This window comes from Ornithodoros turicata, chromosome 3, assembly GCF_037126465.1.
Source record: "Ornithodoros turicata isolate Travis chromosome 3, ASM3712646v1, whole genome shotgun sequence".
Taxonomy (NCBI): Eukaryota; Metazoa; Arthropoda; class Arachnida; order Ixodida; family Argasidae; genus Ornithodoros; species Ornithodoros turicata.
The window spans coordinates 10952635-11456777 of NC_088203.1; the positions used below are offsets into that span (position 1 = coordinate 10952635).

A 504143-nucleotide genomic window follows, 5' to 3' on the forward strand; every position below is an offset into this window, starting at 1 on the left:
AAGAGGAAACAACTAGAGCACAAGATTACTTTGCGGTGAGACAGCAAAACGATTCAGCATTTTCACAGTGCTCGACAACTCTTGTACCACGCAGAGGGAATGAAAGAAAGAAGAGACACGAACGAAACAGGAGGGGAAAAAAAAAGGCACATTGTTGCCGCATGAAAACCGCTCGAGAAGTCAACTTCCGAGAAATGTCGCAAGGGGACGCATTAGACGCAAAAGGGGACGCGAAAAGGAGGAGGGGAATTAAACGAACATCGCGTGAGAGAGGGTGAGCAAACAGGAAGAGAGAGGCACGAGGAAGAAAGGGAAGGGGTGCAGATCCCCCCTTCTCCTCCTCTAAGGGGAACACCAAGAGGAGCAGAAGAAGAAGCAGACGAGAAACCATCCCGGATGCAGATGATCGCACTCGGAGTTTTCTGCTCGTCTTTCACGCAAGCGGACGCATCTGCGTAGCCTTCTGCAGGATTTTCGGTTCTCCTTCGCCGGTGAATGCTCTTTTTCTTTTCCCTCAATGTAAAAGTGGACGGTGTCGAATATCTGGACGTGTGTTTCAGCTTCTGGCTGTAGTTACCGTGTGAAGTGAAGGTCTGCAGCAGTGAGTATATGTGTTACTCTGTTTAATGCGTTGGCGCTGCTGGAGCGGCAGAAGTTTGGGAACGGAGGGAAAACATGTTGTGGACTCATATGCGCATAGAGTTGTCGGTTTATTAGGTGGTCTTTGTGTTTTTAAGTTATTGCACTCGTTAACGAAGTCTGAGAGTGTTCCTCAAGAGAACTATGCGTATCTCGAACTTGTAACCATAATGGTTGCTATGGTTAGGAGTGCAATTGAACAAGAGTAAGGCAACAACAATTTTATTTGGACGCTGATTGAAGGAAGCGAGAAATAACTTGCTTTATGCAATAACTGTTCAGCTTTAAACTAAGCTGAAAGAAGTCCCTGAGTGCTGGAAATTGAATATCTGCATGGTAATATTGTGTCGTCTTACTGAATGCTAAGTGTTTGCTTTTTGACTGCCTCTGAATAGTTAGTTGTGTTTCGAGCGAGACACGTATTTTTACAAAAGACAATTACAGAAAAAAAAAAAAGCTGTGTACTACCGCATATAGGGTATGTCTGAACGTGCATGGTTGCACATGCGTGAAGGGTCATGAACTCGGGCAGTGAGGACAAGCATAACCACCGTCACCGCGTGACATGGTTGTGGAATGTCTCGTCTTGCTGGTTAGAAAGTGCCACCCCTGAGCGTTGTAATTTGCTAATTGAGTAATTTATATATTTATTTAGTAGTCTCGAGGGTTTGAGGGCATTGCGTGAGAGGTGGGTAAAAGGGACTGCATACGCGAGTGATAATTAAAAAAAAAATAATAGAAGAATATGTGCGCTCCGAAAACAGTGAGTCATTTTAAGTCCTTTTGGAGATTAGATGCCTTTTCACAACAGTTAGTCCTTTGGGAATAAATGCACGGAAGTTTATATGCAGAGTTTAGGGATTATTTGCACAACTGCACTCTTAAAAATGATGGTGGTGGTGGTGGTGGTGATAGGGCTTGCTGTTGTCGGCCTCACGTATGTGGGCAACGTCACGACTCACGTCCTGGGGAAATGTGCGTCCTGGGCCGACTTCTAAGGGAACTGTGCCGACATATGTCTGAAAGCGTCTGAGAAAAACCCCTCTTAAAAACCGTGCCGTGCATAATGGGAACAAAATAGGCTCCTCCTTCCGTTTTCAACAAATCTAGGGCGAGAACGTTATCATTCGGGGTGATGCGGGGTGATGCGGGGGTGATGCGGGGCTAGGAGCGTGCTATGTGGTGAAGTTCATTTTTAACAGTGTGGGGGGTATATTTTAGGGAAGGACACCAAAGATTGAGAAGAACTGCATTCTTGGGGACTATTTGCGCTGCTGGGGTGCAACTTTTAGGGAAAATTCACAAAAAATGGGGAGCAATTACAATCTTGGTGACTAAAAGCTATGACTTCATCCTAATTTACTCCGTCTATTGAGTGTGTGTCGGCACAGCAAGTTACGTGGTAGGAACATACAAGAAAGTAAAGACATACAAGAGAGTAAAGACGCAGCAGCTCGTTACGAAATAACGCTGGGTTAACATATAGTAATGCTTACGATACGTTCGGTGAGGGCGTTCCAGTCTAGGTAATTAATTAATTAACTGTAATTAAGCGAGTGTTTCGTCGCTGGTAAGGAATGCGATTGCGCGTGGCTGCAGAGATGCGTGTCTGTCAAGAAGGTTTGGAGAACGCGGGGGAGAACGAGGTAAACTAATCGTTGAAAGAGAGAGACACTATGTGTTACACGGAGGATAAAGCGCATAAGTATAGCTAAGCTTGATAAGCTTGAGAGAGGAAACAGACGCACCTGCGAGTGTGGATTGTTCCGATGTTAAGAGCATGTCACCAACAGCTGCACTTAATTGAGAGGAGCAGCAGAAAAAGGGGAAACACCAGCCACTCGTTGAGCTGCACTCACTTTAGTTCTCCAAGAAAAATGACGAGTCACCTGGTAGCGACACAAAGTTGGCAATACGAGGGTAAACCCGTATATTTACTCAACAACAAATAGACAACAGTGATGTACAACAGCGAAAGGATATTGCGGACAAATCAGCAGACGTAGTTCTTGTGTCCACATTCTTTAGCTGCGGAAAAGAAGAAGAAGAAGAAGAAAAAGAAAAGTATGTTAGCGCGTGTCATAAACAGGGCCGGCTACTTCAGGACTTAGGGTGAGATAATGAATTAGACGAGCTGCGTTGACGCGATTAATTCTGGTTCAGAAAGGGATGCTTGGGTGCTTGCTGGACAAAGAGAGTCTTGTAATGATAGTTCGCATGCATATAAACAAACTTGGGATAGCGCAACGGTGCACAGTCTTTCATATACACAAATCAATTCTGTAGCGAAGGAAGACAAATTCCGTCAATGCTATGGTACATCTTAAAGTCAGTAAGGAAGTGGATGATAATGGTATGTCAATGGGATAGTGGGTACCGTTGACGATCCTTTATTTATCTATCTATTTATTTATTTATTTACATATAGTGTAGTCGCTCTGAGGCAACTCTCGAACAACGTCATCAATGATGATTCCACCCAGTGATACAGCGTGAAAAAAAAAAAAAAAAAAAGAAAGAAAGAAAGAAAGAAAGAAACCTATACCTGAAACAGTCAACTCTATAGAAGAAAGCGGTGCAAAAGGACGTGCAAATTCCCAGATACAAACCGCATGGAAGGTTTTTGAATGAATCGCTCGACGGTTATAGCCTGAAGTGCTGTCCCGTCGAAGTCCGAAAGAGCGGGACTAGGAGAGAAAAGAGAATCGTAGAGAAACGAATAGCCTTGTTCTGTATGGCCTCCAGCTTCATTATGTGCGATATATATATATATATATATATATATATATATGGTAAGAGTGACAAAGTTACCCAGAATTGGACGTGTTAACGTCTTGTAAGCAAGCAATTTAGTCTTAAGAGTGTAGATGACTTTAACGTCGTGCATACATGTGCTGAATTACACCGTTTCCGTGCAATAATATCTCTACCTCGCTTCACCGATCTGCACGTTTCGTTTCGATCAAACGCTACCTCCTTGCACCGTCCTGGATCCAGAACCGTGTGATCATATCCAACTAAATTTAGCGGCCTAGTGTATACAACCCATGCTCCGGAAAAGGATGGCAAGTTCAGGCTTGGAAACAACATCTGTGTGCGGAAACGGTTCCATCGCCAGGAAGTATACGAAGCACGCGCGGAACATGTCCTGTATACAAACTGCATGGGTATTGGGCCACGTGGTGGCCATATTGTGTCTTCGAACGTGAAGTCCAATCACGGTATGGCCCAGTCACAGCCATGGAAGGAACGACTTATACAGACCACTTATAGACCAGATGCGTCGTTTCTCTAATGTGTCCCTGGACCTAGTATAGAAGCTTGGGCTGATGGTGTAATGAACTTGTAGGCAGCATATTCCATGAGCATGAAGAGGAGTAGGAAACGTAGACATACGAAAGGAGTGTGTTTTCTGTTGTGTGTGTTTCCGACCTTTTATCCTCGGCAACGTGCTGGGCCCTTAGCTGGTCCCGTCCCGCTCATATGTATCAAATGATCCGTCACTTTTCGTTGTTTCTGTCTTCAACCGGCTTCTCCATCATGCTTTGATCACCTGAACTGCCGTCTCCGCCACCATCTTTCGTTGTCTCCAGTTGGCACTGATGACCAGCCTGCTGGCCGGCATCAGCCCCATCTCATCATCATATCTTTATGTGTGCGTCTTCTGTCATTTTGTTCTGTCGCCTATGAGTCAAAGATGTGCTATAGATTCAGGTGTGATTCAGATTCAGTGTGTGATTCAGTTTGTATGCACCTGTATGCCTGTTTGTGGCTACATGCACCTCGAAGTAGGAATGATCACAAAATGTTTAGCGATCGGATATGTGAGAGACTTCGACAGTGCTTGGAGCACAACCAGTTCATGTTGCGCTGATCAACGTACCTGAATTCTACCGATGTCAGAAGGATAACTACGAGCCGAAGCAACTTTCTAACAACACAGCGACGGTCAACGCGCACTTGCAGCACACCAGGAGAATATGCTCAGTATCTTCTACGACGATGTCACATCCATTGCCAGTTGCAGGGAAGGTACATTCAGCCAGACTGTGTAGAAGAGATTCGTTTGGGCAGTAGAAGGGATACCTTAACTCAGGGTTATCCTTGCACAAGAGGCGGTATACAGTTCCAGTTATAGCAAGGTTGCGTCGCGTACTTCCAACCTGTGCGCCGTGATCTTTGTTTTTCGGGTTGTAGATGTGTTGTTAATGCGCACGTCACAGAATAAGGAGAACGCAACAACAATTAACGCTTTATTTCACCGTCATCATCCTTCACCACCTTCTCTCCCTCAAGAAATGGGATAGGATGCCGCGTCAGCGGCGAAACATCCCACTACATCGTCATTACTTATTTGTTGTTGTTTATTTTGGTGATTGCGAATGGGATGTTCCATCGGGCAGTCGGTACTCCACCCCATATACCTAGAGGTAATTTAGTGAGGGTAAGGGGAGGCGTGTCCCATCCAGCACAACGTACTGAAAGTTCAAGTACATAGAGCTGACTGGCAGGTGTCCTATCAGTGCAATGCTTCATTTTGCAGAGATGCCCACAAAGAAAACAACCTTGATGTACTCTTTCGTCCCTATGAACTCGCACTTTTAGTAAATTGTACTGCTTAGGATGGAACAACGTTTGGTAGCAGACGGGGATTACCGACAATCCGTTACATCTCGAAAACGAGTAATGTTAATGCATTACAGTTTGTGAAGAGCAATGATAAATGATGAATGCGTAATGACATTACTCGCTCGTTATTTAGGTTGTTGAAAATTCAAGCATGATCTTCTTCTAGTCAATACGTTTGGGAAAACGTAATGCAAAAACAGTGACATGACTTGATGAAAGTAATGGCATTAGTGACGCATTACTAAGCATGAAAAAGTAATAAGTAATGAATTCCTTACTTAATGCACAACTGTAACGAGGATGGTATTACAAAATAAAAGTAATTTCCCCAACTGCCCGCAATTGCCCCCATGGGTTTCAAAATCGTGACACCGCCGAAAGCACTCGTGCGACCTATACAACGCAGAGACGTCAATCAATTTTAAGAGAAAGATAAGACGAAACTCGAGTTGCTTATAGAGATTGTTTTATCTCTGCTGTCATGCTGCTTTCATGAGAACGCTTTGGGGCCTGCCGCTAGAAAAGACGCAATGTTACACCGTATGTTTATCCTGACGTCGCGAGTGTTTATGTTTCGAGAGCGAGAGGGCAAACGAAAGGGCTGCTTTCATGAGCGTTGGATGTTGTCAAAGAGAGCGATTGTTTAGTGTGACTCGTTCTTGGCATTACTTTCTCCCCAGGAGTTTGTACACACAGAATGAGCTCGAATTACACAGCTTCCACACGTATCCAAATGTATTGAATGCAGTATTCATAACATCCTACTGGAAATCTTGGAACAGTAATAAAATAAAACTTGAAAACCCTGCTTGAACTCTTCTTCACAACGCTATACACAACCCTTCAACGACCATTCGCACTTACTTACTTTTTCACGAAACTTATCCTTGACTTCATCGAGGCTCAAGGTGGAGGTGGTGGTGGTGGTGAAAGTGCTCGCCGTTGTCGGCCTCACAGAGGTGGACAACGTCACGACTTACGCCCTGGGGGAATGTGCGTCCTGGGCCGACTTCTAAGGGAACTACGCCGACATATGTCTGAAAGCGTCCGAGGAAAAGCCGGACCGCACAGCCGGCAACGGGATTCGAACCCGGGGACCTCCCAGTCTCGACATGACATGGCCAGCACGCTAACCACTGAGCCACGGGAGCTGGTCACGAGGCTCAAGTGGTGGTGGTGATGGTGAAAGGGCTTGCCGTTGTCGGCCTCACGTATGTGGGCAACGTCACGACTGACGCCCTGGGGATATGTGCGTCCTGGGCCGACTTCTAGGGGAACTGTGCCGACATATGTCTGAACACGAGACTCAACAAGACGAGGCCCAATGCTGCAACGGTACAGCTGTATAGCTACACCAACCAGGGACACTTCATCTTCAGCTCTTGCCAGTCCGTCAGAGTCCGTTACACGTGGATGTCGTCTGTCTTACCGCACCTTATAGATATCCGCTGAGCTTTATGCTATGTCCTGTTATTCCTGACATATGCGGCGGGCTGCGAACCGTGGCAATGGGTAATTTATACCGACTCCATAGCAGCTCTCCTATGCATTAAAAACACGGGCATCCGCGGTTCCATATATCCTCAGTGGCGATAGATATCCTGTGCGCCCTGAAGTCTCTACAAGAACGCTCTCATTCCGTTGCCTTTCAGTGGGTTCCAGGGTATTGCGGAATAACTGGGAACCGCAACGCTGCTGCTGCTGCTGCCTTTGCACATCAGCAAAGACATTATACACCCATTATACTTTCGACAGGAGATAGAAGATCCCTCCTCATGCATGTGTCTGATTCCTGGTCTACCCTACTGTGGCAACGCGACATTCCAACCAGGTCCCCTTTGCGAAGTGTAGACCCAACGCTGTGATACCGGCTGCCTGCAGAGCTTCCTCGTCCCCTGAAGTCGCTCATCCACAGGTTACGTCTGAACGTGGCATTCACTCCGTTCTCTCGCTATCACCTAGGCTGTGAGGCTAGCCCTAATTGCAACGAGTGTGGTGTACTTGCCAACGTAGAGCACATACTTCTCCGCCGTCGGACTTCTATATCAACGAGAGGTGTACACTGCAATCACATCTTGCCGACTTGGCAGCCGCCCCTTCAACTTGTCGTGCATCCTCAGCTCTTGGGACACCGCGGCCCACTCCAGGGCGGCATTGCGTCATGTTCTTTTTTTTTTTTTTCTTTTTCAGGCGACTGGCCTAAAGAACCCACCCCGAAAGCGCCTTCGGACATTCCCACCATCACGATCAGGATCGCCATCTCCATTCCGATCATCATCGTCATCCCTCATCATCATCATCACTCATACTAGAACCCCTAGCTATGGGGTAGCGTTCAACTCCTAAAGTGCAAAACCTCCACACTTCATCGTCAAACTATAACTGTTGTTGTCGATTGCTTTCCTTTCCTTTTTCTTTTTGACCGTCCTTTCAGCACAAGGTCTATACTCCATCAACACAAACTGAATGTGCACAAGGTATACTTTCAAACGGTAAATCTATAGTATAGGTTCAATATTTTTCCGCAGTGTCTCAAGATGGGAGCAATTTGCGAGAGCGCAACACAATCTAAGGCAGAATGAACACGCTGAACAACGAAAGTCGGCGTCGCCCCAACAAAATTAAATAAATAGATTAGGGAATGTCGGTATCACCTATTCTGTGTGCATAAAAAATTCTATCTATGTGCGTGCATCAATGATTAAAGAATTATAACGGAATAACGCGCATGTCCCGAAGGGACACCGCACATCACTCCGTCGGATGCATTATGTCGTTGCTGCGCAAAACATAATAGTGCCTCCTACCCCTGTATTATAATGCGCAGACTGAGTGAGTTTGAACAACGAAAAACAATGTTCCATTATAGTCCGCTATCGAGCGATCAATCTAGTGAAAGTCGACACCGTGCCAGGCAGCAGATCGAGTAACAGAAAGTACATGCGTCCCATGAGCCTCCGCTTCGACCGAAGTTCGTGTGGCCCACAACGGACTTGAGTCATCCGACAGTGACATTGCTGTTGTTCGAAGAGCCATTAGCGGGCAATTTACGCACTAATTAAAGGTCAGGCGACTTCTTCTTTTCAAAGCGGCCGTTAACCTGAAGAGAGTTCCAGTGAACTGTGGTACGAGTGCACTCAGCGCCCTAATGAGCCTCCAAACAAAACTTATTCTGTGTTCTTCGTGAATGGCTCGGCGGATATCAAGCATGTGATCCTGATCATGGGTTGCGATCTGTATCGTAATGCAAGAAAGGTTCTACGAGACCGGGTAAGCGACATGACTGAGGCACTGTTCACGTTGGCATCAATGCTATGTCGTCCAATGTCGTGTAGCACCGTCAAGCGCTGTTCTTGCATGAGAACTTTGGAAGGGACACTGTTCTCCCTCCCTTCTTTTACACGCTTTAACTGAACTCAACTCATACTGTAAATTTTCATGTCTTGTGCAGTTACATTCTCTGGTCATGCAGGACTCCTATGTGTGGCGACTGTTCGGTTTGTGCAATGGACGTTTCCCGGCGTACGTTACTTTGGGAATGGCGTGCATGGACATGTGTGATTGTGTCATGCTGAGGACTCAAATCACAAATTCACTCATTCCCTCCCCCCCCCCTCATTACTTCACTATCCTCACCATTTAATATCACATGTTGGCTAGTGAGCTCAGGGGCAGTGAGCCACAAATTCAACAGCCAGTTTCTTCATTCATCGTTACCTCACGCGCTTGTATATACATGATATATATCAAGAAAATGTATTACATTGTTGTTGATTGACTTTGTTGCGAGTCTAGACTGAGAGATTGACTGTTTCGCAAATATTTTTCTAGGTTAAGGGATGCCATGTCGAGTTTACTCAAGGATGAAACATGATTTCAGCAACGTTGGATTCTGTGAAGGTACGCTGTTTGTAACTTACTGATAGCGCTCATATTGCATGCAGTGACAACCGCGAGGCGAAACAATAGGGCGACTTTGTATGAAAAAGAAATTTGATATAGCGATACATTATTGCATCCGAGAGTTGCGGATGACGAATGTCATGTACATAGAGCTTCTGAGGGCGAATAATGGGATGCCTTAAAAATGCTTCGGCAATATTCCTGAATCAGCAAATAAAAAAGCTGCTCGCGACTTACTAGATTGATTGATTGCGATAGAAAAAAATATGGAGATGTGAGACCCGCCAACGTTGAGCCAGGCTACTTCAAAACTCGCGAATACAAAAGAAAGTAGAAAGAACAACCTCAACATTACCGCGACTGACTTATTGTTGACCCAAAGGCCCTGCAGGATTACATGGGGGGGGGGGGGGCGAACATACGTACGTACGTAACTAACAAGAAGTTGTATAATGTGTATTAATAGTGCATAACAAAAAAAAAAAAACAGGACGACTATGATTGTGTAACGCGAATTTCAGCGGTAGTCGTTATATGTGGATGTTGACACTTTTATTGCTAATATATGCGCAACTACTTTAGAGTGACGAGTACTGGCTTGTGATCTGTGAAGTCAGTGGCGATGTGTAGAAATGGAATTAGCGGGACAAAAATATTACTAAAATCGGGACAAAGGCGGGACAAGAAACGCTGAAAAATCGTGACGCTTTCCGGGACAACGTAACCACCATCTCTGAGTATGCCAAAACTGCTTTTATTAGCTTTAGATTACTTTAACTTGATTCGCATCACCGAACCCGAAACCGAAACCGATGGTTTTGTGACGCCGTCACAGCCGCTAACACGAACGCATTAGAAAATGCGATTCAATACGATACAATAATAACTGTGTATCCGCATACGTAGGATTAGGGGGAAAAGAAAACGAACAAACACGGGAGGTCATAACGAAGGAAAATTAGAGGGGGGGGGGATTCTGTTTATTTTGACAAGAAAGAGAGAAAAATGAAAGTGAGAGGTTTTGGTGCACTTATTGCAACGCGATCTCGATTTGAGACCTTTTCGACATCTTTTAGACGTTTTTTTTTTCTCTTTTGCTTTTTTCTTTACTGCACCTGGAGTAGCTTGTCCCGCAGTGAGCAGGCTCACATCTCCTTTTTTTCTTTTTTTTTGTCTCCTGTCATCATCACCTCTGCGGAGGAGTAACAACGTCCCGAGAGGTACATTCTGAGGCACCTTATTCTAACGCCCACTCGTTGGTATAGTAGCCAAGGTCGTGCTGAATACTGTGAGGTGGTGGGTTCGAATCCTGCCACCGGGTGTGCCGTCGCAGGTTTTCCCTGGGGCTTCCGGCAGACTTTCGAGGTGGGCACAGTTCCCCCTGAAGTCGAGCTAGTACGCACACTGACCCCCCTGTCCTCTCTCCATCAGTCCACATCTGTACGCCGCCAATAGCTACAGTTGCTTCGCGGCGATAACACGGAATTAAAAAGAACGCACCTGATTCTGGCGTTGTCGCCTAATTGTTTTACCGCGATTCAACACGCAATAGCCAATCACGTTGTATTAAATGAGCTGTATCTTTCTCTTTCTATCAGTGCCGAACTCAGTTGACCTGCCTAATGAATGACCGTGAATCATGCTGATCCACTTTCTGGCCCTCGCTTCAAGATGGCGCTCAACCAAGGACCTGTTTCTACTCCTCATACTGCTAACGATATTTCTTTGTTACTTCCACTTGGGTTCGCTCATACGAAGCACAAGTTACAAGGCCCTCGAAGGTACATATACCTTCGTTGAGTTTGAGTTTGATTATATAGTACCTTCGTACTTCCGCTTCTCTTACTGGCATTGATAGCTTGTCTATAGAGATGTATGCATGTGCGCGTGTGCATGGTCGCCTGACGAACCTACCGGCTGTGTCCGATGACCAGCTGGACTAAATATTCCTGGTCTTCCAGCAGAGAGAAAGGGCTCTTCCCTCGCAGAAGATATCGCACGATTACTCAACAATACAGCAGGCGAAGCTCGCGAGAACCTAAAAGGAACTGGGGTACTGCTACGTGTTCTTCAAGCAGTAAGTGATCACGTGTCCACACGAATGAACGATGTCGCGCTTAGAATAAAGCCGTCCTTGCGCAAGCCACAACTGCGCGTGCGCAATGGCGGCAACGCTATTTTATTATAACGTACGCAAGGTAATAAAATGCGATCCGCTAACACTCTCTGATAGCTAAGCATGGCGACAGTTAGGTAATAATAGCACAAATATCTTTCTTATAGATCGAGGAGAAGACACTGGCGAAGAAAGCTTTCGACAGCGTTGTCATGATAGGCGACGCTGCTGACGTGCCCGATCCCTACGTGAACGCATTCCAGCAACTGAATATCAAAGTATTGCAGCGCTTCGGTAGGTGCGCGTGGACATTGTGGTACCGCCATTCGAGTTCGTACCATTAACGCCGGTATCTCTTTGCACGTACCGTTGCAGAAATGCCACAAGGAAGGAATGGAAGCAACGCCCTATATGTTTGTTTGAGTGCGAGTGAGGATCCAGAACATCCGTGCTACTACGAGAGCAGCGATCGAAACAGCCACAGAAAAGTGAGGAAAGTTTCTTTCAATATGGTCGTATGTTAACGTTTGCGGAGCATAGTACGACTCGGCTTTCCTGTCACTAGATCCTGGGTTACCCATCCGTTGTGCACCTGCTTGGACGGAAGAATTACTTATGTAATACAATGAACGAACTGAGAAAATATACAGGTGAGACATTTACGCAATAGTATCGAGTAAGTCTTGAGCTGGAAAAGGCGCGCTGTCGTCTGTGCCTCCAATGATGTCAAACTCACTGGGCTGCCGATGCCTTTGCTCGTGAATTTGCTCTGCGGTTATGAAACAGACTGAGATAGTTAAACGAAAGTAAACTTATACGCAGTTCAGTTCCCTGAACTCGGGGAATTGCCTCTGTGCTTCGTGCTTCCTGACCAGCTCCAGCAGTTCCGTGATGTCTCGGAAGCCCTGGCGCCGACGACCAGCTGGATCGTCAAACCCATTGGCGATAGACAATCTGCTAAGCCTCTAGACTATTCGGCACCGACCACAGCGAGAGCTCGCAGGCAAGCGTACGTGTACACCTTTGAACTTCATCCTACTACAGATATCAACCGCCCATAGTAGATTTCACTCTTCTAGTGTTTTGTCAGCAACGTACTTCCATAGGGGTTGAGTACCTAAAATACACAGAGCACATACTGGAACACGCTGAAACGTTTTCCAGGTCGACATTTCACATCCTGCATCGGCGAGCAGTCGCTCAAGAGGCTGTCAACAATCCTTTTGTCGTCCAGGGCAGGACCCTTAGTGCTCGAGTGTTTCTTCTCTTGACCTCTCTTACTCCGCTCCGAGCCTTTGTACACAGAAGGGGCTTAGTTTTTCATAAATTGGCCTCGAAGACACTACGGGGGATTGAATATTTTGGGGTGAGTCTTCAGAGGTCCCCCTTGCAAAAAATGGAATCTTAAAAAGTTCACTGTTCTTTACAGAGTCCAGGAAAGACATGGTCCCTGGATCAGCTCTGGGAGTACGTTAGACGACGCAACGGTCCACAAGATGTCGCTGCATTCTGGACGAAGGTTGAGAGGCAGATACTTGGGATCCTATTAGTAGTCGAGACTGAGATCGTCTCTCAGACATTCGTACAGAATATCACAAACAATGCCGAAGTCTTTCATAGGTACGTGCCTCTACTTCCTGTGGATTGTAGAAGGACATGATCATGTCGACACGTTAAGAATGCGTCTACAGTTTACCTTGCCATTCCCTCCTGAATGCCCTCAGGTGTCCGTCCTGTTTCCAGCTGCTGAGCGTGGACTTCACACTAAGTTCTTCACTGGTGCCTTACATGACGCACGTCAATGTCCAACCGGTGTTGCACCCGTCCAGAAGCAAAACTGCGAATGCCGTCAAGAGTGCCATACTCAGCGACATGGCGAGGATTCTCACGTCGCAGACACGCGTATCACGTGACGTCGCAGCAGCACTAGAGGGGTCTGGCGGTAACATTGGTCTCATGGTACGTTATTCGAAATGTGATCGACGTATTGACTTGGGTAACGCGCCTCTGTTCAACGCCCTGACGCTGATTTCTTGTCCTCTGCTTAGTATCACTTCTGCCGTCTCTCTCACGATATTTGTTTGACAGAAGAAGATCTGCGGTACCTGCTGGATACGCGAAGACAGTTTAGAGCTAGAGGCGGATTTCAACAGGTAAGAGATTTTGCCGTCCACGTTCTGGCTATTTCACGGCCATTTTTTAGTCTTTATGCTTCACACGCCACGGGTACTACATATGAACTTTTCTACAGATTTACCCTTCCATTGGCTCAGAACATCTGACAAACCTTCTAGCACAGCTAGACCAGCGGGTACATCAGGTCATGTTCTCGCCCTCTAGTCGCACAATGGAGTACGTGTATCCCTGCACTCGGCTCACATCTCTTCATGTGCTCATACATTGACAAGCTTGATATTTCCACGCTTTGAGAACCGTGTATTGCGAGCAATACCAGAAACCTCCCAGCAGACGTATGTGTTGTCTTTTCAGGTACGACGTGAGCAAACAACACCTAACTCCACAACTACATCCACTACTTCTTAAAATTGAGTCGGAATACGAAACTCTCGACAGACAACGGTAAGAGATATCAGTAAGAACTGCGCACACTCATGACAACAAAAAACCGCTAAGCTGGTGCAAACTACATGAGCAGGGCGTGCATCATGAGCACGGTGCCACAGAACGGACCTTTTTCACAACGCTTCTGCGCATGCTCTGTGACCCTGACGGCGCCGAAGAAGGTTCCCTACATATTCAATAGATGGCGCCAATGCGGCGCCGGCTGTGATTTTGGCTATAGTATACCTTGGCGCGCGCCGATCGTGTTTCGCTGGACAGCCGCTAGGATAAGACGCGAGTGCGAAAAAGGTCCCCTTTTAACACCGTACACGAACTGGACAACACGACACAGCATGCCATGTGTGTTCTCCTCACGTCGTTCTTACTTTGCAGTGAGGTGGATCCGACAGCCTCTACAACAGGAGGCAACACGCAAGGTGATGGATTGGTATACTTCCATTCTCATTAATGCAGAAATATATGTCGGAAAATATATATTTTACTGTTTGCTCACTTGCCATGCAGACAAGGACCAATCCATGGAAGAAAGGCACGTCAAATACTGTACACATGGTACGGATCACATGTCTTTAAAACATTAGGGATAAATTGCGGTATGTGCATGCTCGCCAATCACCTAGTAAGTGAAAATATCATTAGGATTCAGGTTCGCGCTCTGACTGTGACATACGGCGTTCATTACGTCGACGTTCTCAAGATAATATTGAACATATTAGAACAGTGCAAGAGAGCTGGTGTAAGTCAGAAGAGGGTAGCATTTCTTTGAACCAGAGGAGAACACAGGAGAACACGTAACAGGCCAGAAATATACTGCTTCCTCTTATACCGGGTGTTTCAGTTAAATCCCCAGGCGAAATAATTCGCGAACGGGTGCACCAATCGAAGAACTTCCTTTTTTACAAGTGTCTGTTCGATACCGCCTAGGAGCTGCGCACTGTGTGAATGAGTAGGAGGTCTTATTATTTAAATAAACTGAATTCAAATGAGTTTCGTGAAAAAATGTGACTTCTAAAACAGGGCGCGATCTGCATTATGGGGTAGTACCCATTTTTATTACCCATGCCAAAAGGGGTAGTACCCATTTTCATGCCCACGGCGCCCTGCTTTAGAAGTCACGTTTTTTCACGAAACTCATTTGAATTTCTTTTAAATAATGAGCGCCTCCAACTCATTCACACGGTGCACAGCTTGTTGATGGCATTGGACAGATACTAGTAAAAAAGAAAGTTCTTGGATTGGTGCATCCGTTTGCGAATTATTTAGCCCGGGGATTTAACTGAAACACCCTGTATATCCCACGCGCACTGAGGTATGGTACCGCAATCGTTGCGGTGAATCACCTCTTCCCATCTCATTCATGTAGTTGTTATTGTTCTCCCTTACGACTCAAACAACTTCGATCTCTTCCACAGACCCGTCCTTTGAACCGTACCTGCAGCTCATTGAAGTAGAACCTCATGGAAGATTGACCCCGCCATTCCACCCAAACATCACCGAGTACCACGTGACTGTCCCATTCGACCAAATATCCGTTCGTATATTGGCTCAGGCTGCACACTGCAAGGCTCAAGCTCGCTTTCAGCATCAGCAGGAACCATCAAAGTATGGACGGGAACCACGTGAGAACTTTGTGCGCCGAAGGTTTTTGACCAAGTCCACGCCGCTTTCAGAGCGGCTTCCTTTGCGCTGGGAATGGGCAACAACCAAGTGACCATTGTGGTGGAGGACCTCCTCCCCAATGCCAATGCCAGGGTTGCCAACGCTTACTCGGTGAACATATTTCGTGAATCTCTCACCAAGGACGAAGAAGCTTTTGAACCAGAGTCACGGCACGTTGTGTGCAACTTGAAGCAAGTGAGTTGACTAGGGTACAACTACTATGGACTTTTACAGATGCATAGCGCATGCTCCCTAACTGGGTACGTAGAGTCATCCCTTCAGAAACTGCAGAAACTAAGCCCCGTAATTCAAATAATCGGGACTCGCTGCAGATAAGGTTGGGGTTTTGGATTTCTTTGTCACGAAGTGACAGTCATTCTCCGCCTCCACTGCACAGAACATACGAACTGAGACGAAGGTTAGACGAAGGTTAGAGCCTGTGAGTAATAAATTTTGCATCAGTGCATACTGAAGGCCCCTTCATCGCTGGGGCGAACGTAGAGTTATTTTCGGTTATTTTTCGTCATTAATCCATTCAATTAAACGCGCGGGGGAGCGTAAAGAAAAAAGAAAGCACGAACTCTAATAGCAACGTGCCTTACGGCAGTGTTTAAGCCTTAAGATAAGCCTGCAGCCGTCGCTGGGGGGTAATGACAGAACCTGCCGCCGTTGTTATGGCCACACAGAAGTGGGCATCGTCACGGCTATGGCAGAAAAAAAAAGACGGATGCAGGATGGGGATGCGTGGAGGGTGCGCGAGTCCGTCGCAGAGTGCAAAGCAGCCGTAGTGAAAAGGCGCGTCATCCGCAGTAACCAATACACATAACGTCAAGCACGGTTTTTCGTACCCTTGAATTTTGAGTACAGGGAAAACATCCACAGAGCCAAAGGTACCGTGAAGTCGCGGTGCGATGGCAAGCTGTGCGCGTCGTCAAAGCACTCCACACTCTAAGAAAAAAAAAAAGGAGTAATTTTCCTCCGCTTGGGGACTAAATGCATTGCCACAAAAATTAGACCCTTCAGGAAGTACATGCATGGGACTGAATGAATGTCAGAGAGTGTGGCCTGCAGTTCACGCTCTGTTCTAAGAGTCCCAGGTACATAATTTGTGTGTGAATTAAACCGCCAACCGTGATATATCGAGTGATATAAAATCTTGGTACATACATAGGGCACAATTTGCGAAGAACGAAGCGCTATAACTGTTTCTTACTTGTAGGTGTAACTGTTTCTTGTAGGTGGAAAATTGCTAAGCTAGCTTATGGCATCAAATTGACCAAGAGCACATATTTACGTAGACTGTTGTATTCAGGAGACCATTTGCGAAGTTCAGTGACAATTTGGAGTCCTGGGGAGTAAATGTCGGTGTTAGGGGACTAAAATGGGGAGTAATTGGGGGAGGGCAATCTAGGGGAATACAATTACTCCCCGTTTTCCTCTTTTTTTGTTCTTAGAGTGTACGCCAGAATGCGTAGCGTCCCTGATTAGACCATCCGCGTAACCTGGTACAGTAGCTGTAAGACACATATCCAAGTTTTTTTGTTTTTTGTTTTGTCCTTGTAGAGCTGTGAACTGAAGATCTACTCGAAGGAATCCTGCGATCTCCACACTGATCCAACAACAACCAGTGACTGGGAGAAAATTGTGGAAGACTACGAACATTTACCGCTCTGCCCGTCGGGGGCAGCACAAGGTATAGTCGTACGCGGAACTGAAGCGTTGAAGGACGAAGAACTAACCTAAAGCCCGCACGACTTTCAGGCAGGTGGCTTCTGCCTTGTGGCGACTGCGCTGTTCCACAGAGTTGTTTCTGGAACGAGGCTCGGTGGATGCCATACAGGTGCCGCCATCTCAGTATATCCACCCCTGCTTTACGGCAATGCCTAAAGAACAGAAAGGTAATTCCTTTAAAGTGCCACAACGTACTAAATCTCGTGTCTTCAGAATCCTACCAAAGTTATCTTTCTGAAATCTTGACTCACTTTACATTCCTGCAAAATATTTTGTGTCTACGGGACGCGAAAGCTAGAGAATATTAAAGGTGCTAGAACACTTTCTCTGATGTGTTAGCAGCATAATATATATGCATCGTACTCATTATGAGAACATCGTGGAAAAAAGAATTTTTCATCTCGCTAGATTGGTTCGGAAAATAGGTGCAGCCACAAAACGACGACCCACGGTGTGACCTCAGAGACCCCCTCCCCCTTGGCTGGAGAGACGAGCGTCTTCCCTCGCTGCTCCTGTGTGACGTCACCGATGTCGCTCCTTCGGGGCCGTTTTTCTCCGTACCTGCTCACGTCATGGACCTGAAAACTTGAATATGGGATGATGTCGGGTGATAGAATAGTTTTTCGTATTTATCTGGGAAAGCTGGAAAACAACTGTCACAACAACTTTAATTTTTATTTTTGAGAACTGTGTCATGTTAGGCTCCGACGATACGCAAGGCTCTCATCTGGAAACGTTGTTGCACTTATTGTCTTCCGGGGGGCTCACTTTTGCATTCCGCTAGCGAGCCCCACGTGAATATCATCCGACCGCTCCGACCGTCGAGAAAACAGAAAGGAAGAAGAAGGCATCTCTCCCATTTCCCCTCTTTTGGTCAGTGTCACGTGACTTCTCCACCAAGTGACACTCCCTGGACGCCGGGGTCATTGCTGGGAGACCAGTGCCCTCTCCAGAACATGACATCGTTGCAATTTGTGGGCTTATGATTACGTCACCCACTCCTCGCGTCATCGAAACTTGTGGATTCTCAGCAGATCTTCAAAAATTGACAGAAATGCACAGCGTTCGTAAACAGGATTGAAATTTCGGGTGTAGAATCCTTGAGGCTCCTTCTTTTCATGGACTAAATAAAATAAACGCTGTTTTCCGAGTCCGAAGTGGCACTTTAAAGTCGTCTTCGCAATAAGTGCTCCCGCCGACTTGACGATAACGGTTGACACTGCGCACATGTCTCTCGCTACCCTTAGCAATTTTTACTTATAACAATGCTAGATTTCATAATTTACTTTATGTTACGACGACTCAGCAAAGCAGAGCCAGACGGTAGGCTACACGTGTAATCTTCATTTTATCCTATGCCTTCCTGTCGACTGTATACACGTTGCTCTCTAATAGGAGCAGCAACGGACATGCTGACTGATATGTACCCGTACTTCGGCGGTACAAGTTAAAGGGGTTGCGACAGGTCATCCCAGGTTATCCCAGATAAATGCAGAAGACGTTTCCTTTCTATCGATGTGAACCTACACTGAAACTTTCATAGCGAAGAGGGTAATAGAGGCGGATAAAATGGGCACAGCGAATACCGAAACTCATGCCGCTCTGATATCACAAACCTCAGCGCCGCCAGTGAGACAGTGAACGAGGAGTCACGTGCTTACGGCTGCCAATGGAAATGGACGTAACTCTGAGCTATGTGACGTCTGCGTTTTGCTCGGGATAGTGCTCGAGGAGTTGTATCTCGCTAAGTACGAAACGTAGAAGAATAATTCTTTTTTCCTCAGTATTCAGACGTGCAGTACAAAATGCACCCACGACGTAATGAACCACATCTATGAAAGTGTCCCAACCACTTTAACTCCTACAGGTAAACTCCGCCCATAAATCTAAAGACGTATGTGATTGGCTTAGGCGGGCGCATGATGCCTCCGAGAGACAACGTAGTGCGCTCGCACGTTTCAAACTGTTCCTGATACGTCGATCATATACGAAAACACTCGTCGAAAACGATGTACTTAGAACACATGCTTTTAAAGTAAACCCGTCAAATATTCGCGCTAACAAAACATATGAAACGGCTTTTCCTTCTACGTGGCGTCCGCCATCTTCTCAGTATATGCCGTGCTCTCAATAGCGGACTACATTCAGCTATGGCGGAGGCATACCTCTGTGACAGTAGCTCTTATGTTATCTCGGAATGTTAGCATTTTTATGAGCTTCGTTCTCAGAGACTGAGAGTTTGTTTCCAAAATATTCCAGCTGCTATTTGTCGGAGACTCGACGAACCGGGGCATCATGTACTACACCGTCAGGCGTCTCAACGGTACCCTAACACAATGGGAACAGTCACACGGACACCTCGACATGCGTAACATCAACGGCGGTACTACCGCGGTGGGATTTGCGTACTATCCACGTTTCTGGATGTCACCGGACAAGATGCCTTCGTTGGTGGACACCCTGAGACAGCTCGTTGAAAGGTGGGACATCCACCAAGTACATGGCAAAGTGTGAGAGCAGTCCCGCAATTTCAGAATGAAGCCGGTGTCCAACGATGCCAACACGGTCATCGTCATAGGTGGAACAAAATGGCTGAAACTCAAGCAGCTCACATCGGTGGCAGCTACACTACGAAGGTAACTGACAAATGCACATGATACGGGCAATGGTTGGCGATGGTATTGGCACAATTATTGACAGATACACAAGTGATGTGGGGAAATGTGCGAAGAACACATCTTCACGCAGAAAGACCGTCCCTTCCACTAAGATATCCGTGTTATGTAAGACATCTACTAAAGTAATAGCTTTATAGCGATAGCCCACCAACGTCGGCAGCCGCGTTGGTCCGTCCGTAACAGCTGTGGAGAGACAACTTGCAATAGCACTGAAACGCTGCGCGGGTGCCTCCTGCGGGATCGGGACCTGAAAATGACCCTCATAAAGCTACCGTATTTTAGACACCTTTGGCGGAATACCCGTTTTTATGCGCAGTCTTTTGAAATGAACGCGAGATCCGTGCCAAAAGTGCCACTTCAATTATTGAATGAATAATATTAGTAGTCGACCCCCGTTTATCCGGACTTCACTTCTGCGGATCCCGCGCTATCCGGATAGAAATCAATCGTGGATGCGGTTTTCGGTCCACGCGTTTTAGCTTCATTTGTCGGGGCTTCAGCTTCCGGGTCCGGATAGGAATTTCTAGGAACCACTAGTACGAAAGTACTGAACAATCGGCCTCGCTTATCCGTCTTTGGTCAGAGTCAGTGTGCGACCTACATTTTCTCCAGCGGGAGCGACAATCTTGAGGGTAGGGTGAACTATGGTCTGCTTCAAGGATTTCTCCCTTTACCATTGACCAGTCCACTTATTAGAAGCTGTAGAGGAAGGGCCTTCAATCAGAAAAGTAGTCAGAAAGTCCTCGAGCAGATCTCGAGTATCTCGATGTGGACGGACATCAGGGGCGGATTTAGGGGGGGGGGGGGTCCGGATGTCCTGACCCCCCCTCAATTCGAGACTTGAACACAAGGTTCAATGGACCAATCCCAGCACGCACCTGGCACTTGTCCATAGCGGACCCCCCCCCCCCCCTCGGAAAAATCCTAGATCCGCCCCTGACGGACATGATGGAACGTGCGCCATCATTACTGGAGAAGACGTCGTTGGTATTGATGGTTCCAGTGACGACAGCCGTGAATCAGATGTAGAACACTGAATAACCATGTGTGGTGACACGCCAGGAGGCCCGAAATGTACTCAGAACTGCTTTGGTGTTTCTTGAGCAAAAGTATAATGTTACCGGAGTTAGTGGCATGATAAGAGCTTGGGGGGAACTTGGTGCTTATAGTAATCTTGCACAAATGAGTATGGAAGGTTTCATATGCATCACGAAATAAATACAAGCCTCGTGGACAGCTCGTCTATATCGTGTTTCACTTATCCGGATGCCCCGTTATCCGGACGTCTTCGCTGCGGACGGTCAAGTCCGTATAAACGGGGCCCGACTGTATAAATGACGCACAGTAAGGGTGCTGAATGCCTGCTTTGTTACTTCCAGCTTGGGCATGAAGAATACCCGTGTGGTTATCAAGTCATACGGATCTGGCTTTCACCAGCAAACGATGGAGTTCAATAAACTTTCCCTGGTAAGTAAGAAACAAGGAAAGGAAACAGGTACCACCACCTGTGTACCACAGTCTCCCCAGGTAGTGCTACACAGCTGGCAGACAACACAGTGTGGTTCACTCCTTGCCGCGCTGTTCTAGTGGGTACGTGCTGGAAGTATGCTTCCAGAAGGACCTTGCAGATGGTTCAAACACAAGGGCGACGAAGAGGACGACGACACAGTAGCTGCTGCTCTCTGCTGTCTTGTCGTCCTCCCTGTCCCGTCTTCGTGGCTCTTATTCAAGATGAACTGTTACCAACGATCAACATTTGCACACATTGCTCCTTGCAAATGACACTCGACTGATCCTTGCGCAGCTAATAACCTACACAATAGACATACTAGCAAACATAGTGCCAGACTCATGCCGCTAAAAGACGACAGTCTCGGCACCCGCTCCGTTCTTCACGGAGTGGCAAGGAAGGGCGCCCATCAGAACAGAGTGCATCTCCACTGTCCGCGACGGACTCTCACTCTCAGTCGGTCTGGTTCCATCATCGGAGAAACTCGCTCGTACTCGACATGTATTCGTATTGATTAGTATTAAATGTGTTATGTTGATATAACCCACTCGGATACACTTCACATAACAATACAGACTAAAAATTACAAAACGAAGAACAGAAGACATAGCAAGATAACAGAAAGGAGCGATCGGTTCCGTTCAAGTGATCTGATCGCTTCATAGAGCATACCTGTGGTTCCTTTCTGTTATCTGCCATCATTCCCTTCCATCACAGTGTAACCTTCTGTACCAATCCTCTGGCGTGTCTCACGCCGTTCTTTTTGTGCTCCTTTTCTGTTCGGTAGGAGAGTCAACAGGCCCTGGCCAAGGCGAACAGCGCCATCATAGCGAAAGCCCTACAACTGGGCTTCGACGTAGTGGAAACATTCAACATGACAACTGCGCGATTCAAGGAGTTTCTGCAAGGAAATTGCGCCTGCCATTATCACAAAGTACGTCCTCGCGTAGTTTAAGCGTACAGTCCATTGTTTCTAACTAGGGTGCGGGCGAATATATAATTCATTTTCTTCACAGGCTGTGAGCGAATCCCTCTCCACATACCGCATCGAGGGTCCCATCAATGAAGTCTACAGCGAGATCCTTCTCGGGAGAATATGCAAAGAGTATGCAAATCGTCAGTGACGATCTGTCGCAGTGCAAATATGCCAGTGTCTTTCATCAATACAAATTTGAAACAAAGCATAAAATGCATTTTTGTCATCATCTTTCCGAAACGCTTTCGATAGTGCCACGTGCAGCTTTCAAGTTTCAACACCTTGACCCAGGATGAACATATAGGAATCTAATCCTCCTCATTGCTCGGAGGAAGGTTGAAAGGACAGCAAGAGGAGGAAATGGAGGCTTACTTAAGTTCTTTTTCAGTGGCATGTGCGCAGAAGGGCACAATGGTCTTACAGTGTCGCCCCCTATAGAATTCGCGACCCCACAAGTTCAGCAGAGTTCCCTGGACGAGTATCCGCTGCAAGAACTCGTGACGGTTGCAGACGTTGTCCTTGAGTTGAGTTCTTGTGAACCAGTGGACACTTTAGGTGAACAGCTTGAAGAAACTCACGTTTACGGTCGGACATGACTGAGTGGTCCACGGGACGTGCTCCACCGTTTATCTTCCTCCACAGTGGGAGCACAATGGGCTGGTGGAGCAGAGGAGCTTGATGAAGTACGGATGCCAAGCTCAAGAACGTGCCTGGAAGCGGCCGCCCGTTGCCTAGAGGTAGGGTGATGACCTATCTCTCGTGCGCTTACTTGGGTGTAGCTTCCCGAAACGCTGTCGGACTGCGTTTGAGCAGCAGATCGCTTCTGGCAACCTTGTCGTCCGGTCAGGTTTCCGTGACTGCTTTGGCACGTGAGTCTGCTTTCACACTGCTGCATTTATGCACTTATGGGATGGCATTCACCAAAGCGTAACACCCTCAGGTTTGGGTTGTGCCATTTGTGACCACTTGCTTTACTTGCGATGCACCGTAGTAGTGGTGGTTGTCGCGGGAACTGAAGTCCCGTGAGACCGCCGCGATGGCGGCATACTGCTTGGTTAGATGAGGCACGTCACTATTTGGCAGCTTCCTGTGAGACGCTGATCGTTGTATGGAAGTCAGCAGAGGACATATGCACAATATCATCCACTATATGAGGTCCCGCTTCAAGGAAGACTTCGTGACCACGGTCTAATTTAACCGCAAAGATTTCCTCAAGAATTCAGACAGCAATGAGGCAGAGGCCAGCCCTTGTGGTGGACAAGAGTGCCACGTCGTCATCATCATCATTTCTGGATATGTGTGCGCGTGAGTAGGAATCATAATTAAAGCACAAGAGCATTTATGAAATGTCCCACACGCAATTTCAATGACGGTCTTCCTCAAAGCAGTTCACGGAGAAATTGTCTTAAAGTGGCAACTTCTTAGGACTAACCTCCGTGTAGGTCCGTCAGTGGCTTTTAAGGGCCACGTGACACCACGTGATCAACATGCTGCGTTTGCAGTACGCCGAAATTGTCTAACCACCGCAGCAGCAACGTGGAAAATGGGAAAAGAGAACAAGGGATTTCACAAGACATCAAAAGGATTTCAATAGAAATTTAACAGTATTTCAAAAAGAGTTTCACACAAAACGTATCGTACGTCAACGACGGCATCTTACAAAGCTACCGCATTTAATTGCGTTTGGCACAATGCCAAATATGCAGCCATTTTTTTTCACACTATTCAGACCAGAAGTTGAGTACAACTTTAGTACAGAGTTGAATACAAAACTCTTACGCACAATCTTCTGCCGTACCGCGCGACTAGTATTAATCGGATGCCAGATTAGGAACTGTTGTATTTTAGCTCATGTCCATTGGGGTTGAATACGATGATGATGACGGTGACGATGACAGAGGTAACTGTACTGTAATTGTTGCCACGCAACTGGTTATGGACTTCAGGGCAGCAACTTGGCATCCATCACTCACGGAAGCATTGCATTGCGGTTTACATCTCCATTTTTGTAACGTGGAACACATCCTCGTGAAGTCGACCCACGAAGGACTATCACTCCTCCCCCGAACAGCATCCGCAAACAAGGTGGTAGAGTAGCTTGGTGACAATGTCACCATGCATTCGCACCACCACCGGCAGCTGGAGGACGCCTGACAAGGTCCAAGCGATCTTCTTTTCTATTTGCTTCATCTTTTCTTTTTTTTTTTCGTTCAGTGAAAAACGTTCGCTATCTTCACTGCTCATCATCACAGCTTCCAGTTACGGGACCATCAGCAACGCGCACAGGCAGGAGTCACCCAATCCTCCGCGGTAGAGAGCTGCCATCTATGATCCGTGCTCGGCAACCCCGATCTGCCGAAGCAGAGCCGCCAAATTCGACTCGACGAAAATCAAAAGCGAAAGTTTACTTTAATCGGATGCACTGTTTGAATAACCAAACTTTCCAATCTGTAATGCAATAAGACGTTCCTTCAGCTTTGCATTCTCAAACTTCTGTTTGAGCAATTTCATCTTGAGTGCGCTTTCATCTTTGGCCAACTTCATCCTCAACTCATGGTACTCTTGCATGGCTTCTTTCTCTGCTTGAATCTTGTCTAAACGGGCATGCAGTTCGGTTTCAATGGAGTCTGCGGCTGTTCGTGATTGAGGGTTCTTCCGTTCTTTGAATGGAGCTGGAGGAACGACTGTGGAACCTGGAAGGAAAAGGACGCGCTCACTTCGCATACGAAGTGTCTTTGAGGACACTCAAGGACGTCAAGCTGGGATGACTGAGAGTATGGTGAAGATTCATAGTGCAAGAAAACCTTGAGTTTGAGGACAAGCAAAAGTCGAATCCACACACGAAGCCTTGGTGTGTGAATTCGTCTTTTACGTGTCCTCAAGTTCAAGGTCTTCCTGCGATCAAGGATTGTGACCAGAAAACTTGTCGATTTTGCCGTTTGCTTCGTACAAATGATTTACAACGTCAAGTCCTTACGTGTTTTCAAAGGACACTGAAAGGTGAGGGTAACCTACTACTTATTCTGGCACTATGGCCCGCAAAGGATTGCGTCGAACCGTCAGAAACTTGCTCCAGCATTTCTACTCGACACGTCGATGGTTCTGGTACTTCCATCTTGGTGACTGGTGCATCCTGAACAACCAATCAAAAGCAGTGATCAACAGGGGGATACTTGCTCGTAACAAGGAAGGCCTTACCAGTGCAAGCTGTTGCCCTTCCGTCTCTGCTACAGGCGGTGTGTCTGCTGTGATCCACAACGACGAGTCTGTCGAGTTCTCCATCGAGTAACTGCAAGGTGCATAACGCTTCAGCATCGTAACGCATACTGCAGGTGAACACTTCGCTTCGATAAATTTAGACGTAAAAAAAAAGTGAACGCAGGAATTAAAAAAAAAAAAGAAAGGCACGCGTGATTCGAGTTTCTTGTCTTTTTTCTCATACTCAAGGAAATGGTTCCTACAAGTTTTTCCAAAGGAATCTCCGGCTCCCGCCTACCTTCCTCTTCTGCTTCCCCCTCCCCCCCAATCTTTCGACGGCGTTGGAACTGGGACTAAAATGTGTGGGTGTTTCCCCACGCTACATCCATTGCGTCGACTCTGGTATAGTGCGCATGGGCCGTGAAGAACTCGCATTGTCTTCAGGACATACCGCTAGAGCTCGACCATTCCTTGTGAGGTATAGTTCGCACGGTCAACCAATAGGAATGAATCTCGATGAAGATAAACAGTGAAAGACAAACCTTTCAGCGTTGATTTCCGGCAATGTTTCCAAGGCTTCCTCCTCCGCACCGTTTTCTTCGTACGGACTGTCGGACACCGTATCGAGGACGTGGGGTCCGCCACCTAGCGGTTGCTGCTGTCGCTTCGCTTTGCTCTTTAAATTGTCCAGACACTTTCTCAGCTGTTTCACGTCCCTGGGTATGACCGCGGGATGCATGTTGTACTCCGCCGTCACGCGTTCCCAGGCCCTGTGTTTGGCTTCCAGCGACGCCGCGTCGGACTTTTTCGTCTCGATGAATCGCCTGTGCCTGTTCACCAGCTTCAAGAGAATGGTCCTTTCTCGCAAGGTGAACGGTTGTTTCTTTTGCACGGACGTCATCGCGGTTTCGAGATTGTTTGTCTGGAAACGGAGTAAGATTAGTACACGTGAAAATTAGTATCATAGTATCGGTGTGTGCGTGTGTGTATCAGTATCAGTATTTGTGTAGTTTCCCTTTCTTTTTTGAATAACGCGTCCTAGAGTGTGGCTCGGGACTAACATCTCCATTTTTTTTCTTTTACAAATCAATCAATCAATCACAGTATCAGTATCAGCACCTTGGACGTCAGTATCTACTAAATCACTAAATTTTTGTGTTAGTGGGAAGTGTGAGTGTTACTACTGGGTCACGAGCTTAGTTTTTTTTTAATTTCGTGTTAGCGCCGCGAAGCAACCGGGGCTGTGAGCGGCGTACAGACGTGGACAGATGGAGAGAGGGCAGCGGTAGGGAGTGGAGGGATTGGTACGCGTCCGGGGCCGACTTCAGAGGGAACTGTGCCGATATTTGTTAGCACAGTAATGTCGGAAAACCCAGGGAAAACCTCAGACAGCACAGCTGGTGCCAGGGTTCGAACCCGTATCAGCTCCCAGTCCTAGCGTGGAAGGCGATCATCCTAACTGCTATGTCAAGCGAGCTTGTCATGAGCTTAGTGTCAGAGGTATGCCAAGCAGCACAACATACTTAGCCCAATATTGGACCAATATTGTCAATGTCGGTCCAATATTGGACCATAGACCAATATTGGGTCAGTATTGCCAATATTGGTCAAATATTGGCAATGTTGGACTAATATTGCCAATATTGATCCGATATTGGGTCAAGATGTTGTGCTTGGGATGAGTAACCCGAGCACACGCTAAACGAATGCTGTCACATGCTTTTTTTACATTATTAAAACGGAACTTGAGAGCACAGCACGCTCCTATACCATAATAATCCCAAATGACATGCCTCCCCCCTCAATTTGTTGAAAACGGTATGCGTGGGCCTTTTTCTGGGACTTACGCGGTCATGTTGATTGTCACAAAAAGGCGTACGACCTGTGCTTTCCACCAGTCAGCAGTGACAACGATATCATTTTGTGCACTGATTTGCCTTCAGCGCGTCACTGTTAGTCACGTGCGCGTCACGTGATGTCACTGTTAGGAACTTCCGGCTCCTGTTCTACGAACGAATCATGTCGACGATACCTGACAAAAGTTTCCGATTACGTTTTATCATATCCCAAAACAGAGCTCATTTACCTTTATCACGGTCACACACCCTTTAGACGTCAGCTAAGCACATAACGTAGTCGTGAAAGCGATACCGGCTGTGAGCGTGCCCCTCGGTTTTTCTTGTTTTATCTCAAAATCTACCCATCTGCACTTAACTTATTGTGGAACACAACTCTAATCTCAGAATTAACAGAGAGCGCCAGATTGTGCTTTTGAAAGTGACGCCACGCACTTCAAATCACCTCTGAGCCAAAGAGCTTCAAACAGAGATTCAAATATCGCGCCACTTCCCCCACACGTGCCAAAACATTCCCTCTCCTATTTCTCCTTCGCGCCGAGCACGCGGAGACCGGCGGCCCTCTCTCCTTTCTAAAATACCCTCAAGCGCCCCTTCGCTAAGCCTACTCGCCTCTCGCTAAGGAAACACTTCGGTTCACCTTACCGCTTGTCTCAACGCTGAACATACGAACATTTACAGAACCTACACAGACATTCACACACGTTATAAGCTTACCCTTCGTCCAAAATCGTGAGCTCACGTAAAACTCGTGTCTTCCACACCTTGAATTGTCACCTTCCTTCCCTTGAATCCTCTATGTGGACTCCACCTCGTGAAACGTACGAGGAAACCTCTCGTCGTCTTCGATCAATAGCGTTGCCTCGGGCGCCCACCAGAGGGCAGCTGCGGCGCGAGTGGTGTGCTCCCAGTGGGGAAAACGGGGAAAGCTGTGGTTCGGAACCCTTGGCAATGAACGGCGGTGCCAGGGTTAGGACCGCAGTTCAGAATGGAACTATCACGTGTGGATGTGCGGCATAAACGATGATTCGAAGGATGCGTTGACTTGGCCTCGTCTGCTACTTTGAAGGATGCGACAGAAGACCATCCCTTTCTGGTGAGATTTGAGAAGGATAGCTAACTGGCAGCGTCCTTGCTGGTGAGTACGCGGAAGTGTTGCGGAAAAAAAATGCAGAAGCACTGCAGCGTGCGATTATTTTGTGCATGAAGCTTCCTTTTAGTGAATGAGTCTGATGTTACCGAGTGGTAGCTAATTCGTAAACGGCAGGTAATTCCGGATTAGATCAGGTTTACACTATCTCCCCTTCCTTTGGAGGAGGATGCGTTAATTCGCTGTTTTGCGTGTAACAGCCGTTTTTTGTAGCTGCAAAACCGGCCTTGTCCCCACCACCACCTCTTGTAGCTCAAAGAGAAGAGTAGCCGTGATGTGAACTCTAAGATAAAAGCATAAGCAGATGCCTAAAATAATCTTCATCGCTTTTCACGAATATTATTTTGTTTTTACCGCAGCAAGCTTGACGCGTTTCCGCGGCGTCAGAGGGAAAACCAGATGCGATTCAGGGGAAATGAAAGTGGCGTGAATTAGTAATATAATGAACGGTTAGAAATTCAACGTAAAATAAACAGAAGCGTGGCGTTGCATCAATAATATCTCAGGTTTTACTGTACTATTTTTATTCAATTTTGTTTTTGTATTTGAAGTATCATTGTATCATTTCAATTGTATCAATTATTTCAAGAAGCTCACAGGGCGAATGCAGCACAGAAGTTTCAATGAGGTATGCACACACGGCCCCTATGGATAATCCAGTTTGAATTTGGATATAGTCAAAGTCGGAGATATCGGGAGGACTCTCATACCAAGAGATGTTGGAAATGTAACCACGCAGTTGATACTTTCTTGTGGATTCAAGCAATCAATCAATGATCAACCTACCGTAATTAATAAACGCGAATCTATAGCTTTACTAACAACTTATTGCCAATAGACGATGCTGCACCACCGTTTGTCAAACACAGCTAAAAGAAGAAAATCCGTTTAATGTTACGTTGAGCGCCTCCGCAGCAGTGCCATAATCTGTACACAGGATGATGCTGATGATGATTGTGATTATGATGTTGATTATGGTGGTCGAAAAGGCATGGTGGTATTATGGCCTGACATGTAATAGGTTTTTCCGGAAGAACAAAGAACGTAGTGACGACGAACATAATGCGATTCCCGGAATCTTTCTTCGCGGTGTTTACGGTCCACGTTACCTTTAACTGCGCACTTTCCGCACTTAACGTGGGTCTCTCTCTCTCTGCTTGTTAGGCCAACTGACCACGTGTGCCCCGCGGCACGTGGAAGTGATAGCAGCGTGGAAGGGAATGTTGCTGCTTCACCCCGGGCGCATTCCTCGACACGAGCGCGATAACCCCTTTCATCTTCTCTCTGTCTTCTCAGTCGTCCTTTGACTCCCAATTAGAGGGCAAAGAATAACACTAATCACCCTTTGTTCATAATCAGCTCACAGAGGTCCTTTCATTGGAGTTCCGCTATACAAAAAAAAGAAAAAAAAAAGGAAACGAAAATAATACTTAAAAACTCGCCATGCCCTTGAGCGCTATGGGTGCAGTAAAGGGGCGAGGGTATTCGAGAGTATAGAAAAAGTGTTGGTGTATAGTGAGTACTAACGTATTGACAGGGGCATGTTTCAGCTTCTTTGAAGCCTTATATACATACAGGTTGGTTCCGTACACATAGTTGTTTCGCGTTGTACATTGGTTCCGCGTTTTTTTGGTATTGGCCGAAACATGCCGGAGAACATCCGCCGAATATTGCTTTAAAAATTCGGCATGTTCCGAAAAACTGGGAAATATACTCTTGCATATGGTGCGACTTGCCGATACCCGACTGCACTTTTCTTCCTCCGGGGCATCACATTTTCGTTTTTCCTTCGCCTCGTAATTGCGGGAAATACCGCCCTGCGGAGACGCTAGCCTCTAGTTTAAGGGAAAACATTTTTTTTCTGTAATACTTTGATCAAGGTCAGTAAGGTTCAAATACACGTGGAGCTCTCCAACAACAACAACATAGATGAATGGATGATGATGATGACAAGGGAAAGGAAATCCTTTGAATCTCAGTGTCCTCCTACAAAGCTGCTCTCCCTCCATAGCCCTTCTCCCTGGTCAACACTAGTATGCGTAGGAAGATAAGATATATCTTTTTTTTTGCACAAACATTTTTAAATGCCGAAAATATCCGAATTTCACAAAACACAGAAATCCCGAGAAACACCCGCAGAATCTACCCGGGAATAAATGCCGTAAACGCGGGATTACTACTACTCTACTATTACGTTAACGTTACTATTACGTTATTATTAATATAACTATTACGTTAACGTAACGTAGTATAGCTAATTAAACATAGAAGAACGAAGCACAACACGAGCTTCACAACGCCCAGTTGCACACTTCAACTGAAAATGTAATAGCAGTTGAACAATTATTATTCATATTATAACGGCAGTTGAAGGATTCGAATCCCACTGATGGTGCCTTTTCTTATTATTACACAATTATATACTTCAAACCAGAAAGGCCGATGAGAAAGATTTGCACACGCCACTTGGGAGCCATTTCATCTCGCTATCAATCCAGGAATTTCGAAACTATAGCCTAGAAACTGCTACGCAGACAAATGTGAAACAGAAGCAGAAAACCGTTAGCCGTGACTTCGCACTTAACTTTTGTCTTTGCGATATTCACGGAGTCCTAATTTGTCCGAATACGATGCTCAGGTATGGAGGTGAGGAGGGTTATGTTTATCGAAAAAAAAAAAAAAAAAAGAAGAAAGGGAGGAAAGGTTAGTCAAGCTCTGGTGGTCGTAACGACGCACCTCTACAGTAGAACATGAGTGTCGGAAATGACGCAAAGATTACGAGAGGAATGCGTAATAAGCGATTGTCCATCTTCATTGTGCAGTCTACAGTAGTTACTGGTTATGATACGTGCCTGTAATGCGGATACAGGAGAGAGGCCATCGCCCTGTATGGAAAAGGAATTGGAAGTAGCTTCCGATCGATTCGACTCGCCATCGTCTGCTTACTATGGGCGTGCACAGTGTTTGCAACCTAGCCGCCATAAAATCGTCCATATCGATCACGTCTTTGTACGAACTACTGTTGTGCGTGTCAAATGAGACGTATAGCGATTGAAGCCATGTTCCGGCCCCATTTGGACGCCTTTAAGAGTTGGGACTATTCGCGATATACACTCGGAGTCTCATTGTGTCCCGACATGACAGCCTACGTGCTTGCGTGGTCGCTTTGTTAGTCGATGATAGGACTGTGTTCGGGAGCCGCGAGGTCGGCTCCCTGCAGACTTTCCAGGCGAATGTTGACACAGTTCCCCCTTGAAGTCTGCCCAAGACGCATGCTAACCCCCGTGTTCCTCATTCATTCCTGTTGTCCTCTCTCCATCTGTCCACGCCTGTACACCGCTCATAGCCACAGTTGCTTCGCGGCGCTGACACGGAATAATAGAAGAAAAAAAAAAGAAAGAAAAGATTAAGTGTTCGGGGAACATCCGGGGCCAGTCCGGACTACATTCCTAACTGGCGTAGTGATACACGTGAGCTCTTTCAGCCGTAAGAAATGCCCAGAATCAACGGGTGTACTTTATGGACAAATGTGTTACCCGAAGATAATACATTATACGGTACACAAAAAACATGCAAAGCAATTTCACCGTGGGTTTTTTAACACCTGGATTCTGAAACTATGCTGTTCTTGTCTCGTGATCCTGTAGGCATGAATTTTGAGATGTGGGATATCGTGGCAAATTAAATCAAACAATCCTGAACAATAAAGTTCAGTTGTAAGTATAGCGCTTGGTGGGTGTGCCTCCTTGTCCTTTGTCCCGTCTGTACGCGCGTATCCCGTTTTGTAGTACGTACCAACTAGCCGAATTTTCTGCAATTCTCAAACAATCCTGAGTGGTTTGATTTAATTTGATTCTGGGCGTCGGATGTTTACGTGTTTGAGTCATGCATGTTTGCTGCCCGCCTCGTCTAATTTCTCGTTGTTTACGCAATATCGTGGCATTTCAGTATACGATGTCTTTTCACCGGGTAAATATAGACGTGGATGGCCGTCGGTGTAGTTCCTATAGATTTGAAATGCTACTATAGAAGGTGACCCCATAGCGTACATGAAAGGACGTGACAAGGCAAATCTAATTTCAGTGCATCCCTTTTCAGACTTGTGCCCGTTACTCCAAAAAAGTAATGGACTACCGTTACTCTTCTAGCAAAAGCAATCGATTACCGTTACAAATTATTCGACTCAAAATGTAATTGAGTAACAAGTATAAAAGTAACGCGTTACTCAGGCCGTCACTTTTTGTCCACGCAAAAATTTCTGCCCTTGTTTGCTTCGAAAAAAGGAAAAACCTCAACTCCCAAGTGATCTGGAGTAGCCGGCTCTCGTAATGAGTGCCTATATCTCCATTTTTTCATTTCTTATCAACTCAACTCAACTCAAGCGCGAACGACTTGCGCGTGAGAAGTTAGCAATAATATTTTTTCGGCTTACTACAGTAGAACAGCCCAACAAAGACACAGGAAATTGCTATTTTCACAGAGCAGACTGTGTATTGAGTCAGACTCTATTCTTCAAAAGTATGTGATTGCTCGGTAATTGATTACTCAAAATTATAATCTTACTTCCTAATCTTACTACTTAAAATTGATTACTTGAAAAATTACTTGTTCAAAAATGTAATTGATTACTCGGAAAATTACTAAAAAAGTAATTGATTACATGTAACGCAATTACTTGTAACGCGTCACGTACAAGTCTGTCCCTTTTAGACTCCCATGTGAGGGAGCAACTCTCCCTCCTTGTTTAGGCTGAAAGTTTAACTTCCGGTGAGACCGGAGTGGGAAGAACATAAATCTGCATTCTTGTTGACAGAAGTAGGTTGAGCAGATAAATTAGCATGCGTGTTGCCCACGCTTCTTCACTATGAAGTTGGACACTATATGCATGAAGATCAGACACGTAATCTGCCTCGTGGTCGTAAATTTCGTCCTGCGTTAGACATGCAAATTTCGCTAATGCCTCCAAGCGCAAATCTTTTAGCGCCGCTGATCTGATGGAATCTGGTTTACGAAGGGACGAAATGGTGCCACGATCGACTGATATTCCCCGCTAATTAAGCGTTTTGAATTAGAAAGCTGACCGCAGGAAACGAGGACAGCTGTCGAGAAATCGGCAATCGGCCAATTATTAATAATTGAATTTTTTAGCTGGCACCTAAGCTGCATGAAGCCGCAGCTAGCAACTTCGGGTTCCTGTAATGACAAGCAATCAAGCTCTCGTTTCGAGACAGAACTTGCTGATTACGTTTTAATTACCTCATCTAATAGGAGTCCTCGATCACCTTTATCTCGGTCGCACACCCTCGAGACGTCAGCCAAAGCGGTTCATTTTTACGTCATCGTGCAACCGATTGTCTGTTTTTCTTGTTTATCTAAAAAAACTACGAGGATCGGTGTGATGTGCTCCACCTGTGTGCACACATAGCGTTACACGATAGCAGTCTGGCAACCTGTGGAAAGATATACAAACTATAGAGTGTTCCATGCAGAGTTTCCAGCTCTAGCTACCTTTCGTCAAAATGCGGCTACTTTCGTGTTCTTGTGGCTTCTAAATATTTTTGTTGGCTATACTCGGCTACTTTCCCGCTACTTTCACTTAAACAAGTTCAGAAAAAAAAAGTTGGTCGGGAGAGAGAGAGAGAAATACATGATGACGATGATATGGGGATGAAGTTGGTCGAGAAATCAACGCCTTGGTTCTAAAAAACAGGTATCTAAAAAACTCGTGTTACGGAGGGCGTCCCTCACAAAAATGAAATTGAGAAACAGAATTGGAATTGATTCTTACGTTCAATTTTGCAGGTCAAGTTCGTCATTCCATTACTCCAGGAAGTAACGACCCTCTTACAATAAAAAAGCTGCGCTGTTAGCTCAGGAACAATCCTTTTAGGGTCTACTACGATTTATTTCCTTTGATGGTCAACGTCACTGGTCAGTGCATGAGTGGAAGGTGAAGATGTTTTGGCATTATCTAGTCGGCACGAATTTCTTATTACTGTGTGTTGCTGTACTATTTGTTTGTAGCCTTCACTTGTGCTTGTTCCTGTAGTATTTCTATGCACTATGTATTATTCCTAGTCGTATATAGTATTTCTACAATAAATCATCGCGCTCGAGGCACAATGGCTACTAAGATGAACGCTATCTGTTACGCATAGATACTTTTGACTGCTTTTCGGTGCCCAGGTGGCTGTGCTTTCGCACAATGAGTTGGCAACGTGGCAACCTTGGTAACGTGCAGTCAGGGATTTTACCAATGCCCCCCCCCTAATGCTGCCCCCCAAAATTTCTGCAACATCCCCCCAACAACAACAACAACAACAAATACATGGGGACAAATACATGATGATGATGAATGGGGAACATCCCCCCAAATGCCTGCCAGGAAAGCAAAAAAGGCCAGGAAATCAGCAGATATGGGCGTCACCCCTCTACAGGTCACTAACACCTACTGGATGAAAATTTTCATTAGTATCTGCACCTAACCTACAGTCGAATACAGCTCTAATCTCAAAGTCAGTCAGCAGCTCCGGACCGTCCCTTTGAGTCGCAATTTTTTTTCAAAACAACAACAACAAAAAGAAATCAGAAAACCATGTATTGTGTCGTCACAAACAGGCGTTTAGTGAGAAGTGCGAAGAAAATGATACGCACTCACGTTAAACACACTCCAAATACACTTCAATGTGGGGAACGAACCCGAACCGAAAACCGCTAAAAACCCGTATTTTATCTGAACCGGAACTGAACCGAACCAAAAAATATTTTTTCTCTCGCGTTGAACCGAATCGGAACTGAATCGAAATAAATTTATGCGGCTGCCGGTTTGCGAAACGGTTCACACATAATGTGCATTGTGAGAGGTGGGAACTACGATTTACACAGCGGATTGAGCCGCGTTGCCAAACGAATTCGAAACCGAAACTGAACTAAACAAAACTGCAACCCAAGTGCGCGAGGTATTTCCTCCTCGCATGCTATTGTGTTCGTTCAGTTGCGTTAGTTTGTTTTGAGGTCTTCGTTGTGGCAACCGTATATTCTTTCTTGGACGCGATTTTTGTCGTCCAGCAAGCCCAAGTGTTCATTTTGGGCTGCGAAAATAACACCCAGTTCCTGAGCAGGATGTAACAGAGTGTACAGTGAACCCGCGTTATCATGACCATGGTCGTTCCTGAAAATTTTGGTTATCATGCGGAATTGTCATATTAACGCGAGGCATTTGCAGAGGTTTCACTGCATTGTTCCCCAGGAGTATAGTTGTAAAGCGCGTATGTCAGATTATTGGGGGTTCACTGTATACGATGAGTGAACATAGAGAGTACGGTATGCTACCATAACAATACGCCTGCAACGCAGATCTGTAACACGCAGCGTTGCTGTGAACCACTGCTGTGTCGGCAACAACGACAACAAAAGTACGTTTGTGTTGTTTGAGGATCGTAAGGATGTGCTTGCATTTAACCCGTGGCAATCTGCTCAAAGTTCACTTTCCTGAAATGATTCGAACCGATATTTTGCTCTGCTGCGTAGCTGAACCCGAACCGAACCAATATGAATGAACCTGAACCCGAACCGAACCGAAAAAATACCGGTTCCGATCCCTGCTTCAATGTTAAACGCACTCTATACCTTCTAATTACAAATCCGCGCATTACTGCCACAGGCGACGGTCATACCCAAGTTCAATTGACACTGTAACGACAAGAAAAACAACAACAACAACAACAACAACAACAACACCAACAAAGAAATATATGTAATAGCAATAATGACGTTGCGGTTTTCTTGGACGCGCGTATCTGCTAGATGGAGGAGCTTCCTAATAAGCATGGCAGGGAAGACGGATGACCCCAGGAAGCTGGCGACATGTGCAGAGAATCGCATTGCCAGAAAGGTTACCCGGGTACGGACGGTGTCGCCCTAAATCCGCCGCAACCATTATGCAAAAAATCAAAACCGAAGGCAAACAAGAATGTGGAGTGCTGTTCACGGTCAGGAAAGACGAGATAGGACAAGGGGAATGGAGCAGCTGTGTGTGTGTGTGTCAGCGATGGTGATGTAATCGTAGTTATGACTTATGAGTGTGGTTATGGGTGGTTACAGGCGTGGAGAGAGGACAACAGGGATGAGTGGGAGACGCAGGGGAGTGCTCACATCTGTGCGGGCGACCTGCTAAAACGCTTTTGTGTTACCCTCTGTTTTTGCAATGACTTTCGGTGTTCCTTACGGCGATTTCTTTACTTCGTCCTCGTTTTGTCCTGCATCGAACAGCCGACCGGGGACACTTTAATTGTTCAATGATCGAATCGTACTTAGCTCGTTTCACTTCATCCTCATATCTCCCGCCTAATGTTTCGCTTGTGTTGCGGTTATATAGGGTATAATACTACAGCAAATCCCTGCTACAACGAAATTGCTTTCTTTTTTCGAACAATCGCTTTATTCGAAGTCTCGCGCTGTCCCGATCGAAATGCAGGTGTTTCTAACCCGATTATTCGAAGCGTCTTGCTGGGTGACTCCGCTTAGTGCGATCCGATGGAGGCGTGTACGATAAACCCATTCTACGCATTTCTTTATCTCTCGTTGTCTTTCCCCATAAATTAGGCAGCGACGGGGCTCACCGCCATGCATGGTTCGCTTAAGTACTCTGTTACAAAATCCGCACACTTCCGAGGCTGCTTCACAGTTTTTCTGACACTTCCGCTTTTATCGAATTCCCGCTTATAGCGATTTTTTTCTTCCTGGTCCGGTTTACTTGGTTATAACGAGGATATCATTTGACTATCATCTTTGCATTTTGAAACACGCGCAGTTACTGCGCTGTGCCGGACGTATAGGGCATATCCAATTCGATATACCGGAGCTTTACGGTTAACAGCTCCATGCAAGTTTAAAACCTCATCAAACGCATCTCAGAAATGTTCACGTACGCATACTCGTGATATATACCTGTACGTGCCTACTTGAATATTTCACGACCCGTTTCTGATTTGGCTAAAATCTCGATGAATATTAAACGAACATTGGAGGAAACGCACCGCCGGGCGTGATCTGGAATAACCACAGTGTGCGACCTTCGCCCCCCCCCCCCCCTTTCCTTATTATTTCTAACGTTACCCGGGTCGTTAATAAAATCACTTTATTAAAGCCGCGCAGCCCTAAACGTGCCCAACATATTCGATGTATCAAGATTATATGGTCCAGGTCACCGAGGGTTGCTCGTACATGCAGTGTTATCTGGGCAGGCACCTCTATGGGTGGATAAGTCGGAGAGAGAACGTAATTGGTATTTCCGAACCTTTAGCATCGGCTGCATTAAAATGGCCCGACGCTATGAATTAAGGAGATGTGTTACGACTTTATGCTTCGCTTCTCAAGATCGAAATATAAGAGTGCTTTACTGCGTTCGTAAGGTGACTGTGTACCATAAAAACCCCACGTTTTATTGAAACGTGTACGTCAGAACTTGGTACACATATAAACAAAAAAGAGGCTTAGGTGTGGTGTGCGAACTAAAATAGCGTCGATAGAAGCTACCAAGAACTTTAATGGTACGGTCGCGTCCAGAAATTAATCTGTCAGACAGCCGAATATGGCAGTATCTAGATACTTCTATATTCGGCATTGGCCAACAATCTGCTTGGGTAATGCCCTCGTCCGAAAAGTGCTTAGATATTTAAAAAATAATAATTTGAAAGACCAGCGCTGCTTCCGCAGCTGCGAATGCTGGGGCAACAACCAGGTCAGCGTGACGTCACTCTCTAACAGGATGAGAGAGAGAGAGAGGGGGGGGGGGCCTTGCTCAGAGGAGAAAGGCGCCGTCCGCACCGCCGCGGCGTCCCTTTTCTCAAGTCCCGTACTCCGATTGGTGGTGTGGAGAATGACGTTTTTGCCTTTTTCCAGGGAGGGAATTCCGGCGGACTCTCAACGTCCGGCGTCTGCTCTTTTCACGTCCGTCTCTTTAAAGTGATACAAGTTGTATGAACGCCCTCGGTCAACGTGTCAATCACGGATATAAGGCAAGATCAGACGGCGAGCGAGAGTTAATAAGATTTATCACAAAATTCCTCCCCTTCCTATATAAAGACATACTGTGTGATCGCGTGTCTCATAAGACCTAACGGCTTTGAGCAGCGTTTAGCAACACTCTATTATGCGGTTACCTCGACATCAACACAAAAGGAGCGATATTCATCCGATAATTTATGATTGGTGAAAAAAAAACGCAATTCACACTTTCCCTCTCCCTGTCCTTCTCAAAAAGGCGGACAATGCGGAGCGGGCTCTGATTGGTCTCCTCAAAAACGATGTATCCAATAATCGCGGGAGACTGTTTGAGGTGACCAATCCAAGGCCTCTCCGTAATGTCGCGCTTCTTGAGAAGGAGAGGGAGAAGAAAACTGTCCATTGCAGTTTCTCTCCCTCATAAATCGCGAATGATACTACGGACGAATCGAGACCTTGTTGTGTTGGTGCCAAGGTAATAGAATCTTTCACCCCACGAAGAGAAATTTTCGCAGTGTAGTTCCCCTTTGACAAAGCTGACAGACTGATGAAATTTTTTTCGCACTGTAGTCCCCTTTAACAAAGCCGACACACTGAAGAAAACGTTTCGCACTGTAGTTCCCCTTTGTCAAAGCTGACAGGCTGAAGAAAACTTTTCGCACTGACAGGCTGAACAAAACTTTGCACTCTAGTTCCCCTTTGACAAAGCTGACAGGCTCCAGAAAATGTTTTCGCACTGTAGTCCCCTTTGAACAAAGCTGACAGGCTGAAGAAAATCTTTCGCACTAGGTCCCCCTTGACAAAGCTGACAGGCTCAAGAAAACTTTCGCACTGTAGTTCCCCTTTGACAAAGCTGACAGGCTGAAGAAAACTTTTCGCACTGTATAGTTCCCCTTTGACCAAGCTGACAGGCTGAAGAAAATTTTTCGCACTAGGTCCCCTTTGCTGACAGGCTGAAGAATTTTTTTCGCAATGGTAACTCCCCGTTAACATGGCTGCCAGCCTGAAAAAAACTTCTCGCACTGACAGGCTGAACAAAACTCGGCACTGTAGTTCCCTTTGACAAGCTGAAGAAAAGTTTTCGCACTAGGTCCCCTTTTGACAAAGCCGGCGGGCTCAAGAATTTTTTTTTCGCACTGTAGTCCCTTTTAACAAAGCTGACAGACTGTGGAAAACGTTTCGCACTGTAGTTCCCCTTTGACAAAGCTGACAGGCTGAAGAAAACTTTTCGCACTGTATAGTTCCCCTTTGACAAAGCTGACAGGCTGAAGAAAATTTTTCGCACTAGGTCCCCTTTGCTGACAGGCTGAAGAATTTTTTTCGCAATGGTAACTCCCCGTTAACATGGCTGCCAGCCTGAAAAAAACTTCTCGCACTGACAGGCTGAACAAAACTCGGCACTGCAGTTCCCTTTGACAAGCTGAAGAAAAGTTTTCGCACTAGGTCCCCTTTTGACAAAGCCGGCGGGCTCAAGAATTTTTTTTTCGCACTGTAGTCCCTTTTAACAAAACTGACAGACTGTGGAAAACGTTTCGCACTGTAGTTCCCCTTTGACAAAGCTGACAGGCTGAAGAAAACTTTTCGCACTGTATAGTTCCCCTTTGACAAAGCTGACAGGCTGAAGAAAATTTTTCGCACTAGGTCCCCTTTGCTGACAGGCTGAAGAATTTTTTTCGCAATGGTAACTCCCCGTTAACATGGCTGCCAGCCTGAAAAAAACTTCTCGCACTGACAGGCTGAACAAAACTCGGCGCTGTAGTTCCCCTTTGAGAAAGCTGACAGGCTGAAGAAAATTTTTCGCACTGTCTCCCTTTTGCCAAAGCCGACAGGCTCACGAAAACTTTTCGCACTGTAGCTCCCCGTTGACAAAGCTGACAGGCTGAAGAAGCTTGAGGAGGCTTGTGTGTTAGCGTACTGGGGTAGTCAATTCGACTTCGTCGTACCTCACATCCCCCTTTCTTTCTTTCTTTTTAGTTATCACATCACCATCACCAGGTCGGAGAAAACTTCAGAGGCTCCAGCTTTCAAGAATGAAAATCCACGAAGTACAGTTTATTTATTGCTTCGTGCTAAATGTCGATAAGTGGCAGCGAAATGCGTAACGCTGCAAATCATTTAAGACGGAACCTCCATGAAGTTCTGAGGATATATGCATCATCCGTGTGCCCCACATCCTGAGTGTATGCCATGCATAGACGATAGGTTCCGCAAGCACCTACAATGCAAAACATATAAATCAGAAAATGAAATCATAAATATGACCAGGGTGTTAATGAATTTTAAGCGACAACCGCGGAAGTCAGTTAGCCGCAAATACGCCAAAGCTTCTTCTTTTTTTTTTTTTTTTTTTTTGCTTTTTTCTGTGCTTGTCGTAGCCAGGAACCAGTTCTGCCGCAGCGGGACTCTCGGTAATTGACTTTGATCGAGCACAAGCTAGATGGAGGGCCAGAAATGAAATATGTAAAGAATCAAACTGCCAAAGTCATTCGCTATGGGGGTAAACCTTACAGATCCAAATAATACAGTGTTACAACGTTGCTACACGTAATACTGCGGTGACTTCGTCGAGGTGAAAGAAACCAGGAACTTCGACCAGGACCTTTAAGTGTAGTCTTGGGGGCCCGATGCTGAACCTCCACATAACGAGCGTTCTTATTATTTTTATTTTTTTTTTAAGTTGGCGAAACCTCACGCGGAGGTACTCGAAAAGCGTATATTCGCTCTGAGATCGAACGGTGGCGGCACCCTGCGGAGAAACGATGAACTACCGTAGTGTGGACGCGTCGTCTGCTTTTACACGTTCATTCCTCGTTCACTGCAGTTGGTGGAGCATTAGGGAACCGAACAGTATCGTACCATCGCGGCACAAGTGATCTTCCGGTGAATATACACAAGAATTACGGAAAAGAACCACCAACTCCGAACATCGGCCCGCGTGTTATCCACAGTATAGAAAGGTGATAGTATCGCCCCCTATAGGTCGATCTCGCAGCGAATTGGAAGACTGGGGTTCTATAAATAAATGTTGTCAGATGGGGGCTGGAATCGAACTTCTTGATTACCGATCAAGCACGCTAGAAGCGATACCGCACTATCTGGCATTTTGCCGTAATTGTTATGTTGCGGACGGCTGCCATACTTCGATCCTTCAGTGTTCCTAGGAACCTTGAAGCCTGTGTTGTGTCTCTTTGTGTTCCTTGCATAATAATGGTCACTTTCCATCGTGTTGCAATTTGCCTTCGCGCGAGATGATGATGACAGGAGAGAGAGAGAGAGAGAAAGAAAAAAAAGAGAGATCGTGACGAATCGCGGAGAATTGATTGCGCATCACGAAACAACGAAAAGTTGAGCATCGGGCAGTCCTGTACGACTCTTGAGTGCCGTACTCAAAATAGTGGGTTTTAAATACCTTTATTAGTATGTCATTGTCTTATTCAGCACTTTTCCCGAATGGTATTTGTACTCTATTTCAAATACTTTTTTTATTCACTATTGTCTACTCAACACTTTGATTACTTTTTGTCTGCCTGTTTGCCTTCGTACCATATTCAGTTTGACAACTTTTTTCTACGGCCGTTTCCATTCCCCATTTGGCTTCCTTGTGGAATCATCGTTCTGGTACTGTGTTACGACCTCAAACTTGACTTTAACAAATAAAAAGAAGAAGGCTGATTGAACAACATTGTGAAATGCATCTCTTACTGGGAACCATAAACGCCAATACTTCAATTAGAAGCAGAAAAAAATACACACCAGAAAACATAGTCATTTCTAAGATGAATCCCTGGTGGACCGTGTCTTGGAATACGGCCGAACGGTCGCGGGGAAGTATTGCTTATGCAGTACTGCTCCTGGAGAGATTTTCCCCAATCTCTTTGATTACCAATACTCAAGTATCTTGAATACTTTTGAAGTATTTACTCTACCCAATATTACTTTATTGTCCAAGTATTTCTACTGTATCCTAAGCACATTCTCTCTTCACGCATCGAGCCCCTGGTGAGCACTGGTCGCATTACTTATAAGGAACTATGGCGACGCTGGCTCCTGGGACCTGGAAGTTTACTGCCGCTAACCGTTAACATCCTCAAGACAGACATACAACGCACAGGATACAACCGTACCACAAGAGATGCTTGCGGTAATTATGTAGCTGGCCCACTGCTTGAGGTAATTATTGCAAAACTCTAGCTCCCATTTTGTTTTCGGCTCCTAGAACTTGTTGACGGCCTAGCGCTTTGTCGTGCGGTTGTACCCTGCGAGTTTGCTTCGAAGACTTTAGAGCTTTTAAATATATGACGTTCCTAAGTGACCAAGAACCCCAGAAGAGGGTTTTATTGAGGCAGAATATCACTCCGTGTGCAGCTATGACCGGTATTCAACATTATTTAGCGACGTGTACAGAGTCAGTGCAGCGGTAATAAAGGTGATGCGATTTTCTGTATCGAGAACTGTGACACATTCTCTCTTACATGCTCAATTGTGATGGCGAGTCATGTAAGCTTTATTGTGTAAACCAGGCATTGACACGGCGCGTCCTGACTCTTTCTCCCCTTCTGGTGCTTGCAGCGATCTCCGGCTGGATGCTACGCGTTGGCCCTTGGGGCAGGCAACATTCCACGCTACGCTGGGCTGCTACCCTCCCTGCAGGAGGAGCCGCAAAAAGTGACCCGGCAACCCTCCCCGAATTGAGAAACGCACTTAATGTCTGCTTTCGATATCCACTACTACTGGTCCTCCTCCCCCTCCGAGCCACTGCGCCAGCGCCACCTGCGTGAGTGATTGCAAGCTCATGTTTGGGTCAGCAGATCCAAAGGGAGAAAGCGGTCTCACCCGCGGGTCTCTTCACAATGTCTGAGTGGGTGGAACATCAACGACGATGGAGTTCTGCGCTTTGAGAGGCGTCACAGTGCGGTGTGCAAGGTCTCCTCTAGCAGGCGGTTGTTCCTTGGACGGTAGAAAAGAGACAGCGACAGAGAGTGCGAGATGTCATCGGAAGCAGCACAGATTTGGAAGTGCTGTGCTGTGAGAAGTGCTTCGGCGCGAGTTGTAGAGGTGCAACACTTATCGGTGTGACCTCTTCCCTTGTCGACACACACACAACCTTTTCATGGGTGAGAGTCTCAGCCTCGTATATGCCTAAATCTCAATGATATGTGGTTCTAAGAGACGACCAGCAACTGCTTGAGGGGCATAGTTGTACCTGAAGCATATCACTGCCATAATAAAGTGCTAACAAGATTTATTCATGGAGTGTTGTGAGGAAGTCGTCTCATACGCGATGTAATGAGTTGTCAAACGCCTGCTAAATGCATGTTAGATGAGGCACGTGTTTGTAATGCGCCAAGGCCAAATCCGCTTTTGGGTGCTTCCAGGTCGTAAGACATCCACCAGTGAAGTGATCTTTCCTGAGGAAATACTGGATGTGCTGCGATGTTGAGCCTTACAATCGTTGAATCACAGATCAGAAGTTGTCTTTATACTGCCTAGCAGCCATGCAATGTCAGCTGCATTTTGCGGATGAGCCTTCAAGACGAGAAGCCGTTTCGTCTCCACGTAAGGACATCGACGTTCAGTACTGTGACACTGAACTTAGAGATCCAGGACGATGCTTGCAACTTCACTGTGCCTAGAGAGGCCCGGAATTAAAGGATAAAGTCAAAATCCCACAAGAGAGAAAGAGAGAGGCGGAGAGAGAGAAAAAAGTCCTTCGAAGAAGACGGTAGAGTAAATCCTGCGGTGCCCTCGACACGCCTTGACAGTGCCCAAAAGACAACAAGTGCTCTTTTCCAATACTGAGCCGTCGGAGTGTTTCCCTGCGGCTCACCCGACGAAACGAGAGCATTTCAGTGTCCTTCCTCACATTGCCACCAAGCCGGTGGGATGCCCCCGAGCATGAGTGTCAGTTCATCACTGCCTTTGGACTGGAGTGAGTTGTGAGAGTGCTCTGCTAGTGGATTACTGGTCCAGCTCCATCACCGGAACAATGGCCTCCGCCAAGAATCCTCCCAAGATGGATGACTTGCTTCAGAAGCTCCGTAGGAGTATTGTAAGTACTGCGCTATTTCCTTTTTTGAGTTCACACATGTCGGTGTTCTCCATAACCGCAAAGATAAGAGGTGTCCGATAGTTTAGTTACGTACTCTGAGAGGGGAACATACAGACGGACCAACACTACGCAAGCCTCAAGCTGCCTGGGAACATGAACAGTTCCTTGTGAGCTGCGGCATGGAACTCATATTTTAGGATTTTGTGCGAGTGACTCTATCAGTGTGTGTATTTGTAGTGTGTATCTTTGCATTAGTGTGTATCTGTTTCTCTGCATGTTCTAGTGATATTTATTCACTTGCACCTAGTGTACTAACACACTAATTGTTGGGGATGGGGAATGTACTTTGTTTGTTTTTGGTTGTTTGTAGGTTGTTGTTTTGTTTTGGGAGTAGCAGAACTAGTCAGGAGACAAGTTCAATTTCTCCCTGGTTTTCTTTTAAATAATCAATCAATCAATCAATCATGAACAGTATGGCAATCTGTCCTTTTCTGTCTGGCTTCTTCGATGACTGCCATATATGTACTTCAACTACCTATGGAAGTAAGCTTCATTACATAGGAAAACATCCGTGTGTGTCGATCTGTACATTGTCATCCAGTTGGGGGGGGGGGGGATCTATGTTTATTATAGGGATGTGCCAACAGAATCCGCGAATCCTCATAGGCAGGGATTCGAGATTCAGGAACACGAATCCCAGTCCCCAAAATGGCGAATCGAATCTTTCGAATCCATCGACCGCGTCTCTTCGTCTCTTTTTCAAATTGGCGCCTCTGGAGTCCGTCGAAAGCCTCATTGACCGACTGGGTGTCTTCTTGTTTCTTTCTTTACATTGCTCTGGACTGAAAGAGTTCAGGCGGGAACTGTCACTTTACAAGTTTAAAAGTAATATGGTTTTGATTTTGAGTGTTGCTTTAACTTTGTGGAAATAATTTGGACTCGAGAATTTATGTGTTTCTTGTAGTCGATGATTATGTATATGATATTATGATGACAGTATTTATGACTTTTTTTTTCGTTAAACAAATGTATCATATTCTGCTTCAAAACACTTTTCAGTTTTTTCTTGGCTTTTTAAACTCTTTTAAAACAATAACGATGAATGGGAGAAATTTCGCGACATGAGATGTCGCCAGCTACCCCAAGGCACAATGGGCAGGATGAGATGTGTCCTGATGATGAGGTGATGAAAGACGCTGAATATAGGGCGGCTCTTTTTAAAGAAAGGATTAGAAAGACTCGAGAGAGAGAGAGACATTGGATTCGAGATTCGTAAGATTCGTTTCCATTCCGTTTCAAAGCGTCGAGTTTTGTGTAGTTTCCCTTTCTTTTCTTAATAACGCGTCCTGGAGTAGCCAGTCCCAAGTGGCTCGAGACTAACACCTCAATTTTTTTTCTTTTAAAAATCAATCAATCAATCATCGTAAGATTCGTCGATTCGCAGAACCTTCCTTTAATTGGGATTCGGATTCGCAAAATTCTGGATTCGTCCCATCTCTATATAGCTTATTATAAGAAGAAGAAGAAAATGAGGGAGAGGTTAGCTTGCGCTACAGCGGCTTGCTATTCCCAGCAAAGAAAGGGGGAAAAAAGAAAGAAAAGAAGAAAAAGAGATACAAACAAACAAAAAAGGAAAACATGCCGGCAGCAGGGGATCAAGCAAATAAATCTTATTACATGGACAGAGAAAGGGCATTGGGGTAACTGAACTCGCTGCTCCCAATGTGAGAGTGCTTTATTGGACATGTGTCCTGCATCAGCTTCACAGGTGAAAGTGTTGAGCGCTTATCTACATGAGCATGGAAGGCACTCTATAGACCATGGAGATGGAACTCGAGGCTGTCGGTTGCCTCATTGTCGACTGGATCTCCGTAAATACTCGGAGCCATCAGCAAGCGCGCATCGAGCAATAGCAAATATTGTTCACATAAATAAATCTCCAAGTTTGGATCCGTTGGTGCCAGTTAGTTTCCGGTGGCCCTGTACCTGTATAGCAAACATTAATGTTAAGTGCAGCTAGTTAACTACAGGCGACTTTTTGTCTTTTGTTTAGATAACGTGAAGTATACGGACTTCAAGAAAGCGCTCGGCATGTGTACATGAGTGTACGCTAAACACGCACGACATCAGCTTCTGTACGCGAACTACTCTCGTTCAGAATTTGTTTTCCTCTACACGCATACAATCGTGTGTGTAGACAGATTTGCGTGATATATCTTTGAGAAGCACTGCGACGTCAACGGCTCAATTAAAGCATCAAAATGAAAACCACAAACGCCCACCCATACAAACGCTCCAGAAGCCAGTGACGCCCAAACACAAGTATTCCATTGCCGCATTCTACAGCACCTCCTCCAATAATGTTCCCACACTTACGCATAAAAAGAAGAAAGAAAGAAAGAGAGAGAGAGAGAGCTAACAGCAGCAGTAGGAGCAGCAGCAGACCTTGCCTTAATTACAGCCCACACCAGCAACATCACCCTTGCCAGGTCTTCATCCGATTTATGTACGGGGGACTCTAACTACCCCTCACCATGAATCATTCTCTAGGCCAATAAACAGAGCCTGGATGCATATTTCGATGGTCGACGCTCAGGGCGGCTATAACGTGGTCCCCACTCGTCCCTTTAAGTGCAGCGTCATAAATCAAGATCGGCCCAGTGGTACAGCCTTCGGAAGCCCCGAGCACCGTTTTGGTTAAGTTGCGTTATTTTTTTGCCTAACCATTCCAGACACATGCAACGGGCGTGCATATATTTAAGGGTTAAGTTCGTTAAGCAGTCGTCGGCTTAATGAACGCGTTGGTTTTAAAGATGCCATACATTTTTTTTTTTTTTTTTTTTGCAATGGTTGAGGTTGTTTCGTGTCAGGGCAAAGGAAAGCCGCAGGTCGTGGCGCCGAAGGACAGCAGACGACACCCAATGAGCGTCGTCTGCTGTATGTCGTCATCTGCTGCGAATTTCCAGTTGTCGCAGATCCCTCTGGAGGACGGTCTCACCACCTCTTCGAACGCCAGGTAGATACGGAATGTTGAATGCCTCCCTTTCCCCCTTCGCCACGTGTGCATACAAAGTCGGGACGTCGTCTGCATGCTTGGGTGTTGTGACTTTGGTGCTTTGTTTAGGTGGTTGGCGCTTCGTTTGTTTAGGCTATTTTGCGCTAGGTAGCGCTGCACTGCGCGCGAGGACACGATTGACGTCTGCAAGTATCGCACACGGACATAACCACGGAACCTATGACGCCTGAAAAAGGTTGACGATACCAGACGGGCTCTGGTACACGGTATATGGGCCTGTTGCTCTGGGCCAGGTGGCGCGAGTGAGCAGCAACATCAGCGCCCCAAATCATGCAACACTCCCCAGTTTAGCAGACGACGCGGCACTTTCAAGTACACAGTTTCGAGTTGTTCGCGCTTTTCAAGAAGCACCGCTTTTTCTGTTGATTTCCTACAGGTTTTGTAGCTTCCTTGGCATCATACCGTTTGACACACCATGCAAAACCCGCTGATGGAACTCCTTACTGTTGTGATCCGCGGCCGTTTGGGCCCGAAATGGCGCTGTGCAAACTTCACTGCAACAGCCCTATAATACGGAACTCGACGTAACCCAACAGATGAATGTTGCAAGAACACTTACAAAGGTCCTTCAATTCGCACGCGGAAGCCGTGTTCCCGACAAATCATTCTGATCACCTTCTTACGATAATCATCATTTGTAAATATATAACAGAAGCACGCTTTCCGGCATGTATCGCAATGATAATAACGCAATCACGCGGCCTCCCCTCTCACCCCCCCCCACTCAAAAAAAAGAAAACAGAACGAAACGCACCATAGTGTGTTGTCATCGCGGTGACCACTTTCACCCAAGTGGTGATTACTTCATGATAACCACTTCCTAGAGCGCACACAAGATATCTTTAATATGCATCGTCTACATAATCCTTCCGCTTCCGTAAGATAAATGGGACACGGCAGCACCCAAGATGAAATTGCAATTGAACGCACCCTCAATGATATCCCTGGCGTTTGTGATAAGCTTAAGTCAACTGATACGATAATTGATACGTTCACCAACGATATGAATGGCTAATGGATGCCCGACGTCGTGTCTTCCCATTTCGCCCAATCCTTTCTTGCCGATTATCTCCCCATCCCTTGGCATGTCCGCCGACTTCGAACTACACGGAGTCCCATTTCGCCTAATGTATGCGGCAACAGTCCCGTTTCGCCTAGTTTCGCCTAGCTTCGCCTACGGATCCGTGTCACGTGAAGAAAGAAGGCGGTTCTTTTGCCACACAGCCAAAACCAACAGGAGTGACGAGAGGACACGCTATGTCACGTGAAAAAGTTCATTGCTACGAGTTGCATGGAGAAGACAAGTTATGTTACTGTAAAGGAAAGGGAATGCATTGGGAGCCATGCAACACTGTACACACCACAGAAGAACATGAACTTAAACGAGACCAGTCGTTCAGGCTTCAGTTGTCCAAGTTGAAAGTTGTCACAATACTGTGTGTGAAAAGTCGCAGAGACAGAAAACGATGAATCGGCTGCCCTCAGAGCTCGTGATAATGTATCCACGATGCGTCGGCCGCTGGATTTTCAAACGATGTTGCCCAAGTAATTCCTGCACAGGATTGGATTGGATTGGATAGGAAAGAAAAATATGGAGAAGTTAGTCCTAGAGTCACTAAATTAGTAGACTGGCTACTCCAAAACGCGATTGTGGGTAAAACAATAGTGCTAGAAAAAAGAAAATAAAGAAACAGGAAAGAGGCAGAGTAGGTCAAGCAGAAGAAAGCATAAAGGGAAAAGGGGGAAAGGAAAAGGGGAAATGTTAGGCACCGAGAAACACTCACTGGTTCATGATGTCAGGAAACAGACTCGTTCTAGTTGCTTTATTTGAGAGAGAGAGAGAGAGAGAAATACATGATGACGATGATATGGGGATGACTTCCGCTCATTGAGCAGAATGCTACCCCATTGCTATTGGGGGAAAATGAGAGGATGGTGATGAGGATGATGCTGACGACGCTGACAGGGTTTTAGAGAGAGTCGATCAGGCCGGTAGTTTGCAGGAATTTGATGAAGGGTCGTAAGACGGACATCTGCTTTCGTGTGTCCCATGGTCCCAAAATGAGTCTGAGGCCAAGGCTTTATTTGATTTGCTATAGTTGCTTTAGAAAATTGCCTACACATAAATTACCGCGCCGAGTTCAATGAAAAGCGACGAGTAATGAGAAAAGGGAGCAACTCTTCCGATCCTGGGAGACTAAAATAAACCGATGTAAAAGAAAAAGAACAAGAAGGAAAAAGAAGTTACAAGATGCTTCCCTTATTTTGAAAAAAAAAAAAAAAAAACTTGCGACGCCATTCGAAGTACTACAGGTAATATTTTTAGACGCCACACTTGCAGAAAAATGTAATTCTCTGGGTTACACGCAAAACCCGTGTGCGTGCTAGCGATTTTATAGAGTAGCAGCAGGTCCCATTCCAGATCCAGATCCTTTTTGTCTTTTGAGTAGCAAGCCGGCTCTTTGCCTGGCTAACCTTTGCTTCTATTTTTTTTAATAATAATCATATCCCCCCATTCTGTAGGGGACTCAATCACTCTTTTAATATTCAACATTCATCCATCAATTCATTCATGTATCACCGAAAACGATTCATCCGATAACAATCGACTCGTATTTCATTATTAGTGATCAGCAGAGCCGCAGCGATGGGGGGGGGGGGGGGTGCGAGAGTGGCAGCCCTCGCGAGAGAGGTGCCGAACGGCAGGCCCTGGCAGGTTGGTTGGACAGGATAAAGCGGGAACGAAGAAAATTTTGAATTTACGATCTCGGCAGTGCAAATTTGCAAATTTGCCTCGCTACGGCTCTGGTGATCAGAAATGGGTATTTGTGACTTCTGCTCACTCATCTCCATGCTCAGCTCCTTGTTTGCTCACCCAAGCTCACTCACTCCTTGGTCAGCTCACCATTCGCCGCATATAGAGCACGAGTGAGCATGAAAACGCATGCTCATGAGTGGGCTTTGTTGAGGAGTGACGTTGCATCACACCATGACTTCGAAATGTGAAGGGTCCTTGCTTAGGGGCTACGTAAGACTGTCGACTGATGAGCACATTAACTTCATGCAGACGTCAATCACTATCGGGGCGGTAACTGTACGTAACATCCGCTTGCCGACCGTCCCGTTTCGCCAAACACCCCTCCCGTCGCCTTAGTCCGGTAACTTGGATTAGGTGAAATGTGAATATGCGAAATGGAACGTAACCCCCGAGGTAAGTGTAGATATTTAGTGTCCAGCCCCACCCAATCCAATCCAATCCAATCCAACCTAGTCCACAGATGAGGCATTATCTCATTTTTTTACGCGCGTTCACTAGAGTCACTAAATAAGGGTCGCTGTAGTCTTTAACATTCCTCTATCTCATTTCTTCAGAATATGAACTACTTCACTCGGTTCAGTTTCTTCCATGAAACGAAGACGCAGTCTTCAAATCCACCGCCAAAAACCAAGCTGAAAAGAAAAACAAAGAGAGAGAGAGAGAGAGAAAGAGAGCTCGGTGAAACGCAAACTGTCGGGGGGGTATTGAACCCTCGTATATGCCAGTCCGTTGTTACCGCCGTAACTACCAACCAGGAGTGGGGGTGTAAACACATTCCGGATGTAACAACGTTCTCCGCAGACAACAACACCGTGTTATTAACACCGAAATAACGAACCAACCTGCGGAGCCAAAAGCGAATGTCTCGGGAGAAAAAAGAAACACGCGTACACCGCGGGACGCGCCGGACATTCCTGAATCACATGAAGGCTGCGCAAAGCACGACGTATTCTGGAGGAAGAAGTGTTGTTGCGAAGGAAGCAAAATAATGAAGAGAAAGAGCGGTAGCCCATCCCTTGCGACGAAACCGAGCAAAGTAGTAATTTACTACTAAGAAGCCACTGCATGCACAGGGGAGGAACGCCCCTTCCATGCAAGGGGTCAGCCGGAGATGATGGCCTTGAGGAGATGAGAGGACCCACATTTTTATTCTTACACAGCACAAATCTACGGTGGGCCTCTTGATTGTCATCTAGTAAGGGGACGATCTTAGTGGTTCAAGGTTTCGTTCATAGGGGGAGATTGCGGTATTTTAGTCTGTTTGTATGCGTGTCACATGATTCGACATGATTGTGTGATCTGTAATGAAAGTTGACATCGAACACTTCGCTATTTTGCTGGTCGTTGTCGCGTCTGTCAACATCATCGACGTCCCTGGGTGATTATTGGCGTCCCTGGGTGGGCAGATTATTGAACCACAAGGCAATTCCGCACACCAGAACTGTGTATGTATGAGGGGGGAGAGGGGGATATGTTTAATGCTGATAAAAAAAAAAGGAAACAGAACAGAAGGGAAAGGTTAGCCATGATGTAGGCTTGCTATTCCCAAAAGCAAACAAACAAACAGACAGCAGATAGACGCAAAAAATCGGGCAAAAAAAAGCAGATAGAAGATAAAATCGGCAGAGACACAGAAAATTATGAAGAAATAGACAGAAAGAGACAGCTCCTTCACTAATCGTTGTGCAGAAAGTCATATAGGACGTATCAGAAAGGTGCCCGAGAGTTTAGATTCCCGGAGGAATCGCGTCAGCGTACCAACTGGACTCTGCGGTAAGTTATGACATTTCTAACAGCCACAAGTCTATTGGACGAGTCTAAAAGCCTTTGTCCTGCTACATTCGCGTGCGTGTCACGCTAACTCATCAAATCAAACATGAACTGGGACAGGGTCCCACAGCCAAAGCTGGGGAGCACATAACATTATCATTCATCTGAGGGAAGGTACAACGGGTAGGAACACTTTATCACAATTAACATGAACAAGACTTTCGTGCAGAGCCTGCACGTATACATGATGAAGTGCAGGCTCTGCACGGAAGTCTTGTTCATGTTAATTGTAATAAAGTGTTCTTACCGGTTCACCTTCCCTCAGTGCAATCACAGTTAATAGGACTCTTTCGCTGCTTTTTACTTTGTATTGTATAATTATCATTCATCGTTTAATTGAAAATGGTGACGATGTACTGCTCGTATCGTATTTACATACTGAACTTCACTCCACGCGGCGCCTCAGTTAAGCTACGGAACTATTTGTGCAGGGAACGACACTGCATGAGGACCGACCTGGTCCTCAAGTGCGCATCATTTTGAGTTATATGGATTTTAACATTTCCTCGGCCAGCGCTACCTACGACCGGGTCTCCGGAGACGTCAAGAAACGGAGAACTCTTGCTCGACAAGTGACCAGTAATTCAATCAGCGGTTGCTTCGTCTAGCTGAAGCCCATTACGGACCAATCCAAGGCAATGATGGGTGAAAGATTGCTGCAGCATTTGCATGATTGTTAGCTCAGTTATTTTATTTTTATTTTTATTTATTTTTTTACGGCACGCCGACAGGTGGCGTGGACGATTGTCGTCGATGTAATAATGTGTTAGTTTTAGGCTAGGTGGCGCAAGTTCCAAAGGGAAAAGCCACAGTAGGCTTCATTTTTGGCTGGCACATTTTTTTGTTTCCTCTATATCTTGTGGAAAGTAGCCGTTACTTTGAGCGAAAGCTCGTGCCGCTATATGATACATGAACCCGCAACCCAACCGCTGTTTCCTTGCTCTTCCTTCCTTCCTTCCTTTCTCCTTCCTTTTTTTTATTAGCACTAAACATATCCTGAAACCGCTGTTACTTGTATGCAGAATGAGCAAAGCACGTGTTGCTGTCTGAAAGTAGCTGAATTGCTAACTCTTTAACCTCATAATACGTAAACAAACCAACAACAACAACAACAACAAAAAAAGAAAAAAAAAACAGAGAAAGAAAAGAAAACGCCACCGTCCTTCCTCCTGCACTCTGCGAAACAATAAAGAAGATCCACCGTATAGCACATTACAGATCTCAGCAGGTAACAAAGGAAATGTGTTTGCTCCCCTGTAGGAGTAACGGCAACTCCCCCTTTTCTTACTGAGGCCCGATCGAAGCATCGAAGCACCGCAGCAGGCCGCCTCATTAGGCACCGCAAGCAAATATTACATTACAGTGATGATTACACATATAGCACTCAGCAACGGAACTCTCCTGTGTACAAGAGACCTCGTCATTAGCATCGGCGTAGAACGATGCACGGCTCTCTCTCTCTCTGTGTACATACTCTGCTGGGCAGACGATAGCCGATACGGTGCAGTGGCGCCTTTTGAAGTGCACCGCAGCAGCGAAATCGATGAATAACAGGGGAAAGTACAAGGCTGGGAGGAAAACGCAGCAGGAGGGAGCCTCATCAAGCTATGTTCCCTCAGTGTGTCTCTCTCTGGACGATGTGCGCATGAAAGTTTGCCTTCGCCTTGGGTGGTCGACAAGGGAGGGAATGATTGTAAGATTTCGTGTGCCGATACTTTGGTCGTTTAGTTGAAGCATATAGCGGAAGAGAAGTTGCGACAGGATTGTGCGCCCAAAGTGAAACTAATGTAATCTCTACGTAAAGAGTCGTAACGCAGAAAACATATATTGTGCTCCCAGCGGCAAGCATATAGACGTGAACGGATTTGGGAGGGGGGGGGGGGAGTGAAAAGGAGTGGGAGGCTGAGGTTATATATAGTCACGATCTGGGTTGATATCAGGAGGAACTCTGCTGATATGAAGACTGTCGGAAAACACGGGGTTTTACCCCTCTCCAAAAAAACAAACCTCAGATTCACAAGCGGACGGATCCTACCGCTGGATTTAGGGTATAACCTTGTAGCTACCGCAAGGGCAGTTATATATGAAAGGTTACCTTCAAAATTAGTTAAGCTGCTTTGCTAGATTTAAAAAAAAGGAAGACATATAGGTGAAGTTGAGTTTTTCCCACTGCAGGAACAGTTAGAAAGGGCGAGGGCCGGGCGTATCCCTTTTGCGCGGGTTCCCGTATATAGGAGGCAGCGACAGGATAGGACATGAAATGGTTTTCCTGCGTTCACTCTGAGTTCGTACTACATGCATACTGTTACTGTTTTGAACGATGCTAGATGTAGATGATGGTACATGTATCCACACAACAACAACAATCACGTGAATGACGATTGAATGAAGTACATGTATCCGTACGTGCTTGTACGTATGTATTTATAAGTATTCCACGCAGAAAAAAAAAGTAATTAAGTGGCAGGTACAGTAACTCCGCACAGACAGTAACTTCTTAAGTTACCGTTACTTGTGAAGTTACCGTAAGTTACCGTAACTATACTTTACCTCGATCCAGGGACGGTAGGTTGAAGCAAAAGCGTCAGGTCGGAAGGAGACAGTATAGTGAACCCTCGTTATTATGACCATGGTCGTTCCCGAAAATTTTGGTCGTAATGCGGAATTGTCATATTAACGGGGGAGATTTGCAGAGGTTTCACTGCATTGTTCCCCAGGAGTATGGTAGTAAAACGCGTATGTCAGGTTATCGGGGGTCATATTAACGAGGGTTCACTGTATATAGAAGAACAGCCTCTGTTTGAAATTACAATTGTCAGTTTGCTAAGGCCTTTTTAAATCCTTCCCACAGGTATACTGTGGGAAGAACTGTACTGGACTCGCCTGATGACATAGCACGCTGAGATGTTTGCTGGTAAAGAACAAGTTCAGTGCGATATCTTAGCGGATTCAACCCTGTTCTCGATTAGGTTATTTTGCGAGAGCATCCTTCGAACAGACACAAGATATCACGTTTATGCAAATTCACGTCACCGAGCAATACAAGTGTTACATTTTGAACCGTCTATATATTCGGCTACTCTATAACTGGTTAGGCGTTAATAGAATAATCAGCTACTTAACCACTCGTTATAGGCGTCTGCCAAGCCCGTCCGACAATGTGACGTGATTCATCTTATTCTGTTCTTTCTCTGTCTTAAGATTAATTGGAACTAACCGCAACGTTGATGAAGACCGAGCGATTTGCTTATGAGTTCATTCTGAAAACGTGTTGGCCGACTTGGCCGACGAACTTGGCCGACAAATTTTTTGGTAGGTTATTTCGAGGACGACTCATCGGAAAGGTCGGATCGCGAACGACTATAGATAGTCTCCGGAGTTTTCCCCATAATCCCGGAGAGTCCCATAGACATTGAAACACAGTTTGGTCCACATGTTTGGTGTAACCGGTGTGGTGTATACGTACTCTTCTATCGTGTGCAAATCTCGTGCAAAACCATGTCATGGGTGCATGTGTCGCGCATGTCTATACAGGCACACTTTGGCATCATGTGCACTTTGGCATCATGTGCACTTTGGCACTTTGGCATCGGATGTGCACAGGCTAGAGGAATGGAACGTCGTATTTCCTAAACTCATTTTAACAAGGTTTGTCTTGACCTTTCTGGATACCATAGGACTTCTATCCTTATTGTGGAAGGGCTCATTATTTCATTCCCCATTCATTTCATTTCTCATTATTTTATCCCTATTTAGCATCGTTCATCACCTCATCATCAGGACACATCACATCCTGCCCCATTGTGCCTTGGGGTAGTGGGCCGCACCTTAAGTGGCGAATTTCCCCATACATTATCATTAACTTATTTGTTGTTGTTGTTCATTCCCCGCATCACCACTAGCAATGGGGTAGAGTATCGCCTCTAGCGATGGAACTCCCCAGTCGTCATTTTGTAATAAAGTTCTTGTTGCATAATGTAAAAACCCCGAGACTATAGGGAACACGAAGGGACACTGGCACAACACGAAGTCTCAAACACAGCTGAAAATTTTACTTCGCATACAAGAAATATATACAATATTTATTGTGTTCCCTAGTCTCGGGGTTTCTACATTATGCATCATCTTCACCAGCTCGCTTGCTTCCTAGCCATTTTTTCATTGTCAAGTTCTTGTTGTTCGCCTTCATCACGACAACAAACCATGACATCATCATGCATCATTTGATTTTTGTTGTTCGTCTTCAACTAGCGATTGCTAGAAATAGCTTCATCTCAGTCGATATACGTGAGCAAAAGGTGCATTCGCTGGAATAAAATTGGAAGCTTCAGATCATGATCATCATCATGGTGACGGCGTGATGATGATACGAAGAAAAAAATATGGAAGCCAAAACTTGAGCGTGCTCAAACCTCGGCCGATGTCCCTCAGACCTGCGTGGCTGACCTCAAAGAATGTCGCCAAGACATAACCTCACCGTGGCGTAGACGTTGAAAACCCGTCGCATATAGGGGTGTCCACCTGCGGTTATTTCGGACGGACGTCCCGTGTGACCGGAAGCCGTAGGTGGGGAGATATTTTCACGATGATCATCCTGCATAAGAACAAGGACATTACCTGTCATACTCGAGACACGCAGGCGATGCAGCTCTAAATTAAAGAAAGAAAAGAGGGCGCTGTGCGTAGGCCATCGCTCCATCATCGAGACGAATGACACCAGATACCTGTGTCATTTTCATGAACCGGCTTCCTTCAGCAGCACCTGCTATTCGGCTGCCTCAAAAGGAGTAAGCCCACCGTGTTTAATGATGCATTGGCGCTCTAGAAAAATATACAGATATATAACTTGATTCGTTTAAGGAAGGCATGATAAAGTGACCGTCGACGTTGTTATACGTCGCCGAATATGTGGTTCTGAGAATACGTAATTCAGTGGTGCCTCTTTTTTGGTTAAATTGTTAAATTTTTATTTCGTTTAAGAGTATATACGCGGAACAGCTTCATGCACGTATATCTCCTGAAATAACGAAGTTGAAATTATCAGTAAGGTCCTATACGATGTATCAATGCTTATCGAGTCACACGTCACATTGCGCTTTGGAGCGGACTTTAGCCCCTGATAACGATATTATAAGCTGTCATTATTAAACCTATAGGTACGCCGTCCTTATGCGACATAGCCTGTCATGTCTCTGATAATCCTGCACTGAAGTATAGTTGGAGCGGTTCGACAAGAGATAGGAGAAACCGCCGTCGTCAGAATGTAATGTGATCACATGCGATATAAACTATAGAGAAGCCCCAGCCGGTGTTCGCTTTCCGCGGACTAACTAATACCTGTTCCTCTCTGAGGCCGACCTCGAACTTAACCGACCACTTCTTCTGATACGCGTGCGCCGAAAGTCAAAAGAAGAGACTGAAATCTTGGCGTGACCGCGAAGGCCGGGCCTCCTTTGATTCCGGGTCAAAGTGACTGAAAAGCTGCATATCGGGTGGAAGAAGTTGCAAGCGGTCCACGTCAAAACGGACAGGCCCTCCTGATGCCATCTTGAAGGGAGTCTGCCGTCAAAGCAGAAGAACGGGAACGCCAGGTCACTTGCTCGCGAGCGTGAGTTCACCACGCGAGGAATGCAGTGCACGCGTATAATAGGGACTATCTGGGATACACGCATATAGGGGTTGTCCCAAAAGGTTGCCAGATTTTTTTTTGTGTGTGTGTGTGTACTTTCACCACGTAATGAGTACCAGTGTTGCAAGCGCTGCAAATCGCGCCTATACGTTAGTTTGCGATATAAGCAATATCCCATTAGGTCCGTCCTTGTGGCCAAAGACAATGTTCGATTGAAGTATTTTTGGCCGGCGTTAGCCTGAACTGTGACGTTGAGCCACTCGTGATGTCAAGCTTGAAACGTGAAAATATTACTTACGTTTTGTAACCCAGGCGTACGCGCATATATATGTTGCTCAGAGCAATGCTCCAACACGAGCTGTTCGCCCAAGAGGACGAGTTCTTGCGCAGATGGCGAGAAGGGTACTGACTTTGAGGCTATTCCTCAAGTACTGTACTCCGTAGCTTTGTCAGTGCTAAAAGAAAGAGGAGCGTCGAGGACAGTACCCGTGTGCAAAAAGCACTACCTAATCTACAGAGTACGGCACCGAGAAATAGCCTCAACGTTCGTGCAAGCGAAGCGTGATCCAGTTGTGCGAGGCATGGAACTGTATAAGCATCACCAGTTCACCTCCATGAATTTCATCCGGTTCATTCCCATCTCATCTTTCATGTGTGAATACTATACGCCGCAATGACGGTCTATAACGATTGTATGGTGGGAAGTGGGTATACGAGAGCCAGTCTTAGCGCGTCTAGACGTTTAATAAATGCCCCTATACGACAAAAATAATACAGTGTCAGATGACGTCACATGACTAGATCTGACTGTAATGTAAATAGATTTCCCGGTGAACGTCACTTGCTATGCGCCCGTGTCCCTAACGACTCTATTTAATCTATTTACATTACAGTCAGATCTAGTCATGTGACGTCATCTGACACTGTATTGTTTTTGTCGTATAGGGACATTTATTAAACGTCTAGACGCGCTAAGACTGGCTCTCGTATATCCACTTCCTACCATACAATCGTTATAGACCGTCACTAACACCAACGCGCCTGCAAAAGGTCGTGACGTCCAGCGTTATAATAAGTCTATATAGCCCTGTCATTTACCACTCGTGCGGAAGGAATCCATGCTACTTGACACACAAGGATGAATTGACCGTAGGTGTCTGATGAGCTCCGAGAAAGTCCTTCGAAGACTCTCCATTGTAGACTGGCATCTATACGCTTTTTTTTCTCTCTCTCTCTCTCTAATCGCTGTTCATTCAAGGTTCATCCAAGTCCCGTGAATACTCATAAAGGATGCCTATTACTAGAGGTTCTTGATAACGGCTACATGGCAGCTGTATGTTCTTTTGAGTGGCGCAGACGGTGCCTTGTATGACAGCCGGTATTGTTTATACGTGCAAGGGACACAATTAATGCGTACTTCCATCACTTCTCACCTTGAATGCAATGCTACTGCGTTCAGGACATGTAGCTGCCTTCGACGCACTTTATTTTTTGTCGGTGTAGTCCCTGAACTCAGGTAAAGGTAACAGAAACGGTATTATACCAAAAATATAGCAGGTAACGGTAACAGCAACGGAAACAGATATCGCACAGTTAGAATACCTGAAACAGAAACGGAAACGACAATAATTTACGGTAATCATTCGGGTACAGCAGGACCCGAATTATTGCAATTCTCCACCATATCATGTAGATAAATTTATGAAATAAACCTCAATGAAGCAAACTAAAATTAACTGAAGAACTAAAACTAAAATCAACTATCAAACTGGAGCATTTAAGTAAGTAGTATACAGTAAATAGAAGAAGCATAGTTCTTATACGCTTATGGTGACCTGGAAGTTGCAAGCGTGAGTAACATTCCTGGAAACCATGTTCATATTATTTGTCCACAGAAATCATGCACCTATATGTATATTTTGAATAAACGCTGTCTCTTGTATGCATATATCCCTGGAGTCATCAAAATAGACTTCAGAAGGTAGAGAGATTAAGTTTTGTCGTGGTCTCAATGGCTTTTTCTTATATAAAAAAAAAATCATGGAAAAGAAAGAAGGAAAACAAAAAGCTGGAGGTGGAGGCGCGGTACTGAAAACCGAAACCGAAACGTAACGGAAACGAAAGCAACAATGGTAGTAACCGAAACTGAAACAGAAACAAATAAGGGCCAGTAACGGAGGTGGTAAAAAGATTCCGTTACCTTTCCCTGCCTGAAATGCAACGGTCAGCATACCATGTAGCTAACGTACTCAGCCCAACTTAAACCCTTTCCTGGACGGTCAGCATGTATGTGTAGTTGAGATACTCGGCCCATTTTGTACCCTCTCCTGTATAGGTGGTCAGCATACCTGTGCCGTAGCTAGGGCACTCATCCCATTCTGCATCCCCCCCCCTTTTTTTTTGGACGGTCAGCACAGATGTACAGCTGAGGTATTCAGGCCTTTTTATGCCCCTTTCCAGGACAGGACTTCGCATAGTCGTGATGCGGAGATCGCTTTCCTACTCTCCCCCTTTCTCTCTCCCTTCTCCTTCCTATGCGCAATGCAGAGTGCGATTATGCTAGGGACATAATGACTGCGTAGAATAGATAACAAACAAGCGCGGACATGCCCCCTCCACTTTCGGAGGTGAAGATCACGACGAACTGTCGACGCGCATTTCCGAGCTCCGTCAAAGTGCGAGGAAGTTCCCACAATTTTGTGTCACACCTGGCCGAACACGCAGAGCACCCTGGCTCGTTGTGGCAGAGCACGATGTGAGATTCACGAACGTAATGTGGCGGAGTGGGTTGACCCTCTTCCTTCAGCGGGGGCATGGGAACCCCAATTTTCCCTCCGTGTCTTGCTAAGGTTAGCATGCGGAACACGTGAACTGCGAAACAGGACCACGCATCACAGTGCCTCGTTTCCCATAATGGGTACCCCTGTGTGCCCAGCTTGCCACACCCCAGCTACGATTCCCCATATCATCGAGGACAGCGATCGGTACACGTGTAAGCGACGGGTGCTTCGACGCCAACTTGAGCTCCTTGACCACGTACCATTCAGCTTGTCCAAAGTCCTTGGCCTATGGAGCTCCCCTGCGCATGAGTGATGGGCTCTTCGCTCCCTGTTTGCGTTCGTGCAAACTACTGGTCTCCTATAGAAGAGCTCTAAACATTGTAACCTTCACTCCCCAATTCAAGTACCGGATACTGTGACAGCAGCCTATGCTCCAAATGTGGTGTCGTAGCGAACATTGAGCACGTCCTAACAGAATGTGAGCGTTACGAAACGGAGAGGCGGAAACTCTGTGCTCTGCTGAGTACTGCTAGCCGACAGACGTTCAACTTGGCTGCAATTCCTGGCCCATATGCCAGAGCCATGCGCAACACCGTCGAGGTCTTCTGACGTTCTTGGAGTTCCTCTTGTCTACCGGTTTGCTCCAGACTCTGTAGGGTCCTCCCCTGTCTCTCAATGGCCATTCATGCTTCTTTCATGTTTTTTTCTCTTCACCGTCCTTTTTTGTGACGTAGCGCAGCGCAGCCAATGGAGGTAAGCTCAGTTGTTGTACTTGCACATAACTTTAACTTCATTTTCATATCTCACATCTAATGTTTCGCGTGTAATGGGGTTGTGTACTGCTTTCCAGTGGTGAATCACCCCAGGTCATAGTCACGATTTATTTGTTGTTGTTCTAAACAGAACTTCGACCTGTCTTCGCTACGCGCTCACCATCAATTCATCCTCTCACTATTAACCTGTTTGAAGTGGGGTAGGGTCCTGTGATTACCACGGGGAAACATCCCATGTCATCATCACTTTTCCATCATTTATTGTTGTTGTTGTTGTTGTTGTTGGTAGGCGACGTCAAGATGCGTAAATGCAACATCGATTAAGCTCTACCGAAGACGCGGGTCAAGGTCTCGTAGACGGTGGGCCGACGTGGCCCTTGTGCGGTCTGTAGAGGACATGCGACTTGGTCCAGAGATAATAAGACAAGTCTCTCTTTTTTCGAGATCACCAGCTGCTGTTCTATCCACATTTACAAAGGCGCTTTATCAAGGATCATAGACTCTAATAGCGTATACGCGGGCACCACACATGACAACAACTGTGTCCACCCGAGCATATACAGAAGACGATGATCCCCCGACAGCGGCGAGCTAGCGATTCTTGGCCTTGCATGTCAGTCGGGGGTCGACTCCCGCTGCTTTCGTTGACAGGAAAGCCGATTTCTTCCCCCGCTTTTTTGGTCCGCTCAGGCCTCGCTCGCCGCTATTGTTCGTCTGCATCTACACAGCCGCTTTCTGACGAAGAAATATGGAGAAAGAGCGCAGGATCTGGTGGCGGCCTTTTGTGCGGCTCGTGTCGTCTGCTTTGCCGACGTCTTTCAGCAGGCTTCTCTTTCCTCATATCGCACAGAACATATGGTAGGAACTGCGTGCAAAAAGGGCTGAAAGAAACGCGGGAGAGTCGATAGAGCAGTCAAAGGCTCTTACTGTGGAACGAAGAGAGGAAAATTGAGATTAGAGAGGTTACGATGTTGGTTGATGGTCGGGTTGGTTCGTAAAATGTGTTTACGCTCGCCGCGGCAGTCTCGTAATCTGCTTCAGGAGCACGAGGATCATATAATGAGTGATGAAAGAAGGATGTAGAAGGAGCCGTGTAGACCGTCCTTGTGCTTTGCGAAAGTTCTGGAAGAAGAGGCAGTTGCCGCAGCAGGGTTTGTGTGGGCCAATAAAAGATTAACCACTCAAGGGAATACTTATAGCGGAAGTCCGACAGAAAATTGCTGTCAACTTTAGTATCCGACGGGGTACTTGGTGTTTTAACAAATATCTCTATGTTGCCGTGTGCAGCGACAAACGAACTGAAGTTCGAAAAGAACAGTTGAGAGGAGTCTCAGACATGTACGGTTATAAAAAGGACACCGTTTAATTTTCAACGCGCATAGCTGTGTCATAAGGTAGTAGTATGGTTGTGAAACATCAAAGATTCAGCGTTGTAGCGTGTGGTCCTTGTTGCCGTTTGGCTGAAGAGTATTCTCCAGTGATCATCTTGGCCGCTAGGCCGCAGGAGCACAACAATGCGGAACAAGAATGGTGCAAACATTTCGTCAGGTCAGCTTCTTAACACATCCTATCTAGACAGTTACAGCACTGAATGGCACAAATATTGGAGGTCATACTTCATCGTCCACTTTACGATGTGCGTACGTAGACGCCGCGAAGCCTTTTTTCGTCTTCACCAAAAATGTCCCAGGAACACCGCGGGAGCTGATTGATTGATTTACAGAAAAAATAAAATGGAGATTTTGACTTCAATAGTATATGAGGCCAGCAACTCCACATCACTTGCACCAGATACATTGGTGGAAAACTCCTGGAATGATGATGAGGAGGAGGAGGAGGGTGATAATGATGGCGATGATGGAGGGAGCTGGTGAGCAGCAGACGGGTAGTTTACGTTGACGGCGTATAGTTTAACAGCTGGTTGCTTGTAAGCTCAGCGCAACAAGTTACAATACGTGACAGAACGCTTAATATTGTTAATTAGCTAGCAAAATTGAGGTAAAATAGGGTTCCTCAGTACTAGCTCCCTCTGCATATATACACAGAGGGAGCTAGTATTCAGGCACGCTAAGGTAACACGGCTCGGGGCGACGCCTAGTGTGCAAGCGATCCCCAATTCGTCAAGCAACAGTGATCTATGTTCCCGACTGACTTGCTGGGGCTAATGGCTACGTAGCCGACACGTAGCCAACTTGCAATGTAGTTTTTCGCCGTACGCTTGACAAGCAATGCGCAGTTGGTGATCACTTCGACAAAGTATTGCCCGAAATTTATAATTTTGATTTTCTAAAAAAATTAATGTAAAAAATAAACAGAGGGCTCAGTTTATCGAATGGATACTGAAAATTGCGCATCTACTGCTTTGCGTTACCTTTAACCGTCTTCTCTGGAGAGCGGAAGTAAGAACGCTTCGCGTATATATAGTTGCAAGGACGCTTGTCACTTTCCCAGCGGAGAGAAAGCTATATGACATACAATGTGCTAGGTCGACTAAGAACCTTGCAAAAGTTTTCCTGGACCTTCTACCGGACTACTCACATTGTGCTAATACTCGAAGATACAATATTAATCTAAAATATTTCCCTGGACAGTATAGAGAGCGCGATGAACTAAACTGCGCACAATGTTACCCCACCCCGAAGAACAGTGGCAACGGCACACACCATCGCCGTTATACTTTGAACCGGATTGTACGCCGCTCTCATTTTCATGTTGTCCACATGGCAAAAGAAAGTCATTTATATTTCGCCTTCTGTACTCACAAATGACTGCCAAACAACATCGTTGAACAACCTAATGGATATTGCGCGTGCAATGAATTTCTTCATTAAAATAGGGTTAGCAAACCAGAACGAACGGCGTCCGCACGTATGACAACACTTAACACGTGAACAGCATGCGCGGGTAATTTCTCCGGACGAACTTCTCGCAGGGTGAAAAATGTCCGCACGAATTACCCGGATCACTTTCCAGTGGGAGCCAATTAACGAGTTGATTCCGCTCGCAAAAATAAAAAATGAACAAACACCAAATGGAAATGTGGGTGACCTTCTTGTTGGAAAGCGGCACCAAAGGGTTAGCCGCTGCGAAGATAAATGGCTTCCGATAAAAGCGATATGCCATACCCTGATTATGATGGGCTTCCATTTCGCCTCTGGTATGTTTTCGTATAGACGATATACCGTCCCTCCGTCTGCAATTATTGATGCGAAGTAGCCTATGCTGGTGGGAGAGCGAAGTTCGGCTGCGAAGGAGACTTCTGGGTGCAACATTTGGGCGAGGTGCTTCTGCTGCATGCTACCGGAGTCGTCTGCTATACTCCTGTCGTCTGCTTCGACGACGTCTGGATGGAGCCTGTTTCGTATGCAGATTGTGTGCGTCGCGAAAGCGAAACGGATTCGGATTCCAGATGAACATTAGGGGATCATTAAGGATGATGACTTCACTTGGCATGCCAATTACCAGTTTCGCGTACAATCTTCGAACTTAAAAGAACACCGCCAGCAGCAAAACAAGAAGTCTTCCGGTCAGTGCTTCCACAACTGACCTTAGCCCCGTACTTCGTTAAAACGGCCACGCCGGCCGAGAGGTCCCAGTAAAGACTTCCATCTGTCAAGTATATCTGTTCGCTTCATTTTTCCCACTTCTTTTTCGCGCAGTTTGTGTGACATGTAGTCGAGCCACGCTCAAGCGTGGACTAGGGCTCTCCCTGTTTGTAAACAAATGACGTCATAGTGTTCGACAGCGCCACCAATTTGGTAGACTTGAACTACGCTCGAAGCTAGAGGCGAACAAGGTCGCGCTCGAAAGCTAGGGGTCTTGAGGGGATTACGATGGTCCCTGAAAGGAACGCGACCTTCGGTCCTACTTTTCTTTCAATACGAGGCAGCGAACAAGTGGCCATTCGTGGAACCCAGCCCTCCCCTTTCGATTTGTTTCGGTTTCAGTCTGTCTACCAACGTCATGATGATGTTTCTCGGGTAGAGGTCTATTACGAAGCTAGATTCTATGTAACAGCCCATTCCTAATTCCTGGGAAGCTCGAAAGCTATTATGTCTGCACCGTTTCATTTTACCTTATTTTACACGATAAATATGGCACAATGCGATCATGTGTCTACATCATCACAACGTCATCGTGATGGCAGGTGATGACAACCTGGGGCGCGTTGTTGGCATCGCCTGAGGATCGCAGCATCGTAACGCCATCCGAGCTCGTGCAGTGAGCGGCGTTACGGTGCTGCGATCTTCAGGCGATGCCAACGCTACGACGACAAGTCCCTTCCCAGTGTCGAACGAGATCTGCGGTCTCGTTCAATCACCCTTCGTGAACGGCGTCTATCGGTGCATGACGCGCACATGTGACACTCCGCAATGTCTGTCACCACATTAGATCCAACCGAAACTAGTGCGCATCTGAAAGCCAGCACATCAACACCAACAATGACGCTTTATTTCCAGTTCAACTCTTCGTCTGACGGCTGAATACGTGACCTGAAATGTGTGCCAAGAAAGAAGGGCAAATTGCACGCGTATAAAAGAAAGTGTTGTCAAATCGTCCTCCTGTTCTGCATGAAGTGGCAGCGAAATAGTCGTTCGTTCGGCTCCACTGCTCCAGTCGCGCGTGCCACATGTGACCGTCGTATGCCTTCTGTTTGAGCGCGTCTTGCCTTCTGGTCCTTCTCAGGGGAAGAGGTCTGCTCACCTGTTCTTGCTCCGCCGCAACCGCTCCCAATCTGCCGTTGGGTCATGATATAAACCAGAGATGTTGCGCAAGATGTTTCCTCGAGAAATCCCACCACGAAGTTTCAGCTGGCTATCGCTGTCGTGAACATTTTAAATGAGTGTGACGCGTTAGTGCACAGTATTGCGGTTCAAATTTTTGAGATTTCATAAGTGCAGAAGAGTAACGTTACGTGGAAATAATGTCGGTGTGACGGAACATTCAGCGGACTGTCGCCATGGCTTATGTTCTGTCATACACTCTCTATTCGAAGTCGACATGTGGGTTTCTCTTCGATCTGCCACTACCAGAGTGAAGGGTTCTCCGCTTTTCTACGGGAACGAATTTTGCACGACCTGTTCTACCCCTGCACACACACACACACACACACACACACATAAATGGGATGATGATGTGGTGGGTCATTCACCGCCGTTATGGCCGTACACTGCCCCATTGCGCTTGTGGAAGGGATGAGAAAGTGACGATGATGGAAAGGTGTCCTCTTAGAGTTCGTCCATTAATCCAGTGCTTAAGAGGAACTCAGCCACAACTCGTAGGCCTTGCATCAGATGTGAGGGGTCCGACCATGGCCCAAGAATTTTGGCTAAGTCGAACTGGCGTTGATCGACGCGTTGGAGAGCAGTTTCCGTGAGGGCGCACTCGCGCTCGTATACTGTCCGCAGACCAGGAGGACGTGATGGAGGTCACCGCGCACACCACACGTGGAACCTCCTGCACAAACTTTAACGGAGACAATGCGACACTGATGTCTGGTGCAGCGCACAGTGAGTTGCACCACGGTGTAGATGCTATGTGGATCAGGCGTCGAACTGCGTGCAACCCTCGTATGATTTGGAAAGATGATAAACGACCCGCAAGACTACATGTCCTGCCGTGTCCCGAGGAAAATCTCTCCATTTTGAAGTCGCATTAATTCCACGTGTCGATAGACATCCAGCCAACCGTGACGCCTGCTGTAGGCTCCGTTGAAGGCTCAATATTTAAGCGGATTAAGAGATTGACGTCGCCACTTGGCTATGTAAAAGAAAGAACCTCAGTAAAAACAAAAAAGAAAAACGAGCAACCAACCCGTAGTGCTGGTTCAGCCTATATGTATACTTTTTACGCACGTATCCTGTACATTCCAGAAACGAGTATAAACGGACGCAACACCCGTTCACCCGTAGTTCACCGTCTCAATCCGATACATTACCCTGTCGATCCCGACTTCCAGTCCGCGCCCAGTCAGGTGCGAAAATGCGACCGGCCGAACGCATTACCGAAGAGTAGTCCACTGGACGTGTCCAGCAGAGCGTCCACTAATACTTCCTTAAATGGTCGATAACGCGATAAAGGGCCATTTTCCTGTCCAGTCGATCACGGGGCCTCAGCTGGCGCGTACATACAGACGCCCCAGCGAGGCATGGCGACAGTCGGGGGAGGGGGCAGGGGGATATCAGCCGATGACAAACCGGCCCCCGTATAACGTGCTATGAGGACATTCCAGAGCGCGCCAAATCATCTGCGATACGGAATGGCGTCCCGCCATTTGACCCGGCGCGCCTCTCCGGGCTTTTGATAACGCCTTAAACGGACCTGACAGCTTGTCCCATCGTCTTGTAGCAGGACATCACCTGCAGCACGTAATGCTTATGTTCATTTGGGGCAGACGGTGGCTTGTACCTGGTCGATGCTAAATGGACGTGGTCCGCACAGGTCTTGCCGCTGCATAAAGTCTGACTGAAGTCTGACGACTGTTTGTGCGGAAGATAAAAGCGTTTATCACATATATTTATCTGTAGTTCAGGCCACAGATAAATATATGTGATGGTTATGGAAATCTGTAAGGTAACGTGACTATGATTCCGTGGTCAACCCTTTCTCTCGTGCTAATTCCAGTCTGTGGTGAGAAGCACAATATTGTCACACGCAGGTAATACCGCGTATATGCAGGCAAGGGAAACACCCGGTGACTTCATCATTCAAGAGAACATTCTGGTCGCCTTTTTTTTTAATTCCGTGTTAGCGCCGCGAAGCAACTGTCGCTATGAGTGGGTACAGATGTGGACAGATGGAGAGAGGACAGCAGGAAGGAGTGGGGGATAAGGGGGGTTAGTATGCGTCCTGGGCCGACTTCAGGGGGAACTGTGCCGACATTTGCCCGGAAAGTCTTCGGAAAACCCAGGGAAAACCTCAGACAACACAGCCGGTGGTAGGATACGAACCCACCACCTCCGAGTCTCCATCACGTCCTTGTGGTCGTCTTTAATGGAAGATGAAAAACAACTGTCTCCTCTGAAATAGCCGGCCCTTCTAACAATGGTTGACACTAAACGCTTGAAATCCATTCACAGAAGATAAAATGCTACAGAGGGCCTGCTTATTTTTTGTAGAACAAAAGTAGAAAAAAACAAAAACAAAAACGAAATAAAACGCGATGCCCTTTGCCTGTCTAATTTACAAAACTTCCTTCAACACAGTTCTTGCTCACGAGGAGACATATTTGACCACAGGGCCTGGTCCGGTCCCTCCATGCACGTGCATGCAGGCCACGTCCTCTGACTGACCTCTTCACCACTAATGTCTGGTCGTGGTTTTACGTCTGCATACCTGGTCCAATTAGCATTCCAACGGCCGCAGGATCCGATGTTTCTGTCGGGTCCCCCGACGGGACGACAACGGCCGTGAAGATAGGAACAGATTACGGTTCGTTACCTTCTCAGTTCTCTCGTCCAGTATATCGTCGGCATCAAGTAATTGCTGTCTCTTCTGTCAACGTGCTTTTTCGTTCTTTGAAATGACGCCACGGCTAAGGTTATCGGTTGGATTGGTTCGATGGAAGACAAAGTAACCACTAAGGTTATTAGATTTGACGATGCCATGCTTTTGCTTTGAGTTTGCGCCGTTAAAAGATACCGCGCAAGACAGCAGACAGACAGTTTACGTTGGATGCGTAGGTCAACGGTTTGTTGCTTGTGAACCTGGCATACTAAGTTATGCACGTGACATGGCACAAAATTTTTAATTTTCTAGCAAAATTGCGCAAAACCGTGCCGTGTATTAATATGGAGTCCGGCCAGACCTGCACATACATACCTGAAGCACCACCCACTTTTTGAGGTATCTAGCTAATCACAGGTTGAAATACGGTTGCCTATTGTTGCAGGCCATCCAGTACTTATATTTCACCCTTATTTACCGGGTGCTACCATTTTGGAGAAGCTAGATTGATTCGGATTGAGACGAATATCATTGGTGACAGACCAAAACGACGTATTTTGCGCCAACTTTTATCAACGCCATCTTCATGGAGAGAGGCATGTTGGGAAGACTCAGGACTGCAGAAATGGTTGCTGGCAGAAGTGGTTGGCCGGTAGAGCGACAGAACCGCTTCTTCGTAACAGACGGCTGTCGGTATGAACTTTTAATCACGTAACGTCAGTAAATGGAATCAAAAATGCCCAAAGATGTATGCATGTATAAATAAAATTGAATGATATAATGCAAACTCTTACGCGTCAGTGGAATTTTTCGTGCTATTTTCTTGAGATCGCGGTCTTCACTAGGCATAACTGTAGCGACGAAACGTGTCATTTTCGCGTAAATAATGATGGCGGAGCGAAAGCTGAAGCCGATTTTGCAGCAAGTTATAAGAGGGCGTATACGCACAGAATAAAATTAGAGTAGTTTATGAAACAATTTTGTTACGAAATATCCGCTTCGCCACTCCAAGCACCATCCTCCATTTTGAAGAAATTGTGGTGTCATTACGGACCCCGTGGAAAACAGCAACCAATGAAATGCGTCCAAGTTTGATTGACAGGTCGAGCCTCTTTTTTATAGGCTCCTCCAAATGGCCAGACTCCCTTTTAATACACTGCACTGCGGTAAAATGACTCGGGCGACGTTTGGTGGGAAATAATCCCCAGTACGTCAAGCAACACTGATACATGTGCAGGAAAATGATTTACGGCTCCTGATGACTACGTAGCCGACACGTAGATGACCTTTCAGACCCAGGGTTATGCACATGCAATGTAGTTTCGTCGCCGCACTTGACAAGCAAGGCGAAGTTTGTGGAAACTTGGGCACATACAGTGTTGCTCGTAGGATTCAAATTTCATTTTCGAAAAACTATGAGTGCAATTGGGACGAAAATTGGGACCTAGCGAGGACTCAGGCTTTCGAACAGATAACTTTATCTGAGAAAATACTCCAAAAGCCGGGTGATGAAGACATACTGTAAAACCTTTACTGCTCCGACTTGCACAACAATTAAAACAACACTACAGTAGACGTTTCGCCGCCTATCCAGGCAGCATCCTCAGTACAAATGCGCAAACCAAGGGGCACATCACTCACTTATCAAAGAGGGCGGCGTACACATCCGGCAGAGGGCCACGGTTTTTGTTGCACAACAACAACAACAACAAATAAGTTAATGACAATGAATGGGGAAATTCGCCACTTGAGGTGCGGCCCACTACCCCAAGGCACAATGGGGCAGGATGTGATGTGTCCTGATGATGAGGTGATGAACGATGCTAAATAGGGATAGTCACTGGAGTCAGTATGACATCAGAACGGTAGGCAAAACCACAGCACACAAAAATACTACACACACAGCACACAGGTACGCAGGCAGATCATAGGGTAGACAGGAGACCAGTGTCCCGCAGAAAAATCTTGAAATACTCAAGAACTTGACGATGGTCAGTCTGGTTAGACCCAGGGCCGAGAATGGTTGCCAATGTGAGTGGTGCGGCCGTGATCGACTGCAGGCGACACTGTAGAGCTGCTCTTTGGGAGGTGTATAGATGGCAGTCGAGGAGCACATGCTTGGTGTCCGCCAAAACAGCACAACGAGAGCAGAGCATCGAGTCAGAGCGGCCGATCAGATGCTTGAAATGGGGGGTGAATGCAACCCCAAGACGAAGCCTGTGTATCAGCGACGCAAAATGGCGAGGCACACGAGAAGGCATGGTGAAGCCAAAGTCAGGGTCCACTTCACGCATCAGAACTCTTGATGGAACGTCTCGAGACCATTGCGCATGTGCGAGAGGCCTCACCACATCATTTAGGAAGGTTCGCCTGTCGCCTTTGGGGAGGGTAATCCGCACGCTTGATCGGGAATGATACGCAGCTGCTGCAGCCTCGTCAGCCTCTTCATTGCCGCGGATGCCGCAGTGGGCAGGAACCCACTGGAAGTAGATAGAGTGCCCGCTGATCTCAAGACGGCTTAGTTCTTCCAGTATGTCCACCACCACAGGCGCAAGTGATCCACGAATACCCATGTTCGCTATACACTGGAGAGCTGCCTTGGAGTCGCAGTATATCACCCAGCTGCTGATAGCGGCTGATGCAATGTGCTTGAGGAAGAACAAAATGGCATGCAACTCTGCAGACGTAGATGAGGTGCGGTGCGAGAGACGGTATGCGTGGCACGACGACATAGTCGGGATTGTAAAGGCAGCAGTGGAGCCGTGTAAGTTGGTCGACCCATCTGTGAATACTGCAGTGTGCGAAGGATAACGGCACTGCATCATGTCTAACGCAAGTTGTTTCAACACGGGTGCTGCAACGTGATCCCTCTTGCTCTTGAGCCCAGGGATGGTAATGGAGATCGAAGGTATCGAAAAGACCCACGGAGGGGACCTGGGGACGACTGCGCTTCCGACAAAAGCCGGTAGCAAAGGCTTTACAGCAGCGATGCAGTGAGAAATGTTGCTCTGCCTCCGCCTGTTGAGCTTCGAAACCAAGGGGTGACGACGGTGTTCCGCTACGAGACGTAGATAATGGCGCACAGTTTCTCTGAGACGTAAGACCTCTACTGGCAGCTCGCGGGCCTCTGCCACCACCATGCGCGTTTCAGCGGCGCGGGGTACACCGAGGCAGATCCTCAAGCTTCTGGCCAACATACACCGAAGTCTCTGTTCAGATGTTCTTGAGATGCCATGTAAGACCGGGAGGCTGTAGAGAATCGTTCCCCGAACCACGCACGCTGACTCCGCATGTCTGATAAACCACGATTCCAACAACTTCCGCGGGCCCCATCTTATCTCCCGTGCCAAGGTTTCCGCGTTATCAAAATCAAATACATGTTCAGTGGCTCAACAGTGATCAACCAACTCGGTTTTCAATCGCGTGGCATTCGTAGCATTGGCCACATCACTTTTAGGCTCTTTCAAACGTGTTATTCGTTTCCTGCCTGTCTCACCGATGTAGATCCTATCACAACCCCCGCATTGGATTTTGTACACAACACCGCTTTGTTCATGCGGTGCGGTGCGATCTTTAGGTTTTCCAAAAGTGGCGGCCAAAGTACATATCGGTTTGAAAACCGTTCTTACACCTAGTGGGCGTAAAGCCCTACGAATCGCATACGACACACTTTGAACAAAAGGGATGCACACCACAGATTTGACATTGTCGGTCCTAGTTACCCTATCTTTGACACGTCGTCTTGTGTTGCTAAGGAAAGTACCTGGATAGCCCCGTTTCCGCAGAGAGGTAGCTATGTTAGTTAACTCCTGTAACCGTACATACTCATTAGACGACAGCGCGTCACATCGGGACAAAAGGGTATGCGCCACAGCTTGTTTGTGTTCAAATGGGTGGTGTGAATAAAAAGATAACAGACCCCCACTGTCGCAGGGTTTGCGGTAAACAGAAGTCCCAAGGAAGCCCTCTCGGTCCCGTCTCACCAACACATCCAGAAAAGGGAGTGAGCCGTCACTTTCCGTTTCACAAGTAAACTGAACAGCGGGGTGTACACTGTTCAGAGCCTGGTGGAACGCATACAAGCTACTCCTTTCCAGCACAACAAACGTATCGTCAACATACCTACAATACATCTTCACCGTAAAGAGAAACGCCATCACCTCATTCTCCACATGCTCCATTACTATGTTGGCGACAGTTACCGACACTGGGCTTCCCATAGGGCAGCCCTCAACCTGATGGTACACAACACCAGCAAAGGTAAAAAACGTCTGCTTTAGACAAAATCTAAGTAAAACCATGATATCATTGACCAGTAATGACGTGCGATTTTCTAGCGTACAATCTTCTTTCAAACGTTTCTCAATGATGCTTAAAGCCAACACAACGGGAACGTTCGTAAACAACGAAACCACATCAAAGGAAACCATTAACTCGTCGTCCCTCAACTGAAGTGCACGGACACGGGAAACAAAGTCCCTAGAGTTCTTAACTGCAAACACATTATCAGCCACAAGAGGCTTTAAAAGTTCTACCAAAAACTACCATTTGTACTGAGGATGCTGCCTGGATAGGCGGCGAAACGTCTACTGCAGTGTTGTTTTAATTGTTGTGCAAGTCGGAGCAGTAAAGGTTTTACAGTATAACTTTATCTGAGCCGCAAAGCTGTTGATCTGGCCAACAGATTAGCGGCTACTCCAATCAGCTCCATCGCGCCAAAGCACGTGACCCTCTCACGTGGAATGCGTGTGTAGTTTTGTTTTCGGTTCATTTGCGTAGTGAAATTCGGGAATTTATATCTCAAGGTACGTTCGCTTATCAGGGTGTTTAATAAGGACGTTGTGTTTGAATAATGACTGGCTCCAATTCTGCTATCTCGTATATTCCAGAAAACATCTAATTAATAAGCGAATTAATGAATTTTAGCTAATTAGTCGTTCAGTAGTTGCATACACTGTCATACAAGATGTCCCCTTGGCCATAGAACACACATGTGAATGGTGTAACAGTTTTTGTTAAAAAATCTGTGCCGAATTTTAAAAAACAGTAGAATAAGAAAGATACCCAGACGAGCTCTGATGCCTCGCGGACTCAGTTCCACGTTACGTCCATTCCCAGGAGCAAAACCATGCACCGACAAGGAAAGTATAATCGACCCCTCCAATCCAATACCTCAAACATATGTCAATAACTTTCATCATCTCATCCCGGTGACCTAGATATTCCTTCAAGGCCAATCGTTCCTGGAACCACATTCCAACTGATCCGGTCAATGAGGTGCCACCCCTGTTTAGTTGTCAAAGATTATATGGTCATGCGTCGAAAAGACTTTCGCTTTTCGCAGCCTAATGTACGTCTAGAATTTCGTCCTGATTGCAGCGGCCGCCGTTTCTTGCGCCAAAATAAATTGGAATTCCGTTAGAACGCAATTGGAAAATAGCTTTCAAAATCCCACACGTCGTTGAGCACCGATATGTGACCCAATTTTTGGGATGCTGTCGGAGAACTCAGTTCGACTGACCGCTTCTGCGAACCTTCAGGACGTGCGTTTGCCATTCTTTTGAAACGGTGTGGCATGTTAGCAGGAAAAGGAGGTCATCACGTTTATTTCAATTTTATTCTTCGGGCGGATCGTTCGAAGATAGGTGGGTGTTGTGAATGACGCGCAAGTGTTTCCGCAAGACCTCCCGCTCGGACGTGATTGGGCGATCTTACTTTCGGTTCGTTTTCAAAGACGGGACGCGACGATACGTCTACAGTTGTACATCTTGTTGGTGATGTTGTCTGATGAAGCCGGACATGCGTGCCGTGTAGGACATGTCTGTCCTCACACTGCGTCAGAAATGCTAGTGACGTAAGCAGATGTCAAGTTCCCGGTTGTCTGCGGCAAGTATGTCGCGGCTTGATGCTGGCGAAGAAGAGATGTTTGTGTGTCTTTGGGTCATTTCTACGTATTATATGTCTTTGTGTGCCAATTCGGTACGTCTGTGCCATAAATCCTAAAGTTGGTAGGAATTCCAAGGAAGTGGCTTACGAACTGTATTCCTAATAATTGAACCCGTGGGTGCAACAAGGGATGAGTCGACTTATCCCCTTTTTAGTATTTTTGTTGCTGCGACGTACCGGTATGTACTACTGGTATGTACTAGAGTATGTACTACTGGTACTACCAGTATGGTACGCTCTACGTACCCAGTATGTACCTGCCAAAGAAAATTGACAACCGTATTGCAATTTACTGACCCCCTACCGGAGGGAAAGAAACGGGAAATACGTGTGTGTCAATGGGATGGACAGTCAGATCAGGCCCCTTTTCTACACACGCACACAAATGGTGTAGCTGACATTTTGCTACCACGCGGAACTCCGGCTTCCACTCGAAAAACATGTTCGTGTTGACCGTGTCAGCAGTGCTACTGAGCATTGTAATCGGAAAAACGCGTGCACTGTGCTAATATGTCGTATTGTGCTGGTCATCTTAGGACATCATTTTCTAGAGTGTGCTCGTTTAGCACCACAATCAGCACGATACATACGGGTTACTTCATCCTACCTGCGGCATCACCATTGCACAGCCACCAAGGGCTCAGTCGTGAGATTTTTTATTTATGTTTTCTGCACAAAAACCCTATGCATGCTGTGTTATATTGGAAAAGGGGCTAAGTTAGGTTCCTGGATTTTGTTCAATTTCTGCTAAATCACCCCCCCCCCCCCCGCAAATAGAAAAAAGGAGGCGATGCTAACTGGACCTGCATGTATAGCAGACACATACATACACGTTACACATTCTGTATTTGCGTTATTCGAGGAAACCCAGCTGAGACTACTTTAACAAATATTCATTTGAAGTTTTCTCGGTTTAGGATCTCTCGACTTATCCCCTTATTGCATCCACTGGTTCAATTGCACTTAGGAAACTTTATAATGAAGCGACGGCATGTACGCCACTGGAGCCCTTCTGTAGAAGGATTCCAGTGCACACAGGTCTACTATATAAGTGACCAGTGTTCCGTGCATATACCGTCCCGAAAGTGACCAATGGTTTCGCCCATGAATCTAGACCTCAAAGGGAATAAAATTGTTTCTGTTTTGCTTAGAGTGTATACTTTCACCGTATCGTTTCCATTTTTCTGTGTTTTACAATAGCTTTCTCTTTTACTTGAAAATAGACCAGAAGCCAGGAGTCATGTTTAATAGAAGGAGAACAGTCTGGCAGTGACCCCGTGTGGTTGTTGCGGGAATTCTTTTCATGATGTATGCGCCATGACTCAAGAAATCTTCTCACTCCCCAGCTGTGCTCACGTGCCAGTGTAGTGGCATTGTCAAAGTCGGAAAACCACACTAGAGACCACTGCCAGACTGTAATAAGGCCTAAGGACTCGCACGCAGTGTTTTCTTTTGCTGATGATGGCGTCCGTATAGACGTCGAAACGTCCGACACCATTGTTACTCTTTGTTATGTCAGCCAGTGTTCTCCTTCTATTAAAGTTTTTTTCTTTTACACAGACCAGGTGAAGTCCTTCCTGCTTGTACTACTGTCATGGCATAGCACAGCACAACGTAAACTTACTATACAGAGACTACATCAAAGCCTTGATCTGACCGTTAGCTGACGAGTGTCTATATGCTTCTTCTTTTGTACCAACCGATACATTACTCCCTCTTTTATTTTCGCACACATTCCCGCATTCCATGAGCGTACAATCTTGCGGTTTGCTACTGTCATTAAGTCGACGGTGCTCTCCCTTCTTTAACTCTCTTGGAAGCGCCAGCTATGCGTGCCTCGACATTCCACTTCGTCTGGCGTGGAAATCATTCATCTTAGTCGCGAAAGAATGAAACAATTGCCTTCTGTATAATCCTCGTCATTATACACGCGTCTTGTTCGCTCAAGCGAACGGAAGACATTCCAGGTGGTTTTTCGCGAGGAGTTTTAATATGGGGGATCACATTCTGCAACCCCATAGTGGAATTCAGCTCGGACGTTTGTTGACAGCCCTGGCCGTCGTAAGGTAGGGGCAAGGGAGGGGTCAGGGGCAACCCCTGATATCAGACTGAGGACGTCTCGTCCCCCTTCTTTCGTGCACGGAGATCGGGCAGGGTGTGTATTTTGCATCTTGCAGGGTAGTTTTTACGGGGTCTGCATGTTCACTTGCATGAACTTTACTTAGTGTACGCGGCGTCTTTTCCTCGTTTTTTAATATTTATTTTGAGTTAAAACAAAAACTGTTGCTTCCCATAAACACACGACTACCATCCCTATATCGTTCTGAACGAAAACAAATTCGGAGCCTAAATATGTTGATTTCTGGTATTTGCGCAGAGAAGGACTATATAGCCATTTTCCTAAATAAGCGAATATCATAAGCTCTTGGATTAACATACTTGGAGTAATTTTGCAGTGGGTGTAGCAAGTATCGTTATACACCCAACCTTTCTGCGCACAGAAAGCGCTTAGTGTACGAATCCTTCGAACCCCAGCTCGTAGACCTGTGGCAATGGACCCCTTTTTTATTCCCTGTTAGCGCTGCGAAGCAACTGTGGCTATGAGTGGCGCACAGACTTGAACAGATGGAGAGGGGACAGCAGGAAGGAGGGAGAGAGAGGAGGGTTATAGCGGGCATACTTCAGGAGGAGCACTGCGACAATTAACCGTCTCGAAGGTCTGCAGGAACGAGGAGGGATGGTCGTCCGACGCCCCAGTTCATGGTTTCACTGCTACAGGAAGCGATCGGCCAATGTACCATAGGAGCCCGATCTCCATCTTGCCGTAATCGGGTAGTGCTGAAAGTATCTGGGCCGACATCTAAGGGACCTGTACGGTACCAACATATGCTTGACAGCGTCTGAAGAAAACCCGGGAAAAACCTCAGACAGTATACAGCACAGCCGGCACTTCCCAGTATCGACGTGGTGGTGGTGAATGAAATGGCTTGCCGTTGTCGGCCTCGCAGAGGGTGGGCAACGTCACGACTAGACGCCCCGGGGAAATGTGCGTCCTGGGCCGACTTCTAAGGGAACTATGACGTGACATGGCCAGTACGCTAACCACTCGACCACGTGAGCTGGTATCCCTCATAATGCGTGTAATTTCCAAAACGCACTGATACAGGATCCACATCGCGTGCAATCGTGATTAGGCGATTGTGATCGTTCTCAGGGGTGGACCTCAATAAAGTGAGGTGCGCGCCTTCTGGAAGCTACTGCAAAAAACCAAAACCGTTGGCAATATGGCAGCGATGACAGCGGCCCGCACGAAGTAAACAACATCGACAAACGCCGAAACGGATGAAATCGCATTTGTATTAATGTGAATTTATTTCAAGTAGACATCCTGGACCAGTGTTTTCTTTTAATTTGAAACTTCTGGAAGTATTGTGCAAAGCGTCCACCAGACGGCTGTAAATGAAAACGAAGATCACGAACGTGAAGTGCGGACGGTACGGCGTGCCCAGCAGGATTGCGCCGACCAGGATTGCCGACCGATCCGGATTGTCTGTGACAGTGCGTTTTGGGTATTAAATGCATCACTTCGGCCCGTGATTTGCCACGAGCTCTTGCGCGAGCTTAACGCACTGACTTTGGAGCGCGCGAACTTTAAATATAACGGTAACGATCGCTATGTGAAAGTTGAAGATCGAAGCCCAGGACCAAATTTCCGGCATCTCATACGCGAGCAAGTTGAATCCCTCATTACCTTCATTACTGTCACGATAGGATATGGAACCGTACAATTTCGTCCGTACCAATCAAGGTCAAGTTCACTTGAATGAAGGCGCGGTTCTTCAACGTTAATCAACAGACTGGCGTCCCTAGCCCCAGTATTGTCATACTTCATTTCTTGCAAACAAGAGAACATCGAGTGTAGAATTTTCTTCCTAGCATAGCCTATAATCGAAGAACTTTACAGATCTCAGCCCGAGACCTCAGACCTCTTTCTTTCTCTCTCTCTCCACAAACTATACACGCGCGATAAGTGCACAGAAGAGGGGCCTCGCCTTCCAGTAGCTCTGGGCTCAACGGTTGACAGCCGATAAATTCGCGGAAAGAAATATATTCTCCCCGCGACAACAATGGCCCTGGGATGGCCTGTTTCTCGAAGCCGTTCTTCGGAGGAATTTCCTCGGCTATTTCCTTTTAACGGGTTATCTTGATTGACCGAGAGGGCTTGATGCTCACCTATTTCGTTACGTGATCCAAGTCGAACGTAAAGACAATGGGTGGGAGATGCTGTATAGCGGGGGCGATGTCGTGCCTCGTGGGCGGGGTACGACCTGTTACCATCAGCTACCGCACTGGGTGCTGATGCCGGCTATGGAGACCACGAGGCCACGTAAACACAATAGTCCAGGGGCCACGTAAGCACCTGGTACGGCCGTTGGAATGCGGGATAAAGGTGACAGAGTCAGACCACTTTTATAACATCTTTCAGGGCCGTTCAAGAGCCTTATATTAGTGAATTGGAGAGGCAATGGCCACGCGTTCCATTTGTTACTCCGCCACATAGATAAGATAGGTTCAAGATAAGATTCAATAAGATAACATAAGATTCGGACTAGATTGATGATCTCTGAGATTCTGATAAGACTGTGGAGGTAATGAAATGAGCCATCACATAGCAAAATAATGAAACTATCAGCCCGTATCTCCTTCTGGAAGCTCGTACTTTAGATGCAGCTAGAAGAAATTCTTCGGAACGCAAACCTGAAGCCTATGCTAGGCTGATGGTAGTGTTTGTTGTTAGTAGGAGTATGAGGTGAGTATGAGGTGAACTATAGTAGAAGCCGGTTCTGTATGTGTGTTGCTCTTTTTTTTTTTCTTATGGACTTCATCGCCTTCAGTACTTATTCACATAAAAAAAATCATTTTCAAAGAACGGCGCGCGAGCAGCTAATGTTTTCTTTTTTTTTTAGTTATTTGGCATTATTGATTTACCACAGTCTTTAATACTATGGACGCACAACGCGGATTTGTTGCTAAATGGTCCACTTGAAACGCCGCCTATGTCTTCGTCATCATATATTTGTTGCAGTTGTCCGTTTGTAGACATTCTAGAGAGTACAAATTTCAAAAGCAGTGCTGGTACGATGGTTGAGGAGACGGAGTGTGCTGTTTTAGGCAGGGTTTTCAAGGTTCCGAAGTTCACACATTTCGTTGGCCATTTCCTTATGGTCTGAGAGAAAAGTGTCTGTTTGAAATATCGGCGGCTCCCCGCTCGAGGCTTTTGCATCGACTTGCTTACGTACGATGATATAACACACTGGGTTAACGCAGGGATGGGCATAAATACATTTTTTCAGTATTTAAATATAAATACAAAATACTTTGTTGAAAGGGGTATTTAAATACTCTTCATAAATACTTTTCAACATGAGTATTTAAATACAAAATATAACTACAGTATTTAAATACTGTGACTACTGCCATAAATACTGTGAGGAAAATGTCATCTGGAATTACAGAAATAACGATGACCGTAACAACAAATGAGCAAGAAACAATAGCATTTATTTGTTAGATTATCATGGCGATTTTAATATTAGAAGTTTCTTTAAGACTGCATCTCTTAGGTATCTTCTGTCTGGCCGTAGAATCAGATTCGCAAAGGAGAACAGCATCTCCACAGGTGCCGATGAACAAATGTTCAGTGTATTAAATTTCACGAAGATGCTTTGTACAACAAGGTAATTGGGTAGTCGCGACCGCTGTCCGCAACAAGAGTGAAAAACTTGCCATCTAAAATGGTTTTTCGAATGCGCATACGCTAGCGCAAACACACTGTTAGAAATGAACTTCACCACATAGCATGCTCCTAGCCAACCATCATCTCGAATGATATCATTATCTGCCCTGATTTGTTGAAAACGGGAGGCGTACACCTTTTTTGTGACAATTATGAACAGCATAAGTGTCATAAAAAAAAGGCGTACGCCTCCTGTTTTCAACAAATCAGGGCAGATAACGATATCGTTCGAGATGGTGGTTGGCTAGGAGCGTGCTATGCGGTGAAGTTCATTTTTAAGTGTGCACCGCCCTTCTTCCGGAAAGGTCAATTGTAAGGCGACTAAGATATGAGTCAGTATATACTGTATTTACGAGTATTTATAAAGTATTTACAAGAGTAAGTACCCGAAAATTGGCATTTAAATATAATTATAAATACATTTTGCAAGTCTGTATTTAAATACAAAATATAAATACATGTATTTATATTTTAAATAGTATTTTAATTACAATGTATTTAAATACTGCCCATCCCTGGGTTAACGTTACCGAGAGTACCTCGTGGCATTCAACGATAAGGTGGGCCCGGCCAATACAAACGTAACCTAAAGTCCGCCAATCACGACCGTGCTCTCGGCGGCAGTAACTATGGAAACGAGTCGCCATCAGCCGCATGGGCAAGCCACTGGTAGCCATAGGAAGACTGTGTTAGAAATCGTCAGCGGCGATTGGCTGAAACAGACGACATGCGACTCTTAAAATGTCCACGTAACGAAGGCGTGGGAGGAGGCATGAAGCAGGCCTTCTTCATCGAGATGGCGCTGCCAATGAACGCGTGTTCCACAACACTACCCGTTGTAGTCGAGGACCCGGACGCCCATGACTCGGCAATGTTTTGACATAGCTAATTAGTTATATGCTTCTAACACAGCGGTGCTGCACAATATTGAATCACGGACATACATAATTGATGCCAACGTGAACGGTGCTACGGTGATGTTTTTCCTCCGGTGTCGTAGCGCCTCTCTTGCGTTACAGTACAGATCACAGTCTGTGATCATATGCTCGATCCACGACCTACTAGATTATAGCGACCATGTCATACGGACCAGCGCCGCATTTGGAAGCTAGCGGTGGCGCTGCTCATCGGCCCGGTTATTGCTCCCTCAATCTCTACAATACTTTGTACTTCAGCTCACCTTAGTGTCTTTTACAAGCGGGTGGATGTCCCACGAAAGATGCTTCTTTCTGAAGTTGATTCTCATCATCATTCTAGGCTTTTCACAGGAGCGGTTGCTGTCGTCTGCTACGGTAGTCGTATGTCTGCTTCGATGCGCGTTCAAAATTCAAATTTCCATTGTCCAATCATGATGTAGATATCGCGGGCCGATCAGTAGCGCCCCTAGCGGATCGTGCGGACTGGCTTCTCATGGGGGTTGCCGATTATGACGTGGTTGTTATAATCTAGTAGGTCGTGCCTCGATCACCTCGACTCATCGTCATTCATGTAGTTGTTGTTGTTGTTTCGATGTCTGCCAACACGGCACAGCTGGAACGTACAACTGCGTTTATGCAAACGACATTCCCCGATCTACAATTACAAGGCACATCACCTGCTGCAGATGGCACGTGCGACCTCTTCGATCTTATCCTCTGAACCTTCCGTGTTTCCCTCATTGTGAGACGTCAGAAACCCCATTCAGAGGCTGTTTACCTCGTGGGCACAAAGGGCGAGGTCACCGGTATTTACGAGAGCCAAAAACACACCTTATACCCAGGCGAAATTTGCTTCTCAGACGTCATTTTCCGGGGACGAGCCGTGCACAGCGTCTCCCCATGAACGACGTCGAAGGAAGATTTCGCCCCAGGCATGCTTTTACGCAACAGCGATGTGTGTAAAGGGAAGAACAAAAAAAAGCAGAGACAGGAGATTGTCAGATCACGAACGAGGAATGTTGTATTCGCTTACGCTATGGCGTGTGCCTCAAAATTGATTCCCGAATGGATCGTGTCTGCCAAACAGCGCCAGGATGGAGTCAACTGATTTTGGTTTCGCTGGGTTTGAGAAAGGAGGGAGAATATTGGGTGCATCTTTTGGCATCCTGCCAGACCGGAGTTTGTAGATTTATAGAGCCATCTTGAGACCCTGATCTTCGAGCGCATCGTTCTCGTTTCGGTGCCATTGTAACTCCTTCTCCGTGTGACATCGTCCCCACAATATCCCAGCGGGAGATACGCAAAACGTCATAGGTTTCCGCCGCCAGGTGAGCGCGAACGCTCAACGTCATAGCTTTTCGTGCTCTTTTAAATACATGGGACATATCCTGTGGCTCAGCCATTCCGTAGCAGACGACAGAGACAACGCCACCTGGATATAAAAGGCCTGATTATTGCTTCCTCTCCCTCCTTGGCTACGCGTGGACATATAAAGTCAGAATTTGTCTGCTACTGCGATTCGCCGCTTTGCGAATTCAAGAAGACGCAAATGATTGCAGCTAACTTGGAACGTATACACCTGACTCTGTAGACAAAAAGTGCAACACACTTTCCAGAAAATCAGTCTTGAGGAAGATATAGGATAGTTTTGCGCTTTATTTTGTAGTTTTCCCATTTAGTACGGGGGCGTTCATTCACTACTCGCAGACGACGGTTGTTCGTCTCCACGGCTACGACCGTTGAAAACACGTTCGTGATTGGCTGCCGCCGTTGAAAACACGACCCTGATTGGCAGACTCTTAGTTGTTACGTCACGTCGACCAGTAAGCAGGCTTTCTCTCTCTAGGTTGTGTTGACAGAGACGATGGTGTCGTCTGCTAAGTGCGCAGTACACCGTGACGTCAGCATGAGCTAGCGCCCCCTGATGGACTTCACAAGGGTGTGCGGCCGAGATTGATAATCGATGACTGTTTTGAGATATTGTTAAAGCGTAATCAGTAAGTTTAGTCCGATACCGGAGGCTTGATTGTTTGGAGAAAGGGAAAACGGAAGTAAATGGCAATGACGTCACTGCAGTGAAAGCGTTGATCCTGGTCAACACCAACTAGATAGAGAAAGCCTACGCATTTCGTCCTCTCCCTCTTTCAATTAAGAGTCAGAATTCGTCTGGTACTGCGATTCACCGTTCTGCGAATTCAAGAACACGCGAATGATTGCAGCTCTCCTGCAACATGCAGACCTAAATATTTAGACAAAAAGTGCGAGACGCTTTCCAGAAAATCAGTTTTGAAAAAGACTGAGACCGTTTTGTGCTTCATTATGAAGTTTTCCCATTTATCACGCGGGGACGTTCAATCCCAACTCGCAGATGACGGTGGTTCTTCTACATGGCCGCGGCCGCTGAAAGCACGTTCGTGATTGGCTACGGCCGTTGAAAACACGATCCTGATTGGCTGACTCTTAATTGTTACGTCACGTCGACGAGCGCGCAGGCTTTCTGTATCTAGGTGGTGTTGCCCTAACGGTAATGCGACAAAGAAGAAAAAAAAAAAAAGGAATTGGGATGTGAGTTACGACGACGTCGAACTGGCTAGTTAGCTGAGAATTTAATCTAAACATTCTGAACGGTGACTCAGAAGATTATACGAAAGCATGTGAGAGCGCTTTCTTTTTATGTTGCAGTCTTGGTCTGGATTCGGACTGTCGCGTTGAAGACCTTGCTTATTCGAGGTTAAAAAAAAAGATAGAAAAACTGAGGACAGCATAAACAGCATAACGTAAAGTGGGCTGGAAGAAAGTCGTCGTTAAGTCGTTGTCATTGAGGTCTTTGAGTCGGCGTCTGAAAACGCAAAGACATTCGTGTGAGACATTGTCTGAGGTAGACATGGTTCATGGCCCAACATAGTCATGATTTATAAATCTAGAGCGCAGTATGCGCATCATGCCAGGTTGCAGTTGAAGCCTCATACATTAATTTAGTGCATGAGATTCAGCAAGCTATAATTACGTTACATGCTACGTTAATTTCGTACTTGTTTTCACAATTCAAAACTTTGACTCCGTTACGGAAGCTACAATCGAAATTATACCGGGGTCTTTCATGCTTCGGCGCTAAGCAGTAAACGTCGTTTCAGCTCGTGCATCGGCATTTTTAGACCCTGCTGCGCGTGCACGCGCGTGCCACGCCATGGAGCGGTCCCGGTGAAAAACATAGTGCGCGTTGCGAAGAGGACTGGCGTCGACGTCCGAAGGATGTGAAGATAAATGTTATCAGTGGAACATTCGCGAGAACTGTTGCGGGCTAAAATTCGGTGAACCGGTATTGAAAAATGCGGCAGTGGGCATCATACTACGATCGGACGCTTTCGAAATCCACATGCCCACGATAGGTATGCGTGCGCTTCTCCTGAGTGCCTCGTTGGATGCCGCCAATCTTTTGGCGAATTCGGGTGGTCATTTTCGTAGCAACTTTTTTTTGCCAGATCTCGAGCAGTCATGTTCGCTTGGTCAAAATGAAGCAATCTCGCATGTTTGCGTGGCGCTTTCCGAGCGTTCGGAATTTGCCAGCTAGCACTTTTTTTGCCCGGTCTCAAAACGATCGAGCAGCGGATTGCTCAACTATATCCGGTGTCGTCACATCCGCACTGCAACGGTGGCGAGTGCCCTCATTGGCCCGCGTGTTGAAATCACGTGGTTTAGCAGACGACAGAACTCGAAGACAGGCGACCGCGACGCCCCTATAGCGTGATCCAAGTACCTAAAGCCGCTAAATTCCTAGCAATCATGTTCGGGTGGCAACGGTCACGTGATCCAGCCCGGTCGCCGACCTAGCAAAATCCGAGCGCTCGGCCGTGTTGCTACGAAATGACCACCCGAATTCGCTATTTGTCTCCTGGGGATACCATTCGTTGCCGGCAAAGACGACTCTGTTTTCATTGCGCTTTCTTGTAAACGGTATAGCGTTGTGTGAACTAATTTTGCTTGCGTTAGACTAATTCAAACACGGACCTTCATTTGAGAGCAAGTTACTTTTGCATTTCAGTGCCCCTTTAAGCTCAACGTAAAAGCAAGTCTATGGCGGTGGTTTTCTTTTGTACATTCCTTCCATTTCAAGATACCGCGATACTTCTCGACGACCTCTAGTCCTCTAGTCTGTTAACCAACAGGAACACGGCATCCTGCAGGTGTCCCTTTCGAAACGATGTCATTGGTACTGGACGCGAATACCGTACACACCACGATTGCCAATTAATCGATAAAAACGTATAGAAGGAATACAGGAGGAGGAAATATAATCACCAGCTTCATTATCTCCACCTAGTAGAACGCATATCTCTCCATATCTGAGTCCGCGACAGAAATAAGTCGGGGGCAGAATGTCCTCGTGCCAACTAATATCCCGTTGCGAAACCGAAGCTCGCCCAAAACTAACCCGCGAGGCTTGACACCGTCCTTAATTGAAAAGCTCGACGAGAAACGGCCTGAAGGGACGGGGCATCGTTCTTAGTGAAAACTAGGAGCCCGGAAAAAGGCGTTCTGTCTCCTGTCGGATCCCCTTCCTTATTTAAGCGGAAGAAACGTATACGTGCATAGTTCGGTGACGCGCAAAAACATGCACCATGGTGCAAGAAGTCTCTTCTGGTGTGGAAACGGGAGAGGTGACGTGACTCCTCTGTGTGCTCGTGTGGGGAAATCTGTTGCAAGCACGGGTGGGGGGATATGTTTATTAAGAAAAAAAGAAAGGAGCGGTCAGCCATGACAAAGTTCGGCTTGCTATTCCAAAAAAAAGGAAAATGGGGAAGAAAAGAAGAAAAGGCTCGGCAAGCACGGCTCAAACAAGGAGAGGCCGGTTTGCGAAACTGCATGGCACTGTGCTCGTCGCCATGACACAGACGTAGGGCTTTGAACGACCGGGCTCGCTATAACACGCGGAGAAAGGAAGGTGTTGCAACTCGAAGAGGGCCGAACTAGATTTGGCTCGTTTTGATTTCGAACGAGAGAGAAAGAGAGAGAGAAAGAGAGAACAATAAGGCTGAAACAGAAGTGTTTCAGACGGCACAGCAACAGAGATTTTATGCCCATAAAGACGTATCCAAAGACATATACCCCCCCCCCCCCCCAGAGGTCGATTCGCTGGGGAAACTGCTGCACAGCAATGTCGTGTATGGCGAGCTAGAATGTCTTTCTAGCTCTCCGTATCTTGCGCCTCTGCTAATCCATGTGATTCCAGACACCCATTTATCAACAACCCTCCGGCTTCTTTTCACTTTGCGATAAAGACGACGATATCACGTAAAAGCCCAAGACATCGCGACGGCGTCGTGCGTGTCTGTGGCTAGCGCCCGGACCAATTTCGTCAAGCTTAGTCTGAGCAAATATCGTATTCGTGCATTATAATACATAGTTTGCATAATTCTCGTCCTCATCTATGCAAAGCTTCTCATCAGGAGGGGCCATTTGTTCCGCCTCATCGACTTCCGAATTAGCCTTTCAAATTTATTACTTCTAGGAAGAATCTGACAAAAAAAAAAAAAAAGAACGACGCACAAGTTTAGTCCTCATCCATGTCCTATCTCTATTAGAGGCACACTTGGAATGAATACCGCATACAGATGAGGTCTTCTATATATTCTTTTATGCGCATTTCCTTTAAAAAAAAAGAAGCAAAATGCGAGACATATTTTGAAAAACAAATACGGGAAATACCCGACATTCCTCATTTTTTTGCCCCTGCCCCTCTTTGCTAATATTCCCAACTGCTCGCAAACGTGCTACTAATTTCGTGGACCGTATATCAAGGAAGCAGATAAGAGGCCGATAGCAACGTGCCAGACGCTATTTCCAACAGAATCGTCGCTTTCGGAATGGTGATAAAGAAATTTAATCCCGCGCCTGAGCAGCTTTTTGCAATGACGCGGCTCAAGGCGTGTAATGGGAGGATGTCATGCGGGCCCATTTTGGTTCAAAAGATCTGAACCAGCCCTCATCAGTATAAGCACGGTCATCCACCTGCGGAAGAAACGCATAAGGTGGGTAAAAGGGGAAGGGAGTGACACGTGGTAACGGCAATAGGAAAGGGTGTCGCACGTGGAGCGAAAACATTTTTGAAAGCGTCGTAACACCGATAGGAGTCGCATTACACTTTAGGTATGTTTGTTCGTTGATTGCTCGCCAGCACCGCGAAGCAACTGTCGCTATGAGCGGTGTACAAACGTGCACAGATGGAGAGAGGACAGCAGGAAGGAGGGGAGGAGGGACAGCGGATTAGTATGTGTCCTCTGGGCCGACTTCAGGGGGAACTGTGTCCATATCCGTCTGGAAAGTCTGTCTGAAAACCTAGGGAAAATCTCAGACAGCACAGCCGGCGGTATGATTCGAACCCAGCACTTCTCAGTCTTCAGCACCACCTTGGAGATACCTTGCACGCATTGTGCTTTACGCCAGATATTGAAGAAAAAAGAATTATCTACATATCGGCATCCCAAGTACCAAAAAAGACGCTATGCAAGTAGGTCAGCTGTCCGCGCAGCTCCACGGTTTCCCTCTCTCCCCTATTTCCCGTGGAGCACGCTCCCAAATAAGGGGGTAAGATTTCGAGGTGACGCGCACGAGGTTTCCTCTGAACAGATGCCGATCTGCAAGTATCACCTTTTTGCTGCCTTGTGGTTGGACAGACACTTGGTCACGTGGATTATCCAAACTTTGCCCTCTCCCCTGCGCGGAGACAAACTGTCGTTGTGTATAGGATGTATTCACATGACGTCAAACGAACGCGTTTGGCCGCCATGGTGGTGGTCACTTTTTCGGCGGAGCTGCCAAGATTATCTAGCGTTTGCTCGAAAACGAAGCCATATGAATGGTGTTTTGAAATCCGGACGCGTCCATCCCCTTCTTTTATCCCGAAGACACTTAGTCGTTGTCGTTCTCACGTTTCCTTTTACGAAAACCATAGTTGCCGCATTGAAAAATCGTCCAGTTAGTCAATGCCGCTACCGCGAGAAGTGACCACCAGTGGGAGGAGCTTACGCGCATGCCACGTCACAACGTGACGTAGGTGAATACACTCTGTTGAACAGTGAACACGCGACGCGACTTTGGCCGTAGCAAGTATACCACCTAGGTGCCGTTGGCCATGGCCGGCTTCCGGACTTGGACGTTGGGAGTGCATGGGCACCACCTCCTTACAAACCCTTTGCTTTCCCCCTATTTTTCTCTCTCCCAGCTTTGTCATAGCCCCTCCCCTTATGATCTTTATGGCACCGACATATTTCTACTCACGGCAGATCGATAATTCCGCCCAGGCGCACACAAAAGGGCCTTAGAGCAGTGTTTCTCAATCTGGGTTCCGCGAGCCTTGTCCTCGGGTTCCGGGAACGGGGTACTGTTCAGCGCTCGGGAGTGTAACCTGACCACCTTCAAGGCTCTCTGTCGGAGAGCCTCGGACGGTGCTCGACATTTGATCGTTGGCATTGGGATTGACATCGAGATTCGAGAGGAGCAGGTCGCTGCGGCTGACGGCCACGGCAAATTGTAGAGCCAGCAGCTGTCGTCTTTGTCAGTGGGCACGCGGACAACCCGACAATTGCATTGCACCGCACTACGCTTTTGCCTTTCTCTTGTGTTTCGAAAGCATGTTTACAAGCACTTGAAAATCGGAGCTACTCTTCTGCCTATACATGGACCTAGGATCTCAAGCATCGGTGGCAATCTCCAACGCGCTAGTGTTGCGAAAAGGTTGAATGAATCCGGCAACTCCTCCTCAAATCCTCGGCAAATGAATCCTCAAGTGACATCCCGCGACGGAACGATAAACAAGTAAATAAATTATAATTACACAATTAAATAGTAGTGATGAGTAATCAGGAGTAGTAGTAGTGAGTACTCAGTTATACGGAACAAACATTTGCTATCTGTACGACATCTGGTTTCCCCAAGGCACTTCTACACCAGTGTACAGGTTCCTTGAGGTCGTGCTGGCACGATCATGGGTTCCCTCGAATAACGTAAGTTAAGAACCACTGGCCTAGAGGTATTGCCACCCTGATCTTGTCGCACGATCTTCAGAGCTGCACCTTCCGAAGGCCGTGATGGTTAACCTTCTCGTGCTACCGAACAGTATGCGATTAATACGGTATATATACTATCACGTTATCTATGCAGATGACTTGGCGCAAGAGCACACGCATCCCTAACCGCAAAACCTAATTAAAATTCCGACCTACCTATTCAGTGTACATCGCCACTTTCCAGGTCTCTCTTGCACCAGGAACTGTCTCCAGCTCTCCTCATCTAATCATCATCGATATCTGAAAATGCATCGACAGTATAATAGTCGGGGTAGTCATTTGGGCGTGTCTGTTGGCTGCACCATATTTTCCGCGTCTTGCTAAAGTGATCAGTCCATCCATAACCCCGCACGCATGTCATCCCTCATCCTTGAAGACCACATGCAAAGACCTTGGAATGTGTCCCGTCCATTTACCGCGTAGTCAGCGCTATCGCCATACCAGGTGTAATTCGTTCAATTTACTCAGTGATCCGTGTTGGTATTTTGCCCAGCTCTGCTCGGCCAAGACCTGGCAAGAAAGTGTGCGTTAATTGCGGCGCCAAGAAGGAGGACTTTTAGCGCTGGCTGCTTGTGTTTACAAAATGGACACTGTGACCTAGAACCGTTATCTGTTTTAAAGTGACAATAGAAGGTCTGGAAGAACGATCTGTTCTCGTCTAATGTCCCTGGGGCCTTTTTGTTCCAGAGACTTCGTTTAATGGTTTTCTCGTCGACTTCCTTCTTCGAAAGCGTCTTGCAGCTTTCTTAACATCCTGCAATCTTGATGAGAGTGTTTAGCTGTCAAAAGGCCTTGGTGGTAATGGGTGGTAATTCCCTTTGCAAGTGTTACGTTATGGTGAGGATTCCAAAAGCCTCCTGCATGTTTTTATGCATGTTGACGCGTAATTTTATTCAGACACGTTTGCGCGGCAGGAATGTGACAATAATAAGTGTTGAGCAAAGAAGTGAGACGTAGGTGAGCTGGTGTAATGCACTTGTAGGTGACATACATTCCCTTGAGCATGAGGAGTCTTCGTGTCTTCTCCAGCTCCTCATACTCAGGGAATCTGTTACCTAAACCTACAAGCTAATAAAAGTTCTCTCTAAATGTTCTCGAATCAAAGAACTTGTCCTCCGGTGTCTTGATACCAATCGCATTTCACTTTTGTGGAGGAGTATTGTGGTGGAGAAGATGGAGATGAAGTCTTGCGTACACCAATGTATCCTATGGAGGCCTCATGTATACCCTGAGGTTTCAATGACTTTTTGAAAGGCACGAGCCAGAGCATCGGAGTTTTTCTTTACAACCGTCTTTAAGCGCCAGTGCTGTCCCTTCGACACGGATGAGTTGGTAAGCTGTCATTAGTCAACGTCATGGTCGTTGGTTCCGACGTACAACCTCCTCGACAGTAATTTGGGATTCATCTTTGTCACCGTAAAACTGAGCGATGCGTTTAAGTTCCGCAATCCGCCATTGAATAGTGCTCATGTATGCAGACTTTTTTTGGCCTCACGCCTGCGTGTGGAATTTGATCCTGAATGTCGTCACACGTTTATGTGCACCATGTTGTGTACACTAGCAGTACCCTCCCCGTCCATAACCTCAAGCTTGAAAGAATACTTTCTAATATTTTCGTCAAGGGGCAACGTCGTGAAAGGATGGGCCATGATGTGTTCGAGCTGCAAGGGCAAACACAGTAAGCGGTTTACTGTAAGAACAACAACAACAATAATAAATGATGACGATGAGATGGGGTGCATCACTGCGGTGGTGCGTTACCCTACCCCATCGCACGTGGAACATCATGTGAAGATGATGACGGAAGGATGAAAATACAAGAAAAACCTAAAGTAAGAAGTTACCTGTATACAGACCACAAACAATGTTCATGCAGGTCAAAGTCTGCTTTGTCTGCTTTTTTTCTTTTACAAATCAATCAATCAATCAGTATGCTATGTACTGCGTATAGCGGTATCGTATGAACAAACACGACACAGCAGGCACAGCCAAGCTGTTCTTTGAAAGCAGCCAAACTAAAATTACATTAATCTACAAAGTAACGCATGCGGAAGACGATGAGAGCTCATCTCTGGTGATAAAGTGCCTATGGCTTCCCCAATACGCACTTTACTTCGACCAAACACTTTCAACGAAATCGCCCATTATAAGCCCTGCAAGTACTTACATTGTAGCGAGCGTAGTGTAGCGTAGTGCTCAGCGCACTTGACGGGCAATCAAGAGGTGTGTGGTTCGATTCCCGCCAATTTCTGCGTTTTTCGACGAGTGCTATATTTGAATCTTGCTAGTAACTCTCTTTGCATAATATGGTCAGAATAATGGTTGCCATATATAACAAATACAGAAGGGCGCAGCCACAGTAACACGCCGTCGCACGCTGAAAACATTTACTCAGGGACGGACCCAATAAAAACTCAGAATGCAGAGAACGCGCGATGGCCATCCAAAGATACACAGTGTATCAAAAACGCTCCTCGATATATATCGACGGCTCCCTTTCCTTAGACATCAACTTGTCCCGCGGCTGTGCAACAATGACACAGGCTTCACAATGTAAGGGACCTCGCGTGCTCAAAACCCCTCGCACACTTTCATTTCCGGTGTAATCCATCTCGCCATTCCTCCGCCGCGATGCCGCAAGAAAAATGCCTTTCAAAAGGTGGAGGCGACGCCCTGAAATCGCGTGCAAAAGACCCACCGCCACCACAAATCGGACGCCTCATTCGGAAGCCCATTCTCGAGGAAGCAATCTTTAACCTTCATTCGTATTTGTTAGGACTCCTTCCTTGCACACAGCCGTTTGAGAAGCAAAGAACTTGCGCTACAACTTCCGGACTACGCTCTAATTAGTGCCCCAATCTCACCCACTCACCTTCCTCTTGTTGCTTCTTCCATCATCCTGAACGCCTTGATCTGCGCAATGTCTATTTACTCGGAGGAAACGGGGTGTTTGCGAAGCGTTTCCTCTGGGTTCCTTGAAAGAACCACGCTTCAAACTTTTGGGCATCTTGTCTTGTTTGGAAAGTTTGATTGTCCTCGTTACGGTTGTCTTTGTTACGGTGGAACTTCTGCAGAATGGGTCTTTGTTTAGGACATATACTCTCAAGACAGTATAAACAATATTCGATGGGACGTTTTATTGTTGGATTGGAAGAGACACCTTATCATTATTTTGGCCCGTACATTGCGTTTCGCTTGCTTGTTCGTTATCGCGGACTCTGCGAGAAAGAACACGCACACAGTGCACTCGCAGGCGCTCTACGTGGGTCTTACCGCACTTCAAGATACAGGACAAGGAAATGGTGCAAGTATCACAGTTTTATGCTTGCCATCAATCTGACATTCTACAAATTCAGTAATTACTTACCAGCGGCATTGCCGAACGAGCTGAGGCGTCACGCGCGGTGGTGGTAGCCAAGGTCGAGCTGAAGACTGGAAGGTGGTGGGTTCGAATCCTCCCTACCGGCCGTGCTGTCTCAGGTTTTCCCTGTGTTTTCCCGAAGACTTTCCGGACGAATGTCGGCACAGTTCCCCCTAAAGTCGGCCCAGGACGCACACTAAAACCTCCTGTTCCCCCACTCCTTCCTTCCTGTTGTCTTCTCTCCATCAGTCCACGTCTGTACTCCGCTCATAGCCACTGCCGCTTCGCGGCGCTAATACAGAATAAAAAAAAAGAAGTAATTACTTATGTTTGTAGGGGGAAGAGCCCAGGGCACCAGGTAAAGAGAAGTACGTACAAACCTGAATAATTACATAGAAGATAATGAATGTCTCGTGGATTTGAAATGCGCGAGACCTCTCGACAGATGGAACTGTGGAAGGCCACCGAGAACTAAGCCCTGCGAACTAACCACATCGATACACATTTGTCGAACCATCAGGCTTGTGCCGAGTCGCGTGAACAAGCTCAGACAAGTAAATATGAGCGATTTCGTTTAATATATTGCCGCTTACAATGCGGAAGCCTATCGCACGGCAAGATAATCTGGTGGCCGTCCCACATTTCTGAACTTCCGGATACATCGCAGCATCGTCATTAAACTGAAAGTCAACAATATAATTCACGCGTCTCTCCGCATCTCATTAAAGAAACACACAATCGGTGCACCACTTTTCCGCGTCTCCAGCCTCATTCTCAAGAAAAGCAGATTACGCCGGGGCAAGAGTATATATATTTATTTCTTGTACGGTATGCGTCGCGCTGTTGGGCACGGCTTCCTCGGTGCTCGGTTTTTGTTTCCAGGTACGGTACCAGACACATGGAAGCGCGGGTTGCCGGGATTAATCTTCATTACGGCGTTAAAAAGCCGACGAGAGCAGCGGAAAGAATAGGAAGAAGAAAGAAAAAAAAGAGAGAGAGAGAGACTGCGTTCGGCCTACTGCGACAGACTCGTTTAGGTTAGACCGTCTCGGCATTCTTTGTCTTTTAGTTCTTCAACTTTATTTCGTAAGAAGATGGAGCAGTAGGCTTTAGGGCCTCGTATATAACGCACACCCTGTCAGTTAATTTGCATAGACGGCGGCAGCCAACGCTCGCGTTGTCGCTATGGTTTCCTTGCTCCGGAGGCTATATGTACACAGTTTTCTCGTTTTTTGTTTGTTTGTTCTTGCGCGCTTTATGGTACGTGTGAAATATAATCTGCATGGCGTAGGTATTAGCCAATAACTGCGGCAACTTTCTTTTTCTCTCCTTTTTTTTTTTTTTTTTTTTTGTACGTTTTCGGCTGAATAAGATGCCGGCACTTCATAACCGGTCGTTTCTCCCAAGTTTCAAATCGCGATGCGACGATTATTTCTTTATTTATTCGTTATGACGTGACGTGTGAGAGGTCGTTGAACAAGTTTCATTGAGTGATTGGTTGTTATACGTTTAATATGTGCGTTAGCAATACAATTACCGGTAATAAAATTAGTGTTTCGTTATAGACATTTACATTATTTGTCCCTGTCTCGCAAGCATGAGCATGTGATTCACCCTCATTACAGGTTAGTATCTGTAGTCAGTATACTAATGTACAGGGCACCTTATGGACCACAAAAGTCAGCACACCATCACAGTAAGACCGCGATGCGGCGCCATCACGACAGTCACATTCCCTTTTTTTTCTTTATTCACATCACATCACATCACATCACAAAGGGCTGTCGCATGATTTGCAAGGTTAACATTCCTAATCTTTGTTTCTCTCTGAGTGGCAAATATAGCGTTCGAAATCTTTTTCTACTCCGTGTAAAACTGAAAAATATCGTGTTCACTTCTGAACCAAAAAATTGTACCCGTACCCAGCGCAATCTAAACTATATATTTTGAATTATAAGTATGCTTTAATAGCATTATCGCCTCCGTCGACCACAACCTGAAAGGAAACAATTAATTTCGCGGGATTTCAACCTCTCAGTTCGCATTATCCACTGAAGTTCTAATCGGATAGATACAGCAGTTTTTTTTCGGCAAAGATTTGGTCTACTGAATTCCTGCCACAATCCAAAAGATTATCAAGTAACCTATATAGGCATGCACGTTTGTCCATTGCCCCTCCCAAAGCAGTTAATCTTGCATTTTCAGAACCCAGATAACATTTTCAGGATGTAGTTCCGTATCGGGACCACTGACTTTTTTTTAAAGATGAAAGAATAAAAACAAAAATCAAACGCTTTTAACGTGAAAGAGGAGCTAATTAGTAACGAAATTAAATGACCCCCGTATATTGCGTGAAACGTATAAAAATTAAATCTTGTCGCCCGTTTCTTGCAGCCGATCCGCCATCTTTACTGAGGACCTTCTGATTTAATCCGAGGCACAGTCTCGACGCTAGCACCGCCTTGTGCGTGGCTGGGGGTGGGGGGCGCTTCCTAGACCGCCCCCAATCTGTAGAACCTAACCTATAGAATGAGGTAGGTGATTTACCTCTTGCAAGATGGCAAGTTTCGAGTCCGTTAGGCTTAGTATTCCCGTGTTTCTCCTGCGCTAAAGTGAATCAGATGGGGTTGTTGAAATGCATATAAAAAAAACTTCTAGCCCACAAAATTCTGTTTGTTTGTTTGTTTGTTTATTGAATTAAAATTACTAAATACAAAGCTTAGGGATGGAATTATGGGTGTCATTAGCACAGGCTAGTATTGACTCCCACAGCTCATCCTCAATAACATTAAATTCACAGTCGCATAGAAAGACACTGAGAAGCAGTGCAGCGACATTAAAAGTATTACCCACATACACTTACACTATGATAAGGCAAGCCTGAGCGATGGGCAAGACACGTAAACAAACACAAACACGAAGGCTCAAGCGAAGGCTTGAGCCTTCGTGTTTGTGTTTGTTTACGTGTCTTGCCCATCGCTCAGGCTTGCCTTATCATGGAATTTATCCACCAGCTAGCCTGCATTTACGCCATTATGTCAATGACACTTACACTACAATTTTACAGCAAAATAATTGAGATGAAAGAATGCTTGAGCTGTTCATCACATAGCGACGTAGGCTGCGCACAAAATGCTTGCCGCAGCATATTCCACAACCTGATACCATAGCTTTCTAGCAACCGGCTCCCATAAACATTGTTTGTTCGAAAAGGTTTGAAAATAAGACGTTGTACACTCCTGTTATTTCTAGGGCACAAATTAAACCCTGTTGTGCCATGATATTCCCCGGTATTTATTATTTTATGTATTTTTTTTTTTATAATTCTTACATTTTTAAATTCACTATATGACCTTATTCCACTGCTATGCAATATTTATCTTCCTAACGCTCTCACTAATTTTTAAAAACGAGCGGTCCCGATACGGAACTACACCCCCCATCCACCCAATACCGGAAACATCAACCACCAAACAGCAACACCTTACCTTCACCTAGAGGAGTCCTAAAAGTGCTAAAGTGCGCCACGTTCCGTGCCTGTCGCTAGTTTCACAATCTTTGAACGTCATTTTTTCTTCTTCTTTTGTCCACCCGTGTCGTAGAAAGTAAATAAAGCAAAGTACGTGTCGTTTCGTGAAGAATGTTAAAAGAAATTGCCAGGACAACGCCTCTCTTTAATGGCCTCCTTGCACTGGACGTCGTGCCATGAAGGGACGATATTATCTATTCCATATTTTGATGCCGTTGAAAGGAGGTATTATTAAGGAACGGTTGCGTTCAACGCCCAAGCTTACTTTACAACCTGCGCCACTCAGGAATTGAAGTTATGAAACATGGGGGGAGCTGGTGGTGGTCACTGTTGGAATGCGGAGTTTGGAGATATACATATCTGCACGAACTGGGTCAACATTGTCGCTTGCCGTTGGAGGGAGGGCAACGCATTTTTTAATGCTTTTCGTCCGATGGCGTGCGAGTCATAAATTGGAAAAAAAAAAAAAGTCGATTGGCTGAGATTGCAATTTTTGCGATAGGAAGAGGTGGACAGAATGCTGCGGTTAGATTCTGCCTCGAGGACTATACATTCTCGTTCGTCCGCGCACGGCAGTTTACAATTTGCATGGATAGCATCTTGACGGATGGGAATCGGCTCTCTCTGGAGTACTAATATCATGCACGCGACGTCCTGTAGGGGTCCTCTTGTGATCCATAACAACATACCGGAGCACTGACTGACGGAGTAGCTAGCATCCCGAAATAAGGGGCCGGGTGTTCGGAGCAGTTGTAAAATACTTCGGAAATTATCGAAGTAGGCAAAGCGTTTTGCCGCAAGGTGTTCGCACAAAACAGTGGGCCCTATAACGGTGACGGATTGCAATACTGCACATCCATGCACTACTTTCCTCATTTTCATAATCATTTTTTGATATTTAATGCTTTACGCTGTCGTCACGCCACCAAACCCTGGTGGTGGTGGTGTGCTATTAATTTAAGCACCCTTTAGCGGTGCTAAAAAAGTGAACTCGAATAGACGGCACCACACTTGTAGATCCACATTCTCCAGATTATTTTGAACTCAATTCGATGCAAGCCCAATGGCAGAGTAGTGTGTGAGTGTTCAAACGGTATAGGTTTCCGATCCCCTGCTAGCACCGCGAGGTAACGGTGGCCGTACAGGCGAGGACAGAGTGAGAAATTACAGCAGGGGGGCACGGGGAATTAGTATATGTCCTAACCAGGGAAAACGGTGACGGCCTCTGCCTCATGCGGCAGAGGCAGTGAGACTCGACCCTATGCCCTTCTCACCAGTCACCTTCGGCAACGGAGTGCTGTACCCATTCAGCCATGCTGCTGATAAAGGCCGTTCTTCGACGCTGCGCGACGCGCAAAAGTTCGTCCTCAAGCAGAAAGCAAAGCACTGTCACGTGCAAGTACCATTCCTCAAAGATGTCCTCTTACATCCGAGATTTGTAAGAGGCCGTGCATCTGTTTCGAAAGAGCAAGTCGACGTGCGAAAATGTGCACTATACTGCGCGGACGTGACTGCTTTACAAATTCTCTGATGCGATGGTGGTTTCGACGATGTCGGCATGTCGAGTGCTTGGACTCATGAGGTCTTATCTATGGAAACGAAAGCAAGACGTCCACGTTACTGGACCGCATTGGTCCGCGCATCCAGCACGCATCTGCAGCAAACTTCCTGTCAGCAGTTACTGAGGACTAGTCAGTTACATCCCTCTCCTGCCGCTGTCGCATCTGCATCTCCCTCTGCGTCTGCGTTGGCATGGAGGAATAAGACCTATACTTCCATGCGATGCTCTTTTCGTCATAAACACCCAGTGCGTTATGCCAAAACAAACCAAACAAAACCACAGCCCTTTTTTGCTTGCGCCTCAAAAACAAGCGCGGACAGAAACATCTGTAGACCGCAACGCAACGTGAATGCTGATGTCCCACCAGATGACCACCGCGGCACCCAGCGCACTTTGCCACCTGCTCATGTTCACGGGCCACCCCCCATCAAACAAAGGCTTCCTTCGCACAACATGAACGGAAATAGAAGGAAAGAATCGCATACACACGCACACAATACGTCGCTACCACCGGCAGCTGTTATAGGGGAAGCGAGGCAGCAAGCAAGACGGCCTGAGCACAGCAGAAGCCAGCCACCTGAGAGCACCAGCGAGGTCACGTGACCTACTCGCTCGTCACGTGACTCGCCGAGCCAGCCTGCAGCTCTACGGCTCAAGAAAAAAGGCTCGACAGCCAATGAAGGTCCTCTATTCATCATTGCCGGCTGTGCTCTGCTACCGAAGGGTACACGCCGTCCGTCCAGAGGATGATAGCGCTGTGGATGCTGGCGTGTATCGAGGATTTTGTGCCTCCGTTGTGATTATGATGATGATGATGATGATGTGTGTGTGCATGTGTTCTCCCCTTCATTCGTGAGAGGATTGCAGTGACATACCTTTTGGATTAACCTGTGAGAAGACTCCGCAAAGCGAGGAGAGGATATTTGCGCCCTATGCCGATGCTCGTCACTCGGTTGGAAATAACGCCGTGGTGAGTTGACTCCGCTCAAGGAAGTTTCACGTACAAAAGCGAAGTCTGGGAACGTGTGCGCATTTTGTGACTTTTGCGCTTGGTGGGAGGTGTTGGGGGGGTGTCAGAGGTCACTTATATGGTCACTTTGTTACAGTTGATGAGCGTCACATTCGATATAGGTTTTGCGTACGACGAACAACGAGACTCAATACTCTCGTTTTTCCCTGCTTCGGGTATATATATATATATATATATATTTATGTGTTCAGTGAGTGTTGGAAGTGCAACGGATCGCCATTATTATCGTAAGAACGTGATGCGCGTGGAGCACCACAGCACGATGCAATCGTTAGAATAGACATCACTGATGGACAGGACTGTACTATCCTCAACTACTGTATAAGTGGTTAATTTTGCGGTCGTAATAATTCACGAGTTAGAATGGGTGCACGCTTTATGGAATATTTCGCGGTACGTTGATTCTGCGCCACGGAGTTCTTAAGGAGTGCCACATTCGTGGTACTTTTGCGGGAAAAGAGCATTCGCGAAATTCGCAAAAGGAAGACCCCGCTAAAATTACTGCTTGTATAGTTGTCTCAACAGAGAGAGAGAGAGAGAGAAAGAAAAGAGTCTCTTTGATTTCATTATACCCCTGATCTCCTTATGAGGGGAAAACAAGTGGGGTGTACGCCCCCTCCGTCCTCCCAGCACTGGCTAAACTCGATCTGCCCTTTTTAAAGCCCCGTACACGCAACTCCACTGTTCCACTCACATATCAACAGAGTATGTCTGTATGGGGTGCTCCCCACCACATCATATAAACCGGCGACGGAGGCCAGCAGTGTTCCGTCATTCGATTCTTATCTCTATCTTTTTATTACCCCCCCCCCCGCTCCCGCCGCCCCCACAGAAGGAAACACGTGTCAATCTGGCCGACTCTGCGGAGTCCGTTTCTAGTTAGTGTGTTTGCTTCAGTGTTGCTGCGCTTCGTTTAATTGCCCATATCGCATCTGCCTGCTGCTACGCGGCGGGACGTTGGTGCCTCCTGGGCAGACTTCGCAGGGACATTAATCCGAAAGTGTGGGCAGGAAAGACTGTGCACGAACGAGATCCCGGCAGGGCGTCCTTTTTGGCTCCTTCGAGACGCGCCAATTTCTCAATCATGTGATTATCTCGCGCACAACAGGCGTCACTGTTACGTGAAAAGAAGAGTGCTATTGGGAGGAGTGCGGCGAGCCATGCGTGACGATAAAAAAGAAAAGACGTGCACAGTGTTGCGAGTACAATGTATACAAAGTATAAAAGTTGAAGTGTCTCCAACGGCGTTCTCTGGAAAGAGAAGAGGAGACATTCGTGTCACGTCTATGTCGTCTGCGGACGGCTATAAGGGCAGCGACATTCATAACGCTGCTATTTACTCCATTTCTCGATTGCGTCCCGCCCGTTAATGGGCGGAGGCATAATTCATCGGAATACTTTTCGATGTGACACGCGTTATTAGGATAAGATCTCGCTGGAATTAGAAATGAATCCGGCGGAGGACGACTGGCTGTTCGATGACCCGAAATTTTTGGCCTCGGGGCTCTCGATGTCGCCTGAGAGTGAAAACCTACTATATGCGCGTACAAGATGGAAATCTGCTTTCGGCGGAAATGGGAAATGGGAACCAGTTCCGTAAGTGATAGACTCGCGTGTTCTTGAAATGCCTACAAAATGTGGTATATGGTGACATATCCTCGCGCGTTTTTCCTCGTAAATGTGCGCTTGCACCACGAAATCATTATGGCATAGGCCTGTAACTAGTTTGGGCTGACCCCCCCCCCCCCCTTGTGAGGGTGAGGGCCAACTTCACCTCACCTTCACACCTATATGGAAACAATTTTTCACCTCATCGATCATGCTGGTACATTCTGAAAAGAGTGACTCGCTCCCGTTGTGATATTTGCTGCCGACTATACTACATGCATGATTTCCCATATTTCGTACAGCTAAAAAAATGGCAGGTGCTGACGTTGGGAATTAGTACGGTAGCAGTCCTTGGTATACAGTGTTGGTTAGGGCAGGTTTGAGGAGATGGGTAAGGAAATGGAATAAGAGTCCGTTGGTTAACCTTTCACTACATCGTTGAGTTATCCTCCTACACGTTGTATATAGGCTTGGACTCAAATAAACACGAGACGAACATGACTTCACTTCACCCTCACACCCGATCTTCTATCTCACCGTGACCATCTTCACCACAACACTCACCTCTCTCTAACTGACCACCTCCAGCCTCACCTCACATGTTACCTCACGCTAATTCTCCATGAGCACCTTCTGCCTCATCTCACAGTCAATGATAGCTATCTTGAAGTTCTCTCTCAACTGAAAACGCGTATGGCCAGAATCGGCTCAACGTCGCACTCGACACATATCATCAGGTTGCGAGTCTCCGGGCGTTGGCCATATGAGGAGGACCAGGATGAGTGACCGATCGTCACAACGAACTTGTCAATTTAAAAAAAAAATTTCTTTCCTTAATCCAACGAAGAATAATGAGAAGCTTAAGAACGATTGCTTAACGGCATAATGAATGCGCCACGCTTAACGTAAAGTACAGCAAACATGAATAATAACTGCCGTTCCGTTTTCATCGGATACTTTCTTGCTGCTTGTGCTGGCTTTCAGAGTTGCTAATCCGATAGAAGTTCTTCCGGGGAACGTCGGAACTTCAGTTCCATCATCGCAGTATAATCCTTGAGCGAGGAACGATGCCCCATTTTCCGGGGACCAAAGGAAAGTAAAATCTAGGACGGGAAGTAAATGAACGACAGGTAATTAGAACAACAGCCACTCGATCAACCCAGTCTCGCAAGCGCTACGTCCAGTAGCCCGCCCGCCCTTGCAAGACCGGGTCTTGTCTCATGGAGCGCGGCTACACAGGTTTCAAGCTTCATATACCGGTCTGATGCTGCACTCTAAGGAAAAAAGGGTGTGAAAAGCTGGTAACTTCTATAGTTACCACCCAGGTCAACACAGCGTCTGATAAAGGGTGTAACAGGGTGGCAAAAGCAATTGTCATATACCCAAATTGCTCAAACAAAGGCGTACGCCCCCCTCGCTCACCGAATCAGAAGCGGTAACGCTATCATTCGTGGCAGAGTCAGGCAGGGGGTAGAACTTTGCAACCTTTTAGGCACAACATATGCGACAACTATTACCTCCTAAAAGGTATAACTGATCCACCCTTTTTTCTGAGAGTGTGACATCTGAAAGATTTCGGATGTTCTAAGATGTCATTGCATAACTCGTACGTCACTAAAAGTCATTAACCGCACCTGGACTGTTGTCGCCCTGTTAATACAGCTTACGTGGGCAAAAAAACTCGATTCTACGCAGATACGTAGCCGTTGTTGTATACATTGCAGGCAGTTGTGAACATTCGCTGACATCCTCTTTGTGTCTGCGACGAACGTTGCAGAGCGGTTTCTCCGTTGCTCGACCGTCTTCCAGATGGTCTGACGTCCTTCACACCAGAACGTTTAACCGACCACGACAGATGCGTGCGGACACGCCTCACGCGAACGGTTCCTAAACATCCGGAGGAGTACAACAGCGCTTATATCCTTTCCGTTTATATTTCGAGTTCGACATCTTGCTGCGTGTGTCGGGAACGTGAGGACTTCCGACGTTCGGTGTTCCATTTTATGGACATGAAAGCCTTCTTCTATACAGAGCTGAAGAGGGGTATGTTTTCCATCTGTATGTATATTTTTCTGAGACTCTGTCTAAATGCAGGTGTGACTTCACACCACCACTAAGCTCTGTCCAGTGGTTTATCCAGAATCCCAAGCATGAAGGGGTGTTGGAAAAAATTGGGTGTGTGGGGGAAGGGTATTAATATAGTTGCGTCATTACCGACATGTGTCTAAAGCTGAAATCGCAAGCGCACCCCCCGTAGGCGGCACACAGGTGAAAAAGTTAGGGGCGGGGGGGTGTCACTGAACATTTGGGGGGTGTTAGCGGGGTGTAGGGAGGTGGATAAATTACTGGCTCCGTCGCTGCATGGGCTTCTCGTACTCTCGTTTGTGGATTGGGTTGGTAGCTTGGGAAAACTGATAGGTAGATTGCGCCATTGTCTCATCATCTATAGTCTTCACAGAACCGACAGGAGCGGTCGGGTGGTACAGCTTAGGACAAAAGTTTTCGGAACACGGCACTGGCGTATTTCTTCATCGGAGGGGCCCCCTGCTAGTTGTGTGGAAGAGATCGAATAAGAAACGGGAGACCGGCTATTCTATGCATCTCTCAGTATGTGTGTCCCCTCCTTCTTGCTGCTAGGTTGTCGCTCCGACGGAGAAGTGCGACACCCCGGTGTTTCCCAAACTGTACCACGAACAAAGGTAACGCGCGTGCATCAAAGCGCGTGCCATTATGTGTGTCGAAAGAAAATGAAACTTTCTTTACTGATGTGGTCTCGCTATCAGTGTCAGATGACTCCTGCAGCAACAACCTCATCGCGGATATTGCGCTTATGCATACAGAAATGAGACAGCAAGTTTCGCTTAGTGATACCGTCCAAAATTCATCACGCTTAGACCTGTCGATAATTCAGCGCACCGAGAAACTTCCGCAGACGCCCGGACAGCGTGACGGTTTACACCATGGACTTCCTGGAAGAGTGATTGCATTTGCGATGAACATAAACAAACAGGGTCGCCCAGAGAGACATGCCTCAGAGCGGCCTTTCACGCCCACGCCCACAAAACCAACACGCGCGTGAAGCTAACCACAAACAAATCCTCCGTTGCTCCTTCCTACCACCTCTGACCAAGAGACAAAAAAAAAAAAAAAAAAAAGAAAAGAAAGGAAAGAGAGAAAGGTTTTTGCCAACAAAAATAAGGAAGCTCTGCCCGAGGGAACAACAAAGCAACAGGAAGGTCGCGTACCCCGGAATGAAATAAAAACATCTTCGATGACAGCTACTGGGCGAAAATAAAGTACACAAAGGAAGGAACGAAGAGTGGGTCCTCCCCAAGCAGCGCCGCGAGGGACGACAGGGCTGCGATGATAACAGCTAATCACTACTCCTGGATTGAGAGGAATCATGGTGGACCCAGGGCGACGACGAGACCCATCCATAAAAATACGCTTTTGTTGCGATAGACGAGCAGAAAATGCTTTACGTGTACGTCCTTCAACTCTCGTCGAAACTCTCGTTGGCACCTGTGTGACGGTCCTCAAAAAAGGAACTGTACATCGTCCCTATGCGATATAGAGTGTCAATACCCAGGACGAAGAAGAATAGTTTCATCTCTGCGTCAACTCTGTTGCGATACGCATGCATAGATGGGAGAGAGAGAGAGAGGAGGAGGAGGAGGGAGGAGGAGGGAGGGAGGAGAGACATGGAGAGGTAGGCTCAAGATTTTTATGCATAAATATGGAGCGAACCATTCCAACTATATATTCGTATTACTTCCGGTGGACGTTTCTATTTGCATGTGCTTCTCCCTTCCTATATACTGTGCAACCATTCGGTGGCGTGTGTTGCTATGCCAACAGCGCAGAAATTATGTTCACGGTATGATGATGATGAAGCTGATGGAGACGTAAGTCGCGACAGGGTCCGACTCGCTACCCCAGCAAACCTATGGTTGATTTAGCTAATGAAAATTAAATAACGTTGAAAAAGAAGTAATGGAAGAAGTAGAAGGCGAGGAAGTAGGGAAGGAGCAGCAGCATAATCACAATCAAATCGAACCTTTGTAACTTTTGTAACTTTCGAACCGAAGTCGTACCTTTGGTAGTGCATTTGGGAGAGGAAAATGCTCCCCCCCCCTATGTCAAATCCCCATGGACCCCCTCGTGGGAATTTTTCAGGCTACACCACTGGTCATAGTGCTCTGCAGCCCCACTCGAAGCTTCTGGCCCTTTGACCTTTTCACGATGCAAGGGCTATCTGCCCTTGTGCAGTGCTGCACCAAGTTCCTGCACTCAATGTTTCACAACACGAAAACGAAAAGAGAGAGAGAGAGAGAAAAAAAAAACTCGTGTTACGATAAACGCGTGACGGAAAACGTTATACAGCCTCCGTGGCTGGACTTGAGTGCTACCATTATGCCCACGCTGATGTAGCATTCTCGTCAGCATGCTTTGTGCTGTGCCGGCGTTGTCTTCTTACGTAATATCGTTCATATGATTCCACATTAATATTCCTTTGATGAAGTATACACGTCATCGAATAATCAAGCCCGATCTGTCACGACTACTAGCACATCTGCGCGTTATTATTCTATCACCGACGGAAGGGAGAATCCTGTATCATAAACCAGGCTTGTAACGCAGTTCAGCATCGATTCTGCCGGCGCTATATTTGGCGGGGACACATCGACGCGCGATGGCAACAACACCAGTAGCCGAGTGGATCGTTTCTGTGGTATGCCAAGCAGGCGGACCTCTTTTGCTCGATCGCCCCCGAGGAAGTCGTGATCGGAGAGAGCGGAAGGCTGCGTGGCACAGCTCAGTAAAGGTCGCATTCCATTTCCGGAGGCTGCGTTCGTTACTCGCTAATGCATTTTCCCTAATTAATCTCCACGAGTAAGCATGCAGAAGAATGCCTGGGCGTTTTTTTCGTCAAACCTTGATCCCGTAAGCAAAGGGCGTTCCCTGGGGAAGGATAGCGGCGGCAAGGATTGCATTCCAGGACAATCCATCAGCAGATCGTATTTCATCGGCCTTGAACTCGTCGTGAAATGTATGCGAGGCTTTCAGTCGCTTCAGGATAAATTATGTTCCAGAGGGTGAAGGGATCACGCCGAGCCGGCGGGTGCAGTAAGTATCACAGATAAGGAGTTACTCATGTCGTAAAACCCAGCGATATCTGGGCAGCAATCGTCTGTTACACAGCCCATATATTTCTGCCCCACGCAGAGTATTTCTTGTGGCCTAAGTGTATTTGTTTTAAGACTTTTACTTTATTTTCGTGCAAGCACTGCGGAGGGACTGTATAGCGATCAGTGAAGTGAGGAGGGGGGGGGGGTAGATATGTTTAAAGAAAGGATAAAAAAGAAAAAGTGAAGAAGGGTGTGAAGTGAGGTTGACAACACTGGCATGGCGATAACGATGATCAAGCTGCGCCTGACAATGTTGAAGTTGTATGTTCCAAGTTCAGTTTTAGTGATGCATTTAGGTCTCCATTAATAACAACAACAACAAAAGAGCCTATATACGTTTGAGAATGTCTACTCTTGTTGTCAGCAAGCAATGGCGATTTTTCGTAATACGCCGTTGCCCACGTCGTCAGGACACGAAAGATGGAATGAGGACATGTCCTGGGTCCGCTTGCACGGACACCGAGGAATTTCCTCAGCGGTGTCCTTATGTTTCGCGCCCACGCCCGAAGTTTGTCCTCAAGTTTGCTCGTTCGTACAGCTTTTGCAAGGCTACTCAGGACGGCGCTGAGGAATTTCCTCAACGTTCGTTCAAGCGGGCCGTTTTGTGGATATCAGGACGGAAGGAGACATGTCTTGAGGAGAACGATGTCCGGGGCAAACACTTGGAAGGCAACAGACAGATAAGACCTTCGTGGGACATGAGTCCACAAAGACCCCCGCAGCTGATCTTCTGTTCGATCTTCGCGGATGCATTCACATATCTGTAACGCATCAAACAAGAAGAGGAGCGCAACGTAAACATTAGCGCTATGGTCCGAGGACATGATGGGAAAGTTCCGTGCACCCCCTGGTTTTTCACACAGGCGTCACCTCTGTGCACGCATAATGACGCGAGCCCGGAAAGGCACGTGAGAGATACTCTCCCATGTTTTTCATTCTTCGATACGACACGCATATGAAGCCCTCAGCTCGAAATCTGCGCAGAAGCCACACACGGAGCAGAGCTTCGTGACATGATCTGACGTCTTCCATCTTTCGGCAACAATATGCCGGCTGAACATTTATCTCCCCGAGTCTCGTTTCTTCCCTATCGAAAGGAAGGAAGGAACCACACGCGAACGGCTCGTCGCTCATTACGTGCAAATCTGATTCGCGCATTTTCCCACGCGCGCCAGATGACACCCTACCGCACAATGTCTCTCCAGCATCGCGCATCAGCGATGTCATCCAACCAGGCAAGGTCGGGGTCGCAGAAAGCAAAAGCGTGAGAGATCCACATTGTGGCCGCCGGATAATGGAGCTGCAGACAAGCGAAGGTTCTCGCTGGTGTGGAGTAAATGTCGGGCGTATATGCCCTTGTGAGGTGACTGGGACCTGCTCCTGGGTGGGACGCCCGTTCGGATTATAGGGGAAATGGAAAGACGTGTGGATGTAGGTGCCACGAACATGGATGCCAGCAGCTCCATGGCGTATCTGCATGTAATGAAGTGAAAATAATAAACAGTATAGTAAAAATGACTGATGCGAGGCACATACGTGACAGGGACTCTGACCAGTTTCAAGTGTTGAAAACGAAACGGTGAAAGAACGCAAGGAAAAACAGTCAGAAGACTTCGTCCGACCCGATATCTGTAAGAAATGACATCAAACTTTGCTCGTGCTTCAGCCAGGTAGGCAGGTCTCTCGTTAAACATTAATATCGTTGAGGCAGTGGTGTCCTCTTTCAGAAATGTGACGCTATTAAAGTAACTGACTTATGTGAGTTACTCACATATAAACTTTGTCCTTCCGCGGTGTGTCAATACTGTCCACAGGATGCTGCTTTATTAAGGTTAGGAACGTTTGCAGATCTTGGGCATGTTACCCAATTCACCAACACGGCTGCTACAACGATCCACACGTTGAACTGTTGAACTGCAGAAGCAACGGCGGCACTGCTTGGGAATAGTGCCTCTTCTCTAGGACGAGTGTTGCCCTACCCTGGCGTACACTCCGGAAAATCACCTCCGCTTCGCATGGAACCACAGAAGGCAAAGAGCGTGAGATCGCCATCAGATACACATCCTCTAATTGGCGTGCGTTTGGAACGCTACTGAGCGTCTCCGCCCACCCCTGAATAATCTTGGGGGGGGGGGGGGGTAAGCAGCTGATTTCTCACGCTGCAGAGCACCTGGGAAACTCGCTCGGGTATGCCACGCCGATGGCATAGATGGAGGCTTCTGATGCGGCCATTACCGTTGTTTTCGTGGTCGGCTCCGTGAACTTGTTTTCAGTCGTGACTAAGCCGCGTGTGATTGCTCGGGGTCGTGAGAAGGCCGTAGAGTTGTTGGTTGCGGTGCGTAACAAACATGGGGTGTGGTCGCGAAAATGATGCAGTTATTATTATGCTAGTAAGGAAGGAGGCGTCACGGTACAGTGCCACATAGGCATACCGTTCATACGATGCGGCCGAAAGCCTTACCGGTCCCCTCTTCACTCTAAGGGGGGAAAAAAAGGAGTAATCTTGGTCATCTTCAGGACCAGATGCATTGCCACAAGCGTTAGTCCATTTCGGGACTAAGTGCGCGGAAGTTTATGATGTTATTGGCAGTGCGTGGCGAATAAATGTCTTGGTCAGGGGAGTAAAATTGGGAGTAATTGCAATCTTGGGAACTAGAAGCTGCACAACAACAGCAACAATAAATGAAGGAGAAGTGATGATGACATGGGATGTTTTCCCGTGGTAGCCACAGGACCCTACCCCACTTCACAGAGGTTAATATGAGAGGATGAATCAATGGTAAACGGGAAGCGAAGACGGGTCGGAGTTCTACGAGGAGACCAGTGGCTTGCACGAAAGCAAAAAGGGAGCGAAGAGTCCTGCACTGATGCGCCGGGGATCTCCCCATGGAGACCCATGGAGAGATTTAAGTACTTTGATCTCAAGTTGGCGTCGAGACACCCGGCTACATTACGAAAGAAGTCATGCTTTTGAAATACACATGGTATGTGCAAGATGACAAAGGGTTAAAACTTGGGCGGGTTGGTAGCTCGTATTTATAATCGTCGTTGTTTTTAAGTGTTGAGAGAGGTCAGTCAATATGCGATTTATATCATATACGATTTATACGATCATATACGATTTATATCATACATCATATATAAATATTTATACGATATTTATAATTGATTTCAGTGCCGTGCCGTCGTGGTCTCTGTGCTCGTCCTTCTCCTTGTCCCCGCGCTGAGGGTCTTATCGATTTTAAATATGCAAGATGTCGTGCGCAGGAACATGTGATGCCAGCAATTTGGTACGGCAAGGTATGAACGACTTGGTCACGTCGTCTTCCACCGCAGGGCTCGAACACTGCTCAGGATGCGAGCAACCTTGTGGCACGGTATCAGCTGCGGAGCCCCGTCGTCCTCGTTCAGCGAACGTTAAAGAACCACCGGTAAATGATCGAAGACCACTGCGGCGTCGCTTATGAGCACAGTTGTCTCGCGGCGTAAAAAAACGTATTATTATTGTCACTGTTCGTCAGAAGGCAAACACCATGCAGCAACATATAAGTAAGAAGCAAGAAACCGGAGCTCTTTGGTTGCAGTTCGTGGTTGCTAACCTTTCCCTCCTTTTTTTTTCCCTTTCAGAATTAAACATATCCCCCCCCTCGTGAAGCTCTCACCCTGACGTAAGGGCATCACGTTCTACTTGATCATCTTACGCCACCCGCAAAAAGGTTGCCTACCTGCGCACTGCTGATGAAGCCACAATACGCCACAAACAGCTGTTCAGTGCTCGCATGGCGGTGTACCTGAGTTATAAACCGGCAAGATATCTTCGATACGTTTTCGCGCAGCGCAAAAAAAAAGAGACGGGAGACCCGTTTTCGAAAAGACAGTTCAACTCCGATCCCGGACGTCTGACAGGGGGCCCACCAGAGGATCCAGAAGGGAGAAGGGCCACATTCTTTGCTGCCCTGCCAATTACCCTGCTGCTTTCACGCGATAACGTCGTCAGTTGTGCCTGATGCAGTGCATGACTGTTGAGAGATTCACGCTGCGTGATCGCCATTTCGTGCAGTTATTTCGTATTGCATGATCCATATTCTTAAAAAATTGTTTGGGAGCGGAATGCTAAACGTGGGAGAGGCGGTGAAGTTTGGACAGAAGGAGCTAGATGAGGAAGTGTGTGGAGAATAATATTCAAGGAGCGATAGAAAAACAGACTGAACAGGTGCAGGAAGGCATCTGGCAACGTCGCTTGCACGAACGTTGAAGAAATTCTTCGGTATCTTCCTCAGTAGCTTTGCCAGTGCGCTACGAACAAGTAGCGTTAGGGATAGTAACGTGTGCCGAGGCACTACCGAAGTTATTGAGGACACCATTGAGGAATCTGAAAGCAGTGCAATGTGGATTCGGTCCCTGGTGGTGATGGTCTTCTCCTGCATGCCCAGATCTACAACTTGTCGTTATATCCCGTAACGCGCTTTAGACGTATCATCTTCGGGTACTAGGGGTACACTAAAAGAGGGGTGTCGAATTAATATTATACATATTAGGCTGAAACAACTTGGAAATTCGATCGTTGTCAGAAGAAAAAGACACCTCAGCATACCGAGGAAAGGGGAAGCACTTCTCCCTCTCTCTCTGGTCATCCCCTGAGAACCAACGGACTTTCCCCAGAAGCGACACACCCTTGCGTTCCGTACACATTATAATCTTGTTAGCAATACAACTGTCGCGATATATCTCAGCAACTATTGTTACGTACGTTTCGTTACTCTTCTCAGCCGTGATGTCTTGACCCAAGCCATCACACAGAGCTAATCGTTTAAGCTCGTAGGCGTGGCTCGCGAAATGGAACTTACACAATGGACCCGTTCTCAGAACTTTCTATCGTAAACGGTACAGTAATTATATCGCAGCGTGCTACTCACTGTCAATCTCAATGCCTTCACAGAAGTGGGTCTTACGGTGCGGGGATAGGTGAGAAAATGGGTTATGGGGTAAGCCGTGTTTGAACAACGGCAGTGTGAGTGATCCGAGCCGCAAAACCGCGCAGACAGTTGATGTTACAGAAATAGTTGACCGCAGTGATTTCTTGGGAACGACTACGATACTGGAAACAACTATAACAGAGCCATCTGTACCAAGCAATAACGACTCACTGCGGCCGAGCACTGAGTCGCGCTGAGAAAAAGGATCACTGACATGGACACAGCTGGCACACCTTGTTCCCGTGCAAAGGGAGTGGTTGCGTAAGATACTTGGCAAGCGTTGGGGCACACGTCTTGGAGCTCGTAACGATTTTTACGAGGTTAAGTGCATCGAAAGAACGGGTCTTCCCTTCAGACATCAGGGTCTTTCTTTCTGGAGGCAACTGATGGCCCGGATGCCGATGGAACAACGCGGTCCTTTCTTTTGGCGAACAAAATATGAGCGTTGTAACTTCAAGGAAGTACTTTCACATGCAGGACCCTATACTGAATAACGTTTTAATGACCACGGCTATCGTCAACAGACTAATGTGGAGCAGAGCTGACCTCCTCACTTGGGCTGTCATTTTTGATGAAGTATAGGTTGATCAACTGATACTGTGCCATGACGTAACGACCCTCCTCGTGACGTATATGCGTCGAGTAACATCTTAGATTCCTCTCAAATCCCTCTGATAATTTCATACGAGACATTATTGGTATACAGGAAATAGTGCTTGCGCTATAAATTCAGAATAGAAAAGTCTCGTGTGCGTACGTCGATCCACTTATAATAGGCACGACTTTACCTTCCATAAGACTCAGCTGTCCTCGTGCGCATGGCCCTTGATACACGTCTCTTCACTCATTGGAAGACACATATGGCACTTCTTTCCTGCAGAACACCTCAGGTCACAACACGCGCACCAAACACTAGAGGAATAACACCCACATCGTTCACATTATCAGAATAATCGTACAGGAAACTACGTACCGGAACACGCCATTTATTAACCGTGTCGCACTTCGCAAGAAGACTCCCCCCGTTATCTTGTCGGCGCTGATGTACGTGCGCCAAGCAAATTGAAAGAGCAGCGTCATGCAAGAAGACCCTTATCTTTCCTCAGCCAGTGGTATTCGCAAACTGCGCATGGCATTCCCGTTGAAACGCTCATCTATTGAAAAAAGAGAGAGAGAGAGAGAGAGAGATAAATCGCTCTGTCACTAAGAGCGCTCACATTTCCGGCAGACGCTGCACTTCGAAGCGACGGCCTAAACGGTCTGATAAGACTCTGTGTCCAATTCCATCGACTCTTTTAGAGGCGAACGAAACGAACCTAACATTGATGTTCTCCAGTGACACATTCCAGGACCGCTCGCACGACCATCAAGGAGATTCCTCAGTGGTGTCCTTAGGGGTTTCCTCAAGGTCCGTGCAAGCGGGCCCAGATTTTTCTTTTGGCTTACCGAGCATCTAGCTGTAGATGGTCGCACATAAACAGTAACGCCCGGGAAACGTAACGCCGTAACAAACATGGTGATTGTATCTTGTCACTATAGGATCCCCCTATGTGCCAACCAGATTGACTTCATCAAGTAGTACGGCTGTTGTTTCCGTATCAACACCCACGCACCGGACACCATTGCCGCGTACTGGAACGCAACAGGGATCCAATGATTAGGCAATCAACTCTAAGAATGGGGGGCCTGGTGTACAGACGGTGCTAAACAACGTCAAAGTAATGGTTTTATTACACAACAGGATTCATTAAATTTCCCTACAACAACAGTCCCGCCCGCACCGCTTTGTGGGACGATGCAACTCCTGGTGTTTGCAGCACGTCCATTGTGCTATTTGCAGTGCAGTATAAGATTGTCTGTTGATGCAACACTACCGTGGTGAATAGCATTCTCGAATACCAAGAGAGGCGAACAGAATGGCTCAAGAGAAATCCGCAAGATCACGTTCGTGATCCTTGTCTTACCGCTGACATCGCACAACCACGCCCAAAAGCACACGGAACCTTCCAGAACGACCCCCGAGCCAACCTCTAACTACCGCAACGTAAACCTTTGCCAAGCCACGCGCCATTTCTCCGTTTCGCTCCTCTTTCCCGTCGTCGTCCCTTAGAAGGCCGTCTACCATCTGGAAGCCCCTTGCATGCATTACTCTTGTCTGTTTGCTGAGGAACACACGTGGAGTTCGCCCCCGCCGTTTGGCCAAACACTCAGCTTCCTTCGCTAAGCTACCCCCCCTCGCACTGTAGACTGTTTGCAGCTCAACAGACTGTCCCAGGAAAAGGTCGTTCCGCAAACCTCCACCCTCAAACAGCTTTCTTGGCAAGGTCGTCCAAGGTTGTCTCTGAACGTATAGGGAACGACGTACCGTTGCGGGTTTTCCGAGCACGGAAGGATTTGCGAAGCTCGTCCGTGATAAGAGAGTGCAATAAAAAGAACAGTTCGTCGGAAGAATGGTGCATGGCTGCCACGCCCAGAAACGCGTGCATACAACAGCGTTCGTTGTGGGAAATTTTGTTTTTTTAGTCCTGTAGAAGGGTATTTGGAAAGAGATAAGCATGCTCGCCAGGAGGGCACGGAGTGTTTTTGCGAGGTGCTCCGCATATTCGAGGTCGACGGTCGAGCAGTTAACGGATTCCGATGCCCTGAGGAGGTCTTCGTTGTTCTTGTGCGGTGGAGGTCGTCTGATGCTAGTTAGGAGTTATAGGAGCAGATAGTATGCGTCACGTTTCAATGCCTACCGAGATCAGTGGATGAGACGAATGGATTACATCTATACATAGCAGCAGGGCAGCATTTTGGGAAAGTGGGAAGGCAAAACGTCCAGAATGTTCGGAAGATGACGAGCAAATAAAGAAGTCTGAGGGCAGTCGTGGAATAAATGCGGAACCAAACATGAGAATAAGTAAGAAAGCTTGACGCGCAATGTGGAGTCGCACGAGGTCATACCAGGGCACGCTTCGCTTCTAAACAATTTATTACGGCGGTAGCTAAAGCTAAAAAAAATCAGTTTTGACATATCCAGAGATGGGTATACGTTGTCTCGGAAATCGTCCCGATTTTAGTAATATTTTTATCCCGCTAAGCCCAGCTCTACAGATCACCATTCACTTCACATATCACAAGGCAGTACAGGTCACTCTAAAGTTGTTGCGCATAAGTATATCAGTGTCATACATAAAAGTGTCAACATTCACACACAACACCTGCCGAGAAACAGCCCTGAAATTCGCATTACACAATCGTAACCGTCCTGTAATTTTTTAGTGTTCGTAGTAGTATAGTTGAGGCCAGTGAAACACAAGAGGGTGTTAGCAGGTAATTGATCACGTGGCTTCCGAAGTACCTTATCTACCGCACACAATCATGACCGATAAGATTGTGAGTCCTACACGCTGCCATTAGTTCTGGTATAGGTAGAGTAGATTCAGGGCGACGTTATCAACAATCTACAAACACTATCTACCTGTGTCTAAATGGTAGTATAGACAGTTGATAACGTCGCTGTGAAGTTATCGTATGTACATACCGGAACCAACCTACACCTCCTAGATAGTAGAAGGCCTGCGCACTACGTCATACAGGGAGGCCTGCTGTTACAACTGTGTAATGATGTTACTGTGACGTCAATGAAAGAGCGAATAAGAGAAAAGTTCGAAGAAGCTCGCAAGGCTCACGCAGGCCTCCATGAGTTAGGTGGGGCGCAGGCCCTCTGCTATCTAGGAGGTGTTGAACCAAATGCATTGCACGACTCAGAATCTTGATCGTTGATTGGGTACGGTTTATTGGGTGCTGTATCGCGTAGTGCGTTTTAGTGCATATCGTACTATATCGCCTCTGCGTACGTCAGGGATAGCGAGGTGGTTCTGCGCATTGCGCCAAGCTCGCTTTATGTTTTGCGCGTGCGCAGAAACCACCAACTTTATTCCCTTACGTAGGCAAAGTCGATAGCGTACGAAGCACTAAAACTTTCTTGTAATCCGAAAATCACGTTATCAACGGTCTAATAGAACTCTGTTATCAACGAGGCAGAACGAGGTTTCATGTGTTGTTGGGAAGGTAGACAGACATAATCTCAGATCGGAAGTCAGAGGTTGTAGGTTCGTGTAAGCAACAAGAAATAGCGAGGAGATCCCCAATTGGAAGACACAAACACATTAAGCGCCTAGCGCCCAAGAAACAATGAAACTCAGACAACTCAGAAAAAAAAAGGGCCGACGCCTAGGCACGGTTTCCGTCCAGGTTGACCTTCAGCATTTTGAACAGGGAGGGACTTGAACGGGAACAGAGTAGTTTAGAAGTCGCCTAAATGATCTAAGGCCTTTTCCCGCTGTCCATGGTCATGACTGAACGTGAACTGCTGTCTCGCCAATTTGGCAACTCCACTCTCGAAACAAACGTGGTGCCTTTGTTTGTCCAAACGTTTTATCGCCCCCCTCCTCTTCATTCGTAGTCACGTCACAACATCCTGGAAATCGTCCGGAAGTCAGTCATGCGTCCTTTCCTTTCGTGCAACACTCGTTAGGACGCCACCCTCGGGCTAACTAAAGTGTGCCAACCCCAGGCCTCGACTCTAACGCTACCTAGGGCAGAAATTAATTGGCTCGCGCTTACACCATCCGCGTAATTGCATCATGTCCAACCGACCAGCAAAACGGGCATTGTTTTCATTCGTTGGGTGGTTGGCAACCATGACAGCGTCACGGCTCTGCATGGGAGTTTGGGTTAGAGACCGTGACGTCCACCATCTAAAGGATGCTCGTATCATCTACGGTAAGCTGCGCCACAGTGTGGACGATATATTCGCGGTCTTATACTCAAGGGCAGTGCCCGCTGTCTTTCATAAAATATCCGTGGATCCATAGCGTCGAGACCACACTTTGCCGGGCAACACAAGTTCGTATTCATTGATGTAAATGGGAGAGGCATTTCGTAAAATAGGGAACTCGAGTAGCAAAATAAATAAATAAATAAACTAAAATAAAAATTAATAAACAATAGTAATAATACGCGACAGCAATCAAATTCTGCAATACGTGACGCCTAAGCGCTTTCCACGGGGAGGGGGAATATGTTTATCAAAAAAGAAAAGGAAAGGTCAGCAAAGCGAACAGCCGGCTTGCTACTCCAAAGACAAATAGAAAATGAAAAAAAAATAGAAAAGGGAAAGAAATAAAGGAAAAAGAGGCACTATAACAACGGAAAAGAAGAAGAAAAAACATGGACGTGACAAAGTCACATGCAGTTCATGAGTCCTGAGGCTCTGAGGAACCGGAGTCGAGCGGCAGTGACAGCCCACTGGTTGGAGCGCAGGACGGGATCAAGGAGAGCGGCCAAGGAAAAATCGTTACAGGCAATCTGGATTAGACGGCAACGGAGGGTGTTCCGATGGTGAAGGTGCTGTTGACAATACAGGATTGGGAGCGGGATGCCAGCTTCCACGCCAAAGACAGTGCGGTTTGGGGAACTTAACCGGCCCATTTTGAAGAGAAGCGAGGGAGCACGGGCAACATTGAGTGGTAGTCGCGGGAGAAGGGATTCTTCTTTACGACAGCAATGGCAAGCGACGACAAACTCAATCATCTTTCCTCGGGATTTAAGATGATGAACGCCCGATATCGTACAACTTCGCCGTTTCCGGGCCCTGCCCACACGAACGTCGAGCAAATTCCTCAGCACCGCCCTCAGTTGCTTTGCCTGTGTTCTTCGAAAGAGCAGCGCTGAGGAGATCAGAGCCTACCCGAAGCACTACAGAAAGCTGCTATGGGAACCACTGAGGAACATCCTCAACGTCCGTGCAAGCGGGCCCTGATGGCGCACGCGAACATCCACCGTTTTCCGCGCTATTCCGGCACGCTAGACGCCACTGCAGAACCGTTGCATTTTATCTCGTAGCAAATGTCCATTTAGCGTATTACGAACGTGCATGCATTCCATCAGACACGAGAAGAAGAAGAACGTGCGCCATCCAGTTCCTCTCCCTCCCCTGAGGCTGACTCACCTACAGACCTTCAGCTGGTTTGGATATAGATTTCCAACGACGGCCGGTCCTATATTTTATTGGGCCAGACGTCGCTTCCTTTTTTTTTTTTCTTTCTTCTCTGCCCATTGCCGAAGAAGGACCTAAATTTCTGCTTCTGTTGCCTCCCCGATGACCCTATAAATTGTGTTCGGGCTCTACGGTTCGTATAGTTCCGCGAACGAAGGATTTTTATTTTTCTTATTTTTATTTTTTTCATGAATGAAGGGAAAGAATATATCCCGCATTACGTCGAGTCACTTTCTGTCAATGAAAAAAGCAAGAACGTGGAATGGTTATAGGAAGGCATTTCTTAGGCTGCAGATTCAGATTAGTCACTGCTGTGCTGTTTGGGTGTTTAATTACCACAAATGTTGTGGTATACCCGTAATCTTTGGGAGGTCAGGAACATGTGTACGAAATATCTCGGTCCAACACTGCGCAGATTTTACTCCAGCGAATAGACCTTGTATCGCCAACGGTAGGATGGGAGAAGCGTTAGCTTGCCCACATCACGCTTCAAAAATAGACCACAAAATAGCAACCGCCTGAGATCCCTTAGAAGCCTTCATTGGGATCGCAAGCGCCACCTGTGGCAGGCAAGGGCTCATGGGAACTTAGAGCGCCGTAAGACATTGAGACGGCCAGAGGCGGACATAGAGCAACAACAACGTTTCCGGTGTGCGCAGCAGCAGCGTCAGTCATGATAAACCATAACCGAAGCAGACGACAGAGCAGTGTCCCTCAAAGTTACCCATGCTGCTTTGCACTACGCGCTTGGTGGCGCGCGCATCTTTTTAAAATCGTCTATTGTTACGAAGCGAGAGGGCGCTGAAAGCAACACACTGCTGATGGTTGGTTGGTTCGGTTTTAAGAAAAAATAAAATGGAGATTTTGGCTTCACTAGTGTGAGGCCCGCAACTCCACATCACTTGCACCGGTTACTTTGGTGGAAAACTCCTGCAATGATGATGCCAATGAAGGTGAGGAGGATGATGGCGATGGTAATGATGGATGCTGATGATGATTAGTGGTGGTGGTGATTCCGACAGAAAACAAGTACACACACACTGCTGACGTCATCCGGCATCCGGCAAGGGAAAAAGAATACAGGCTGCGAAGCAGACGACGATGCTGGGTGACACCACGGAATCGTCCTCTGGACGAACCGCTGTACTATGGAGCTCTGTTTTCTGCTCTTCGCATTTCGGTTTCGGTTTGCTATTGTCATCATTTACCTTTCGCGCACGCGTGCACGGTAATTAATTGCTCGAGCAAAATGAATGCGAATGTTGCATTCGGTATCGAGGGGATGGTTCGTGTTCGGTATGATGCTCAACTAATTTTTTCGAATCGTTGCGAAGACTCCCTTTAAGACAAATGCAGGCACAGATCCCCGTGAAGTGGGACCAGGACGAGCAACATGCCGCTACGCCGGCAGGCAGACTGCTCGGAAGCAGCACACCACCACGACCAGTCGAAGCATGCGTTTGCGAGCACATGATCACCATGTGGTGCACCACAACACTGTGTAACTATTAGCACATAGTGTAATTCACTGCCATCGATAAATCTGCAAACTAAATTAGAATCACCAGGGGCTTTTACTGTAAATCATATTCGTAATCTTTATAACGTTTCCCTAACACTATTTGGTCGGGAACGCGACCTCTTGGGCAGTGGATCACATCTTGCGCGGGTAGGAAGGAGCACCATACGGTATACGTACGACAGCCATGTTAACAATGACGGATAAGTCAGTACAGTCACTTACACGATCATTAGTGTACTATGAATCACGATGTGTAAATATACTGTAAAGTATTTACTCCGTCTTCGAGGCAGTTTGCCTAGTTGTGTGCCGTTATTCTAATCGTGCCATGGTAGCTCCCAGGGGCATAGGCTTAGCCCAGAGGCCACTGTTAACCTGGAAAACACATCTGGGAACTACTGGTACGGACTTATCTTTCTTGGAGCAGACGCTACATGAAATCAATTCCCCCAGAGATCACCTACAGGAGTTGGACAAAATAACTCCAACACCCACCACACAGCACACATTCTTTTCATAATATGGAGTATAGGACCCCTTTTGCACATGATACAGCTGAAATACACCGAGGAATGGGTCCGCAGACGTTTTGCCGGTCTTCGCATACTGTGACGTATGCAACGAAACAGTAGACTTCGACGTGCACGCCAATAGTCCTCTACCCGAGAAACGTCATCATGACGTTGGTAGACAGGCTGAAACCGAAACAAATCGGAAGGGGTGGGCTGGGTTCCACGAATGGGCATTTCCTCGCTGCCTCCTATTGAAAGAAAAGTGGGACCGAAGGTCGCGTTCCTTTCAGAGGCCATCGTAATCCCCTCAAGACCGTGGCTTTCGGGCGCGACCTTGTTCACCCCTAGCCTCGAGCGTTGTTCAACTCCACCAGGTTGATGGTGCTGTCGAACACTATGACATCATTTGTTTACAAATAGAGAGAGGTCTATTCAGCAACTCGAGTCACAGACGCCCCAACCCTGCCCGCACCAACTACCATCCCCTTCTGTAACTCTGTGAGGTCTAGCTGTGATATACCCTTTCGCTAAGTCGAAGAAACAGATCTTTCACACACCTAAAGTACCAACGTTTATCAACGACTAGATTACCTTGGTGACTGAAGTAGTGTCTTGCTGTTTGTTTGGATATCACAACTGATAAAAGAAATGGGACATTATCGGTGATGGCAGGTCTGCGAGAAAGAGTTCAATGGGACTGTGTAAAAATAGGGGTGTTCGAGTTATCTCGACCAACCCCTATATATATCCAGCATTATAGAAAAGACGGGATCACCTCCAGCGGCGGATTGTCCCAACTTATGTCAGCCGGAGCAGCCAGCGGTGTGCTGGGCCAACGAACCGTGGCATAGCGAATGGTCAGAGGCTGCTCCAGGGGAGGTCCGTGGCACGAGCCGACGGGAATTCTTGCGCAGATCAACGCGATTATCCCGCGCTTTTCTAGGCAACCGACAAAAGAGGCCATCGCCAAAGATAAACGCATTGGTTTCGGTTTCGCACGCCTGCCTGCAGAGGTATAGGTACAACTCAAATCGTTGAGAGCTCTTAGTATATCCAGCAAAAGTATCAGGGCATATCCAGTTTCGGTTCGAAGGAACAAGAGTTCACACTTCGAAAGAATCGCGATAGAACGGTTGGAAATCCTATCCTATTATACTGCAGCCATTGCAATCACACAAGACAAGTAATAATTTGGGGTTTTACGTTGGGAGACAACTGCGATTATGAGCGACACCACAGTGGTCAGGTCTGTGGATTAATTTTGCTCACTTGAGGGTCGCCGAAATCTCGACACCCGGAAGACGGCGTGTCAGAGCAACTTGTACCCTTCCACCAAGTTGCCACCGTCCTCGGCCGGATTCGAACCCGCGACCTTGGGGATCAGCAGGCGGACACGTCACGGACTGCTGAGCCACCAGGGGCAGCTCCCATGACTAGTAAGAGCCATTATTACCCGAAGTCCTCGAGTTGCCTTCTTTTAATGCGCGTGGAATGATCCACTGAAATAGAATAGACGCACGCTGAGACAAAATGTACGTATATAATAGGCTAACACTTACAAACACTAACACTAACAAACAAACAAACTTATTTGGAAGTCAGATGTGCAGGCGTATGGGCCTCCTCTGGCTCTCTTAAAGATACTCTTAATTGCACTGGAAGAATCTTCTCACATTCTGAGAACGACTTATTTTGTATTCCATTATATGGGTACCCAAAGGGCCTGTGTAAATGATTCCTTTGTTCTACGTCACAATCTCTGTCGCGATCTCTCTTGGCTGATTGTCCAGGGCGAACACAAGTGGCAATGTGTCAAATGAGCTCCTTTTCCGCCGCACGGAGGCTGATAACGAGACAAACCCTCCCCTGCTTGCCGTGTGAAAAAGAAAGATTACCAACGCTTCATTACCTCCGAAGCTCGCTAACCAGCCGCAAATATCTGCACGTCGCACAGCGGGACAATGTGAAGCGGGAGGAAGAACCCATTTGTTCTGGCCATTTGTTCCAGGACAATTTTTCATGTCCATCTCGGAGGGTGGTCTGGGGAGTCAAGGTCGTCTTTTTTTTTTTTTTTTGCCTTGGCTACTTTTTGAAATCGGTACTCAAGGGACACACAACTTCATCCAAGTCGGTTATATGGTGGGTAGGATTCCGAGCTCTCGGCATTTTCATACGGTAATGGTCGGGGGTGTTTGTTTGCCGGAGTTTTCAATTTCTGGAGATTTTTTTACTTTTTCAGAGGCAACAACAACAGCAGGTACATCGTGAGATACCTTTCCGAGAACGTTCGAAAAATACTCAAAATTTTCTAGAAATTGTGGGCGCCTCCCGATTTTCAAATGAAGACACTGGAAAGTGTGAACCCTAGTGATGGGAAGGGCACCTTCAACAAATCGTTACGATAACAGCGTCGCGACAGATTCGTGTTGCATTAATCAGCTCTAAGTTAACTCCTGCGTTACTGGGAGGCAAACAGTTGCTTCACGAATGTTCTGCGTTTTCTTCATCCATCCTCTGTTCATTGTTTCTTGCATGCGCGAAAAAAAAGAAAATACACAGTCGAAAATTTAAAAATCCAGCGATCCATTGACAGTAGATTGAAGCAGAAGGCTCATGTCCGGGGGTCGCCGATTTTTCGAACGGAGACTGTTATTCTAGTGTGCTTCAGAGATGGTGCTTCACCCAGTAAAAGAGCAGTCTCTGTCTGAAAAATCGACGTCTCCCGACCTGAGGATTCTGCTTCAAGGCAAAGATACATAGGCCATCTTCACAGGAGCCTCCAACACCTGCATCACATGCATACAAGAAATTGCTCCAAAATACGTGCAATGCTGCCCTTTCGAGCCAGCGCTTCGATTGCTTCGTGGGCAAAAAATATATATTAATGTGCCTTTCCCTGGAAACTGCAATCCTATAGTCGACCGTCCCCTCTCCTGTGTAGCCAACATTCCATTCCTTTATCCACCCACCCGGATTTCCGTACCAAGAGCCGACTATTTATTTTAAACCCGTCGACACCACCAGTATCATCCTACCACCGCAATGCTGATAACCCTCTCCTCTGACATTGCGTGAAATAGGAGCCCGATTTATCATAACCGCAGCGCTCTCCACCTTCTTGTAAAGAGAACATTGAAATTCCTCCACCGCACGCGCGAGATAGTATCGGCTTCGACAAACATTCTGTGTGCGTGACCCCCGCGACAGAAAAAATTAATCGAAGACGCCCGTGAAAGAAGATCGGTTGTGGACCCCTGCAATGGCGTCCCACGCCGCTGAGAATGTGTCGGACTGAATGGCTGATAAGGGAACATGTAGAGCTGTTATATCCCGGGACCGTGCGCTTCGACGTGGGCGGCTGAAGCGATTCGGGTTGCGTGTCACGTCTTGAGCTGCAGAGCGCGAGTACCACGTGTAAGTTCACCAACAAAGGCAGCCGAGACGTTGATGGTGCTGTAGGGGAGCTTCCACAGGCTCGGTGTGCAAACAGCAAGGTGATTGTGTGAGCGATGGGGCTAGTTTGTTGCGTGTTCCCTGCTGTTTGGTAAGAATGGTAACTCACAGACATTCATGCGTACGTCTGCATGTATACGTGCTCGCGTTGACGTGGTTCCGATACCAAAGGGTTTTCGCTAGACTGCTTGTTCTAGATATAGAGCGTTTTTTGCGGATTGAGGCTCTCTCGATGAAAGGCTCATCGAAAGGTTCTAGAAAGATATAGTGAGAGTTTGTCGTTACTTCTTCGTACAACCGATGACCCCGTCGACTCCACTCACACACAGGGAAAGGTAACGGAACCTTTTTCGTTTCCGTTACCACCTCCGATACTGGCCCTTATTTGTTTCTGTTTCAGTTTCGGTTACCACCATTGTTGCTTTCGTTTCCGTTACGTTTCCGTTTCGGTACCGCCCCCCCCCCCCCCCACCTCCAACTTTTTGTTTTCCTTCTTTCTTTTCTTCCCTTTTTTTTAAAAAAAAGGCCATTGAGACCGTGACAAAACTTAATCCCTCTACGTTCTGAAGTCTATTTTGAGGACTCCAGGGATACATGCATACAAGAGACAACGTTTAAATGCACATATAGGTACGTGATTACTGTGAAGAGCTAATATGAACATGGTTTCCAGGAATGTTACACACGCTTGCAGCTTCCAGGACACCATAAGCGTATAAGAACTATGCTTCTTCTATTTACTGAATACTACTTACTTATATGCTCCAGTTTGATAGTTCATTTTAGTTTTAGTTATGCAGTTAATTTTAGTTTGCTTCATTGAGGTTTATTTCATAAATTTGTGTACATGGTATGGTGAAGAATTGCAATAATTCGGCTCCTGCGGTAGCCGAATTATTACCGTAAATTATCGTCGTCTCCGTTTCTGTTACCGTTACCCGCTATATTTCCGGTATAATACCGTTTCCGCTTCTGTTACCGTTTCTGTTACCTTTCCCTGCTCACACATTCACGGTTTGATAAGTTGGATTCCTACTTGGACAGTGGGTAATAGGTAATTGGAGCAGATTTAGTAGAGTCAGCCTATTTGTGTAGCGACATATTGCACGTGCCGCAGGGTACGAGTCTGCGGGTAGTAACTTCGACCACATGGTCCTCTTTTGACGTGCACCGCAAATCTCCGACACACTGTGCTCGAAGCAACGTTTACTTCTCCCGCATTGCTGTAGCAACCCGCAAGATGTAGCAAAATCGAACCCGCGATCTACAGCTCAGCGAGCCAACGCGTTACCGACTGAGCTATGGAGGCCGGCATTGCACAATGGGACAACAGCAACAACAAATTCATTGTGAGATGATGCACAGTGGGAACGCGTGAAGAGGTACCTAACTCTAAGCCTCATTCGTTGACTGAGCAAAGCTTGGCAACGGCGCGACAACGACATCTGTGACGTAAACGCACTCTATAAATAGCACGCTCAGAACCAATCCAAACAACTCAGGGAAAAGAGGGTATTTGAGGCTGAATTTCTGGGCATTTGAGGCTTAGGTGTTTGTGTCGTCCCTAATTGTGGTCTGCCTCGGATAATTCTTCTTGTTTACGTCAGAATCAATCGCCACTCAGCCAGGGGCGGATCCAGGGAAGATCCTCGGGGGGGGGGGGGGGGGCACTGAAAAAAAGAGAGAAGACGGGGGGGGGGGGTCGCTATGTAGCAGGAAAATTCGCCGTGCAGCAGGAAAATCTGCCGGAATGGGGGGTAGAGGTATGTCTCGGGGGGGCCCGGGCCCCCAGGCCCCCCCCCCCCTGGATCCGCCCCTGCACTCAGCGTGATATCGTTCACTTTCCTGGTTTGCTGAATGTGAAAGGCGTACGCATTTTTGCGGAAGTTAACGTAATTGTCATGTCAAAAATGCCACAAGTCAGAACAGAGTCAGTCACAGTGACTTTCCTTCCCCGAGCGCACCAAAAATTACATTCCCAGTGCATGTGTCGCTGCGCTCATTCAAACCATGATGATGATGATGATGATCCTAGAGGCTATCCCCTTTGTATCGGGTGGACTTCGTAGCATGTACTACGCGTCCTAGCCAGCAAATGGACCGACCAGTGTTGCCCGATAAGAGTTTACGACGATGATAAAGGCCGCGTGCCACACACTCATGCCGCACACACACACACACACACACACACACACACGCTGGTCATGTATTCCACCAGGCACTTACTTCGGGTAACACCTGCATCCTGGAAACCGCCCATGAAAGAGAAAAAAAGACCAGAGAAGGAGGAGGAGCCATAAAAAAACTGTACTGGATGAAATGGCCAGAGATAAGGGTACGCGTGGACGTGAGGCCAATATGTACAGCCCGTATATGCTGTTTATTCGTGTTCACCCACGACCTTCGCTCGAGGCTTAATTAACAGAACGGTAAAGCATTGCCCGGCGACAAGCTGCGTGAAGACCTTGATCAGTGGCTCGCTGACAGGGAATGCGTTCGCGATACGGTGCAATTTCTATGGTGTTACATGATGTTGCACCATGATATAGGAACGTTCCAGTTTCCATCGGTCTTCTCGAGCACTCTCCTCCCGTGAACGGTCGACTTGTCCAGACGTGCAAAACGTTATATCTTGCCGGACATCGCAGCGCAGGCACTCAACCTATCAATGCTCAACATACTCTGCGTAGAACTAGACTTTTCAGGTGTCGGAAATACGTTGATACTCGAAGGGTTTTACAGGCGAGCCTGTTCCGTGTGGACTCCCGAGCCTTCGATATCGAACTGTTAGGTCCTCAATCGTCTGACAAGGCGCTGAGGGCACTCGAAGATTTTCTACGTATAACAGGGCTTATGGACATTCTATGACTCGCTGAATGTGTGCTGTGTATGCCCCCAGCGATTCCGACATTAAACACTCACTTGGTTAAAACTTTGTGAACTACATGTTGAACTTCATCACTTTAACTAACTCGTTCATCTGTTTGTATTTTCTCTGTGTAAGCGTCCTGGGGTAGTCAGTTCGACTTCGTCGTGAGTCAGATCCCTTTTTTTTTTTCTTTATCACATCACCATCATGCTCTGCGACGCCACACTCATTGTAGTTCGGAAATGGGTCTTCCTGAAATGGATGAGATCTCTTCTGACTGCTGTACCTGCACACTATAGAATAGACCGCTCACTGTTTGTAAAAAAAATGACGTCATAGCGTCATAGTGTTCGACAGCGCCACCAATTTGGTAGAGTGGAACTATACGCTTGAAGCTAGCGGCGAACAAGGTCGCGCGCGAAAGCCACGGTCTTGAGGGGATTGCGATGGTCCCTGAAAGGGACGCGACCTTCGGTACTACTTTTCTTTCATTATGAGGCAGCGAACAAGTGCCTAATCGTGGAACCCAGCCATCCCCTTCCGATTTGTTTCGGTTTCAGTCTGTCTACCGACGTCATGATGACGTACCTCGGGTAGAGGTCTATTCCTCCATGTAAAATTAGTGCCTTCACACATTGCTTTTTTTCTTCCTTGCAGGCGGAGCTAAGTCTTCAAGGCGATGACTTTACGAGGCAAATGTGGCACATGTACAGCACCTTCGAAGATGTGGTTGGACCTGAGCCGCACGCCCGTCCGAGGCCATCCAGCGCGGAGGATGCCCCTCGGGAAGCCCCTGTGAAGCCCCCCAGGGCTCCCTCCTACCCGGACGTGCACCGATCATCCTCTTCTCCCCAACGTCGTCCCCAATCTCCCGCTCACCAGTCCCCGGGCGCCCGTCGCAAGCGGATGTCAGCACCCCCGCGATCGCAGGACTACCCTCGAGGCAGTCCCGGTAGTCCGCGGCATTGCCGCTCCCGGACGGAGCCCTCGTCCAATCCACTCCTGGACACCATTGGGTCGATGACGTACGACCCCTGCTGTGAGTCGGACGACTACTACGACCTGTCTTCCGTCTACCAGCAGAGGAGAAGGCCGAGCAGGGGAACGGAGTCTTCAGCGCACCAGCACAGCGATGGAGAGTCCATCGGGTACGCCGGATCAAACTCGGTGGACAGCGGCTACAAAAGTCTATGTCCGACGCCAGAGATTCCGGACTATACGACATCGGACCCTAAGCCTAAGATAATGATGGGAACACGAGTGATGAGTAGACAGGGCACGACGGGGACAACAAGGACGAAAGACCTGGATGCCGACTTGGATCACCTGATGCATCTTAGACAGTCTCTGTTAAGCGCCATCGCCCACTGTGAAGCACGGCCAGGGAGTCCCAAGGCGAGGAATGCAGTAAAACAGGTGGGTACGGCCATCGTGGCGAAACATGAATGAAACCTCTTGTAATTGCACCACTGAAAGTTCGATTATGGGAAACCGACCTCATGGGACAGTAACACGAAATACCTCCTACATTATTAGCCGTGCCCTGATCATCAGTATGGCCCTCTCTCCACATAGGACTGCGCAGCATTTCTTTACGTCTGCTCTTACTGGAGATATCCCAGCCAGCCAATGAAGCTATATACGCCGCAGTGCGGGAGAGTTCATTGGAGAACGCTAGAAATAGCTGTTGTCTTGCTTTCCCTTCTTGATCCCCCCCGTTCTTTATCTTTTTCTTTCACTCCGTTCACTATAATGAGACGAAGCAATCCAAGCTCTGCTCCGTTGCCTCGCGGCCGATTTTCCCTTTTTGCAGACTCGTTCGAAACTCCAATCCAGCGTTTCTGTAATTGCCTTCCCGACCTGCAACTCGCGTGCAGGAAAATAAATTTGATCAACTGTAGCTGAACTCAAATTACGAGTTTAAGAAGGCCCAATAAAATGGAAAGTGGACGATCAAAAAAGAACAGCCCGAAAGTAGCGCTTTTAATTCTGTTTCGTCCATTGATATGCGAATAAAACGAGACACTAAGACGTGTGTTAGAATTTCGTACTCTTACAAAGTGTTGAGAATCAAATGACGTTTTTTTTTTAATGTCTGTGTGCGTTCCCTCTTTCTATACTCCTAATGTGACATCGGGACTTTTGAGTTACATGAACAAAACACTCACATGTAGGTGCCTTTGCAGACTAGCCGTCCGACAGCAGCTCCCTCTGACGACGAGAGGCGGCAAGAGAGCTCACAGAAGACGGTGCGCTTCAACACAGACGCTGGCAAAGTGTGCAAAGCGAAAGCTGGCAGGACGAAGCCTATCCTGAAAGACCCATTGTGCGCCAACCTGCGCGCGCATATGGAACGACCCGATCCAGATGCTGGAAACCTGGAAGAAGAGATCGACTCTTTGCTCTGCGGAAGATCTGATCAGTACGACCAGGAGACTGTCGAAGGATTCCCTTGCTCCTATGTCACCATGATCGAGGACAAGTACCGCTGTAGCGGGAATTTCAGCGTAGCCAAGGTCAAATGTTTGAAAGGTAAAGGAACCGTGGCATTGAATGCCTCAGAATTACATCGGCCAACTCATTGCCATACAAATTCCAAGGGCTAACATTCGAGCCTTACTAGTGCTGCGTGATCGAGTTGTGGTGTGACACACACAGATCCTTTTGAGCTAGGATTGGATTGGATTGGAAAAGAAAGAAAAATATGGAGAGGTTAGACACAACACTTGTCACATCATTTGTCTGCTGCAATAATGTACCGGAGGGACACTCTCGGAATATAGTCGATTTCAGAAAATCCCAGTGCTCCTTGCGCCCGCGTTGCATCCTGGGAGAGTACCGGAATGAACTGTCCATCTCGTTTCGCTTTCGCTGTCCTTGACTCCTCGTGGACAATCGGCCGGAGAGGGAGAAGTAACGGAAACAGTCTGGAGACCTTCTCCTCCTTTGTTACCAGCAAGTTCCCATAGCTCAAAGCGGCGCCAAGTTTTCTGGGATTTTCTGAAGTCGTCTATTCGAAATTCTTGAAGGTGACTGTGCAAATAAGTTAGTACGTCCTTCAGCAATGAGACACAAAGTTGGTTTGGCGGTCGGGGACTCGCTAGTTGCCCAATGAGCTAGGAAGCTTATACCGAAACCGAAACTCATGAAGGCTCCCTTTCCGGTCTCCTGTACCTTGCGTGACGTCACAGGCAGTCTCGTGCGGGCCGTCGGCTGCTTAGTTTCGGTGTGGTTTCGGGCATACGCTTGGTAACTTCTTCGTTGCCACACGGATGACGAGTCATCTACTTCCTCAATTTCGTTGTAAAGTACTCGTCACCGATAGAAGAGAACCTACAGAAAGGCGCACGCAAAGAATACCGGTGTGGTGAAGCCCAGTGTTGCTGGACCGCTCTTCCGTGAAGGAGCGCCAAATCACTCAAAGGAAAATATTCGTTTTCTAATCATCAGTGCCACCTGGGGATGAGAAATTGCGTCCACTGAAACGTCATACGGTATGGATTGATGTCATACTGTTACTTTAACGCGTTTTTGGTGCGGAGTCTGACTCCTGTGCAAGGTCGCGTGGGTACTAGGACACCAGTAGACGTGCCAGGACGTGCCTCTGCCTAGTCCCATAGGATTTTTTGTAAGAAGCCCTCCGCATTCAAAGCAATCTCTACGTAATACCATTGTGTATAGAGCCTTAGTTCTTGCTGTGTACAGTTAGAAACCTGAGCGTCTCACAGAAATTGTTTAAGACAGATATTTGCGCGAGTTAATAGCCTTCAACAATAACAACAGGTAATGACGACAGTGACACGGGGACTTCCACATAGCCTTCAACTTCAGGTCGAAGAATGGGATATATGGCTTGACCGTTTGACATGGTACGGGCCGCCGTGTGTGATCTACCACAATATTCGAACATACTCGATGAGTATAGTAGACGAGGGCATTAAACTCGAACTATGCGTACTTGTAAAAAACGCGCGTGTGCCCTGCGTGCCCAAACGGCTCTGTGCGTACGCGGTCATCGTATAAGAAACAGCTGTCATCACCCAAGGCACCGACGAGGTCAAAAGTAAGAACGAATGTTTGAAAACTCCGCACGAACAGGAACTGCGAATTCGAGGAAAAAGCATCATGCATCAGCACATGTTGGATTATCGCAGCATCTCTTCGCACGGCGCGAAAAAAAAGACGAAGTCATAAAAAAAAACACGCTTTTAGCGATGAGGTACTTGGCGGCGCTACCGCGAAAATCCATTTTGAAAACCTCGCGGGAGCTGTTTTTATTTCCGACCACTTTTTGTCCACACAAACACCAGGAAGGGGAGAAGACTTCGCAGAAAGGACGCCCCAGACATTCGTATAGCGCTCCAAAAAGAGATGAAATGGTCCTTGTATCAGAGATGAGACCGATTAGAAGAAGGAGCAATTCAAAATAAAAATAATGGGCGTTTCCGAGAGCCTGCGTCTCATGATGGATGAAGCAAACCCGTTCCCAAGGGGCTTCGCTATCGGCCCGACTTTCGACAGTCCCACGCGTCTCTTGCCGTTCATAATTTATTAGGACAAACAACCAACGCGCATACCGCAGCGATTAAGCCGCGTACTTACGCCGAGGTACCGAATATTCGACATCTCGTGTTTCGACGATCCAGGCAGCGTCTCCCGCTGCGCGAGTGTGTTCTCCTTTTGTGACGGTAGAACTGAGACGATGCTATGGAAGAACCACACCCACTGTATCGGAGACACAGAAGCTTTTTTTTGATTGATAGTCCCGCCGCTAGGAGTCGTGCTGGATACGGGTGGATGATAGCGATAGAAATTGCGTAGGGGAATGGTATCGCGAAGGTTGCGTTCTCGTGTATGAAGATGTGCGCAGAACGGCTTGTGGGTTTCGCTAAAAATATGTATACTCTAACTATATACTGCGTAAAGAAATAGCCTGTTGTGTAAGCGCGTATTTTTTTTCGCGTGCACAAGTTCTCGCAGCACGGGGCAAGTGAGGGGGATGTAGACATGGTCAGGTCAGGGCAACGTAGTAAGGACACATAAGGTGTGTCTTCAGGGGCAATAGGCCCTCGGTCGATTGTTCACAGCGAGGGTCCCGATGTCTTTAGTTTCGGCGTCCCTTCACATGTATTCTGGAAAATACCCGATTCATTCATTCATTCATTCATCCATCCATGACTCGAGGAAATTGGTAGACTTGAGATCCTCCCTTGCTTTGTCACAAGTTCTCTGGGTGTAAAAAGCCAGTTACACGTTTCATGCCGCAGAAACATCCACCAATGAAATAATTTTGCCATAACATTCGATTCGTTGTCAATAGACCTCTACTTGTTTGTAAACAAATGACGTCATAGTGTTCGACAGCGCCACGAGTTTGGTAGAGTCGAACTACGTTCAAAGCTAGTGGCGAACAAGGTCGTGCCCGAAAGCCGCGGTCTTGAGGGGATTGCGATGGTCTCTGAATGGGACGCGTCCTTCGTTCCTACTTTTCTTTCAGCGAACAACTGCCCATTCGTGGAACCCAGCTCTCCCCTTCCGATCTGTTTCGGTTTCAGTCTGTCTACCAACGTCATGATGACGTTTGTCTGGTAGAGGTTTATTAAAGCACGCGTTTCTCTAAATCATCTACTGAATTGTCCCGCAGATAAGTGCCATGAAACCTCTAAAGACCACAACCACGCAACGCTGAAGCAAGACCTTCCCCCCAGCATGACGAGCAGTAACACCAGGAGCAAAGTGAGTCGACCGCCAGAACCGCATCATCCCCCTGCGACGGACCCCAGTGCCACCACCCCTTACAGCGCAGCTCCTCCGGCAGAACCTGCTTCCAACACCCCGAGATCATCGTCCAGCGTGGACGCCGTTCGCTCAACGTTCAGTTCGGCCAAATCGCGTTTCAGCGAGGTGGCCAAGTGCATGCTGGAGATCATCGAAGACCTGCAGCACAAAAAGACCGACCCCCGTGCTTCGAACAAACAATCTAAACAACCGGTGAAACTACGTGACACTCCGAGGCACGCTGTCCCGCCAAAGCGACCTGCGAGTGTGGCGAGCGACTCGGAGTACCACGTCTACGAGGAAGTCCTCTACGACCTGGTCGGCGGCACGTACGCCCCGGAGAGGCCTCCTCCGCTCCCGGCTCGACCGAGGGACCAGGGAGTGGAGCCCGGGAACTGGCCAAAGCAGAGAAGCAACTTGTACTCGCTGGTAAGGAACCCGGAAGAAAGGAGAAACATTTCTAGATCTCTGGAACAGGAGTCGAGGCACGGGGGCGGAGAGGACGAGTACGGCTTCAAGGCTCTGGCAAGCTCCTAAAGACGTGAAAATCAACGCGTTTTGTGGAATGTACAGTGTGTCTGGGTACGTGGGACACGTGGTTCGCAGTTGATGTCCAGTGCTTGCGCGTTGGTGTCGGAATTCTGCAATGACAGTGACTGTAAGCTCAGTGAGTTTCGTTCCGTTAGATTAGTATCAGGGCTATTAATTAGTTTCCTTTGTATTCCGGTATTTAATTACGACGCACACTAATTCAAAGATCCGAGATGTCTCTGACGTTACGATGCAAAGAGCGAAAAGAAGAAGTTGGGGCGAGTGGTGGTAGCGGTGGTGATACCACCAAGATCTAGAAATTTGAGGTGATCCTTCGTGTACAAGATCAGTGTTAACAGAGCGTGCCCTGTCTGCCGCTACAATATTCTGCACATTGAAAAAAATTCGGCAGCGATTTCAAATCGTTATTTCGCAAAAAAAAAAAATGGCAGGAGAACGCCTCAAGGAAAGTGACAATCAATTTTTTGCGCCTTAAGTTTCAGCTTCATGAGCCCAACAGTACACGTAAGTGTACCGCACTTTTATAATTGGCGACTGTGAACAACCGTTCCTTACACATTGAGCACGCGCCACTGTCATCTTGTGAACTCCGCACGTAACGGCATCCAACATCCACCGTGAACCACATTGAACATATCACGTGTCATTTCTTTCGGTGCTGAATTCTGAAATGCACAACTCACTGGAGCACACTAGGGACATGTGACTCGGGGACCTTTGTGTGATATTTTCTTGTGCTGCTTCGTGACTCTCATATTTTTCCTTTTATGTTGAAGATGAAAAGGTGCTGTCCCAGTGAACGGCGTTTACACAAACTCTCTTGTGACGTCACTGATGCATAATCAAGAGTGTGAGCTTTAGTGGTTTGTTAATTATTGTTCAGTTTTTGTAGAAGTTCTATACCTGAATATACGGAACACACGTGTATATGTTGTCGCGACAGTTGGTACAAATGCAGTTAACAGGTTGTAAATTATAGAGAACGTCCCCCTTCAATTAATGTTATGAACTCGAAGTGTATACAGTAGTGATAATAATGTGTCTAATGTGTGAATGTTTGTGACAGGAGCTATGACTGCAGACATTGTTCCTGAATGCTTTTGTGCTTCTTTAGCTAATCAACATGAGATAACGAAGAACGTTAGATTAGAGGACAATACTCAACAGTAGTTTAACATCGTGAAATGAAAACATCTCGACGCGCCATTCGTTCGGCTACTTATTCATTCCGTTAAATTACCGCGTTACCGTTAAAAGCGAGCTGCAATGCGACGGGGACTGTGCAAAACTACATGATAAGTTGATAAGTAAATTTAAAAAAATATGGAGAAATTGGAGAAAGTATATGCTTGGGGTTCCTAATAGGCAACCTGCGTAGCTGAAATAACGAAATACAAAAAAGCCCAGCAACATCACATGACCTCCCCTATCGTACAAGACTGACTAGACTGCGTACAGACTCAGGTCGATGGTAGGGAGCTTTAGTATTGTTTGCGCCAGCACACTCAAAGGCGTTACGTACGCAACGAAATAGCGTTGCCCACACTGCGCATGTGTGCAACACGCTATTTTACGCTATCTCGCAAATTCAGCGTGTGCACACAAGGCTGCTTGCATTCCGTTCACGTGGCATGCGAGACAGCTCGAGCCCTGCGGTTTGCAACACTCACACGCAAGGACAGAAACGGCGGCAAATGCTGTTGGACTGGGCGGATTATATTGGCTGCACTTGGCTCTCTGCGTTCTCGAAAGTATAGACACTGTATAGATTTTGCTTTATACGACAGATGGTGTTACAATGTTTGGCGTGAGTACGCGCCGCGCTGTACTAAAACCGTGCGTGCGCCGCAAAAGTGCAACGTGGCGCAGACTGGTAACGCATAGCGTACGCAAGCGTCTATCCGCTACACTACATCCTATTAATGCGTGTATTAGTTGTCGCCAAGCAATAATCCAGCGTGATAAAGAGTTGCACGTGGGATAGCAGCACGATCTCTAGAAACCATCAGAACGTGCATGCATCTTCTTCCAATGGAACTTAGTACTGGAACTACTGAACCTGGCGCATCAGCAGGGCCCGCTTGCACGAACGTTCGGGGAATTCCTCAGTGGTGTCATCAGTAGCTGCCAGCGTGCACAGGCCACTCCTCAACGCTGCTCTTTCATAGAGCACCGGCAAAGCTATCGAGGACGGCCACTCAGGAGTCCCCTCGAACCTCGTGGAACTAGGCCTAGGTCTCCTCGCGCAGCAACCATGTACATCCATCTGGCGGTTTAACGGAATTTCTTCTTTTCTTCGCCTCTTTTGTCATGTTTCGAAGCGAACACGATGCCAAAAGTCCCCGCTATTCTACACCATGTATACATAGCCGTAACGCAGCACTTCGGTTATAGTCAACATATTATTGAAATGCGTCAACAAACTGTATACTACATGTGAATGTCTACATTGTGCCGTAGCGGAGAATTTCATGCCTTACGCGCCTCTCTGTTACTACCCTGCTTGTTACTGTTCGCTGTTCTCTATACTAGGCACCTGCACCGAGAAAAACTTGCAATCGACTATCCAACGCTTGTGAAGAGAACTCTATGCACCACATTGCACAGACTATATACGGTGCGAGATGTTGCTTGTTGCTGATATTCAACAGTGTAAAAACGCAACGACACCTAGCACGATTCTGTTGCTTTCGAAACGACGCGCAGTATCAAATCATTCAATATTGAGGTTTACTATAACGTACGCTGTCGCCTTTGTGTACGCAAGGGATAGCGTGGTGATGCTGCGCAACGCGCAAAGCTGTGCTTGTATCTGGCGCGATCCACCAACACTATTCCTTACGTACGCGAAAGCGATAGCGTACGATATATTAAAAACTCACTAATATTTAAGCATCGTTTTCGGTTGCGTAGAAAGCATGATTTGCTAAGTTCAACGAAACGTTGGTCAAACACACGATAAACACGAAACATATCATATCAGATACAAATACGTGAATGCACGTACTTTTACTGTCGCATTTGGATTTCGTTGTCAGGCCTAGGCAGCGTGTTCTGAAAGTTCCCCCCAAGAGTATACACCATATATTTCGCTTCTTGCAACAGATCCTTCCAAAGACATATGACCAGTGGCGTCACTCGGGCACGCGCCGCCTGGTGCGGGAACTCTTTGTGTCACCCTCCCCACACCCATTAACGGATCCCCTTCCGTATAAGGCGATACACGATAAAAAAATAATGGTCGATCCATTGGTGGATCCGACGGAAATGCGTTGGAATTAAAACTTGAAAACCCTTTGGGAACTCGCATTCACAACGCTACATAACCCTTCAACGATCCTTCACAAACGCAATGCAACACTTCAAATGGCCCTACACAATGCTAACGGAAGACAGCATCTGCAGCCAACGAGCCTTTCGGGCTTACTCCGATTCAGCTTGGCGGCGCCGTCTCGCAGCCTCAGCCTCCTTTCGCAGCCGCTTCTCTGCACAGCTTTCGTACCCCATGGCGCGCCCTCGCAGACACGTCTGAACCTGTAGGCCAACACAGCTGCACTGCCGGCGCGCCGCGTCACGCTCTCCACGCGCCCTCTCCTTCCCTCTCCACTCACCGCGTATGCGCGCAGCGCCGTGGCTACGGACAGACCACGCCGCGATTCTTTCGTATCGAGGACACTAATGCGAACGCATTAGTAACCCTCTTACACCGCACTCAGAAAAAAAAGTCACGTGCTCGCAGAGAGGTCCTCATATTGTTTTTGGTGTCATCGTGCCGCAGAGAGCTGCAGGAAGTGGCAGTACTAGTGCGGCGCGTCACCCGATGCTGCGGAGCGCACCCCCCCCCCCCCCCCCACCACCACCACCGCCTAGTGGCGCCACTGCATATGACACACGTAAACCACATACACACGCTTCGTTGTTTCGGATTGTCGTAACGAGAAACGGGGAGAGTGATTGGCGCCATTTTACCTCCGTGTGGACTGCCACCGCCGCAGCGCCGCCTCTAGCTGTGCAGGTAAAGTACGCAGCGGATAGTTTCCAGTTCCCTCCGACAGGTGGCGGCATCGGTGGCATTATTACGTGCGTGAACGAAATGGCGTCGATTGCTTCTTCATGTGCGTCAGTGACGATAACATCGCGAAATCTCACGTTCCTTCGTCTGACACCACAACAAAGTATTGTCACTATACAACACACATGTGTTCCTCAAACTAACAAACAACTCAGGTTCTTAATGTACCAGTCAAGAACGCGAAATTACGTTTAAATAATATAACATATGATGTACTACACGACGAATTACTTTACAGACATATATAGTTTATGAAAAAGAATAAGGCAACCTTGTACATATTTGCAATATCGTTGTTATCAACCTTGAAACGCATGCTAGGGTGAGCACTGTGTTGTATTTTCTCTCACCCGTTACTCCGTTGTCGAAAGTTGATGTGTATTTTTTTCTTTTGTACATAGACATTGTACTGTATGTGGGTGTGATAATTCTCTTCCTTGCAATCGTGGTGAGTGTGTATGAATAACAAACACGATTATCGATCGAAGGGATGAAAGCCTGGGCAGTGGTGGAGAAGGCGTTTGTATACGCAATAGATGCGTGAATGAGCAGAAATAAAACTTGACTGAAAGAAAAAAAGCAAAAAGCCTGTAGTCGTTTATGAGTATTTCAAACATTCGCGAAGGAGAGAAAAGAAGAGTGCACGTGAGTCTCATTAGCCTCATCGGCGGAAGAAACCCAACACGAAGACACACTGAACATACTTTCTGAGAGGATCTCTGGAAGAGAGACAAAACGCTTGCTCTATGTCTTGTTCCTCAAGACACAACGTACAGCTCCCGTCAACCTTAATAATAACACTGAAACAAATATGGTCTCGTGTCGGAGCGCGAGTACAGCAACACGTGGGGCCGCGAGGAAATATTAATTGAACAAAATTATTCTGTTAGTTTAACGCGAGGATTTTGTTCACTTAACATTCACCCAGGGCCCCCAGGGTGGCTGTTATCGCGCTCAAAAACGAGACCGATTTCTTTTTTTTTTTTTTTTTCAGTGTTATTATTAAGGTTGACGAGAGCTGTACAGTTGCAGTTGCTCAAACCGACGAAGAAGACAACAGTTGCTGAAACTATAGAGTTTGAAACTATAGGAAGCAAGCCAACAATAGACTCTAAGGGAAAAAAAGGAGGGAGTAATTTTAGTTCTTTCGGGGACTAAATGCTCACCACGTTTATGCGGAAAAACCACCACGTTTACGCGAAGTTTGGGCACTATTTGCAGTTCTGGGGAGTAACTATAAGATTCAGGGGACTAAAATGAGGACTGAGGAGGGGGGGGGGAGGGTAGCTGCAGTGTTGGCGACTAGAAGGTATAACTGCTCGCCAAATTACTCGTTTCTTCGCGTGCATGCGTAGCTTGTTATGTACGGTACCTCACATCGCATGTCATCATACCGTAATGACTTTGATAGCACAACCCTAGCCTCACACAGAGAGATTCCGCCGAACAGCGTCCTACTCTGGTAGGATATCCTACAACGCTGTTCTGTTCCAATGACTGAGTTGCAAAGAACAGAACTGCGAACAGGGCGGATTTTCTGTAAATGCGACAGTATTTATGAGCGAACCCTACGGAGTTTAGGTGAGGCCGGGTATGTTTCCACACTACGCGGTAATATGTACGGGTGAAACCTACGCACTTCATGTGTCCTGGGTATCGATTGATGCATTAGTTGGACAGTTAATTAATACTTAGTTAATTGGCTAATTCCTAACTAATTAGTAACGTGACGACCAATCCGATCATGGACGAATAAGTAAACTAATTGATTTGCTTGATTGATCACCCAATAAATGACATAATTAATTTGCGAGCCAATTTGTGACGAATTTGTTAAATTATTGCTAAATGACAAACGGGGCTAATTACTTAACTGCACATATCCAGTTAGAACGTTAATTGATTAGTTGATAGATACGGTTTCGTGCGAGACACCATCAGTGATTTATCCAGATCCCCCAACACCACCTAATGAAATGTTTGGCGACACCCCCCCTAGCTACCACTGGACCCCATCCGTTACCCTTCACTGGGTACAACACGTGTGCGCGCTCACAAGATGCTGGTGCTGGAGTGTACGTACGGGATGCTACCATTGGCTGCTGCTTTGAGATCACGTGTTCCATGGCTGCTTTTACAAAACCGCCGTGAACGAAGGCAGTATTTTCTTCTCCTTTATATATATATATATATATATATATATATATATATACAAATATAAAAATGAGCGAATGCTCCATGGCTGCACGTGAGGCATATGTTTACAATTCAAGCGTGCCACAATCCCAGCTGGGATTGTGGCACGCTTGAATTGTAAACATATATATATATATATATATATATATATATATATATATATATATATACAGTGAACCCTCGTTAATATGACCCCCGATAATCTGACATACGCGCTTTAAGACCATACCCCTGGGGAACAACGCAGTGAAACCTCTGCAAATCTCCCCGTTAATATGACAATTCCGCATTATGACCAAAGTTTACGGGAACGACCATGGTCATAATAACGAGGGTTCACTGTATATATATTATTTTTATTGAGTGGGATCCTTCCCTGTAGTGGTGTTCGATGTAACTATATTGCAAATAAATCAATGATACATAGCTAAGAAACACATGATGCGTGATAAGCGAAAGTGGGGAAGGCAGCCTGCAGCCTGCCTTATGTGCTGCAATGCAGCCGCTTTCTTCTGTGCTGCGCGAGACAAACAGAAAAAAAAAAGAAGTTCGACACGTAACTTCACGTATCTTCATGCTTCAGTTATGTAGGCACTAAGCTGCTCTGCCGGGCAGCGTGAAGAAAATCGGTGAACTCAGTTCAGCAGCGAACTTTATTTTTGCTACGGATAAAACAAAAATTAATAACGTTTGATTTCATCGGACTGCGACTGAATCAGTTGGGATTGACAGATGTTCAGCTCAAGTTTCTTCGAATCGCTCTGATGTGGCATAGCAAGTGGGACTTTCTCGTTTTCATCCTTGCACGTTTTCACTGATCCTATCCGTTCAGTCTTTTCGGGAATTAGAAGCGTGCCGCATAACAGTGTTAGTGGACGAATTTCTGACCCCTAACGACGGCGGAGCTGCTCCCTTTGTTGCCGACCGTGTGCAGTCACGTGGGATAACAAACGGGGAAACGGGCCGATGGAGGGAACCGAGGGAACGACGTCCAGCGAAGGAAGCAAGGCGAGCCGTGTAATTGCGTTGAGTACGTACGAACCCTTTGCATTCGTGCAGAATTGGGCGGTATCACAAGGTAAACGTTCTCATATCAAACGTGGATCATATTTTACCTGCGAGATTGCCTGCGACACCGAAAACCCTTTGCTTTCCAACGACACGGATGGACATGTTTACCGCCTATGACGTATTGAAGTGGCGTTTGTATGCTTTGCGAGCGAAATCAATAAATCGTTACCTATCGTAACGAATGTCGGCATGTATTTCAGAAGACAACAGTAATCCAAAGATGAATACACACAGTTAACCGCCATCTTCATGCTGCTCTGCGAACCAACGGGAACCGGAAATGGCAAAAACGAAACCACCCGCCATTCCAGCCATTCAATGCTCTGGTCTGTCGAGTTTCGTGATGCAGGCGACGAACGCACGACTGCACACAAGCAAGTAATGTAGTGAGAAAATATTCACTGCTTATTTGTTTAACAAATACATATGAGATATACATATGAGATACGCACATGGTACGCCGAACTTAGATAGCAAGTGATGAATTTAGGAAAACGAGCACGTCAAGTTTAGCGGAATGAAGCAGCCAACGTAAGGCAACGCCTTCCGTGACCAACGTATGGCAGCTCCCTTGTGGTCACGCTTCCTTGAGCGAGTCCGACCCCCCTGGTAGAATCATACCACATCAGCGTATACTATCTAGTTGATGTTACAACGGAGAGATGGCACCACTATCCCGGTCACCGCGCCATCTTTAGCCAACATCTGAAACGTGCCAAATACCATAACTCGCTAGAGTCGAGGTGTCTATAGTATAGTGCCGTCCAGTGCAGATGGCCCAAACTCGCCTCGGATGACCGTGGAATGAAGGAGGCCGCCATGATCTGTCCCATTGTGGCCCGTTTCGTGTTAGTTCAGCCCGCTAATTTTGACGGCAAAAATGTTTTTGTTTTTACTGTGAATGAATCTAGTCTTCACATCTGAATAAAACCTTACAACACCGTTTTGTAGTGTGTTTTACTTTTTTGCCCAGTTATTAAACATTCTGAACCATCGGATGGACCTAATGTACGGTTTTCGTAGTTATGTATGTCCCGTACGGCAAGGTAGCTAGCAGACTTACCCCTGCTGCGGTTTCGATTTCTTTTCCGGTGAGCGTCACACGCTCACAAGGTAATTTCAATTAGCGGTTCAAGGGCCATCTGGTTATAACGTGGCAAAAAGGGCTGAAATCCGGAAACCTTCGCGTTTTGTTTCGGGAGACTACAACATCTTCATGCCGGGAAAATGCATCGAAACCCAGGATCTGGAGTGTCTTTTCACCAGGTAAGTTCTTCTAAGTTTCTCTCTAAATAAGGTGTTCCCGCAAATGCTTGTCTACATCGTGTTAGCTTCCCAGAATTCCAATGCATTTGTGCGTATGATTAATTGCAGTTTTTTAATCTTACGATCACTGACTCAGTCATCTTGGATTTTTATTATCATGTCGTTCTTCGTTCTTCATTCAATATAGCGCAATATCAGAGCGCAGAGCATGCAATGTGTTTTTTCACTTTCACTTCGTAAGTCCCGCGTTTCCGCGAGCTGTACGGGAAAGCCGGGGAAACAAAAATCATTTAACGTGAAATTACACGTGCACTTCACTAAATCGAAAGTGCAATACAACCCCCTGAAAAATGACGCGCAAATTTAAAATAGTGCTAGCGTGAATCAGCTACGTGGCGCACTTTTGGTTCGTGCCCAAGCAGCACAATGTACTGAAAGTCGAGTGCAATAGGGGTGGACGGGTAGGTGGAAGGCCTTGAGCACACTCGTAAAGCTAAAGAACATTGATAAGACACATACCGTCCACCCCTATTGCACTCGACTTTCAGTACATTGTGCTGCTTGGGTGGGTTCCTGAACAGCCCTGTTCTGTTATCGCGAGTGATATGATAACGCCTGCCTCGATTCGAAATTAAATGCCATGCAGCGATAACATAACTTGGGCTTGCATACATTCAGACTGGAATGTTCTGAACCCTTCCACATTGGAACACACTTCCAGCTGAGGTGGCGTGAGCCAACTGATTATACAAATTATTATACAAAAGCCATTATACAAAAGCTCTAGTGGACCCCAGTGCTTTATTCCCGGCTGCGATTGGAGAAAGAGAATTGCTGCAAAGATAATCTCGTCCAATTAAATTGGTCACACTTTCGCCCCTCGATCACATGTCCTGTCTACTTGTGTTTTGTGTTACTGTCCGTATCACCACCACCTCAGGCTCAAGGAAATGATATATACCATCAACATGACAGCACCCATTAAAGAACCTGCAGCCTTGACTTTTACTGACACGAGTACAGAGGCTTCATGAATCAAATTATTTGTGCAATCGTCGTTTATCCTTACTTGGCCTTGCACCTTACAAGTTCACAGAAACATAACATGTACATACGCAGAAAACAAGAAGCGCTCTTCGCTAATAATAATAATAAAACTTTCTACGGCCCACAACGTAGCATTTCAGAAGTTACCTTTTGTTTCATCAGAAAAAAATATTTCGCGAGAGGTTCTACGGGAACTCTCTGTGGGGGGAGAGGATTTCACTCTCGTGTTCCCTCTCCCAAATGCACTACCAAAGGTGCGGTTTCGGGAGGGGGTTGAACCCTCGGAAACCGCCACCCCACCCCACCCTCTGGCTGCACCACTAATGTGTGTAATGTTGTTCCAAAGCCCTTCCCTCCATCACCTCACACTCTCCGACAATGTTAGACAATGTGTTTCGTTTTCCCATTCCTCCTCACCCGTCAACAGAAAGTCACGATGTTCACGACATGGCCATTACAGTTTAGAATGTGGTTTCGTACTTCATCCTGTTTCGATTTCGGAATATTGTCCTGTGCGTTCTCCTGTATTCTCGTTTCAGCTTGTCATCATCAGAAGAACTGTAGCGAGTTTAAAGCTATGTTAAACTTTACTCCGTAAACTCTGTAAAATAACATGTTATTTGGTGCGACACCGGCGCTATCTATTAGACATTAGAGGTAACGTAAACCTGAAGGAGAATGAGAAGGAGAAGAATGTGGCTCCTGTATTAGCTCGGCTTTATCTTGGGGTGTAGTAGCGACTGCAAGCATTGACAAATATCAAAAACCCATATTAGCTACAGGGATAGTAAAAGACCATATGTTTAAATATAGAAATGTTTCGAATTTGTCGTGTCCTCGTTAGTATAGTGGTCAGTATCCCCGCCTGTCACGCGGGAGACCGGGGTTCGATTCCCCGACGGGGAGAGTACTTTTTTTTTTTTTAAGTAGAAGTCAATGGCAGTTCGCTGTGGTTGCCGGCTCTTGCCCTGTGCTGTTGGGTGCATCTTTTCCATTTCGCGGTTGCTCTATATACCCCACATACACGCAACATTCTGTCTCTGCCTTCACCTTGCCACTTCACTCGTTCAACTGAGATTGCCGGTCTCCGTTGAAGTCAACTACGGTTGAAATGTTGCGTCGGAACAGTTCACGATGGCGTTACACAGGATGGTGCAGTGTCGGATCCAGCGGGAGCGATCGCCCCCCAAAATCATCAGCTTCAACATCTCCCCTCCCCGCTTCGACAAAGAAACCACCCCTCGGTTTTTTACGACACCCTCTGAAATTTCTGAGAATGCCCAATACAGCTCGACTATCAATAATATACCAAGAAACATGTATCCATAAACACCCCCCCCCCCCCCCCTGGAAGCTCAGCACGCCCCCGAGAGGTCGATTTCTGGGGAAACTACCCCGCCCCAAAACGAGGGCCTGGATCTGCCCCTGGGTTGCTGCGCAGTAGTTACTTCCATTCACACGGCGATATTGTATAAAAACGCGCACACCGAGAAGCTACACCGGTAAATACATAGTACATATTTGCATTCGGGATTATTTATTTGCAATATTTGCATTTGCAATCGCGCGTCGTGCACTCTTGCTCGCTCGTCGAACCTGCAAATGAACTGCCACTGGTGGAGCTTCCCGATCAGCTAGTCTAATCTATGTCATTTTATCAGTTGCCACTGGCTGGAACCGTATGCACTTGTGAAGAACGTTATGTACTCAAACAGAATACTAGTAAGAAAAAGGACAACACAAGAAGAAACAAAAATGCCTAGAGAATAACAACAATTATTTTCCGTTCAAAACGCTTGCTCAGAGAAACACAGCAGTGCAGTTGTAACGAATTCTTCTTGTTCGATCGCTATCTCGCAGGGATAGTCTTGCGGGCTAGATTTCGAAGCAGGGCCCACATTGGAATCACTACGCGATTTGTTGTGAGTTTCCAGATCAGTTTCAGTTCCGTTTTGACCCAGCATAGTTTCACTCATCTGTAAAAGATGGCGCCATGCAGTACGTAGCCTCCGTTTTATCCTACGGGAGGTCGCCCGTGTACCATCTCTGCGATGCTATTCCCACGCCTATCGCCAAGCCCCAACCAAGCCCACCGCTATCTTAGATGCTTAGATGTTGCTGTTCGAAATCATTTTACACGAAATAACGACGGCCTATTGTGAAATGAAGTTTTCTAGTCGCGATCTCACGAGGGAAAAGGAACCTTGGCGTCTATTAGACGACTTCAGAAACTCCCAGAGAGCTTTGCGCCGCTTTGAACTATGGGAACTTGCTTCTCAGGAAACAGGGAAGGTCTCCAAACTGTTTCGATTTCTCCTCTCTAGGCCCACTGTCCACAAGATGTCAAGCTCAGCGAAAACGAAACGTCACGGGCTGTTCTCCTTTCCTCGTGACAGTAATCTCACTGGGTGCAACGTGTGCGCGAGGAGTACCTCTAGGATTTCCTGAAATCGTATCAGGCTTGCGTCATCGTACTTTGTTCACACAGACAAAGTCTTGTCTTTCCATGCAACCTTTTTTCTTTTGTTCTGCGGGACAATCTGTTTGTTACGCAACAACGAATGGATCTGACTCATTTCTCGAGCGCCGGCCGCCAATCTTCCAACGAAAAACACTTTCCCGAAAATCATGCAGAAGCGCATCCGTGCGATTGCACAATGACGGACGTTGGGCAACATTACGACTGATGTTCTGTGACGAAACTCTAATGACGTATTCGCATCGAAGCTTCAAAGAGAAAATTTTTCAGCTGCAAATCTCTGGGTAACAAACAATTAAGACAAGTATCGAGATAAATGTTTGTAATCAATATAGTGGTCGTCGCAGCGGAAGTTCCATTGCATCATTGAGTGTCTCTTCATGGGTAGCCTCCACTGTGGCGAATAATAAAGAACAATAACTCTAGAGGACAATATGATATACCTGAAGAATTTAACTGGGAAAAGAGACTTTTGACAGTAGGCTGAACATTAGCAACAACATAGGCAGAGACGGAAAGTGTCAGTATTGCTATACTATTCACCATATTTGATCTTATTCTTCTGGGTTTCTTTTTTCTCTTCTCTTGCGTTTTCCCCACGAATTTATGGGCCCTCAAATATACACACGAGAAGAAAATGCTGCAAGAATGCTGCTGTCTAGTGCAGTACCGGGACACAGTGATCAACGACAACAAACCCAGTGCCAGTGACCACCATGAGTGATGAAAGTTTCCACTTAATTAGTGGCTGACAGCCCCAGGACATGATTCGGATGATTGCTGAGTAATGATACTAGTGCGTCCCTTGTCCTTGCTACGACATGAAGCTCTCATGGCCTCAAAACGTCAGAGCAGAAAGGCATCGAAGTCACAATATGACTCCAATGATCACTCACACCATCGCTCAATGTAAAAGAGACCTTTGCCAACGCCACTGCGCATATATCTTGAACAGAGTCGAGCAAGAACAAAGCAACATAATTTTCCTCCGCCAGGTGTACAATTGATGAGAAAGTGAATTTATTACACTGCATCGCTAAAGCAAAGACGAACTGACGGAATATCATTAGCGTGATAAAATATGCTTTCCCGGTGAGTTTCGAGCATTTTTTTTTTTATTTCTCTTTCACATATCCGCCCCTCCCCCTTTTTTACGCTGCATACCATAATGCAAGTTACGTACAACAGACGCTCAGCATCTTGTTGGAGCAGCTATGAAACACAGGAACACATTTTCCGGGAGCACATCCCAGCATTCCGCCTGTGTTTTTTCCCCCGAGGGTCCGGGAAACGCTCGCATCCGCAAAACATTTCAGAATCTCTCTCACCAGGCGGAAAGCGCAGTACACAATAGAAGGGGAAGAGGAGGAGGGGGGGGGGGGAGGATTCCATCATTAAACTCGCCGCAGCAGTTGTTGCAAGGACTCGCTTGGGCAGGCCCGACCTTGGCCTTGACTGCTGCTGATAGCGCTCCAGCACGCCTTGCAACGCGAATCACGCGACTGGGCTGCTGCAGCCGCACGGGCGTACGGGTTGCACTTGCAGCAGGTGTTTTTATCACGCTCCACAAAAACACATTGGGAAAGGCGCTACATCCTGAAAACATAACTTCACTGCATAACAAGCGTGCACAATTTGTTATGCGCACTCTAAGAAAAAAAAAAAAAAGGAGGAATTTTACTCCTTTTGAGGTCTAAATGCGTTGCCACAAAAAAATAGTCCCTTTCGGGAGTAAATGCACGGGAGTAAATGAATGCCACAGAGTGGAGACTGCATTTCACGCTCTGTTTTAAGAGTCCCAGGTGCATAATTGGTGTGCATGCATGAAAATGCTTTGAATCAACCCGTCAACCGTGATATATCGAGTGATATCAAAACCTTGCGACATGCATAGGGCGCAAATTGCGAAGAAAGAAGTGCTAACTGTTTCTTACTCCGTGTGGGTGGAAAATTGCTAAGTTGGCTGAATTATACAGCCCTGTGCCATCAAATTGACCAAGAGCACATGTTTACGTAGACTATTGCGTTCGGAAGACCATTTGCGACGTTCAGTGACAATTTGCAGTCCTGAGCAGTAAATTTCGGGGATCGGGGACTAAAATAGGGAGTAAATGCAATCTAAGGGACTAGAAGTTGCAATTACTCTCCATTTTACTCCTTTTTTTTTTCATAGAGTACGGTTAACTTATTTTGAGTGGGCTAACACCCGTGTGGTAGACATTTTCGCATGAACTGATAGACTTTGGAAGAAGACTTCCCTGAAACGAATTAACATATGCACGTCGATAACAATGCAGAAGGGTGGAATACTGAATAGGGTCACCCAAGAGGTCGAACCGGTTAGCGTGACGCCTCATAGGGAAATCACCGGACGTCGCCTCCACAATGAGATAATTAGTATCGATAACGATGAAAACAATGGCGGCATGATGTCAACAATCGTTGCGATGACGACACCAAACGCTGTAACAATGGCTCGTTCGATGAGAATACACTATGGCTGACGTCAACCAACGGAATAAACACGTTTCCAACCGGACATCTCCAACCGGACATAAAAAGAAAGAAAAAAAACACGACTTTGAGACTGGGACGGTAATTTGAGAATTTTGGTATTGAATTTTAGTATTGAGCAATTTAGTATTGAGTACCAAATTAGTAATTTGGCTATTGTTTCCCGTGTGAATTACTTCTGTTTTTCTTTGGTGGAGGTGCTGCCACACTTACACATTTTCCAGCAACGTCGAATCCGATATGTTTCTACTTGTCCGTTTACCTGTATTTAACTTATACCAATACTCAGGGTTCCTGTGATTCAGGGGTTTGATTCAGAGTGTGTAATAGCTATACAGCTTTTGCAATGGAGCAAGTAGCACCCATGGTGTGTTGCTGAAAGCACCAAGGTTTACTTTATTTTACTATAATTTACTAACTAACTAACTATACCAATAAATTGCTTGTGTTTGTCCATAGAGGTGGAAGGGGTAACCTACCTCACTGGCTGTCACGAACGAAATTAATGTAGTGGAGACGTCTAGCGTCTGAAACACACAACTACATAACGAACGATGGTGTCAGTACTGGGGTGTTTTTCCGATTAGGGTATGGGACCCCAGCCCAGTAGGATGTGGGTTGATAGGATTTGATCAGCTGGCATGACACACACGCGAAAGTAGCAGGGCAACAGTCTATACTTTGTTGAACAGTTTAGAGTTCGTCCCGCAGGTCCGGGGCTGTCTGAAACAATTAAGCAGTACACTCCAAGAAGAAGAGAAAAAAAAGCAGTAATTTTAGTTTTGGGGGACTAAATGCATTGCTACAAAAATTACGCCCTTTAGGGAGTAAATGCACGGGAGGAAATGAATGTCACAGAGTGGGGACTGCATTTCAGGCTCTGTTCTAAGAATCCCAGGCACATAATTCGTGTCCGTGAATGAAAATACGTTGAATTGAACCGTCAACCGTGATATCTCGAGTGATGTAAAATCTTGCGACATGCATCGAGCACAATCTCGCAAGAAAGAACCTCTAACTATTTTTTCTCTATGTGCGTGCAAAAGTGCCGAGTTAAGCTAAATTATATAGCCTTATTCCATCAAATTCACGAAGACCACATATTTACGTAGACCGTCGTATTAGGGAGACCATGCTCTAAGAAAAAAAGGGTGTGAAAAAGTAACTTCTACAGCTACCACCTAGATCAACATAGCGTCTGATAAAGTGTGTAACAGGGTGGTAAAAGCAATTATTATATATCCAAATTGCTATCCAAAAAGTGTGCGCCCCCCCCCCCCCTCGCTAACAGAATCAGCGGTAACCCTATCATTCGTAGGTAGCAGGTAGAACTTTGCAACCTTTTAGGCACAACATATGCGACAACTGTTACCTCCTAAAAGGAGCAAGTACTCCACCTTTTTTTTTTTTTTAAGAGTGCAGTTGCAAAGTTCAGTGACTATTTGCAGTCCTGGAGAATAAATTTCGGGGTTAGGGGACTAAAATGGCGAGTAATTGCACTCTAGGGGACTATAGAAGCTGCAATTAGTCCACATTTTACTCCTTTTTTACCCCATTTACTCTCATCTACTGCTCGCGACACGGCTGTGTGAAAGTAGCGCCCCGCTGTTTATCTCGCCTTAAATCTCCAGGTGCTGCAAGACCATTCGTTTCCAGTAATAAACATGTGCCCCACGTGGTCTACCTTCAAATACAATATTGACACAACATTTCGGGGGGCAACCAAGGAAGCGCGGGCTGCGCAGAGCCACTGACCCGCGATTTCAGACAACCGTGTCGCGAGCAGTACATCCTGCCCCAGACCTATACCGTACGGCCACTGTACACTCGACAACGCAACTAACCACATGGTAATGGAATAAGTGTCGACATTTTCCCTGGCTTGCCACGCTTTTCGTACAGTGTGTCTATGGATGGACAGTATTTAAATACATTGTAATTAAAATACTATTTAAAATATAAATACATGTATTTATATTTTGTATTTAAATACAGACTTGAAAAATGTATTTATAATTATATTTAAATACCAATTTTTGGGTATTTGTTCTTGTAAATACTTTGTAAATACTCCTAAATACAATATATACTGACTCATATCTTAAAGTTGCCCTCCATTTGACTTTTCGGGAAGAAGAGAGAGTTTGGGGCGCAGTTTTGCCGTGTTTGCGCTACCATGCGCATGCGACAAAAATTTTAGATGGCAAGTTTTTCACTATTGTAAGCATTTGTTCATCGGCACATGTGGAGATGCTCTTCTCCTTTGCGAATCTGATTGTAGATGCCGAACAGAAGATGCCTAAGATGCAATATTCGAGAAACCTCTAATATTAAAATTGCCATGATAATCTAACAAATAAATGCTGTTGTTCGTTGCTGATTTGTTGTTATGATCATCGTTATTTCTGTAATTCCAGATGACATTTTCCTCACAATATTTATGGTAGTAGTTACGGTATTTAAATACCATGTTGAAAAGTATTTATGCAGAGTATTTAAATACCTCTTTCAACAAAGTATTTTGTATTTATATATACTCAAAAAGATGTATTTATGCCCATCGCTGCAGTATGTACCGTCCTGTAAATAGGTAGACAACGCTTCGCTGCCTTCGGCAACAATCTGCAGCCCGACTCCTTGACCCGACGATAATAAGAGAGCCCGCGTAGAGGTCTGAGTCACAAGTAAAATTGGGTGCACGTTCTGCTTAACCAAAGCGCAACGAGATAATTGGTGCTCAGCTCCAGAGGTTGACACCTTTCAAGCTTCGCAAGTGGAACGGCAAAAGTTAGCCGACCATAGCGGTTAGTACCTCGGTGATCTAGTACACGCACGGTGCACTCGTGAAACGTAAACTACAGCGGATATCCTTAGATGTGTACGAGGCACCCGGGCTTGTTTCTTTCTCGCTGGTTCCAGGGCAGATGAGGTGACGTGACCACGACGACGATGTGAGAAGTGGGTTGTTTGTTCACGGCGAATCAAATACGTGATGGACATCCCGGAGACATCCTCCTTGTTCTTCTTCTCTTAACTGGGTGTTTGCTATAGAGCTATGTGAGAACCTCATATGTCGCCTGCAGCTCCGTTTCTTGTAGTTGTAGGTGGTATAGGTGTTGATATATCCACAGAAAAGACTGCAGAAAAGCGCGTGTCACTCTTCAGTGAAGGATACGTGACACTTTTGGTTTTGGGTATCGTGTTCTTGAGTCCAGGTTTAGAAGCGGTCTGCGATGCCGCCAAGACGGCTTTCTCCGCTTTCTTTTGAAATTTAGAGCAGGACCAGTTACCTGGCAGCTTACAAAAACTGATGGGCGCGAGTCGAGCTTACTTAGGGTAGCTTACAGTATTGAAGGCTGGGCATGGGATGATCACGTGGGGCGTATCTTCCCGTGTCTTACATGTTGCGCATAATGGCGGAGACATCCACTGAGGACATAGAGGGCGCTACGCCTGGATATCGACGGTTGTTTGGGAACACAGGTGTTAATCGCACTCGTGCCTCCTTTGGGTATATATATATATATATACACACATCACATTTGTACGCAGGGGCGGATTTAGGGAGGGGGGTCAGGATGTCCTGACCTCCCTGAATTTCTGTCGTCACATAGAGTTTCGATTGACTTTGGTAATGTGATAGCATGTTGTCCAGGGCAGGACCCCCTCCCTTTGCCGCCTCAGAAAAATCGTGGATCCGCCTCTGCTTGTACGTAGTTAAGTAATTAATACTCAAGTTACTCGATCTTAAATACTTTTGGGAGCAACTTGGGTATCTTACGAATACGTTTAAAAGTCAGTATATAGCATCGCAACATAGATACTTTCTTGAAGTAATCAACTTGTACTCATTTCATGAGTTTGCTGCTAAGGCACTCCCTTTCATTTATTTTTTCGGGGCCACAAGAAGGTCGAGAAAAACATGAATTTGGTTGGGCGGTATGCCACTTACCTTTGTGCGCACATTTCATCTCAGATATTCCGTGGTACCCCCGCCCTTCTGCGGCGTAGCCCACAGACGCGGGCAGCGCCCTAGTCTTAGTGGATACGCGCGCGGGACAATGTGTATGCATGAAGGGGTGTGTAAAAGCAAGGGGAGACGACCGGTGTCCCTTAGACTCACAGCGAGCAAAGGAGCGGTAAAAAAATGTTAATAGTTGAAAGGAACAATTCATTAAACATTCAAGACATTATTGGGCAAGATGCCTGTGGTGGAGAGGGAGAAGGAAAGCATGCATCAAGAAGATATCGTTGAAAAACAAGGGTACCCGTTCCTATACGTTCACTTTCTATTTGTTTGACAATGAATTGTTCGAATTCTAACTTGGTAGTACCTTGAAAGTGATCAGTGCTTCATTAGTTAGTATTGAGTATCCTACTCAAATAGCTTTCGATGCTGAATATTGAGTACTGTGCTCAGTTACTTTTTTGCCTAGTAGCCAGAAAGTTATTATTTTTTTTTTTGTATCTTGTACAAGCCTGGTACGCATTCACGCGCCACGTCTTTGATGTTGTACAAGCTCAACTGAACTTTGTACAGCTCTCGTCAAAGTTAACTTGAACGCCGCTCCAGCCGGCGAAGCGGATAACGATAGCCACCCTGGCACCGCCTAGCAGAAAACAACGCCTTCATAACAACGGCCACCCCTCTAGCTGGAATGAGATGGCCCAAACGCCCTCCGCCATTATTTCTTCTAAGCACCAGCAGGGACCGCAGGACGGGATTGAACTTGCCGAGAAACACAAACCCCCAAAACAAATCTGTTGCGTTAAATCTGCTATGTATACACATTGTGGATTCCACTCAGACGCTTTGGTTTCTTCTACGTCTAAGCAGCAAAATATAAGAAAACGTGTAACATCGAAGACAAAAAAAAAAAAAAAAAAGAACTTATATAGTTGACATAGTCTCCACTCAGGGTCTCGTACTGCCTCAAGACTGAACGGAAAGTTAAAAAAAAAACATAATGAAGAAACGAAAGCAAATTAATATGTACAGAGCAAATGTCGAAGACAGCTTGAGGAAGAGAAGATGCCATCGAAGAATGTCGTCTATCTGGTATAGACTAGAGTGCCTGCACCGAATCGTCATGCGGACAGCCGGTCTTCGTATACAGATGGAAAGAATCTGTTCTGCACGCGTGGTCGAATTCAGTTTCTCTTCTCGATTGGAGGACACCTACGTAAATATGGGTCGACTTTTAATGCGCGACTTTTGCAGCAGGAACGCCATTCGACCTTCCTTTTTTTCTAGGGCAGAATCTAATTTCTCCGTTTGTGGGTCACTGTCACTCCCCTCCTCCCCCCCCCCCCCCGCTTCTTTAAAATAAAACCACTACGGTATATCCACGAATAGAAGCTGCGCACCCGTCATGTGTGAGTGGTGAGATAAACGAAGGCATCGCGTCGGTTCAATTAGCACAGCAGACGCTATGGACCGTTGTCCTCCAGCAGTCATTCCTTCCTCGGTACGGTGCTAGGAAGTGATACCCTGTTTTCGACGTGTTTCTCTGCCGTTAATGTGTGCGCAGCGGGGTGAGTTCAGTCATTAAGCCCAACCCCAAGGTTGATGAAGGGAAAGGAAGGTGCCACGGCCCTCGAATGATGACTATTAGCTCAGCAGGAACTCGGGCCCTTTGATGACTGCACTGCGAGAAATAGCGAGCGTTCTTGTATTTTGAGCATGTTCTTGATTGTTCGTGTTTACTCGTTCCGTACGCAGTAGGGTAGAGTGTTGCCTGTGACGATGAAACGCCCTAATCATGATGCCGAGCAAAGTAGCTGTTGTTCCTTGTGTTGTACCAACACATCATCTGTCCTTAGTTTCTTGCGAAACCATGGAACCATGTGTGAAACGGAATGCATCTCTTCTCTTCTTCTTTTTAAGTGTTGGGAGAGGTCAGCCAAAATTTATCTTGCTACTCTTCAAAAAAAAAAAAAAAAAGAGAGAAATGCATCCCGTACTTTCTTCTGCGGCGTCCCCTGTGTATTCTGCGATGAAGCGCGTGTACAAATTACAAGCTCAAAATACGCTGTACAAAATCTAAGGCGTAATCACGAACACAACACACATTTATATATCTCAATCAGTCAGTCAATCAATCAACACAGAGACAGCAAGTCACAAAGTGCTAAATGTTGAACGAGTCATCAGGAGTCATAAAGAGTCCTAATGAACCAAGTTTTTGTTTACACAACTTCATGCACATACTTGATACTGTTCTTATCTCTTCCTGATAAGCGAATGAGCTACTTTTCCCATGCGAAACGTACAGAAACTCCAGGTGCATGGGAGTGGCTATTAGGCGTCTTATCAGAACGGCACTTAATTTCGCCAGGCTGTGCAGGGAAAGGAAAAAAAAACAAAAAAAACTGATAGTGCCAACGCCGTAGATACAGAAAACTCACACGGAGAGGGAGAGAGAGATTATAAACGAGTCTGTAAACTGAAATATGTACCAAAACGTTTTAAGATATACCACCAGGTAGAACCTGGCTTTGGGATGACATACACAAGTCATCTCCTCTCAGTTCTTCGCAGAGCGTCGAACAGAACCGGAACCGAAACCGAAAACCGGAATTAACCGTAATTTTTAGCTGGAACTGAACCGGAACTGAACCGAAATTACTACCGCCAGCTTGGGGCCGAACCGGAACCGAACCGATCTAAAAACTTCGGTTACCGGATCGGTTCGGGTTGGTGATGTGGTGGAGGGTAATGTGAGGATTCGAGCGCTCTGCCTGCTGAGATCGGCAGCACGTTGCTCGGGGAAGGAATGAAAGGCGGTCCTGTTGGTCGCAAAACAGAAATAAATGCATAAAGACGTAACTAAGAGATCTTCTATCATTTTTAGTGGCTACCTATAACTTTGGAGCAGGTTAGAACCTCGAACCGGTTCCGAACCGGTTTACATCCTAAGAAACGGTTAATCGAACCGATAGATGTGAACTCCGGAACCGAACCTTTATGGCCGAACCCGAACCCGGAACAAACCGAAAACCGTTTCGGTTCGACGCTCTGGTTCTTCGTATACTTTCCGTACAAATTCTTTTTGAACGCTTCTAGAAAGTGGACGGCGGTGCCCTTACGTTCGCTTTGGAAAACAGTGGGAAACCCGCTCCGGATTGGTGGACAGGTATCACGTGATTTTGAGGTAGTACGTTACGCATTTGAGGCAAGTTACTAATTATTGTTGGACCTGTTTTGAAGAGTAGCAACCCTTGAAAACGTCGGCGGTTTGAGCGGTTGTAACCAGTAAGAACATATTTGCGCATTCCTGTCGGCCTTTCTCTCTCTTTGCGTGTCGTCTACTCGAGTCACTAAATAGTGAGCAGAGTAGTGACACTGAACCACACCGGCGAGCGAGCCCGCCATCTTGTGTCCGGGGCGGCTGCGTCGCCTAGCAACTGGACGCCAATCTCTCTCTTCTCCGCCGGAGAACAGCGCGCAGTCGAGCCAGCTCGCACCCCAGGAAACCGGGTTTTGGATGGAGGGGACTCAACATGGACGGCACGTTCCTGAAAGGAGAAACCACGTGACACAATTGGCCCAATCGCGGACACCGAACGGCGGCTCTGGCGAGGAAAAGGAATGCGATACCCTGCCTGCGATTACCCAAGGTCCCTTGACGGGAGCTAGACCAGTGGCTGCCCATGCGGCTTATGGTGGCTCATCTCCACACCTACGGTCATCGAACGCACGGTCGTCTAAGCGATCAGTCTTTCCTGTAGGTGGCAGGAGCGAGCAAGTTCTTCTTCTTCATCCCCGGAGCAGTGGCCGTCATCGGCGAGCAAGTTGCCAATTGTCGGCCGAAGAGAGCTTCTTTGGGTCAGCCACTGTTCCAAGGCTTGCCACTCCTCTGCTACGCAACGCTCGCGTTAGCTTCGGGGGTGATTGAATCCAATTCCCTCCATCGTAACGTCGTCTTTCAATGAAACTTGAACCGCGGGTTCAAGTATCTTCGCGAGAACTCGTCTGTTTGATAGGAGTCCGGTGGAATGGTTGAGTGCCATCGTTCCTTTTCAACATGGCGATGCCGTAACGACCAGTTTATAAAACGATTTCTCTTTCTTCTTCGCGAGATAGCGAAACATCAAAGCTGAAGTGCTCCTCGAAAACAGCCCAAAAAAGGACGACGCTGTAACTTGAGTCGTAAGAATAAACGAATCGATCAGGGAGACAGCTCTCCCTTTTTCGATCTGTTGCCCGCGACACACAAAACTCTCCAAGCCGTAAGGAGAGCACAAGGAGGTGGAAAACAGGATTCTTTATTGGATTCTGCCACGACACGTGTCTTCGAGATAAGCCTCGCATGCTCTTCCTTTCTACTCTCCCGTGATTTCTGGGGAATTACTCCGGAACCATCCGTTGGAGAAAGGTTGGCAACGGGATCTGACAGGGAGTCACAATCCCATTTACTTACATCACGGCTGTTTGGAAGCTAAGAAGAGCGGATTGGCGGGCGCGCACACAGAATGAAAATAACATTCCGTACTTCACAATGCAATGAGACATAGCGATTTTTGTTTGCTTTCTCTGTAACGGAGCTTTCTATTCTGGACGCAACCGTCACGCGCATTCTTCTTATTTTTCAAGATTGGGTAAGAAAGATTGGTTGAGAGTGGCACTCATGAACGGGGCCGCACGTTCGAGTAAGTGCATCGAGAAAAAGGTATCTTCAAGATCGTATATGCGGTCATTTCTACGAAGATCAGCTATCCTATATGCTATAGGTGCTCAGTATACTGCCCAAGGACGACGGTGTCATGGTACAAGTTGCTTGGGCACGCCGCGAGGACGATTGTGCAAGTTAAGCAAACAATAGCTGGGAGATACTACGGAAATATAGAACTGGAAGCGGAATTTTTGCCTACCCAGTAAATGTGGCATACGGCGCAAACGAAGGCTATGCAAGAGAGCTTTAGAGTGGGGCTTCACATTGATTGATTGATTGATTGCTGTAGTCGGCCACGCTTAGGCTGGCAGGCAACGTCACGACTATCGCATGGGGGCGATCGTGCGTCCTGGGCCGACTTCACAGAGAACCGTGCCGATGTTTCTCTAAGAGCGCCCGAGGAAAACCAGGGAAAGCACCCTGACAGCACCCCTGGCGCCCGTATACGAACACGTGAGGCCCACAGCGGCCCCATCGCGGGTACCCATACGGCGACAACAACAATAAATGATGACGATGAGAGGTACGACGATGAGAGAGACGATGAGAGACGATTCCAAAAACTGTCCATTAATGCACAAGCCAATGACTCGGCGTCCCTTAGTGGTGCTGTCGCCCGACGTAAAATCCTAAGTCATTGCTAGTAGTACATTGTTCTGCTTGTAATATTATCTACCTCAGCCTGCACACGAGTGTCGTGTTTATCGACCTCGTTTGGACAACGGAGTTATCACCTCTCTTGACTCGGCCAAATTACCATATTTCCTAGAAGGTTGCGTTAGACGGTGGGGTAATCGTCCACTATTTTCAGTGCTTGGGCAATCTCAGATAAATGTGAGTCTTCGCACATTATCACGTATTGCTCTAACCCGACTGATAAGACCGATGTATTGCACATTGCTGTGATGGCGTGTGTCGAAATCGGTGAGTCGCTGCCTGTGCAATCAAGGCGTGTTTTGTGCATGAACGTACAACCTTTACGAAGGTTGTTTGGTAAAATCTTGCTCCTTTTTTTTTCTTTTTGTTTTCTGCATCTCGTGCTACGTTACAGGTAGTTCGTGTAAAACCCGAAAAAGCGAAACGAAAGGTAAAAACAGCGAGGGGGATATTAGAGTTTATTAAGTGAAAAAGGAAAAGTCAGCCAGACAAAGGACGGCTTGCTATTCAAAAAAAAAAAAAAAAAAAAAAAGCGATGGGTATGACAGTTGAGAAAGCGGATATAGAGCGTCATGTGTCCTTTTGTCGCTAATTATTGACATAACCTTAAAATTAAAATTCAATCAATGAATCATCAAATGCGAACATTAAACATGAAAAACACCCCAAACAGATACTCGCAACAACCGACGAATCAGAAAAATGGAGCCAATGCTCGAAAACCAACAGAAAAAAAAAAAAAAATGAAAGCACGCATTAAACGAACGAAAAAACCGCGCGATCAAAAAAGAAACTCTCTCGAATTCTCCTGGTTTTCGGACCCTAAATTTTGAGCGGAGATCTCTTCATGGGACCCCGGAAAACCGTTATCTACACACCTCGCGGGTCACCTTGTTGTGTTTCCTACTGGTCCTATTTTTACTGTTCCCTGTTCTTGGAACTGGCTGAATCACACTCCATGAGCAGGAGATCAAGAACACCTCCACCCTCGCACTGTCCCCTGCACGAAGATACGTTTGACGTCAACGATGACCACAGCGATAACCGACCAGGATGACGGCAGGGCTTGATAAGCGAGGAAGCCACTTATGTCTCTAGGACAAGCGGCTATAAATCGTGTGGACGAGGATTGAAATGCCTAACCGTACCCCCACTTAACTTATGCTCCAAGAACTGCACGTGCTATACAGAGAGCTTCATTCACGGAAGCAAAGATCGCGGCAGTGTCGAACGAGGTAGCACTGGGAAATTTTTCTTCCCCTCGACGTCTTTATAGTTCCACCTATATTCGGTTTCCGGTTCTCTTTGAACTTCCGGTGTCTCACGGGGTCAAGCCTCTCCTCTCTCGAAATATACGGGGAGTGGCTCCACTGAGCGACGCCTGATTGCCGTGTCTTCGTATAAGCGCCAATACGTCAAACCGCTTTATATCAAACCTCCACAGCGTATCGCATCGGTGTCTCTGCGCTGCTGAGAAAACCGGAGTGTGATATAAAAAGGCGCATTTCGCAAGTTTACGTTCGTAAATTTTACGTTAAACACCGAGGCTCTGAAGTCGAGTGTTCGCACAGAAACGTTGACAGCGTGTTACGAATCAACACAGCGATGTCACAATAACCGTCTAACCCGACCGAAAATAGAAAGTGCGTGTTAACAAAGGTGTTACATTAACAGCAGTAAGCACGACCAAGATACAATGCACGATGTTCACAAAAAAAAAGAAAACAGTAAGAAAAATCTCCCCTTCTGCCGGAAACCTATACACGAGTTCGACCCCGCGCCTGTATAATAAAAAGCCGATTTTTTTCGTACAACTTTTATCATTGGTTAACACTATATATAGCTGTGGATGCACTCGGATGACCTGATGGTATAAAAGGTAACAAACGGGAATCGAGCGACCGAAAAAAAAAAACGCAAAGGTAGCCAAATGCTGACGTTGCAATCTGGGTGTGACACGTCGACCCCTCAGCTCGATTTTTTTGTTGTCAGTTATAGGGATGCTTTGTGTCACACCCGGTTGTATTGATATTCGGTCTTTCTTGTTTGTCGCTGTATCCGGTGTGGATGCGCGTGGGGTCAAAGGATCGATCCCGACCCCACTTTCACTAAACGGGGCTGAAGCACCGCCAGGCTGCTGTGACGTCACGTCTTGCCCTTGTCCCATTTTCTGTGCGTTGTCCTTCTACAAGATGAGGCGAATTTTGGCACTAGCAAGTTTTAGTACATCGGAGGAACTCTACGAAAACGATACGGCAAGGGAAGTTATCAAATCGAAGCTGAGCAATGTGACGTCACCCGCTTCAAAGAAGCAGGGCGATTGGCTTTTAATGTTTCCGGAACTGTTATCGTGAACGCCTTCTGATGTACTAAACTACTGTGCGTCGGTTTTTTAAATTCTGTGCTAGCGCCGCGAAGCAACCGCGGCTATGAGCGGCGTACAGACGTGGACAGATGGAGAGAGGACAGTAGGAAGGAGTGAGGGACAGGGGTTTTTAGTGCATCCTTCGCCTATCGTCTCTGCGTATACGTAAGGAATAGTGTAGTGCTTCTGCGCAATGCGCGAAGGTCTCTATGTTTTGCGCATGCGCATGACCATTGCTATCGCTTACACACGTAAGGGCGATAGCGTGGTATGCACAAAAATTCTCTATTGTATTGGGAGCTTAAGCATGCGTGTATCATTACGGCACCGTTATTAGTGAGTTTTAGTATAACGTCCCCGTTATTAGTGAGTTTTAGTATAACGTCCCCGTCGCATTTGCTTACGTAAGGGATAGCGTGTTGATTCTGCGCAATGCGCAAAGCTCTGCTTGTGTCTTGCGCGTGCGCAGAACCATCAACGCTACCCCTTTTGTACGCAAAGGCGATAGCGTACGATATATGTACCAAAAAGCTCTATTATTCGGAGCTTCTGGTATTGTTTAACGATGTCAGAGTGTTTTTAGCAAACCGTTGATGACGTGGTTTGCGTGGAACCGTATGAGCTGGAACCAATCAGTGTGTAGTAATTGCAAAGCCATTACAACAAGAATTAGGCAGGGTTCACGTTGGCAGAGCGTTTAATGACCATCTCTCCGGGAACAGCTAAAGAACAGCTGCTGATCAGCTGTGGGCCAGCTGACAAAAGCCTCGCTTCGTCATAGCTCGGTCGCCGTCGTCTACATCACAGTGGATAAGATTCTGAGCCATGCACGACTGCAATTTGTCCCGATAGGCAAGATAACATTACCAACGGTACGCTTCCTAATCTGAATGATGAATGAATAACTGAAATGAATGAATGAAATAAAATGAACTAAATCTAAAATGAAGGAATAATGTGATGGTAAAGTTTTTGTTGCGAGGAGTTTGTGAGTGGAACCTATTGCTTCTTAATATATAATAAGCATTCGTCTTTTTTCTTTGTTTAGAAATCGAGTGAGGCATGTATTAACTCGTAGCCCAGTTTAATTTGTCTGGTTTGATTAGTTGTTATCTCTTTAATTCGATTTCCTGGTTTTGTTTTCGTTTGTTTGTTTTGTCTTATTGTATTGTACTGTGTAGCTTTACCTAACTCCTGACTAGTGCTCATTGACATTTAGGTGCTTTTCAGGAAGGAAGCTTTAACCGGGGTTTTCCCTCTGGTTCTTTCAGTTCTAGGTTAATTGTATGTATTATATGAATGAATGAAAATAAAATGGTTGACTGACTGAATGATTGATTGCAAGGGGATGCGTTGAAAGTGAAACAAAGTCTTTCATCAAATCTTGACAGAAGAAATAAGTTGAATACGCTTAGATTGTCTTGATGTACGGGTAGAACAACGCTTCATGTAATCTTCTATCCCTTACAGCGGGAAAGAGAAAAATTTCTTGCTGCCGATGATGATGCTACAGAATTATAACGCGATATGTCGCGCACGCTACTATATCTGTATTTTCATTATTGGCAGTATAGCGGGGCTGAGCTTTCAACCTCTATCCTCCATCCGTCCGCCCTTCCTTTGTGTTTTGCGTTCTTTTTCTTTCCTTCTTTTTTTCTTTTTGCTATAGTCGTGACGACGCCCACTTCAGTGTGGCCAACGACGGCGAGCCCATCCTGCCATTACCCCCCCCCCCCCCCCTCACACCTCGGCGGATAGAGGGGTCCTATTGGTGTCGTACACTAAAATTTAGCGCTTACATAACACGTCCAATGCTTTGCTATGCAAACACTGAAGGCGAATGAAACACCTTTCAGGTAAGCAACCTTCGACCAATGTTCGATCCAGTTCCATATACCTGGGTCCCTAAGCTACGCAGAACAGTGATCATTGCGGAATGATACCAGTCTGTCTCCCGATTTCCTCAGCACGAGGGGGAAATACCGTTTTTAGAGGCGTGGCAGAATTGGCAGGTGTGACGTCATACTCACCATCAGGAAGTGACGTCACACTATGACGTCACTGTCGTTGACTCATGAACTCTATTTCAACCAACTCAGGGTAAAGAGGTGCTGACGCGTTTTGGAGTAGCCAGTTCTGACCGGGTCGGGACTAACCTCTCCATATTTTTCTTTCCTTTTCCAATCCAATCCAATCCAGGTGCTGATACCAGAAATCGAACCTGGGTCTGATCAGAAGACCAGAGTTGTTTCAGTTCGTTGATTCCTGGGTGTTTGAGGCTTACGTGTCTGTGTCGTCCCTAGCTGTGGTCAATCTCTACCAATTCTCGTTCTTTACGTGAACTCTCCTCCACCATCTACCTAGTGGCTCCGGCTTCTCGTCAAGTCGACCTCGTCACCTCGCACAACAAGCCTTTTTCTCTCTCTCTCTCTCTCTCTCTTTTTAAGTTTCGAAAAGTTAACAATGTACCGGCAGTTAGTGACACGGTAGACAACCGTTTCTGCGACAGGAACTCCGAGACAGGAGACCGCATTTGTTAGCGGACAGCTCTATACTGCGCATATCATCGGACAAAAACGGCCCGGTAATAAGGCACGGCAGCCTCCCGTCGTTTCCATTTCCCGTGCATGCTGACAATGATTGTCCCGTAATTATACGTACTTAATGTGCGCAGATGAAATGATGCATGTACGTTTCCAGACTGCGATATTTCCATGGTTGAAGAGATTGGAAGAAGGTGTCTAAAATTAGTCCCTTCTTTCCGGCTGCCTGGTAAACTTCCTCGGCGAGTTCCGGTGCGTTCCCTTCCGGCTTTCACGGAAGAATGCTCTTCCTCCGCCCGTCCGTTCTTGTACTAGAAGAATCGCACTGCGAACACAATTTAAACTTTCATCAGTCGATTATTTTTATCCGGGAGACACGGAAGAGGCCGCTGCGAGTACACAACGAAAGACATATATAATCTTTCAGGATTCATCTAATCATTCTTTCACCGTTTGTTAGTCACCTTTTTTTTGTCATCTTTGTCTTTAATCTACCTCATCCTTCTTTCATCATCTGTTACTTTTTCGTTTCTTCCTACTTCTTTTTCGTTCTTTCTTATTTATTAATTTTCTTTCTTTATTTATTTCTTATTCCTTCCTGTTTATTTCTTTCTCTCTTTAATTCTAATCTTTTCTTTTTATTTATTTATTATTTTTTCTTATTTCTGGAATAGCAAGCCGACGTCCCGTTTGGCTGACCTTTCCCCGTTTTTTTTTTTTCCTTTCCGTCTAATAAACATATCCCCCCCCCCTTCAGGATTCTCATGAACGTCCATAAGAGGACACTTTGTTGGCGTTTCTTCTTGTTTTCAGGTCTTTATTCCGAACACAAGAAGAACAAGGTGCTGCAGAGTTGGATTTAGGAGCGGGGTTAATATGTTTTACTTAATTTCCATTCGGTCGTACGTTAATGACCCACAGACGGGGAAGGGGGGGCAATAAGAGATGGATATACATATTCGAACCAACACATACGCAAATGGGGTCATACACAAACAAATGTTTGCATAATGTAAACAAATACGGACAAACTAAAGCAATATACACGGTAGTGTCACAGGTGGTGGTGGTGCTGGCAACGTCACGACTGACGCCCTGGGGGAATGTGCGTCCTGTGCCGACTTCTAAGGGAACCATGCCGACATATGTCATGGCTAGTGTCACAGAAAGGCGTAAGCCCCGCGCCTTCCCCAAATCAATGCAGTGGTTGGGCTCCAGCGTGTTATGCTTCCTAACTTAATTGTACGTACAGCGCAATCGTTCTGCAATGAACATGGTAAGGGATAGACTTCCTTTTTTGTCGGGAACCCTGATCCCTATAACGCTTTGACTGGTTGGATTCCTTGACTCGCCTGTCACGTGACCGGTTGGATCGCTTGACTCGATGGATCTCTTGACTCGTTGGATCTCTTGACCGGAAGCGTGGGAGCAAGGGTGCAAAATAGCCGCGTATATTTTTGATAGTGAACCCGAAGCGTCAAGCCCTCCGACGATAAATCGTGAAAACCAGCAAATCACAAAAATACTGCAGATACTCAAGACTCCGCCCACAGACTTTTGCACCACCGCAGCATCCGCAACAATATAATACATGTCGCATATGACAATACCATCCGGCCAGAGAATCCTACCCATTACCTCGCGATGAAAAAATGTGAGCATATTACGGATGACGAGCTATACAACGCAGACAATAAAGACGGCTCAAATGTTGCTTATTTGCATTGGCCTCCTTCTACCTATACCCACCCGTTGCCTTTATTGTCAGCAGAGATGCCTTCCAACATAACTGTTCTTTGCGAGAAACTCGGCGAACAAAGGACACCCTTCCTTGGAGCGGGGAGACGGGGGGTGTACCCCAGGTGTGCGCTCACCTTTCGTAAGGAAGCGGTTACCAGACGACAACACCGCAGATGGCATAGCAGGACAGAGAGGCAGACGCCGTTGACAAAGACTGGCATCTGCCGCAGCGGCGTTCTTTTGTAAGGAAGGGACCGTTATATCAGGACACTTCTCTCAAGCCGATCCCCAAGAATACGGACACGAAAACAAGAATAAGCTCCCGTTTGATAGGTGGAAGTGCGGGTGTCATTATGTATACCTGTAAATCATTCCGGTACAACGTCGAGAAAGACTACTTATGCCTTCCTTTGTTGCCCTGTTGCTATACGGTGCGTCGTTTATGGGGTTGAGTCTGAATCACGTGACGCGACCTGACAAAGTGACACAGAAGGGAGGTTTACAGTTTCTGTTTTTATTCCCGTATCTAAACTAATCTAGACAAGAATACCACTTGAAGTAACATCATATGGTGGTTCGTATTCGTATTGCGTATCTCTGGTAAAACATCTTGAATAGTTGCCCGCATTCAGAGAGCCTTTAAAAAACAGTGAGGAAAGTTACCTTCTGGTTCTTCGTGCTGCATACTGGTACAGCCGATGAGTAATTAAAAGCACCTGAGATCACAAGGCTGTAGGTGTAATCGAAAGGCTGCAGCATTTTTGTAGATTCTTCTTTTTGTGTTTTACCGTTGAGAGACTACAAATGCGATAATTATTTGAAGTTTTTTTTATGTTTTTATGTAAGTATATTCCAGCCTACAAGAACATGTTTTTTTTTTGTTTTTTTGTTTTTTTTCAGTGGTTAACGTAGTGGGATGTCGACGCTTTCTGCATCTGCAGCACAGCCACAACATTCAAACTTAAAGACTATATTGCAAGCTTTTATAGAACCATTATTCCTAAAACATTTTTGTAATTTTAAGGGCTTGCAACGTTTCTGTCCCCCCCCCCCCCCCCCTGAGCTCTCACTTTTAATTATGTATTTTACATCACATTGTTGCTTGTCTTGAAGGGCTTCGACTGGTTGAGAAGAAGGGAACCTTTCAAGGGGGCCTTCACACTGCATTTATTTGTTTTCGACCATGTCAACGTATTTTTATTCGCGACGTATTAATTTTCGCGAATCAGGCATTCAGTCATTTGCGCGAGTATTCGCGAGTGTATTTAATTTCGCGATTCCAGGGCTGTTTTCCTTTCGCGGGATAAACGTCAAGCTGTGTTCGCGAGTACAATTTTTCTCAATTTTTTAGCGGTCGCGAAATTCGCGAAAATTAATACATCGCGAATAAAAATACGTTCACAGATGAACGCTCCTTATGGGTACCATCACGTGTCAAAAAGTGTGTGTGTGTGAGAGAGAGAGGGGAGTGGGGTGGGGGTGGGGGGTGGGGGGTCTGCGGTCAAAGCGCTCGATGCAAAGATGCGAGGTGCATGGGCCTATGCGTTCCCACCACCATTATTTGATAAACATGTGTCATACAGCCAGACTATTGAAGAGGGCATCAACTCTGAAGGCTTGTCTCCTTCGAGTACAATGCACGCTATGGACAAAACCCATATTGTTCTCCTGCTTTGCGTTTGCGCGCATGTGATTCATGGCCATATCAACCGCAAGGACTCCAGTAAAGTAAAGGTGTCCTCCGCGTACTGCAACAAAGACGAACGCAGTGCATCGTGGCATTATTCTTCCTCCACTCACTTACTGCGACCCATGAGCACGGTGGGGTCCTTATCGTCTGTTCGTGCTATATACAATGGACGTTCGAGGAACGTGACGTGCGCTCGACTTTCCAGTGTAAAGCGAGTCCAAATGGAGCGAGCGTGTATTCTTGGGAGTCTCTTTCCTTCCAGACTGAGGTCCGCGTTGCGTAACGGGTTACGTAACGTATGTCCTTTTCTTCCGAAAGACGTGGAAGGAACTCCGACGCTCGGAACCGGAGAAACGCGAGGAAGGAAAGTCTCGGTTTCGGCGGAAAAAGTAAACGCTTATCTCGTGGCAGAAGGCGCAAAAAAAACGGAACCAGAACATGTACGTGTTTCAAGATCTGCGCCATAGAAGATAATCAGACATATAAACCCGGAGCGATCATCATTAGCCACTTCATGCGCTGTCGTCTTTGCCTTCGTGAGAAATGATATCAAGAGAATTGTGTATGAATGAACCCTCGTTGGCTTTGCATAGATGAAGAAAGTGGTCAGTCTAATTCATCGCGTCATCTTTAGAGACACGTCAAACGCTGCATTTATAGACGCTGCATCAAATGCGAATTCGTCACAATCTGTCACTATTGTACGCGGTGACCTCTTTCCCTCTCCTGTCATTCGAGTTTGTTTCGTGGTTCGCCCCGTGGCTCGACATTTGCATGTCCCTCAAACGCTTCTTATGCCTCAAAAGACATCTCCTTTCTCTGAAGACACCATTAAAAGCAATAGGTGCCCTCGTTAGCGTCGTGGATTTCATATTCAACTCAACCGCACGAGTACAAGAAGCTTCTTGTACTCGTGCGTACAGAATGGGCTAGCCCATTCTGCATCAAGTCCCATTGAAGCACACGTCCATATCCTCTCCTCCGTGTTGTCTGGCACAGATGTAGCGTATGTAAGAGATATTGTTCTGGTCCTATGAACAAGCCTGATCAAGAACTAAGGCAAGCCCTCTAGGACAGACAAGTACGACGACTGACGCCCACAAGCGACATACCATGCAGGGCTGAGCTGGACTTCCACAGGAACCTTCATATTTGGGGATCCTGTCCTTGAATTTTGTTGAATTGTACTTAATAGCCATCTGCGTATGAAGTAACAGCTCGAATTCAATTTGAGAAAAGAGCGTCGCTGCTAATAAATACTGTAAGAGCTGTGCAATCATCGTTGATTCTATATGTAGCCTTGAGTTTGATAAGAGCTCTACATATTCTCTTCCGCGGTGCAAAACAGCTCCACCTGACGTTAGTCGTTGGGTCATGGCCACATGGTGCCTGTTTGCTCAGGTAATGTACAGCATACCTGTAGTGCATCCTTGGTGTTCCACAACGAGTTGCAGTACTACTGTCATATGGTTATGGCTATGTATAGCAAGTACAGAATGGAGAAGTTGGCCTCATATACAACCGCGCATCCAACTACTCCAAATCACTTCTGTATGGAAGTACAAATAAGTACGTATTATATCTGTTTGGGTGTGAGTGAGGGGGAGATATGTCTGTTAATATGTGGCAGGGGCCGCGACGTCCACAACAAATTTCATAGGAGCTCAGAACGCTCGTTGCCTTAGCTTAACCGCCCCAGCAAACAGCCTGGAGTCTAATGGACGAGGGCCTAGTCGTTCCAGGGCAGCACGATGATCACGGCGACAGCAACCGTATCGAGGGCAGCAAAGCAAGATGGGCGTTCTCTCTTTTCTCGTTCGCCGAATGTATTGCAATAGACCTCTCCCTGTTTGTAAACAAATGACGTCATAGTGTTCGACAGCGCCACCAATTTGGTAGAGTCGAACTACGCTCGAAGCTAGGGACGAACGAGGTAGCGCCCGAAAGCCACGGTCTTAAGGGGATTACGATGGTCCCTGAAAGGGACGCGACCTTCGGTCCTACTTTTCTTTCAATAGGGGGCAGCGTGCCCATTCGTGGAACCCAGCCCTCACCTTCCGATTTGTTTCCGTTTCAGTCTGTCTACCAACAGCATGATGACGTTTCTCGGGTAGAGATCTATGGACCTTTTTCGCACTCGCGTCGTATCCTAGCTGCTGTCCAGTGAAACACGATCGGCGCTATATTGACGCCATCTATTGAATACGTAGGGAACTTCCTTCGGCGCCGTCAGGGTCACGGAGCATGCGCAGAAACGTTGTGAAAAAGGTCCATTGAGCGAATCCAACTTTCCAATCTTCTATTGTATGTATCAAAGATTCAGTTGCAGGCGACCCCACTGTCCCCCACTCCTTTCAGCTGTCCTCTCTCCATCTGTCCACATCTGTACGCCGCTCATAGCCACAGATGCTTCGCGGCGCTAACACGGAAGCAAAAAAAAAGAAAAAGTCGCGGGCGAACAACACCTGCCGTCGCACCGTACATACTAGTTATGCAGTGAAGTGCACTCCTTAACAGGGACGCTGTAAAAAAAGATGAAGCTCGGGAACCTCGATCGTTTGCATCCACAGCACGTTACACACATTTTGCAACGCGAGCGCAGTTCCATCACCGCCGCAACGCAAGCGAACATTCAGGTCGCACGCGAGCACCAGGAGCCACCCATCTGTCACCGCTGCTAGTCACAGAAGAGCAACATGCACCCCTTTTTCCTCGTCGTTCTCATTATCGAACCGACGCTGATCATTTGTTCGAAAACGCGTCTCGCTCATCCGTATCATCTACAGCAGGCGAACCCCCCCCCCCCTTCTCATTTGGAACACAACGGTTGATAGATAGCCGAGCCGTGTACGGTCCCTGTGGGAACAGACAGGATATCCTGTGACGTGGTATAAGAGACCGGACACTTGCGCATTCACATAATGATCAGGATGCTGCGTGGCCCAGTGACTATACGCTCTGGCGATCATTCTTATTTTCCCAGACCAGCAGTCTGACAACAATGGACATCCCTTCGGTGAATTCCGCTAACTGCCAGGAGACGGGGGAGGCTCTCATTGTTCATCTAAGTCGGCTGTGAGCACGTCTACCCATCTGAGAAGGAAGCCAGTAATAACAGTTATTCGCGACTAGTTATGTCGCGCGCTGTGCTTTTACCTTCGTGTCATTTACTGCTCTAGGGAATGGACATACGATTTTATTTCATTTCCTTACCTTACAGGACTGGCGTCATTAAAAAAATACGACACATCGGCCGTAGACGCGCAGCGAACATACCCTGACGCCAGACGAGGGCGGGAGCCTTGAGCGTCGAGCTGTAGGAAAAGATCTCGAACTATCGTGAATATCGTGCGCTTTGGCACTGCTTTGATGCTGAATCTACTTACATCGCGCACTGGATCAGCCAGGGTGCAGTCTGAGCACCGCTCCCCTCAGAAACATAAAAAATATTCGATTTTGACCGGAATTTTTGCGAAGGACCCAAAGCTCTCCCGAAGTCAGCAAAACGAAAAGGAGAAGAAGAAGAAAAAAAAAGAAGACCGAAGACGAAAGTTCTCTCACCCGACCATATGAAAATATGCATGCATTTTTATACTAAATATGCCATAACCTTGCAAAACACGCATTTATATGCACCATAGAACCCTCCTAATCGGCCCCGAATCAAGACCAATCGCTTATTTATTTATTTTTCGTCGTCCTGCTACGAAACTATATTGGGAAAAAGAAACGTGCATTTGCATGAAAATCCGCGCTCCACTGATTAGATTAGATCAGTCACGAAAAACGGGAGCTCATCTTTTATTTACATGATTATTTACGAAATTTATATTCATGGTTTTGTACTGTTGACTTGACTACCATATTATTTATACACGTTATTCAGACATGTATTGTCATCAAGCAGGGTAACTATCTGTGGAGGTAATTCCTTTTACACGGATGGAAACTCAATCTTACATACCGCGGATAACAACACTCTCACGTTATCACGGACGTTTTCCTCGGAACACTCCTTGGCCCCGTGCAGCGACCTATAGCCAGTGGAGTGTCACAAAGGCGGTGCTCCGGTTTCTGTGTGATACGGCCCTCCTGGGATTCCTGAGAGCCGGCTTCTTTTTATTTTTTTTTTAGGGAATAGCAAGCCAGCATGCTGTCTGGCTGACTTTTCCCCTTTTATCTTTCCTTTTCCTTTTTTTTCCTTTTACACCAACAAGTTTCCCCCTCCCCCATGTTATGCAGATGCAAACGAAGAATAAGACGTGTATTGCCACCGCCGTCATTTTAGATTCGTGTCAAAGCCAATATTAATGTGCTGGGTGCCTTGCTAAATCTGTGCGTATCGTCATCAAGCAGGAGAACTACCTATATGGAGGTAGTCCCCTTTGCACAGACACTAACTCCATAATTTCACTCCGATACATCAAACGCCTTCCTCCGAGCGCCAATCCTACGTAGCACAACACCTTTGCCCAATATTGGACCGATATTGGCAATACAGGCCCAATATTGGTCCAACAATGGGCCGACATTGCCTATATTGGTCCAATAGTGGGTCGACATTTCCTATATTGGTCCAATAATGGGCCGACATGGCCGTTATTGGTTCAATAATGAGCCGACATTTCCTATATTGGTTCAATAATGGGTCGACATAGCCTATATTGGTCCAATAACGGGCCGACACTGTCTATATTGGTTCAATAATGGGCCGACATTGCCTATATATTGGTTCAATATGATGTTGTGTTGCTCGCGATTCGATCATTGATTTTCTCCACATTTAATTTTGATGGCGCGGATGTTGAGCGGAATAACACGCGCTCGTTAGCTCGTGAACCGGTGTGGGTAGTGGACACCCTATATGGCGTGGCATGAGGAGCGGGACCAACATCGATTCGCGGACCACGTGACGACCACTATAACCGCTTCAGGCATCACTTCTGCTGCCCCTTCTGCTCGCCGATTAATTTGTAGCCGCAAAGCCCGCTTTCATTTCACTCCAGGGCAGCACTTAAGAGGCGACGGGACGCCTAATCAGAGGATGACAACAAAGGATCCATTGGAACGAGAATCATCCTACGTCGCAGATATAGCCTAATGGATAAGATTGGCAGCGCTTATTGTGATTTTTTTTTCTTCTGCTTTGCGAGGCCTATTGAATGACGCTCTGAGAATTGGGACGCAGGATCGGGCCATCTGTGGATGTGAATACGTGCTTCATCATGGTACGGCGGGTGTCGACGACAACCCTCAGGAAGCATCAACGGGTGGAAGAAAGGGACAATGGTGTATATACAAGCAGATGTACAGCTGGCGGCGGCTAATAACACGAACTGATGGGATCGACAGAAGTATTAATGGAAAAAAGAAGTGTACGAGGTCTATTTGTGTCCATGTCAACAGGTATATGGTGGACCTCGCCGGTCTCAATGTTATGTAAAGTTTTCTTTTCTTTCTGTTTGTGTTTCTCGGCTGCAGGGATGGAAAAACAGGAACAGACAATAAATTCAATTGAGCGTTTTTCGGTGTCCGTGAGCAACCTAGAGGACCGTTTGAGCAATGGTGCACCACACCAATTGAGCAAAAAAAAGAAGAAAAGGCAAAGAGAACAAAACAAAACAAGAAACAGCTTTATGTATGGTGACTAACTGCATGTGACTGCAAATAATACCTAAATTGAAGCACGGTTCCTTATTGGTCCAGCTTTGATAAAGACTACAAATATAAATATATCCCAAAAAGTATTATAGCCACGCTCTGAAACTGCGAGCAGTGCCATATTCCTGCGACAACGGACATCTACAGTGTGGCTTCTGACTACCCTGGACCCCTACAACCCAAAACGCCCTCCAGCACCTGCGTTAATGAAAAGGTGCAAGTGTGCATGACGAAAAGGCACACTTCGCTGTCTCATAATGTGACCCTCAGTTCAATTCCGGGCAGCCACCTTAATGAAGGTCGTTTCGCCCGTAACATCCCCAACTATCCGCTCCCTGGCCATTCCACCCCGCATAATTCTCTTCCCTATTGCAAATCTCGCACCGATAAAATCCCCTCGTGACGACTTGCACGCGGCAGGAGTTGTCGGGATCCAATGGTGAAACGGAAATCAATTTGAGTCGGGCCAGGGGGAATGTCGAACAAAGGAAGAGGGACACGCGCAGCACGCGCTCCAAGCACGCGCACGCTCCTCTTTTTCCCACGCTCTCCCTAATACAGCAGATGGTGTCCGGGAACCACATCCTGCTGCTGGCTCGCGTTCTCACTTCCCTTTCGTGGGGATATACGACACGCTTCGCGGACTCACTGGCGGCTGGAGTTTATTGCTGCTTTCTTTGTCCGCTCCTGGAACGTGCTCTCTGCTGCGTGTGTGTGTGTGTTGTTCCAAAATTGACTTTGAGAGCGAGATCACGGAAAGAACAGCTTGGCCGCGGTGCCCTTTACCGGGAAGGCGTTAGGGAACCAGGTGTAGGAGATTCGTGTGCGCTTGCAAGGTGTTGGGCGAGAGATTAACTTTTTCATTTTTTTGTTGTTGTTCGAAGAAACATTCCACCTTTTGAGGTTCAGTACAAGGAGAGTGTTTTTATTTGTATTATTATTATTTTTTTTGTAACGTTTGGTGCAAAACGAAACTGGTGAATTCGATCAGTGTGCCCATCTCGGATACACTGTCATCATCACGTTGTTCTTAATCGGTAGTTTCCAAACAACTTCTGTCCATTCCGTCTGCCTTGTAGATGACACCGGTGAGCAATGTAGATGCACCTGTATAATGACAATAGCTACTTATTTTCTCGTGAGTAGTCGTGGCTCATGTCATATTACATTGTCAACTCTGGTCCAGTCTTTACTCGTTCCAAAACCCACGAGGAATGCCGGAAATGTGCCCGCCCACATTTCAAGATCGATTAGTTCTACGGCTTCTTGAACATATTCATGTTCATTAGCCTCGACCTCTTTAGCTGACGTAGGTTGACAGAGCCGTGTTTTTCAACCTGCCATATATTTCTTGCGAGTCCGTGGTACAGAAATAATAATGCGTTTCGTGATCGAAAGGAAGTTTCGCGCCTTTATTTTCGTAATGCCGCTGAATGTCTCCGAAGCTCGATTTAACCAGCCTCCATATTTTTCTTTTTTTATACCTACCTACCTACCTACGTACCTACCTACCAGCCTCGGCGGCGCTCTGACAGCGATACGTTTTTACTTCCCCGAAGAACAAGGGCCGAAAATATATAACCACACGTCAACCGTCGCGAGCAAGTAGTTGACCTCACAAAAGATTCGCAACTCAGGGCACGACTTCGTGCTCGCAAGGCGGGGGAACAGCCTGGTGTGTACGTACAAAAATAAATAAATAAATAAATAAATAAATAAAAATAGAACACCGCTGTTAGTGACCTCTTGACACGACTCGAATCTGGCTCCACATCGAAGGCGTGGAGAAGAATCACTGCCCATAAACAACGGTGGTTACGCATTTCAAAATTTGCCCACACGCCGGTCGCGTTCATCGACGCCCACCCTATTCTTCAGTATAGTGGAATATGTGCTAAAGATAGCAGTGTCGTATGTGCAGAGGTGGCGCGCAGCCTGGCATCGGGAAGTCCAGCGATGAAGGAACTGTGACAATGCAGGCAGGGATTGAGGCGATTCATTTCATTTCTTTTTCTTTTCTTTTTTTCTTACTAAATTTGCACGTAAGGTGAGTCAGACTAAGTTTGGTTTGATTCGGTGTAAGGAGAAATAAAATGAAGAATGCGGCGGCTATTTCGCTGGCGGCTAATGCGGAGGCTATATTTCTTCTCCGACGCACGTTAATGCGTTTTTTTTTTTTCAGCTATTTACTACCGCTATTTACTGCGCTACTATTTAATGCGCCAGAAATCCCCGGCGCATGAGCGCGTACGCTGGTCAAGTGTGGCAGTTTCAGCCAGATTAGTCCAAAATAGAAAAGTATTCTGCGCCGAACTATTGAATTTACCTAAATGTATTGAAGGTAGTATTTACTGATTGATTCGAGCGATGCTGACAAACGAGCCACGATTGTTCCCTCCCAAACCCACAACTTAAACAAAAAAAAAAAAAAAATGAAGGAAAGAAACAGAGAAGTCCAGAGTTGTGCTTTTCGAAATGTCAGTCTTCCTGCTGCAGCGTGGTCTTTTCGACATACATCCCTCTTATTCGAGAAAATTACCCTGTCATGTGTCGAAACCAGGACCCGGGCAGATCTGACGTGTACGAAACCTCAGCGAACGTGCCTCAATTGAAAAGAATGGTTCTCAAAGCGAACAACGATACTCCCTGCATGCCGCTGCGAAGCCTGCAAGTTTCCTATAGCAACGAGCGAAGCCCTCATAACCCGATAGTGCAGCCCTGTATTCCTCGTGGAAGAAAACGAGCCTTAATGCCACGGACAATGAGAGGCCTTTGTTCTCCGCTCCACAATACCGTGTGTGCTGTCTTGTTTTCGTAACTTATACTGACGGACAGGACCGCTCTTGTTATCGGACACCGGTCCAAGGGGAGGCAAAAAAAAATATCTTCATTGTTCTCGACTTCGACTCCAGGCGGAATGGGATAACAGGTGCTTTATGGGCTGTCATAAAGGCACCCAAAGTCAACCAACGGTGCTGATGAAACAACAATCGGGCCCCCCGGCAACAACAGCTCACACCGCCAATGTCGAAGTCCGTGCAGTCAAAGTGTTTGTGCGGAAAAAAACACGATATCGAACGATTGTACCCTGGACGAGGTCTTCGTATTTCCTGTTGATGCTCCTTCAAATGCGAGTTTCGACATACACTCCTCAGTGTGTCTTTCACGTATAATGAGTGAGACTATACTGCTCCCCAGCGGTGGAACTCCCGGGTCATTATCATCATCATCTATTTGTTGTTGTTAGTTTCGATCGCGGAAAACGGGCAGGTATATATGAAATGGAATTCGAAAAAAAGAAAGGCATGGAGACGAAGGCTCCATGAACATGGATCATGGATGCGGACTACTACATAGCGGATAATTAGCTCCGCATTGCACGCTAATGAAAGACAATGAAGAAGAAAGCATGAAGGGAAAAGAAAGAAGTGCAGAGAGACGTATGTGACCTCAGCACGCAAATATCGACACGCCTGATGCTTTTCGTTAAAGAAACGGGAATGTTCGATATATATAATTGTTTCAGCAAGCTTTGCCTCACGACCAGGGGACATGGGGTCCTCTTCTTTGTTATCATTAAACATATCCCCCCACCCCCGCCCCAGGGGATGGGGAGATATATGAAAAAGGTTATGCAGAGAGGACTGGCAAAAATAAATAAATAATCTAATTAAAATAAATAAAAACGAAAAAAAACAGAAAAATAAAAGACGTGCTGACTCTGCATTCGTGGGTTTGGTTGCTACCAAGTAGCTGCGGCCGTGGTGTCTGTCTTCGAGCCTCCCAGAAGGTATGGTACGGCGCAGTCTCACACACGCCGCCTTATGCTAAGTACAGTACGTGGCGTGTGCTGAGATTTCGTCATTTGTTTAACAAACTCGTAGGTTGTGAAATCAATGTATATAACGAATCCACAATAAAATCAATCTAATAGTCCTCGAATGCTATAGTGCCGTAGCCCGTGCTTTCAATCCTCGAAACTCCCGCGCTACCAGACGACATCCTCCAATTCTGTGACGGGTAAAATGTCGAAAACAAAAAAAGAAAGGTGAAATTTTCACGAAGCATTACGTTACCGCGCCGAGCCCATCAATGCTATACTCTTTCTCCTTTTTTTGTTTTAGTTTCATCCGTCCGCAACCAAAAGAGAGGCTCACTATTGCATAACATCCCCCTCCCCGGCATTTCGGAACGCCAAACTTATTCACTAACTAAACAGCAAATCGCACCGGAAGATCTTTCGAAAACGGGGTCGTCATGTTGCACCACCTGCCCCTTCGGCAGCGATTATGCGCTACGAGCTACATACAAAGAAGAAAACACTAGGCAGTCGCACGGAGAAGAATAAAACACGGTTATCCGGGTCTTGTTTTCCTACGGCCGTGTTTTTCCGCCGCAAATAATAACGGAGTTTAATCTGGCCTGACCCTGCCAAACGATTGTACCTGCATGAAGTCGCGCAGACAATGGTCGGTGGCGGATCAAAAAGCCGCCGTAGCGGTGCGCCCTCTGTTTATCAGTCGTTGCGGCGGAGATGCTTGACCCGTTTCGGATTGAAAAAGACTGCCACAGTGCGGCAGAAAAGAATGACGAACCGGTGCGGTGTCAACGTCATCATCATAATTGGGGTCAAGATGCGCCGGTGTCATACCAAATCAAGTGTTTAAAAGGAGACTCCGGGACAATCCGAAACTATTATAAAGGATGTGCAAACAAGTTCGACACATTCTTCCGAAATGATAAATAAAGTTGGTTCGGCAGTCAGGGGCTCGTTAGTTGCCAAAAGGGCTGGGCCACGGGCTGGGAAGCTCAAAACGAAACCGAAACTTTAGAAGGTTCCCTCTCCTACCTCCTGTACAATGCGTCACGTCACTGGTAGTATCGTGTGGGCCACAGGCTGTGTTTCGGGCACGCGCGTTATAACTACTTCATGCCACATGGATCGCCAGTCATCTGCTTCCTGAATTTCGTCAGCGGTAAAATCAAAACCTACAGGAAGCCGTACACGAGGAATACCGATAAGGTGAAGCCCAGTGTTGCTGGACTGTTTTTCTGTGGGGGAGCGCTTAATGACTTGAAGGAAAATATTCCTTTTCTAATTATCTGTGCCACTTGGGGATGAGAAAGTGTCGCTGAAATATCATACGGTACAGATTGCTGATGTCGCACTCTTACCTCAACACGTTTTTGGTGCGGAGTCTTCCTCTAACCCGGTGTATTTTTCTTTTGTTTCCTTCTATTTCACAATATCTCTTCTAGAGTTTTCCAAATGGAGCCTTGACATCAATATTTCTCGGCTCGCGAAGCAGCCCCTCAATGATTTAGTGTTTACTTCGACAACCTTTTACGGACATCATTCCAAACAGAAATAAATGCTTCGTTCTTCTCGATTTATTTCAAGTTTTAACTTTTTGATCTTGAGTGCTCTGTGAGCTTTTCCCTGCCTCACTCCAAACAGAAAGATGTTTGAAGTTGATGACATGCCGGTTTGACTTTTATTCGGACGATGTTTGCGCTCCTGGCAAACGAGGTATTTTTAAACGTCAATATCGGCGCTTCTTGTATTTGCATTTCCACTTTTCTTTTCTGTGTGTTCGTGTACGAAGCAGTCGTGAAGGAAGGTAAGCACGAAAACTCTGAACAAAATGACGGCAACCCTGAGAATTGAGTCATGGCTAAGCTCTCTGAAGGAAGGAGGAGAGATAGCAGCTGGGAGTGGCAGTGCGTATCGGGACTTCGTGCACCTGTCCGAATGCACTAACCGTCGCGATGACTTCGGAAGAAAATACAGAGTATATATTATGAAACTCTAGAGAAGCTTCTCTGACGGAAGCATCTCTACAGACATGCAAACGTGTTTTCTCTCTCTTTCTCCTTTCGACCCTTCGTAACTTCATCGCTATATCCGAGCTTGAACGAATAGTTCGGTGATAATGAAAGTCGCGCATGGGCAATGCAACAGCAAGACGGTATCTGCTAGTTCCGCGGAGGCCAATGCCTTCAAAGTGGCGTCACTCTGTTGAGAGACCTACATATAGAGGACCTGCGTCCCTACGTCATCGAATACGTTTCGCCACCGCGCAAAGCATGCTGGTAGCCACTATCAGCTTTATCAGCCTATCAGCGGACGCGTTTTTTCCGCTCCTTGCCCACCACATCAAGATATAACCGGTCTTCTCGTGACGTCACATGTTTGTAAACAGAGGTCACTGTTTACAAACATGTGACGTCGGGAGAAGACTGGTTCCAGGTTATATCTTGCTGTGGTGGGCAAGGAGCGGAAACAACGCGTCCGCTGATAGGCTGATAAAGCTGATAGGGCCTACCAGTGTGCTTTGCGCGGCTGGCGAAACGTAATCGATGACGTAGGGACGCAGGTCGTCCATATTGCCCGTCCTAAGGGCTCCTTACTCCCGAGGAGCCAAATGACCCCGTGCTGCTTGCACTTTCCAGGCATAATTAACCCTTTCTCGTGCTGCTTTCTTCCAAATACACATTAAATTATGTTTTACGTTTACACATTAATTTGTTAGTTTGTAAGGAAGAACGATGAGAAATTACATTACTTTGTTTTTGTTTAAACATAGAAGAAGAACGTTAATTTATGTTCTTGTTTTATGACTAAATTATGCTTTATGTTCGTGTTTAAATTATGTATATATTTTACGCTTAATTAAAATATGCTAATAAACATTAAAGTTGCATTTTATGCGGACATTTCAAAGATTTGTGCGTCATATCTCCCCCACCAACATCTTCGTGATATTTAGAAACAGCAAGAAATCCATTCCCCCTCTTCACCCCCCCCCTACCCCACCCACCGGCCAATTTTCAAACCACGCATAAATTACCGCAATACATGATTTCCGTTTACCACACAGTCATATATAGCTATCTCTCGACGTAAAGCTACGAGTTATAAATTCTTTGCGAGATCCTTTGTCGGGGGGAGAGGTCCTTCTTGAGACAAGAAACCTCGGAGCCAACTGATTGGCTATATAATAATACTCTCGATACACCGCTCCGGCTTTCGTTCTACTTCTGTATGCCTTTCCGTTGTGTCAGTTTGTGAAAAGCGCGGGGTCACCGATCCCGGCACCCTGTATCTCGCCCTCGTTGTGATCAACGCAATTGTGGAGCGTGCAACAACCCTCCCTAGCTGCCGCCAGCAGCATGGCACTGCAGAATACGGGTCGCTCAGCATTCGCGATATCAGGCCACTCCGTTGGACTTCCCGCACGTGCAGCTCCCGTTACGCCATTACACGGCAAAAAGACAACAACACAAAGAGACCACGCAACTGCCATCGTTGACTAGCAAGCGCTAGTATAACGAAAGGCACGATTGCAAGCTGATTGTGAACGTCATTACGTATGCGGTTATAATAGCGTAGCCCATACAGACCGTGTGTGGGAAAGCTATAACTAGAACACGTTATGTCGAGATAGTAAGAACGGCCTCTTAACCCTCTTCAACCATCGCTGATGTCGATGATGATGAGCTCTCAATGCTGCTCGGCAGATAGGAAGTGTTTTGAAAGTGATTCGCGAGTGGGAGCGTGGCGACATAAATGGAAAGGATGAGGAAGTTGATTATTAAGTTTCTATCTCTTTTCTTTTTCTGTTTTTGTTTTTACAACTTATTGCGCCGTTTTGATATGTCAGGCTGAATTTTGAACATCGCAGAGGATTATGAGGCGCGATAGTATACGCAGCAAACTTTATTACACCTTGTAGTGTGCACGAGGAATGTTTTTTTTTCTACGCTCTTTTTTTGTTATTCCACAGCAACAACTGACAGACGTGTAACAACAGTATTGAAAAAGGAGATGCAGTTTCCTGTAGAATATGCCTTTTGAAATGGCGTTTTCTGAAGGGGGGGGGTATGTTGATTATCTTTTTAAAAAGGAGGAAAAGGTTAGCTTGCGCTACGGCGGCTTGCTATTCCCAGCAAAGAAGGGAAAATCCCCATTGCAATGTTGCTTTTTGTTGGATACACAAATTAGAAGTGTGTCTTGCAATTCGCCCTTTCATATATGGCGTGAAACTTACACCACAAGCGTGTGTACCATATAGGCAAGACATTTACGCTCGAAATGTGCAAAACAATACGCTGTTGTTCCATTCGTCGCACAGTGTCTTGCTTTCTGTACTCGTGTGCTACGACTTGTATGTCAAACACAGTGCAGTGTACTTTACCGGAAATCCTAGAGATCGAGGTTCAAGCGCCGGTACGAGTTCGTGAACCCTTTTTGGTCATTTGCTATACTCCACGTTGAAAAGTTCAAAGCGCTGACACTGTAGTCACGACATGCACGGCGAAGGGCTTCAGGGTGACCTTACATCACGATTTTTGTTTATTCCCTTCAGGACTAACGCACGTAAACAACACGCACTGAATACAGCGCCATCAGAAAAAAAAAAAAAAAACGTGAGGGACCGCAAGGGAAGGGGTGCAGTTAGCAACGGAATTTCCCCCAAATGCACCATCGTAATGCGTCGCAAGGCATCAAAGCGTCCCCTCTTTTCTTGTGGCTTACCTTTTTTTTTTTAATTTTATGTATACTTCATTTTCAGCGGCACAGAAAAAGTCAGCGAGGTTTAAGAACTCCCAAATGCGCTGTATACGTCACGCTGGACGAGCGCAATGCATTTTTAAAGCCCTTTGGCGTGCGCTGCTCCGTCGAAGCGACGTGAATCTCTGTACGTACGCGAACATCACCAGTCACGGGCACCTTGGGAGGGGACACGTAAGGCCATTAGGGAAGCCAGCGTGCTGTGTATATACTCGGTGAATTGCGTTTGGAATTCCGCTTGCCGCCACTCACCAAGTTGCCCTTGCCATCTCATGTCTCTTTGTTATGGAAGAGAAATTGTTATGAACAGTGATTTCCCCAGAAATTCACTACTGGGGGGGGGGGGGTGCCGAGCTTTCAAGGGGGGGGGGGGGTCATGATTGGTGAAGGTTCCACTTACGGAATTTTTCTTAGACACGGAAAGAATCGTGGCACAACGGTGACATCTCTGCACAGCTTTCCCGGTTTATTTGTACATGTCATTACTTTAGAACACAGTACATTAGAATAGAGATTCATTGTGAACGGCATTTCAACATTAAGATGCATAATCACACGACCGACAAAGTTCAGAGACTACCATCTTGTCAACGAACACCTAGCAATCAACGGTGAAAACGTTAGAATACCTCGCTTTGTTGAGTTGGGCGCAAATGGCTGTTGATGATCCACATTGAGTTTGCGTGCCCGCACGCATTTTTGCTCGTACATACGCGCAATATATGCATTGCACAGTCACTTTTAAATGATTCTGGACAAATACATCGTACGATCATCTGCATGACTGTGGTCCTACAGCCCAAGTTTGACAGCACAGTATGTAATTCGCTGCGCCGGACTCACTGCCAGAACGTGTTGGTGGCCGAGCTGGGTGGGGTCACCTGAGAAATTTCAGGGGGGGGGGGGGGGTGTTGCAAAAACGCAGGGAGGGTGTACACCTCCCCTGAGGGGGGTGTAGGGAAATCCCTGGTTATGAAATGTTGAGTGTAGCATGGAACTACGACTCAAATACAACGTTCTGACACGTTTATTCATATTGTCACGATAGGACATAGGTGATATTGTTTACTCGTATTTGTTCTCAACGCCGTCGCTGGTAGTTCAATGAGTATATATGAGCCGCCGCCGGACAAACTCGCGCTCTAGGGAAACCTGCGAAATTCTTTGTCCAATCCAAGGAAAAAATACGAATGTAGGTTGGCAACACTGGGTTGGCCAGTCATCAAGTATTTCTCGTGTCAAGAGGTCCACTGACGTACAACCCGTGCAAATGTAATGTTATCTGCACCCTCCAATATCTGTATACTGTTGCTTCCTCCACTGTCCTCGATGGACCATTTAGTGACGCGTACGCTGAGTGGTCCAAAGGACGTAGGTTCGAATCCTATCCACGACGCTAGCAAGTTGGTGGTACAATTTACGTCCTCCGCGATGGAGGTCAGGTTCGGAGCTCAGGTTTCGGCGCAGGATTAAATCCTTATAGGTGGGCAAAATTAATCCGCAGACAGATCTCTGGGACGTCGCTCATGACGCCTAGATGCCTTGCAACGTAAAGCCATTTGTTCAGCCTCGTTCAAGTTCTGTTTTCTCTCGTTTCCCTGCTTTCGAGTTCCTCTCTCATGATACTTCACGAGAAGGTTCCGCAGAAGAGATGTTCTATACCGGTGTGGCCTCAACGGAACAATCGCAATACAGGAGTTCATTTGAACAAGCCTTGAGTGCTCTGTATGGTTTTACGTGGTTAGGAGCACGACAGGGAAGTGTTAAAGGAGTACAAAGGGCCATCCAAAAAATTTTCAGGTTAAGACATCTGATGAAAGTGTGTGTGTCATTATACCGAATAGCGCGAAACGTTTTGATCTGTGCAATTTGTTTCCCAGAAAAAAACTCACAAAAACATAGCTCCGCGCCTTCACCCTTAAAGGGGCAATAAACAGGTATACAAGGCGCACTTTTTTTTAATGTATCGCGATACGTTGCCGACGGTGAATGTTTTCAAAAAATTGTTCTCGTGAAAAAGTAAATAATAACGCCAAACCGACTGAATATTCACTGCACTCTTTCGCCCTTATGCTCCGCCCTGCGATCTCCTGGCGACAATAGCGACACGTCTTTTTGACGTCGTGCATCATCAGCCATTTAGAATGTGGGACGCCTATACATCAATTTTGTTATAATATCGAGAGGTGAGGTCAACTCTAAACATATTCCCACTTGTCAAATCCAAGATAGCCAGCACAAACCGTACCAAAAACCCTCAATATATATTTCACGTGCGCACTATGTTTCCGGTGCTGTATTGCTCCGCGAGGTCACCGCGATGTCCCCACAACCGGTTCCCTCGCGAGCTGCAGCTTGTCTCAGTGGGGTCCGTCATTGGCTAGAGGAGCGAAAACTCCCCCACTTCCAGCGCGTAGAATTCGGTGTTGCTATACGCTGGAATATAATGACGTGACTTGGTTCCAAGGATAAGGAGAGACTCGCGCGGATTATGCTTTTTGGATGGCATTGTTTCGTGTTAAAGACGCTCGCTAGAAGCAAAAGAATTTCATATTTGGATATCGTGAGCTATGTTCTTTCGTTGGGCATAATAATTGGAGAATGTTCCTCGACCTGTTTTGTGCCCCTTTAACCACTCCAGCTATAACGAGGATGAGGAGGTATGATGGCACGTCACCGATGACGGCATAAGGAGACTCGTTCTGGTTTGCTGGTCAGTGGGAGTCAGCGCCTTGTCCCTTTGCCGCCGTAAACCTGTTTTGACAGTTTTCCCGGAGAATTGGGGATAGAAGGAGCGGCCGAAGCATTACCGAGCAAGGAGAAAGGCTTTATCAGAACCCCGAACAGCCAAGTAGCAGACGACAGCGGAGTAGCAGACAACATTTCTCTAGGCCAATCAGCGAGCGTTCTCCTTATAGCGTCAGCGCGAGGTTCCAGGCAGATCACAGGCTGGCACTGCTCTTCACCACCGTTGCGCACGGTCGCTTTTTGCGGCGTATTTTAAATTCAATTTCTGCGATAATTATGACTCTGTAGTGTAAATTACTTCGCATGGTGCATCTTACTGGCCTACTTAACAGTTTTATAGGAAGAAAACTGGGTGTTAAAAATGACTTCTGTGCTACTTTAAGGCTAGCAGATGACACGCGTAAAAGGAACCAGGAGTCCAAACTTGGGAGGTCCAGGATCTTGCGCACCGGCTCCAAGCGTCGGGAAGAAGTCAATGGAACTAGTCAGAAACAAGCATGCAGCAGGACAGAGGTATAGTGTCTCTTCGTCTCGCTATAGAGACTGTCCCTTCCCTTTTCTATGTCCTCGAATTGCAGTAGGCAAATGGATCACTACACACAAATGTCAATGGTCCTTAGATGAGAATGACGCGGCTGTCTCGCCCCAAGCGCCATCATAACCTCCCACAGTTGCCATTCCCTGGCACGTTTCCAAAGAGTTGCAGAGTGCCAGAACTGTTCATACGTGTTTGCAGGCACGGCATGACAGACTCTTTCGAGAGCAGCCCACTTATAGGATAGCTGCCCAAGACGGCAAGTATCTTATCGGGCGCTGTCACTCACCCGATATGAATCGGCATGTTATTGGAACGAGTGCATCTATAATTAGCTCCGGGTTTAGCGCCAGGCCGTATAGTGTTATGTGCCTCGCGCAGCGTCGTATAACGATGCTATATAGATATAATTCGAGGCCATCGGTAGCTCCCGTCACGTATTTGGCTTCATCATTGACCCCCATTGACTTCCAGTGATGTGTCTCAAGCGAGTGTGGTCCAAGTGGACACTACTGTCTCCTAGCGGCTGTCTTCCACACTATTTCCTTCCGTGCTTTTGTTCTTCAATCTTCCTTCCTTCTTTTCACTGATGAGAGTTGTTGTAGCAAACCTTAATTACAACGGATAATGAGCCCACGCTTTATCGTCGATCTAATCGAATCCAATTATTACGCGAAGTGTAAAAAATTGCCGTTCTCATTGACTGCACGGAAGCAGTATTCACTGGTTGTCCTATTTCGTCCTATATTTTTTTTTCGACACACACATTTTTGTCATTGCCTCTCTCTCTTCCTCTTTGTGTGTGTATATGCTTTTTTTTTTTTTCCGCGGGACGCCGCCTTACCGGTGCAACGCATTTAAACTGAAATTAGGTGGCCAGAGACGAGTTCACGGTTGCCGAAAATTACAGACAGGAAAATATGAGGAAAGAACATTTCTGCCCCCACTGGTGTCGGTGAAGCACCTGGCCCATAAACAACGTCTCCGTGAAGCTGTAACTGCCCCTCATCTGCCCCTCATAAACATAGCAATATCGCAATATACCTCCTGCCATGTTCAAAGCGAGCGCACGGTAATCATGCGGAGAAAGATTAATGTAGCTCCATGGGTGCTATACATAGTGAAGGTTGAGGATTAACGAATGGGCGTACGGCACCTGCTACAGAGCTGGGGGAGAAGCGACCAGGAAGATGCAGGAAGGAATTGAGCCATGAGGGTCATGATGCGTTCACTGGGAGATTAAGGAAACACCCAGAAGAGCTTGTTCCACACACACAAAAGTTTTGTGAACTGAGAGCATTGTTACTTATTTTGATAGGGTAACACGTAGCTCGCGTGCCCTGTATAACACGCCAGTACTGGATCGGTCACTCCACGTCATCATCGTAAGCTATTTGTTGCTGTTGTTGTGTCAATGTGGAAGAGACATGCGGCGTAAATGAGCTGATAAGCTTCCGTAATAAGCTTCCCGAACCATTGAATGAAATATGAACGACATTGAATTATGTATTGTATGATGTATTGTCATCCTAGAATAGATTGTGCCAGTAGGAAAGTGTGCCATGTCGTTGTCCCTCAATTTGACGTGGGCAACGTATCCCTGAGCTTGGGGTGAAGACAAGGGGACGAACGAACAAACGTACAGCACAGGAGAAGTGTTGTACGCAGAGGCGGATCTAGGATTTTTCCTACGGCGGTCTTGCCTTGGACGGCATCCTACTACACCAGCTAAGGTCATTTAATACTCTACGTAACGACAAAAACTGAGGGGGGTCAGGACATCCGGACCCTTACCCCAGATCCGCATTCGGTTGTACGTTTCTTTGTTCGTCCCCTTGTCTTCACCCCAAACTCCAGGGATATGTTGCCCACGTCAAGTGTACGCCAGCTCGCTCGCATAATCATTTTATGCCCAACGTATTAATGCTTCTTTATTGAATATTTCAGAGCGCTCTGGAAAGAATCATGACAAGACAACATAAAACCACGTGTTACATATGTGACTGGAAGCTGAACATCCATAATATATTTATTTTATACGGGTCTGATGCGGACGTGGTGCAACAACACTGTGAAAAGCCTGTACTGAAACAAAAAACAGCGCAGAAGCGGGACGTGAAGTGGACAGACGAAGCGCTGTTTTTCGTGTCAGTGTGTTCCAACTCGCCCACACAGTTGCTTTGACCCTGCACTGAAGATGTCAACGTTAACTAACATTTAGACTAGAACCATACTGAGACCTTACTCTTTTGCACACCTACGAGATTTTGTTTACGGCGGTACGTTTTCATAGCAGTCATGCACAAATACGAGGCACATATTGCACAATTTGTTTTACGTGAAACGAGCAACGCTTCCAATCAACCAACATGGCCGACCCAAACAAAGAAAAGAAACCAGAAACGACGCCGGCGACTAGCGCCCTCTTTGCAGCAGTAGGGTGAGGAGGAGGGGAAAAAAAGAGAATTTCTCTCTCTCTCTCACACACGTGCTCTCCTCCTCGAGCACAGCTGATGCGATATGTTTCCAAAACAGGCCCGCTCGCTACAATGTGCGCTTCGCTTCGCAGCCCGAAAAAGGGGACGGAACTCGTTTTGTTGTTCTCACGACGGGGAGAACAGAATGGGCTGTGATGAAAAAGTCGCACGCTGAATCGTTTGGAGCAAAAGAAAGGCAACAAATGACTTCCCAGTAACGCGAGAACTCTAATGATTATTGGAGAGTTACCCTTTCTAATGAGAATGCGATGGCGCTTCCTGAACAGGCGACTATTTTCTTGCTTCATTGGTCTGAGTGTCATTACTTGGTGACGTCTTGGATGAATGATAGTAATTCTGTATGCAAGAAATTCTAGGACAAAATGTAGGTTTATGCAACCTCACTGTGGAAGGCACCAATCATGAACGGTTAGAATTTCCAAAAAATAATCGTGACAAATTCAATCAACAACACACAGATCACACAACACACAGCGATTCGCTTGTTCGTGTTTGAAAGCTACGCTCTTTTTACACCCGTGCCATAACGTTGTAACGACTTCGTATTTATTAAATTCGGTACAGTACAGCGAAACGTCGTTATAACTAAGTCTAACGGAACGGGGGAAACGATATAAGCTGCAATTCGACATAAGCGGACGAGCCACAAAGAACAGTAACAGAAACCCCGGAAGCGTGTGGAACCATTAAAACAAGTATTCAAGCAAGCAACACACTTGGTCACGAGCACCTTCACAGTAATTTAATTCGAGTTAAAAAAGAAAAGAATAGAGTTGGCGCAAACGTACGTTTTTCGCAATTTCGCAGTTCGCACTAAGCGGTGTCGGCTGGGTCCAGACCATACTTCGAATAATCCGGTTCGGAGCCGGAACGCAGGCGCTTCGGGCGGGACAGCGAATAAAGAGATACTTCGAAAAAAAAAAGAAAAAAGAAAAGCGATTTCGTTATAACGCGTGTACACCGTGTTTATTCGAATGCCACGAAACAACCTTACCCTTTGTCGCTACTATATACCGCTGCTTTAACCGCGATCCAAAATTAACCGCATGACGACATGTTGCACATTCCGCGGGGCAGGACTGCGGATAATTTCGGTTAATTAATTGCGGCTAATTTCGGATCCCAGTTAAAGCAGCGGTCGTAGTAGCGACAAAGGGTAAGGTTGTTTCGTGGCATATCGAATAAGCACTGTACGCGCTCGTTATAACGAAATCGCTTTTCTTTTTTTCGAATTATCGCTTTATTCGCTGTCCCGGCCGAAGCACGTGCGGCAGATCAACCATACGTGTCACATCACGGTACCGTTATTCTAACCGGGAGAAGTATTTTAGACAACTACCTGTCTAGAAACACTATACACAGCACACGTAACAGAAATGTAGGGTGCAACTCCTACATCTCGCCTGTCCCTCAACACAGAACAAAACGCATTCAGGAACAACCATTCCTTTTATGCATGCGACGAAAAGCGTAGATTGCGCAAAAGGCTTCCCTATAACGGAAACACAAAGAGGATGTTGCGTAGAAAAAGGAAGCATATTTACGAAACAGAGTTGGCGTTACGTAAGACAAAAGTTGAGCTTTTGTGAAGCCTATGGTGCCGCAAAATATAGAGCCGGCAGAACTGCGTGCGAGCCGGAGTTATAAGGCGTCATATTCCCGTGTCGTCCCCTTTTGTCGGGAAGCGCTTTTCCCCAAAGCAAGAAGAACACCGTCCATGTTGGCACCGTCGTTGTCGCGGGCCTTATTGTGCTCCTGACAGCTTTTGTCGTGGTTGCTTCTTGCTATATACGCAACAAGACGATGAGAAATAGAGCGAGGATACTGCTATCTGGAAACTGGCCACACGCAAGTTTTGTGGTGCCAAGATGAGGTTTCCTTACGAAAGGTAAAACTATAATCGAACGGAGAAATATTGCGGAGTGGACGTATAGATGGGAGGAAGCTGTTTTCGTAGAAAGTTGTTGAGCGAGCGAGTGGGTGCATCATCAAAATGTGGCGGCGCAGCACTGCTGTGGAAGCTTTCCATGACCTTGAACTTGGACGGCCGCCGGCATTGGTTCGTTAGTGGCTGCGTGTGTTAGAAGAACTTCGGGATATTTAGACGAATGCAAATGTGACATAAATTCTTAATTATGTGGACGCACAGCCGTAGGTGCCGTACACCAAGTCTCTCCTCGGTCTTTTAGGACTCCCAAGGAAATTCGCTTTTTGGGGTCCCAAAGGGACAAGGAATCGTCACTGTACATTACGTGAAAATTCTGTCCGGGATCTGAGCATGCGCCGTGACGAGCCATTATTTCTTTGGGGACACAGAGCGCTTGGGTGAGCTATTCTAAAAGCCCCTGTTGAATAGCTTGCGCTTGCACACGGAACACAAGGCGGGGTATACCCAGGAATGTTCTAAGCAGCCGGTTCCATAAAACGGAGCTCCATGAAGAGGAATGCCATTATGTCAATACAAGTACAATACGCAAGTTCAATTTCTAATGAGTTGAAATACTGCTAGAGCGCTAGAGCCACTCTGTCGGTGAGTGTGCCGTGATTGAAGGTTGCGATCCATCAACACCGTGTTACATGGCGATGCTGTTGCTGCTTACAACAGAGGCAGTGTGCTGTCTTAAAAGGATTGTATGCGGTTTATTCCTTCATCCGTCCGTCGAACGATTTCACTGAACACGTGAATGAAATGAAAAGTGAACGAGAAATACAACACAAAGAGCCTTTTAACGCCGAGAAATTTCATCCACGATCCACTTTGGTTATGCCGTATGATCTCAGCGTGTCCTTGTGTGGCATCTCACATCTGAATAACTACTGGGGATACGTGTGGAACGCTGAGAAGTCGTGTCCTCGAAGATCGCAAAGCGTGCAAAGCGTTCATTATGAGAGACATGATTTTTCACTCGCGAGCGTAACTTTGAAAGCCGTATCATGCCAAACCCTTCGAAAACACCGAGACCACTACAAACCAGAACTAATGTCTTCAGATCGTATCGACTACAGTCACTACATAAGCTGTGTAGTATCGACGATCCGAGGTGCAAAACAAAGCCTCAAAACAGAGGCTCCCAGCGATTGTCTGTCCTTGAACCTCGCCCTTGACTTCCTTTCTGCTGTTACTCCACCTGAAAAGCGACTCCCTCTCCCCTCCCAGAGCGCATCCATTTCACTCTCCCCGCATCCTCTTCGCCTCTTTTTCGTTGCCTCCCTTTCCGTTGCCTTTCTCTTTCATGTAGTATCTTTTTTTTTGTTGTTGTTGTTGTTGTCGTTCTCATGTCTCTGCCTTCCGGTCGCCAGAAAGGCCAGAAATGCGTGCTCTGCCGCAACAATTTGACGACTCCGACAATGGCACGATTCTAACGACTGCCGAGGCGTGGTAATTGCACGGGCGGTGTTCCGCATTCTGTTTGTGTCAAAACGGATTTTGACTCACCTTGATTGTGTTGTTTCGGATGGATTTCCTTTTGCGAAAGTTACCATGACCTAACACCGTCCCGAGTTTCCTTTTTTTCATATCTTCGAGACATTTTATTGACAAAGTAGAGATTTACGAAAAACAGCAGACCCTGTCCGTTTCTGCGTAACTGGCTGCCTCTCTTTTCTTTCTTTTTTTCGCAACATTATGCTTTTGTGACGCAGCCGATTCCAGTCGTCAAACCACCCACTTTTCCGCGTTCCACCAAATTAACTCGCTCATCCTCTGAGACCGAGCACTCTAATGATAAATGTAATGGCTTGTAATGATTCTGGGATTTTGTGGGAACGGATGGGGCATCCTGGTAGTGCTACCCATGGTTTTCCCTGCGTCTTCCGGCAAACTTTCGAGACAAATTTCTGCATCTGAAGTCAGCCCATGACGCAAACTTTCTCACCTGCCTTGTTTCTGCAGTCCGCTCTCAATTTATCCACGCCGCTCATAGCGACCGTTGCTTCGCGGGGCTAACACGGAATTACAAAAATTAATATGGGACACGATGCTCGCTACACTTCCTGTTCTTTTATAATCTGGTCTTAGCGCCGCGAAGCAACGATGGCTGTGAGCGGCGTGGACAGATAGAGGGAAGGAGTGGGGGACAGGGCGGGTTATAGTATGCGTCCAGGGCAGACTTCAGGGGGAACCGTGCCTAAAATCGTCTGGAAAATCTTTGGAAACCCCAGGGAAAACCTCAGACTGCACAGCCGGTGCCGGGACTCGAACCCGCGTGTCACAGTTTCGGCGTGGATAGCGGTCAGCCTAACCAGTGATTTATCCAGATCCCCTACATCCCCCCCCAAACACCCCCCAAATGTTCAGTGACGCACCCCTAACTTTTTCACCTGTGTACCCCCTACAGGAGGCGCGTTTGTGATTTCAGGTTTAGACACATGCCGGTAATGACGTAACTATAATAATGACCCCCCCCCCCCAATTTTTTCCAACACCCCTCCATGCTTGGGATTCTGGATAAACCACTGATACTAACCACTATGCCAAGGGAGCTGGTTCATATTAATTTCCGACTTCATTTTCCACGCTCGGCTAGCACTACTCCTAATTATATATATACAGAGAGAAACTGATGTTCTGAGGCTACAGCTGGCTAACCTTTTCAGTGACTTTCATCTTTCATCTATATATACATTTACTTCATCAGTGGAGTGCTCGCGCACGTTTTCATCACTTGTGTTGTTGTGCCGCTATTACTTTTACACTTCGCTGTTATTACGTTTTGCGAAATGCATGTGCGTGCTGTATATGATGGGACACGTGCAATATCTATAGCGTGCAACCAAATGTTTTTTTGCGGCCGTTGGAACATGTGGTGTACACCCCGAGATACGGTCGATTAAATGCAAGGGGGGGGGGGGGAGGGATCGGGCTGCTCTCCGTATGGTTGCATGTTAGGGCTTTCCGTGTGAAAGTGGCAGTTCACGAGTCGCATGAGAGTTTTGCACGATGCCGAAAATGCACGAGACCGATACGGGGCTTTGGTGGCTTGGTGTAGGTAGGAAAAGTAAAATTTGGAGATGGTCGTGCTAACGACACGGTGAGCTGGCTATTCCATAAGTTTAAGGTGACGAAGTGCCGTTATACAGTAATTTTTTTGCTTCTTTCGGGTGTAAATGTCTTCCTTGTGTTTTGACGCAGCTTTGTGGTGTATACTGTCATACCGAAGAATGTTATTTTTTAAACACCATTTTCAATAGTGTATTTTACAAAAGGAACAATTTCGGAGGATAGAGAGCACCATTTCAAGGTGCTGTATTCCGTTTAAAGCACTGTTTCGAAGTCCTATATGGTAACCAGAAAGATGAAGAGAGCTTTGAGGGCAGAGCGTTGGTGGGCTGGATGTGGCCAGGGACCAAGCAACCATCAGCAATGGGGTAGAGTATCGCCCCTGGCGATGAAACTCTCCATTCATCATCTCGCAATAAAGTTGTTGTTGTTGTTGTAAAACACTGTTTCGGACGGGTGTTTTGCAAACACACTTTTCAACACTGCTATTACATTTTCCCGTTGAGCCTGCGAATAAGTAAAAAAAAATAAAAAATAAAGCTGTTTATTTACAAAAACATCTCTTCTACAGACTGAAAGGTGTAAAAAAATTACGGTGTACCTCAGTTCTAAGAGGATGAATGCCACTCAAAGGTGTTGAGGAATGAAATGAGATAGTGGAACCAGTGGCGTATCTAGAGCCACCTGCGCCCATGGCAACATGGTTAACATGATGTCCTTGGGGATGCGTTTTCGTGTGGTCCGCACTAGGTTTCACACTACAACCTCTCTAATGGTGGTTGCTTTAGATCATTTATGAATGTGCCAGGTTGAGTGCCCGACCTGGCACCGGACCCGACCACATAATGGCGCCCCTGTTCACCTGGCGCCCATGGCACCTGTCAACACCTGCCACACCCTAGATACGCCACTGAGTGGAACACAGATTTGCCGATACGGTCGTGTTGAATCAGCCGAAGGCATTCTGGGGAATTTCACGACTTGAACACCTCATAGTTCAGCAATGTGTCCCGCGTGTCTTTTGACACTCTACATCAGGAACTGTCTAGTGAGACAACTCTTCCCAGTATACGATTGCAGGAGAAAAGATTCGAAACGAATGGAGATACATCGAGAAAGAACATCCACTGGTGGGACTTCTTTCCCTTTTTCCCATGGAGCTTTCTTTCTCACATGGATCTTCCCGTTGGATTCACTTTCCCCCTGTCACATGACTTCAGTGGATCTTCCTTCTCGTTGGATCTTTCTTCTATTTTTTTTCGTGTGTGTGTGTGTGTTGGACATTTCTTCTATAAGCGTTCCAATACGGTGCAACAGCGAAGCAGAGAGAGCAATCGAGGGTCCGTGGCCTGAGCAAGGGGAACGTTTAGCCAGAACAGCTGTGAGGCAGTGATTCCCAATGATCTGGACGCCCCGCGGAAGTATTTCCGTAGGTGAAGTGTGGGTCCTATCCTTTGGAGTATGGCAGCGGCCTAGCTCATCTTCGAGCGCTCACTCCTTTCCTTGTGGTTTCGCACGACACGGAGTACATGTTTCGCATCAGGACCGGTGGTGGTGGTGGTGGTGGTGGTGATAGGGCTTGCCGTTGTCGGCCTCACGTATGTGGGCAACGTCACGACTCACGCCCTGGGGGAATGTGCGTCCTGGGCCGACTTCTAAGGACCGGTGAATTAGGCATCCTGCGTGGGTGTGCGTTTCGTGGACCTCAAGTGTTGGTCATCCACGTAGACGCGATGCGTATGCCGACATGGCCAACCGGACGTTGTCGCAAACGCCAATAAAAGAAAACGAAATAAATTGCAGTTTAATAAATAAGTTACACTTTGCAGTCCCTTAAAATACTAGAGGACTGTGTACCACAGGTGTATAGTACTTTACACAGTAGGACAGTCCATTACAGGAGGTTAAAGGAATATAAAGTACACTTTATAATCCCTTAGACGACAATTGTACTCCCCTCTTTGGTCCCTCAACCCAAAACATTTGCTCCCCATCACCGAAACCACTGCGTAAAGAGCACATTAAATTTTCAGTGAATTTAGTCTCGGAAAGGAGAAGTGACTGTTGCAATGAATTCAGTCACCCAAATTACTAAAATTACTCCTCCTTCTTGTGTTCCGGAGGATCGCGGGCATTGTGCCGTAAAGAAATGATGCTGCTGACGGTTATCAGGCATTGCTTGAGTGCCCTCCAACAGCAAGTCACTATAGGGGCCTGTCTGCCTGCCTGCACGCAAGCTGAAGAGGAAGGAAGTTCGATCGTACACGTGCGGGATTCCTTCACAGAGGATTCCTTCAATTCTCCGTGCTTCAGAGCCGGCATGGTAAACAGAGCAATTTGAAGCTGCCTTCCGTCAGGAACGGTGCGCTAACTTGCGGTACATCATGTTATTACATTCTACACGCAACTTCAAACGTGACTCCAGTAAGTTTTTCATTTTAAATTCCACGTTATAGCGCCGCGATGCAACTGCGGCTATGAGCGGCGTATACGGACTTGGACAGATGGAGAGAGGACAGCAGGAAGGAGTAGGGGACAGGGGGGGTTAGTATGGGTCCTGGGCCGACTTCAGTGGGAACTGTGCCGACATTCGTCTGGGAAGTCTTCGGAAAACCCAGGGAAAACCTCGGAAGTTTCTTCAGTTGTTGCTGGGAGATGGTCCGTTGATATAGCTCACAGATAGGAGATATTCCCAAGAGACGTCCGACCGGCGGTATTTTCGAACGATAACTGGGCTTTATTTTCATAGTCATTTACGTAACTATGTACAAGACAATACTATAGCGACTGAAGTCACGGGGCTTTCGCCCCGTCTTCATCAAGTCGTTGCGGCTTCCACACACGGATTTTCGTATGTCCTCTGCTTAAAAGGGTGACATTTGAGACACATCTCCCCGTCAGCAAACACCAATCCCAGAAGCCCGGTTCAAACGTCTCATGGTTGGCCTAGTTTTAATTTAGCCCGAACCTGGCACCTCCTAATTGTATTTATGGGTAACGGACCAAGCTGTCAATCCGTGCACTATGCAACCTTGGACAGTGCATCTTCCTTGGCCCACTCTACTGATTTATTGCCAGCGAGCATCTGGTCGCGAAGACTCCCTGAGGTGTCAAGTGTGTCGGGTAGCTATCCCACTGAGTTGGAAATGTACAATATTTGCGAGGTTTCTAAAATGTACAACTCTTACAGTTCGTTAATTAGTAAAATAAGATAGACCGCGGAGCCTTCAGCAACCCAAATTCTAGGCAGAATTGATGTTAAAAACATTTTGCGCAATAACCTTCGCTGGCGAGACGGCGTCGTCACGGGGTACATGCAAGCATCCAGATTGCACCAAAGCGAGCATTGTTCTCTGGGGACCGAGAAACACTTCACGGAGGCCGTTAACTGCTAAGGCCGAGTACCCTGGGCGCACACAAGACGAACCTTGGTCGCTTATCAGAGGGTGTCAATATCCCGGCTGAGATAGCGAGCTCTTTATAAGCCTCAACGGCCACTCCACAATCTGTCCGGGTATCGTTTAGCAGACTGAACGTTAGCGCGGCTGCCGGGAACGCGGTTTCAACATCGCGACGTCATGACCAGTGATAAGACGTGGCCCTATACTGGGTGTTTCACGAAAAATCAGCCAAAGTTTAAAAATAGGATGAAAAGCATCGGAAAAATAGGAAAAAAAAAAGCCTCGCACACCAAAAAGACGGACTGCATATTGTGTTACCACCAGTAGTGTGAGGACACTCAAACTATTTTTTTTTAATTAATTAAGTAGTGAAATTAATTAGTCACTTATTTAATCATAAAGGTTACAGTCAAAATGTCCGTGAGGAGGTTGTAGCGGGCGATACAACGTCACGAGACCCGTTGATTGCGAATTTGTACCTCTAACGGATCCTTTTTTTCCCCCGACTCCAAAGACTACAGTTACTTCCTTCTTCCATCATGAATTTCTTAGGCACTTGAGGCTTTGTATGTGTTTGTCCTTTCTATGTGTTGCAGCCTCAGAACATCAATTGCCATCACGTCCAAAGACTAACTTTCGGGTTCAAAAAAAAATAAATAAAAAGAACCGACACGTGACCTGTCGCAGACGCGCTATGAGTCAATGTCAAGCCAAAATGTCAATGAGAACTGTGACTGGTCTTCCTTCAATAACAGGACGTTCGAGAGCGCTGCGGCAAAGCGCTCCTTGCGCGTCTGCGACAGGTCCCGCGTCGGTTTTTTTTGTAAACCCGAAAGTTCGTCGTTGGAGCCGAAAAAAAAAAGATCCGTTAGAGGTAGAGTAGAGGTAGAGGTAGAGGTAGAGTAGAGTATGTTAGGTTCAACTCTTTAATAGGAGGATACAATATGCAAGAGACGGGCGAGTCGCCCGTGATACATCAGTTCGCTCTGCCCCAGCAGCTTCGACTGAGGAAAACTGCGTCAGCCGCGTCAGACGTAACGCGAGCTTCCCTTTGCTCCTCAGCCTTTAGGTACGTTGCACCCTCACGTGGAGAGCTTCGGATACAATTGCACGTACACGTACGGGAGCACAGGGAACATCCAACAAGGTACAGAGTTGCAATTAACGGATTTCGTGCCGTTGTATCACCCGCTACAATTTTCTCATCGACATTTTGGCTCGGATCCTTATTAATTAAAAACTGATTAATTAGTTTTACTAATTAATTGCTTGATTATACCAATTAATTAATTACAAACCAAAATTAGTCTGAGTATCCTCCCACCATGGGTAACACCATGCCGTCCGTCTTTTTTCGTGTGCGGTGAACCATTCTATTTTTAAACTTTGACTCATTTTTCGTGAAACACCCTTTATAAAGAAGACGGTCTCTCTATATGCACAGAACTGCGTGGGCGGTAAAACGACAAAAAAAAAAAAAAAACTTATCGAATCACACTCCAACCAATGTGAGCCCTCGTAAACATCCGCCATTGTAGCTAAACGATCTGAACCTGGGCGATTCAGGTGAGCGAGGGGCATCTGCCGTCTAGCTGTAAAACAACGGTTGCCAAATAACAACAGGCAACCAAGGCCGGAGGGCTTTATCGCGGCGAATGAAGCCAGCCACCGGTCTCATTGTGGCTTTAATCTGATGTCGAAGTCCACTTTCCACACGTGTGTATTCGTTACTTCATTGATTACATTCGCTTTCCTGTTTGTTATCGGAGGAACTTGATTCTATACGTGGATACATGTCATGTTCTCCCTCTCCTAGAGTCCATAACTCGGCGTTTCGGGCTTTCGAAGCAGATCACAACCATCTGATAAGGCGTGATTTCGGGCCTCGCTACGAACTCACGCGAAGGTCGACATGGCGTATCGGCGAGCTCGATCATGCCGCATATTAGCGATAACATAAGATAACGAAACGATAACCGATAACGAGCGATAACCAGATAACATCATACCTGCTCTGTTTACAAGTGTGATGTTATCCGGCGAGCGCACTAATATGCGGCATGATCGGGCTCACCGATACGACATGTCGACCAGGGTAATGGAATGGGATCACCCATTCCATTCTATTGCGAGGAATGGAGATTTGTGATAATTCCATTCCTTTCAATTCCTCGGAATGAAAAGGTATGGCCAATTCCCACTCCTGGAATGGCTTGGCAGCCCCATTCCATTCCTCTAATTCCACCAATAAAAGAAAAGGGACCGTTAACCATGCTGGGTAGCCCAGCAGTGCTATAGAGGGTATAGGCATTACCCATCACGGAAAAAGCAAAAAGACAAGGTTATTTCGCCCTTGACCGTGTGGCACCCAGACCAGTCCATTCCAATTCCATTCCCCCTGCGAAAAAATTCCATTCCATTCCAATTTCATTCCGGGCACTGATAAATCTGGAATGATACCGGAATCATTCCAACCCCGGAGTGGCGACTGCGCAACCCTGATGTCGACCTTCTCGTGAGTTCGTAGCAGGGCACGAAATCACGCCTTATCAGATGATTGCGATGGTGAGTTTCGAAGGCCCCAAAACGCCGAGCTACGCGGTCTCAGAAGCATCGGCGCCGCTTGCACACTCTTGCTGTTCGCACTAATCAGTTTAAGCACGTATACAATTGTTCAGCACACATTCTAGAAGGATCCACCCAAGTTGCGCAACACTTTTGACCCTTCGATATATGAATCGGCCTGACAGGCATAATAACAGGGCCCCGGTAAGCGGAAAAGAAACCCCGCTTCCCGATTGTTTAGCTAACTGCTCTCGTTCATCTTATGAGACAGGCCCATATAAAAGACTCCACCTTAGACACGGATCGCAGAATCAATTTCATGAGTCATCGAGGAAAGAACAATACGCAACGGCTGAAGAATAGGACTAATGGCCCCCGAGGAATTATCCTCTGTCGAAAGAGGGAGCAATCCGTTGGGAAATAATACACTATCTTAATCTTTCTCATTATGTGCCGGAGGAAAACACGGACGCATGAATGGAGATTGCATGGGTTGGTAATAAAGTTACTGCACTTTCTTGAATGCTCGGGACGGATGAGGATGTTTTGAGAATGTCCTAGAAGCGGCCGATCGATTTGACTTTCATCGGAACGGTGGAGGAGATGGAAAGGAAATAAGTTTATAGTGTGTCGGGGCCCCTTGTACAATCAGAAAAATAATTGCGGCCTACTTTACGAATGAATGCCAACCGCTTACGTTTAAAAGGTACGAGTCGAAAAAAAAGAAAACGTCCGTCGAGCCGGATTCGAACCAGCGACCTATGGATGTCCACAGGAGAAACCTCTACAGTCCACCGCTCTACCAACTGAGCTATCGACGGATACGAGGAAACTCAGGCAGTGTAAAGGCTTGCAGGCAAAGCTTTTAGTTTCCGTCCCCCCGTCCCGTGACATGACGTCATTCGCTGGGAGCACAGTGTAGGTTCCGACTGTACTAATAGTTCACACCTTCGCAGTCACCGTATACAGTCAAACTCCTTTATAGCGAACACCTTTTTAACGAAAATACCACTACAGCAAATTTTTTTGCGGTCCCGCTGGAGCCCTATAGGTCCAATAATGCACATCCTTTTTAACGAAAATACCTTTACTGCAATTTTTTTTTGCTGTCCCCTGAGTTTCGTTGTAAAGGAGTTCGACTGTATTGGTTTCGTATTCCTAAGTTCTTGCACTGCGTGAATATTATATGTACCGTATCCTAGTAGCATCCTTGTTTTCAACGTTAATTAGTCTTCTAAATAGCATACGGCCAGACCACGAAAACCGAAACCCAACTTCGGCACACGTAGTATATCGTGGTGGGGGTCTCGCAACTTAATAAACCCTACTGCGCATTGTTAACCCTTTCAGCTATTATTAATGAACCGTTATAACACATCACTTATACATTTTAATAAAATATCATGAATTATAAAAGCAAAAACGCTAGTATAATATTCAAATATTAATAGATTGCAGCCATTCTTAAATTATTAACTAACAAGCACAACCTTTTTTCCTAGTTCATTATCCGTCGCTTCTACAGCATGTAGTATGGGACAGTATGAAATGGGTGGACCTCGATATCCCCGGTTGCGAAATCCCCGATCAGGAAATTCCCGTTCTCGAAACAAGAAAAATCAAGGAGAATGCTCGATCGCTTTGTAAGAATAGCATATGCCGTGTTTATAAACACGGTATCACTATTTAACCACCCAAATTCACGGGGTTTCGATGTCTGTCCAAGTCGTTTTAGCGAACGGAAGATAAATTTTAGCTGCCGTTAGGCTGAGCGGGGCAGACACCACGGAGCACCACGTTGGTTAGTGTATTATTAGGTTAATCCAAGTTTGGTGTTTGCATTATCCTGTCCAGGTTAGTCTAAGTTCGCTGTTGGCAGCTTCCCGCGCGCGACTGTACATTTTATATAGTCAAATAACGTTTATTTTCAGTAGTTTATTTTGCAGCGGGGATTTCGATCACTTTATTTCGAGGTACACCCGTATGAAACAAGGTGTATAAATTGTATTCCGTTCCACACAAGAGAGCAGTAGAGGTATATACAGCTGGTGCAACAATTAACGAGCCGAACAGGAAATTCCTTCCTTTGTACTGTTTCACCTAAAACCCGGAGCGAGCTTGCATTTGTGTAAAGAGCCTCATAATGTGCCTGCCATGTTTTTCGAGGAAAAGTCGTGCTCTTCCTATAACCTTTCACCTTTAATGGGGCTTTTTAAGACACGCAAGGGGGCCTTAATCACTGCAATCATGACCCTCTGCTCTTAGACGGAGTTGTAACTACACAAGAGCGAGCAATAAAGCAAAGACGAAAATATAAACAAAAGAAAGAAAGAGAGGCACTGATAATACGCGGATGAAAATGGCCGTGAAGAGGAAAGTGAGAGCATTTCACCTCAGATTAATCCTCACGAAATTGCGGAAGAGGTTTTGGGTGTCTGTACCTGTCTTTATAGGGCTGCTAACGGTATCTCAGACGTCATCTAATAAACGTTAATGATTAGATTAGTTGATGATAGCTGAATATTGCGTGTAGGTTAGCGGATGTCTATATAGTGTTTAGACATGCGGGGAAGATATATTTATTAAAACAAAGGGGAAAAAAGGGAGGAAAGGTCAGCCAAACGGGACGTCGGCTTGCTATTCCGCAAAGAAAAAAGAAAAATAAGAGAATAATAAAATAAATAAAAAGAAAATAATTAGGGAATAAAGGATAAACTAACAAACGGTGAAAGAATGATGAAATAGATTAAAGACAAATATGACTTTAAAAAAAAAGATGAGGTTGATGCGGCGAGGGTGAGGGGTGAGGATGCATGGGGCACTGAAGAATGAGACGGCACCACTTGAGTTGCGGCTACATGCATAATCATGCACTATTTAGCATTGTTTGTACCTATGTCGTGGCCTGCTACTTGCCTGCTCGTTTTGTTGCTACCGTTTAGTTATGTCTTTCCGTGTTTCCATTTTCGTTGCTTACCCACTCCTTCCATGTAATGCCCCTCTGGGCCTTTGGAGTAAATAAATAAATAAACTACAGGTGGATCGCAAGATCGAAATATAACTCTCAGATAATTGGTGGTTGTCAACTTTGTGTTCTCGAAGCATCGTTCTTTGCGCCGACAGATGTGCGGGTACTGACGTCCGGAGTGGGATATTTGATTTCAGACTCTGTCCCAGCTGAAAAGGGTATCCCCAAAGCAGCGGGATCCCCAAAATAAGATGTCAGAAAGTACGAAATTTCTCAAAACTTCACTAGATTGTTCTCTCGCGCTGCTCTTGGTTGTTTTCATTAGGCTTCGTTAAGCTATAAAAGGGTCTCTTTGGGAGAGACGAGTATATGCCATTGCGAGAGAGAATCAGTCTCATCTTCATCACGATCGTCATCATCATCATCATTCGAGCATTCGAATCCTTTGGAGCGATATCTGGTTTGGTCTGGGTTCGCGACCTTCTTGTATCATGGAAAGTACGTACCTTATACTACATCTCTCCTGCCGTCATATTTAATCGCCATTTCATACTTCGCAGGGTTTAATAATTCATTATTAGATAAGCGACCACAATAAACATATTTCACATTTCCAGGGTCGTCCTCCCTGCGAATGTGTTGAATCAACGGTACGGAACTGCAAAATTGTTGGACGTCCCCAAAGACACGTAAAACGACCTTCCTTAACGCGTTCGTTTATACACTCGATAATTTAAGTCTCATCAGTCACCGGCACACAAGCACCGATTTATGTCCAATCCTTCCTTCCCCGCAGGAAAAAGGACGGGAAAAAAAATCTTCTGGCCTCGTGCCCGACTCCTGGCGTAAACAGGTCATTTGTACCGCAAACTGCGCAGCGCAGAGACCGCAACCCGCGGAGAGTCATCAAAATGCGTCTCCTAAAAATAGCTACGCCTTCCAATCCGTGCAATGCACGACCTGTTACCTGACCACTTTAACGAGTCAACGTTCAAAGCTTAAAAGTTATCTGTCAGTCAGCCGTCACTACAGGGTGACACACTACCTCTGATTTGCAATGGGCTTCTGATGCAGGAAGTGCCAGAAAGCCACGAGGGACGCAATTGCGTGGGACTCCTTGCCCGATAAACGAGTGCAGCACCTTTGCCGAATGCTTCTGTTTATAGCGCCACCTGACGTGAACGTCTGTTGTCGTGAAAGGCCGCACTTACGGACAAACTAGTCGAAAAGAAGGTAATCTCAAAATGGCGGTCCGATCATCAACCTCATAATCGCTTAAGCCGGCGACGAGCATTTGATCCTGGAAGCTCTTGGACATTTCCTTTCGGATACAGGACTAGACGTCAAGAGCGGTGCATTTGGGTGTATAGGAAACCACTGCGTTCATTTTGGTAGCACCTAGCTCGTTTGCCAAACAGCTAACCACCCATGGATGCAGAATACAGCCCCTAATGTTTTGTGACCAAACTTTTCTCTGCGTAACCTTTTCGCATTTGCCGGCGAAACGCTGCCCGAGGTAGCAACACAAGACGGCTTCGGTGCATCACTTGGTAACGTGTCCACCTACTAGCCCCCTAATGTCACGGGTTCGAACCTGGCCGCGGGGGACGCCAGCATCTTGGTGGCACCGTCGTCGTCCTTGGCGTCTTATACCGGGTGTCGTGGGAAGCTGAGTGAGCGGACGTCGCCCAAGATTGGGTACCACCTTGGGTGCCGAATGCCAGCATGGGTACTACATCGGTACCTGAATACAAAGCTGTCTGGTTTCATGCGAGCAACATTCACTCGACGATGTAAGGCCTCGGTTCTCCATGTGAGACTCACGATTATATTTCAACCAAATTACCGCATGTAATGGGGTAAAACATCCCCTGTGGCGATGGAACACCCCAATCATCATCATCATCATCATCATCATCACAATTGTTGTTTGCTTCACTCGACTACTTCAGCTGCCACGTCTTGTGTTCACCACGACGAACGAAAACAACTCAGAGGGGCACCTTCATTGCATAGAAGCAATTTCCTCGTGTCTCCGTAACGCTACATTACCTTTACGAGGAACATCTTACAACTGATTGAGAGGCTCGGAAGCTGCAAACGGACATGACACGAGGTACATGACCCCCCCCCCCCTTTTTTTTTTCTTTTTTTCGTCAAGAGGCCAAGGGACTCTTTGGCTTATTGGGTAGCGCGCATCTACGTTCCAGATTATATAATTGCTCGGCTTATTACTGGTGACATTGGCTACAGAGTGATTGTATTGGCTCTGACTCCGGTTCTGACCTCAGCACCATGAAATCGCCCCCTGAAGCACACTGGTCCCTCTTCTGCGCTGTTTCCACTTCCGCTCTCTCTCCCCGTCTGTCCAGGGCGTTAACGTAACGTAAATGTAGCGAGGAAATTGAGCCTGCGGTAAAGATGGGATCTGCACTGCATAGGTTCAGTTCATCCACGTGTAACCGAAACCAGTATACGAAGGCGTCTTTTATAGAGCAACCGTATCCTTCTTACCACGCCGTTACGTCAAGTATGAACGCCGCTGAGGAAACCAGCTGCCGTATAATGGCGCAGGTCGACTGTGTCTCGCGGCGCGTTGCTGCAATACGAAGGGGGTAACGCCTCGCAGAAGTTGCCGTTCGGTGATAGCTATGTAGAAAGAGTTGACACTTCCTTGAGTTTGAGAAACACAGAATACGAAGAGGACAACAGAAGTCTCAAACCAGCAATGAACCATTCTCGTTGCCCCCGGTCTTGTTGGCTTCCTATAAGTCCCACTTATTAGTTCGCACTTAGTGTTCTAATTTATTTATTCTATCTTTCAGTTAATTTAATATATATATATATATATTTCTATTTTGAACTTTATTAATATTTATGTTAGTTTACAACTTCAGCCCCAAACATTCAACCACTCCGCGTAGCACCGGCGTGCGTGTTACACTGTGTTGGGGAGCCAAGAGGTGGGAGGAAATTTATTATGTTAAGTTGTCAGTTGCCACGTATTCGCAAAAACAACCGGCTCAATTATCCGAGGCTCTCCTCAGACATTCTAAACGCGAACAAAAAGAAATAAATGGGGAAGAAAACAGTGGAGGGGAAAAACAAGTAGGTTTCTGCGTCTCTCTGACAGTCTATGACTGCCACGGTTGCAAACCTTGCCGGAGACAACGATATTCCACTCTCCCCCTCACCCTGTTGTTCCCTTCTTCTCACTGTATACCTTCTGCATTAAAGTTTCATTGTTGGTTTGAGTCTTCCGAAGCAGCACAACATATTGTCCCAATATTGGACCAATATTGGCAGTGTCGGCCTAATATTGGACCAAGGTTGGACCAATATTGGCAGTGCCGGCAAAATATTGGACCAAGGTTAGAACAATATTGGCAGTGCCGGCCTAATATTGGACCAAGGTTGGACCAATATTGGCAGCGCCGTCCTAACATTGGACCAAGGTTGGACCGTTATTAGCAATGCCGGCCTAATATTGGACCGAGGTTGGACCAATATTGGCAGTGCCAGCCTAATATTGGACCAAGGTTGGACCAATATTGCCAGTGCCGGCCTAGTATTGGACCGAGGTTGGACCAATATTGGCAATGCCGGCCTAATATTGGACCGAGGTTGGACCAATATTGGCAATGCAGGCCTAATATTGGACCAAGGTTTGTAATTGGGCCAGTATTGCCAATAACGGTATTGGCTCTCCCCCTTCCCCCTCACCCTGTTGTTCCCTTCTTCTCACTGTATACCTTCTGCATTAAAGCTTCATTGTTGGTTTGAGTCTTCCCAAGCAGAACAACATATTGTCCCAATATTGGACCAATATTGGCAGTGCCGGCCAAGGTTGGACCAATATTGGCAGTGCCGGCAAAATATTGGACCAAGGTTAGAACAATATTGGCAGTGCCGGCCTAATATTGGACCAAGGTTGGACCAATATTGGCAGCGCCGGCCTAACATTGGACCAAGGTTGGACCGTTATTAGCAATGCCGGCCTAATATTGGACCGAGGTTGGACCAATATTGGCAGTGCCAGCCTAATATTGGACCAAGGTTGGACCAATATTGGCAGTGCCGGCCTAGTATTGGCCAGAGGTTGGACCAATATTGGCAATGCAGGCCTAATATTGAACCAAGGTTGGACCAATATTGGGCCAGTATTGCCAATAACGGTCCAATATTGGGCAAAGATGTTGTGCTGCTTGGGTTGTGTATTCCTCTTCGTATTGTGTGTTCTTCAAACTCAAGGACATGTTACCTCTTTCTACAGTACACCAGCTCGCTTGCACCATTCTAATTTGCTTATCTATAGATAGCTATGTTTGTTTGTTTGTTTTTTAAGAAAAAAACGAGGAGAAATTGAACTCGTCTCCCGACTTGAGATAGCTATGTGTTGAGACCGCGCTCCCCCACCCACCCTTATCTGTTTCACCTTTTGTTCTCTGCTAGTCGCAATCAGCTTCCGCGACGACTTGGAGTAGTCTCTGCTGTATGCACCCACGCGGTGTCCAAACTTAAATGCAGCAGGATCGTAAAAAGGGACACCGAGTGCTCTCTCCGAATGAAGACAACCGAACTTCCTTATCAGTCGTGTGTCGTAGTCACCAGATTTTTTTTTCGTTGTGACTAATTATTTAATTAGACGGTTCTAGTTAACGAAATTTCACAAATATTGCTTGAAGAGCTGAGGTGGCAACTGAAGACTCCATCAAGGTTCGCTTTATTACAGGTGGCTTTTCTTTTTTGGTCCATACACTCAAGGAAGCCAACGAATAGAATGTTTTCACATGACGTCAAACGAACGCCTTTGGCCGTCATGGTGGTGGTTACTTTTTCGGTGCTGCTACCTAGATTATCTAGCATTTACTCGAAGCCTTGGATGGTGTTTTGAAATCTGGTCGCGTCCGTGCCCTTCTTTTATCCTGAAGACACTTCGTCATTGTCGTTCTCACATTCTCTTTTATGAAAACAATGGTTGTCGCATCGAAAAAGAGCGCAGTTTGTCATCTTTCAATGCCGCTAGCACGAATAGTGGCCACCAGTGGGAGGAGCTTACGAGCATGCCACGTCACTGCCACGTCACAGTGTGACGTAGGCGAAAACTCCCTATAGGACAGACACGAAGCGATGACGCGAAAAATTCCCAGGCAGTTTTTTGCGCCAATAACCAACTTATTGTCGTCCTCGCCCCGGTTTAGATTTTTTGTTTGTTCCGTGTTACCCCCGCGAAGCAACTGTGGCTATGATGCGGCGTACAGATGTAGATAGATGGGGAGAGGAAGGCAAGAAGGAGTGGGGGACAGGGGAGTTAGTATGCGTCCTGGGCCGACTTCAGGGGGAACTGTGCCGATATTCGCTTGGAAGGTCTTCGGAAAACCCTGGGAAAACCTCAGACAACACGGCCGGTGCTAGGATTCGTGGCCGCCACCTCCCATTCTTCAGCACGACCTTGCGAACCACCAATCAGCGGGACGTCTTAACCCGCACGGCCATGTCGCTGATTGGTTAGAATCATCAGTATTTGGTATGAACTAACGGACACTCTCGGTGCTTGAAAGACATCGCTAAGCAAACTATAGCTAAGGAACGTTTGTAAGAAGCGCTTTCAAACGCTGCAAAATTACTCGAAAACAAGAAACTTCCTTCCTCCCCAGTTGAAGCGAAACAAGCGAAGCAGAAATGGCAGAAACCGAGCACCCCCAGCGACAGCGCCACCACGCACAACGGCAGGACGTGAAGATGACCACGCATGAGAGCCAGCCCAAGTGTGCAACCTGGCCGTCATTTACGAAATTGCACCCGATATACAGTGGTTTCCCCCGTAATAGAGCGCAGAGTGTCATCCTGTCGCTCGAAGGACGTGCTCCACTCTCCAGATGATGGACCGAGCCATGGTTATCATAATCGGCGAAAGAAGACGTAATGGCTGCAAAGTATACACTTGCCGCTGCGTCGGCTGGCAAAACAACTTCAAGGACAGCCTCCGCGTATACCAGGACCCGTACACTGCTTTGGGATGCAGCAGAGAAACCTCGTTGCTCTGTTCCATTTCCAGCCCTCTTTTCGCGTGGGAATAATCGGAGTATTATAGAAATAGATAGATTGCATCTCATGTGTCATTCATGGGAGGAAAAAGACAATATTGCTGGGGTGATGGCTGTATGAAATGCTCTCCGGTTGCGGGGTTTATATACGCCGACAGGCCTTGGACTGGTTTTAATTTAGGAAGTGGAGAAATATGCAGACGTTGTTTTAAGCAGGGTGTCGAGCCGAAAGGTTTTCAGTTCCGGTTTTCGTTCCGGTCCAAAGAAAACGGTTCAGTTCCGGAGTAAAAAAATAACGGTTCGAGGCCGGTTCGAACCGGTTCAGTTTCACATGGTGTAAGGATTATTGATTGTAGCGAAAATAATGTGACTTATAGACAAAAACAAGGAGCCCGTCTTGCGCTCTGGCACATTGTTGTCATGTGAGGTTTCTGGAGTGTCTTGCCTAAACACCGATAGATGCCATGTATATTGTGCACTTGAAGTCTTGCATCACGTAGCTCTGGGGACAAACAGTTCTATTTTCCCCCCATTTCAACCGAAAACATATTTTCCGTTTCTCTCGGGAGCACAAAATTTTGTTTCGGTTTTCGTTCCGTTCCGGTTCCCCAAAAAATAACGTTTTTTTTCTTCCGGTTTTCCGTTCCGGCTCCGGTTCCGTATGTGTACTCCGTATAAATATTTGGGCGTTGTGTTTTGCACATCTCTGGGTCTACTTGTCGGTGCCACATTTGTTGTAATTTTATATTTTTAATTTCGTGTTAGCGCCGCGAAGCAATTGTGGCTATGAGCGGCGTGCAGACGTGGACAGATGGAGAGAGGACGGCAGGAAGGTGTGGGAGGGGGACAGGGGGAGCATGCGTCCTAGACCGACTTCAGGGGGAACTGTGCCCTACATTCGTCTGGAAAGTCTGCCGGAAAACCCAGGGAAAACCCCAGACAGCACAGCCGGTGCGGGGATTCGAACCCGCTTCACCTCCCAGCCTGGGCGTGGAAAGCAGCCATCCTAACCACTACCCCACGGGAGCTGGTTTGTTTTTATCTGTACGCGCGCTAAAAGTGCACATTCAATCAATTCACATTCAATTCATTTTAGTTGGAAGCCAAATAGCATAAGGTCCTATAAATCCATGTTCATTATCATCGTCTGTTAGACTATTTGGCCACGTCAACACCCAACAGGGGAGGGGGGATATACGTTTATCTCGGAAAGGTCAGCCTAACCGAAGGTCGGCTTGATATTCCTAAAACAAAAATATGATGAAGCAAAACCGAATATAAGATGACGAGGGTGGGGTGAAGTGTAGACGACATGAAAGGTCAACTCATAATTTGTTCATGAGGTCTGTCGTCTGGAGGAAGTCGAGCAAAGAAGCTCGAGTGACGCACCTCTGACGGGAGTGTCGCACAGGGCCAAGTAGTACAGCCAGTAGTACACTCAACAGCTATAAGGTTGAAGCAGCTCAAATGCATCTTGACGCATCAACATCAATCAAGCGCAGAGTTGTGCCTAACTCGTTACAAGTAACTCGTTACTTGGTGACGGTTACTTTTTTTGGTAACGAAGTAAAGATTCAGTTACTTTTTAAAAAATGGTAATAGTAACGGAATCAGTTACAAAAATTTGTAACTCGTTACTGACGTTTCTCGTTCCTTTTCTTCAGCGCGGGAGAGCACATTTCGGCACTCCGTGTGGCGCAATGCGTGGACCTGCGTGACCCACGACCACGTGTGACTCAAAGTATTATTGCAGTCCCTCGTTGGATGTGTTGTTGACGTGCTGAATCGTCTTAAACGGAGGCCCTTGTCTTTTCTCTTGTTTTCGTAATCTCCGACCATCACTCCTTCCCGAGGATGGGTACCAATTGGCTACAAAAAACGCGTTTCGACTTCTAGCCTTTTCTTGTCTTTGCTAAGCTTCTGAGAGCCCTAAATTATGACGCAGCCCCTCGTCTGTTTTTGGGAACCGTTGGTGATCGGTGGCACGAAAACCGGTGTCTTTTCTTGTGTTTTCATAACCTCCGATCACTCCCACTTCGGCAGCAGATGTCATCACACGGAAGAGAACGAAGATCACTGATGTAAATTTCGAGTATCAGCTTCTTGAAAAGTGCAATTTCTCATTAATAATGAGTTGAAGGCAAGTGACGGCATGTTTGTTGGCTCCTTTAACTATGCGGCGGTAACGAAAAAGTAACTCGTTACCTGTGAGTAACGAGAACTCGTTACTTTTGTATATTGGTAACGAGTAACGTATTTAGTTACTTTTTTCTGAAGTAACGGGTAACGGTATTTAGTTCCTATTTTTTGGTAACGGGCACAAGTCTGATCAAGCGCGAGGAAAAATATCAATAATCATCGTATTGTACGTACTCGGGGAAACGAATTGTGTCAAAAATTCGAAACGCTGATGCGTCTCTTCATTGTTCGGAGCCATATACTGGAAAATAAACGTAATGTTATGGTCACGTCGTTCTAGTTTGAAAACTTTGCATCCTGAACTAGAAAACAAGTTTGCTCGCACGCAAGGCCTCCGAACAACCGCAGACGAAGAAAACAGAGTATACGTAAGATGACGACAGTGTATTCAAGTAGCGTAACTATACAGAACGGGACACTAATCATAAATAATGAAGGGCCATTTTCTTATTCACCCGTCCACGACTTCATCGCATTCACAATAATAATAATTTCCCGTAACTAGAGTGGAGACAAACGTTTCCTTTTCACGTTCACGAGACCGACTGCATGACAACTACACGAGGAAGGATTTTTTTTTATGCCCTGTCGAAGTCCTTTTAAAAATGTGACAGTGGGACAACTTCACCTCAGTGACAACCTTGAATGCGAGTGGTTGCGGCGTATTATTATTATAGCTACAGTGTAGGCAGCGTTGCGCTAAATTCCGTCAACTGTGGATGTCGTAATAAAAGGGCATGACCGTTGTGACTGTACGCAAGCCCGTATATCCCGTTACACCGCTGCGGTCGCTGATTGTTTCGTATTTGCCGTTGTTTTTGTACGTATTTCTTTTTCGCAGGATGTTTCTAACGTTAACACACAAAGCCACGTGGGTGGTAGGATCTGTTGGTTTCGCGCTGCTTAACCCGCCATCCAGACGAAGAAATGTCGCCGTATATCATAGACAAAAGATAAAGATTAGGTTTAAACGTCACAGGATAAGATGAAGACCAAATATAATCTTAACATACAGATAAAATATAACTACCTTCTTCCTCTTTCTTGCAACGGCAAGATAATAATTGCTAGCAGATTTACACGTATAGTGAGTCATCCCATAATTGTGCGGCGACATGCACATGCTGTACGTGCCGCAGGGTACTGCGGATAATTTCGACCACCTGGAATTCTTTTGACGTGCCCTGGAAATCTCCGACATAAGGTGCTGGAAGCAATGATAACCTCCCCCTCCCCTGCCCCCACATTGCTTCCGTTCTTGTTCGGGGTCGAAACCGCGCTGTCTTCAGCTGTGTTCAGCCAACACGCAACAGCAAGAAGGTTTTGCATATAGGCACTTCGGCACGCTCTAAGATTAAGCAGTTCAAACATTGCGTACATGATAATTGGGAGTTAGTTTGTTGGTAGGTATAAAAAAGAAATATATCGAACTGTTGGCACAAGTCCACATTGCGCCGGCTACTCCAGTATGCTTATGGTAGCTTGATATGCTTATGGTATCTTAGGCACTTGAGGCTTTGTATGTATTTTTCTTTTCTATGTGTTCCAGCCTCAGAACATCAATTCCCATTATGATACAGAGGTCTGGCTATACCAAGGAGTTTAAAAGGATGTTGGGAGTAGCTTTTATATTGCGTATATTCACCCTTACACTGTTTAAAAACAGAAGGCACAACCAGAAGTTGTCTAGGGTTCCCAGCGTCAGCGGCTGCATGTGGCGCCACGCCCAAGAATTTCCCTATTTGTAAACAGTGAAAGGGGTTAACTGAAATGAGTGACACGGCGTGGCGCCACATGTAGCCGCTGACGCTGGTAACCCAAGACAACTTCCGGTTGTGCCTTCTGTTTGTAAACAGTGAAAGGTTGCATTGTGCCAGCGCGTTCACACGCGGTAGCTCCAATGAGTCATGGCTATGGCTATATCACGTGTGCAGGTCACGTGGTTTTTGGCCCTATGAAGCCAGGGACTGATCGACAGTGTGGTCGGCCCTATATAAAGGTTTCGTTTTAAATACAGCAAACCACAATCGCCATTTGGCCTATGCTCGCGCTATTGTCTTCGGTGTGTGTTTTCACCGTAACAGCCTAACAGGTGATGAGACAGCGACTAGAAGGCGGCAGTGAGCATCACGACAAAAAGAGTAATGAGGGGTTACTAAAGTTTGTTTTCTTGCAAAACAGCGCGAACGTAAACGACGCGACGCGACAGGTAAAAAGCGGAAGAACCTATGTGGTTTGTTTGCCTAATGTTTCGTATACAGGCAAAGACGACGAGGGAAATATATAAGGATCCCTAGTGGCATCTACGTTCCGTATAGTGCACGTCTTCTGTAGCTACTAAGCAGCAGAGAAATAACAGCGCTGCATAGAATCGATAGAGGACGATCGATGCGTAGCTACCTGCAATGTAGAAGAGCGGAAGTAATTTGTCGCCAGGCTATATGGCCCATTCCGGTACACGGAAATCATTTCCAACCTGGCATTCCCTGGGAATTTTCGGTCTCGCTTTAACCAGTGCTGCCATCTAAGCCAGTGCTAAGCATGTTTTCGTTTTGCTTAGTGTTATTTGCGGTCAGCAAAAACACTATATATTACTGACAAAAATACATACACACACATATTGTATTGTGTTTGAACATATGCCTGTTTGAACAGCGTGAAATGAGAAAAATGACTGGCGTGCTCACATTCGCTTTCGGCTTCACGGTGGTGTTAAGCATCACAGCCATGTATTAGAAGGGAGTCTGGCCATTAATGAGACCCGCAAACTGTATAGATTTGTGTGCCTCCCTTTCTTCTTTTCTGAATAACGCGTCCTAGAGTAGCCAGTCCCGAGTGGCTCGGGACTAACATCTCCTCTTTTTTCTTTCTTTTACAAATCAAATCAAATGAGACCTGCCTATATCTGAACCTCCACCCACTTTTTGAGCTGTCTGAAGAATGATGTCTTGAAATACGGGGCGCTATCCAAAGCAAAGATTCTTCTAGTGCAGGAGATTTGAAACGGAGCTTTCTGGCTCACCGTTTTCCGCAGTTGTTGACAGCGTTCCTGATGACTACCAAATGGAACTGATGGTCCTGCTGTGTGACGCACCGATAAGAACAAGTTCGCTGCCAGTTGTCCGGAACACATATGCTTCTTCATTGGCCGCACTACCAGGCTTTGAGGACCATGACTCTAAATGAGCCCTTTCACTACGATAAATTTCCTTGGCCCATGGTACAGTCCAGCCCATCAACAGTCTGCACTAAAAGTAAAAGTCTGCAAAAGCACTACTACACTTTCTGGATAACGTAGGATGATTGATTGATTGATTGATTGTTTAAAAGACTTCTTCATTCCCCACGGCGAGTTTAGTCATTGTATTTTCACCAAATTACTGCCAGCAATGGAGTCGCGTATATCGCCTGTGGCGATGAAACACCCCAATCATTATCGAAATCAAAATGGAGTTATTGTTATTGTTGAGGGTCAGATACAAAAGGAAAGGATCCCAGACGAGGTGGCTGACCCAGTATATACTGCACTCAGAGCGATTACAGACAACAGCAAGGTTATACAGAGGCAAGAACGGTTTGAATTTGATTGCTGGAAGAAAATGTAAAATAGAAACGAGGACAGTTTGTAAATCAACGCTATATACCAACTCTGGGCTAAGTAGCATTTCCACCACAGGATCCATATATCCATCATATTGGATCCGGATCCGCGAAGGCAATGTTCGTATTCCGTCGACGCCCCATTTGCAGGGGTACTGGTTCTCATTCATTCTGCAGGGGCCCCGTACTGGCCTACATCCCACCCGCATTAGCACTTTTTCTTTTTTTTCATTGGCATGGCCTCTCACACGTATCCATCAGACCACGGGTTTTGCGTGAACGGAATGATACTGTAACGCCGCACTTCCTTCGAGATGTTTATTAACATGATCAAAGTAATCACCTCTTTCATGTCTTACTGGATCAGACATCACTGACACAGCTCATTCCAGTTGTTGTAGAATCCACTGCCATCTGCGGTAATATGTCTTTGTTGTATAGGTACAGCCGAACGGTACCGCCATAGTGTATTGTGTATAGTTAATAGGACATTACCCTCTCTTCGTAGTTCGTCGCAATCTAATAATCTATTGTGTACATCGTAAATACCATTAACCTACTGTATACAGGGCGTGCCCCTGCCCATCATGCAATGTTTACGTACCAATGCCGTAGTGGGTCGCTGTGCAATCAGCCGTAAGCGTTATTTTCAATCCAATCCAATCTAATCCAATCCATGTACTCTTCAACGATCAAACTCAACACAAAGCCAGCTGCCCCGCTTTAATTTGAATGGCAAAAGCCCTGAGGGTATCGCCATCGCACAAGGCAACTTGAACGAGTCTGGTTTATGAGCCGCAGCTATTTCTATGGGCAATGCATGCTGTTCGAACACTGGTGGTGGTGGTGGTGGTGTCTATCACATCACATCATATGACATCACTCTGGTGGTGACTGGTGATCATGCAGAGGAGACGTTTTGGTGAGATCCTGCTGAAAGCGCAACCAGTTATCTGGGAGCTTTTTAGATAACGGCAGGATAACGGCACTTTGGGTGGACATCTAGCAGGGCCTCGCGGAATCATTTATTTGCCTCTGGGGCTCTTCGACAGGGCTTGCCCTCTCAGCCCTTTTTCCTATGTAGTTTAGAGATGTAATTATAAACAATAACAGAAAGAAAAAAGAATAAAAAAATGCGTTCGGTAAACGACGTGGCAGGCAATTTTCGTGCCGGTACTGCTTTCACGAGTAGCTGCTAAAATAGCTATGCAATTCGACTTTTCCTGGTCAAGTTTATATGGAACATTCGAATCAACGCAGAAAACATGTCGCTCTTCAAAATTTCGTTCCCCGATGCTACATTCTTAAAGAATGCAGCCGAAAAGTTGAAAACCTAGGATCCGGTGAAGAAAAATTGAAGCAAAAGCCTCAGGTCGGGATATTTTGAACATAGTGTATACTTCTACTGGGCATAATAACAATTTCCGTTCCAAATATCGGCATCTGCCGCCCTGAGGGTTTTGTGGGACCCGCTAGGTGAGACCAAGCTTTAATTTTTTTTTCTTTTTTTGCTCCACCAGGGCGTAGCAAGCCGACATAGGTCTGGCTGACCTCTCCTTGCGTGGACGCCACCTCCTGTTTATTAAACTTATATATACCCCCCCCCCCCCCCAAGCTTTAAAAAAGACGAAGCGTTCTGCGCGGGCGAAACCAACTGGAAGCTGTTCATATCGTATTCCCTGTTCACGAGTAATTTTTGCATTGCTCCTAATTAGTAAATTGAATTTGAATAATTAATTAACTTTTAATTATTGTTCTCGGAGCAAAGGTGTAACTTATAATTGCAAAGCTGTACAGCATGGCGACAAACATCTAACCCAGATATTACCGCCAACGCACCTCTTGCGTGAGGTTTTTTTTTTTTTTTTCTCGCAAAAAAAAAAAAAAAAAAAAAAGAAGAGGAAGAAGAGAGTGCGCGAAATTCAAAACTTCGTGACAACCTTCGCGCGCGGCTCGGGTGCGCCTACCAGTGACTTCAGGTGCGCCTAAAGTCACTGGTCCGTCTCGACCGCACTGCCTTTAGGAGGAACCATGCTCAACTGATCTGTAGAGCGTTGTCCTTATAATCAACAGCCCGACGCTGACGCACCGGGAAACCAGGAATGAACTTGGCCCCCGTTATTTCTTCACGATAAGAAAAGAGAGAGAGAGAGAGTTACATTAACTGGGTTTGATGTTTCTCGCCACGCTGTACAACTTTCCAATTACCACCTTTGCTCTCGGAGCAATAATTAGAAAGTACATAAAATTACTCAAATTGAATTGGCTAATTAGGAGCAATGAAAAATATTACTCGCGAGCGGGGAAAACGAGTGTAAATAACTTCTTGTCGTTTTTGCTCGTTTTGCGCGCTTCGTTTATTTTTATTTTTATTTTTTAGAGGAGCAATGAGGTGACATTTAACGTGGCTCGTAACCCTTCCTCGTCTGTCAAGCTGTCCACCAGGCGTCACCATGCAGAATATTTTCGCTCTGCGGTTTATTATAGCTACGCAATCAAATAAAAAAATAAAAATGTCCTAGAAAGCCAGCCACGGACGGCCGACAGGATCCTCGTGCAACGTGGAAAAGGCCTCGTGCTTTATTTCTTTGTTTCTTTCTTCGCAGCTCATGCGCCGTTGTACGTCACAAGTCACGTGCAGGGGACCATGTTTCGTCACGACGTCTTTTCGTTCTGCGATGCGCTCTTTTCAGGAAGAGATTTTTTTCTTTTTTTCAAACTGTGCCGAACAGAGGCATCGCGCGCGCTGTGTAGGTCACATGGGCTCATCGTTCTTTCGCAGGAGCTCACTTCATTCGTTGCAGAACATTCCGCAGCGAAAAAAAAAAAAATTTAAAATTTGAGATCACATCAGTGGTTCCACTTAGCTAGAGTACCCTTAGCAAAGCAAACTGTTTGAACCGCACGCATCGCAGACGTCAATAAATTTTCTTCGTTTCATCGAGCCCAACGCATATCTCGAGACTGCGCGACTAACAAACACTTCGTCATCCACTGTGTTACGGCATGAAAGCATAAGCTTTCAGCTGTGCTCGTGAGAGTGCAAGTAACAGCAGAGGTTGCAGCCGAGTGTCGCAGAGTTGGCTCCTTCCTATCTGGGGGTCGGAAGAGCGGTCTCCGTTCGTCGACCTTTTCCTCGTGTATAGCTCTCCCTCCTCGACAAGCTGCGCCCACATGTCACTTTATGCCTCCGCGACAGCTGACTCCCCGAGAAGGGAACCCAGATAAAGGCATACGGGGCTTTTCTGCAGCGAACGACTCATTTGGTCGGCACAAGGCGTGCTTGTCGTAGTATCTATAAGGGCGCGGGGAGCGAGAACACGATACTCGTAACTTTGACCTTGCCGAATATGCTACGGGAGCCGAAGAAATGTTGTACTGCCACAAGTCGTGCTCGAAGCATTTTCGATACGGTCGCGAGGGGATGCGAGAGAATGCACTATACGCGCAGATCGTGTATCGAATTGTGGGAAGGGGAATCTGTATAGAGGCGACAAAAAAGGAAATGCCGAGAGGGTATGACGGGAATTGATGTTGTGAGGCTGGAACACATAGACTGATAATCCAGAAGATGTGGGTTAGAGTCCTATACAGCTGGCTAACCTTTTCAGTGACTTCCTTCTTTCAAATTACTTTCAGCAGAGAGAGTGCAATGGAGAACAGGGTGTCTACTAAGTTGCAGCCTTCAAATTCCCTGACTTTTCCAGGTTTTCACTGACCATTTCAAGCAAATTCCCTGACCAAAACGAAAGGGAATTTTGTGCTTGGTGCTACTTTTTCAAACAAATCCATCATAAAGCATGTCATTTATTGACTATTAATGAGTGTGGTCTATTTTTCTGCCTCAGGCCTTGTCGTATTGGCGAACTGCTACTCACGGCAACAATGCTGTGCCGTGGCCGCTCAACCACGGATCGGCACTCGCGATTCGCTGCATATTGTGATGGCACTTGTCTGTGACTTTCCCTGACTTAAGCTGCTTTTTTGGGAAATTCCCTGACAATTCCCTGTTTTCCAGGTTTTCCAGGTTGGTAGACACCCTGGAGAAGTTTCGAATGGGAAGAACCAGCAGTTTTCTCAGGTGCATTTAGGTACGGTCAAGACAAAGCTGGCTTGAGTCAAACTGCATATTTCTGTGGCAACGTGCTATATATACGGGTAGCTGCATGGGCGTTCCCAGATTTTTTTTCCCCAAAGGGGAGCAAAGTGCTTCCAGGGTGGGGAGGGGGGGGGGGGTCGAGCGTACAACCCCCTACCACCTTTTTTTTCTGGAGGCAGGGCATTGCGGAATGTGCGGGTGTTTAGACGTTCCTATATTATGACATCTGAGAATAATCATGACGACCTATGACTAAAGAGCGCCCTTTATCACAACGCCAGCAACTTGGTGGCAGGGTACAAGTTGCTTAGACATGCCGTTTTCCGCGAGGGACGTTAAATACGGGGTGCCGTGTGATGAGCTTTCGTCGCAGGTGGGCAAAAGCAATACACATACAGACTGCTGTGGCGTCGCTCATGATCTCAGTTGTCTCGCAACGTAAACCCCCAATTATTATACACTTTTTCACAAGCGACCTTGGCGCTCCAGGGGGGGGCGGGGGCGCACGACCCCTCGTGCCCCCCTCTCGGTACACCCATGGGTAGCTGGACAGGACTGCGAATAATTTCAACCCCCTGGGGTTATTTGACGTGTGGTAGTAGTAGTAGTCATGTCCTATACCTTTTGAGTCAGGGTGGGCTATATGCTCGACTTCTGGTAGAAGAATCGCCATAGCCTCTGGGACTAATAAGGTACACTAAAAAATACACACTCATAAATTACGTAAGAAATAACGGAAGAAAAAAAATCTAGTGAAGATGTTCTGTTCCATGTATGTTCCAATTAAAGTGCTGGAAATCTCCGCCAGACGGTGCTGGAAGCAATGTTCTCATCGGTTCTTGGAATCGCCTATTTGCATGTGGTCTCAGCCACCGAAAGCTGCTGCACCTGCTGCTCCACACACCACTGTATACTATATATACGTGCAGTGATTTCCCCAGAAATTCACTGCAGGGGGGGTGCCGAGCTTTCATGGGGGGGGGGGGGGGGTTGGTGAAGGTTCCACTTACGGAATTTTTCATAGACACGGAAATAATAGTGGCACAATGGTGACATATCTGCACAGCTTTCCCGTTTTATTTGTACATGCTATTACGTTAGAACACAGTACAGTAGAATGCAGATTCATTATGAACGGCATTTCAACATTAAGATGCATAATCACACGACCGGCAAAGAAAAAAGCCTAGCACATTGTGTCACGAAGCTCAATGAACACCTAGAAACCAACGATGAAAACCTTAGACGAAAAAAGCAGAATACTTCGCTTGATTGAGTTGGGCGCAAATGGTTCTTGATGATCCACATTGAGTTTGCGTGCCCGCACGCATTTTTGCTCGCATATGCGCGGGATATATGCATTGAACAGTCACTTCCAAATGATTTCGGAGAAATGCATGGTACGATCATCTGCATGACTGTGGTCCTACAGCCCAATTTTGACCGTACAGGATGTAATTCGCTGCGCCGCACTCACTACCAGAACGTGTTGATGGCCGAGCTGGGTGGGGTTACCTGAGAAATTTCAGGGGGGGTGTTGCAAAAATGCAGGGAGGGTGTACACCCCCCCTAAGGGGGGTGTAGGGAAATCCCTGTATACGTGTTTCTCGTACGTATATCCGGTACCTGTCAGATTCGCTTATCTCAAGTAAATTTTGTGGTTGTGCAATAACGGTACCTCAGTGGCATCAGAAGTGAGCCGTGCTATGTAAACGTTAGAGGCGAGAATAACGTCTTCTTCCCTGTTCGACCTGAAGACTGTGAGCCGCCTGAAGAAGGGGTCTGAGTTGTCGTCGTACGCAACGCCCTGGTGCCAAGCAGGGAAACTAGCGGTTTTCCTCGAGGCTATTATTGGCCTGCCGTACCGATATGGGCCCACAGATATTTTCTCCAGCCCCTATGAAGGGCCTCCCAATTACTTCCTCTTCATGTATAAGTATAATGGTCATTTGCGGAGGAGCGAAGAAAAGAATAACAAAACAAGCCTTAATATGGCTGCCAAGATGTGTTTGCATTCGAATATATTAACGTGCAGAATGGTTATTTATGTTAGCAATTGTAGTTGTAGTTACCAACGACTCCCTCCTGCTCTGATGAGCAGGGTCCGGGAATGACCCTGTGTAGTCTGTGACGTCTTACTCGTATTTTACTTATATCTCTCTCTTTATGTCTTTATTCATGTTTCAACAACAATAACAAAAAAAAAAAAAAAAAAGAACTGAGTCTGATTTTTCTTGAGTCTCGATCTCTCCTCATTCCGGATTTGCGTGCATGTTTTCATTCCTTCACTCCTTTCCTTTCCTCTTTTTCTTCTTTTTTTTAAAGACTGCCAGAATTGAATAGGCCGCAGTGAAGCGTCAGGACTGGAGCTCTCCTCTTTTTGACTGCATAATTTAGTCTGGCCTCATGCAGGCCATCTGTTGGCCTCATCTGGCCATCCAGGATTCTTCGCTTAGCTTACGTATACGTAAGCTAAACGGAGAAGCCTTGCTGAACAAATAGATTGATTGGATTTGAATTAAAAATAATATGGTACTGTACAAATAATTCAGCGCTTATATACCACGCGTGTACGAAATTGTTTTTGTTTTTGTCTGTTTATGTTTCCGTTAAAAATCAATCAACCAATAAAAAACACTTTAGGATTACAGAAATCAACAGCGTTTTCACTACAACCGGCACACCTCGCTGTGCTATATTATATAATCTGTATTAATAATCCTTTGTAATATAATATAATGTAACGTATGTATGTAATGTATAGTATAATCTGTGTTATATAGTCTGTATATTATATAACCTGCAGCGTGGAACGAAAACTATAGAATATGAGTTGAAAAAAAAAATAAAAAATAAAAATGACCCACTCCAGGAATTAAACGCCAAATAAATATGAGAAGTCCTCAAACAGCGAACGTTCACACACATTCAGAGCGAACTATAGAATACGGCAGAACATATCCCTTTTAGAAATCCGCGTATAAAATCACACGATAAAAAAGGCATAACACGGTAATAAGGCAGAGTCGCGAATCAACATCACGGGGTACTCAGTCGCTGGACTGGAACTATGGACGTGATACTGGCTCTGTTTTGGTCCGCTTGACGAAGTAAACAGCTATACAGTAAACAGTGCAGCGATGGCAATAATAATAATCGCTCTGGAAAGCAAACGGTGAAGAAGTTCCGCCTTTCTAGTCTAAATCAGGGATCGTATATACATACAAAGGTGCATAAGTATAGGGGTTATTATTACTGCGTGTTTTTTTTCCTGGCTAAGGAAGATTTTATCGGGGACTTCTATTGTGCGTGGTTATAGGTTTGGCCCATTTCCCCTCGAGGCCATTGTTGTGCACCTCATCTGGAACGCACTGCTTTTCTGAGCATCAGAGAGAGAGAGAGAGAGAGAGGAAAGGAAGAGATAAATTACTAACGGATAAGTGAACGTCATTATTCGGTCCATGTCTCATCGTTATACAATTGTGTACATTGTACTGAGATTGTATGAACTTTAAAGCAGCACTGAAGCGACTGGCAGTCTCCAGTCAAGACTATATACCTTAACTGATGCAAATAAATTATTGCGCCATTTATGGCGAAATACCTCTGATTCAATTGAATTCATTTTTTTTTTTTTCAGGTGCCCATAAACAACCTAAATGGTCTACCTAATCGATACACAGATTAGTATGGGCGAGGTGTCTTGTCATGAAGCAATGTCGCCAAAGCTACCCCCCTTGTGGAGGAGAAATCACGTCGTGCACGCGATCATGCTTTCACTCCGTGAAGTAGAACGTTCGCCGCGCGCCCTCCATTGTGACGTAAGCTGTGCGAAGGAAGGAGAGGGATTCTCGCGCCTGGTGACCATGCGTCTCCAATGCACTTTACTGACTCATTGCTCTCGTGTTTGCTGATTCTTGTGTTTGCTGTACGAAAGCTTTGTGTAATGAACGAACATTCCAACACAACCTCAACAGTTGCTTTTTTTTTAGGGGGGGGGGGGCGAGTGTCTTTCGTTGCTCCTTCAAAGCGCAGCTCCTATACATATTGAATATCATACAAACAGCTTGATATGCTTCGCAAGAATGGCATTGGGAAAGACAGCATTTTAACAAGTTCCTTTCGCGATACGAACATGTTACGAATGTTGTAAACAAAAAGGGGGGAAAAATGCTTTGCATCAATGTGGACCTGCGTTCCAAGCTTTACACTAAAGAGAGTAATAGACGCATGGGAAACCGGCATCGCCAATACGGGAGCTCATCCAGCTGTTACGTCACCGCGCGGGCGTCTCCGCCAATCGCGGCAGCGCGGGAGAGATCGCGTGCTTACAAGAACCAATGGGAATGACCGCAGGTTTCGGTCCTCAGACGTCAGAGTTTGACAGGGACGTGTGTTCTAGCCAGGGTCTGTATCTCGTCAAGTAAGACAGACCAAAAAACAAACAAAACAAAAACCTCAACATTGTGAGGCATGCAGTGTTGAGGATGAAGACGCTGTCCAGAAAAGGAAGAAGGTGAAGAGAGAAAAGGGGCGTGGACCTTGGGGAACGTTTGTACGTTTTTGTAAAAAGAGAAGGATGGATGAGCTGGGGCAGCCTCCTTCCGTTCTTAGCATGCAGTACAACACGTGCATGATGGACTGAACCATAATTATCGAAGGGCTTCTAGCTCAAACGTCGCCATACCAGCACTGGAGAGCTGTTTCGGCTTTATTGGGCCATCGCCAGGGATAGCGCGGGATAGCAACGTATGAATGGGTGGCGTCAGAAGGTCGCGCAGAAATAATAACAGTATCGTAGTTATCAAAGTGTCACAATCAGTCTAATTTACACATCCTCAGTAACTATCTGAGGTTTCATCGAATCGAGCCCCCCCGTAAGTAACGAGCACGTCTGATGCCACAAGTATACGCTGTAGACGTCGCTGAATGTGACGGGTGTAAATACGTGAATGAGTGCACATATAAACGTTATGATGACCTCATATACTTCACATCGAATTCACCACTGAGGAAGGACTGAGGCGGACACAGGCGCAACCCCGCAACGAATCCCGTTACAGACATCCTGGAACCAAATCATATGAGCCTAGCTCTCACACAAGTTTCCGTGAAGACAATGACTTAAAAAAAAAAAAAAAAAAACCTCCTCCTATATGTCTGGCTTAGATATCAACATCACAGTCTCCGAGCATTTTTTCCTCGTTAAAATCTCGTTGTGGCGCCCACCAAAATGGCTCGTTTAGAGGTCATTCGGCCAAGCGTAGGCGCCGTGCGGTATACATTGTAGCCAGACATCCGACCTGCTGGGCCGCGCACTCAGGAAAGCCTCGGGAAGGGAACTCCACCAAGGAACAATGAGGCTGCATAACGAGCTTCTAAAGAACCTTCAACAATGGCGTCTGCTGGGCAAATTGGCTTCCCTCCTTTGTTTTTCGCACTTTATATATATACGGGGAGTCGTGTCGTGCCGTTGATGCAGGTTCCGTACGGGGTCCCTTTTAGAACGGATCGGTTGACAAAACGTGCGTTGCGCCACTTTTGAATCACGTATTGTGAAGCTCGGGTTGAGTGAGTACATCCGGTGCTGTTGAAAGCACGCGGGAAAAAGGTGGTTGCAAATGCGCGCAATTTGGTTTTCTTTCTTTTTTTTTTTTTTTTTTGTTCGCGCGCAGCGTAAGGCTTTTGTGGTCTGACCTTTTCTTTCAGAGCTGGTGCGCGACAAAGGCGGGTACTTTGTAAAGTGAAATACCGTAAAAAGTTGTAAATTTCGCGGTCTTAATTAGCTTAGCGAATTCGCTAGGTGTGATGTTCAGGGAACACTTCGTTGGACTTTAATTTCGCGATGCAGCGCACTTGGCAACGATGGTGCCATATCAAGTACGTATACGTTCTCCAGTTGAGTTGAGAACCAGGATTCAGGGATTCCCCCCCCTCCCCGCCGAAAATTCTGAGATTGCCCAATACCGCCACCAATAGGAAAACCTATAAACATGTATCCATAAACATACACCCCCTTCGTTAACGGTACTCTTCGCGAGACCTTAATTTCGTTGGAAAATGTCGATCGAGGAATTCGCGAAAAGCGATTACCCGCGAGACAATCAAGTGGCTATGTCTGTAACAAATTTTTCTCTTTTTTTTTTCTTTTTAGACCGGGAAGTGAACACAGCGAAGCGAGCGTTGGCCATTAGAGGCGTATAAACGTGGACAGATGCAGAGAGGACAGCAGGAAGGAGAGGCAGAGGGCTTGGGTAGTATATATGCATCAGGGAGGGCCGTCTTCACGTCGTACCGACATTCGTCTGGAAATACTTCCTGAAAACTCAGGGAAAACCTGAGACGGCACAGGTAGGATTCGACCCACCACCTACCAGTCTCCAGCATGACCTTGTAGCTACCATCAACGAGCGAATGCTGACATTCATTCGACAATACCGCTGGTATTGCATGGATGCCACAATGTTATTGACCACGTGCACAATCACGGCATGGTGACCCAGCTCCGAAGGCGAAACGTGCCATATCATCATAATGTATATTTGCTGTTGTTGTTGTTGTTGAATAATGAGAAACATTATTGTGATATTAATTAAGCTAATTAGCGCACGCGATTATGGATAGTTCGATGTAAAAGCGATTTAGCGATGTTTCACTTCTTCTTCATTTATTTTTGTAGTTGCTGTTGTTGTTACTAAGACACTGCCGATACATAAAACGAAACAAAACTAATATCTCACAATGATGATAGTGTGAATGAATTGATCGTGTCTTGGATTTCAAACATGTCATCGTCAAACGTATATAGTCACATTTCAGAAACTACAATGATGAGGCGTTTAATTAACTAGCGGCAAACAATGAATCAATCAGTGAGTCGGTGTGAGCAGGTATACGAGGTGTTGAATCCTGTGAACACAGAAAGTCGATCAGGTTCCGCGTTTCCGGTTTTTATTTTTGGGCTGGTTCGGCGAATATTTTTCGGTGTTTATTGATTTTCACGCAATCTGCGTTTTGCGATGTTTTTCCTGGTGTGTACATGGTTTACCCGACAGTTATCGGCGAGTACAAATCACAATGTAATTTTTTCGCGCGGCGCTCATTCAACGTGGCGTTGCTCGCTGCGTTGGCGTTTTAGGCCTTACGAAAAAATAAGCGGAAATTTTTCGCACACGAAAAGTTCAGATTGGCAGTAAGTTTAACACATTTACATTCTTCACAACCATCGCATTTCTGTATGGTTTCCTGATCTGCATCACCAACTTGCTGGGAACGTGCAGCAATTTATCTCTGTCGTGTCCTGGTATGTCCCTATGTATTCGGTGTTTTTCGATTAAAACCGAATCAGGAAAAATTTACCCGGCGGATATTTTTCGGTGTTTTTCGATTAAAATCGAGAACGCGGAACCCTATACTAAACTATAACGAATATTTCTCGATTCTTTACGGCTTGTATCACGGCTAAGTAACCACCAATATCCACCATATACGAACCCACAATGTTGCGACGATGACAAAAGCACGAGGGTGAGAAATCGGGAACGTTGGCGAATGTCTAGCACGACGAAAGTAGCGCTAGAAACCACACTGGTACACTTAGAGGCACAACTGATGGTGCTAGGTGAAGTAGCTAGAGCTCTTGCGCCGCTGGTCCACCCGTTATATTTCTCCGAGGAACGGTCACGTGGTCGTGCATGTTTACTAGTTTCCCTAGGTTCATCCGATTGTGAGTTATGTCTTGTAGTTAGGTGTGAGTGTCTTAATGTAGTATGAGAAATAAACAACATCTTGACCACAAAAACCACAACACGAAGCTGTTAGATGTTAGGACAGACGCTAGACTACCAACTGAATATATTTTTTTTATATATTGTGGTGCGGCGTTTTTATTTAATAGGTCTTCAGTTGGTAGTATAGCGCTGTTTTCGTCATCTTAGATCACAACAGTTCCTGGAGGAATTATTCACCTTGCAGCGACGGGCAATAGGCGAAACGTCACTTTGACGCGTAGTACAACAGACCACAATATCGACAAGAAGAAAAGGAAAACGAAAGAAGAGTCGGCATTTCGCTCTGGAAATCAATCAGGATTTAATGAGCAACGACACAAGAAGCACGCTCGTCCCCTTCCCCATGTCCTTGACAAGAAAGGGAAGAAAGCCATTGTTTGTACAGCCCAATCAGGACTTATCACGCCACCGAGCTAAGCACGGAAGCGGCCACAAGACAAAAGGAATTATCTCTGTACGCTTTTAATCGAATCATCAATCTTCACACGTCCACAGCAGAAAGCACGAAATTGGGCTTCTACGAGAGAACCTATGGAAGCGTGTTCTTCGTCCTTGTATACACCAGGCGCTCGTCAATATTATTTTCGTTCTTATTTTCCTCTCGCTTCAAGGACATCGGGGTATGTTTACGCCGCTTCGCAGATTTGAAGGTGAAGCAGTTCAACACCCGTCATTCCTATGCGTTGTAACGCATTGAGCCACCAGTTCGAATACGAACGAGTGTTTCCTTCTTTCTTTCTTTTTTAAAGCGATTACTTCGTAGGATCAAGTATCGTGTACGTCCGTCCGTTACTTTATAAGGCCACGTGACATCACGCGACCAAGAGAAAGTGTTCTCCAGTCGATGGTCGCGTTGATGGTGCGCTGAAATTGTGTAAGCACCACAGTGGCTAAATAGATAAATAAATACTCGTAAGAATAACGAATCAGCCGCAGTTGCTTTGACGCGCCAACACGGAATAAAACAAAATCTATACAGGAACAAATACATATAAAAACTGACGAAAATAAACGATTTCACAGCACCTTAAAAAGCTTTCAATAAAAATATGAAGCATTTCATGGAAATACTTTTATACAGTGTAGTGCATCGGAGACAGCTTACTAGGAACGTGTGTTTCATGGTGCATTACATACCACTTAATCGCTTGTTTGGTCTTGTGTTTGTGTTATCGCCTCCATATATAGGGCAGGCGAAAGTGGCGATCTTCTTTGGGTGGCAATCATAAGGCCGAAACTCACAAGGCCGAATTATCAAAAGACCGAAACTGAAAAGGCCGAAAAATCAAAACATCGAACAATCATAAGGCCGAAAACCAGAAGGCCGAAAAATCAAAACACCGAAAAATCACAAGGCCGAAAAGTCACAAAACCGAATTATCGAAACGCCGAGAAATGAGGAATCCATGCGAGAACTGGTATTCCAACTGCGATAAAAAAAATTAGCTCTATAGATTAAATAGAAAAAACTTGTTGTAAATTAATACAGCAAATAAATCGTTTCACCGAACATCGCATTAATAAAGTACTTTCGATAACTTAGGGGAAAACAAAAGTAGAGATATGAACCACACTGTGTCATTGTGTGTTTATTGTACACGGTGGCAATCAGGTTCGGGTTACCAAATGTAGAGAAACACCATCTACTCTACAATTCATTCAGTGGGTGATACAAGTCATTCACTGGCATTCACGTGCCACACACTTTCTTTTTGTAGTAAACATGTTATAGATTATGCTAGATTAGTTGGCGATACAAGATTATGCTAGATTAGGTTGGCAATACGAGGTTATAGTTTATTGCTTTTTTTTTTTAATGAAAAGAGCAATTCCTTTTCAGTGGTCATTCACAGGGATGCTTACACTAGGTCTTCTGTTTCTTTGACCGTTTTATTTAGGTGTTCGGTTCGGTGTTCTGATTTTCGGCCTTTTGACTTTCGGCCTTCTCATTGCTCTCCTGTTGTCGCTGCGCCACAAAACTACCAATCATCATCATCATTGCTCGGCCTTATTATTTTTCGGCCTTCTGACACTTCGGCGTTCTGATTTTTCGGCCTTTTGGCTTTCGGCGTTATGATTTTTCGGCCTTTTGGCTTTCGGCCTTATGATAGTTCGGCGTTCTGATTTTTCGGCCTTTTGGCTTCCGGCCTTATGATAGTTCGGCGTTCTGATTTTTGCCGCCTGCGATGGCCCCATATAATGCGATCGCACTGCAATGGGTTCGGCATCATGCCCAAACATGCAGCCTTTTTTTTATTCAGTGCTAACACCGCGAAGAGACTGCGGCTGTGAGCGGTGTGCAGGCGTGGGCGGATGGACAGAGGAATACAGGAAGGAGTGAGAGATAGAGGGTTTACCCAAGCAGCCAATATTGGTCCCATATTGGACCCATATGGGCTGCCAAGATTACCAATATTGGTCCAATATGGGCTGCCAATATGGGGAGTGCAACCAGGCTCCATATTAGACCAATATGGGCTGCCCATATTCGCAAGCCCATTTTGCCCATATTGCGTCAATATTTCTGTGATAACGCTAACGGGGAGTCCGTGTAATACTTCTCTCTTCTTTTTGCTTTTTCATTTCTGCAGATCTTCTTATTGGTCCACGTTGTATAGCATTACAAAAATAACACTGCATCGCGCTAAAAGCGAAGAACGGGTGCTTTGCCCGTCTTGCTGAAGGACCCAGGGAGTCCCAAAGAACTGCCATTGCCAAACACCCCTCAGAAGCTCGTATGGGAATCGCAACAGTGTATGAACCAAAAATTTCCAACCCACTCCTAGAGTACAATCGACACTTTTGTGACACTAACACTTGAACACCTTTATGACGGTGACGGGCATACGCCTCAACTCACACTGCCTGTAGTAACTTGAAAGCTCCTAGCGTCACAGAAAAGACATCCCTTCCCATCAAACACTGTGTTTTTACTTGACCTGCCGCAATTCCGTTGTCATTAGAGGAACCAGAGACATTTTAGCCCGTATGAAACGCGCGACCCGAGTGTCGTGCATGCGCATTAATCGTAGGACGCGTGATTTCACTCAAACGACCACGTTCTCAGTCGGTTCGACCGAATGGCATTGGCATCGCGAAGCAAGACGCCGGCTGCTTGTAGCAAGTAGAAAGTTGAGTTGTTGATTTGCAGTGAATGTTACACTGGGATTGCCACGTATGTTGACTGTTTCGAACAATGTGTATCATCTGCGGGAAGTTGTTGGATGTTGTTGGATCACGCGCTTCAACGTCCAATCTTACCATGCTGCTTGGGCATGTGTGTACGAGACGGGTGCGTACCATTTTCTGCATTTTCAGTCAATATAAGGTGCACACGGGCAATATGGGGCCCATATTGCTAGGATTTTCCCCATATTGGCTCAAACTTGGCAATAAGGGGCTCACATTGCAAAGTTTGAGCCAATAATGGGGAAATTCTGATAAAACGGGTCCCATATTGGACCCGTATCGCCAATGACCAGCCAATATGGGTCCAATATTGTGTGCTGCTTGGGTAGTAGGCGTCATGGGCCGACTTCGGGAGAATCTCCGCATTTTATCCGCGAGAAAGCGTACCGGAGACTCTAGAGCAAACACGGCACAGGTGGGTGAGAGTCGAACCCACCACCTGGCAGAATGAAGCAGCACCTTCGACAACGCCGTACTGCGCTTAGGGCAAAATACCACGAGTGACGTCATTGCTGTAGGCAGCAGGTTTCGCCGCAGAGAAGCGATCTCTCTCTCAGAAAGCTCGGCGCGTGACAGCTAAACATCACAACGGCAGTAAAATGAAGCGAGTAAACAGCGGGCAAATACTGAGCAAACGTTTTTGTTCCTGGCGTCGAGATTCAGGGCAAACATAGCAGTTGTGTGTCACGCAGTGAGCGCTAGACAATATACATCCAGCAACAAAACAAACAGGCTACGCAAAGAAAATCTTCTCGAACGCGCCATGTCCCACAGCCGCTGAACAGCAACCCCTCCACTCCATCACTGTCACGAAATTTTTGCCCATGAGCAGTATACCTACATGCAAAGCCAACAAAGGGGACACCCCCTGCCCTGCAGACTGACGCTACCCTGCATGCTCTACCATGCAGAGACGATCCCCCCACAACCCACGCAAAACCCCACTTCCCAAACACGCACGCTCCAGAGCAAGGCATAAAGACCAGAGAGCATGCAAACCCCCCCGATTCAACAATACTATATTTCCGAGCTGGGAAAAACAGCCTGTCAGGTGCAAGGCGTAAAGGCATCATTTTTCTTTTATTACAACCACTGTTTTTTTTTCTTTCTTCTTTTTTCTTTTTCTTATGAGCCACCGAGTCAGCAGCTCCTGAGGGCTAAGCAGACAGCTGTAAAAAATTATAATAATAATAAAAAAAGCGAGTGTAAGTAGCCGTCACATCCGCTCTGCGGGACGATAAGGAATTTGGGTGAGGAGGACACGACCTTTCCCATCCCCGTTTATCACCACTCCCTCCTCCTCCTCCTCCTCCTCTCTTTCTTGCAATGTTTATGTTTTGGAACATCAGCTGGACCAGATGAGGAGGCAAGACGGAGCCCTTTAAAACTCGCTTCTATGTGTTGCTTGCTTTTCCTTTTCTCTCTCTCTCTCCCTCTTTTTTTCCTTTTTGTGTTTATACGTGCGTTTCTTATTCCCTCGGCTCTCCTCATGTGCAGGGCGAGGCTTTGCAGGAGTCGGCGCTGTTCTCAGAAAGAGAGGCCTTCTCTCTCTCTTTTTCACATCCACATGTTTATGTAGGTTCGTAAACGTGCGCAAGTATAAAGTATATAAAGCGAAACGACGGCGCCATGACAGAGAAAGGCAAGGACGGCGCAGTGGTGCACTGTTGCCAGGCGGTGTCGTGATGTGCCTCTTCTTTTTTTCTTTTCCCCAGCGGAAAGGAGGTTACGATCTGGGTTCGAAGTGTGTGTGTGCCTGTTTTGTTTTTTTTTTGTTTTGTTTTCTCTCTCTAGTTTGGCGATTTTGGACTCGGGGGAGACCTTTCCACTTCACAAGTGCAACGCGAAACTGCCCTTGTTTACGGTTTTTCGTGGCGCGTGTTTTTTTTTTTTCTTTTTTTTTGTCTTCGTTCTTTCTTTTTTTGCAGATGGACTCGCTCTGTTCTTTCTGCTACGGGACAAGGACGGTCCCTCTTCATGATGAGGGCTTAGTGAAGTTAATTTAGGCTTCGCTTAAGCGTGGGAACATGAAGACGGACCGTAGCTAGGCAGACAACTTGCGAGAGTGTCTCTGTTTTATTTTTATTTCTATTTTTCGCGCTGTTGTTGACTGTCTGTGGACTGATGGTAATGTCGAATGTGAAGTGCACGGAGAAAGACAGAGCTTGACAAAGAAATGGTCTTACTCCGTGGTGAAGGGACTTGGAATGTGGTGAAACAGTAGAAAAAGGGTAACATTCCCTTGTGTTTGAGGAACACGCAATACGAAGGGGACAACACAAGTCTCAACTTGAGTCTTGTGTTGTCCTCAAACACAAGGAAATGTTACCCTTTTTCTACAGTACACCAGCTCGCATGCACCATTCTCATTTGCTCATCTATGGTATGGCTACGACAATAATTAGGAATTCAGATGTTCTACTATATTGTGCGTGCACCAGGGGCGGATCCAGACCCTCGGTTTGGGGGGGGGGGGGGCAGTTTCTTTGTCGGAGCGCGTAGTGGGGGAGGGGGAGAGGGAAATCCAATGTATAAACTGACGTTTTGGGGGCCGATCGCCCCCCCTCCCCTTGGATCCGCCGCTGGCGTGCGCGCTCACATATAGGAATAGCAAACCAATTGGTACAGAACCGAAATTTTCACAACGATCGCAGTTTTGGTAATTGCGATAACAAATCGATAAAACACATGATATCTGTACGAACATATGGTTATTTGGATTGATGTGAAAGTGCATACCAAGTACTGCAGCAAAAGGGAGTAATAGTGGATATATGAAACCGGCACCGCAAATATCGAAAGTCATCCACGGCTCTGACAATCCAAGCAGGCGTCTGTGCCAGTGAGGCAGCACGGCACGAGAGAGGTCACGTGCCCACGACAACCAATGGCAGCTCATCTGACGTCAGAGCGTGACGCGTGCGATTAATGTTCGAAGGTTTATATCTTGCCAACTACAACACTCACACTCCAAGAAGAAAGAGTAAAACGTGGGCGTAATTACACTGCAGCTTGTAGTTCCCTAGATTGCAATTACTCCCCATTTTAGTTCCCTGACCCGAAATTTACTCCTCATCACTGCACCCTTAAAATAGAACTTCACCACATAACACGGTGAAGGTCAACCATAGCACAGAGTGATACCGCTATTACCCTGACAGTGTTCCTCATTTAGGCCTAAAAGTGACCAATGGCTGTGACAACAAAGCATCTTGACTAGTTACAAGACCCTACCCTAGGACTAAACTACCCTACTAAACTAGGACTAAAACTACCCTAGGACTTAAGTTACCTTTTTTTTCCCTTGGAGCACAGAACTTCTCCTTTCTTTTTTTTTTCGTCCGTCCTCTGGCGTGCAGTTCAACGCGTGTGTGACGTAATCAACCACACCAAATCAAGATGTCACAAATCGATGTTAAGTTAATCGATGCCTCCTTACTTTGCTCTTACTCTAAACTTAGTTCTCTTTCCTGTCGTGCAGCTTCTCGTCGTGACATTATTAGCACGGCCGTCCGTGGACAACGACGGTGCCTTATTTATGGTGCCGTATATGTACAGTTCGAGGCAAAAAAAAAAAAAAAAAAGGCCGGAAAAAGCAGGACGCAATAATACTCCTAAGAATAACGCGGTGCACTGTGTCTTAATGATGCTACACTACAACTGTGTCAGCACAATGACTCGCGCACGAGCGTCCTGCAACAACAACAACAACAACAACAATAACAATATAGATGATGACGACGAAATGGAGTGTTTCACCGCGATGGAGCAGTACGTTACCCCATTGCACGTGGAACGTTATATGATGACGTTGAAGGAAGGATGAAAATACGAGAAAAAATTAGAGCGTGGAGCAATCCCGTGGACGACAGGAAGTCCATCAACAGGTGAAGAACCCGACCATGGAGCGCAGGATGAGAAATGCGAAAGTCAGCAGAGTGACGTCATTTGAAATCCCCCTATGGTATCTACACACATTTTTTTTTTTTTCTCTAACCCTGGTTCTGCCTTCGCTGCAGAGCTGTACACGTTACCCCCCCCCCCCCCCCCAAAAAAAAAAGAACTAAATACGTTACTCGTTCCCTCGAAAAAGTAACTAAATACGTTACCCGTTACTCACAAATAAAAAGAACGCGTTCTCGTTGTTTGGAACTAACGAGTTACTTCTATACGTTACATTTGCATACCAGACAGGAGAAATACGAAAGCATCGCCTATATTTATATCGCCTCTACATATGTTGTCTTGTATGTTGTATTGTCTCATGTGCACTGTCGAGTCGTGCTTGCATCAAATAAGCCCAAGGCCAAATTTACACCATACGGAGAACAGGGTTGAAGACGGCGATCCGTAAGAGGGATTTTCAGGGGAAAACGGAGTTTATTCACAAGGATGCCTTCACATGATCACTGACGAGTAGGGGACAGAGAGACGAAACACTAAACGCCCTGAGCGCAGTGAATACTTGAAAGAAGGAACGCACTGAGTGTGCTGAAACACTGTGGACATTAGAGCATAGAAAGGCGTTGCTCTCTGGTATCCTTTTCTCTTCGCTGGATATTTTTCCGCATGCTTGAGCCTCGTCGAATACCGCCATGTGCGCGAGAGAAACCACAACCTGGCGGTCGTTGTTGGTGACAGTGAGCAAAAAGAGAAAGAAAAAAGGAACAAGTAACTTGCAGTAACGCGTTACAATTTTTGTAACTAATCACGTTCCTAGTTATATTTTTTTAGAAAGTAACTAAGTCGTTACTTAGTTACCAAAAATAGTAACGCGTTACGTACAGCTCTGTTTCGGGGCAACACATGTTTGTAAATGTATAACAGCGGCACGACCGAGTAGATAAAAGTAGAGTCATTAAACCCTAGACAAAAGCGTGTCCGGTCGTTGGTGCTTGCTCCAAGGTCGTGCTGAAGCCTGGGAGGTGGTGTGTTCGAATCCTACCACCGACAGTGCTCTCCGGTGGAGTTTCTGGTAGACGTTCCAGACGAATGTCGGTAATTCCCTCTAAAGTCAACCCAGGACGCATACTAACCCCACCCGTTGACCCCTACTCCTTCCTGCCGTCCTCCCTCCATCTGTCCACGTCTGTACGCCGCTCATGGCCCCAGTTGCTTCGCGACGCTTCCTCGTAATTAAAAAAAATGGAAATACTGACCTTTTCAGAATTGTATTTCGACAACGGCTTCTAACACGAGCAAATCTCGCGAGCAGATCTCGGGTGTCAGGTCTCCCTTTAGAACGTCAGCTGAGGATGATACAGACAGATGGCCGGATTGAATGCTCCGTTGTAGGGCTGAAAGCAGTAGGATTCTTGAAAGGCGATATGGTCATCATTGAGTATTGGCCCATAGTCCAACCTTCGACAGAAGAGTGACCATAGATGAGATAGTACAGGCTGATGCATTGATAAAATGCTGCGTTATGTTGCAGCTAGTGTACCGAAAGTTCAAGTACCGTTTCCGTGGCATTGCTCCGATAAGCGCCCGACTACCGGAGAACAGTGGAAATAGCAATGAGCATGTCGACCGTCACTTTGGGGGTGGTCGGTTGCAGCTTTGGTACCGCTTATTGACAACACCTGTAACAACAACGGCCCAAGCGGAAATGAAAGAAACCTCAGGAAATCATTCAGGCAAGTCTCAGACATGCCGTCTTCTTTCTTTGCGCTTCAGACGGTTTTTTTTTTTTTTCACACGTGTTGTGAAGTGATACTATGCCAGCACCCGGCCATCCCCAACATAATAATCGACTGGTCCGATGCTCTTTTCACTGTTCCCCGATAGTCGAGCGCTTATCGGAGCAATGCCACGGAAACGGGAGATTGGGTAATGGTGGTGACGACAGTACATGGGTGTGGCCGGCAGGTGCCTTATCCAGTCCTTTCGGTGACACAGTTAACAACGTTTCTGTTTACTGATTGCAATGTAACAGGATCTAACCTGGACCCCTGTAATTTCAAATTTAATACGGCAAAATTAATACACAGAGTCTTCGCTCAGTTGTCTTGCAACGCACTCTCTCTCCATCTCTCTTTCATTTTTAAACAGACACTTTTGAAAGCGACAGCTTTATGGGACCAGCTGCCACGTAGATCCTTAAATAGGGTCACGTGACGTGGAACTGTCACGTATCATCAAGACATATGGTCGCCAAATCGTGCTTGGATTACGCTGAAACTGTGTAACTACCACAGTACAATTATTTAAAAAAGACGAATTAGACGCTCTCACAAAACACTAAGAGGTTTTCAATGAAAATTTAATAGCATTTCAAAAGGAGTTATGTCGGAAGTTCGTCGCCAGCGATGGCCCTATAAAGTACACGCACTTAAACCCGTTTGGCACAATGCCCGAAGATGCAGGCGTTTTATTATTATTATTATTAAACAAACAAAAATGCTCTCCATGACCTCGTCCCTTGCCCCCTGCTTGTTGACGTTTGCAGAGAAAGAATTTTTTTTTCTTTTCTCTCTCCCCCCCCCCCCTTTTTTTTTTCTTCTTCTTTAGACAGCGCTAAGGGAAACGGCCGCCCTTCCCTTTCCTGAGGTCGCTGACGGACGAATTCACGTGATAGCTTAGAATCAGCTACGAGCAGATGTGTATACAGTACAGGACCTCTTTCGACAATAAAGATCATGCAAACAAGCGGCATCGAAGGGAGGGAAGATGACGTCAAGCGGAAGAGCCTGGCTTGTGATGATGTGGCAAGGATACAGCTCATAATGAAAGGGGTAAATGTCCTCGGCGGAAAACAAATAGTGCTGTGAGATAACAGAAGGGCTGCAAGACCCGTATGGGATGTATGCTTTGAGCCCCTTCTTGCTGGTGAAATGTGGATAGCAATCGTTTTTTACCTTTCAACAGAGATGCTCGGATCGCTAGGATTTATAACATGAAAATGCTTGATATTTGGAAACAGTCGGAATACTGAGCGGTAGCACTTGAAAGCATCATCTCTAGACGTCTGGTTTCTTGTGTGTGCGTGCGTGCGTGTGTGCGCGCGTGTTTTTAGGATATAATCTTTGGAGTTGGCGATCTTCTTGGTCCCAGCTCTATCTGCTTTCTAAAAAAAAAAAAAAAAAGGAAAATCATTCTACGAAATTAACCCGTATTTTTGCATAGCTCGGTATGGTATACTTTTCGCGATGTAACGCCACGTTCAGTGCAACATACAGTAAAACAGAGAAAATATGTGTACAGTTTATGTATTTACATATTATGTAGATGTAGATTATGGATGCGAGGAAAAACGAAATGACTGCTTCTTTGGGCATTCTCTCAAACGCGTTTAACAAACTACGGCTACATGCATGACGATGGGATGATGTATTTCACCGCAGGAAGAACGTGCGGTAACTCGATAGGATTAATTCCTATCCGAATCTTCAGGCGCCAGTAGTCTTCTTCCTCCTCGGTCTCTGCCTCTCTGGCCGTCGTCCACCAAGGGAGATTTGCAAGGGCTAAACTAACGGGTGCACTTCGAAATAAAGTGATCGAAATCCCCGCTGTAAAATAAACTAGTGGAAATAAACGTCATTTGACAATAAAATGCACAGTCGCGCGCGGGAAACTGCGAACAGCGAACTTAATTACACTAACCTGGACCGAAAAATGCAAACACCAAACTTGGACTAACCTGATAACAAACTAGCCAACGTGGTGTTCCGTCGTGCGTGCCCCGCTAAGCCTATAACGGCCGCTAAAATTTGGCTTTCGTTCGCTAAAACGACGTGGACAGACATCGAAAACCCGTGAATTTGGGGTGGTTAAATAGTAATACCGTGTTTTAAATTTAAACACGGCATGTACCATCTTACGAAGCAATCGAGCATTGTCCTTGATTTTTCTTGTTTCGAGAACGGGGATTTCCAGATCGGGGATTTCACAACCGGGAATATATCGGGGTCCACCCAAACTAACTGCCTAAACCAGTGGTTCCCAAACTGTGGGTAGCGACCCTCAGGGGTGTCGCGGCATGTTCCCAATGGAGGGTCGCAAACCGGCCCCCCCAAAAAAAAAAAAAAAAATCCACGCCGTGCTTGCTATTCCGCATTACCAGGATGCCTGTGGCAGCAGACCCGGAGGTTTCTTATAAAAGGCGGGGTACGCGACGCTTTCGATGCATCATACAGCCTCGTTTTCACGTCTGATTTATCTTGTACACGAGGGCCAAAGTCTATGTCGCGAGAACAATACTTATTCCCACCAAAGGCCACAGCGTCTGCGTCTATCGCGGCATACACGAACGCCCCGCCTTCAGCGGCGCATGGCGCAGTCGTGGCGTATGGCGCAGAGAGTCGTGTGACACTGCTGAAGTCCTCGGTTATATTGAAGGACATATCTCGGCTCTCAAGCTCCAGTTTGACAAGTAATTCCCGCAGAGCCAGATCAAGGAGACCCCCATGACTGGACAGGGCCCCTTGATCGCTCCTCTTTGCTCCTCTGGCGGAGAGGGCGGATAGGCGAAGCGGAGAGAGCGATCGAGGGGCCGTGGACTGGATCAGGGATCCATTTGGCACGGTTTCTCTTCCCGAGGGTTTAGTGCAGCAGACGAAGAGCAGTTCATGAGCCATGCATGATGATTCAAGTTCGAGGTTGCGGTTTCCGCGATAACCACATCAGGAATTTTGGTCAAGTTTGGCCACGGAATACCTACTGTTGACGGGAGAAGTCACGAAAATATTGCTTCCGTTTGCGACAACGTACTTATGCGAGCTTCGCTTCTCCGCTGTGGCGACACTCAAAACAACAGGTCACAGTTCAAGATCGAGCCTGGACGGAGGATTGCGGTGTGAAACACCGTCCTCGTTTCGAGAAACTATATGCTCCAAAAAAACATGCTCACTTCAACCGCACTAGGAGAGGTAGCCATGCTTTCAAGGCCGTGCGCTGCAGCCGTTATGCAAGTCTTTTTGGCTCGGAGAACTCGCTCTCAATGTCGCTCCAATAAAATGTCATTGTATCGGTTTGGCTAACCTTCTAGCGTTGAGAACGGAAAACGTCGGGCGTCGCGACGAGGGAAACCGGGGGTCGCGATGAGGTGGTCTATATTTTTATGGTCCGCGGGGCGGTGAAGTTTGGGAACCAATGGCCTAAACTATCCGCACGCGTTTCGGCTACACTTGTGACTTGTCCTCCGGCCAGCTGTGATCGTATAGTGGTCAGTACTGGAGTTGTGCCCTATTATCTACCATTGTAACTTCAGCTTTCTTTTCTCCCTTCGCAAGTGTTACGGACGGACCTACGTGGCTGTTGATGCGGGTGGGCGCAATGAAGCTGTGGAAGCTCGAGTCACTAAATAGGGAGCAGAGTAGCGACACTTAGCCACGCTGGCGAGCAGGTCTCCCAAGGTCGCCATTTTCCCATGTATTTGTTCCTATCCCGATGCGTGCAATGCCGGAGGCCGCCCTTAGATACCCCATTGATACCAGACGTTGGCTTGCGTTGGATTGTAGCGCGCTAAAGATCCAGTTGAAGCACAATCCAAGCCAGGCCAAGTCACCGAAGGAGAAAGGGACGACTGCGCCTGCGGCGCCTGGTACGACAGGTACGCTATGTGATGCACGCAGCCGTGCACTAGATCCTTCCGATCGCTCAACACGTTTAAAAAACGGGACCAAAAAGTGAAACACGACACAGAAAGTTGTTATACGCCTTTTATTTGGACATATAAAGACTAGATTCATTCGCAGAAACAACAAAAACATTTTGCCGCTAAACTTAGCGCGCTGAAGTGATCCGGAACGGCAACAGTGGGGTATCTAGTGGCGGCCTTCTTCGTTGCACGCTTTTCCGAGATGAGTTTGGGGGACCTGCTGGCGAGCGAGCCCGCCATCTTGGATCGGACTCGGCTGCGTAGCCTAGCAATGGGACGCCCATCTCCCCCTTCTCCGGTGGCGAACAGCGCGCAGTCGAGCCAGCTCGCAACAGAGGACAGCGGTTTTGAATGGAGGTGACTCAACATGGACGGCGCGTTCTTGGAAGGGAAAACCACGTGACACGATCGGCCCAATCGCGGACACCGAACGGCGGCTCCCGCGCGGAGGAAGAATGCGATACTCTGTACCCCTATTTAGTGACTCTAGTCAAAGCTAGAGTGCGTCGAACTGCTGCGAGATTGCTCCACCCCAGCTAAACCCTGCATGTTCTTGCTGGTCTCGGACGTGTTCTCTTTCACTCTGATACCGTACGCGATATGTACAGCTTCCATTGACCCGCTATAATGTCACATGCTGTGGCTGGCCGCATCCGGCGCATCGAGGAATCGTTGCTTCATGGGCTGCGGCTGAATGTGGCACAAACTCCACTCCTCCTCTCTAAGATGAGCCAACATCCATCACCTCTTTCGCCTCACGTGTCACGTAGAAGCTGACGTGCAACACTTCTTGCCTGCCAGAGGTACCAAGATCACCGGTCCAGTCTCCGGCGCCGTCTCGCCATCTAGGCTATACCGACAGCTTTCCCTCGCGGTGCTAGTTGGCCCCTACTCAGCATGCTGAAGTCACGACTGCGCTGACACGATTCCTTCGGGAATCTAAATTTTTGGACACTCTCCGATACCTCCTAGATGACTGTCTGTACAACGATTATTGTGTTTGCCTGTATTTCTTCGTAATTTTCTGTGTCCCTGCTGCTTCCATCTTCCTTTTGTTTGTTTGTTTGCTTTTGGGAATAGCAAGCCTACATCATGGCTAACCTTTCCCTTCTGTTTCCTCTTTTTTTATATATATATCAACATTAAACATTCTTCCCCACCCCCCTCCGCCCTGTACAACTTTTCTATTAAAAAACTCACCCCCCACCCCAATCGCATAACTGTGCGCTTATCCGAATTCCACACAAAAGAAGCACCATATGTGGGAGGAAACTTTCCGAAACCTCATCACAGTAATTGCATTCCTGTCGTCCCTCGGAGCGACCAAAAGCGCGACACGAAACGACGAATAGAATGAGTTCCTTTGTTTCGCGACCCGCGGTTGCCAACCCGAGTTTCGTTTACGGCGGACTTTCTTCTCTCTGCTCACGTTACCAGGACGCACCAGCACCGGCCTCCGCTTGTCTCTCAAAATAGGCAGCTCGTGGGATCAGGGCGGGCCCTGGTCACAGAGCGTGGCGATGAATAAACGGGGGGAAAGATGATGAAGCAGAAATAGTTGCCAGGTGCTAGCGTCACTCACGGAGAGATTAAATAGCACGGGTCGGCCTACATACGAAACGTATCAATTTTAACTATACGTATTTACGGGATGCCGTAAATGAGAGAAGAAACAACGAGGCTCGCAAAATTGTGTATATTTTATTGCGGGTATGGAGACTGAATCTTCCTTCTTCGACTGCGCAGTCTGCGCTGCATTGAGGAGCTCCGGGTTAGCTACACTCTTAGAAATGAACTTCACCACAGAGCACGCTCCTAGCCAACCATCATCTCGAATGATATCGTTATCTGCCCCGATTTGTTGGAAGCGGGAGGTGTACGCCTTTTTTGTGACAATTATGAAAAGCATAAGTGTAAAAAAAAAAAAAAGGCGTACGGCTCCCGTTTTCAACAAATCGGGGCAGATAACGATATCATTCGAGATGATGGTTGGCTATAGGAGGGTGCTGTGCGGTGAAGTTCATTTCTAAGAGTGTAGAGGGAGCTGTTCGAGCAATAAGAGTGAAGCTAGAAAGAGGTTTTCAATTGAACTAAAAACAAGAGAGCGGGAGAGAGAGAGAGAGAGAGAGAGAGAGAGAGAGAGGAGTCATTCCATGCCCTACGTATCCAACTTTCGTTGCTCTAACTCGAGTATATGAATAGTCAGAGCGCAATATTTGCACCAGGATACAGCGCTCTCTCGTAAACAATGTACACATCGTAACTAGTTGTTACCATCAGTTTCTTTGTGACGCAGCCAGATATTAGTCTCTCTCTCTTTTTTTTTTTACTTCTTGTTGTAAACAGTCCTCTAGGTTGCGTTCGAACAGAAGGAGGTACACAGTGGTAAAATGTCCTTCATAGCACAATCCGCCAACCGGAAATGAACGGCGCAAAAGTATATTTGCAACCGCATGAAAATAAAATGACTCTGTGGCTGAATCCCAGTCCCACGAGTGACGATAAAACCAGGGCGATAAAGGGCGCTGTACGTAGTACGTTACCGAGAAAGGTATCGTTATCTTCCTTTTACCTCTTTGCACACCTCTCACACGACACGTATATAAGCACGTGCGCGAAATTACAACACGAGTAGTGGCGTCTTATCGTCCGATAGAAAAACCACCTCAGCAAAGGTCATTCTACGTAACGATTTCCTAACGTCCATATTATGACGTCCGAGTCAGAAGTCCCGCAGTGGAAGCACGCTCGTATACTTTTGCCATAAAAGAGCAGACGACCATTTGCTCTCGTCTCGTCCTTCGGGGCTTCCTTTAAAAACAGCTTCCACAATCTCTATGCGGAGTTGGGCAAGGTGAACGGCTGGTAGGAAGGGACGCTGGAATATAATAAGTGTTCTCCACTGCGTTTAAATTTTATATACGTATGCCTCCACTCCAATGAAAAAAAATAAGTTGTGTTCGTCATTTTTTTGTTTGGACGCTGCGACATTCCTTGAGCTTGTGAGACGACAAACGGACGGATATGAAACAAACAGGACAAGTCTCAAGCAAGACTTGTCCTCGTATGAGACGAAAAGTCAGCGTGTGTTGGCGACGGGATTCGAACTGACACCTTTCTGATTGCCCCTCGGATGTGATACATCCCGTAACTGGTCATGTTGTCTGAGACTTGTCCTGTTTGCCTCATGTCCGTTTGTTTGTCGTCCCTGAACCTCAAGGAATGTCACTGTGCTCAAAAAAAAAAAAAAAAGAAAGAACATCCTTGTTTCCCTTACAGTGGACGCATACGTATGTAAAATATAAGCGTCAGTGGAACATTTATTTTATTCCATTCCTACCAGCCGTTCACCTTGCCCAACTCCGAAAGAGCAAATGGACGTCTGCTCTTTTATCCACCGTGTCCAGATTACCATCAGCTCTCTTGCATCTTACGTTTATGTTCAACGTGGATATTACTCCCATCGGGAATCTACGACTGGATTTCTACGACCATTAGTCCCTTTCGGGGGTTAAGCAGGTACACGGAAGTAAGTTGTGAAGGGTACCGTACTTGCGATGCTGGGAGTGAATTTCAGGTTGTGGGGACTAAAACCACGAGCAACTTTCCGATTGATACCTCGGCCGTTAGACCATTATTGTAGATATTACGTAATTATTCCTATCTAATTAACTAATTAGTTACGATAAAAATTTTCCTTCCGTGTTCTTCTTCTTCTTTTTTTTTTCACATCTCCATGTATACGAGATACCACGAGATACATCTCCACGAGATACCATGTATGTAATCCAAAAAATCATATTTTAACGACCGATAATACATCCATCTACCATTGCTTTCATATAACACGACTCGTCAGTGATTTAACCAGACACCCCCCTCCACCCCACCAATGTTTGGCACCCCCCCCCCCCCTCCCTAACTTTTACCCTCGTGCTCTGGGGTGACTCTATTATTTCACAGTTCCAGCGGCACTGGCCGTTGGTGGTATAGCCGAGGTTGTCCTGAAGACTGGCAGGTGGTGGGTTCGAACCATACCACCGGCTGTGCTGTCTCAGGTTTCCCGAAGACTTTCCAGACGAATGTCGGCACAGTTCCCCCTGAAGTCGGCAAAGGACGCACTCTAACCCCCCTGTCCCCACCACTCCTTCCTGCTGTCCTCTCTCCATCTGTCCACATCTGTACGCCGGTCATAGCCACCGTTGCTTCGCGGCGCTAGCAGGGAATTAAAAAAAAACAAATTATTATTAATTTAATAAATTAATTATTATAATTAAAAAGCCTTAGACACATGTCGCTAATGATACATTAAGCTAATTAGTAATAAGCTAAACAGTTAAGCATTAAGCTAAGTAGTAATAACGACGACCCCCCCCCCCCCCTCAATTTCTTGCAATGCCTCCCGTGCTTGCCATTCGGGATAAACAACTGCGAGGCTCTCAGCTACTGTACTTTCCGGTGTATGACGCTTACTCGTGTATAACGCGCGCACCGAAAAACGGGCCAAATTTGAAAACAGTAGGATGTATAACGTGCACCCCCCCCCCCCCCCCCCCCCCCGCAATGTTGCTACAAGCTTCTCTACTCCCATCAGTATACATTGTACACAATAAACAAAGGCGGCTCCTCTCCGCTTTCGGTTTCGCGTCCCTTCGCAATCATGCCAATCTTCTTCTTCTTCTTCATCATCTAACTAGATGGTGTCTGGAGCTATGTGGTCTCCCTGGTGGGCACCTGCAACTCAATTTCTGCCAGCCTTCTGAAATGCCGTTGAGAAGGTGTTGTGTGTGTTCCTTTTTGCTCCTTGTCTCAGCTTTGTCGTCGTTTTACAACGTACCAGCTCGCCTGCGCGCCCTAGCACTTTTACCGTTCTGCAATGAATTCAGGATTCTCGACTGCTCAACAGCATCCTTAAGCAGTATCATGTCCAATGCCCTTTCGCCGGTTTTCTGAACTGGCCCTAAGAAGTTTGGAAGAAGGCCGCTGCACACCCTGGAAGAGGCTAGAATTTGTAATCGTCACGGACCTGAAAAGGAACTCTACAGGAAAATATTTGCGTGTATAACACGCACAGGACCTCTTCAGAGCATTTTTTTACTCCATAACGCGCGCGTTATGCACCGGAAAATACGGTAACGGGGCCACATCAAGCTAACCTTCTTTAGGGTAAAACGACTTCCATAAGCAAAGCCGTAACGAACGCATGACTCGAGCACTTTTTTCCTCCGCGACTGATATCTCTGCTTACGCCGGGGAAGAAATCTCTTTCTTCTTCTCTCGTTGCAAAGAGCGCTTATCATTTGCAAAGTGGCAACACCAGGTTCTTGTTCCCCGCGAGCGAATGAGCAAACAATGAGAGTGAGGATCATTCTAAACATAGCCGTGGGGGCTGGTAAATCTTGATCCGGCGCTGTTCAGACCGGTCTCACGCCACTCTCATGGAGACACTCAGATAGGACTGGAGATCAGCCTAGGCCCCCCCCCAGCCGATGTCGACGGCTGTAAGCCTGAATGCGTAGCGAGAAAAACTGATAGCAACGTGGAAAAAGAAGTTTTTTTTTTATTCCGTGTTAGCTCCGCGAAGCAACTGTAGATATGGGCGGCGTACAGATGTGGACAGATGGCGAGAGGACAGCAGGAAAGAGTGGGGGGACAGTATGCGTCCTGGGCCGACTTCAGGGGGAACTGTGCCGACGTTCGTCTGGAAAACCCAGGGAAAACCTCAGACAGCACAGCCGGTGGTAGGATTCGAACCCACCGCCTCCCAGTCCTAGTCTTCAGCAGCACCTTGGCTACCATCAACGAGCGGGGCGCCCTAACCCGCTCGGCCATGCTGCTGGTGAAGAAGAAGTCCTATAGAAATACATTGCAGAAAGAAGAAGGAAGAAAAAGAGAGAGAGAGAGAGAACGGGAAAACGGGAGGCGAAAGGGAATGGGGGAAGGGAGAGGAAGGGAAAGGGCTACTGAAAGATGAAGCCCGAGCTTGGGCGAACATGAAGAAGCTCGGGCTTCATTTATATCAAACAAATCAGGAAAAGGTGCTGACGCCAGGATTCGTACCCATGCTACTGCTATACACCACGACATCAGGCCGGACTTTCTCCCGAGCTAGACTGGTGGTGGTGGTGGTGGTGGCGGTGGTAGTGCTGAAAGAGGTAGTGCTGAGCTAGAGTGCATGGCTCAAGTACAAGGGGGACGGACAACCAATCACGCTCTTCCCATTCTCTCTCACATCTTCAATAGATATACGTAGTCCACCAGCCTGCCTCCACCGGCAATGCATCCAGCTCCCAAAGGACTAAAATTACATTCTCTTTCTTTCTCTTTTCTCTCTCTCTCTCTCTCTTAGAATGTGTTCAATCGCGGAGGCACTTCAGCGGCGAGGCTCGCATTTATGGCTCCTCAGAGAACCCTGCGAACGGTAAATGAAGATTCCGTTGCGTCCAGTACATCCTTTCGAGCTGCTTTCGATAGGCTACTGCTTACCGTGCTCACAGTAAAGTTTAGATGGATTCTAGCCGCCCTTCCACAAAACTCTCAGTACGTGTTACAATTTGGATTTGTAGCTTTATATTCCACTGTGTGCGGGACTCAGTGGTGGCTCCAGACTCTCGGTTTCGCGGGGGTTTCGTTGTCGAAATGCGTAGTGGGGGAGGGGCGAGAGGGAAATCCAATGTATAAACTAACGTTTTTTGGGGGAGGTGGCATCGCCCCCCCCCCCCTTCCCTGGATCCGCCACTGGCAGGACCAGAGATACTTCCGTTCTCTTCGACGAAGACGCGTTTGGTGTTACTCTGGTCAACGCCCTATAGCTTTTTCCCCCCCCCCCTCAATTTTCACTCCGAGAACCTCACTGACCCCGAAGAAAAACGATCGAGTGTTCAACAAGATAAAACGAAATGGTGACCGTTGCAGGATTGATGAGAAACGGGAAACCGCTGCTTTGAAGCCTGCCACAGAACGCAGCAACGCCCAGAGGAAAAAAAGAGAAGGAGAAAATGAATACACTGACATGAACTGCATGCATCAACCGTGAGGGGGTGCTCATGTCGTTTAAGCAGTATAAGGTGTGTCCCATCTATGTGTCTCCCGACAGGAGCAGGCTATACAGCTGGTGTGACGCGAACTGTGTTCTCGTTGAGTGTCTGCCTACACCCACACGTCGAAATGAAGCCGTGTCTCGCAGGAATGCCTTCAAAGGGGACACCATCGCGGCGTATTAGAGCAACGACAAATGCATCCCAGCGGGAGGAACACGATATTCCCGGTTGCTAAATCACCGATCTCGAAATTCACGTTGTCGAAACCAGGAAAATCGAGGAGTACGCTCGATTGCTTCGTAAGGTGATATATGCCGTGTTTAAAAACACGACATCGCTATTTAACTATTCAAATTCACGGGTTTTCGATGTCTGTCTAGGTCGTTTTAGCGAACGAAAGCCACATGTTAGCGTCCGTTAGGCTTAGCAGGGCGAACACGACGGAACAGCACGTTGATTAGTAGTCCAAATTCGGTGTTAGCGTTTTTATGTCGAGGTTAATTTAAGTTCGCTGCTGGCATTTTCTCACGCGACTGTGTATTTTATAATCACATAACATTTATTTACAGTATAGTTTATTTTGCAACGAGGATTTCGATCACAATATTTCGAGGTACACCCCTCCCAACTCGTCGATGGAGAGCAATGTCCGTGCTGCACTACATTGTACTCACGCTAAGGTCTTTTCTTTTTTTTAAGTTGAAGTGTTGTTTGCAAAGGCAAAACGGTCGCAACAAGCAAAAGCTGCGAAAAGCAACTTCGATGTCCCGTCTCGTCATATACTGGGTGTCTCAGTTAAATCCCCGGGCTAAATAATTCGCGTACGGGTGCACCAATCGATGAACTTTCTGTTTTTACAAGTATCTGTGCGGTACCACCTACATGCTGCGCACCGTGTGTATGAGTGGGAGGGGCCCATTATTTAAATAAGAATTCAAATGAGTTTAGTAAAAGAAAACGTACCTTCTAAAGCAGGGTGCTGTCTGCATTAAAATGGGTACTACCCCTTTTGGGACCTTCAGTGGACACCTTTTAGAGAAAAATCTGCCACCGAAGCGGGTCATTTGTTGCAGTAATTAATTGCTTTTGGTTTACATATTTTTGTTGCGGCTGGTCGCGGTGAAGCGCAATAAGGACGTAATTCATTGGTGTAAGGACATAATTCATTGGTGGATAAGGGAGTAGAAGAGCGTCCTTTTGTGCTTCACCGCGACCAGCCGCAAGAAAAACATGTAAACCGAAAGCAATTAATTACTGCAACAAACGACCCGCTTCGGTGGCAGATTTTTCTCTAAAAGGTGTCCACTGAAGGTCCCAAAAGGGGTAGTACCCATTTTAATGCAGACAGCACCCTGCTTTAGAAGGTATGTTTTCTTTACTAAACTCATTTGAATTCTTATTTAAATAATGGGCCCCTCCCACTCGTTCACACGGTGCGCTGCTTGTAGGTGGTATCGGACAGATACTTGTAAAAAAGAAAGTTCGTCTATTGGTGCACTCGTTCGCGAATTATTTAGCCCGGCGATTTAACTGAGACGCCCTGTATATACCCTATGCGAAACTCCAAAGCAAGAGGTACTAACGCGTGTTTTTTTTTTTTTTTGCTTTTCTTTTCTTTCTTTTTTTGTTTTATAGCGCTCAACGTTACAATCAACCGCAAAAATCCACTGTGGTCTACATCCACATCAATCAGGAGGTTATTTTGCTTGCCAGTTTGCGCAGACGTGGCTAAATTTGATGTTATCGTCACTACACTGTATCAGAAAGAAAGTGAAGGGTTCAAGAAACCTTTAAAGAAGGCAGTTTCGCAGGTAGAAAAAAAAAACGCATATGAATAACGAAAAGGAGGAAAGTTCTCCTCCAAAAGGGTTCTCACTGAAGAGCACGCATTTAAAATTCATCCAGCGTTCATCGTCTTCTGCCTCGTTCCAAGAATTCGTAGCCCCTGTCGTTGTTGTTGTTGTTGTTGTCGACCTGCATTAAGTAGCGTTGGCAGTCGGTTCCTGAAAAACATTCCTTGTCCCCTTCGTCCGTCCTGCCCGTAGCTGTGCACCAGGAAGCACAACAACAGCATTGTTATACTCTGCCTCGACCGGAACCATTGGTACTTCCTTCTTCGGTGCAGATGGCATCTCTTTTTTTCTCACCTCTTCCAATGGGAAGCAGCTCGGCGTGAAGGTCACTGACTGCCTTCTTACTGCATCTCGTCAGGCTGCCTTCGTAGCGCGAACGAGCAGTTTTACATGGATCGGGCGGTGTTACTTCCAGAGCCTTCCTGAATGTCCCACGCGTGTACGGAAGGCCTCATAACTTGCGGCGTCGTTCCTTAAAGGTCACAGCTGTTAATCGGCGAGAAACTGTCGCCGAGAGGAATGTGGAGTCGCCCAGGGTCGCGGTTGGTGCAGACGTCGCTCGCACGCTTCATCCCATGCTAGCGCCGCGAAGCAACTCGGGCTATGAGCGGCGTACAGATGTGGACAGATGGAGAGAGGACGGCAGGAAGGAGTGGGGGGACAGGGGGATTAGTATGCGCCCTGGGCCGACTTCAGGGGCGAACTGTGCCGACATTCGTCTGGAAAGTCTTCGGGAAAACCCAGGCAAAACCTCAGGCAGCGTAGCCGGTGGTAGGATTCGAACCCACGACCTCCAAGTCTGCAGCACGACCTTTGCTACCACCAACGAGGGAGACGCCTTGACCCGCTCCGCCATGCCGCTGGTCACGCGACTATTACGCTAACGTTCCGGGAATTTGTGGATAGTCTCGCGTTGAAGTTGGCTTAATCTCACAACACGTCTCCATTCCATAGACGCAATGTATTGTGTGGAGTTTCTTATCGAGTTTATTTCAAATAACAAATGATCTTGAGGGTCACAAAGAAGCATATAAGTACGTCCAAGTGAAAAATGGAGCTCAAATTTTTCTTTTTCGCAATCAATCAATCAATGGAGCTTGCTAAACAGTATGAAAGCAAAATCGCGAGACTACGAAAAGCATTTTTTTTTTTTCTTGGGAACAGGTTGACTCTACGGAAAAATGCCTAGCCATCTTCTTTCGCCCTATTTATTGGCCAAATTATAAGTGACCCCAACAAGAGTCCAGCAGATTGTTTAAAATTCGGTAAGTTGGGAATCTAGCGATCGTGTGAAGGTACATCGAAGCAAAAGTATCATGTCAGGAAATGCCGATATTTCGAACGGGTAGTCTCTGTTCGAAATATCGGCGGCTCCGCCAGTGTGACGTTTTTGCTCGGTGATCACCGAGGAAAAACGTGGGAACCCTACAGACACTCGGGTGTCTGTATAAGGTTCCCACAGGCACGCTGTCGTGCACTGAATTGGAAGCTACATAATGTACGTGTCAGATTTCTCCGAAAGCATCGTTCTTGAGGACCTGATAGTGCAAGCTGGCGACTCTATCTCCGCATATAAACGGAACATATCCAAGTCGAAGTCTTGAAGCACGCATGAATGTGTGTTTGTTATCTTGAAGAGTAGGTCTCAAACACACAATCGAAGTGATGCGGGATACACAGGTCGTTGTACAGCATAACGACCATAGGAGACGTTGAGCTCGACGCGTTCATCGACCCGGCTCGCCATCACGCCTTGCTCTCTTGCATTGTAATCGCTTACCAGTTTGCATTTCTATTATATGTTAGGCCTTATATCACGACATCAAGATACAAAGTCCGCTACCTGCTTTTGCAGACTGCACGCTTACCAAATTTGGCTTTAAGACGTACATTGGATGGTGATGGGGTGCGCGATTCACCGCCGCTGAGGCACCACAGACTAGAATAGATATAGAAGAAAAAAAAAGGAAACGTAGATCGCACTGGTGCGACCAGCTGTTCCATGACGCTTGATGTGTGAAAGCACTGAATGATTTAAAAGATTATTCAGCACGTATGTTCCTGAGGTAGTTCGCCAGGGCACACAGCGCAGGCCTCTGGCACAGCCAAGATAGACACACGCGTATCTGTGGAACGTACCTCATAGTCCCGGAAGTCGCTAAAAAAGAAAAAGAACGCACTGAAAAGGATTTCTTGACGTGGTTTGGCAACCGTAATTAACTGCGTTTACATGAAACATAGTTTGTAACAGCAACCTAGGGCAAGATAATACGCGATTGTTACATATCCTGGTTCCCAGAACAGGGCGCAACTTTCCTGGAAACACCGCATACGATGATTCACCGGTGCTGCACCATACGGGCAGGTGATCTGGCACATCTCCGAGTCAATTCCAGCACGACGCATAGCCAACGTGACTTATGGGCACGAACATTTTTAAAAGCTGTCACGAACTCACGTAATTATCAATGTACCCAATCTACCAGTTTTCTCCCAGAAACATCCCCCTTTGTGCTTGCGCACTCCATCTTTACCCCTCCCCCACGGTCTCTGAATCCATGCATGCATCACACACTTCCCCCGCGTTCGCACCTTAGAGATACCAGTCCAGACAAAAAAACCCCAGCATCCCTCTGTAGCGGGGGCGCCCATATTCATCCTCCTGATGGCGAAAAGAATCGTCCAACCCATATATCGTCCAGCGGTGGTGGAGGGGTCATCGGCTGCCCTCCTCTGATGATGGGTGGGTTCCTTCTTCCTGCTGCCATGGACGCCCTGCACGAAGTCCGCCCAAGGAAGAGAAGGCCTCGAGATCGCAATTATCTCGCTATCAGCCGTTTGAACACACGATTCTCAACTCCGAAGGGTGGGTCACGGACTTTTCTCCATCTACCGTCCACCATCTACCGTCGCTCGGTGGTACAGCTACGGCGCGCTCCGGTGTATGTCCTCTCAAGAAACAATGGTTCGCGTTTCTTCGAATATTCTGCACGCCGCCCGTATTGTTCAAAATCGGATAAGTCTATGGGGTGGTGTCTTGCGAGGAAAAGCGCGAAAGGTGGAGATGGTGGCTGAGTACTTCGAGATTGTGTCGCCGTGTTGCTAATGTTAGCAAAACGCTAAAATGGTTAAAGCGATGGGTCGCGGTGAATGATTAACAGTTTGCGATCTGGGTCTCGTTGCTTTTTGTTGGGTGTTGGTGCCTCTTATCTTTTTGCAAGTCACTTCGGGGACCTGATAATTTATCGTATGCAGCATCTCCACCTACACAAATAATACTACTTCATCATTAGTGCAGTTTTCCTATAGTAATTAGTTATAGACACATATGTTGGATTTCGCTGCCCTGCCTCCTTGTATATTTTCAAGCCCGTACGTGATCAAGTGGGTGTAGCACGCGAGCGCGTCTCGAAATAAAGTGATCGAAATTCCCGTTCCGAAACAAATAGGAAATAAATAGGGGAAATAAATAGGGGAAAAAAGCAGCGGAAGCTCTTTGTCTGCACGTAGTGTATATGTGTTTGTAAGTGCTCGAACGTCGCCATACCAGCACTGGACAGCTGTTTCGGCCTTTTTGGGCCATCATCAAATAAATGTTTCGTGGCCCCACGATTGAAAATATAAGCTGCCTAAAATGCACAGTCGCGCTCGCGAAAATGTCAACAGCGCACTAGACTAACCTGGACATACAACGCAAGCACCGAACTTAGACTAACATGATAATAAACAAACCAAATGGTGTTCCTGTATGCCCGCCCTGCTAAGACTAACGACATGTGCCTTTCATTCGCGGACTTCGACAGACATGGAAAACTCGTGAAGCTGAGAGGTTAATTAGTGACATCGGATTTTTGGGCACGGCATATATTACGAAGCAGTCCAGCATTTTCTTTGACCTGGAATACCGAGGCCCTCCCCACAGCACTTATTATAAGTATCCTTCGTGTGTTCGAACTCCACACGAACAAAGGTGTTCCCTGTCGTCTTCTGGTTCTTATTGCGTCTCTCCAAGAACGTCCATATCGTTTCAGGAGCTCTACGACGTGTCTGGTACAGTTAAACGCAAAACGAGAAGTTGATGGAGCATTTAGCTTCAGTCCGCGTCTTCCAGGCAACTACCGCGAATCAATCTTTTGGACAAAAGGTTGCTTGTAACTTCATCTTCTTCCTGTGTATCTCAATGGCCATCATCCTGATTGATTCAGATATATTCTGCTTGCCACACCGAGCTTCGAAACGCCAATTTCATTCGCTTATTCGGCGCGCCAGATGCGAGTACAAGCGATGCCATCACGTGTCTTCACGTGTCTTCAAGTGATGGCCATCACGTGTCATCATGCCACGCCATGCCATCACGTGCCTTCTTTTGTCTGTGATTTGTGATTCCACCAAGGCGCCGATTCATGGCCCTTCGGAAGCACTCTCTTGGATGTGATTCAGGTTCGAATTCGGGTTCTAGACGAAATTGAGTTGATAAGCTGGTTTCGTTTGGGTATCAGGAGTGAAATAATGCAGTTTTAATTCCGTTTTGTGTGGGTGCGCAAGAAATTTCGTCGTTCCCTAGTGAGCGCTTGGCCCGTGTCCTTCCTTGTGTAGCATTGGTGGTCATCACCGACTAGCGCGACGTAATGTGTTCATATAATTCGGACTAGTTTTACACGTAACCTGAGAGGGGGGGGGGGGTGATGTAGGGGGAAAGGTGCAGTCAGCCTGCTCTGAAGTGGCGGCCCGGTGCACCCATGGGATGGAGAAGAGGAAAGGCTGGAAGAGGGAAGGGAGATATTATGGTCACACAGGAGGAGGGAGGGGCGTGCTAACCCTCTCGCTCTGGGATTTGGGTAGGCTTGCTTAAATTCTTCGTCTGGTGGCGTACTTTACGTCCCACGGGAGAGAACTGCGGATAATGTCGACCAGCTCAAGTTGTACGAGTCGCAGAGGAATTATTCTCTTGCACGCGGAGAAGCAATGTTCGCCTACCCCGCATTCCCACCGCACGCGATCGAAGTGTGATGTTAACAGTGTTCTCTTATTCTCTTCGAGATCAGTGTTATCTTGTATTTCCCATTGTTGTGTTCTTGCAACTGCCTTGTTTTCGCCGCTGTACTGTTCGGGAGTCGTGGGACCCCTCAAGCTACTGTAGCTTTTAGCCCTGGCTCTCACCATCTATTGGATGGAAATAAAATAGAACTGAATTGAATTGAAGCCGCCATCTTGAGCTCAGCAACACTGCACGCTACTAATGGCGAATTCGGGTGGTCATTTCGGAGCAACTTTTTTTGCCAGATCTCGAGCAGTCATGTTCGCTTGGTCAAAATGAAGCAAATCTCGCATGTTCGCGTGGCGCTTTCCGAGCGCTCGGAATTTGCTAGCTAGCACTTTTTTTTGCCCGGTCTCAAAACGATCGAGCAGCAGATTGCTCAACTGTATCCGGTGTCGTCACATCCGCACTGCAACGGTGGCGAGTGCCCTCATTGGCCCGCATGTTGAAATCACGTGGTTTAGCAGACGACAGAACTCGAAGACTTGCGACCGCGACGCCCCTAGCGTGATCCAAGTACCTAAAACCACTAGATTCCTAGCAATCATGTTCGGGTGGCAACGGTCACGTGATCCAGCTCGGTCGCTGACCTAGCAATTTCCGAGCGCTCGGCCGTTTTGCTACGAAATGACCACCCGAATTCGCTATTACTGAGCTACCGTAGAATACTTTCTATCGCCTTTCCCGTAAAATACACTGCGTCTCACGGAATACTGCATGGTACACACCCACGAAGTTGAACGACGACAATATCCTGATACCAACAGGGTCGTTTTGAAAGGCCCGTAGTTCTCGTACTTGATCGCAATACACACTTGTTTTATGGTATGGCACGTACATCAATCCCAGACCTGCCGTGAGCTCGACTTTGGGTGTTGGCATTGCGATGGTTGTGGACTAGTGCGTTTGTTGCGTTAAAGGGAGCCATCCAATATGGCTGGTCTTCCACGATGATGCCAATACATATATATGGTATGGTATAGTATGGCGAGGTGGCATCTAGCACGTACATCAATCCCATACCTGCCGTGAGCTCGTCTTCGGGTGTTGGCGTTGCAATGGCTGTAGGCTAGTGCGTCTGCTGCGTTAAAGGGAGCCAGCCAATATGGCTGGTCTTCCACGATGATGCCAATACATATATGGCTACAGGAAGCCTGCCCCTGTGGCCGGCGTTCCATTCGATGCCAATACACTCTCTCTAGGGTATCCTGCTCGATGACAATACTTTATGCCGATACACTCTGTTTTATGGGAGCGGCTTTCCAGTGCCATGCTGCTCTTCGTTTTAGGGCGAGAGCACTGGTATTTTTGAAATATGACGTGGGCAAGTTTTTGCTTGTCCCGTCCTACAGTTGGCAATACGACTGTTGCATGGCGAAACTGACACCGGCATAGCAATCTCTAAACAGCCTTAGTCGCTGGGCGAGAGTTGGTGTGCAGAATGTTGTTCGAGTCTGTTTGAGATGCTACAGGGAGCCAGCCAATGTCTGGTCTTCCACCATGATGCCAATACATATGGGACACACGGCCTATCAAACGGTCGTCGGGGCGCAGCATCGCCTGCGGTGCTGTTTCTGGGCAGATTTTCCCCCTAATTTTATGGGTTTTGTGAAATGGCCGAGCACTGCTTTAGGCGTTGTTACGTTTCTCTTTTGCTGTGGCGCATGTTAACGCAACTATTTGAGCTCTCGACGGTCTCCTGGGCAACCGTGCGGTTCCTAGAACCGTTGCCAACCGTTACCAACAATCCAACCGTTGCCGGTTTCGCGCCCTCAGCGTAAACAATTGGCTTTATTAATTACGGAGATAAACTTTTAAATTTGGATCCGTCGTTGCCGGCTGGGTTTCTGTGGCCCAGACTTCGGAGACGCGGCTTTATGTCAGGCTGTCAGGGCAGGTCTTCGTAGCCACATCGCCCGTGAAGGTGCACTGTACGGCCTTCTGGAGTGCTCTCGCCGTTGCTTGACGTCTACTCGACTTTTCCGTCACGTTCAGGGTGAGTGGCAAGTCATGTTCTAGCCAGCTTGCTAGGGACTCTACTGTCCTCCGCAGCGGCTCTCCCGTGTTTGGATTGTTCGCATGGTATGGCCAGTGCGAAAAGCAAACTCTCCTATAGAGAGTGTTGTTATCTAGGTTGTGGGATTGTAACGTGCAGTTAGTTCAGTGCAAAGGGGACTACCTCGATAGGCAGTTTTCCTGCTCGATGACAATACACTTATTTTACGGTCCCCTTGATAACGAGGTCCGCCCCCGTGTGGGCCGTGTCTTGCTGGGGCAGCATCGCTTGCGGTGCTCCGGAAAGATTTTTTCCTAAGATTTATGCATGGAAATGTGATGTGCTCAAGCTCTCGCGACGTAAACCTCGAATTATTATTATTAATTAAAGATATAGTGAATAGCAGATGACAATACACCGAAGACGCAGCTATCACTAAATTAAGGATACGGGGAATAGTAGGCTAAAACGTTAAGGAATATGAGCCGACCGTTAGTGTCTGGGAACTACCTCCATAGGTAGCTAGTACTCCTGCTTGATGGCAATACACACTTTCACTGATGGTGCTTCTCTGATCTGACGACAATGCGCAGTTTCACTGGTGTCTTTCAGGGGAATACCTAGCTCCACAGGCCTTTAGGGCATGTAGGCTTCCATAGGACATAGGGCTCCATAGGTTTTGATGTTTGATTTTTAGGGCGACAGCAGTAGTATTTTTGAAGCGTGTGTATTGTCATCATGCAGGAGAACTACCTATCGAAGTAATCCCTTTTTACAGACACTAACCTCACGTTACATCCTACAGTCTAAATAACACCCGCTGAGAGTTTCCTTTTCGCACTGGCCATACCGAGCAAACAATTCAAACAGAGTCGCTGCGGAGGGCAGAACAGTGATAACGAGCTGGCTAGCACATGATTTGCCATCTCACCCTGAACGTGGCGGAGAAGTCGAGTAGACGTCAGCCAGCAGCGAGAGCACACTCCACAAGGCCGTATAGTGCTTCTTCACGGACGATGTGGCTACGAAGTTCTGCCCTGACAGCCTGAAATATAGCTGCGTCTCCGAAGTCTGGGCCACCGAAAGCTAGCGGGCAACGGCGGATCCAAATTTCAGTCAACAATACAAGGTTTAAACTTCAATAGGTACTGCTTTTGAAATGCGGTGTGGCCAAGCATTGTGTCTAGTCTACATGTATTGGCTGTATGAACTTCTCCTACTCGATGACAATGCACACATGCGGTGACTATAACGGTCGCAGTGAAAAAAATCCTACGAGTCAGTCAAAAATCTAATCAGGCAACAGTAGGAGAGAAAATCTTTTTCTAAAATTGTTCTCCTACTTCTTCATGACAACACACACATTGGCTACGAAGCTGGGTGATGACAGTTGAGGAAAATGAACTCACCTAACCAGTTAACAATAGTAAATGAAGAAAAATAGCATACGCTCTTTGGCTGCACGTTGGTCGCACTGGGCTTTCAGAGGTGAGTCACTCACCCTGACGGGAGGACATCACGTTCCACGTGACCTTCCGACGCCACTCGCTCAAACGTCGCCCACCTACGCATTGCTGATGAAGGCCCAATAAAGCCGAAACAGCTGTCCAATGCTGGTGTGGCGACGTTTGGGACTTGAAAACAGTTAACAATAGTGACACTCCTATCCTCCCGTCTTCGATAATGGGAGATTGTCATCTGAAATATCGTGGCGTTCATTACCTGCCTTCCATATGGCTGCCTTGATGACAATCCTGAGCAGTAGTACTCTCTAAAGTCGACATGGCTGAGAAGCGTTGGCCCACCCTCCAGTATTCAATAGAAGACTATATACACACCCTTTTGGTGCATGCCGTTTTGCCTCTTAGGGACCACGTTTTGCGACTGGCATCATATGACCGTTTTGCCCTAGCACAACTGCATTGCAGAAGACGGCGTTCACCAATGCCTTCTGCACGACACGCTGTGAAATATAGAGTTGATCTGCTGTATGCTGTTTCGTAAATCTGGTCCATATCATCCAGCCCCATACCATCCATACCATCCAGCCCCATATCCGTACCCTTGTCCCGTATCGTGACCCAGTCTCTATAGTACGTACTGCTGGCCACTGGTCACAGACAAGGAACGGTAATGGTAACGGAAACAGAAGCGGTACATTACCAAATTGGAGATGGCAACGATAACGGAAACGCATATACCACGGTCCCCTATTACCGGAAACAGAAACGGAAACGAAAATTATCGTCCGGTATTGAATTCCGGTCTATTCCTATGAATGTCTATTCCTGGTGTGCGAGAGTGACGTTTCACTTTTTTTTTTTTTATTTGGATGACTTCATTCCCTGTAATGCTCTAAGTACTACACGTGAGCATGGAAAGAAAGCGCAATGTTGGATCTGGAGGGATCTCATAACTCCATGACGTCAACGCATGAGACTTACACAACGTAGGCTCCATGCGCTCTACTCTACCATAGCACGAAGATGAAAGCGTACGATTTTTTTTTACTTTTTACATTTCACCGAGGCTATAAGCTGGACGGGATCTCCTCCCGCAGCTCTGTAACAGCCGTTCCATTACCGGAAACGGCAGCGGAAACGTAACAGAAGCGAAACTGAAAGGCTGGTATCAGAAACGGATAACAGAAACAAAAATATAGCAGTAAAGGAAACGAAAACGGTAAGGAAAATACATCCATTGCCCCTTCCTGGTCACAGGTCCGAAATATAGGATATTCACTGGCCAAATGGCAACTGCCATACTTGGATAGAAGTTAGCTTCACATATTCATGACATGAGCTTCCTCCGTGCCTGAAAACTATGCGATGCTTGTTCCGATACGATATCCAGATGTTGAGCGAGGTCGTTGGGGCAGACCGTAATCTGCCAGCAAAGTAGCAGAAATGTTACCAATGGCAAATCACGATTTAGATAGCTCTGCAGGATGATACGTTATGGTGAATGGTATACATGGTGGTATGATAGGTGTTACGTTATGGGTCCTACACGTTCCTGAGTAGGAAGAGAATCACTTATCTTCTCCGCACCGAGCGATCAAAACCACGATATGGAAGTACCCGCACACTTCTGTACCCCATTGTTATTTTGCCCAACACTTGTATGCGCAAATCTACAAAACCGATAATTGAGGAAAGTCAACGCAAGGCTAGACAGATAAAAAGAACACGTTGCAGTGGGGTGTTCTGCGTACACAAAAGTTGGCAGATAGCCTCTAACTCCCCGTTGGAGTGCCGGGGGCTTGTCTAGTTCCTTATCGTCCGCAAAAACAAACCTTTTCCGAACGTCAACTGAGTCGACAGTCTCTGCTCACATAAAAAGCCGTGATAAGAGACAGGCTAATCAGCTTCGGAGGTGTGAGTTTGCTGTAATCGCGCACGTGGTTAACACAACGCACAGCAAACCGTGACTAGTCGCTGAACTGGATGGATCGACAGTTAAACGTATACTGACTTTTTCTCCCATAATCACGTTGTGGCCTAGGCCAAGTCTTGAACTCCTAGTGCAATATGATGCAATACGGTTGATAGGGATGGGTCTCATAAGGAGATGTTGAAAGTACTATTCGAATGGAATTTTCCCTTGGTGAGATAATGTCGAGCAGACATACCGATTAGTTCCACGGGATCACTTCAACCTTCGAAAAATGCGCTTGTGACGCCTTAGAGCACCACGAGCATATATTTATTTGAAACAATTGTTTCTAACACTGCATGTCCTGGGTTCCGTGATTGTCACGTAATAATAATTCACTGTTCATTTTAATAACGTATGGTACTTCCAATTTGACATTGTAAACATTGACTGTGCATAGTATATGTAACAACAACAACAGCAAATACATGGTGATGACGAGTGGGGATATTTGCTACATGCGTGATGTGTGTAGTCATGTATTATACTACATCTGTACTGTTCCTGTGTGCATGTAAGGGTGCATGTATATATACAGGGTGTCCCAGAAAACGTGTCATTGAATTATAATAAAAAAACTACATCACCTAGAGTCATGCGGTGAACGGCATTTGTTTCTACTAGGTTTTTGCCACCTCCTGGCGTGAATGTCGTGTAACGTAAGTTTAATTATGTAAATTTTTGCGAGCTCAAGTCAGAAATTTGCCAAGTAAAGGTCACTTTTTTATCCCACTAATGCAAAGAGCGTGTCTATAATTTATCCAAATTAATGATAATTGACAGGGATATTCATGAGCTATCCCACTGGGAAAAATAGCCGAACATCATGCTCTACGGGGCTCCCACAGGATAGCGCGCGATGAATTTTTGTGCGCAATCTTTGTCTGTCCGACGAAAGGAGGTTGGAAACCCAGCCCACCCCGGCATCGCAGAAAGAGATAACACAGGCATGACTTATCGCGTCCGACTATCGCTGGGATAATGCTTTCCCTCTCACAATTTTAGGGATTGTTACTTTTTCTAATATCACTCTGTGGGCTCCCAAGCAGCACAATGTACTGAAAGTCGAGTGCAATAGGGGTGGACGGGTAGGTGGAAGGCCTTGAACAGACGCGTGAAGCTAAAGAACCTTGATAAGACACATACCGTCCACCCCTATTGCACTCGACTTTCCGTACATTGTGCTGCTTGGGCTGGCTTTGAAACCTTCTTTCGTCGGGCTGAGTGCGATTGCGCTCAAAAAGTCATCGCGCGTTATGGTCCGCTGCTCCGAAAAGCACGATGTTCGTCTTTTTTTTTTTCCGATGGCATAGCTCGTGAATATCACTGTCAATTATCATGAATTTGAGTGAATTCGGCACGGTCTTCATATTGGTGGGGTAAAAAAGTGACCTTTACTTGGCAAATTTCCGAGTTCAGTTCGCAAATATTTACATAATTAAACTTACGATACATGACATTCGCATCAGGAGGTGGCAAAAACCTAATAAGAACAAATGCCGTTGACCGCATGATTCGAGGTCGCGTACTTTTTTCATTATAATTCAATGACACGTTTTCTGGGACTTCCTGTATAGAGCAGTACGTATTATATAAACATAACAATACGAGCTTCAACCGCACATTGCCCAGGTTCAGTTGTGTGCAATGTTTAATCAGCGTTACAACGCCAAAGCGCAGCCAGCGCAAGAGCTGTTTTGATGACGAGTTCTACATTGTCCCCTTAAAAGGGCATCAGGCAGACAGATACTCCTGTTCTACGACGTGGTTATACTGCTATACGGCCTTGTTTTCGAAGGGCGATAGAAATGCATCTATATACGCGCACTCACTCTTCGACATTGAAACGTTAGCTTTTAGATATAAGCACGGAGAAAGGATGTATAAGGCTCTTACGCCTCCATATATTTACGGACATATCCCTTTGGGCGTATACGGCTTTTACAAAGTGGCCGGCCTTGCGTCAGGCGAGTTAAAACACTGATCTTATTGCGCCTGTAAGCGTCTTCCGACGAAAGATTCTTATCGTCTCTGTCGTAACAACGAGGGGTCTGCGGATGTTCAGAAGGGCAACCGGATGGAGCCTATATGACGTGTGTTTAGCAACACACCGTAAACAGAATTTTGGGATCAAGAGAGCTTTCGACGACGACTTCGAGACGATTATGGAGCAGGTGGGCTGGAAGATATAGACGGACAGCAAAAAGCGTGGTGTGGAAGATGTGTTGCGACATTTTCTGGGTAGCAGGTGTGAAGCCGGAAGGCTCTTTCTGCGAAAAAGCTCATGCCATACGAGTTGCGGGTATTGATGGCACACGTACGTCGATCTCAACGGTTCCATTGAGGACTTAGAAATGTTCCCCTTCACTTTCTCTTGGATCTTGCGCAAATGCTCCCCTTTTGCGTTTTCTGGAAGATGGTGACATGACATGACGAAGCCCTCACTCTATATACCTTTGTGCTCATTTTGTAGACTGCGGAGTACACTACATAGATTTTTGAGCATGTCGTGACAGCAGATGCATCTTGTATTGGGTACGGGCTTTCCAAAATGTACACAGTTAGGGCACATTAAGCGGCTACTTTTCGAATCGGCGTAGGTGGCTTAAAATCTCGAAGCCAAAGCTAACTTTCCTTACTGAGGATAAATACACAGCACTAGTGTAAACAGGAGCACAAAACGGGGAGAGACAGTGTGATGGCGCCTATATCTATCACACACACACGCACGCACGCACACAAGTATTGTAGCACGTGCGCATAATTATAGCTCACTGTAAAGCTTCAATTGAAACGGGTCCCACCGCCCGCGAAAAAGAAAAAATATCGATATACTCCCATATGTTCCGTTGCCACGAAATCAATTTGCGCCGCCATAAATGAATACGATACGAGAAATCACAAAGGTTCTCGACCTCCTCCCACAAGCACCACCCACTGCCCGTTGCTAGCACTCCCTCTCATTACAAAACCTACCACACTAGGTCTCAGTGCGGACTAGCGTAGAGCGATAATCCTCATCTTATCCAACGACCCACCAGGCTACAGACGCACGCTACAGGGGCGTCCCGTTAGTTAATCCGTGCTGTAATCTGGACGTGCTGAATCTTAATCCTCCAATTAAGACCGTGGGATTGCGAAGGGCAGACCCTCCCTGGGGGTTCATGCAGACGAGTACCTTAACCTAACCGTGGGAAACGCAAGAAAGAGAAACTAATGCGTGTGGCCATCGGAGACTTCGACTTTCGCTCCGGGCGCTCTGTGCAAGTCGTCGGCCTCTGCGATACGCCTGGAGAGAATTGAAAAATAATAAGAAGAAAAACCAAAGAAGAAGACAGCAAATGGCAAAGAGCACGAAGAAATTGGTCGTTTGGGTGAAGAATGAAGAAGTTTTGCAAGCGCTGTGTTTGGTGTATACTTTTAAAAGTAACCAAATAGATGTAGAGTTCGAAGGCAACGTGACGTTTCACTCGTAAATGTACTCAAACGGGAATGGGAATGTAGGCAATGGTAAATGAGAAAAATGATTGATTATCTAGCTGTATATTGCAGAAACACCGATTATTATTATTGTTATTTGAATGATCGATGTACATGACTTCAATACGGAACAAGCAACGGGCAATAAGAATGTACGGAACTCTTTTCTATTCTATTTAATCTTACCACTGCAAGCTATAATATGCAAATAGTCTATAAGTGGGAAGAAAACGCAAGAAGGCGCAGCATCGAGGAGGGCATAGGATTTTGCGACCCTATTTGGTTCACATATTGTTACCGACACGTGCTACATATAAGTAAATCAGATAGATCCATGCTGCAGTTACCAATATATGGTGGCCAGCGGTAGATAATATCTTGTTGTACAATCGGCCGACAACGAGTAGCTTTTGATATTCATTGAAGGCTATAATGACAGTTGGAAAGTGTGTCGCCAAAGGTGCTTTTTCAAATTCGCGGTTTCAACCTTTTACCGCAACACCATCGTCGAATCAAAGCCTATGAGGGGTGACCTTGTTGCAACAGCCAATAACAGAGAATGTTCAGCCACCTACACTATTTCCGGGTGGTGCTGGGTCTCAAATTCTCGACCACATTTTCTTCTCCTTTCTTCAATTTCGTTTAATATTATACCTATAGCATCACGCGGAAGCGAGACCCAAAAGCGCATACAGCGAGCAACGGTATCTCTACCTGGTTACACCCCATCGTACCGAACGCCCCTGCTATTCCCGAACACAAAGAACCCCGGCGTTAGCCATTTCAAAGGCACACACGACGGACGGAAGGCCGTCGATGCCGTACGCGGAAGCGCACGCGGCATCAGCGGCGCATCGCCACTCCCGTCGACGAGGGCCATTGTACAGGCGCTGCCGTAATTATTGCGGCTATACGTTGTGGCTGCTGCAGGTGAACGCTCGTCGGTCCACGCTGGGCGGATCAGCCAACCGGTCGTTCCTGTTGCGGCCGCTGCTGCCGGAAGAGCGGACGCCAACAGCTGGACGGCTGCCAGACGCGTCGCATGCGTGCCGTAGCCTGGCATCTACAGTGCGTGATTATAACAAAGGCTTTTGTCTTTCGAATGAAATTATTTAATTGTGAGCAACGATAACCGACAGTGCGTACCTAGGGGAAGGTGACACGAGATAACACGTGCGCTCGCTTTGCGACTTGTGGTAGTTGCGCGTGCGGGCGTCCTGGTCGGGGGGGGGGGGGGGGGCATAATATCAATCCGAGTCCTGGAATGTTCACTTCATCGTCAAAATATAGTTGTTGTTGCTGCTGTTGTTTATTAACGGAGGAGACAGATGTTTACGGCTCGCGTGTAGCGGGTGTATCGTCTTCTATGTCTTCGCACTGGAATTTCGCCCATACCATTTCGTCTCTGCGTCAACAAGCTTCTCTTAGAACAGTCCTTTGGACCTGTTGATAAGTCATGCTTCTACGTTGTAAGAAAATGAGCAAAAATAGGGAGTAATTGCAGCTTCTAGTCCCCTATAGATTGCAATTACTCCCTATTGTAGTATACCTATCCCCGAGTTGAGTTGAGTTGATATGAAAAGAAAAAAAAATTGAGAAATAGGCACTCATTACGAGAGCCGGCTACTCCAGATCAAGTAGGAAAACAAAAATGGCTAACTACAATAAAACCAATGAGTGACAAAGATACCCAATCAGTCATTCACATACACTGTCCACACACACTATCCCCGAAATTTACTCCCCAGGACTGCAAATATATATAGTCACTGAATTTCGCAACTGGTTCGCGGAATGCAATAGTCTACGTAAATACTATCTACGTAAAAAATTAAAAAAAATCAACTGAAAAACTCCGTGAATTGGATGGAATAAGACTATACAACTTAGCCTAACTGAGCAATTTTCCACCCACACAGAGGAAAATATAGTTAGAGGTTCTTTGTTGCGAAATTGTGCCCAATGGACATCGCAAGACTTTATATCACTCGACATATGGTGGTTGAAATATGACGGTTGACACATGAAATATGCATCTAGGACTCTTATAACACAGCGCACCAATCACGTCGCCCATCTACAGGCTTCGCCTCAACGTGCCATACAGTGGACGACTTTTGTTTAAGCTCGGCACGGTCTCGTCCCCCAACTGCGGTCTGTGTGATGTAGTTGAGGACGTGGATCATATACTCCAAGACTGCCCGAGGTACAGTACACGCCGTTGTACCCTTGTGTCGTCGCTGACCCGCCTGGATAACCGGCCATACTCCACCGAAAAGGTTCTTGGGTGCTGGCCAGCAAATCAGCTCATACCTGCCATGCGCGCCCTTGTGCAATTTCTCGTCTCGACGGACCTCTTTACCACATTGTGACGCTCTTTGTTTTTAGTGCATTGAGATTTCGCACGTGTACTCTTCAGCGCTGTTGCTTTTGGTGCCAAGTTTTGTGGTGATTTTTTCATCCATTCCGTTTCAAATTGTATGAATTTGTGTAGATTCCCTCTCTTTTCTCAATAACGCGTCCTGGAGTAGCCAGTCCCGAGTAGCTCGAGACTAACATCTCCATTTTTTTCTTTTCAAAATCAATCAACACAGCGTGAAATGCAGCCCCCACTCTGTGATCGTTTAGTCCCGTGCACTTACTCTCTAAGGGGACTAATTTTTCTGGCAATGCATTTAGTCCCCAAAAGGATTAATATTCCTGTTTTTATTATTATTATTATTAGAGTGTAGCTAAGGTGCATCCACGAGCACAGCACAAGGAACAATGAGACACCAAACACACACCGAGCGCTTCGTGTCTCGAAGCCTCTCTGTGTATTTTGGGTTGTGTTCGTGGTTGCGCCACACCACTTCTCACCAATATATTCTCACCAGATGGTGATGGAGATGTGACAAAGAAACAGACAGATATCTCATCACTTTTGTACAATTTTTATGCGGCTGAGCAAACAATTATCTATTTTTTAGGTTAAAGCATCATCTACCTCTATATTTCGCAACACGGCGCCGGACCTGGGGCGTTTACTTCACTGAATCGCTGGATTTTCAGGTTCAGATCAGATATCAGATTTTTATTATTATCCCATCCTATTTACAGCGTACACTACGTAATAAGAAGACTGAGAGGGCAAGCTCTATTCCCTTTTTCAATGATCGTCGTGCAGCTATCGACACCTGAGAATGCATGTTCGATATGAAACCATCGACACCTTTATTTCTTTTATCTTTTTTTTTTTGTGAATATGTGAGACATGCAGAAGAGGATGGTAAAGGTTGGGTGTTTCGCAGTATTGCGTAGCAGGACTCGATGTTGTCGCGAAGCCCATGCCACTGCTGTGGCTGCATAGGTCGTTAGGAACAAGAGCAGAGGGGATACCTACACATGGTACTGTTCAGTACCATGGGGGCTGCGTCGATGTTAGCACGAACGACTAGGGAGCACCTAGAAGAACTGTCGGGTTTCGAACACGGTTCCACGAACTGATTCCTTTTATTTCAGAATCAGGAGCCAGAGCTGACATCCGGGATCAAATTCTGTCGGAGAGGCAAATAATTTACTCAAGAACTGCCTTTCTACATAACATTTTTTTTTTAAATTTCGTGTTAGCGCCGCGAGGCAACTGTGACTATGAGCTGCGTACAGGCTTGGACAGGTGCGGAAAGGACAGCAGGAAGGAGTGGAGCACAGCGGGGAGGGAAGGGGGGGTTATATGCGTCATTGGCCGACTTCAAATGGGACTGCGCCGGTATTCGTCTGGAAAATCTGCCGGAAAACCCAGGGAAAACCTCAGACAGTACAGCTGGTGGTTCGGATTCGCACCCACCATCTACCACGCTTCAACATGTCCTTGGCTACCACCAACGAGCAGGTGCCTTTGCCTGCCCGGTTTCTTCATAATATAATGAATCGTCGTACTGCACCAATGTTGGTTGGATTCGAAATGCAGCCCTGGCTCGGGCAAAAACATGGGCGCATAATTACCGCGCCTGATCATGGTTTACTGCAGTCGTTTATTCGAGCAATCCATGTTCGTCGTTAATCATGCGAACATATTACAGTTGTTCCTTCGCGTTTTTTAATCGCACATGCTGCTCGGCTTTTTAAATGTGCTTGCCTTAGTGGCGTAATATGAGGGCTGAGGCTTTTTATATGCTTGTATCCACACAGCAACATGGGAGGACACACCTGTGAAAGAAAAAAAAAAGAAAAAAGAGGACGCGCCGGTTTGCCCAAAAGGGCTCTTGCCCGTGACCGGCTGTTCATGTACACGGGCAGGTCGTACATCATAATTACATATTCACGCAGTCACACCGAGCCATTTAGCCTCCCATCCGGAAGCGAACTTGGCGAGATATTTACTCACCTCGGCAAAAGGTTGTCTCGGAACACATGCCTCAAGAAATGGACGACGCGTGGCGACACGGCCAGTCACCCAATGCATTTTTTTTTTCTTTTTCCTATCAACCCTCGAGGAATGAACGACATCGAAGGAGAAGCCGGGATGAAACCTGTCCTCCACAGCATCATAAGGTGCCGAGGGTGGTTGCCCCTTGACGTCACCGCTGGAAACGTGTTATAGCTGTATGTTAGATATAGAACCTCTATTTATGTCATACGTCCATCATTCAAGTTGGAGTGTTGAAGGCAGGAAGCACTCCACAACTTGAGCTCGGTCGATGGCATAAGGAATGATATTCTCTCACTGCCAGGCCCGCAGATGATGAACAACACGAAGGAGGAGGAAGATTGTCTTCTGGTAACGACGTATAATGTTTGGGACGCAGCTGATTCCGTACGCAGTATTTCTTTTTCCTGTGTGTATAAAGGCATATTGTCCTACGGCACTGGCGCACACCTTTGTGCTGTCACCCATGTCATAGTCACGATTTATTTCTTGTTGCTGAGCTGTGTAGTTTCACACCATACAGAAAGGTGTTTTGTAAAACGCTATATTGTACGCGGTGTATTCTTCAAAAAGCGCCATGCAAGGCAGGGGCAGGCACCAAGGCAAAGGCAGACTTGCGAAATGTACCGCGTCTCCTCATCACGGTTAATGCTGGTCTTGGAGCGAATCAACGAACACAATACCCTTGCTCGTTTGTGCGTACGTCTGCTGGAATTAACGAACCAACGAAGTCCGAGACAGCTCATCAGGACTAGGAATTGGAACCATAAATGAAAACGGAGAACAATGCGTGTTCGTATCACAAAGCCAATTATTCTCTCGACGACGTATGGACCAATCCTCTCGACAATTCTTGGAACGTTGGAACATTTATTATATGGAACATTATGATTCATAGAGCCACACGTGAAGCAAAGTAATTTTCACATAAGTAATCACATAAGTTTCGTCACATTTCTGCAATCATTGGCCATCTGCTCATATGAGCAACCCCTCGCCAATGCTTATAACATAAGTTTCTCCGTATATGAACTGCCGATTTCTAGTCTGTGTCTGCCGATGTCTAGCGGAGTTCATTGACTCTTCCATATGTTTTCCTGTGTGTGTTTTCCTGTGAGTTCATGAAGTTTCAGTACGGTCAATTAAGGCCCCGAACGCAAACAAACCCTTTAATAAAAAGAAAACACTTTTTGATTCTCATGTTAACATTGTTAGTTGTATGCGCAGCCCCTTCTTGGGACATACAGGGTTTGCTCTAAAGTGTCCATAAATTAAATTTAAAGCGAGTGATAAAAGAAAAGCAAGTGGTACTTTTCTGCTACTTGAGTAAGGGACAGGTACTGCTTCACTAGTAGCACCTGTTTCTTAGTCAAGTAGCTGAAAAGTAGCGCTCGTTTCTCTTTTATCGTTCACTTTAAATACAATTTCTGGACACGTTAGAGCAAACACTCTGTATATTTCTAAAATCCACAGAAAACTAGCCGGTATTCTACGAAGACGACCGCACGCATTATGTATGACCGATAGCCCAGTTCAAGTCCACCAACGGGAGCCAAACTTACGTCACCAAAACAAAATGTTGCCGAGGTGCCTATCCAAGGTTTATTTCCTTGGCATACAGGATAACTATAATTGTCTTAAACTCTCGGCAGAGTTCCACGCACGTTCGTATCTTACTGTCTGGGTGTCACTCCCCCTTATAACGAATCACCACGTATACCGAATTTTTTTCCCGGTCCTGTTGACTTCGTTTTTTAACGAAACTCCATCATATATCTTCATCTATACTATACCTCCTACGATGTACAGGGTGGCACCCTGTAAATTTCCGGGGACTGACCATCGTAGCGCGAGGTTATAATGTGAAACGTAAGAGTCTCCTATTGTAAACAATCAAAATCGCGGTGTTGCGAAGAGCTGTTGAATAAACGCTGCTCCCCAGACGGCGCAGTGACGCACAACACTCAAGCGGCTGGGATCGCAGCGAACTGTTCTGCAGTTCCAGCCGCTTCAGTGTTGTGCCCCTGGGGGTAGAGTCTCAAATGCTCTTCGGTACACCAGTTTAGTTGCACACGTGAGCACGTAGTGAACGTTTAAGTGATTGAACGTGAACGTTAACGCGAACGTGAAGTTATTGAACGTGAAGTCAGCACGTTTAAGTGAACACGAGATTCGTAGGTTTCACAAAAAAAAAAAAAAAACGACGCGCTACGATGCTCAGTCACCTTCAAATTTACCACGGTTCGCCTTCGGTGGTGGTGATGGTGGATCTGCTCGCCGTAGTCGGCCACGCTTAGGCGCGCATCACCACTATCACAGGAGGGGGGAGGGGAGACTGTGCGTCCTGGGCCAACTTCACAGGGAACTGTTCTCCTTCAGAGCTTTATATGCAGTCTACACAATGTTCCGCCTGAGTTCACCAATTGCCGAGCTTGTTTGTTTTGAACATGAGACAATTGATGTTCTGAGGCTGGAACACATATAGAAAGGACAAATACATACAAAGCCTCAAATGCCTTGCTTTGTTTGTTCTTCTTTTCCTTCTTTCCTTTCTTTGCTGGGAATAGCAAGCCGCCGTAGCGTAGACTAACCTTTCCCTCCCTCCCCCCATTTTTTAAAATAATAAACATGGTCCCCCCCGAGCGTGGCATGCCGGCGCATAGACTTTCATAAGGTGGCATCACACTGTACATTGGAAAAGCGCAGAGTGTCCTTGGCAATGACACGCCAGCCTGATATTAGACCGCAATGCATGTACACCGTCCATTGCACACGTCCCATTCAAGCGAGTGTTCCGTGACGTCAACTCATTCCAACGAGCCAGACAAAGCGGGTGCAATGAAGCGCTGCAAGAGTACGTCCGCTCCACTAAATGTACTCATTAGTGCCTGCTATATTTCTCTCATGGGACGGGTGTGACAGTTGCCCAAGGGGGGATATTCTTGGTTATATGGTGCGTTGTTGCACTACGCCCACGGTAACCTTTGAAAACAATAGGTCTCTGAACGACATATGCAACGAATGCCGTCGGCGTCACAAACTTGCACTGGTTAATACGCCATAGGGCTGTTGTAGCCAAGTTTGCACATCGCGCTATTTCGGACCCAAGCAGCGACGGATCCAACCATAGATTGAGAAGTTACCCGTCAAAAAGAACTTGTTACAAGTTAAGTTACCGTGTCCAAAATGTAACTAAGTTAATAACGAAGTTCTTCAGCCTGGAATGTAACTCGCAGTTACTGAGTTACTTAAAAAAAAAGAACGAGTTACTTCCAAGTTACTTCGATTTGTTTCGGTTTAGTCTGTCTACCAATGTCATGATGACGTTTCTCTGGTAGAGGTCTATTCGAACGCTAGCATCTTACTCCGTGTGGGCGCACAATGGGTCAGCTTCATTTCAATGGCAGCGGTTCTTACTTCCTGAATAAAGTACTGTCATTGATTGAATATCACGTTTTATGGCAAAATGCCATGAAGGAACCGGAGAGAAAGCAAGAAAATATGTGGACGTGAGTGAAAAGCCAGTTAGAAGTAACTTGGAACTTAACTTAACTTACTTTGGCAAAGTTACCTGAAAAAGGAACGAGTTCCTCTGAAAGTTACCACGGCGCAAAAGTACCGAGTTAAGTTACAAGTTACCAAAAAAAGGAACTTAGTTGCAGTAACGAGTTACCTCGAACTCTGGATACAACAGTAGGTAGGTTATGGTGTTTCAAGCGGTATGGCTCAAATGAAAGCTACAAAACCTCTAGGGAGCCCACAGAAAAAGCGGCGCATTTCGCCAAGTGCGAACAACCTGAGACAAGGTATTTGAAAGTGCCGCGTCGTCTGCTAAACTACAGCGCGTTGCATATTTTGTGGCGCTGATGTTGCTGCTCGCTCGCGCCATCTGGCCCGCAGAAACTAGTCTATTTACTCTTTATTCGCGCCTTTTATGAAACTGCTCTGAACAGGAAAGTTCCCTCGAGTTCAGCTGTTCTTGCATTGCACTTGCTACGAGTAGGGTGGGGTCACAATTACGATTTTGTGCGAACATGTATGTCCTGTTTCATTTCATCATTCAAACACTTTAATCATTCAATAAATTGATTTGCCAATCTCTTCCCATACAGCATAGTATATTGGCCGAATATTGGCTAAACATCGGCAATATGTGGCCGGTATTACCAATGTTCAGCCGATGTTGTGCAAAGATGTTGTGCTGCTTTGGTTGCCCTACTTGGCGAGCCTACATGTCACAGATGTGCCGCTACAGGCGCTGTCTATCGTTTCAAAGTTGATTCAGAAATATAAGAGAATTAAATGGGCCACGTATGTGAAACAAGGTACCCCGTTCACATCCGCCGTAATGTCCACGGCGCACTCTGTCCTGCGTTGTCGCGGTCGAGACGCTCACCCCGGTGAGCTTTTGCGGTGCGCTCGCACATTCTGTGGTGCAATCGTACCGTTTCCTTTCTTTTTTCTTTTCTGCTTTGGGGTGTACCGTCTCTCTTTTTTTGGGGGTAGCAGAATTCGCTTGCGCGAATTCAACCTCCCCTTGTTATTTTACCAACCACCACCACCACCACAAGGTACCCCGAATGTGCGCTTCTGGATTAGAATGCGGTCCTTCTGGTGAAGACATGCTTCTCAACCGTTGACATAATATATGAGAAAATTCAGTTTTAGCCCCCAGTTCAGCTTTATATTGCGAAAACGGCGTCATACAACATACTGCACCTGCGGGTGACAAGTCAACTTTTCTGAGGCGTAACGCCTGTAATGTCATCATCAGAAAGCGCGGATCAAGCTAGCACCACGTTCTGCATCAGTAAATAAGGGAAAACGAAAGATAATACCCAATGGAAAATACCACAATCTACCAAATTCGTGGAAATCTAACAGCAGGTGCACCTCGACTTTCGCAACGCACCTGCGGAATGCAGTGTTACGTGCATTTGGCAGGCGTTGAAAGGGGCGTTCAAGTAGATCAGTTCGGCAAATTATCTGTACGCTTCACGCGGCAGTTCATCTGCATTGGGTATTTCTATCAAAGTGGGATTTGTCGTTGGAGGATAAAGCCTCATTTCACTCCAATGAGTGCTGTTTATTGTGCCCTTGTATACAACTCGTACTGCACAACGGATACCTTCGCAACTTTAAATAAACAACACTCTGTATTAATGAGATGAGGAAAAACGAGTAAAAAGTAGCGGCTTGCGTTTCAAGAAATAGTACTGGCACACTTAAAAATGAAACAGAAAGTAAGCAACGTAAACAAGAGAACAGAAACAGAAAATGCCCGTTTTCAACAATAAGTTATGAGATTAGGCATAGTGGATACTGCGTAGTTTTTTTTGTTTTGTTCTTTCTTGAACTGTATACAGGGTGTTTGCTCTAACGTGTCCACAAATTTTGTTTAAAGCGAGCGATAAAAGAGAAACGAGCGCTACTTTTCAGCTACGTGATTACTAAACAGGTGCTACTAGTGAAGCAGTACCTGTTTCTTACTCAAGTACCAGAAAAGTACCACTTGCTTTTCTTTTATCGATCGCTTTAAATATAATTTCTGGACACGTTAAAGCAAACACCCTGTAGATACACAGTGCCCGAACGTAACAATAACATAATATTACGCAGGTGCAAGTTCTCGCGTAGAAAAATAAACGCTTTGCGACAAAATTTTCCAGCAGTTCAGCAACTTCGTAGTTTAATAACGACCAGCATACCACGTGCACTGTATCGCAGTGAAGTAGCTCTTTCAGGTTTGGAAGCAGTAGTAACAAATCATTGCGGGGGGCTTCGGAAAAGGAAAGCAGCTAGGGGGAAAAAAAAAAAAAAGAGAGAGAAATGTTCGATAGGAAGGATGACCTTAATCTTGGTAATGCCAGTGTGGAAAATGTAATAGCGTCTCCATGGAGAGCCATCTTGGCGGTGATTATAAATGATAGTATCGAACGAGCCGCGGCAATTTCATGGCCAGTCGATGATACCCGCGTGCGTTTCGCGTCGGAATTTCGCGTCGCTATGGGAACAACCCGAAGTCAACATTCACCTCGGCGTAGAAATTGCTTTTTGCTCAACTAACGGGCAATGGAAGAGATAAGGTTACTGGAATTGGTTATATTATTTGGTGTAGCACGGATGCACTCGTTTCGAAGTGCCGGGAGGAAGGGGGCGGGGATATAGTTTCGGAGAAGCGTGAGGCCAACTTACTGGGCTGTGACTATTCTCAGTATTCTGCCACACTACCAGAGCAAGGGGAAGCGTAACTAAGCGGTGACAAAGCAGCAGGGCCCTACGCACATCGTTCATACACCGTAGGAAAAAAGAAAGTGTAAATTATGGAGAAATTACAGCTTCTTGTCCCTAAAAATTGGAAACACTCCCCATTTCAGTCCCCTCTTCCCGAATTTTACACCTTGCAGACAGTCCATAAATTTTGCAGACAAAAAATCGGGCATTTCCTCCCGAGAGGGTCTAGAATCTAGTACTGTCCAGCACATTCTCATCGACTGTCAGCAGTATTCCACTGAGCGACGCGTCCTCCAGCGCCAACTTGAAGCCACTGGGACACCCTCGCTTGCCCTTCCTCAACTGCGCAATCAGCCTACTACTCCTAGCGCAATCAGCTACGCGCTCTTCAAGTCTTCGTCATCACCTTCTTAGCAGCAACAGGGCTCCTGCGTGTACTCTGGACATTCATCGTCATTCACCATCTTCTCCCTCCTCAACAATGGGATAGGATGCTGCCTCAGCAGCGAAACATCCCACTATATTATCATTATTTATTTGTTGTTCTTGGTCGTAGCAATGCATGTAGTCTACAAAATGGCTAAAATCCGTCCCTGTATTCCCTTCTATGTGTAGACTTCTTAATCGTGAAATGCACATTGCCTTCCTTTGTGAGTGCTCCGCCCAGTGAAGTGTGGTAGCGCTTGGTGTAAAGGTCCTCTCATATTTCGTACCCTGCGCAATGGACATGCACGAAGTCTTTGACAGAAGGTAAAAGCTGCGGGCATAAGCACCTGCTGAGTAGTCTTATCTCATATGGTGTGCCGACTGCTGTGGCGCAAAGGGTCTATCTGAGGGATTCCCCCCCTCCGGGGGAGGGGGGTTCGCTCCCCCTGGTTTTTGGCAACACCACCAGCCCTGAAGTTTCTGAGATTGCCCAATACAGCTCGGCCACCAGTACATGTACCCACAAACGTGTACTAATATAGCTATACGGATGATATACCCCCCAAATTGGAAGCTCGGCAGCCTGCAGGGGTCTATTTCTGGTGCAGTTACTATCCAGCACATGGCGTTTGCTGCTGACAGTGGGCTGAACCTTTATCCTTATGTTAATAAATTATTATTATTTAAGTACTTCATATTTAATTATTATTTTTATTTATAGGGTGCGGCATCGCGACAGGCGACACTCCAACGCATTGCTCGCAGTAATTCGGTGAAAATATGACTGTCCTTAAGATCGATTTCCTTATAGTATAAGGACCGAAGTCCTACAGTGTCCAGAAAGTGGAGCAGTGTTCTTTTAGGGGAGCGCGCCTGCTGGCCAGCTGGATTTGACCACGCACCAAGGAATCCAAAATGGTGGCAGTTCTTCTGCAACAGCCAATAAGACGTAACAGTCACTGATATCACGATCTCTACTTAGTGGGCACACGCGTGTAATCTAGTAAATGGAGCTGCTTCTAAGAGTTATGATGCCATCCTGATATGGGACTCGTCCGTCACAGTGCCGAGAACTTGAGTGTGTATTGATAGTGAGCCCGCCGGTTGCGAGAGGTTCATTCGACGAAGGTCTTCGACCGCCGCTTTTCCGCTTATCCCCGCTCCCCCGTTATATTCACTTATGCACACGAGCATGGTTTCTTTACAAGCAGCCTTTCTTCTACGGACGTTTGGGGAAAGAGAGGGTTAGCCAGCTAAAGCGTAGCCACTCGCCGCACCAGCACTGTTAGAAAAATTTATACCTTTTGGGGTATTTTTTTGTTTTAGTTCCATGCTAGCGCCGCGAAGCAATTGTGGCTACGAGCGGCGTACACACATGAATAGATGGAGAGAGGACAGCAGGAAGGAGTGGGGGACAGGGGGTAAAAGGAAGGGGTAAAATGGAAAAGACGATGGTGTCATAAGAGAGGGAGGTGTAAGAGCCGCTTATGGGGATCGAGGTTCTGGACATTGGGATGAGCCGACTCCAAAGCGCGTCATTTGATGTCACACGTGGAGCGGCGCAAAGGCCGTTGGGTCTCGGCCCTCATTCCGGCCAAGTGGGCGGAGCAATGACGGTTCTGACGTCACGGGGAGTCCACATATGCGGCCAGAAGATCAAAGAATGGCCAACATATGCTTATACTGTGGCTACCAGTGGCTGCACAGGCTGGTGGTGGTTCGTCTCCAATGGTACGATCGACGAAAGCACCGTCGTGATTGGCGGACTCTCAATGACTATATAATACGTCACGTCATCGAAGTTCTGGCTTCTATACTCTATTCTTCGAGTCATGTTAACTCCTACAGGTGAGCTCCGCCCACAAATCTAGACGGCAGACGCCGAAGCAAGGACGTCAGTGATCGGCTTAGGCGGACGCATGGCGCCTCCGTGTCACAACATAGTGCGTCCGCATGTTTCCAACTGTTTGTTGTACACTACTCATATTGTGAAAACAGTCGTCGGAAATGACGTACCTATAGTCGTGTTCAGAAGAAAAGAAATGTAGTCCGTCAACTACATACTCCGTTGGAGATAAGGAGACGCAATAGCGCGCCCTGAGAAATAGTGCAGCGCCACCATGCGCCATTCTGCCTCTGCGCAGTGTCATGCGGCCAGTCCTCACAGCCAATACGGAATCAGAGTAAGTATGATGGATTACATTCTCTCGCGCAGGAGAGAGCATGGCCTCTCTATGTCCAGATATCCTATTTGCGGCGCAGTAATATTTTGAGAGCTGGTGGACTGGATTTCTTTTCCTTCTCAAGTTAAACGCGACCATGGAGCGTATTTGCATGCCTTTAAGGCAAAGACATAAAACACTTTCGTTTACAAAACGTGTAGACCGGCTTCCCCGTCTGTCTGGTGTCCGCCACACTCTCGTATGCCTTATACTCAATGGCGAAACTACATTATCCGCTGGGGGAGATATATACCTATGTGACTGTAGCTCTTACGTTGTGTTGCGAGCCTGGTCGAACCGCCCGCGTCTATATAGGCGGTGTTGGTTCGACCCCTCTTGCTCTGGGATTTATGTGGTCTAGTAAGCATGTGTGAAACCCTCAACTGCCTTCGGGAAGCTCCCAGTACAAAGATAACTTGATGAATGTTGCCTCCTCCACCCTATGTATTTGTGTATACAATGTGTGCAAAAAATTTAATCAGTCATTCAACCGTCCTGCTGTTCTATGAAGTTACTCCTTCCGCTCATTGCTTCTGGTTTGCATTCCATAAGCAAGATATATTTTCTTTTTCCCTGCTACAATGACACACATTTGGAGCACATTTGAGCATTGACTTTCGCAGGTTTTGCTTTCGCGAATACGATTATTCGCCACTTTTCCAGTTTCAGTTTAACACTAGCCTGCACACAATAGTTGCAGAATTTCGGATAGGTGTGATCGTAGACTGTCAAGGGGGCGTCCAAACTTGCGCGTGGAAAACTGCTTCCAGTGCCTCTTGTGTCTTGAAACCAACGAGTCTGGTAATGATTGGCAGACAACCCTTACGTGTAAACTCACGGCACCATTATTACTATTTTATTATTACAGGTAATTACGGGTCCAAAGTGTAGCGCTTCTACTGCTTCTAGAAGTGCTCCAAAGAGGCGAAAAAGACAGTGTCTCTAGACCTTATACAAGAAAAGGATCAATCCATTAGATGTCCTGCGTAGAGAGAAGTCAGGTTCTGCAATAGACCTCTCCCTCTTTATGAACAAAATGACGTCATAGTGTTCGACAGCGCCACCAATTTGGTAGAGTTGAACTACGCTCCAAAGCTGGGTGAACAAGGTCGCGCTCGAAAGCCCGGGTCGTGAGGGGACTACGACGGTCCCTGAAAAGGACGCGACCTTCGGTCCTGCTATTCTTTCAATGCACACTGCAAGTAACAGAGCGTTCTGCGCATAACTCCTCTCCTGGTTACTCCACTCGGGAAGCCCCATTGGCTAAGGCGGCGCCCTCCCTCTTCCCATCCCATTGCCTTCTCTCATGCGCAGAGACGCTCTTTCACAGCGTATTGGAGGCAGCGAACAAGTGCCCATTCGTGGAACCCAGCCTTCCCCTTCCGATTTGTTTCGATTTCAGTCTGTCCACTATCGTCATGATGACATTTCTCGGGTAGAGTTCTATTGCCCACCGAGTATATGGCGTCAGCGAGTCAAAAATAATGAGAGCATCGTGTTATTCGCGAATTTTGATTTTTGCGGGGGCCCTCCACCATTAACACTCGCGATACGTCAAGGGCCAACAGCGTTGATTTGATTTTATGAAAAATAAAATGGAGATTTTGGCTTCACTAGTACGAGGCCCGCAACTCCGCGTCACTTTCACCAGACACAGCGTTGAAGTGTGAGAAATAGAACTAGAAGCAGTTTCTTCAACACGGTCAATATAGGCGTCTCTTCTGGCCATCCACTGTATGTACCGCTCTCGGCGTCCTTGTCAGCTTCGAGAGAGAGACAGGACTTGCAACGATGCCATCTGCTCCTCTTAGATTGCGACCAGATGCAGACCTTTTTGCGCCGCAAGGTCGCGCCAGACGCGCGACCCAAATCGCGACGAGAAAATGTCGGCCAGTGCTTCGCATTACGATTATGCATCTGTACCCGCGCATGCATCGCTCTTATAGCTTATCTCCATCGTCGTTTTTATTGATTGATGTATTGACGTAACGTACTTGTCAGCCCCTAATGGGACCAAAACAGGAGAGAGATAGATGAAAGGAAAAATGTATACCCATTTACAACACGCGAGAACGTGTCAAGGCCCTGGCCAAATTCAATGACACACACCTGAGAACAGTCTCAGGAAAAAAAGAGAAAGATTAAAGTGCCGCTACTGGCTAAATCCCATTGTCCTGAGAATCCTGCCAAATTTTTGTTTTTGCAATATACGTGCCTCGCACTATATCCTGCCAGCATGGTGTTTCACTGTGTGACGCGGAAGTGTCATAAAATTAATTCATAGAAGTATGACGTCATGGGATCCCCCAATCTGCAAACGTGTCTGGCAACATTGCTCATCAAAGCTTCGATTTCAGACTCCTAACCACTACCGCTCGCTTTCGATTCCAGTCTACCCGATTACCCAAAGCTGCTCGTAGACTTCCAACGTGGGGCAGGGAGCGGAGGACCGCGTTGTTGCTAGGAGGCACACGGCAAAGATCCAGGTGACGTCACCTACTCTAGGAAAGCTCGAAACTATCAGGTGTCGCGGGTGCTTTCGAAAATTTGTGGAACACCGTAATTAAGTACAGTGACGATATTTATCCTTTGCGTACCAAGACTTTGAGTTACGAAATTCTAGTATTGGCACTAAGGTGACCATTCTCGAGTGATTATGGCGTAAAAGCTGGAAATGTCCTGGAAATGTACTAATCAGTACCTCGACGCTATTATATCAGCGAAAGCATAATTCGAGTGGGTTTATTTCCCTACCGGATACGTAGTACGCTTGTTTTCTCGAACTAAGTCGACAGCCGCAGGGGTTCTAAATTTCTACTTCGTTACTTTTGCACTTTACTGTAACAGTGCACCATGTGAATTAGAAGAAAGCCAAATATTGGCTGACCTCTCTCAACACCTAAAAAGAAGCATAGAAGAGAACACCGACACACTATTTTCTTTTGGATATTACTTTCCAGTGAATACTTGGAGTGTGGGAAGACTATTTTGTCCAACATTCAAATACATGCATGCATGCATGCAAGTACGGCCACAGGCACTGGATACCGCTAACATTTAAAACGGATGCTTCTGCCTTCTGCACATCATCTTAAAGGCTATAGGAGCGCCTTTAACTGACAGGGGGGGGGGGGGGATATGTTTAATACAAAGAAGAAGAAAAAAGAGAAGGGAAAAGGCTTCTTCCATGCAGGTCTCAGCTAGTAGTTATCCAATGTTTTTTTTACGTAGCCCATACATACTCCAGATGTAGCGTTGAAGCACGTTAGAGCTGCAGCCTACTTGTTTGCTCGAATGTTTTCAAGGGCACACATGTGCCGTTACGTACAGCATAAATCTAAGGGAACAAGAAAACGTAGCGCTTGGCAGATTGCAGCCCACGCGTTTCTCTGACTCATACGTCTTGCCCTTGATGCTCGGAACAATAACCCACGCTGTCCTTTATGATCACGTTGCTGCGGCGGATTAAAAGTATCGGGCTGGTGCAACGCGGCTTGTATATACGAGACCGTCGAATGCAAAGCTATACTCCGAGACAACATAAGAGCTACAGTCACAGAGGTATTCCTCGGGGTAAAATCAGCGGCATGGGCAAAAAGCATCTGCCCGTTGGTGGTAACGAAGGTCGTGCTGAAGATTGAGAGGTGGTTGTGTTCGAATACTACCACCGGCTAGCTGTGCTGCCAGAGGTTTTCCCTGGGTTTTCAGACAGACTTTCCTGACGAATGTCGATACGTACCGTTCCCCCTGAAGTCGGCCCAGGAAGTACACTAACCCCCCCCCCCCGCCTGTCCCCCGCTCTTTCCTGCTGTCCTCCCTCCGACGGTCCTCGCCTGTACGCCGCCCATATCCACTGTTGCTTCGCGGCGCTAGCACACACACGCACACACACACAGCAGGCACATAACGTAGACCGCACAGTAAAGAGTGGGGTATATGAGAAAATGGTGGCCAATAGGCAGACGGAGAAGCCGATATGCCACTGAAATGTAAAAATGGCTAAGTAGCAAGCGAGCTGGTGAAGATGATGCATAATGTAAAACCCCGAGACTAGGGCACACGAAGGGACAGACACAACACGAAGTCTCACTGAGACTTCGTGTTGTGTCTGTCCCTTCGTGTGCCCTAGTCTCGGGGTTTTACATTATGCGATTTGCCACATTTTGTTAATGCGAACATTTCACGTATTTTCGCTAAAACAGCGCTAAAAACAATAAGGACGACACAGGATGGACGGACGCACGTATTGTTTTTAGCACTTTTTTTAGCGATTTTATCATGCGTGACCAAGAGGCCCAAATTGGTACTTTTTTCACGTATTTGCCGTATAATCTTGCAAACCCACGCAACAGTTTGAAGCATGCAGGCGCATACACTATAGGTTGGGAATCGAAGGCGCGTCACGTGCCCTCCTAAGCCAATCACGGGCGTCTTTAGAACTGTGGGTGGGGTTGACCTGTAGGAGTTATCTTGTCCCGTTGCGTTAATTTCGAAATAGGACGCGACCAGAAGATGCATGAGGGCAAGTGCTGTGACGCAGTGTCACAGACTAAAGATGAAACGCAACAAGACTGGCGATGCGAGAAATAAATAATTGACGTCGAAACGACTTCCAGATGAAACATGTAGAGGTATGACCTTGAACGCATTAGTCAGGAGAGCATAATAAACACAGGCATTGATATCTCGACATCTTGTCGAGCGCTGCTGCAAAGTATTATGTGGACTCCTGGTTTGTAACTCTAGTTGAAACTGTGTTTGCTCCTAAGGCACGCAGAAAGTCATTCCATGTCCTTCCCCCACGATACTATAATGTAAAGCATCGGCGCACCAAGAGGAGGGCAAAGGAGGGGGGGGGGCGTGACCCTCCCCCCCCTTGAGCGTCAAGGTCACTTGTGAAAACTGTGCACTCTTTATTCATAGGCCATCATGATTTTTCTAAGATGTCATAATATTATGAATATCTGAACACCCGCAGCGTCCGTCTCCAGGAAAAGAGGTGAGGGGGATGCACGCATTCCCCCCCTCCTACAGGAAGCACTTTGCTCCCCCCCCCCTAGGAAAAAATCCTGGGAACGCCCATGGTATAAAGTAGTTACTGCTTCTCGTCCTATTGTTTCTAAACAGCGTCATTGCCTGTATTATTATACCAGTTTCCTTCTTCCCCTAGAAAATGCTCAGTTTCTGGTCAGGATGTTTTATATTACTCAGTAGATACTACAAGGTAGACTCGCAATCGGATAAACCTGTACACATGCACGGCTACGCGACCTCAGAGAAATATAACGGGTAGACCAGCAGCGCGAGAATTCTACTTCACCTAGTATCATCAATTGTGCCTCTAAGTTTCTCGACGTTAAACTGATATATTTACAAAACAAAAATGTAACGGCGCGTGCTCTGGGCCTTCACGTTGACCGCTGGATTCGACTGGCTCGCAATGGCCAAAGTTCGATTGGTCCACACTGTGGCCTTGTTCCTCTCCCCCCTACACATTGATGTCACGGATCGCACTATTTCACATTCGATCAGCGGTTGCGTGGTGTATGTGTGCCTTTGGAGCAAGTATCGATTTTTCCCCTGCCCACTTCGTACGACTATGCGAGGCGGCAATCAATCAATGTGGGTCATTGTCCCGTTGCTTCTGTAGGTATTTCACTGTGCGCCCTGTTCTTTCACATGAGCGTGCGTGTGCGAGATCAAAATCGATCGACTGATAGCCGCAGAGGTCAAAAGAGGTAATCATATACCGCAGGAGACGTGAAAGGGTAGAGAATTGTATCCAGAGGCTCCCATCAACCATACCGTAACAACACTGCATGCCGTATACTACCAGCAAAGTAGGTGACACGCCCGAAATCTCAAAAACAGAACCGCATGAGGTAGGGTATCGCCCCTGGCGGTGAAACTTCCCACTCATCATCATTTGAATAAAATTGTTGTTGTTGTTGTTGTCCAAAAACAGAAAATGAAAATAATCTCTACCGATTCAGTGACTGTCCAGTTTACGCGCAGTTCATGTGTCCTCGCCCGGGCGACTGTTTTGGTTTGAACGGTTTCCGTATTTGACGAATATGAATAACTGCGTCTAGAATATCATTCCTTAAAAAAAGAAGAAAGAAAAGAAAAGAGAGATACATCACGGGGGGGGGGGGGGGAGAGATTTGCTGCATCTATTGGCACTGTGCCAAACGTGTTAAAATGCAATTGTCCTATAATCCAATGGGGTTTAGCTGCCGGTAATCTTTTTTAGCGAAACTCTTTTTGAAATGCTGTTGTTGTTGTTGTTTTTTTACGGGAAGACCTGTAATGATTCGTGAAATCTTTCGGCGCACCGCAGACACAGTCTGGGGCATGTGGTGGTCGCTCATACGGTACTGGTATGACGTAACCATACACAGCCACCTGCGGACATAAGTGGCGGTTGACCCTACCAGGCTGATATTGCTGCATCAGTCATACCAGTGCTTTAACCAGAATCCCAAGCACTGGGGGTGTGTTTGACAAAGATTTGGGGGGGGGGGGGGCTAATTACTGCAGTTACGTCTTAACAGCTTCACGTATCATTACTGACATGTGTCTGAAGCTGAAATAGCAAGGGGACCCCCTATAGGAGGTCTACAGGTGAAAAAGTTAGGGAGGTGTCGTCAAACATTTCGGGGGTGTTGGGGGAGGGGGTCTAGATAAATCTGCCTGGTCATATATATATACAGGGTGTTTGCTCTAACGTGTCCAGAAATTATATTCGAAGCGAGCGATAGAAGAGGAACGAGCGCTACTTTTCAGCTACTTGACTAAGGAACAGGTGCTCCTGGTGAAGCAGTACCTGTTTCTTACTCAAGTAGCAGAAAAGTACCACTTGCTTTTATCGCTCGCCTTGAATATAATTTTTGGACACGTTAGAGCAAACACCCTGTATATATACCTTCAGAGTTCGGACACCATTCGAAAATACTGCGTCATGCAAATTCTTCTTGGCCGGAGCGATGAAAATCAATGTGTACTGACTACTGAGGGGACTCCAAGCGGTCTAGGATCTCGACATGGAGAATCCCCTCTTTCTCCGTGCGACCCGATGTGACAGGCGCCGGCACAGCTGAAAGAGTACACCAGCCTCGTCCCTTCTTCCCAGCAGACAGAGTGTCTCGCTCCCGTCAAGATAAACGACGCCAGCCGCCGGCGGTGCGGGAGGGAATGGTGCTCAGACCGTATCCAGATAGACGGGCGGGAACCATGAAGTCTACCCGAGGAATTGGCAGCCCCCTGGCTGTGGTATCCGTACCGCAGCGGCGTTGAAGAGCTCGCATCAATAAGCCAATAGAAGCGCATTACCGTCAGCTCCGTGGGGTACACTCTCTGGTGGTCTCGTGTGCTTCTGTTTTGCTTTCCTGACGCGATATCGACCGTTGCACCAGTCGTACAGCACATAGCGCTGAACACGTCACGAGTAGGAGGCAAGCAAGCAAGCAAGCTTGTGTAACCAACTCTGTGTACGTGTGCCTGGCAGCCCCTTTGGCTTTTCGGTAACCAACTTGTATGCAACGTAGTCGTTGAGTATGAGGAGATACGCACAACGCCGTTCGTGTCGTGTGTGTGTGTGTGTGTGTGTGTTTTTCTGTTTGTCCTCATACTGAAGGATTACGCTGCCTTACAGTATACGTTTTATAAGCCATTCGGGGACGGGGGGGGGGGGATATACTTCTTAGTAACAAATAAAATAGGGAGGAAAGGTCGGCCAAACGGGACGTCGGCTTGCTATTCCTCAAATAAAAATAAAAATAAAGAAATAATAATAAAATAAATAAAAAGAAAATAACTAGAAAATAAAGAATAAACTAACAAACGGTGAAAGAAAGATGAGGTGGATTCCCAATCGGGAAGTAACTTGAACATGTGACTAGCTACTTTTCTATAAAAGTACATTCTTACTGTAAGTAGTTACCGCTTGTGGTTAAAGTAACTATAAAATGTAATTGCAACTAAGTTATTCAGGTGCAGCAATATTTGCCACGCGTCAGTTCTCTGGCGGTCGTTTTGTCGAGGCTTCAAGTACACTGCTGTTTTTCCCAATCGTGAAATTCCAAAAATTTTGTTACCTCATACAAAGTCAGTATGGCTTAGACTAACTCCCATGGGATCGAAATCCTCTGTTTATAACATGCTGTATCATAACAGTAACTTGACTAGGATATTTATTTCACTTACCCCATCTCATCGTCATCCTTTAGTTTTGTTGTCGTTGTTATTATTATTTCACTTGTTTACGAAATGTGCATAACGTGACTAAACATGACCGAACATGAACCTATGTGCTCGTGAGAGCTTCCGATACTGCTGAAAAATTTCGAACATGTGTGTTCCAGGGTTGCCGTCCCTTAGAACTAAAATTATGTCATCCGCTTATGTTGCCGGTGAGTAACTTACCCATGAGTCTATGACTGCATGATAACGCTACGCCGTTTCATCGAATCGGTGGCCGCCGCTTTTTCTCGCGGGAACGTGTGAAATATGTAATATGTAGACTCTTCTCGCCTAACCTTGGTCAGTCTCCCCAACTTGTGAAATACGTAAAAGCCTCCCCTCACCTAACCTTAGTCAGGCGTCGATGAAACGGAGTTCGACGAAAAGGCGTTCGATGAAATGGCGTTCGATAAAACGGTGTCAATGAAACGGCGTTCGATGAAATGGGCGAACAGCCATTGGGTTCTGTGAGCAATGGACCCTTATTGTTCTTTACACTTTTTCCTTCACGGGTCAAGAGCAAAATAAATATTAAAAAAGGGTAGAGAGAGAGAGAGAAGCGTCCTGTAAATAACGTTACAAAAACGTTCTGCACGGAACAAACATTTTTATGCACCACAAGCAATATTTCCCGCGCCGTCAACTTCTCCCATTATGTACGTCTGCTGCGTGCCTGTTGGTGCAGGTGCCGTTCTATTGTTCTGCTATCCGACGGCAGTTTTTCTTTACGGTTGCTCATATGTACTGTACGGCTGGAACGTCATCCAAAAGATGTGTATATTGAATCACATAATGCTCAGGAAAGGCGGAATATGCAGTTGACGCGCTCACTGATAACGTCATTTTTCTTTGGGCGTTGCTTCGTCACTGTCGTCTGACTGGATGTTGCCTTCGACACTTCAGAATTACCAGCTTTTATTTCTTTGTCTGCAGTACGTGAGACAGATGAAGTGGTTCTGTGACATTTCATCGAAACGGCATTTCGTCGAAAAATGGACGTTTCATCGAACGCTGATTCATCGAACGCCGTTTCATCGAATCAGTGGCCGCCGCTTCTTCTTGGGGACACGTGTCAAAAATGCGCAAAAGGTTCTCCTGGCCTAACCTTGGTCAGTCGTCGATGAAACGGCCTTCGACGAAACTGCGTTCGATGAAATGGGCGGACACCAGATGAAGTAGCTAGAAGACCTTCACTATGTTGGCAATTCCATAGTTTTTATTCTACTATCATCGTCATTATCATCATCATCATGTTAACCAAGCTGCAGGAGGGTCGCACACAAAAAACACACAAAGCACCCAATGACCTGAATGTCTGCAGACATGACCGGCAGGACAAGGCGTGGGGGCTCGAATCCTGCAGCTGTCTGGCTGTTTCGACGACTGCGTTATTTCAGTCTTCCACCCTTACTACGTATATATATATATATATATATATATATATATATATTTTATTTACAGCTAAACACAACAAAGATAAGACAAGCGGCGATGTCAGCATGGTAATTAGCTCGACGCGCTGCTGAGAGTCTTCCCATGTTTGTGAGGCCGCAGAAAAGCAAAAAGAATCGAAATGTTCAGCCACGTTGGCAGCGCTGGTTGTATACTATGAATTGAAGTTTGCTTGCAGTTCCAGACAAGTCACGAAACGGAGGAAAGTTAGGAAAGTTTTTTTTTTTCGTGTTAGCGCCGCGAAGCAACTGTGGCTATGAGCAGCGTACAGATGTGGACAGCAGGAAGGAGTGGGGGACAGGGAGATTAGTATGCATCCTGGGCCGACTTCAGGGGGAGCTGTGCCGACATTCGTGGGGAAAGTCGGTCGGAAAACCCAGGGAAAACCTCGGACACCACACAGCCGGTGCGGAGATTCCAACCCGCATAACCTCTTAGTTTCGGCGTGGATAGCTGTCATGCTAACCACTAGGCCACAGGAGATGGCGGAGGAAAGTTTTTCGATACGACATGATGACACGAGTACTATCCAGATCAGAGCCAGGCACTTGGACCCGTAGGCAAGTATCAATAAAAGCTAATTACTTTTCAATTCAGTCGATTTCATCTCTATAGGATGTGGAGATGGGGGGAAAAAAGCTGTGGGACAGCTTGACAAGTTCCCATCCGCAAAGTTTACACTTCGAGCTAGCACAGGCAGTAAGAAATAAGAAAGAATGCCCAGTTATCATGCACACTACACATATTTATTTACTTATATATATAAAACGCATTATCACAGCTCCAGAGGTGACTGCAACCCGAGAAAACGAGATAGTTCATACTTCAATGCCATGTTCAAAGAATCTATTTAGGATAAAAGCTAGACTGTACGACAGTGATTGTTGACCATAATTTGTTCGTAATACATGTTTGCATAATTTCACGTGTCTTTTAACGTTTCTTTTCTGTGCCAGAAGTTTGTGCAGAAATTCACCCTTGTTCCTGCTGCCTCATTGTTACGCTGCAGAGCACACGAAATGCTGTACTCTAATGCGGAACCACGAAAAATCAAAACAAACGGGCAAAATACAAGCTAGTTGTCTGGGAGACATTCACGAAGGACATTCGACCGTTTGTGTCTGCCATTTATGGATAGCTGCCCAGACCCGGGGAAATGTTATCACTTACGAAAAACCTTTAATGCGTCGGGAAAACACGCCAACACGCTTCCTTTGTTGACACCACGCTTTTCACCCGTACGAAACGTTACAAAAAAACGCATTTAGTTGCAAAAACCGCAGCACAATATCCCGAGTTCCCATTCCTTTGTTTACCGTGAGCGTCCTCCAAGTTCAATTGAGGAGACGGTCCCCGTCTCGCCAGCTGACTGTCTCTCCTCCATCCTTCGACGCGGAGGAGGAGGAGGCAACACCCAGCAGGAAAAGCGAACAAGAAGAAGAGCGTGCATCGAAGGCAATCCAGTTATGGTGGAGGCTTAAAAAACCTCGCCCACTTCTTCTGTGGAGCCACGAAGAGACGGGCTGGCAGGCAACGTGTTCTGTTAAGTGTTCGGGAGGAACACGGTCCTTTTAAAATGGGCCTTTATGGAATGTTGCATTGTGTTGTTGGAAACGCAGATCGAGTCTACTGGGCGTTGTACTATTGCTGGTTCTCGCGGTGACGTTTCGCATTTCGATGTGTCCTTATCATCCTTGTCATACTGTTACGTTATATCATAATTAGAATTTTATACGGTACTCTTACTCGTTTGTACTCTTTTATTTTGGTTCTCTTTGGGATATGCGTGGATCGTCCAACAAATCATTTTCTATTTTAACTCTCTCGTTCATTTCTTCTTCCCCTATTACTTCTATCAAATCTACCTCAATTCGACACCATCTTGTTCTCATTTGTTTCTTCGTTAATGACGCCTTTATTACTGTTTGTTGAACCAAACCACGGTACGCTTCAAATCGTTTTTTTAAAATTTTTCTATCACATCACATCACACATGAATGGGGGAGGGTGGATATGTTTATTAAGAAAAAATGAAATGAAAGGTTAGCCATTCAAAGAGCAGGCTTGCCATTCCGAAAAAAAAAAGAAAACAGGAAAAAAAGGAAAAAAAACATAACAGAGATCAGGAATCATAAAGGTGGAATATCAACCGTGTGTATATAACCGATGAGCTTTACACAATCATCATTTATATAGCTCATTCTCATTAGCTTTTATACATCTCGTGACCGTTTTCCAGTCTCCATGGTTGGAACACTACTACTGATTCGTTAATTAACTGACAATTATAAATAACCGATACCTTTTTCATTTTTTCATAAGGGCGTGTCACCAGTTCTTTATTATTCTAGCGACTCAAAGCCACTAATGAAGTACAGACTCTGCATGAAAGCTCGTGAAGAGCAATTCTTGAACTGCTTCTTTCGCTGTAATTGTATCCTTTTAAAACTTCCGGTGCATCTGATTGAGATTATTTCTTTTCCTCTCCTTCTCTCTCTCTCTCTCTCTTTCCAGTGTCCTCAAACTCAAGTTTATGTTGCCCGCTTCGTTCGTACACCAGCCTGTCTGTCGGCTACTTCTATAGTTTCAATTCTTTTTTTTTTTTTTTTTTGTCTTGATGTAAGCTTCAGCCGTAATATGCGACGAGCATTTAAGCGTTCGTTATCGCTTACGAAATGAGGAAGGCGGCACGTACGACAATGCTGGTAGAGAGAGAGAGAGAGAGAGAAAAAAAGAAAAAAACTTTCCCAATAACACCGCGGACATTGTCATAAGCTTGAGACATGTCTGGCCCCCGGCCAAACTGCACTCAGGTGCCCTTCCTGGCGCATTATACGACCTCATAGAAACAGAGAGCCTCGTAAAATATTCTCCGTCTTATGACAGCGCCACGAAGGCAAGAAACAGCGGGACATGGCAGTGAAGAACGAGAAACGCAGATGAACAGTTCAAAGTTTGCCAAGTTGGTTTTGTGACCATGTCACAGACTGGGAAACAGTGCGGTTCGACTACATACAGGGGAGGGAGGGGATATGTTTAACGCAGATATAAAAAAAAAGAAGGGAAAGGTTAGCCACGATGTAGGCTTGCTATTCCCAAAAGCAAAACACAAAGGAAGATGAAGCAGCAGAGACACAGGACATTAAGAAGAAATACACGAAAAGACAGCTCCTTCACTATACAGATTGATTGATTGATTTTAAAAAGAAAAAAATGGGGATGTTAGTCTCCAGCCACTCGGGACTGGCTACTCCAGGACGCGTTATTAAGAAAAGAAAGGAAACTACACAAAACTCCACGCTTTGAAACGGAATGGCAACAGCTAGAATAAACGAGAACATCACCACCTAGCTTGGCCCCAAAAGCGAAATCTCAATGCACAAAAACAAAGCGCGTCTTGTCTCCACGGACCTCTCTGACACATTGTCCTTCACTATACAGAGAACAGAGTACAACAGGTCGAATCCAGTCAGTGCGATTATTTTAACTTTTCCAAACTCTCGACGTTTCAGGAAGTAGAACTGACAAGGATCCAGGAGCCCCCCAAGGAGCCTTCAAAAGCCTGCTCACATCCCAGAACGTGTGGGAGAGGAGCTGTCAAAGCAGGGGGACGGGTAACGCGGGCGAACGACTGACCGGCGAAGGAAAATAAATGAAAAGAGAAGGGTCAATAGTGGGACATGCACGGTCAACTGAACAAAAAGTGTGAGGCTCCCTAGCCGCCATGACGGTAGAGGTCACGAAGGACGTCTTGCTTTGCAAAGCGCTCCGTGCGAGGACTGCAATCCGGGCCTTTCAGCACGGACATGTATGATCTCCACAGAAACGTGCCGCACCCAGGTGTATTGTAAGGGGGGCGACCGCTCTCTTCAAGAGGTTGGACGGGCGACCGCTTTGTGGGGCGTCACAAAGGCTGCAGGATGTGCAAATGCGCTTTGTTGATACCCGCCGTCAAAGTGAGGAGGTTATTAAATGGCTCGAGCAGTGTTGCAGGACCGGTGCCCGCGATTCAATATGAGCGTGTTTTTTTGTGTGTGGCGAACGACAAAGCTGGGAGTGGCGAGGCGCAGTCGAGAAACACCTTGAATATTTTCCAGTAGCTTTCGATATATAGTTGTATTTCCCTTTTTGCTTTCGTTAATCTTTGGAAGTTTTCTCCAAATATGGGTCGCAGTCAGCGGAGTGTATTGCATATGGTCGTGCGCCCCATGTAGTATTCTTGTAGCATGTAGTACTCTTGAATACGAAGTCACGTGTGTAGGCGTGTCACCGCTTTTCACGCCCTTCGGGGTTATGTACGTACTTTATTTTTCCAAAACTATTTCTTACCGTTTCACGTGTTCCATGTAAAAAATGTCTTTAGTTGCAGAACCTGGCACGTCTCTGAAATGCCTTATCAAAGTAGCTAGTCTCACCATCTTGGATCACATCTCCGTTTGGCATTTTTATATTTATTCATTTTCGTTGATGTAGTAACCTGAAAGAACAAGGACGAAACAGTAAGTATGCTATACTACGGTGCTATATGCTACAATACTCTGTCCTACTGTGTTCTGTATACTGTGATCTTCAACATGTCAAGAACAACAATCTTTATTGTGCCCAGTTTAACTTTCCAGCCTCACAATTTTGTTATCCGAAAACTGAAATAAAGAGCACCGCCCCATTTTCTTGTCTATTGTTTACTGCTTCTCAGCGCAAACGATCCAACACATCACAGCTTCGTGTCTCGAAAACGTTAAGAAAAGGCATACTGTCGCGGAATTCACTCGCCTATGACGCAATATTCATCACTCACACAATACACAATACCGCAGCACTCAAACAAAACAAAACAAAAAGAAGAAGAAGAAAAGGAAAGGTGCAGCAAGATCAACGACCCTCGGTACGTATGGCTTCTGGCAGAACAAGAGAAAAAAGACAAAACGGCAAAGAAGCCCGAAAGGAAGCTTGAAACGCTAGGCAGAAAGGCCATCGGTGTCACATCCAAAGTGTGTGTGGGGGGGGACCGGGGGAGACAATTTAGCAGTTACGCAATGCAGATCCTCTTTCGTAGTTTGGCTTGGCACCACAATGAGGCCAAACCCTCCCTTCCAGCTGTTATTTGCCTTCCTTGTGACAGCGTCAAGTGAAGTGGGCTACTTGGGCGGGGCTCGCAAACAATCTCCACTGCACTCCCGTGCGAACGTCGACGTGGACTCCTCGCCTCGAGAGTTTGATTATGCGTGCCGTAATTTGCACAGTGACATCTCTGCTCGGTTTGAAGAAAGAACGGCCTGGAATCTCGGAACATTGTTCCATTTTGCTGTTTTTTTTCGGTGATTCGTCGTGTGGCAGAAAATAGTACTTGGGGCGGGCAAGATTTCCTTCAGTTTGAGGAGAGGAGGAAATATACGGGGACAACAGAAGTATAACGAAGTGGACGCAGAGACTCACAAATCAGCAATGAACGCTTTATTCCAAAAGGGATCAGAAGGGTCCTGTTCTCACCAGCTATGTGGCGGAGTGGGTCAAAGCCAAAGCATAAATTCGTTAGTGGTAGGACGTGCTGAAGACTGTGAGATTGAATCCTATCGCCAGCAAACAGCACAGCAAGTCGGCCTACGCCGGACTAACCTCCCCTCCCTTTCTTTTCTTTTTTTAATAAACATATCCCCCCCCCCCTTCCCGCCGCTGTGCTGTCTGAGGTTTTCTCTGGGTTTTTCCGTCAGACTTTCCAGACGAATATCGGCACATTTCACCCCTGAAGTCGGCCCAGGAGTCAGGACGCATATTAACCCCCTCCCCTCTCCCTAACTCCTTCCTGCTGTCCTCTCTCCATCTGTGACCACGACGCCCGTAGCAACAGTTGCTTCGCGTCGCTAACGAGGAAACAAAAAAAAAAAAAGAGGGTCTGTTCTTACAAGGCAGGGCAACAAGGTCCTCGTGTACAAGAATGGAAGCATTACTCACGTAACCCGCGGGGTGGGAGCAACACCACCAACAAGAACAACTACTACTAAATGAATGACGACTGGGTGAGGTGTTTCACCGCAGCAATTGCGACGCCATACCTAACAGTGCAATGCCTAACGCGGGGTGAGAGCAACAACAACAACAACCAATAAGTAATGATCTTGTAGAGGGATGTTTCTCAGCTGAGGCGGCACCCTATCCCATTGCTTGGGTTATGCTTCTTCTTTTTTTCTTTTTTTTTCATGAAAACCAGTATATACGAAAGCTTATATCCGCATGACAGGGACTCCTCTGGTATAAGACGAAAGCGGAGGATGAACCTTCTTGAGTGCAAGACCCACCGGAGCAGCAGAGTGAGTTGTGTAGCAATTCCACAAGACTCCAGCAGAAAATATATTTATTTAATGTATTTAACTCCGTGTTAGCGCCGCGAAGCAACTGTGGCTATGAGCGGCGTACAGGCGTGGACAGGTGGAGAGAGGACAGCAGGAAGGAGTGGGAGACATGGGGGATAGCATGCTTCCTGGGCCGACTTCAGGGGGGAACTGTGCCCACATTCGTCCGGAAGGTCTTCGGAAATAACCCAGGGAAAACCTCAAACAGCACAGCCGGTGACAGGATTCGAACCCGTGTCACCTCCCAGTCTCGCCGTGGAAAGCGATCGTCCTAACCACAATGCCACGGGAACTGCAGGTACCAACAGAAAATACGGTGCTACGGTACATAACGTGCGTTACGTTTTCTGAGCAAGTACCTATCTGCCTTGTGACTTGTTACAAAATATGAATACTATTAGGTTTGGAAGCTTCCAAAACCTCCATGTATTGGATCTGATGATTATTACATACCTCAATTTAATAAAGTGAGATGCCCCTAACCGTTTGAACTTTATTTAGGCTTGCATTTTAATACGGCAGAAGGCCGATTGAATTCCATACCTTACTTTCCGTCATCATAACTAAATCAGTGATGTCGCAGTCTAGGTCGCATAGTAGTCTGGCAAGCGCATACTTCGCTAGGACAACAACAAATAAGCTCCTCTTTCTTTTCCGTTAGAAACAAACAAATAGGGTAATGTATTAATTGTGACGGTGACATGAGGTACTTCACTGCTGTCGTTCCCTACCTCATTTCGTGGACGCGGGATATTGATCACATACACACACCTACAGATGACAAGCAAGGCACACACTGACTATGGTATCTACTGTGATGTGATGTGATAGAAGAAGAAAAGGCGCTGTAGGTTTTGTCCCACGGCTTTTTGGTCGCAAGGAAACCTTTGAACCGAATCGTTAAGCTCAATAAAACAAAATCAATCGCTATTTGGTGCGTGTAATACTTACAATTAAGTGTTACACAAAGCGTTGACCACGATCACGGTTTTGATACTATTCGAGGTCAATTACAGACGCGTTCGATACGACCTGAAAATAAAGCCGTGTCCTTCGGCTACCCTTCCGGTGCGTAACCGCTTCTTACCTGCGGCAACCAGATCCGGTCACGCGGACGCGGTGACGTAGCAGTTCCGCGTGACGCCACTAAAGGGGGCATCCCCTCTTGCGCCTTGGGATCGTTGCTGGCGTCATTCATGCGGAACCTTCTGGGTTTCGTTTTTTTCTTCTTCTTCTGCTTCTTTTTCTCTAGTTCTTTTTTTTTTTTACCGCGTTGCTCCATTTATTATGCAACCTCATAGTGCAACGGTTGTATTGCTCAACTTGGTGGGATGGAGCAAAATTATGAGGGACGGGACGGATTTCCCAGAGTATGTGTAGAATTTTCCATTGTTGAAGTGGGGTAGGGTCCTGTGGCTACCATGGGGAAACATCGATCCCATGTCATCATCCCATCTCCTTCATTTATTGTTGTTGTTGTTGTTGTTGTTCCACTAGCAGTATAGAACTTGAAAGTTTAAAGAAGTATCAAGAAAGAGAGACACGGAAAGAGTTATTGCAACATGTGAGACACGTCCAGTGATTGTCGACCAACACTACCACCTGTCTTTTGCATCGTTATGAAGATTGTAAACTGTTCGTGGACGAAACAATAACCTAAATTAAATGAAATCAACTCGATGAGGTATGAAGCTTTAACGCTGACGTATATTTCGCGAATGAAATGTCGTCAGGTGCCTATAATTGGATTTATTTTTCGAGGCGATACGTCCGAGCCTCGTCAGCACAAGGCACAGAGCCCGCACGTGCGAAGCAACGAAACATTTAGCAATGTACAGAATTCCATGGAAGCGTAGAGGTAATGCCATCATTCGGCCAAATGGCAACTGCATTGTGCGTTCATATACAGCTGCAGTTGTGTCTCTGAGTCTCCTAAGAAAGGACACGAAAGGACACAACGGATACGTTTCAGACAAGTTACGTGCTACAGGTATAACTTGTCTGCAACGTATCCGTTCAATTGTACAGCCTGGCAGATGACCTGCAGGTTTTATGATAGGTTTACAGGGGCGTCGGAAGTCCATCACCATATAGGGGCGCGGTGGCAACACCACCTAGAAAGAGAAAGCCTGCTTACTTGTCGACGTGACGTAACAATTAAGAGTCAGCCAATCAGGATCGTGTTTTCAACGCCGGTAGCCAATCACGGACGTGCTCTCAGCAGCCGTATAGGCACGGAGACGAACCACCGTCGTCTGCGAGTAGTAATTGAACGTCCCCGCGTACTGAATGGGACAACTTTAAAATACAGCGCAAAACGGTCCCATATCTTTCTCAAGACTGATTTTCTGGAAAGCGTGTTCCACTTTTTGTGTACAGATCCAGGTATACAGGTTCCAAGTTATAGCTGCAATCATTTGCGAGTTCTTGAATTCGCAGGACGCCGAATCGCAGTAGCAGACGAATTCTGACGTTATATGTCCACGTAGCGGAGGAGGGAGAGGAGGCAACAGGCAGGCCTTCTGTATCGAGATGGCGTTGGCGGTGGGCTGGGGGAGCTGTACTTGCAAGGATTGGTACATTAAAGGGGTTGGAACACTTTCACGAATGTGGTTCATTACGTCACGGACGCGTTGTACTGCACGCCAGAATGCCGAAGAAAAAAGAATTATTCTTCTACGTGTCTTACTTACCGAGATACAAGCCCTCGAACACACCCTCGAGCTAAGCGCCGACGTCACAGAGCTCAGAGTTACGTCCATCCCCATTAGCAGCCGTAAGCACGTGACTCCTCGTGCGCTGCCTCACTGGCAGCGGCGTCCGCTGTGATGTCAGAACCGCATGAGTTTCTGTATTCACGGTGCCCATTTTCTCCGCTTCTCTTTCCGCTGTGAAACTTTCAACGCAGGTTCACATTGGTGCAAAGAACCTGTCTTTTACGTTTATCTGAGATAACGTGGGATGACGTGTGTCGACCCCTTTAAATGTGTATTCAGATGAACGACATGTCCTCACCGAATATTCTAGTGGAAGAAAGCGCTCGGTACAGAAGTTCCGACGGGGTGCAACGTTGAGCATTCGCACGCTGCAGGAATATCGGGAATCCGCAGTTAGCAGACGACAGAAGTACTGTCTGCTGAGTAAGTGCGGTGCAGGGCTAAGTTCTGCTACGGAATATCTTGTGGTTACGCAGCAGAATATTCCCTACGGATAGCAGTGCTCGAAAAGGCATGACGTTGAGCGGTCCCGCTTACGTGGAAGCATAAATATGTGACGTTTTACGCATCTTCCACTGGAGTATTCTGCGGAACGTCGCCCGTGCCTATGCGTGGTAGGAACTTTCTTCTCTATATACAGACAGAATAAGACTGTGACCGAGACCACACGTTCTACATATGCACACAGTGCAGAATGACTCCAACTATGGACATGTTAAACAAGTCAGCATGTGGCGTTTTATTAATTAGGCTATGGCTATTCTTTCTCCACGTCAATAACAGAGAGGCATCTTTAGGCTTGGATGTGTTTTTCCGTCGAGGGATCTGACGGTACCAGTGCCTGTGTTTATGCGAAGAAAAAGTTTGTCCAGCCATCAAGCAAAGCTCATACAAGACGACGTGCAAATACTGTAAAAAATAAAAATAAAATAAAGAAACGCCCTCACAAGACGGTATACCATGTGTTTGGTCTCTATACATGCGAGAGGGTGAGGATGAGGGGGGAAGGCGGGCAGCCTCTTCTGAGCGACAGGGGCCCTCTGTTTACATGCAGCTTTTTAGTGGACCAGACATTGCCGACAATTTCGTTCGGTCATCGATCTTCCTAGTGGACACCTCCTGAGTCATAAATAACTTTCAAATAAAAAATACACCCTTCCTCTCTCCCATTCCAGGTTTGTGTCCGGCATAGAAATCGTATCCAGCGTGTTCGCTAAACGACAGACAAAACTGGGTTCGCTGCTCAAAGCAGAGCTAACACACACGGAGGTAATTGGCACTGCTAATACATTAGATTCTCAGCAATGAGCAATACTAATCCGTTACATTTTGTAGAGGAATAATGATTAAAAGCGCTAAAAACCCCAGAGCCGGGGAGCTAAAATAACAAACACAGAGTCACAGACACACTGCACTGACTGGAGAACCAAGAAACTTTATTGTCTTTAAAATCCGCTTATATCTTACTGATATTTTTATTTGTGTTTGTTATTTCAGCTCCTCGGCACTGTGGTTTTAGCGCTTTTAATCATGGTCGACCGGGCCGCCCAATTTTTAATCCTCTTTAATAATGAGTAACATAATGCCATGCCATTTTTGCCCAGATAATGCGAGTTTGAGTTTGAGTTTGATTAGAGAAAAAAAAAAAACGGAAAGATATTGAATTTATCACTGATAATGCCAGATAATGCGTAAATACATATACTCATTACTTGGGTTGTAAATTTGGGCGTTATCTAATGCGGCTACGAATTGTGCCCGGTACAGACAAGGAAAATATCCAATCTAGTATTTCGCAGTCACCTTCGTCACCAAGCAGGAAGAGAATCTTCGAATTAACACCAACTTCATCAACGCTGCATGTATGCGGTCGTTCATTTAGATTACGCATACTGCTATCATTTCTTGACAAAACCATTCGTTGTAATTTTTCAAAAAATCTTAAACTACTATCAGCGGTAATCTGTAACAAAATTAAACCCTATTCCCGTCTGTTTGCAGTTCACCCTTCCCGCACCATATAGGACTGTGTTAGAGATTTCCGCGAAAACGTAGTGCCAAGGTGATGCCATTATTTGAGGGAAATAATGGAATTAGTAATGCGTTACTAAGCATGAAATAATGATGAGTAATGGTAATGCATTACAAAATAAAAGTTATTTCCGCGACTGTGGTTATAGAACCAATCCTTCACTCTGCACTCTTAAAAAAAAGGGTGTACTTTAACTCCTTTCCTTGCACATATATAACACCCTTTTGGAGAGTACAATCATGCTCAAAAGGGTGTCTCCTGACTCCCCTCAAGAGAGTAGCATAACACCTTCTCCCTGCCGGGGAGTAATATTACTCTCCAATAGGGTGAAAGGTGTTATGCTACTCCCTTGAGGGAGCAGGGAGACACCCTTTTGAGCGTAACTGTACTCTCCAAAAGGGTGTTATATATGTAGCAAAAAAGGAGTTAAAGTACACCCTTTTTTTTTAAGAGTGCGGGGATTCAGCACGGCAGGAATAATTAAGGTCACAGCTTCTTGTATATCCATAACACACTACACCTATATAAGCCTGCGTATGCTTAAGCCCACGCTGCAAGTCCCCCCCCCCCCCCCCGTATGCCTTTGGAACAACGCCCGTTAATTTCGGGTAGGAAAACATCAACCCTGAAATGAGAGCGTGTTCAACCTTGATTAAATCGGGCGAAAGCGTACGAACTCCCACGTACGTATAACTGCAATGACTGTTTTCCCAAGAGATGCGATGATTGCGGCAGGACTCCGCTTTTTGTTGTCGCGATGCAGTGAACCCGGATACTGAGCTTAATGTCCCCCCCCCCCCCCCCACCTCCTCGGCAACATTAGTGATTCGTCGCCCGGGCAACGGACAAAAATGACGATCCTTTATGCATGGGTGGAGCATCAGAGATTGCTAAGGCGTTCACTATGTCACGCATAAAAACGTGAGGGAAAATCGTGTTAAGCGGGATCGTTAAATATGTCCGTAGAGCGCGTCTTCGTGCAACGCGGCCATACGCGTGACGTCAATTATGTTTTGACTAGACAAAGTCCGAAGCCATGCGCATGGATTAAGCGGTGAGTGATAGGCGTGAACGGAAGAAGGGACAAAAATTATGTTTTATTAAAAAAAGACAGAAGCTACCACGTTACAGAACGCTTTTTTACCGATACCGTGTAATCATGTGTAACGTATGCACCAACGAGAACCGTAAATACACGGGCCATCGGCCGCCAGTTCATCAATGTTACAGCGCTCTTTTTCTTGTTGTTATATTCTATACGCTCGATGAGTTTCCCGAATACCACATAACTATGCAATCCATGCGTTTGCGTTTTTCTAACTTCGACACCCGACAGCCAATCACAACAGATTTCTCGTACAGAAATAAAACGAGGAAATTCTGGCAACTTACCCGAGCTATATTAGCAGCCGTCAAGCTCACGCTCACAACGAAAACGTGGAACGGAAAGATACGCGCAAGAAATAAAAATAAAATACTGAGCTGGTTTCAGTCCTTTCTTCCGCTCATAGCTACACTTACTTCGCGTTGCTAACAATGAATTAAAAGTGATTATTTCATTTCGCCTACCGCTAGTGTCGCATCTACGCAATCGACATTACCACAGCAGCGATTATAACGGAGTATGATCAGCTGACTTTACGTTGTTCGTACCATTTATTTTTTCAGTTTACTTAAATACTGTGAAGTACGCACAAATGTTGCGTGTAAAATTTGAGCACAGTCCCGTATTATCGGATATAGACCCATCCCGTTTTTTAAGAGATGTAAGCATTAGGAAGTGTACAGCCCTTTGGACGCCACAAGACGCATTGCATGAACCGGGGGCGCTTTTGAGAATCTGTGTCGTACCTGGGAAAGGAGTTTTTCTTTTTTAATTCCATATTAGTGCCGCGAAGCAACTATGGTTATGAGCGGCGTACAGATGTGAACAGAGGGAGAGAGGACAGCAGGAAGGAGTGGGGGACAGGGGGGTTAGTATGCGTCCTGGTTCGACTTCAGGGGGAACTGTGCCGACATTCGTCTGGAAAGTCTTCGGAAAACCCAGGGAAAACCTGAGACAGCACAGCCGGTGGTAGGATTCGATCCCACCACCTCCCAGTCTTGAGCACGACCTTGGCTACGAGCGGGACGCCGGCGTGTTTCAAGAAGTGCAGCCCTGCCGGCGGAGCGTCTGCCTTCTGACTGGACATTCGTGCTGTACTGCACTGCACTGCACTGCGTGCCTGTTTGTCTTTCATTTTTTTTCCTTCTTTCTTTTTGTTTATTTTCAGTTTCCTTCTTTATCTTTTCCTTTATTTTTCTTTTTCGGAATAGCAAGCTGACAATAGCCTGGCTGACATTTCCTGTTTCTTTTTCTTTTCTTCCTTTTTTTTCACTCTATTAAACATATCCCCCCCGCGCCGGCGTCTTTATTCATTTGTTACACATCGAAGGCCCCTCCCCCTTGCGAGCGTCATTACATAAAGGAATGGGAAGAAATAAAATAGCGTAACGACATAAAAAAAGCGACTGGCAATAAATTACAGTACAAGAAGGATACACCACCAGAAACAGCCAACGAACAATCACATAAAATCAGAAAGAACAGAAGAAAAACGATATTCCAATAAGGCTTCCTCAAGCGTAACAGTGCCAACAATTAAAGCTGTGGAAGTCGGGGTGTTATTCCAGTCCCTATTGGTAGAAAGCAGAAAGAAAAAGGCGGACGACACTTTTCCATTCAAACAACGATCGTGAAGTGGTGAAGCCGCAATTAAATTGATCTCGGAAAGGCGAATAATGGAATAGAAATTTTAGGTGCAATTGAGGAAATTTCGGACAACATATTTTAGATTCGGGTTGACAAAGTACGTGACTTATGTTCTCGCTTTTGAAGTCAGTGCGCGCATATCTAAAGTTTTCGCGCAACTCATTTGCTTTCGCGCTGTTAAGGGGCTTCAACATCCCATAGTGGTGCCTCGTCCGTATACACCCACTATGAAATTTAATTCAGTTCGCAACGAGAAACTGCATGGCATGCATCTACGTAAAGGTCCATCCGCGCAGGGAAGCCCCATGATTGCCCCCCCCCCCCCCCCCGTTCGGACGATATGAATCCTTCCGCTAGTTTTCATCTACTGAACTCCTGTAGCTTGTCAAAACACTAATGACTCCGTTTCTCCTCTTTTTTCTTTTAATGCGTCAGCGTTAGGAATGTCAAAATGGGAGAAGATGTATGTATGTATATATGTATGTATGTGTGTGTGCATGTGTGTATGTGCATGTGTGCGTGTGTGTGCATGTGTGTGTGTGCATGTGCGTGCGTGTGTCTGCGTGTGTCTGTCTGTGTATGAGGTGGTGAAGCCTCACGAGGCAGAGGTATAAGTGGCCATGTAAAGGGGACATAAGGCAGGTAAATGTGAATGAAGGTAAATGGTTTCAAATTGAAGTAGTTGAAGCTAATTAAGAGTAAGAGGTAATTAAAGCAAGAAAGTTGAGTTTAAAGGTACTGAATGTAACATATATGTAATTTAGAGAAATATTAAATGACATTGTAACCGCAGGTTACGGGAGGTAATTAAATGTAATTAAAGGTAATGAACTTCAATTAAAGGGGAACTGAGAGTAATTAAAGCAAATAAACGTAATTAAAGGGGATTTTTTCGTTACAAATAAACTAATAACTGCGCGCGGGCGCGCGCGACAGACCGTGGTGCAAGTAACAACAAAACGAAAAAAAAAACGGAAGCTCCTGGGCATCAGCATCAACACAGATTGAAGCAGGAGCTTCAACTCGGAAGAGAGTCTGTTTTTCTACTGAGTCCCATCTGTACAGCTTTCTTTGAAGAGTTGGTAGCAGAAGTACTATAGTTCTTAGGATTATCGCTAATTTCCACGCCGTAACTAGTTGGTGACGTGTGTTCGAATCTCCGCACCGGCTGTGCTGTCTGAGGTGTTCCTTGGGTTTTCCGGCAGACTTTCCGGACGAATGTCGGCACAGTTCCCCCAGAAGTCGGCCCAGGACACAAACTAACCCCCACTGTCCCGCTGTCGTTCCTGTGCTTTCCTCTCTCCATATACCCACGTCAGTATGCCGCTCATTGCTTCATATGGGATAGCGTGTATCACCTTGTCCACACAACTCGCACTTGACCCGCGGTATTGGTATACCACAACGCCCTTCATTTTGTGCACTACGTTCTCACCGGCAGGACCTCCACTTGTAGTTTTATGAAGAATTTTTTTTATGCTGGCTTTCTCGTTAACGAACCATATGTGTGAGTTCCGCCACTGAAACCAGCTGGTGTTCTTCACCAGCTGCCTTTTTCTATCTTAGCATGCATCAAGGTCCAGTGGTTAACGCAGCAGACCAGAAATGCACGTGTTGTCTTCCTGTTCGTGCTTTGGCGGGAAACATTTTCTGTCGGACGCTTGTCGTCGCCTTATAGTCTTGAAATCTTTTTAGGCTTAATCTTTTGTTCCCGACACTGCATTATAACTGCAAGCCGCTGTAATTTTTTCTTCTTCTTTTCTCTTTTCGTTGTCACGTGGGTACAAGACGTGCAACTCAATTGGCCGGCACGCGATCCACACGCGGTCGCGTCGAGACTGGGAGGTACTCGGGTTCGAATCCCGGTGCCGGCTGTGCTGTCTGGGGTTGTTCCTTTGTTTTCCTCAGACACTTTCAGACGTATGTCGGCACAGTTCCCTTAGAAGTCGGCCCAGGACGCACATTCTCCAGGGCGTCAGTCGTGACGTTGCCAACCTCTGTGAAGCCGACAACGGCAAGCCCTCTCGCCATCACCACCACCACCGCACATGACGTATACATTATACTTATTACACGTCCGCTATGAACAGTGCCGTTTAAGATGCGAACTGACATGGAAAGTACCGTTTCCATGGAAACACGTCGCAAACGACTATATCTCATTTACTTCTCTCTCTTAGTTTGTTTCACTTACCCGTGTCACTTGCTGCACAAACCGCCCTTATCGACGATGAAGCGGAGCTTTAGGAAGAACTGTCTAGCATAGCAGATGTTGTCCTTGTACATCAACGCCGTGAAGAGAATACAGTTCGTGACAGCAGAGCGTCTAGAGTTGTTCTACTGTACATGAACCTTTCGAGCGCCTTGTCTACCACGTGTCATTTTGATTTGTTTCGTGACGTCAGACAGATCAGGAGATTTTGGCACCTTGCTGTGGCACGTGTAGGCGTCAGTCTCTGCACGCATGCGCTGTATGCGCAGAAGATAAAGAAAAGAGAAAGAGGAACGGTTATTGCACGTGCGGAGGTGAGGTTCATGTGGACGTTGGCGAAAAAAATAATAATAATAGGAAGAGATTGAATTTGTCACACGAGAAATCCGGCTGCTCCCATAAACAGACCCCCCTCCCGCCCAAAGGGGGAAAAAGAACAACCTGCCACTTTCGCGATAACTATCGGCCAAACGCCAAATCCCCGGTTAACGTGGCGCAGCATTAATCACACGGTCCTAATAGACTGACTCCAAAGCACAGCTCTGAATAAATGTCACATGCGCTGACAAGGCGGCATCCCTCTTGTCAGCTGGCCCAAGGACCTAGCACTTTTACGAGGTCAAAGTTGCGGTTGTCCAGTCGGTCGAGAGCAGATTTCATGGTAGCCCTTTGAGGTGAGGTTAGTGTGGTTACATTATGCGAGTGTTTTATGACTTTTACTCATAAGAATCATCATATTCATCGTAAAAATCAGGCTAACGATGCAGGAGATTAAACACGTTAGTCTTCTGTCGGGGACGGTAACCACGAGGTGGCGTATGCGGCGGTTTCAGGCCGTTCCATAGAACTCATGGGGTGGACAAAGACGACGCACTGCAGCGTAGCTGATCTGTGACCATTCCGACGATGTATAAACCTTATTTATTACCCGAGTGCATTGAGTTTTTCCGCGCTTTCCCACTTGATTGATTATTTTCCCGCTCGCGTCTGGGAATGTGTGCCTCACAAAGTGTGTGATTTGTATAGTTTTCCCGTTTCTTTTTTCACCATCCCAATGAGCCCTAAATAACGCGTCCTGTAATAGCCAATCCCTAGTAGTTTGGGACTAACATCTCCAATTTTTCTTTTACCAATCAATCAATCAATGCGCTAACCTTTTTCGCTTCGTCTTCTTCTACCACCATACAGTAATCACAATCGGTATATATATTTATTAGAACAAATAGGGGGGGGGGGGGGGAATGAGGACAGGTCATTCAAACGGAACGTCGCCTTGCTATTCCGAAAAGAAAAAAGAAAAATAAATAAAACGAAAAGAATCAGTAGCAAATAAACCAACTCCCGCGACATAGTGGTTATAGGATGATCGCTTTCCACGACGAGACTGGGAGGTGACACGGATTCGAATCCTGTCACCGGCTGCGTTGTCTGAGGTTTTCCCTGGGTTTTCCGAAGACTTTCCAGACGAATATCGACACAGTTCCCCCTGAAGTCGGCCCAGGACGCATACTAACCCCACTGTCCCCCACTCCTTCCTGCTGTCCTCTCTCCATTTGTCCACGTCTATACGCTGCTCATAGCCGCAGTTGCTTCGCGGCGCTAACGCAGAATTAAAAAAAAAAGTAGGAAATAAAGGACAAACTAACAAACGATGACAGATGAAGCAGTGACGGTGAAGATGAGCGCAACGTGTGCCGATATATTATCCGTGTACAAACACCCAGACTATAGTCTAGACACAACGTGCCGTCTCGCTACCTACTACGTCGCAGGCCGTGGAGAGAGAACGCAGTGTCAACAGTGCCACCACGCCGCACGTAGGCGCTAAAGAGCTTGTTTATGCGGTTTGGACACACTCGTACCTGGGTGTAACTTTCTCCCGCAAAAGGGGAAAAACCCAGAAAGCGGCGTCGGATAAGATTTCATCGGGACAAGAAGTTTCTTGTGGCGCAACGATTCCATCATGTTGGATGCTTTCGAAAACACGCGTCTTTCTTTCCTATAGTTGCCGTTAAAGAAAAGCGGCCAAATTAAGTATACTACGTAAGAAAGGAGAGGGAAGCAAAATTGCTTTCAACGACGATAGCCCGTGTCTGCTTTCTCCGTCTGACATGCTTCTTTGGTTCTTCTCAGTCCCTGTTATGTTTTTTTCCTTCTCTCTTTTTTGCCTTATAAACATTAGATTAGAATTAGAGAACAAAACGTGGAGATGGTGGAACATACAGCAACAACAACATAGATGAATGGATGATGATGATGTGGAAGCATTAGGGAGTAGTATGGAAATTGCTGTTGGCATTACAGAAACAAGGGGCGTTGTGCGCTACAAATGCGGAGGCACAAACTTGCTTAATTCGTTGCTTTGCTACGGTGTAAGAAAAAACTAAATGAAGAACGTGGCGCTCATGAACAGAGCCGGCTACCCCAGTTCAATTAAATGTCTAGGAAAGTAAATAAAATGATAGTTAAGGGTATAGATAAAAATTAAAAGAAAATAGCAGTTTCGTGTACCATACTTGTCACAGTGAAGTCACTGTACATAAAAAACAACAACAACAAAAAAAAAAAAAACCGCATGAACGTCTGCAGAGCTCGGAATTCCTTGGTCGGGGAGTTTGGAGTTTCCTGGCGCAATCCTTGGTCGGGGGCCAAAGACCAAGAACCTTCGTTGCATAAAAATTTCGGCTGTCCAGTCGTACCAAGATGACCTAGCTGGAGATGCTGCTGTCGTCGACAGGACTCTATGTGTGATGTCTTCTACAGATCCGCACATGCGGAACCCGGTTATGGGAATCTACCTTCCCAAATCTATGGTGGCAATCGTCCGCTGTAGGCGCTTAGGCGAACCTCGGAAACGATTGCGGTAGAGTATAACTCATGTGAACTGTGGGTCAACTCAACCTGGTGGAGAAGCAGAGCCGGCCCCAGACGAATATCCGCCTGAGGCAGGACAAGCGTGAAGCCCCCCCCCCCCCCCCCGCTCCGCCCCCACTTTCCAGGGCCACAGTCTAACAGATGTTGCAGCAGTACCCCGGAAAAAGTTTTTTTCAGAGCTCTAAAAATCGATTGGGGCTTGCTTTATTGCCCAGCTTGGCTCCTGGAATCTGCCGCACGGCGCCCCCTCCGAGGAAGGCGCCCGGAGGAGCGGCTGCCCCTCTCGCCCCCTCGGAACGGCTCGTGTAGAAGAGTGTACCGGACTACCTAACCGAACCTCACTGGAGAAGAGCCATTCTTGCTTAGCCAGCTGACGACAAAGAAGGGTAGCTGACTATATTTGACGGGCAGAGCGTTTCTGATGTGCTCCGCTTGCTTAATTATACAGTTGGCAGTGCCTGGGAGTAAATCTCAGGACGGGGGACTCAAATGGGGCGTAACCTAGGAGACTACGGAAGTTTTAATTGCTCCCTAACTTACTCCTTTCTTCCTGTCGAGTGCGATCATCGGCAATTATAGTAACCTTGCACCCCTAACTCTGACTTCTAACAATGCTGTATACACTCTAAGTAACTCTTAAGAACAAAAAGAGTCATTTTAGTCCCTTGGGGTTGCTCCCCAACTCCTAGAGCGTACCTAACAACTATATACCTTCTTAACGAGCTTGCGTTCTGCCCTAATTTCTAGGCATTCTCTCCTCAGGAATGACGTAAAAACGAATGGAGAACGCCACATGTGACCCGTTTAAGAAGGCACATGACGAGATTATGCGGGCGATAAACTCGACTTCCCTACTTTATTTCTTTCTTTTTTTTTTTTCACTTTGCACATTGTTATTTCCTTCCGTACATAAGCCTGCAGCTGGGTGTTCCGGAGCAGATGGGGTTCCAATGCCAGTTTCCTCCCCGGAGTCCCGACACCGGAACTGACATCCCCTATAAACCACATCCCTGACTTTTTTTCTTTTTTTTCTGGGAACCGCTTCCTTCTTAAGAGATGCCGCACTGTGGGAAGGATATGTTTTCGTAAGTGTGCTTCGGGAGGGGTTGTAATAAACTGCTTCCGCTATACCGACAAGGTTCAGAACGAAGGTCGGGCCGTCGGTCGGTTGACCACGGAGGCTACTTGTTGGACCGTTCGCGCAATAAGACAACAGATATGCTTCATTTACGAATGCATTTGAAGAAATAGTTCATTTTATCGAGCAAATCGTAAGAAGGAATAACAGACCCCAAAAAGTATTCGAAAGTACTGTTTTGACTGTCGTTCTAGAATTGTCGATCAGAATTCCAACCGGTTGCAGTGCACGTAATCTGTTTTAATTGGTAAAAAATTGTGACGAGATTCTGATCGCGAGCCGACTGCGACGCCACTTCTATTGCCTTGGGTGACACACATGGTACACAAGTCGAACACACTCCACCACGACCACCGCAGGCCACCGACCACGTCGAACACACGGGGTATGCAGCAAGGATTGTCCAGCCAGCAGACGCGGGCGTCACCCCCCTCCCCCTTAAGGAATTCCAATATTCCAACACCTCCGGATATGCAAATCCTACTCAAATCCCTGATGCATGAAAATTTTGCGGTATTCTTGGGAGTCTTTGAAGAAAACAGGCGAAAATGGGAAAAGCCTAACACTCGCAACTGAATAGGATAAGTATTTAAACAGATTGAAATGTTCAAATAATTAATTTTACTAAAAAAAACAAGCTTTCGGACGGAGTCCGTCCTTCATCAGGTGCGTGCCTGATGAAGCTGGTGCGCACCTGATGAAGGACGGAAAAGCTTGTTTTTTAGTAAAATAAATTATTTGAATGTTTCCATACCTTTAACTACTTATCGTACTCTAAAAAAACGAGTATTGCTTGCAGTACTGCTCCTGGAAAGATTTTTCTTAATCTAACAATATTATGATTATGATATGATGACATTATTTTTCCTAATCTAACCAGAGAGGCATCATCTGGAGAGAGAGAGAGAGAGACTGTAAGTGATCAAAGATCAGTCGTGTGTCCGGCACAATTCTCTTGGTACCACGGACATCGCTTGGTACAATGGTGCCAGTGACGTAGCCAGAGGGGAGGTTTCGAGAGTCCAACCCCCCCCCCCCCTCCGGAAATCGTACCTTTGCTAGTGAATTTGGGAGAGGGAAACGAGGGTGAAATCCTCCTCCCCATGCAAGGTCCCCTCCCCTCCCGAATTATTTGTTTCGCTACACCGATGAATGGTACCAACTGTATCTCGCATTTCTTAATGGACCCCCACATCACCAATGGTTACTTGCTCATGTATGCATATTTCTTCGTGCAACAACAATGCCTGACCCGCATTTCATTCGAAAAGTAATGTCAGGCCAGTCAGTCCTTTACAACATGGACGACACACTTGCATGACATGTGGAAATTAACGTCGACTCTTTGTTCTTTTTGTATTTTTTTTATTATTATTATTCGTGTGCAACGGTTGTCACACCTTTGGATGAACAATCAGTCCGTGCCTAAAGATAGAGGGGTCGTTGCTCGCAACTGTACAAACTCCCACTCCTCTGTTGCGGTGGGAATCCATTGTTCCCCTATGAATAGGCCATCTGTAATCGCGGCCACCCTCCAAAAAATACATTCGCGGCCGGTCAAAGTGGTTTATTCGTCCTCTCGCACCGTTTCGCCTGACGGTTCATTGGACGTGGTCTGTTGCAAGTTGCGTGTACTTATACAAGATGGAGGGAGTAGAAATAAGGCGGCTAGCCTGACGTACTAGACATGTACCATGTTTAACGAGACATTTCAAGACACCAACAGGGCGTGTGGACGGAGGGTATGACGACTTCGCTCAACGTCCTCCGTTCCGCGGGACAAGTTAACTCCTACATGTCAACTCAGCCAACAAATCTAATGATGTCTGTGATTTGCCTGTAGGCGGCCGCATGACGCAGACGTCACAGCGACTCATCATCACAACGTAGTGCGCCAGGCTGCTTCAAAGTGTTGCGCGTCTTCCTGGCATCCGCCATCTTTTCATATGGCCCGCTCTGAGACCTGAGTGTGCGGATTACGTTATCCTCTAGTGGAGATATACTTTGGTGACTGTAGCTCTTACGTCCTCTCGGAATATACAGGGTGTTTCGCTAAAAATGAGCCAAAGTTTAAACAAAACGAAGGTTCATCGCAAACCAATAAGATAGACTGCATAGTGTTACCGGTGGTGTGAGGATACTCAGACTATGTTTTATAACTAATTAATTAATTGAAATTAATTAGTCCGTTTCTTTCTTTTTTTTTCTTTTCATTCACTTTTCTTTCTTCTTCTCTTTCTTTTTTTTTTTTTTGAGGATTACAGCTAAAACGTCAATGCGAAGGTTGTAGTGGACGATACAACTACACGAAACCCGTTGATTGCAACTTTGTACCTCTAACGGATCATTTTTTTCCCCGGCTCCAAAGACTAACCTTCGAATTTGTCTTCTCGATGTGCGTTGAACCGTTCTCTTTCTAAACTTTTCCGTGAAACTCGCTGTAGGAAGGCATTTTGGATCTTGCCCTGATGTCAATGGCACACGGTTCCTTTTACCACTCCGAAGAAGGAAATGTTGGTTATCTACTCTGTTGTTATCATGTCCATGATATCTTATACCAGCGGCATGTCCGAGCGGGTTAAAGCGTCCTCTCGTTGATGCGAACCAATGTCGTGCTGAACACTCGGAGGCGGTGGGTTGGAATCTTATACCACTGCCTGTGATGTCTGAGGTTTCCCCTAGGTTTTCCGGCAGATTTTCCAGACGAATATCGGCACAGTTCCCCCTGAAGTTGGTCCAGGACACACACACTAACCGCCTGTTCCCCACTCCTTCCGGCTGTCCTCTCCCTTCTGCCCCACCTGTAGAGTACACGGCGACGTCTGCCACGCCATCCTGGCTTGTGGGCAACATCACCAAGAGCGCGCGCTCGTGGAGATTGCTATGCAACGTATTGAGCAACGTCTGTTCAACCTCGCGGAGGCTCTTAGACCGTGGTCGAACGCTGCCCACCAGATGCGAGGCCTTCGTGTTCTTGTGGAGTTCTTGCGCTCCACCGTACTGGTGACGGATCTCTAAAAGTACTCCTTCCACCATCATCAGTTCCCAATGAGCAATAGGGCAGTGTACGGCAACAGCGGCGGTGAATCGCCCACCTCATTATCATCCAATGTATGTGTGTGTCCATCTGTCTACGTCAGTACGTCGCTCATAGCCACATTTGCTTCGCGGCGCTAACACGCAATAAAAAAAATCCCACAGGGCACAGAGACGAAAACGGGCGTGCATCAGCACCCCCGATTGTACCAGCCTCGGTACTTTCCTGCCTACTTTGCCCAGGACAACAAGAACTTCGCATGGCATGGTACAATTTGCCTTCTCGCACCGACCACTTTTGCGTCGCTGGTAATCACAGCTGTCTCCCGACGTAAACCCACTAGTAGTATTATTATCCTTACCTGTCCATTGCAGGCTACAAGCATTGTTGAGCAAGCTAATTGGCAAGGTTATCGCGCAGACGTTGAAAAAAAGGTGCCTTGAAGGGTAATGTTTCACAAGGTGTAAGCGCTCTCTTTCTTTCACACTGGCTGTTACGTCACTTCATGCATGACGTCATAACGCCTATACTCTTTCTTTTGATGGCAACTGTTGTCTCTTCCGGTATTGCTGTACGATAATCCTGGTGCGATAGATGCCAGATGCCGTGATAAAGCGAGGTACGGACTTGATAACGCGATGAGGCTCTAAAGGTTGCGTTGCTTTAACAAAACATTCGCTGGCAGTTCGTACTGAAGCGATATAATCATTGAGACTGACCTGTTTCCCGGCATTTTCCTACACAATAGCTTTGCCTCTTTGCAGCGCCACTTAGTTTAAGGTGGAACTCTGCAACAAAATCACCACACAGGTTGTGGTATATCTGTAGTCTTTGGGATGTCAGGAATATGTGTACGAAATATGTCGGTCCAAAGCTGCGCAGATTTTACTGAAACAAATTATTACGAAGCGAGCGCTTCGCCTCTGTGTGGCGAGAGGGCGCTCGAAGCAACACACTGCTGACATCATTGGGCATCCGACAAGGGAGAAAGAATGCAGGCTTGGAAGCAGACGACAATGCTGGGTGACGTCACGGAATCCTTCTCCGGACGAACCGCTGTATAGTATGGAGCTCTGTTTTCTGCTCTTCGTATTGCGGTTCCGGTTTGCTATTGTCATCATTTAAAAAATTCATTACTCGCGCAAAATAAATGCGAATGTTGTATTCGGTGTCGAGGAGGTGGTTCGAGTTCGGTAAGATGCTCACCTATTTCTTCTTCGAATCCTTGCGAAGTCCGCGAAGTCCTATCCCGCGGCCCTGGAACCTCCCTTTAACACCGACCCTGCGGACTGCAAACTAATAAACGACAAAGTTTTCAGTACCCGATCGCCAAAAGTATCCCCACGACTGCGCAATGTACCATGACCCGCATGTGCCCATCCATAAAGTACACATATACACACACATCCGCGCTGCCTGAACACACATAACTTGCGCAAGAAGCAATAAAAGATGTCCGGGGAGTCCGTACGTTGCATAAAGTGTGCTACATAAAGTTCTGTAAGTTTCAATATTGGGTCAATGCGACAAGATGACGGGAAGAGAGAGGGAACATAAAAGAAGCGAGATCGTAAACTAGTCTGAAAGCGATGATTTGTGTGGACGCGGCGTCGCGGGTGGTTCCGTATAAACATCGTATGAGCACGCAGGGACATGTGTTCACCACGTGCGCCGTTCAAGCGGACAAGATGGCGCTGTTAGCCATATGTTTCTTCTCTGTATGCCACCTCGGCCAAAGCGATTCCGTCGTACCCCGCCGTGTTATATTACATCACATAACAACCACGTACGGCGCGATGTCACGAGCTATATGCCTTGCTCGCGTCACATCAAGAGAGAATATGTGACTAAATAAAAGAACGAAATAGCGCTGGGGTTTGGACAATGGTAGACCTTTCAGAGCAGGCGCAACTCAACCGCAACCCCTCGAACTGGGACAGTTCGGCACGAAGCTCGACGTTCCTTCGACGACGACAGATGTGTCGGCATCAAAGACACTTCACGACATTTCAGATGGACATCAACCAGTCAAAGCCCTCACACCAGCCATCCAATACGCGTGCAAACGTAGTTACGTGTGCGAGATGACATTGAGGCAGCCGGAAGACCATTTGGGCTGAAGTGACTCTTCCAGAGGGGAATTAAAAGATGGGGGCTCAATGCTGGGCATTTAAGGTGAACACATTAACTGCCCCCCGTCCCCCAATATCGCAAGCTATTTACATGATAAGGAAATCAGGGAAACTACTTATAGAGGTAGCAAGGTTGGAGAAGTGAGCCATTTACTTTGGCCAGCCATTCTTGAAGCCTATGAAGAGAAGAAGAGGTCGACCTCTTTACAACAGACCAACCGGCCTGACTGTTCCAACTCATGTTTGTGTCCAGTGGCCAGGGACAACGTGCAGAGAAATTTATTGGCACATAATGCGCTTCACAGAGACAATCGGACAAGGTTATGGATTTGCACTTTTGCTCTCGAGTCATGATCATGCCAATCCAATTTACACACTCCACACACTAAAATCATGAATTGTCCAACCCATCAACGAACATCTTACTCTGTGTCCAATTTTGCTATAAAAAGGCCTATCCCCTCCACGTGGTGCTACTATGCATGCTATAGTTACTGTATCAGGGCCATCGTGTCCAGCGCCTGCTGCAGTAAGATTTGCGAAGCGCCCTGATCGCAAAGTGCCAAAGTACCACGATTCCAACCCATTCCCATTGTCTGGAGAAGTTATCCACGTCCCATGACTCGGAACCTCACCTCCAAACCTGGGTAGTAATATCATTACCGTAATGGAGTTACTTTTCCTGGTAATTTGTAATGTAATGCATTACTTTTTACATTATGTAATTTGTAATGTAATTTAATTACACTTGGGCAGTAATTTTAATGACATTACTCATTAGTTTTTACAAAAGAATCGAGTGTGTGTTCTGTGTTTGCACTTGGCAGAGAGTTGGGGACCGGCGAGTTAAAAGAATTCCGACGCCCACACTATGAACTGTGACGCACTCAATCGGCACGGGGAATGTTAGTTTCCTTCGACGAGCCGTAGTTAGGGCACCCACAAACAAACGTTCTTCAGGTCAACGGTTTGTAGCCTCGGAGAATCATTGTTTGCGGGCCCAGTCCTCCAGACTTCCTGCTGTCGTGATACTTTGTGTCACCTTCGTCTCTATACATTGTGGAACGATACGTCATACGTGGCACACTAGCCTGACATGTAGAAGAGACAAATAGAAGAATACAAGCTAACTGTTGTTACATTGTCAGCATACATTTCCCTGAATTTCGGGGAAGGCAAGTTTCGTCAACTTTTGTGTTTCTGTCCCTTGTGCCTTCCACAAAACTCGGGAACATGTATGCCAACAATGGCAAAGTAATGACTTTGTAACGTCATTACTTTTTCGTAGTAATTGTAATGTAATTTCATTACATTTCCGTTGCAGTAATGACTAACGTAATTTAATTAAATTCTATCTGGAGTAATGAGTAATGTAATTTAATTACGTTTTAGAAGTAATTTACCTAGGTATGCTCACCTCTAAGTACATCCTGAATACCTTAGCTACGCGCAGGATCACGTGGTGTACGGAACACATGCATCTACAGAGCTCCGTGTCAACGTCAAGACACCTGGTTTGTACAATATATGTTCAGTGAGGTACAGTGTTCGAAGCCGACTTTGCGTCGACAATCTTGATATCGTGATGTTGCCAGCTAGAGGGCACAGGGCATACCGTGATGACATTATGCCTCAAGACACACGCGCAACCCATTCTGAGAGATATGCACTATACTGTGCCATGATCATCGGCACGTATGCGCACATACTGGTCCCGGCAATGGCATGACGGTACAACTCTTCCAGGAAGAACATTCCAGACTGCACGCCATGCGGGTAGCCAAGGTGACGCAACGTGATCTCACCAGCGATACACCGGGATCTCAGTTTGCACCATCGCCAGTGCCAATTGATCACAGATCTGTCTCATCCTTCTGCCACTGATGTTAATGTGGTGGCCACAAAAGGCCGCCCACGATCGTTATGTCAGCCAGCAAGCCAATCGACTGTTTTACCGAAGCCATTTCAGACAAGTCAAATGTACTGGGTACCTTGTGACCACGAATGTCTGCACATCATCATCATGCCAGCCAGTCCGCGGTGGCAATCACTGGTGTGTTGTCCTCAAGTATAGTAGGACAGGCAATCAGGTGTGTACTCTTGTATTGCTACCAGGAGGATGGGACAAGTTGTCCAGATAGAAATCCTCGAATTCCTCCAGGTAACAAGAGTATACACACAAGTAGCCAAGAGTATAGCAAGAGTATACACACAAGTGCGATTATATATACAGAAAATGTATTTACAGGTTATACAAATGCGAACGAAAGGATGATTGTTTCTGCTTTCGGTGAAGAATGGCTTGACACCGATAACAGACCGGGGTGGTTCATCCTTCGCAACGGTTGCCTGCAGAGCACTGATCAGTGACATTTTTCCTTCCATACTATAGCTGTGTGTTCCTACTTAACCCCCGTTCGCTGCTTCGACTGCGACTTTTTGAAGTTATGCACTCTTAGACTCCTAGGTGTGTTATCTGCTAATCCGTTATCAATACGGCTCGAGATGTTAGTGCTATAGTCTCAATCCCTGATTCTGCATGCAATTATACAGCACGCTGCCGAAAGCTTGAGTCCGAGCATAAACCCCTGCTCGAACGTGTACCTATGTCTGAGAAACAACAATTAATACCAAACAACGAATACACTGATGATTATTAATGCAGAAATTCGCCACCTGAGCTGTGGTCCACTACCATTTTTCCTTTCATCCACCTTTGCAGAGCTTACATTCCTTACAAGATCAATTTGCTATTTGTATGTCCATTGCCTAACGTAATATGGCGCCACTGACATCGTCTCCGTCAGGTCTTCCTGACACTGCAGTACACATGACGGACATGGCCTCTATAGACGTTCACTCCACTGGTCCCTAACGCTGCTTCTGTCTGGATAATTGATAGGATACACACATTGAAACTACCAACCGCACGTTGTTCTCCAAATATGGACGTGCGTCATGTCGCTTACGTCATCATCACGATCACAAAATCGGAGTCCTTGTCACTTTTATCCAGTTCGGATATCCGTCGAGCCAGCTGATCATTATCGATAAGCATTTGCTCACGTGACTGGTCAAACGTGGCTGCCCCGTACCGGTCCCCCGTCCTCTGAAGGCATAGATCGTTGGCGATAATTAACTTTGCATCAACGTGCTGGCGAATGAAGCATCGTTTGCGAGGGATAAGCAGTGTGCAATATGACGTGCCCGCCTGAAATTGTGATTGGTTTCAATAGATTGGAAGCAGAGTCGTCCTGAGGCCAAATTTCCGCCTGGGGGCAGGTTGACCCTGAAGCGCGCCTCGGAGATGACAGAGTAGCCATAACATTTTTAAGTGGGAGAGTTTACATGCGTGTTCCCCGTTAAACTTACCCACGTGCTCTCCGTCCTTGGCTATACGTATAGAGTTTATTCACATGACGCCATCCGCAGGAGAGCGCCACTGTCGCTAGCAGATTTGCGGTCATAATGTAAGTCTGTTACTTTGGCTGTCCTGGCGTTCACCCACCTCGCATTCACCGTACATTTGGTGTTTCAAGGTTGCTGTACTGTGTGAGTAATATTTGTACCACAATTAATTCAAGTAATTCCAATGTTTTCAACGTTAATAGTCCTCTGAATAGCACGTGGCGGTAAACGAAAACCGGAACCAAACTTCGAGGGACCTCCATCATGGCGGCGTTTTCGTCTTTTCGAAGCTAGCGCCCTCTGGAGGGAAGGGCGACGACAGCGGATAAACTCTACTTGAGTGCCAATTCTGCTGCACAAATGGCACTTCCAAATAAATTCTCACTCAACTAAGTGAAACGGTCACAAGTGAATTTGAAAAATTACATTTGAAGTCCTCCAGTGAAAATCCTATCTGCTTTGTTTGTTTGTTTGTCTTCTTTTTTTATCTTTCTTTCCTATGAATTGCAAGCCGCCGTAGCGCTGGCTAACCCTTCCCTCCTATTCCCTTTTCACAGAGATGGGGGCAACGTTACGACTAACGCCCTGAGGAAATGTGCGTCCGGGGCCGGCTTCTAAGGGAAATGTGGCGACATATGTCTGAGAGCGTCTGAGGAAAACCTAGGAAAAACCCCAGACAGCACAGCCAGGACTGGTATTCGAACCCGGTTACCTCCCAGTCTCGATGTGACATGGCTTATATAATAGCTTACGGCCCAGATTTATGAGCTTCCGGTACGCTGTCGTAAGGCGCATGGTTTAGGCGCACCCTCTGGGGAACGCATGGTGATTAATTGTTTGGTTCTTTATTAGGTTAGATTAATTGTAACTCTATTGATGCTGTTCCTCTGCTCTATGCTCTACAAAGATTTTAGAGTGTAGAGCCGATGGAACGCGCTAATAAAGTGACAAATAACCCAACCTAACCTAACAAAGAACCAGACTAAGTGGGATTGCACAGACCCCTTGTTTTCATACTTCACAGACAATGGACGCGAACAGGACGTATCTTATCCTCGCACGCGTAGGCAAATTGAAGAGGACGGCAACAAGCGCTGCACAGACAGGGGTGTCATTGAGTGGGTTGCGCTGATATTTCTGACGCTGTGTATAAGCTGGCTTAGCAAGGCTTTGTTCTCGCAGCTGCTGATCCCAGTCACGTCCGCAGTTGCTGGACCGGACTTTGCGCTATCGCTGTGTTTGTTTGCAATGCAAGTACGCTATTACGGCAGCGATCAGGAAAAACATTTTGAAGTTGCCCTCAGGGAAGGATAGAACAAAGGCATCAATCTGTGCACGCGTGTGCACTCTCCGCGCTGAGTGCAAGTGGGAGTTGTTCGTAATATTTCCCAGAGACTGGGGAGATATGTACAAGGACAGACAGAAAAGGCCGAGGAGACCAGCTGGCCTGCCTTCTGCCGCTGTATACCATTCGGAACAGTCATGTACATGGTGAGAACGCAAGGAAACAAGAGACAGACACGGACAGCGTTCGAACGTATTTTTCTTGCGTTCCCATCCTGTCCACCCCCCCCCCCACACACACACACACACACACAGTCTTAACCATCACACTCTAGACTTCCTTGCACTTCAGCAATGGTCATGTCTTTCGTGCGGGGCTTCCCGATACCACTCTATAACTATAAGCCAGCGTTTCCTTGCCTTTTCCTTTTTCTTTTTTTTTACTTTCCGTGCATTCACACGAGCGACATTCACCGCAAAAGCGCAAGACGCGAAGAGCACAGCCACAAGATATTCCGTAGCAGACGACAGGAAAGACGCTGACGGTGTCGTCTGCTAAGTGTCGTCTGCTGTGTGCGCAATACGCGCCACTCCCGATATTCCGCACCGTGTATATGCTCAACATAACACGGGACAGAAATTCGTCTCTGTGTGTGGTGTTTTCGTTTTTTCTTCCACTAGAATCTTCCGCGAGGATGTCGCTCGTGTGAGTACACTGTGAACTGTCTATTCTGCGCAGATTCTGCAGAACCGTGAGACCCATCTGTACTTCACACCAACCTCGACTTATATAAAGACTGTCTTTCCGTGGTGTTCTCGTCTGCCGTAGCTCCGTCGTGTCTAAGGGGATTATATAAAGAAACACGGCAGTTGCCAGACACCTTTTTTGTTCTCCGCCACCCGCAACAAAGGCGCCAGTAAAAACGTCTCTTTGTGCCCCCATGAACGTGCCTTGAACAGCGGGACATCTGTTCAGAGCACGGAGGAATGTTTCTCACCAATAAGCGCTGGCTTATTTACACATGCAATTGGAACTGTGCTATTTTAGGAACCTGTTACGCGCATAGCGGGCCTTTCCAGCAGCACAGCCAGTTCCGCCAGCTATTGTTCCGGACGCGTACAAAAGGCTTCGATTGTGGCGGCCGATGAAAAGCACCCGGGCCTGGGCTTTGTCGTGCGTGGGCGGACGATGCAACGCATGTCGGTTCCTTGGACCCGGAGACAATGCACAACCGGCTTTCATTTATACAAGCACCCCCACCCCCGTTTCTGTTACGTATAGACTCGCCACAGAAACGCTTGTGCTGTGCCACCCATCCTGGTCGCCTTGAACTGTCTTCGTGATACTGCGCAGGTTTGCAGGACCATGAGGACCCTTTCACGAAAGCACGGGAAGAAGAAGTAGGACCAGATAATCAGGGTCCAACAATTACAACGAGGAAGTCAGGAACCCGCATGCACAAAACGTTGAGGCGATTCCTCAGTGGACGTGCCCTCAGTAGCTTCGGTAGTGCTAATTCGTTCACGCGGTGCTGTCCTCAACGCTCCTTGTGCGTATGGCACTGGCAAACCTACTGAGGACGGTTATGAGGAATTTCCTCAACGTTCATGCAAGCGGGTCCTCGGCACGTTTGCAAAATCGTAATTATCGTGGAAATCAAATCAATCATTAAGAAGTTTCGTTTGGCGCGGCTTTGACAGTGCTTTAAGCACGTGCCCAAACTTCGTTATCTTGCATGCGATGTGCACCGTCAAAACTTTGGCTAAGGGTTTGCATACGTTAAGATCCTATAGCACGATTTTTGTACAGACGGGCCCTGGACGTTTTCGTGATCTAGGACACGTTATGACCAGAACACGACAATAGATTGTTCTAGTATACCACTCCCAGGTGCCGACCGCACCCAATCGACAGATAATATTCTGAGTCGCACACGCTGTCATTGGTTCCGGTAGGTACCATGAGCGTACCGAAAGAGGGGCAAGGAGGCTATGCCCCCCCCCCCCCGGAACTCCAACGTTACTTGTGAAAATAGCGCGCTCTTTAGTCGTACGTCGTAATGATTATTGTCAGATGTTATAATATGAACCTCGAACACCCGCACAGACCACTGCGTCCGTCTGCATGAAAAGAGGATGAGGCGGGTTGCACGCTTTCTCGCCCCTGGATGCACTTTGCCCCCCTTGGAAAAAATCCTGGAAATGCCCACAGTAGGCACGGTATCTTGGCGGCGACGTTACCAACGGTACACTAAAACTTGGAAATGGTACCGGAAATGGTGCAGGAAATGGTACCTGAAAGATAAAGCGCGAGTTGGCAACGTGCCAAAAATTGATGCGGTTCACTGCCTGCTTCGTAATCGCTACAAGTCGTGTTCGATATCGGTGCACCTGTATCGCTGTATGTGGAAGGATCCTTGTGGCACTTGCTTCCTTTCAAGTAATTTGTCAAACTGTGGCCTATTCTAAAATTGGTGTGACCTTGTTCACGAGCTGCAGTTTACATTTTGATCTACCGCTCACCGGAGAAAATCGGCTGGCAGCAACCGCTGCCCTTTTCAACTAGTACATCGTCGGTCACCTTCCAGATGATGCGTTTAACTGGTTCGGAAACCGGTCGCCCTCTTCCAGTGCTTCGCATCACGGGTCACTCATGACGAGTTATACGCCCTGCACGTTGCCTAATGTACCTGCACTCAGGTTGAAAGGCCGGGCAGCCAGCGATATATGTGACAACCAGTTTATGCTCTATACTTAAAGCTGTGCTTGAGGGCTTCGTAGAGTATACAGCCTCTTTCTCTTTTCATATACAACACCAAATACGTGGGGGTGAACATCATATCCTAAATTTTAATACTGTAAATGAGTATTTTGTATTTCATGCGTTGAAAGAATGAATTCGTATTTCATATAACTTGCGTATACTGAGGAAGAAGTCGTTTCATCTTCGCTATATACACCATATATTGTGAGGCGCGACCTTCACCGTCATCTGCTTCACTCGTGCATTCATTGTCGGGTAATTGATTGATTGATTGAGAAATAAAAATTACGGAGATATATTGTCGTGTGATCATGGACACGAAACCGCTGCTTGTTCGATATCACAATACACACTCCGATAAGTCGATAAGTAAAATACACACTCTGATATGCAACCCCCCCCCCACACACACACACAACCATGCACATGGTAGATTGTACATATCTACTAGTAGTGGCCGGTACATACTAGTAGCGACAGCTTGGACTTGGCCCATTACGGTTGTTACTGAATTACTGTCATTGCTACGCTTTAAAGTGAAAAACAAAGCATAACAAGGTTCATTAGCTACTCAGGAGTGCAATGTTAATTTTACGTCAATAAAATATCCTGAAGAGCTCTCCTATCTTATTTTTAAAATATTTTCGAAGCCGTATCTTTCATAAGCGACGCGGTCTAGATCGCTAATGAGTCTTCAACAGGAACAATGCAGTTAATAGGAAATTATTTCCGCGCCCTTCGGTTGGGATTATACTCCCCTCCCTCCCCGCCTTCTCTGCCTTTTGTTCTTTACTTTCTTTCATATATTTCACCAAATTAGCTCAGCGAATGCCACCGGAATACCTAACGCAACTGTACTTCGTGGAAGAAATGTAAGTATACAAATTAACCACACCGGGCCTTCACTTCTTTCACGATTTCCCCGATCGCATCCCAAGATTCGAATCCCATTATCCGGATCATGACCGTCCATATCATCTTCGTTACCTTGACGTTTACCACAGCGCAATTTAGTCCACGGTCTTGGCTGTTGCCAAGGTGCGGCGTACATTGGGTGGCAGCTAGCCAATTAAATGTTAATTACCCGCTACCATCAACCCAACACCGAACCCTTACGGCTTCCTGCATAACAGCCAAACTATTTAATATCGCCTGTATCCTGTATGTCCCCGAGGCATTAACTATGAGAACAGGTCGGACGTGAACCGAGCAGCACACCTATATAGACGTGCGCTAAAAGAACAGCCAACGGTGCCAAGTTTACGTTCCAGACTACGTTAAAATAGAGCTTCACCACGTAGCACGCTGAAGGCAAACCGGTGTCCACACTCTAAGAAAAAGGGTGTGAAAAGGTGGTAATTTCTATAGTTACCACCTAGGTCAATGTCTGATAAAGGGTGTAAAAGCGTGGTAAAAGAAATTATCATATACACAAATTGTAACAAAAGGGCGTACGCCCCCATCGCTCACCGAATCAGAAGCGGTAACACTATCATTCGTAAGTAGAGGGTAGAACTTTTGTAACATTTTTTGGCACAGCGTATACGACAACTATTACCTCCTATAAACGGTGTAACTGCTGCACCCTTTTTTCTAAGTGCAAGCTGAGATCGTTCTTCTTTTTTCTTTTCTTTTTTTTTTCTTTTTTTGAAAGCGCGGAGCATGCACCATTTGTAGCACTTTCGTGTTATAGATTTCTACCTGCTGGGGGGGGGGGGGATATATTTCTTAGACCAAGGGAAAAACAGGGGGGGGGGGCAAGGTCAGCCAAACGGGACGTCGGCTTGCTATTCCGCAAAGAACAAGAAATGGAGCGGATTACCACCGGTCCGCTGTCCTACCCTGCGGCACGTGCAGTATATGTCGCCACATAAATAGGTTGACTCCACTTAGGTGTAAATCTACTCCTAATTATTATTATTGATTGATTGATTGATGTGTAAAAGAAAAAAAAATGGAGATGGAAATTACTATTATGCCACCGATCTTACTTATACTTCACACTAGCATCTTCTTTTTTCATCATCACCTCATCTTTAGCTGTAGTCGCGACCATGCCCACAGCTTGACGGTTGGCAAGGAACGTGCTATGCGGTCAAGCTCTCTTTTAGGGCACTAATCTGATATGGCGGCTCTTTTAGGACAGTATACAGACTCAGTACTGTTTTCGTCCCCATTTGATGACAATACACACTCTTCTAGGAGCGCAACTCTGTCACACAATCACGAATTGGTTGATGACGCATATTGGGGTGCCTCTGCTTGTGGCTCAAAATGTAATCTCAAAACGTGGAGGGAAATCGTACGAAAATATTGAAGGGCTTGAGGCAGTTTAAAAGGCAAGTCGCAGGCAGACAAAAAAAAATTACATGTATGGAACTAATTCCCACGTTAATAGACCGGTTTCTATTCTTACTCTTTTCATTACCTCGCATTACTTCATGCAACTCCTTCTCACCGTCCTCTTTGTTCTCTTTCATGTGTCAATGCACAGTACAGACCTTCTCAGCTGTCCGGGACAAGACATCCTCTGCAGAGTAAGGATAATGTGTTTTGGTCCACCAGCTAACCCTTCTTCTTCCGGTTGCATACGGACACTCCCTGCAGAAGCACTCCATCAACGTGGTACTTCTGCCCCGTTGTCCACGAGCTGCCTTTGATGCAGCAGCTCGGAGACTGCTCATCACTGTTTCATCTCAAGTCCGGATGCTGCGTTCTTTTGGGAGGTCTCCCAACGGGTTTTTATAAATACAATTTTCGTGAACCCTTGTTCGATCACATTTTTACCGGTGCCTTTTAAGCTGACATACACATGCCCTTGGACATGTTTATTTTACTAGGCATGCATTATGTATAGAGCCTGAAGTTTTCGGGAAATATTTTTTTCTAAATTCGGGGGGTAAAAATCGGGTAAATAAACATGTGCACTAAATTCATGCGAATTCGGGTGAAAACACTCCCGGTATGCTAAATTCGGGGAGAAATCGGGCTCAGTTGCTCAAACTAACTGTAATGGTTTGGTACAAACGGTGATATAACTGCATTTGCTGCCGAACAAGTAAGTTAATGCATTCCTACAGACATCCCAGTGAGGGGAATTTGCCGGGTAAAAATCGGGTTTCACCCTAAAGGGTGAACCTTCAATTCGGGGTGCAAATTCGGGGAAGAATCGGGTAAAACCCTAAAACTTCAGGCTCTAATTATGTACGTGGAAGTCGCGCCACAAACCTTGAACAACGTGAGGTGCGCCGTTCTTCATGGGACATTTTTCGTGCAACATGTACAAAGTCTTCGCCGCGTCTATGAACATCGCAAAATGAACGATGTACTGAGTAGTTTGGGACTAACATCTCCATTTTCTTTTTCTTTTACCAATCAATCAATCAACAAATAAATCAACAACGAAGCATTGTCGCAAATACCTATTCAGTGCTGTAAGCTGTGTGGCTTATACGTAGGATGTGTTAGGATGTTTGCACCATTGTTGCCCAATATGTATTGAAGACACACAAGAAAAGCACTGCCTCTACCTCTTGTCGTCATCATTTATTGTTGTTGCTGTACCTCTTGTATATACCATTCACACATTAAAATCAATGTTGAAAAAAAAAGTCTCGGTGGATCAGTCCGCCTATACAGGTCCCAAGGTTGTGGGTTCGATTCCGGCCGAGGACGCCAGCAACCTGTGTACGTGAAGCTGCGAATTATCATTAATTATCATTGTGGCTGCTTCTAATGGTGTCGCCGTAACATCATAGCTTGGTCGTGACTGGCCAGATGATGCAGAGAGGAGAGTATACGGCGCTCGTCATTTTCGTGTAAGATTACGTGAGTGAGAGAACGGTGCCCTTGAAAAGAGCCCTCGTCGTCGAGGGCGGTGTTTGCCGGTGGAACCGGTCCTGCCGCTTCCGAAACAGCCCGGCAACGACTTCTTCCGCTCCACAAGCCTCGTTTGCCAGCAACTCGTCGAAAAAACGCTCGACCGGACGCTGATGACGTCATTGTATATGGAGGTAGCGTATACACAGAGTCGCCCTGGAGCCTGATAGAAGTTGCGAGAACATAGTCACTACATGGAACAGTCCATATCTGATATAAACTTGGGGTTTGTTTCACTTGACTTCAGTTCAGAGTGGGTTCGATAGCATTAGTGAGGTGGTGATTTTTTTTGTCTGTTTGTTAATTCAAGGTGTGAACGACCTCTGGCGATCAGTTTGTACACTTACTGGTCCTCAGGTTCTTGGTTAGACTCCAGACGAGGCCGTCTCAACCAGGTACTTGATGGCGCCGATTCCAATCATAAGCTTCACTGTTTGGTGCAAGCGCAGTATAATGTTACGTTGTCAGAGATCCTCCCAGATTCCACCCCTCCCCCAAAGATCCTCACAACCACGTCTAAGGGGCGTCTACGGGGGGCAGGGGGGAAATGGCCTCCCCTGATCCCGCTGAAGGGGCACCATAAAACACATTTCGGGCAGGAAGAAGACGCTTTAGGATGACCGAAGAGACGAAGAATCAATAGAACGCAGGGAGGGGGGGGGCAAATTTCGCAGTTGTCCCCCCGGAGTGAAACGTAGGCGCCGGCCTTGCTCTCAACTCCCTGACCCCCACCCCCCAAAGAAAAAAAAGAGAACTGCCAGATCTACTCTTAAAACAGAGGTGGTGATGGTGGCGAAAACGAGCATACGGGTTAAAACAGGACTCCACCGCACGACGTGCTCCTACACTCTTAGAAATGAACTTCACCACATAGCACGCTCCTAGCCAACCATCATCCCGAATGACAACGTTCTCGCCCCTGATTTGTTGAAAACGGGAGGAGGAGCCTATTTTGTGCCGTGCATAATGGCCACAAAATAGGCTCCTCCTCCCGTTTTCAACAAATCAGGGGCGAGAACGTTGTCATCCGGGATGATGGTTGGCTAGGAGCGTGCTATGTGGTGAAGTTCATTTTTAAGAGTGTAGCCAACCATCAACCCGTATCCCCCCCTCCCAATTTGATGCAAGTGGGAGCCGTGCGCCTGTTTTGTGACACTTATGCAGTTAATTGTCACAAAAAGATGTGTGCCCGGCCGCGCATTCCACAAACCGGGGCGATAAAGGTACAATTCCGTGCGCTGCTTTACCTTCGACGTCTTGCGTAGTGAAGTACTGTTTTCAGAATGTAGGCCGACAAAGCCCGAAAAGATATTGTTTTCACTCCCCCTTTCCCTCCTTACGAAATTCTAATACTCTCCTCAGATGAAAATCGTGCCTGAAATACCTGTCTCGTTGTAACACAAAGTTTCTGGCAGCGTCATCGTACACGATATAATATAGTATCCCACTTGTCATCATAAGGGATGATAATGTACCGTTTCCCATTCGGGTCATATTTCGTCAAGTTGACACAAGTTGCGTCACACGCTACGATATTAGCGAGTTTTAGTACGTGGGAAGATACTCTACGACGACGATACGATAACGAAAGTTATCAACTCCAAGCTCAGCAATGTGATATGTCCCCGCTTGAAAGAAACAGGGTGATTAGCTTAACGTGTCTTCTTTTTTTTTTTTTTTTTAACTGTTATTTTAAACACCTTCCGATGTACGAAAACTGGTAAACAACTTCCGATGTACGAAACTAAAAATTCTGAAGCTCACGTTTGTTCGTGCCCGTTGACGCTACATTACAGAGTTTTATACCCTTGTTACGCTTAACCCTCGTTACCCGACCAAACCGCGGTTATCGCGAAACACGGATTGTTGTTGTCACAGTCACACGGCACTTTGCGCCATTTTAGTAGTGACCACGTGATTGTGACACAGGCGCCAGGTATATTTTAATTACGCTGTATATCATGAAAAGAAAAGGTCGTAATATAGTTAAAAAGCTTAACAATGCCATGACATCGCTCAATGGTCACTCCTCCATGCCGTGGGCTCGTCATTATCATTTAAGATGCCAGGTGGCTTCCCTTGCAGCTTTACGTCACTTCTGCGGCGTCTACGCCTCAACGTCGCCTTCACCACTGTGTTCCGGGTTAAGCTGGGTTACAGTAACACGGCGCTGTGCCCCGCTTGCCACAGCCCAGCTACGATCCCCCATATCCCTGTGCCAACTACCTCACTTTGTCCCTCTTGTGCATCCTCCATCTCCTATCTTCCAGGACTGTGACAGGTACATGCGTGGACGCCGGGTGTTTCGACGCCAACTTGAGCTCCTTGACCAGACCATTCAGCTTGTCCAAAGTACTTGGCTCATAAGGCTCCACTGCGCATCAGTGCCTGGCTTTTCGATCCCTTTTTGCTTTCGTGCAAGCCACTGGCCTCCTCGAAGAGTTCTAAACAGAACTCCGACCTGTCTTCGCTTCGCGCTCACCATTAATTCATCCTCTCATATTAACCTCTGTGAAGTGGGGTAGGGTCCCGTGGCTACCACGGGCAAACATCCCATGTCATCATCACTTCTTCATCACTTATAGTTGTTGTTGTCGTTGGCTCCGGTGAATGAGCTACAGATGATAAGATGTTGATTTGAAAATCTTCGCATTAACGGTTCCGAACACACGATAAGACAATCTTATAGTCAACCCCAGTCCAGTCCTCCAGTTCAGATATTCCTTTATAAGTCACTGTCATCACTTTGCTGAACCATTTCACTATTAATCCCACAATTTCTGTAGAGCGCTTCCAATCTGGCAAAAGAAAGTTACGCTGGCCTGATACGATAACAGAATCACGCCAATCCCGGTGTGGTTGACGTCACATTGCAGCGTAGCAGTTTGACAATGCCATTATCACTTGGTCTTTCTGTCCTAAGGGCCCCTATAATATTAAGATAACCAATTATATTTACGCATTGGCATCTATACGACCTATAGAACACACATTATATAACGCATTCCACGACATATCTGCAGACTACAAAAACACACTCTAAAACTCACCGCATATAATTACACGTTCTGCCAACCAGCGGCATGGCCGTGTGCTCTAAGGCGTCCGCTCGTTGGGGGTATACCTACGGTCATGCTGAAGAATGGGAGGTGGTGGGTTCGAATCCTACCTCCGGCTGTGCTGCCTGAGGTTTTCCCTGGGTTTTCCGAAGACTTTCCAGACGGATGTCGGCACAGTTCCCCCTGAAGTCGGCCCAGGACGCATACTAATTCCCCTGTCCCCCACTGCTTCCTGCTGGCTGTCCTCTCTCCGTCTGTCCACATCTGTACGCCATTCATAGCCACAGTTGCTTCGTGAAACTAACACGCAATCAAAAAAAAAAAAAAAAAGAACGCTCTGCCCCAGCCGATGTAAAGAACGACATAGTTGTCACTCCTGATTTGAAGAGAGAGCAGGGCGTACGCCCTTTTGTCGCAATTGACAGAAAATCCAAGTTGCCACAAAAAGGCATATGCCTCCCATTTTCAACATATCGGGGAAATAGAACGCTATCATTGTGAAACGCGTCGCGTTCTGGGCGTGGTATACACACAGTGATGTTCCGTTTTTAGAGAGTGGTGTTTACAAACCTCCGATATAGCACATTCCGTGGAAAAGTCCCACTGCGTTCCCGTTTAAAAGCTCAATTCACTCGCTGGAGGAAAGGCGCGCTCCCGTATGTTCTTCCGTGCCCTGCTGTGCGCTTTTACATATAGCATCGCCCGAGGGTTTCCCGACGGTTCGAAAGGTAATTATATATCCACCATATGGAGATGAGCGCTTTTACGTAAGGTAAACCCCCTCGTTTAACAAGTGTTGTTCCCCGATGACTACGCATAGGGGCAAAAAGAAATGCGGCTTACGTAAGCTGCGTGGGATGCAATGTGATGCAGATGGGGGAGTCTGCATCTTCGGTCCTTCGGAAACACGTGTCCATTATTCGAAGGCTTGCAAAGCCGGAAGAAGGCCCGCGGGAGGGGGATATGTTTAATGCTGATAAAAAAAAGAAAAGGAGAGAAATGTTAGCCGTGATGTAGGCTCGCTATTTCCAAAAGCAAAATAGAAAGGAAGAGAAGCAGAAGAGACACAGGCAGCCTCACACATGCTGAGATGAAATGGGACGATTGGTCTTCTGAGGGCAGATATGGGAGGCCCTCGGGGAAAAAAAAGAGAAAGAAACACTGGGGAAAACGGTTTCTCTTCGTTTTTGTTCCATAGGTGTCGGAAACATTGCCCAAAGTGTCAAAATCAGGCAAAGAATATAAACTATATGAAATAAATGCGTAATGTCAACAGAACTTTTTTTTCCAGTATTTATGTATTTATTTAGAATCACATTTTCATTTTTCTTTTTCTTTCTCTGGGGTTCATTTAGGGGATCTTTGTGGGAGTAGCAGAATTCGTCAGGTGACGAATTCAATATCTTCGCTTTTATATATATATATATACTTACATTCAAACTCAAACTCAGCATTTATTTTGAGTATTTAGCAGTATTTTGAGTATTTTTACCTATATTTCGCGTTCATGTGCTAACCAAATAGGATTTGTATTTACAATTTATATTACAATAGTATGTGTTGTCTAGTGCCCGCTAACACATCTGAGTCGTAAAAGCGTGAAAACCGTCCTCGTGTTATTTATTTCTTTATCTTTTTTTTTTTTTCAACTTTCCGCCACAAGAAAGTCACGAAGAAAAACATTTCCCGCACTTTCGATCACTCTGAACAAATGAAAATTCTCAGAAATTTTGCATCTGCGATATGAGTGTGTACCTCGTCCTGTTGCAATCTGAAGACACGGGAGGAGGGAGGACGTGACGACCGAAGGTGATTAAAGCGCTGCAGCAGCTGGTCCACAGCTGGTTGGCCGAGTTGGACCACGGCCCGAGAATTCGCCCTCTCTTTCGAAACTGTTCGTCAGCAGCGACCGTAGACTATGAGGACGTGATGTAAGTGGCATCGTGTGCCACCGTAGGTGGTCCCGAGTTGCACAGCCGAACCGCGCTGCGGAAAAAGTTCCTAAATGTTCGGTGGGGAAGTATCGTGGGAATTGTAGGATATGCAGCATCCATGGAAAAGAATGGTGTTGTGCTCACGGCCTACTAGATTATAACGACCATGTGATAGGCACCCCTTCCCAGCGCCGCATTTGGAAGCTAGCGGTGGCGCTACTCATCGGCCCGGTTATTGCTTCCTCAACTTCTACAATACATTGTACTTCAGCTTACGTTAGTATTTTTGTACAATACAAGCCGAATGTCCCACAGGAGATGTTCCGTTCTAAAGTTGATTATCATCATCATTCTACGCGTTTTCATAGGAGCTGGTGCTGTCGTCTGCTACGGTAGTCGTACGTCCGCTTATGCGGGTTCAAAATTCACATTTCCATTGTCCAATGATGTAGAGCTCGCGGACCGATGAGTAGCGCCCCTAGCGGATCGTGCGGACGGGCTCCTCATAGAGGTTGTCGATTATGACATGGTCGCTATACTCTAGTAAGTCGTGGTTGTACTGCCATCGAGGCAGCGTCCACCTAGCGGCCGAAATCGAAACCAAGCATAGGAAGCGAGCGAGGTGATGACTAGAATTCATCACGGTAAAAAATTCGGGACAGGGAGGAGGAGGCACATACACACACACGAAGCCTCATCAAGCATCAAGTTCTACGTTGTTAGTGTATTCACACGAACGACATCCTCACGGAAGATTGTAGTGGAAGAAAAAGCGAAAACACTGCTCACAGAGCCGCCTTTCCGTCCCGTGTTATGTTGAGCATTCACACGGTGCTGAGTATCGGGAGTGGCGTACTGCGCACTTAGCAGACAACACTTAGCAGATGACACCGTCAGCGTCTTTCCCTGTCGTCTGCTACGGAATATCTTGTTGCTGTGTCGCAGGATATTCTCCATGGTTAGCAGTGCATGTGATGACATCGACGTTGAGCGCTCGCGATTACGTGACAGCAGAAAGCTATGACGTTTTTCGCATCTTCCGTTTCCGGGGAATGTCGCTCGTGTGAATACACGGTTAGCAGACGACACCGTCAGCGTCTTGTCCTGTCGTCTGCTACGGAATATCTTGCGTGGCTGAGTCGTAGTGTATTCCCCACGGTTAGCAGTGCACGTGAAGACACGACGTTGAGGCTCGCGATCACATGACAGCAGAAAGCTATGACATTTTTTTTTGCATCTTCCGCTTCCGCGGAATGTTGCTCGTGTGAATACACGATTAGCAGACGACACCGTCAGCGTCTTGTCCTGTCGTCTGCTACGGAATATCTTGCGTGGCTGAGTCGCTCTGTATTCCCCACGGTTAGCAGTGCACGTGAAGACATCGACGTCCGTACATACATTCCGTACATAATGCACGCATTATACTACAACAATGAAAAATTATTAGAGGAGTCAAAAGATTATTTTTCTATACGAGCCGTACTTAGTGGAATATAAAACGCTGGAACACACGTGCACGTCAAGCTGTGACATCAAAGGAACGAGACCTATACTACCATTCCCACTGGCAGTCCTAAGCACGTGGCCTCTCTCGAGCTTCCTGACTGGCGGAGACGCCTGCAGTGACGTTTATCTGGGGCAACGCGTCGGCCATGTCACGTCGAGACTGGGAGATACCCGGGTTCGAATCCCGCTGCCGGCTGTGCTGTCTGGGTTTTTTTTTTCTCGGTTTTCCTCAGACACTTTCAGACATATGTCGGCACAGTTCCCTTAGAAGTCGGCCCAGGACGCACATTTTCCCAAGGCGTCAGTCGTGACGTTGCCCACCCCTGCGAGGCCGACAACGGCGAGCCCTTTCACCATCACCACCACCACCACCTCCACCACTTGAGACAACGCTATACTCAAGCAGCACAAGCATTCTGGCAAAATATTTGATGAATACTAGCAATACTCGTCCAATATCACTCCAGTATTTGACCAGCATTGCCGATACTTGGGTTAGAGACCAAGTGTCTCTCAGTCTCAGGCCCCTATAGAAGACTTCTAGAAGGCTCTATATACTGTAGCCCGGAGCACTTCCCGGAAAGTTTTGTAAAGTAGAATCACGTCGCAGTCGGTCCACCTGTCTGGCAGATTACAAGAGACTATTGACCGCTCGTTCAGAGTAACGACAGTCGACGTTCGATTACGACGCAGCTCGTGTAACAATGGCTTTGAAGCTGGTCGTTGAGAGCGTCAAGGGTATACGTCTATTAAGTATCCTTCTCTGAGGACGCCGTAATGCGGTCGTTCGCTCCGAACGCCACCAACTGTACGGGCATGCGTGGGCAAGATACTACAAAGTGGACACGCGAGGAGCGAGCAGAAACGAGTACAGTCCACTAACCTGAAGTATACTGTAAGCTAAGGTACCAATGTGGATGTGGAGTCCCCGAGTGGGGTTCTCGCACTGTTTATCGCCCGAAAGAGTTGTTTTTTTTTTCTCCCTGCCATTCATGATCATAATTGTATTTGTTGTTGTTGTTGTCTATGCTTTTAGATCGATGCTCATTTTGTGTCGTACACTCTTAAAAATGAACTTCACCACATAGCACGCTCCTAGCCAACCATAATCTCGAATGATATCGTTATCTGCCCTGATTTGTTGAAAACGGGAGGCGTACGCCTTTTTTGTGACAATTATGAACAGCATAAGTGTCACAAAAAAGGCGTACGCCTCCCGTTTTCAGCAAATCAGGGCAGATAATGATATCATTCGAGATTATGGTTGGCTAGGAGCGTGCTATGCGGTGAAGTTCATTTCTAAGAGTGTACGATGTGTGCGTATTCTGAGAAATGCACGCGATTTTCCGGAAGACGACAGACACCGTCAATAGACACAAGGACGTCGTTCTAAATGACAGTCGGCTCCGTGCGGTGTTATGTGATGAAGTTCAACGTGTACTCTAAACAAAGAAGGAAAAAAAAGGGAAGGAAAGAAAACAGACTTTCACATCATAACATTCCCGGCGTTATATATGCACTAAGCCGAATGATACACTTATGTCAGCCTCTGACTGGAGAAGAAGGTAGGACATACGCCCATTTGTGACAGTAAATTTATATCTAAGCTGTCACAATTGGCCTATACGTCTCCCATTTTTAACACATCAGGAAATGGAAGGATAGCAATCTACTTATATGGTTTGGTTCTCGGCATATTATTTCGTGAAGTCATATTTCCAGAGTGTACTGCGCTAGTCATGGTGACGTGGAAACATTTTTTAGCACAGCATTAGTTGAGAAGTAAACTGGCAACCAACAACAACAACAAATAAGTAATGATGATTGAGATACCAGGCCTAGGGAGAAATAAACGGTTTAATGGGTCATGTGAGAGAGACCGTGGACAGCGAAGCTTCCCCGTCGAGGCCAACGATCGAAGACGAAGCTGATCCTACTAGCTGGTGCTGAAGAGCGCGAGAACAGCTGACGACGTTTCGTCTTCCTCTCGATCAGCTGTTTCTTGCTCTCAGGCCACTACATCCCTCCCACCTTAGCTGTAGCCATAACGTTGGGGGCCTCTCCGGAGACGCGAAGGATAGCGCCTGGTGGCAGCATCTCCTGAGCCCATGACCTGTCCAGGCTCGTGATGACCAGGAGCAATAGCGTCATTGTTACCATGGGGTTCGTGGAAGTCGTTCTGGTTCCCCTCTTCTGGACGAGGATCTCGGCGGCAAGGAGGGGGAAGAGGAACCTCGTCTTTTCGGAATACCTCTGGAACTGAAGCTTGGTCAGGCCAGGAATCAACGGAGTGCCGGCACTTGAGGTGGTCCTTGTGTACGCGGTGTCGCCTCTGCTGCTCATCTTCGACGACGTAAATTGCCGACCCTTGTTTGGAGAGAACGACACCAACTTTCCAGTGGGATTTCTTGCCAGGGTCCAACATCCAGACCTTTTGGTTTATCCCAAAGCTCCTGTCTCGGCTGCACTTGTCATAGTTGCGTTTCTGACGTTCGCGCGACATGCGCACTGTACCGGAGATATCGGGCTGACCAGGACGAATAAAATCTAGGAAGTGTCGAAACTGACGTCCATTTAACATTGCACAGGGAGAGCGCCCTGTTGTGGCATGCGGGGTTATCCTGTACTTGAACAGGAAACTACGAACACTGTCCTTCGTCCCTTCCAGCGCTGCGCGGCGAAGGGCTGTTTTGAAGGTACGCACAAAGTTCTCCGCGAGACCATTCGATTGCGGATGGTATGGCGGCGTCAGAACGTGACGTATCTCGTTTGCCTGAAGGAAGTTCTTAAACTCCTTGCTGGTGAACGGTGGACCATTGTCGGTGACCAGAACCTCTGGCAAGCCATTTCGTGTGAACATGTCGGAAAAAGCAATAGCAGTCTTCTCAGCAGCTGTGCTTGTCAGTTGTTCTATTTCCGGCCATTTGCTGTAGGCGTCTATTACTATGAGGTAGTGCTTCCCATTCAGCTCAGCGAAATCGGCATGCAGACGTACCCAAGGCTTATCTGCGGGTTCCCATTGGTGAAGTGGCACCGGTACCTCGTGGGCAGCAACAGAGGCGCATGGCTCACAACTTCTCACTTCCCTTTCGATATCTCTGTCGAGGCCCGGCCACCACAAATAGGACCGAGCTAACATCTTCATCTTTGTTTGTCCAATATGGCCCTCATGAAGGAGACTTAGCAGAGGACTTCGGAATTTGGGTGGTATCACCGTTCGTATCCCCCAGAGCAGACATCCTTTGTAGATCGTTAGCTCCGTGCGGCGTTGAAAGAACGCTTCCAAACAGGGATCGACGTGCGTCGGCCAACCACCGGAAACGAATGCAGCCACCCTGGCCAGGTCCGGGTCCTGTGACGTGGCCACAGCAATATCCTCGACGGAAATGGGTAAGGTAGAGACCTGATGGTCCAACACTACGTTTACCTCTGTCAGGAAGACGTCGAAGATGCCCCGTTCCATCTCTCGGTCAAAGTCTCCATCTGGACCCTCAGGCAGACGAGAGAGGCCGTCGGCGTTTCCAAATTTCGCAGTTGGCGTATATTGAATGTCAAAGGTGTAGTTCATTAAGATCAAAGCCCATCGTTGCAAGCGACTGGCGGTTGTCGCAGGAATTCCTTTCTTGGGACCAAAGATCGTGGTCAGGGGCTTATGGTCCGTGTACAGAACAAACCTCCGGCCCCAGAGATACTGATGAAACTTCCTGACGCCAAAAATGATGGCTAAGGCCTCCCTCTCTATCTGTGAGTAGTTCTTCTCCGGGGCAGTCAATGTCTTCGAAGCGTGTGCCATTGCCATGTCTTTGCCATCGACCTTGTGATAGATAACAGCTCCAAGACCTCTAGAAGATGCATCTGCGGCTAAGAAAATGGGTTTTGCAGGATCGAAATGCGTAAGCGCGTCCACAGATACCAGCATCATCTTGACCTTTTCAAAAGCCTCCACACAACCCGAAGACCATTCCCACGGTACGGCTTTCTTCAGGAGGTCATTGAGGGGCGCAACGACATCAGCAAGCGATTTTAGGTATTTTCCGTAGTGTTGTACCATACCAAGGAATGACCGCAGCTCGGAGACGTTCGTGGGTGCTGGCATATTGAGCACTGCGGACACCTTCTTGGGCGATGGCCGGAAACCCTGTGCGTTGACTACATGCCCCAAGTACTCCACTTCGGCCCGAAAAAAAGCACATTTCTCGCGCTTCAGTGTAAACCCAAACTCGCGTAGTCGGCTAAAGACCTGCTGGAGATTGTCCAAATGCTCATCATCGGATTTGCCTGTGACGATGATGTCATCTAAATAGCAGGCAACCGACGGTATGCCTGCGGTGACCTGCTCCATGATTCGTTGAAAAACTGCCGGTGCTGAGGCGATTCCAAAGGGCATTCGCGTAAATCGGAAGAGTCCTTTGTGCGTATTGATGACAAGGACCTTCTGTGCTTCGTCGTCGAGCTCCATCTGGAGATAAGCTTCCGACAAGTCTAACTTGGAAAACCGCTGTCCGCCATTGAGTACGGCTAACAGCTCTTCAGGCCTAGGGAGTGGGTACTGCGATACAGCCAACTGCGGGTTCACCGTCACACTGAAATCCCCGCAAACCCGAACAGCCCCATTCGGCTTAGGAACGACGACGATGGGGGTAGCCCACTCCGAAACGTCGACCGGCGTCAGCACTCCGTTCTTAACTTGTCTCTCGATGTCTGCTTCGACTGCTTGCCTCGTAGCAAATGGAATCGGACGCGGTTTAAAAAACTTTGGTTGAGCAGCCTCCTTGAAATGTAGATGCACCTTCGTCTTTGTGCACCTCCCCAGACGGGATTGGAACAGGTCGGGAAACTTGGACAAGACCTTTTCGAGTGAACTTCCAGGCCTGACAACACTTCCGACGAACAACTCATTAAGATCCAGTCCCAGGTGACGAATCCAATCTCTACCCAGTAGGTTAGTGTGCTCCATGTTAGTAAAGAACACTTCTAACTTCCTCTTCCGTCCACCATAAGATACTTCCACTTCCGTCTGGCCACGAAGGGGTATATCGTCTTTGCTGAAAGACCGAAGACGGAACCGTGGTTGTTTCAGCTTGGGTTTACCTAACCTAACATAGGTAGAAGTATTGAGAAGAGTGGCCTGCGATCCGGTGTCCACTTGTAGCAGCACATCGTGCGACCCTATCTGGCAAGTCACAAACTTGTCTTCACCGGTACCCGCGAAGAAAACATCCGAAACATACTCCACGTTCCGATAGCTCTTCTTCCCTTTCGAAGGACGATTGGCACGGCACATCTTAGCGATATGGCCAGTTTTGCCGCAGTTATGGCAGTCTTCATCTCTGAACCGACATGTGTCCGAGTCATGATTAATATTGCCGCAGCGAAAACATCTTGCATGATCGCTTCTTTTTTCTAACTTATGCACGGTCTGCTCGGCATGAAGTTGGCGAGACTCGGCTTCTGCGGTCAACGTTTTGTCAGCCAAGTTGGTAGCAGCTTCAAGCGTGAGACCCTTCTCTAGGACTAACCGGGCGCGAATTCGTGGATCATGAAGTCCCACAATGAAGGCAGTTAATAAAGAACATGCTCTCACATCGGTTTCTGCTTCATATTCACAATGAGGGATGATGGCGGAAAGGCGTTCCAAAAAGTCTTTGACAGACTCCGACTCGTTTTGACGGGTTGAAAAAAGTTTCCACCTCTCAAATTCTTTAAACTTCTTTGGGGTGTAATGCTCGGCAAGCTTCCTTGTGAGTTCAGAATATGCAACGGACAGAATGTCCCGTGGCTGAACAAGGTTGTACAGATGTTTGAATACTTCAGGGGTGAGCGACGTTATGAGCAAATTGGTTTTGTCTTCCTCTTCGGTGACTCTAGCCACCCGAAGTGCAGCCTCAAACCTTACTTGATACATGTTCCAATCTTCCTTGGCCGGGTCAAATATTCCTGGACTGCGGAATCTGCGAGAGTTGTCGTCGCCCGACAAACTGGGTTGAGTCGCCATTGCTCGTCGCCAGTTGAGATACCAGGCCTAGGGAGAAATAAACGGTTTAATGGGTCATGTGAGAGAGACCGTGGACAGCGAAGCTTCCCCGTCGAGGCCAACGATCGAAGACGAAGCTGATCCTACTAGCTGGTGCTGAAGAGCGCGAGAACAGCTGACGACGTTTCGTCTTCCTCTCGATCAGCTGTTTCTTGCTCTCAGGCCACTACAATGATGTATTAGGATGTTTCACCGCTGAGGTGGCACCTATCTCATTGCTTGAGGGGGAGAAGATGGTGAATGATGATGAATGTTCAGAGTTCACGCAGGAGCCCTGTTGCTGCTAAGAAGGCGCTGAGGGACTGAACTGGCGACCAACTGCAATGGTCAGCATATAGATCGCATGCTTGTGGCATGCAGTTCAGTAAAACGCTGTACTACATATGTAGAGCCTAAAGTTGGGTTTAACCTGTTTCTTCCCCGAATGCACCCCGAATTGAAGGTTGCCTCTTTGGGATGAAACCCGATTTTTACCCGGCAAATTGCCCTCACTGAAACGTATGTAGGAATGTAGCGTTTGCTGGCAGCAAAACGCAATTACATCACCGTACAGTTCGTTTGAGTAATACAGCCCGATTTCTCTCCGAATTCGCATGAATTTAGAGCACATGTTAATTTCCCCGATTTTTACTCCGCGAACTAAAAAAAAAAAAAGAATATTTCCCGAAAACATCAGGCTCTATACATATGTGCTATATGCGTATACATGAGTATACATACGTTGAGTTTGAGTTTGGTTATAGAAAGTATATACGTGTACTGAGATTCTCTATTGTTTTGTCCAGATAGCATTACGCTGCAGAGTCATCCTGGTGCCTTAAATTAAAGCACTGCGCATCGTGCGGAGCGGTCATTCCCTTCATGGGGGGAAGGGGAGGAGGGGGGCGACATATCTGGCACCGCGAGTTACAACAACAGCCTGGATAGATGATGGCAAGCATCCAACGAAAGCCATCCCACTGATCTCCATGGAGCTCTGCCAAGCCGAGACCATCTCATTTATGGCCATCGTTCACGGGGGGATGGAGATGACGTCAGTACTCACGAAGTGACGTTCGTGAGCCACACACGCTCCCCGGGGATTTCTTCAGAAAATATTTGCGTTTACCACATCACGTTCCGCTCTTCTCTCTCGCGTTTGCGTAAGCGCTAGTGTTGCACGGACACGTGTTATATGGAGAGTGAAGGCATCGGGCTCGGTGATGGACTTGGCTCCCTTGCGACGAATGTCATTGGACGAGAGTTACGAAACATTGTAACATATATCACTTTGACGAGCGAAGAAAAGAAGCTAAGTTAATTAGGTTGGGAATGGTGGTTGGGTAAGAGCATGTTACGCGGTGAGGCTCTGCTTACGTGCGTTTCTTTTTTAGGGAACACTCTGAAAAGAGGGTGGTGGTGGTGCTAATGCAATGCGTTGTCGGCCTCACAGAGGTGGGCAACGTCACCTTGGGGGAATGTGCGTCCTGGGCCGACTTCTAAGGGAACTGTGCCGACATATGTCTGAAAGCATCCGAGGAAAACCCCGGAAAAACCCCAGACAGCGCAGCCGACACCGGGATTCGAACCGGGGTACCCCCCAGAACAACGGGTGTTGGTAGCGGTGGTGGTGGTGACGAAAAACCGGCTTGCCAGAACAACAACTTCACCACGTAGCACGCTCTCACCCAATCACCGTCCCGAATGGCATCCTTCTGCCCCGTGATTGGTTAGAATCGGGAGTGATAAAGGTATCACTATGTGCAATGGTTTTCCTTCACCGTGCTATGTGGCGAAGTTCTGCTTTTAGAGTGAAAAGTAAAGTTTATAGGAAACGTTAGAACCCCGGTGCTTGGGGAACATAAAAAAGATGTACACGACAGGGCATTCTGCCTTGGCACTGCAGCTGCACTTGGCTACAGTGACAAGGCAGAATGCCTTGTCGTGTACGTCTTATTTACGTTCCCAAGCACTGGAGTTTTAACGTTTCCTATGGTTCACCAAACGGTTCGATTTCTCAATTTGCTGCGTAAAGTTTAGGCTCCTTAGCGTTCATCCCCAGTAATCAACAGATCGATAATTATCCTTATTATCGGTACGACATAGACGTGGCCGAACAACTCCATCGTTCGATAGTCCCATTTAATTCGACGAATTGAACATACATACAAGGAAGGGTGGATGCAGCCAAAAGTATCCCAGCGTCCGTTTTGTTTATTGCCCCGCGCTGCTTACGATTCACGCACCATTCAGAAAGGTCACGTGACACTCCTTGAGGAAGGGGAAGGGGTTATTTTTGGGCAAGGTCGGTGCACTGAGCAGCTAGCTCCCACAGTTGGCCACGTTGCACAGAGAGGCTGCTTCAATAACAGGGCGAGGGACGGGATCACAAACAAGGCTCCAGAGACTCCTTCAGAAACAGGAGAGCTTCCGATAACAAGGCTTTGTATCCACACACGCTACAACGGCAAGTGCACGGTACGTATTTGGCCAGACATCGGCCCGATACACACTACTTAGAACAAACAAACAAACCAACGAGAGATTGCTGCCATAAGGGGCCGTGTCTACTGGGATGACTTGGAGACCCCGAAATCTGTCGTCGTGCGAGGGTATTTTTAATAAGCGCTCTTCCCCACATGACAACTGCTAGTCAACCACCAATCCGAATGGTATCATTCTGCCTCCTGATTTGTTGAAAGTGGGGAGGGGCGCCCATCTTGGACACATTATGCGTGTCCATAAGACAAGCGCTTCTTATGTTTTCTATAAATCAGAAGACATAATGTAAGAAGACAGAAGCCGGCGTGGTGCCTGGCTGACCTTTCCCCTTTTTCTTTCTCTCTTTCTTTCTGCCAATAACCCCACCCCCACCCCCAGCCACACTGCAAACTTAATACACTAAACGGAATGGTAGTAACCATTGGTAGTTACGGTTTTTGCAATAATGAGAGTAACTGTTTTTTTTCAACAATTATGCAGGACATAGCTGTTTTGTAATAATAACATAATAAGTTTTGTAATAATGGTAGTAACTGTTTTTGTGACAATTATGCAGGACATAATTGTAACAGAAAAAGCGTACGCCTCCTCTTTTTCAACAAATCAGAGAACGATGTTATTCGAGATGATGGTTGGTTAGCAGGTGAAGTAAATACCATTCCGTTTAATGCCTTACGTTTGCCGTGTGGCTACAAGACATATCATGAGCGCCATAGTCTCCATTTTATTTTTCTTTACACCAAACCAACAACAACATAGATGAATGGATGATGATGATGTGGGATGTTTCCCTGCGTTGAGTGCAGGACCCTGCCCCATTCCAAAAAGGTTCACATGAGAGAATGACGAGGGAAGGAAATCCCTACAGTTCGTGAAGGAGGCCGGTGGCCCTCAGAAAGGAAAGAAGAGCGCAAAGTGCAAGGCACTGGTGTCCAGGGTTACTCCATGGGCCGAGAACTTTGCAGATGTCGAATGGCCTCTGATCCAGCATTTCAAGTTGAGATTTAAAGGCCCGTCGCTCGCGTACGTACTGGCTGCAGTCTTCGAGAATGTGTCGGATTGTTGCCGTGCCAAACCAAACCGTATCAATGGAGACCGCTAAATTAGCAAGTTCGTGAATACCGTGAGATGTATACTTTTTCTCTAAACTTTATTCCACACGGAGCGCGGGGAATCTAAGGCAAAAAGGCCGAGAACCCATCCATCTACAACCTCTTTTCCATATAGTAGTTCAAAGCCTCAAAATTTCTTGGCACGGATTGCCTAACGCGCATCTGATGGAACGCAACGTCCAGACGTGAATAAAGAGACTCGAGATGATTTGTCACGTGTCAGTGTCCGAATCAGTTGGAAAGAACAGGATGCTTTCGGCGGAACAGACAACTTGCTCTTGTAACTGCGTCATGCTGCGTCAACGCTATGTTGTCGTATGCCATCAACATGTTTACGTCGTATAAACTTCATTGCATTTTGGTTTCAATGCTATAGAATCATTTCCTATAGGCTAATGGTGCTAGTTCACGGCAACGTACGGCATGGCCCAATTTCTTTTCGACCATAATCTATCTACATAGCCTCCCGTATAGGCTTCTGATAGTGAATAAATTAATTTCCACAAAAAAGAAAAGAACGAGAGAGAAGGAGAAAGAGAGAAACTGAAGGGTGGGGTTTTTTTGGCAAACGTCACTAAAAACCCTGGAATGTTCCTGGTAGAAAGCACTCAACGAGAAACGACGAGAATGTTGTTGTTTTTCTGAGCCTCTCTACAAGATCTGACTGGTTTGGTTGTATCGTATTTTTCCCCGGGGCACATGCACCTCTAAAAAGTGGATAGAAAGGGTTCTTCGATATGAAAGCAAGACGATTTTGTTGTTTTCCCCTAAATTATGTGATCGCGTTCAAAGCCCGTTTGTGCCCGTCAAAGTTTGTTTGTGACAGAAGAGTCCTCTTCTGTAACAAACAAACACTTATGCTGTTCATAATTGTCACAGAAAAGGCGTACGCCCCCCGTTTTCAACAAATCAGGGCAGATAACGATATCATTCGAGACGATGGTTGGCTAGGAACGTGCTACGCGGTGAAGTTCATTTTTAAGCAAGCCCTATCCCCATCACCACCACCACCACCACCTCATTTTTAAGAGTGTAGATCACTTCTGCACTCTTAAGGATGAACTTCACCGCATAGCACGCTCCTATAGCCAACCATCCTCTCGAATGATATCGTTATGTGCCCTGATTTGTTGAAAACGGAAGGCGTACGTCTTTTTTGCGACACTTATGCTATTCATAATTGTCACAAAAGAGCCGTACGCCTCCCGTTTTCAACAAATCATGGCAGATAACGATATCATTCGAGATGATGGTGTATACTCGAGGTTGGTTAGGAGCGTGCTATGCGGTCTAGTTCATTTTTAAGAGTGTGCCACAGTTGGCTGTCTATAAACTATATATTTTTTTAAAAAAGCTGGAGTAATTTTAATACTTTGTGGGGACTAAATGTGCGGAGCATGCATTGCAGGAGAGTAAATTTAATGGTCAAGGGACCAAGATGGGGAGTAATTGCATTGAAGGGGACTATAGAAGCTGCCATATTGCTCTACAATTTACCTCCCCAAAGAATTTTTGTTTATTTATTTTTAATTCCGCGTTAGCGCAGCGAAGAAACTGCGGCTATGAGCGGCGTACAGACGCGGACAGATGGAGAGCGGACAGCAGGAAGGAGTGGGGGACGACAGGGGGGGGTTAGTATGCGTCCTGGGCCGACTTTAGGAGGAACTGCGCCGGACATTAATCTGGAAAATCTCGGCGAAGAACCAGGGACAACCTCAGACAGCACAGCCGGTGCGGGGATTCGAACCCGCGTCACCTCCGTCTCGGCATGGAAAGCGATCATCCTATCTTATCCTATATCCTATATAACCTATATGCTATCCTATATAACCACTGCCACGGGAGCTGTTCTCCCCAATGAACTCCTATTCCTATTTTTAGAATTCGCATCATCTTAAAGCGTCATAGTCATCATCTTAAATAGTGAACAAGCGACAAGAAAATTACGGAAAATAAACAATCGCGAAAGAAGCTGCCACTTAGATGGAGCGGTAGGGTATTGCTAATAAATAAATAAATAAATACTTCAAGGGCAATCTGTTTTCTCGTCACTGGGGTCATCTTACAGGGGAAATAGTGAACAAGCGAGGAGAAAATTACGGAAAATAAACGATCGTAGTATTTCCCGTGCAATCTCTGTTATACAACAACAACAACAATAGATGATGACGATGAGACGGGGTGTTTCACCGCGTTGGTGCGATACGTGCTGGCTTGCAGAGCTCAAGATCGCGGGTTCGATCCCGGCCGAGGGCTGTAGCAATGTGGGGGAGGGTAAACATTGCTGCCAGCACCGTGTGTCGGAGATTTCCGGCGCACGTCAAAAGAACCCCAGGTGGTCCAAATTATCCGCAGTCCTGCCCTGCGGCACGTACAACATACCGCCACACCGCGCAGACAAAACCGTACGTGTAACATCACAGTGCCATTACCATTATTACGCTATACCCCATTGCACGTGGAACATTATATGAAGACGTTGAAGGAAGGATGAAAATGTGAGAAGGAATTAAAGCGTCCAGAGCAATCCCGTGGGCGACAGGAAGTTCATAAACAGGTGAAGGACCCGACGATGAATCCCTGTTATAGAAGAGTTACATGGAACTATAAAAGTCAGCTTTTGACTTGTATAGTTCCACGCGTAAAAAAAAAAAAAAAATAGTGAAGTGTCCCAAAGTGCACTCTACATAGTCCACATCGAGGTCCCAGAATAGTAATTCTCCAAGACCACTTCATCCGTGCAGTTCCGCACACATAAAAGTGTCAATAAGCCGAATTAAACGGTTCCGGCTTGACGAAGCCGCACAACGGAAGTGCCAATGGAAGTACTATACCCGTTCTGTTACCGTTCCCTCTACAATTGTTAGTAGCTAATATTGAGGTCCCGGATGGAGACAATTCCTTCAGCCTCAAACTGTGGTAACACACCTCTGTAGGGTGGGCTTCATTTCCTTGTTTGTGATACGCATTGACCTCATTTTGGAGTTTATTTACAAGCGCGCACGGGCGTCTCCTTCCGGTTCGACTCCCGCGCGCACTTCCGTACATCTCAATATGCCACTTCGAACGATGCAAGCAAGAGACGGGGCCAACGAGAGTCGTGTCAGCCCCGGTTCATCTCGTTCAACGAAAAAAAAAAAAGAAAGAGAGAAACCCTGAAAAGCAAATAGATCCACTACTAAAAGCACTATAAGATTGAGGAACACTGACGGCTACACAACCTTACACTCTTGGAAATGAGGGGGGAGGGGGGTCGAAGTAACTTGCCGTTGTTGGCCGCACTCAAGTGGGCATCGTCACGACCTTAGCCAAAAGAAGGAGGGGGGGAAGAGATTTGACGAATTCAAAGTGAACCTCACTGCAAGTGAAACTTAGAAATTAACTTCACCGCATAGCACTTTCCTAGCCAACTATCATCTCGAATGATATCGTTATCTGAAAACGGGAGGCGTACGCCTTTTTTTGCGACAATGATGAACAGCATAAGTGTCAAAAAAAAAAAGGTGTACATTCTCAGCAAACGATAACGATATCATTCGATACTCAGATACTCATACTCAGATAATTCAGATACTCAGATAACGATATCATTCGAAATTATGACCAGCTCCCGTAGTGGTTAGGATGATCGCTTTCCACGCCGAGACTGGGAGGTGACACGGGTTCGAATCCTGTCACCGGCTGTACTGTCTGAAGTTTTCCCTGGGTTTTCCGAAGACTTTCCAGACGAATGTCGGCACAGTTCCCCTGAAGTCGGCCCAGGACGCACACTAACCACCCCTGTCCCCCACTCCTTCCTGCTGTACTCTCTACATCTGTCCACGTCTGTACGCCGCTCATAGCCACAGTTGCTTCGAGGCGCTAACACGGAATTTAAAGAAAAAAAGAAATTTTTGGCTAGGAAATTATGGTTGCTATGCGGTGGAGTTCATTTTTAAAAGTGTAGTCTGACTACTAGTCTCACACAGTTGCGGATCCAGGGGGGGGTCGCCCCCTCCCAAAACGTCAGTTTACACATTGGACTTCATTCTCTCCCCTCCCCCACTACGCGCTCCGACGAGGAAACCGCCCCCCCCCTCCCCCCATCAAACCGAGGGTATATCCGCACCTGGTCTCACACAACCTCAATCTCAGGTTTTTTTTTTTGAGTGTCCATAACTGAGTTTCTGAGAGTTTCTTCGACAGGCGAAAAGGAACGGACGTTGACACTCTTTTGAAGAAACCAATGAGTCACAAGAACAGCTCCGTAGAAGTGTCGCCAATACTACACTCTTAAAAATGAACTTCACTGCATAGCACGCTCGTAGCCAACCATAATCTCGAACGATATCGTTATCTGACCCGATTTGTTGAAAACGGAGGGCGTACGCCTTTTTTGTGACACTTATGCTGTTCATAATTGTCACAAAAAAGGCGTACGCCTCCCGTTTTCAACAAATCAGAGGGCTTAATCGCTTCATCGTCGTTACGGTCGTTACAATCTAACGAATGGCGGGAAATTCAAAAAGGTGGACATGTGACACATTGCGCGTGACGTGTACCACGGCCTTCACGTATCGCGCGAAGAGCGCCGTGCACGTGTTTCATCACGTGCCCACCTTTTTAAATTTCCCGCCCGCCTTTTTGAATTTCCCGCCACTCGTTAGCTTGTAACGACCGTAACGACGATGAAGCGATTAAGCTCCCAGGGAAGATAACGATATCATTTGAGATTATGGTTGGCTACGAGCGTGCTATGCGGTGAAGTTCATTTCTAAGAGTGTACGCTGCTATCTGATGTCCCCTGGTTCATACACAGTGGCTCTTGCTGCTGTCGCTCAGCCGGACTTAACCTTCGTGACAGGTCGGGGGGACAAATATGTCCTGAACAACTTGTTACCGAATTTTGTCAGCATCTCCACCGGCAGTCCCCCACTAGCTCGTCCCACAGGGAAGATTGCAGTGACATATACAGCGACAGTCTTGTTTTATAGCATACGCACTACTTCAGCAGCACGTTCGGAACCTCCAGGGCCACAGCGGCAGCAGAGTGGCCCACATGCCCTCTCCCCAAACACACATACTTGCCCCTCACCCTCAGACCTTGTAACGTTTTACGTAAGCAGTTGTGGGAGTGACGTTACGACGGTTTTTTGTTGGTTGGTTGGTTAGTTAGTAGGTTTGTACGTTGTATACAGTTCAGTTGGTCCCTTTTGCCTTAATCAATGTTGCTCTCAGCAAAGTGTATTTGCCGCATTAAAGGACCGCAGTGGGACTGTTTCAGCCATTTTCTTTGTCTGCCCAAGAAGCAAACCCGTTCCCGATTGCGTGCAGTCATAAAATGGCCCCCAAAGTTGGTCCTTTTAGCAGCGTGTCATTCACAATTCGTCCTCGTATACACGCGATGTCCTACGCGACAACGCCCCATTCTTCTGAATACACGTACGCATCTAGTCTGCTACCAACCAATCGCCATTGGCGGTACCTGGATGGGCGAAAAGAAAGTAAGTCCTCGTCGGTGCGATAGCCCGTGCTGGTGTGACGCTGAAGACTGAGAGGTGGTGGGTTCGAATCTTAACATCGACTGCGCTGTATGAGCTTCTACCGCAGATTTTCCGGACACACACTTCTCCCTAAAGTCGGCCCACGACGCATACTAAGTCCCTTGTCACGCACCCCTTCCTGCTCTCCTTTGTCCATACAGTTGCTTGGTAGAACTCACACCGAATAAAAAGAAAAACAAGAAAGAAAACGCAGACTGGAGGTAAACAGTACAGTGGCTATGAATTCTCAATCGCTTTCGATCATTGTGTAATTCTTTGCCTCTTTTAGCTTAGGAACCATTTCCTTCTCTTCTTCTTGTCCAGCGACGTCCCACCGAATATTCTAACGGAAGAGAGACCAAAAAACTGCGCAAGTTTCACCGCTTGTTATGTTGAGCATTAGCCGGCGCCAACATACTTCATACATAGCAGACGACACATTGACCCTGTCGTCTGCCACGAAATCATCTTGTGTCTGCACCGTAGGATATCCTCCACTACATTAGAAGATCACGAAAAGACGTAACGTTAAACTCTCGCCGTCGCGTAACAACAGAAAACTATGACATTTTGCGTATTTAAAGTATTATACGGGGAAAGCCGCATCGTGTGAATGTACGGTTATTCTCCTTTTGCAGAAGACGCGGCTGGGCTGGGGTCATTACGGAAGAAAGTGCTCCTGCTTGCCTCTGCATGCGCTTCCTTCGCGAGGCTCATTCGTACTTCCCCCCTCCCCCCCCCCAAAAAAAACGAAAAGAGCCAGTCCAGACATGAGTCCGATGGTCAAACACACGTGGACGATTACCACCACCAGATGTCGGTGCTGTCGAATCGGTGGCGAGAGTTGGCGCCGGTGCGCAATTACTACAGTCGCTGTAGCCATTATCATATGGATCGTGTTTCGCTAATTTCCGTATTTTATTCCTTTTCAGAGAAGGGACGTCTTCCGTTCCGATCCCCCTTCCAATAACAGAGGCCCAAAACCTCCAGATCACTTCGTTTCCTCAAGACTGTTCGGGGTGTACTGCGTTTCCTCCGTTGGCGTGTCCTCGTCAAAGGCCTCGGGAACGACAAGGAACGCCAAGAAGGCTTTTATGATCGCGTTGAATCGGCGTCGATGCCACTTTTATGCTCGGGGTCACCATCAACGAAGATTGGCGGTGCAACGTTGCAGTCGTTCCTTATCATGGAGTCGGACAGCGCAGGAAACGAGTGCAGTTACCACGGGGAGAGACCGTTGCGGCAGATAAATCTCCTTTTGTTACGCGATATGGCCACAGACGCATGGGAAGAATAAATCTGTCGGCGTTTGCACGATTCAAAGTGTAGCTTATGCAGACTGCGATGTTGACAGAATGCGGGGTACTGCATGGTGTCAATATGAAAGGGATTTGTTTGCAGCGCGTCCTGTCGGTGCACCTTCGCGAGAAGATCGAGCTTTCAGAGGTGTGGAAGAGGATTTGTCCGGTTCAATGTTTCTCATAACTGCTGTGACGTCAACTGTTTCTGCGTTGCGCCAACCAACTAGCCCACTGGTTCCACACTCTTGGAACAGATCTTCACCACATTACACGCTGCACTCTTAAAAATGAACTTCACCGCATAGCACGCTCGTAGCCAACCATCGTCTCGAATGATATCGTTATCTGCCCTGATTTGTTGAAAACGGGAGGCGTACGCCTTTTTGTGACACTTATGCTGTTCATAATTGTCACAAAAAGTCGTACGCCTCCCGTTTCCAACAAATCAGGGAAGATAACGAGATCATTCGTGATTATGGTTGGCTAGGAGCGTGCTATGCGGTGAAGTTCATTTTTAAGAGTGTGCCAGGTCAACCATTGCAAGGCGTACGCGTTTTTGTGGCAATTACCACAGCTGCACAACTCTCACAAAAAGATGTACGCCCCTCGTTTTCAACAAATCAGGAGAGAGAGAACGATGTCAGTCACGATCACGATTGGTTGTTGGGTTTATTCAAGTGACGTCATCCGCAGGAGATCACCACTGTCGCTACCAGATTTTATAGCACGGCAAACTTAATGCATTAATGGCAGTAACTTCACCTCCTAAGCAGCCACGTCCCGAATTATATCGTTCTCTCCCATGATTTGTTGACACCAGGAGGCGTATATCCCTTTCTTTGTGTGTGACAATTATGTACGACATAATTGTAACAGAAAGGCGTACGCCTTCTGTTTTGGACAATTCCAACATTCCGTTTAATGCATTAAGTTTGCCGTGTGGCTACACTCTTAAAAATGAACTTCACCACATAGCACGCTCCTAGCCAACCATCATCCCGAATGACAACGTTCTCGCCCCTGATTTGCTGAAAACGGGAGGAGGAGCCTATTTTGTGTTCATTATGCACGGCACAAAATAGGCTCCTCCTCACGTTTTCAACAAATCTAGGGCGAGAACGTTACCATTCGGGGTGATGGTTGGCTAGGAGCGTGCTATGTGGTGAAGTTCATTTTTAAGAGTGTAGGGTTTAAACCTAATTTTAAAAAAGCAGTGACAGCACTACACTCTTAGAAGTGAACTTCACCGCATAGCACGCTCCTAGTCAACCACAATCTTGAATGATATCGTCATCTGCCCTGATTTGTTGAAAACGGGAAATGTACGCCCCTTTTTTGTGACAATTATGAACAGCATAGGTGTCACAAAAAAGGCGTACGCATCCCGTTTTCAACAAATCAGGGCATATAACAATATCATTTGAGATGATGGTTGGCTAAGAGCCTGCTATGATGTGAAATTCATTTTAAAGAGAGAACGCTGTCCCTTTAGACTGTGTAACCACAGGCATGCATATATAGGTATAGCCCACGCGAGGCAGCGAATTTACGCGACCCCGCCTCGTCTCTTGCGAAAGCACAAGCGCTGCAGCTAAATGTATACAGGAGAGACGTGAGCTCGACACAAACAAGCATGGCGAATGGGGCAACGGCATCTGCGGAGGAAAGGATGTTGTACAATGCGAGGCCCGCTTGGCATACCGACGCGCGTCCGTGTGCTGTACCGAGGGCAGGTGAGGGAGACACCAAGGACTGCACGGAAACTGACACGGTGCAGCACCATCGTCAATCGGATCGGGACTTAGCTCGGCGAACATAATCCGCTTGGGTGTGCACACATCGGGATCAAGGAACACGCTCTCGTTGATATGCATCTCCAACAAGAATGGAAGATTGTGAACACGTCTTCGGAGAGGATTCGGGTCGTTACGAAGAAGTTGAGCTTGTTGCAGAAGCAACGCGATGGTTGATTGGGTCAAGGACAGCTGGACTTCGACAAAAGTTACAAAATTGCAGCCAACAGCGATCTTTCCTGTCGATCGTTCCATTCAGATGCGCGATAAGTCTGTTCCCAAGTGGCTAAGCCGAGAGCAAAAAGAAGCGATTCAGTATTTGCAACGCGCTAAGGATAAAACTAATAATAGTAACGGCACTTCACTGCGTTTAACTTCAAACACTAACAACTCGTCTTCGATATCGAGCGAAAAATAAAAAAATGAATACCGTATTATCCGGTATGTTACGTGCATCGCTAAAACCGGGCCGAATTTGAAAGATGTTCCATGTATAACGAATATTTGAATAATTAGCGATTATACGCGGAAACAGATTTTAGGGAAGTTACAAACACTAGTTTATTACATAGGGAGACGTTAAAATGGTCAAGGGGTCGACGTTTCGACAGTGGCACTGTCTTCGTCAGGACAAAAAAAAAAAAAAAGAGGACTTCGTGGCCGTTTGATAATCCTTTTACCTCACCCTATATATATATATATATATATGTATACAATATAGTATATAGTATTTATGTATATATGTGTAACGAATATATGTATAACATATTTGTTATACACATTTAGTCAAATCCGTTAAACAACGTTGCAACAGCAATCGCTGTCATACTACACTTCAGTCTCCACTCTGCTTTACATTTCGCGTCCCTTAACAATCACGCCATTCTTCTGAGATGAGTTCAAGATTATTGACTGCTGAATAGCATCCTTAAGCAGCACATTAACCTTGTATGATGTCCAGTGCCCTTCCGCGTGTTTTGTCAACTGACCCTAAGAGATATAAGAGAAAGCCACAGCACACTCTGGAAGAGGCTAGGATTTGTACGTCACCGTGCTGAAAAGGAACTCTGCAGGAAAATATGTCCGTGTATAACGCGCACACTCTAAAAACAGGTGGTGGTGGTGGTGGTGATGATGATGAAAAGGCTCGCCGTTGTCGGCCTCACAGAGTTGGGCAACGTCACGACTGACGAACTAGGGAATGTGCGTCCTGGGCCGACTTCTAAGGGAACTGTGCCGACATATGTCTGAAAGCGTCTCTAAAAACAGGGCTTCACCGCATAGCATGCTGTACGCCAACCATTTGCCACGAATGAATGGGTTATCGCCTCTATTTCGAGGAGAGAGAGAGAGAGGGGCGTGCGCCTTTTTGTGGCAATTTGGATATATGGTAATTGCCACAAAAAGGCATACGCTTCCTTCTCTCCTCGAATCAAAAGCGATAACCCTATCATTCGTGGCAATGGTTGGCGCACATGCAGCATGCTATGCGGTGAACATAATTGGGTAGTAATGTCATTACTGTAATGAAATTACAGTAATAAATTACTTTTTCTGGTAATTTGTAATGTAATGCATTACTTTTGACATTATGTAATTTGTAATGTAATTTAATTACATTTTGTCAGTAATTTTAATGACATTACTCGTTACTTTATACAAGAGAATCGAGCCTGTGTTCTGTGTTGGCACTTGTCAGAAAGAAAGTTTGCAACTGGCGAGATAAGAGAATTCCAACTCCCACAATGAATTTCCATATCCTCAACACAGTTACGATTAAGCTCGCAGCAATGACTTTGTAATGTCATCACTTTTCGTAGCAATTGCAATGTAATTTCATTACATTTCAATTGCAGTAACGAGTAAAGTAATTTAATTACATCTTAGAAGTAATTTACCCAGGTATGGCGGTGAAGTTCTGTTTTTAGATTGCACCGACGCGCGCACTTTCTTTTTTTTTTTTTTTTACTGTATAACCCGCGCGTTATACACCGGAAAGTACGGTATGTGAAAAAGTGTACGTCTTGGGATCGGCAAAAGTGATGGGGCCGAACAACCTTATCGAGCAGCGAAGGAAAACAAGTCACTTCGCGATGAAAGATGCAGCCCTCTTTTTAGGGGGCTTCGCCCCTTTTGCGGCTCCACCAGCCATCATTCCTGTCTCCTCGCCAGTTTCATCATTGAAGGCGCCTCGTATAAATTCGAGGAAGGAAGAGAGATATAGGACTCTTCGCCCACGCGAGTTCGCATCCAGCCTAGCCAGTCAATGCGGGCAAAAAAAAACAGGGTGAACGGCGATAAATAAAAGAGAAGCTTCCAAGTTTGCTCCTGTCCTGATTAAAAAGAAACGACACACGTGGAGAGACCCCGCTTTCTTTACTTATTTAAAGAGGTTTGGAATTGAAACAGAAAAGAACATCAGTGGAGCGCACACTTCTATTTAGTCCTTTTTGTATATACGTTGTGTTCCTATAGGCGAAAAATAATTTGCGTTAAGGAACAACGATGACCTCGTTCATCGCGGGTTTGACAAAACTTTCCTTTAATCGCTTTACTCGACTATAATCCCAACAGACTGTCCAACGTACACTCTTAGAAAGAAAAGGGTGGAGCAGTTACACCTTTTTAGGAGGTAGTAGTTGTCGCATATGTTGTGCCTAAAAGGGTGCAAAGGTCTACCTGCTACCGCACTCTCAAAACAGAACTTGACCGCATAGCACGTTGTCAGCCACCCATTGCCAGGAATGATATGGTTGTCACTTCTGATTCGGTGAGCGAGAGGGGCGTACGCCCTTTTTGTAGCAATTTGTATGATAATTTCTTTTACCACCCTTTTACACCCTTTATCAGACGCTATATCGACCTAAGTGGTAACTATAGAAGTTACCACAATTTCACACCTTCTTTTTTACAGTGTATGTAGCTGAAGACGATGCGCACGAGCTGTTCGTGCAACCCTTACACCGGTTCGTCACTTTTTCTTTCCCTGATTATGTCTCGGGTGAGGTGACTCGGATTGGAGTCCGTGTGCCGGCTGTGCTGTCCCTGTGTTTTCCTCAGACTGTGAAGCCGGCCCAGGACGCACGATTACCCCTTGCGAGAGTCGTGACGCCTGAGCGTGGACGACTACGTGACCTGACCACCATCAACACCACCTCAGGGGAGTATAAGGATGAACAACAAATCGTTGCCGAGCAACAGAACTGCCCTCTCGCATTTACCCGTTTCATATGACGTCAATGTTGGTGTGGTGCATTCGGGTGTCTATCCCACGTCCTCGTAATCCCGAAAACCTGCAATCACGTGCGCTAATTATTTCGGTTACTACATCTTGCGTCCCTGAAAGCCTGCTCTCTTAAAAATGAACTTCACCGCATAGCACGCTCCTAGCCAACCATAATCTCGAATGATATCGTTATCTGCATTGATTTGTTGAAAACGGGAGGCGTACGCCTTTTCTGTGACACTTATGCTGTTCATAATTGTCACAAAAAAGGCGTACGCCTCCCGTTTTCAGCAAATCACGACAGAAAACGGTATCATTCGAGATTATGGTTGGCTAGGAGCGTGCTATGCGGTGAAGTTCATTTTTAAGAGTGTACATTGCACTTTCAACCATCATCTCGAACGATATAGCTGCCCTGATTTGTTGAGAACGGGAGGTGTACGCCTTTTTTGTGACACTTATTCTGTTCATAACTGTCACACAAAAGAAGGCGTACAACAAATCGCGGCAGACAACGATATCATTCGAGATGATGGTTGGCTATATAGGAGCGTGCTATGCGCGGACGTTCATTTCTAAGAGTGTAATATATGTTGTCAACGTCTCATGGACGAGAACAAACTCGTTGTCATCAAACCTACTTTCAAAACGAACTTCACCACATAGAACGCTCCAAGCCAGCCATCATCGCGAATGACAACGTTCCATTCGCTGATTTGATGAAAACCAGGGGCGTACGCCATTTTTGTGACAATTACGAGCTGCATAATTGTGACAAAAATGGTGTACGCCCCACGTTTTCAGCCAATCAGGGGAAAGAACGATGTCACTCGGGTCGATGGTTGGCTAGGAGCGTGCTATGTGGTGAAGTTCATTTTTAAGCGTGTACCCTTCTTTCTTTTCAATCCGTCAAACAAAACTCTTTCATTAAGCTCATTAGTGTTATGATGTTCAGAAAAACTTGTCGTGACTCTGGGAGGGGGATATATTTAACAGAACAAATAAAAAAAGGGAGGAAAGGCGAGCCAAACGAGACGTCAGTTTGCTATTCCGCAAAGAAAACAGAAAAATAAATAAAAGAAAAATGAAATAAGTAAAAATAAAATAATGAAGAAATAAAGGGTAAGCTAACAAACTCAGAACTCGGGGAGATTATGTGTATTGTCAGGTGATACTTGGTTCGGATCGGTTGGCTTCGGCGACGTTTCTGCATTGTGGCCGTTGGCATGTTGATGACGTAGCATACTGCGCTATTCGGCTCAATACTCTTTGGAGCCGGTAAATATAAGCGGAGGGAAGATATATATTTATTCGAAGCAAAGAGGAAATATCAGTCACACGTGGAGATGAGAGAAAAATGTGCTATGCGAATTACTGCAAACGTATTTTTTTATTCGCGATGTATTAATTTTCGCGAATTTCGCGACCGCTAAAAAGTCGCGAAAAATTGTACTCGCGAACACAGCTTGACATGGATTGATCCCGCTGAAGGAAACAGACCTGGAATCGCGAATTTAAATACTCGCGAATAACTTCTCAAATGCAATTCGCGAAAATTAATACATCGCGAATAAAAATACGTTTGCAGTGTCCTCTAAGCCTGCGTTGAGCCAACAAGTATTTATTGATTTTCGAACCCTTTTCACACCAGTGATGTCGAGGAAGTTGTTACGGATATCAACACCATTCGTTTCATACAACGATTCATGACTTCCACAATACCAATCCTCTACCTGACCAACTCACAGTTGCTCACATTTTAACCTTGTCAGGCGTCGATGAAACGTCGTTCGATGAAATGGGCGGACACCCATTGTAGGTTTTCTGCTTATGCACTCTAAAAACAGAACTTCACCGCATAACACGCTGTGCGCCAACCATTGCCACGATTGATAGCGTTATTCCTTCTCATTCGAAGAGAGAGGGGGGCCTTTTTGTGACAATTTGGATATATGAAAATTGCCACAAAAAGGCGTACACCCCCATATTTCTTCGAATGAGAAGCGATAACGCTATCATTCGTGGCAATGGTTGGCGCACAGCGTGCTATGCGGTGAAGTTCTATTTTTAGAGTGTACATGTGCAAGTGTTCACTATGTTAGCCCATCCGTCATGTGCCCGATGTCTTTCGCGTAATATAAATCAATCGAACCAATCAATTCCGTGTCGTGAAGTCTGTTTACCGCACAAGACATCCCATTCGTCTGCGTCATCAACGAAGTAACTCCAAGCAGATGGCGTGAGGTAGTGACTGCATAGTGTGAAGCAGCACGCAATCAAAAGCCCAGTTGCATATAATGAGCGTGTAGGGTAATATCAACTATTGTTCGCCATCTGGAACTACACGCCGGTTCTTGAAATTACCCTTATGTTTATTCTAGAGAAATGCGTAACAACAACAGACATATTCTGATGATGAAGTGGAGAGGTTTTCCGCTCTAGGAGTGGAACGCTACCCCCATAGCTAGGGGGTCTAGGAGAAATGCGTAGTTTCTATTGTCACGCATCATTTCTAATTTACCAGAAATAAAACGAAATATACTGCGGAAAGTGCCCGTGAACAGCAACCGTTAACGCCACGCCCGGATAGCGGAAAGGTGTAAACAAGATAAATCAATCGTGATGAGTCAGCGCCTGACTTTATTACGCGACTTCGCAAACGGCGACAAATTTGCAATAAAAGCTACCGGCATTTTAGCAAACAACGAAAAAGTTCGCCACAACGACTTCGAAAAACTGCAAAAGTCATACAATCGTAAACCAACGTGCCTGATTCAAAAAAAGAAAAAAAAAGGAACATCACGTTGTCCTCTTAGATATACCAACAAACTTTCAATGTGTTGAAGTTGTGTAATTAGCACAACCTAACGGATTCTAAAACCAGATTACCAGTGTCACATGCAACGTCATGCAAAAATAAATAAATAAATAAATAAAATGTCGAAGATAAACGGTTGTGCCAATTTACTTTTGAGCGTCCAAAGCATCCGTCGGGGGATCCTGAAAGATCAGGAAAATTTTCGAAAGAACCTGCCCGAACTCGTATACCTACGCGTCCCCCATCGAACAAAGAGAGGCGACGTAAACAAATCAAGGTCAGCTGACACGTCACAGCGTTTATCTCCCGAAATACGTCACCGAACCGGTTTCAATCGATATTGCGCGACACTTCACATTCTGTTGTCCCCTACAATTCTCCAGAAAGAAAAAAAAAAACATACCAACTGTGTGGAGTTCATAACAGACTTTGTTACAGTAAACAACCCACGACGAACAAAGAAACGGGACGACGCTTAGCCTAACATCTGGCACCAGCTTTCACAATTCACGCGAAAAACGCTGTTCATCGGGTCCAAATTCACCTTGCACTATTTGTGACCAGTAATATTCGTCAATACTCTACGACACGATGTGAAAGCTCAACATTTTTGCCTCCCCAAGCGTCGCGATCTGATTCGCGATCCAAGATGGCGGACACCCTAGCAACAACAAAACGACGGACTGGAATTTACTTTGTGTAACATATTTCACAGTGCAAGTTCCAGAAGTGATTCTGCGCCGTTGGCGATTGTTCTGTAGAAGTCGTTCGCTACCAATGATTACTATTCATTTGTACGTTCAAAGATATATCAGATATCGAAAAGATGATGTACACGTATGAGGACATCGAAGAGGGCTTATCGGGAAAGAGGAAAAGGGCAGCGTACCTTTATTATAAACATCAAAAAGTCAATGCAGGTGGCAAGGAATGGCGTTAAAAGCAATTACTTGCACAGTTGCTGTGCGAAATCTTACTGTAAATTCATCCGCGTAAACTCCCAGAAGCACAAAACCAAAGCCTTTCGGAGACAGCATCACGACACAAAAGCTATTCTCCAGCGAGGACGCGTCGCTCCCCCTTCAACCAGTTCATGACGTCAGCTTCCGCCCCGCCGGCCAATGAGAAGACGCTCCATTGATCGGCCGACTGTTTTCCTCGCGAGCTCGCGCACTCCATTGGCTGGGTCCAACGTCACTCCCTACGTCAGACGCGTACGCCACTCTAGCAACCATGTGTGGTATATAATCGGCCGCACCGAGTGAGAGAGCGAGTCATAAGCTTGGAACGGGAGACCAAAGCCAGGGCGGCGCAAGCGCCCTTCTCCGCAGCCCACCTGCCAAAACTTTCTTCGTTGTCCTCTACGCCGTGTGTTGTTCTGTGTTGTGGTGCCTCTCTTCGTTACTTGTGCATTCTCATCTCTGTGTGACGCCCGTGATACAAAGCGTCGTCAGCTGTTTCTCATCGCCATATTGGATAGTCAGCGCTAGGCCTAACATTCGGACGCCGTCCGTGTGGGAAAAAGTGGCTTCAGTTCCGTCTGCCAAAGTGTATCCTTCCGCTGAGCAGCACTATAGGACTTGCTTATCAATATGCGTCTGGAAATCAGGAGTGCCTCGGACTTCCTCATGAACATCCTCCGCTTGGGACGTAACTTGGAGCCCCGTCTCCTGGACATCTTCCGCGGATCTATCGAGGACCTCCTACGACACCATTACCAGCACCATTGGTTTCCCGAACGGCCCACCAAAGGCTCCGCTTACCGCTGCATTCGTATCAACCACAAGATGGATCCCTTAATCGCTAAAGCGGGCAAGGTATGCGGCTTAGAAGAAGCTAGTCTCCGCGAGCTGTTCCCCAACGAGCTGACCCTCTGGGTGGATCCCCGAGAGGTCTCTTATCGAATCGGTGAGAACGGTTCCATCTGCGTGCTCTACGACGGGTCTGGTAACAGCAACTCTTCAAGCACAAGCAGCAGCAACGGTTATAGCAACAACTCCCTGACGGCATCACCTCATGGAGCGTTGTCTTACCACCATAACAGCCACACCTTGTCAAGTAACCATCACCTTCACCACCATCCGTATGGCAGCGAGCGGTTCTCCCGTCCTGGTTGCAAGGCCAGTTCGTGGGACCCCTTTGTCGCAGATCCACGCAACCTCAACTTCGAGTCCCTGGCCACTTACGTATCCAGTTAAGCGGCCTTGGGTCCGAAGACAAACTGCCAAAATGTGAGAGTTACCGCTGTCAGAAAAAGGGAGGAGTACCGGCCGGGTGCGTGGTCCGGCCCGCCGCGGGCCTGTTTCCTCCTCTTGGCCCGCGGCATCCCTTCCCGTCTCGCGGTGATTGTGATCTCGTACATTTTTTTGTCCGTCTATTTTTTTTTTAAGAACGCGGGGTGTATAGAAATTGTCTTTATCCTCAAACTCAAAGCAATCATGTTTACGCGTGTTTGTGTAATATACACCGCCTGAAAGTACAAGTTTTTCAGGGACCACCCGAGCAAAAAAAAAAAAGAAAGAAACGATCTGCTGTGACATCTGTGGAACCTCGTACCTTGGGCGATGGGAAGTTACAAATACAGGTCCCTCGGACCGCTCTATTTCCTTGTTTTTACAAAACGCTGGTTTTTTGACGCAGCCTTTTCAGTCCAGTGCGGATGCCCACCAAACTGGCTTTACAAGGTTTTTTACCCCCCAAGTTTCTACATGTAGAAAAGGAAAAAAAAAAGTTATAAACGACCAAAAACAGTAAAATGAAAACAAAAAGACCCGGGTCTGAAAAAAAAAGTCTTTTTTTTATTCTTATTATTAATACGACAAGCTTATATCGAGCTGTGATAGCCGACTTTTGCGGCTCTTCACGTATTCACAACACCAATGCATTGTATATCTTACCACCATTTTCTCGCACCTCTGTTCTTCTTGCTTTGTGTACAGCAATGGTTACCGCAGTATTACGGCTTTTTGTAGATTAATTTTTTTTAGTACCATCGTTATTGGTTCTGTTTTTTCCTCTGTCTTCCGGTGAAAGATATTTTGAGCAGCGTGGCTTCCCCCCCTCTTCCCAAAACTTTGCTCGGTGTCTGTAAATTACGGAGTTTTTAGTTCTCACCCCATGACCCCACCCTTAGATGCCCTGACCGGTTCTGTACATTGTGTCGGCCTAGCCTTTATTTTTCTTCTGTATTTTTCGATGTAAAGATATTCTCGAGTCATGGTCATCACCACCTCCCATCACGTCGGCCCTTCCTGTGACCGAAAAACTGCATTTCGACGGTTTGTCTTGTAAAGAGCTAAAGGAATCATGTATAAAGAGGCGCTGTATAAAAAGGCATTATTGTAAAATGTACAGTCGTACGGCGATAGGAGATCTTTTTTGTACAGTAAATAAATTCTTTGTGGATGAATTAATCTTTCTCTTCTTTTTTATCCCCCACCCACCTCTCACTTTCACTATAGCCCTTTTCCCTTCCAGCCACCGTGGAATAATTGTCTCCCCGTGTGTGTCACCTCGAAGGATCTTGGTGCTTGCTCCCCGTTAGAGTGATTGTGGCGTGAAGTTTGTACATGTACTTAAATGCGCTATAGGTGTTTTCGTGGATACACACATGTTTGCGTCTTTGTGGATACACGTCACGAGAAAAAAACATTTGGAATACCTTTGCATTGCACGAGGTGAGTAGAAAGCAATCGTGTCGGTTGCAGATTATTTACAGTACTTCACCCACCACTGGCTGTCTCGAACGTGGTATTGACTGCGGTAACGTTTAAGTATAATAATTGTACTCATTAGCCTTAAGCATTGCTACAGTCCATACCACACAGCTGGACCCACCCATAGACATTCTCTTCTAGCAACTACTCAGCGCCTTTGCCTATCTTACCAAGCCATTACAGTTTTGTCATTTTGAACTATGTGTTGACTTCAATCGGGGAGGTCTCCAAAAACTACGTCCGGTTTCCTCAGGCTGATATTGACATCGGCAGTTTTGCAACGTTATTTCCAAACGCATGTGTGAATGCGTCCGCTTCACTGGTATCTTTCCACGAAATCCTGCTGAACAGCAGCGTCTCGCAGAGCTACTTCCGTCTGCAACGGCTTCATGGACGCCATCTTGGCATCTGGGAGTGTCAGCACGATTTCATCGCTGCGAAGTGACGGCACCAGTTCCGAGAAGTAACGGAAAAACCTCCCCCCCCCCCCCCCCCCTCGCTTGGAAGGAAACGTGAAAAAATTCTGCGGAATAAGATTGCATTTCCTTGGCTTTGTCCTTGGAGGGGCCCATGACGAAGTGTGGTATCTCTTTTAGAATATATGCGCTTGAGGGGGTGGTTCTTTCTTTGTTACACACGAGAAAAGGAAACGCACTTGAAAACCATAGAAAACTGAATCGAGTAACAACCCTCCGCCTGTCTACGCAAGCCATGAAATGCATCTTCTTTATTATATTATTACTTCTTCGAGGCTCGCCCGATAGCAAGATCGGTGTCGCATGCATTTGCAACCTTCAATATACTATAAAAGTAGCAGTTTTCTTGAAGTTCGCGATCTCCGTTTTTCCGCGGAATTAAGAGTACCGCAAAATATTGTCAACAATGACGGGAAAGTACAGAAAAATTGCAAATTACGACGCATGAGTTTCACTACCTGATCAAAGTGAGTGCGATTTATTGCGGCAAACATTTTAGTACACAGTTAGCACACTTTGGTATCATTTCCGCCTGTTGGATATCCGATTTCAAACCCATTAGAACATCATTTAGTCATTCCACCCACGTTCTCAACTCGACAATGCATGTTTGATCGTCGACGTCAAGATCACCGAGGAATGGTTCGACTCTACCTGGGTGTCGGAGAAGCACCGACGATTCTAGATGTCATGACGAAGCCTGGGACATCCAACTTCTGAATGAGATGAGCGGACATGGTACAATCGCATGGAACAGGCATCGCTAAGTTAAAGTCTCGCCAAACGTACTTAGGTAGCGAATAAGCATATCATAAAACACCGGATAATTTAACCACCTACAATATAGAACATGAAAATTAAAATCGCAAAAAGTTTGAACGGGAAAGCTATTCCTGTCCAGCAGGCAGAAGACTCACGACAAGCAAAGATGGACTAACTTAGCATCGTCACCATGATAGCTGAGGCTGGTCACTCTAACGCTGAGGCTGACCACTCTAACGCGCATTCACAGGATGATCTGATAAAGGGATTGATGGCTATCTGGTTACCTGGGACGCCCAGTAAAGCATTGCGTCTTGTCCCATCGAATTGCATCGCGTTTTTGTAGTACTCAAGTATAATTATTGTAGTAGACAAATATCGGCATCTTTTCTAATGAAATAAAATAGAACGCGAAAACTTTTACTTTTCGTTTTCTTGCATTTGCGTTCACACCTTTTTTTGATTTTTAGTTTAAAAGTCGATTGTGCAGCCGCGATTGCAGTAAAATCACGAGGCTATAGGGACGACGAAATCAGACACGCACAGACAAAGTTTGGAGACTTTTTTGTGCGTGTGTGCCTGTCTTCGTCGTCCCTATAGTCTCGATGTTTTACTGTCATGAACCACGCTCACCAACACACTGGTTTTTTTAGCAATTCTTTCACTGTCTTGTTGTTTTTCTTGTTTTTCTTTTTTTGTTTTTGTTTTCATTTCTTTTTCTTTTTTTTTTCATGGTCAGGGTATTGCACAGAGAGATTCCATAGCCTTGTCTGTGTGTGTACAGCCGCTGTTTCGTCCATATGTGTGAATAAAGTTATGGACTTCTGTTTGAACGCGGCGGACCTACGACAGCTGATTTCAAACCGAAATAGTCAATAAGTTCGCGTACGGCTGAATGGAAGACTGTCCACAAAAGCGCTTCAGAATCGTCGGTACTGCGTTGCCCAATGGTTGTTTGTTCTGTGTCCATGGACATTCGTCGTGGACATTCCGCACGTGTAGACCATAACCAGAGGTTCCAGGAAAGAGCAAACTATTTGACGACCGTTTCATGCCGACGCGTGAGCCTTATAAAACAACGAGAGGATAGAGAGGTAGCAAGCGAGCTGGTGGTATAGATCCATAACTTAAAAACCCGAGACTAGGGGACAAAAAACGACAAACACAGACAAGGTCTCAAACACAGCTGAAAGTTTACTTAACTTACGTTCTCCTCACCCTTCATTCTCACCCACTTGAGCCCTTATATGTTTGTGCTGTTAAGTAAACTTTCAGCTGTGTTTGAGACCTTGTCTGTGTTTGTCGTTTTTTGTCCCCTAGTCTCGGGTTTTTAAGTTATGGACTTATAAAACACTTTGCCGTTTCTTCTAGATGTCCCTTTATTATTGTATCTCCAGAAAGAAGGCTATATCTTCAGTTGTAACGCCTAACGTTTTCGGTAAATCCCGATTCAATTCGATAAGCACCCTGCGAATAAATTTGTCTCCTTCGTGTTAAGCCAGATTTTTCTCGGAATTAAATTTTTACTTTGCAACCACAGGAGCGCACTAAAACGTTCGAACCAAGCCACTAACCATGTACCACATCGGATATTCCAGAATTAAAATTGCGGAGTTTGCCGGATACATGCTTACTAGAGCGCTGTATCGTTGGACCGCAGGCCCTGTTGGATCGCAGAGCCGTTGGATCGCTCAGGGGTCGCACCCGCTAGCGGGCCATCCCAGGGGACATTTTTTTCCCGCCTGTAGCTGCTCGTGCCTCCTTTCCCGGTGCCATTCTTTCCGGATCCCATTGTGAACATGCACTTTATTTCCCATTATTTTACAGTAATTTTCCCACAAATCGACCTCGGTTGGGGGATATGTTTGTGGGTACATGCTTATGGGAAAAATATATTGGTATTGGCTGTATTGCGTAATCTCTTATATTTCTTGGGGGGTGTAGGAAGACCCCTAGATCTCTGGACGCTCCCCCCCCCCCCCCAAGAGTGGGGCGTATGCCTCATATGCAACGAAGCCACAAGACTCCTGCTTGCAAAAAAAAAGAAAAAATCGGAAGATCTAACGATGTCATCCTGTATGGCTGGTTGTCCTCGATGTGTTCTGTGCAATCAAGTTATGTTTTAGGGCGTGGTAAACAAGTTAGACTGGCACCTGAGGTCAACCTTTTTATATATTTTCATTTTATTTTTTATTTATTTTTTTAGCAGAGGGGCAAAGCTGTCGAGGCACACCCTCAGGTTGGCTCGTAACTGTATAGCACCGGTAAACAGGGCAGATTCATGCTGAAAGATTACTTATATATGGAATATAAGGAGCTTATATAAGGAATACTTATACATATATACGCAAAGCAGTGCTGCTGAAGACGGCGTATTTCTTGCACACGTGTATTCCCCCGACACAAACGTAGGAAAACATCCAATCCTGCGGTGCCAATCGCATTGCTACGAGGAAAGAAGACGCAGAAAAGGAGCTAAACGCACATCGTATCCTGTTCTTATGACTCATGACCACAACCTTTCAAGTAGGCCGTCCAGGAGGTTTTCCTTCTGAGGCCAAAGACTCCTTTTCTTCGTTCGGCACGTGCACGGCAGGCTGTCCAGAGCTCATCGATCACTCAGCCATTGTTCTTCTGCAAGCCTTTCTCGAAGGCATTTTTCCTCGGCCGTTGTTGCTCGTGGACAAACTCCGAAGGAAAAGTGCGGTGACGTGCTGATGAGTAACGGTCCGGATTAAACTGGACACACGATAAATGCGTGCCTTTATAGTCGCATATAGAATGATTAGCAAAGACCCTAATCACTTGTATTATCAGAGGAAGGCGAGCTGCTGTAACTATAGTCGCAAAAGAAAAAAAAAAAGATTCAATAATTGAGATTAGATTACATTAGAGGAGAAGAGAAAAATTTGGAGTCGTACGCTCTTAAACATGAACGGGGGGGTCGAAGTAGCTTGCTCTTGAAAATGAACCTCACCGCATAGCACGCTTCTAGCCAACCATCATCTCGAACGATATCGTTATCTGCCTTGATTTGTTGAAATCGGGAGGCGTACGCCTTCTTTGTGACACTTGTGCTGTTCATAATTGTCACAAAAAAGGCGTACGCCTCTTGTTTTTCAACAAATCGGGGCAGATGACGGTGATATCATTCGAGGCGATGGTTGGCTAGGACCGTGCTACAGACCTTTTTTTTTTTTTTTTTTCTGTATCACATTACATCACCAGAAGCATGCTATGCGGTGAAGTTCTTTCCTAAGATTGTAAGTCTCGACGGGTTTGGGGCTTGCCACTCCAGTACGTGAGGTCTGAGAAAATATACGATGACAACTCCAAAACAGGAAATACAGATAGAACAGTTATTGAAGCAACAACGTTTACGAAAAGCTATCCAGTTCAAGCAACGATTAGTTTTCCAATTGTTTTTTTTTTTTATTGACATCCAACAGAGAGTTTTTAAAGTGTTGACCCCTCCCCCCCTCCCTCACTCACACACAATAGTAGCCATTTTCATAACCTCTAATGACAGAAATTTCCTTCTTTTCAGGCTGCTCATGCGATATGGATGACGATAGCGGTGATAGAGAAAAGAAGAAAAAATGGGGACGCAAGCCACAAGAAAGTCGGGGCTGGCTATCCTAGTCTATCTACATAGGCTCGGTTAAAAATATGCACACACAAAGGGGAAGGGGCGTAATGGATGAGCCTCATCGACAAAAGGACCATATAAATGGCGCGAAGCTGCATGGTGACAAGTGTTTCACCCGAGGCCCATCGCAAAACTTCGAAGCAGGGAGCGAACCTCGACCAAATAACGTAAACGCGGGCTATAACTGGTCGACGAAATTCATGATGAACCAAACGAGTGCATGGGCCTCACTAGAGCCGTTAAATAGGCTTATTTAGTGACTCTAAGCTACACGAAATACACGAACATAAACGCTCTACCTCAAGCTCCTTTTTTTTATTCTGTGTTAGCGCCGCGAAGCAGCTGTGGCTATATACGAGCGGCGTACAGACGTGAACCGATGGAAAGAGCACAGAGGAAGGAGTGGGGGACAGGAGGGTTAGTATGCGTCCTGGGCCGACTTCAAAGGGAACTGTGCCGACATTCGTCTGGAAAGTCAACCTGAAGCTCAATAGTCTGTGTGAGCGCTCATAGTTCAGCGAAAAAAACTTATTTCATGGGCAAATATTAGCCACACCAAACCAGCTCGGTATCGCTTATGAGTATCCTCATTTATTTATTTACCCTCAGGGCCGTGGGGCAATACAGAGGGCAGTGGCTTAGTAATTTGTAAACAGATGTTAATACAAGCAGCATACAAAGTATTTTCAAGTTAGGTCCACATGAACAAAGTTACACTTATTGCACAAATTGCACAGATGTGTATATGTAAAAAAAAAAAATTGAGAAAAAAGTGACAGCGTGAGAAATGTACAACATGGAATGAAAATTGGTTATACAGTGAAATAATCGTTGTCACGATTCCACCGCCAATTTGGACGTATTAATCAAGAACAACGCTCCAAGGTGTCGTAATCATCCACCAACATCACTACGATCGTATCTCGGGATGGAGCCACTTTCTTCCAGAACATTCTGGTGAACAGCCACGAAAGGGAGAGAGAGAGAGAGAGAAGAAAACATTTCTTTCCTCACTTGTTACAAAACAACGAAGGAGGGAGGGAAGGATGGCCGAGAACTCGTATACATTCTATTAATGTCACGCCAGGCGGGAGTTATCACGTTCTCATTTCGCGATGCACGCCAAGGCGGTCAGAGGAAACATCCAAATGGAGCGCACTTACGTGGGAAAGACAGTAGCACACACACACACACGCGGCCACAGGTCGTCCGCCTGGAATATCACCGCACGGTCTTTGCTATTCACGGAGGAGCCTCGTTAACTATGCACGGATCTGTGGGTGTGGACTGGTTGTAACGTTCTCAAATCTCTTCTTCATCATCGCTCTGTTTTCCTGGGATTTATAGCTCGTTCGTAATGGCGGGTATCGTGGGGACATACGCGTGGCGACTTTCAAAGCGTACAACTTCACCACATAGCACGCTGAAGGCCTACACTCTTAAAAATGAACTTCACCGCATAGCACGCAACTAGCCAACCATCACCTCGAATGATATCGTTATCTGCCCTGATTTGTTGGAAACGGGAGGCGTACGCCTTTTTTGTGACACTTATGCTGTTCATAATTGTCACAGAAAAGGCGTACGCCTCCCGTTTTCAGCAAATCAGGGCAGATAACGATGTCATTCGAGATGATGGTTGGCTAGTTGCGTGCTATGCGGTGAAGTTCATTTTTAAGAGTGTAGCGTTGCATTCCCGATTCGTGGAGGGAGAGCGGTGATGTATGCGCGCAATTGACGTACACTCTTAGAAATACTCTTAAAAATGAACTTCACCGCATAGCACGCTCCTAGCCAACCATCATCTGGAATGATATCGTTATCTGCCCTGATTTGTTGAAAACAGGAGGCGTACGCCTTTTTTGTGACACTTATGCTGTTCATAATTGTCACAAAAACAGCGTACGCCTCTTATTTTCTACAAACCAGATGGTTGGCTGGTAGCGTGCTATGCGGTGAAGTTCATTTTTGGCTATAGTCGTGACGACGCCCACTTCTGTGTGGCCAACAACGGCGAGCCTATCCTGCCATCACCCCCCCCCCCCCCCTCATTTTTAAGAGTGTAGCTTCGTACCCGCGTATTCGTAGAAGCGGTGAATTCCCGAATATAGCGTTTTTGCTGTATTGTCGGGGATCGCGTTGGTGGTCACACTGAACGGTACCCGCTACCGGGCCGGTTCGATATATATATTTCGTGTTTGTGTGCTATCAAGGAATATCAGTAAATATCAGTCACCTGATTAGTTAACATTACAAAAAGAAATAAACCCTTTCTTCATAATTCATATTATGCCTTCGGCCACTGCATTTTTTTAATTATTATGATCGTTGTTGTTGTTGCTTTTCTTTCTTTTTTTTTTTCTTTGTTCCACAGGTTGGCATGATTGAGAGAGATGAACGTTCAAAAATATTTCAGCCGACATCGGGCACGTTCTCACGCGATGTGGCGCTGAACATCGGGTTGGTTGGTTGGTTGGTAAAAAAAAAAAGAAAAATATGTAGATGTTGTCCATCTCCAACTTCTGAACATCGGGAGTTGTTGAAAGTGCGGTGCCTTTGACGACTTTTCCACAGAAAACGGCTGAAGCTGTTTTTGATCAGTAATCCTCACACTCTTAAAAATGAACTTCACCGCATACCACGCTCCCAGTCAACCATCATCTCGAACGATGTCGCTATTTGCCTTGATTTGTTGAAAACGGGAGGTGTACTCCTTTTTGTGACAATTATGAACAGTATAAGTGTCACAAAAAAGCGTACGACTCCCGCTTTAAACAAATCAGGTCAGATAACGATACCATTGGAGATTATGGTTGGCTAGGAGCGTGCTATGCGGCGAAGTTCATTTCTAAGAGTGCAGGGTGCCCTCAAAGGATGCTCTTTTTATTATGAATAAAGAAACTGTTAACTTGGTAAGTGTATGTTTCGTATCATGTTCTTTTGGGTTTTCTTTTTTTGCATGATCCAATCGAACACGTGTGCCCTCCACACAAGAAGGGCAGCGCAACATACAGAGCACGTAGTTTCCGCGTCGAAACAATGAACCAAGTCGGTGTACCCGAAACAAATGCGATATGACTGAATAGGGTGATACAGTCACGGACTGGCGGATCCCCCTTCTGGGCGAACGAGGAAGGACTGGTGGGTCCTTCCTTCGTGCCCATTGATTTATGTATTGTCATCAGCCTCTATTATTACTCGCTTCGCGTCTCCGTTGTGCGCGTAGTTAGGCACGTTAAGAGCGGTTCCGTGATGAGTGAATGTTAAACAGCTTGGATGGTTATGGGGAAAAACGGGTCACTAAACACGACTTTGTTCGTGCGCCGTAATTGAGGTATGGGCGTATGGCCCGTCACGTTAATTCCGCGCGTGTTCACCGTTTCCTCCTTGGCACAGGTCGCGAAAAAGTTGGCACATGACGTACACTCTTAAAACAGAGCTTCACCGCATTACACGTTCCTACACTCTAAAAACAGATCTTCATCGCATAGCACGTGTTACGGGCCACTCACTGCCGTGAATGGTACACTCTTAAAAACGAACTTCACCGCATAGCACGCTCCGGACCGACCATGGTCCCGAATGACATCGTTCTCGCCCCTGATTTGTTGAAAACCGGAGGCGTACGCCTTTTTCGTACCAATTGTGCGTGCATAAGAGGTACAAAAACACACAAAAAATGCGTACTCTCCGTTTTCATCAAGTAAGGGGCGAGAACGGTGCCATTGGAGATGATGGTTGGCTAGGAGCGTGCTATGAAGTGAAGTTCGTTTTTAAGAGTTTAGTGTTATAACGTCCGACAGAGGGGGCGGCTTACGCCTTTTTGTGTCACTTTCCATAATGATACACTCTACACTCTAAAAACTGAACTTCACCGCATAGCACGCTGTGCGACAACCATTGCCACGATTGATAGCGTTATCACTTCTGATTCGAGGAGAGAGGGAGGCGTACGCCTTTTTGTGTCAATTTGGATATATGATAATTGACACAAAAAGGCGTACCCCCTCCACTCTCCTTGAATAAGAAGCGATAACCCTATCATTCGTGGCAATGGTTGGCGCACAGCGTGCTATGCGGTGAAGTTCTGTCTTTAGAACGTAGCTGACATAAAAAGGGCGCTTCTCTCCCCCCCCCTCCCCCCCCCCCATCTTACGACTTGAGGTATACGCATGTTTGTGGCTTTTTACATCACTTATTTTTGTTGTTGCAGTGGGTAAATTGTCACAACCGAGGTCGGGGTAATTGTCACACGGTGGTGGTGGTGATGACGCTGCTGCTGAAAGAGCTCGCCGTCTAATTGTCACAAAATGGCCCACGGCTTCCACAAATCAAGAGTGCGGAGTTGCCGCAGACACGCTTCCTCATTCATTACCATATAAACAGGGATTGCACGTCAGGTCGTGCGTAACACGGGCGGTGCAGATCGTCCAGTACGTCATTCAAAGGCGAGCAAGTGGGGCAATCGTTTCCTTTTTCGTTCACACGATACTCATGCAGAGACGGGACCATGGACAGGATGAATGAAAACGATGACCCCCTTTGTTTGGTCTGAGCCAGTGTTATCGGTTCGCAGTGGGACTTCGATCCTCGCTAAATGCGACACCGAGTGTAGCGTACATGGATCTTGCCCTGACGTTCTCCAGCTGAGGGTCTCCGTGTTTCTACCTGTTCAAGCCGGCCGAGTAAACGTCGGTTTGAAACGGAGATTAAAGTTTCAAAGTTACGGGGTGGAGGGTCGATCTTTAGGTATCGGAGTTTCACAAACGGCATGGAGGGAGGGATGTGGGGGAAGGGAGAAAAGACATGACTCTCCTCTGCACACAATAGAAGTGAACTTCACCGCGTAGCACGTTCCAAGCCAACCATCATCTCGAATGATATCGTTATCAGCCCTGATTTGTTGAAAAGGGGAGGCGTACACCGTTTTTGTGACAATTATGAACAGCGTAAGTGTCACAAAAAAGTCGTACGCCTCCCGTTTTCAACAAGTCAGGGCAGACAACGATATCATTCGTGATGATGGTTGGCTTGTAGCGTGCTGTGCGGTGAAGCTTCGACACCTCCCCACCCCCCAATTTTCGTCTGCGTTTTTTTTTTTTCCTTTTTTTTCTTCTTGCTATAGCCGTGACGACGCCCACTTCTGTATGGTCAACAACGGCGAGCTGGTCCTGGCATTCCCCCCCCCCCCTCTCAATTTTAAGAGTGTGTCTGACGACATGAGAAGCATGCGAAGAAACATGTTTCGGAATATTAATACTGTACGCCCTGTGACTACGATACACTCTTTTGTGTTGAGGAGCAAAATATGCAACGGCATGGACGCCGAGGCGGTGCAACAACAAGATAAAGGTTGGACTCAACGGTTTTCCCGAAGCGTAACTTTGAGTGCTACTTGGTGTGCTGCACAACACGCCAGCATTATCATATCTCCACCTCGTCGCACAAAATCACGTGAAAGATACGCTGTCTCGGAAGACCAGTTGGGGTGACATATATAGCTTTGACTTTCGCATGTAAACAAGAATAGAAAGAATACAGAAGCAAAAGAAATGCACGGCGACCTCAACAACCCCACAAACAATGAATAACCTGTTGCCATGCATGGCGTTTCCCTTCCAAGGCCCATGTCCATTGCACAACCTCCCCTCCCCGTATACAATGCACAATCCCTCTTTGCCCACCTGCGCATAATGGCCTGTAGCTGACATTGTCAAGCAGTGCGATGCAGGCACAATCACGTGCTTCGTCAGCTCCCGGTTGGGCAAAGCAGCTGTGCCGTGACTCATTGTCCCGGGAATGACGTCACGCTACACGAAATGGTACCGTGGCGCGCGCAAACAGTATCACCTAAAGCACACACATGTTGGCTCCCTGCGCTGTTCCCAAGCACGTACACCCCACCGAACTAGGAAGCATTGTTGCGTGCACGGTGATGGAAGCTTTCCACGGCTTCTATACGTGTATTTTTTTTTACTTGTAATTAAGTGCGTCAACACCTGAAGGAAATATGTACTATATAGTACTAGTACTGTGTAGTATATAGCATATATATATATAGTACTATATATGTACTATTTATTGGGTCCCTGGGGTACTCCGCGCAATCAACGAAAGGCATGCAATCCGTCTGCTGGTAGCCTTCTTGAGTGAGACTGGTCTCACAACTGGGTTGTGAGCGCTAAGTGAGAACTCCATCTTAGTGTGGACTGCTGACACCGTATTTTATAGATCTGTAGTGGGTTATATTGTTTTCCCGCTCTATTGTTTGAGTGCCCGTGAGAATGTGAGGGATCCCGCTGTGTTTTGTTTTGATGTGAGGATTTTGATTCAGAGGATGTAATAGCTAAACAGCTCTTGCAATGGAGCAGGTAGCACCCATGGTGGGTTGCTGAAAGCTACAAGGTTTACTTTATTTTACTAATTTATTAACTAACTATCTAACTAACTAACTGGTGGAGCCCTACCTGTTGGAAGCATACGCGGAGAGTTCTACAACGCAGATGGACTTAACGTACGAAGCATAGTGAACAGTTGCACCAAATCCTACCATACATAAAGGAGGTTGTGCCATACACTCTTAAAACAAAGCTTCACCGCATGACAACCTCTGCGCCAATCATTCATATGCGGTACATAATGGGTACAAAAAAGACGTACGCCTCCCGTTTTCAAGAAACATGTCCCCTGCATTCTAAAAACATAGAGGGGGCGAGGGGGTAATGACAGAACCGCCTCGCCGTTGTTGAACCCTAAAAGCGGAACTTCATAACACAGCATGCTCTTAGCCCATCACCATCTCGAATGACGTCGTCCTGCCCCCTGATTGGTTAAAAACGGGAGACGTACGCCTCTTCGGGACACTTACGCAGTTCCAAAAAAAGGCGTACGCTCCGCACTTTCCACAACTCGGGAGTGATAAGGGTATCATGCTGTGCAGCGTGCTTCACTCTGCACTCCCAAAAATGAACTTCACCGCATAGCAAGCCCCTAGCCAACCATCATCTTTGACATCGTTATCTGCCCCGACTTGTTGAAAACGGGAGGCGTACGCCTTTTTGTGGTACTTATGCTGTGCTATCATAAAAAAGGCGTACGCCTCCCGTTCTAAAAAAAATCAGAGCAGATAACGATATCATTCGAGATGATGGTTGGCTACACTCTTAAAAATGAACTTCACCGCATAGCACGCTCCTAGCAAACCATCATCTCAAATGATATCGTTATCTGCCCTGGTTTGATGGAAACGGTAGGCGTACGCCTTTTTTGTGACACTTATGCTGTTCATAATCGTCACAGAAAATGCGTACGCCTCCCGTTTTCAACAAATCAGGGCAGATAACGATATCATTTGAGATGATGGTTGACTAGGAGCGTGCTATGCGGTGAAGTTCATCTTTAAGAGTGTAGGTGCGTGCTATGCGGTGAAATTTATTTCTAAGAGTGTGTGCCTTCACTGTGCTATGTGGTGAGCTTTGTTTTTAGAGTGTGATATGTTCAAAACGGGAGAGTGCGCCTTTTTGTGACACTACGCCTGGTGGTTCGCAAGGTGCGCGTGGTACAGCGTTGTCATATACGTCGAGCTGTGTGCGTGCCGATTTTGCGACATACGTATGGTCTACATGACATTCACGGGTAAACATACAAACAAGCCTTCCGGTGTCACGAAGACTTCCGCTCCTTCCGCGACTAAGGATGCTGGGAACCAGCCACCATGCAGAATGACAACTTTCACTTTCCTGATTTGTTGAAAACGGGAGGTGTACGCCTCTCTGTGGCAATTTGAATTGCCATAAAAAGGCGTATACGGCTCTCTCTCTCCTCAAATCAGAAACGATACCAGTATCAGTCGCCATAGCGGTTGGCGCTGACCGTGTTTGCTGCGAAACCGGATGTCGTTTTGGCAACAAACCGAAAACGGTGCAGAAGGGCATGTATAGGTAATAGTCACAAAGGTGCATGAGCCCCCGCACTCTAAAAACAGGACTTCACCGCATAGCACGTAGTGCGCCAATCATTGTCGTGAACGATATGGTTATCGCTTTTGATTCGAGGACAGTAGGAGGCGTACGCTTTCTTTTTTTTTTTTTTTTGTAGAATTACCATATATCCAAATTGCCACAAAAAGGCGTACGTCCTCCTCTCTCTTCGAATCAGAAGCGATAACCTTATCCTTCGTGGCTGGAGCACAGCGTGCTATGCGGTAAAGCTCTGTTTTAAGAGCGCGGACTCTCCCCAAAATCAGGACCGATAACGGCATATCTTTTTAGGCACACTCTTAAAAATGAACTTCACCGCATAGCACGCTCCTAGCCAACCATAATATCGAATGATATCGTTATCTGCCCTGATTTGTTGAAAACGGGAGGCGTACGCCTTTTTTGTGACACTTATGCTGTTCATAATTGTCACAAAAAAGGCGTGCGCCTCCCGTTTTCAACAAATCAGGGGCGAGAACGTTGTCATTCGGGATGATGGTTGGCTAGGAGTGTGCTATGTGGTGAAGTTCATTTTTAAGAGCGCAGTTGTAGCAGAATGTCATTTAGTGACATTTTGTTGTGTTTTTAGCAAAAAAATCCCGTTAGAGAATATATAACAGCTTACTATAACAACTTAACCTCATGCTTCTCTTATATAAGTAATTTATATGGTTCACACGCCGGAAATAATGTCGTATACGTCTACACCAGCTGCATAGTTAGCGTTGCTCTATTTGGCTCCAACGCGACAGCCTAATAAGGCAGTATCTATGCACGCTCTTTTTGCCTTCAGAGACACTCGGCTCGACAGGTTAGCTTTACACTGGTAGCATTCCTGAATTGATACATTCAGATGCGTATCGTGTAATCGGATCCGGTTTCTCTCGTATTTTCGTAACTTCCGCTTCGACGGAGTCGCTAAATAAAGGCTTTCCTGCTTTTGCAGCTGCATATGTAGCGGGTGCACACCAATGCGCGTACAAAACAAACGTCTTCTTTCCTGCATCTCCAGTCCTGTTTATTTTCAACCTGTGCCGCTTTCAATTGTGCGCTGGGCTGCGGGGCTGCATATCTGCTAAAACAACAAATTTTATCGACTTTTTCAGATGATATTTTGCCATACATATTACATACATTAAACCCGCTTATAACGTAACCGCTTTATTCGAATTATCGCTTTAGTAGTACGCAGTTCCGAATTAGTCGAATTGTACGAGCTCGTGTGGTAAACCCAGCCAAGTCCTTTTCTCTCTCTCTCTCTTTCTTTCTTTTTTTTGTGTGTGTGCCTTTTAATTTAGGCGCAAAAGAGAAAATGACGTGGGCTGGGTTTGCCAAACGAGCTTGTACATTCGACTAATTCGAGACTACGTACAACTAAAGCTACCTTGGGAAACAAAAATAATAATTGTTTTCTTGCTTAAACGTTTTTTTAAGACTCCCGCGATGTTTACATGCGCTTCCGAGGTTGTACTGCCGCTGCTTTCGTGGAACTTTCGCTTATATCGAACTGCCGCTTATAACGATTTTTAAAACTTCGTTATAACGAGACTTTACTGTACTTTTAGCTTTACTTCCGGAATCATTCGCAAAGCAACACTAATGCACTTTGAGCCGCTGGGAAAGCTGCGACAGATAACAGTATTGAACACTTTTCCGAAAAACAAAACAAAACAAAACAAAAGAAACATCGAAGCCGACAACTTCTTCGAAGATTTGCTTTCATGTTTGAGTGAGCGACAGCCTAACACGTTTCTTTTTCTTCATTAAAAAAATCGAAGTGTTTCTTCGCGTATGTTTAAGTCTCGCTTTGGTTCGGATGATCCTCTTATTCCCGTCCATCTTTCTCTTGCGAATTGACTTTCTTTCTCTCGTTCTTCTACAGACAGATACGCAGCCACAAAATCGTTCCCCGCTAGGTTCCCGGATGATACGCTTTGAGTGAAAAGCCCGCGTTTCCGGAAGAAGCAGGAAAGACATCTGAAAATGAGCCACATGACCAGAGCCGTCATGTGGCCAACAGTTGTCTTGGGCGTTGAACAACTTAAAAAAAGGGCAGTTGAGTTGAACGGCCAGCGGGGAGCTGAGACGAAGAAGCTGACACCGCCCCGAGCAAAGACGGATCAACGACATGGAGCCAACCGCAAATGGGGCCAACGGCGCTTGGCCTCTGCAGCGGCTGGGTGAAGGAAAATGTCTCCACTTTGCCCACCTTTTACGTAATTGATTTCTCCAACGGGGTTGCAAACACGTACTCGCTCGCAGCCGCGCATATACCGCAGTACGTCATTCGCGTGTTACTGCAAGGAACGAAATCTATATCGCAGTTCTCAGCATAATCAGACAGGGGGTCCGGCGAGTGTCGACAACCGAGGTAATATCCAGTGATGGCCACTAACTACCTCTACAGTAGTTTAACTACAACTACTAACTACATTGTGATTGAGTAGTTTAACTAGTAGTTCAACTACTTTTCAGGGGAGTAGTTAAAACTACTTTTTTAACTACTGAAATGTAGTTTAACTACGTCTATAACTACTTAACGTTGTCCACCAACACCAATCGCTTGTAGTGTTCTTGGACACCTAAATATGAATCACAAGCAATAATAAACTTTGGCCCAAGCCATTGCTACGATCGTCTAATACAAAGCTTGCGGCGGGATTCTTTCTGTGCCTACGCGATAAACTAAGTTGCAGAATTATTTCACAGCAAATGAGGCTTCACTAGACAAGCATTAAAAGTGAAGATTTAGTACACATGCACGACACAATTGCTCTGCACCTCCGTTCTCATCAAACAAATAGCTCAAGGTAAAAGTCGGAAGTGCAATCGTGCCATAAAGCTCGCGGCAAAATCGGAAGTAGTCGGCACCTTCAGTAACCTAACTACTGTAGTTAACTACTTAAAATAGTAGTTTAACTAGTAGTTGCCACTACATTTCTGCAAGTAGTTGATAACTACTTTTTAACTACAATCAGGTAGTTTAACTAGTAGTTTAACTACATGTAGTTAACTACTGGCCATCACTGGTAAGATCTCCTCTGAGAGCATACCTGGGTAAATTACTTCTAAAATGTAATTAAATTACATTACTCATTACTGCAACTGAAATGTAATGAAATTACATTACAATTACTACGAAAAAGTAATGACATTACAAAGTCATAAGTATAGCCAGAGGGGCAAGGGATACACGACCCTATGGCTCAAAGCAGGTTCGGAAGTAATTACGGCTTCCTTTTTTTTATTTCCTTTCCGTGTTAGCGCCGCGAAGCAACTGTGGCTTTGAGCGGCGTACAGATGTGGACAGATGGAGAGAGGACAGCAGGAAGGAGTGGCGGACAGGGGGGTTAGTATGCGTCTTAGGCAGACTTCAGGGGAAACTGTGCCGACATTCGTCTGGAACGTCTCTGGAAAGCCCAGGGAAAACCTCAGACAGCAGAGCAGGTGGTAGGATTCGAACCCACCACCTCCCAGTCTGCACCTCTTTTCTTTTATTCCTTCCTTTCTTTATTTTTTTTTCTTGTTCTTCTTTCTCAGATTGCACATGTCCTACACTCTAAAAACAGAACTTCACCGCATAGCACACTCTGCGCCAACGTTGGCGCAGAGCGTGCTATGCGGTGAAGTTCAGTGCGGTAAACACTTTGCTCTCCTCGACGAACTCATGCACCCTCTACGCATCTTCATCCTTCGTCCTCTATCCTTAGGCTTCCGACTTTTCGGATTTATCCGATAAACTCCGATTTTTCTAACGCCCACGGGGCGGCCTTAAGGTTTTTCCCGTTTCCTTCTTCCTTTGTCCCCCTTCTTCTACACATAGTTTTCGACATCAAACTGATTCAAAACTTAAAACAGAAAAAAAGGAAAGGTCAGAAGTGGTAGCTTCCTTCAGGATCGCTGGATGCATGAATGGCCCAAAAGGAGGATCCTACCACACTTGTCCCATCTGTTCTATGTATCCTCGACCCTAGTGACTCTACTTGATCCCGGGTACTGGGCTAGTTTGGCACAAAACAATTCTGTGTTCGTCACAGCTGCTACTCATGTTTGAGTCTGGGCACCATTCACAATTTGTGCAAATACGCGTGCTTGTACTTCGATAGCTCTGGGTATTAAAAAATGCGTGCGTTACATCGTGTGGTTCCAGTCACTTTTGCACATCTCTCCTTGCATTGTCTCTGCGATGACTGCTCCGCAATACTCCGAAACCGGCGCCGTTCATTTTTCAGACTTTTTAGTTCTCCGAGAAACTCCGAATTTCCGAAAAAGTTGAAAACTCCGATAAACACCATCCGAATTTTCCAAAATGAAAACTCTGAAAACTCGGAACCCTATTCCTCCATCCGTCTTTTGTCAGCTTCACTAAAGAGAGATATTGTCACTGAAACATTCGTCAAGTCATCAACTAACGTTTGTAAAAAAAGAATTGAGTGCTAACTTCAAGTTTTAGCAACCCTTAATCTCGGTTCAAAGTTAACCAGCGTTGGTGAAACGGAGCCCTATAGAAAAGAAACATTTTGGGATAATTCGCAGAGTACGAGACAGATGAATTGCAAAGGCGACATGTCTACAGGTATCTAACTCCCACCTTACACCTGCTGGAGGCAAGTTTGTAAGACAGGACGTCAAAATGTGTTTAATAAAAAACGTAAGTATGCGTCCTAAAAGGAGTCTCACGTAAAGAAATAGCCTCGTGTGCCAATCAAGCATGGCGTTGAAAGTGAAACGTCCTCCCGCAAAGCGAATTCGTCATGGACACGGAGCTGTCATGATTCTGTCAGATGCACGTAAATTTCCCTCTGCAAGACGCCGTCCGTATACATGTACGCGTAGCCTGCCCGTCCTTGGCTGGCCGGGGCGGTTAACCCCTTTTGGGATCAAGGAGACACTCTCGTCTGCAAACGTTGTATTACACCGATCGCTGGGCCCTCGATTCGCTCCGGCGGACGCCGACAACGTTTAACAGTCGCCGGCCACCTCCTAAGACCATTTCTTTGGTGTCTGTGTCTGTGTGTGTGTGTGGGGGGGGGGGGGGGGGGGGGAGATAATGAAAACAATGTCGCGCAGCTGAAGGATCAAAAGGAAATGTCACCGATGGCCGGTCGTGCTCGTGCATTTCGAAACGTAAATTGTGGCAAGAAGGAAATTAATCGAGACACGAAAGCGACGTGATGCTGTCACACAGTGGAACACGAAGCGGAATATAAAGAAAAACAGAAGGAAATATATAGAAAAAAAAACATAGAAAACGACAGCAAATAGAAACAAAAATAGGAAAAAGAAAAGAGATGTGCAAGAAGCGTAGAGCCTCTCTTCGCACCTGATGAATTGGTGGGCTTCAATTTGCAAACTGCTGTCATTTTTCTGTCTCTTCAACATTTCTTTTACTTGCGCGAGATTTTTTTGTTATCTTATCACGTACACGATTCCAGAGCCTATACGGCAACTGCAAACAGAATAAATTTTTTTTGTCTTTTACGTAATCGATCAATCAAGAAAAAGTCTATAGCGTACTGTAACGAACACTGAGGCAGTGATCCAGACCCCCCCCCCCCCCAAATGGGATGTGATATGATAGAAAAAAGAAAAAAAAATCGAAAATGTTGTAATGACCACATTCCCATATTCCTTTTAAACACGCCCTGTGCTTCCGATTGAGCATAAACTGCTGCATGGAGGTCAGCGTGTATGTGGGTGTTGCAGCGATATGGGGACAGAGGAACTGTTATTCTTTCACGAGTTTATCACACTGGATATCTTTCGAAGAAAAGTGCACGGATGAAAGATTTCTGTTAAACAACAGTGAAACCCGAAACGTCTGTTTTTCTTCCCTGTCTCGGGCTCCACCGTTGAAATTATGTACCAGCTCGCCTGCGTCCTTCTGCCATTCTGTAAAACAATCTGCCATATTCACGACATTCAGTTACCGCGGGCTAGTCCAAGCATGCAGGCAAGCTTCCACATCCGACACGGCGTAAGCACGCGCAATCTTCGCCACAAAGGCCCCCCTGTCATGCCAGAAAAATACTCGTACTTGTACATTACCTTCGTTTCAATGTTCCTCGTTTTTTGTTTTTTTTTTGTTTGTTTTTTTTATCTCGTTCCCCGACGCAAACCCGTGACACTTATTTGAGCAAGGCGCTTTTGAATTTCAATGGAGCCTGCGTTACTCTTTTACGGCCCGCGTGCCCAATAAGAAGTGGAGGCGGCGGTGTGCAACAAACACACACACAGAGGACGGTCGGCGACCCCGTACCACGACCGACACACTTTCTCTCGTCACGCTGACTGACAGCTTTGTTAGTCCGTGGCCGCCACCCTCCTTTTACGGCAGTTGCCGTGGTGCAGCAGCACGACCATCGCTTTCACCTCATCCATCGACCCCTTTGGCTTCGAGCCACCATGCATCCATGGGGGGGATGCGTCACCCGTATCGGAAGACGCCAATTTGTTTGCATGCCCCCGCAGCAATGAGGATCGCTTCAACCCCAATGCGAGCACGGAGTCACGGTGTTGTTGTTTTATGTTTTTGTTTTTTGTTTATTACGCAACGAGTTGTACATTTATATTTTACATTTTTCTCCGGGGCTGCATCGTGCGCTGTTACTACACTCTTAAAAATGAACTTCACCTCATAGCACGCTCCTAGCCAACCATTATCTCGAATGATATCGTTATCTGCCCGGATTTGTTGAAAACGGGGGCGTACGCCATTTCTGTAACACTTATGCTGTTCATAATTGTCACAGAAAAGGCGCACGCCCCGTGTTTTCAACAAAGGGCAGATAACGATATCATTCGAGATAATGGTTGGCTAGGAGCGTGCTATGCGGTGAAGTTCATTTTTAAGAGTGTACAAGGACTACACTCTCAGAACAGAACTTCATCGCATAGCACGTTGTCCGTCAACCGTTGCCGCGAATGATAAGGTTATCGGTTCTGATTCGAAGAGCGAGGGGGGCGTACGCCTTTTTGTAGAAATTTGGATATATGATAATCGCCACAAAAAGGCGTACGCCCTCCTCTCTCTTCAAATCAGAACCGCTCTTCAACGTGCTATGCGGTGAAGTTCTGTTCTGAGAGTGTAGAGGCAAACGATATTTTAATCTTTATTGATAGGAGTCAGATTAGATTATAAAGGCGCATTCTCGACAGTGTGAAGCCAGCCACTTTTCAGACGGTACTTTATGCGTATAGCTAATTTCTGTCTGCGCGCAGCCAGCGGAGCACAGTTCATTAACCGTCCGTAAAAAACAGAACTTTACCGCATAGCACGTAGTGCGCCAATCACTGCCACGAACGATAGGGTTACCGTTTTGATTCGGGGAGAGAGGTAAGCGTGCGCCTTTTTATGGCAATTACCATATACCCAAATTGCCACAAAAAAGCGTACGCCCCCTTCTCTCCTCGAATCCGAAGCGATAACCCTATCGTTCGTGGAAAAATGGTTTATACATATATATGCATATGTATCATATGTATGCCGCTTATATACATACTTTGCCACAGCGGTATGTTAAATCAGCAGCACGGGCTTTATAGATCAACGCATGTATATGCTTCACAATGTTCTGGTTCGAAAACAGATGAGAGTCAACTTTGAAACAGAGTACAGCGACGGTGTAGAAGTCGAGTACGTAGAATTGAAGACTACGTAGCTAGCACGGCAGTGCAAGTTTCATCTCATTGTAGGAGGACATGATGAACGGTGCACGAATCGATTTCTGCTCGCTGCAACTATAGACTGGAACATGGCGTGTCTAGCATTGCATTGCATCTAAACACGCGGAAGGAATGGTGGGATAGGTCCCTTAGACAATCTTTAGCATCCGTTAAACAAGCAATTAAATATGTGCAAGTATAGAAACAAACAAAGAGGAATGAACTGAAACCTGTTCAGCAGCAATTCCATAATATACATGAGTGCATTGCATAACATCATTAATGCATTATTGCACTATAGGTTGTCGAACAGGTTCCATTTTGGTTTGATATACACTTTAGGACTTTTTCTGATATTTCTCCGAAATTCTTTAAAACGATTCGAACAAGTCGTGCTTTTAAAAATGGAACTTCTTCCTTCTGTGGCAATTAACATAGGGGGGGGGATATGTTTATTATATAAAAAAATTAAGAGGGAAAGGTTAGCCACCGCTATGGCGGCTTGCTATTCCCAGGAAGGAAAAAAAATAAAAATAAAGGCAAACAAAAAGAAAAACAAAGAAAAAGGGGAAACAAACAAACATAGGAAAACAAATAAACAAAAGGAAAAACAAATAAACAAAAAGAAAAACAAAAGAACAAAGCGGAAAACAAACACAAAACTGGTCACAGTTCACCCAGAAGGCCACAAGACCGCAGAAACTGAGCAAGTGCCTTCGTCACCTGACTATATTGTGTGAGGCCGAGCAGCGTAGCTAGAGATAATTAACATAGCCTATGCCATATACTATGCGTCACAATCACCATCTGTTTAACCTGACGCAGCAACCAGCATAACCGTTGTAACGCTTACGAATAATGCTGTACGCAACCCACATATTGCGACACAATCCAATTACTCATACATGACAGCAAAGTTTTAAACAAATGGTATCGACCAGCCGCTACGGAGAACATTTGTTCTCTCAAACATCCAAAGGTGAAACCAATTATGAAAGCAGTGATGCGCGGAAAGTTTAATATTTTGCTCTCGCACTAATTAAGTACCGAGATGCATAACGCCGTGCTTCATTAATGTGTTCCGTTACAAGCACGTATAACGACGTGTAATTTCAAAACGGAATGCACACTATTGTTCTAGATGTTGTTCGTTGCTAATTAAATCAAAGGGGCACTAAATTACAAAAATATCTCCTCGTGACATGAAACATGCTGTTACCTTAACAGCAACGCAAAAGGAACTGGAATTATTGGTTGCGTCTGTCGAGATTTATGATCGATAGCAAAAACGCAATTTACGCTTTCACGTTCCCTCTCCTACTCCCGAAGCGCTACAATGCGGAGAGGCCTCCGATTGGTCTCCTCAAGCGACCCCCCGCGACGATTGGACAAATCGTTTTGAGCCGACCAATGAGAGCTCGCTCCGCATTGTCGGCCTTCTTGAGAAGGAGAGGGAAATTGTGAATTGCGTTTTTTTCATCTATCATAAATGAGAAACGACGCAACGAATGATTGTCGTTCCTTTTGTGTTGATTTCAAGGTAACGCCAGCGTTCATTTCGTGACGAGATTTTTTTTTTTTTACTTTGATGCCCCTTTAACTATTAGTGATAATTAGCGATAGTTATTAATGATAATAATATGATAATAATTCTTGGCCTGCGCACGAAGAAGGAAATGAAAGCTTCGAGATGATTCGCCAACGTCTTTCTTGTTGCTTTATTCGCGTTGGAATACTAGCTTCGATTGTAACCATGTATGGTCATGTTATTATCAACAATCTCCTGCGCGCAGAGCGAAGGCCGAGTCCTTGATATAGCTTTCTGGCCCCTTATTCCGATAGAAAAACGAGGCATAAATTGAACCAGCTTATGCAGATGCCCATTTCAATTGAGCCGTCCACACACAGTGTTCGCCTTCCAAGGAACACGAAAGTAGCACAACGGTCGATGCATAATAGATGGCTGACATTGGCAAAGAGATGTTTTTCTCAGGAGGAAAACTTGTCAAATTACACACTCTATGCCTCCATACCGTGTGTGTGTGTGTGTGTAAAGTGGCAGTCGTGCACCAATATTGATACATAAATACTGGAGACCCTCGTTAATATCGAAGCCAACGCAACCACGGAACAATTCGATATAAGCGGGAATTCGATATAAAGCGCAAGTGCCACAAAAACATTGACAGCAGCCTTGGAAACACAGCGGGAGCGCTAAAAAAGTGTTCGGGCAACCAAACAAACCTTGGCGGTGAACACATTGGCTGGCTTTTAATTTACACGAAGATAAAAAAAAAATACGTGAGCTGGATTTTTGATGTATATAGACTTCTTCCTACTCGCATTACGCACTAAGCGGAGTAGACTACAGCTGGACACTTCGGGTAATTGGCTTCGAAACGAATGCATTTCGGTCGGGACAGTGTGACATTTGGGATAAAGCGATCCCAAGCAGCACATCATCTTGGTCCAATATTGGACCAATATTGGCAATGCTGGCCCAATACTGGTCCAATCTTGGTCCAATGTTGGGCCAAGATGTTGTGCTTCTTGGGATAGTTCGAAGGGGATGGGGGCGGGAGAGACCACTTCGATATAACGAATTTTGCTGTATGTGGGAGCGAATGATGTTGAAGGAAGTCCGATGTACTGGTTTATTAAAGGTAGTGGCGATAAAGAAGGGAGACTGTGAATAAATTGGTCCTGTGCATCGAGAAGCATTGCTGCATTTTGCTCATATTTCGCGCGGTTTGTGGAATAAATTGTAATAATGATATGTAATTTTAATAATAATTATTGTGTAATAATAATAATAATAATAATAATAATAATTGTTGGAACAATAATAATTACTTTATTCCAAATACAGCTAGCATAGAATAGTGGTCCCCCTATAAGCTGGCAAGCTTGTGAGCGGGGCCCTGCAGTCATTGTGAACCCAATTTACACAGGTAAGCAAGCAATTACAAAAAGAAAGAAATACACAATGGACAGTAATAAATACCTGAATAATAATAACAATATTGTAATAAAACAGAATTTTAGCGGCGACGTTTTCCACTCAACTTTTTTCTTCGTTAAATTTATGTTCAAGAGCAAGTTGACACCACGATTAAAAGAATTAATACGCCGTACGAGTGTTGGGAGTATGAGAAAACGGAGTGTGGCACACTTTCAGACACGGATCATGTTCTCCGCTGGCCAAGAACGACAATGGTCCCGTTTGCGTTTGTCCACGGGCAAGGTTACAGCGAGTCCTTTGAGTTTGAGGGTGCTACTTTGTCCTTGAGCTAACTCATCGTTACAGCGATTGATCATCGAAGCCCTATGCACTGGAAGGACTGACCTTCCCTCCTTAACCGTGCCATATGATCGTGTGATAATGCTGGTGCGGTGCATTAGGGTGTGCCTCCAGCTGCGGACACCCTTGTCTTCAGTTTGGTAGTATACTGGGCTGATTTGCTAAGAGCACGAATACAGAGTAGCAGGTACTAATTGGATATGACTATCCTCTCCTGATAAACGATCAGCCCTCAACTGTAAACTTCTGCCAAACTCCCAAGTACCCAAGTATTTTCCCAAGTAAATCCTACAAGTACTCCTACGAGTATAGGCTACAAGTAAGTTTACAAGTGACTTTGTACTATTTGTTTTTGTTTCTTTTTTATTATATTCTTTGTACTATGAAATACAAGTACCCCCAAGAGGAGGACATCGATATTCCCGTCCTCGCGACGAAATCCCCGAAATGCGAAATCCCCGAGGGTGTACCTCGAAATAAAATGATCGAAATCCCCGTTTCAAAATAAACTACTGTAAATAAATGTTATGACTATAAAATACACAGTCGCGGACGGGAAACTGCCAACAGCGAACTTAGACTAACCTGGACATAAATGTGCAAACACCGCACTTGGACTACCCTAATAATAAACTAACCAACGTGCTGTTCTGTCGTGTCCGACCTGCTAAGCCTGACGACCACTAAAATGTGGCTTTCGTTCGCAAAAACAACTTGGACAGACATCGAAAACCCGTGAATTTGAGTGGTTAAATAGTGATGTCGTGTTTTTAAACAAGGCATATCATCTTACGAAGCAATCGAGCATCGGGAATTTTGAGATCGGGGATTTCGCAACCGGGAATATCGAGATCCTCCCCTATATATAATCATATACAACCACGGGTTGTATGTGATTATATATTCACGGGTTTTCCAAATAAATAGGGCGCGTTCATGGGCACCCAAGCAGTGTTTTGCGCAACGCACAGTAACAACTCCTTATTTTCGTGGGGCTTCAAAGTGATTGGGTACCCTATTCTATTGGGTCTCCAATGCCGTTTTCCAACACGCTCTCTCCCTCAATCACTTGCGAGACGAACACTTTACACCGTAGCCGGCATACCAACTGCGACTTGACCGCCTCGTCCATCGTACCATCCAACTTATCTTGCGCTTTTGCGTAAGGAATTCCCTCATCAGCCTAATCTATGACGCCACATTCCTCTTTTTGTTTTCTCTTCAGTGTACTCCGACACCCTGTGCTCCTATCTGCGCCTAATCTCGTTCCACCTGGCTAACGATAAGAATGCGGAATACGTGAGTGGCCTTGTCTCCCCACGATAGCGTGAGTGTCATTGAGACGGGCTGCGCCTGTCGCGATGGCCCTCGTCCAACGACAACCTACCGCTGCCAATAATGCATTCCACGGCGAGAGAGGGATTTAAACAAATTAGCGCCCCAGCTGTCTCACTGCAGCACCTGCCCCGCGTGATATCGTTTCCGGAAAGTAAGATGGGGCTCGTTGCCAGGAGAGTAAGGACGGGCCGCTTATGGAGGAGACTTTTAGAGTGTCAGATTTACATACCAGTCAGGCTGATACCAACGGTGTTTGCTGTATGGCCATTGGTGCTGTTTTGCTATACATGCCGTTTTCACCGCTTCCGGTTTGGTGCCAAAACGACATCCGGTTTCACAGCAAACACGCTCTGCGCCCACCACTGTGCGAATTGAAACATTATCGCTTTTGATTTGGGGAGAGAGTGTGTCTATACGCCTTTTTGTGGCAATTCAAATTGCCACAAAAAGGCGTATGCCTCCCGTTTTCAAGAAATCACAGGAAAGCGAAAAATATATAATTCTGCATGGCGGTTGGTCCCGGGTGTCCTTAGTCGCGGAAGGACCGGAAGTCTTCGTGGCACCGGAAGTTGTGGCGGGGCTTGTTTATGTTTATCCGAGAATGTCATGTATTTCATATTTCCTACTTGTTGAGAATCCGCGAATACTATATAATGTTAAAATCGATAGAGAAAACCGTGCATGGTTACAATTAAAAGACATCACAAAACACAGCACTGACCTGACAAGCCAAACACTTTTCCAAAACCAGTCTCTGGTTTGTCAGGTGTCAGTGCTGTGTTTTGTGCTGTCTTATAAGTGTCGGCCCGCACTTTTTTTTTTCTTTGTCGATTTTAATGTCATACACTCAAAAAGCTGAACTTCACCGCGTAGCACGCTTTGCGCCAACCACTTTCACGAATGATACGCATATGATAGCACGCTCCTACACTCTTAGAAATAAACTTCACCGCATAGCACGCTCCTAGCCAACCATCATCTCGAATGGTATCGTTTTGCCCTGATTTGTTGAAAACGAGAGGCGTACGCCTTTTCTGTGACAATTATGAACAGCATAAGTGTCACAAAAAAGGCGTACGCCTACCGTTTTCAACAAATCAGGACTGATAGCGATATCATTCGAGATGATGGTTGGCTAGGAGCGTGCTATGCGGTGAAGTTCATTTTTAAGAGTGTATAGCCAGCCATCATTCTGTGTCCTCATTTGTTCAAAACAGGGGGGAGGCGCCTATCTGGGACATGCATAATGTGTCCCAGATAGGCTCCTCCTCCCATTTTCACCAAATCAATAGACAGAGTGATATCATTCGGAATGATGGTTGGCTAGGAGCGTGCTATGTGGTAAAGTTCTGTTTTAACAGTGTAGGGTTATCGTTTCTGATTTGAAGAGAGAGGGGGGTTTTTTCGCCTTTTTGTGTCAGTTTGGATACATGATAATTGACACAAAAAGGCGTACGCCTCCTTCTCTCTTCGAATCAGAAGTGATAACCCTATCATTCATGGCAATGGTTGGCGCAGAGCGTGCTATGCGGGGAAGTCCAGTTTTTACAATGTACCGAACAGCCCAATTTTTAATGCTTTTCTATATGATGTTCCATCCGTCCGTTATCCGACACTGTCCTGTCATCCTACATGAGGGCATGTCACTTCCACTGAGGCTGTTGGATGGGGTCCACCGGCAAAGCTGCGAGTCTATAGCATCAAGTCTGAAAGTTTGAAGGCACAGTACTATGAACATTCATGGCGCAAAAGGCACATTGCAGTGGCAGATAAGAGGTGTACGGACTCCGTCCGAAGCGCAACAGATAACAGATGGGAAAGGAGAGTACGTATCGCCCATACTTGACGACAAAGCTGTGCTATAGTCATTGTTTCAGTGATAGTGGTTTTGACTCCTTCAGCCTTCTGTCTTTCCTCGTGTTATAACCCGCACATATTCTCTTCGCCAGCGTTGGATCACGACTCAGTTATTTCGATTGTTTCCTTTACACCGCACTCCTTTGGAAAGAGAGACAGTTTTGCGATGTGATCTTCACAGCAATATATCTCCGGTGGCCGACCGGATGAACTACTATCCCTATCAGTTACGACGCACCCGCGTGTGTGATATCTCATGTGTGTGTGTGTCATGTGTGTGTGCGAGTGTGTATGTCTCATGTTTTTCAACGTCATCCCACTCGTATATTAGCCCACATGCACTGAGGTATGGCACCCCAGTTGTTGCGGTGAATCACCTCATTCCGTCGTCATTCATGTAGTAGTAGTTGTTGATGATGTGGCACCATCACGAGCTGTCCGGTAACCAGTCATCCCCATATCATCGTCATCATGTATTTCTCTCTCTCTCTCTCCCGGTAACCAGTTCCGCTGAATCTTATCCGGAAGGTCCGGGTCTTTTTACTAGAATTAGAATTATTTTGCTCGATGCCATTTTATGTTTCGTTCCTCTACGTTTTTTTTTTTTTTTTTCGCGGAGCACAGTGTATGTTTTCGTCCTTTCCCCAGACCGTCCTCTCTTTCTTTTTCTTTCTTTCTTTCGGTAAACAATATGCCCCCCCCCCCCCCCGCCCTCATCCTTAGATATCTTCGGTATCAGGTTGGTCGTATAGTCGTATAGATGCGAAAGTTGAAACCGTAAGCCACGTGCATGGCAGCATTCTAAGACACCATATCATTACTCTTTCTCAAATATTCCAATTACTTGTACGATTATTCACCAATTACCTCATCATTTCACATCACATATTAATCAGTGAGCCCTGAGGACTGAGCCACAAATTAAGTGGCAAATTTTTACAACATTTGCAGTTCACTATTTCTCTCTCTCTCTCTCGTATTTTCTCGCAAACACGGTTCATACAGAGAATCTGGAAAATTTTTCAAGGGTTCTCAAAGACCAACGTTGACTTAGAACTGATTCTGTACCACGCTACTGCTACAGGGAACGTTATAGAAGTAGATCCGTAACATAAAAAAAACGGAGACTGGGGGACAAAAAACGACAACGCAGACAAGGTCTCGAACACAGCTGAAAAGTTTACTCAACTACACAAACATATAAAGAGTTCAAGTGGGTCAAACTCTTTATATGTTTGTGTAGTTGAGTAAACTTTCCAGCTGTGTTTGAGACCTTGTCTGTGTTGTCATTTTTTGTCCCCCAGTCTCGGGTCTTTAAGTTATGGATATATACCACCAGCTCGCTTGCTACCCCTCCATCTTCTTGTTATAGAAGTAATCACAAAATATCGAAGTCAGTTTTCCACGATGCTTCTAATGTACACTTTCTGGGCTGTCATATGCGTGCCTGACAGCAGTGTCATAAGCTGTCAATAAGAATTGAACAGGGAGTGCTTGCAGGTGGGCACAGCATAGCAACAGTTAGAAGAAATGCTATCGAGCAGTGCTAAATGCGCCCAAGGGTTCTCCAAGGAGGAGCAACACCAGACTGACATTCGTTTTGATATGAACACGTTTCCTATAGTATATGGAACGGCTGGCTTAGGAAGCAGACGGAGGGGATACTTGAAGCAGTGTTGTCCGTAATATGACCGTTATTGTGAAGAAATATTCCAGGCTTTTCAAAAGCGGCTCCAAATTCAATGGTTTCCAAAGCCCTGAAATATGGACTTTCTCGGTTGAAGGGCTTCCGAGGGTTTCAAGTAGGGATCGGGACCGAAACTGAAACCGAACCGAAAAAAAACGTGTTTTTCGTTGAACCGGTACTGAACCGAAATTTGTGCGGTTACCGGTTCGCGAAACGGTTCAGACGTTACGTGCGTTGTCGGAGATCGGAATGGAGCTTCTTAGAAAAGCAAGCACCACCTGTGGCGCGCGAGGGGCCCATGGGAACTTCAAGCGCCTTTGAGCATTATTAGACGGCGAGAAGCGGAGGTAGAAGAAGAACAACAACATTCCCGGTGTGCGCAGCAGCATCATCAGCCGTGGTAAACCATAACCGAAGCAGACGACAGAGCAGTGTCCCTCAATGTTGCCATGCTACTTTCCGCCGCGCGCTTGGTGGCGCGCGCATCTTTTTAAAATAGACGATTTTGCAAAGATGAGCGCGCCACCAAGCGCGAGGCGCAAAGCAGCATGGGAACTCTGAGCGACACTGCTCCGTCGTCTGCTTAGGTTATGGTTTACTACCCCGGCTGACGCTGCTGCTGCGCACACCGGGAATGTTGTTGTTCTTCTTCTACTTCCGCTTCTCGCCGTCTCATAATGCTCGAAGGCGCTTGAAGTTCCCATGGGCCCTTGCGCGCCACAGGTGGCGCTGGCGCACATTTCCATTTGATGCCAATACACTCTATCGCTTGCATTTGTAAAATGGTCTATTGTCTATTACGATTTACACAGTGGATTGAGCCGCGTTGCCAAACAAATTCGAAATCGAAACTAAACAATATAAAACTGGTAGTTTTGAGGTCGTCCTTTTGGCAGTTGTTCCTTGTACGCGATTGTTGTCGTCCAGCAACCCCAAGTTTTCATTCTTGGCTGTGAAAATAACGGCCAGTCCCGAGAGCAGAGTGCAACAGAGTATATATATAATGAGTGAACATGGAGTTGCACAGTACAGTAATGTTGCACGTGAAATGCAGATCTGTAACACGTAGTGATGCTGCGAACCACTGCACTGCGTCGACAAAAACAACAACAAAAGTACATTTGTGTTATTTGAGAATCGGAAGGATCTGCTTGCTTTTAATCCATGGCAATATGCTCAAAATTCACTTTCATGAAACGATTCGAACCGGTATTACTGATTCGAACTGAACCGAAAAAATAATGGTAATACAGTGAACCCTCGTTATTATGACCATGGTCGTTCCCGAAAATTTTGGTCATAATGCGGAATTGTCATATTAACGGGGGGGGGGGGATTTGCAGAGGTTTCACTGCATTGTTCCCCAGGAGTATGGTCGTAAAGCGCGTATGTCAGATTATCGGGGGTCATATTAACGAGGGTTCACGTAATCCCTAATTTCACGGCCATATGTGAACCCTACGCATAATTTTCTTTCCACGTCTAATCTAACCTGATCTACTCTAAAAAAAAAAAGAAAGAACAATAGCAATGTAGTTTCGGGTTGGAGTAGCCGCTGTTCTCAAGCTATAATTGGTCTCGTGTTTCGTATTCTTTCGGCACGACGAAGAAGACATATGCCTATAGGGTTTCTCAGCACACACAAGATATGCAGAATGCAGTTCATGTATGAGTGTCTGTGGCGCAACAAGCTGAAAGAAACCTCGTAAGACGTCACGATGGAAAGGGAAGAGCGAGGGCATCTGACAGGTAAGTCGAAAAGTCGTTTTCTGCAAAGCGCACGAGCGGTGCATACTGCGATTCTTATTCGAAGGATATATATTCCCTCATGCGCTTTAACGTCGAACGTCAAAGATCAATTAAATTAACCGACTTCATTTCGGACGGTACGAGCAAAGGACCTTTAAAATTGGATTAAAATCTCTCTCAAGTCTAAATATGGGTGCGATTTCTTTTAGCAAAAATACATAGATAGCCGTTATTGTGCTGCCATTACGCTATACATCGACTACATGTATAAAAAAAAAGTTACTTTTCTTTAGAGCCATATCGATCATCAACAAAAGAAGAGGGGAATTTCGAAGGCTGACTAAGAAAATGACTATCGTGCACCGCGAGGGAACAGAGACTGGGGCTAAATTGCTCTCATCAAATATGAATGCGCAATTCCTTTATGAGACCCATCACCGTTGCCCGCGCAGGCGATGTGAACCAATCGGAGATGCAAAAATGGAACCCTGAATAATTGAGCGTGCAGAAATGAAAGACTCTGTAAAAAGGACCCCCCGCAGCACTGTGCAATGATAAAAGGCAATCGTCGTCAAAAAGGAATGGGAGGGGGGGGGGGGGGGGGTCGTTAAAATAAACGTTGCTCGACGCAGCGGCCGTGGGCTATTTCTGTCCAATGCTTCTCGCGTTTATTATGGACGGCTAGCTTCACACAAAATGCCTTTTGTGTCGATGTCAAACAAGAACACGCTTCCATGTTGATAACTGTGAAGTCTTTATGACTGCTGTTGCTATTTTCGGTTCTTATTTTTGTTCGGTTCCTGCACCTGGTGCTTTGTTTCTTCGTTATAAAACGTGGAGAGGAAGTATACTGGAACTTACGTCAAGTGTTTTGTGCCTCGAAACATGCGTGAAAGCTGGCATGCAGCATTAAGATGTACTCTGCGCTTTTTTAAATGTAATAGTTCTTCCTTCTTTTGTTACGTGCTTCAGGAAAAGTTTGCACGCACGCGTTCCAACGCGTGCGCGTGTGGGTTGCCGTGGTTACCAACCTGCGCGTCGCCCCGTAGGCAGTCATGGGCCGCGCTCCAGGTAGAAGACGAAGAAGAAGAAGAATGTCAACGCATACGCACGGTACCGCACGCACGCATTGGAAAGCAATAGTGTGATCTGATAAAGAAAAAAATGGGGATGTGAGTTTCGACGAAGTCGAACTGGCTACCCCAGTACACAGTTTGATTAGTGTGATTTTCATCGAAATATGCGATAGACTTATTATCCCGCAGGAACCAACCGACGTACACTCTTAAAAATGAACTTCACCAAATAGCACGCTCCTAGCCAACCATCACCCCGAATGACAACGTTCTCGCCTTAGATTTGTTGAAAACGGAAGGAGGAGCCTATTTTGTGCCGTGCATAATGAGCACAAAACAGGCTCCTCCTCCCGTTTTCAGCAAATCAGGGGGCTTAATCGCTTCATCGTCGTTACGGTCGTTACAAGCTAACGAGTGGCGGGAAATTCAAAAAAGTGGGCACGTGACACATTGCGCGTGACGTGTACCACGGCCTTCACGTATCGCGCGAAGAGCGCGTGCACGTGTTTTATCACGTGCCCACCTTTTTAAATTTCCCTCCCGCCTTTTTGAATTTCCCGCCACTCGTTAGCTTGTAACGACCGTAACGACGATGAAGCGATTAAGCCCCCAGGCGCGAGAACGTTGTCATTCGGGATGATGGTTGGCTAGGAGCGTGCTATGTGGTGAAGTTCACTTCTAAGAGTGTACTGGTATTTCTCATACACTCTTAGAAATGAACTTCACCACATACCACGCTCCTAGCCAATCATGGTCCCGTTTTCAGCAAATCCAGGGCGAGAACGTTGTCATTCGCGGTGATGGTTGGCTACACTCTAAAAACAGAACTTCACCGCACAGCACGCTATGCGCCAACCATAGCCAAGAATGATAGGGTTATCGCTTCTGATTCGAAGAGAGACGGGGGTGTACGCCTTTTTGTGGCAATTTTCATATATCCAAATTGCCACAAAAAGGCGTACGCCCACCTCTCTCTTCGAATCAGAAGCGCTAACCCTATCACTCGTGGCAATGGTTGCACTCTTAAAAATGAACTTCACCGCATAGCACGCTCCTAGCCAACCATAATCTCGAATGATATCGTTATCTGCCCTGGTTTGTTGAAAACGGGAGGTGTACGCCTTTTCTGTGACACTTATGCTGTTCATAATTGTCACAAAAAAGGCGTACGCCTCCCGTTTTCAGCAAATCACGACAGATAACGGTATCATTAGAGATTATGGTTGGCTAGGAGCGTGCTATGCGGTGAAGTTCTGTTTTTAGAGTGTAGGAGCGTGCTATGTGGTGAAGTTCATTTTTAAGAGTGTAGGTCAAGCAGCCACTTATCTTTCCTTTCTATTGCTTTTTTTTTTTCTTTTTAATAAACGTATCCCCACCCCAGCCACCGGTGACGGCTCCACGGAATTTTCTTCGGCCAGGTACTTGACATCCTCTACATCCTCTACTCATCCTCTACTATGGTGGACTCTCCTTCAGTCATATGTGTATGCATGTACAAAAGGGTTATACTCTGATCCCAAGATCGCGGGTTCAAACCCGACCGAGGACGGTGACAACCTTGTGGAAGGGTACAAGCGCTGCTCGGTCACGCCGTCTTCCGCGAGGGACGTTAAATGTGGTGTGACGTCAAAGAACCTTCAGGAGGGCAAAATTAATCCACAGATCAGACCGGGACCATGATCACAGTTGTCTCAAGCAGGGATCGGAACCGGTATTTTTCGCGGTCCGGTTCGGGTTCGGGTACAGGCATATTGGTTCGGTTCGAGCTTAGCTCCGCTGAACCGAAATTATCAGCTTGAACCGGTTCAGGTATATGGGTTCGGTTCAGGTTTGGTTCAGGGAGAACCCTTCTCCCCCCTCTCCTCCCCCCCCCCAAAAAAAAAAAGAAGAGCGGCGAGCGGTCGGGACATTTACAGGGATAGGAACCTTTACTTTCTTCGGCTCTGGTTTAACCGTTTCATCGGCAGCAATTTTGCTACATGAAAGCGAGCTTACCCTCACGGTACACGGTTGTAAGAGAAAGGTGTGAGATAACCGTTTCACGTGAAAACCCTTTCATGAAAGCAGGTGGAAACACAAGACAAGTAATAAACACATTTATTATATACCTGATATTTTACTATATTGTATTCTCGTGGGCGTCTGCTGAAAACGAAAAGCGAAGTGCTGGAAGCCTTTTGGCAAAACCCGGTCAGGGCCCTATTTTGCTCCGAAAAAACAAAAAACTGGCGCTACAGTCACAAACTTTTACCATCGTACAAAAAACAAATAAACAAAAAAAAAAGTCGGTCGGTAGTACAATTATTTCACATCTGAACCGATTCCCGAACCGGTAACCGTATCAATTTTTTTTTTTCGGTTCAGGACAAGCAAAAAAATTGTTCGGGTTCGGTTCGGGTTCAACAGAAAATAACGTTTTTTTTTCGGTTTTCGGTTCGGGTTCAGTTCCGGTTCCGATCCCTGGTCTCAAGACGTAAAGACCCGAATTATTTCAACCTTCTATTTCTTATAAGTTGGGGTGTCTCGTTTGCACGGAGGGTGTCTCTTTATCAGTACCAGTTTGCGCAACTTCTCGATAGACGGCTGACCAGTCGCCGAGTACTTTCTCGATGTCAAGAGGGCCAGCGACGTTTCTGCACACGACTCACTCGCAGCTGAGCAGCATGTGCTCATATAGTCCTCCGGCGGTCTATATTAGGTGCAGTCTGGTGAGGGGGCTATCGCGATATTGTGCAGGAAAGTATACGGCTGAGAGGAACGTTCAGCCGTGGAGTAACCATTCCACTGCGGTCTGCGCGTTCTCCAAGGTATTCAGCGCTGGTCTATTTTCGGCGAAAGGACTAGAAAGTAAGTAAGTACCCTCTAAGATGAAAAAAAAATGAATAAATTGGGGACTAATTAGAGCTTCTAGTCCCCTCGTCCTGAAATTTACTCCCCAGCAAAACAAATAGTCATTCTTCCGTGCATTTAGTCCAACACTCTTAAAAAATGAGCTTCACCACATAGCAAGCTCCGAGACAACTGTCATCCCGAATGACAATTTTCTCTCCCTTGATTTGATGAAAAATGGGGCGTACGCCAATTTTGTGACAATTATGAGCTGCATAATGCCACAAAAAGGGCGTGCGCCCACAGTTTTCAGATAATCAGGAGAAAGGACGGTGTCGCTTGGGATGATGGTCGGCTAGGAGCGTGCTATGTGGTGAAGTTCATTTTTAAGAGTGCAAGGTACTAACGATTGTGGCAATGCGTGTATATTCCCTCACGGGACTAAAGTTACTCCCTTTTTCCTCAGAACGTAGATTAACAGGACCGGCAAACTATTGCATATATTATTCTATCGGTCTTCTAAATCCCTTCTTCGAAGTCCCGTCATCCATGGTGACACCGTACCGTTGGAAAAGCTAACCTCCATAACAAACTACATATACATATTCAACTACAACCCCCCCCCCCCAACACTCCCTATATCCCTACATACATTTCCGTAGGTTGCAACAACAGCGCATGACGCAAGTCCCGCCGTATTTTTCCCGAAAGCATGAATCAGAGGTGGCGTCAGGAGAGGGACGGAGGGGCGAAGCACAGGTCGATACGAGGCGGGCAATCACATGCCCGGCGCTGGAACAACGGGGCTGGATACGTTGATGCGTCATCAGAGAAATGTCTTCGGAGAGTTAACCGTCAGCTGCGAAGTCTGAGTCAACCAAGAGCTCCTGTAGCTCGGAAATATTTTGGATCCAATTTAGGGAGTATAAGGGGATTAGGGAAGTGACCTTAGGGATTGACGATTATGTTGGGGAAAAAATGAGGGGGAGAGATTGAATTCATCACGAGAGAAATTCGGCTACTCCCATAAACCCCCCTAGCCCCCGGGAAAAAAATAAGTTTTGGGGATATTAAGGAGGGACATGTTCGGCGATTGGAAGTCAAATGATGGGATTCGAGTAAGTGCCTCTCGAAATAGTAAAGCAAACACACGTCGTAATGTTGTCTAACCAACCTGCTCAATTTTCCTCCTTTCTACCCCGATAAGGTTCGCTGGTGATCGCAACGTCAGGTGGATGATACATCGCTATCACCTTTTAGGCGATAATGATGTTATAGACAAGTGTTTCCCAAGCTGTGGGTCGCGATTACCATGGGGGAGGGGGGGGGGTCGTGACCGAATTACGGGGGGTCGCGAAACGGTTCGGGTAGTGGAGCACGAGCAAGAGGTAAAGTGAGTGAAGAGGAGCAGAGGTAAAAACGCTCGTGGTAGTGGAGCACGAGGTCTAACTTATTCGTCGCGCAGAACATACATACGCCTTGAACTGCCCTTCCCAAGAACTAATTTTGGTATATATCGATTTAGCTATTGCGGACCAAAAGCATGGAATGAATTACCAAAAGAGCTTCGGCAATTACCTAACTTTTTCTCATTTAGACAGCGGCTACGAGTACATTTAACTGGGCATTGATACACCGCTATCTTCATCACTGTTTTACTGTATGATATTGTTGTCGTTAGTGATGCATATGTCATTTAGTATTACTAGGGCTAGTCATTTTACTCTAGGTGTTAGCGTTGTAGTTGAGATAACTATTGCTGATGCTGTTATTTTGTCGTACATCTGTTACATACCTGTGGTTTCACTTTATTACACTTGTGCTGATAGGCTGACCCACAAGACATGTAACGCAGCTTCCATATTGTTTGCCACACGGGACTACATAACAGGCTGCGGCCTCGTAGTCCCACATTTCATCAGTGTACGAGCAATGTGTCAGTAAATAAATAAATAAATAATAAATAATAACGCAGGTATCGCAAGGCAAGCATAGCTGGTGATGTGACATATTATAAAGGGTCAGCTAGCCGATCTGGAACACGTAAATGCAGAAAGGACAGGACAATTGCTAATTCGCAACTAACAATTTAATGCACACACAAGTGACACACACACGCAGTAAACAATGCGTTCAACACCCGTTCGCGAAGCAATACGTTATATTTTGGATGGGTCGCTGAATTTGGGAAGCGCTGCCACAGACGATTAACTATGAATGTCTCAGCAAGTTTGAGCGTGCCAGTCGCCTTTTTTTCAGTGCGCTGGCAATGGCTGCTGTATAGCGCCCCGTCTGCCACGAGTGCCGAAACGTCGTCTACTTCTTCCTGCTTTTGTGTATTTCTTCCGACACCCACACAGTAATTATTTTAGAGCTTTTAGAGTGCAAAACGGTTTTATTGTATTTCATTTCTTTTATATATATATATATATATATATATATATATATATATATATATATATATATATATATATATATATATACGCACCCTCTTTTATTCCGCCGTCTCAACTCAAGGACATAACGACAGTGTTGAAAATTGTGCTTGCAAAGCCCCCCTATGGATTCACTGTTTTGTATGGAATGCCTCTGAAATTTTGTTTTCTGCAGAACATGCCCGTTCAAATGGCTCTTTTTGTAGAATACATGTACATCTACCGTGTGGTGCTTACCTTACACCACAAAGGTGCATGCCATGTACACCCGAAACGTGTAAAAAATTTACTGTGAGAGGTATATTCGAACACTGACTATCTTCGTCGAGTGGCTCGCCCAAAGAGACAAACAGACATCCAATCGTCGCAAACGCAGACGCAAGGTGAGGTAAATGACGGGATACCGACAAGGCAAACGAAACTTTAAGACGACTTCATTCTTCTTAAGCGTCATCAATGTCACGTAAACCCCCATTAGAAGCACGTTATTTCCGTCATGCTCCTATACCTTCCTTAATAATACTCTTGTAACCAGCGCAGCAGAGACGCCCTTGTTATATGAGCCCATTACTTTAAACCTGCCTCCACAATAACAATTTCCTCCGGCGCGCAACCGCAACAAGCGGATCACCTTCGGCCCAGCGCAGTCCGCTTTCCCATATACATGACAAACAGAAAGGAACATTAGCCAGGCAAATCGTTGTCTCTGTATAATGAACCGCCCTGGAATGAACGTTAGACAAGAGAGATATATGCACAAGGGACATTTACCGTGTATTCACACGAGCGACGCCCTCACGGAATATTCTAGTGGAAGAAAAAGCAAAAACTGCTCACGGAAGCCGAAGTCCTGCCCCGTGTTACAATGAGCATTCACACGGTGCCGGAAGATCGGGAGTGGCGTACTGCGCACTTAGCAGACGACATTTAGCACACGACACACGACTGACGACAATTAGCAGATGACACTTAGCAGACGACACTTAGTAGATGGCGCCATCAGCGTCTTTTATTGCCGTCTGCTACGGAATATCTTGTGGTTGTGTCGCAGGATACTCCCGACAGTTAGCAGTGCACGTGAAACCGCAGGAAGATATAACGCTTTTCGCATCTTCCGCTGGAATATTCTGGAGAATGTCGCTCGTGTGAATGCACAACAGCAACAATAAATGAAGGAAAAGTGATGCGCGGGGTGTGGCTGCCCGGTTACACCCCTAGGGCGTTAAAAAAAATTACTGTGTACGACGTATCTCGGAAATCATTGTCTCCTACACACGCACACTAATTAAAAAATCCGGGTCAGTCACACGAACATGGCGTACTTTAAATGGGGCGACACTGTGCGCTCCGCTCACTTATTAATAGTAACATGTAGCTACGCTTGACTAGCATACAACGACCTCGCTCAAAATTGACCGGGGAGAAAATTTGTCCCGAACAAAGCGAAACGTAGCTTGTCAAAGCGAAGCAGCTTCGAAGTGCCCATGAGTCCATGACACTGTTTCCTTTAACCAGTGAGGTCAGCCTTGACGTCGGACAACAATCCCTCTCCATCATCACGCATGTATATATGTATGTCTGTCTCCAAACCTGCGGAGGTTATATATATTGTGTCTTGCTTCAAACACTGGCAGAAGACCTCCAAAATAATGTTACTAAAGAACCGTTAAAGGGAAGGTCCTTCGGTTTGACAGCGAGACAGGCGGACACTAGACCAGGAGTTGATACAGACGAACCGGTTTTTACCGAAATAAACCCATTTCCGGTTGCCTGCACACGATTGATGAGGGCGTAACCCGGTTCGATCGCTATATACCGCCTGCGAGAAAAGATAAGTAATATAAACAAAAACAAGGACGTAGTGTACACCACTTCCCCCTTCTGAAATAGAAAAGGTGGTATGCGGTAAAAAAGGTTGATGGAAGCCACAGAGCTCCCCTTTTGTTTCTCTGCTGGACTAAAACTGTCACCGGGGTGATATGGTCGCCGCCATTATGGTTTTCCTTGTTGGCACGCTGGCCTCGTTAGGCTTAGCGGCCAGGGCGTCGACACGAGGCACTTTTGTTCGCTGATCTTTAACGCATTCGGTGGTCGCTATCTCCGTAATGGACTGGGTAGTTATATCAATGGTAAAACCAGTAATGGAGAGTACCTGAGGTACTCAAGTACCCGAGTACTACTTCAAGTGTATTTCAAATTGTGTACTTTGTAACTGTACTTTACGTACTACGTTATGGGAAAATTTATTCAACGCGTGAAAAGCAATCGATGGACCACCCAAAAAACCCACCGGCAGTTATATGCTACGACACTATATGACGCATACAATACATTCTCTACACACCTATCTCATCGTCATCATCTATTGTTGTTGCTGTTGTCATTTCACGCATTCTCTACACGTATAAACACACGTACATAACCTCATCCCGTCGTCATACACGTACTTGTTGTTACATACACACAAGATACATGCATACGTAATACCTCGCTATCAATGCGTTATCTACAACCATGCGCAATACAATAAATACTTTCCCGTCAAGTATTCGAGTGCCCGGCTGGGAGAAAAGAAAGTGAGAAAAACGTCGACAAATAACTTGTTTGTATCTGTGGGCAGGATGGATAAACCGTGAAATAACAATACGAGTACTTCGCGTATGCGCAGCTACCTGACGCGAAAATTACGCCCCATGTTTCGGTCCTTGTTCATGAGTAAGCGCTGAACTTGTTTAAATGCCGATAAAGAGAATACGTCCACGCTTTTCGTCGCCGGCAAACGCTGAAACACAGAACAGTGCAAACTAGACCCGCAGGGCACTTGGGTAAGGACAGGGTGTGTGTTGATAAACTCCAGTGGCATTTGCGCACGTAATTCGCTGTCTGTTTACTTGACGAACTTCCGGTGGCGCACGATGGCGCACTTATGCGTGCGAAAGCTACAGAAAAATCATGGGAGCCATACTCGGCGTAAAAAAATAAACAAAGCGGCGAAAACATCGGCTTCCGTGTATCAGAATAGGGCCAAAAACAATGAGGACGACACAGGACGGACGCACTGTGCCGTCGTTATTGTTTTTAGCACTGCGTTAGCGATTTTATTATGTGTGACCAACAGGCCCAAATTGGTACTTTATTCAGAATAGGGCAACATGACGGTCTCCGTATCTACTCATATGGCACGTGTGTGCATAAGGCCCAAGTGATCAGAACGCCCAAATGTTCATAAGACCTGAAAAAGGAAAAAAAAGAAGGGCCTTTTGAGCATTTGGGTTAAATGACCAGGGCAAGGTAAGGTGCCCAGAAGGCCTAAATGCTCAGTCATATGGCTCATATGGTCATATTGGCCGAAAACCAGGAGGGAGGACCTATAGATACTGTCTTTTTTTTTTTTTTTCACATATGGGCCGAATATTAATTAAATGCGGAATGCGACAGAGGAAAAGAAAGGTAACTGAACTAAAAATATTAATAGAAGTACTGAAATGAACAAACAAATTTTCAAGCAAATAAGATATAAATGTGGCAAAAAGTAAAATACAAATAAATATGAATCCTTACAGCGTTCAATATTTCGTTCGGTACAGATTGGTAGGCTCTGTGCCTAATAGTTTTATTGAATAACGTATTCGTTTGCCACTAAAGCTTTTCAACCTTCCCTAGAATACTGCTATGACGCACAATAAGTAGCGCTTTTTCTGCGAAGGTAACCAAGCCGGGCACGGCAGTAGCGCAGCCAGAAAAATTATTTCTGGAAGGGTTCAGCAGCAAATTTGCATAGGAGAGAAGGGTTTACTTCTCGTTTCCCTCTCCCAAATGCGCTACCAAAGGTGCGATTTCGGAGAGATTTGTGAGATATACTTAACCGACGGTCTCAGGAGAGTTGTGTGCAGGTACCGCTAGGGGCACTACCGATGCAGCTTCCATTTAGAACATCACTTCGGTTTTTGCACCGATAGCTCCTCTAGCGGTACCTGCACACAACTCTCCTGAGTCCGCCATGTTGCTCTATTCTCATACACGGCAGCCGATGTTTTCGTCGCTTTGTTTATTTTTTACGGTGAGTATGGCTCCCACGATTTTTCTGTAGCTTTCGCGCGCATAAACTGTGCGCCATCGTGTGCCACCGGAAGTTCGTCAGGTAGGCAGACAACGAGTCACGTGTGCAAGTGCCACTAGAGTTTATCTGCACACGCCCTGCACTTTACCTGGTACTTTGTATACTTTACTTTGCCCTTGATGGCCTACGGCGATGAAACACCCCAGTCATCATCACCATCAAAATAAAATACGTACGTACTTGTTGTACTTTTTGCATTGTGGCTGTATCAATGATACCACTGATATTACTCATTACATTTCATATACTATACAGTGATATTGATATTACTGTGGTACTTTACATTAGTAAAGTACCACATGGTATTTTACTTTATGTAGTTTCTTTACTTTTACTTTTACTTTAGTACTTTACTTTATGCAGTATGGTATTTGTCCTGTGCGTAAAGTGTCAATGGTGTCGGGCGTACTCTAAAAACTAAACTTCCCCGCATAGCACGCTCTACGCCAACCATTGCCACGAATGATAGGGTTATCGCTTCTGATTCGAGGAGAGAGGAAGGCGTACGCTTAATTTGTTGAAAACGGGAGGCGTACGCCTTTTTTGTGACAATTATGAACAGCATAAGTGTCACAAAAAAGGCGCACGCCTCCCGTTTTCAACAAATCAGGGCGGGTAACGATGTCATTCGAGATGATGGTTGGCTAGGAGCGTGCTATACGGTGAAGTTCATTTTTAAGAGTGTGCGTACGTGAAGCGAAAATTCCATCCTTTAATTATGAGTTAATTTAAAGCTTTCGAAATGTAACCTTGGATTGACCTTCACGGCTGTGAAGTTGCTTCTATTTCACGTACGGCTTATGCCCAGCGGGTTTATGAGCCATTTTTTGTTCTTTCTCGCGCTGCTGTGGGTTGATTTTTATTTCTTTTCACAAACGTGTTCTTTGCACACGCGTGTGTTTCACGCTGTGTTTCATTTTCTTTTTTTTTATGTTACAATCGCTAAACAACTGTGGCTATATGCACTGTACAACCGTGCACAGCTGGAGTGGGTGCACCGGACGGAGTGGGAGATTAGTGATCGTAGGGGGCCGCCTTCGTGGGGATCTGTTGCCACGTATGTTTAGAGAGTTTCAGGAAACCCAGAGAACGCGTCGAACACCACCACAACCGGCATGGCAGGACCGGCAATGAACCGACGTCAACTCCGATAGTTCTGAGTCCCTGTTCGGCATCGCTCTGTCCAAGTGTCACATGCTTGATCGATGACTGTGACGCTATGCAGCGACATTGGGCAGCAGTTATGGTGGGCCGGGTGACGTCACCATGAAACAACTGTCCTTATACGTGTTTAGCCAGTAGGCCGGTAGTCAGAAAGAAATTTTGGAAAGGGTTCTACGGGAACCTTACGTGGGGAGGACTATTTCCCCTATTTTCCGGGGGGGGGGGTTCCTAAATGGTCTATCAAAAGGTAAGCGTTTTTTTTTTTGGGGGGGGGTGAACACAGAAAACTACCCCACTGCCTACACCACTGCTGTTGGGGGTCTCTAGACCATGGCAGACATACATATAAACAGGCACATTTTTTAGAGCGCAGATTAGGAGAGTTTTTTTTTTAAAGGACAGTGATATATACAGACGCCACCCTACCCCCCCCCCCAGCCAAATGTTTTGCCATACCCCCCTTCCTTACTTTCCTATGCATCTCATACAGAGGGCCCTTTCATATTACAGCTTTGGATAAATGCCGGCAACGCTACATAGACCTGCTACGATTTTAACTTACCTTTAATAATGACCCCCCCCCCCCTACCAGCACCACATTTTTGCAACACGCCCCTGTGCCTGCGACTTTGGATAAACCGCTGACACGAATCCAGTGATTTACCCGGAACCCCCTACATGCACCCCCAAAACCGCCTCAAGTACTTTGCGACACCCTCTTCCTTTTCTTCCTGCGCACCCCCTACTGGGGAGCTCTCTTATCTCAGCTTGATACACATAAAGTCTGTTACAATTTTAACTTAACTGTAACAATGACACCCCTTCCCGGTCCTTGCGATTGTGGATAAACTGCTGACACGAGACACTCACCGCAATATGTTCCCGTTTTATGTCTTCTCCTTTCTTTCTTTCTTTTTTTTAGTTCAATCCTCGCTGTGAGTACCGCTTTCGACGAACCACCTAATACTTCACCGCACGGTTACATTGAATAACTCCGGACGAAATGAACACATATAATCAACGAGCTTTCAACCGAAGACCGAAGAGCCATCTTTTTCCTTTTTTTTTTCTAGAGCATCCAGAAGCGCCCCCTATTGTTGCGTGTCTGTTAGGAAGAAAGAAACGACCGATCACCCATTGTTTCTCGACTGATTTTTCTCTCACGAAGCTGGCTCGCACGCTTCAGCAAATTTCACTCTATCATCCGGCCGTCGCATTGTATGTGTGATGCTTAGTTTTGCTCTACATCTTAGCGTGAAGGAAATTCGAGAAGACGTATAGATCGAGGAATACGATTGTTTTCTGCAGGAAGATGGCGAAGGGAACGACGCGCTATCTGCGAGGAAGTATCGTTGGCAACCCTGTCAAAAAGAATCGAAGCGGAAACAAAATCGGATAGGAGAATGATGTGACAAAAATGGCCAGCCAGAGCGAAATAGATCGGAGCGTAAGCATGCGATGGGCACGCGGTGCGGCGTTTAGACCCAGGGCGTTACCATTTCGTAGTCTATTTCATTCCACCGAGAACGCTCGAAGAAGCGCGGATACAGGCGGGCATAAGGATAGGGACACGCAGCGCAGTGCCTTAGTAGCGGAGATGCGCCGGTTCTCCAGAAAGAGGAAAAAAAACACGGGTAAAGATATGGTGTGACGTCTCGTGCACGCCACCTATATAAGAGAAAAAATAAAAAGGGAAAATTATAAAAGGAAGAATAGAAGGGGAAAAAAATAATGAGTATATGATGATGATGATGACAGTGAAAAGAAAAAGGAAGGAAAACGGAGCAAAGTGGGGAAGCAATTACAACTTCTAGTCCCCAGAATGCAATTGAAATTTTTTTCATGACCTTGAAATTTACTCCCTAAGACTGAAAGTACTCCTTAATCTTCGCATAAACAACCTTGCATTTACTTCCCAAAGCGACTAATCCTTGTGACAGTGCACCTAACCCACAAAAGGACTAAAATTATCCCTCTCTTTCGTTTTTCGTTTCTTTTCTCTTTTTTTTTTTCGATTCTTCTTCTAACAGTACCATACAGTAGTCATGTACACTCTTCCCTCATTTTATTTTATAATAAACCTATACCCCCCACCCCCCACCCCACCCCACCCCCATGTCCACTCCTCTTGCTTGAATGTCGTTGCTGCAGTTGACGTTCGAGCCGGCGCGAGTACTGGCGACAAGAAAACAAAAAAAAAAAAGCCTCGGTGAATCAGCCGGCTTTCGTGAACCTTGAGGTATCCGAATCATAACCCGTCGGCTATCGAATCCCTACATAGTTTCGTATTAGGATTGCGTTGCGTAGAAGGATGCTACTTTGTGTAGTTCTCAGCACACGCCTGGCTAATCGGCTAATTGTCGTTACTTTCGCAAATAACTCAGTATGTAAACCCAGTCTCAGTAGCTGCGATATCCTTGAAGAAGAAGAAAGTGAACAAAGGCATAAAATCAACTGCGTCCACAAGAAACAAACAAAAACATTGTTATTGCGTTAGTTAAAAGCAAAGTGTAATCTGGGCAGTTACTTGTGTAATTAGTTAATTATGTAAATAGAATACGATTCTGGACAACAAAAGCTTGGTCGCCAAACACAAGGAGGCCCATTCGTCCAGGCCCTGTTTTAATGACCGAGGCCAACATGTGCACGGCACCTGATCCTTCTCCGGCCCATTAACGTATACTGTAGTCCATCCATCCCGCTCACGAGCTTCCCATGGCTCATGCAATGCTATGGCTGCTTCTGATGGCACGACGATGCATGCCACGTATATAGCTTTGGGCCGTCTAATCCAGGGCCATTAATTAAACGCGCGTGCGTGGCAAATTGTAAAATTCAGTGACGTCAAGGGAGTCTGTTAGTGAACGTCACGCAGGTTGCCGGCTGCGTCCTTCTGCAATGCGGTGCCCGTGCTATTCTGTTGCAACCACCTTTCCGTGCAGTGGATAAAAGGCAATGGCCTATAACGAGGCGACGAAAGCCATTGTTTAAAATCGCTTCCGCGTGCGCGCTTTTTTTTTTTTTTTTTTTATTATCGGAGTTAGAGGATGTGGTTGACCCCCCTCTATACACATAGAAGGAAATCGCATGTTCTCAGACTCGCGTAATCCTGGTTAGCAATTCAAATTGGTTGTTGGAAAGCGAGAGACCGCGCACAGTTAACGCTTCAACATCAACATCTGCAGCATCTCATATCATATCATCTCATTTCATCCAGTCGTGACGCTGCCCGGATGAGAGATGCAAAAACGGCAAGCCGGTCTCGTCGCCACCGGTAACATCTCATTACGGCCGAATGTCTCATTACGGCTAATAATCTTTTAATCCGCAAGTGTCTCATTATATCCAAAGTCTCAGTTCGGCCAAAGGTGTCTTATTTCGGTCGAAGATGTCTCATTACGACCAAAAAGAAAAGAGAAGCATCCGCCATATTAAGCAATCGCCACCACCGCCAGCTGGCGCTTTCTAAGTGTATTGAATTCGTGTGTACACATTGACGCTGAATTTCTCAAGATTCAATTAATTTAGGCGTCATATTTAGCTGCAACAATAAGTGCGCCACCACTTCATCTTTCGTTTGGACGGTGGTGTGGTAGTGGTGGTGGTGGAAAAGATACGAGGAGGCATTACGTACTTTGCGTTGGAACGAGTCACCCCAGGGCGATTCGTGAACAACAAGGGCCAGTAGAATTTTAAGAAATATAATGAAAAAAAAGACAAAATTTTCTACTTTCATCTTCTATACAAGAAATCTTCCGCCCAGGAAGGAGACAGAGAAAAAAGACAGTACTGCCACGTCGCAATTTAGTTTCTGAAAGGATACAAAGCTTCTTTATCCCGCGTCTTGTATAAACTGCCATTGTCGCTCCGCAATAAATGAATTCATTACGACACTGCAACGTCACTCCGTTCGCCAAATGAATCTCTCTTCTGCTGCCAGAGCCTTGGCAAGTTCAGCTGAGCCCTCAATTTCATGTTACAAAGTCCCCCCCCCCCCCACCCTCTCGCTCTCTTATTCCCTCATCTTTGTAAACGAGGCGTGCCTCCTCTCCATATACCTTGTGCTCTGAAAAGCGTTTGTGCTGGCCAGGCATTACGAAAGCACTGATAACTCAACCAGTGCAGTACATGCGAGATGTTTTGAGAATTCCTGCTGTCAGCGCTTCTTGACGCTCAACGGCGTCGCTGTTTTACATCGCCGACTTCTTTGCGCTCGCAATACCGTTCGTGAGCAATAAATTAGACGGAAAGTGAAGTCTTCCAGACTGTGACAAAGGCGGATAAAATATGGGAGTAACGCGTATTTCACCCGTTCCTAGTTTATACAGAGGGACGCGAAGCTGCGCGAAAAAGCGAACGCTATGAAGTCGGGGGAGGATGTACGATGTCTCTTTTTTTTTTTTTTTTTTTTTGTATTAGCGCCGCGAAGCAATGCTGGCTGTGAGCGGCGTACAGGTGGGGGAGAGATGAAGAGAACACATTTTAGGAAGGAGTGGGGGATATGGGGTTAGGATGTACGATGTATAAAAAAAAAACAAAAGAGACTTTGTGCTCGCAAGCTGTATATAGATACTTTCCAGTCGAATGTCGGCACAGTTCCCCCTAAAGTCGGCCCAGGACGCACAGTAACCCCCCTGTCCCCTACTCTTTCCTTGCTGTCCTCTCTCCATCTGTCCACCTCTGTACGCCGCTCATAGCCACGGTTGCTTCGCGGCGCTAACGCGGAAATAAAAAATAAACAATAAAGCGTGGTTTAATTAGAACAACGCGCATCCCTCTGTGAATAATGGCGTAGACGCAGGGGAGATGGTGGACGCACTCTACGATGTGAAAGGCAGATTGATTGATTGATTGATCGATTGATTTGAAGGAAAGTTAAATACAGATTCTGGGCAAAAACTATAGAGTCTTTACTCCGTCTCATACTCTGCAACAGCTCTGCTTCGGAAACGCCGTCAAATCTTTTTTGTAATAGCTTATCTTCGTAAAATTGCTCGCTCGGGTATAACGGTGCGAGGAATTCGTACACAGCAAATGTTTTACACCTTTCGGGTGTAAATGTTTTGTCCTACATGGCACACACCTTTGTGGTGTAAGTTGCACCCCACACCATACCAACTGAATGTGCCCTTTGAAATAGCGTTTTTCTTCTTTCTTTATTATTATTATTTTTTAGAGTACACAATTTCAAAGCGCATATTCAACATAAAGCATCATTGCAGTGTGATTCTGTTTAGTACACTGTTTCAGATCGGTTCGATCATACACCTCTTCCAAAACTATTATTATGTCTTTCAGGTGGACCTGCGAAAAAAAAAAAGAAAGGGTGTTTATTTACAAACACACCGCGTTTACACTGTTGTAGTGATCAAAGGGCTCATAACAATTCCCGGACAAATCGAAATGTTTCACACTGTTTCGATCGAACAGGTGTGAAGCACCGCTCAAAATTCAGAGTTCTTTTTCAAACGGAGACAGAGACTGAAAAAAAAAAAATCTCAGATAGAGGGCGTACTTATTAAAAACTTTCAAAAATTTCCGATACGGGCTAACCCGATAGTATTTCCAAAACTTCGCCACTTTTCAAAAAATAAAAATTACCTTGGAACCCTGTGTGCGATAAACGTTACCTGTCGGCATATCGGATTCCGGTACAGGAATTAAATCGTATTGGAATTCGATATTCGTAATAAGACAGGCTGCGTCTAGAGGTCCGTCGGACGGACCCGATTCTTTATGCAGCGGGGTCCGTCGGATGGTCCGTGGTATGAGGAACTAGACTCCGTTTCCTAACCTAACCAACCTAACCTAGAGCTGCACGAAGTTAACTTGCACTAACCTGACTAGAATAAACTAACCTAACACTAACCTAACATAAAATAACTTACTCTAACACGACGTAATGTTGAAAGCGGAGTGCCCCGAAGGACTCCGATGTATAAACAATCGGGACCGACGGACAACATTCTTTACGCAGCGGGGTCCATCGGATCGTCTGTGGTATGAGGAACTAGACTGTTTCCTAAACTAACCAACCTAGAGCTGCACGTAGCTAACTTGCACTAACCTGACTACAATAAACTAACCTAACACTAACCTAACCTAAACTAACTTCATCTAACACGACGTAAGGTTGAGCCGACGGACTCCGAAGTATAAACAACCGTGTCCGTCCGACGGACCTCTAGACATTTCCAATAAGGCATTGAAACGATGTTAGACTCGACCAAGAAGGCTCCCAACTATATGTATATACACTCTTAAAAATGAACTTCACCCCATAGCACGCTGCTAGCCAGCCATCGTCTCGAATGATATCGTTATCTGCCCTGATTTGTTGAAAACCGGAGGCGTACGCCTTTTTTGTGACAATTATGAACAGCATAAGTGTCACAAAAAAGGCGTACGCCTCCCGTTTTCAACAAATCAGGGCTGATAACGATATCATTCGAGGTGATAGTTGGCTAGGAGCGTGCTATGTGGTGAAGTTCATTTTTAAGAGTGTAGGAAAACGTTTCTTTCTTTTTTCTTCTTCTTCCGCTTCTTCTTTATCACATCACATCCCATGCGAGAGAAGACAGCCGAACATATGCCCGACCACACAGTATTTTTTTTTTATTGTTATTTTGCACCTTTCGTGTGTAAATGTCTTATCCTATGGCACGCATCTTTGTTGTGTAAGCTTCACACCTTTCAAAAGAATGTTTCGTAAAAAGGATATTTCGTCACCCGTCTGTTCAGAACACATTTAATAACGAGTTCGATACACATTCATATATACTCGTATTTTTGAAAACAGGACACAGTCAAGCAATAAAAATACTAAGCATGCATTTACACCCTCCTACATGCTGTACGCTGCGAAAAGCTATCTAGTGTCCATACATATAATATCTTGTGTACATACCTAGTCTTGTACATAATGCACATATAAATAGGTTGATACATATTTGCAGTTTTTTTTTTTTTTTTCATTTACTCACTCACTCATTGTAAGTGCATAGGTATTTCACAGTAGTAGCCATATATAGCCACAAGCATAAGTAGGAAATTGCTGTTCTAGAGTGTTAATACATTTTTCCGTGTACCATTTCAAATGGGATATTGGATACTGATTCATATAGGTGTTTTGCAAATACCATTTTCATCACTGTTCCTTCCCCTTTCAGGCAAACCTGGGGAGTAAAAAAAAAAAGTGTTTATTTACAAGACACTCGATCTATATACTGTGCACTTCCAGTGTATGCGGCCTCCCGTTTGATGACCCCTGCAATCACATCATTTCATCCGTTCTACACCACGTAGCTCCATTACGTGTGTCTGTGTATTGCGCTGTTCCCCTTTTTGCTGTGTCCCCGTTATTAGTTTATTTCTCGTTTTTCGCTTTCTCCACCTAACCTAACCGTACATCCACATGAGAATCGATTTCCGCTGCGGGGATGGGCTGCGTGGTCTTGCCTTCAATTTTTCCACCACGACAATCCGTTTCGATTTGTTCCGTCCCTAATAGTTCAGTCGTGAACCGACATGTCGAGCCGACATCCCTCTCCCATAATTGCCATAGACTTTATGCGGAAGGCCTATTAAAAAAGGTTAAAGTCGGGTGTCTCGTTCTTCCTGTGGCACAAACGTTGTACGGGTCACCGACTCCGATAACAGAAGGAAGGGGAGGGGGGGGGGGTCTATCGGTGACGGTCATTCGACTGGTTGCAAGCCGGAACACACGATGAGGTCTTTTGCGGTGGGCAGTTCTTGGTTTTTGTTCTGCAGTTTCAAAGTCGTTATCGATTATGCTTATCCGGCATCGACATAGGATAGTTTTCCGTTCAGCGGCTATAGTTATTGCTTTGAAACCAGTATCACTCCCGGCGATGAAACTCCCCATTCTTCATCTCGCAATAAAGTTGTCGTTGTTAACGAAAGGAAAGTTAGGTAGCAAGCGAGCTGGTGATGACGATCCATGACTTGAAGACCTGAGACGAGGTAAGGAAGATAACAGACAAACACAAACACGGTCTCAAACCAGTGTTTTTGTGTCTTGAGACTGTGAGTGACTGTGACAAACTTGAGACTGTGTTTGTGGTTGTCTGTTATTGGTCCCTACCTCGTCTCGGGTTTTCAAGCCATGGATTGTTGTTGTTGTCGTTTCCTTTGCAATCTCTTTATGACACAGCAGCGGCATGGCCGAGAAGGTTAAGGTGTTAAGGTGTTGTTAAGGCGATCGTTGGTGGTAGCCAAGGTCGTGCTGAGAACTGGGAGGTGGTGGGTTCGAATCCTACCACCGGCTGTGCTGTCTCAGGCTTTCCCTGGGTTTTCCGAAGGCTTTACAGACGAATGTCGGCACAGTTCCAGCTGAAGTCGACCCAGGGCACATACTAACCCCTCTGTCGTCCACCCCTTCGTCCTGCTGTCTATATCTGCACGCCGCTCATAGCTACAGTTGCTTCGCGGCGATCACACAAAATAAAAAAATATTTATGGCACGTCTACCGATCATAGTCATCGCTATAGTAAACAATTATTATACTCTATTCGATCCGATCAGGGGGTACTTTAAGGGGTGGGTGGAAGGATGAGTATTTTTAGTCCTTCAGGAATCTACATGCATTCCCACAATCATTAGTCCCTTTCGAGACTAAGTACACGGAAGTTTATGCGATGTTTAGAGACTATTTGCACTGCTCGGGAGTAAACTTCAGCGTCCTGCATGCAGGCTACTAAACTGGGGAGTAACTGCAAGGACTACATGCTGTAATTACTTCCCAGTTTACTCGGTCTTAGACCGTACTTTCGTATAATTAGTACTCCTTTTCTACTTACTCCTTACTACTTTTTTCAGGGTGCCCACAAACAGCCTAAAAGTCTCACTGATGGTGCGTCTTGTAATCGTGGAAGACAAGCTACAAACACACTTCACGTACTGCTGCTGCAGCGAAGATACGAAACAAGCACGACTACGTGAATAATGATGTCGAATTAACGAAACGTCGAATTAACGAAATCTTGTCTCCAGAGAACCTTCAACTTCCTACGCATTCGACCGGGATCGAAGGATAGCCTATCCCACGATCACCTCGAATGTTTGCACCGACGGTACACGATGCGTTCGTTGCGTTTGTTTGTGTTTGCTTTTGGGAATAGCAAGCCTACATCATGGCTAACCAGTGATGGCCAGTAGTTAACTACATGTAGTTAAACTACCAGTTAAACTACCTGATTGTAGTTAAAAAGTAGTTATCAACTACTTGCAGAAATGTAGTTGCAACTACTAGTTAAACTACTATTTCAAGTAGTTAACTACAGTAGTTAGGTTACTGCAGGCACCAACTACCTCCGATTTTGCCCCAAGCTTTACGGCACGATTGTGCTTCTGACTTTTACCTTGAGCTACTTGTTTGATGAGAACGGAGGTGCAGAGCAATTGTGCCGTACATGTGTACTAACTCTTCACTTGTAATGCTTTTCTAGTGAAGCCTCATTTGCTGTGAAATAATTCTGCAACTCAGTTTATATGTTTGTGTGTGGCGCATTGATCTGTGACGAAGAAGTCTGAGTGTAAATCTCGTACATGGTCCGTCGTATGTTGTACGTACTTAGCGCAAGCTTTCACTCAATAGAAAATATTTCCGCAGCAAGCTTGTCAGCGCATAATATACAAGATACAGGAAGCGGATTTTACGACAGTATGTGAATTAAGCGACGTAGGCGCAAGAGTATATTTTAAATATCATTATCACTGCTTGTGATTCATATTTAGGTGTCCAAGAACACTACAAGGGATTGGTCTTGATGGACAACGTTAAGTAGTTATAGATGTAGTTAAAATACATTGCAGTAGTTAAAGAAGTAGTTTTAACTACTCCCCTGAAAAGGAGCTGAACTACTAGTTAAACTACTCCATCGCGAAGTAGTTAGTAGTCATCACTGTGGCTAACCTTTCCCTTCCTTTTTTTTCTGTCAGCATTTAAACATGTGCCCCCATCAAAAGCGAGTGGGTTGTACGGTTTCGTGTTTCTTCTTCTATTTCCCGGCCCGTTTTCTTTTCAGAGTTGAAGTAGGACATTTCAACTGACAGAAGCCATTTACGCTGAGTGCTCGATCCGTTGTTTGCGTCGCTGACAGCCGACCTCTCCGTGGGAAGAGATTAAAGAGGCGATGAGACTGGCTATCTCGTTGCGGTGGTGTCAGCCTTGAGCTCCTTTCACGATCTCGTCTCCAAGGAGGGATTAAATCGCACCACACTGAATACCCAACTTATTCTTTGTCTTGTTTCGTTTTGCCGGAGACACGCTGACAACCGCCATTTCTCCCTACCATGCGCCATTTGTCACGGGAAGACCCTTAATAAATAAGAGCGAAGAGAGAGAGAAAAAAAAAAAGAACAAAAGCGAGAAAATGTACAAACTAACGCACATTGTTCTTCGTTTTCTTTTAGTGAGGTCGATATCTCCTTTTTTTTTTATGAAGCGATTTCATAACAGGAATAAATAAAGTATCTTCTTTATACTCAGAAACGCGATAACAGCCTGTTGAAAGTTTATATTTTTCGACGTACTTGTACATATACTGCTACTGCTATACCTGCACATACTTCAGTGGGCAACTACCACCTGTCTGTCTCTGTACATGTCTTACAAAATGTCACGCATCAACCGCTTCTTTGCGAGACTCCTTGCGTGACCAACCTAAGCGACTCGTGTTGGTAATATATTTATCCAGCTCTAGTTATACTAATATTTGGTCAACAGTACGTCATTCTATACGCTCGCTGGATACAACAAGTGACGTGAACTGTAGCACAAGACAGTAATAACCTATAAATACCACCTCACCTTTGAAACGTTTATCTATCCGTAGGGAGTGACCTTTTCGGGTTAAATGCCTTCCTCAGATTCGGGGGGTAAAAATCGGGCGCTATTTTTAAATCTGGAATTCGAGGAGAAATCGGGCGATAATTGTGCCTTCGGGTGTTATCGGGTGTTTTTGTTTCTCCTCTTCTCCGTTAAGTCCTTTCCTAACCTCTTTTTTGTTGTTTTGTAGTTGTTTTTGCGAGATCGTGACCTTCCAGCGGTAATCTGCGGAGGCATAGACAGTGTTGACACACATGAGTGTATAGCTGGGGAAGTAAGCGACCCATTCTTACATGAGTTACACGTAGCGGCCTTTGTTCGTCTTCAATGGAAACGTCACTTCAGGATTTCATAGTGACTGGAATTCGGGGAGAAATCGGGTTTAACCCGAATTGGTCGGAGGTCAGTTCGGAGGGAATAACCGGGCGGAATCGGGTTTAACCCGAAAAAGTCACTCCCTATCTATCCGCTGTATCGCCACGTTTATACGTCGTCTATGAACTCCCTATGGACAAGCATGATATAGTATGCTGGCCGTCCTGGGCCGACTTCAGGGGGAACTGTGCCGACATTCGTCTGGGAAGGCTGCCGGGCAACCCACACTCTAAAAACAGAGGGAGGTGGGGTAATGGCAAAATCGGCTCGCCGTTGTTGGCCATACAGAAGTGGGCATCGTCACGACTAAAGCACACAAAAAAGACGGATGGAGGATGAAGGGTGGAGATGTGTAGAGGGTGCGTGAGTTTGTCGGGGAGAGCAAAGTGTTAGAGGGGTCGTTGAGCAAGACCCGCCTCCTGCAGAAAGAGAACAAGGTTTCTTCACCGCAAAGCACGCTTCTATAGCCAAACATCATTCCGAATGACAACGTTCTCTCCCATGATTTGATGAAAATGCGGGGCGCACGCGCAACTTTTGTGGCAATTATTACGCCCCCATCAATTATGGCGTACGCCCCCCGTTTCCAGCCAATCGAGGGAAAAAACGGGATGTCACTCGAGATGATGGCTGGCTAGGAGCGTGCTATGTGGTGAAGTTCATTTTTAAGAGTGCAGGGGACAGCCGGTGGCATACGATTCCAACCCACCGACATTGGCTACCGTAACGGCAACTACATTATTTTCATGATAATCGCGGAGATACGTTTATAAAAGAAGAAAAAAGGGGTGTTTCATCGGCACAGGCGATACTCTATACCCGATCGCTCGCGGTAATACAGTATGTGACATCGGGTAACACGACAAACATGTTGCGTTACGTATAGGAACGCAGCCGTTTCGTTCTGCATGGTCTTACTTCGAAGTTGTGTTGCAAGCGGAGTTACTTGGCAGTAATCAATGCGCACGTCCTCCAGCTTTCCTGAGGCGAGCGACACAGATAAGCTCGGGGAAGTACGGCGCTCGCTGACAACAACATCCTGCGGCAAGCTCTCTACGTGTACAACCTCACGTGCATCTAGTCACATGCACTCTGTAACTGTTCGACGCACTTTTTTTTTTTTTTTTTTTGACAACATGCGCGACGCCATGCTTCGGCGACGCCGACGGCCTCGTAGCCACAGCCACCAAGGGACCGGTCCCCTAATAGTTTAGCGAGTACGTCGCCGAGCTGAAAGGTTTTACCTCAGAAACGTCATAGCGGCTTTTACAACGTCTGAGTGAACAAGATCCCTGTACCTCTACGGTGACTATAGATTATAGACCTGTGACTATATATAGAGACTAGTGAGGCACTGAGTAACTTATCGTGCTTGTGGTATTGGGGACGGTCCGGCTATATCCCTATAAAGTACCAAAAATTGGTTAGCAACAAAATCGGTGTGCCCAGTATTGATTGAAATTTCGGAAATACCAGGGGCGTTATGTGGCTGGAAGGTATATGGCCGAAAAGATTTGCTAAAAGATTGGCCAAGAGCTTGCTGGAGTTTCACTTTACTTTCTTTCCAATTTACAGAAACCTGTGGGACTGTGGACCAAATGGCCTCAACCGAACGAGGGTCCAGAGCCAGTGGAGCAGATGAACGCAATAATGGATGTTTACATCCATTATTGCGTTCATCCATGACCGTTCTCGGGCCATGGTCGGACCCCGCACATCAGATGCAAGCCCTACGAGTTGTTGCTGAGTTCCTCTCTAGCACTGGACTAATGGACGAATTCTAATAGGACACTTTTCCATCATCATCCCTTTCTCATCCCTTCCGCAAGAGCAATGGGGCAAGTGTACCGCCATAACGGCGGTGAATGACCCACCACATCATCATCCCGCTTATGTGTGTTTGTGCGCGCGCACGTTCATACTGTCAGATTATTTCCAGTGTTCGCCCCAGTTTTAGCGCTCATTTTGCTAATTGTTGCATTGCTTACACGCAGTGATGGGCAGTATACTTGAAGTACTCGATACTTAAGTAGTACTTAAAGTACTAGGGGGTACTTTTACTTTACTTCAAGTAGTCCCTCGGAACAATACTTTCTACTTTACTTGAAGTACGTATTGCTGTACTTTCTGTTGAAGTACCTCAAGTATCCTTCTGTGAGCCCTGCTAGCTCGCTGCACGACAGCCGGCGCCGCATCCGGCCTGCCCACGGTGTTCAACTTCATTGTGTTGTTGTTGTTGTTGTTGTTTTTAAGTGTTGAGAGAGGTCAGCCAATACTTGGCTCGCTACTCTTCAAAAAAAGGAGAAAAAGTTTACCCGGACCAAAAAAAGAAAAAATCAAACACACTAACACACTCACACTGTGGTGTTCACAGCACTGCGCTTCGGCCTATTTAACCAGTTCGCAATCCTATCGGAGTCGATAAATTGGCCTGTCTCAAGACGCTCTTTCGCATTGTTTGCGTCCGTGTGTGGCATTTGAACGTATGTATGTGAATATTAGTCCCCACGAAGAGCTGAAAGCTCGAGTCCAATAAACGAACGCAACCCACCCAAGTGAACAAGTGGAACTGAACTTCTCATATCGTGTTAATGTAGTTTCGATATCGTCTGCAACGCCGCGTTCGACCGTGTCTCCATCTGACGGAGGGGTCTGAAACACAGGTACAGCCAACTGAAAATGTTAAGGCAGCGGCGGATTTTTTTTTTTTAATTTCCACGATTTATCCGCTGAGAAACGGGCCAAGTGACAGTTTCGATATAAAATGTTGGTGCATAATACGTCCTCTAACATCTATTTTAGCTTCCCGACACTGTACTTATTTGTTTTATCTCCATTAGAAACCCCGAAGTTTATCTTGGCGAACCCTGTACACATTTTGCCAAGCATTTAGTACTTTACCTGGAGTACTTTCCCTTATACTTTGCCCATCGATGCTTACAGGGTGACATATTGCTTACATATAGTTCATCTTCACTTTAAGAAAACGATACTTTTTTTTTTTTTTTTTTTTACAGTTTATCCTGTCCAAGAAGAATATCCTTCGTGTTCTTCGCTCAATCGCTATACTGCAACGCAATGAACGACGATACGATACTAATACCGTGTATTCACACTGGCGACATCCTCATGGAGTATTCTAGTGGAAGAAAAAGCGAAAACACTGCTCACAGAGCCGAAGTTCCGAGGAGGAGGAGGAGGAGTGTCGTTGGGAGGAACCCGAGAGGTCTGCCTGCCTGATTAGGCGGCATGTTTCTCGGGAAGGGAAAGGTGGTGGAGAGGAAAGGGTGAAGTGGAAGACCGAGCGGAATCCGCTCGGGGGAGGATAGCTGCGTCCATGGGCCGACTTCAAGGGAACAGTGCCGGCATACGCCTATTACACATCTGAGGGAAACCCAGGAAAAACCCCAGACGGCACAGCCGGCCCGCGGATTCGAACCGCGGACCTCCCAGTCTCCAAGCGCACGCGTTACCGCTGCGCCATTCACACGGTGCGGAATATTGGGAGTGGCGTACTGCGCGTTTAGCAGACGACACTTAGCAGACGACACTGTCAGCGTCCTGCCGTCTGCTACGGAATATCTTGTGGCTGTGTAGCAGGATATTCCCCACGGTTACCAGTGTACCTGAAGACACGACGTTGAGCGCTCGCGCTCACGTGACAGCAGAAAGCTATGACGCTTTTCGCATCTTCCGCTTCTGGAGGAAAGTCGCTCGTGTGAATTCACGGATAACCACGCAAGCGCTCACTATGCACTCTGTTCCGCTATCGCATGAGCGGAATACAGACGAGCTGTAAACGCCCAAGCCCGCAGTGCATACGCTCCTGCTGCAAAAGAAACTCTGCGAGCGGCCGTTGGGTTTCGAAGTAGGCGACAGGTGCTGGCGGAAGTGACACAGATAGAGACGCCCACGTTCCCTGGGCAGGTGCCTCGTCAACGGGAATCCTCGGCTTTTTGCATTGGTACGGGTCGCTCTCACGAGGTCACCGACGGACAAGGCCCGTTTTATAGGTCTCGTTAGCATTTAAATAGCGTCTAATTTTATTAGAGATAATTGAACGCGTATTGAATGAGAGGGCAGTGGCGCAACAAGCTCCAAGCAATAGGGGGCGCGGGTGGTGCTTGGTGGAACGGTCGTCACGGGTAGGTCCGTTGGAGCCTTGTCAGTGTAACGTTATGTACATTGCTTCGGATCATCAGACGCGCCTGCATAATTACGTAGCTACACTTTGAACCCAGGTGAAAGAGGAGATTGTAATATTATTTCCTGTTGGCAGGGCCCATATAGCTAGTCCCGCGTTTCGTAGTTTGACGATAGAGGTGGTTGGTTCGCATCCTACCACCGGGTGTGCTGTCTGAGGTTTTCTCTCGATTTTCCGGCAGACTTTCCAGACGAGTGTCAGCACACGTTCCCCCCTGAAGTCGGACCAGGACGCATACTAACCCCCCCTGCCTCCCACTCATTCCCGCTGTCCTATTTCCGTCTGTCCACGTCTGTGCGCAGTTCATAGCCACAGTTGCTTCGTGGCGCTAACACGAAATCGATCATTTCCGTAGTTGATGGCGTGCAGACAGCCGTAATGTATAGGATTACAGAACCATTAACGATTTTCTGTCAGACACCTTTTTGCTAAACCAATCCGACATGACAGTCATAACAAAAATAAAGCTCAAATTATTCGTTTCGAAAAATGTTCCCAGCCTCGTCGGTGTCCCAGCACGTATTTTGCGCGATGCATACAACAACACGTGACAACGTGACAACAACAACACATAAATGATGACCATGATATGGGGCAGGATGGACGTTCGCCATGCACGTGAACAGTTCAAATCGATCAGCGTAAGCGTGAGCTATACACAGAGAGGTCAGCGAGGTCAGTTTGCGTGTTGCGCGTTCTGTGACATCTCAGTGTGTGTGCAATTGTTTTCTGTCAGGAATCACCACCACCACTAATCATCATCATCATCACCACCACCACCATCCTCCTCCTCTTCAGGGGGTGGGGGGGTTCCTTTGTCGGAGCGCGTAATGGGGGAGGGGAGAGACTGAAATCCGATCTATAAACTGACGTGTGTTTTTTTTCTGGGGGGGGGTGACCCCCAACCGCCCCTCCCCTTGGATCGTCACTGGCCGACATCTGTACCTAAAAGCGTCAGCGGAAAACGGTAACCGAACCGGGCAGAACCTCTGCTTGCAGGAGTATTGCCCTATGCGTGCACTAGCGGGCATTGCATATATCCACCAGGATTTCTTCCTGCGACTATTATTTTCCTGTTCCCTGTCCAGCGTATCGACAGCACGTAAGAGTGCACAGAGTGTGTGCTCTTTCGTGTAACCCATTGACTTATATGGATGTGTTGTTTCACGTTGCAGGAAGCCGTGACCAACGAAGTAAGCCTTGTGTTTCCGGCAGCTCGGTGACCTGTCGTCACGCTTCCGCTTTTTTTCTTTCCGTTCTTTTCTTTTGCAAAGGGTCAGCTGGCAACCACGCCTCTTGTGAGCGCCTTGACTACATGCTAGCTTTAGAGGCCACAGTGATTCTCGCCTGGCGACTTGACAAGCTTCCGTGTCCCCTTCACCCTTCTTCTCGTTGCAAATTGTTCCATTGTTATGCTTTTTTCTTTCTCTCGCTAGCTCGTGATTAACATAGTAACTTCGCGCCTCCATCTTGTTTCAATGTTCACGTCGTCCGGCGAAAATCGATCTCCCCGATAATTTCACCTCGGCATGACTGCGACGATTTTGCGACGAGGAGTTAAAAGGGGTTACGACAGGTCATCCCAGGTCATCTCAGATAAACGTAAAAGACAGTTCTTTGCACCGATGTGAACCTGCATTGAAAGTTTCACAGAGAAGAGGGTAATGGAAGCGGAGAAAATGGGCACCGCGAATACCCAAAAACTCACGCGGCTCTGACGTCACAGCCCTCGCCGCCGCCAGTGAGGCGGCGCACGAGAAGTCACGTGCTTACGACTGCCAATGGGGATGGGCGCTGCTCTGCAGTTCTGTGACGTCTGCGCTTCGCTCGGGAGCGTGTTCGAGGGCTGGTATCTGGATAAGTACGACACATAGAAGAATAATTCTTTTCCTTTTTCTTTTTTTTTTCGTTAGTATTCTGGCATGCAATACAATGCGTCCATGGTGTTATGAACCACATCTGTAAAAGTGTCTCAACTGCTTAAAATATTGGAGCGGTATTCGCCCTTGACAGAAAAATGCTTTCTTTTTTTTTTTTTTTGTATTGCGCAAGATGGAAATGTAAGAGTTCGTTGGTTGAGAGAATATAGATCTACTAGCAGTCATGGATACAGTTCCGTTAGAAGTCGGCCCAGGGCGCACATTCCCCAGGGCGTTAGTCGTCATGTTGCCCACCTCCTGCAGTGAGGCCGACAACGGCGAACCCTTTCAGCGCCACCACCACCGATGGGTAGGTTGCCTTAAAAAAGTAAGTAAATAGACAAAATACAAAAACGGCGTCAAGTCCACGAGGCAGGTATAGTCAGCATAAAATTCAAACGATTAATGGCATCTAGGTTTAATGAAGAGCTTTCAGGCAGTTTCAGGCAGACTGCAGGATATGCAGTTATGAAGTGCAGATCCTGCACGAAAGCAACCGTATAAATTTTATTCTGACATTACCTCAAATAAAGTAACTAAGTTACAGTTAGCCAGCAAAAGCAGCAACTAGTTACGCTTGTAACTTAGCTAGTACCCAAGACCGGTTACTATAGACTGGAGGAACAACTGCGATCAGACTGCTGTTTATCAACAACAACATCAAAGGAATGATTTTACCCCCCCCCCCCCCCCATCCCGCCCGTACCACACAACTTCTTTTGCCGTGCGTTCCGTGAGTGATCCCTAAGCACATGATGCCCCGAAACGAAACACGGCACAACGGAATGAATGACACGCGTACCATACGGCATCCATGGAATCTTTGATATATTCTATTCTATTGAAATGATAGGTTTGTACACAATGCGTTAATATATGCCTTGCAAAGATCACACTTGTGACCGGCTAACGATGCAGCAGAGCTTTACAGACGACTGTCATCGGTTTGTCGGACGCCTAACACCGTGAACTCCCAGCCATCCAGCCGCCATTTCCACGTCCCCTCGGCGGACCCCCTGCGCATAACTGATAATCCACTAACCCTGAGGCAAAATGTTGTAATGTGCATTCCTATACCTGGAGTCCCTTTGTATCCCATCCAAATGCACCGGCTTGAAGCAGTTATACAAGCAACAACGGATGCACCTGCTATCAAATTTCATCGTCCAGCTGATCTTTAACTTACTCCTTCAAAGACCTTATATGCAGGATTATCCAAGCATGAGTTTGTAATGAAGATAACGTTGGAAATATGTAAGAGTTGTAACGAAAATACAACGAATACTTTGCGACGGGTAAACTGTTCGCGGGAGGACTTATAATGCGCTGAAACGTTCCGTAAAAATTGTCATTTCTGGTTCGAATTATTTGGTCTAGTTCTTGTCGATAAATTGCGAAAATGATAACTAAAAACACAAACAAACAGGTACAGCCTTAACGTTTCCAATATGGCCTCTACCGCTTACTAACCCTCGCGTGTCTGGGAATTTGCGTTCCGTAGCAGCGTAAACTTTGTTACGATAACGACATTGCTACTCTTCAGCAATTTCAAGACATACTATGCACTTTCTGTTGAACCACTTTCAGTAACTATGCCTTCCAGAGTCAATTGCAAAGACCCAACGGAAAGAACTTTTTCTGTTTTCTGAAACAAATCTGGAATCTGAACTTTTTCACGCTATTTTTCAGCGCACTACACATCGGTGACGAAAGTACGGTTCTTTATATCGGGCAACACTATACTGTTATAGTTTAAGTAGGATTACGCTATCACTCCCCTTTTATACTTCCCCTTCTCTGCATTTCCGGTCACCGTTTATATCCACGCAGGCTAACACGCCATCGGAACGAATATATCACTTCAAAAAAACAGCCTGCTATCTCCGTAAAGCCGTGATCCACCCGAGGCATGAAAATAAGCTGCGCGTATAGTATACGTGCGACGCATTCCCACTTTATCTCTCTCTGCACGCGAATATTCAATACCAGCCCGGATGCTAGCACGGAGTTTCTCTTCAATATGCAAGCAGGGTCTGACGCCCTATTGATTTTACCTGACTTTCAAAGACAGTTTGGAAGCAATTTAGAGCACCCGCAATGATTAATCGATACGCGGCCTGCCATTTGTTCAAATGAGTGAGCTGCGTGTAGGGAGACTGTTACTCGAATTTCTCGGGGCGGAACCTGAAGCCGTTCTATTTAGGTACATACACAAATAACAATTGCTCATACTGTACTGTGTACTCATACACAAATAGCTGTGTAGTTATCGGTTGCTCGGTATGCTCAGTTATATCCGTTATCTTAGTATAAATTATCGCTATATCAGTTATCGTAATATCAAGTATCGTTATACCATTTATCGTAATATCGGGTATCGTTATATCATTTATCGTAATATCGGGTATCGCTATATCATTTATCGTAATATCGGGTATCGTTATAGCAATTGTCGTAATAAGCAGTTTTAGTAAATGGGAAACACTGTAGAAAAGCGATACGACGAAGGAAGCTGTCAAATCAAATGTCAGAGACATGATGTCAGCCACTTCGAAGGAAGGTGGCTTATCCCTTATTGTGGAAACGTTCTGATTTACTAAAACTCGCCAGTATCAGTCATCGCTATCTCTTTGGTCGCTATTATCACTTTCAAGCCCCATATCGATTATAGGGGCTACCATTGAAGGGGTAGTCATGGTTGAAGAGACACTAAAAATTAAAAAGGCCGGTGTAGACATGTTTGGACGGAACACAATTCTTTCATTGTTCGTTCAACTAGCTCGCGTCCTGTACAGCTCACATCAGAGTTAGCTTGAACGCCATTCCGGCCTGCGAACCCTGGTGGTGGTGCTTAGTAGAAATAATGTTTTGGTCATCTGTTTACAGTTCGAGGAGTGACCCTCGCTATGAAGGCGTTGTTTTCTGCTAGGCGCTGCCAGGGTGGCTCTCTTCCCGCTTCGCAGACTGGAGCGGTGTTCAAGTTAACTTTGACGCCAGCCGTACGTAACGTCACTCCTCTTTGCGTCATCACATTCGCTCTCACTTCTCTGAGGAAAGCCTAACGATGATGGTGATGATCGTGCGTCACATAGGTAGCGCTGTCAGTCACTGCCGTGACTGAGTAAATGAAACGCAGGCATCTCTCTTTCTCTCTCTCTCTCAGTGTACGACGTAAAAGAACAAGTACGAGAGAATGCGTTCTCTTTTCGGAAAGGGGAGGAAAGATTGATGAAAACGACAGAAAAGGTTTAGGAATAATACAGGGTGTTACCCTATAAAGGTCTACCCGTGCCACCATGCCGTATTCGCCAATTACTCAATACAGGTGGCACATTGTGCGATCTTTATATAAAGGTAATAAGGAAAATTAATCTTGGTAAATTTCAAAGTGTTTGAGTGCCGCAGCACGAAGTTATAACTCAAAACGTGCAATTCTCATAGTCAAAACAAACAAGATGGCGGCGTTGAGAAGTGCACTTGACATGCTGCTCCCCACACGACAACGTGTCGCATATCCTGCCAGCCGGATGGACCTGCAGATATCATTTCGCTTTCGTGTAACTGTCGTATATTGCTCAGAAGTAAGCAACGTGAGGAACAAAAAATGCCGGCGCATACTCATCAGACGACACCCAGAAGGGATGACGTCTGCTAACTGAGAGGCGCCATCTTGGCTGTTTTGGCTACGGGAACCTCACGTTTTGCGCTATAACTTTGCGTTACGGTGCTCAATTACTTCGATATTTACCATGACAGAATGTCCTTATGAGTTTTATATGTAGGCAACACATTGTACCGCCTGCATTGAGTAATTGGCGAGCACGGCATGCCGGCGCGGGTAGATTTTTATAGGGTAATACCCTGTACATTAACAAAAATTGCATCGGATTGCGTTGCCCCTCGTTTGATGTCACCCATATTGAGCACAGTATGTACACGCCTCCTGTTGTGCAAGACTAAATCGCAATGGATTGTAGCTATGGCGACAAGGCAGCCTTCAGCCTCATGGGCAGCCAAATCATCTGAGGCGACTGGCTGAAGCACGTCCACGTGGCGAAGGTTTTCTTCATCTAGGTGGCGAAGCCCTATATACGTATGACGTCACCAGTGGCGCTACATTGCACAAAAGCGTCCTTCGGTGCACTACAAGGATCAGGATGCAACACCGAGAAAGCGGTTACGTACCACCGGCCTCGCTGATATTTAAACCGATAACCTCCTCATTGTTCCATTTCCGGCAGTCCTTGGCTGGCCTTATCGCCATTATCTCTGCGAAGCTTGCGATTGTGTCGAAGCAAATCCAGTGCTAAAGCGGACGCTCTAATCCATGATGACGGGATAATGCTTGTGTTTAGTGAGGCCGTCCTGACAGGTTCCTTCTGACGGCGCAGCGTTTTGAGTCACTGCAGTCGGGAGCTCCAGATGAATGTCGTCAGACTGCGGTGACACCTAAAGTCAGACTGCCGTCAGACGGGCTTCGGTGACACCTAATTCCAACTTGCCGTGTACGTCTCATTTGATGATGCGCGAAAAAGGATTAAGTGTAAATCACGCAAGAATGACGGTCGTCACTTCGGATGGTTCCATTCGGGTGCTTATATCCTTGGGTACTATTCTTAAACCTGTAACTCCTGGTGAAATCGGGTGCTGTTGATATATTCGGGAGTTATGCCGAATTTTTTTTATTTCTGTCCTACAAGCGGCACATTGGTCAAATATGCATTACCCAGGAGTTATAGGGAGAAGTACCGCACGTTGTGACATCAAATGTGAGACAATTGATGTTCTGAGGCTGGAACACATAGAAAGGACAAATACATACAAGCCTCAAGAAATTAATGATGAAAGAAGGAAGTCACTGAAAAGGTTAGCCAGCTGTAGGACTCCGTAGGAGCCCTGGACCGGTAATCCAGAATATGTGGGTTCGAGTCCTACAGCTGGCTAACCTTTTCAGTGACTTCCTTCTTTCAACATCATATGTGTTTAGAATAGTTTATTGTTGCTGTCCTCCTATTAAACATATACCCACAATTAATATTTACATCAGAATGGTGAGATATGCGCATAGATTGCTTCTATAGACAGTATGCGTGATACGCGACTGTAATTTGGAAAGAAACCGGGTTTAACCCGAAAAAGCCAGTCACATACTGACTATGTACAATCCACGTATATCATGTCCTCAGGTAGCAGATGGCACGCTTGTTTATCTACTCCTCCGCGTTCAGCCACCTTGTAAGATTGACTAGCTCGATCTCGACTTTGAACGGCCACGTCTGTTCTTCCCACAGAACCCGCACCTTATTTGTCCCTTCACGGAGCTCCAGCGCTTCACACTCTGCCAAAAATACGTGTTTACAGCAATCGCACATTTTGGCTTCTCTTCACGACTAACGACGGTAACAACTTATGTCACTGTTATTGCACAACGATCACCCGCGGGGAAAGGAGCCGTTCATAAAGAAAACGTTAGTGAGCCAGTAATGTACGTTTGAACGAAAGAATCTCATTTCGGTGCCAAGAGGGCAAACAGCTGACGTCACATTCTGCTTTCACTCTTCTGTTTCTCCATGGAGGAAGAACGAAAACTGGGCAACGGTGTACACTTCTAAGCCTTGCGTGGGTCTCGTTATAATACGTAGCTGTTCGCGCACTAAACGACTTGTACTGTGCGATCATTTGGGTGGACCCTTACAAAAAATCTTAATGAGTTTCTAAAGAAAAGTCAATGACTTTTGACATCACACTCATCAGAATTTCTGATGACTTTTTTAATGAGTTTCTGATGTATTTCTGTTTAAAATTGGCCACCGCGTTTCTGATTAGTATCTGATGAGTACATTTCTGTTGAGTTTCTGACGTGTTTCTTGACAGTTACTGTAGAGTTTATAATGTGTTTCTTGACAGTTTCTGTTGAATTTATGATGTGTTTCTGTCGAAAATTGGGCACTGAATTTCTGATAGGTACCTGATGTGCGTGTAGAATTTTTGACGTGCTCCTGCAGTATTATACAAGAGTGTTTGCACTACAAAACCACAAAAATATACCACCACAGAACATTTATTTGAGCTCTCTTGACACCATTGAGGACAAACTGTTCTTCAGCTGAATAACGGTGTTGTCGAACTTGCTACACACACAGTCTGTAAAACGACAAAAAGTTGCAAATTGATAAGTACAGTTGTACACAAACTTAACGCAACATATCACAAGCAAGAACTCCAATACAGTAGAACAAGTGTATCACAAACACATGGTGCGCATGTGGCCCACGGTGGCCTATTTTGGCCACCAAATATAAGGAAGCCACCTCAAAAGAAATTAAGCTCAGACTCAAAGAAACCGACAATCAATAATGTCAGCTAGCTGTTTCCCTGATATTCCTATTTCTATTTCGAAGTTGAAACTGTGAGCAAAGGCAACAATACAGTGTGTAAGTTGGTGATAATATCAGTGCTCTTGAATAATGTCATAATTGCTTGTAAAGCACTACATATTTTTCTCAAATCATTTTTCATATTTTCATCACCTGATCTGAAAAGGTAGCATGCGGAACCATCAGTAAAATCACGATTTCAGCATACACAGCACGTGTGAACAACAATATTGGAAATGGCCAGCTGCCCTTGCAATCTTGCAGCAGATGGAAATTTTACACACTGTTGTTCACAACGAGTTATGATTTCAGACAAATGTTTTGTGTGCAATACCCCAATCCACCATAACACCTACCGGTTAGTGCACTGACCCCTGTTGGATTCATAGCTTCTTTCACATAACATTCATAACTCTCAGAGCAATTTATTCGCATTTGACCATTTACCTATATTCTTAAACGAAGAACAGGTTTTGTAACCTTTGCAGTAGAATCTGCCTAAAATTGCTTTTTCGACAAGAGCACCTGCACTGATATTCACCACTACAGCGAATAAATAAGTTAAAAAAAATTAGTATACACATTTGCATTACAGCTTCAGGATATTCCCATTTAGACGTGACACTAACTTTTGCCAGTAAAGATTGGAAATTCTCAACCATAAAAGCGATCTATGTTACTGAAATAACTTAGGCACTTCAACATAAAATCTGTTCAAATACTCATTCCACACTGGCAAGGATGAGCAGACATCAAGTTGATAGCCGTCGAACGTCATCGAACTAAGGGAGTTATGTGGTGCTGCACAAAGACTGTCTATGGTTACTTCAACTTTAGTCAAACATGAAGTGAAAAATGGCTCCATATATTAGCTCCCCTATACTCTGATTTACGTAAAAAAAAAGCTACAGCAGTAAAATTGCAATATCTATAAAGGGGTAAGACGTGTAGACACCAGTGGAGCTATATTTCGTGTGGAAACCGTTGACAACACATCTTGAAGTGTGTGCTTTATTGACGATAAGGCCATTACCCCAAATTTCTCAACTGTCTCGCAGAGTCGAAACATGGAAATGCTCCTTAGCACAAAATAAAAGCTCAAGCAACATTACGTTAGTGTATACCTCATAATTTCTAGACTAAATATGATCACAGTATCCACAGAGCTGCTGCAGTTTCTTTCAGCTGCTTCCTTGAACTGAAGCCATTTGTAAAGCGCAGTATGGCAGCATGAAATTGGCCAGCGATAAAGACAATGTGTTTGATGACGTTGAGACCCCCATGTGATGGTAGTACAGCCTTACTTTCTCAAAGCATGCCATGTTGATGAACAGTGTCAGTAAAGGAGAGTCTAACCAAACCCAATTATATATCATTACTGCTATTTTCAAAATGAGGCACATTACCTTTTAATCCTCGGCTGTTGCCACCCCCTTGGACGACTTGAGGCTCTTCGTAATTTTTGTGGCTTCCGCAACGTACCAATGCAGTCTGAAAAATCAGGAGATAAATATCTAATACACATCGAACGTGACGCATAAGAATGTAGTCATGTCTCGCTTATCCGGAGGCCTGGGGCATTAAACAACCTTCCATGTCAAATTATCTCTAGCGCAGAAATTATGCTACAACAGGAATTATGCGAGCATGCTGTAAAAACGAAACAGGAACACACCGTAGCGCCACACGGAGAAAGCTCAACAATGTATGTTTTCGTGCAATTACGACACAGTGGTGCAAAACGTACCTTTCGTCTTTTCCAAAGCTGCTCAGCGGGCTTTTCGTGGCTTTCGTTTCTTCTAACGCTTCCTCCGTGTCGCCTCGTGCACCCCGTTTAGCGTATCTCGCATGACTTCGTTCCGTAACTTTTTCCTCACCTGTGGTACGTTACACACAAAACGGGAAGTTATGGCTCAATTCAGGTACACAAACTTGCTTCCAGCAGTATGAACACTTACCATAGTCGAGCAGTTCGATTATAGCCAGCGGTTCCTTCCTTCCAAATGACACAAGTAACCCGCGCAGGACGTGTAAAATCAATAAATTATAGCAAAAAAAGCGAAGCGTAGAAACACACGTGCAACGCCGGTAGACATTCCAGACGGGAACACAGGCCTAGGATACAGTGGCATTTTCCGACATAGCGAGGGGGCGCTACAAGACAACACCTTTTATAATTCATATAATATCAGCATCTTACTGTTGCCATTATTGTAATAATAATTATTATTATTATAATTAAATATGTCGTAGCCTAAAAATTTAGTTATAAATGATTATGCACTTTAATTATCAGTAAATACGTTGGATGTCGAAATGTGCGTAAGACGAAGAGAACTAACTATCCGTGCTGTGCAAATTTCGTGATCTTCTACCCGACTACTTTCCCTCTCAGCATTTTTACCAATTTTTCATACGCCGAAATATCCTTCAAAGCTTTAAAATAAAAACTGTATGCTTGGACAACTGAAGCCCGCTAATTAATGGCAAAGTCGCTATTGTGTGTTGTTTCTTCTAATGTGTTCTGCATGTTGCTGGTAAAATGCCAAAAATGAGAAGATACAAGCAGTGTCATTATAATGGTGTTCGTACTGTACCGATTCGAACAAAACACAGACTACAAGCTCCAGCAACAACGAAAGCAAATTCGTCGTGAACCGACACACAAGCCGTGCGAGAGTCACAGAAGTGTTGCGAATCCGACAAAGATGAGGATATTCTCGAACTTCCATGTTCGACCGAGGAGCGAAGACTTACTTTCCCGCGATTTTTCTACTCCTCACGAGACTTGTGACTTAGTCGGCTGTAGTATATTGTCGGATTACCCGAGGGGTCAGTGCCAGCCGGAGCACTGTGGAGGCCTTTTTTACTTTCTTTCTTTCTTTTTTTTTTTTTTGACAGCAGGCAGTGAATTCTGCATCAAACAAGGGTTGCTATCTGATAGATCCAAATGCGTATGGCGCGCGCAGCTCGTGTACTCAGCTAAGGACAGAAGACAAAGAAGTCTTGCAGCTATACCCCGTACAGCTTCTTTCTGTTTTAGTAGCACAGTAGCACTAGCCAAGGTCGGACCCAGAGACTGGCTTTATCTCCTTCTCTCTTATTTATTTATTACTATTATTATTTATTTTATGTTATTTATCTATTTTTATTTTACTTTTACTTTTTATTTTTACTTTTATTTTTATTTTTGAAGGGGAATGTGGGGCGGTTTCTTTGTCGGAGCGCGTAGTGGGAGAGGGGACAGAGGAAAATCCCTACGTACGTTATCGCCCGTCCCCCTCCTGGTATCTGCGGCTGGTTTGAGACATGGTAAATGTCACCGCACGGCACCGTTATTAGTATAAAAACATATCAACGGTCAGTTCAAGCATATTTGTCTTGAACAGCACGAGTGGTATGTCCTGATGATTTCCTACATTAAAAACTCTGCAGAAAAAATATGGAAATTTTTCATGAGAAAAATTAATGTCAAAACTCAATGGAGTTCCTGATAGGAACGTAATGTGAAATCACATTACACGTTGAGTTTCTGATGCGTTTCTGTTGACTCATTACAAACTCATCAAGATCATACAAGAAACTCAATATCGATTTTTGTAAGGGGACCTCGATATTCCCGGTTGCGAAATCCCCGATCTGGAAATTGCCGTTCTCGAAGCAAGGAAAATCAAGGAGAATGCTCGTTTGCTTCGTAAGATGGTATATGCCGTGTTTAAAAACACGGTATCACTATTTAACCATCCAAATTCACGCGGGTTTTCGATGTCTGTCCAAGTCGTTTTAACGAACGAAAGCCAAATTTTAGCGGCCGTTAGGATTAGCGGGGCAGGCACGACGGGACACTGCGTTGGTTAGTTTATTATTAGGTTAGTCCAAGTTTGGTGTTTGTATTTTTCTGTCCAGGGTTAGTCTAAGTTCGCTGTTGGCAGTTTCCCGCGCGCGACTGTGCATTTTATAGTCAAATAACGTTTATTTCCAGTGGTTTATTTTACAGCGGGGATTTCGACCACTTTATTTCGAGGTACACCGGATCATTTTCGCTGCCTACACTGTCGACACCGACCTCACTTGGGCTTCTGTCAGCGTGCAGGATTTTCGAGCTATTCGGTTCCATGATGTACGAAAACCAAGCTACGGCTAAAACGTATTCCTTCTTTGGGGCTTCTTGGTCGAAGCGCCTGGCGGGGGAAATCCAATGTATAAAGTGACGTGTGTGTGTGTGTGTGTGTTGGGGGGGGGGGGCGATCGAACCCTTGGATCCGCCACTGCATACCATACAGATCAGTGATTTCTCTTCTGTTCCTTTTCGTCTTTCAAAGCAATATCAAGTCGGCCCTGCGTTTGGCTACCCTCTCCTCCTTCGAATACACATGAATCCTCCCACAAACTAAAGCGACACCTTTGTGCTGTGCTTGTTGTATAGTACCATGTGAAATCCGTCTAGTAAATCTCTCCCACACAACTAAAGCGACACCTTTATATGGCATCCCACCGTGTAGGTCCGTCCATGGCTTCATAAGACCACGTGACCAAAAATTTACCGCAACAATTGCCCTATAAAGCTACTCCATCCTAACGCGTTTGGCACGATGCCAATTCTTTTACACACTGAAAGATTAGGCCTAGATTATCTCTCGTGTTTCTTTCTTTTCCTTTTCTTTAATTAAAATGTGACAGAAAGATTGACTGACGGACCAAACTGACTGTATGTATCTCTTCGCAGTTACTCTCAAACTCTCATCATCACTTGTATTTCACCCTACATTGTTCTCACGTTAATCATTGAATTTCAACTAAAATTTCCCCCAAAACCCGGCGCTCTCAAGAAAGGACTTACAAGAGGTTAGCGACAGAAGGAAACCTTCAACCCCTTCCACGAGTGCACTTCAAGAGGAAAGGGGGGGATAGAGAGAAAGAAGAAAACGCTGACGCTGCCAAGTGGACGTCGAGCGGCGAAACAATTTTGTCGACGACGACAGAGTAAGCACGAAAACGAGGAGGGAAAGAACATGGTGGAGAGGAGCCTCCCGCGAATTCTAAATTGGGAGGCCGACGCACTCTACGCCAACGCCAGCCACAGAGAGAGAGAAAGAAAGAAAAAAAGTCACCCTCTCAATGGCACGGAAAAATGCTCGACGTTTCTTTGCGTGTGGCCATCGAAGGACACGCGGAGTTATTTAAACATGCTGTAACATCGTATAGCGTGAGAGACAAAGTTACTATATGGTAATCAAAGCGAGCGACGATGTCTTCCGCTCTAAACTGTCTATGTAAGCTGCCGTTATGCTCTGATTCGGCGTATTTCGTTACAGGGGTCGACTATTGTGTCTCTCGCATCACTGATGCTATATTATCTCTCTGCTCAGCTCTTCGATTGCTCATTCACGCTCAATGACCTTCTTCTCTGTTCTGTACCTTTACTCACTCACTCCCTCCTTGCTCAGCTGTCCATTTGCTCACCTCCCGCTCTGCTGTCTCTTTGCACACTCATATATAAAGAAACTTTATTATTTTCATCTGATGGATTGATTGATCTCATGCTCAGCTCATTTCGCCACATTGAGCATGAGTGTGCACGAGAGAGCGTGCTCATGCGTGAGTTCTGCGGAGGTACGATTCCTTATACGTGGCTCTTTGGTGATTCCTTGTATACCGATGTGAAAAGAAGAAAATTGCGAATGGGATCAGGTTGAACGTGGCGTTACCCTATCTTTGGTATGGAGCGAGATACGCTATTAAAAGCCCATTTCCTCGCAGTCGGCTGTCAAAGAACCTGTCAAGTATTGAGCGCAGGCCCGCATGCACGCTTTTCCTGAACGCCGCTGCGGGGGACAGCAGCCAAGTGGGTCTCGCCCTTTATGCGCCGCTAACACCAATAAACCACGACGTGGTTGTCAATACGTCCAAGCAACTAAGACCAGGATACAACAGGAGACGCGTGATATTAACGACAGTGTCCTACAATGCACAACTGGGCGCAATCAGGGTGGAAGGGCAGGACCATGCTTCCGAGGCAGTGCATGGGGTACACCCACTGCATATCCTCCGACAGCAGGTCTTATGGCAGGCCTTCTTTTTTTTTTTCGGGGACGTCACATGGCCATTATTGAGACGCCTCGTGGCGACGTTCCGTCCTTTTCCATGGCCGTTGTTCAACAAGGGCGGTGGGCCATGGCTATACGTGGCAGCGGTGCTGGTCCACAGAAAGACAGATTTCGAAGTTTCACTGCTTGCGAATGGAGGCAAGCTAGATGTTAGAAGTGCATCACAGCGGCGAAACACAGCAGTTTATGTAGGTTGCGGTCGTGACCTGCGGGACAGATTTTTTTTTTTTGTTATTTTGTTCTAATTAGGGATGGGACGAATCCAAATTTTTTTCGAATCCGAATCCAAATCCGAATCCAAGGAAGGTTCTACGAATCCACGAATCTTACAAATCTCGAATCTTTGGAATCCTTTCTTTAAAAAGAGTTTAAAAAGCTAGGAAAAAAAAAACACTTCTAGTGAAAAGTGTTTCGAAGCAGAATATGATACCTTCGTTTAGTGAAGAACAAGTTAAATAATGCTTCAGTTTCAGAGGGAAATATTCCCATATAGTACTTCTTTTATTTAAGATGTTGTTCATCGACTACAAGAAATGCATAAATTCTTGAGTCTGAATTATTTCCACAAAACTAAGCAACAATCAAAAGCAAAACCATATTATTATATTTTAAACTTGTCATGTAACAGTTCCTGCCTGAACTCTTTCCGTCCAGAGCATGCAATGTTAGCAAACAAACAAGAAAACACCCGTCGGCCAATGAGGCTTTCGGCGGACTCCGGAACAAACAAACATGGTTGGTGGATTCGAAAGATTCGATTCGCCTCGATTCGGGCACTGGGATTCGGATTCCCGAATCTCGAATCCCTGCCTAGGATTCAAGGATTCGTGGATTCGCAGATTTGGTTGACACGTCCCTAGTTCTTATGAAGGTCTGGATGCCTCAGTGAAGGTTTCGGTTAAGAAGGAGACAGGAGCAGGTGACCTGGTTGCCAGCTACAATGTTGTACGGGGAACTCTTTGCGGTCCTTTCACAGAGCGCCCCTGCATGGACATCAACGCACAGAGCCTTCAGTGTATATTCTAGCGTTTTCTAAAAAGAAGCGGTGTCCTTCAAAAAAAAAAAAGAAAGAAGAAGACCAGTGTATAGTCTCTGAGAGAAGTAGTGCATCGCCTACAGCGTGTAAGGCAGCTGGCTGATGCCCGTCTCGCTCCCGTGAAGTCTCGTACACCGTGACTTGCACGAACGCTGTTATTGTGCGTGTATCCCTCGAGCGTTACGGAAACTTTGCGCGTTTTGTTTTCCTTTGTTGATTCTTGTTCTCAAGACGAACATGTTACACGGAAACATACGTATGGAGTGCATGCTCTGGCGGGTAACATGATTTCCAAAGTGCGCGTTTATTTTCCTTTACTACATTCCAGACTCTCGTTGTTGCTTTCACGCGAAGTACTTTATAGGGGTAGGAGGAGTACCAATTTTTAATTTAGGGGCGTTATTTCTTTTTCCTTTATTTCTTCGTCACACGCAAGGGGCTGATGGAGGGGATTGTAATCGTAGGGCGGAAGTCCTCCACTCACCTTCGCTTCCGCTCGCAGCGGAAGAGAAACTGGCGTATAGCTTCCAAATGGTAACGTCCTTTGATTCTGCTTTTTCCATTCGTTCGAGGACAGAGTCAGCTTCCCTTGTACAGCTCGCATCAGTGTTAACTTGAACACCATTCCGACCCGCGCACTCTGGTGATGCTTAGTAGAAACAACGGCGGAAGGTGTGTTGGTCGTCTATTTAAAGTTAGATGGGTGACCCTCGTTACGAAGGCGTTGTTTTCTGCTATAAGCACTGCTCTCTTCCCACTTCGCAGGCTGGAGCAGTGTTCAACTTAACTTTGACGCGAGCCGTACAACCACCAACAAAACGAGAAAGGGTTTGTCGTAATTCGGGGAGAGTTTTGCAAGGCCAACCACTGAGTAGGTCCGTCCATAGCTTTATGAGATCACGTGGCCAAACATGCATCGCCAACGATGCCTGCCCAAAGATTCTTCTTCTTCTTCTTTGCTTCTTTTTTTTTTTGCCCCGCTATGTTTTTCACTATAGGCAGACAAACTTTACGTGCAACATCACGGCACCATTATTATTATTATTAACCATTTTTCAAAGTCCTTCTAGTTCGAGCACGAATTATCGACGGAGTGTGACCGGATATGGAAGCTGGCCGACGGAGAGCAAGACGCGCCCACGCCCACTTCATCGTCTGCGTATCTTCGAAAGTGGACTCGCAGCGCCCCTGGTGACGGTGCATAGCGAACAATCATCCCGCATAATACTCGCAGGTATTCGTGTGACGTCACAGACTGAAAGCCTCCCTGTTTACCACACATTGAGGTGAAACGTTATTCGTCAGACTGGTCGTCGCGCCAACTCGATCGGTCATATCAACCAATATATCTACGCATCTTTTGCAGTCCCTTTTATTGCGATCACTTCGCTTCCCCTCCCGACCTCTATGAAGCAGACGACACAAGCATTCCAAAGCAGAAGACAATCATCAAGATATACGAAAAAAAGACGCCATTTTCGTGTCTCTGAACGAGAAATGTAGTCTTTCCGCCGCACTTTCAAATAGTGGTGGTATGAATTCTAGGAAAAGGGATGATTGCATTTATGGTCTGTGCGCGGGTCTTATCGGAGTGAACGAACTGGAGTTCGAGTTCCAAACGACGGAAAAGCTGATGAAATTGCTCTCACGTTTGCATTATTGCTTCGAGGAATGCGTAGGGGCGGATGGCTTTTTATAGTGTGAATTTCGGTACTTGATGCATATATTGTCTAAGTCACAGAGACGTTTTTATACGGACGATCATGAAATAGACTGCGCAGCGTCGGGAGAGCCAGTAAAAACAATAAATGGAAGTAGAGAATCGTATGTCTTCATACATCTCATAGCGAGCTTGTATTGTAGCTGTAACTGCTCAACCAATGTCGTTTATCGGTTTGATTTCTCTGCTACATAGAGAACGGTAAGCTTTGTAAAGAAATTTCGAATGACGCGACGTCCCATTTTACCCCTGTAGCTACTGTGGTTGTGACATCTATGGATTGATTAATTACATCATGTACTCGTTGCAGTGTAAGACAAAGCGGTGTGCAAAAAGTATTATTGTTATTTAGGCTGGCAGATCACCGAAGCTGTGATCCGAACCTCGCATATGGCGCACAAGCAGCAGTATCGGGCTCCACCCCCGACTAGTAGATCACTTCTTACCACCGACGATACTTACGACCAAGTCCTTAATTATACCCAGAACTTACCTGAATCACCCAACTCCGTCATCATCATAAACATGCCGTCACCACCCGATGCCGCGCAGTCTGTTTCATTGTCGTCCCTATAAAAACGTCTGTGTGTGTCCACGAGATATCCAAAGACTTAGACAATATATGCATCAACCAAGTACCGAAATTCACACTATAAAAAGCCATCCACCCCTACGCATTCCTGGAAGCAATGCAAACGTGAGAGCAATTTCATCAGCTTTTCCGTCGTTTGGAACTCAAACTCCAGTTCGTTCACTTCGATAAGACCCGCGTACAGAGCGTAAATACGATTATCCCTTTTCCTAGAATTCATACCACCACGATTTGAAACTGCAGCGGAAGGACTACATTTCCCGTTCAAAGACACGAAAATGGCGTATTTTTTTCATGTATCCTGATGATTGTCGTCTGCTTTGGAAACGCTTGTATCGTCTGCTTCATAGATGTCGAGAAGGGAAACGAACTGATCGCAATACAAGGAACTGCAAAAGATGCGTAGGAGTTTAGTGTTTCGTGAGGATTAATGGTAAAGCGCTGGCGACAAGAAACTGTTGTATCCGACAGAAGATAGAAACAGCTTGCGATGCTTGGGATATCGGGGAAAATAATCTTCATACTTTGTTCGTCGCTGCCTGCTGCGCAGCTATATTTATCTTCTGTGAAACACCCTGCGTGGTATAAAACAGAACAGGTGTATATCATCGAAATTGAACATGGATCTGATTTCCTTCTTTCAGTTCAACATAAAAAAAAAAGGAGAGTGAGGTCGCAAAGACTGTCGTGCCCCTTGAAAGTCATTAAATGTGCGTGATTTCCAGCTGCGTAGCAACCTGAACTTCGAATAATTATCATTGTAATGCTTTGTCGCAGGAATTTTAGCAGACATTAGTTACTCTCGTACTGTAAATGCTGTTTTCCGCGTTTGTTCAGATTGGAGCACAACTCTACCGTGTACGACTCATAATTCAATGTTTTTTCTGAGCCTGACGCCGACTTGAAAGAAACATTGGAGAGAGAAAAAAAAAAGACAGAACGCTCAACACAACAGCTGTGCGGCAGTCGGGTCAGAAGTAGCAAATCACATGATCCAGCTGCAGACGACGGCATACAAGTGTCATGTGATGTGGGCATGTTGCCATGCCAACGCTTTCATGCAGACGTCGCATGACTTTTGAGAAAACACAAATATGAACCAAAGTGGTCATGAAATAAACCGTACGAACATTTCAACATTCTTAAGACTAACGTTTAAGAACATTCTCCCACGTCCCGTCGATAGCTCAGTTGGTAGAGCGGTGGACTGTAGAGGTTTCTCCTGTGGACATCCATAGGTCGCTGGTTCGAATCCGGCTCGACGGAAATTTTTTTACATATATTTTTTTTGTGTGTATGTGTTTGTGTAGTAATAGTTTCTTTACAAAAGCATACAAGGGCTGCCTCCTTGAAACTTTCGGTGAGCAAAAAAAAGTTCGTAACAAAATTATTGCCAATTGTGCATGATGACGAAAAAATCGATAAAAGAGATAGGCCGCAGACTAACTGGTGCATGATGATGAAGGAACGAATAACCGAGAGACACGGGACAGTACTGTGTCTGAGAACTCTTGTGCTTGTCTTCGTGTCCCATGCCTCTCGGTTATTGCTTGAGTAATTTTTGCACATTTATTCCTAACCTTTCCAGTACTCTTTCTCTCGTTACATTCGATACCTTGCTAGTTACTTAGTGGATTTTATAACGTCATAACTACTGCTAATACTACTACTTTGTAGCGTTTTTAAACTGTAAGTTTTATAGCTAACAAATAAAAGATTCCTTTGTGACATATTATCCAGAACTGCATGTGACCGACTGGCTGTTGACCTCCAGCGTGAAGCCCCATCGTCGGCTTTCTTCTTAAGAAGCGGGGGGGAAATGAAGAAAAAATACAGAAGAAGCTTTTTTGCTACACACACAAACCTCGCATTGCACCACAAAACCGCCGGCCGTTTCGCACGCCAACAAGGCTCAGTTCCTGTAGCCTCAATTCGCGAGAACACGCAGTCATAAGGGCTGTCTCGTCCTCAAAAACCTGTCATTCTTCGATGCAGATCAGGGACGGCACTCAGCATTTTACATTTCAATGCGCCGCGGAGTTCGTTTCATGCAAATGGATTTGGAATTGAACATATAACGTACAAAACGTTTGACAGTTTGTTGAGACAAAATCATATTCTCGGCACTTTTTGTAGCCTGGAAGGACATCCTCTCTCATTGCATTGGCACATACGACAAGGCGAGTCGTGCACAACTACACGTAACACAATGATACAGACGTCGATGCAAGCGATCGGCGAATGTATTTCCATTCAACGTGCCTTCTGCAAGAAATATAATTATCCCCCTTGCTTATGTACGAGCAAAACGAGGTTGCGCTAACAACACCGAATCGCAATTCTCCCATTAACTTGTGCTTAGTACGTAAACAGCGACACCTGTACACGAAAATAATGGTGGGAAGGGTTGACTACTGGTAGCGTTATTCGAGAACTCTCTTTCCCTGGATGATAGGTGGAGAATCTATGTGCCTTGGAACGGAGCCAGCCGGCTGAGTGACGTCATGAGAGAAATCGAGAGCGGATAGAGCGAAGAAGTACAAGACCTGCAGTTGCAACACCGAGAACATTCTTGAAGGCTTCCCAAGAAATGAAAGAGCAACACGTGGCAGAAATTGCTTTTGTCGCGCTATGGTGTTGTTGGTAGCAGCACCCCTAAAGGCGAAAGCTGTGCGTGAGGCTAGATCGGAAGATCACATCGCGAAGAGACAGGCCACACACATCTTGCTGGTATATTTTAAAAATACGTACATGTCGATCTTGCTATTGTTCAACAATATCGATCAATTCATTGGTGTTGAATGCTACTGCTACAAGAACAAAAGAAAACCGACATTTGTAAAGTTGAAAGATGAAAGTCACTGAGCTGTACTGAGCTGAACCTAGTACTCTGACTAAAAGTAAATTTTATAAAGGACAAGCTATACTGGAGATAAACTGATGTTCTGAGGCTGGAACGACATAGAAGGGACAGATACAAACAAAGCCTCAAATTGCCTAAGAAATCAACGATGAAAGATGAAAGTCACTGAAAAGGTTAGCCAGCTGTAGGGATCGAACCCACATCTTCTGGATTGCCGATCCAGGGCTCTCAGAAGGGCAATCCAGGGCAATCCAGAAGATGTGGGTTCGATCCCTACAGCTGGCTAACCTTTTCAGTGACTTTCATCTTTCATCAAGCTATACTGAGCTGTAACTCACGGGATCGCCGAGGACAGTGGCATGGTTGGGGAGCTAAACATTTCCGGCGTTTGTGCGAGATCTTCGGCGCGTTGTGAAGAAGGGTTACCACTGATGCTCGTTGTGCAAAATGTGACGCCGCGAGAGGAGTCTCCGTGTTCGAGTCAGGACCGTCTTCTGTCAGCTACGTGGTTCTGACATCGGTCGGGGAACCTCGAGAAAAGCTAGCAACAGCTGTAAAATATAAAATAAGAATATTGAAAAAAATATGCGCAGTCGACAGGATTCGAACCTGTGCGGGGAGACCCCAATGGATTTCTAGTCCATCGCCTTAACCACTCGGCCACGACTGCTGCACGGAGTATGCCTTCATAATACTGGTTTTAAGAAATGTCTTTCCATTTCGTCCAACTCTTTCGAGCTTTCTGCCTCATTTCATCTTCTCGTTGCACTTCTGAAGTGCATACATGGCGAAAAGAACACATACACGCTAACTTTACGACCAAATCCACCGAAAAATAATTATTCTATCGGTGGCGCCGTCTCTCGTAGCTCAGTCAAAGCACCCTTGAAGCGGCGCGCCAAAGTTTCAAATTATATACTATACAGGCATCATAGTTTTATTAGAACTGCCAATCGTCAGAAGTAAATCGTTGGTATTATTTTCTTACAACTCGATACCAGCAGACTCCGGATGCTTTTTGAAGACATTTTTTAGTAACTTCGTGACTTCACAGCTTCATTTGCGCAAGGTATTTCTTGGTTAATCCTCAGGGCGATGGTCCAATAGAATCTCGGAACTGAATACCTCTGTCGACGAACGAACAGTGGATGCCCAACGGTCAGGGTCGGTGCTAGTGGTGTGCGGGGCCTGAGGCTAAGGCACATCGCGGGGCCTGTTTCACACGATTAAATGCATAATTGATATTTAAAAAAAAAGAGTAATCCCTGGTTGAGGGCTTCGTGCGCGTGCCTGAGATTTGCAAGAAGCTCCGTTCGCTTTTTTGATCAGCACCAATGTGATGGATCGCCATAGATCTCTCAATTCCTGCATCACCTTTTCATTAAGGGCTCGCATGCGCCTTCTAGTAGCCTAAGCTCCACGTAGCTTCACGTGTCACCGTATGCCACATGTGTACGTAACCTCAGTGACTTCGATGTACCTGGTGCTGCTGGTCCGAGTAGCTCGTGCTCGTGGCAGTCGTGGCCGAGTGGTTAAGGCGATGGACTAGAAATCCATTGGGGTCTCCCCGCACAGGTTCGAATCCTGTCGACTGCGAATGTTTGTTTCCATTTTGCGCTGCTCCACTGTACCTCGTGTTCGTACAGCCACGGTCCATGTGTCGAAATACCACAACCAACTAGAATGCGCTAGTTGGGCTGGAAGTCGAATCATGAATGCTTAGATCTCTAGCTGTCTATGAGAAGCTGGTCGGAGACTCGACGCGTGCGGCATTCTGTGAAAGAAATACCTTATTTTGGCGAGGTTCGGAAGCCTGGAACCCGGAGTCATATCATCATTAAAATTTTATTTCTTCTGCTCTGAAGTCCTTTTCCTCACATTTAAAAGAAGTTCTCTTCGCACGAAAGCCATCCAGGTCTGCTGGACTGCGAGCGGGTATAAAAGACTCGACGGAAAGTTTTGAGGCATGAACACACGAACAGACACACACAAGCCTCAAGGTGCCCAAGAACATGAAGCAATGAATGACGTCGAAAAAGACGATCAGACAGCCATACTTCAAGAAAAGACTCGTTGGGACAACTCTTCTCGTACGAGAGAGCAAAAGTTGACGTTGAATCTGATTAGCTAGAATGGAGCTCAAGGTCGGATGGTGGAAGATCTTTTCGCATTTGCGCTATCGACAGCACTTTTCTGTAGCAGTCGTGGCCGAGTGGTTAAGGCGATGGACTAGAAATCCATTGGGGTCTCCCCGCACAGGTTCGAATCCTGTCGACTGCGAATATTTTTTACTATTTTCCACCCTACACCCCGTGTTCGTACAGCCGCTGTCCATAAGAAAGCTAGTGATCAAGATACCGGAGTCGTTTATGCATTGGCCTGGAGTTGGAATCCTAAATGGCAAAGAAAGATAAGCTGAACGAAACGCTGAGAACCTTGCATGTGTCTGATTAGAGACTCGACACGTGCGTCATCCTGTGAAAGCAAGACTTTTTTTTGGCGAGCCTCCGAAAGCCTCGAACCCGACTCATCGTCGTTCATCTTTTATTCTGAAATCGTTCTCCTCGCGGTAAGAACAAGTTCTCTCCGCAAGAAAGTCATCCAGGTCTGCTGACCTGAGAGCAAATATAAAGACTCGACGAAAAGTTCCGAGACTGGAACACGCAAACGTTGAGCACAACTCTTTTCGTACGGGAGAGCAAAGGTTGACTTTACGACGGAATGAGAACCCTGAAATCGCTCAAAGCGCATGCTGATTAGTTAGAATGGAGATCAAGGTCGGATAAGTGGTGGAAGACCTTTTCGCATTCGCGCTATCCAGGACGCCTTCTCGTAGCAGTCGTGGCCGAGTGGTTAAGGCGATGGACTAGAAATCCATTGGGGTCTCCCCGCACAGGTTCGAATCCTGTCGACTGCGAAAACTTTTTTTTTCTCATTTCGAAATGTGATGGTGAAGGTCATGGACTGGATTGGAAGTGGCTGCGGTTTTTTACTTGCCCCGTACGCTCCGTTCATTCTAGCGATTCTTCCTGAACTCCACTGAGCTTACGCGACACGAAGACCTGTAACTTGGCACACTTCCCTGAAATACTTCCTGAAGGGAACCCAGACCCGTTTTCAGGAAGTTTACCTACAGGCGTAATTGACGCAGATTTTAAGAAGAGCACCGCTACGATCAGATATGTTGTTCCATCATATTTGGTAAAAACTTTTAAAAAGGAACAGTGCCGGGGAACACAGAAAAGACGATACGAAGACAGCACTGAAGTGACCCCTGAGTGCGCATCAGTTCTGTCTTCGTGTCGTCTTTTCTGTGTTCCCTTGCACTGCGGTTTTTTTTTTTATTTTTATCATATATGTATTTTTTTTTTCTTAAATTATACTACGTGATACAAAATATGACAACTTCAGCAAATCCTGCTGACATAACAGGAACCTTTCCTTCGGGTTATCTTCGTAGGACGCACACACAACTAGACTGTTCTCTAAAACTAATTTCATTTTCCCCAAACTTCCAACATCGCTCCGCGAAAGCAAAACAACTAAACACGAAAATCGCTGCTCAAAGAAAGTCACCGACTACGAAAGGAAACTGCACCACTCCGTGGTCCCGGCCCCATTGTCAAAACTCTGTATTACTCACCATTTTGTCTTTATAGTTTCCTCTTTTTCTTGAAGTTCCCCATGGGAAAAAGAAGTCAGCCTTCTGGGAATCATCCCTCGCTGCACCGCACGTTCTGCAGTTTATTGGAAATCAATTTTTACAAAAGCCTTTTTGGCTCTGGAAGCCGTATTCTCGATTAGTGTTTTTTTTTAAATAACTTTATAGTTGCAGTTTCGCTCCGTCCTTTTAATTTTTACTTTTTTTTTTTTTTTCCTGTTTGGCAGACGACATTTTCTTCCCCAGCGCCATCTTTAACCAGCAGTCTGGGCGAATTCGGGCTCTCTCCGTCGTCTGCTAAGTTACCCAATTTGTTCCTCCAGCGAAGATTCGATTTATGGGATGATGGCGTTCTCAACTTCAACGGATATTAAGTGAATTTGCATAATTTCCATAACGGAGGGTTCGCCTAAAGCCAATATATCAATCCATTATCGAGATGCACCGCCGCGGCGATGGATATAGATAGCGCTGGCACCTGCGGACGCATACATTATAGAACGACGCTGTCCTAAGCTCAGCCTTATGTATATTATATACGCACTGATCGAGAAAGCTATCTGTTATCATAGCCAAATCCGAACGCTTATGCAAACGAGAATTAAACTCTCATTATCGGACTGATGGGTGAGCGCATCAGTGTCTCAGAATTATCAATGCAATACCAATTCAAAGCACATGGCACACTTATGTATGGGTAGGACAAATGTGTTGCACAACTAGATCCGTGGGATGAGGTCGACGAGGTACACATAAGGGGCTTTAGGTACACATGCGTTACACCGAAGCGAAGACCGTTAGACAGCGGGTACGCAGCCGTTCCTGAACGAGGGAGCTGCGGATTCATGAGGTACACAGAACGTGAGGTACTTCCACGTTACCGCATCGCAATTTCGTTGCCCACGCAAGGAACGCCGAATGCGTCATGACTGTCGGGGCTATATCATTAGTTATTTCACAGAAAGTGTGTCACATTTTAGCTACAATAACTATTTTAGCTTATATAGCTATGACTGTAATTTTAGCTGTATGACCGTATAGCTGCTATATTAAAACTAACAACATTTTTCACGGCTTCGAAAAGGTGACCTCTTCCGGTGACGTATAATTGGCATCGCCGGCGAGAGATTCCCAACCGCTCAGCTGACGGCGTCGCCAGGGTGGTTGCAATCCGATACCACCGAAACCATTAACTGAGATACGTCTCCAGGGACTGGCCAGCAGCAGATAGCGAGTCGGAAGACCACTTTTTTTTTTACTTTTTTTTTAGCATTCGCTTCGTATTTGATTTGGTTTTAAAGTATTCGCACATGCCTAAACTTGAGTACTTCCACTGTCCCCGATACTTCTCCAAAGTTTCCACTGGAAGACCCCCATAATATGAGAACTATATACTTCCGAGTACCAGCAATGTGTTCCAAAAACTAACGGTACTGCATAGATTTTGAGATGAAAGAAAAAGGAAAGGAAAAGAAGAATTCGATGAAGGACCGATGGGTGTACATTCCTGGGGGCTCAGGATTACTGTGCGTAGCAGACAAGTAATGATAAACAGGTATCAACGCAAGGTGCGAATGTCGACGAAATCCCCAGCATGTTTCTATGCAGACAAGGGTCATTGCGGGCAGTGTGTCATTGGCCTCGTATCGATCTGTTGACGTCCCTTCTCTGGTTCCCTTCTTCCTCACAGCCGATCGATATCGCCCTTGAAAGTTCCTGGACCGGGTCGATCATGCGCTATACGTCCACAAGGTGGGAAATCGAGGTGTGTCCCGGCAACGTGGTCTGGTGCGTGTGAATTATTGGCATATTCGGCAAGACTGGTCTGGATTGTCAGGGGGTAAATAGACTAGATGTATGAATGGCCAAAAAGTGTAATTGTGCGTATCATAAAAGAATGAGACAGCTCTCTGGGAAATTTCTGCGGCAGAAGCTCTTCCTACTTTCTGTTCGAACTTTTGTCTGAGATAACGAGATAAAATGGACGAAATACCTGAACCTGCCAACACCAATCTGAAATTTTGCGGTGAATTACAATTCTAAACATCACGTCCATACATGCACGTCTACATTCGTCATTGGAGATAAGGAGACGAAATAGCGCGCGTATATAGTGTCATGTGGCAAGACGTAACAGCCAATACGGAAGCAGAGTGAGCATGATGGGTTACATTATCTCGCGGAGGAGTGAGAGTGACCTCTTTGTGTGCAGCATTTCTATCTGCAGCGCAGTAATATCAGTAATATTTTGAGAGATGACGGACTAGATTTTTTCTTCTTCTAAAGTTGAATACGACCATAGCACCCTCGCTAGCGCTGGGCTTGCGGGTCTCAGCTATAGTCAGCACCGACCCTAGCTCTTCCTACCCTGTTCCCTGAACAGAACAAAACTTTGTGGTGACACCACGTGCCCGAATACACCGTATCAAAGAGGCCGGCCCTTGTGACTGGCGTTCACTCGCTCGAGCCCAGCTCTCCGCTTGCTCACTCATACCCACTCAACACCGTACAATTACTCTCCAAAGGGAGTGATACATGTCGCCTTTTTTAAGAGCGGGGGGCGAAACGAGTACCGCGCCCCCAAAAAAGGCACATAACAGGAAAGTATCAGAATCCCCCCTCCCGAAGGGAGTGAGGAGTCTCCCTTTTGGGAGTAACTTAACTCCCTACTGGAGAGTAATTGTATACTCCAGTAGGTCAATGGGTCTCCTCACTCCCTGAAGGGAGTGCCCCCTTTTTGAGAGTAACATTAACTCCCTACTGGAGAGTACTTGTACACTCCAAAGGGAGTGATATCGGTGTACTCCCCAAAAAGGAGTTACTGTACACCCTTTTTTTTTTTTTAAGAGTGTGGTGCGAAACGGGTACCGCGCCCCCAAACAAGACACATAACAGGAATGCATCAGAATCGCGCCCCCAACCAAGAATGCATCCAAGTACTAACCTCAAGTTGACTGAGCGCGGGCCAGATGCAGTGCCTCTGGCTCTCGAGATGTATGTATGTATGTATTATTCCAGGCAGTGCCCCTGGCTCGGGGGAGGGGTACGAAGGTGAAATCCTCCTTCACATGTAAACTTCCCATACAACACCTCCAGAAATATTTTTCTGGCTAACTTACGTCACAGTTTCCAAAAGACCGTATTCATATATAAACAAAGTGACAGTCGTCTAACCAGGAATTTACCCATGCCCCCCCCCCCCCATGCCCCACCAAGGCAAATGAAAAACGCCAGAAGTGCATACGATATGGGGATAACATGATAACGTAACACCCCCTGCGATGAAAATCCTGTAAAAATCTCTGCACCTAGCAATACACCATTCCAGATTACCTGAACCGTAGCGGGAACAACAGAACATCTCGCTACTCTTCTCCTTCTTTTTATGTGTTAAGAGTTGTAACTCTACGCACGGTGTCACTATTACCACGCAACAACATACCTTTCCAGACGAGTTAACAGGAGCAGTTACTGCAGCGACGATTTCTGGCATTTTGGGCGCGCTTTTGGTTTGCCAATTCTCATTTCATCTGTTCAGTGGCGGTATAAATTTGAAATTTGCGCTGAAGACCATTTATGTGATAATCTAGAATTTTCAAAAACTATTTAGTGTGCCTACATTTCCGTGTTTCGATATTGTTTCCGTCAAAATTCTGGTCAGTGTTACTCACAGAGTTAGTTCAAATTCACAGTTTTTGACATTTCGAAACTCTTGGGTACGATATTCCCGGTGGCTGAAACGGCTGAAACCCTGGCTGAAACGAAACTATGCAGGAACAAGCTAGGTATTTTAGAATTTTAGGCGATGAATATGGCGTGTGTTGATGAAATACTAAGTCGTGGGTTTCTCACCACCATGTTTTTTTTAACAGTTTTTACGTCGCTTGAAATTAGAAACTGTCCAAATATGTGAAATACAACGTGTTGTGTTCACTTCGAGCATCGGCATCAGCAAGGACATCAATCCTGGAAACTAGCATGGCGGCCGTAGGAGCGGCAAATGTATGGCAGAGCGAAGAAACGAAAGAAATACCGTTGATATCACCCGAAAACTGCAAATTTAGAGGAGAAGGGAACTCAAGTTTGGTCGTCACCTTACGTAACGTGAGTTTCTTTTAAATCATGGAAGTACTTCGTCAAATTTTTCGCGATCCTAAGCAACCGAGCGCAACAACGTTTCATTTCTCTTTACGCAGCGAATAACACGAGCAACTGAAGCGCAAAGGTCATAACGTTACGTAGCAGCAGTAGCAGTAGTTTGCTGTCACTACCTGAATATTAGTTTGCTTGGCACGGACCATGAATATGTCGATTGATTGATTGATGTCGTTGTACACTAGTATCGTAGACCGTACCACATTCCTTAAGATAATGTTGTTACACAGCAGCAGGCAGATTTATGTATCAGTGTGGAAATATATTGGAGCATACCAAGTAGATCCGAGACCTCACAGTATGGGTCAGGTAGAAAGAAAGAAAAAACAAACACAGGTAGACCGGAAAGGCGCTTGACGTCTACAGGATGTGAATCAGCCCTCAGTGCAGTCACTTCGTTTGCTGATAAGATAAACCTCTTCCCTTCTACACCTTTTCAGGAAGAACGTGTCCTACGACTTAGGAAGTCGTCCACGTACAAAGAGGTACATACGCACAATTATTTATTGATGAATATTGGGAGCATGACACCTACTTATTTGCAGGAACTCAGCAACTCAACGGAGAAGAAAGTAAAAAAATGCCAGCTTCAAGCCGACTTCATCAGTCGTGTCATGAGGAAACTATTGGGTTACAGATTTGTTCGTCCCCCTGTACGTAACTTTGAATTATATTTTTATCTATTGTTTAACTCCCTCAGCGTTACACTTCACTGAGGAGAATAGATTGTAGATTGTGTAGGCAATAAGTAAAAACTTGAAACAGAATGCATGGTTTATACATGCAATTCCACAAATTAGGAGATAAAAGAAACATAAGTTTGAAATTTAATATAGAATATAATAATAATATATATGATATGAAATCGAATTGAATAAAAAGAAGTGCCTTATGTATATTGTGTATGTATGTATTTTCAGATTTTAGTTCCCCTAACCGTAGAAGACGTCAGAATAATAAACAAGTGTGTGCAACATGACAGGCCACGTAAGCTTGACCTTGAAACACACTTTACATTAAACTGTCCATGTATGACAATATCACACACTGTGTGTTGACATGTTCGAATATTATTCCAGTGCACAGGATGAAGAAGGGTGTGCTGGAAGTTCCAACCCTTGGACTACTGCTCCCAGACTACTGCATGCTACCAAACCATCTGCGGAAATATGCAGAGGGCCCTGTGTTGTCTGTTGAGATCAAGGTCAGTGCTTCCTTAGGCACTTTTTTAAGGCGTGTCCAGAAAACGACCTTCGAATGACTTTTCAATGTGTTTTGTAGGACGTAGTAGTCAACTCGTGAGGCTTGGTTTTATTCCAACTGTTAGCTTCTGATTTATATGATGATTCATATAAAATTGTGGTGTGTGCAGAGATGGAAATGGAAACAATACTGGAAGTATTACCCATTACTTTATTGTCTGTTCAATATTACGAGACAGTTCCTACGAATGCAAGTGGTATATAAACTGACCTCAAGAACAACAAAATTGTACTTCGTCAGTGAAATACCCAAGAAAACAACATTCCATGCTCAACACACATCATGTACACAGTCTTTGTGTGTAAAGAGATGCATCTTGTGACTGAATAAATATGGCATCTGGTTTGCCAACTTTTGCAGCCAAAGCAGGGCTTTCTCCCTTCTTCCCATGCACTTCCCAGGGACCACCAGATAAAGGCATCCGTTTGTAGATTTCACTTGTCACAGAATTACAAAGTAAGTTTCTCGTCATATTATCATGAACACTTAGTAAATAAATATTTTCCTTCTCTTCTCTCTCTTTTATAGAACAGCAAGGGCATAATATCATCCATGAGCATGTACTGTCCTCTGGACCTGTTTAGCGGGTAATTCTGTAGTCCCTTTTAGTCCGTTGTCATTTTGTTCTTAATCTCCATTCGATGGCGTGTACGATGAGAGGAGGTAGAGATTACAACACTTGAATGTTTTGCGGCAGAGGATAGTAACGTGAAAAGCATCTCAACACCTTAGCAATGTCTGCTCCGCAAAGTACCATAGATTCCACCATGGCCTTGTATCTTTTACAGGTGTCCCCTGCGAATGCACCATGCATTGAGAGAGTTGTTATATCACCCGCAGAATAACCTTCGGATTTTCAAAGTAATATTTTCAATAACTTATTTCCCCTTCTCTCTCCCTGTCTCTGGGCAATATTTTAAGATATTTTGTGTCACATACCAAACATGTAATTTCAATTTCAGAACAAGGAGCTCATATTTTCTGAAGAAATGCAGAGTGGTCTTAACGCATCCCTAGGAGACTTTTTTGAGAAATGTGATCTAGTCAGGTATGGCATGCTTAATCCAGCTTCTGATTCAGGCCACATTGGCACACAGCTTTTCCACAGGTGCTCTACCTTGTTGCCATGAATTGCCCCAGCTGCTGTTGGAAAGCCGCAGCATCATGTAGTACGTGTCGTAGCTTAAGGTCCCAGGCCGGACTCGGCAAAACAGCGTTTATTTTATGTAGTTCATAGAAAGAAGGTGTCTCAAGGATTCTACATGCGAAATTTCAATCCTGTTTGCGAACGCTGTGCAATTTTTGAAAATCTGCTGAGCCTCCACAAGTTTCGATGACATGAGGAGCAGGTGACGTAATCATAAGCCCACAAATTGCAATGGTGTCATGTTCTGGAGAAGGCACTGGTCTCCTAGCAACGACGCTGGCATCCAAGAGTGTCATGTGGTGGAGAAGTCACATGACGCTGATTGAAAGAGGGGACAATGCGAGAGACGTCTTCTCTCTCCTTCTGTTTTCTCCGGGGTTGGAGGGTATGTGACGTGGGGCTCCACCAACGGAGTGCAAAAAGTGAGCCCCCTGGAAGACACGAAGGGCAACAATGTTGCCAGATGAGAGCCGGGCGCTCCGTCGGAGCCTAACATGATGTCGCAGTTCTCGAAATAAAAATTAATTTTCTCTAGCTTTCACATCACATAGAGCCCGAAGATTCTGCAGGAATGTAAAGTGAGACAAGAAGATTTCAGTAACGTTACTGTGGTAGGGTTCTGAGGACACGAGATGTAGTCTGTAGTATTCGCTCTTTAAAAAGTTTACTGTTCCATTCCATACATTCCATGTGCATGCAAAATTAAATGCGTTTGAAAAGCTCAACAAATGAAACTTGCAGTAGAGAAGAACAGTTGTGTCAGCTTGTGGGCAAGTCCCTGAGGCATTCCTTCCCGACGGTGGACAAGGAGTCTCTTCCGAGGACAGCCACTCCCGATGTCGGGGCTCAGTCTTGTGTTAGGTCTTCTATTTGTACCTGCTCTTACCGTAAGTCCTCCTTCTGCCAAATAATATCATAAGAGAGATCGCCCTGGCACTGTAAACCAACACAGACACACATTGTTTTCAGAGAAGCGAAGCCAGCATAGGTTACCCAAGGGGAGTGTCTTAGAAAGGGTGCTCCAACTTCAGTGCCTCTGTTCCATGGACATAACTGAGGTCTATCCTCTGTACGACAATATCAAGAAGGCGCTGGGCTGTGATTCTGATGATCTCTCAGTGTAAGTCATTGTGTAGTATAGTTTTCTCCTTTTTTATTTTATTTTTTTTTTGTTGCCCCTTTTAAAGAACTGATTTTAGTTTAAAGAAATGCCATTACTTTTTCCTCCATCAAACACTAGGCCACACTATCTCCAAGATGGATACCCTTGTCCAACACTACCCAAAGCATTGGGAAAGCCCCAACAGCAAGTGTTTGAAAGCGACTTGGAATTTGCCTGCAGAAAGGTACGGCAATGTGTCTCCTGTTCTTGATGTGAAGTTTATTTATTTATTATTGACCTGCAAAAGGAGACCAAACCCCCACCTTCTACATAGATAGGTGTCTAAGTGCATAGCTGTCCTGCGGCTGGAACACACTGGAGTCTCGAAAAAAGCCAGACAGCGACAAGAATCGAACACGCACCTGCTGATTGCTAACCGTTGCACTACAGTGGCAAGGGTTTCCTGACGCACTGCTTCATCCTGTGTTGTATGCATATCTATGTGTGTGGGGGAGAGAACATGAAGGAGAGAACGTGTGTCCTGCTCATTGGATGAGGCACCCTGAAAAGTTGTCGGAAAGCCGCGAGACACCGTAGCGCACTGGTTAGCAGACACGACCGGCAATCAAGAGGTGTGCGTTCAACACCCGTCAGTGTTTGGCTTCTTCGTTAACCTCCGTATTTCAATCTTGCTGGTCTTCACAGTGTTTCGAGATTTGGTGCTACAGGGAATGCTAGCCAGGGGATACCTGCAAAGTTGTGAAACCAAGTCTTGAACAGAGTTGAACTAGAATTTAACAGACAAGCAAGCTGCAGTATGGACAAAGTGAGCAGCATAGCATACAGCCACAGCCATCCATATTTAGAATGCCAGCTCATCGGCACTGAGATCAAGGGTGGCGACTGTCATGTCTAGTTCCGGCACTTCTCATAAGAGGCGATGCCTTCCCAGACTACCACTTGTTGCACAATGTGCCTTGTTACGAACAGCGTTCCAGTGTGCACTAGCTTTATCTGGCATGTCAATTGCATTGGGTTGTCCAACATGGAATATGTGCAACGTTAAAAAGGGGACCATGAAAAAAAGGAAAAGTTGACTATGGGACCTGACGGGTTTTTCCAAGACTGACAGTTCCTCGAAGTGGATGGATCATGAGTTCTTTACTTTCACGTTTTCTCACCGAAACAAAAATGAAGCTACTCTGCATCCTTCGAATGAATTCATTAGTTTAAATATCCTCGTGAAATATTTTGGCCTTCACATTTTGTTTATTACTGCGTAACACTGGCTTGCACAACAAATAAAAACAACGATAAATGTTTATCAACAATGTTTATCGTTGATTTTATTTGTTGTGCAAGCCAGTGTCACGCAGTAATAAACATCATGGCCCCTGGCTTTTGGTCTTATCTTCAACACCTTCACATTTTGTTCCTCCGAGCCGTCGGTAGTGTCTCCCTTGCTCCGTTCCCATGCTTTCCGGCACCTCGTGATCAACACGTGGGCCTGACCATATCACAGCAATGTACCCAGTATTATTTTACGTTGCCTCGGTGACTCGGAGTATAGTTGCAATCGTCCGTTACTCTCTCACATTCTCACACATTCACACTCTCTCACATTCACACACTCTCTCTGTTGTCTTTCTAGATCTGGGAATTCCTGGTTGCCCTAACTGCGAGGGACTGCTCGATAATGCTTTCTCTGCAACGTCTCTCTCCCCTGTGAGTAGCCTGCGTGAAAACTGTGCATACAAGGATGTCGGTATTGTCCATCGAGTGTTGTATTTTTTGCAAGGACACACTCTGCCACGAGCTCCCTCCTGAAATGATGTCCTGTTGGGAGTCTCAAAGCCACTTGGTGCATGTCTGTGAAGAACTGCCTTCCATAATCTTACGAAAGCCAATGAGCTGCTTAGGATGTTCCACTGATAGCTGGTATCCATAAAGGCTCATACGCGTTGAGGCTTGAGAAATGGGATGGCAGATCTATAAATAGAGCATGAAGTTTTTGGGAAATACGTTTTTTTTTCTAAATTGTGGCGGGGGGAAATCAGGTAAATAAGCACGCGCTCTAAATTCATGCGAATTTAGGTAGAAAAACTTCTAGTATGCTAAATTCGGGGAGAAACCAGGCTGAGTTGAGTTTACTCAGACTAGCTGTACTGGTTTGGCACATACTGTGATGTAACTGCGTTTGCTGCCGAACAAGTTAGTGTTCATTCCTACGGACATCTCAGTGAGGGCAATTAGCCGGGTAAAAATCGGGTATCACCCTAAAGAGGCAACCTTCAATTTGGGTTGTAAATTTGGGGAAGAACCGGGTTAAACCCTTAAATTTCAGGCTCTACCTATAAAATGCCCCAGTTGTTCTTATATCAGTATCAGTACACTCTTAAAAATGAACTTCACCGCATAGCACGCTCCTAGCCAACCATAATCTCGAATGATATCGTTATCTGCCCTGATTTGTTGAAAATGGGAGGCGTACGCCTTTTTTGTGACACTTATGCTGTTCATAATTGTCACAAAAAAGGCGTACACGTACCGTTTTCAACAAATCAGGGCAGATAACGATATCATTCGAGATTATGGTTGGCTAGGAGCGTGCTATGCGGTGAAGTTCATTTTTAAGAGTGTATGTGAAAGTGTCTTACCTCAACATGTTCCCCAGCAATGGAGTTAGTTGGCACATGTGGTGCAACAGCTACTTGTTTGCGGAAAAGCTGTAACTTAGTTAACAGGCTGAAGGATTGGTGCGCTAAGAACATTTGTTAATATGGCAAAAAATCGCATACTGTAGAACCCTATTATTTTGCGCCCCACAATTTTGCGAATTGGCCATACTCAATATATTCGCGACCACTAATATTCCCAAAATGCCTCTGAGCGCCCCGCATCGTCGATTATACTCCATCCGTTGAAAACGCGGATCGTTGACATCCATTTGTTGGAAGCATGTCGAAGCGCTGGAGAATAAGACGCAGGGACAGGAATCGAGGGAAGAGGACGACAACACCCCTTTGGACATTGCCCTAGAAGAATACCTCCTGTCACCTCATGGCACCCCATCCTGGGGTGCCATGTTTTCCTTGTGTCTATTTCTTGCCAAAAATTTCGCGTGCCCGTCAAATTCGCGAACATGTCAATTGACGAATTTTGCTAACATTAATGGGGGTGCAAAATACTAGGATTCTACACTATGTTTAGAGCCTGAAGTTTTCGGGAAATATTTTTTTCTAAATTCGGGGGGTAAAAATCGGGTAAATAAACACGTGCTCTAAATTCACGCGAATTCGGGTGGAAAAACGTCCAGTAAGCTAAATTCAGGGAGAAATCGGGCTCAGTTACTCAAACTAACTGTACTGGCTTGGTACAAACAGTGATGTAACTGCATTTGCTGCCAAACAAGCTAAGTGTGCATTCCTACAGACATCCCAGTGAGGGGAATTTGCCGGGTAAAAATCGGGTTTCACCCTAAAGAGTCAACCTTCAATTCAGGGTGCAAATTCGGGGAAGAATCGGGTAAAACCCTAAAACTTCAGGCTCTAAGTATATGTTTCAGGTATAAGTCATCCTTGAGAACCATTCACAATGCGAAAACTCAAAATTTTGCGGAGTCTCTCTGTGGTCCCCTTAACGTGTGTCCCTTTCCAAATCACGCAGCGCGGACATTCCACAGAAGGACTGCATCGTCGAGGACGCTTATGGACAACTCTACTTGTTTTCCTTTGGAATTGTGGACCTCGACCCGAAGGCAGCGAACAAACTCGAAAAGGTGTACTACGATGACAGCAACATGGTGAACCTGCTCCCATGACCTTCGGTGCCACTAACCCACCTCCCAAAGGATGTCCTAGTCAGGCACGACCCGCTGCACATCCGTGCCCCACCGTTCCTCTCCTGTTGTTACATTTGTTGAGAGACTCTATCCCAACCATAATGCGAGCTTAACCCTGTTGTTCTAAACCTTCTTGAGCAATGTCTCCGGGACACACTGGTATTTTTATGGGGTGAGGCATCTTACAGAACATATTTTATCATCCCGCGGAAGAAACTTTTAAAACCTTTGTGATCTACTTAAACGTTGAATGTAAATAAAGGATTAAGAAAGGCACTAGTTCTTTGTGCCCTGGCATCAGGAAGCGCGCACAGTGAACCCTCGTTATTATGACCATGGTCGTTCCCAAAAATTTTGGTCATAATGCGGAATTGTCATATTAACTGGGGGGATTTGCAGCAGTTTCACTGCATTGTTCCCCAGGAGTATGGTCGTAAAGCGCGTATGTCAGATTATCGGGGTTCGTATTAACGCGGGTTCACTGTATTTGTGTTCTCACATGCGCATTGCACTTCTCGAAGTGTGCTTGACAATTTATGCCATAGTCACATATAGCATGCAGGGTGTCCGGCGAGAAAGTGTCAAAAAATCACACACAAAAAAAAACTAGGAGTGATAAAAGCATGGGACTTGCTTTATGAGACTCCTGAAGGATTTTGCCACCTACTGTGATGATTTTCGTCAGTGTAATTGATTAATTAGTGCAATTTCCGTGCACCTAACCGTGTGACTTTGTTTGTCGGTGATTGATAACAGGATTGCGGTCTGTTTCACTCTTCCTCTCTACCGATTTTGTTTGCTTATTTCTTCCTGCTTTCTTCGCAGAGGAAGGGCCCTTGGGCGGAGCTTGTATTCGCGGCAAAGCAAAGGCTGTAAGAGCGCCCAAGTTGCGATAGGATTGCGTGTGCTTTTCGGGTAGCAATTTTTCTCTGAAAAACGTGCACAAAATCAACTAATTTTGACTGCGATACGCTTTTCCAGACATGGCCTTTCTAATTCCGGCAGAAAAAGGTGGCGTTTCATTGGCATTTTTCAGAAATTAATTAGCGAAATTGCACTAATTAATTAATTACACTAACGAAAGCCATTACACTAGGTGGCAAAATCCTTCAGGAGTCTCATAAAGCAAGTCCCATGCTTTTATCAAACTCCTATTTTGTGTGTGTGTGTGTGTGTGTGTGTATGATTTTTTGACACTTTCTCGCCGGACACCCTGTATATTGGCACCAGTGTGAATCTGCAGTTTTACACACACACATACACACACAAAAAAAAAAAACATGTGGATACTACAGCCAAATGCAACATCAAGAAGCATTTGACATGAGTCGATCTCGCACAAAGTTACGGCTCGTACAACATAAAGCCACAAACTGCCAAGGCATGTTGTGACACACAGATTCCCCTCACCAACAGCGTGGCCGAGCTGTTCAAGCATCCGCTCGCACTGCATTGGTCCGAGGTTGTGCTAAAGACTAGGAGGTGATGGGTCTGACAGCGTGTTTACCAATCTGGAAAACCGGGCATTGTCAGGGAAGTTTTGATGCGACTGGAAGAGTCAGGAATTTGCCAAAAGGCATCCGAAGTCAAGGAAAGTCGTAGGCAAGTGCCGATCGTTGAGTGCTCATGCAGCCAGCAGCGACGTTTCTGCGAGTAGCAGTTTGCCAATGCGACAAGCTCAGAGTTAGAAAACTAGGTCATCTTCACTGATACTCAATAGATGATCTGTTTTATGGCTGAAGAATCTGTATCAAAACGTAGCAGTAGGCACCAGGTTTCCTTTTGTTTTGGTCAGGGAATTTGAAGGCTGCAATTTTGTAGGCACCCTTGATTGAATCCTACCACCGGCATTGCTGTCTGAGGTTTTCCCTGGGTTTTCGGCAGACGTTTCAGACGGATGTCTGCACTGTTTTTACAGTATATTTGAGTGCACATGTGGTGCTTTGTTTGAAAGGAACTATACAATATGTGTAAACACTTCATATTTGTAAGGGGCACCTTGTGGAAAAGCATCTTTTTTTACACATACTATATACGTAGAGCCTGAAGTTTTAGGGTTTTACCCGATTCTTCCCCAAATTTGCACCCCGAATTGAAGGTTGCCTCTTTAGGGTGAAACCCGATTTTTACCTGGCAAATTGCTCTCACTGGGATGTCTGTAGGAATGCATTAATTTACTTGTTTGGCAGAAAAATTCAGTTACATCACCATTTGTACCAAACCACTACAGTTAGTTGAGTAACTGAGCCCGATTTCACCCCGAATTTAGCATACTGGAAGTTTTTTCACCCGAATTCGCATGAATTTAGTGCACATGTTTATTTACCCAATTTTTACCCCCCGAAGTTAGAAAAAAATATTTCCCGAAAACTTCAGGCTCTATAACAGCTTGTCTACCCTCTTGAAGGGATTGAGACGTTTTGGTGTTTGTGTTCGTGCATCGTTAGATGTGCAGTTAACAAGATCCATCCCCCCCCCCCGAGTGATAACATAAGAGGTGTGCAATATAATATCTATCAATGTTGATATATTGTTATCAACACAACATTTATGCAAATAACTGCCTTAGCGATTTTTTATAACATCGTGCAGGCTGTTTAGATGCCAAACTTCTGCCCACTGTTCAGCCTTGAGATTGACTGTAAGGCGAAAAACTATAATGGTTTTAACTACCCAACTGCTTAAGAAATTATCATTGCAGCTACTTAGCTTTGACAGATCTCAAGTTAATAAGTAAGCTTAAACTACTCTGAGTATTCTCCACAAACAGCTCTGCATTATTCAACATTCCCGCAGCTTATTTGATTACAAATTATTTTTGTGTATTTTGTAAACTAGGGTGCAGAGATGGTGTAGTTGGCAGCAATCCATGGGGAACAAAGCAGTCAAATACCACACAACAGAACACAGCAAGACAGTTAACTGCTGCAGTTAGTCATGTTAGACAAACTATGTTTATTTGGCTGTTTTTGTTTCCACCATAGCATGTATCTTACGAGGACATCAATGGGCAATCACAATGTGTCCTCTTCAAATGATGCAGTTGCATAACCTGTTATGCAACCTTGGAAGAGTTAATGTTGTGCCTCCTTTACAAGTAAGAAAGGTGCCCCCTTTAACAGGTATCAGTAGCATGTGCTTACAGAGTTCCTTATCACAACATAACGAACTCCTCCCCCCAACACCACCACCAACAAAAGCTCCACAAATTGCCCACTTCCAGCACTTTGTTCCCATAAACATGCACTGTCATTTAAGAATGGCCCACTTCATGTTAGATAAAAATTGTGTTTATTATGATATAACCTGTACAACAGAAGGAAATGATAAAAGGGAACTAGGATAAATCTTAAAATATGATAAAAAAATTCCAGAAGATGTTTCAGCCCTTCTTGAGTGCATCTTGAACTTCTTTACACGTGGAACGAAATTTATCGTGATACTTTTTGAAGTCCGACATTATACGCGCTGTCTTCCTCTTGGTGTCCTCCTCCTTCTTGTGCAGGAGGGCTCTGACCTCCTCGCACTTTGCCTTCTGGCCTTCCAGCTCCTTCTGCAGCTCCAACTTACGCATCCCAATCTCCTCCTGCAGTCTGCCTTCCTGTTGATGAGTGCTCTGCAACTGCTGCATCATTTGGATGTTACACTTATTCTGAGCCTCCAACTTTGCAAGGAGTTTGTGTCTCTCCCTATCCATACACTCTTTAGTCACTGCACTTTCTTCCTTGAAGTGTTCGCAGGCCTTGCAGGCTGCGTGGTACTTTGCCTCCTTGGCAGTTCTGTAAAATCACAAAGACGAGTAATTGGTAAGTATGTACAGTAATATCTACTGCCATGCACCCATTTTGCATTTGAACAGACAGATACACAGATCACATAGAACAGATATCGAAATAAATGTTTCAACAAAAATTTTTGCAACATCCAATTTTGAAAAAGGGTCCTGCATGCCACCTTGTCGTTTAACGCAAGGTTAGTATGAGGAGGAAATTTATTATTTTCTGCAACACTGCTCATGTCGAGATCATGCTGCACACGTGTGCCTGGTTAATATGAATGGCTCAAAAAACAGATTGTCATGGGGGACCAAACTTTTTCGATGTACATATATATATATATATAAAGTAAAAAAATAGCCGAATAATAAAATAGCCTCCACAGGTGGCGTCGTCACCGTGGAACATTGACGTCTCGCCGAGACGCACTGTTGTGCCGACCCAAGATCATGTCACTTCCCTACGCCAGGCTGACGAGCTCCAAGTTGAGCGAAACAGCTGTCCTTGGCTGGGAGTGCACGATCAAATTGTAAACATATATATATATATATATATATATATATAGATTAGAAGCTTAGGAGGGCGGTTGACCACGAGAATGAAATAAGGAGGAAAAATCAGAAGACGACAAAGAGCTTACAGGAAAACACAAAGGGGAGTTTATTAACACATATAGGGATAGGGGACGACGTTTCGGCAGTCAGCGCTGCCTTCGACGGGACTGGGGTTTGGTGACAAGAACAAGCTTTATATATGGGAGAGGGTTATGTACAAGGGAAAGAGAGCAGCGCATGCGCTTTTGTCATGACTAACACAGGTTGGTGACTAAGTGAAAGGGGAATGGCCGGGTCTGTGCAGCAGGACCTTGAGGAAATACCAGTGAGCCTGAAAAAGCCAAACCAAACCCCAGTCCCGTCGAAGGCAGCGCTGACTGCCGAAACGTCGTCCCCTATCCCTATATGTGTTAATAAACTCCCCTTTGTGTTTTCCTGTAAGCTCTTTGTCGTCTTCTGATTTTTCCTGCTTATATATATATATATATATATATGACTCGTTAATATGGAAACTTTTTGGACAACAGACAGTGCATAAGTACCACACATACAGAGTCCTATTATTATAGAGGGCATCAGTATCAAGGGAATTCTGCCTATCACTGAGCAAACAGTTCAATGCATGCAACACAGGAACAACTTTTTGGGGTGATCACGAGCAGAAGGACAAAGTTCTGAAGGCAATACTCCAGCCACAGAGATGACCATATTAACCAGTCTGAAGAATTGACAATTAAATTAATAGATCACAGTCACGTGGCTCTGCAAACAGCACTAGTTTTTTAGGATAATGCTGACAGGCACCATGCACTCTATGTTGCAGAGAACAGCTCTTGTCGGGGTCTGTATTACACATTTGTCCGCTCATGAGCAGAGCCGGGAGAAACGGGTCAAAATTACGTCACCTCCCAGTTTTGTTTGTTTCGTAAGCGTTGACAGTTTCCTTCGTGACAGCCCATTCCTGTAGTCCCTCTTGCAGACCTTCCTTCAGCGAGGCACGTGCACGATCGGCTTGCTTTCCATCCTCCAGGCGGCGTTTGAACCTCTCTTTTTCCGCCACTATGGTCGACGCCTGCTGGCGACACCTGGCCAACGCATCCGTTGCCTCCTGCTGCTGTTCTCGGATGAGTCCCGGGTCGGATTCTGTCGCAGCAATTGTCTTCTGTATTGCTGCCTTCAGCTGATCAGTTGTACACTGCAGTTGCTCTCCTGTTGCAACTAATGCTGTCAGTTGAAGCTTAAGGAGAAAAGGAGAACATGAGTGCACATTTTGCTGAAGCAACCTGCAATAAAAAGTAGCACCTGAACAGCATTAGAAGAACACGCCATGGCTGTGTTGTATCAGTACCAACCGATTCAAAATCGCGCAAACCCCCGATCCCGGCACCCTCGAAGTACCTTTAGGTCTTGATAATTATCTTTCTGCGCTGCCTGTCTCCGTTCGGCTGCCTCCTTTCGCTGTGCTGCGCTCCGCCCCTCTTCATGTACCAAAGCCCTCTGCTCTTCCTGACAGCCAGCGTGAAGCAAAAGTTGGTTCAACTGGGACTTGACAGAATTCAGTTCCATTTTTTGTACTTCCCTATCATCTATTGCCTTTGCGTATGCCTGATGGATGGCGTCGTACTTTTGCATGAGGGACCGTTGTTTCACCCAATTTTCAAGCAGCACTTTGATAAGTCTCCTCGTGCGCTTCGGCGAAGGATCCACAAGGTCCGCGGAACCAATGTCGGGCACTCCCAGACGCGCAAAGACCTCCTTCATCAGCTTCAGAGTATGGGTGAATGGAAGTGTAGGCAGTATGATGTCAATGTCGGCTGAAATGTTGTGCATGAAAGCCGGCTGTTCAATGCCATTATCATTCAAGCCCAAGTCCCTGCAAACTGCTAAAGTGACGTTTACGAGAAGGTCCTTGGGTGGTGTGTCAACGTCCTGCCGCAGTAGCTTGAACCCGAAGTAGTTGTTCAGGAGCTGCGCGATGCCCTGGGACGATGAAAAGTCACCTTCCATGTCGAATTTGCGGAACCGAGCAGGACAGAGCAAAACAGCGTTCGCCGTGTGAGAAGCTCGAGCTCAAGAGCGCAGACCAGCTGAGATGCACCAACTTTTAAACTTTTAAAGAAGGAACTGTTCGCTATAACTCGTAATCCCGCCACGCAAGAATGTGGATTCGGCTGGATTTCATTGGATAGAGAAATCCTGCACCAATAAGAAAAGAGAAAAAAGAGTCAGAAACAGACGCACAAAATTGTTTGAATTATTAAACAACATTTTGAAAATCATACACGTTATTGTTAACTTCCATCTTGCTTCGGCATGAACACCGTTCCTGCTGTTTCGCTGTTTCCTTTTCCTTTCGCTAGTGTAAAACAACATGGAGGAATACGCACGTGAACCATGGTAAGAGTTTTGAGCCCGTTGACAATTTAAATGTGTTCACTCCGGCCAGCATAACTTCCGTTGTCGTATATGATCCACCAATTTGCTCTTGAGATTGCTTCCGAAGGACGTCTATCGAAGAGATGCACTGTGTCGATTGCGTCAGAAATGAATGACCACTGCTCGCGAATGACCTTCGACGTTTTTCAATTTACCGTGGTTTGCCGCATTTCAAACATCATCGTTCCGGGTACCGTGAACAGTGTGAATGTCAGTCCTACAGGAGCACTTGAAGGAAAGCTTGAAATATATGAGGAAATAATTCAGCTGTCTATTTAAGACCACGTACTAGCATGTACGTGATAATGGGTTTGTTCTCTGGGCATTTTGAAAAAGCTTCAGCACAGTGAATTTTAACGACGCTGTTTGATCCTAGTTGCTGTTGCTATGAATTGGTTAAAGCCTTTATAATTACACAGCCAAGGCGTTACTGTCAAAATGAATTTATCTTTCATTTCAAGTAATTTGTTTCTTTTCAAAAGTCCCTGGAGGATAGTGGACGACTGTGGCGGGGCCTTCACGATGGGAGCCATAGGTGGTGCAGTATTTCAAAGCATAAAAGGATTTCGGAATGCACCTGTCGTGAGTATCTGCATTTCTTGCACCAGATTGGTTGTTCTCTATTTAAAAAAAATTCGTGTAGTAGTTCGCAATATTAATAACTTTGTTATCTTTCAGGGTGTCAACCGTAGACTTTTAGGCAGTCTCGGTGCAATTAAAGAACGAGCCCCAATAATCGGCGGTAAGTTGTAGGTCTCGATGAGCACTCAACTCTAAACAGCATAGCACCACTACCCCCCTAACTAGCATGTGGTACATGCCTCCTTCAAGAAGTACACCCAGCTAACACTCAAGGAACGTTTCGAGGGATATCCTAAGAATCGCATGATGCTTATGAGTGATCATGAAAATCCTGTAAAAATTTACAATGTCACAACACAAAATTTCAGACATCCTGCCTGACCTCTGTGTATGAAACCCCCCTTCTGACAGATTGAAAACTCTCTGCCCATGCACGGAAGTTTGCACTTACAAACCCTGTATCTCGAGGTTGTCTTACGGAATGTTTTGCCATTAAAAAAAATTGTGAAATACCACTCAGTCGTGAATGCACTTCTCTTAGGCAACTTTGCAGTCTGGGGTGGATTGTTCTCCACGATCGACTGTACAATGGTACGCATTCGAAAGAAGGAGGATCCATGGAACTCCATCACCAGTGGTGCTCTTACGGGGGCCATCCTAGCTGTCCGAAGTGAGTTGCGCACCTTCCTGTTATTTTCCTTTCAAAAAATCGTGCACAGTGCATCTGATCCACACAATGTTTTTCTCGTTAAAGATGGTGCAGGGGCAATGGTTGGGTCTGCAGTCATAGGTGAGTAATCTGTCTTTCGTGAGCAGGTTGGCTTCAATGAAGCAGCTGCAGTGGACACTCATGCGGCCGTTCTTGAGCACAATAAACTCATTCGTTAATACAGGAAATACAAACTTAAGGGGAAAACAGAACTGTGTTTGAACTATCGGGGATTTGAATTACTAGAGATTCATCTAAATGTGTTTCAAGACAAAATTATGGTTTGTTATGTGGGCAGCTGCACACACAAAGCAGAGTTTTTGACGTGTATGCTACACAAGGTTGTTATTCAATAGGGACATGCATAGAATATTGGTATAAGGCCTATTAGCGAGTTTATTAATTCGACTGTCTGTAAATGGGGAGGTATTAAAAACAAAATTTTCTACGGTTGACTACTCGTTCAGTAGGTGTGCCACCAAAAGAAAATTTTCTATGCCCCCCAAAGCAAACAGTTCCTTATGAGACTCTTTTTTTAACAGACACATACATCCAGAATTCAGCAATGTATTCCAAGGCAGTTGCCTCAAGACACTGTGTCGCAGACACACAAATGCTTTTTCTGCGTGTTGCTTTCTTGTTGTTCACGTTCTTAGGCCCTTTGAGGCTCCTGTTGTGTTCGTCTTAGAGCACCGCACGGGCTCGGGCTTACCCGAAATCCTTAGCCAGGCCCGGGTAAAGCTTTCTTTTATGGGCCTGGGCTGGGCTTGGGTTTTTCCATGACGGGCTCGGGCCCGTACATTGCCGGGCTTACGTCGGACTCGCCGTTGTGTTACCACTCTCTTAGTTAGCCACAGTCAAATTTTACAGCCTGATACAGTGGGCCGGGTAGCCTATAAATTTCTCTGTCTCGCGCCGGGCCCATGTGAGTAAATCAAACCAAGGCTCGGGCCGTGCCTGGGCCTAAAAATACCGACCGTGCAGTGCTCTGGTTCATCCGTTGTGTGCTTCACCCTCAGAACGGTTGCTTCCCATCATGCATAGGTGGCGTACTCCTGGCACTGATCGAAGGCGTTGGGATACTGTTCACCCGCTACTCTGCGGAACAGTTCAAGCCAAGTAAGTCGAGTCCTGCGGGAACCACGGAACAGATGCATAATTACTCTATTTTATCAATCACAAATGCAAGGCCTCGAGCTCCATGGTTTATATCTGTGGCGCAAGTACTCTTTGTTGTGCGCAGCAGAACGAAGGCGGCTTTATTTTACAGTGTTATCCCAAAAGAAATACTTCTTGCATTTTTAAATTGGTATTTGAGGCATTGCTTTCGTACTAAGAACAATGAAAAACATTGCATATATTGAGCATTTTTACTGCATATTTTGAAGATTTTCAGTGGATGGTTGCATGCGTATTTTGGGAGTTCTTAGTGCGTGGTTATGTGCTCTACTGATAACATTGCAGGCTAAATGAAACCGTGAAATCTGATTGAATTGACCGAGTGTACGAAATAACCGAGCCTTGAATTAACGGGAGTGAGGGACTAGACAATACCTGTAAACTACCTCTCTACCATAATCGTCCCATTACAACCAGCCTTGTCATCTCACTTCTTTTTCCAGTCAACCCCCAAATGGAGGACCCGTCACAACTCAACGCTGCATCACCGTTTGGGACTCAACACTACCAATAGGTAGTACCACGTGCCGCTAAATTGTGACAGAAAAAAAAAATGCAACGTACATGCATGCCGAGGAGAGGAAGGTGTTTCGGCCTTTGTCAGTTCCTGTTCCTCACAGCAGACTTCCACGTGTCCGTGCAGCACCGCGAGTGTTCTCACCGACCAGTGTGCACATGTGGCACGTTCAAGTGTGTGCTCACCAGCAGAACGCGTCGGACTGTTTGCAACGTGTTCATCAAGATGTAGATGTGAAACTTTTGCTTTTTTTTTCTGTAGAGCAAACATGTAAAGCTCATAGTGTGAAAAATAGAAAAAATTAGGGACATCTATTATGTTTCACCTGTGTGTACTAGAGAGGAGAGCTGTCCAAGGACATTGGGGTTTACATATTTTTTATTGAGCTATGAGAGCAGCATAGCCACGTCATAATTGGCAACCCCTATGAGGAGCCCGTCCGCACGATCCGCTAGGGGCGCTACTCATCGTCCCGTGAGACCTGTGCCGTGGTTGGACAACGGAAATTTGAATTTTAAAAGTGCAGAAGCGGGCGTACGACTACCGTAGCAGACGACAGCAACAGCTCCTACGAAAATGCGTGGAGTGAGGATGATTATCAACTTTAGAAAGAAGCATTGCCCCTGGGACATTCACCGCCTGTACAAAAATACTAAGGTAAGCTGAAGTACAGAGTATTGCAGAAATTAAGGAAGCAAGAACCGGGCCTATGTGTAGCGCCACCGCTAGCCTCCGAATGCGGCACAGGGAAGGGGTGCCTATGACATGGTCGTCATAATCTAGTAGGTGGTGGGCTGAACAAGCAACATCCACACAACATTTAAAAGGATGGTCGCGTCCAGAAACCCAACTACGAATCCGATACCACTATGTTTGCCGTCTGCCAACAATCCACTTGGCTAATTTTTGCATCCGAAAAGTGCTTAGGTATTCAGTAAACAAATTTTCATGATCAGCGCTGCTTCTGCAGATACTGAGACTCCGGCATGACCTGCAATGGTGGTGCTCAGATGAGAGAGGCGCCGTCCATTATGACCTGTGTTGTCGATGCGCCATTAAAGCTCCAATCATCATCATCATCAGAGGTGCCGTCCAGACGCCCGTACGGCCAAGGCATTCCTTTTCTCGAGGCCGTGCTCTGATTGGTGTAAAACCTTGATATAGGGAATGGCATTTTCGCCTCTTTCCAGAAAGGGAACTCCGTCGTACTCGACACCCGGCGTCTGCTCTTGTCGCATGTTCTATCGAATAACAGTCCAGCTGTGCCACTATTCTGCGTGGGATTTTCGATACCGTGGTACACGAGGAATGAAATGGGGCTACAGTTTAGAAATCGACTGGAACGGATGCGTCCATCCCTTCAGGCCTCACTAGTGCCCAAGTAACGATCTTGAAGCTATTTCAGATCATTACTTGGGCATTAGTGAGGCCTAATTGCGGTGTGCGTCCTAATTGTTTGCTCAGCCTCTGCAGTTTACGTTACTGTAAATGCTGGATGCCTCGGTCTGTTTGTCTGCGTGTGAACGTGAGTAGTGTGCATTGAGGAAAACTTCATAAAGAATTAATTGGAGTGAATGTGTGTCCCTGTCTTCGCGAAAGACACATTGGTATGTTGACGTGAGCACGATGTTGGCGCATTGTAATTGGTAGCCAGTGATGGGCACCGAAGTACTCGAATACCACTTGAAATACTTGAGGTAAAAGTACAAAAATACTACTTTAATTACATAACAGGTTTCCAAGTGCATTTGGAAAACACAACGCGAAAAAGAAGAAAAGCCGCACTAAGAAAGAACGCACGCACTGTACATCAGTCCCATTCTGTTTTTTTTTTTTGTTTTTTTACTTTCACATACATTGCAAGCTTTCCCTCTTCAGGATGCACCAACATTCCTAACTTACTGCCCTAACTCTTTTGCAATGAGGACAAGACCAGATAAGGACGAGTGCTCTAATTAAGGTTAATTATGAATTTAAGATAATTGGTCATGTTACATGCTGTTTTTGAGAGAATGCTCGGCAGGTTGTATCACGTCCTCCTAGCTTCTGAGGGAGCCTACTGCTGTGAAGTCAGACTACAGTTCTATAGTTCCTGTGTGTACCTATGTTCCTCAGTTTACCTGTTTTGTCTATGTGATAACCAGAACAGGTACTGGTCTTGTTGGAGTGGATGTTGATGCGACTTGACACAAATGCCAGAAACCACAGTAAGTAAGGCACCACAAGTGGGAAATAGGTTGGCATTCTTTCCAACCGCTATCCATGGAAAGTGCGGTAGCTGAGTGAGCTGGCAATGTCTTCAACTTCTATTACGGAAAGGCGAATATCGACAGAACTTTAGGGGACAAATTTCATCGACTGCAAAAGCACCGCCTACGCACCACCACTATACGCAGTGCGTGGAACAACTACGCTCCTAAAAATGGGTGCACTTTAACTTTTTTTGCCACATAGTTGACACACTTTCTTTTGGAGAGTACAATTACGCTCAAGAGGGTGTCTCCTCACTCCCTCAAGGAAGTAGCATGACACCTTTTCCCTACTGGAGAGTAATATTCCTCCCCGGCAGGGAGAAGGTATTATGCTACTCCCTTGAGGGAGTGAGGAAACACCCTTTTGAGCGTAATTGTACTCTCCAAAAGGGTGTTATATATGTGGCAAGGAAAGGAGTTAAAGTACCGTATTTTCACGCGTATTAGCCGCGGCTTATGCGCGATTTTTTTTTTTTTTTTTTTTTCGCGGACGCTCTGCGGTTTATCCACGGATGCGGCTTATCTGGTAACTATTTTTCCCTGGTACTTTCCCCATACCCCGGACTAAACGAAAGGGCCGAGAGTGCCTCATGTTTTTCGGAACAGGACCGCCCTGCCAGTGCACGAACAATACCAAACAGGGACGGGTCCACACCACATTCGAGTGGACTGACCTTCCGAATACATTCCCCCACGCAGCCCCCAAAAGGGGTGACAGTGATTCGTGTCTCCTGGAACACCACTAACCCGTCAATCCACGAAAAACACGCAACATGGGCACAATCCGATCTTAGTAGAACGACCGTGATAGAACACTAGAACTGACCTCTTTTGTTATACATCATGCCGACACCGGAATGTGGACTGGGTTTATGGCCTTCCCTACGGTCTCCTCTGTCGGCAGACCCACAGGAAGGGTTCAATACACCTGACATCGGGATAAAACGTGGTCAGCTAAGCGTCAGTTCTCATTTGACGAGAGCAGCAGCATTCGTGGACACGGGCACGGCAGTTAGAGGTGAGGCATGGCTCCAACGCGGACGCACAGCTACAACAGCGGCTTCAAACTAAGAGTCGTCGACTTCGCGGACCAGTACGGGAACAGGGCAGCTGGCAGGGAATACGGCGCCGACGAGCGTTGAGCGTCTCTGTTGATTTTGTATGTGCTTCACTGGTTTAGCGCACAAAACAGTCGCGTCGTATTACCCGCGGCTTATCTGCAAAAACATTTTCAAAATGTATCTAAAAACGAGTCCTGCGGCTTATCTGCGGTGCGGCTAATACGCGTGAAAATACGGTACACCCTTTTTTTAAGAGTGTAGACTAGTCCCGCTCGTTGACACTCGCAGCCCTAAATGTACGCTCCGTACAGCTCCACGCAGAAGACGTTGCACACGACTATGTCCTCCGTAAGACATCACTTCTGTGTCTGTCCGAGACGTGGATGAAGACGGAGAGACCGATACAAGTCGACGGCTTCAAGTGCTGCTGTGGGGCGCGTCGCAGTGGCAAGGGCAACCGAGCGGCCGGAGTTGCCAATTTACCTGCGTTCATACCTGCGTGCCAGAGTACTGGCTACACCACTTGAAGTCATCACCCTTTCTGGAGACGACGTTGGAGAAATTTGTGCCGTTCAGCTTCCCACAGGGCTCGTGGTGGCTGTGCGCTACTTCTCGCCTCGCGCAGCGCCGGACGCATCCGCGACTTTATCGTGAATGTACTCGCGCCTTATTGCATGCAGCTTCTCGTCGTCGGAGACTTCAACGTGGACGTTTCACTGGCCAAGGACACCACTTTCCTAAGTGATATGTCCGAACAACTGGACCTTACGCTGTGCACCGACATCCGCCAACCCACAACTACACATGGCTCATGTCCAGAACAGCCCCCTCGTTCAGGACACCACTCATCTCGCCAACCATTTCAGCGACCACAGATCGATGCTCATCACGCTTAAATAAATTTGTCTACACACTTTCATCCGGCCTCATTTCACCACACGCACAGCTGACGCTGAATTTCGCGTTACACGATTCGTAACAGTCCTGTAATTTTTTTAGAGGTGCATGTGCGAGTGCACCTTTCAGGCTAATGCTGAGTGCAGCGTTTTGCTCTTCACTTCTGCGTGTTTGCACCTTTTGTTGCTTTTTGCGTTTCGTTTCCTTCAGTACCTCGGTTCGTTCGAAGGGGTTCATGCATATTTCATCAAAACATTTGGCCTTTGAAGTTCTTTAAGGGCAGATAAGTCAAAATATTACTCGATATAGCGTTGTTCCTGACCGACCTTGTTCCGACATTCGTGTCTCGGAAGTGAAAGCTTGTACGGTACCGTAAGTATTTTTGAACGAGCAAGCTTTCCTGGGTGGAGCATCCTCAAACACCCAAAAAGCAGAGAGCGTATATATACCAGATTAACGTGCCCATTTTGGTACCTTATTGCCTATTTCGGTGTGTTTGAGAGCCTAAACGCGAGCCTAATTCCGTCGCTTTTAGTGCCTAAATTTCCATGCACTGATCATGACGACCTCGGACTAAAGAGTTCACAATTTTCACGAGTGACCTTAACGGCCCAGGCCCTTGCCCCCACTCTCGATACGCCCATGCACAGAACTCCTCCCAAAATATTTTTGTGGCTATACGCCGCTGCCTGCATCACTAATTGAGGAAGTAATGTCCATCATGCCGAGAGGTTGAAACTGGGGAGCAGATTGTAGTGTACACAACTTCCAACAATTTTTCTTCGTTTTAGGCGCTCCAGTGTAGGGAGCATTTATAGTTTCCACAAGGGCAACATTCAAAATTAAATACCCCGTATAAAATACACAGGGTGTGTAGTATAGATATGTCGATATCGGAGTATCCTGCCACATTGCTTGCTCTTGCCACAGAAATGTGGTTACAGGCTCATAAAACACAGATCGAAAGGAAAACACGTGAGATGCACAGCACCCAGTGCCAAACCGGCATGGTGCAAAAGAACAGCAGTTCAGTTCATGTGGGTAGATCACGCACTTGTACAGAATCTTCATCTCTGTACCTATCATTTCTATGGTACCTATGGATAAAATTTCCTGTTCTTTTAATAAACATAACAGCTTCAGCTTTAGGCACGTGGCAGCAATCGTACATAAAGGTGTTACGATAGACGCAATTGTTATAATGACACCGCCCGCACCGTTTTCTGTTTTTTGCCTGTTCGGCAGATATTTCGGAGTGAGGTTATAAGATCTTACGCGAGTGGCGGAATGGTGTGGGGCTTCCATCCCTGAACAGGAAGAGACCGCAGTTTGTCTGTCTATCTCACTCATACCGTATTTCCTAGAAACGTCTACAAGATGGCAGAACATGGAGCATGAAAGAGACGATGCAAAGGGGATGCGTGTCTGAGCCCTGAAAACGGGGATGCCCCAAGATACCCACATATGCCAACACCACCTAGATAGAGAAAGCCTGCTTGCTCGTCGACGTGACGTAACAATTAAGCGTCAGCCAATGAGGGTCGTGTTTTCAACGGCCGTAGCCAATCACGAAGCGTGCTTTCAGCGGTCGTGGCCATGCAGACGAACCACTGTCGTCTGCGAGTTGTGACTGAACGTCCCCGCGTACTAAATGGGAAAACTTGGAAATAAAGCGGAAACGGTCCCAATCTTTCTCAAAACTAATTTTCTTCGAAGCGTCTTGCATTTGTTGTCTAAATATTAGGTCTGCAGGTTCTAGGTGAGCTGCAATCATTTGCGGGCTCTTGAATTCGCAGAACGACGAATCGCAGTAGCAGACGAATTCTGACTCTTATTTGAAAGATGGAGAGGAGGCAATGCGCATGCCTCCACATGAGTGACGTCACTCACAGTGTCTGCAGATGACGAATAGCAATAATAATAATAATAATATGCTTTCGCTCCTATTCCTCGTCTTCGCTATATAGGAGAGCCTCCGAGATCGCCCTTGAAATGTCTGCATCTTTTTCCTATTGCCTACTCTCGCAGCCCACATCATAAGAGCGCACGTGCGAAGATCATCTCGGACTCGAAGGGTCGGCCGGCTCGAGGCACGTTCCGTCGTAACTCGAGACCGTTCCCCGTCGATGGCTCGCGAGGGAGGAAGAAAGGGTTGAAGTGCATGCATTCCGCCCTGCTGCTGCCATCATAACTCGTCTGACTCGCAAAATGCTCCCTGCGTCCGGCGCTCTTCTGTAGGCCACGCTCCTCTGCACGTGTTAGGCAAAAGAGGAAAAGCTACAGCGCACTGAGCGAAGCTTGAATCGTTCCTTTGTGTCGTGTCGATAAAGACTCTGTACTACGCTGTGAGAAATATAAAAAAAATTACAGTGAAATGGGATTCCTCGGAAATTGCCGGATGTCTCCGCTTTATCTCCGCTTTATTTTTGGAGGTTTCCGCTGAGAATCATGGATGAAAGCAGGGAAACCTCAATTTTTTGAAGCCCGGGTCCGTCTTACGGCTAGCAGACGACCGCAACAAGTAGATACGCGACGTCGTCACCACACTTTTATACTGTCGTCTGCTACGTGATTGAGACTGGACATTAGTTAATTTTCGACTTTTTGTCTTTATTTCCAGTATGTTCCAGCTTTGTCGAGATTCAGTAAAGTAGCATGCATTAGTATACTCTGGAAAACTGTCCTGCCGTATATTGCGAAAAATACAGTTGTGGGACGGCGAACGCCTTTGGGATTGTGAAGCTTTCCGAGGATATGTGTGTGATCGGCTTAGATGACAGTAATAATTACCCGTTAAATGCTGGCAAATAATCGAAGTACCATAATGAAGAATGGAACACAGGAGGTACAGACTAAAAATGTCACGTTTTTATTATCTCAAAACATCGTCAGCAACTACACAAAACAGCGTTCGAAGGTGAGGTGTTAAATGCGATGTTAAGTCATATAAAAGCGCGCGCACTTATAAATGCATAAAAAGTCCATACGTACAAACGCTATATGACTCAAAATGTCATTTGACTGCCTGTACAAATATTGTTCGAGTTCAGAACCTGTAGTTGACACTGTAAATTCAGTTACGGATTGCTTGATACAACAGACGGCAGAAGCTAACAGCATTGATTAATAGCAGATAGTATGACATTTATGTTCAGTACCAAGTTACAGCTAACGATCGTTGGTTTTCACGTTTTATGAATAATACGCAATAAGTTAATATAATAAATTATTCTCTGCTACAAGTATACTGTGGAGAGGAAAAGACGGTTGCAGCTGCGTGGTATACAAATAGCGAAGCAAATTTCACTGAACTGTGCCAGTGTTATGACAAACACCGAAACCGAAACTAGAACTCCCATTGGCTGTTCCAGTGGTAAAAAAAAAGAAAATAAATAAAAAGCGAGATTCAGGAGAGAACAAGAGTGAAGCTGCAAGATTCCTACTCCAACAATTGTGAGGTGGTGTGGAAGCCGTCATGTTAACGAAAGACATAAAAAAAAATTATTGGCATCAATATATGGAGTGAGTTGCTCTGGTTCAGGTGCCGCCCTCATTGGCCGCTTTCACAGTGACGTCAATGCTTCTTGCTAATCTTCATTCCTGCGGGTGGAAATGAAGTCGATTGACAAGCTAAACAGATGCAATGCAGATATTCACAACATATTTCGAGCCGTACACATACAAAACGACGTGCTGGAAAATACTTGATATTACGATGGTTAATTCCTAGCAGAAGTGCGATACGATGTGATGCAGAAGCGGTGAGGACTATACAGTCATCGAAGCCATCGAGTGACTCCTAAGTACACTCTAAGGGGGAAGAAGAGTAAACTGAGGTGCAATTACAGCTTCTAATCATTTAGATTGCAGTTACTCCCCATTTTAGTTTCGTTGAATCTGAAATTTACTTCTCAGCAGAGTACTGAAAATCGTCCCTAGATTTCGAAAATTCCTCCTTTCTTTCCTAGAGCACAATGCGAATGATAAGCACGGTTACGGTTGTTAATGCGAAGTATAGGGAGTATTTGCAGTGCTGAAGAGTAAATTTCGGGATCCGAAAACTAAGGTAGTGAGTGATTGCAACCTATAGGGGACTATAGAAGCTGTAATTACTCCCCAATGCATTCATTCGTTCCTTAGAGTGTAGAAAAATTAGTGCCCGCAATGCCCATATTTACAAGCGATTGCATTCACAACCAAGACAATTAGCCTCACTATATACTTGCGTCACAGTTTACACGGAAGAAAGTTTCGACGTACGTTGACTCAATTCGGAGACTTTGGCTCCAAATTTTCCCACCAGACCTTCACCGGAGAGAGCTGGAGAGGCGCTGCTGGTCACACTGGCAGGGTGAAAGGGGGTGCAAGGGGGTGCAGTCGTGCAGGTTATATGGTTAGTATGAACATGAGGTTCAACTCCGAGACAGAAACAGAAAAAAAGGATCGCACAAACATTTCAAACTATAATTGGTAGCGAAATAAATTAGTGTTTAGTGGTCCACGACGTCGAGACCTCGTGCACGAGTCAGCTATACTATGAAATTTTATTTTAAACCGAAAATACTGAATGTAAGCCACCTTTATTACCATGTGCCGGTACGATTACCAAGGTGGCAAGTTTTTATGATACTTTTGGGGTACTAATATTCAGCAACACTACAGACTCCATAGGTTATGCGACAGAAACAGAATTTTAATCACTGCACAGCACTACTGTTGTTAGTGCATAAAAAAATGTATATTTCACTACGATGATGATGATGATGGTGCTACAATAACAGACAAAACGTGTAATGAGACGGGTGCCAAGACTTCGTCCGATAACATGCAAACACAAGTGCTAGCAGACACTTATTTGCGAAGAAAATGAGTATTTATTGCGAGCAGTCCCGGTAAAAGTATTGACACACGACACGATATCAACAAGTACAAGCAGAAAACGAGCAATCTGTCCACAATGTCTTATCACTGGTGAACGATTTTGTTGAGAACATTGATTACAACCTAAATCGAAAGACGTCTCAGAACAGCCACATGCGCCTGAAAGATGAAACTTGTCAGCTAAAACGTACAATGGAACGCACAACGTACAAGAGGGTATATGAAAGGAGGAATTCTGTGCAATTCTCTCTCTGTCTCCCTAAAAAAAAGACGCTTCATTTCCAACTGTTCCCGTTTATAAACTTAATCCGGTAAGCAGTACTTTTACCCCTTGCACGCATAGAAATACACCTATCTCTGCGTTGAAACATCCTCCAGCCTATAGTAAACGTTAAAAAGATACCCTATGCATGTCTCTGATAAAAGACACAAGGCTTAACTTTACTGTACATAACCATCGCTGTCAGGGAGGTTCGCGGAAACCCTCACATCAACTGACACGCACAAAGAAAGTAACACGGCTCTGTAGAGATACAGAGGAACAGAAAAAAAAAAAAAAATCACAACCTCGCTATACCAAAGCAAAATGTTCTCACCCTTGCTCCACGAGAACCGCCTTAGATTCAAAGCAATTCCGACACTTCAAACAAACGCGATTCCACATAAGAGTCTCTGAGTCCTACGCCACAACTGGCCGCCCTAACATCTTCTGCAGCTCCGCAATATACATAATCGCCATCTTCAGCGTCTTGATCTTCGACAACCTTCGGTGATTTCCGTTCTGCATCCTCAGCGGTATCACACTCCTGAGCAAGTCCAACGCGGAGTTCAACCGATGCATTCTCCTGCGCTCCTGGTGGTTTGCCACGGACCGACGTCTTTCCAACTCGTCTTGCGACAACGACTTCTTTCTCGAAGACGACGAGGACGACTTCCTGGAAGATGTGGACGCAGACTCCGAAATGCCGTCTCCTCCGCAGTCTTCAGACGTCATGGGCACGAAGTCTTGGTAGAAAGACTGAAAGTTGGAGTAGAACGGATTGGTGCAATCGGGGCAGTCGTAGATAGCAGACGACGCTTCGAAGGACGGGCTGTAAAGCAGACGACGTTGCTTTGGGAACGCTAGGTGGCTGCTGGAAGACGGCACGTTGTCCGAGTCTTCGAGCACAACGTCGTGGCCGAGACGGTACAGGTCGTACGGTGCGAGGCGATGATAGTCCTCGCAACGCAGGTCCGAGAACATGGTGTGCATTAGGACGAAGTTCCAAACACCACGTAGAAGAAACGACAGTGGAAACACGCGCCTTCACAACTACGCGTTCGTTCAGAAGAGCAGGACAGTCGCAACTAAGCGGTTCTCCCTCCGAAAAATCTTTATATTTGAATACGGTACGCGCGGCAAATAATAAATAAAATAAAAAAAACGTGCACTTTGTCCCGTCGCTGCTATGCACAACAGCGAGGGAAAGGAAGACGCGGAGGAGGTTTGTTTAGTTTCTGCAAGTTCTGCCGACGCTCTCGGCCTGTCTAATTATAAAGCTCCAAGCCTTCGCTATCTAGCCATGGTGTGTATGTTTGCCGCGCACTTATTGGTCGTAGTACGTGCCTCGCCTTTAAAAAAAATACAACAACAAAAAATTCGTGGAGAGGATGGTGTTAGAGATCGTGCCGCTTCCAACGCTTCGATTGAAGCAGACGAAGTGAAGCGCCAAAGGCGCGTCGTCTGCTTTTGTTTCCAAAGCAGAAGACACCGCTTTCTCAAAGTAAAAAAAGAAAAAAGAAAAAAAAGGAAACAAACATCCCCCCGCATTACATGCCTTCTCACTTTCTCTCAAGACTCCTGGGATATCTTTCTAAGCAACTCGACAACTATTACCGTTACGATGACAATGCGTCTTTACACTGTTTTGGCAGTGTTTTACCTCCGTGAAAGGAAGGGGACCCATGCCATGACAATGAGCGCGCCACATGCGGACCTCCCAAGCTGCCTGTCCATATGTGTTTAAGCGTTACCAGACGGTCTTCCAAAAATTACCTTCGTTTACAACTGTTGTTTGTGAAAGGTATCGCAATTCTGGAACATGTGGACAAGTTACCTTCAAAGTGAAAAAAGCTGTGACATGGTACCTATCGCTGCATCTCCACAAGCTGGGTGATTTTTATCGTGGGTCCCGTCGTTCGGCAATTCGAACTGCTAGTGCCACCTGTGCCTGATTACCTTTTGCAGCTCATTTCGTATTTTTCTACTCGCTTAGTTTGCCAGTGCGTTGTAACACGAATCACAGCCGAAATCGTCACCGCCTCTTATTGCTGAGGCTATTATAAAGATGAAACTTGCGTAAAGTAAAGGAGTCGACGACTGGAGTAAGAAAATTCGGGAATGTTATATTTTCGTAATTATGGTGCCCAAACACCTGTAACCGCTGAATCTAAAACATTAAAAACTGTCATCCGAACATACTTTATTTTTTCGCGAAAAAAAAAGAAGAAAGAAACAGGGTAGACCCGCTACTCATTAACTCTTATTTCACTGGTATTGTAACACGACAACACATCGGTCCCAAAATATAAAACAGCTCACACCATAACAGTCGAGAAGCAACTCCTGCTCACGTACGAGTAAAGGAATTAGGCAGCAAGGCAGGTGTACCACGACAAATTATAGGAAATTATTATTATTAATAATAAAAGTTATTTTTCCTGTGTCACATTACCTCCTATTGTGCTTCATTGTGCCCAACGTCTAATATGTTGCAGTGTAATATATTTGCTACTGGTTCCGCTAGTGGAGTGGTCAGTATGACTTTTATGCTTGCTACTCCAGTTGAATGGGATGCCGGACTAAACTACTACTATAGTATAGGAAGGTGGGTCTGTTGGTAGGTGTTCATAGCGTGAAGTTTCGGAGCTGCAGGGACGCAGACGAAAGGAAGATACGACCGTTGTACTAAACAGGGCAACTGGATGAAGTGCGCGCAAACTTGCGTTGTACTGTCTTTGGAGCACGTAAAAATGAGGGGTATAAAAGGAAAAAAAGAAAAGAAAAACGGAGACGTCCGCTGCAATAACCTTTTTGGTAGACGTCACAGCGTAACTCCACTGTGAATTTTCACTAGTTAATTAAAGAAGTTGCGCTTACTAAACCGCTGCAAATTCGTTCGACGCTTCTTGCGTTGGTTTCAAGAAAAAGGATACGAACACCCCGTTCCAATCAATGTTTCTCTCTTTCTATTTCTCTTTAGCTTTTTCGTGAAAAATAGGTAAGGTCTGGCGCACAGTGTGCTTTTAATTGTACTAAGATTCCTCTCGTTTTTACGAACTCCTGTTATTGTACCCACTGGGGTTTACCCCGGTTGCCCCCCCCCCCTTTTTTTTATACATTTATTGCAAAGATGCCCTTTACTATTTTAACTTGATTCACTTATTATCCAGACCCCTCTACCAATTCTACAAGGTAAGAGCGCATCTCCTTTCGAAATCGTTATAATACTGTGCGATTGTCTTCCCTTCATTGCTCTTCTTTTATAGTGTTACATATTTTAGTGTTTTTTGTTGTTGTTGTTGTTTTTTTGCTAAGACGATGTCATACGCTTATTGTGCATTTGCATAAAAAATGGACCATATAACAGGGTCAACCCTAACAGTTCCGCTTTGTAATTAACGTTATGACCGTATACCTCGGATATAGCGATCACCGGATATTGCGACAGCGACTTTGCGCTCTCTTAAAGTCTGCTATATCTAACTAACTTATATAATTAGCTTATAATTAATGTCATATTCTAATTAACTGAGTAAGACACTTTGAGCAGCTGAATTAGCCACAAGTGCCTAACTGGCTATGCAAATCGTGTCCAAGTGACGTTTCAACACTTACAGAGTCCCCGAGAAGAAAAATTAATGTACAACCTAGCAACACAGAGGAAGCAGGAAGTCTATGGGTTGTTTTAAATATAAATCGTCAAATCAGGGCTATTCGTTTATAGTAGTCAAAAGTTGAGGAAGCAAGTACAGCAAGCCATATGGCTGTGCTCACCACAAACACATAACTGATTACTGAGACACACATATTGACATCAACATCAACATAGTCACCATGCCAAGAATAAAAATACCTCACATATTCAACACATTTGCTTCAGCAGAAAGGCAATAGTCAGAATATTTTCCTCGGCATTACAAAAACATGCAGACTACTGCTTAATAATCCAGTTCGATGGGTATTAAAGGGGCACTAAGGCGCGAAACTTTCTCTTCACTGAATAAAAGATATTGTTACCTTGAGATAAACACAAAAGGAACAGGGTTCATCCGTTGGCCCGTTCGTGATTTATGATCGATAGAAAAGAAAAAAGAAAAACGCAATATACGCCTTTCCCTCCTTCTTTCTCCCTCTCCTTCTCAAGATGTGCGACAGAGCGGCGAGGCCTCGGATTGGTCTCTTCGAACGATTTCCCGCGACGATTGGACAAATCGTTTTCGAGGGGACCAATGAGAGCCAACTCCGCATTGTCGGCCTTCTTGAGATGGAAGGGGATAGGGAAAGCGTAAATTGCGTTTCTTCTAGATATTTTTTTCTTGCATAAGTCTTCACGAACGACGCAAGTGATGAATCCTTTATCTTTATTTTGTTGTTGTTGTGCCAAGGTCACCGCACCCTTCATTCGTCAAGAATGAATTTTCTGATTCAGAATAATGCAGAAAGATTCGTAAAAATAATGCAGCGAAACCCTGCAGAATTTTTGCGATTTCGCGGAATTCAAGCGATTTTCCAACACAACATGCATTAATTTGACACTGCAGAAGCCTGCTTATTGGGGCTTCTGTTCAATCCTCTGTGTTATCTACAGGGTCTTTATTTTTATCGCTTACAGAATTTTTATTTTAAAAAAAAGGTATGAGAGCAACGTAGATGTCGTTTTAGCAATTGAGTTATACGGCCAGGAGGGTATCCTCTGGAAAGGAGTATGAACTACAAGATGACTAATTACCCAAAATTAATTAACACTTTAATTAGGGAAATTCGGGCAAAAGCAATATAGCAGAACAGAAGGAAACCCTCGTTGAAAGCTATTCTATCTTTTAAAAATCCAGAAAAGAGCGCGTGCGGTGAAATATTCATCGCTGAATTTCGATATGGAAATGAGCCGAAACCGAAAAAAGCGCGCCTCAAGAGCGCATCGTCTACGCCGACGGAGGCTTATCTATGCCGGAAAGCACTTTATCTCGCCAGCAGATCGGCACCTACTCCAATCATCTCCATCGCTCCAAATCATGTGCCCCTCTGACGTCAATGAGCGCTGTGCCAACGCCACCTGGATGGCGAACCTGCGAATTCGAGAACCTGCAAATCACTGCAGCTCACCCGGAACCTGCAGACCGATATATTTCTACAAAAAGTGCAAGACGCCTAGCAGAAAACCAGTTTTGAGAAACATCGAAAAATTTTTGTGCTGTATTTCCAAGTTTTCCCACTTAGTACTCGGGGACGTTCATTCACAACTCGCAGACGACGGTGGCTCGTCTTCATGGCCACGACCTGAAAGCACGCTTCGTGATTGGCTACGGCCGTTGAAAACACGATCCTCATTGGCTGACTCTTAATTGTTACGTCACGTCGACGAGCGCGCGGGCTTTCTTATCTAGGTGGTGTTGGCTGTGCTCCCTGCGTTCTCGGTCGCCACGGTTTCGGCTAATCTGCATATCAAAATTCGGGGACGGATATTTTAACGCACGTGCGTGTTTCAGGATTTTGTGAGACGTGGAATGGCTTTCAACGAGAATAGTATCTCAATCTGCTATCTCGCTTTTGCCCGAAATCTCCCAATTAAAGAGTTAATTAACGAATTTTAGGTAATTATGCATCTTGTAGTTGCATACTTTCAAGAAGATGTCTGCCCTGCCATATATCTCAACTGCAAAAGCGACATATGTGATGCTCTCATAGCTTTTTTATAAACATTCTGTAAAGGATAGATATAAACACCCTGTATATTGCTTAGTATCAAAGGGGTCATCATCATTTATCTCTTCCATCTTCTCATCTCTTCCCTTATGCAATCGGAGAGCACATCCTGTTTTCTATGTTAATATTGCAAATAACTGTGCTCCGGTACCTCGTTTATTGCGCCATATGAACGCACTTAGCCGTAACCATGATGCTGACATTTTTTCGCCTTATTCCTCTTTTACATCATCCCTTCTTACATTAATGCACAATCACATTAACACTTTTAACTTCTTTCACATTCCTACACTTTCCTGATGTTTGCTTTATATTTTTGATGTTTCGTTTTGCTTTTGTTTTGCTATTTTTGTTTTGGTTTTTGTATTGCTTCTACCATGTTAGAACTACCATTGACCTTGTTGGTGCACCATCCGGCAGACCTCACGGCTGTTGATGGGCACCGTTCAAAATAAATTATTATTATTATTATCATGTATGTGTCGTCACAACCACACTTGTTCAATGCACCGCTTGTAATATCGTAATCCAGATATTCAAAACACACTTGTCTCCAGAGCAGACTGGTTTTACAAAGCTGGATACACAGTGAATTTTCCTGCGGAGGAGCAGCCGGTTTCCATGGGAACAGGTATCCCTCGCATCTTCCCATGAGGAGGCACACGCATAGTTTTCGACAGTAATATGTATAACAGCTGTCGCGATTGAAGGAGAGGGTGAAAGTACCTCTCTCACAACGCCAGATTTTTGGTGCGCAGTGATTTCTGAACACAGGGTTACATCTTTGGATCTAGGACATCTAGGACTTTGCTTCTGTGTATTAGGGAACAGAACCATATCAAAGCCTGATTCCCGATTCCTCCAAAAGTGGGAGAGTCATTTCACAACCTCTTTAAATTCCTCTCCCTATCTACAGTTTTCTGTATGTGCTGTCACATTCATACTGCTTGTCATATATGTGCAAGCCATCATAACCATGCACAATATTGAACAGAAGCAATGCTTCCAGCCCACAGCAACAACACGAAAACAGAAGCACATATTCGAACACAAACTAACATAATTTATTCCATATCACGTGGAAATAACTCCAATATGCAACAAAAAAAATGCACGTTATCACATCATCACCATCATCGTCGCCACATGTGAGGCTCAAGAAAACCTTTTCTCGTAAGTTAAATAAATTAAGTGCACGTTAACAAAGGCTGACCAGTGAGCCACAGAAACAGCATGTTATACTGTGCAGAGCTTTAATGCTCTAGTAATGTTACCGGGATTAGCAAAGCGTGAGTCACCAAAGGAAAATTGTCCGAGAGCTCCCTTTCCGGCTTGCTGAACAAAGCTCCACTTACGAGCCCGCTTCTTGCTCCTGTCCGAGGGCTTCCAGGAAGATTCCCATGGGCGTCCTCTTCAGCCCGATCGTCTCGATTCTGTTGGTCAGCTTGTTCTTGATGTTTCGCAGGCGCATTGAAGCATGGATGAACACCACTGCAAATATCAAAGAATTAAAAAAAAAAAATTCTCGAAATGTGTGAGCTATTTTTTTTAAAACCTCACCTTACACCATACACCACTTGTAAAGCCAAGGACTTTTCATCAAATGCCATCATCAAGTTTTTCATTTAAAAAAAGCTAGCTCACGTACTGTTACGGTGCCTTCACAACCCCAGTCCTACCATTCGACACAGGGTTTACATCTTTCTGATCGTTTATGTTTTTATGATTTTATGCAAAAGTTTTGGCATTATGGTTTGGTGTAGGGTTGAAGTAATTCAATTAAAGTTTTTAACATTTCAAAATTCATCAATATTAATTAACTGATTTAGTAAAATAAAGCTAGTTAATTACATTAAAAGTCGCCAAAGTAAGTTCTACATCCAGAACCTTTTGAGCCCCTCCAACAGACAGAACACCCTGCTAAATTTTTTGTTACAATGCATGCCTTTGAAAGACTGCAAAAGGGTACCGTTGTGGTTTTTATTGGGGAGGTTAATTACTGTAATTACCTCTTTAAATGATGAAAACAGAAACACACGATATATCACGCACACACAGCTGTAGAGACAGAGAAACATTTTTAGAAGAGTCCAACCCGAAACGTGCTACAAGTAGCCGTGGAGTTTCTGTGATGATTTGAGCCCTACAGCCACCCTCATATCTTTGACCCCGGATTTACTTATAGGACTATCTACGAATGGAGCTAAAAGAAACTTACGCATGATTGGCAAGAGAATTCCAAAGAGGAACACCATAACAGACCCCAGCATGTAGACGATGAGATAACCACCTGCAATGCACGCAAATTCTTCGTAATTCACTCTAACAGACACCGGATGATACGAATGCAACTTACACATGAGGATGACAAGCACGCTGATGACGGGGTGATCGCGCTTGAATCTCATTGCTGCCCGTTTAGAGTTTGTGATGTAATAGAAGAGGCCAAAGGCCAGGGCAACGGCTGTCATGCCACACAGCATCTTGGTAGGATGGATAACTCTGAAGAAGAGATTCGCAACAGCCACTTGTTCATCATTCGTGCACAAACGATACATAGCATCCCACAATTTCACGCACTTTGCTCCTCAATTGGCCCTACATAATGCAGGCTGTCAATGCAGACGACTGCAGCTCAAGGCTCTCAATAACGACACGTGAACAAAAAAAAGAAAAGAAAAAGAAGTCAAATGAAATTGGTGAGTCACTTAATTTGTATGCACACGCATCACGTAGAAGACATGGTCATTTTTTCTCTATTTATTTGGCTCTAGTAAGTCTTGCCGACTTATTTGCAACTGACAGGAAGTTGCGAGCACGAAAATGACATAAAATGGTCCCGTCAATAGATTCGCGATGGGTGTGGGCCCCGCGCGTATGCTTACCCAATTGCTAAGAACACAAGCACAGACAGCATAAAATAGTTGGACTGGTAGTACAGGAGATTGTTGAGAACTCTGTTTCCCCATTTTTCGATGTCTTTGAAGTTCGGGATCTGAAATCGGGCTGATTCCAGCAAGAAATCGTCGAGGCTTCGAAGCGGCGCGACTGCGACCTCGTTCGCCATTTTTCTCTCGATACGAAGCACAACTCCGAGTAAATGAGAAGCTCCAGCGACATCATTATCCTGTTTGGTCTTTTCGCTTTCATTTTCGGTTGGAGGCCCGCACCCAGCAACACACGTGCATAACGCAACGTGTCTTGTGTACAAGGTTTTCATGCAGACACACAAAAGAAGAAAAGTGCACACGTCACTTTGAGGATCGTTTCATATTTTACTTAGCTCACGCGTTGGTATTGCAGCTTTCATTATCGATTGAAGGTGACTGCACGCTAGGTCATCGCCATTCGACTCTTGACGAGGTACTCATCGGAAAGCATCAACTCATGCGATGAATAAGTATAGTGCGCGCGGGGGGGAAGCAAGACCGACTTCACGGCGAACTGCGCCTGGAGGACCAGACGCATGACAATGGCGGGGATATATCTACGCCGGCTGACATACGTTTCGCGAATGTTTTCGGCAGGATCTCAGACAACTCTGGTGCATATCATTTGGACTCATTACATTGCATCACCACTCTTTCAAACATTTCTGTCCACAGAAACAGGGGGGAGGGTAAACTGAAGATATAGCTCAAGCTGCTAGCATACACGGCTGAAACCACAGGCGACGTGTCTTCAATCTGCCGGAGGGGGCTAGTGAACAACGCCTCGCCCCCCACCCCCCTTCCGGGCGCAAACGCGTGCACAGATCGGACAGGGTGTGTGAGATTCCATGTCAACAAGCAAATTTTTACACGATTTTTAAGTTGCACTCGCACGTAGTATTCGATTCGTCGGATATCCCGCGAAACGTTCATTTTGAGTGGGTGACTTCTAGGAGGGTGCCTGCCCCCTCCCCCCCTCTGGGGAAAGTTACTGAGGGGGCTCAGGCCCACACGCTGTCGGCGCCTTATATGACTGAAACCGACAAAAGCGCTACAATGCAATTACCCCTAAAAAAAAAAAGAAAACAGCGGTGATGGGTATGACACTTTTGATATGAAGAACACAATTTTTAGACACAAGCCCTTTCAATTGATTTAGAGCCAAACTGCAGAATGCTTTCTTCATAAGGGCATTTGCAGGAAATTGGCTGCTTCGTTTTGGCAGCTTGGGGTCACCATTGGCGGTAAATTTTTGGTCACGTGGTCCTACAGTTGGTCTTGTTATGGCACAGCAAATGGTGCAACATACAAATCGAAAAATATTTTTCAATGACCACCTTATATCTCTTTAACAACATGTTAGCGCCGCGAAGCAACTGTGGCTATGAGCGCCGTACAGACGTGGACAAATGGAGAGGACAGCAGGAAGGAGTAGGTGACAGGGGGGGGGGGTTAGTATGCGTCACGGGCCGACTTCAGGGGGAGCTGTGCAGAAATTCGTCTGGAAACACGACGGAAAACCCAGGGAATACCTCAGACAGCACTGCTGGTGGTAGGATTCGAACCCACCACCTCCAAGTCTTTCAGCACGACCACGTGCTATCGCCAACGAGCGGAGCCACCTCGCTCTGCCATACGCCGATGGTTGTTATGCACTGCGATTTGTTCCAGGACGGCTGGGCGTCAGGAAGGTACAATAATTTACTTTTTGAGTTCATTTACAAACGTGGTTTTTGCAACGAAAAGATGGCTAAGAAGGAAGCCATGCAGCTGGTGAAAGCTGATGCACAATGCAAAACCCCGAGACTAAGGAACACGAAGGGACAGACCAGTGCCGGACTTAGGGGAGGGCAGACGGGGCACTTGCCCCGGGGCCCCCACCAGTAAAGGTCTTGTTCAAGGGAAATCTGTTTTGCATGCCTGAAACGCATCCCTGAAACGGAAACTTGGTAAAAATCTGTCCTCCGTCCACGCATATCGACCCCGAATAACACATTGGATAGACGTAGAATACACGAGGGAGCCCCCACAGCACAGTGCCCCGGGGCCCCCACCACTGTAAATCCGACACTGGGACAGACACAACACGAAGTTTCTGCATTTTGCTCCAGATCTCTGCATGAGTCACGCACGATAACGAGTGTAACGAGATGCAGGAAAGTTGCTCCTCATCCGGCTTTCAGATTTCGCACAGTTTGACGTCACTCCTACGTCACCCCTTTAGCCCCTCCTTGCTTGCCCTCAGTCATTTTCCCGTCACCCGTTGTATTTACGGTCTGGGAGGTCGCCCTGTCGGTTCTGTCTCTTGGGTCTGGTTGACACCACGCCGCTTGACAATGAATATTTACCTTCTGTTGTGTCTGTCTGCATTGTATTTTGTGTCTGTGTTCAACCAAGGTACGTGCAAGTTGGCATGAAATCCACAAAAATCGCAAAATTGAGACGCCCATACGTGACTTGTTGCCACCGGATTGCACTCGCGTGAACAGCATCGATCCAGTCGTGTTTGTGACAAGTTTCAACGTTTTTTTTTGCATAATACTCGTAAATTTTCGTGTTCACCGTGTCAATTATACGTACGGACGCGTGTGTCGCATATCCGCTGTTCAACTCGGCTACTCGATACGATGTCGAAGAAATCAAACAAAAAGCCCGTCGGAGAAAGGATTGAGCACGACCAAGCGTTTTCGTCAACTGCACAGCGATAATATTCATCTGCACAATGTTGAATTCGAAGTTGTTGACCTTGCTTTTTTTCTTCTTTTTTTTTTTTCGGAGTTCACATGATGTTCTTTTCTTTCGTCCTCTCATTTTATAGCCTCTGCTACAACTTGTTCCCACGAGAGACGAAGAGGTATAACGGAATACTTCACGTGTCCCGGAATTTTGGACAGATCGACAGCGCGGTTCTGCTGTGGTAGCAAGAAACAGCGGTACTGCTGTGATATTGATAACTTCTCGGACATCTCGGACACAGTGTGAGCATTTTTCACTTCGTCCTTCACGTTGTTCATTTATAGACTCGTAGAGAAATGTAGTGTTTTTTTTTATGTGTTTTATTAAACAGCAAAATCGTTATGTCGGGGGAAACCCTGCTAAAAGAGCATCCACCTACTCTATGGGCACTACCAGGGTGGAGGCATATGTGTAGTGACAGCTTGTGTGGAATTTTAAAGTCAGGTCAACTGAAGTAAATTGGACATGGAATCGACAGCGAGCAGTATTTGTGCCTCTAGAAGATAGGCACCGACAATTGACCGACCAAGAAAAGTTAAAAATAAAAAAAAGAACATAATAGATATCGACGTTCGACCGACCAAGAAAACTTGAAAAAAAAAAAAGGGGAACATAATGGAAAAACATGAAGAAGTAAACATCAGAAGGGGAAGGGAAACGATGTGAAGATTATCAGCATATCTGCACACCCTGGTTGTAGAGAGGCCCACCAGGTGTGCCATTACAATCCATCCGTCCAGATATTAACTTCTAGATATGGAAAACATTGATTTGAAAAATGCTGGGAAGCCCCTTCTGGCAGACCATGGTTGGAGTTTCGAAGCTGCGTTCCTTTTCCAGCTCCTGAGTAGAGTTGATAAGGTGACCCTCGAACAGCTAGCCGGTTGAGCAAGTTTGGGGACGCGTGCTCGCTTGGGAACGCTCACTCGATCAGAGTGCAGATGGAGTAAGCATGGACGCGAGCTGATTTTTATGGAGATGATGGGTGGGAAGATGTTCAGGATGACTACGTTGTGTCCAAAAATCACATAACATGATACAGCTACCAACAATCCAATCCCAATCGAAAATATCATATCAAGATTCCGTAGAAATATGCAATCTGCAATTCTTTTCCAACAGCTTAGGAAGCTTGAAACAAAATAGAACAATAGAGCATCACGTGAATTTTGCTTGTTGGACAACAGAAGTTCTTCGTATGGAATATAAATGCAATAGGCAATGCACAAAATGCAAGACTGAACAAAAAAACAAAACAAAAAAATCACTATGGCAACTGTTTACGTGAGTCTTGCTTGTTTCGCTTTCAAAAACCAAGTTGCATAACGTGCATTGAAAGCAACGTTGTTAGATATTGAAACAACGTCCCAGCTTGCTTGCTTTCGAACGGTGTTATGATGGGATTGCATTGCTTAATTTTTTTCTATTGCATATTATAAATTTATGCATTGCATTTGTTACAACCATATATTTCACCATGGTGATATCACCGGGGTGCTTGGATACAAGTTACACATAAGCTTGTACATATTAAACTTAAAAGCTTCAGTGTCATTGTTTTAAGTGTTTATTTTTTTATATTTTTTATATATAAACAAACCCTCCATTTTGGACTCGACTTACCCTGTACCTGCTCCAATTCACATGCTTGTTAGTCGTTTATTTTCCTTCGAGTATTGTCGACGCTGCTCCATAAACACACGGAAACGTACACTAGCATGCACAATATATATCCCAAATGCTCGAATTGCAGCGCAACATTTGTCAGTATTGCCAACAAATAGTGCTCCTAAGTGGTCACTTGCAAAAGCACTGGCATTGCTGACATCTTTCAGTCGGTACTGCCAGCAAAGGTATCACTGAGCATTCCTAACGCTGGCAAACGTATGCAAAATTGTGGGAGACTCTGAAAGATTTTTCTTCTGCCACTTCGTACATGTGTTATGAATGGTTCCATAAAATGAAGGCTTTCTTTAACACTACAGTCATGGCAAATCGAAGATCCATAAGGCAATCAAGTTGAACAAACTGCCCAAAAAAGCCATCAGGTGATGTGCGAGATTTCTTTTTGCAAATCGTGCTGCTTGCATACATTGCCGATACCCTCTGCCTCAGTGTGCACACTTTCCTTTTATACACCCCCCTTGTTTTATTCTTTGGTTCTGCTTTTGTCATCACTGTAGTGCTCAAGGGAAGGCAAAACATTCACGCATTGCTGTCATTGCTCTTCGTTCAGAATGTGTTGCACATTTTATGGTGCACATAACTTTGAAGATGTCAGATACCCATCATAAACTGTCAAACAACAAATACTAAAACGTTGCTTGGCAGTATTGTGCAATTTGTGACTAAACACTGTGTTTCCTGGTTACTCATTCCCCATTATTAGCCATAGGACATAGAGTGGACTTTCTTTCCATAAGTGAACTTATTTGTCCCGCGATCGTCACCTTTAAGGAGAGGGCAGTAAATATGTGTGTGGGAGTAAGGACAGAACTGAGTGCAGCAGCTGTACATAAAAAAAATGTTGGTGTGACGAAACATCATTGCCGGCGCTCATCGTACTGCTGAAAGGTAGCTGTCTTTCGATTCGTCAAAAAGTGCACGGGGGAAGTACATGACATGTGGTCATGTGCTGCCCTTGTGCAGTGTACACTAGAACCCAATCGAATAGGAAGGTGTATGCCTCAGATAGTTTGTCACAGACGGCTGCACTGCATCACAACGTTTTGAGGGACTTTTGTTGTATTAACTTACTCAAGTAAACAAAAACTGGCTTATCTTAACAAAAGTGATTGCTGCTGTGTACCAGATCGATGATAAGCCATCTTCAACAGCCGCAGCTGCTCCACTCGCGTCGTATGCTCGACGGTACGTGGTATGTTTAGGGTTCTTCATTTTCGGGTTAAACCCGATTTTTCACGGTATTTGCACCCCGAACCAATTTTCTGAAATTTGGGCATAACCCGATTTCTCCCTGAATTCCTCGAGGTCTTTCAACCTTCACAGTGAGCCACGAAAGAGATGAATCACATTATCAACCTTAATTCTTAAGCACCCAATAAAACATCTGAAGCTCCCCCTGCCAATCACCTCCTAGGTAGTACCAAAGGCCTGCTTTTTTTTAACGCCTGTTGCAATTGCATGGTTCATCCCTGCAATCATCTTGGCACCTTGACTCACACGGTTCAACCAGAGACTCCCGACAGCACAAAACACGTGACAGAACACGCCAGATTCTTTCCCAAATTTCCTTTAGAAAGAATCACCGGATTTCTACCCCCAAGGTTTCAAAAATACTAAAACGTGAAAATGAAGGACCCTAGGTATATTGCATGGGCGTTGGAGGAGGTGTAGCATTTTCGTTAACTTGTGCAGCACCTCATCTGAATCGAATGCAGAAACTTGCGCCATTTGCACTAGTTCACAAGGTGTAGCCCAATTGAAGACGGCGTATATCAGGTGTCAAAAGCTACCCAACAAAAATATTTCAAAAAATGTAAAAAATGATACAGATGTTAATACGTATGTATAGAGGCGGGCTCCATTTTGTGCAGTTTTGTACCCCTGCAAATGATTGTAGTGGTAACTTTGCAGCCTTTTATGTCTGAAGTATTTAAAAAAAAATTGCTGCATCTTTCAGCATACTGCCAAATGCGTTTAAATGCAGTAGCATCTACTTCATCTCTTCTTTCTACACAACTGTTAAGTGATGGACCTACGCGAGTCGATGTTGGTGGCTCCTATAAAGCTGTCGCTTTAATAAGTTCTTAGCACAGTGTTGTTGAAGTTCTCACTAGATCTGCAAAATAAATGCTTGAACCTTTGCTGAAATGCTTGAATGCTGAAATGCCAGAACCTTTTCTGCAAGAAAAAACTCTAAAGCTAACAAGCATTGTGTTGAAGTTACATCTTGCGCAAGTCACCTTTTTGCTACTGTTTGAAACACTTCATTTGGTCTTCATTTTGGTCCTCGAGGGTTTTGTAGTACCATAAGCTTAAGCATGTAACATGGTTGTGCTAACCATTTTTGTTATGTCATTACTTTGGGTTGTTTTGTTGCTGTTATTGCACAGCTATTAGCATTATTCCTCATGTTGTACTTCATTGCAGAAGCTGCTTTTGTGCTGGCTAATTAGTTGTTACCCATTTTTGCTCATATATTAATACGTAGACACTTGTGTTTTTGGGTTTAAAAAAAATTGGGTTTCATTTCAGGAACCGTAAAATTGGGCGATATTATGTGAAAGAGCAGATTTTTGTCTGGAAAATAAGAAAAAATGCACTTCTTGCATTCCGTACGAACACGAGATGCGGAGTGGCAGTGCTTAGTGCAAATTTTTTGGTGTTCTCCAGTGTGGGGTGCTTCAGGTTTCACCCTAAGTGACAATGATGCAAATCAGTGAGGTAAAAACGGGTTTTGCCAGTTTTAACCTGAAAACACAAGGCTCTAAATGTGTTGTATAAGTGTGCATGGTTGTTGCCTCCACTAAATCGGTGAAGATATGCCTACAGAATACTGTCGATGACGCGCGTGCAGAAAACGTAGAGATCATGTTTCAAAGATACAGTTGATGGTTCCTGAGGTTGTCCGTGCTCTTCTCTGTTTCAGCAAATCCGTGGGAGTCGTAATTGGTGTGATCATAGTGGTAATCATTGGCCTGGTCGTGGTCGTGATAGTTTCCTGCTTCTGCTGCGGCTGTTGCCTATTGGCCAAGAGGAGACAACAACGAGGGCAGGTGCTCTATGGTGAGTAACCTGGAAGAACGCACAATCGTTTATCTGATTACTAGTTGACCCTCGACTTTCGTGAAGGCCGTTACGGGCAGATAAGCCCCATTGGACAGCAGCCATTGGACAGGTACCTTTGCACCCTCCACTTTGAGAACCCCCATGACACACTACAATCACGCCTGTCTCACATTCCAAAACCGTGCTATGCTGGCAGCTGTAAAGCTGAAACCAGAAAAATCGCGCTGGTTGCCGTGGTCTCTTTTCACTGCTTTCTGCACCCGTTTTGACCCCGTCTGCACCCCTTTTGACACCCGTGATCTGGGACAGGGTTACGGTGGGTGCTTCTTCTTGCTGCTCAAATTTTCCTGCTCTGACACCCTTAGAGGGGGCATGTTCTTGGAAGAAGAGGTAGAAACTCGCGAATAATCAAATCCACGAAAGCCAAAACTCACGAGAGTCACGGGCCCACTGTACAAACAGTGTCAATGTGACGTAAGCTCCTTACATTGTTGTTATAATGCTTATGCCAAGGTCGTGCTGCACCCTTTTGGCCAGAATGGATGGGGTGAATGAGCTCATTTTCACAAATTGCTTGCCCAGGTGGAGCTTCCTGTAACTAACATACTTTCCTGCAGGTTGTATGGACAAGTTTGACGCAGTCAGTATTTGTGTAGACCGTATTATCGAATGCCTCTCTGCAATAACAATGAAAACGAATTTGTACCGCTTTCAAGGGAAGTCTTTTGTAGTGGGCAAACACAGGCCTGCTTAACATACATGCGTAGAAAACATGTACACTGTTGAAAATTGAATTACGAGATTGATTATGAAAATTACGATGGGTGCGGTAATTTGCGGCTTTAAAAAGTTTTCATTATTTCCAGCTTTCCCCATTTTTTCCAAAGTACAAACTTTCACTTACATCATTATTGCAGAGTGCCATTCAATTTTTGTTGACTAACACACCTTCGAGCCACCCATCATATTCAACTGTGGATTTTCCTGTGCAGGAGGAGTATCAACGACCACTCCTGGCACAACACGTCCGGAGGAGCAGCCACTCGGAGCAGCCCCTTATCCTCAACAGGCCCAGCCTTATCCCCAGCAGCCTCAGCCTTATCCCCAGCAGCCCCAGCCTTATCCCCAGCAGCCGTACCCACAGCAGCCATATCCTCAGCAGCCTTATGCCACTGCTGGATACCCTGTACAGCCACAAGCCGGGGGACCTGGTGAGTGGACTTTGACACCCCCCCTGCATACTGGGCATAACATGCTGCAGATTCTTATGCTTTATGAGATGACGCAGAATGCAGGCAGTACGCTGAAACACTGCATCTTTCAAAGAAAAGGAGTACGAGAATGCTGCAGCTTATTTGACTGCAAGTGATTGACGTAACATAGCTAACATATGTTCAGCCCTTATAGTTAAATGAAGTGTGTTTGCTAGTGTGAACAAGGCAGACATAGGAATGAGAAAGCCTATCACCCAGAACACCAGCTGAATGGGTGGAAGATACAGAAATTGTACTGTGTGTCACGTGCATAACACAGGGGTGGGGGCACAGAATGATTTGTCATAGACTTTGTTCCAGTACAGTACACATACCTAAAAATGTAAACGTCGGCAGATAGGGCCTGACTTTTTAGGGTGATACCCGATCATGCCCGATATTTACCTCCGATTCAAACCTGAAAAGACAGAGTTTAACCCGGTACTTCCCCTAAAACTGCTGGACCAGGGGGATCCGAAGTCATCACAACTACCGCAGAACGTTGGAAACTGTGTTGTAAATGCGTAAATATGCTAATACAAACTGTCAAAACTGAGACCTTACCGCCTCTAAGATGCATGGACTAGATATTGATACTCTGTGTCTACTGGTGTGCCATGTATATTAGGCTGAGTAAACCAAAAGATTCCCGCCTGATCCGATCCGACTCAACCAGGATTGGGTTGAATCAGGTTCAGTTCAACGCGATTACACCCAAATTATTGAAGCAAAATGTAACCCGATATTTGCCCCCCCCCCCCCTCCCCCGGATTTCGTTGGAAAATATAACCCGAAAAAGTCAGGCCTTAATCATAGACTTCTCCACCTAAACAGGTTATGTGACATTCTGTTCTGCGAAGACAAATGACTATCGAGTTTGGATTTATCGATTCTGTACTCCTTCATAGATACATCAAAGCACTGATACTGTGGTTGTCATAGTGTCCTCACTGACCACAACTGGCTAGTTCAGGTTTTCAATATGCTGCATTTAACACACACACACACACACACACATGCATGCACACAAATAAACTAGCGAATTCTAGACATTCATGGAATGTTTATTAGCTCATTTATTAACTCATTATTTTTCATCCACCCATCTTACACATTTAAATGGTTTTAGCACCTGATAGCACTAACTTGATATGCATATTGCAGTTTTATTTTGAATATTACCAAGTTTTGGATTACCAAGTTTATCAGTGCGCCGGAAAATCAGCCGTCTCTGCCTGTTTCACAAAATATTTTGTTATACCGAATCCTTAAAAGAGTCGCTCATGAGCACACCTTCCTACATCCCCCCCCGCACAGACCATAATCAAAAAGTAGGAGTACCATTATGTTCCACAAGATCATTCTATTCATCATTATACCATGCACATCACTTGAGTGGAACCACCTTCCTGGTCTCTAACCTCTATTTCAGACATCAAGCAATTTAAAATTGGTTTGCTCGATCATTTTAACTTGTAAATCCTGTTCATCGTTTTCCTTGGTCATCCACATTATGTTTCCCTCTTCATTACTGTTACGCTTAAGCACCTGTGACACACGTCATCATTTCATTGCTGTCATTTTGTTAACCGATTTGTATATTCACTTTACCTTTGCTGCTGTTGCCCTAGTTGTATTGTAACCCCATTCCCCTCTATTTGCCCTCTGGGCCCTGAGGGTATGTCAATAAATAAATAAATAAATAGCAACGATGGGAATTTCTCATAATCTATACATTTTGCATAAATTTCGGTTTGAAACGTTGACAAAAATAACATCTCCACAAACATCTTTCATGGTTCAGATGCCCCAGCCTATGCTAAATGGCAGTGACTGGCAGTGCTAAACCACACTAACAATTTCTTGTCTATCTCCTACAGGTTATCCAGGCTACCCTACGCCCTACCCTCCACCTTACAGCGATGTGCCACAGCAAGACCAGCAAGCCATGCAGCAGCAGCAACCACCTTACAATCCTGGCTACCCTCCTCACTAAAGGATGTGAGTCTGGTGTTTGTGCATGAATGGTGCAGTACGTGTGTGGTTCAGCAACATGCTTTACGTTGAGGATGTTCGATTGTGTGTCGCACACCATTGTCTGTACAGTGGACCCCGATTCGAGAGACTCTTATTTGCAGTCTTGTGTCATGGCAGTTATTATCTCGCATCGATCCACAAAGCACGGTTCCCATCAGGGGGCACCACATAACTTTACACGCACATCTTTTAAAACGGCCGAATGAAACAGGAGGATGCAACGAGTATGGGGTGATGGTAAAGTGCCATTTTTCGACCAAGTTCTCAGTCAGTTCAACAAATTATTTTAGCCATGTGCAGTGCCCCTCCACGTGCCATTCCACGACCTTGTTCATGCATCCAGTGTTTCAACTTTAGAAGCTGGAGGAAGCTGGAGATGTACAGCGTATCTGATCCAGCGAATTAGGTAGTGTCGATAGACGTAAGGCCGCAGTGTGTCAGATATCTCTAGCTAGGAGGGAAAATGTTCAGCGGATGCAGGAACAGCCACAAGCTGGAGGCCCTGCTGGTCTTTATGTAGCCTGCCATGTCAACGAACGTGTACAAAACTTGTACCTTAGTACTTGTCTTGCTGCACACCATAAGCGTACTCCATCCTCTACTCATCAACGTGTGAATGGATTTTGAATTTTTTAAAAACAATTTAGTGTGTATATATGTTAGAAATAAAAGTGCTTTGTATGTTCTGCTGGTGATGTTCTGAAGGGGCATTATGATGTGTATAATGATTTTGCGACACGTGAATCGGTGACTGATATCCGGTACTTTCATGAGAAATAACACATCCGAGGCTTAAACAGCAAGGTGTTTGTTTCTACTTCCTCTTGTATCCCGCAAGTAGCCTGAGAAGTTATCTTTCAGTGATGCTCTCTCTATTCGGTTCCCATTGAAGCCCTAATTGTACAGCTCCCATCAACCTTAATACTAAAACTGGGAAAAAATTCGGTCTCATTTCCCAGTGTGATAACAGTCATCATGGGGGAACTGGGGGAATGTTAAGTGAACAAAATCCTTGCGCTAAACAAACAGAATAATTTTGTTCAATTAATATTTATTATTATTATTATGATTATTATATTATTCAATTAATGAATCGGTTGTCTGGAACAGCTAACAAGAAATTTTGAGCATCGTATATGACACATGTTTCGAACATCAACTCAGTCAAGTGTTTCATTTGACGTAACACAAAAAACGCACTGTATTTTCTCTATATGTTAGTGTTCAGGAGTCTCATCCAAATGTCTTGTGCACCATATATATATATAGAGCCTGAAGTTTTCGGGAAATATTTTTTTCTAAATTTGGGGGGTAAAAATCGGGTAAATAAACATGTGCACTAAATTCATGCGAATTCAGGTGGAAAAACTTCCAGTATGTTAAATTCGGGAAGGAATCGGGCTCAGTTACTCAAACTAACTGTAGTGGTTTGGCACAAATGGTGGTGTAGCTGCATTTGCTGCCAAACAAGTAAGTTAGTGCATTCCTACAGACATCCCAGTGAGGGGAATTTGCAAGGTACAAATCGGGTTTCACCCCAAAGAGTGAGCCTTCAATTCGGGGAAGAATCGGGTAAAACCCTAAAACTTCAGGCTCTACATATATAGTACGTGTAAAAAAAGATGCACTTCCACAAGGTGCCCATTACAAATATGAAGTGTTTACTCATATTGTATAGTTTCTTTCAAACAAAGCACCACATGTGCACTCAAATATACTGTAAAAACTGCTGCTCGCTTGTGCACGAGCAGTTTCAGACATGGCCCACAATACGTATACTTCAACAGTTGAAATAGACTTTTTTTTTTCTTATTTTCTATCTAGACTCTCAGAAAAGAGTAAAAATGCCCTGTTTTGCTTACATGTGTTTGTTTCTTTCCATTGTTTTTAAACGTTTGTTTCAGTTGTCCTTTCTGCTGTATGTATTAGTCCTTCTGTCCATTTTGTTTATGTTATACACTGCTCTGCTAGTAACGTCAGACTGTAACATACCCTTACCACAGCTTAGCTTCAACTCATTGCAGAGCTTTATGTGGGCTTCTTCACCCTCTTGGACTTATTTAAGACATAGTTGCATTTATTTCTGGTCATCCATAAATGACAACAAAGCTTTACAAGTGTGGGTGTAATTATGGCATAAAACCATTTTCCTGCCTGAAAGCACGGTAGAGACCAAAGCGTTGATAACAAACTAATTTAAACAACGATTACAATTATTTGGGTGTTGGCAGTGGCGGATCCAGCGTCATTAGGTTAAACATTAGGTTTCTCCCTCCCCCACGATGCATTTAGAAAAAGAACTGGATCCGGGAGTACACCCGCAACCGCACAGATCTCATTCACCTCAACGACTCTACTCTTCAACAGAGCCATTGAAAGTTATCACTTTTGGATTGTGCTGGCTTTTTTTATTTATTTATTTTTTTTAGAGAGTTGTTGCCCCGTTTCTGCTACTGTGCAAATTTTAGCTCTTTTAGAGCAACTCTAGCGTAACTTGGGAGTTGCTTGGGTTGAATAAGAAAATGCACCCTTTATTCTTATTACTTGCGATTAGTTGATGAGTGAACCATATATGCTTAGGGCATTTGCGCTCTGATGATTCAATGCTCATGGTTTCAGTTTCTATTTCTTGCGTTCTTAACCTGCTATTTTTGACACCTGCAAAAGGTGGTCATGTTCCGCAGAATTACAGTTTGTGGAAGTCTTGATGCTGCCATTCAACATTTAAGAAATGCACAGTCACGGGCGTTCTGAGGGAGGGGTGAGTGGGGGGGGGGGGGGGGGGGGCTTCTTACTCAAGTGTCATCATAATAGAAAATAAAGAAATGATAATTTGAATTTTATCAGATCCTCTGCATATCAGACGTTCTGACAGTCGTCAGCCCTTTGTCTCTGTGTCTATTGGTTGCGTGCTTTGCCCCCCTTGGAAGCTCCTTGCTCTCCCCTAGAAAAAAATCCTTCGAACGCCCATGTGCACACTATATGCATGCTATGTCAGCTGATCCTGCATTTGTGCCAAGAATTATTTTTGCTGTTTCAAAATATACATTTTTTGTAACTCAGGAGTTTGATCTGTTGTGGAAATAGTAGCATGTATTTTGTGTATCAGTATAATGGAAATTTACTGTGCTCAGCAGTCTGGCAAACCCTAATGCTCTGAATGGGCCGGTATGTCATGTACAACGGTTGTACTGATGCACGTGCATATTTAAATGGTGAAGGTTCTGTGGAGTTCACTGCAAAGTAGTTGTCGGAAGTGAGTCTGTAAAATAACTATCATCAATATGAAAATGCACTGAACTCTGCAACATGTTGAGTACACCTTTGTTTACACATAGCTCACATGTGCCACTCGGCCACAGGAAGGGAACAGAGTGTCAAAACTGATGAACTGTGGTGGTGAATTGTAAATAATGTAATCGCTTGTGGTGGTGGTGTTCTTCCTTCTGTGGCTGGTCTCACTTATGTGGTGTGTACTATTTTAGAGACAATTATAAGTACACGGTGGATTTGTCCATCTGTTCCCCATTGTCATTTTGGAGTGCTCTGCGTGGTGCAACCAAGTGTGAGTAAAAGAATGTTGGTGACTGCAACAGAAATTTATTCTGCAGGCAACAATGTTGCGATTTGTAGGAACTTAGTATGAACCAACACAAGCAGTTTCTACAACTGCTACTGTTCTTACTAGTCAAGTGCGAAACATTATGTATTCTCAGAGTTTGGAGTGTGGTTCTGTAGCCCAGTGGCCTATGCCATTTGAAAGCACTGAGTGCACTGTGGCCACTGAATTAGGGCTTAGTAAGGCTTCACAAAATTTCTTTATGCCTATATTCTGGTGTTTCTGCAGTGGCAGGTCTCGTGTTTTCTGAAGTTGTTGTGTTCGTAACAGCGATGGAAGTGTACAGAATGAAATGCGAACAAAGTTACAAAGTTTCGTTTTACCGCAACTGAATGCTACATATGTCACTACTCTCATGATCTCTACAAAATCACACTGTATCACAAAATGAATAAAGCGTTTTTGAAAGCTCAGATATCACTGAATTTTGCTCCTCAATAGTTATGCATTATTTGTGGCTGAGGATAATTTCGAGACTTAACAAATATTGTTCGAGTTAGCAGATACGTTTGTTGCGCGTGCATTCGCGACTCTCAGCGACAGAAGATCAGCGCAGCTCCGCGTAACGTCATCCTACTCGGATGGGCGTCGGCCAATTACACGAACGCGGTGTCCCGGCGAAACAGACGACACGCGCTTCATTGGAGAGAAACCATCTGAGTAGGCTGACCTATGGCGAGGGCGAGGGATTGGAGAGGACTTGTTTCCTAGGTGGTCTGTCGAAAGTGAACGACTCGTTTTATATTCTTGGATAAGATTAATACCTGCAACTAAATCTAATATGTCAATTATGGAAAAATTCGATCTTTTGTTTGCACTCTTGGAAAGGAGCAGCTATGCTTGGCTATGCAGACGCTCCCTATTTAATGACTCTATTCTAGCAGACAGGTCGCTCGCAGACGACACTTCATGAAAGTATATCGTGGCCATTTGTGCGTCGCCCCCTGCTAAACACCATCAAAAACCACAAGCAAAGGTATATCTGTTATAATATTATGAACTATGAGTAGTTAACCACGTTGGGCATCTGACCGATCGGAGGTTTCACGAATATTAAGAAAAATAACTATATCGCTACCGTCGATAACGCACACTGCGAGCTGAGAGAGCCAGTCTAAACTAGAGGTAAACCACCCAGTGAGACAGCGAAATATCCAAAGCGAAAATTTGCCGGCAAGTTAACCTTGAGGTGCCCCAAGAGGTAAATTCAAAGAAATTCATATTGTGATGTAACTCTGGCTCAACATCTCGTCCTGTAGTTGGTCCACCGGCCGGACTATCAGCTAGGCCTAACGCCTTCTGCATGGGCATGGTCGTCGTGATTCGCCACGTGCTGCCGCGCGAAGGCCAATATTTTTTACGGGAACGCTACGACGTGGTTTGTCCTCAGCCATAAACAGATGGAATTTGACGATCCTGGAAGAAGTCTATCACATTTGCACCGTCCAGTACAAATTGATACATCCTTCTGGGCCAGGGGCGTCGGAAGGTGGGGGCATATTTTCATCTGTACGCGTCGTCCGAGACAGACTCACTTTCAGCTCCGCGCACAGTGAAAACGAACACCCGATTAAAAAGTAGAAGACTAATTTCGCCTGAATAGGTACCACATCCACCAACTACCCTATGTGATACTGCCATACTGTGATACCGTACCGAGTTTCTAATAAGCACATAAATGGCCCCTGTAGGTTAGGTTACGTTCGGCTGGGTTAGTTGAAATTCTTTTAATTTCTACGTTGTTACTGAAATTCTTTTAATGCGTTGTGAAATCGGTCATGTGACTATTACTTTGATTCGTTTATGTGGTTGCTGCGCAATTTCACCGTACTGTGGCCCTATAAAGCTACGGACGGACCTACAGTAATTGAAAAGAGCAGAAGTGGGAAAAACTGGAGTCACTAAATAAGCTTATTTAGTGACTCTAGGACAAACGATTGTAACATACCGGGAAAATTATCTCAGGGTGACCCGCAGCCGGGATGGATTTACGACTCGACTCTCTGGGGTCAATAGCGGCAGCGGGGGGTAGCAAAATATCAGTACGGCAAAAGACATTGTTCGATATGCCGGGCTGCCCACCGAGCCGGCTATAACGGCTGTACGGCTATGACCAATCCGGTCAAGGTAAACGTTTTGTTGATTTGGCCACGTTTACCTCGATCCGGCCTTGCGAGTATACCCAGGAGATAAAAACGCTTTGTGGTCCCTCTGGTGCGACATATCCGATCAATTTTGTGTGGATAGCACGTTGCGCGCGAGCGAGAAAGAGGGAGGGTGGTGATGCAGACTTTCATAATACAGCGCTTCCGGACAGAAACGAAAGAAGGGGCTTACGACAAGTGTTTGCACTTTTTCTGGCACGGAAGTACCCAGAGCCTGGTGAAAAAGTCGCTAAATCTCGAATAAATACCTAACAGGTAAAAATTATGACGGCGGTAGCGTTTCCTTGAGTTTGAGGGGTTCAGAGAACAAATTGGACGAAGAAATAGCGAAGAACAGGACGAGAAGTCCAACTTGTTCTTTTTCTAAACTCCTCAAACTCAGGGAGGTGCTACCGTCGCAGTGATTTCCCCAGAAATCTACCTCTGAGGGGTGCCTAGCTTTCAAGGGCGTGGGTATATGTTTATTAGTACTGTATATTTATTGGTTGCCAAGCTGTATTGGGCAATCTCAGAAATTTCAGGGGGTGTTGCTAAAATCCACGGAGGGTGTACACCCGGCTCTACCTAAGTTCATACCAAGACAACATAGCTATTCCTTAGTTATGCACTCCGATAGAATTTTTTTTAAAACTCCGTTGGACGTAGTGTTAGTGGGAACGCCAGTCAGCCAGCCAGTATAGCTTTCCGAATGTAACTTCTGTCTGTCATGTATGTCTTTACAGGAATATCCGCTGACAGATACCATGAACAAGAGATTCAGGCTGAACAGACATCTTGCTCCACCCCACAACAGCGAGCAGATGGTCGATGCAATATGACCATTAGACACCGACAGTCACCTCTTCAAGACATAGATGTCCCTTAGCTATGCAGCCTGGCATGATTTTTTTATAGATATTCTGTTGGAGGTGCTGTTAGGGGAGAAAGCCAGTCAACCAGCCAGTAGGGCTCCCAATGGATATTCTGTCTGCTGTGTTTGTCTCATTTATATGAGGAAACTCTGTTAACAGAGAATAAGGAATTCGGGGATGGACAGACACCTTACTCTAGCGGACAGAGCCTATACCACAACAGCATGCAGATGGCCGATGCAATATTACCATTGCACACCGACAGTCACCTCTTCGAGGATTTTTTTAGAAGTTCTGTTGGATGTGCTGTTAGGGCGAAAGCCAGCCAGCCAGTAGCGTTCCGATGTATCTTCTGCCTGTCTTGTTTGTCTTTACGGGAAGATCTGCTGACAGATAACAAGAGATTCAGTATCAGGACTGGATAGACATCTTGCTCCACCGGACAGAGCCTAACACAACAGCGAACAGATGGACGATGCAATAGGACCATTGGACACCGACAGCTATCTCTTCACGACAGAGCTATCCCTTAGCTATGCAGCCTGGCGTGATTTGTTTTAGAAATGCTGCTGGAGGTGCTGTTAGGGGGAAAGCCAGTCAGCCAGCCAGTAGCGTTCCGGATGTATCTTCTGCCTCTCGTATTTGTCTTTACAGGAAGATCTGCTGACAGATAACAAGAACAAGAGATTCAGGACTGGACAGACATTTTGCTTCACCTGACAGAGCCTACCAGAACAGCGAGCAGATGGACGATGCAATAGGACCATTGGACACCGACAGCGATCTCTTCACGACAGAGCTATCCCTTAGCTATGCAGCCTGGCGTGATTTGTTTTAGAAATGCTGTTGGAGGTGCTGTTAGGGGGGAAAGCCAGTCAGCCAGCCAGTAGCGTTCCGGATGTATCTTCTGCCTCTCGTATTTGTCTTTACAGGAAGATCTGCTGACAGATAACAAGAACAAGAGATTCAGGACTGGACAGACATTTTGCTTCACCTGACAGAGCCTACCAGAACAGCGAGCAGATGGACGATGCAATAGGACCATTGGACACCGACAGCGATCTCTTCACGACAGAGCTATCCCTTAGCTATGCAGCCTGGCGTGATTTGTTTTAGAAATGCTGTTGGAGGTGCTGTTAGGGGGGAAAGCCAGTCAGCCAGCCAGTAGCGTTCCGGATGTATCTTCTGCCTCTCGTATTTGTCTTTACAGGAAGATCTGCTGACAGATAACAAGAACAAGAGATTCAGGACTGGACAGACATTTTGCTTCACCGGACAGAGCCTACCAGAACAGCGAGCAGATGGACGATGCAATAGGACAATTGGACACCGACAGCTATCTCTTCACGACAGAGCTATCCCTTAGCTATGCAGCTTGGCGTGATTTGTTTTAGAAATGCTGTTGGAGGTGCTGTTAGGGGGAAAGCCAGTCAGCCAGCCAGTAGCGTTCCGGATGTATCTTCTGCCTCTCGTATTTGTCTTTACAGGAAGATCTGCTGACAGATAACAAGAACAAGAGATTCAGGACTGGACAGACATTTTGCTTCACCGGACAGAGCCTACCAGAACAGCGAGCAGATGGACGATGCAATAGGACCATGGGACACCGACAGCTATCTCTTCACGACAGAGCTATCCCTTAGCTATGCAGCCTGGCGTGATTTGTATTAGAAATGCTGTTGGAGGTGCTGTTAGGAGGGAAAGCCAGTCATCCAGCCAGTAGCGTTCCGGATGTATCTTCTGCCTCTCGTATTTGTCTTTACAGGAAGATCTGCTGACAGATAACAAGAACAAGAGATTCAGGACTGGACAGACATTTTGCTTCACCGGACAGAGCCTACCAGAACAGCGAGCAGATGCACGATGCAATAGGACCATTGGACACCGACAGCTATCTCTTCACGACAGAGCTATCCATTAGCTATGCAGCCTGGAGTGATTTGTTTTAGAAATGCTGTTGGAGGTGCTGTTAGGGGGGAAAGCCAGTCAGCCAGCCAGTAGCGTTCCGGATGTATCTTCTGCCTCTCGTATTTGTCTTTACAGGAAGATCTGCTGACAGATAACAAGAACAAGAGATTCAGGACTGGACAGACATTTTGCTTCACCGGACAGAGCCTACCAGAACAGCGAGCAGATGGACGATGCAATAGGACCATTGGACACCGATAGCTATCTCTTCACGACAGAGCTATCCCTTAGCTATGCAGCCTGGAGTGATTTGTTTTAGAAATGCTGTTGGAGGTGCTGTTAGGGGGGAAAGCCAGTCATCCAGCCAGTAGCGTTCCGGATGTATCTTCTGCCTCTCGTATTTGTCTTTACAGGAAGATCTGCTGACAGATAACAAGAACAAGAGATTCAGGACTGGACAGACATTTTGCTTCACCGGACAGAGCCTACCAGAACAGCGAGCAGATGCACGATGCAATAGGACCATTGGACACCGACAGCTATCTCTTCACGACAGAGCTATCCATTAGCTATGCAGCCTGGAGTGATTTGTTTTAGAAATGCTGTTGGAGGTGCTGTTAGGGGGGAAAGCCAGTCAGCCAGCCAGTAGCGTTCCGGATGTATCTTCTGCCTCTCGTATTTGTCTTTACAGGAAGATCTGCTGACAGATAACAAGAACAAGAGATTCAGGACTGGACAGACATTTTGCTTCACCGGACAGAGCCTACCAGAACAGCGAGCAGATGGACGATGCAATAGGACCATTGGACACCGATAGCTATCTCTTCACGACAGAGCTATCCCTTAGCTATGCAGCCTGGAGTGATTTGTTTTAGAAATGCTGTTGGAGGTGCTGTTAGGGGGGAAAGCCAGTCAGCCAGCCAGTAGCGTTCCGGATGTATCTTCTGCCTCTCGTATTTGTCTTTACAGGAAGATCTGCTGACAGATAACAAGAACAAGAGATTCAGGACTGGACAGACATTTTGCTTCACCGGACAGAGCCTACCAGAACAGCGAGCAGATGGACGATGCAATAGGACCATTGGACACCGATAGCTATCTCTTCACGACAGAGCTATCCCTTAGCTATGCAGCCTGGAGTGATTTGTTTTAGAAATGCTGTTGGAGGTGCTGTTAGGGGGGAAAGCCAGTCATCCAGCCAGTAGCGTTCCGGATCTATCTTCTGCCTCTCGTATTTGTCTTTACAGGAAGATCTGCTGACAGATAACAAGAACAAGAGATTCAGGACTGGACAGACATTTTGCTTCACCGGACAGAGCCTACCAGAACAGCGAGCAGATGCACGATGCAATAGGACCATTGGACACCGACAGCTATCTCTTCACGACAGAGCTATCCATTAGCTATGCAGCCTGGAGTGATTTGTTTTAGAAATGCTGTTGGAGGTGCTGTTAGGGGGGAAAGCCAGTCAGCCAGCCAGTAGCGTTCCGGATGTATCTTCTGCCTCTCGTATTTGTCTTTACAGGAAGATCTGCTGACAGATAACAAGAACAAGAGATTCAGGACTGGACAGACATTTTGCTTCACCGGACAGAGCCTACCAGAACAGCGAGCAGATGGACGATGCAATAGGACCATTGGACACCGATAGCTATCTCTTCACGACAGAGCTATCCCTTAGCTATGCAGCCTGGAGTGATTTGTTTTAGAAATGCTGTTGGAGGTGCTGTTAGGGGGGAAAGCCAGTCATCCAGCCAGTAGCGTTCCGGATGTATCTTCTGCCTCTCGTATTTGTCTTTACAGGAAGATCTGCTGACAGATAACAAGAACAAGAGATTCAGGACTGGACAGACATTTTGCTTCACCGGACAGAGCCTACCAGAACAGCGAGCAGATGCACGATGCAATAGGACCATTGGACACCGACAGCTATCTCTTCACGACAGAGCTATCCATTAGCTATGCAGCCTGGAGTGATTTGTTTTAGAAATGCTGTTCGAGGTGCTGTTAGGGGGAAAGCCACTCAGCCAGCCAGTAGCGTTCCGGATGTATCTTCTGCCTCTCGTATTTGTCTTTACAGGAAGATCTGCTGACAGATAACAAGAACAAGAGATTCAGGACTGGACAGACATTTTGCTTCACCGGACAGAGCCTTCCAGAACAGCGAGCAGATGGACGATGCAATAGGACCATTGGACACCGACCTAGCTATCTCTTCACGACAGAGCTATCCCTTAGCTATGCAGTCTTGCACGATTTTTTTAGAAATGCTGTTGGAGGTGCTGTTAGGGGGGAAAGCCAGTCAGCCAGCCAGTGGCGTTCCGGATGTACCTTCTGCCTCTCATATTTGTCTTTACAGGAAGATCTGCTGACAGATAACAAGAACAAGAGATACAGGACTGGACAGACATTTTGCTTCACCGGACAGAGCCTACCAGAACAGCGAGCAGATGGACGATGCAATAGGACCATTGGACACCGACAGCTATCTCTTCACGACAGAGCTATTCCTTCGCTATGCAGCCTGGCGTGATTTGTTTTAGAAATGCTGTTGGAGGTGCTGTTAGGGGGGAAAGCCAGTCAGCCAGCCAGTAGCGTTCCGGATGTATCTTCTGCCTCTCGTATTTGTCTTTACAGGAAGATCTGCTGACAGCTAACAAGAACAAGAGATTCAGGACTGGACAGACATTTTGCTTCACCGGACAGAGCCTACCAGAACAGCGAGCAGATGGACGATGTAATAGGACCATTGGACACCGACAGCGATCTCTTCACGACAGAGCTATCCCTTAGCTATGCAGCCTGGCGTGATTTGTTTTAGAAATGCTGTTGGAGGTGCTGTTAGGGGGGAAAGCCAGCCAGCCAGCCAGTAGCGTTCCGGATGTATCTTCTGCCTCTCGTATTTGTCTTTACAGGAAGATCTGCTGACAGATAACAAGAACAAGGGATTCAGGACTGGACAGACATTTTGCTTCACCGGACAGAGCCTACCAGAACAGCGAGCAGATGGACGATGCAATAGGACCATTGGACACGGACAGCTATCCCTTAGCTATGCAGTCTGGCACGATTTTTTTAGAAATGCTGTTGGAGGTGCTGTTAGGGGGGAAAGCCAGTCAGCCAGCCAGTAGCGTTCCGGATGTATCTTCTGCCTCTCGTATTTGTCTTTACAGGAAGATCTGCTGACAGATAACAAGAACAAGAGATTCAGGACTAGACAGACATTTTGCTTCACCGGACAGAGCCTACCAGAACAGCGAGCAGATGGACGATGCAATAGGACCATTGGACACCGACAGCTATCTCTTCACGACAGAGCTATCCCTTAGCTATGCAGTCTGGCACGATTTTTTTAGAACTTGTGTTGGAGGAGCTGTTAGGGGGGAAGCCAGTCAGCCAGCCAATAGCGTTCCAGATGTATCTTCTGCCTGTCGTGTTTGTCTTTACAGGAAGATCTGCTGACAGATAACAAGAACAAGAGATTCAGGACTGGACAGACATTTTGCTTCACCGGACAGTGCCTTCCAGAACAGCGAGCAGATGGACGATGCAATAGGACCATTGGACACCGACCTAGCTATCTCTTCACGACAGAGCTATCCCTTAGCTATGGAGTCTTGCATGATTTTTTTAGAAATGCTGTTGGAGGTGCTGTTAGGGGGGAAAGCCAGTCAGCCAGCCAGTAGCGTTCCGGATGTATCTTCTGCCTCTCATATTTGTCTTTACAGGAAGATCTACTGACAGATAACAAGAACAAGCGATTCAGGACTGGACAGACATTTTGCTTCACCGGACAGAGCCTACCAGAACAGCGAGCAGATGGACGATGCAATAGGACCATTGGACACCGACAGCTATCTCTTCACGACAGAGCTATCCATTAGCTATGCAGCCTGGAGTGATTTGTTTTAGAAATGCTGTTGGAGGTGCTGTTAGGGGGGAAAGCCAGTCAGCCAGCCAGTAGCGTTCCGGATGTATCTTCTGCCTCTCGTATTTGTCTTTACAGGAAGACCTGCTGACAGCTAACAAGAACAAGAGATTCAGGACTGGACAGACATTTTGCTTCACCGGACAGAGCCTACCAGAACAGCGAGCAGATGGACGACACAATAGGACCATTGGACACCGACAGCTATCCCTTAGCTATGCAGTCTGGCAGGATTTTTTTAGAACTTGTGTTGGAGGAGCTGTTAGGGGGAAGCCAGCCAGTAGCGTTCCAGATGTATCTTCTGCCTGTCGTGTTTGTCTTTACAGGAAGATCTGCTGACAGATAACAAGTACAAGAGATTCAGGACTGGACAGACATTTTGCTTCACCGGACAGAGCCTACCAGAACAGCGAGCAGACGGACGATGCAATACCACCATTGGACACCGACAGCCATCTCTTCACGACAGAGCTATCCCTTAGCAATGCAGTCTAGCAGGATTTTTTTAGAACTTGTGTTGGAGGAGCTGTTAGGGGGGAAGCCAGTCAGCCAGCCAATAGCGTTCCAGATGTATCTTCTGCCTGTCGTGTTTGTCTTTACAGGAAGATCTGCTGACAGATAACAAGAACAAGAGATTCAGGACTGGACAGACATTTTGCTTCACCGGACAGAGCCTACCAGAACAGCGAGCAGATGGACGATGCAATAGGACCATTGGACACTGACAGCTATCTCTTCACGACAGAGCTATACCTTAGCTATGCAGTCTGGCACGATTTTTTTAGAACTTGTGTTGGAGGAGCTGTTAGGGGGGAAGCCAGTCAGCCAGCCAATAGCGTTCCAGATGTATCTTCTGCCTGTCGTGTTTGTCTTTACAGGAAGATCTGCTGACAGATAACATGAACAAGAGATTCAGGACTGGACAGACATTTTGCTTCACCGGACAGAGCCTACCAGAACAGCGAGCAGATGGACGATGCAATAGGACCATTGAACACTGACAGCTATCTCTTCACGACAGAGCTATACCTTAGCTATGCAGTCTGGCACGATTTTTTTAGAACTTATGTTGGAGGAGCTGTTAGGGGGGAAGCCAGTCAGCCAGCCAATAGCGTTCCAGATGTATCTTCTGCCTGTCGTGTTTGTCTTTACAGGAAGATCTGCTGACAGATAACAAGAACAAGAGATTCAGGACTGGACAGACATTTTGCTTCACCGGACAGTGCCTTCGAGAACAGCGAGCAGATGGACGATGCAATAGGACCATTGGACACCGACCTAGCTATCTCTTCACGACAGAGCTATCCCTTAGCTATGCAGTCTTGCACGATTTTTTTAGAAATGCTGTTGGAGGTGCTGTTAGGGGGGAAAGCCAGTCAGCCAGCCAGTAGCGTTCCGGATGTATCTTCTGCCTCTCATATTTGTCTTTACAGGAAGATCTACTGACAGATAACAAGAACAAGAGATACAGGACTGGACAGACATTTTGCTTCACCGGACAGAGCCTACCAGAACAGCGAGCAGATGGACGATGCAATAGGACCATTGGACACCGACAGCTATCTCTTCACGACAGAGCTATTCCTTAGCTATGCAGCCTGGCGTGATTTGTTTTAGAAATGCTGTTGGAGGTGCTGTTAGGGGGGAAAGCCAGTCAGCCAGCCAGTAGCGTTCCGGATGTATCTTCTGCCTCTCGTATTTGTCTTTACAGGAAGATCTGCTGACAGCTAACAAGAACAAGAGATTCAGGACTGGACAGACATTTTGCTTCACCGGACAGAGCCTACCAGAACAGCGAGCAGATGGACGATGTAATAGGACCATTGGACACCGACAGCGATCTCTTCACGACAGAGCTATCCCTTAGCTATGCAGTCTGGCACGATTTTTTTAGAAATGCTGTTGGAGGTGCTGTTAGGGGGGAAAGCCAGTCAGCCAGCCAGTAGCGTTCCGGATGTATCTTCTGCCTCTCGTATTTGTCTTTACAGGAAGATCTGCTGACAGATAACAAGAACAAGAGATTCAGGACTAGACAGACATTTTGCTTCACCGGACAGAGCCTACCAGAACAGCGGGCAGATGGACGATGCAATAGGACCATTGGACACCGACAGCTATCTCTTCACGACAGAGCTATCCATTAGCTATGCAGCCTGGAGTGATTTGTTTTAGAACTTGTGTTGGAGGAGCTGTTAGGGGGAAGCCAGCCAGTAGCGTTCCAGATGTATCTTCTGCCTGTCGTGTTTGTCTTTACAGGAAGATCTGCTGACAGATAACAAGTACAAGAGATTCAGGACTGGACAGACATTTTGCTTCACCGGACAGAGCCTACCAGAACAGCGAGCAGACGGACGATGCAATACCACCATTGGACACCGACAGCCATCTCTTCACGACAGAGCTATCCCTTAGCAATGCAGTCTGGCAGGATTTTTTTAGAACTTGTGTTGGAGGAGCTGTTAGGGGGGAAGCCAGTCAGCCAGCCAATAGCGTTCCAGATGTATCTTCTGCCTGTCGTGTTTGTCTTTACAGGAAGATCTGCTGACAGATAACAAGAACAAGAGATTCAGGACTGGACAGACATTTTGCTTCACCGGACAGAGCCTACCAGAACAGCGAGCAGATGGACGATGCAATAGGACCATTGTACACTGACAGCTATCTCTTCACGACAGAGCTATTCCTTCGCTATGCAGCCTGGCACGATTTTTTTAGAACTTGTGTTGGAGGAGCTGTTAGGGGGGAAGCCAGTCAGCCAGCCAATAGCGTTCCAGATGTATCTTCTGCCTGTCGTGTTTGTCTTTACAGGAAGATCTGCTGACAGATAACAAGAACAAGAGATTCAGGACTGGACAGACATTTTGCTTCACCGGACAGAGCCTACCAGAACAGCGAGCAGATGGACGATGCAATAGGACCATTGGACACCGACAGCTATCTCTTCACGACAGAGCTATTCCTTCGCTATGCAGCCTGGCGTGATTTGTTTTAGAAATGCTGTTGGAGGTGCTGTTAGGGGGGAAAGCCAGTCAGCCAGCCAGTAGCGTTCCGGATGTATCTTCTGCCTCTCGTATTTGTCTTTACAGGAAGATCTGCTGACAGCTAACAAGAACAAGAGATTCAGGACTGGACAGACATTTTGCTTCACCGGACAGAGCCTACCAGAACAGCGAGCAGATGGACGATGTAATAGGAGCATTGGACACCGACAGCGATCTCTTCACGACAGAGCTATCCCTTAGCTATGCAGCCTGGCGTGATTTGTTTTAGAAATGCTGTTGGAGGTGCTGTTAGGGGGGAAAGCCAGCCAGCCAGCCAGTAGCGTTCCGGATGTATCTTCTGCCTCTCGTATTTGTCTTTACAGGAAGATCTGCTGACAGATAACAAGAACAAGGGATTCAGGACTGGACAGACATTTTGCTTCACCGGACAGAGCCTACCAGAACAGCGAGCAGATGGACGATGTAATAGGAGCATTGGACACCGACAGCGATCTCTTCACGACAGAGCTATCCCTTAGCTATGCAGCCTGGCGTGATTTGTTTTAGAAATGCTGTTGGAGGTGCTGTTAGGGGGGAAAGCCAGCCAGCCAGCCAGTAGCGTTCCGGATGTATCTTCTGCCTCTCGTATTTGTCTTTACAGGAAGATCTGCTGACAGATAACAAGAACAAGGGATTCAGGACTGGACAGACATTTTGCTTCACCGGACAGAGCCTACCAGAACAGCGAGCAGATGGACGATGCAATAGGACCATTGGACACCGACAGCTATCTCTTCACGACAGAGCTATCCCTTAGCTATGCAGCCTGGCGTGATTTGTTTTAGAAATGCTGTTGGAGGTGCTGTTAGGGGGGAAAGCCAGTCAGCCAGCCAGTAGCGTTCCGGATGTATCTTCTGCCTCTCGTATTTGTCTTTACAGGAAGATCTGCTGACAGATAACAAGAACAAGAGATTCAGGACTAGACAGACATTTTGCTTCACCGGACAGAGCCTACCAGAACAGCGAGCAGATGGACGATGCAATAGGACCATTGGACACCGACAGCTATCTCTTCACGACAGAGCTATCCCTTAGCTATGCAGTCTGGCACGATTTTTTTAGAACTTGTGTTGGAGGAGCTGTTAGGGGGGAAGCCAGTCAGCCAGCCAATAGCGTTCCAGATGTATCTTCTGCCTGTCGTGTTTGTCTTTACAGGAAGATCTGCTGACAGATAACAAGAACAAGAGATTCAGGACTGGACAGACATTTTGCTTCACCGGACAGTGCCTTCCAGAACAGCGAGCAGATGGACGATGCAATAGGACCATTGGACACCGACCTAGCTATCTCTTCACGACAGAGCTATCCCTTAGCTATGCAGTCTTGCAGGATTTTTTTAGAAATGCTGTTGGAGGTGCTGTTAGGGGGGAAAGCCAGTCAGCCAGCCAGTAGCGTTCCGGATGTATCTTCTGCCTCTCATATTTGTCTTTACAGGAAGATCTACTGACAGATAACAAGAACAAGAGATACAGGACTGGACAGACATTTTGCTTCACCGGACAGAGCCTACCAGAACAGCGAGCAGATGGACGATGCAATAGGACCATTGGACACCGACAGCTATCTCTTCACGACAGAGCTATTCCTTAGCTATGCAGCCTGGCGTGATTTGTTTTAGAAATGCTGTTGGAGGTGCTGTTAGGGGGGAAAGCCAGTCAGCCAGCCAGTAGCGTTCCGGATGTATCTTCTGCCTCTCGTATTTGTCTTTACAGGAAGATCTGCTGACAGCTAACAAGAACAAGAGATTCAGGACTGGACAGACATTTTGCTTCACCGGACAGAGCCTACCAGAACAGCGAGCAGATGGACGATGTAATAGGAGCATTGGACACCGACAGCGATCTCTTCACGACAGAGCTATCCCTTAGCTATGCAGCCTGGCGTGATTTGTTTTAGAAATGCTGTTGGAGGTGCTGTTAGGGGGGAAAGCCAGCCAGCCAGCCAGTAGCGTTCCGGATGTATCTTCTGCCTCTCGTATTTGTCTTTACAGGAAGATCTGCTGACAGATAACAAGAACAAGGGATTCAGGACTGGACAGACATTTTGCTTCACCGGACAGAGCCTACCAGAACAGCGAGCAGATGGACGATGCAATAGGACCATTGGACACCGACAGCTATCTCTTCACGACAGAGCTATCCCTTAGCTATGCAGTCTGGCACGATTTTTTTAGAAATGCTGTTGGAGGTGCTGTTAGGGGGGAAAGCCAGTCAGCCAGCCAGTAGCGTTCCGGATGTATCTTCTGCCTCTCGTATTTGTCTTTACAGGAAGATCTGCTGACAGATAACAAGAACAAGAGATTCAGGACTAGACAGACATTTTGCTTCACCGGACAGAGCCTACCAGAACAGCGGGCAGATGGACGATGCAATAGGACCATTGGACACCGACAGCTATCTCTTCACGACAGAGCTATCCCTTAGCTATGCAGTCTGGCACGATTTTTTTAGAACTTGTGTTGGAGGAGCTGTTAGGGGGGAAGCCAGTCAGCCAGCCAATAGCGTTCCAGATGTATCTTCTGCCTGTCGTGTTTGTCTTTACAGGAAGATCTGCTGACAGATAACAAGAACAAGAGATTCAGGACTGGACAGACATTTTGCTTCACCGGACAGTGCCTTCCAGAACAGCGAGCAGATGGACGATGCAATAGGACCATTGGACACCGACCTAGCTATCTCTTCACGACAGAGCTATCCCTTAGCTATGCAGTCTTGCATGATTTTTTTTAGAAATGCTGTTGGAGGTGCTGTTAGGGGGAAAGCCAGTCAGCCAGCCAGTAGCGTTCCGGATGTATCTTCTGCCTCTCATATTTGTCTTTACAGGAAGATCTACTGACAGATAACAAGAACAAGAGATACAGGACTGGACAGACATTTTGCTTCACCGGACAGAGCCTACCAGAACAGCGAGCAGATGGACGATGTAATAGGACCATTGGACACCGACAGCGATCTCTTCACGACAGAGCTATCCCTTAGCTATGCAGCCTTACGTGATTTGTTTTAGAAATGCTGTTGGAGGTGCTGTTAGGGGGGAAAGCCAGCCAGCCAGCCAGTAGCGTTCCGGATGTATCTTCTGCCTCTCGTATTTGTCTTTACAGGAAGATCTGCTGACAGATAACAAGAACAAGGGATTCAGGACTGGACAGACATTTTGCTTCACCGGACAGAGCCTACCAGAACAGCGAGCAGGTGGACGATGCAATAGGACGATTGGACACCGACAGCTATCTCTTCACGACAGAGCTATCCATTAGCTATGCAGCCTGGAGTGATTTGTTTTAGAACCTGTGTTGGAGGAGCTGTTAGGGGGAAGCCAGCCAGTAGCGTTCCAGATGTATCTTCTGCCTGTCGTGTTTGTCTTTACAGGAAGATCTGCTGACAGATAACAAGTACAAGAGATTCAGGACTGGACAGACATTTTGCTTCACCGGACAGAGCCTACCAGAACAGCGAGCAGACGGACGATGCATTACCACCATTGGACACCGACAGCCATCTCTTCACGACAGAGCTATCCCTTAGCAATGCAGTCTGGCAGGATTTTTTTAGAACTTGTGTTGGAGGAGCTGTTAGGGGGAAGCCAGTCAGCCAGCCAATAGCGTTCCAGATGTATCTTCTGCCTGTCGTGTTTGTCTTTACAGGAAGATCTGCTGACAGATAACAAGAACAAGAGATTCAGGACTGGACAGACATTTTGCTTCACCGGACAGAGCCTACCAGAACAGCGAGCAGATGGACGATGCAATAGGACCATTGTACACTGACAGCTATCTTTTCACGACAGAGCTATACCTTAGCTATGCAGTCTGGCACGATTTTTTTAGAACTTGTGTTGGAGGAGCTGTTAGGGGGGAAGCCAGTCAGCCAGCCAATAGCGTTCCAGATGTATCTTCTGCCTGTCGTGTTTGTCTTTACAGGAAGATCTGCTGACAGATAACAAGAACAAGAGATTCAGGACTGGACAGACATTTTGCTTCACCGGACAGAGCCTACCAGAACAGCGAGCAGATGGACGATGCAATAGGACCATTGAACACTGACAGCTATCTCTTCACGACAGAGCTATACCTTAGCTATGCAGTCTGGCACGATTTTTTTAGAACTTGTGTTGGAGGAGCTGTTAGGGGGGAAGCCAGTCAGCCAGCCAATAGCGTTCCAGATGTATCTTCTGCCTGTCGTGTTTGTCTTTACAGGAAGATCTGCTGACAGATAACAAGAACAAGAGATTCAGGACTGGACAGACATTTTGCTTCACCGGACAGAGCCTACCAGAACAGCGAGCAGATGGACGATGCAATAGGACCATTGGACACCGACAGCTATCCCTTAGCTATGCAGTCTGGCAGGATTTTTTTAGAACTTCTGTTGGAGGAGCTGTTAGGGGGAAGCCAGTCAGCCAGCCAGTAGCGTTCCAGATGTATCTTCTGCCTGTCGTGTTTGTCTTTACAGGAAGATCTGCTGACAGATAACAAGAACAAGAGATTCAGGACTGGACAGACATTTTGCTTCACCGGACAGAGCCTACCAGAACAGCGAGCAGATGGACGACACAATAGGACCATTGGACACCGACAGCTATCCCTTAGCTATGCAGTCTGGCAGGATTTTTTTAGAACTTGTGTTGGAGGAGCTGTTAGGGGGAAGCCAGCCAGTAGCGTTCCAGATGTATCTTCTGCCTGTCGTGTTTGTCTTTACAGGAAGATCTGCTGACAGATAACAAGAACAAGAGATTCGGGACTGGACAGACATTTTGCTTCACCGGACAGAGCCTACCAGAACAGCGAGCAGATGGACGATGCAATAGGACCATTGGACACCGACAGCTATCTCTTCACGACAGAGCTATCCCTTAGCTATGCAGTCTGGCAGGATTTCTTTAGAACTTGTGTTGGAGGAGCTGTTAGGGGGAGGCCAGTCAGTCAGCCAATAGCGTCCCAGATGTATCTTCTATCTGTTGTGTTTGTCTTTACCAGAGGAAGTTCTGCTGACAGATGATAAGGATTCGGGGCTGGACAGACATCTTGCTCAAACGGACAGAGCTGCCACAACAGCGAGCAGATGACCGATGCAATATGACCACTGGACACAGACAGCCATCCCTTCACGATATAGCTATAGCTATGCAGTCCGGCAGGATTTAAAAAAAATTCTGTTGGGGGTGCCTTTAGGGGTAAAGGCCAGTCAGCCAGCCAGTTGCGCATCGTCTATCTGTCGGGTTGTCTTTAGAGGAAGATCTGCTGACAGTAGATAGCAAACAGATGAGATTCACGACTGGACAGACATATTGCTCTATAGCACAGAGCCTACCAGAACAACGAGCAGATGGCCGATGCAATATAGGACCATTGGACACCGACAGCCATCTCTTCGAGAC

At 46.1% G+C, this 504143-nt stretch overlaps 9 protein-coding genes, 4 long non-coding RNA genes and 7 other non-coding genes across 28 annotated transcripts; 13 read left to right on the top strand and 7 right to left on the bottom strand.

Moving 5' to 3' along the window:
* Window positions 1-403: 403 nt before the first annotated feature.
* Window positions 404-22631, top strand: LOC135389901 (cadherin-like and PC-esterase domain-containing protein 1). Of its 4 annotated transcripts, none has more exons than XM_064619953.1 (25): window positions 404-601; window positions 9100-9168; window positions 10770-10952; window positions 11133-11248; window positions 11455-11581; window positions 11663-11775; window positions 11853-11937; window positions 12110-12296; window positions 12452-12653; window positions 12717-12907; window positions 13012-13246; window positions 13336-13440; window positions 13539-13639; window positions 13778-13867; window positions 14243-14286; window positions 14375-14422; window positions 15283-15472; window positions 15541-15724; window positions 17093-17222; window positions 17291-17427; window positions 19520-19740; window positions 19795-19896; window positions 21318-21405; window positions 22236-22382; window positions 22465-22631. In XM_064619953.1, the coding sequence occupies exons 3-25, from the start codon at window positions 10811-10813 to the stop codon at window positions 22570-22572; spliced, it is 3093 nt and encodes a 1030-aa protein (XP_064476023.1). In that variant the 5' UTR covers window positions 404-601; window positions 9100-9168; window positions 10770-10810; the 3' UTR covers window positions 22573-22631. The 4 variants fall into 4 exon arrangements, with proteins under 4 accessions (XP_064476023.1, XP_064476026.1, XP_064476025.1 ...); XM_064619956.1 differs by having other exon boundaries at window positions 11136-11248; XM_064619955.1 differs by having other exon boundaries at window positions 407-491.
* Window positions 22632-24005: 1374 nt separating this feature from the next.
* On the bottom strand, window positions 24006-28851 carry LOC135388068 (myb/SANT-like DNA-binding domain-containing protein 3). The gene is made up of 5 exons (XM_064617370.1): window positions 28196-28851; window positions 26165-26544; window positions 25623-25713; window positions 25440-25557; window positions 24006-25117 (listed from the first exon to the last, which is right to left on the bottom strand). The coding sequence occupies exons 2-5, from the start codon at window positions 26521-26523 to the stop codon at window positions 24834-24836; spliced, it is 852 nt and encodes a 283-aa protein (XP_064473440.1). The 5' UTR covers window positions 26524-26544; window positions 28196-28851; the 3' UTR covers window positions 24006-24833.
* On the top strand, window positions 28416-136391 carry LOC135388067 (uncharacterized). Of its 3 annotated transcripts, XM_064617368.1 has the most exons (5): window positions 28416-28616; window positions 43203-44682; window positions 126074-126832; window positions 127603-127948; window positions 131061-136391. In XM_064617368.1, exons 2-5 carry the CDS (start codon window positions 44620-44622, stop codon window positions 131729-131731), a joined length of 1839 nt encoding a protein of 612 aa, XP_064473438.1. In that variant the 5' UTR covers window positions 28416-28616; window positions 43203-44619; the 3' UTR covers window positions 131732-136391. The 3 variants fall into 3 exon arrangements, with proteins under 3 accessions (XP_064473438.1, XP_064473439.1, XP_064473437.1); XM_064617369.1 differs by lacking the exons at window positions 28416-28616; window positions 43203-44682 and adding an exon at window positions 98929-99181; XM_064617367.1 differs by lacking the exons at window positions 28416-28616; window positions 43203-44682 and adding an exon at window positions 109307-109469.
* A 5841-nt stretch (window positions 136392-142232) lies between these two features.
* Window positions 142233-142304, top strand: Trnad-guc (transfer RNA aspartic acid (anticodon GUC)). The gene has a single exon. It is a non-coding gene; the product is annotated as a tRNA-Asp (tRNA).
* A 10141-nt stretch (window positions 142305-152445) lies between these two features.
* On the bottom strand, window positions 152446-429945 carry LOC135388069 (uncharacterized). Of its 2 annotated transcripts, none has more exons than XR_010421282.1 (4): window positions 429908-429945; window positions 284688-284835; window positions 160750-160956; window positions 152446-153909 (listed from the first exon to the last, which is right to left on the bottom strand). It is a non-coding gene; the product is annotated as an uncharacterized LOC135388069 (long non-coding RNA). The 2 variants fall into 2 exon arrangements; XR_010421281.1 differs by lacking the exon at window positions 429908-429945 and adding an exon at window positions 296404-296532.
* Window positions 195775-195864, bottom strand: Trnay-gua (transfer RNA tyrosine (anticodon GUA)). The gene is given in 2 exon segments: window positions 195775-195810; window positions 195828-195864. It is a non-coding gene; the product is annotated as a tRNA-Tyr (tRNA).
* Window positions 315597-339902, top strand: LOC135389902 (uncharacterized). Its single transcript, XR_010421612.1, has 2 exons — window positions 315597-315683; window positions 339518-339902. It is a non-coding gene; the product is annotated as an uncharacterized LOC135389902 (long non-coding RNA).
* Window positions 348984-351132, top strand: LOC135388066 (protein BTG2-like). The gene has a single exon (XM_064617365.1). The coding sequence runs from the start codon at window positions 349316-349318 to the stop codon at window positions 349919-349921; it is 606 nt and encodes a 201-aa protein (XP_064473435.1). The 5' UTR covers window positions 348984-349315; the 3' UTR covers window positions 349922-351132.
* On the top strand, window positions 385634-407298 carry LOC135389903 (uncharacterized). Its single transcript, XR_010421613.1, has 3 exons — window positions 385634-385825; window positions 402366-402619; window positions 406327-407298. It is a non-coding gene; the product is annotated as an uncharacterized LOC135389903 (long non-coding RNA).
* Window positions 416920-422122, bottom strand: LOC135389904 (uncharacterized). The gene is made up of 5 exons (XR_010421614.1): window positions 422092-422122; window positions 419210-419405; window positions 418999-419128; window positions 418658-418742; window positions 416920-417018 (listed from the first exon to the last, which is right to left on the bottom strand). It is a non-coding gene; the product is annotated as an uncharacterized LOC135389904 (long non-coding RNA).
* Window positions 427883-427972, top strand: Trnay-gua (transfer RNA tyrosine (anticodon GUA)). Its single transcript is given in 2 exon segments — window positions 427883-427919; window positions 427937-427972. It is a non-coding gene; the product is annotated as a tRNA-Tyr (tRNA).
* Window positions 429946-430157: 212 nt separating the features above from the next.
* Window positions 430158-430239, bottom strand: Trnas-aga (transfer RNA serine (anticodon AGA)). Its single transcript has one exon. It is a non-coding gene; the product is annotated as a tRNA-Ser (tRNA).
* An 844-nt stretch (window positions 430240-431083) lies between these two features.
* Window positions 431084-431165, top strand: Trnas-aga (transfer RNA serine (anticodon AGA)). Its single transcript has one exon. It is a non-coding gene; the product is annotated as a tRNA-Ser (tRNA).
* Window positions 431166-431767: 602 nt separating this feature from the next.
* Window positions 431768-431849, top strand: Trnas-aga (transfer RNA serine (anticodon AGA)). The gene has a single exon. It is a non-coding gene; the product is annotated as a tRNA-Ser (tRNA).
* Window positions 431850-432404: 555 nt separating this feature from the next.
* On the top strand, window positions 432405-432486 carry Trnas-aga (transfer RNA serine (anticodon AGA)). Its single transcript has one exon. It is a non-coding gene; the product is annotated as a tRNA-Ser (tRNA).
* A 4708-nt stretch (window positions 432487-437194) lies between these two features.
* On the top strand, window positions 437195-445014 carry LOC135389905 (inositol-pentakisphosphate 2-kinase-like). The gene is made up of 14 exons (XM_064619958.1): window positions 437195-437334; window positions 437826-437870; window positions 437931-438038; window positions 438306-438372; window positions 438465-438589; window positions 439009-439104; window positions 439177-439235; window positions 439437-439509; window positions 439611-439696; window positions 440537-440682; window positions 440765-440915; window positions 441036-441141; window positions 442549-442622; window positions 444564-445014. Exons 1-14 carry the CDS (start codon window positions 437209-437211, stop codon window positions 444715-444717), a joined length of 1416 nt encoding a protein of 471 aa, XP_064476028.1. The 5' UTR covers window positions 437195-437208; the 3' UTR covers window positions 444718-445014.
* A 2998-nt stretch (window positions 445015-448012) lies between these two features.
* LOC135388070 (polyamine-modulated factor 1-binding protein 1-like) lies at window positions 448013-451390 on the bottom strand. The gene is made up of 3 exons (XM_064617371.1): window positions 450467-451390; window positions 449974-450305; window positions 448013-448517 (listed from the first exon to the last, which is right to left on the bottom strand). Exons 1-3 carry the CDS (start codon window positions 451073-451075, stop codon window positions 448121-448123), a joined length of 1338 nt encoding a protein of 445 aa, XP_064473441.1. The 5' UTR covers window positions 451076-451390; the 3' UTR covers window positions 448013-448120.
* LOC135388071 (mitochondrial import inner membrane translocase subunit Tim17-B-like) lies at window positions 451358-454805 on the top strand. The gene is made up of 7 exons (XM_064617372.1): window positions 451358-451465; window positions 451987-452086; window positions 452183-452246; window positions 452628-452756; window positions 452841-452876; window positions 453840-453914; window positions 454418-454805. The coding sequence occupies exons 1-7, from the start codon at window positions 451440-451442 to the stop codon at window positions 454486-454488; spliced, it is 501 nt and encodes a 166-aa protein (XP_064473442.1). The 5' UTR covers window positions 451358-451439; the 3' UTR covers window positions 454489-454805.
* Window positions 454806-461547: 6742 nt separating this feature from the next.
* On the bottom strand, window positions 461548-472636 carry LOC135388072 (PRA1 family protein 3-like). 2 transcript variants are annotated; one of them, XM_064617373.1, is made up of 6 exons: window positions 472433-472636; window positions 471904-472049; window positions 471766-471837; window positions 470903-471038; window positions 462962-463044; window positions 461548-462301 (listed from the first exon to the last, which is right to left on the bottom strand). In XM_064617373.1, exons 1-6 carry the CDS (start codon window positions 472612-472614, stop codon window positions 462276-462278), a joined length of 645 nt encoding a protein of 214 aa, XP_064473443.1. In that variant the 5' UTR covers window positions 472615-472636; the 3' UTR covers window positions 461548-462275. The 2 variants fall into 2 exon arrangements, with proteins under 2 accessions (XP_064473443.1, XP_064473444.1); XM_064617374.1 differs by lacking the exon at window positions 462962-463044.
* Window positions 472637-474713: 2077 nt separating this feature from the next.
* LOC135388073 (protein shisa-5-like) lies at window positions 474714-483948 on the top strand. 2 transcript variants are annotated; one of them, XM_064617375.1, is made up of 6 exons: window positions 474714-474874; window positions 475296-475455; window positions 477199-477261; window positions 479826-479962; window positions 480958-481176; window positions 483099-483948. In XM_064617375.1, the coding sequence occupies exons 1-6, from the start codon at window positions 474814-474816 to the stop codon at window positions 483212-483214; spliced, it is 756 nt and encodes a 251-aa protein (XP_064473445.1). In that variant the 5' UTR covers window positions 474714-474813; the 3' UTR covers window positions 483215-483948. The 2 variants fall into 2 exon arrangements, with proteins under 2 accessions (XP_064473445.1, XP_064473446.1); XM_064617376.1 differs by lacking the exon at window positions 477199-477261 and having other exon boundaries at window positions 474716-474874.
* Window positions 483949-504143: the final 20195 nt, after the last annotated feature.

Coding starts and splice junctions, on each gene's coding strand:
- LOC135388073 (XM_064617375.1), top strand. CDS start 474,814: ATGAATATTTACCTTCTGTTGTGTCTGTCTGCATTGTATTTTGTGTCT. Junction 475,456..477,198: donor TCGGACATCTCGGACACAGT/GTGAGCATTTTT, acceptor TTAACACTACAG/TCATGGCAAATCGAAGATCC. Junction 479,963..480,957: donor ACGAGGGCAGGTGCTCTATG/GTGAGTAACCTG, acceptor TTTCCTGTGCAG/GAGGAGTATCAACGACCACT.
- LOC135388070 (XM_064617371.1), bottom strand. CDS start 451,075: ATGGAAGGTGACTTTTCATCGTCCCAGGGCATCGCGCAGCTCCTGAAC. Junction 450,306..450,466: donor ATAATTATCAAGACCTAAAG/GTACTTCGAGGG, acceptor TTTCTCCTTAAG/CTTCAACTGACAGCATTAGT. Junction 448,518..449,973: donor GAAACAAACAAAACTGGGAG/GTGACGTAATTT, acceptor GTGATTTTACAG/AACTGCCAAGGAGGCAAAGT.
- LOC135389905 (XM_064619958.1), top strand. CDS start 437,209: ATGGCGGCCGTAGGAGCGGCAAATGTATGGCAGAGCGAAGAAACGAAA. Junction 439,105..439,176: donor ACTTGTCACAGAATTACAAA/GTAAGTTTCTCG, acceptor TCTCTTTTATAG/AACAGCAAGGGCATAATATC. Junction 439,697..440,536: donor GAGAAATGTGATCTAGTCAG/GTATGGCATGCT, acceptor TGAAACTTGCAG/TAGAGAAGAACAGTTGTGTC.
- LOC135389901 (XM_064619953.1), top strand. CDS start 10,811: ATGCTGATCCACTTTCTGGCCCTCGCTTCAAGATGGCGCTCAACCAAG. Junction 11,249..11,454: donor TGCTACGTGTTCTTCAAGCA/GTAAGTGATCAC, acceptor TCTTTCTTATAG/ATCGAGGAGAAGACACTGGC. Junction 22,383..22,464: donor GCGCCTGCCATTATCACAAA/GTACGTCCTCGC, acceptor TTTTCTTCACAG/GCTGTGAGCGAATCCCTCTC.
- LOC135388071 (XM_064617372.1), top strand. CDS start 451,440: ATGGAGGAATACGCACGTGAACCATG. Junction 452,087..452,182: donor GATTTCGGAATGCACCTGTC/GTGAGTATCTGC, acceptor GTTATCTTTCAG/GGTGTCAACCGTAGACTTTT. Junction 452,877..453,839: donor GGTTGGGTCTGCAGTCATAG/GTGAGTAATCTG, acceptor CATCATGCATAG/GTGGCGTACTCCTGGCACTG.
- LOC135388072 (XM_064617373.1), bottom strand. CDS start 472,614: ATGGCGAACGAGGTCGCAGTCGCGCCGCTTCGAAGCCTCGACGATTTC. Junction 463,045..470,902: donor CAGGAGCAAGAAGCGGGCTC/GTAAGTGGAGCT, acceptor TCACCCTGCCAG/TGTGACCAGCAGCGCCTCTC. Junction 462,302..462,961: donor AGTCTCCGAATTGAGTCAAC/GTACGTCGAAAC, acceptor TTCCACCCGCAG/GAATGAAGATTAGCAAGAAG.
- LOC135388068 (XM_064617370.1), bottom strand. CDS start 26,523: ATGACGTCCGTGCAAAAGAAACAACCGTTCACCTTGCGAGAAAGGACC. Junction 25,714..26,164: donor CCGGAAATCAACGCTGAAAG/GTTTGTCTTTCA, acceptor TGCACCTTGCAG/TTACTCGATGGAGAACTCGA. Junction 25,558..25,622: donor AAGGGCAACAGCTTGCACTG/GTAAGGCCTTCC, acceptor TTGGTTGTTCAG/GATGCACCAGTCACCAAGAT.
- LOC135388066 (XM_064617365.1), top strand. CDS start 349,316: ATGCGTCTGGAAATCAGGAGTGCCTCGGACTTCCTCATGAACATCCTC.
- LOC135388067 (XM_064617367.1), top strand. CDS start 109,341: ATGAACGACTTGGTCACGTCGTCTTCCACCGCAGGGCTCGAACACTGC. Junction 109,470..126,073: donor CGAACGTTAAAGAACCACCG/GTAAATGATCGA, acceptor TCTTCCTTGCAG/GCGGAGCTAAGTCTTCAAGG. Junction 126,833..127,602: donor CGAGGAATGCAGTAAAACAG/GTGGGTACGGCC, acceptor GTGCCTTTGCAG/ACTAGCCGTCCGACAGCAGC.